Source organism: Gorilla gorilla, chromosome 13, assembly GCF_029281585.2.
Source record: "Gorilla gorilla gorilla isolate KB3781 chromosome 13, NHGRI_mGorGor1-v2.1_pri, whole genome shotgun sequence".
NCBI lineage: Eukaryota > Metazoa > Chordata > Mammalia > Primates > Hominidae > Gorilla > Gorilla gorilla.
This window is the reverse complement of record NC_073237.2, coordinates 104178835-104755550: the sequence shown is the minus strand read 5'-3', so window position 1 is coordinate 104755550 and position 576716 is coordinate 104178835. Positions and strand designations below refer to the sequence as shown.

Below are 576716 nucleotides of genomic sequence, written 5' to 3'. Positions count from 1 at the left end.
TAACATCACCCCCCCTTTTATCCCTCTAGCCCTTGGGACAGTAGTGACTTTTCACTGTTGATAATCTCTGCTTTGACTCTCTATTCTTTATTTTGCTTTTAGGCCCTTTTGAAACCTGTGTGACTCATTTCTTCTATAGCTAGCCCAGGCTTCGTTTTCCTGCCTAGATCCTGACTATTATAGTCCCATGCTTTGTTTGTACCCTAGTTTCTGCACTGTAAAAAATGTGATGATTGAGTTGTGCGATCAGTTTTCTTCTTGGTAAAATTCAGATTAAAGAGAAGATATACTTGGGCATGCCATCCATGTTGGCCTATTTTGAACTTCGAAAAGAGAGAAAGAACTCCTAACACTTCCACCCAGCATCTTCCATCCTTCTTAATGGAGTATCCACTCTGTTCAGCCAGAGAGATCATCCGCAGGATGGAGGCGTGAGTGTCCACCTGGCTGGCATGGTGATTGAAATGCTGCCTCTTGAGTGCCAATGTCAAAGGCACCCTACCTGACTGAATAGTGGCCAGAGGTCAGTGAGAAGCAGCAGGAACTAATGTGGCAATCAGGAGGGAGGGACCTGGGGCCAATGCTCACCCCTATCCACTCTGGCTCCGCCCTGAACACAGCCTGGGACCCTGGCTCAGTGTGAGGCTGGAAAAATGTCCAGAGAGGATAAGCCACTTCTTTTCTGGGACCTGTTAATTCATGGTCACCAGTCGTCAGTAAGATTTTACCTACCCATCTTCTAACACCCAAGTGTAGCACACTTCTCACCTTATCTGGCTCAGTATTGCATAAAACATTGTTTTATGTGTGAAAACAAAGACAAAAATGAATACCAAATAACTTCAGATACTTTCAGTTAAGTAGGGGGGTATAGATACATATATAACTCTCATTCATAAAATAATTCTAACACAGCACAGTTGGTAATACATATTGTGATCGTGCAAATCACATGTTTGGGGAAAACCATGAAGAAGAAAGCACTCTAAGAAGAGGGCATTGGAAATAATTGACGGAGAGGTGATATCTTGAACTAGGCCTTGAAAAATGATGGTTCAACTTAAGCATGAGGCAAAGGACATGGTAGGCAGGGGGGTGACAGTCTGAGCAAAGGCCCATGGGGAGAAAGGGCAGGGATTCATCGTGACTCAATATGCAATGAGGAGTTTAGAATCTATTCTTATGCAACTGAGAGTCTATGAAGGTTTTTGAGCAGGAATGTGTCAAAATTGGGTGTGTGTTGCACAAAAATTGCCTTTGTGTCATGCGGGCATATGAATCAGACAAGGAGGAGGAATGAAAGGAGCCTAAATAGGAACCTATTGCATTAGCCAATTCTACCACCACTTGGACATGTCTCGATGGTCATAGCCTCCTTGGAGGAGTCAAGACAAAGCAGAAGCTAGTCAACCTTGCGTATATTAGGAATTTTAACAGACCTTTTATTAGTCAGGGTTCTCCAGAGGGACAGAATGAGTAGGATATACGTATATGTACAAGGGAGTTTATTAGGGAGAATTGGCTCACATGATTAAAAGGCAAAGTCCCTCTATAGGCCGTCTGCAAGCTGGGGAAAAAGGAAAGCCAGTAGTGGCCCAGTCCAAGTTTGAAAGCCTCAGAACCCGGGAAGCTGACAGTGGAGCCTTTAGTCTGTGGCCTAGGAAGCCTAAGCCTCTGGTGCAAGTCCCAGAGTCCAAAGGCTGAAGAACCTGGAGTCTGATGTCCAAGGGTAGGAGGAGCAGAATCAAGCATCTGGCATGGGAAAAAGAAAAAGAGCCAGAAGACTCAAACGTATCCAAGCAAGCAAGCAAACTTATCACCCTCCTTCTTCCTACTTTTTGTAGCCATGCTGGTAACCAATTGGATGGTACCCACCCACATTGAGGTTGAGTCTTCCTCTTCCAGTCCACTGACTCAAATGTCAATATCCTCTGACAACATCTTCACAGACACACCCAGAAACAATACTTCAGCAGCCATTTAGGCATCCCTCAATCCAATCAAGTCGACACCTAATATGAACCGTTACAGACCTCAGCGTACTTGGACGAATGAGCAATTTTGGGGTTTATATTCGTGGAGGCTCATGGAGTGAGCTCTAGGGGATATCAAGGGGTTAGGGTGCTTGTGGAGTTCAGCTGAAATTATTGACCATGAAGCCCAATACAACAAAGAGGGAATTAATTAGCGGGTCAAATAGAAGAAGTAGCTGTCCCAAAGCAGGAAGCACTCAGCTGCAGTAGGAATAAGGGACAAGGACAGACACCGAAGAGGATTCCATAGGCGCCCAATGGCCCAATAGTCACTTTTGTTTTGTTTTGTTTTTTTTTTTTTTGGCATTTTACATATTTGTTTTCTGTTTTTTTTTGTTTTTAAACTTTAAGTTTTAGGGTACACGTGCACAACATGCAGGTTAGTTACATATGTATACATGTGCCATGTTGGTGTGCTGCACCCATTTACTCGTCATTTAACATTAGGTATATCTCCTAATGCTATCCCTCCCCCTCTCCCGCCACCCCACAACAGTCCCCGGAGTGTGATGTTCCCCTTCCTGTGTCCATGTGTTCTCATTGTTCAATTCCCACCTATGAGTGAGAACATGCGGTGTTTGGTTTTTTGTCCTTGCAATAGTTTCCTGAGAATGATGGTTTCCGGTTTCACCCATGTCCCTACAAAGGACATGAACTCATCATTTTTTGTGGCTGCATAGTATTCCATGGTGCATATGTGCCACATTTTCTTAATCCAGTCTATCGTTTTTGGACGTTTGGGTTAGTTCCAAGTCTTTGCTATTGTGAATAGTGCCACAGTAAATATATGTGTGCATGTGTCTTTATAGCAGCATGATTTATAATCCTTTGGGTATATACCCAGTAATGGGATGGCTGGGTCAAATGGTATTTCTAGTTCTAGATCCCTGAGGAATCGCCACACTGACTTCCACAATGGTTGAGCTAGTTTAAAGTCCCACCAACAGTGTAAAACTGTTCCTATTTCTCCACATCCTCTCCAGCACCTGTTTCCTGACTTTTTAATGATTGCCTTTCTAACTGGTGAGAGATGGTATCTCATTGTAGTTTAGATTTGCATTTCTCTGATGGCCAGTCATGATGAGCATTTTTTCATGTGTCTTTTGGCTGCATAAATGTCTTCTTTTGAGAAGTGTCTGTTCATATCCTTTGCCCACTTTTTGATGGGGTTGTTTTTTTCTTGTAAATTTGTTTGAGTTCATTGTAGATTCTGGATATTAGCCCTTTGTCAGATGAGTAGGTTGCAAAAGTTTTCTCCCAGTTTGTAGGTTGCCTGTTCACTCTGATGGTAGTTTCTTTTGCTGTGCAGAAGCTCTTTAGTTTAATTGGATCCCATTTGTCAATTTTGGCTTTTGTTGCCATTGCTTTTGGTGTTTTAGACATGAAGTCCTTGCCCATGCCTATGTCCTGAATGGTAATGCCTCGGTTTTCTTCTAGGGTTTTTATGGTTTTAGGTCTACCATTTAAGTCTTTAATCCATCTCGAATTAATTTTTGTATAAGGTGTAAGGAAGGGATCCAGTTTCAGCCTTCTACATATGGCTAGCCAGTTTTCCCAGCACCATTTATTAAATAGGGAATCCTTTCCCCATTTCTTGTTTTTCTCAGGTTTGTGAAAGATCAGATGCTTGTAGTTATGTGGCATTATTTCTGAGGGCTCTGTTCTCTTCCATTGATCAATATCTCTGTTTTGGCCCCAGTACCATGCTGTTTTGGTTACTGTAGCCTTGTAGTATAGTTTGAAGTCAGGTAGCGTGATGCCTCCGGCTTTGTTCTTTTGGCTTAGAATTGACTTGGCAATGCGGGCTCTTTTTTGGTTCCATATGAACTTTAAAGTAGTTTTTTCCAATTCTGTGAATAAAGTCATTGGTAGCTTGATGGGGATGGCATTGAATCTATAAATTACCTTGGGCAGTATGGCCATTTTCAAGATATTGATTCTTCCTACCCATGAGCATGGAATGTTCTTCCATTTGTTTGTATCCTCTTTTATTTCCTTGAGCAGTGGTTTGTAGTTCTCCTTGAAGAGGTCCTTCACATCCCTAGTAAGTTGGATTCCTAGGTATTTTATTCTCTTTGAAGCAATTGTGAATGGGAGTTGACTCATGATTTGGCTCTCTTTTTGTCTGTTATTGGTGTATAAGAATGCTTGTGATTTTTGCACATGGATTTTGTATCCTGAGACTTTGCTGAAGTTGCCTATCAGTTTAAGGAAATTTTGGGCTGAGATGATGGGGTTTTCTAGGTATACAATCATGTCATCTGCAAACAGGGAGAATTTGACTTCCTCTTTTCTTAATTGAATACCCTTTATTTCCTTCTCCTGCCTGATTGCCCTGGTCAGAACTTCCAACACTATGTTGAATAGGAGTGGTGAGAGAGGGCATCCCTGTCTTGTGCCAGTTTTCAAAGGGAATGCTTCCAGCTTTTGCCCATTCAGTATGATATTGGCTGTGGGTTTGTCATAGATAGCTCTTATTAGTTTGAAATACATCCCATCAGTACCTAATTTATTGAGAGTTTTTAGCATGAAGAGTTGTTGAATTTTGTCAAAGGCCTTTTCTGCGTCTATTGAGATAATCTTATGGTTTTTGTTGTTGGTTCTGTTTATATGCTGGATTACGTTTATTGATTTGCATATGTTGAACCAGCCTTGCATCCCAGGGATGAAGCCCACTTGATCATGGTGGATAAGCTTTTTGATGTGCTGCTGGATTCGGTTTGCCAGTATTTTATTGAGGATTTTTGCATCAATGTTCATCAGGGATATTGGTCTAAAATTCTCTCTTTTTGTTGTGTCTCTACCAGGCTTTGGTATCAGTATGATGCTGGCCTCATAAAATGAGTTAGAGAGGATTCCCTCTTTTTCTATTGATTGGAATAGTTTCAGAAGGAATGGTACCAGTTCCTCCTTGTACCTTTGGTAGAATTCGGCAGTGAATCCATCTGGTCCTGGACTTTTTTTGGTTGGTAAGCTATTAATTATTGCCTCAATTTCAGAGCCTGTTATTGGTCTATTCAGAGATTCAACTTCTTCCTGGTTTTGTCTTGGGAGGGTGTATGTGTTGAGGAATTTATCCATTTCTTCTAGATTTTCTAGTTTATTTGCGTAGAGGTGTTTGTAGTATTCTCTGATGGTAGTTTGTATTTCTGTGGGATTGGTGGTGATATCCCCTTTATCATTTTTTATTGCGTCTATTTGATTCTTCTCTCTTTTCTTCTTTATTAGTCTTGCTAGTAGTCTATCAATTTTGTTGATCTTTTCAAAAAACCAGCTTCTGGATTCATTGATTTTTGGAAGGGTTTTTTGTGTCTATTTCCTTCAGTTCTGCTCTGATCTTAGTTATTTCTTGCCTTCTGCTAGCTTTTGAATGTGTTTGCTCTTGCTTCTCTAGTTCTTTTAATTGTGATGTTAGGGTGTCAATTTTAGATCTTTCCTGCTTTCTCTTGTTGGCATTTAGTGCTATAAATTTCCCTTTACACACTGCTTTGAATGTGTCCCAGAGATTCTGGTATGTTGTGTGTTTGTTCTCGTTGGATTCAAAGAACATCTTTATTTCTGCCTTCATTTCGTTATGTACCCAGTAGTTATTCAGGAGCAGGTTGTTCAGTTTCCATGTAGTTGAGTGGTTTTGAGTGAGTTTCTTAATCCTGAGTTCTAGTTTGATTGCACTGTGGTCTGAGAGACAGTTTGTTATAATTTCTGTTCTTTTACATTTGCTGAGGAGAGCTTTACTTCCAACTATGTGGTCAAGTTTGGAATAAGTGTGATGTGGTGCTGAGAAGAATGTATTTTCTGTTGATTTGGGATGGAGAGTTCTGTAGATGTCTATTAGGTCCGCTTGGTGCAGAGCTGAGTTCAATTCCTGGATATCCTTTTTAACTTTCTGTCTCGTTGATCTGTCTAATGTTGACAGTGGGGTGTTAAAGTCTCCCATTATTATTGTGTGGGAGTCTAAGTCTCTTTGTAGGTCTCTAAGGACTTGTTTTATGAATCTGGGTGCTCCTGTATTGGGTGCATATATATTTGGAATAGTTAGCTCTTCTTGTTGAATTGGTTGAATTGATCCCTTTACCATTATGCAGTCGCCTTCTTTGTCTCTTTTGATATTTGTTGGTTTAAAGTCTGTTTTATCAGAGACTAGGATTGCAACCCCTGCCTTTTTTTGTTTTCCATTTGCTTGGTAGATCTTCCTCCATCCCTTTATTTTGAGCCTATGTGTGTCTCTGCACATGAGATGGGGTTCCTGAATACAGCACACTGATGGGTCTTGACTCTTTATCCAATTTACCAGTCTGTGTCTTTTAATTGCAGCATTTAGCCCATTTACATTTAAGGTTAGTATTGTTATGTGTGAATTTGATCCTGTCATTATGATGTTAGCTGGTTATTTTGCTCGTTAGTTGATGCAGTTTCTTCCTCGCCTCGATGGTTTTTACAATTTGGCATGTTTTTGCAGTGGCTGGTACTGGTTGTTCCTTTCCATGTTTAGTGCTTCCTTCAGGAGCTCTTTTAGGGCAGGCCTGGTGGTGACAAAATCTCTCAGCATTTGCTTGTCTGTAGAGTATTTTGTTTCTCCTTCACTTGTGAAGTTTAGTTTGGCTGATATGAAATTCTGGGTTGAAAATTCTTTTCTTGAAGAATGTTGAATATTGGCCCCCACTCTCTTCTGGCTTGTAGAGTTTCTGCTGAGAGATCTGCTGTTAGTCTGCTGGGCTTCCCTTTGTGGGTAACCCAACGTTTCTCTCTGGCTGCCCTTAACATTTTTTCCTTCATTTCAACTTTGGTGAATCTGACAGTTATGTGTCTTGGAGTTGGTCTTCTCAAGGAGTATCTTTGTGGTGGTCTCTGTATTTCCTGAATTTGAATGTTGGCCTGCCTTGCTAGATTGGGGAAGTTCTCCTGGATAATATCTTGCAGAGTGTTTTCCAACTTGGTTCCATTCTTCCCGTCACTTTCAGGTACACCAATGAGACGTAGATTTGGTCTTTTCACATAGTCCCATATTTCTTTGAGGCTTTATTCATTTCTTTTTATTCTTTTTTCTCTAAACTTTTCTTCTCACTTCATTTCATTCATTTGATCTTCCATCACTGACACCCTTTCTTCCAGTTGATCAAGTCGGCTTCTGAGGCTTGTGCATTTGTCACATAGTTCTTGTGCCTTGGTTTTCAGCTCCATCAGGTCCTTTAAGGACTTCTCTGCATTGGTTATTGTAGTTAGCCATTTGTGTAATTTTTTTTCAAGGTTTTTAACTTCTTTGCCATGGGTTCGACCTTCCTCCTTTAGCTCAGAGTAGTTTGATTGTCTGAAGCCTTCTTCTCTCAACTCGTCAAAGTCATTCTCCGTCCAACTTTGTTCCATTGCTCTTGAGGAGCTGCATTCCTTTGGAGGAGGAGAGGTGCTCTGATTTTTAGAGTTTTCAGTTTTTCTGCTCTGTTTTTTCCCCATCTTTGTAGTTTTATCTACCTTTGGTCTTTGATGATGGTGATGTACAGATGGGGTTTTGGTGTGGATGTGCTTTCTGTTTGTTAGTTTTCCTTCTAACAGTCAGGACCCTCAGCTGCAGGTCTATTGGTGTTTGCTGGAAGTCCACTCCAGACCCTGTTTGCCTGGGTATCAGCAGCGGAGGGCTGCAGAACAGTGGATATTGGTGAACAGTAAATGTTGCTGCCTGATCGTTCCTCTGGAAGTTTTTTCTCAGAGGAGTACCTGGCCATATGAGGTACCAGTCTGCCCCTCCTGGGGGGTGCCTCCCAGTTAGGCTACTCGGGGGTCAGGGACCCACTTGAGGAGGCAGTCTGTCTGTTCTCAGATCTCCAGCTGCATGCTTGGGAGAACCACTACTCTCGTCAAAGGTGTCTGACAGGGGCATTTAAGTCTGCAGAGGATTCTGCTGCCTTTTGTTGGGTTATGCCCTGCCCCCAGAGTTGGAGTCTACAGATGCAGGCAAGCCTCCTTGAGGTGCAGTGGCCTCCCCCAAGTTCAAGCTTCCTGGCTGCTTTGTTTACCTACTCAAGCCTGAGCAATGGCAGGCGCCCCTCCCCCAGCATTGCTGCCACCTTGCAGTTTGATCTCAGACTGCTGTGCTAGCAGTGAGCGAGGCTTCGTGGGTGTAGGACTCTCCCAGCCATGCGCGGGATATAATCTCCTGGTGTGCCGTTTACTAAGACCATTGGAAAAGTGCAGTATTAGGGTGGGAGTGACCTGATTTTCCAGGTGCCGTCTGTCACCCCTTTCTTTGACTAGGAAAGAGAATTCCCTGACCCGTTGCGCTTCCTGGGTGAGGCGATGCCTCGCCCTGCTTCGGCTGACGCTGAGTGCGCTGCACCCACTGTCCTGCACCCACTTTCCGACACTCCCCGGTGAGGTGAGCCTGGTACCTCAGTTGGAAATGCAGAAATCACCCGTCTTCTGCGTTGCTCACGCTGGAAGCTCTAGACTGGAGCTCTTCTTATTCGGCCATCTTGGCTCCATCCCAAAAGTCACTTCTTATACTCAATGTTATCTTTTGTATCAGTAATGGGAATTGGTCTTTACCATTTTGCTCTTCCAAGCACATGTGGAAGCAGAGGGTAGTAGGGACAGCTTAGGGTCTAGAATAAGGGATCATAGATTGAGTTCCAGATCTGCAATTACTGGTCCTATGACTTCTGAAGTGGCTCTTGCCCACTCTGTGCCTCCCTTTGTCATCCCCAGTAAAGCAGCCTGGGTCAGTGGACCACAGGGTGGGCTCTGGAGTCAGTCAGTGCAACCTTGCATATGGCCATCTCAGTGTCTCTGTTTCTTCCTCTGTAAAACAGACACTAGTGTTGCCAAGGGCTTGGAATTGTGAGGATTAAATCAGATAAAACAAGCTAAGCTTTGAGCACAGTGCCTAGAACACAGTAGCTAATTAATAACACAATGTGATTATTATATTTTTAACACATTATAATTATTAACAACTATAAAATGAGGGTAAAAATCTATAGCTCTGAGAATTGCTATGAAGATCAAAGTGTCTTTAAAATTATAATTTGCTGTACAGATGTTAAGATATTAATTATGATGATAACAGTGACCCACTTGAAGTGAGATGCTCCCTGGGCATGCATACAGAACCAGTGTTGCATGACTGCTGAGGGAGCAGCTCATTCCTTGCTGGTTGGCCTGATCTTCCTGTCTTGGCTTTTCTCTCTGCTTGGAATCAGCTGATCACTGCTCTTTAGTCTGTGCTTTGCTGAGAGCTGTAGTTGGTCTGGGAGCCAGCTGTTCTCAGTGCATCTGGTAACAAAGATGTTGCCTCAGTAAGCATATGAGGGATGAAGCCAACAACCACCCTGAAGGCAGCCTTGGGTGGTCACAGAAGCCATTGCTCTCTGGTTCTTTAATGACGGAGAATGCAAAGCCTGTTGCCATTTTGAGTGTCAGCACTTACAGACCCATTAAGAAACTTGCCCATGGTCACATTTCTTGGCCATGGAGGAGTCAGCATTGGAGACCTGCTGTATCTGATTCTAAATTTTGTGTGTGTGTGTGTGGTTTTTTTTTTTTTTTTTTTTTTTTTGCTGTCCCTTATAGCTTCCTTTAGGGGTGAAGGAAAAGGGTTAACTAGTGTGTTGGAATGGGGGAAGCTGGCAGAAATGTGATGATGATCTTGAAAGTCCCCTTGGGTATTGATATTTAAACCAGTCCATTGAAGGAATGGGTAATAGACCTATTCTGAAAGAAATGGTAAGTATCGTCTGTTTTGAAAAAAAAAAAAAAAGACTGTTCAGAGAGTCATGGCAGGAGCTGGTCAGCCCTGGTAGTATCCCAAGTGAGAATGAGCATCAGGCCAGGGAGACGCAGGGCAAAATGATCTTTTTCTTCCCAGTCTTTTTTTCTCCCAATTTCAACAAATATAAAATTCCTCCCGTTTACTGTTTCAAATACTGGAGTCATCCTCACTCCTCCCTCTCCCTCTTTCTCTGCCTCTAGGCGTTCCCAAACCCTTTGTGCTTTACTCCCCAAAGTCTCTGTTTTGCAGTTCCTCCTAACCCAGCCTTGGTCAGGGCCCCTCATATCATCACAGGGTTGCGGCAGCAGCTCCCTAACTCCCTAACTGCATTTCTTGGTGGCCTCTTCATTCCATGCACAGGCACCAGCACGAGCTTTCAGAAGCAAAGGTGTTTTCACATCACATCCTTCTCAGAGCAGTTGATGATGTGTCCACAGCCCACAGGGTAAAGCTCAAGTTTGAGGCCCTGGTGTTCCAGCCTCTTCAAGATCAGACACGTCTGTCATTGCTCATGCTGGCCAGCAATACCCCTCTCACTTTCTTGTATTCATCCTTCGAGGCTGAGCTTAGAAATCATCTTATTGTCATGAAGCTTTACTTAATTCCCTTAATCAGGAATAGTGAGTCCTTCCTCTGATTGGGGTGTGCTTATTTCATGCTGTTTTACATCTTTTGACTTATGTCAGTGTTCATCTTCCTGCCAAGATAGCAGACTCCATGCAAGCATAGCCTGTGCTGGGTCCACCCACCATCCTAGAGAGCACTCATCCTAGATCCCAGGCACCAGGCCACGGAAGGCGCTCAGTTAACACATAGCCATTTACATCCATTTCAATGCAACTGCCTACCTGTGCCAGATTTAAATAGTCAACTGCCTTTGCTTGATTAACCCATGTCTAGAAATCTCCTGAACTCTCTATACATTCACAGTCAGAGCACTTCTTTTTGCCTCTTGATTAGGAAGCTGACCATATGGGAAATAAGGCTAAGCTGGCAGTTTATTTATTTTTTTTCCTCACCAGCAGCTTTTCCACTAGATTAAAATTTAAAAAGGAAATATTAATCACACAAATCAAGTCAAAGTAGTAAGACAGACTTTGATTGCTCTGTTGGGATTGTGCTTTATTTATTATTACTATTTTTTTGTACCACACATCAGGCCAGCACAGGAACCACGTGGGTCCACCTAGACCCCTTGATTACTTTTTTTGCCAAATAGTACAAGGAAGATAGAAGGCCATTCTCCTGTCTCAGAATTGGACATATATTTTCTGACAGCTGAAATGGAAGCTTAAAAATCATCTAGATCTGTTACATAACTGTTCATAGATTTGATTAATTTCTCTGGGATTGGATAGCCCGTCAGCATCCCCTCAGTGCCTATGATCCATTTAGTCCTATAAATCTTTGATGAAGAAAGAATTTGGTGCCCATTTGTACTTATACAAAACATATTGGAAAACAATGATTTGAAAATGTATATTATAGTTTCTTTTTGTTAATAAAACTATATGACATTTTAATAACTATGGCAATCAAGAATGATGGCCACTCTTCAGTTCACATTCACAGCCATGGTCTGAGCTCCTGCTTGGTACCAGACAGCCTCTCTTATTCATTTCTGTTTCCGTCTTACAGAGCTATTCTGTGTTTATATTTTACTTCATGAGATCGAAGCATTGTGTGCACTCTGTTAGAAACCTTAGTTTTTCCTTATTATTGTATCTGGAGCATATTTTCATATCAATTCATCAAAACACATAGTCACTTATTCAATTGCCTAGAATTTCATTTTATAAACGTACCAAAATTTATTTAACTATTTCCCCAGGGATGGGCGTTTATGTTGTTTATAGTTTTTTGTTACTACAAACAATGCCACAACAAACATGCCTAGACATCCATTGTTGGGCACATGGAAGACTAGAATGTAAGTTTCTAGAATTCAAATTATTGAGACATGGCATTTCCCGTTTGATCTTACCATATTGAGCTGGTTGTTAGGGTTACTGTAAATATAACAGGAAGCTTGAAGTTATCTTAGACAACAGGAGACATTTTTTACATACATTCCTAAAATAAAACCATAAAGAGAACATATAACAACTTATGTTTCAGAAAGTCAGTTTTATCACACTTTATCATACTCCTTTAACTTCTACCCCTTATTCTGCATCCTACTCAGTGGGAGTCCACAGAATAAGTCCAATTGCTTTTTCATATGACAGTACTTCAGAAATGTGAAGATATTGGCTATGAAGTTCTGGAGTCTTGTCTTCTCTAGGTGCACAAATCCTGTATCTTCAGTCCTTCCTCATGGAACTGGCTTGAGTTCCCTATACCTGGACCACCCTTTTCTGGGCGATTTTCATCTCAGTCTCTCTTGAAATGCGAATAAAATGGGATGCTCTAGAGGTGGTTTGTGTAGAATAGCATTATCACCACCATTGTCCAAGATAAGATTCTTCTGGTAATGCAGTCTAAGTTTGCAATAGCTTTTCTTATTAGCTATAATCTATGGGAACAACTGACACAGTCTATGAAAATTCTGTGTCTTTTCTCAGTACTAAATCAAAATTCCCTCTCCTTCTTTATGCTCGTAAGCTGATATTAGGAGGCATGTACATTGATCCTTATTAAATTTCATGTTGTATTGTTAGATTCTGATCATTTTTCCAGCTTGCTGTGGAATTTTTTTTTTCATTCTGGTTGCCATCCAAAATATTTATTTTCCTTTCCAATTTTATGTAATTCAGAACAACGCAGAATAGAGTACAGCCCTTGTCCGGCTCCTAGAGACTTCTTTTAATGCTGATCTTGAGCTGCCTTTGGGAAAGGTGGTCTTGCCATCTGCAAGTCACCTACAGAATATGCTGACACGAATTCACAAGGAGGCTAAAAGCACCACCATTCACGAGTTGCTCTTTATTATTCTGCTTTATTCCTCCATAGCATCTACCCTCTTCAAACATGCCATATAACTTACTCATTTCCTTTGTTTATTATCTGTCTTCTGTGACTAAAATATAAGCTTCATGAAGACAGGGATTGTTGTCTATTTTGTTCACTGATGGATCTCTAGTGCCTCCCTCCAATAGTGCCTGGCACGTGGTAGTTACACAGTAGCCATTTGCCAATGAGTGAATGAATTACTTCTTAGGATCTATATATGCTCTGTCCACCGGATTTCCTCTACCTACCTATGATGACAGAAAGTTCTTTTGATTCCATTTAATCAATTAAAGGTGTTTTCTAACTGTTATCTAGTGCTCCAAATTTAACACTAAACTTAAGATGAAGTAAAACGTCTATGTCACCACAAATCCAAATAGCCCACTTATCCATGGTCCTAAGGAATTTCTCTTTAAAAACATTTTTTTCCATATGAAAAAATGCTCAGCATCACTGATCATCAGAGAGATGCAAATCAAAACCACAAAGAGATACCACCTTATGCCAGTCAGAATGGCGATTATTGAAAAGTCAGGAAACAATAGATGTTGGCGAGGCTGTAGAGAAATAGGAATGCTTTTACACTGTTGATGGGAATGCAAATTAGTTCAACCATTGTGGAAGACAGTATGGCAATTCCTCTAGGATCTAGAATCAGAAATACCATTTGACCCAGCAATCCCATTGCTGGATATATACCTAAAGTAATATAAATCATTCTACTATAAAGATACAGACACGTATGTTTATTGTAGCACTATTTACAGTAGCAAAGACATGGATCCAAGCCAAATGCCCATCAATGATAGGCTGGATAAAGAAAATGTGGTAGATATACACCATGGAATACTATGCAGCTATAAAAAGGAATGAGATCATGTCCTTTGCAGGGACATGGATGAAGCTGGAAACCATCATTCTCAGCAAACTAACACAGGAACAGAAAACCAAGCCCCACATGTTCTCACTCGTCAGTGGGAGTTGAACAGTGAGAACACATGGACACAGGGAGGGGAACAATACACACCAGGGCCTTTTGAGGGGTTGGGGGTAAGGGGTGGGAACTTAGAGGACAGGTCAATAGGTGCAGCCAACTACCATGGCACATGTATACCTATGTAACAAACCTGCACATTCTGCATATACATCCCGTTTTTTTTTTAGAAGAAACAATAAATAAATGTAAACACATAAAAATAAAAGAAAATCCAGACTCTCATTTTCTGAAAACAAAACAAAACATTTTTATTCCCTGAGCAATGATATGTATAAGTTACTTAAAAAAAAAAATCTAATGGCAGGCCGGGGGCGATGGCTTATGCCTGTAATTCCAGCACTTTGGGAGGCTGAGACGGGGGCATCACCTGAGGTCAGGAATTTGAGACCAGCCTGACCAACATGGAGAAACCCCGTCTCTACTAAAAGTGCAAAATTAGCCGGGCGTGGTGGTGCATGCCTGTAATCCCAGCTACCTGGGAGGCTGAGGCAGGAGAATCGCTTGAACCTGGGAGGTGGAGGTTGTGGTGAGCCAAGATCGCACCATTGCATTCTAGCCTGGGCAACAAGAGTGAAACTCCGTCTCAAAACAAAACAAAACTCTAATGGTTAAGACATTATAGGTAGTATCACATATATAATATATATTTTATTATATATATGTGTGTGTATGTATATATAAAATCACCTAGGAATCAACAAGGAAAGCTGCACTAAGTAGAAAATCCAAGGCTCTTTTGAGGTCCTTAATAGAGGCAGATATGGTTTAAATTCTAGCTCCTTCACTTACTGACTGTGTGATTAATTGCTATTTATGTAACCTCTCAGATCCTCAGTTTTCTCATCTTTGAAATGGGGATATTAGTACCACCTCATCATGTGAATGAAAAGATTAAATGACACGATGCAGGCAAAGCACCCAGTACACTAAATGGTCATTTCCTCCTTATTTTTCTAACAAAGAATGCATCTAAAACAAAGTGGAAAGCTTATCTAAATTCTTCAAAATAGTGTTCTGTTTAAAATATAAACAAATTGCTGTTCAGAAGGGAGGTAAACAATTCACCGGATAGAATCAGATGTGATGTCATTATAATAACTTTTGGTAAAACCGATTAAGCCCCCAACTCAAACTCTTTGAATACTCTTATTAAAAGCATTGCAGAAAACTTTCCTACTATAATCAGGTCCACAAAAGTAGATCTTGTGACCATGCTGCACCTAAAAATTACAGGAAAAAGAGGTTCTCAGGCTTAACATCAATGAGCAACATCTCAAAGGTAGAAAAGCAGATTCAGGATACTTCTCCCCTTCGGGGTGCAGCTAATCCTGCTGTCATCACCTTTAGAGGTGGTGGTGGTTTCATTTATTTGCATATGTCATGTGTTCTTTCACTCTTCTTTTCCCTCTTACATTACAAGTATTGTCAAGTTGCCCTAAATGGGGATTAAATTGTGCGTGCCATAGTGTTTTAAAATGGCAGCTTGAGCGTATGCTACGGTTACTCACATGTCACTAACTCCAGGAAACAATAGAGAAGACAAACCCTTAAGATAAATCTGTATCTACCTGATATGGGGCAAGAAGCGACATAGTGAACTGGGAACTATGAGGAATCTTGGAAAGACAGAAAACAGATGGGTTTGGATCAAACAGGAAAGGGTAGCCTGGGATGTGGGAGAGAGAACTGCACCACAGAGGTGAGAACAGCACCAAGAATGTGGTGGGTCTGGGGGCCACAGGAAGCTCAGGAGGAACCAAGAAGGCAGGGAGTAGGGTCACAGAGGGAGCAGCTGGTGTGGGGTATGCCGACCCTACTTTTTGGGTGGGGGAGGGGCATCTGCTCTCAGGCAAAATCAGCATATAGGGTCTTTGGGCTGGAGAGATGGGCCCAAAGTTAAGGTGGTTGGCAAAGGTGGGAGTAACATTTTAGACAAATTGTCTTTAACAGTCAGTAAGAGAGAAAAGCCAGAGCACGTGAGGCAATAGTGTTGGCTGGAGAAAATGTTTGCTAGGTCCTTTGAGCTAGAAATAAAATTGGGTCAGGGGTTACTAATTCAACAGAAAGTTTCAGTCCTTAGTCCTCACCATTTAAAATGATGATCATCTCAGTTTTTCCAGGAATGAGGGTATTCCAGGGTGGAAGGACTTGCAGTGCCAAAACCAGGAAAGCCCCAGGAAAAGAAAGGTGAATTCATCACTCCACAGCATTCTGCCCCCTCTCATCCCATAGACCAAAGCAAGTTCTCATTTGACCCCTTATTTCAAGAGGCTCCTGGCTACTGTGTGGCTCACTTTTTGGCTGATCCTGATGATGGTGGTGTGGGTCTCAGGTCACTTAGGTGATACATTGCGTTGCCTCCTAGAGAGGTCTATGATTTATTGTTGTCAGTAGTAACATTTACACTTACGTTAATTTAACACATGTTGAATGTGTTATATATTCATTATGATGCATGCGAATCTGGAGAAATTATATTATACTTGTCATATTTATTCTTTTTTTCATGGCCGAAACAAGTTTTCCTTTTCATTTGTTATTTTAAGTTCTCCAGGATCTATAACTAATGCTGATGTCCATGGCCTCCTCAATTACATGTATCTTCTAATCAATTCCAGCATTAAATTTTGCATACTTACGTGCAGGTAAGAAGACAAAATTTCTGGGTCTGATTCCCTAACAGTTGGGAATCTCTTGCCCCTACTTGCCTTTGTATGTTCCAAGTTTTAGAAACTGTCTGTGGACTTTTCCTGGGTACTCATCCAACCAGATCTTTCCCTGTCTGAGGATTTCAGAAGCTGTGTCCTGTTACCCCACTTCAAGTCAGTATCTTTAAGCGTGAGCAACTTTCATTTTTTTCATTCATTGATTTGTTTGGTCAGTAATGATTTATTGAAAAAGTACTATGTTCCAGAGAGTTCTAGAATTGAAGATTTAATAGTGACAAATAGATTATATCTCCAATTTCAGGACATATATCCTACTGGAGGTGAGGTGGATGATTAAAGAATGAGCAAATGACAATCACAAAACTAACAGCAACTAGCAAATGCGAAAGTTATCAGACGTGCTGGGTGTTATGCAGAGAATTAAGGCTAAGTGTTTTGATGAAAAGTTTCTATTTGACAACTTCATGGTGGTCAGGAAAGGCCTTTCCAAAGAGGTGACCTTTAAGCTTAAATCAGGATGGAAGAGGAGGTAGCCTTGTAGGGATGGGGGAATGCAGCAAAAAGGGCATGCCTATTAGAGGGAAAGCTAGAAGCAAGCTCTAAGAGGAAAAGAAACTTGAAGTGTCTGAGGAATTGCAGAAAAAAAGAAACCCAAAACAAAACAAAACAACAACAATGAAACTCAGAAAAACTCAGTGTGGGGTGGGGGATGGTAGGTTAGAAGGTTTGAGCCACAGGTAGGGGCTAGATCATGGCTTCTCAGGAGGCTATGGTGAGGGGTTTGGGTTTTATTCTAAGTGAGTGATAAATCATTGGAGGGTTTTAAGTAAGGTAGTGATAAGGTATAATTTTTTGAAAAATCATTCAAGATACTCTAAGGAGAATGGATGGAAAGGTCTGAGTAGGGGCAGAGAATCCAGTTAGGCTGCCACAGGAGTGGTCCAGGGAGAGATGATGGTGGTGCCAGGCTGAATGGTAGCAATGAAGATGGAGAGAAAGGAATGATAATGGAATATATGGTGGAAGTGCAGTTGGCAGGACTTAGGACAGATATTATGTGGGGAGGAGGGTGTAATGGGTTGAATTGTGGCCCCGGAATGATATGTCAACCTAGAACTTCAGGATGTGACCTTATTTGAAAGAAGAGTCTTTACAGATATAATTAAGGTGAGATCATTCTGGATTAGGGTAGGCCCTAAATCCATTGATGAGTGTCCCTGTAAGAGACAGAAAAGAGACAGATACAGAGACCCAGAGAGAAAGGTCGTGTGAAGACAGAGGCAGAGAATGGAATGATACATCTGCAGGTCAAGGAATGCCACAATTGCCCACGGGCGCCCAAAGCTAGAAGGGGCATGGAACTGATTCTCCTTCAGAACCACCAGAAGGAATCAACTCTGGTGGCATCTAATTCAGACTTCTGGCTCCACAATAGAGAATAAATTTCTATTGTTTTAAGCCACTAAATTTGTTGTAAAGTTATGGCATCCATGAGAAACTAATAGAGAGGGGAAGAGGGAAAGAAAGAATAACTATTAAGTTTTTTAATGTTAGCTACTTAATGGATGCTGATAATATTTACCAAGATGGGGAAACTGGGGAAAGAGTAAGATTCTCCACTACTGGTTCTGTCTTCTGGCAGTGGCAAGGTGGAAGGAATTCCGTATGAAGTAAAATTCAGGTCCAGCGAGCAGGCCCAGGACAGAGGGAGGGTTAAGTGAGGTGGATCCAGGTCTGGGGTTAAAGTTATAGGGAGTGAGGGCCAAGGGCATAGCTCAAGGAAACGATTGACAAGGGAACTAGTGATGTCTCACCCTAATTGTCTACCCCTTACTTGATGTGACACACTGAATGTTTATGTCCCCCCACATCCATGTGTTGAAATTTAATCCTCAATGTGATGGCATTTGGAGATGGGGTCTTTGGGAGGTAATTAGGTCATGAGGGTGAAGCCCTCATGAATGGGATTAGTGCCCTTATAAAAGAGACCCCAGAGACCTCTTCACCAATTCTGCCATGTGACAACACAGTGAAAAGACAGCTGTCTGTGAACCAGGAAGCCACCCTTGTCAGAAACTGCACCTGCCAGTGCTTTGATCTTGGACTTCTCAGCCTCCAGAACTGTGAGAAGTAAATTTCCATTGCTTCTAAGTCACTCAGTCCATGGTATTTTTTTACAGCAGCCTGAATGTATTAAGACATTTGATACATGACTTTGGGTCATTTATATAATTTATTTGAGTTCCACTTGCTTTATTTTAAAATAGAGATTTTTTAAAAAGCAGCACTTTATTTCAGTGTCAAGAAGATAGTCTTCATTTTACCGTTTTCTTCAGATGTTTCTCTGAAGACCAGCATTTTCTTCTTTTTATTCCATCTCACAATATTAAGAGAATTAGTTGTAACATGCCAGTGCTGTTAAGGGGATGAGTTCTCCATCAGTAGAAGTAAGCTCTGCTTCCTTGCAATATTTGGAGGCCAAAAGGTACCCAAACTGCTGTGGTTTGAACATGTGACCAGATTCTAAGTGCATTAAAACTCAGTTAATTTTTTTTTCCAGAAATTTCCCAATTTTCCATCCAAGAAATCCCAAAAGCCTGTGGTTCAGAAAGGCTCACTTTATTGTAATATGGTATTTATAAGCATGCTGAGGTATTTTATTGCAAAACAATTTTCAGGTTGTGGAATAAAAGAAAAAGCCTTTCCAAATCATTAAAACATTTACTTCTTTCTCTCCATGTAAGATCATGGGTGCTATGATAAAATCAAAGGAAATACCCAATTCTCCTGTGTCAGCTGCCTGTAAATTTTCAAGGTTCAGTCAGCAATCTCCGAATGTGCTGACAGATTCTTTAGGTTTTGGTTTCTGTGGTTAGAAAACATCTAGGAAGCTGTAAATAATTGCCTCTGCCTTTCCTCAAACTGTTTTCTTTGCTTGAAAATCTTTTCCCACTTCCGTCATTGTCACATCCATCTGAACCTCCCCAGTTTTTCAGGACATTGCTTGAAGGCACCCACTTTCTATAAAATTCTCTCCTTTTATGATATTCATGATGGAGCAGAGATATTTGCAGAGCTCTAGGTGTTCCCCACTCACACTTCTCCCACTCCAGTGTGACCCTACCTTTCTCAGAGCTCCCTTCCGTGGCGCTTTCTGTGCTTCTCTTGGCTCACTGGACACTGTCTGCCTTGAGTGCTTTAGTTTCCCTTGTCTTTTTTCTTTCTTCCTTCTAAACATCTTTACCTATATTTCGTTCACCTCTGCATTCCCCTCAGCACAGCCTCACACAATGATGTACACATTCCAGGCACTGGGAAGGGTTGTGTGCATGGATGGATGGATGTGTGCATGCCTGCGGGCTTGCAGGAGAGGCACTGTGTGCCTCGTTTGGAGGGGCTCTTTCTTTGCCCAGTGCTTGCCTTGGCAGTGTGCTGCAGGTGGCACATAGATGGAACATTCCAGCATATGGGACTTGTTCTTCAATTTAGCTCCTTGAACCACTAGTTTGGTTCCTTCTTCCTTATTCTTCAACTCTCTCTTCATTTATCTTGCTGCTCAGTCTACCATCAAAACACTCATTCAACTCACAGCTGGTTTTTCCTGAATAATTCAGCTTGTCTCTTGACCATGCCTTCACCTCACTGTGGATTCTCTGCCTTGTCAGTAGAGTCTTAGATGATACTTTTGAGCTCAAGCTGTTTTCCAGGACTCTCCTGCCTATATGCTAGTATTGGGCCTGTCTTGTCTTTTCTTTTTTTGTTTCTTTTTTTTTTTTTGAGGTGGAGTCTCACTCTGTTGCCCAGGCTGGAGTTCAGTAGTGCAATCTTGGCTCACTGCAACCTCCTGGGTTCAAGTGATTCTCCTGCCTCAGCCTCCCGAGTAGCTGAGACTACAGGCACACGCCATTACACCTGGCTAATTTTTGTATTTTTAGTAGAGACGGGGTTTTGACACTTTTGCCAGGCTGGTCTTTAACTCCTGACCTCAAGTGATTTACGCACTTTGGCCTCCCAAAGTGCTGGGATTATAGGCCTGAGCCACCACATCTGGCCATGTCTTGTCTTTTTCTTGGGCTGTTTTTCACCTTATTGACAGTAACCCAAGGAAGACTTTTACCATCTCTAGACAGACAAAGATTTAGAAAAAGGTATATGATGGTGACAGCTTATTTATCAATCAAGTGTCATAGAAACCTTGATTTAGAGTACAGAAAAACCACCTGTGCATTGTAGGCTCATTTCCTAAGCAGCTGGAGTTTTGGGACACCCCAACCCATGTTATGACTTAGTCAGTCATAAGAGGCCTTTATATATGACGCCATGACCAAGGAGAAGAGTCATTATAAAGGTATAAGACTGTTTTTCCAAAGTCAAGCAGGAAAATCAGGTTTATTGCTTCCTCAGTCCATTTTATATAGTCATGCCTACCTCACATTGATCATTTTACTGATTATGTAATTTAAAAGACATCACTATAACAATCTAGAATTTCTGAATGTCAGAGTTCGAAGGCTTTTAGAGCCCATCTAGTTGGGCATTCTCCAAAGTGAGGGATTTGCCCCTCATGGTTTCTAGGGTCATGTTGGTGAGGTATCTGTATACAATGCTAAATACCATAGACTCATAGTGAGAACCCATTCCCTTTTTAATTCTCCAGCCTTCAGATTAGCCAAAGAGAAGGTTGCAATTTGAAGCCAACATGCCCTTATCACCTCTCCTCTACCTGATCATCTTTATGTATCCATTTGTTTATAAATAAAGTGAAATCAAGATTCAGGCTCAAAAGCTTGTGAAAGTTATGCTCTCTATAAGAGGAATTTCATAATGCTCTGTTACTCTGTTTATTTTTCACAGTTAATATCTGCATGTGGCAAGGGCTATTAATTTTCTACTAAGGTGATATAAGGTTTCTGTGTGTAAAACATTTATGTATGTAAAAATATGAGGTAATTAAAATAAAAATAATAACATTTATGGAGACCCAGGTTGGGGACTGCTGCTTTAAAATTAGGTTGATTTTGTGGAACTTCACAGTCTTTGTGTCTCACTCACCTTTGTCCCTATAATTTGAAGCTTCCAAGAATTATTTCCACTGAGTATGTGCCTTAACTCTTTCTTGTGGCAGTTAACTTCTCAAGAACATATGGTGCAATGGGAAGCCAGGTGAGGTTGGAATGTGTCCAGGAATTTCAGATCAGGGCCATGCCTGTAGCAACAGGCTACACATGAACCTCCCTCCTTCTTATTACCTGGTATAAACCAGGTAATTTAACTCATGGCTGATCCAGGAAAGAGTTAGTCCACCAAATTTTTCCATGGCTTACAGCAGAAGATAGCTTGGCAGTCATCTTGAAATCTCTCAGAACAGGTAATCCCATTCCCCCAGCAGAAGGTGATTGTTGCTGTAGCTGAGAAGGGATGGGTGATGTAGTCTTCAGGAATAACTTCCCCTCAATTGTCATCTATTTCACTTTGTCAGATCAAATGGGGGAAAAATATTGGGGCCTGGAGAACATCTGGGTAGCACATTGGTCAAAGGGATCTGTTTCTCTTTTCCTCTTATGGCAAGGAAACCATCCTCTGTTCCTGAGAAAATGATTAATGATAGCACACGGAAGCCAAAAACATATGAGCTTTTACTTTCTTTTTTTCTCCTACCTGTGGACACATAGGTTCTTCCTGTGCATTTTGGCTCAGGACACTCAAAATTCCAAGAATCTTCCCAAGCCCTGTTTCTTGAAGGGCCTGTGGATTTTGCTGCTGGCTTTTCTTCTTGTTGTATTTGAGCAACTATCCCAGTGTAGGCAACACAAAAATTCTGAAGCATAAAGACCTGCCTTTGCTGTCCTCTTCGGTTTCTCTCTATCTCTCTTCAGTGAAGGCAAACCACAGCCCAGACAGACAGGAAGGGGCATTCACAGGTATGTGGTGACCTGAAAGGGTTGGCTGACTCATCAGTGAGGTCAGGGTCACCTACTGTGGCCACCTGACTTCAGGCACCACAAAGAGAGCAGAGGCCTGGCTGCGAGCCCCCATCTCATCCCTTCCTGCAGTGGCCTGAGGCCTCACAGCTCCCTCTTCAGTGCACAGGAGCCTTGAAGCATGGTTTGACTCTGTACCTGTGGGTAGGGAGAAGGGGTCTTGGTGCCTTTCTGCAGCTTCAATGCACTATACACTCTCTGCTCCAAGATCCCTCCCCCAACCACCACCATAATCCTCACTCCCACCTGTATTATTTTGCAGATTGATAGTTCTCCAGCGTCGGGGTTTCTCCACAGGTCTCCATTTTTCCCATTTCTGAGTACACAAGGAAGCCCCTCTGTCACGATCTGAACCCATGGGATGGCTTCTCTTCCGTGAATATGCCTCCATATGCCCCCACCTTCATTAACTTCTCACAGTGCTCACAATATGCCTCCATATGCCCCCACCTTCATTAACTCCTCACGGTACTTCTTCTACTCCCTTCCTCCCACACAAGGGCCAAGGAAGGCCTGCTAAACTTGAGCCAAACCTGGGCCACACTTCTCCTACAGGGAAGTCACACCCCTTTCATCCATCTCTCTTCCAGGCTACCTTTATATGGGGATTGGTCTTGTTTATGGTCCATTTGTCCTCATAGGCCTGAAGGTTGAGGTTAAAGGCAGGAGAACTCAGCCTAGTGTCTTCTGAAGCCCATCTATCTCCTGCCTCCTTCCTCATTCCTGGGTTCTGTTTACTGCCTTTTCCAGGAGTATCCTTCCACTCTTTCTAGGCCCAGTTCTTCCAGCTCTGCGCCCACACCTACCATCTATCTGTCTCCTGGCACTATTACTTCTCACCTCAGAGCACAGGGTCTGTGCTCACCACCTTCCTCATTTTCCTGAAGTACCTGTGAGTCCCTTGAAGGCAGAAAACAAGCCTGATTCACCCGATTTCTCCTTCATTGACAGAACAGGGCCCAGTGCGTAGAAATCACTTCATTTACTGACTGAAAATTGAGACAGATGTTAGGGTCACACCCTGATTGCATGATATTAGGGATGCCGTAGAGCCCTGTGTGGTCCTAGCCAGCCCCCAGGGACATCTGTAATGGAAGCAGAAGCCAGGAAGGGGAAGATACAAAGCACAGGTGTTCCTTCCAGAGACTCAGAGACTGTATCCAGGCAATATTGACTGAATATCGGGTGCTGGGCTGAGGAGGAGAGACAGAAAAGCTTCTTTGGAGTTTACTGTCTAGGGGAATGTATACATGTAGGAATGACAAATAATAAAATTTAGAAAAAATGAACAAGAGAGTTAGTTACATTATGTGTATAAAGGAAAATAATTTAGTTTTATTTTTTATTTTAAAAAGCAAATGGTGCTCAATCCCTCCAAGACCTTGTAATTCAGGAGAGATTTGACTGTATCTGCTGCAAAGTGGTCATTACTGTATTTTTGCATGTGTGATGCTTGGTCATTACACTCCACATCTCTAGATTGTTTTAGTTACATGAGCCTGTATTACCTAGCTAATTAAGCAAAGCTTTAATAATAAAAAAGGCAATAATTAGTCAATAGCATAAAATATCTAGAAGATAGCATGGGAAGTAAGCTTATTATTAAGGTTGATATGTTTATGCTCATCCATTAGTCACTTGATAACATTTGGCAGTGTTTGTTGGAGAGCAGAGGGGCATCTGATGATAAGATCCAAGTATATTCTGAATCATTAGTTTCTTCTTATTTCAGACAAAGAAGTAGACTTTAAACTAGAATGAACCTGTATCTCAGAGAGAATAATTGAATAAGTAATGTACATGCCATTTCAATGTCTCTGTGCAATATTTAACATTTGGCCCTTTCTAGTTTATAAAGATGTTATAAAAACAATGTCATAACACATGTTACTGAAGCTACAATTTTTGTGTAAGGTGTATTCTCCACTGTACTTTCAACTATATGTTAAATAGTGTTATTAAAATAGAATTTATGAAAGTATGCAAATTTACCAGACATTAAATATATGTAGTTAAAAATTAGAAATAAACAAGATTCTGCTTTAGGTCTTAAAGTCAACATATCCAAAAGATTATATATTTTCCCATTAGTCAGTTAGTGAGCTATTTCTGCATCTACCAATTATTTGTATAATATCTCGGACTATAAAATGCAAAATAGTATGGAGTTGTAAACAATAAGAACAAAACAGCTTAACAGTGGCCACTTGAGGAAGTCTCTGTCACTGAAACATTCATTTTTTAGGTATCAATTTGTTTTGAAGGAGCTATTTTAGCCTTCGAAATATATTGATGACAAGTCTGAATTTTTCAGAAATGTGTAGTGAATTCCAAACTATTTTAGCTACGATCTATGGAGTAGAACTTTGAACACAGGCCTTCCATTCTTCTGGATATTAAAGCAGATTAAGCCATTTTTTCAAGTAGAATCCTAGCCTAATCTCAGGTGTGTGGCTCTCAGAAAGGTGGGTGGCAGGAGAGATGTGGGGACAAATGACCAAATAGCAACTGGCCTTTGGCCATGACTCCTGGTAGGGAACCCAGAGCCCACTAGAGCAGTGTTTCTTAAACTGCGTCTTGGGACGTATCATAAAGTTAGTTTAGTGCACTATCATCTGGCAGAAATGTAATGTGAGTCACATATGTAATTTAGAATTTTTTGGTAGCCACATTAATAAAAACAGTTGTAGTTAATTTTAATAATATATTTTATTTAATATACACAAAATATTATCACTGCAGCATGTAATTAATATAAAATTGTTAATGAGATATTGCACATTCACTTTGTTGAATTAAATTCGAGAAATCTGGTGTGTATTTTCCACTTTCGGCAAACCTCAATTCAGACTAGCCACATTTCAGTGTTCGCTAGCTGCGGGTCTATAGCAGACAGCACAAGTTCAGTGCTCGTAAGATTACACATTGAAATCGAATAGAATGGAAAATTTCGACAGCATTGCTCATAGTAAATAATTTTTTCTAGGGACTTAAAATGTGCTTTTGAGCAGGGAGTCATGGTAGAAAAAAAAAAAAACTTGAAAGCTGATGTAGTATAGCACATTGATTCCTTCCAGCACACATGTCTATGGCGCTGTACTGAAGACGACTGTAATCTTGGCAACATGAAAGAGCTCCCAGGTACACTTCTGTGGCCATGCATTGACCGTTAGGCTCACTACTTCTTGATATCTATTCAAGGCTTAGCTAGTCATCACATAAGACATTAGAGGATTGCTTGAAGAACATATAGCTCACCAATCTGCACATATGCTAAAACCTCCCTGGACCCAGCCAGATAAACAGAGATAGGGCCCTCAACATTAATCAGCTTATTCTTTCTATATTTTCACTTTGCTATGACACCATCATAATAGGGTTCAAAGTGGTTACAAGAAACAACATTGTCAGCATGTATATGGACATTCTAATGCATTAATGGGAGGAATGTGTGTTGGTACAACACTTCTGGTGGGCAATTCAGTTACGTGTATCAAAAAATTTCAAAACTTCTGTGTCGTTTGGTCCAGCACTTCCAGGAGTTTATTCTTTCATGTCCAGGAATAAATGGAAGTAATACGGATGGTCCCCAACTTAATGATGGTTCTGCTTAAGAGCCTTGGACTTGACTATGGTGCAGAAGCAATATGCATTTGGTAGTAACCATACTTTCAGTACCTACACCATCATTCTGTTTTTCACTTTCAGTATAGTATTCAAAAATTACATAAGCTATTCAACACTTTCTAATAAAATAAGTTTTGTGTTAGATAATTTTGCCCAGCTGTAGGCTAATGTAAGTGTTCTGAGCATGTTTAAAATAGGCCAGGCTAAGTTACGATGTTCAGTAGGTTAGTTGGATTAAATGCATTATCAACTTAGGATATTTTCAACTTATGATGGGTTTATGAGGACATAACCCCATTGCCTAAGTCAATGAATTCTTATATATGTGTGCATAAAAATTCAGCTACACTAAATGCAATGTGATATGTTTATTTGGATCCTGGAACGGAACAGGGACATTGGTAGGAAAGCTAATGAAATCTGAATAAAGTCTGGAGTATAGTTAATGTTAACATACCAATGTTGGTTTTTCAGTTACGACAAATGTACCATGGTAATATAAGATGTTAACATTAGGGGAACTCTATATTATGGGAACTCTATACTGGCTGCAACTTTTCTGCAAACCTAAAATACTTCTAAAATAAAATGTTTATTAAAAATATTCATCTATAAGGATCTGCAGTGCAGTGTGCCGTAAGAGCAAAAAGTTGGAAACAACGTAAATATCCAACCACTGACGCTTGCTTAAATAATTTTAATTTTATTCATAGAACGGAATAGCAGATAGTCATCCAAATGATGTTTTAGAATTCTATTTGTTAACAAAGATGTTCATAATATGTGAAGTGAAAAAGCAATTTTCAAAATATTATTATTTTATTAAAATGTGTACATAAAGAGAATTGACAGAATGTTCTGAGTCATTGGGATTAAAGGAGATTAAATCTGTGTGTGGATGTGTGTACATATGTTTACTAGTTTTTAAATACAGGGCTTATGTTGGTTTTGTAATAAGAATTTTTAAAGTTTGTTTTTTTTTAATTTGCAAAAGTGAAATGGGTGAGTCAGACTATTCTGACACAGGGCTGACAGTGATGAGTGTACTCTCACCACAAACTTGAAAATAAGGGACATCAGATTGCACTCTGGGAATTAGGCTCAGAAATCAACATAGAAAGTATTAGTTTTGAGTGGGGCAAAATCTCTTTAAAGAATCAGAATGACTCACGGGCCAGAATTAGTCCTGGCTACAGCCAAACTTGACATTCAGAAATGTAGTTCAGAATGTGTGTGTCAGAACGGAGTTGGTACGGAACAAAGTCAGCTAAAGGAGGGTCACAGAGGGTGCCAGTGTCATCTCCGCAGCCCTATGATGACACATCTGGTCAGACTGGCCTCAGTTTCTCTCTCTCTCTGATAAGTCTGTCCTGCAATGAGACAGAAGTGTCATCTGTTATCCCGCCTCTGACCACTAAACATTTTGATCATCCAGTTAATTATCTGCCACTAATCAGGGTGAGGCCCACGAAAGAGCCTCTGGTTACTTGACTCTCCCTGCAGGCTGCCCATAGCTGGTCAGGCTGACACGAGCACCCATCCCCTTGACAATGAGTTTCCTCATTGCGAACGAGCAGATTTGGCAGCTAATTTGATGAATGTCTCTGTGCGCATTACTAGTGTGAGTCAGTGCTCTGGGCCCAGTCAAATTTGTAGCTCTGACAGGAGGAATTTATGAGCCTGTGAGGGGAAGGGCCAGAACATGGACCCTGTGAATTGCCCATAATAACGGTTCCCTTTGGGTCTTGTCAGGCACCCCCTTGGCCTCTTCTCAAAGATCCAAGCAGCATTTCCCCTGGGATGTAGTGGCTCACTCATTTCGTTTATAATGCTTCTCCCAGCCCAGCCATCTGGCATTGGGAAAACCTGCCTAGTCCCCTTGGGTTAGGGCAGCAGAGTCCAGTGAGATGAGTGAGTCCTACAGGAACCTGGTAAAAGAACTCAGATAAACATGGGAACCCAACAAACTTCCACCGAGGGTTGAATAGTTTCCAGACATCAAGCTTGGTGGAGATCCTTCACGTTCACTGTTCATGATGGCTCTCTTGTGGCAAGAAAAGCATTAGACATGGAGTCATCAGATTTTGTTTCTATGGCTTTGGCCTAATTATCTGGGTGACTGTGCACCAGTCAATGTTTTGACGTCTTGACCATAAAATCAAGGATAGCAATACCTACCACACAGCATTGTTATAAGTTTAGTTGCTATGATGGATAATACAGCACAATAGAAACTAGAAAGAAATGTACAAATAAAAAGTACAGTCATGTGCCACATAATGATGTTTGGTCAACTGTAGACTGCATATGTGACAGTGGTCTCACAAGATTATGATGGAGCTGAAAAATTCATGTCATCGAGTGACATTATAGCCATCATAATTACTCACATGTTTATGTTGCTTCTGAGGTAAGCAGTGACATGCTGTACAGATTTGTATCCTAGGAATAATAGGCTATGCCATATAGCCTAGGTGTGTAGTAGCTTATACCATCTAGATTTGTGTTAAGTGCACTTTATGATGTTTGCACAACCATGAAATCACTTAACGACAATTTCTCAGAACATATCCCTGCTATGTTAAGCAATGTGTGACTGACTGTATTGTTATTTCTCTTTTCATGAGTCATAATTCAAATGTGTGTGTGTGAGCAATTTTTTGAAATGCAAACAAATTGGAAAGTTTTATGTCCTGGAAAGTGGAGAGCTGATTTAGTTTCTGATCGGGTATGGAAATACATCAATTACTGAAGAGATAGCAAGCAATTCCTTAGCGTGCATAAAACTTCATAATTGAATATTTAACTTATATTAAGTATCCAATAACTGGGTTTTGTTCTGAATGCTAGCATTGCATCCAGATTCGATTCTACATGGTGTTTTTAAGATGCAGTTTCACAAAAGAGATTCTTTTGCTGCCATAATTCCAAAGCCCTGGTTGAGGCCTCTCCAATCTAGGAACCCCTGTAATTCTTATGATTTTGTCTGCACTTAGAGACGTGTTGATTCTCTTGTCAGGCCCATGTCCTACATCTTGTATATTATGTTCACTTATGATTGTTCCACGGCCACACAGGGTTCAGCAGGAGAAAGACCCCGGAACTGTAGTCAAAAGACCCTCAATGTGTGCATATCTCAGATTCCTATCTATAAAATGAGGTAAATGATTTACTTTGCATGATATGGTTTAAATGGAACACTGAATTGTTACTGGATTCTTACTTTGTTCCATAAAACTGTAACACTCATCATTTTATTCTTATTTCAAAGACTGAGACATTGTGTAGGGCAGGTAGACCTCCTAACCTAGACCATGTGATGCTAGGCCACCATCCTGGTGAGGCTTTGGGGCTTGGACTTGTCCATCAACAGAACATTTCCTGCTGGTTGAAGCAACTGCTTCTATTCTGGAAGAGCTCTGGTTCTGATATTCTTTCTATAAATAAGAATGACTAACACTGATGGAGCACTTACTCTGGGCTAGTCATTGTTCTAAGAACTTTATATAAATTAGTTCACTTAATCCCCACAACAGCCCTATAAAACAGGTACTCATTTTCCCCCGCCAACCTTTTTTTAGAGAAAAGGAAATAGAAACAGACAGTTGGTCACTTGCTCACCCAAGAATTAAGTGGAGAATCTGGGATTTGAACACAGGCCTCCACTGTACTATATGGCCCTGTATGAAAAAGAGTATTTGTCCCTATCATTGGACAGATGAGCACAGAAGAATGCTAAACACTGGTCTTTCATTAGTAGACCCTGTATTTAACACACACTAAGTTTTACTCTACTGCACAAGCCCAAATGGCTTCCTTGTGGATCCTGGTTTTTCCAGATACCATATGAAGGGGTTTGATAAAGTAGTTTCTAAAAGACTTTCATAGCAATATTCAATAATTTCATGGCTCAGAAATTTACTCCAAGCTAAAATGCCTGGTCTACCTCCTGTGACAAATATATGGTAATTTATCCATGATTTTATCTTTCCAAAGGTTGTTGAAAGCATTTCTTCTACCGAGAAAATCCTTTTCTAATTTTGCCAATTTTTCCATAGGATGGGGATATTTTAAAGAAAATTGGTTCTGGTGATCTGGTCAAATTTGTTTCAGATCTGGTCTGCTTATTAGCCCATAGGACACTTGTAATTGAATTAGTCTTTTAAAGCCCAGATCTTATCTAGCCCACAGGACACTTGCAATTAAACTGGTCTTTTAAAGCCCAGATCTGACAGTTCCTTCCGGTGATGAAAAATCAGGACTCTCCAGTGTTCACTGAATGAGGTCAAATTTGTTAGCTGGGTATTCAAGGCCTGCAATTGCTATTTCCAGTCCTTTTCTCTATTGTGCGTCTTTATCCACCATTTGGCTTCTTAACTGGTTCACACTTCTCCCTCTACTTGGAATTCCCTTAATCCCTTTCTCCTGTTGAAATCCTATGTGTCTTTTAAGGTCAGCATGGATAATACCTGTTGTCTGAAACCTTCTATTCTTTCTTCAGTTAGATCTCTCAGGCCTACGCTCCTGCAGCATTTAAACCATGCTTCTCTTTCACCACATTTACTTCAATTTAATTGCTATAGTAATTTTCTTCGTATAGGAAAAATTACTTTATCCATGCACAGAGCTTTGTTTTTGATGAATATGAAGCTCAGTAAAAATGTATCTAGATATCTGCTTTAATGATCTTAAATTCATTTTCAGTGAAATAATCATAAGAAAAGGGATAACTGAAAAAAAGTTCATTTCAAGGGGAGACTGCTGTTAAAACTATTTTAGCAAAGATAAAGTAGGGTTCATTTTAGAAACTCTACTTCAAGAATAAAGTTTAGGGCTCTTTTTAAAAAAAAAAAACAAAAAACCAGGTTACTACGTTTCTAGAATCTAGAAGGACAATGAATATGTCAAAGACATGACTTTGTTGAGAGCCGCTTTGTTTTCTATAGGTGGCGTGTGTACGTGTGGACATGCCAGTGTTAATTTTCCCACAGCAGGGTGGTGTGGAAATAGGATAGTTTTAGAGGCTGGAATAGGTAAATTCTGGCTCTGTCTCAGAAACTTTTATCCCTAAGTGTCTTGTTAGTTAAACTGAATGGAAAGAAAATTGCCCTGTTTGTGACTGCTCATAAACTTTTAATATACTCTTCTTACATATCTGAGATATTTTACACTACAAATTCTACTCCATCTTCTCTGGAAAGAGTCTGAGATCTAGTTTGGTAGTGGTTTGGGTGTTGCTCCTGGCCGTGTAGACTCCAGACTGAATTCTCGGCTCTCTTCAGAGTTTCTGTGTACTACTTCAACAGATCTCTTTTCTGCTTAAATTAGATGGAGGGATTCACTTGGTTGCACTTAGGATTTCTGACTAAGAGGGTCATAATTCTATGTGACAGGATATTAAACATGGTTCTCCCACTTTCCTTGGAATTTCAGCAGAAATCCCAGAGGAGGAGAAAAGCACAATTTGTTCACATCCCAAAGCAAGGTACTGGGCCACCTCTGCCAGACCTACTGAGAGACTGCAGGTCTCGTTCTGCCGGCATTAATCAAATACCCGCTTCTAAGCTACGTCAGAGCTGGAGGCTGAACCCCCAGGAGAGTGACATATTCTGTGGAGAAAGCTGTCTTCATTCCCTGGTGCTTTTGTTCTCCTCTCAATCTGAGTGAGAGAGCCTTCAAAAGAAACATCATGTGATGCTTGATGTCTTGTGTCTCCTGTAGACTTAGGGGATAGAGCAGTGAGTACTTAACTCATCCCTTGTCTGGGACTCCGAAGGCCATGATTCATTGAGGCTCTTTCGTTTGCTCCACTGGAGACTACTGCTAGATTAAAACACACATGCATATATTTAATTGACGTAACTAATTTATAATCTCTATTTGTAAATCCTCTGTAATATTGTAGCTAGAATCTAAAATGAATGAACTCCAAATCTTGCTGTAAGGATGTTGCTATCTGGAGCAGGAAGAATAGTTGGCTAACTCTCCCTCCCCCCCCGCTACTATCCCTCTTTCTTGACTCCCTTTTCCCCAACACAGGATTACTTTCGGAATTCTGATCAAATCAGGCAAGTGTCTATCTGAGTGTGCTCTAAGTTCCAAAAGCCCCTAATTCAGTGCCTAGCAGATGGCAGATGCATCTTTCCTAGAAAACACCCATTGTGTTCAATCTCAGTTTTTGTATCAGTAGCTGACAGCATTTTAGCAGTCTAAGATGATGATTAATGCTTGTGACTATCTGGCATTCAGTAATGTTATCCCCCGTTCTCACTGAGGCTGGCGAGGACAGGGATATTGCATTTGTCTTACAAATTTGCTGGGGCAGAGCCAGAGTAAACATCCATTGGAGGTTCCGTTTAAGGCCAACTCATTAGAATTTTAACCAATTTGCAAGAATAATCTCCATTAGCAGAGCTCATTAGACTTTAATTGGACTTTAAGCTCTTCCTTTAACCTGGTAGCCTTGGTGGGGCTCCTGAGGATGCGTTGCTGGGGGTGGATGTCTACATGGATGTATACGTGTGGGCATGCCAAAGAGTTAATTTTCCCACAGCAGGGTGGAGTAATCCAAAGAAAACAAACAAGGAATCAGACGGGCTTGACAAAGGCACTACATGATTGTAAAAGGCAACAGGACCCGGGTTTTGCAAAAAAGCAAACCAAACCAAAACAAAAAAACATGCAGACACGCAGACAGCTTTTTAAAAATTTCTCCCTTATCACAGCCAAAAGATGCTGCTGATGGTTATCTGTGCTCAAGACTGGTCAACACAAATGTCTTTGGAGAACAGCCACCACTCCCTCATTCCAGGCCGGCCTTAGGTAACCTGAGGATGACTCGGTGTTAAGCCAACAATCTGTCCTGGCCCTGGTCCTAGCAAGTACCTATCGTGTGCCTGCAGCAGTGTCTGGGCACCTCTTCTCTCAGTTTGTAAAGTGTCCAACCCGTGTTCTTCCAGTTAACCCTTTCTTGAAGTTGTGCTCCCCTCCCCCTTATCATCCTTGATACTATAAAATCTTTAAGATAAGTTGCTTTTGATTGTGAACTAGGTCACCTCAAGACTCAAGACATCCCCTCTCTTTTCTTGTGTTTGATTCCCAGGAGTTCATAGACTTTGAAGAGGACCTGGGGGTCCCATCCAGCAGAACTCTGCATTTGATATAGCATGGACAGGTGCCCATTCTGTCCACTTCCAGGAACAGGTCCCCATCCTGTCTTCCTGTGTATCCCACTCACCCACCCACATCTCTTGATTTCCTGAGCTGCACTGAATATGCTGAATCCAGCTTCCTCCTGACAGCCTTTCAAAGCTGCCCAGGACTTCCTTGAGATTGCTCTTCTTCAGATGAAGAGCTTCTTCCATGGGTGCTGCCATTTTGAGATCTTCCTCCATCCTGACCTACAACACTTCTCCATTTTCTTATCCTTTACCACTTATGATGAAGGACTTAAAGCAGAGAACATCCTACCTACAGCTCTGCATTGTTAATGCTCACATAGAACAGAATTTCACCTTCCATGCCCTGGCCTTTATACCTTTGTTGATATAGCCAGCTGTGGTACCTTTAACTTTATTTGCCAGGCCTGTGAGACCTTTGCCCTGTGACAAGCATCATGTCAACCGGCCCCTCTCAACCTGGTCTTTTTCAGCTCGGCTGATTCCATCAGGGCTGTGACCCACCTAATGGCAGGGCTTTGTATTGACCGCATCTCACTTTGTCTTGTTGAATGTGGATGGTCTTTATTAGTAACCCACTCAGGAATCCAGAAATAGGAACTGTCCAGAGCTGTTCTCTGGGGCCTGGGGTATTCTCTGTTGCACATAGGGACATGCTGACTCTTATTTAGAAAATTCAATGTGTGATTTATTCCCAAATCTCCAACCTACTGAATTTTGTATCCTGGCCTTTTTTTTTTCTGCTCACATGGCCGTTTCTTGGAAGTAAAGAGAACTTTGAGGAGGGTAAAAAAAAAAAAAATTAAAAGAGATGATGTTCTTCAATTCTTTTTCATTTTTTTCCCAAGAGATTGCATAGTTTTCTCTCATAAATCCAATCAGTCTTTCAAACTTAAATATAGCATTTATTTCTTTGTTACTTAGAATTTATGGAGGCTGGGAATGGGAATGAGGAGAAAAGAGAAGTCAGCAGGTAACAGAGGAAAGGGCATTAGATCCAGAGCCAGGAGGCTGCATGGGTGTGTGACCCTGCAGTTGCACTGAGCCTGTGCTCAGAGGGCTCTGTGTTTGACTGAATGCTGTGTTTTTGCCGTCTTGAAATTCTTGACTTTTTAAGAAAGGGGTCTTGCATCTTAATTTTGCACAGGGCCTCAGCTGATCCATCCTGATTAGGAGCCCAAGCTCTCTCTCCTCCTCTCCCTCTTCCAATCTTGGCACGTTATTCACCTCATATCCACTAAGTAAAATGAAGGTGTTTCCACATCTGGCAATCTGTGAATCTAAAGCAGAAGAGGTAAAAAAAAATGGGACAGTGGGCTGTGTCACGAATAATGAATGGAACTGGGGCTTTACACAAGGTCTTTGACTTTACCTGATTCAATTCTTCTTCTTCTTCTTCTTCTTCTTCTTCTTCTTCTTCTTCTTCTTCTTCTTCTTCTTCTTCTTCTTCCTTCTTCTTCTTCTTCCTCTTCTTCTTCTTCTTCTTCTTCTTCTTCTTCTTCTTCTTCTTCTTCTTCTTCTTCTTCTTCTTCTTCTTCTTCTTCTTCTTCTTCATTTCCTTTTTTTGAGACAGGGTCTTGCTCTGTCACCCAGACTGGGCTGCAATGGTGCAATCACAGCTCACTGCAGTCACCATTTCTGGGTTCAAGCCATCCTCCTGCCTTAGCCTCAGGGGTATCTGGTACTACAGTCATGTGCCATCATATCTGGCTAATTTTTTTTTTTTAATTTTTAGTAAATACAGGGCCACACTATGTTGCCCAGGCTGGTCTTGAACTCCTGGCCTCAAGCAATCCTCCTGCCTTAGCCTGTTGAAGTGCTGGGATTATGGGTGTGAGTTACTGGGCCAGGCCTCAAAACTCAGTTCTCAAAGGGGAAAATGATCTCCTCAAGTCCCATAACACACTGGAGTAGAGTTGTCTGTGAGTGAGTCTTTCCCTCAGGGTTCCATAGGGAAAGTGATGGCCATAGGCAAGGAGTGGCCAATGATGGGCAGGGAGAGTGAGATCAGACTATTTCCTCATTTCTCAGGTGCCTGCCTTTCTCTTACTCTGTGAAACACATACAGATACTCTAACACACTAAAATAGCATTGAACAGTTTTTGCGCAAAGGTTCCAGTGATAATTCCAAACCACTCAGAGTCCAGGGTGGAAAATTGGGCCCTGTGTTGTAGAGGAGCATGGAGACCTGCACCTGGGCCAACTGCATCCTTTGCGGACTCCCTCTGAGTGTGCTGTGTGGGTGCTCTTTCCATCCAATGTGAGCTCATCTGTTCATGTCATGTTGGAGCAGGCTCCTTAAACCTTGTGGGAGATGCTCCGTTGCTTTTCCAGTTTCTGGAATGTGTTCTGTATTCTTCACCACAGAGCTTCTGCCTTAAACAACTCCTACCCCACCTTTTCAATATACTTCCCCAGGGAAGTCTTCTTTGATCACTAGTCTCATATAGGCATGCCTAGTGTTCACCTTCACTATCATACCACTTGTAGCTCATTTATAATCACGTCGGTTTCTTTCGATGTCATTTTGGTTAATGTTTGTGTCCTTCACTAAAATGCAAATGACTAAAATTTACTGAGAGTTTACTATTTTTCAGGAGCTTTATATGTGTTATTTAGTGTTTATAATGACTCTAAAAGGTAGAGATTTATTATTATCCTTCCCATTTTCCAGATGAGGAAACTGAAGCATAGAGAGGTTAATCCATTTATTCAAGGTTATGTGGATTACAGATGGCAAAGTTGATAATCAGGTTAGATGGTGGATTTGGTTCCAGGGTTCACTCTACTCATGCCAATGCTATTTGCCATGATGGTAGGGGCTGTGGATATATTTGCTTACCATGGTATCCTCTATGCCTAACTCCTGGCTCATAATAGGCCCTCAATAAATACATGTTAACTCATGAGAGTGTACCAATTCGTTTGTCTTAATTTTAGAGTTTCTCTGCTCTTGTTGCAGGGAGAAAGGGGACAGATATGTGTACACAATAATGTTGGTGGTTACAACTCAGCCTTCTAAGCATTTGGTACCTTTAGAGAGAGGCCACAGAAACACCAGGAAAATATGGCTGACAATAGGGCTGTGACTCTAGGACCTTGTGTTGCACCCTCACTGCTTGCCTTTTCGTCACTGTGGTACATTCCACCCATGCTTCACCTCGATGCCAATGGAAAACAGCTCTACAACACTTCCTATGAAACCCAGTCCAAGAATCATGGTAAAGGATGGTGGGGGTGAGAGCCAGTGGACATTTTCCATTTCAGATGTGGTTAAGGGCAGAGTTCCCTCTTGGTTTGTCCTAAACTTTGGCCCCATGGTGACTAAGGAGGATGACTCACCAGTGTTCTTCCTATTTTCACTATTAAAATAATTCTAACCCAATCTAGTTTCCATTGCCGTGGAAGGCAAACCACAGCCGTGTTGAGTTTGTTAATACTTAAAGCAGAAATGGAAAGGGAGACGAGGATAAAGTCGTCCCCTGGGGAACATACACTTGCTTTATGGTCTACTGCAGAGGTCAAGGTTAAGGGAACTCTGATATCACCCCATTTTATTTTTTTTCAGCTGTTACAAGAAGTATCCCGGGCCAGACTCTGGGGCATCTGCTGTGGATACAGAGAGGAATAAGGCGAAATTACTTCCTCGAGTGTGTTGTATGGGGCATACATTTATATCTAGTGTGACACCATGTAGACTGTGCTGGGTTGATCTAGTTAACTGTGCTAAAATCCAAGAAGGTCCTGAAAAGAAATGCCATTTGAGTTCTTCTAGGAGGATCTGGAAGTTTGGCAAGAAGAAATGGTGGAAGGGCATTCTAAGTGAGGGAGTGGAATCAACAGAGGTTTGAAAGATCAAGGGGGGTTTGAGGCATAGAAAGCTATTGGTCTGGAATGGACAACACATCAGGTTTTGCAGGTCATGTTACTACATGAAGTGGAGAAAGCGTAATGGGGTCATACAATGGAGGAGTTTTACACTTTAACCAATGGAGGGAAGTCAGTGGGGAAGGAGCTCTTCCATCCTCCTCTCTCCTATCTTCAACGACCTGCAGTTAAATTCATATCTCAGATAAGCAGGCTGAAGGCAGAGAAGATGAGTGCCACAGTTCACAGGGTTCCTTCTTCAACAGGCCTGACAGGCTCTCCTGCTTCCTGAGAATTTAATCCACAAATGTTCATTTCATATCATCCTTTCAACACCATCCCATCTTTCTATCAAATAATCTCTGTATCAACACCAAATTAAACCATAACCAAATTTTGCCGATGCAGGCAGGCAAGTGAGCTCCAATACTGGGGCTTAGCTGCGGAGGGTTCTTGGCTTGCCTAGGAAAGAACCAAAGGGCAAGCCAGTGGTGTTAGACAGCAATCTCTTACTGAATTGGAGTTGCTCTTTGTGGATAATGGCTAACTCAAGGCTATGTGCCCAGAGTTAGCACTCGTGCTATTGGCTAGCTGGATTTATACTAATTTTTAATTACATGCAAATCAAGGAGTCGTTTATGCAGAACTTTCTAGAAGAGGAGTAGTAACTTTGAAGTCATTGTCATGGAAACAGGAGGTAACTTTCGGGTCATTGCCATGGCATTTGTAAACTGTCATGGCACTGGTGGGAATATATTATGCTAATGAGCAATGAGGGCAACTAGCAATCTCTTTCAGCGCCACCTGCTGGTTCTGGCTGTTTTTTCCACTTCATCCTGTCTGGACTAGGAAAAAAAGTCCTGCTGGTCTCCTACCTCACTACTACTTTAAGGCACTCTGTTAGATGTTGAAAAGATGTATTGAACAGAGTAAGACAAGCAGCCTTTGTGTGCCAAGATTACTCTATATATTTGCAGTAGTTCCATGAGTTTGGTATAGATGATAAACTGAGGCTTCAGGAGGTTGAGTAGCTTGACCAAGCTACTCAAGGTCATTCGGGGAGTGAGTGAAGGAGCCTGGAGCCAAACTCCGGAAGTTCCTCCGAGCTCAAGTTCCTAATCTGTTATGTGAGGAGATGATAAATACACCATGGAATAGCTGAAGATTAGAAGAGAATGCATCAATGACGCCCCAGCACAGTGCCTCATAGCTAGTTACTGTTGTTATCCTTATTACTTTCCACAGAGTGAGTGCACGTTCTTACTGCCTTCCCACACTGTCTCCCTGCAAGATAACACAGTATATTTTGGTTTAGCCTCTCAGTATAAAAACTAAAGGCAGAAATAGAGAAGGGAGTGACATTAAAATGATGCTGGGAGAGTGATTACAAAGTAGATGACTATTCTGAAGTACATGCCAATCTGCCATTCTTTGGAACTCACTAAGCTCTCTCCTAGGATGAAGTCCAATTCTGTGAAAACTGACATCCGGGATTGTTGGACTTTGGCCCTGGTGGTGTGCCTGCAGATGACAGTGGCATGACCATGCTCTTTGCTTCTAAAGCAGTGACCACATCCAAAATGGCTTTGGAACTTGGAACACTTGGGTTTATATCCCAATTCCAACACTTGTGTGCCCTCTGATCACAGGCTGCTTACTGAACTTCTTTTAGTTTCAATTTCCTCCACTGTCAAGTGAGAATATGAATACCTAGTCACAGAGGTTGTTGTGAGGTTATATAAAAATAAAAATTATATTCAGGACTTTGCATTGTATCTGACTAACACAAAGCTCTCAATGTGTGGTAGATTTTTCTATAAGGAAGTTTTGCATCTTTTGTAGGAAGGCTGATGATAGTCATGACGGTCCGTGTTGTATATATACTTTTATAAGTGCTTCTTTGGAAGAGAGAGCTGCTTATTCCAGCCTGGCTCTTTCTGTGACATTGCACAGAGAAATATGCTAGGAGCTACAGGGAAGCCCAGGAAGGATTTGCTACCAGCCTGAATTTTATTCTCAACAAACCTGCTACGTGAAGACTGTACTTACACAAAGATAAATCACAAAGCAGTTACTCTTTTCATCAAGGACTTGGAAAAAGTATATTTAATCCATCCTAAATTCATTTAGAAATGTTTAAATATAAAATAAATAATACATTTTATATCAGCATCTTGGGTGATTATTTAAAATTTATTTTCCATTGTATCATTGTTTCCCCTCCCCAAAGAAACAAAAACAATTAAGTAAAAAGTATAAAAGTGATTAAATACTTTAAAATTATCTTTTTTTCAGCTTTCTAGGAGTACATACTTACTTTAGGGGCAATATCTATGTGCTTTATTTCCTTATTGTTTCTTTTTTGCTGTCTGATTTTAATGTCCATTATATTTTCATCTTAACCCCATTATTTCTTGTTCTATTTCTTTCTTTCCTTTTCTATTTTTAGGTTATGTCTTTTTGATGCCAAAACAGTTCGTTCATTTGGTCAGTTAGTCAAATAATTGTTAGTTCAGTTTTAGGGAAAAGAAAATCAAATCCACAAAACAAAATCAAAACCAAACCAAACCAAAAAACCCGATCAACCTCCACCACCAACCCATAACTATTAAACCTACACCCAGACTTTGTCTGAGGTACTGAGTAGGCCAAGTTCAAAAGGCTGGCTGTGCTATTCAGTTTTTGTTGGCAGTGTTGGTGAAGCCACTCTTCCTTTGTTCATATAGTCAGCCAAACAAATCATTTATTTATCGGTGTAATGCTTAAAGCTGAGGGTACTTTCATGGTACTTTTCTATTCCTGGAGTTATTGTCATTTTCAGGCAATGAAGAACTGTGTTTTTAGTCCTAACCTCATTGCTTATGATCAAGTCACATAATTGGTCTATGACTCAGTCTCATCATCCGTAGAATGGGAAACTACTATGAGGATCAAATTAGATAAGAGATGTGGAAGGCCAGTATGGTGGCTTACATCTGTAATCCCAGAACTTTGAGAGGCCAGGGCAGGAGGATCACCTTAGATCGGGAATTCAGGACCAGCCTGGCCAACATGGTGAAACTAAAATGTCTCTACTAAAAATATAAAAATTAGCTGGGCGTGGTGGCAGGTACCTGTAATCCCAGCTACTTGGGAGGCTGAGGCACAAGAATGGCTTGAGCCCAGGAGGCTGAGGTTGCAGTGAGCCGAGATTGCGCCACAGCGCTCCAGCCTGGGCGATAGAGCAAGACTTGGTTTCAAACAAAACAGAACAAAACAAGAGATGTGGAAGCCCTTTTTAGTGGTAATATGATGTACACTTGCAGGTGATTATTTTCCTTTGTTGAAATTCTGTTGCGAAACTATTTTTTTCCCCAAAGGGATGAGAGTTTAACAGCCTAAAAGTATTTGGGAGTTGGGAAAATAAGTACCAACTTCTATTTATTTTGAAATTCCTATTTCTTCTTGAATGATTAAAATATATCTTAAAAACATTAAAGATTCTCAATTAATTGAATTTAAAAGCAAGTGTTCTATTGAATTCTGAAGACATTTGAAGAATTTTTAGCCTCCTAAATCCTTATTGTTAAGTCAATTTGGAGCTGCCTCTGTTCATGTGGGTTATAAAGCTGATCTCCTAGAATTAAAAGGTATGGGACATCACATTGCCATATCTGTTGTTTTTATGAATCTGTGTGAAGAATATAAATTTAGTATAATTTAATTCATCCCATTTCAATAAAGATTGATGAACATTCCAGGTACCAGTGCATGAATTGGAGAATAAAAGCTGAGGATGGGTTGTGGAGAATGATGGGATGACGTGCAGCTGTGCAAGTTAGCTTGCTTGAAACTTTTTCTACTTGCATTTGTAAGAAAACAATAATTTAACATTTGTGCTACGAGACTTGGTGACCTATAAAGTGCCTTACGTAACTAACTTTATCATAATGATAATCATATGAGACAGATATTCACTATTTCTCTGTTATAGGTGAGAATCTTGAGACTTAGCAAGGCTGAAAGTTGTTTAAGGCTGGACCCCCAGCTAGTTTGTGGCAGGGCTGAGGTTCACACACATCTGCATCCAAGTTCTATGTGTTTTTCTTTTTCTTTCTCACACCATACTGCATCCATCTGAGGAAAAAATATTCATCAAATAAATTGTGGTTTTGTTTTTGTGTTTTAATATGGCACACATGACATTTATTTCTCCTTTCCAAGTTTACTACTACCTGTGTGTCTGTTCTCATGACACATTAGAGCTTTGAACTTCTTGGAAGAAAGGAACTGTCTAAATTCATAGTAGTATTATTATTGTCGTTACTATTTGCCAAGACAAATGAAAAGTGGTGCATAGAGCAATGCTTGTCTTACTAGAACTCTTTAATTAAGAAAATTGGTTGTTTTCATTTTCATTCCCTGTAGCTATGTAATGATGAATGCAACACAGCACAGTGCATTCAGAATTTAAGACATATTTCACCGAGAACAAGAAACAAGTCTGCTTCTCTGAAGAGAAATAAATGGCAGCCAGATTAGATCCAATGATGACACATTAGTTCTATAGTAAAACATTATGCTAGATTTTGCAAATTCCAGATAAATTTTTTTTTTTTACAATCTAGGGATCATAGAGTTTCCTAGTAGAACTAATTTTTCATACATTTCCTTTACAGGTGGAACTGAAAAAAAAAGAGAAAACAATTTTGGCTTCCTAGAGCAAAGAGAAAATATCAAAAGGCAGATAATTAATTGCTTTACCATATAACAGCCCTTACAGCTACACCAAGAGGACAATGCCCAGTTGTTAGTATAATAGAAGCAAGGCAGAACTGCTATAAAATCAGTTAAATAACTTACTTTGTCTCGGCTGCAAACTTTATGGCTGCTGGTGGAGGCTCTGGGTGTGTATATCAATTCACAGTTTTCATCCCTTAGAGAGTACTGGGCTGCCCTTAATAGCTGTGTGATGTTAGGCAATTCACCCAGACTCTCAGGGGCTCAGTCTCCTCCTCTGTGAAATGGAGAAAATGATACATGCCTCATGGGTTTCTGTGTATAAAGTGTGTGCTTTGAATAGGGTCTAGCTGGAGTAAGTGAATAATGCATCATAGTAAAGATGTTGGTGCTGACGGTGGTACTTTGGCACCAAGCTTTCACCACCTTTTTGAATAAGCCAAGAAAGTATTGCTCAACCACTGGCCTTTGAATTCCACTGGCAAGGGTTGGGTCTCAGCCACAACTCTGGCTCTCTTCTTGGGAATTTGGCTGTGTCCCATGGTCCCACATCCACTCCTTTTATTCCATCTCAAACATCCAGCATGGCTCACATTTGGTAAGAGGTTTTGAAAATCCTAAATAAGGAGCCCTCTTAAATTATCTGTGTCCCTAGGATATTTGAAGAACAGCCACTAAGTCCTCAGGCTCACAGCGTCTTGAGCCTCTTGTTCTCCTCTGACCCTGGTGCAGTGCTTATAAAATGGTCACCATCTATCTATGGGATTCTGGGGTCATCACCATGGGTGTATGAGGGACCACAACTGATAAGATGGGAGTTAGAATCTTGATCAGTCTCACTTCTGTGCAGCTGAGACCTTTTTCTCTTAATTGAGGTATGACTGATGTACGCAAATCTGTACATATTTAATATATACACCTTGATGAGTTTGAAGATAAGTACATACACACCTGCAAAATCATCACCATAAACATTAACATAACCATCATCTCTAAAGTTTTATCTCTCTGGCCTCTTTTTATTTTTGTGTGTGTGATAAGAACTTAACATAAAACATAATTTTAAGCATATAATACAATATTGTTAACTAGATGCACTCCGCTGCATAGTAGTTCTCTAGGATTTAGTTGTCTTGCATAACTGAAACTATGTATACTTTGACCAGCATCTCTCCAGTTTCCCCTACCTCCAGCCCCTGAAAACCACCATTCTAGTCTTTGCTTCTGAGTTTGACTATTTTAGATTCTTGATATAGGTGGGATCACGTAGTATTTGTTCTTCTGTGTCTAGCTTACTTCAACTAGCATAATGTCTTCCAAATTCATCCATGTTGCAGTAAATGGTAGGATCTTCATTTTCAAGGCTAAATAATATTCTTGTGTGTGTGTGTGTGTATATGTATATATGTGTGTGTATATATATATATAAATAGACATTTTCTTTATCCATTCATCTCTTGGTGGACATTTAGGTTGTTTCCATTTCTTTGTCATTGTATTACTGCTGCAATTAAAGTGGGAGTGCAGACAGCTCTTCAAGGTACTGATTTCAAATTCTTTTGAGTGTAAACCCAAGAAAGGAGATTGTTGGACCATATGGTAGATCTAATTTTAATTATTTGAGGAACATCCATACTGTATCCATAGTGGCTATACCAATTTATATTCCCACCAACAGTGTACAAGAATCCCCTTCTCTCCACATCCTGGCAAACACTTGTTCACTTTGTCTTTTTGGTCATAGCCATCCTAACAAGTGTTAGGTAATGTCTCATTTTGGTTTTGATTTGCATTTCTCTGATGATGAGTGATGATGAGCACCTTATCATGTACCTGTTAACCATTTGTATGTCTTCTTTGGAGAAATGTCTATTCAGATCTTTTGTTCATTTTTAAATCAGATGACTTGTTTCTTTGCTATTGAGTGGTAAGTGTTCTTATGCATTTTGCAGACATACAATTTGCAAATATCTATGCTTCTTCTGTTGTTTACCTTTTCACTTGGCTGATTGTTTCCTTTGCTGTGCAAAAGATTTACAGTTTGATATAATCACATTTGTGTATTTTTGCTTTTGTCACTAGTCATATCCAAGTAATCATTGCCAATGCCAATGTCCATAAGTTTTCCTTTGTTTTCTTCTAAGAATTTTAGAGGTTTGGGTCTTACATTTAAGCCCTTAATCCATTTGGAGTTAATTTTTGGATATGTATAAGAGAAGGGTTCAATTACATTCTTTAGCATACAAATATTATTTTCCCAAAGCCATTTATTGAAGAGACTATCCTTTTTTCATTGTGTATGCTTGCCCCCCTTGACCATGATCAGTTTACTGTCAATGTGTGGGTTTATTTCTGGGCTCTGTATTCTGTTTTTATGCCAATACCATACCGTTTTGACTACTGTAGCTTCATATTTTGAAATCAGCAGTCTGCTGCTTTATTATTCTTGCTCAAGATTGCTTTGGCTATTCAAAGGCTCATAGTTCTACATCAATGTTAGCATTCTTATTTCCATTATTTTAGAAATGTTTTTGGCATTTTTGCAGGGATTGCATCTGTTGATCACCTTGAGTAGTATGGATATTGTGACTATATTAATTATTCCAATCTATGAACATGAGACATCTTTCTATTCATTTTTTCTGTCTTCTCTAATTTCTTTCATCAATATTTTATAGCTTTCAGTGTATAGAGATTTCACCTCCTTGGTTAAATTTATTCCTAAGTATTTATTCTTTTTGATACTATCATAAATGAGATTTTTTGTTTTAATTTTTTGGGTAGTTCATCATTAGCATAAAGAAATGCTACTGATTTTTGTATATTGATTTTGTATCCTGCAGCTTTACTGAATTATTAGTTCTAACTGTTTCTTTAATGAAGACTTTAGGGTCATCGTGCCATCTTCAGAGATAATTTTACTACTTCCTTTCTTATTTGGATGCCTTTTATTTCTTTTTCTTGTCTAAAATGCTCTGGCTAGGGCTTCCAATAATATGTTGAATAGAAGTGGTGACAGTAGGCATACTTTCCTTGTTTCTCATCTTAGAGGAAAAGTTTTCAGTTCTTCATCATTGAATATGATGTTAGCTGTGTGTTTGTCATATTTATGGTATTGAAGTGTATTCCTTCTTTACCTAATTTGTGAAGAGTTTTTATCATGAAAAGATGTTGAATTTTGTCAAATGCTTTTTCTGCATTTATTGAGATAATCATGATTTTTATTCTTCATTCTTTTATTGATTTTCAATAATGTGATATAGCAATTGATTGATTTGCATATTGACCCATCCTTGCATCCTATTAATTGATTATGATGTATTATCCTTTTAATGTGCTATTAAATTCAGTTTGCTAGTATTTTCCTGAGGACTTTTGCATCTATGATTATCAGAGATATTGGATTATAGTTTTCTTTTCATGTGGTTTCTTTGTCTGCCTTTCATATCAGAGTGATGCTGGCCTCTTAACATAAGTTCAGAAGTGTGCTCTCTTTTTCTGTTTTTCAGAGGAGTTGTAAAAGGATTGCTATTAATTCTTCTTTAAATGTTTGATAGAATTCAATGTGAAGCCATTTGGTTCTAGACTTTACTTTGTTGGGTGGTTTTCAATTACTGATTCTATCTTGATTATTTTTGGACTGTTGAAGCTATTAATAATTCTCGATTCAATCTTGGTGGGTTGTATGTTTCTATGAATTTATCCATTTCATTTAGGCCATCTAATTTATTGGCATATAATTGCTCGTAATAATCCCTTATTTCTGTGGAATCAATTGTAATATCTTCTTTTATATTTCTAATTGTATTTGAATCTTCTCTTTTTTAAAAAAATTAGTCTAGCTAAAGGTTGTCATTGTTTTATCTTTAAAGAAAACTACTCTGTTTTGTAGATATTTTCTACTGTTTTTCCATTTTCTACTCATTATTTCTGCTCTAATTTTTATCACTTCTTTCCTTTGGCTAACTTTAGTTTGTTCTCTTACTAGTGCTTTCAGGTGCAAAGTTAGGTAGCTTATTTGAAATCTTCCTTTTTTTTTTTTTTTTTTTTTAAAAAACAGGTGTTTATCACTGTATATGTCCCTCTTAGTACTGCATTTGCTGCATCCCATATGTTTTTCAATGTTGTGTTGTCATTTGTCTCAAAATATTTTCTCATTTCTCTTTTTATTTCTTCTTTGAGTCAATGGTTGTTCATAACTGTGTTAATTTTCACGTACTGGTGAATTTTCCCATTTTCCTTACATTATTAATGTCTAGTTTCATGCTATTTTGGTTTGAAAATATATTTGGGATGATTTTAATCCTTTAAAATTTATTGAGACTTGTTTTGTGACTTAGTATGTGATCTGTCTGGAGAATGTTCCCTGGGTGCTTGAGAAGAAATTATATTCTGCTGTTGCTGGGGAAATGTTCCACATGTGTTTCTTAGGTCCATTTGGTCTATAGTGTTGTCCAAGCCTATTATTTCCTTATGGATTTTTTGTCTGGATGATCTGTTATTGAAATGGGGGTATCAAAGTCTTCTACAATTATTGCATTGCCGTCTATTTCAACTTTAGATCTGTCAGTGTTTCCTTTAAATATTTAGGTACTTTGAAGTTGGGTAAATATATATTTATCATTGTTACATTGACACTTTTATCATAATATAGTAATATTCCTTGTCTCTTTTGAAATATTTTGACTTGAAATCTATTGATCTGATATAATACAGCCAATCTCTACTCTTTTAGGTTACCATTTGCATGGAATATCTTTTTCTATTCCTTCACTTTCTGCCTTGTGTGTCCTTAAATTTGAAGTGAGTATGTTATAGACACCTTATAGTTGGAACTTTTTTTTTTATCCATTCAGACACTCTTGTCTTTTGATTGATGAGTTTAATCCACTTACATTTGAAGTATTATTGATAGCTAAATTCTATTGCCATTTTGTTAACTGTTTTCTATTTTGTAGTTCTCTTATTTCTCTTTTCTTCTCTTGCTATTTTTCTCAGTGGTTTGATTTTTTTGTGGTGATATGCTCTGATTCTTCTCTCTTTATTTTTTTTGTATCTCCTGTAGGTTTTTCCTTTATGGTTACCATGAATTTTGCTTTGAACCTATTATAGTTATTACAGCCTATTTTAAGCTCATAACTTAACTTTGATTGCATACGCAAACTCTACACTTTTATTCTCCTTCCCTCACTTGATGCTACTGATACAGGACTTACCTCTTTTTATATTGTATATTCAATAGAATTTTTGTGGCTATAGTTATTCTTAATGCTTTTGTTTGTTGAATTATATGCTGGGCTTATAAGTGGTTTACATGCCACCATCACAATATTATAATATTCTGTGTATGAGAATGAAATAAATAAAGTACAAAAATTAGCCAGATGTAGTGACAGGTGCCTGTAATCCTACTCAGGAGGCTGAGGCAGGAGAATCGTTTGAACCTGGGAGGCGGAGGTTGCAGTGAGCTGAGATTACGCCATTGCACACCAGCCTGTGAGACAGAGTGAGACTCTGTCTCAGAATAAACAAATACATAAATAAATATTAAAATCTCACTAGTAAAAGTAATTGAGAAGACTAAGTCTCTGAGGTTGAATCCAGAGAATGGTGGTTCATTCCCTGTTATGTTTTGAGGGACAGAATAGTTGCCTCTCAAAACTGTAACAGACAAAGTAGAGACTAGATAATTCTCAATGGACTAGAAAACAGAAACAAAGATTTGATTTTGAGTTGTCTGCTATATTTCCCCTGGGCTTCCTTTTTGTATGGACTGAGGGATGATGTTCTTTCTTTATTATCTTCTTATAAGACAGCTTGTGTTTATTTTCTCAGTAAGTCACAGGAATGACAAAAATGATAGTAATGAAAAAATGTAATAAAGTAATAAAAGTAATAAAGATTATTATTAATCATTACTTATAAAAACGATACGCAAATGTGATTATACAATGATGATCTACATACTGGAAAATTTGGGGTGGGTAATTGTTAACATTTCTTAGTCACATAGTGAAATTCACACCAAGGTCTTTAACCTGGAAGGTTGTGTAGTATTCTTAGACTCAGTGTTAAACACACTTGGAGGCCAAAAGATAGTACAGAACATTCCATTACCTGTATTCTCAGGCTGCTTTCCTATTTGATGGATTTGCTTCAAATGAGCACCTACAGTTCCCTTTAAACTTTACGCTCCTCTGTTCTTCCCTTTCATACCCTCTCCTTCCTCCACCAGGGTCCTGGCTCACTCTTACCACTGTCGTTTGTAGCCAAGAATGTAGAGAACCTGATCTTTTCCCGGTTCTACACTGGGAGCCCAACTGTGAATCCTCAAATTTTTTACTGTAGATCCTTTACTGACAAACAAATCTCCTCGTAATATTGATATCTTCTCAGAGCGAAACTCTGAGGCATTATTATGCCGTAAGAGGTCCTCAACTCCTAGATGTGTTAGAGAGGATATGGCAGAGGATAATAAAGAGTCTAGGAGGGACAGAAACTCCATTACGCCACAGTCTGCAGAAACTCGGCCATAACCTTAGGGCCCTTGGCATTTAAACACCTTACCAGCAGGCAACATGACCTACTGGACAATCCCTGAACAAGGAATGGGAGATACCAGTTTGAGTCCAGATACTGTTGCTCACCTACTGTTTGGCAAATCGTGCTTCTCTCTCTCTCTTAGTGTCAGTATTTTCTCCTGTAAGACGAGTGTTGGACTGATTCAATGATTTCAAACTCAGTTTTTTATACTTATAGAACCACTTCTTTAAATAAGTGTTCTTGGGATTATAAACAAATAAAATATTAAAGCAGAGTTGCTTTGCTTGAAATGTGGGTGGTTGTGGGATTCAAGGCCTTACCCATGTACACTACCTCCCTCCACTGGTGGTTAGTAGTTGAGCCCACTGGAAGAGATGATATTAGAGATCTTTTCCAGCTCTTCAATTCTCTGTTGCAACCTCATGCAAAGGCAATATAACTTAATGAAAGTCAGCATACACACAAAATCCATGTTAAGCTTCCTTTTATACTTTCTTGGAAAAATAAAGACAAAAGCCAATGATTCCTTAATATATTTTAGCCCGAAGTAAGGTTATTCTTTACGTACAGGTGAACAGCTTGCAGTTATGTTAGAAACAGTAGACTTCATAGCAAGTCAGGAGTTGAGTTTGGGAAGGAAAATTAAGTTTCGTTCCTTTTTTTCTATATCTTTTAAAGCATAGATGCTTCTAGGTCAGATTCATAGGCCATCAGTGGTTTTGAAATTCTGGAAAGCCATCAAGCCATATACATATTTCCCAGTGGAGTATTTCCAAGGAGTTCTTTTCACCTCAACAGATTTGTATCAAATCACTGAGTGCTTTGGTGAACAGGGTACTGCATACACAGTAGCCTTGAGGGAGTTACGTTCATTCTTTCAGAACTGTGAGTGGCTCTGGTTTGCCGCCTGTTAAGTTGATTGATATTATGCAGTGCCTGAATCATAGGTAATGCAATGAATCATAGGTAATAACAATTTTCTTTCATTTATTTTTCAAAATTATCATATTTTACCATGAAAGACCACTGATCTCATTCCTAATTAACCACATCTAGAGATTGCCTGTCAGCTCCAAGGAGTCTATCACCAAGCTTCTTCCGTTCATCTAATGGCCACATATAATTGCAAACAAATTAAATAAGAACGAAAAGCTTATTGAGTTCTATGCTTTATAAACTATATGTTATGGCATTCATTTATTTTATAAAATTCGTGATTTATAAAGAGTTTATAAAGGGTTCAGTGGTGTTCCTACTGTGCGTCACTTTTGTTAAAACTGAGCTGCCTGATCACGTTATACCCAGGCTCCCTGTACTTGTTCACATCTCTGCCAAGAGAAGTCATGTGCAAATCTCTGAAATTGCATTTTGTCTGAAAACCAACTTCCCGTCAGGTGCTCTCAGTTATATTCATAAGTAATATACAGAGTAAAGTCTTTTTAAACACAAGGCTGTATGTATTGCAATACAGCAGAAACATTTTAGCCCACTAGACTGAATATTAAGCTAGAAATTTTTAAATCCCCTGAAATCTCAAATCTAAATTCCTTGAAGCAGCATGGTACAAAGAACAGAACTCTGCACCTGATGCCTGGAGACCCAGACTAGTCTAGATCCAGAAAAGCTTGAGTCCACTGCCAACTAGCTGTGTGACCGTGGACAAGTCTCTTGTTTTCTCTAAACCTCATTTCCCTCCCATAAAAATATGAGGAGTTTGAAGGAGATGTTCTAACGTCTATTCCAGCTCTGGAACTGGCTGTGTCACATCAACACAGCAGGTTATAATGAAGTCCTGCTTCACTAAGGGAATTGAGTGATGGTCCACCATGGCTAATTTATTAATGAGCCATGGGAAGGAGAGCTGGGGCTATTTTCCCTTCACTCTTTCCCAGGTTCAGGGCTACTTCGACATTTCCAATGCTCCCTTCCACTGTTGGCATTTCTTAAGCAGGGAATTAACTATGACAAGCTTCTTGAATTCTCTTTTTCTTCATAAATAATAAATAATGTTGTTCAATGTACTCATTGACCTACTATTGTCTGGCTCTCTGCCTCTCCAGGTAGCAGAGCTAAACCTTTTGACTGATGTTCTGTGTCCAGATAATTACAATAGCCCTATCCCTGGTCCATTTTTTTGTTTGTTTGTTCACTTGACAGTACTCAAAACTCAATACTCTTGAACCCTCAGGTCAAGAATATCACAATTAGAAAGAGGTTGAGGCCTGGGGATGGTGGCTCATGCCTGTAATCCCAGTGCTTTGAGAGGAGCTTTGCTTAAGTCCAGGAGTTTGAGACCATCCTGGGCAACATAATGAGACCCTGTCTCTACAAAAAAATAAAAAAAAAAAAAAAATCCAGGCATAGTGGCAAGTGCCTATAGTCCCAGCCACTTGGGAGGCTGAAGCTTGAGCTCAGGAGGTGGAGGTTACAGTGAGCTGTGATTACACCACTGCACTCAGCCTGGGCAATAGAGTGGACCTCAATTTAAAAAAAAAAAAGAAAGAAAAGAAAGAGATTGAAAAAATAAAAAAAGGAGTTATAGTTGGCACAGAGATAAATCTATTTATCTATTATTATTTATATATAAGAAGTAGGTTGAAGATACTTCTCATATATCTTCAACCTACTTCTTATATATAAAAATCAACTAGAAAATATTCTAAAAGATTTGATTCATGATAGCAGTAAAAAAGCATAAACTAGCTAACTTATAAAGAAAATGATAGGACCTATATGAATCCTGGAGAACACTACTGATTGACAAAGACTTGAATAAATGAAGAGGCCACTTATTTTTGGTTAGAAAAATTCAATTTTAGAAAATGATTGTCCCTAAATTAATCTATAATACAAATGAATTACCAGTTAAAAGCACAACAAGATTTTAGAGAATGGAACAAAATTATTTAAAAAAATTAATTTGGATGAATAAGGATACAGTAGCTTAAAAATTAGGAAAAAGGTCTAATGAGGAAAGACATCATACCAGTTACTAAAATTTTGTAGAAAGTAACATAAATTAAAACAATATGGTATTTACTGATGGAGAAATCACTGATAAACTAGCAGATCAATGTAGAAGCCATCTTAAGTATGTTGGAAGTTTTTTATATAATAAAAATTGGGGGAAATGTTTTACCTTAGTTGGGGAAAATATTTAATAAATGGTATTGGGAGATAGGGATGTAATACTATGTCCCCATCTTGCTTCTTGTCCCACAGTAATTTTGAAAAAGATTAAATATTTAAATATTAAAAACAAGACAATACCTGAAAAATTGTAAATATATTTTAAAAATAATTTGACCTTGAATATATCCCAAAAACCAAAATCCAAAATAAAATAAATTGATTTTAAAAATTTGATGACATTAGAAAACAGAAACCTCTGAAGACTATCTTTTAGAAATACCTACTGAAGTATTTGTAGATGTAATAATAGGATGTCTGGGATTTGCTTCAAAAGAACAAAAAGTTGGAAGACAGGAGGTTTGTAACTGAAAACAACATTGTCCCTGAATTAATAACTTTTGAAGGTGGGTGATGGGCACGGGGGGCAGGGGTTTACTTATATTATTCTCTCCTTTTTTAAGGTATGTTTGTTTGAAATTTTCAATAATTAAGGAAAGTCTTTTGTGTAGCTAAAAACAATTTCTTCTTCTTCTTCCTCTTCCTCTTCCTCCTCCTCCTCCTCTTCCTCCTCTTCCTCTTCCTCTTCCTCTTCTTCTTTTTCTTTTTCTTATAGAGGCCAGATCTTGCTCTGCTGCCCAGGCTGGCCTCAAACTCCTGGGCTCACGTGATCCTCATGCCTTGGCCTCCCACTCCCAAAGTGCTAGGAATACAGGTGTGAGCCACCGTACTTGGCCTAAAAACAATCTTAAAAGGTAAACCCTCCACTGGAAAATATTTGTAGCACCTGTGATAGCACAAGGAGTAATATTTCTAATATACAAATAACTATTAACAAATGAGTTTTTAAAAGTTTATACAGATAAAAGAGTAATGGCAAAGGACATAAGTAGCCAATTTACAAATAAAGAAATACTAATAGCCAATGAATATATATGAAGATTTTCAACTCCACTGATAGTCAAAGAGAAGTTAATGAAAACAAAACTCAGTATGTATTTCACCCATCGGATTGGCAAAGATTAAACAGGTTCAGAAACAAAACATAGCAAAGATAATGAGTGTGGGTAAATGAGATAATTTCCTATATGATTACTGAAAGTGACTTGGCAGAAAACAATAATTCAAGATGTAAAATGTAAATATACACTGATAAACATATTCTACTTATGGATATTTGAAAGCAGTATTGGCAGAAATAAGTTTTAAAAAGCAAACATTAGAATATCTGTTGCAGCATTCTTGTTGTTAATATAGAAAAATTAGAATACAATGCCGATCAATAGGGAGCTGACTAAATACATTATGGTATAGACAAATAATGGGGTATTTTACAGCAATTAAATGATGATGTAAATTCATATATTGCCAAGGGAAGAGGTCCATGACATGTACTTAGGGAAAAAGCAGTATTTTAAACATCTGTATTTTCCAGTTGAAAGAAAAGAATATACACGGAATTTATGGGTACATACACAGAGTCATCTGAAAGAAGTTCACCAAGTTATTAAGCATGACAATCTCTGGTTGATTGTATTTCTGGTTATTTTTATATTCTTTGATTTTTGTATACTCTGTAAGTTGCCAATAATGGAGAAGTGGAATTTATCAGAACCAATTTTTTAAACATAATTAATTTTATATGCCTGCCTGTCTCACTAAGCATTGAGGTGCTAAGAGATGGCACATGTGTGATTCATCTATCTTTGTATTTCTCACTCTTACTGGCACCTAGTAGGTGCTCAGTGAATATTACTGCATCAAATTGAGTTTTATCACCATCTTTCCTTGACATCCATTCAGGCAGGTGTTTTGTATGTTGGCATGATACATGGTCTGTACATATTTAACTAGCATTTTTAGAGAAGCACAGAGTGTTTGAGTTTAAAGAGACTTCTTTCTTTTTATATCAAAGCTCTTACTTTGCAGATAAGGAAAACATAGTTCAGAAAGGTAGAATGACAGGGTCGCAGAGCTGTTTTCTGAATGTGAGTTCCATGAGAGCAGGGGTTTTAAATGGTTTTGTTTATTTCTATATCCCCAGTACTTAGAACAGGCACATAGAAAATACTCAGTAAATAGCTCTGTCTCTCTCTCTCTCTTTTTTTTTTTTTTTGTCTTGAGACGGAGTCTTGCTCTGTCGCCCAGGCTGGAGTGCAGTGGCGTGATCTCGGCTCACTGCAAGCTCCGCCTCCCGGGTTCACGCCATTCTCCTGTCTCAGCCTCCCGAGTAGCTGGGACTACCGGCGCCCGCCACCACGCCCGGCTAATTTTTTGTATTTTTAGTAGAGATGGGGTTTCACCATGTTAGCCGGGATGGTCTCGATCTCCTGACCTCATGATCCGCCTGCCTCGGCCTTCCAAACTGCTGGGATTACAGGTGTGAACCATCATGCCCGGCCAATATCTCTTGAATGAATACATGAATGCATCTTACCGCCACCCTGTGTCAGACAGCTTGTTGCACATTTTTTTCTCTCCCATTTTTTTGTGTAAAATACGTTCTCAAAATGTGTGTAATGCCTTCCTTTCCTCATTTAAAGCGAAGACTCATCTTTTGCAGGGCTTATGATTGACTGGCATGCTGATCATCATCATTATTGACAATGAAATGAGGGCAATGAAAATAATTCTAACGAAGCCTTGTTTTCTTTGTCAATGATAATTCACTGTCATCGCTCAGGATGGCTCTTACCTAATGCATCATGAGTCAAGTCTGGCAACACCACATATGCAGAGGGGAAAGGAGCCAGGGCTGGGCAAAGACATACTCTCCAGTGCTGAAGGTAGACCCAGGTGCATGACTGACATTAGAGATGCCAAGAGCAGTCCGTCGAGAGCACCTCTGGGTCCAGTATTCCAGGGCAATTTCTGGAAGCAGTTGGTACTGGAGGGTTATCCCAAGGCCATCCAGCATCTGGGAATCCAAGCAGTGACCACTATTTAGGGATGAGACTGGGAAGCAGCAAAATAGGAGCTCTGCGAAGTTTGGGGAAAATGAACTGGGATATAGTCCCATAAAAATGGCCTGAGCAAAGTCATGTAGGGTCCCAATGTCTCACCAGAAGGAGGGACATCTAGGGTTGGGCAACTCTAATTCAACCATGTCAAGTGATGGATGATGGGAAGTAAAAGCACAATGTTAAGGGCAGGGCTAATGTAGAACAATGGAAACAGGAGTGTTAAACTATGGAGCTAGGCAGGTGCCCTGGAATGAGGGAGTTGGAATTCAGCTATAGTTTCATTAGAGCTCCAAATTTATCATATTTATCCAGATTGGAAGCATATGGCATAATCCCAAGGCCTGGCATACTGTAGTAAAGTGGAAAGGGTGATAGGGAAGATGACTTGCTGTATTGACTTGCTTAGCTGGTACTAGCTTAGGCACTGGGATATGAGTAACTCTTCTGGAAGAGAACATTTTGGGGAGGTACAAGGCAATCAGTGGCACCATCTGACATCATCCATTTTCCATCATGTATAATGAGGTTGGTTCATGCTTCTCATGAGTCTGTTGCTCTGTTTACTTTCAGTGTATCTAGTTCTTGTTTACTTCTAGTCGACTAACCCTCGCATAATTCTTTGGACAAGAAATATATTCATTGGAAGACAGTCAAAGGAAAATATTGTGACACATGTAAAATATATAGGACAGATAATTTTCATGCAATCTAAGCATAGTCTAAAAGTCTTATCCCTTCATCTCAGGCATTTAAATTAAGGCTAACATTTCTTCTAAAGTTTGGGCTCCTGAGTAAAAGTTTAGTCTCTTTATCATGGACAATAAAATGAAGTAATCAAAAAGGTGTGTGTATGGGAAGAGACTGAAAATATTGCTTCATTTTATGACTTTTTAAAATATATTTTTTATTATACTTTAAGTTCTAGGGTACATGTGCACAATGTGCAGGTTTGTTACATATGTATACATGTGCCATGTTCGTGTGCTGCACCCATCAACTCATGACTTACATTAGGCGTATCTCCTAATGCTATCCCTCCCCCCACCCCCACCCCGCAATAGGCCCTGGTGTGTGATGTTTGCCTTCCTGTGTCGAAGTGTTTTCATTGTTCAATTCCCACCTATGAGTGAGAACATGCGGTGTTTGGTTTTTTTGTCCTTGCGATAGTTTGCTGAGAATGGTGGTTTCCAGCTTCATCCATGTCCCTACAAAGGACATGACCTCATCATTTTTTATGGCTGCATAGTATTCCATGGTGTATGTGTGCCACATTTTCTTAATCCAGTCTATCATTCATGGACATTTGGGTTGGTTCCAAGTCTTTGCTATTGTGAATAGTGCCACAGTAAACATACATGTGCATGTGTCTTTATAGCAGCATGATTTATAATCCTTTGGGTATATACCCAGTAATGGGATTGCTGGGTCAAATGGTATTTCTAGTTCTAGATCCTGAGGAATTGCCACACTGTCTTCCACAATGGTTGAACTAGTTTACAGTCCCACCAACAGTGTAAAAGTGTTCCTGTTTCTCCACATCCCAGCACCTGTTGTTTCCTGACTTTTTAATGATCACCATTCTAACTGGTGTGAGATGGTATCTCATTGTAGTTTTGATTTGCACCTCTCTGATGGCCAGTGATGATGAGCATTTTTTCTTGTGTCTTTTGGCTGCATAAATGTCTTCTTTTGAGAAGTGTCTGTTCATATCCTTCACCCACTTGGTGATGGGGTTGTTTGTTTTTTTCTTGTAAATTTGTTTTGAGTTCTTTGTAGATTCTGGATATTAGCCCTTTGTCTGATGAGTAGATTGCAAAAATTCTCTCCCATTCTGTAGGTTGCCTGTTCACTCTGATGGTAGTTTCTTTTGCTGTGCAGAAGCTCTTTAGTTTAATTAGATCCCATTTGTCAATTTTGGCTTTTGTTGCCATTGCTTTTGGTGTTTTAGACATGAAGTCCTTGTCCATGCCTCTGTCCTGAATGGTATTGCCTAGGTTTTCTTCTAGGGTTTTTATGGTTTTAGGTCTAACATTTAAGTCTTTCATCCATCTCGAATTAATTTTTGTATAAGGTGTAAGGAAGGGATCCAGTTTCAGCTTTCTCCATATGGCTAGCCAGTTTTCCCAGCATCATTTATTAAATAGGGAATCATCTCCCCATTTCTTGTTTTTCTCAGGTTTGTCAAAGATCAGATGGTTGTAGATGTGTGGTATTACTTCTGAGGGCTCTGTTCTGTTCCATTGGTCTGTATCTCTGTTTTGGTACCAGTACCATGCTGTTTTGGTTACTGTAGCCTTGTAGTATAGTTTGAAGTCAGGTAGTGTGATGCCTCCAGCTTTGTTCTTTTGGCTTAGGATTGACTTGGCAATGAGGGCTCTTTTTTGTTTCCATATGAACTTATAAGTGTTTTTTTTCCAATTCTGTGAAGAAAGTCATTTGTAGCTTGATGGGGATGAGGAATTCAAATTGTCCCTGTTTGCAGATGACATGATTGTATATCTAGAAAACCCCATCATCTCAGCCCAAAATCTCCTTAAGCTGATAAGCAACTTCAGCAGTCTCAGGATACAAAATCAGTGTGAAAAAATCAGAAGCATTCTTATACACCAATAACAGACAAATAGAGAGCCAAGTCATGAGTGAACTCCCATTCACAATTGCTTCAAAGAGAATAAAATAGCTAGGAATCCAATTTACAAGGGATGTGAAGGACCTCTTCAAGGAGAACTACAAACCACTGCTCAACGAAATAAAAGAGGACACAAACAAATGGAAGAACATTCCATGCTCATGGATAGGAAGAATCAATATCGTGAAAATGGCCATACTACCCAAAGTAATTTATAGATTTAATGCCATCCCCATCAAGCTACCTATGACATTCTTTAAAGCATGTTTTGATTTTTTTTGTTTGTTTGTTTTCAGGACTTTTTCCTTTTCTGTTGTCGGATCAATTGGGTTCTTTTTTACTTTTCTTCTGCTATGCAGTCAGCTGGTTCCTAGACAAGGACCCTGAAATGCAGTTCAGTATGATTTAACAGAACTCTGGGGAATGACTTTAAATGAATACTGCCCACACTGTGGCATTGAAACTGGGGACTGTCAGCAAACAGATAAGTCAATTTTAAAGATTCTCTAGGGGAGCTGCACAGAGTTCCTCTCACTGTTGATGGCCTATCCTGTTCACAGCTTCAGCCTCTGGAAATGCTTTGATTCAGCAGCAAGTTCGGGGTTTCAAACATTGCAATGGGCCTTTGTTGGCAACTGCTCTGCCTGCATGCACAGAGGACTCATTCTTCCATGAAGGGCCAGAGGGCCTGCTGATGGGCCAAACCAGTTTACACTGATGCTGCTTGTGGGAGGGAGAAGAAAGCAGGCAGGATTGGTATGGCCCATAATGGGGCCATTTATTCCTTTCCTTCCCAGTATCCTCTTCCCTCAGTGCATGCCACCTTCAGCGTGCCTCTTGTTCAATGGTCTTTGAGCTGCAATTCTTAAAGACTAAAATATCTCTGACACTCCTTTAAAATAAATTCCTGAATGTACAACAGAGGCTGTTACAAGGTACCGTCTCCAGTGTCCCTGGAGGGAAATGCTTTGCTGAGAAAGTAATGTCATCACATGCCCCTCCATACACCCACCTTTGCCTTTGATCTTACAGTGTTTACCTGTAGCTTATTGGTACCAAGGCAAACTGAGTATCGAGCATTCGACTTTGAACTAGGTCTGGTTCTCCAAGAGGAGTTCTTTGATGTCAATTCCATTATGCATTGTTTATTACCCTTTCAAACATACCCGCATGTATTTCTAAGACCAAGGCTGTTCTTTACCCATTCAAAAGGAGAGCAGGGGTTTGTTGCCATATTGGCTATCCTTTGATATTTTTTAAATGAGAGAAATAATATCTCTGGAGTCCATTTTGTCCACTTACAAATTATTTTAACAATATATGTGAAGGGCAATTTTACATTCTCTCTATCCCATTACTATCTTGCAAAACACAATTATATGTCAGTTGCATGACTCAGAACCTCTTCTGCCCAAGTAATAAATCATAAGTGTAATGGGTAAAAAGAATTTGTCATTGTTCAGTGTGTATACAGAGTTATGTGGCATATAACCTCAGATTTCTTTCAGATCATATATAAATACATAATAAAATAATAACGCTCATTAGTCAACACCAAATATAAGTTCCAGATGTCTGAACATCAAAGTATTTATAGGCCTATAGGAACAGCCTTGAGACAGGAACAGTTCTTCAAAAATGGTACTGGAAGAAAGCAGGCTACAAAAACCTCCCAAATTCCCTGAAACAAAAGCTATTCTTGTTTATACATAAATTATGAATGACTTTTTAAGGGCTGACTCATTGGCCAGTGCATGTGCCTACAAATCCGGTTTCTCAAGAGGATGGGAGCTGACTGGACTAACAGGAATTCTACAGCAAATCATATTTTCCCTGCTTGTCTCTAAAGCAAGTCATTTTGTCCGGAGGTTCAGCCACCTCTCTTGTCAAGGCACAGCAGGGGCTGTTGCTTGCCTGGGAACTCTGCCAAAGCTGTAACAGCACTCAATTCACCTAGCAGGGGCCACCTGCTTCAGGGGCATTGTGGACCAGTCCTCTGGACACTAGTCTTTGGAAGAAGGGACTTGACAGCCCCGGTGAGTGGTGAGATTGAGTGGCAGCAGGTGGGCTGCTTGCCTGAGGCCACTCACCCCAAGCAGCTGCAATTCCCAAGTCTTTTCCCTGGATGTCAGCCTCTATCCACAGCGAGGTAGGTGTGGGAGAACCGCCCTGGAGGCTCCTAATCCCAACTGTGCCATGTATTCACTGCCTGGCTTTAAACAAATTAGCTTACGTTTCTCTTAAATTTTCTCATCCATAAAATGTAGTGCCATACAGAATAACTTTTCAGGTCCTGTCCAGCTTTGATAAGTTTTCCTTTACACAAAAGGACATAAATGTACAAATTACTTAGTTCATCCATGTGCTGTATGAGACCTTGATGACCAATATTGCTAATAAGTGGCTTAATCATGACTCAAAATAAAATTCATGACAAATACAGATCTTCCAAGACTAGAAGCGTTTCTCTTTTGCAAGGAGGAGCGGGGGCAGGACACAACAGTTCTTTCTGAGGGTTTAATATGAAAAGTTAGAGCCCAGACAAGTTGTTTGCAACATGAAAAAAAAAAAATTTCTATTATCCTTCTCTGTCTCATATCTTCCTCCTACAGGCAGGAGGGGAAAAGTGAAAGCACTTTTTAAACATAGTGATTCAAACCTTCCAATGACTGATAGTGTATGAATGTCAAGAATTTTGAACATGAGTTATCCGTCCCAATTTTTCTATCCCAAATGCTTTTTGTTGGTTTTTCTAACCAGGGGAGAATGCTCCTCGGAAGGAAGTATTTCATTTTTGAAGTGTTAAATAGGGAAGTTTGTATTTGAATCTGAGCTCCATTGGAGCTCTTTGGAAAGCTGTTTTAAGTGGAGATAACCACACCTCTTTCCCTCCTTTTTCTCGGAGGGAATTTGCTTTTATTGGCACACTTGTCTACGTGCAGAATCCTGAATTTCTTCTGATAAAAGTTTGATCAATACAAGGTGGTAATAGTGCTCAGTTATCACTTTTCATTAATCAATAAAGACTGCAAACTTCTACAGTCAACATGGAATAAAGTCAACACGAAATGGAGATTACTTAAACCTTGAAGCTCCAACGTTGCACAATTAACAATAAATCCATTATTACTTGATGCATTTGCTCAAACAAAAAACACATGTGACTGGAAATTCAAAAACTGAACAGGCATTGGCAAATGTTTTCCAAATATAATACACTATCCTGACAGCTAATGCATCAACAGTGTTTACTTCAGCAAATGTTTCTAATTTGCAGGGGGAAAAAAACAAGTGTCTTATAATAATCTTTAACATTTGAATACATGTATGTTGCTTTACAGTTTACAAAGCACTTTCAATGTATACATCCCCTCAACTGATCCTTAAAATCACCCTGGGAGGTAGACAGGACATGTATTTTATTATCTTCCAACAATTTTTAGTTCCCCCAACTTGTCATGGTGTTCTTTGTCTCTGTGGTTTCACACGTGCGCTTCTTGAGTCCTGGAATGCCCTGTTTCCCCTCCCCTGCCCCATTTTTCATCTACTTAATTCCCAGTCAACTTTAAAAATCAGCACAACCACTGCCTCCTTTCAAATCCTCTGGAAGTCTCCAGGCTGATGTAGACATCTCCCTTCTGTGTTGCTCCAATACCTTATGTGTGGCTGTGATCACATTTTGCTGTAATCTGTTTGCTTTTCTGTCTCTCTTACTAGACTGTGCACTAACTTGATTGCATGGCGCTTGTTTTATTTACTTGACATCTATAGCACCTACCACTATCCCTGTTGTAAGTAAGGACTCAGTAAATGTCTGGTGAAAGAATAAATGAAGTCTATTTATGAGATGAGACTGAAGTTCACAAATGTAGGTGTCTCGTTCAAGGTCACACACTTAGTGAAGGACAGGGACTGAACTTTAACCTGTACTGCTGGTTTTCCAGTCCAGCAGTCTTTTCCTCGATATCACCCTGTGTTTGCTCTGCTTATTTCTATTGAAACTTATGAAATATTCATGGATATAACGTAATAACATTTTGAGGATATTTCTGCAGCATATATAAGAAGTCATTGGGAAGAAATTTTTACTAACTTCTTGTCTTAGTTCTTTATTCATTTATTATTTTTTACTCAGTTCCTATTTTCTTCTGTCAAGGATTTGAGGCGGCTTAAAATAACGTTAACATAAAACAAGCATAAAAGATGAACAGCCAGAAAAAAGAGAAAGTAAGGTGGGAAGTTTTCGTATCAGAAATTCTAGGCAATGAGGAAGACTACAGTTGAGCTTAAAACTTGTCCTTGAGCATCCTGAGATCCCAGTAGAAAAGAGAAACACAATGTGCTATATTGCTGTTATTACATAAAGAAAGAGAACACTCCAGAAGACTTTTTTCCCTCATAACATTAAGGGAAATTAACTCTATGGATATTTATATGACTTCATGAGAAACACAGTGGAAAATGCCTTCACCTGCAGCTCACACAAGAGGAATTCCTTCAACAAACATTTTTAAAAATCTCCTATAAGTTGGACACTGTATTAAGGATTAGGACAAAGATGAGTAAGATAAGACCCTACTTTCAAGAGACTTCACAATCTGCTAGCAGAGAAAAGCAATACACAACTAACTAAATGGGCAGAAGCCTTCTTAACAGATGTTTGTTGTAGCTACCCTAATAATAACTGGAGGCATAGAGATCCCTTGAAGACATCTCTATGAGGAAGTGAAATGCAGAATATGTATGTAGGTTGCATTTTGAGATTAATACTTCCTGCTCAGTCCTTATTTTTTAAAAATCACGTAGTTCAACAAATATTTATGCATATTATAATGCTTAATAATGAAGGGATTCATGTCCTATTAATTTCTGTTTGAATTTCTCTTAATTCTTTCATTTAAAATCTGTGCACATTGTGTAATTGCTGTTCATAATAAGAATATGTGTGCTTTAAAAGCTTATAAATATTATCCATACGTGGAGACATCTTTTCCAGCTATAGACCATTAGGAAGTAAACCTAATAATAAATTGTCTGGCCTTAGAAAACATGGTTAGAGTGAAAAGTCCACATTTTGTTCCTGTAATTTGTAACGCACTCAGAAAATACCAAAGCTGGCTCAGAACCAGCTGACGAGCCCTCCAGCACTGGATTCATAATGGGGAGCCTATTTTTCTTTTATTACTGGTAACTGGAAAAGCCTAGCAACTATTTTCCATTGACATTCCCTCCAGGATGGAGAGCTTGTTTTTCCTAGATTTTTGTGTATTTTTAGGCAGTCATCTTGGGCAGTCTGGCTTTGTATCAAAAGTGTTATTAATTGAAGAGTTTCTCCTCTGGGCTATTGGGTAGAAAAATAGAGTCTCTGTATCTTCTTGTCTATTTTGGGGGTCATGGCTGGTTCCAGTTCCCCATCTTTTTGCAAAGCGGCTGTTCTTTCATCTTATCCATGTAGTGTGCCTGGAGAAAGGAAGAAACAGAATCCCAGAGCTATGACCACCCTTCTAAAAGTCTTACTTGGAAGTGGCAAAAGTGGCAACTTTGGGCCTCTAAATTCCTTTTCTAGAACTTATGGAAAATAGAAAAAATCGTTGATGGAAAAGCAGAAGGTTGATTAGTAGGCAAAGAAGGATGGTGGTCTCCACCTTCAGGATGACCACTGTATACAGCTTTTGGGAGATTTTAATTATACTTGACTTGATCTCTGCCTGAAGTTCTCCATTGCATAGTTCTCCTCTTCTTACAAGCAAAACATGCTTGCGCTTAGTTTGGGTTCAAAAAAAAATTTTTACAAGTCCTTTGTCCTATGCATGGGTTTTCCTCCTTTTGCTTGGTACTATAAAGCAAAGCATGCTTAGTTATCAAGGAGAGATGGGTTTGATACTTTATCGTTCAAAAACATCATTTAGCAATTTGGAAAGTACTGGGCTAGCACCTAGGCCTCTCACTTATGTCTCACATGAACACCCTGGGAAGTGAACTAACAGGGATTGATAGGCTGTAGGTCACTTGTGTTATGGTAGGCACGTTAATACATTATTTCATTTAGTTCTCTTGACCAAAGTGCAAGAAGAAAATGATTACTTCATTTTCTAGTGACAGATTTTAGAAGTCAACTAACTTGTGAAGGTCACACTGTTGGTAGTAGGGAAGCAAGGGATGGTCTGAAGTTGGTATAACTCCAAAGCCTGGTACTCCATCCTATTTACCAGCACACCATAACCTTCTATGATACATATTTCGGAGAGTGAGGGATAGTGACATAATCCCTTAATAGTTTTTCCTGAAAGGATTCTTTTCACAGCTTAGGCTTATCATCAGTTGAACGGAGTTTCAGGCTATAGCCCGGCATGCATCTTCTGAGGAAAACAGTGATTCACCCAGTTATATTATTCAGTGGAGACTAAGAATATGAGGCATGAGTGGACGTGAAATTCCTTTTCAGTGAAGCCAGAGATGTCAGAGGAAAAAGTTGTTAATGACATTTCATAATACTTTATACACAGTGTACTTATCTGATTTTAAAGTTCTCTTGTCCTAGTTAAGAAGACAGAATAAGGGGTGTGATGCCCACATAGTTTCACTTGAAAAAGAGACACATAATGAAGTCAAACCTTTGAGGAATTCACTGATATGGCTTGTTGGGAGTGGCCGCTTTTCAGTTGAGGACATCATGATTCAAGTGTGGAGTTTAGAGGCCAAGATCTGGGCTTCTGAGAGTTTAACTGTTGCGCTCTGTAGAAAGTTATTTTGCTAAAAAGGCTTATTTCCTTTCATTGATAATAAAAATATTGTTAAACTCTAGTCATAAGTAAAAATTCTAGGGCATCCTGAATTATTAGCATGTATGTATCCTAGGGTTTTGTTCAAAATATTAAATATCTGCTTTGGCGTGGCCACTGACCATTAGCGTGGACTCAGGCTTTGGAGTTGGGGCTGAGTTGGGGAGGACCCTTTCCCTGTACAGCTTTAACCCTTTAGGGGCTTGACTATGGGAAGTTCTGGGGGGTCCCAAGGAAGGGACCAAGGTGTCCAGAATAGCAGAAAGGATCTATGGGACAATTTATCAACTGAAAAAAAGGTTCAACATTTTAACAATGGCTACTGTCTCACTAGCATGTATGAGATGAATATCAGATCTGTGTACATCACAAGCAATCTAATATAGTAATAAATTCCTACATACACCAGCCACTATGGGGCTAAACAAGAGAGACCTTGAAACCAATGTGAAACTCCTTTTATGTAGTATTTTCTAGAAATATTAACATCTAACACTGGAAAGATAATATAATTGAATAATTAGGAATAAAGGCTCTGGGGTTAGGATGCTTGCGTCTGTTAGTTTCCTGTGGCTGCTGTAACAAATTATCACAAACTTAGTGGCTCAAAACAACACAACACACATTTATTCTCTCACAGTTCTGGAGGTGAGAAGTTTCAAATCACGATGTTGTCAGGGCTGCATTCCTTCTATTGGCTTCATGGCAGAATCAATCTGTCTTGCCTTTTCGGCTTCTAGAGACCATCTGCATTCATTCCTTGACTCATGAACCCTTGCTTCTGTCACTCAACTTCTTGCTTCTGACATCACTTCTCATATTACTGACTCTGACTTTCTTGTTTCTCTTATAAGGACCCCTGTGATTACATTGGATCCACTTAAATAATCCAGGATACTCTTCCCATCTCAGGATCCATAATTTAGTCACATCAGCAAAGTTACTCTTGCCATAAAAGATAACATATTCATAGATTCTGGGGACTCAGTCATAGATATCTTTGGGAGCCCATTATTCTGTCTACCAAAATGGATTCCCACCCTGGCTTTGTCACTTTTTAGCTTTGTGATCTAGTGAGTAGCTATAAGGCAAGTTACTCATTCTCTCTGGGCCTCAGTTTTCTCATCTGAAAAATGGGAATAATAGTAGTACTTCATATTCATAGGGCGAAGATGGAGTGAATTAGTACAGGGGAAGGGCTTGGAACCATTCCTAGCCTCTAGCGTGTGTGCAGTGAGAGACATCTGTTGTAACAACGGGACTGTATCCATGCTCTTGGGGTGTGTCTACTACCCCAGCAAACTCTCTTCAGCTCTCTGCAGCTGAGCACACAGCCGATGTCCTTGTCAGGCCAACTTAGGGAGACGGCGCCTTTTGGTGCTTCATGATTCTGTTGCAGTCCAATGATATGCCTGGTTTCCTATCCCTGCAATCATTCCTGGACTATAGTTGGGGAGCTTCTTGAGTTCCCCTTGTAGTTTCAACCTTGTTTCAACCTCTGGGACAAGAAGAGGAAGGATAGACAATGTTTAAGAAATTGTAGGTCTAGATTCCAGAACTCACTGTGAAGCCATGCCCAAGTTCTATCAATTTCTTCTTTCAGTGATCATCGTTGTTAAGAATCTTCCAAAATGGAGTTCCATCCTGTTCTCTGCCATCTTCCTAGCGCAGAGTTCATGATCAGATTGCTGTTTCCTGTCCCCACCCTAATATTGCCATCTTCTAGTCTTTCTGCTTCCAGGGCCCCTGTGGGTTTTCCTTAGTGTTGATCCCCTGCATGAGATTGTTACATCCTCCAAAGCCTGGAGCAGCCCACCCCTAGCCTCTGCCTCCCCTCTGGAAGAGATTTCAAAGCACTGCCTTCATATCAAATGAGGGGAATAAAAACTGTTCCTTTTTATAGAATAAATTGGATTTGGACTTTCAGGCATCTGTTGTCTGAGGGTTGACATGAAAGAAGAAAGTGGCATGTGTATCTGCGGGTGGAACAGATGGCTTCTTCCAACTTGGGAAAAATCTATGAATTCAGTGGAAACACTCTAAGGAAAGTTAGAAGACATTCTCCTGGCATAACTGCCTATAGAGAAACTGTGTTTCTCCAGAGTATTATAACAATTTATTTCATTTCTTTAGTGTTCATGGTTGCCTTTTTTACATCCCTATTTGCAGGAATGTCTGACCTGTAAAACCATAGAAAAATGTATTCTCCAACACTAAAAATCAATCTGTTGAAACCACTGATTGTCCCCACTCCCCATACCACCTTTAAAAAAATTCCAGTTTGTGGCTTCACTTTGGTAACTTATGTTGCTTCTAAACTAGGTTGTACTATTTTGAAAAACAAAAAAGTATTTTACCCAGACCTATTTTCCTTGTCAACTGCTTTGCCACAAAAGACTAAATTTATCTCTGAAATTATAAGTAGACCTTAGTTATAGACAAGTTTTACTGGCTACCTTAAAAGAGGCATGGCTATTTTAATGAGTAGAATAATCTGAAAGTTTTATTTTTTTTTATTTTGTAGCCCTCTTTTCAAATAATTAAAAAATCTTTCATTAAAAGATATGCAAATCATCTATATAATATAAAAACATAACAACTCTCTAACATTAAGTATCTGAAGAGTAAGACACAAACACTCAGTCCAAAGTAGGTGTTTCATCTTATTAAGTGGAAAGAACTCTTGATTAGAAGTTAGAAAACCTGGGTACTCGTTCTTAGTTACTAATTATTAAGACTTAATTTTTTTGTGCTTCAACTTTTAATCTGTGAAATGTAGATCATGATTCCTCTGTCTCATAAACTTGTAAAAGGGCTCAATGGAAATAATCTTTAAGAAATTACATTGAAGAGCTCAAAGAGCCATTTTAAATGTCAATTGCCAGCGTGACATAGCAGACAAGACATGGATTTGCACTCAGCCAGTGGAACGGATGCTGGTTCTGCCATGTAATAAGCTGTGTGACTTGCTCAAGTTAACTAGCACCTCTGAGCTTTGATGTCTTTATCTGTAAATATAAAACCCTTCTGAGTGAGTGTGAGAACAGAAAGAATGCAAAGCAAGTGTTCAATAATAGTAGCTCTTATTACTTTTCTCCACTGAGCAAGCCATTCTTGTCAGTGTATCCAGGCTATAAATATACCATTCCCTGCATCAGCCACTCTTGGAACATTTGACTCAATAGCCTTTCTCCTTTTTTATGAAAAATTGATACTGTGGGTAGCCTTGTGGTTCTCCATGTCATTAAGTTCAGAAATAAATGTGCTCAACCACAAACTTCCCATTTCGTCTTCAAGGCAGATCAGGTTTTCAGTGTGCACGTAAGTTAAGTGTCTTCTTACCTGCAAGGAGCATCTTTATCTCTCCGGGCCCAGGCGGGGCTCAGGCCCCAGCAAATATTGCTTCTAAGGGTATTATGTCTAAAAATGTTTCCTTCTCTCAGAAAGGCCCAGTGTCGCTTGTAGCTCAGTCTGGTATGGCCGTAAGTCAAGGAGTGCAAACTCAGGCAGGGACAGGGAAGTAACCCAATGGGTGTTGTTGGTGGGTGTTGAGGGTGGGAAATTGGGAGATGTACAGCATGGGGACTATAGCCCACAACAGGCCTGTGCCCTGTCTAAAGGATGGCAGCTCTCAGCCCAGCTGACGGTTGCCAGGCAGGAATTTGGCCCAATTTTGTTACATGCTGTTTGTTTTCCCCACCCAAAGCAACAAATTTGAATTTTCATGTGCTGTTTCTCAGTTTTTAAATGTTGTCTGCTAATCTAAATTTCTTTCTAACTCTGTGGAAATTAGAATGGGCTCCTGGCCCATCAGTGTGTATTCTCTGATATGCAGTTCCACCTGTGACCCCCTAGTAATTGTTATGGACTGGGGAGATACTACCTTTATCTGAACAATCTTGGGTCACTTAGAGTCGTAATTACTTTCAAGTGAAAAAGCTACAGACTCTCCATAGAGAGGATTTTGGCTCTGAAATGATCAGATATCTTTTCTGTTCTTGATTATAAATAATTTTTTAAAGCATAAGAAAATATAACCCTTCTTGACCATTATCTCTTGATAAATATTATAGTTTTCAAAGCAGGTTCATGTAGGATCAGGATACTTTAAATTAGGATAGGTAATCTACTTACGCATCCGGACTTTCAAAACAAGTGAAGTTTTGGAATGGGATGGAGAGATCTTGTCCAGGTATGATTTCCATCAGCATCAAGTCCTTATAACTTGAACACCTATCTATGCTCAGAAATTAGTAGGTTGAAAACCCAGCTGGAGTAGAGTCTGTGGGGGCATTTATGGAGATAAACAACTTTTTGTCTTCACTCCCCCCAAATTCCTTAGATTGGGTAGAGAAAGAGGAAGCTCACGCCTCTGGGTAAATGTGGAAATTAGGTAGTGAAGCTGATAGCCAATTCTTTGCTTAGAATATCAGTGTTGGAAGGCAAATTGAACTCTTGGAAATAGTTTAACTCAATGACTTGTACAAGGGATTCTGAGGTTTTCAGAGGAGTTTGGGGATCTCACAAGGGGGCTGGTGTTTTAAATGACACTAATCTTTACTAGAGAGTATTGATATTATATGTAAGAGGTGATTTGAAGAAAAGATTTCATTAATTAAAGAAAGAAAACCCCAGTGGTCTCATTTTGACTTTTAGTTGAAGAAACAGCCCAGTGTCCAAATTGCCCAAGGCTACCCCATTCGTGAAGGTCAAGCCCTGTCTGCAATCTGACTCGGCTGCCTCCATACTCTTTCCTGCATTCAGCCTCCACATTAGCCTCCTGCAGCTAATAATCAGCACCTGATTTATCTCTTCTCAAAGGTGCTGGATACATTTTCCATTGCTTGCTGAAATATGAAGTATCTTGAACTGGTTTTTTTTTCATAAGTTTGGGCAATTCTGACATATTGTCAAGGGCTTACAGTCACTAGTTAGCACAACAACCACATGTCATTTAAACTCAGGTATCTTTTGCTAGTGGGTCCTTGGCCACCACCAGTCCCTCTATCTGGCCTCTATCTATAAGGACTGTGGTCAGCTGGGAGGATCAGATGCTGATATGTCCTGGCGATGTGCTAATAAATGTTTAACAACTGCTTCTCTGGGGGTGGGTAGCTGTGATTCATAGCATTTGCCAATATCCATTATGTAAATAATCTCACCCCAGCTGACCTGAAGCTACCAATGAGACATCACTGAGCAAGAAGTTGGAGAAAGAAAGATACACACAGTTGGCTCTCTCCAGTGGTACTAGCTGGCTCTAGCACACCATTGCACATTCTCTTCTTTTCAGGAATTCATAGGCCCTTAGTTTATCCCCACTTATTACCTCCACAATCAGTATTTTCCATCCTTCCTTACTCCGACATTTCTCTCCCCGTAATGCCAAACCAACCTTGAGATGATCACTTTATCAAGTGACTGATTGAATTAAAAGCATCCTTAAATAATCTAAGCACTTAAAAATACATTTCAGGTAAGAACATAGGCAAATTCTTGCCCATCCCATCATTAAAAAACACAACTTTCATTGATTTATGTTTTTACCCATTTCTTTAATTTTGTCTTTTAAAAACCCAAATATTCTAAGTTATTTCACTAGATGGTGCTATATATAATTAATATAATTGAGAGTTAGGACAAATGTCAGCTAAAAAACCTGGAAATCTTCTGAAGAAAGCACTTCTTCTTATGACCAGAAGTTGTCAAATTGAAACTGGGATACTCCAATTGACTTTATTATTTTCCTTGCCTTTGTTGGTGGGATTTGTAAAAGCTGCTCACCAAGACAGATTGTCATTTGGCACTCACTTTTAAGCATGACTTTCCCCAGTGATGGAAAGTTCTTTAAATTTTCTCTGTCATAAAGATCTTACCATATCTTTTGCACCATTGAACTCTGCCACAGGTCACACTTCATTTGGAAGGTGTCTATCCTGTATCTGTGACCACTCCTTAATCATTGTTCTTTGGATACCAGCATTCTTTGTTCCTATAGTTGAATTTCTGAGCTGTGGAATATATTGTAAATTATTTTCCAAAGAGTTCATACAGATAAGAATTTTGCAAGCCTGATTTAGTGTCTATAATTTGTTAGGAAATGTGTAAGTCCTCTACACATTTTGTTGTTATTCATGAAGTACAGGAATTTGGTCTATTTACTCAACTTTTAAAGTATTCTTTCAACCCTCCATACTCAGGAGACACACAAAGATAAAGAACTGCTGTAAAAGGAGGCTAAAAATCGTATCAGTCTACATCTCACCACCTTTAAAATAGTCATCATTTTCATTGTTAACCAGAATGAGATATAGCTTTTAACTTAAAATTCTGCTTCTAGGCACAGAAATGAAGAAAAGGATATTAATTGTTACTGAAAGTACCTTCCTTACAATACTGTCATATCCAAGTAGGAGCCATGTTTTGCTTACAATCATATCACTTGGCAGGGTACTAGGCAGAAATTGGGAATCAACAAATACCTTCTACATGGATGGCAAGGGTATGCACTTATTCTAACCCAATTATTCTTTACAATACTAGAAGAAAGCAGTATTATTCCCAAAAGTCCCATAAAATGAAGACATACATTATCAGAGACTTGTCTTAGGTCTCACAGGCAATGCAAGCAAAAGAGCTGGAATTTTCTCCCAGGCCTGACTCCAAAAGCCACCATCTTGTTGGTTTCATGAAGATTAAACATTCGGTCAGTCAGCTGGAATTCTTTCAAGTCCTGAAACCTGGGAAAGGATTACAAATGCTTATTTGCTTATTTTTGGGAGAACAAAATAACAAAATGTTATAGCAAATTCAAATAGGGTGGTACTCAATTTTGATAACCATGGGAAACTAGGAATATTATTCACCCTACCTAGAGGGGCAGTGCATTTTATATTGCATCCTGCAAATCTTCACAACTGGCCACAGAATTATAGTTAAAAATAAAAATATTGAGACATATTTGATAATTCTGATAAGCCAATTTGATTAATAATTGCATTTCTTGTTATAGGTTCAGATAATCTATTGATTCTTCAGTTAGTGTTGGTAGTTTGTGTTTGTTGAGAAATGTGTCCATTTCATCTAGATTTTTATTGTTATTGTTGGCCTACAATTGTTTATAGTATTTCTTTTTATCTTTTTATTTTTGTAAAGCCAAGAGTAATGTCCACTCTTTCTTTTCTGATTTAGTAATGTGAGTTATCTTTGTTTTTTCCTGGTTGGCCAATTGAAGTTTGTCAATTTTGTTGATCTTTTCAGGGAACCAACTTTTGTTTCAATAATTTGCTCTATTTTTGTGTTCTCTATTTCATTTATTTCTTCTCTAATCTTTATTAATAATTATCTTCCTCCTGCCTGCTTTGGGTTTTGCTTACTTTTCCTAGTTTCCTAGGATAGAAGGTTAAGTTATTGATTTGGGAATTTTTTTCTTTTTTTAGCACAGGCGATTATAGCTATAATATTTCCTCTAAGCACAGCTTTTATTTCATCACATAAGCATTAATATGTTGTGTTTTGGTTTTCCTTTATCAAAATATTTTCTGATTTATCCTTTGTTTTCTTCTTTAACCCACTGGTTATTTAGAAGTGTGTTGTTTGATTTTACCATATTTGTGAACTTCCTGAATTTCCTTCCCAATATTGATTTTCAGTATCATTCCATTGAGTTCAGAGAACATACTTTATATAATTTTCATCCTTTAAAATCCATTGAGACTTCTTTTATGGCATAAAATATGTTCTGTCTTGGAGAATGTTCTATGTGCCTTTGAGAAGAATGTGTATTCTGTTGCTATTGGGTGGAGTATTTTGTAGATGTCTGTTAAGTGTTAGATATATTTTCATATAGGGTTGTTCCTGTCTTCCATTTTTTTGTTTATCTTCCATCTTGTTCTATCCACTATTAAAAGTGAGATATTGAAGACTTTAACCATTATTATTATTGAATTGTTCATTTCTCCCTTTAGTTCTGTCAGTTTTTGCTCCATGTATTTTGGAACTCTGTCATTATGTGCATATAAGTTTATAATTGTTATATCTTCTTCATGGGCTGGCTGACTCTTCTGTCATCATAATGTGTTTTTATTTATCTCCAGTAACAACATGTGACTTAAAGTCTATTTTATCTGATATTATTAAAGCCACTTCAGATGCTTGTTGGGTACTGTTTGCACTGTATCTATATTTTTTGTCATTCTGGTGTCAAACTATTTGTGTCTTTGAATTATAGTGTTTCTCTTGTAGACAGCATATAACTGGATCATTAAACAAATTAATTCTCCCAGTCTCTGCCTTTTAATTATAATGTTTAATCAATTTACATGTAATATAATCACTGATAGGGTAGGATTTACAGTTGCTATTTACTATTTATTTTCTATATCTAATGGAGTTTTTGTTGTTGTTATTCTTGTATTTCTCCATTATTGTGTTTTTGGGGTTAAATAGATATTTTTCTAGTGTACAATTTTAATTCTCCCTTATTTTTCCATATATATATATATTTATTTTAAAGTTTTTTTTAGTGGTTATTCTAGGATTACAATGAACATAATTCATAACAATTTAGTTTGTATTAATACCAACTTAATTTTAATATTATATGAAAACTTCAATTCTATATAACTCTATTCTCTCTCCCATTTTCTATGTGCTACTATCATTCCACAAATTACATCAACACAAATTTATAATTATTGCTTTATGTAATTGTCTTTTAAATCGGATAGGCAAAAAAAGTGTCATATACAAAAAATAATTTTTGGAGTGTCTTTTATATTTACCTGCGTCGCTACCTTTATTGGTGCTCTTTACTTCTCTAAGTGATTTAAACTGGTTAACATTTTTTCATTTTGGCCTGAGGGACCGCATTTCATGTACAGCATATATGCCAGCAATAACTTATCTTAGTTTTTGTTTATCTGGGGATTTTGAATTTTTCCATCATTTTTGAAGGGTAGTTTTGCTGAATGTAGAATTCTTGGTTGACAGGTTTTTTGTTTGTTTTGTTTTTTTGTTTTTAACACTCTGAATATGCCATCCCACTGCCTTCTGTTCTCTATAGTTTCCAAAGAGAAAGTAGCTATTAATCTTATTGAGGGTCCCTTGTATGCTTTCAAGATTTTCTGCCTGTCCTTGGCTTTCAACAGTTTGATATGATATAACTAGTTCAGAATATACTTGAATTTCGTCTCCTTGCAGTTTGTTGAGCTTCTTGAATATGCAGATTAGTATTTTTCATCAAATTTTGGAAAAGTTTTGGCCATTATTTTTCAGATATGATTTCTGTCCCTTTGTCTTTCTCTTTTCCATCTAATACTGTCCTATGCATATGTTGAGATGCTTGTTGGTATCCCGCAGGTTGATGAGACTTTCACTTTCTTAATTCCTTTTTCTCTCTGTTACTAAGACTAGATAATCTCAATTGACCTAGATCAAGTTCCATGATTCTTTCTTCTTCTTGCTCAAGTCTGTTGAGTCCTTCAAGTCATTTTTCATTTCAGTTACTTTACTTTTATGTTCCAGAATTTTGATTGGATTCATGAAAGAATAATTTATATATCTATATTTTATTTATGTTTTTTGAGATGGGGTCTCACTCTGTCACCTAGACTGGAGTGCCATGGTGCAATTTCAGCTCACTGCAACCTCCACCTCCCAGGCTCAGGTGATCCTCCCACCTCAGCCTCCAGTAGCTTGGGAGTACAGGCATGCACCACCACACCCAGTTAATTTTTGTATTTCTTTTGTAGAGATGGGGCCTCACCATGTTGCCCAGGCTGGTCTTGAACTCCTGGACTCAAGCAATCCACCCATCTCAGCCTCCCAAAGTGCTGGGATTACAGGTGTGAGCCACCACACCTGGCCAATTTCTGTATCTTTAATGTTATTCTGTATTTGGTGAAACATTGTTCTCACATTTTCATTTAGTTATTAACTTATTTGAACTCTTTAAATTTTAACCGACTTAAAGTTTTGGTCTTGTAAGCCTACCGTCTTGGCTTCCTCAGGGACAGTTTCTATTGTTTGCTTTATTTATGTTTATTCTGTTTATGGTCCATACTTTCTTTTTGCTTGTATGTGTGTGGGGGTGGGGGTGGATTTTTTTGGCTCATCTTACATTTATATATTTGTCTCAAACTGGATACTTAATATAATGTGATTACTCTGGAAATAAAATTCTACCTCCTTTCCTGAGGTTTTTGTTGTTGCTGCTTGTCATAGTAGCTGTTTGTTTAATGACTTTTCCAAACTAACTCTGTTGTTTGTTTAATGACTTTTCCAAATTACCAGACACTGTAAAGTCGATATTATTTGCCATCCGTGGCCTCTGAAATCTCTGCTCCATTAGCTTACTGGTCAGCTAATGACTGGACAGAGATTTTCTTAAATGCTTTGACCTAATATCTCTGTTTTTGCTCAGGAGCTCTCTTTACCACACTCAGCAAATCAGTTAATAATTCAGCCTAGATCTTCACTTCCTGATTGTGCAGAGCCAAAAGATACACCAGAGATAGCTTAGGGCCTTCTCAGATTTTTCTTGAATATGCACTAGCCTGGTGCTTAGCCTTCTAGATTTCCAGTAATGTGTCAAGAGTTTTTCAAAGCCCCATGGGAATCTCCTTCCCCAGCTTTTTCTTTTGAGCTTTTTGATTAGTCTATTGTTCGCCCTAATTGTTATCCACCACCTCAGGCAGCTGCAGAATTAAACAATTGCCTGTAATTATTTTTTTTTTCTGACAAATACTCCCAGCTACCACTCTTTTTGCACTCGGCAAGCTCCAAGTTAGGTCAAATGGACATTCTTCCAGGGAACCATAGGACAGTTCAAATAATGGCAATTTTGGGGGGAATGAGGTTCTGAGGCAACTCCAGTCTTATTGTTTCCTTCTAGTGGCTGTCAGTCTATTCTTTCCTTTTCAGGGGCTGTCAGGCTGTTGGTTTTCAAGAAAATCATAGAGCTGGAGAAAGAGGGATGGGACTAGGGTATATGAAGAGTGTCACAAAGCTCATTGTTCTTATTGAGATTCAGATGGTTTTTGAAGTAATGCCTCCCTGAGTGGTGCAAGTTTTAGGTTAAATTCAGAGTTCTGAAAAAGTTGATTCAGAATTTTTTTTTGGCCAGGTTTTTATTGCTTCTATGGAATAGAAAAGTTTTTGAGACCCTTTCTCCACCATTTTTGCTGATTTCACCCAACTCCATACAAACTGATCTGAACTAAAAAGAATACAAGCATAAAAAACAAGGGAAGTCTGAGAAACTATCTCAGATCAGAAGAAACTAAGGATAACCAAATGCAAAATGGTAACCTGGATTGGATCTTGGAACAATAATAACGAAAACATTACTGAAGAAATTGGCAAAGTCTGAGAAATGTTGTAGTTTAGTCAGTATTATTGTACCAATGTTAATTTCTTAGTCTTGAAAAACATACCATGATTATGTAAGATGCTAAGACTAGAGGAAGCTAGGGGGAGCGTATACAGGAAATCTCCTTCTCTGCAACTTTTCTGGAAATCTAAAATGATTTCAAAGTTAAAAAATTATTGAAAAGTAGGGGAATATATGAACAGTCACTTAATCAATGAAGATATACATACAGCAAGTCAATATATAAGAAGATACTCAACAGCATTTTGTCAGCAGGGAATTGCAAATTAAAACAACAATGAGCTACTACTACACACCTATTAGAATGGCCAAAATCCATAACACTGACAACTTCAAATGTTGGTAAGGGTGTGGAGCAACAGAAGCTCTCATTCATGGCTGATGGAAATGCAAAATGGTACAACTGCTTTGAAAGATACTTTGGCAGTTTCTTACAAAACTAAACATAGTCTAACCATATGATCCAACATCACACTCCTAGGTATTTAGCCAAATGAGTTGAAAACTTACACCCACACAAAAATGTGTACATGAATTTTTGTAGCAGCTTTATTCGTTATCGCCAAAACTTGCAAGCAACCAAGTTGTCCTTCCCAGGTGAATGAAAAACAAACTGTGATACATCTAGACAGTTGAATATTTAGTAATAAAAAGAAATAGGCTATCAAGCCAAGAAAATATATGGAGGAAATTTAAATGCAGATTGCCAAGTGAAAGAAGCCAATTTTAAAAGGCAGCACACTGTATGATTCCAACTACATGACATTTTAGAAAAGACAAACCTATGAGATAGTAAAAAGATCAGTGGTGGCCAGGGTTTTGGGAGGAGAGATAGATAAATGGAGCTCAAGAGATTTCCAGGGCAGTGAAACTGTTCTGTATGATACTGTAATGGTGAATACGTGACATTGTGCATTGTTAAACCCATAGAATTTAACAACACAAAGAATAAATCTTTTTTTCCTATAGAGTGTTGTGAATTTATTATTCTTACCTATTTTTTAGTTTAACTTCTAACTTCAGGGTTACATGTGCAGGTTTTTTATGTAGGTAAGTGTGTGTCATGGGAGTTTGTTGTACAGATTATTTCATCATCTAGGTATTAAGTCTAGTAACCATTAGTTATTTATCCTGATTCTCTCCCTCCTCCAAACCTCTACCCTCTGGTAGGCCCCAGTGTGTGTTCTCCTCTGTGTGCCCATGTTTTATCATCATTTAGCTGCCGCTTATACATGAGAACATGTGATATTTGGTATTCTGTTCATGTGTTAGTTTGCTAAGGATAATGGCCTCCAGCTCCACCCATGTCCCTGCAAAGGACATGCTCTCGTTCTTTGTTTATGGCTGCAGAGTATTCCGTGGTGTATACCTATTAGGTTGGTGCAATACCTAATTTTTGCCATTACAAAAACCTCGATTATGTTTGGCACCAACCTAATACCACATTTTCTTTATCCAGTCTACCTTTGATGGGCATTTAGGTTGATTCCCTGTCTTAACTATTGTGAATATTGCTGCAATGAACATATGCTTGCATGTGTCTTTATAATGGAATGATTTATATTCCTTTTGGTGTATATCCAGTAACAAGATTGCTGGGTGGAATGCTGTTTTTGTTTTTAGGCCTTTGAGGAATCGACACACTGTCTTCCACAGTGGTTGAACTAATTTACATTCCCACCAACAGTGTAAAAGCATTCCTTTTTCTCCACAACCTTGCCAGCATCTGTTATTTTTTGACTTTTTAATAATAGCCACTCTGACTGGTGCGAGATCATATTTCATTGTGGTTTTGTTTTGCCTTTCTCTAACGATCAGTGATGTTGAGCTGTTTTTCACATGATTATTGGCTACATGTATGTCTTCTTTTGAAAAGTGTCTGTTCATATTTTTTCCCCACTTTTTAATTGTTTTTTTTTTCTTGTAAATTTAAGTTCCTTAGAAAAAATAACTATTGGGTACTAGGCTTAGTACCTGAGTGATGAAATAATAAACTCATGTGCCCCTGTGACATGAGTTTACTTATATAACAAACCTGCACACAAACCCCCGAACCTAAAATAAAAAGTGAAAAAAAATTTAAAAAATGTAAAGTTATAAAGTTATAAGTTCCTTATAGATGCTAGATATTAGACCTTTGTCAGATGTGTAGTTTGCACAATTTTTCTCTTATTCTGTCAGTTGTCTGTTCACTCTGTTGATAGTTTCCTTTGCTGTGCTGAAGCTCTTTAGTTTAATTAGATCTCATTTGTCAACTTTTGCTTTTATTGTAATTACTTTTGGTGTTTTCATCATGAAACCTTTTCCCGCTCCTACGTCCAGAATGGTATTGCCTAGGTTGTCTTCCATGGTTTCTATAGTTTTGGGTTTTGCATGTAAGTCTCACAAAGAATAAACCTTAATGTAAACTATGTACTTTGGTTAACAATAATATATCAATATTATATCAGTTTTAACAAATGTACCATACAAAAGCAAGTCGTCAATAATAGGAGGAACTGTAGGATAAATGTGGATAATGTGGGAACTGTATACTTTTTGCTCAGTTTTTCTGTAAACCTAAAACTGCTCTAAAAAGCAAAGCCTATTAATTTAAAAAAAAGAATGTAAATTTCTGACTCAGATCCATAAATAGTCACATTTTGAGTTTTTAATGAAAAAAATTTAGGTAATTTTGGAGACTGGAATATTTTAGGAAGAGGCAGAAAGAAAGCTGGATGAACCTATATTTATTGAAGCACATGAGGAAACAAATGTACGAATTGTTCTTTCCAGTTATGATTTGTTCTGGACTCAAGGCTAAACTTAATGATTTTTATTTTTCATCAGTGAACACAAATACATGTTGAGCATCCCTAATTAGAAAATCTGAAATTTGAAATGCTTCAAAATCTGAAATATTTTAAGCACCGATATAGTGTCACAAATGGAAAATTCCACATGTAACCTCAAGTGATGAGCTATAGTCAAAACACAGTCAAAACTTTGTTTTATGCACAAAATTATTAAAGATATGGTATGAAGTTACCTTCAGGCCATGTCTGCAAGGTTTATATAAAAGATTCACATAAGTGAATTTTACATTTAGATTTAGGTCTCATACTCAAGATATCTTATTATGTATATGCAAATATTCAAATATCTGAAAAAATTTGAAATCTGAAACACTTCTGGTCCTAAACATTTTGGATAAAGGATACTCAACCTATACCATGCTTCCAAAGGAATTTTTCCCAGTCATAGTGATAACACTCTTTCTATGAATGCCTAAACAGTTCTGTAATCTCAACCCCTTCTGGGTATCCTTCACTTTGCTGCCAAGAAGAGCAAAGGCAACAAACAAAAAAATAAACAAAAACCTTCCTCTATTCATAGTTATTTAATAGCTTTCCTTTCTCCATAGGATAAAATAAACACCTTAGTCTAGCATAAAAATCCTTTCATGATTTGGTTCTTATCTACCACATGGTCCCATTTGGTGCATAAGAATGAATGGATTAGTGAGCATATTTAATGAGCACCTACTTAAAAAAGATCACTCTGCAACATTCTAGAGACCAAGCATCAGGGACATAGATGTGTTTTCTACTACTATTTTCATAGCTAAGTGTCTAGGAACTGTTATAAACAGAAATCTAGAACTTGAATGCCCTTTAAGCTTTCTAAATCATGTTCTTTCCCACTTTCATGCCTCTGTGATTGCTAGTTCTCTCTCTCTCTCTTTCCCCCCCCCTCCTCTCCTCTCTCTCTCTCCTCTCCTCTTTCTCTCTCCTCTCCGCTCTCTCTCCTCCTCTCTCTCTCTCTCTCCTCTCCTCTCTCTCTCTCCTATGTTTCCCCTTTAAAACCTAGTGCTGCTTAGCCTGGGAACCTGGGATGGGGGTGCACCCTATGTTGGCCTTACAAGTGCCAAGGTATGGACCAAGATTCAGGAAAGGTGCCTGAGAAAATGCCTGTCTCCTTGCCCAGGACAGACGGGCAGTGTGTCTGTTAATGAGGCCAAGGGAATGTGAAACGACTGAGCAAAGACAATTTGGGGTTGTACTTCCTGTTTTTTCCCAGCATGCCATTTACACAGGGAGGCAAAACCACTCATTTTTATAAGGGGGGATTTTTGTACTATCCTAAACGGGCTATATAAAGCCCGTTTAAGATAGTAAAGAAAGGGGGAGAAATGGAACAAAGTGTGCCTAGTGATGGGAAAATAGAGTCACTGCCCCCTTGTTTGATTTAGCGACACTCACCTTTTTCCAAGGATAGTTGTTGGGTATCTCTTCAAAATGGAAATATTTTAAGGCTTATTAAAAATTGCCTGGCAAATGCCCTACAAGATAGCCAGGCAAATGTTAAACAAACAAACAAAACCACCAAATTTTAGGGAGCATTAAAGATTGTGTTTGTATCCAGAGATATAAATAAGTAGAGAGGGATGGTAATTAACAGCATGTTTTAAAACTAAAACAATGCTTACGTAACTGGATGCTTCATCCTGAAGGATCTGGGCCATGCCTTGCATTCCCTTAGGGTGTACAGCACAGGATATGCACCTTAGCACGGTGGAATCTGAATGAGGAGTTTCCCAAAGGTGTCTTCTTGTTTCAGAGCAGGGACAGGTGATGAGATGGCCTCTCTTCCTCTCCCGTGTTTGTTTCCCCAGTGCAATGTCAGGTCCCCCAGCATGGACATTAGGCAGCTTGTAGAGGGAGGTTTGCAATGCCAGGTCCCCCAGCACGGACATTAGGCGGCCTGTAGAGGGAGGTTCGCCAGCAAAGCTCCCACGGCGTTTATGGTGCCAGCTGCTTCCTTGGCATCCAGTGAAGTTTCATCAGCTTTTGTTTGGGATTCTCTTGGAGCTCATGCTAATTTCTTTAAGATCGTAAAAGGATGACGTATTTCCACATTTGCAACCACCAATGCTTGCTCAGTGGAAAATGATGAGAAATTGCTTGGTTGCCTCTTTGGGGAGCCAAAGGAATGGGTCTGTAGCACTTTACAAAGTGTTCTCACACCCAATGTTTCACGAGTCTCTTGGCAAGCCTGGGAAGTAAATACCATTTGTACCAGCAGTTTACGAGGCTGAAGTAACTTGACTAGCTCAGGGCAACTTAACTAGTAAGCATCAGAGCCAGCCAGGAGCTGTGCTTTTTTACAGCAGTTTTAGGTTCACAGCAAAACTTGAGGGAAAAGTACAGAGTTCCCATTTTCCACCTACCCAAACATGCACAGCTACCCCATTATCAGCATCCCCTACCAGAAGGGTACTTTTGTTACAATTGATGAATCTACATTTTACACATCATTATTACCCAAATTCCATAGTTTACATTAAGTTTTGCTCTTTTTATTGTTAAGTTCTATATGTTTGACAAACACCTAATTTCACGTATCCACTGTTACTATAGTATCATACAGAATAGTTTCACTGTCCTAAAAATCCCTTGTAGTCCCTCTTATCTGTGGTTTCACCTTCCCTGGTCTCAGTTACCCTCAGGCAACCACAGTCCAAAAATAGGTGAGTACAGTACAATAAGGATTTTGATAGAGAGAGAACAGAGAGGCTATATTCACATAACTTTTATTACAGTATATTGTTATAATTTTTCTATTGTTGTTGTTAATCTCTTACTGTGCCTAACTTATAAATTAAACTTTATCATAGAAACATAGTATACAATATACAGGGTTTGGTACTATCTTCAGTTTCAGGCATCCACTAGGACTCTTGGAGTGTATCCCCCTGGGGATAAGAAGAAACTACTGTATTTATTACTCCTTCCTTTTTCCCAAACACCTGGCAACCACTGATCTTTTTAATATCTCCATAGTTTTGCCTTTTCTAGAATGTCATGTAGTTAGAAGCATACAGTATGGAACCATTTTGGACTCGCTTCTTTCACTTAGCAGTATGCATTTAAGTTTCCTCAATGTCGTGTCGGGCGCGGTGGCTCACGCCAGTAATCCCAGCACTTTGGGAGGTTGAGGTGGGTGGATCACCTGAGGTCAGGAGTTCAAGACCAGACTGGACAACATGGTGAAACCCCATCTCTACTAAAAATACAAAAATCAGCCTGGCATGGTGGTGGGCACCTGTAATCCCAGCTACTCGGGAGGCTGAGGCAGAAGAATCGCTTGAACCTAGGAGGCAGAGGCTGCAGTGAGCAATAATAATAAATAATAAAGATGGTTTTGTTGATTTTTGTATTGATATTCCGTTTTGATTTTATTGATTTTTGCTCTAACTTTTTATTTTTTGTTTTACTCTTCTTAATTTGGACTTAATTTGCTCTTCTTTTTTTTAGTTTCCTAAGGTGGAAACTTAGATAATTGATTTCAGATATTTCTTCTTTTCTAATAAATGCAATCAGTGCTGCAAATTTCTTTCTAAGCATTGCTTTTGTTAAATCCCACAAATTTTGATAAATTGTATTTTTAATTTTATTTAGTTAAAATATCTTAAAATTTCTGTTGGGATTTCTTTTTTGATTCATGTGTTATTTAGGAGTGTTTTGTGTAACTTTCTACTATTTTGGGATTTTCTAGCTATCTTTCTGTTATTGATTTCTAAGTAGAAATTCAACTAAATTCCATTGTGATCTGAGGGTAGAGATTGTATGATTATTATTTTTACGAGTTTGTTGGCCAGGTGTGGTGACTCATGTCTGTAATCCCAGCATTGTGGGAGGCCAAGGCAGGAGGATCACTTGAGGCCAGGAGTTTAAGATCATCCTGGCCAACATAGTGAGACCTTATTTCTACTAAATTTTTTTTTAGAAAGGAAAAAAAATAATGTTTTTCTTTTGTGTCCCAGAATGTGTCCTATCTTGATGAATACTCCATGTTTGCTTGAGAATAATGTGTAATCTACTACTGTTGGATGAAGTAGTCTATAGTTGTCAATTATATCCAGTTGATTGATGGTGCTGTTTAGTTCAACTGTGTCCCTATTTATTTTCTTCTTACCCGATCTGTCTACCTCTTTGTTTGAAAGAGAAGTTCTAAAGTCTTCAACGATAATAGTGAATTCATCTATATCTCCTTGCAGTTCTTTTAATTTTTTCTCACATATTTTGACACTCTGTTGTTAGGTTCATACACATTAACAATTGCTATATCTTCTTGGGATGTTGACCCCTTTGTTATTATGTAACACCCTCTTTGTTCCTCATAACATTCCTTCTTTTGAAGTACACTCTGTCAGAAACTAACATTGCAACTCCTACTTTCTTTCTGTTTTTAGAGATAGGGTCTGGCTATGTTCCCTAGGCTGGTCTCAAACTCTTAGGCTCAAGCTATCTTCCTGCCTTAGCCTCCCAAAGTCCTGAGTTTACAGGTGTGAGACATTGTGCCCAGACTCCTGATTTCTTTTGATTAGTGTTAGCATAGTATATCTTTCTCTGTCCCTTTATTGTTAATCTGTATGTGTTTTTATATTTAAAGTGGGTTTTTTAAAGACAACATATACTTGAGTCTTGGTTTGGTCAATCTCTGTCTTTTAATAGTTGTATTTAGATCATTGACTTTTAAGATAATTATTTATTTACTTGGATTAATATCTACCATATTTGTTATTCTTTTCTACTTGTTGCTCTTGTTCTTTGTTCCTGTATCTGTCTTCCATACCTTTTCCGCTTTTTTGTGGTTTTATTGAGCATTTTATTTTATTCAATTTTCTTTCCTTTCTTAGCATATAATTATACATTCAAAAAAACTTTTTAAAATGGTTACCCTAGAGTTTGCGATACACATTTGCAACTAATCCAAGTCCACGTTCCAGTAACATGATACCACTTCATAGGTAGTGCAAGTATCTTAAAATAATAAAATATTTATAATTTCTCCCTCCCATTTCTTGTATCATTGCTATCATTCATTTCACTTATATATAAGCACATATATGTAAGCATATATATATACATATGTAATTGAATATATTGATGTTATTATCATTTTGAACAAACTTTTATCTGTTAGGTCCATTAAGAAAAAGAATAATTTTATTTTACCTTCACTCATTTATTCTCCAATGCTGTTTCTTTCTTTATGTAGATCTGAACCTCTAATTTATATTATATTCCTTCTCTCTGAAAAATTTCTTTTAAAATATTTTGCAAGGCAGGCCTGAACACTACATCTCTCAATTTTTATTTGTCTGAAAAAGTCTTTATTTCTACTTCACCTTTGAAGGATAATTTTTCAGGGTACGGAATTCTAGACTGGTGTTTTTTTTTCTTTCTCTGAATACTTAACATTTTTCACTTTACTCTTCTTGCTTGCACAGTTTCTGAGAAATTAGACATAATTTTTATCTTGCTCCTCTACAAGTGTCTTAGTCTGCTTGTGTTGCTATAACAAAATACCATACATTGGGTAATTTACAAAGAACAGACATTTATTTGTCATAGTTCTTGAGGCTGGGAAGTCCAAGATCAAGTTGCTGGCAGGTTTGGTGTCTGGTGAGGGCTACTGTCTGCTTCCAAGATGGCACCTTGATTGTACAACCTCTGGAAGGAAGAAATGCTGTGTCTTGACATGGTAGAAGAAATGGAAGGGCTAGAGGGCTGAATACTATATGAAACCTCTTTTATAAAGGCCTTAGTTCCATTCATGAGGGAGAAGTACTTATGGCCTGATCAACCTCTTAGTGGACACCCACCTCTTACTACTCTCACATTGGCTATTAAGTTTCAACATCTGAATTTTGGAGGGGACACATTCAAACCACAGCAAAGGGTTAAGTGTTTTTTCCTCTGACTTTTTCCACATTATTTTCTTTGGTTTTCTGAAGTTTGAATATGCTATTCTTAGGTGTAGTGCTTTCAGCATTTATGCTGATTGGTGTTCTCTGGCTTTCCTGGATCTGTGGTTTGATGTCTGACATCAATTTTGGGGAAATGCTCAGTCATTGTTGCTTTAAATGTTGCTTCTATTCCTTTATCTCTTTCCTTTTGTTATTCCCATTGTGTGTATGTTATACATCTTGTAGTTGTCCCATAGTTCTTGGATATTCTATTCTGCTTTTTTTTTTCAGTATTTATTTATTTATTTTAGAGATAAAGTCTCACTCTGTTACCAAGGCTAGAGTACAGTGGTATGATCACAGCTCACTGCAGTCTTGACCTCCTGGGCTCAAGCAATCCTCCCATCTCAGCCTCCTGAGTAGCTGGTGCTACAGGTTCATGCCACCACATCCAGCTAATTGTTTTGTTTTTTATTTTTTGTAGAGACAGGGTGTCACTATATAGCCCAGTGGTCTTTAAGTCCTGAGCTCAAGTGATCTTCCTGCCTCAGACCCCTAAAATGCTGAGATTACAAGCATGAGCCACTGTGCCTGGCCCTTTTCTCAGTATTTTTTTGTTTTTCAATTTTTAAAGTTTCTATTGTCCTATCCTGAAGCTTAGCAATTCTTTCATCAGCTATGTGTAGTCGACTAATGAGCCGTCAAAGGCATCCTTCATTTCTGTTAAAATTTTTTTAATCTCTGGTATTTCTTCATAATTTTTTCTTAGGATTTCTATCCCTTTACCTACATTATTTATTTGTTCTTGCATTTTGTCTACTTTTTCCATCAAAGCCCTTAGCATATTAATTATAGTTTAAAAAATTCCTGGTCTGGTAATTCTGTTTTTTTGGAACTACGGGAAATAGGCCTTTAAAAATGTAGTAGTAAGGTGTAAAGGGGGGGGAAAGTGTTCTATAGACTTATGATCAAGTCTCAGGGTTTTGGTGAACGGGTGCCCTGAATGGTGAACTTCACCAGTGCTTTTTAGCACCCCTCACCCCTTAGGTGGCACAGAAAGGCTTCAGGGAGCTGAAGTTGGGTATTTCCCTTCCCGCAGGTAGCTTAGGCTCTGATAAAATATAGTTTCCCCTAAGGTCACGCTTTGCTAAGAAGAACAGAATGTTCTGGCGTATTTCAGAATGATGCCTTTCTCCTTCCCCTGTCAGAAGTGCAAGATTTTCTCCAATTTTTACCATGTGGACCTGGTTGAACTCCTGGAGATAACACTCATAAAAGTGTGGGGGCCACCCCCTCTGACTGAATCTCCCCATAGTTTTTAATGCTCAGAGTTGTCCTCTGAGTTGTCCTGAGCCTCCCGCAAATTGTTAATTACAGTTCAAGTTTCCCTACTCTGGCACTAGTTTCCGAGGAGATTTCTTCTTGTGGATTTCTACTTTGGTAAGTTATGATTCCCTGTATCTACCTACATGTCTTCCAAATTTGGGGAACAGCATTTTGCCGTGTGACCTCACTTCTCTGACGAATAAGAAGAATTTTTGATTATTCTGTTTGTTCAGCTTTTTACTTGTTAGGACAGAGTGGCCACTTCTAAGCTCCTTATATGCTGGGCCACAAAGTGGCAAGACCCATTTACCTAGAGCTGGTGCCCTTTCCTCTGTGCCACAGCTGTTTTTCAAAGGGAAGACTATGAATTTCATAGGGAGGCTAACACCAACTGCCACATCTTGTATTGTCATTCATCACATGTGGGCTAATAGCAACCTTACTTCATAGCTTTGAATTACTACCCAGCAACAATCCTGTCATCTGTCCTCTCATGAACTCTTGCTTAATTTAAGTAAAACTTGGAACCATGCTAAGGTTAACTCGTAACAGGATGATAGGATGATACAGATGCAATTTTATTGACCTTAAACACAAAAAGTATGTGTGTGTGTGTGTAAGCCTGTGTGTGTGTATATATATAGTGCTATATATATAGATAGTGTGCTCTGTATATATATATAGATAATGTGCTATATATATAGTGTACTATATATATAGTGTGATGTAGATATATATACACACACACATATATATATAGTGTGCTTAGGATGGCAAAGGAGCTATGTCTTATTCTTTATCACCTTTCATGGCTCAGTGACTAGCACAAGCTTAGTATAGTTCTTAAGGGTGTGAATATTCTTAATTCTTCTGTCATAAAAGTACATTTTGATTTACCCAATACATTTACATATAGAATTCTTTGTGCATACTCTCACTTTACAAACATATATTGTGTCAAAAGCATATTTGTTTTAGGGAAGCCCAGGGAGAATCATAACTAAAAAGAAAATGTGGGTACCATGGGAATATTTATTAGGATGCAGACTCCAAATTGACAAGCAAATGTTAGCACCTGCAAGGGGAGGAAAGCATGATCATTACCAAGAACAGGCATTTATTTTTTATGTATTTATACATTTTGGAAAAGATAATGATGGTGGATCGACCAAGTGGTATTTATTTTTTAATCAAACACCTAAATGAAATTGTCTGGGATAATGCAAAATAATTGGGTATAAAATAAAAGATATTCAGAGGCCCAGGAGACATAATTCTGCAGGCTCACCCCCAAATCTGTTTTTAGTAATTTAAGAAGGATATGATAATGCAGGCCATACTTCCTGAGTATACACTAAGGGTGTGACATCACGAGAAACACTGGGAGGAGTATCAAAGGGCTAAACAGGGTGACAAACTCTCAGCTTCCACCGAATTCTGAGAGAAGACATTGACAGAGGTATGTACGGTACAAGGGATTGAGAATGGAGTCATCCGAGACCCCAGCTGAAAATATCAATGCTTTCTCTTTTGTTTTGGTCACAAGTTATTTTATCCTGGTGATGAAGAAGGAGAAGGAAGGCAGCTCCTAGGAGGCCAGGAAAGGAAGGGGCTCAGGTTCCTAGAGGGTTTTAGAGACTGCTCCTCCAGTTCAGTGTGTCCCTCAAAATGATAGTGTAACCACTAGTGAATGCTGCTGGCCTCCTTGACAGGTGGGTTTGTTAGCATGTAATTCTTCGCACAGACAAAATTCTGAGCTCTCCTCAAACTCCAGGTTTGCTTTAAGCTCAAGCTTATTTCTTTTTCCAGTTGGGCTTTCAGGCCTTTCAGGCCAGGTAGATTCCCTTAAACTTGCTCAACTGCACCCCCACCTGTTCCATATATTTAAAAACATGCTCCAACTCACACAATTGAATAGCTTATTTTCTTTGGGAAGAAAATATTTTTGTTGTAGTTTCAGTTTGTGGCCTGTGACGTTTATTGGCAAGACAATGTTTGATACAATTAACAGTTTTAAAACTACCATTTTAAAATGAATTTCATTTTAAGCTCTTCCCTTTCCAGTTTTTTTTTTTGAAGTTCAAGAGTATTTCTGAAGAAATTAAGATGGATACTAACTTTACAACATCTGGGCTAATTCAATATTCTTTATTTGCCTTTTAAATTTGAATTTAGATGCATATGAACAAAAAGGGGCATTATTTCCAGCCATGCCTTCATGTGCTGATTTTACTATACATTGTCACAGACTGTGGAACACAGGAGGTAATAAGAGGGTTAGGTGCAGAGTGTATTCATTCTATACGTAAATTGCCCCACACCAGAAACCCAAACTTGCATCCCAGAATGCACTTGGGTACACAGAAGCTTCAAAGAGAAATATTTCCCTGGAGGGAATTGGTAAAATTGGAGTTGGGTGAACCTCAAAGCATCTTGATTCACAAACGTTGCTTATGTTTGGATTTGGAATTGAATTTGGCTCCAGCAGTTGGCATCTCTACACTGTGCTGTGAACTACCCAGTCACAGAGAAGGGGGGAGGAAGAGGAGGAGAGGAAGACTGAATTGAGGAGTAGAATTTCTAAAAACACACAGTAGCGCAGTGTTGATGCAATTAAGAAAATTAGAAAATGGGGTTTAAATTGAAAAAGTCCGTCTTTATCTTTTGCTTCCTTTGTGATATCCTTTCAGTTCCATATCCTCTGTCTTCTTTGATCTCATGTGCCCTCCTCCATTTTTCCTTCCTTTGCTTTTTCTTATGAGATTTCTATTGAAGCCCGTTCCTCCCTTTTTTCAAGAGTTTGCCTCAAGGGCTTGAGTTATGAATTTCAGGGCTTAAAAAGGCCTGGCAGGTTACAAAACTGTATGTTCCATATGAGTTAAATGTTGGGAAGGGAAACTATGCATTTATTTATGTGTATGTATGTGTGTGCATAGATAAGAGATTAGAAGGGTACTTACACAACTTTAACAGTGTTTTTTCCTGGATCATAAATGCTTTCACATTCTTCTTTTTCTTATATTCTTTGTAATGTAATATATTGCTTCACTTCTGTGGAAAGAACACTTACACTATAATAAGTGCAATATATAAAAAAGCTGGTAATTTGGCATGGTTTTCTTACCAATTTTTAGAACCTTATATTATTTCCTGTCTTCTTTTATTTATTTTTTATTACCAGTTTTTAGTTTTACTAAAATTCTGATTGTGCGCCTATTGCGCTTCAATTATGAAAAGATGTTTTGCTGCTTCATTAAAAAATTGTTTTATTTTTAAATTAAAATTGTTTGAATATGTGCGATTAAGCAGGTATAACCACACTTTACAGAGTGGATGAATTTCTGATATGCTGTGTGTAGGTAAGGTTTAACAAATATATAGGGCTTTAGGGAAATATGCTCTTCTTGCAAAACAATGAAAAATACTTCCTTTGGAAATAAAATAATTTTTTCACATAAAACTTTCCTTCTTTAAAGTTTTGGATATTAATTTTTCATTATTAAGCAGGTAATGATATGGCTCAATAAAATAAAATGATTAGAAAGAACTTAAGTATGTATAGATCACATATAATTTAGCAGAAAAAGTGAATTATTAGGTATCTGTGCACACATGTGTGCGTATATATATATATATATATATATATAAACAGAAAGGGATTAAAAATGGCTCTTAAATAAATACTTCAAAAAAGACTAAAAATAATACGTGTTAAAGATATTGCTAAATAAGAAGCATTGAAAAGAATGGGCATTATTTCAAAGCTAAATGTGTAAACTAGTAAAGATCCTGGCTGCTGTTAGCTACATACTCTACTAAGAATAGAGTGAATAATCTATAGGGGGATATAGAAACATAATTCTCCTCTAAATCATGGTAATACTCACAGTTTAGATTTTCAGTGAATCACTGCCCTTGGGGTTTTAGCTGGGAGTCTTCCTTTGAGAAGAAAGTACTTCCTTATCTGGGAATACTTTTGTAATTTCAAAGATTTTACCCTCCTTGCTAAAGAGTTCTCTTTCCAGAACTCTCAACTATATATATAGTTGCGTGTTCTGGAAAAATCATTTGTTAATTCATTCTCAGCCATTGAAGACTTATTAAGCTATTACTGTGAGCCAGGCATTGTGCTAGAGGCCAGGGATGAACGGAAAACAATTTGGCTAGTTCATTTAATTTTCAGAATAATGGAGTTCCAAAAGGATGTCTGCCAAGGAGGGCTGCTTTCCTCAAAATGAGCTAAATGGCACATGAGAACTGCATGTTTGGCCACTTCAGTTGGTGTCTGGGTTCTCGGCAAATGTCTTAGAACTAGAGCAGAGCCAGGGGGGATCAAGGGAATGTCACCGCTCTAGTCTGATTTTGCTGGGAGGGAGAGCCTTATCAGGGTGACTGAGGTCAAAAAGAAATACTGACTCAGACATTTCTTGTTTTCTTAAATGCATAATCTTCAGTGAAACTCCCTTTTCATGGGCCATGACATACAGCAAAGCTAGTTTAATTCCCATTGAAAGGAAGGACAGTCTTGATTAGTAAAAATCTGCATTATAGAATATGTCTAAAAAGATGGAAATTTGATTATCTGTAGGCTCATCTACTGTAACTAGCCACAGAGTTTTTAAGGAGAGCTACCATAAATTCTGCATTATAGAGGCTTAATTTATCATACATCCTAGTATGGTGGTTGAAAATCATGGCTCTCTGGCCAGACAGACTGGATTCAATCACAACCTAACCTCTTACTTGGCCTGAGACTTTGAGATACTTACTTATCTTCTCTGTGTCTAAGTTTACTCATTTGTAAAACAAGGGAAATAATAGTACTTACTTCATAGAATTGTTACGAGAATTAGTTCTAATAACATACATACTCCTAGAACAGGGCCCAGCCGTAGGTATTTAATAAAGATTAGCTATTATTATTTTAGTAAGGCAGCTTAATACATAAAGGCAGATATTGGAATGGTGGCATTGTGTCATGGTGAAGACCCTAGATTTCTGAGCCAGACTGCCTGGGTGTAAATTCTGATTTGTCTCTTATTTGCTGAGCAACCTTGGCCAAGTTACTCAACCATTCCGTTCTTCAGTTTCCTCACATGTAGAAGTGTGCTAACAGTAGTGCATACCTCACTGGATTATTACAAAGACTTAAAGGTTATTGTAAAGAAATAACACATATAGGACACTTAGAGCCATATGTGGCACATAAGAAGCATTTGGTAAGTATTGATATTATGGCTAGATATTGAATCCAGTTGCAGCAATCACTCTTCTAAGCCTTTTAACTCTCAGGCAGGTCAAGCATCCTTCTAAATTCCTTTATATCTCAGAAGACTAAAGACTATCTCTCATCTCCAAACCCACCCTTCTACATTCCACTTCGTGGAGCTGGGCCTGGGAGCCTGCAAACCTCATTTCTGCTTTGCCAGCAGGCTCCATAAGAGATCCTATCCATAGGGGGCGCTTGTGGGGAGGGATGTGCTCCTTCCTGTCTGCTTCCTACTCCTGCCAGTCACCCCAGCCTTGGTGCTTCATCTGGGCAGCAGCAGCTCTTCCTGTAGCAGTAGCTGAATGCGAGTCAGAATTTTCCAACACTGGCAGACCCAGCTGCATGGTGTCCACCTCAGACATATCAGCACTAGTCAGCTGATGACCCCTCCTCAGAGTCTGGGTCTGGCCCCTCCCAGTTCATCTGCAGAGATCAGAGACACCAGCACTGACCACAGGGAATCCTGTGCAGAAATATGAGTTTCATTCGAAAGGAATCCCCCTCTAAACTCCTAAATTTTGCTATTTCCAGACATATTCTTTTGTTCTCTCAGCCTGAAGAGTGACAGTTGCTTCTTGCAGTTGCTTCCCCTTTGACACCTTAGCATCCCTTCTTATACTTTCAGTATCCTGGTTAACAGTATTAGCCTTTCTTAACAATTCTTTGTATAATCTCTGTTCAAACAATTTGTGTGGCTTCTGTCTCCTGGATGGATCCTGATTGATAATTTAGGAAGTCACAGACTTGTTTAGGAAGCAGAGCACCTGGAGATTAAAATATTTGGATCAAAGTCTTATGAAAGACTGATATATTTCATCTATACTGAGAGAAGACACCATTTTTTCTTTATCAGCTGCGATTGTCTTAGCTTACCACCAACAATTAATAATAAGTCAAAGATCTAATTTAAATCCATGGAGGAAAAAGACTAAAAATTGAGAAACTTCCTTCTACTAATTTTATTTTCTTGACAACATTTTGCTAGAATTTTATTTTTGCAGTTAATCACTTTGATTAAGCTCAAAAGAAATCAATGTACGTTGGTAGCAAAGTTAAAATACTTTACTTCTCTATATGCTTCAGCTTTAAGGAATCATATTTTTTCCCCTATGTGATGGGAAGGTAAACTGTAACACAAGTGCACTTGATATAAACTCTGCCTTCCATTTGTAAGGTTTAAATTTAAAGGAGACTGCTATGTTCAAAACTTCTTTAAAAACAAGAAGTCTGCTTGGAGAGAGACAACAGTGTTCTGAGACCAATGTGGAACTGAATTCAAACCTTGTTGTCCAGCTCAGTCTTTTTAATTGTGGCAAGTTGTGACTTCCTGTTTTTTTCCGAGGCAGAGTCAAGGCTAATGAAAAGGCCCCCATAAGGAGACTTGGACATCAAATGACTCTTACAAAAGAGCATTTTTATGATTTAAGTATAAATAAATTAAAAACATACTACAGTATTTGACGTCTTTTAAAATCCCAGTGAGGTTAAAAATGGAGAGCCAGCAAAGAATTAGAGAAAATGAGAAACTTAGAGGCATGAAATATCTTAAGTAGTTTTGGGCCATTTGATGGGTACCAAAATGTGGGCTGATTTGCATATTAACTGCTGATGAAAGTGTCTCAAGTTAATTTTGATCATCAAATAATGGAAAAATAATATAAGCAACAATTACGCTTGGAATCTGCTTCATTAAGTGGAGATGCGTGTCCTCTTATACGCTACTAAGGTATGGCATAGATTCAAGAAACCAGTTTATCTTCCTTTAACTCTTAAAAGATTCTAAAAACCAAAGGTGATTTATGAATTATTTTTTTGGTACTGGACGCGAAATTAATGAAAATATCCAGATATATATGTGGGCTCTGTGCTAATTAATAAATTTTAACTTACAGGTATTTTTGTACAATTCCCAAAAGAAATTGTGTCTTATGGGGAAAGCAAAAGCTTTTTTATTTTTGGTAACACATGGAGGAAAGGATAAAAGAAAAAGACCTGGTCATACTTGTGATCACTTTGTAAGTTAAAATAAATTATGAAAAACGTTTCCTGTTGCATTTGTTAGTTTTGACGTCACTACTTCTCATCTTATTAACACTTCTTCAGTGATTTCATAGAGATCAATAAAAGCGTGTCTCATTCTTTTCTTCTAAAAAATTCTGTCAATAGAACTTTTGGCACTAGAAGGTGGAAAATTAAAGAAGCACTGTATTTTCACAATTCCTGAAATATGTTTACAACCTTGAGCCAGTACTTCTCTTTTCTGGAGCTTCGTGTCCTTATCTGTAAAATGACAGCCTTGGGGTCAGGTATCTTTAAGACTCTCCCCTCCTCTACCTTGAATCCCTGGGAGTCAAACATTTTACATGAAGCATTTAACATCCTTTACTTCCTCACTAATTTCCCTTTCTCTTCATAAGTAAACTTTATTATTATAATCATAGCCTTGGTTACCAGATTAAAGGTATTAACAGTTTTGCCTCGCGTTTGTTATCTTTTAATACATTTTTTTTTTACAGTCACTTTGTTTTGGTGCCATATTTACTGCTCTTAGCTTAGTTCTATGTTTACTTTTCAGCAGTTAGCAGTGTTTTTATATAACTTGATTTATTCATTCTTGAGTTCTTACCTTTCTCTTGGCTGGTGTATATCTTCAAAAAAATCTTAAAAAAGATTTTTTCCTGAGAATTTTCAAATCTGAGAATAACTTTCTCTTGTATTCACAAATGAATGACATTTTGACTTGGTGTAAAAATTCTTGGTCTCTATTGCGCTCTTGGTACTCTGTAGATATTACTGTTTTCTATAATGATGTGTCGAAGTCTGAGATAAGCTTTTTTATCTACTTATCTATCTAATTATTTTTGTTGTTAACCTACTAATTTTACCTTGAATGTTTGATTGATTATTTTCTTGATACTTAAAATTTAAAAATAGCTGCCAGGGTGTGTCTAGAAATAATTGCCTTAATTTTACTTTTGCCTGATATGAATGATGCAACTGGGTTGACTTCTACTCTGAATAGTATGTGTGTGAGTATGTGAGAGTGTGAGAGCGAGTGTGTATGTTTTAATTGTTTTTCTCTACCTTGTTTGGTGTCCTCTTTGAGAAAACCTAAAATGCTTAGGTCGGATCATTTCTTCTTCATATTTATTGCCTAATCTCTTACCATTCTCTTTTTTTCTTTTCCATTTGATTTGATTTTTTAAATTTAAACTTAAAATAAAAATCGCTGATATTTAAAGTGTACACTGTGATGTTTCAATAGACATATACATAGTAAAACGATTACTACAATCAAGCTATCTTATCATGTAAGTTACTTGTTTTGTGGTGAGAACATTTAAGATCCACTCAGCACATTTCAATACAGTATTATTAACTGTAGTCACCGTGTTGTACATTAGATCTCTAAAACTTATTAATTCCACATAACTGAAACTTTGAACCCTTTGACCAACATTTCTCTGTCCAACTCTTACCTTCACTGCCTGTTCCTGGTACCCACCAGTTTATTCACTTCTTCTGTGAGTTCAACTTTTTTAGATTCCACATAGAAGTGAGATAATGCAGTATTTTTTCTTTGTAATTTTACTTTTCTAAAGTTTTTCTCCACAAGACTGATTCTGTCTGTGTGTTTGTGTGTAGCTAAGTCCTCTTTTCCTTGTGTATTTTTTGAAAATTCTGTCATTTCATTTTTTCAGCTCATTCTTTTCTTTCATTTCATTCTCTCTCTTTTCATCTCATCCTGTTCTTTCCTTGTGGTCTTACCCTCCTGTCCCTTAATCCCCACCCCATTTCGGAGCAACCATGTCTTGCTTCTTCATCCTACAGAAGATACCAAATAGCTTTCTAGAATAGTTTTCTGATTCCTATCATAAATCATTTTAAGGAAGTAACCTATTCTCTGAGCTGCTAAGATAATATTTGGCAGGGTTGTTCTGTAAAATTTTTCAGCAGCTCTTGGCTGACTTTCCCTTTTAATTTTCCTCATTAAGAAAGCTCCACAAGGATTTGTCCTTTAGCTGGCATGATTCTGTGGGATTGAAGTAGAATGTTCTCCATTACCACCTGGTCATTTGACATTTGGAACTCATGGGAGCCATGACATTTTAGAACCCAGCATGCATTGCTCTCTGGCTCCTCTTCTTCCTGATCCTGTTACAGCACCCACTGTGTTCAGGTGTGTGCTTCACCTCCCAGCATTCACCATGCCTCTACCCTACCCGCATGTCCCTACATGAGCTTGCTTGGACTTTCAGTCTTCAAATAGACATAAACCAGCATTTTAGTTACTTCTCATACTGCAGAGTGGGGTTTTCAAGTTTTCTGGTTGTCCCTGTCAAGCTTAATTTTCAGTAAGCTTGGAAGTTTTCCTCTTTTTCTCTGACTTCACATGCATTTTAATGGTAGCAGCTCCAGTTGGGGCTGGTAGCCAGATGCCATAGTAAAGCATAAATAAAATGATTGTGCCAAAGAATCTGCACACTTAAAACTCTTGACATATATTGCTAAATAGCATTCCAAAAACTTGGTACTGATCTGCACTTCTGTCAGCCAGAAGTTGTTTTTCCCAGGGTTGCTTCTGAATCTATATTACTGATATCTCTCAAGAATGACTCAGCTAAACATTTTTATCATCTGCCTGTGCCAATTGTCAATCACCTTTGATATCTGTATCATTAAATCATCTGACTGACAAATTTGTATTTTGTTTTGTCTTTCTTAAGTAGATTATCAATGTGGTTTATGTAGCAAAAGTCCAGAGTTTATTATCAGGAGTTCAAGCCTTGCTTTCCTCATTTACCTGCTACGTGATCAGGACAAAGTGTTCAAGATCTCTGGGCCTTGTCTACAAAGTGCACAACTACAGGCCTAGTTGTGAGGGGAACATGAATTGAAGACTGGACAGGTGCTTTGTCAATGTAAATTCCTTAGGAATGGTGACAGAGTGGTTGAGTGAGTGGACTCTCTAGTCAGAAAGGTATCACCTTAGCCACTTATTTGCTGCAGGGCTGAAAGGCTTTGGGTAAGATTTCCAACCTCCCTGAGACTTGGTCTTCTCATTTATAAAATGGTGATAAAAACAAACACATATCCTTCAGAGATGCTGTGAGCAACAAATGAGGAGATGTATATAAAGATCCCAGCAGGTAAATGGCACAAAATAAGTGCTCAGTAAATGTTAGTCATTGTTGTTATAACCATTAACTTCTGTGGCAAGACATAATACATATCACCCACATATACATGTACCTGTGGGCAAAAATCTAAGTAAAACGATATTTAGCAATTTCATGTATCCTTTTTTTTCTCTCTTAGACTATGGCTTCAAGACTTTTCTAGAATAGTGCTTTAGTTCTTGTTGTCATTAAAACAATTTTTTTGGCGCTGTTGTTTTGTTTGTTTAAGGAAAAGCCAGCTGACAGTTTGCAATGTTTATTTGCAAAGGAATTTTCTTTGTTTTCCTCATCTTATGTTCACAAAGGGAAAACCAAAAAAACTCACAAAGAAAACTCAAAACCTCCCACCCCCTTTCTACTGCCCCAAGATTCCAAATAATTCTTTAAAAAATTATCCCACACACATATTTTTGTTGAGTGCTCTTTTTTAATCCGTTTGTTATATGGCGTTCACAGTATTATTCTTACTTACTCACTGATCTTACCTGAATTTACTTCTCATGTCCTTGACACTATGGCTTGTTAAGTGGACATCATGTACAGGATTTGGGGAAGATTAAATGAGGTTATAATATGCAGAGGAACATGCCTTAGCAGAGTCCCTGGCACATATAAGGAACTCAGCTTGCTGTGCTGCATTGTTGATAGGGATGAAGAGAGTGAGCACAGGTCACCTTCAACCTTGGGGCTTCCAACAGTGACTGGTTTGTTGCTTGAACAATGTTGCTTGTTCATAGCGACAGCTGGAACCAGCTGAGCCTTTGTTGTGAGGTACTTACCGCTTCTTCCTCTGCCCAGTCCTGCTTCCTTCACTTCCCTAAAGTCACAGAGCCTTCTGGAACTCCCCAGTAATCTTCCTACATGCAGATCTCTGTCTCTGAGCAGGCTTCCCAGGGAACCCAACCTGTAACGCAGCATCTTTCTATTTAAATGCCTAGACAGACTTTTTGTTGACGCCAGGATGAGGTTCAAATTCATTAGCAAGTCTTCCAAGGCCCATCTCAGTCTAACACCAAACTGCTTCTCTAGCATTCTTCTTGAGAATTTCTTGCCTGTGTACTTCAGCCAAGAGTCACTTTTCCCTAGGCCCATGATAAATGATGTGCTTTTTCTATTTCATTGCTTTATTCTGTATGTTTCTTCTTCTGCTGATGCCTGTTCATCTTTTATCTACCTGATAAATTCTTAATGGAAATACCACTTTTGAAGTTCAGTTTCTTCCATGGTTCTCCTAGAATATCTTGTGCTTGCTTTGACCACCCTACTTGATGTCAGCTGATGCACTCTTGACCTTGACCCACCCATTCTGCTATACAAGCCCAATATGCTGTCCATGGTGTTAACAGATAAACCAAACTCTGTAAAATATTTTAAAGAGGTTTATTCTGACCCAGTGAATGACCATGGCCCCAGAGAACACAACCTCGAGGGGTCCTGAGAAAGTATGCCTGAGGCAGTTGGATTACAGTTTGGATTTATACATTTTAGGGAGGCAGGAGTTACAGGCAAAGTCATAAATCAATACAAGGAAGGTATACATTGATTTCGCCAGGAAAGGTGGGATATCTTGAAGTAGGGACTTACAGGTTACGGGTGGAGTCAGAGATCCTTTGATTTACAATTGGTTAAAGGAGGAAAAGTTTGTCTAAAAATTTGGAGTCAGCAGAAACGCATATTTTAAGTTAAGATAAGGAAGTCTGTTAACCAATTCATTGGGTCAGAGTGACCTGTAGGTGTGTATGACTTAACAGGGGTTTGGCATGGCCATAGGTCCTATTTATAATTTGACATCTTATTTTCACAAAGAGTCTACTTTTGTTAGTCTTATTATCTCTATTTTAATATTAATGCTGGTCAGTTGTGCCTACTCCAAAAGGAAGGAGGTATAATAAGGCGTGTCCTACTTCCCTTCTTGTCATGGCCAATAACTCAGTTTTTTAGGTTTCTCTCAGGTCTCCTTGGCCAAAAGCAGGCTGGGGAGGCTTAGGATTTTATTTTTAGTTTACGATGGAATTTATTATTAGCCTATACATCCTCATTTCCTTGCCCTAGTCCTAGCCAGTCCTGCCAGCTCTGATCATGAACTTGTCCCAGGCTTTTAGTTGTATTTCTTATTTTTTTTTGAGATGGAGTCTTGCTCTCTCACCCAGGCTGGAGTGCAGTGGTGTGATCTGGGCTCACTGCAACCACCACCTCCCAGTTCAAGCAGTTCTTCTGCCTCAGCCTCCCGGTAGCTGGGACTACAGGTGCCTGCCACCACGCCTGGCTAATTTTTGTATTTTTAGTAGAGATGGAGTTTCACCATGTTGGCCAGGCTAGTCTCGAACTCCTGACCTCAAGTGATCTGCCTGCCTTGGCCTCCCAAAGTGTTGGGATTACAGGCATGAGCCACCGTGCCTGGCCTTGGTTGTATTTCTTATCTCTGCTTGGTCTTGAAGCTCCCTTTGTCTCAGATTTGAGACTTGATCTTCATTCATTCACAGCAACTGCTTGACTCCCTTCAAAAGTTGTTGGTTTCATCTTGTCATCTTAGTATCCTATGACTGTTCTTTCCCATTTTCAGCTTTCCCATTCTGTCTCTGCATTGACAGTTGGAATAAACTCCATTACCTTTCTGCTTTTCAAGTTGGGAGCAGGGAACATTTTGAATATTTTGATTTCTATGTAACTGTGAACTCCTTGAGTGGAAGCACTCTGATGTGTCTTTCTATTTCCATTTCCTAGTCCAGGGTCTGCACTGAGTAGGTGGCAGCATGATGTGTTTATGGGGTGAATGATTGTCAGATTACAGAGACTTTTCATCAGCTGTGCTAAAGTGAGAACCTAACACAAAGACATTTATGGTGCTCACATAATTGAATTCCTGGGAATATGATATTCTTTTTAAGAGGTGGGCTAGTGCAGAGAAACTTCACCGCTAGGATTCAAAGGATGTTTAGGGCAACTGGCAGTAACTGCTTCTGTGAGGAGAACCTCCTGCATTTCAGACATGGGGCTGAGTGCCATGGCAATTTAAACATAAAACCTGTAGGGATGATGTACCTAATATGCTTACAATCTTGCGGGGCTGACAAGAAATACATATAAAATAGAATAAAAAGCAATATGTTTTAAGAGAAAGCTGCCAATTTTAGAAACTGGAGGTCCAGAGGAAAAAAAGAGGACAGGGATCCAGGAGGAAGTAGGAATCAGAATGGAATTTTAGTTCATTACCAGTCTCACCATATTGCTTTTCTCCCAGGCAACAAACATGCCTTATTTATATCTGCAGCCCCTCCCACCTAATTCCCTAATAGAAAGCCTGGTACATGGGAGGATTATCATAAATATTAGATGCAGGAAGGTAATGTAGGTTTGGGGAAGATGAGATGGGGTCAGGTCAGGGTTTGACTAAATTTTATTAAACTATTTTTATTAGGTTTGTCTCAGTTGGGCTTTTTGGTTACATAAAGAGGCTGTCTTTGGCTACTTCAATGGGGTGAGAAGTTACTGAAAGACTGGACAATCTCCTACATAATAGAGTAGCATACAGAATCATTGAAAGGCCAGAGAGTCAAGCTCAGAGGATGGACAGGAGCCCTGGAGGATTAGCAATGGGGAACAGCTATAGGAACAGTGTCCTTAGGCCTCTGCTACTGGCACCACTGAACTGACACCTTCAGTCTGTGTCTCTGGATTATCAATACTCTTACTACGTTTGTGAATAATTTCCCATGCTTACATGCTTCGGGGGGGTCACGCTTTCATCTCTCCCCTGAAAGTCAATGTTCCATAGAGGTGCATCCTCTGATTGAATAGTCCAGGCCTACACCACATGCAGATGTCCTGGCATACAGGGATGGCAGATGGGAAGAGCTGCTAATTCTACAGTAGCAGAAGCAAGTTTCCGACGTTTCCTGGGGACTCACCCAGTGGTGATTCTCTCCTGACTTCCCACCTCTATATATGAAGGGCATCTAGGTGCTAGTTAGCCAACGATGACAACTGTGCATCAAGGGACAACGAGTTGGGAGCTTAGGCATATGGACAACTTGTGTAAATTTTCTAATTCTGCCAGTTGGCAATGGGCTGTACTCACAGCGAAGACTTAGAAGTGGATACTTGTCTTTCACATTTTCACTAACGCTCTGACAGTTGGCAATTTTTAACTAGTCTTAAAAGAATGATCTATGAAATTTGTCTGGACCTTTTTCAGGTGTGAAAACTAAATCCAGCTTCCTCCCTTTTGCCTATACATCTTTGATGTGCACTGTACAATTACAGAGATACGTTTGTAGTAAGGGCAGTTTTCCCTAAAGGAGAAGCACATACATGGGAGACAAGTGAAACAGCCAACACTGAGTAGGCAAGACAGTTGAAATTGGCTTCGTAACCATCCTACACTCCCAGAATCATTGAAGAAGTTAGCTTCTAGTGGCAACAGATACAGTTGGTTATATCAGCCATATAATGTACCTTTTGTATGGGATTAAACAATTTTTCATGTTGATGTTTACACTATGTTTTCTTTGGGGGAAAAATCCACCACTCAGCCTGGTGGATTTTTGGGTCTCAAATGAAATATTTCAAAGATCAGGAAATGGGTTATGTTTCTGAGAGCTGATTAGTTCAGGCAGTAATTCATTAACTCGTATGTCACCAATTTCAAATTTTGTTAATTTTTTATGAATCCTCAAAAGCACGGACTGCATTTTTATTAATTTCTCACAACGGTTCATATAGTGAGGAAGACTCCTTCTGTGGTTTACATTCATGTAGAATCCTACTACTTAGATCTTACAGTGATCTATTTGTTCCTCATCATGAAGCTCTGAGGAAGACGAAGTGCTGTCCTATTGTATGGGGAAAAAACTAAGACTCGTAGAAGTCTAATTTGTTAAGGTCACATAGTTGGTAAGGGACAGGTTGAGGTCTAAGTCCTACATCTCTTAGCTTAAAGTCCATGGCTTTTATAATTGACATCACAAGGAAGACTAGTGAAAGAACTGGTCAAGAAGTCATGTCTGAGTTGAGACCTCTGTATTATTTACAAGGACTTCCTGAGATCTTTTAAACAAAGGATATTTCTATTTAGTGCTCTTGGTGGTTACAAAACCAGCAGACTGATGTATTTTGAAAGAAATGTTACTGGATAACTTTACTCCTCCCTTTTGATGAATAACAGAATTGGTCAAGTCAAATAATTTTCCTCCTCAATCACTGCGATGTAGTAATAAAGCACGTGGATTTATGTTGATTTGCTTTGGAGGAAGCTGAGGCACATTGGCAATTCTAGCACCAAGAATGTGAAGCATGCCTAGGAGGCTCCTATGCCATAAGCTCTACCTAGATTAATTTATACAGTTTCACAGTTATTAATGAAATATTAAAGACATTTTGTTCATATAGTCACTTGAGATACAATCAGTAATCTTACTAAATTATTCTTCTGCGAAAGTAACGAATACTAACCCATGGCTGAATATATTTTAGGAACTGTAAATGGATTCCAACACATTGGTGCCTTTGACCAACTCTAGATTACACAGAATTATAATAAACACATTTATGAACTGTATTATGACCAAAATAGATGGCATATATTTAACTCTAAATTAGTTCTTAAAAATTAAGTTAATATAAAATATTCAATGCTTATAGTCATCACTACCTGCCTGTCACCTGTTACTGTCAGCATTTATAGATTAGCTAAAATAGTTTTCCCTTGATTACTATGTGCTTGTGTCTTCATTGACTTATGTAATTCTGTGAAAGTCACATTCAGCTGAACCTTAGCTAACAGCGGGAAGGTTATAAAAAACTGAACTTAAGGCCAGGTGTGGTGGCTCACACTTGTAATCCCAGCACTTTGGAAGGCTGAGGCGGGTGGATCACCTGAGGTCAGGAGTTCAAGACCAGCCTGGGCAACATGGTGAAACCCTGTCTCTGCTAAAAATATAAAAATTAGCTGGGTACAGTGGCCCATGCCTCTAATCCCAGCTACTCAGGAGGCTGAGGCAGGAGAATCGCTTGTGCCCGGGAGGCGGAGGTTGCAGTGAGCCAGGATTGTGCCATTGCACTCCAGCCTGGGTGACAGAGCGAGACTCTGTCTCAAAGAAATAAAACAAAAAACAAAAAATTGAACTTAACAGAAAAACTCCTAGCTAATTTATGTATAAAAAGTCCCTACTTTAAGCACAAAATCATTCAAATCATAGAATGAGAAGGTCTGCTTTCTCTCTTTAATTCCTCTTTTCCTTAGTAACTTTTAAGTATGTAGATAGATTTCATAGATAGATAGATGATATATTAATCCTAATGCATTGTGCATTGTTGGTAGACTACCATTGGTTCATGAGGTTTTTTTTTTTTTTTTTTGATCTACTCAAGGCCTTGTCTTGTTGTGAAACTTCACAACTGTCCTTCAAAAAGACAAACAAAGCCGGGCGCAGTGGCTCACGCCTGGAATCCCAGCACTTTGGAAGGCCGAGGCGGGTGGATTACCTGAGGTCGGGAGTTCGAGACCAGTCTGACCACCATGGAGAAATCCTGTCTGTACTAAAAGTACAAAAAATTAGCCGGGCACGGTGGTGCAGGCCTGTAATCCCAGCTACTCAGGAGGCTGAGGTAGGAGAACCGCTTGAACCCAGGAGGTGGAGGTTGCAGTGAGCCAAGATCGCACCATTGCACTCCAGCCTGGGCAGCAAGAGCAAAACTCTGTCTCAAAAAAAAAAAAAAAAAGACACACAAAACAATTCATGGGTTAGCCTGGTGAAAGTACCCACAGATAATTTAGTTTTGAGTTGTGTTGCTCAAGCTTTTTCCTGACTGGTCTCTCTTAGTGTCCAGTAACATTGATTCAGGAGGTTGCACGTATGTTATTTTCCAGCTGTCTGTCTTAGATGATTAGATGACTGATCATTAATTATAAAGTGTCTATTGAGTACTTACTATATTCACTGTGTTTGCGGTGCTGGTTCAAATTTCAATTACCAAGAAATATTAATTGTTAATAATTGTGTAAAGTACAGACATTGCTGCTAGTTCTTCAGTACACAAATAACTTTGCAAATAACAGGTGTGCATTATGATCGGTTACCAGTGATGTCACTTCCTTCAGTGTCTTTCAGTGATTTGTCACCATGAATTTGTCACTTAGTTTTCAGACAGCAAAGCATGTAGTCGTGTTGGCTCCTTGTCACCCAGTGATAAAACCACACACATATTACCATAAAAAAACTCATGAAAATATAAGAAAACACACACATACCCAATGCCACTGGAAGTTAAGGGTATGAAATTTCAATACAGATGGATGGCTTTAAGAATGATCTGGGGTAGAATCATATCTATAAATAGAATGACCTCACCAGCTAGAAAGGAACTCTAGAAGAAAATTTCCATCCATTTCAGTTTTACACCTCAGACAGGGAGGCAGTCTTAGGTTAGAAAATCTCACAGTCACTACCAGGGACTGTGAGGGAGTTCACTTTTGGGGCAGCCACTACTTCATCCCATTTCTACCCTGCTGGACACTGAGGGGAACATTGTAGTTGGACAACTCTCCCTAATCTATGCTATGACCACAATCTGAGAGATAAATTTTATTAATCCTCTTAAATTGAGAGAGTTTAGAACCAAATTTAGTAAACTATGGTGTACTTTTACCTTTTCATTTCTTTGTTCATTTAAAAATGTTTAAACCTCTAAAAGAAAACTCATAAGAACGTATTATGAAGGTAAAGTGTTATTGTTTTATTTTCCCTCAATGTTGAATTACAGCATAATAAACACATATCTACTCTTTATCTAGATTCAACAATTGTAAATATGCTGTTATATTTACTATCTCTCTCGGTGTCTCTCTTTCTTGCTTTATAAAACATTCCATACCATTCGAAAATACATTGTATATATCATGACACTTCATTTCCTAAAACTTTAGCAGACATCTCCTAAAGATAAGGGCAATCTCCCACATAATTATAATACTATTATGAGTCATAAGAATATTAACAATAATTTCATAATATCATCTAACATCTAGGTTAGATTTAAATGTTCGCAGATGTTTCAAAAATATTTTTTGGTGCTTTTAAAACATTTTTGAAAATAGGATCCAGTCTAGGATCACTTAGTGCCTTTTGTTGTTATTTCTCATAGGCCCTTTATATGTGGAGTAATCATACCCCATACCTCTTCTCCTCCCTTCCCTCCGTTTTCTTCCTTTTCCCCCTGATATTTTCCAAGTTCAGATCAGTCATCTTATAGAATGTCCCACATTCTGAACTTCTCTAATTATTTCTACTTTGTGTCACTTAAGTCATTCATCTATCCCTTTTATTTCCTGTACATTGGAAACTATAAAGACTTAATGACATTCAGGTCAGACTTTTTTGGCAAGAATCCATCATAGGTGATGTTATATGTTTCAGATTACCACACACCAAGGGGCACAAAGTATCAGCTTGTCCTACTATTACTGGTGCTAGTTTTGATTAGTTAGATTGGTCACTGTCAGATCAGATCAACACTGAAGTTGAAAATATAATGTAAAGAATTCCCACGTAAATTTCACTTGGATTCCCTAAGTGTTGGTATTTAAAAATGTTTGCATCATTGTTTCCTTCCCTCTGTCTGTTTTTTCCTATATGCTTCGGTGTGTATTTCCTAAATGCAGGGATTTTTTTTCTATAATGCCACAATCAGAAAATTAGCACTGATGCAGTGTTATTATCTAATCTACTAGCCATACAATTTCACCAATTGTCCTATTAATATTCATTAGAGCAAAAGAACATATTTTTCTAGTCTAGGATCCAATCTTGATTACACACTGAATTTAGCTGTCATGTCTCTTTAGTCTCCTTTAATCTGAAACGGTTCTACAGTACGTCATTTTTTAGCACGGCCTTGACATTTTTGAAGGAATACTAGTCAGTTGTTTTATAAAATGCCCCCTAGTTTGGGTTTCCTTAATGTTCCTTCATGATTAGATACAGGTCATGCGTTTTTAACAAGAATACCACAGAAGATACTTTTATCTCTTCCCAGTGCCTTATTATATTAGCAGGCATATAATATCTACTACTCCCCATTACTGGAGATGTTATATTTGATTTCTTGGTCGAGGGGACTCTTCTAGCTTACTCCAGCATAAAATTATTTAACTTATTTTTAATTAATAAGTATCTTGTGTGAAAATACTTTGAGACTATATAAATATCCTGTTTCTCCTCAAACCTTCACACATTTGTTTTAGCACTCATTGATGATTTTTGCATGAGACAGTTTTTATTATGGTGGCTGCTAAGTGAAAAATAACAAACAAATTATAAAACTAATTTGTTTTTCCTTTTAAAGTTTTATTTTTATTCACTTTATGTAAAATATTTTATATGTTTGTTGTAATGTGCAAATACCCATGATATTTTTAAATAAGTTAACTGTTGGAGTAATATCAAAATGTGTGATTTGTTGAATTATTTTAATATATTCTCCATATACTGTAAGCTCTTTGAAGGAAGGAATTTTTGTCTTATTTACTGATGGATTACAAAGGAGTAAGAACATACAGTAGGTACTCAACAAATATTTAAAAATGTATTTTATAGTTTAGGAAATGGAGGCTTAAGGAGATAAAATAGCTCTAGGAAATGGTGGAGCTGGGATTCAAACCAACTGACATTCTTTCATTACACCTCATCACTGCAACAAATAGGTGATGTTTATTTTTTGAAAGTTCCTTAAGTTTGAAGAATGCATGTATTATGTTTTGTTTTAAATGATATTCTGATACTTAAGGAATATACCAGGAATAAAAATTAATGAGACAGAATGAAAGTTAGAACTACATGATGAACTCTATCCAATCATGTCAATAAAAAAAAATGAAAACAAGATTGTCATACATAACCCGATCGTGGATTATTCCATTGTATTTCATGATGCTAGCAAGAACTACTGAGACAGGAGACTTCTACACAGTAGGGTGCTTTTGTACCTAATATGTACATTTCAGAGCAGGTGACATACTTCCTAAGCTCTAGACGTGACTTAATGTAGAAACAGCCCATAAGCACAACACATTTCTAATTTCTCAGTGTAGTTGATGACTTGCTGTAATCTGAGACAAAGAAATAAGACCTGAAAAAATCGGGGAAATCTATAGAGAATATGCATAGTATTTCCTACTAGTGTGCTCTGAATTGAAATAGTTTCAACTTCAGCGATGTGACCTCAGAGGGAATTCCCTGCTTGCATTCACTTACAACCATGCTGGGAAGGACACCAGCTCCCACCTTCCCTTCTGCCATGATTATAAGTTTCCTGAGGCCTCACCAGAAGCTGAGCAGATGCCAACATCATGCTTCCTGTACAAATTGCAGAACCATAAGCCAATTAAACTTCTCTTCTTATTAAATTACCCAGTCTCAGGTTATTTCTTTATAGCAATGTGAGAGTGAACTAATACAGTAGCCTAGGACTTAGTCAATCAATGCATTACATTACTCTGGCCACAGCAGTTGCTACAAGGATGGAAAAGTGACCAAATATCAGCCAATGCAAACCAGATCCAGAAGCCTACCAATCTGTCTTCTCTGTGTGACCGAGTTCTGAGGCAGAAGACTCAGTGACTAATGATAGATCTCAAATAGATGTGACAATCTATCTGTTCCTTTGGACACTCTTAGTTCTTTGCCCCCCATTGGTCTTGACAGGATTGAAAATTAGATTTGGGACAGAAAAATCTTTAAATCCAGAATCTTTAGGTGATAATAAAATACTTTGGGAGTATAGTAATCAAAATTAGTTAAAGTTATACATTTTTTATGCCTTCAGCCACATAACAATGATGGGTCAAATTCAATCTACCTTTACTGCTATTTAAAAAATATGAAAAATCAATTCATGGAAAAATTTATTGTGAATAAGTTAATTTCCTAGATTACTAAAACTTACCCATTTAAATGACACAACATTTCTGATTTTAAATATTTCCAATGGAAAGTATTTTCTAGACTATATTACAAAATTCAGGGGATACGCCAAATAATTTAGGCCAGCAATATTGGGACAAACATACTTTATCAGTCTTTTTTTAAAAAAATAGTTGAATCCAACTTTTGCTCTTTCAAACTGTTAAGATATATGCTCTGGAAATACATGGGCTTCCAAGTCCAAGTGTATTTAGCTTCCTTAACAAGCAATTTCTTGTTGTGCAAGGCTTTTGAGATAGAACTTGGTGCTGTGTGAGACAGACACATCAAGTGTAGGATTTGTGTCAGTGAAAACTATTTAGTTGCAAATGAGAGAAGAATCTCATTAAACTAGCTCAAGCAAAGGGTATCTATTTACTCACACAGTTAAAGCTATGAGGAAGAAGAACTCAAATTGCTGGAGTACTATGGTGGGGTTAAGGAGTGATCTTTCCCCAAAAAGTGCGGCTTTCATCCTGAGTCAGAACCTGACTCAGGGAATATTGGGGAAATAGAGGAAAGAGGTGGGACTCCCCTTGCTATGCTATGATGATTGAATCTTAGGGCACCAGGTGTCTACTTGGTAAATATACAAGTCCGACTGCTCACCCACAAGCTCACCTTATCTTAAAATTGAAATATGCGCCACTTCTATGGATGCAGTTTATTAGTGCAACCGGTCACACTAACTGGAAGCCAGCCACTTTCCCGCTGACCTCTGTGCCTTTATTCTTTAACACTTTTCTGATTAAGAAAATCCTTCAGAATTAGGGATTCAGAACAAAGAAGGAAGAAACTGACACCTAAGGAATACATCTATGTGCCAGATGGCTACGCCAGCTGCTTTAATGTTCAAACTGTTTTTTTCTTCCTTCCTTTCTTCCCTCTCTTCCTTCTTTCCTTCCTTTCTTCACTTTCTTTCCCTCTTGTCCCATAAGCAACCATTCAAATCGGCTTTATGTATTTTTTATTTGTGTATTTTTGTTAAATGTTCATTTTATTTTTGTACTAATGCATTTTATATTTACATAAATACCATTGTGTTATATGCATCATCCTTTTTAAATTGGCTCAGCAACATGTATTTTAAGATGCATTTAGGTTGCTGTGTCTACACTGGCTAGGCAATTGGTTGATTACTTCCAACTGCTTAATTTGTTTCTTTACCCACATTATACTCCTTGAAGGCTAGATCTGTCTTATTTAAGTTTGAATCTCCAAAGGCATGTTTAGAGGCTGGCACTTATAAAGTACTTAAATATTTTGTGTTGAGGATTGAAATATGATACGAATATTCTTCAATTAAAGTTTTGTTGAATCAAAAGGAATGAAATGTTACTAAAGGAAGCAGCTGCTTATTATAGGATTGAGGATTCACTTAGGAAAAATTTCTGTTTTCAGAATCTTTGACGATCTTTAGTTAGCTTTTCCAGCTTCAACTTAATACGAATGAATCATAGTCAAAACTGTGATTACCCTAGGACTTCTGAGCATAGTTGAAAAGATTTTAACATAGTCCTACTTAAAGTACAGCTTTAGGGAAACAAAAGTGATAGACCCAGCACGTAAATTCTGACTTAACTCGCAACCCAAGTAGGCTTAACCTTTAAATGGACATCAGTCAATAGCGTTGCTCAAATCCTATCAGTTTTTATGAAATTCAAATCCCTGTTGTGAATCAAATTAAATGAAGAAAATTTCACCTTGATTTCCCTCAAGCAGAGTATGTAAATATTTTGCAAGAAGAAGACAATGACCCTGGCAGTAAGAACATAACAGCCATGGAACTAGTTAAAAAAATTTTTTTTGGAAATCTTCGGTGAAAAGTACCAAGAATATTAGTGGATTCACATTTTGTTCTTTGGTTTTCAAATGCTGTTTATTAGAAGGCCCCAAACATACATGTGGCTGGGGACCCTTGCAGAGAAAGCCGTCACTCCACATCAGCACAGCATAGGAGGAGGACTGGGGTAGAAAAAACCACGATGCGACAGAGTGGGGACTTCTCAGGCTGGACAGGGCCCTGGAAGCCAGTCGCTCTCCTGCAGATCTCTGCCTGTGCCTTAGGAAATGAGGACAAGCTCAAAGGACACTTTGTTTGTGCCCTGGGATTCCAGGACCTGGCTGGGGTCTGCCCTGGGATTCCAGAGCCTGGCTGGGGTCTGCTCTGGTGTGTCCAGAATTGGTGGGTTATTGGTCTCACTGACTTCAAAAATGAAGCCGCAGACCCTCGCGGTGAGTGCTACAGCTCTTAAGGCGGCGCGTCTGGTGTTTGTTCCTTCTGATGTTCGGATGTGTTCGGAGTGTTTTCCTCCCGGTGGGCTCGTGGTCTCGCTGGCTTCAGGAGTGAAGCTGCAGGTCTTCGAGGTGAGTGTTACAGCTCACAAAAGCAGTGTGGACCCAAAGAGTGAGCAGTAGCAAGATTTATTGCAAAGAGTGAAAGAACAAAGCTTCCACAGTGCGGAAGGGGACCCCAGCGGATTGCCATTGCTGGCTGGGGCAGCCTGCTTTTATTCTCTTATCTGGCCCCACCCACATCCTGCTGATTGGTAGAGCTGAGTGGCCTGTTTTGTCAGGGTGCTGATTGGTGCGTTTACAATCCCTGAGCTAGATACAAAGGTTCTCCACGTCCCCATCAGATTAGTTAGATACAGAGTTTGGACACACAGGTTCTCCAAGGCCCCACCAGAGCAGCTAGATACGGAGTGTCGATTGGTGCACTCATAAACCTTGAGCTAAACACAGGGGGCTGATTGGTGTGTTTACAAACTTTGAGCTAGATACAGAGTGCCGATTGGTGTATTTACAATCCCTGAGCTAGACATAAAGGTTCTCCAAGGCCCCACCAGAGCAGCTAGATACAGAGTGTGGATTGGTGCACTCACAAACCTTGAGCTAAACACAGGGTGCTGATTGGTGTATTTACAATCCCTGAGCTAGACATAAAGGTTCTCCAAGGCCTCACCAGAGCAGCTAGATACAGAGTGTCGATTGGTGCACTCACAAACCTTGAGCTAAACACAGGGTGCTGATTGGTGTATTTACAATCCCTGAGCTAGACATAAAGACTCTCCACGTCTTCACCAGACTCAGGAGCCCAGCTGGCTTCACCTAGTGGATCCTGCACCGGGGCTGCAGGTGGAGCTGCCTGCCAGTCCCCTGCCGTGCGTCCTCACTCCTCAGCCCTTGGGTGGTCGATGGGACTGGGCGCCCTGGAGCAGGGGGTGGCGCTCGTCGGGGAGGCTCGGGCTGCACAGGAACCCACGGAGTGGGTGGGAGGCTCAGGCATGGCGGGCTGCAGGTCCCAAGCCATGCCCAACGGGAAGGCAGCTAAGGCTCGGTGAGAAATCGAGCGCAGCGCCGGTGGGCTGGCACTGCTGGGGGACCCAGTACACCCTCCGCAGCTGCTGGCCCGGGTGCTAAGTCCCTCATTGCCCGGGGCCAGCAGGGCTGGCTGGCTGGCTGGCTGCTCCGAGTGTGGGGCCCGCCAAGCCCACGCCCACCCGGAACTCCAGCTGGCCCACAAGCGCCGCACACAGCCCTGGTTCCCGCTGGCGCCTCTCCCTCCACACCTTCCTGCAAGCTGAGGGAGTGGGCTCCAGCCTTGGCCAGCCTAGAAAGGTGCTCCCACAGTGCAGTGGTGGGCTGAAGGGCTCCTCAAGTGCCGCCAAAGTGGGAGCCCAGGCAGAGGAGGTGCCAAGAGCAAGCGAGGGCTCTGAGGACTGCCAGAACGCTGTCACCTCTCACTGGGATTCAGGGGCCTGGCCCCATAGAGCAGTCGGTATGGAGGGACACCTGAGCAAGTTCACCTCTGTGTTCCTGGACTTTCAGGAAGAATATTTCTCATAAGAATAATATTATATGTTCCTTCTTAATCTTACAATGTTGTGGAGTCATTGAGATCTTGGGCTTTGGAGCGCAACCACATTGGTTTGCAGACCAGTTCTGTCACTTGCCAGCTGAAGAACTTTGGCCAAATGACAGAACCACTCTGAGCCTCTGTTTCATCATCTTTTGAGTGATCCCAACAACAAGGCTAAACAGATTTCTTTTCGGTAGGACTTGCCAGAGTCTTTAATATGGCTAAAGTCCACTGAATCTCTAAGAGATGGTTACATGAATATAGGAGTTCTCAAACATATTTCATCATGGAATACAGTACTTTACTTCTCAGAGCACCTTATGGGACTAACTTTCTGAGCCACACACTTGGGATATGCTACCCTAGAAGGGTATTCTAGATACTTATTTAACTCATGACTGAACAATAGTTCTTGACTGATAGGTTGACTGATAATTTACTGGATCCCAGGCACTATTCTGAGTGTATTAGATTTATTTATTACATGTATTATGCTTATCTCTACACCTCAATCCTATAACATGGGTATTATTATTATTCCTACTTTGCAAATAAGCACACTGTGGCACAGAGAGGTTAATTAACTTGCCTAAGATCATATAGCTCTCCTCAGCTGTCCAGTCTGCTATTTAACCCAGACCTTAAGGTTTTTACTTTCAGTGACTACATTTTCCATTTCTACAAGTCGTATTTGGATCTTTACAGACAGTAAATAGTGTCTTTACAGACACTACAAAATAAATTTTGCTTTAAAATTTCTGGCTCTTGGAGTGCATTTCCTGTATCTACTAATTATTTATCCTAGTGGCTCATTTTGTGTGTGTGTGTGTAATTTACAAATTTGGGGGCATGATCTTATCTCCAGGATACATTGTTGCTGCTCTTTGCTGTTGTTTATCTCTGGCACTTGAGGATTGCCAGATTTAGCAAATAAAGTACAGGGGTACTGAGTTACATTAGAATTCCGAAAAGAAAACACATGATTTTTTAGAATAAGTGTGTCCCCAAATTGCAACTTAAAAATTGTTGCTTAACTGAAATTCAAATTTAACTGAACAAACTGTATTTATCTGGCAAGTGTATCTTGTATCCTGCTTTTAGGAAGTCTCTCTGTAAAGTCTGGTTGAGTCCTGTTGAGTCCTCAGGGATTCCCAAGGGTCACACCAGTTTTTATATACTCTCTTGGCTTGGGATTTCTATAAAATATATAATTCAAAATTGTGTAGATTTGGATGCTACATGATATGACCAGTTTTTTAGGTTTTCCTGGGACAGAGGGGTTGCCTGGGATGCTGGGTTTTCAGTGCTAAAACTGGGAAAGTTTCAGCACAATGGGATGAGGTGAGTTGGTCACCCAAATGCCACACCCATGTGTAGTATGGAAGTATGGACTTGAAGTCTAAATTTGTTACAAGTTCTATTCCCCTCCCTCCCCTGCTACTCCTTATTAACTACTGGGCACACAGCAAATTCCCTCGATATATCAAGGGTTATTGCTTAGGATTATTTTAATTATTTCTCATGAAAAGGGCAGCTCTTTGAAGGCGCAAAGTTAGTGCAGCTGTCTCTCCACCTGACCATGTCCCATGTCCTCACAAGGATGTTAAATTCCCATCTCTTGGACCTCTGGCCTATTTCTGCGTTTAGCGCTCATGGAATGCCAAGGTGTCTACTGAACCGTTCTGCTCAGGCTTTGGGTTTCTCTTTCGTTTCTCACTCTTAGATTTTCCTTTTTTTCTTCCTTTCAAGCTTCGCTATGTATATTTTTCTAGTTGTTAGATTAAGTAGAGCATTTTTTTTCTGCCTTTCTAGTGAGATAGGTCTTCATTAGCAGACCACTATCTTGCCAGAGTCTTAAACATCTCTATAGTAATCACATTTTCTACAGCAAGCATGTAAATTAAAAATAATATTGTGAAGGTTGTAATGAAATTGATGCTGATGGTAGAAGTATAATTAAGTGCTAACTTTCAAGCGGGTAATTTTGAAATGAATTATCAAGAGCCTTAAAAATATTTACATACTTCAATTGAGGAATCTATCCTAAGAAAATATTCCAAAATGTAGAAAAAGTTTCAAACACAAATATTTGAAAAATAATTTTATATATGATAAACAACAATTAGAAAAAAACTAGAAAACAGAGAATGGTATAGTACTTTCAGATCCTAGAATCTTGTATAAAGTTTTGTTTGCAAAAACTTTTTACTGAAATGGAAAATCATGTTCCATATTTCTGCTGAGGATTATATATGCCAAAGATTATGCTGAATACTTTATATTAATTTAATCTTCATAATTTATGAACTAGATGTTACTGATTTTACAAATGACAGAAGTGAGATTCAGTTTTCAGAGAGAATCCCAGTTGGCCTAATTCGAAAGCTTATTTTCCAAGTCACTAATCTCAGATTTCAAGATATATTTAAATGTTTAGAGCAAGAATCAAAAGTAAGTAAAATAAAATATTAATTGTGGTTCCCTCTGGATGGTGAAATTGTGGAAGTTCCACTTTCTGCTTTATTCTTTTCTATAGTTTCTACATTTTCTTCAGTAAGATATTATTTTTAGAACCAGAAAATAAGTTTAAGTTTTACCTTTTTTTTTTTTTTTTCCTTTGAGACGGAGTCTCACTCTGTCACCAGGCTGGAGTGCAGTGGTGTGATCTTGGCTCATTGCAACCTCCACCTCCTGGGTTCAAGCGATTCTCCTGCCTCAGCCTCCCGAGTAGCTGGGACTACAAGCATGTGCCACCATGTCCAGCTAATTTTTGTATTTTTAGCAGAGACGGGGTTTTCACCATGTTGGTCAGGATGGTCTCGATCGCTTGACCTCGTGATCCACCCGCCTTAGCCTCCCAAAGTGCTGGGATTACAGGCGTGAGCCACCATTCCCGGCCTGTAAGTTTTACAGTTTTTAAAAAAAGTATGTTGAGGTAGGCACGCTGGCACATGCTTGTAATACCAGCTACTTGGGAGACTGAGGCACAATGATTGCTTGAGCCCAGAAGTCTGAGATCAGCTGGGTAACATAGTGAGACCCTGTCTCAGTTTAAAATAAATTTTTTAGAAACAAGTGTGTTGATACCATTCTTTTTCTATCTAACAAAATTCCAACTAGTTACACAGGTTTTTATTTTACATTTGTTTGGCATAAGTTGAAAATAAAGACAAACACTCTTTAAAATGATAATCCCCACCAGAACACCTTTTTAACATGAAGGGATTTTTTTTAAAGTTTCTGTTTATTGAGATATAATTCCATATAATAAAATTTACTTTTTTGACCATATAGTTCTAGGACTTCTGAAAAGTGTATACAGTTGTGTAACCAGCACTCTAATCAAGATTTGGTAAAGTTCCATTACCCCCCAAAATTCTCTTGTGTCCTTTTGCAGTCAGCTTCTCCTCTGACTTCCAGTTCCTGGTTACCACTGATTTGTTTTGTGTCCCTATAATTTTCCCTTTTCCAGAGTGTCATATAAATGTAATAATAGAGTATATTGCCTTTTGAGTCTGGTTTTCTTTTTCCACTTCCACTTAGCATAATGCATTGAAATTCCTCCATGCTGTTGCACATATTAGATTATTATTATTTTTTTCTGAGAAGTACTCCATTGTATGGATGCACCACGATTTATTTATCCAGTCATTGATTTAAGGACACTTGGGCTGTTTATAGTTTTTGAATGATTATAAATAAATCTGCTATAAACATTCATTTCAAGTTTTTGTGTGAACATAGATTTTCCTTGATAGATGTGAAGGATTGGGATTACTGAGTTGTTTGGCAATTGTATATTTAATCTTACAAGAAACTGTCAAATTGTGGTTCAGAGTGGTAGCTGTACTAAATTTGCATTCCCAACAGTAGTGTATGGGGGTTCGAAATGTTTTAAATTTGTACAGCACTTCCAGCACTTGGTATTGCCTAGGTGTTTTGAGTTTCTTTTCTGCTTATGGAGGATGGGGATGTGTGTAATCATTGTCTGATTGTGATGATAACTTTCATTTTCCTAATGAGCAATGATGTTGAATATCTTTTCATGTTTTTGCCATTTGCCTTTCTTTTTTGGTGATGGGTCTTTACATTCTTGCCATTTAAAAAAATGGGCTGCTTGTTTCTTATTGCATGTCAGAGAATCTTCATGTATTATGGATACAAGTTATTTATCAGATATGTATTTTGCAAATATTTTCTGTAAGTGTATGGCTTGTCTTTTCATTTTCTTAATGGTGTTTTGAGGAACAGAAGTTTTAAATTTTGATGGAGTTCAGTTTTTTCTTTTGTGGATTTTTTTTTATTATATGTAAGATATCTTTCCGTAACCAAAGGTGGCAAGATTTGTCCTGTTTTCTTTCTAGAAGTATTGTAGTTTTAGGTCTCACTTTTAGTTCTATGATTCATCTTGAGTTAATTTGTCTATGTTGTGCATAGTATAAATTCTGGTTGACTTTTTGCTTATGGGCATCCAAATTTTCAATACTATTTGCTGAAACTACTGTTTGTTGAGGTTTCTTTCACCTTTGCTGAAAATCAAGTGTGTGGATCTGTTTCTGGACCCCAGCTGATTCCACTGATCTATGTGTCTGTTCTTTTGCCATCACTGTGCTGATTATTGTCCCTTTTTAATAATTATTCAAATCAAATAATGTGAACTCTCCAACATTGTTCATCTTTTTCAAAATTGTTTGACTATTCTAGTTCCTTTGCTTTTCCACAGAAATTTTATCAGCTTATGAATTCTAAAATTCAAAAATCTTGTGAAGATTTTGCTTGTGATTGCATTGAATCAATAGATCATTGTGAGTAGAACTATAATCTTAATTACACAGTCTTCCAATAGGTGAATATGTTAACTCTATTCACTTAGTCCTTCTTTGATTATTTTAATCTGTATTTGGTTGTTTTTAATATACAGATTTTATATATATCTCGTTAGATTTATACTTAAGTTTTTCATGCTTTCTGATGCTACTTTCAATCTTGTTATTTTTCAATTTCAATTTCCAATTCAATTTCTAACTAGTGCATTGCTAGTATATAGAAGGACAATTTATTTTTGTGTTATTAACCTTATATCCTACAACCTTGGTTATCTCACTTATTAGTCCTAGTAGTTTTTTAAAAGATGTCTACATTTTACATAGACAATCATGTTGTCTGTGAAGAGAAATAGTTTTATTTTTTTTAAATCCATATGCCTTTTATTTCTTTTTCTTTCCTTTCTGTGCTGGCTAGGACCTCCAATATGAGACTGTATAGGAGTGTAGAGAGTTGACTATGAGTTAGGTTTATATGTAGTTAGAGTAGTATAAAGCAATTGAAATTAGAGGAAAATTTATATGTGTGTGTTAGTGACCACATCATCCTGGTTTTCTCGAGACTTTCCTAGTTTATCAATGAAAGTCATGTGTCCTAAGAACCCTCTCTGTCTCAGGCAAACCTAGACAATTGGTCATCTTAATGTGTGCACTGTGTGTGTTTGTGGCAGTGTGTGTGTGTTGGGGGGTGTGGGTGCTGAAGGTGGACAATAGGGGATAAAATGGCTTAATTTTCTACCTAGATCCACCTTTAAATTACACAGTCACTTGTTACTTTACTTACTAACACTTTCCTTTATTATGAGAAATACATGCAAGAAGGAGAGACTTTAACTATCATGAATTTAGTTTGGACAGTAACAAGTATAATTCAATAGAAATCAATATTATTCATGAGTTTGTCTTTAAAAGGAGCAACATTTAATTGAGAAGTGCAGAAGATTTAGAAAAAAAAATTCTCTCTGGATGTACCTTTTACTTCATAAATAAGCAAGTTCTGATTTTCCAATGTGGTAAAAATGCTTTTTATCTTTCTGTTTCCTGAGAAAGTAGTCAGAAGAGGAAAATTCATGGAGCTATGTATGACTCATGCCAAAAAGAAGGCAAAAAAAAACTAATTCTTTAAACATTTCCAATTTAGAGGTTTGTACAAATCTGTCATTGTGTCCCAGTGAATAAAATTCATAATTATTTGTCCTAATATATGCTCTAGTATGTAGTCACATGCCAAAAAAAATAGTTTTGGCATAATCTTCCATAGTAATCCCGAAGATGCTCATGGAAACCATATTTAAAGTATTGTCTGAGTCATTAAGGCTTTGAATATGATTTGTGGAGTGGGGTTAAAATAAATTTGAAATGAACAAGCCCTAAGTTTTATTGACTACAAATATTATCATAGTAATTCCTCTTTTTGTTTTTCTTGTCTTTGCATGAATCATGGGCAGTCATGCAAGTATCCAAGGTGAGCAGACAGACACTATTGGGGCTGAGCAAGGGTAGTTTAATCCACCCAGTTTTATTGAGTCTGAAAAGCAAACTCCCATCTCTTTTCCAGTTTCCCTAACAGGTCACCAACTGTCTTCTTTCCACCAGTTAGCCAGTTATTTCCCACCTCTCCCTCTTCATGCCTGGGACCCACTTTCCGCTATCATTTTCACAGCAGTCTTCTGACTCTCATTTTACTGTAATGCCTCCACTAAATATGGCAGTGATGTTATGAGTGTTATTTTTCCAACAGCACAGATATATCTCATGTGTAAACCATAATTGTGGTTGGTATGGAGAAATAAAATTAGGAGATGTCCAGAATCTTCTTGGAAAATATCCAGCTTTATACTTTGGCTTCTGGACTATGATCCAGTGAGTACTTACTATGAACCAGATGTTGTTCTTCAAATTCTACCACATCATATCAAAATTTGTAGGACTTTGGGGGACTTTCACATCCTTCCTTCTTTTCCTTTCCCCCTTCCTTCCTTCTGTTTAATCTAATGTACTCGGAGAAAACCATATAGCCTTACCTATCTACCTTCTACTGCAAAGTTTAAAGAACAATAAACTATATTAATTTTATTTTCAATGTGTGACCTCTTTCTTCCACATCATTGCTTCCTCTTATGCTCTCAGACTGTTAATGACTCAGACAGAAACTACAGAACCATCTTTGATTTTCTTTCCCCATCTCCTCCTCAATCAACCAATGACCAATCTCTGTGTATCTGCCGTTATTCATTCCCTTCGTCTGGCCTCTCCTCTCAGTCCTCTCACTTCCACCCTAATTCAGAATTTTTATTCTCTCCTTGACCAGAGCAATAACCACTTAATTAGTTTCCATGTGTATTTGTTTTTTAGGGCTGCCACAGCAAATCACAATCTTGGCGACTTAAAACACTGAGAATTCTTTTCTCTGACAATTCAGGAACCCAGAAGTCTAAAAGCTTTTGAAAACATCTTAGGAAATTCAAGGGTCAATAAATAAATTTGACAAAGATTTAATAAGTATCTGTTAAACATACATCATATGTTTGTCATTGTTCTAAGGCCCAGAGACTAAAAAAGTGAATAATAACAGCACTTATGATCCTTATCACCCAGAACCTTCTAGTCTAGTAGACAAGGATACACTTGTTCAAAATAGGTTTAAAATACCTTTTATTTTATAAATAGTGAGGCCCTGGTGAGGATTGAGCTGTAATAAACTATTTGAAAGGACTGAAATACATTTAAAAGCATCTATTCCTAAGTTGTTTTATTGTATTAGCTACAGATACAAAATCTGTTTGTCTTTTCCTCCAATAATTATGGAAAGCATGACTAATTAGGAAATGGTCAAAGAGAAAGAAAGGTAGGAGCCACAGCAAGACAACGTGTCAGCAAGATTAAAGTGCACCCCTTTCCTCTTGCTGCTCTTCCAGGCATCTGGTCACCCAGTGCGGGAGTCTGGGAGTTACTCTTCTCTTTGCTCTACTTTCGCATCTAATTAGTCACCAAGTTTCACCTATTCTGCTACTATTGCCTCTCAGATCCACTCTTTCTTCATCTTCGTTGCTATATTCAGTCCCACATCATCTGACCCCTCTTTATCACAGATGTCTTAACTGTTCTTCCTCCTGTATCCCTCACTCCTTCCCATAACCCTTGCTGTATGTATCACTTCTCATCTCCTGGCTGGTGGTGGGGTCGGAAGAGTCATTATAAAATAGAAATTTGGTTCAGATAGTAAGTTATTCCCAAGGCAAAACCTGCCTTCATCAACATAGCCTTCAGTATAAAGTACAAACTCCTTGTTTGAATATGTTTGACAAGGTCAAGAGCCTAGGATGAATTAAATTGGATTGCTGTCTATTTCTAAGCCTCATCTCTTACCACTTAAAGTGGTAAGAGACCCCTTTGCTCCAGCTATACTGCACATCTTGCAGTTCCAGGGAATGTCACAATATCTCTCATTTGGCACACACTGCTGCCTTAGCCCTCCTTCCTTAACTTGCCTTCCTCTGCTGTCTCCTTTACTCTTCAAGGAAAACGTATGGGTCAGGTGACTTCCAGCCAAACTCTGGCTCCCTGTGGATGGGGTCCTTCCTCTGGGCTAAAGCAGATCTTGAGTTCCCTCAATAACAATGTAGGACAGTGATTTGTTCGTGTCTCTTCTCGAGTGATTCTCAAGTTTGGCTCTACTTTGGGCTTCACCCCAGTGATGATGATTTAATCAATTAGCAGGGGGGCCCAGCAGTACTTTTTCAAAGTCGTAGGTAAATTTATTGTGCATCTGGCTTGAGAAACACCGCCCCAAACTGTAAGTTCCTCTGATCTTGGGCCTTTTCTTAACTAACTTTATATTCTTAGTGTTTCTTCTCCAGGCCAGGTTCAGAGTGGGTTCTCCAGGCCCGAATTCAATATTTGTTGAGTAAATGAGTATAGATCATAAAAGAGGAAGTTTGTTGGGACATATTTAGAGGCTTAGGAAGGGGAGGGGTTATTCCAGTCTCTGGCTGAGACCAAGCATCTTTCCTTGAATACTTATCCCTGAAGAGTTTGGCCAAGTTTAAGATGCTGGAAAAGTGCCAATCTCCTACCCCGGAGATGTTTAATCTTGGGATGTTTCATCTCCATTTGCAAATTTCATCCTTATTGGTGCATCAATCACAAATGCTCCATGCATGAGTGAGTCTGTGGAAAGAGTGGGAGTTTCTTAGTTCTGCAGCTTATGCTGTAATACAATAGTTAATAGAATAGACAGAGTTTATTTAAGCAGGAGGGCAGGGAATCACAGCTCTTACAATTCTTTTTTATGTCTCTAATCTTTCAGAGTTGCATTCAGTAGACGACATTCCTTTTATTCAAAGAAAAGCTATTAAGGTAGCTTATGTACACCACAAATAAAAAAAATAAGCCTATAATATTAGTTGTACTCACAGAAAAGGCTTTAGTTCTGAACTCATATTTGTCTCCATTATGTCTTTAAAATATGGACCCTATCCACTCATTTTTGGCACTTTGTCCATAGCAAATATTGCAACTCTTTCTGTATTTAGGGGAAAGATTGGCATATATTTTCAACAGATAATGGACTCTAGTCTTTTATTTTTCTTTTCTTCCTGCTGGAATGATAGGCATATTCTATTTTGCCATTTAGAATTGTGTTATTTTTAATATTTTAATGACTAGAGTAAAAGCTTAAGCTAAGACTGTGATAAAATACTTGAAATCCAATGCAGACCATCCAATGAAGACATTCTCTTCCCTAGTTTCTTTCTGTTGATTTTGTAGCCTTCAGCATATCCTGGGTCCTAAGGCAGAGATTAATGGTTCCATAAACCCAGGAAGTTTTCCAGGACTCAAGTTGTCATTTCAGAAAAAGGCAGAGGGGGAATGGATATTTACAGTCTTTTTGACACCAAGTGGATCTTTACTTGCAAATACTACACAAATAGAAATGGGGCCGTGACATGATGGGTGCATTCCTGAGCCCTTCTGATTCTGGGGTGAGGCCCTGTTTTACCCTCGTCACCAGCAGCTGAGAACGGGCTCTTGGGCCTCCTTCCTGCATATTATGTGGCATTGGTCTGCTTACTTGTCTCAGTCCCTCAACTTAACTCTCCACACTATTTCCAGAGTAGTCCTCAAAATACGTGAGGTTTTCCTGTATTCCTAAGTTTGAAAACCTTTACGTTTCACTGGCTGCCAACAGGATAACTTCTCAACCTCTTCCTCTGGTATTCTGGAAAGTAAGCCCATTAGCCTGATATTATAATTGAGGAACATGAGGCCTGAGAAGTGAAGTGACTCCTTCAGGGTCCCGTTGATAGCTGCAGAGTTGAGGTTTGGCCATCTGACTCCTGTTCAAGTACTCTTTCCGCCACTCCATATAATCTTTGCGTTTAATCTCTGCTACTTCATCTGCAAAATGGGCTTCGTGATAATGACTTAGGTCTCTGATGTCAGGGAGTGTGCTGGCAAGCCTCCACCATGTCTCCTATTAGCTGCAGCTGCTGTTATTCAAGCCCTGTTTAGTCCCCTCCTACACTGAATAGGGCTGACCTGTGTAAACCAATAGGATATTCTGGACATGATGGTGTGTAAGTTTCAAGGCTAGAAACACCTGCTCTGGATGTCAGCCTGCATGTGTTGAGTACACGTGGCAAGGAACTGAGGCATCCAGCCAATAGACGTGTGAGTGAGCCATCTGCTAGGTGGACCCTGCAGCTCCAGTCAAGCTTCCTAGGACTGCAGCATGGATGACGTCCTGACTGCAACTTTCTGAGCCAGAAACACCTAGCTAAGCTACTCCTGAATACCTGATCCACAGAAACTGTGAAGTATAATAATAAATATTTATTGTTTTAACTCATTAAGTTTTGGAGTAAATGATTATGCATCAATAGATAACTAATATAGAGATTACAAAGAAATAGCCTTTTGAAGTTTTTTCAACCCTTGAGTCTGAGATTTTATGAGAAAATGATGATCTGCCCTTCTCAGACAGATAGGGATCTATCTTACAGCTGGATAAAAGGGCTGTTCAGTAGCTAATCTGATGGACTTTTATTCCAGTGATTATAATTAATTTATCAAATTATCCCCATTTAGATAGAGAAGTATTTAAAGACATAAAAAGAGTCTTCCTAGATTTCTTCTTGTTACTCATACTCCGCCCTGTGGATACTGAAACCTGTGGATTCTATCTCTAGAGTTCTCCTCCCTGTCTGTCCCCTCCCCTGTCCCACAGCCAGAGCCACCATTCAGGCTGTTGTCATGTCATCACCTGCTAAATGGACTATACCAATGACTTTCAATGTCTTCCCTTCTATTTACCTTCCCAAATCCAGACCTGGCAGTATCAGCCTTGTTTAAAAAGAGCCTCTCTCCATTATCCTTAAGCTCCTCAGCTAGTGGCACAAAGTCCACTGCACCCTGGCTCCTGCTGGCTTTTCCAGCTCTCCCTTGGCTGGTTGTAGGTTCTGACCTCACCATATTACCTAGATCACTCTGGCTTCCACACACCTCCCCACCCTAGCTCATACTGTTCCCTCTCCCTGGACTGTTCCTCCCCTCCAATGCCTAAAATGCTCTTCTCTCTTACCTACTTGGTGGGCCCCTTTTCATCTTCAAGGCCCAGCCCCTGGAGAAATCCCCTTTGGCACCCCATGAAGTCATTTACTTCTTCTCTTGGGCCTCCGGGTACTTGATGTGCCTTCCTATTAAAGCACCTAACACACTAGGTTGGAATGCTTTATTCGCTATTCTGCCTCCTTACTCCAGGCTGGAAATTCCTAAAGGACAGCCATTACTTAGTTTGGGGCCTGGTATGGAGTAGATCCTCAGTACATTTCTTTGGAATGGAAGGATGAATGAGAAGATTAAAAATGCTTTCATTTTCCCTAGGAAGCGATTGTACTCTAAATTATTTAGGGTGCACGTGCACAGTTCAGTCGTCTTTTTAATAGTTTGTTTACCTCTTTTATTTCCTGAAGCCTTTTGAACATTTTGCATGTTAGCTTTCATCTGTGAAAGCCATAAAAACTCCAAGTCCTGAGGAGTTGCTTAGGACAAGGCTGGGCAGGTGTGGGTAACTGCTCGAGGCCCAGTCTGATGGTGATGGGTCTGGACTGTGCCCTAGACTGGCCGAGTGGGTGAGGCAGGAGCTGGGGATGGTTCTCAAGCATGCTCACGCTGGCCAACAGAGTGATATATGGAAGGGGTAAGGCAACAATGGGAAGAGGGCATGGGAACAGCTAGTGCCTAGAGACACGGAAGTCCACATTGGTGGATGGGAATCTGGAAGCAGGTGATGTCTGGAAATAGAGCTGGACAAGGAAGATCTCTCTGAAGGCAGTAAATTTGGCCAAATCATCTAACTTCTGAATACTTCATTTTCTCTATCTGTAAAGAGAGGAAAGCAATAGTAGTTACCTGACATAATTGTTGAGAGGATTAAATGTGTAGATGCATGTGAAATTCTTGGAACAGGGCCCACTATAGAGTAAGCCCTCAGTGTTTTTTAGTTTTTCATGTTAGTATTACCATGGTTTTAGTATTAATGCAAGGTGCAGGGACTCTAAACCCTGGGGGCTGAGTCAAGAGGTCTGATGGGCTGGAGGAAGGTAGAAACCTATCTCAGGACACAACTCTAGGACATAAAGCAAGACAGAGGCCTGATACAGGATTTAGGGCATGAAGTCAAGATTGGGTCTGGGGAATATGGCAGAAAGGCAGTCCAAAGCAAAAAGCAAAGCAAAACAAAACAAAACAAAAAAACAGAAGGCAAAAGATGTTTCACTGCAGGCTGCTTATGTCTCAGGCTCTACAAATTCTCCTTAAAAATATTAGGAAAAACATAAAATTGTTTGTGTAAGTCAAAAGTGGTGGGATATTGGCAATTTCTTAGAGTTTAACCTCAAATATCACACAGTATAGCCCAATATTTTACAGTCTGATCTCTGGGGACCCCATAGACTAGCAGGGTGACTTTGCACAAATTACTTGCATTTATACCTCAGTTTCCTCATTTGTAAAAATGGGGAAAATATTACTTCATTAGATAATTGTGATGATTAAATAATTCACATGAGCAATTGTGAAAATTTAACCTGTTAGAAATGTGAACTGTTTAGAAACAACTTGTTTAGAATGTGCCTGTCACATAGTAAACACTTCATAATGCTAACTATTGTTATTATTATTCTAGACCCCATAAAACTAGGCCCAGTACATGGTAGGCATTCAATGAATATGCACCAAATGAATGGATGAATCAGTGTAAAGAGCTGTGTACAGAACTTGGCTCATTTTATACCCTGAATAAGTGTTAGCTACTACTCTAATTATGCTTTCTCTTTAACTCTTCCAATAGTCTTTTGGAATAACTATTGTTGTCCTTGTTTTATTAGGTGAGACAAACAAGTTATAAAATGGTGAAGGAACTTTCCACAGGATAAACAGTTAGAAATAGGCAGAGCAAGCATTTGCAACCATGTTTCATTAACTCCAACATCACAACAGATTCAAAAGTCTCTTAGTCTGTTCAGGCAGGGATAACAGAGTAGACTGGGTGGCTTGTAAACAACAGGAATTTGTGTCTCACGGTTCTGGAGCCTGGGAAGTCTAAGATCAGGGCACTGACAGTTCTGTGTCTGGTGAGGGCCCACTTTTGGGTTCATAGATGGTGTTTTCTCACTGTGGTCTCACGTGGTGGAAGGGGCTAATGAGCTCCCTTGGACCTATTTTATAAGGGCACTAATCCTATTCAGAAGGTATTAGTTGCCTCCCAAAAAGCTCCACCTCTTAATACCATACCCTTGGATGTTAGGATTTCAACATATGAATTTTGTACAGACACAAACATTCAGATCGTAGCAAAATCAGAGCTTGGAAAGGACAAAGGATATTTGATGTTTCCTGTTTTTGAGCAGGACCTGCTTAAATCCTCCTTGCCTCAAATCTGGATGGGTCTCCAATTATTTTGTGAAGCTAAGCCTATGGTTGCATGGCCCAAGTTGTGTGCATAAGTGGTTAGACTAAGGCTAGAGTCCTAAAGCCTTAGATTACAGTTAACTGTGCCATTTACTTTTTAGATTTAACTCTGAAGAAGTATTTTGCTGAAAAGATTATTGTAATGAAAATAAAGAGGGGGTCATGATTAGACAGTTGCTTCTGGAAGTCCTGAGCTGTGGCTGAGAGAGGTTGAGTGGCAAGCATATGCTTGACACTGGCCAGCTCCTGGGTGTAGGGCCTGGTCTGGAGGGACAAACATGAGGCTCAAGCCAGCCTCTGCCCAGCTCTACCTTCCTGGAGACTGAGATTATAAGCTGATGTCTCAGGCATTATGGCTGCAGCCCCATTTCACCTAATAGGTTCTGAGGGTGCTCCTAAGAAGGATATTCTTTATGTTCGGCTTAATAGAACTTCCTGGATATCCCTTCTTCCCTAGAGCCAAGCAGCTTCCTTTGCAGTTTGAGTCCTCCTGTGCTGAATCTGCAGAGCCTACACAGAGCACCAAGTTTACAGTCCATCCCTGTTCCTGATCATAAACCTTAAACCCACGAACAGTTACTTTTTGTTCGCTTATAAGTAATGCTCATCTTAATCTGAGCACTGAACCTGGAGCAATTTCTATAGTAGCTTCTACTCATTGCATATGTACTGTGTTCCAGGTGGAAAGCATTTAGGGACAAGAAAACTGAGGCTCAGACCGGATTTTCCCAAACTTTGCTATGCATATGAATCACCTTGGGATCTTGTTAAGAGGAAGACTCTGGTTGAGTAGGTCTAGGACAGAGATTCTCCCACACGATGCTGATGCTGCTGATCCATGGGTCACGCTTTGAGTAGTAAGGGCTTTGCAGAATCTGCATTATAACAAGATCCTCCAAATAAGTCATATGCACATGTAAGTTTGAGAAGAACTGCTCTACATTACTGAGCCAATTTTTTTGGAATGATTATGGAATTTGTTTTTTATCAAAGTTGTAATGGAAAACTACTTTCAACAAATACCAGCCTGGGGAAAATTGCCTAGGATTGCAAGGAATTTAGAAAATGGAATAACATGTTGAGAGATTCTTTCCCTTAGGACCAAATATGTGGCATGTTTTTCAACACTACTCTACCTGAAGTTAGTGTCAGATCCTGCAAATCAAAGCGCTTGGTCCCACAAGACTGCTCCCCTTTCAGATGCCAGATGGAAATGGGGTTTCCAGGACACTCCCACTTCTGCCTAGTGGACTGCATATTTTGGTGTTTGTAAGATCCCCCTCAGTTCAATAATTCACTTTTACAAGTAATAGAACACGGGAAAGCACTTTATTTGCTGTTAGTGTTTATTGTAAAGGATAAAACTTAGGAACAGCCAAACAGCTGTAAAACAAAAATAAAATTCTAAGACTCCCCAACCATCTAAATGAACCCTTCCTATCGGCCAGGGCCCTCCAAAGTTAACCTGAAAAACTGGTTCAGGCCATGATGGAAAGAGGTGGTCAGGCATGTTTCATTATCCCATCCTCCTTTTTGGAGTTCAGGAAAAGTCAACCAGCATTTGACATCAACACAGACCTTATGTCTGATAAGAAACATTTACAACCTATTCTCTCTGAAGCCTGATACCTGGAGGCTTCATCTGCATGATAAGACTTTGGTCTCCACAACCACTTACAGTAACTCAGACATTCCTTTCTGTTGAAAATAACTGTTTTAACCAATTGCCAAACAGAAAAATTTTCAGTCTACTTATAACCTGGAAGGCCCCCTGCCTTTAAGTTGTCCCACCTTTCTAGACTGAACCAATGTGTATTACATGTATTGATTGATGTCATGATGTCTCATATCTCCCTAAAATGTATAAAGCTATGACTATGCCCTGACCGCTTTGGGCATCATGTTCTCAGACTCTCCTGAGAGCTATGTCACAGGCCATTGGTCACTCATATTTGGCTCAGAATAAATCTCTTGAAATGTTTTATAGAGTTTGACTCTTTTCATCAACACAACTCAGGAAGTCGGAGCCTCCATGACCTCTCTGGGTGTTCCACCCTCCCAGCACTGGAATCTCCCTCAACCCTGTTACTTAGAGTTTTTTTTAATGTAGGCATGATTGATTAAATCATTGGCAGCTGGTGATTGCACTCATTCTCCAGTCCTCTCTCCCCTTCCAGGAGGCCAGTGAGTGGGGCTGCAGTTCCAGCCCCTGGTCATGGCATGGTCTTCCCAGTGCCCAGTCCCCATCCTGATGCTATCTAGGGGCCCACCAAGAGTCACCTCATTAGCATAAACTTCAGTATGGTCTAATGGGCTTTTTTATGAATAAAAAAAAAGAAATGCCTATTAATCTTATAACTCAGGAAATTTCTAGGGTTTTAGGAGCTCTGTGTTGTGAACCTGGGACAAAGGCTAAATATATATTTTTCAAGATACCACATACATACAGGCAAATTCAAAGGCACATCATAGTAATTCCATTTTCTGCATGTACCATTGCTATTTAGAAAGAACTTTCCCATATTTCTCTTTTTTGCTCTCCACCAAGCCCTGTTCAATATGGGTGGAGTAGCATTAGCCCAGTGGGTACATCAGTCACACCCATAGTTTAGATAACTTGTTAGGTAGCCATGGTTATGAATTTTTAAAAGCATACCCCAAGCAACTGAGGCTCATATACACCCCACTCATAACAAGAAGTGGCATTTCTTTTGAAAGGAAGAAGGGCAGAGATAAAGTAATGAAGTGTGAAGTTGACTGGGATTTGCTGGTCAGCATTCTTCATTTGCCTGGGCTGGGCCTGCGAGTGGATAGGGAGCAGGAGAGCCAGCAGGACTTTAGGAGCCCAAAGAAGTCATGCCTCAGATTGAGGAGAGGAGAACTGGCAAAGCTTACAGTAAGGGCTGATCCAGAGCTGCCAATAAATGGTTTGGGTCAAAGGCCACAAAATGTTCTTACCTTTATGTAACAAATCTTGGTTCTGGGCATTTATTTTAAGAAAATAAATATGTTTACATGATATCTACAGCAGCTTTTTTGAAATAACACAAAATTGAAAACAAACAAGTATTTAAATTACTAGAGGACTGACTATGTTACAGTATTTGATGAACTCTGCAGCCAGAAAAATTGTCGATTTGTACCAAAAATGCAATAAAAATAAAAATTATATATCAACTTGGAAAATGTTTACAACTGAGAATTAAGTGAAACAGCAGATTATAAAAATTTATGTGTTCTATGATTGCAATTATATAAACTAAGATAGGATGAGGGATATAGTAAAAATAAATTGTTTTGATGTCGTGTTGGGATTAGAGATACTTTTTCTCCTTTAAAATTTCCTTATTGTTACTGCTTTTACAATAAAAATGTAAATAGTGTTATGAATACAAGTTCTGTGTATCTCTAAGCACAATTGCTATGTCCTAACAGTTCATGATGAGGAGGATAAAAGGTATAAACAAATTTTATTAACCTAAAAATATATCTACGAATAAAATTAATTTTCTGCCTCTTTTTTCTTTACAGGTGTCTCATGAAAATGACTATAAAACTTCTTGTCAAATTGGAGTACTTTGGAATATTTAGGAAAAATTGGCAGAGAGGAGACAGGACTAAAGTGCAGCTCCCACTTGGATGAACTGAACAGTGTGTGGAGACTCACATTGTGAATTTTTGCTCCAAGAACTACCTCAGGAACATACAAGAAAAACCAAAAGAATTCACAGACCCTTTGAAAAAAGTGGCTTGCCAGTGCAAACTCCATGAGACAGCTGAAAAACTGTGAGTTCTCAAAGTGTGAGACGGGGGGAAAGGTCTGCCTCTGAACACTCATTACCACTGGGGTACCTGCAAATCCAGGTCATGGGAGAAGGATTTAACCATACCTAGAGGTGAAAAGGATTTAAGGAGCTGGGTGAAATATAAACGTAGAAGAAGCAGTGGGAAGAGCCCTATAGGCACTCCCGATCTCCAGCTTGAGTCCAGAAAAGCCATTCCTGGCTTTATCTCACCAGAGGTCCTTGGGGAAAGGCAACTAGTAGAATTCAGGAGGGGACATGGGGTGAAGAAAGCTTCCAGTGGAATTTTTGTAATAATTTTGACTGAGCACAAATTTTTCTGAGCAGAATCAAGCAGTGGGGAGAGGGGAAATGGGGGCACAAATAGGAAGTGCAGATATGAGTGCAGAAGCTGCAGCCAAGGTTGTGGGTGGAGGGGTGGGGGTGAGGGGTGAGGTCTTAGAGTCATGCTTGCTTTCTCAATAGGAAGACTTGTAGCCTGGGGCAAGATCTCAGCCCTGCTCCCCAGCTGCCTGGATGTAAACTTGGTGCTGTTAGTGAGGCATGGAGGGAGTGAGACTGGCCTTGCTGCATGAGAGCTGGGTGAGGCCTATCACTGCCAGCTTTCCCCTAGTTCCCTGGTGACCTGTATGATGCAGCAGAGGCAGCCAAAATCACCCTGAGAACATAACTGCATTGTCCTGAGAACCACCCCTATACCCCACAGTAGCCACAGCAAGCCTTGCCCAAGGATAGTGTGAGCTCAGACCCATCTAATTCTGCCCCCACCTGATGGTTTTTCTCTGCCTGCCCTGGTAGCCAAACACAAAAGACATAAGCTCTTGAGAGCTCTATGGCCCCACCCATCACCTGAGAAACCCAAGTACGTATCCTGGCCAATGTAGGGCAAGTGTATATGCCCCTTCTACTACTGCAGCTGGTGCTGTCTTGAAAGTGCCACCTCCTGGCTGGAGGCCAACCAACTTAAGCCATTACAGCAACTCATACCAGACCAACCCTGCTGTAAAGAAGAGAAAATCACAGCTAATTCCACCACCTGCACCACCCTGGCTAACCAGAGGTCCTGAGTCTGTCCTTGTGACAGCGTCACTGCTAGCATAACCAGCATTCGAGAAAAACAGCACGCTACACAAAACTACAACCAAGGACTCCCACAGAGTCCACTTTATGCCCCTGCCACCTCCACTGGAGCAGGTGCTGGTATCCATGGCTGGAAGACCTGAAGACAAACCACATCACAGGACTCTTTGCAGACACTCCCCAGTACCAGCCCAGAGCCTGCTAGCCTAAATGAGTGGCTACACCCAGAAGAGCAGTAACAGTCACTGCAGTCTGGCTCTCAGGAAGCCCCATCCCTACGGGAAGCAGAAGGGCACCACATCAAGGGATCACCCCGTGGGACAAAAGAATCTGAACAGCAGCCCTTGAGTTCTAGATCTTTCTACTGAAACAGTCTACCCAAATGAGAAGGGACCAAAAAAGTAATTCTGGCAATATGACTAAACAAGTTTCTATAACGCCCCTAAAAGATAACACTAGCTCTCCAGGAATGGATCCAAACCAAGAAGAAATCTCTGAATTGCCAGTTAAAGAATTCAGAAGGTTGATTATTAAGCTACTTAGGGAGGTACCAGAGAAAGATGAAAACCAACTTAAATTAAAAAAAAAAAATACAGGATATGCATTAAAACTTCTCCAGAGAAAGAGATATTATAATGAAAAGACAATTACAACTTCTGGAAATGAAAAACACACTTAAAGAAATGCAAAATATGCAAGAAAATTTCAACAATAGACTTCAGTAGAAGAAAGAACTTCAGAGCTTAAAGACAAGGCTTTCAAATTAACCCAATCCAACAAAGGCAAAGAAAAAAGAATTTAAAAAAAATAAAGCCTCCAAGAAGTTTGGGATTATGCTAAACCACCAAACATAAGAATAATTGGTGTTCCTGAGGAAGAAGAGAAATCTAAAAGTTTGGAAAAATTCTTTGAGGGAATAATAGAGAAAAGCTTCCCTGGCTTTGCTAGAGATCTAGACATCCAAATACAAGAAGCCCAAAGAATACCTGGGAATTCATCACAAAAAGATCATCATCACCTAGGCACATGGTAATTAGGTTATCTAAATCAAGACAAAGTAAAGAATCTTAAGAGCTATGAAGCAAAAGCATCAAGTAACCTATAAAGGAAAACCTATCAGATTAACAGTAGATTTCTCAGCAGAAACCCTACAAGCCAGAAGGGATTGGGGTCCTATCTTTGATGTCCTTAAACAAAATAATTATTAGCTAAGAATTTTGTATCCAGCGAAGCTAAGCTTCATAAGTGAAGGAGTGATAAAGTCTTTTTCAGACAAACAAATGCTGAGAGAACTCACCATTACCAAGCCAGCACTACAAGAACTGCTAAAAGGAGTCTAAATCTTGAAATGGTTCCTCAAAATATACACCAAAATAGAACCTCCTTAAAGCATAAATCTCACAGGGCCTATAAACAATAACATAATGAAAAAAAAAAGCAAAACCCACAAGGTCTTCAGGCAACAACTAAATGAATAGAACAGTAGCTCATATCTCAATACTAATGTATCATGTAAATGGCCTAAATGCTCCACTTAGAATATACTGAATGGCAGAATGGATAAAAATCCACCAACCAAGTATCTGCTTTCTTCAGGAGACTCACCTAACACATAACTACTCACATAAACTTAAGGTAAAGCGATGGAAAAAGATATTCCATGCAAATGGAAACCAAAAGCAAGCAGAAATAGCTATTTTTTTTATCAGACAAAACAGACTTTAAAGCAACAACAGTTAAAAAAGACAAAGAGGGACATTATCTAATGATAAAAGAATTAGTCCAACAGCAAAATAGCACAATCCTAAATATATATGCACCTAACATTGGAGCTCCCAAATTTTTAAAACAATTACTACTAGACCTAAGAAATGAGACAGGAGACAACACAGTAGTAGTGGAGAACTTTAATACTCCACTGATAGCACTAGACAGGTCATCCAGACAGAAAGTCAACAAAGAAACAATGGACTTAATCTATACCCTAGAACAAATGGACTTAACAGATATTTACAGAACATTCTACACAACAACTACAGAATATACATTCTTTTCGTGGGCACATGGCACATTCTTCAAGATAGACCATATGATAGGCCACAAAACAAGCCTCAGTAAATTTTTAAAATCAAAATCATATCAAGTACTCTCTCAGGCCACAGTAGAATAAAATTGAAAATTAACTGCAAAAGGAACCCTCAAAACTACACAAATACATGGAAATTAAATAATCTACTTCTGAATGATCTTTAGATCAACAATAAAATCAAGATGAATATTAGAACATTTTTTGAACTGAATGATTATAGTGACAAAATGTATCAAAACCTCTGGGATACAGCAAAAGTGGAACTAAGAGGAGAGTTCATAGCATGAAATGCCTACATCAAAAAGCCTGAAAGAGCACCTATAGACAAGCTAAGCTCACACCTCAAGGAAGTAGAGAAACAATAACAAACCAAACCCAAACCCAGCAGAAGAAAAGAAATAACAAAGACCAAAGCAGAACTAAATGAAATCGAAACAAACAAACAAAAAATACAAAAGATAAAACAAAAAGCTGATTCTTTGAAAAGATAAGCAAAATCGATAGATCATTAGCAAGATTAACCAAGAAGAGAGAAGATCTGAATAAGTTCAATTAGAAATGAAATGACAGATACTACAACCGACACTACAGAAACACAAAAGATCATTCAAGGCTACTATGAACACCTTTATGAGCACAAACTAGAAAACCTAAAGGAGATGGATAAATTCCTGGAAATATACAACACTCCTAGATTAAACCAAAAGGAAATAGAAACTCTGAGCAGACTAATAACACGCAGCAAGACTGAAACACTAATAAAAAAATGCCAACAAAACTAAGTTTAGGACCAGATGGATTCACAGCTGAATTCTATCAGACATTCAAGGAAGAATTGGTATCCTACTGAAACTATTCCAAAAGATAAAGAGGGGATCCTCCCTAAATCATTTTATGAAGCCAGTATCATCCTAATACCAAAACCACGAAAGGACATAACAAAAAAAGAAAACTGCAAACCAGTATCCCTGATGAACATAGATGCAAAAATTCTCAACAAAATACTAGCTTACTGAATCCAACAGTGTATCGAAAAGATAATCCACCATGACCAAATGGGTTTCATATCAGGGATGCAGGAATGGCTTAACATACGCAAGTCAACAAATGTGATACACCACATAAACATAATTAAAACCAAAAATCACATGATCATCTCAGTAGATACAGGAAAAAGCATTTGACAAAATCCAGCATCCCTTTATGATTAAAAAATTGGCATAGAAGGGACATACGTTAAGGTAATAAAAGCCATCTATGACAAACCCACAGCCAACATTATACTGAATGGGGGAAAGTTGAAAGCATTCCTCCTGAGAACTGGAACAAGAAAAAGATTCCCACTTTTACCACTTCTATTCAGCATAGTACTGGAAGTCCTAGCCATAACAATCAGACAAGAGAAAAAAATAAAGGGCATCCAAATCAGTAAAGAGGAAGTAAAACTGTCAGTGTTCACTGACGATATGATTGTATACCTAGAAAAACCTAAAAGACTCATCTAAAAAGCTCTTAGATCTGATAAATGAATTCAGTAAAGTTTCAGGACACAAAATCAATGTACAGAAATCAGTAGCATTGATGTACACCAACAGTGACCAAGTTGAGAATCAAATCAAGAACTCAACCCCTTTTATAGCAGATATGGAAATAAATAAATACAACACAACACAACACAACACAATACAACACAATACTTAGAAATATACCTAACCAAGGAGGTGAAAGATCTCTACAAAGAAGACTGCAAAACATTGCTGGAGAAAAATCATAGACAACACAAACAAATGGAAACACATCCTATGCTCATGAATGGGTAGAATCAATATTGTAAAAAATGACTATACTGCCAAAAGCAATCTATAAAATTCAGTGCAATTCTTATCAAAATACTGTTATCATTCTTCAGAGAACTAGAAAAAGACTATGCTAAAATTCATATGGAACCAAAAAGCCACATAGTCAAAGCCAGACTAAGCAAAAAGAACAAATCTGGAGGCATCACATTACCCGACTTCAAACTATACTATAACACTATAGTCAGCAAAGCAGCATGGTACTGGCGTATATACAGGCGTGTGGACCAATGGAACAGAAGAGTGAACCCAGAAGTAAAGCCAAATACTTAGAGCCAACTGATCATCAGCAAAGCAAACAAAAACATATAGTGGGGAAAGGACGCCCTCTTTAACAAATGGTACTGGGAGAATTTGCAAGCCAGATGTAGAAAGATGCGACTGGATCCTCATCTTTCACCTTATACAAAAATCAACTTATGATGGATCAAGGACTTAAATCTAAGACCTAGCACCATAAAAATTTTACGAGATAACATCGGAAAAACTCTTCTAGACATTGACTTAGGCAAAGACTTCAGGACCAAGAATCCAAAAGCAAATGCAAAAAAAACAATGAAAATAGATGGGACTTGATTAAACAAAAATGCTTTTGCACTGCAAAAGAAATAGCAGAGTAAACAGACAACCTACAGAGTGGGAGAAAATCTTTGCAAACTGTGCATCTGACGAAGGACTAATATCCAGAATCTACAAGAAATGCAAATGAATCAGCAAGGAAAAAACAAATAATCCCATCAAAAAGTGGGCTAAGGAATTGAATATACAATTCTCAAAATAAGATATACAAATGGCTAACAAACATATGAAAAAATGCTAAACATCACTAATTATGAGGGAAATGCAAATCAAACCCACAGTGCAATACTACCTTACTCCTACAAGAATGGCCATAATTTAAAAATGAAAAAAAAAAAAAAAGATGTTGTTGGTGTGGATGTGGTGAAAAGGGAACACTTTTACACTGCTGGTGGGAATGTAAACTAGTAAAATTACTATGAAAAACAGTGTGGAGACTCCTTAAAGAACTAAAAGTAGAACTACCATTTGATCCAGCAATCCTACTACTCAATACCTACCCAGAGGAAAATAAATCATTATATGAAAAAGACACTTGCACACACGTTTCTAGCAGCACAATTTGCAATTGCAAAAAATATAAAACCAGGCTAAATGCCCATCATCCGATGAGTGGATAAAGAAAATGTGGTGTATATATACTATGGAATGCTCGGAATACTCCTTCGGTCATAAAAAGAAATGAAATAATGGCATTCACCACAACCTGAACTGAGTTGGAGACAATTATTCTAAGTGAAATAACTCAGGAATGGAAAACCAAACATTGTATGTTCTCACTTGTAAGTGGGAGCTAAGCTGTGAGCGTGCAAAGGTGTAAGACTGATACAATGGACTAAGGATGGGAGGGGGTGAGAGATAAAAGACTACACGTTGGGTACAGGGTACACTGCTTTGGTGATGGGTGCAGCAAAATCTCAGAAATCACTACTAAATAACTTATCCATGTAAGTAAACACTACCGGTTCCCCAAAAACTATTGAAATTAAAAAAAAAACAACAAAAACAAACAAAAAAACAAAAAACAGAGAAACAGCTAGAAGAAATCTGTGTGAGAATGGTTTCAACAGAGAGTGAAGGAATGAAATTGGAGTTAAAGAGGACAGGAAGGCGTCAAGACATCTGTGTGAGAATGGTTTCAGTAGAGAGTGAAGGAGTGAAATTGGAGTTAAAGAGGACAAGAAAGCATCAAGACCTCTGGTGCTGGCAGAAGCAATCTACCATGTCCCTGAGTCTCCCTACATATTTTTACTGGGCATGTCAACAATGCAAGGGCCTGACCACTCTTTACCTGGGCCATTTCTTAGAGTCGTGTGTGCAGTCATAAATCTTGAGAATGGATGTCCCCTCAAACCTCATGTTGAAATTTGATCCCCAATACTTTAGGTGGAGCCTATTAGGAGGTATTTGGGTTGTGGGGCAGATCTCTCCTAAATGGCTTGGTGCCATCCTCATAGCAAAGAGGGAGTTCTTGCTCTAGTTCCCATAAAACTTCCCCCAAGAACTGGTTGTTAAAAAGAGTGTGGCACCCTTGAAACTTGCTTCCTTTCTAGCCATGTGATCTCTGCACATCCCCTTCATGTTCCACCATGAATGGAAGCTTCCTGAGGCCCTTACCAGAAGCAGATACTAGTGCCATGCTTTTTGTACAACCTGCAGAACTATGAGCCAGATAAACCTTTAAAAAAAAATAAATTACGTCGCCTCAGGTATTCCTTTATAGCAACACAAATGAACTAGCACAGCATTTTATCCCAGACAAGGCACAGGCTTGCTTCCACTGACTATAAAAGAAGTGAATCCTTTAATTTCAGTGTTGCCTTCCTATAATGCAACCCATAGCATGCTCAGGCATGCCCAAGGCCTCTCTCTGTCACTCTCACGAGACTTGGAGGAGTGGGCATGGCGAACCAACAGATACAGGCCAACATGAAATTGTGGCTACTCCTTTTGCCATGAGAAATAAAGTTGTCTCTGAAAAAAATATTGTTGTCAAATTCAAAACTGTATCTGCGTGGGTCTGACTCAAAATATAGGCCATGCAACATCCCTGGCCTTGTCCTTGAAAGGTCCTAGTGCTGTAGCTCATAAGCAAGGCAGAGTCCAGAGCTTCTAAGCTCAGAGCTGAGCCTATGTGAGAAACACTTTGAGAATTATGCATTAACATGATGTGGTCAGAAAAGACAAATCATTTCAAAAGTGAGCCCAAGTCAATAGACACTTGACAGATGCTTGAAACTATGTGCATTGATCTTGATGAAACTTTTTGTAGGGACAACTTGAGGTAGAAAAGTGACAGGAAATTGTGCAAGGATGTATGTATTAAAGAATAGAAAAAGAGTTGTCTCAGCAATATTCGGGAATTTGGCTGGTTACCTAATAATTTAAAATATCTTACACAACAAATTTCTGTATCACAATTAAAAAGAAGGAAAATGTTTCCATGCTTGTATTAGTTGGTACTTGCATTGCTATAAGGAACCTGAGACTGGGTGATTTATAAAGAAAATAGGTTTAATTGACTCACAGTTCCACAGGCTGTACAGGGAGCATGGCTGGGGAGGTCTCAGGAAACTTATAATCATGGAAGAAGGTGAAGGGGAAGCAGATACATATTCACGTGGCTGAGCAGGAGAGAAAGAGCGAAGGGGGATGTGCTAGATACTTTTAAACAACCAAGTCTCATGAGAACTCACTCACTGTCATAACAGCAAGAGAGAAGTCCGCCCTCATGATCCAATCACCTACCACCAGGCCCTTCCTCCAACACTGATGATTACAATTTGATATGAGATTTGGGTGGAGACACAGAGCCAAACCATATCAATGCTTATTAGCACTGTACATGCTGTAACCTTGTTGGTGCTAATATATAGGCAATTAAGGAAAAATAAAATGCTTTGCTACTCAGGTTATTACTTTTACTTACTCAATGGATGCTGTGGGAGAATAGATCAAGTCAGAACTTATCAAATTGCCCCATCTTACCTACCTTCCCGGGCGTATCAAGTGACACTTTTACTAAAGACACTGACACAGGCTTAGGGGAATGTGCCAGCTACTCAAAGGCTCCCGTCACATTCAGGAGCCGGGTCAATACCATAGCGATTGAGCAGGGATTCAACGCTTGAATTCTGTCTGCCAGTGGCCTTCAGGTATATCTCAATAAGTTCCTCCTCAGCAATGCTCTCCCATTGGTCCATGCCCACCATTTATTTGACTCCATTCCCAGAAGCTTCACTTTATAGTCCCTCTCTCATGACCATTGCCGATTAGGTACTGAGCAATGTGTTGGTCCTATAAGACCTACTAACCAAATTTCAGAAAATGAGATTATTTGGCCAAACCAACCAAGGCATTTGCATTGCTTCTCTTTTCCTCAGCAGTGAGTAATAGTGATTCCACAAATATAGAAAATCAATATTATTAAGATGTAGATCTCTGGAGATAGATTATGGATAGAAGAAAGTCTTTTAAAAGAAGACCTTAATTTATTAGAAAGCTTACAACACTAAAACAACTCTTCCCTTTCAGTTGCTGCACAAGTAAAGTCATCTTGAAACTATTTTTAAAGGATAATTTAACCTCAGCATCAAAATTTAGTACTCACAACCTCTAAACAAATAGTAGAGATGAAGTTACAGCAGTATGTTTACCAGAGAAGGATTTGGGGTCAACTTTTGAAATAGAAGTGGGTGTCATCATGATAGGCAGGCATGGCATTCTTCCAGCACTGTTCAGAGGTGTGACCAGACGGACGGTACACCGCATCTTAGCACATGCTTCTCCTTCATCCTTGCTGCCCTCTCTCCTCCTCTTCCTTGATACCTGGCTAACACACCCATTTGACTTGGAAGACTTAGCTTCACTCTGGATCTAGTGGTAGAAAAAATTTGAATAACTTTTTAAGCTTACACAGCTAGAAAGTGGCTGGGTCAAGACGAACCTAGTTTTGACTCCAAAACCCATAATTTTATGCTCTGTGCTTTACTGCCTCTTATTTCAACTATAAACTACCTCCCCGTGGATTTCTGTGTAACTGTCATCCTTTCTGTTCTCTAGGAAAGGGGGAACATATTCCAAGCTCCTGCTGGAAGGGGTGTCTGGGTCCACTTGAGCCAGCATAATTCATTTCTTTCTCTCTGTGATATGGTTTGGCTGTCTCCCCACTCAAATCTCATCTTGAATTGCAGCTCCCATAATTCCCATGAGTTGTGGGAGAGACCCCGTGGGAGATAATTGAATCATAGGGGTGGTTTCCCCCATACTGTTCTCACGGTATGGAATAAGTCTCATAAGATCTAATGGTTTTATAAGGGATTTCCCCTTTGGCTTGGCTTTCATTTTCTGTCTTGCCTGCTGCCATGTAGGATGTGCCTTTCACCTTCCACCATGACTGTGAGGCCTCCCCAGCCATGTGGAACTGTGAGTCTATTAAACTTCTTTTTCTTTATAAATTACCCAGTCTCAGGTATGTCTTTATCAGCAGTGTGAAAATGAACCAATACACTCTCCTACTCCTAGTAAAAGTAAAAATAGAAATGAAAAACAGTTGGATATTGTGTCACTAAATGTGGTGTCAAGGCTCAACTAATGGCTCCCAAAGAGTTTCTTAGAATTGTCAACTTGAAGTTCACTCCTTGGAAGGCACATTCAGGGAAGGGGTTTTGACAGAGTTGAAAATTTGTGTCAAACTTTTGACACAGCACAGTCTTTTGACACTTCTTCGTGGCCTCTTTCAGAAAGGCAGACCCAATGCCTGCCCAGACTCCTTGGTAATAAGCAGAACTTTTAGAATCACTTGATGGAGAAAGTTCGGCATGGTGCTTGAAACTGATGTCTTTCATATCCTCTAGACTTGACTTTGAATCTGTTCTCCCTGGGTAGGTTACATTGAGTCAGTTTTGTAACCTCTCTGAGACTCAGTTTCTTCATCTGTGAAGTGAGGGCAGTATCCCTTGGAGGATTGGCTTGAGACTAAATGAAATAATAAACCACAGGAGATACAGAGGGGTTATGGAACTCAACTAAACTGACTTAGGCCTCAAAGCCTGTAGGTGGCAGTTACAGGATTTGATCCCAGGCAGCCTGACTCTAGGTCCCTCCCCACCTCCCCTCTGCCTTATAACCACCTTGCTATGCAATGTGATAAAGGTTATAATGGGTCATTGCCTGGCCCAGAGGGAGAAAACAGGAAGGACCTCTAACCTAGACCAAGGAGAAAAAGGTCAAGAATAACTTCAGGAGTCATAACATCCAAGCAAGAAACCGCGAGTTAGCCAAAGAAAGGGAGGAATTTTGGTGGTGGAAAAGGGGGATATTGAGTGATGAGGGTAGGATGGCAGAGAATGTTCTAGGCAGAAGGAATAGTATGTACAAAGCAGTCAAGAGAGAGCATGGCACATTTGGGTTGCAATTCATAGCTGGCTAATCAATGTGTTGGAAATTGCTGTGCAGGTGCCTTCTGTGTCAGGGTTATTACACTAAACAACTTTTGCTTTGTGCATAGAGCCTCCTGAGCACTATAGTGCATGACTTGTGGCTTCCTATAGTGGCCTTGTGTGCTCCTGTGATTCCAACTCAATTACAAACTCCCTGAGGGCAGGATCCAGACTTTGGGCTTAGTTCCATCTCCAGAACAGAGCACGTGTAAAGAACTCCAAACATACTGGGCAATACCTACTGGTATAAATTTATCTATGAATGATTTATAATAGTAAAGCTACCCTTTCATCAGCAGAAAATGTCAATTAACATGTTCTGCAAACACCCACAGATATGAAGTGGTGACCAGAATTTGTTTTTATCCATGGGGAACACAACTGCCACATGATTTGTGTGCAAATTGCCCTCTGTGTACAATCTGTATTGGCATAGACTCATGAAACAGACAGCTGACAGGCAGTGCCCAGAATCAAATGGCAAATTCAGAGAAGAGGATTTGCTTTCCCTGGGATGAGCAGGCATTGCTATTCTGGGCCCAAGTAAATAAGACTGTGTAAATAAAACTGTCATGAACCTGATTGTTCAAGCCATCAGGGAAATGGTTATTGTCTTTCCTCATTAGAATGAGGTCCCTCAGACTGGCCTGATGTGACCATGTTCCTGTTCATTTTCAAGAATGTAACCTACAATTTTTATAGTTTTTTTTTAAGAGAACATATGTGAGTTAATTATTTGGCTCAATTAAAGAGGTATCAGTTTTCTCATTGCAACTTTTAAGATAATAGCAAGTTATTATATTTATTTTCTTCATTATGAAAGATCATAACAAAATTGATGAATGGCAGCAGGCACATAGGGCATTGAGCCAGCCCAAAATCAAGGCACAAACACCAAGCTGGAAGGCCTTCTGGGGTGACCCTACTCATTGCTTGTACTTACTGAAAGTTTGGTTTTGTGGTAAATATGCATAAAGGATGCCATGACTTTAAAAAACTATATTTTTGGAGATGTTCTTTAAATGCCCTTCTTTGCTCTTGAATAGAGAGGGTGGTTGTAATTTTGTGGTGCTGTTGGTAATCATTTGCATGGCTTGTTTTTCTAAAAAACGTTTTATTTGGAATAATGTCAGACTTACAGAGAAAAGTTACAAAAATAGAGCAAAGAACACCCTTCTACTCTATATCCAGTTTCATCTAGTGTTAACATGTTGCTCTATTTAATTGTTTTCTTTCTATTTTTTCTGACAAAATTAAGAGTATGTTGCATGCCATATTTATTTACCGCTAAATATTTCAGTGTCAATTTCCTAGGTACAGTTATCAACCTCAATAAATGTAATAGTGACAACAGTACTTTTATCCAATGTATGGTCTATATTCCAATTATTGGTTGACCCAATAATGTCATTATAACACTTCCTCCTCTAGCACCATCTCACCTAGTTATGTATTTAGTTGTAATGCTGGTTAAGTTTCTTATAGCTCATTCAGGCCGCTCTACCAGAATACCATAGCCTGGGAGGCTTATAAATTACAGAAACTTATTTTCCACAGTTCTGAAGGCTATAAAGTCTATGATCAAGGTGCCAGCAGATTTGGTGTTTGGAGAGGGTTTGTCTCCTGGTTTGTAGCTGATGCCTTCTTCTTGAGTCCTCACGTGTTGGAACGGGCAAGGGGACTCCCTGGGATTTTTTTTTTTTTTAACTTTTAAGTATAGGGGTAAAAGTGCAGGTTTGTTACATAGGTAAACTTGCATCATGGGGGTTTGTTGTACAGATTATCTCATCACTGATACAGTTTGGCTATATTCGCACACAAATCTCATCTTGAATTTTAGCTCCCATAATTCCCACATGTCTTGGGAGGGACAGGGTGGGATGTAACTGAATCATGGAGGTGGGTCTTTCCTGTGCTGTTTTTGTGATAGTAAATAAGTCTTATGAGATCTGATGGTTTTATAAAGGGGAGTTCCCCTGCACATGCTGTCTTGCCTGCTGCCATGTAAGACATGGCTTTGCTCCTCCTTTGCCTTCCACCATGATTGTGAGGCCTCCCCAGTCATGTGAAACTGTGAGCCAATTAAACCTCCTTCCTTTATAAATTACCCTGTCTCCGGTACGTCTTTATTGGAAGCATGAGGACAGACTAATACAATCACCCAGGTATTAATCCTAGTACCCATTAGTTATTTTTTTTGACCCTCTCTTTCCTCCCAACCTCCACCCTCTAATAGGTCCCAGTGTATGTTGTTCCCCTCTATGTGTCCATGTATTCTCATCATTTAGCTCCCACTTATAGGTGAGAATATGCAGTTTTTGGTTTTCCGTTCCTGTGTTAGATTGCTAAGGATAATGGCCTCCAGCTCCATCCATGTCCCTGCAAAGGATATGATCTCATTCTTTTTGTGGCTGCATAGTATTCCGTGGTGTATATGTATCACACTTTCTTTATCCAATCTACCGTTGATGGACATTTAGGCTAATTCCATGTCTTTGCTATTGTGAATAGTGCTTCAGTGAACATAGAGGTGCATGTGTCTTTATAATAGAATGATTTATATTCCTTTGGGTCTACACCTAGTAAGGGAATTACTAGGTTGAATTGTCTTTAGGTCTTTGAGGAATCACTACACTGTCTTCCACAATGGCTGAACCAATTTATACTCCCACCAAGACTGTGTAAGCATTCCTTTTTCTCCACAACCTCACCAGTATCTGCATGTTTTTCTGACTTTTTAATAGTAGCCGTTCTGACTGGTGTTAAATGGTATCTCATCGTGGTTTTGATTTGCATTTCTCTAATAACCAGTGATGTTGAGCTGTTTTTCATATGATTATTGGCCACTTGTATGTCTTATTTTGAAAAGTGTCTGTTCATGTCCTTTACTCACTTTTTTATGTTTTGTTTTTCTTGTAAATTTCTTTAAGTTCCTTATAGATGCTGGATATTAGACCTTTGTCAGATGCATAGTTTGTGAAAATTTTCTCCCATTCTGTAGGTTGTCTGTTTACTCTGTTGGCAGTTTCTCCTCTCTCACCCGAGGTCTTTTTTAATAAGGACACTAATCTCATTCATAGGGCTCTGCCCTTGTGACCTAATCACCTTCCAAAGGCCTCACATTCTGATAACATCACACTGCAGTTGGAATTTCAACCTATGAATTTGGTGAGGATATAAACATTCAGTCAATAGCAGTCTCCTTTTGTCAGGAATAATTATCAGCTCTTCTTTGTCTTTTATGACACTGATGTTTTTGAAGAAACAATCTATTTCTCCTTTTAAAATTAAAATGGTTCTCATTCTGGATATACATGATGTTTCCCCCAGTTAGATTCAGTTTATTCATTCCCCACCACTGGATGCATGACTTTTAAGTGAGACTTGGTTATGTATGTATCACAGATTCTTTGGAACAAAAGTAATCTAAAGAATCTCCCTGTTCAAGATAGAATACCTGCATGAGCTGTGTGCCACCAGCCTGGAGCTTGAGTTATGAGCTCAGCCTTGCCATGAACTCCTTGGGCCATTCCTGGCTAGTCATCCTTCTGGGCTTCAGTTTCCTCGTTTATAAAAGGAAGGGATTGAGTTAGATGATCTTTAATAGTCTTCTGGGTTAAAGTATTCATGATTTTTAATGAATCCATCACAAATACTTGTGTTTAAAGGCAATTAATGTCCTTATTAAGAGTGAGAATAGTAACAACAATTCTCTTAGTCGCCTAGATCTTTGGAGAGCTTTGTCTGAATTTGCAGGAAAAGCTGAAACTTTAAACCAGCAAAATATATTGTATTTTGATTAGTGAGTGGGGAGATTGTGCCTTGGCCTGGCACAAAATGCTGTTTATCTCATGAAGATAAACTGACACATTAACACTGAGATTCCAAGATGCTCACATATTTCCAAACAAATACTGAGAATCTAAAGCTTGCTTTCTGGCTGTTAACATGATTCCTGTAATAACATGCATTTAGGGTATTTTCCAAATACCCAAAGGCACGCATGACTTTAGAGAGCACATGTGTATTTCATTTCAGTAACCCATTTTTCTGCTTAATTAAATTCATTTGGCAGAAGTGGCAATATGAATTTGATACACTGTTATCACATAGCATTACCGGTAAGCCTCTCAGGCTTCTACCTCGGACAGCCCTGGTACAAAGCACTCTGGCAGAAAGAAGGTTTGTGGAGCTCCCAAAAGGCAGGCTAAGAATTCCCCAGGGCAGCCTCCAAGACCTAGAAAGAGGAAAGTGAGAGCTCATGGATGTGCAGGCTTTTGGTGCTTCAAAAGGCTGCTCGAGTACCCCTTGCCTGAATGGCTCTTCTTTCAGTAATTACAAGTGGTGAGAGGCCCTTTTTGACTGTACTTGGGCACTCACCTGGGCTCTCAGACATTTGTCTTGTGTGTAGTGTTAAGGTAAGTGTGTATAGTTGCCAGACAGTTTACAAAACATTTATGTTTATGGTGCATATGAGGCAGTTTGGAGGAACTTGTGTTCAAAATCTGACTTTAACCCTTACTAATAATATGACCTTAGTCAATTTACACAGCCTCTTTGAGCTTCTTACATCTGGAAAATAGATTTATAGGTCCATGCTACCTATATGTTACAAGGTTACCTATGTTACAAGATTGTTGCGAGGATTAAGATATACAGACATTTAAGCTCTCTGACACATAGTTGATACTTAATATATAATTGTTTTTTTTCCTGTCTTCTGAAGTAGGTAGACAGGATGAGTATTGCTAACCCTGTTTTATCTGGGAGAAAATGGTGGCTTATAAAGTTTTAAGGTCACTCAAATGGTAAGGTCCCATGATGGATTTGAACTTGTGACTTTTCACTAGCCCATTTATCTCATGTGGAAATTGGTTTTTTGTAAGTTGATTATATCACTGAGCAGATTTCAACAAGAATTAGGGGAATTTGTTTTTTAATAAATTAAAAAGTATACAGAATAGTCTTAGGTTTACTGAAAAGTGACAAAGATGGTGCATAGAGAAGGAAATCTGTGTACCATCTTTGTAACTTTTCTGTAGTTATAAAGATTGTAAAAGTTACAACGGTTGGTGCAAAAGTAATTAGTTTTTGCCATTACTTTCAATGACGAAAACTGTAATTACTTTTGCACCAACCTAATATATACTTCTTATTCTGTTTCCTCAATTGTTAACATTATACATCATGATAGCATACTTATCACAGTTAAGAAACCAACACTGGTATATTCCTCTTAACCATTAGTACATTACTAGTAATTAAATCCTACTCTTTATTTGTATTTCACTAGCTTTTCCCTAATGACTTTGTTCTGTCCTGAATCCCATCCAGGACTCTGCACTGCACTTCATTGCCATGCCTCCTTAGTCTCCTCTGGTCTGTGACAATTTCTCAGATTTTCCTTGGTTTCGATTACTTTGACAGTTTTGAGAAGTACTGGTCAGGTAGAATGTCTCTCATTTGGGTTTAATCTGATGTTTTTCTCATCGTTAGATTGGCTTATGGGTTTTAGGGAAGAAGAGAATAGAAGTGAAATGCCATTCCCATTAGATCATATCAAGGGTACCTGCAATCAACGTGCTATCACTTATGATGTTAACCTTGATCACCCAAACAAGGTAGTATTTGTCAGGTTCCTCTACTGTAAATTACTTCCCCACTCTTTATAATCTCTGCTCTTTAAAAGCAAACCATTTAGCACAACCCATGCTCAAGCAGTGGAGACACGTTAAGTTCTACCTCCTGGAGAATGTTTTCAACTGGGTTATTTTACCATACAATAAAACAATGTTTTCATCATTTGTTCTCATTTTCTAACGCATCTGAATGACATTTTCTGGTGCCTCAAATTAGATACTAGCCAACTTTGCTAATTCACTCAAGTCGGCCTTCAGAGAACCAGACTATTTTACAAAGAAGGATTGAGTTGCTGAAAATCTTTACAATTCCTCCCTCTATATATGTATTTTACCTGTACAATACATGTAATTATCTATCTCATAAGTTTCACTCCATATAATTTGTGTGAATATGTGTAATATGTGAGTATTTGTAATTTATGAAGACAAATGCATTGTTCTTGGGTGGCTTTAAGAATGTTTTAGCATTAATAATAATCTTTTCCAATTTAAAAACTATTATTGCTTCCAGTATTGCTTCCATTACCTTAAGTAATTGGAGCAGGCGAGTATTTTGTTATTAATTATGCATTTTTCATCTTCTGTAGGACCTACCCTTCAGGTACCAGTCAGTCAGCAGCAGTAGTTTTCTATATGCATTGCCAAAAAATGTAGGAGCAATCCAGAGACAATAAGTCATCAAATTATTAATCTTTGGACCCTGATGTGACATTTGTGGATCAATAGCAGAGCCATGTCTTGAAAATTGTACCTTTCAATTGCAAGAGCTAGGTGCTGAACTGAGAAAAGAAATGTCACATTATTGTTTGTTTTCTTCCCAAGTTGACTTAAAATATGATGAGCTAAATCCTGGAGGATTCAAAACATTAAATTTATATTAAATATATACAAAATGCGAAGAGTGAGACTTTTATGTCCAAAAAGAAACAAATATTTGACCAGGAGATAGAAAAAGAATTAGAGAAGGAAAAACTACCTTGGTTGCTGGTGGAATCATGAGAAGTGATCCAGTGTCTTATTTTTTTGCCTGAATTATTTTTGGGAAGGCAGTGAGGATGGTTCATTGAATACCTGATTTTCATAATTCCCAGATAATTTGTTGGGAATCCCAGAGCAGAAAGACACTAGTTTGCTTCCCAGGATTAAATCTGGAAACTACAGAACTCATGATATCTGGCGTTCAAGCCAACAAATGAGAAGTGGAGTAACAATGCCTAGGTGGCAGGAACTGAGGGGGCTTTGTAGTGTATCACACATTCCAGGGTGATGGAGAAAGTAGCTGGGTATTCTTGAGTCCAGCAGCAAGGTGAGGGCTTGGCTCCAGCTCTGAGCTCACCAGCAATTTTGAAGGTATTTTGTGGTATAGAGGAGGAAGATACAAAGCAATGTTGAATAGAAGCATGACAGGGAAGAGATATCTTTGCCTTGCTCCTGATCTTAGGGGAAAAGTATTCACTTTCACCACAAAGTATGATGTTACCTGTGCCCTTTATCAGGTTGAAGAAGATCTTTCTGTTCTAGTTAGTTGAGAGTTTTGCAGAAATGGATTTTGGAATATTTTCAAATATTTTTCCCCTCACGTCTATTGAGATGATTGTGTAGGTTCTTTTTCAGTCTGTTAATATGGCATACTAGGTTGAATAGCCAAAGTCGTGTCTTGCTTAAGAAATCATTTCCTATTCCAAAGTCTAAATTATATTCATTTATATTTGCTACAAAGTATTTGAAAATTTCATTTTTGACATAAAAATTCTTAACATGACTAAAGTTGATATTTATATATGGTGTTAGGCAGACATCCAATTTGATCTTTTGCCATATTGTACTGGGTTGAATAGTGTCCCCTCAAAATTCATGTCTACTGGAAACCTCATTTGGAAATAAGATCTTTGCAGATGTAATTAGTTAAGATAAGCTGAGGTCATACAAGACTATGGTGGGTCCTAATTGAATTACTGGTGTCCTTATAAGAAGAGAAAAACAGAGAAAGAGACATAGCGGGGACAATACCATGTAAAAACAGAGGCAGAAAGTAAAGGTTATGCTGCCACAAACCAAGGAACTTCAAGGATTGCTGGTAACCACCAGAAGCCAGGAGAGACACAGGGAACAGATTCTCCCTCCAAGCCTGCAGAAGAAATCAACCTTCCAAACACTTTGATTTTGGATATCTAGCTTCCAGAATTGTAAAAGAATAAATTTCTGTTTTAAGTTACTTAATTTATGGTACCTTGTTATGACAAACCTAGGAAACCAATATATGTGAATTTTTGGTTGAATTCACATTGGTTGAATTTTAAAATATTAAATCAGCCCTGTATCCTTATAATTATTCCTCTGTATATAACATGTAATTTTGATCTAGCTGCTTATAAGGTTTTGTCTTTATCATTTGTTTTAAGTAGTTTGATTTTATGGTGTACCTCATTGTTTTCTTCATTTTTTGTGTGCTTAAGTTTCAAAAACATTTTTGGAAATGTGTGGGTTTATAGTTTTCATCATATATGACGAAATTTTGGCCATTATATCTTTAGATATTGTTTCTACACCTCCTTCTATACTAAAGACTGAAATAATCTTATGTTAGGCCACTTGTAATTGTCCTACAACCTACTGATGTTTATTCAATTAATTCTGGTCTTTTATCTCTTTTTCTCATTTTGGAATTCTGTTGCTATAGCTCCAAGTTTTATATATATATAATTTATTTAGTTTTGAGATGGAGTCTTGCTCTATTGCCCAGGCTGGAGTACAGTGGTGTGATCTCAGCTCACTGCAACCTCTGCCTTGGGTTCAAGTGATTCTCCTGCCTCAGCCTCCTGAGTATCTGAGATTACAGGCATGCACTACCACACCCAGCTAATTTTTTTGTATTTTTAGTAGAGACAGGGTTTCACCATGTTGGCCAGGCTGGCCTTGAAGTCCTGACCTCAGGTGATCTGCCCACCTCAGCCTTGCAAATTGCTGTGGATTACAGGCATGAGCCATCGCGCCTGGCCCAAGTTCATAATATTTTCTTTTGCATTGTCCAATCCACTATTGGTTCCATGCTGCATATGTTTTAATCTCAGGTATTGTAGACTTCATTTTTATAAGTTCAATTTGGGAGATACATATATTTTTCCATGTCTCCACATAAAATGTTCAACTTTTCCTCTATCTTCTTGAACAGATGAAATACAATAACAATAACCCTTGAACAATATCCCTGTCTACTTATCCTATCATTTGTGTTATTTCTGGGCCAATTTTGATGAACCCACTTTTCTCCTTGTCATTGCATGTTTTTCTTCTTTGCCTTCTGCTACTTTTTTTTTAACTGGATGCCAGACTGTGAATTTTACTTTGCTGAGTGCTGGATATTTTTGTATTCCTTCATTTTTGAACTTTTTTTCTGAGATGTGGTTAAATTGCTTGAAAGTAGTTTAATCCTTTTGGGTCTTGCTTCTAAGTTTTGTTAGGTGGGACAGAGCAGCTTTTAGCTCATGAATACTTTTTCTCCACTACCAAGGCGAAGCACTTTTTAATTATCAAAGTGTGTTTCCAGGTGAGACTGGGCAGGGCAGGGCTATGTTCTATTAACTTTTGGATGCCTGAATCTTAATCCAGTTTCTGGGTCCTAAGTGGAGTTCCATAAATTCTTACTCATTAAAATAAAGTTTTTTTTTTCTGTCCTGAAAACATTTTCATTGTTCATCTCTAGCACCTTCAAGTGGAATCACTTTTGTGATTTTTATTTTACCAAGCACGGCACCCAATTCCTAGGTGAAATCTTTTGACCAAGCCCAAGGTGCCCAAAAGATTCCTTCTAGTGCTATTTAGTTACATCCGTGGATTGACGTCCCATTTACTTTTCCATGCGTTTATTCACCAGATAGCTCTGGGTAGAGTATTTTGTGAAAGTCACCTTATTGGAATGCCAAAAAGTGATTAAAATAAAATTTATGAATTATTTACAAGGTTTAAAACTAAGTGCCATGTATTAGTTCACTCTGACACTGCTATAAAGAACTACCTGAGACTGGGCAATTTGTAAAGAAAAGAGGTTTAATTGACTCACAGTTTCAGATGGCTGGGAAGACCTCAGGAAACTTACAGTCATGGCAGAAGGAGAAGGGGAAGCTAGCGCATGTTATCGTGGTGAAGCAGAAGAAAGAGAGAGTGTGAAGTGGGAAGCACCACCCTTTTAAACCATCAAATTTGATGGTTTTGAGAAATTTGATTAAACCATCAAATCTTGTGAGAACTCACTCACTATCATGAGAACAACAAGGGGGATATCGGCCCCCATGATCCAAGCACAGCATCTCCCACCAGGCCCCTCCCCTGACATGATATTTGGGTGGAGACACGAATCCAAACCATATTATACCTATTTTTTCTGTACTTCAGCAAAGTACATTCAGACATTCTTTTCTGTGTAGCCTTCCTTGATCCTCCTGTTTATTTTTTTTCTGTATCCATTTAGACCTTTTGGGAAACATATTTATTTTAGTGTCTGTAAGATGCATTCCTGGTTTAAAGACTATATGCATAGGAGAATTACCTGGGTAGGGTTTAAAGACTATATGCACAGGAGAATTACCTAGGAGTTGCCCATTTGGTGTGACTCCAGTATCCCAATGTACCATGACCCCATCTCAGATGTTATGTCAAATTTTGATCAGTGTGTATAGTTAGTTTTGCTTCAACTGTGAATATTTACTCTGAGAAATCTGTTAAAGAGAAAAATCAAGCAGCATTGAAAGACGTTTTTGAATTGATTGGAATACACCGAGTGATTTGCCTCATGAGTGTATAAGAGAGGGTACACTCATGTGTACCCTCATAGTGATTTGCCTCATGAATGTAGAATCAGAATACTGAAAATTCTCAAGGGGTGCTAAAGGTTGACAAAGTCAAAAATGCAATAACCATGAATGTAGTTTAGTTCCAGCAGGGTGCCATAAACATTTGCCACCAAAATGTATTTGTGCAAAAAGTCTACATATTAGTGTGGGTAACAGCTGTCCTAATGAGGAACACGCTCCCTAAGGAAAAAGGCTTTGAATAATCTGTCTTTGCATTCCTCATGGAATTTAGCCCAGTGTCTTTAACAAAATGGATGTTCCTTTTTTTTTTTTTTTTTTTTTTTTTATTTTTTTTTTTTTATTATACTTTAAGTTTTAGGGTACATGTGCACATTGTGCAGGTTAGTTACATATGTATACATGTGCCATCCTGGTGGTATATCTCCCAATGCTATCCCTCCCCCCTCCCCCCACCCCACAACAGTCCCCAGAGTGTGATATTCCCCTTCCTGTGTCCATGTGATCTCATTGTTCAATTCCCACCTATGAGTGAGAATATGCGGTGTTTGGTTTTTTGTTCTTGCGATAGTTTACTGAGAATGATGGTTTCCAATTTCATCCATGTCCCTACAAAGGACATGAACTCATCATTTTTTATGGCTGCATAGTATTCCATGGTGTATATGTGCCACATTTTCTTAATCCAGTCTATCATTGTTGGACATTTGGGTTGGTTCCAAGTCTTTGCTGTTGTGAATAATGCCGCAATAAACATACGTGTGCATGTGTCTTTATAGCAGCATGATTTATAGTCCTTTGGGTATATACCCAGTAATGGGATGGCTGGGTCAAATGGTATTTCTAGTTCTAGATCCCTGAGGAATCGCCACACTGACTTCCACAATGGTTGAACTAGTTTACAGTCCCACCAACAGTGTAAAAGTGTTCCTATTTCTCCACATCCTCTCCAGCACCTGTTGTTTCCTGACTTTTTAATGATTGCCATTCTAACTGGTGTGAGATGATATCTCATAGTGGTTTTGATTTGCATTTCTCTGATGGCCAGTGATGATGAGCATTTTTTCATGTGTTTTTTGGCTGCATAAATGTCTTCTTTTGAGAAGTGTCTGTTCATGTCATTCGCCCACTTTTTGATGGGGTTGTTTGTTTTTTTCTTGTAAATTTGTTTGAGTTCATTGTAGATTCTGGATATTAGCCCTTTGTCAGATGAGTAGGTTGCGAAAATTTTCTCCCATGTTGTAGGTTGCCTGTTCACTCTGATGGTAGTTTCTTTTGCTGTGCAGAAGCTCTTTAGTTTAATTAGATCCCATTTGTCAATTTTGGCTTTTGTTGCCATTGCTTTTGGTGTTTTGGACATGAAGTCCCTGCCCACGCCTATGTCCTGAATGGTAATGCCTAGGTTTTCTTCTAGGGTTTTTATGGTTTTAGGTCTAAGGTTTAAATCTTTAATCCATCTTGAATTGATTTTTGTATAAGGTGTAAGGAAGGGATCCAGTTTCAGCTTTCTACATATGGCTAGCCAGTTTTCCCAGCACCATTTATTAAATAGGGAATCCTTTCCCCATTGCTTGTTTTTCTCAGGTTTGTCAAAGATCAGATAGTTGTAGGTATGCGGTGTTATTTCTGAGGGCTCTGTTCTGTTCCATTGATCTATATCTCTGTTTTGGTACCAGTACCATGCTGTTTTTGTTACTGTAGCCTTGTAGTATAGTTTGAAGTCAGGTAGTGTGATGCCTCCAGCTTTGTTCTTTTGGCTTAGGATTGACTTGGCAATGCGGGCTCTTTTTTGGTTCCATATGAACTTTAAAGTAGTTTTTTCCAATTCTGTGAAGAAAGTCATTGGTAGCTTGATGGGGATGGCATTGAATCTGTGAATTACCTTGGGCAGTATGGCCATTTTCACGATATTGATTCTTCCTACCCATGAGCATGGAATGTTCTTCCATTTGTTTGTATCCTCTTTTATTTCCTTGAGCAGTGGTTTGTAGTTCTCCTTGAAGAGGTCCTTCACATCCCTTGTAAGTTGGATTCCTAGGTATTTTATTCTCTTTGAAGCAATTGTGAATGGGAGTTCACTCATGATTTGGCTCTCTGTTTGTCTGTTGTTGGTGTATAAGAATGCTTGTGATTTTTGTACATTGATTTTGTATCCTGAGACTTTGCTGAAGTTGCTTATCAGCTTAAGGAGATTTTGGGCTGAGACAATGGGGTTTTCTAGATAAACAATCATGTCGTCTGCAAACAGGGACAATTTGACTTCCTCTTTTCCTAATTGAATACCCTTTATTTCCTTCTCCTGCCTGATTGCCCTGGCCAGAACTTCCAACACTATGTTGAATAGGAGCGGTGAGAGAGGGCATCCCTGTCTTGTGCCAGTTTTCAAAGGGAATGCTTCCAGTTTTTGCCCATTCAGTATGATATTGGCTGTGGGTTTGTCATAGATAGCTCTTATTATTTTGAAATACGTCCCATCAATACCTAATTTATTGAGAGTTTTTAGCATGAAGGGTTGTTGAATTTTGTCAAAGGCTTTTTCTGCATCTATTGAGATAATCATGTGGTTTTTGTCTTTGGCTCTGTTTATATGCTGGATTACATTTATTGATTTGCGTATATTGAACCAGCCTTGCATCCCAGGGATGAAGCCCACTTGATCATGGTGGATAAGCTTTTTGATGTGCTGCTGGATTCGGTTTGCCAGTATTTTATTGAGGATTTTTGCATCAATGTTCATCAAGGATATTGGTCTAAAATTCTCTTTTTTGGTTGTGTCTCTGCCCGGCTTTGGTATCAGAATGATGCTGGCCTCATAAAATGAGTTAGGGAGGATTCCCTCTTTTTCTATTGATTGGAATAGTTTCAGAAGGAATGGGTACCAGTTCCTCCTTGTACCTCTGGTAGAATTCGGCTGTGAATCCATCTGGTCCTGGACTCTTTTTGGTTGGTAAACTATTGATTATTGCCACAATTTCAGCTCCTGTTATTGGTCTATTCAGAGATTCAACTTCTTCCTGGTTTAGTCTTGGGAGAGTGTATGTGTCAAGGAATGTATCCATTTCTTCTAGATTTTCTAGTTTATTTGCGTAGAGGTGTTTGTAGTATTCTCTGATGGTAGTTTGTATTTCTGTGGGATCGGTGGTGATATCCCCATTATCATTTTTTATTGTGTCTATTTGATTCTTCTCTCTTTTTTTCTTTATTAGTCTTGCTAGCGGTCTATCAATTTTGTTGATCCTTTCAAAAAACCAGCTCCTGGATTCATTGATTTTTTGAAGGGTTTTTTGTGTCTCTATTTCCTTCAGTTCTGCTCTGATTTTAGTTATTTCTTGCCTTCTGCTAGCTTTTGAATGTGTTTGCTCTTGCTTTTCTAGTTCTTTTAATTGTGATGTTAGGGTGTCAATTTTGGATCTTTCCTGCTTTCTCTTGTGGGCATTTAGTGCTATAAATTTCCCTCTACACACTGCTTTGAATGCATCCCAGAGATTCTGGTATGTTGTGTCTTTGTTCTCGTTGGTTTCAAAGAACATCTTTATTTCTGCCTTCATTTCGTTATGTACCCAGTAGTCATTCAGGAGCAGGTTGTTCAGTTTCCATGTAGTTGAGCGGCTTTGAGTGAGATTTTTAATCCTGAGTTCTAGTTTGATTGCACTGTGGTCTGAGAGATAGTTTGTTATAATTTCTGTTCTTTTACATTTGCTGAGGAGAGCTTTACTTCCAACTATGTGGTCAATTTTGGAATAGGTGTGGTGTGGTGCTGAAAAAAATGTATATTCTGTTGATTTGGGGTGGAGAGTTCTGTAGATGTCTATTAGGTCCACTTGGTGCAGAGCTGAGTTCAATTCCTGGGTATCCTTGTTGACTTTCTGTCTCATTGATCTGTCTAATGTTGACAGTGGGGTGTTAAAGTCTCCCATTATTAATGTGTGGGAGTCTAAGTCTCTTTGTAGGTCACTCAGGACTTGCTTTATGAATCTGGGTGCTCCTGTATTGGGTGCATATATATTTAGGATAGTTAGCTCCTCTTGTTGAATTGATCCCTTTACCATTATGTAATGGCCTTCTTTGTCTCTTTTGATCTTTGTTGGTTTAAAGTCTGTTTTGTCAGAGACTAGGATTGCAACCCCTGCCTTTTTTTGTTTTCCATTTGCTTGGTAGATCTTCCTCCATCCTTTTATTTTGAGCCTATGTGTGTCTCTGCACGTGAGATGGGTTTCCTGAATACAGCATACTGATGGGTCTTGACTCTTTATCCAACTTGCCAGTCTGTGTCTTTTAATTGGAGAATTTAGTCCATTTACATTTAAAGTTAATATCGTTATGTGTGAATTTGATCCTGTCATTATGATGTTAGCTGGTGATTTTGCTCATTAGTTGATGCAGTTTCTTCCTAGTCTCAATGGTCTTTACATTTTGGCATGATTTTGCAGCGGCTGGTACCGGTTGTTCCTTTCCATGTTTAGCGCTTCCTTCAGGAGCTCTTTTAGGGCAGGCCTGGTGGTGACAAAATCTCTCAGCATTTGCTTGTCTGTAAAGTATTTTATTCCTCCTTCACTTATGAAGCTTAGTTTGGCTGGATATGAAATTCTGGGTTGAAAATTCTTTTCTTTAAGAATGTTGAATATTGGCCCCCACTCTCTTCTGGCTTGTAGGGTTTCTGCCGAGAAATCCGCTGTTAGTCTGATGGGCTTCCCTTTGAGGGTAACCCGACTTTTCTCTCTGGCTGCCCTTAACATTTTTTCCTTCATTTCAACTTTGGTGAATCTGACAATTATGTGTCTTGGAGTTGCTCTTCTCGAGGAGTATCTTTGTGGCGTTCTCTGTATTTCCTGAATCTGAATGTTGGCCTGCCTTGCTAGATTGGGGAAGTTCTCCTGGATAATATCCTGCAGAGTGTTTTCCAACTTGGTTCCATTCTCCGCATCACTTTCAGGTACACCAATCAGACGTAGATTTGGTCTTTTCACATAGTCCCATATTTCTTGGAGGCTTTGCTCATTTCTTTTTATTCTTTTTTCTCTAGACTTCCCTTCTCGCTTCATTTCATTCATTTCATCTTCCATTGCTGATACCCTTTCTTCCAGTTGATCGCATCGGCTCCTGAGGCTTCTGCATTCTTCACGTAGTTCTCGAGCCTTGGTTTTCAGCTCCATCAGCTCCTTTAAGCACTTCTCTGTATTGGTTATTCTAGTTATACATTCTTCTAAATTTTTTTCAAAGTTTTCAACTTCTTTGCCTTTGGTTTGAATGTCCTCCCGTAGCTCAGAGTAATTTGATCGTCTGAAGCCTTCTTCTCTCAGCTCGTCAAACTCATTCTCCATCCAGCTTTGTTCCGTTGCTGGTGAGGGACTGCGTTCCTTTGGAGGAGGAGAGGTGCTCTGCGTTTTAGAGTTTCCAGTTTTTCTGTTCTGTTTTTTCCCCATCTTTGTGGTTTTATCTACTTTTGGTCTTTGATGATGGTGATGTACAGATGGGTTTTCAGTGTGGATGTCCTTTCTGTTTGTTAGTTTTCCTTCTAACAGACAGGACCCTCAGCTGCAGGTCTGTTGGAATACCCTGCCATGTGAGGTGTCAGTGTGCCCCTGCTGGGGGGTGCCTCCCAGTTAGGCTGCTCGGGGGTCAGGGGTCAGGGACCCACTTGAGGAGGCAGTCTGCCCGTTCTCAGATCTCCAGCTGCGTGCTGGGAGAACCACTGCTCTCTTCAAAGCTGTCAGACAGGGACATTTAAGTCTGCAGAGGTTACTGCTGTCTTTTTGTTTGTCTGTGCCCTGCCCCCAGAGGTGGAGCCTACAGAGGCAGGCAAGCCTCCTTGAGCTGTGGTGGGCTCCACCCAGTTCGAGCTTCCCGGCTGCTTTGTTTACCTAATCAAGCCTGGGCAATGGCGGGCGCCCCTCCCGCAGCCTCGCTGCCGCCTTGCAGTTTGATCTCAGACTGCTGTGCTAGCAATCAGCGAGATTCCGTGGGCGTAGGACCCTCCGAGTCAGGTGTGGGATATAGTCTCGTGGTGCGCCGTTTTTTAAGCCGGTCTGAAAAGCGCAATATTCGGGTGGGAGTGACCCGATTTTCCGGTTGCGTCCGTCACCCCTTTCTTTGACTCAGAAAGGGAACTCCCTGACCCCTTGCGCTTCCCAGGTGAGGCAATGCCTCGCCCTGCTTCGGCTCGCGCACGGTGCGCGCACCCACTGGGCTGCGCCCACTGTCTGGCACTCCCTAGTGAGATGAACCCAGTACCTCAGATGGAAATGCAGAAATCACCCGTCTTCTGCGTCGCTCACGCTGGGAGCTGTAGACCGGAGCTGTTCCTATTCGGCCATCTTGGCTCTCCCTCGGATGTTCCTTTGATGATCATGTTTTGTTATTCCTAGAGTGAAAGTGAGTGTAAGACATAATTTTGAACACTTTGAACAGCTCACAATCTGGTGAGGTAGAGAGAAGATAAGAAGTCAGATGGCTAGGTTTTAGTGCAATCAGTGTTACTTTTTTTTTTTTGAGATAGGGTCTTGCTCTGTTGCCCAGGCTGAAGTGCAGTGGTACAATCATGGCTCACTGCAGCCTTGACTTCCCAGGCTCACGTGATCATCCCCCTTTAGCCTCCCTCTTAGCTGGGACTACTGGCATGAGCCACCACACCCAGCTAATTTTTGTATTTTTTGTAGAGACAGAGTTTCTCCATGTTGCCCAGGCTGGTCTCAAACTCCTGGACTCAAGCAATCTCCCCTCCTTGGCCTCCCAACATGCTAGGATTACAGGTGTGAGCTGCCGTGTCAAGATAGCAATCAGTGCTCTAATGAAAGAAAAACATTACTAGCTTTATCTGGAAAGGTTTCAATGGCTTCCCAGGGCATGGGTTCCGTATACTGGGTTGTGAAGTGTGCTTAAGAGATCATGAGTTAGAAAAAAGGCAGGAGAGTAATCCTTGCAAAGTAATAGCCTGCCTTATTGAGAAGTGAGTTGTCAAGTAATGTTGGAGGAGAGGACATGTGGTTTAATGTGAGAGACATCAGGTTGGTAGGTTGGGACCAGATTTTCCAGCCCCTATCTCTCTGCCACATTGGTGAGTTGGTACTTTATTCTCTAGGTTTAAAGTAGAATCAAGGGTTTTCAGCAGAGGAGCAACATGAAGAGATTTATATTCAGGAAAGATCATTCTGAGATGATGCTTTGGAGGTGAGAGAGAGGCAGAAAACTGGTCAGGGAACAGTCCCACCGAGAGATGATGTGAGTGTGAATTCACCACTAACCAGTCAGTTGCATTTACTTACTGTCTTGTTTGCTTGGTAAAACACCTACTTCATGTTATGTGTGATAAATATAATCAAATTATACAGTTCTAAGAGGTAAATAATCTCACTTTGCTAGATCAATACAGAAGGAGATAGGTGAGGGCAATAGGGAAGTGGTTACCTGAGGTGCAAGGTAGGGGCATGCCCAGGAAATGAGGTAGACTGTGTGATGCCATCCTCGGGAATCCGGATGGCAGTCCTTCAGAGCAGCAAGAACCAGCGCCCATCAGAAGTACAAGTTCATATTTGCATGTCCCTTTCCTTCTTCCTGATCTCCACTCTTGTTGATTCTGCCATCTGCAACATGCACAGACTCAAAAGGCAAACCTGCGGAATTATCTAATAAGGTAGTCATGCTTTTAGCAATCCACATTAACCTTATTTGACAATCCGTCAGAGCACAGGGACAAAGAGAGATCTTTATGTTACAGGTTTAAATGTTAAATCCTGTCATAAACTGTTCAGCTACACTTCGTAGAAAGAAAAATATATTTGGTGAACAATGGAGTCAAGTTAAAACATGAAACAGAGAACCTTGTGTTGTTTGGTAGATGCTGCTCTGCCAAGTCTAGAAGATCTGCAGTTTTCAAGGCTGTAGACAAGGCCAGTGTCTTAAAAGGCTAAGTGCTGTATGCAAGGCCACCGTGGGCAGACAAACAAAATTCACGGAGCTGATGGGGTCAGAAGGTGGTGTCGTGGGTAATTGTGAAACATCATTAAAGAACACTTAGCATTAGCTCTCTTTTGGGTTGAGCTGGTAATTTGATGGTGTGGCTGGTGGTTTTCATTCCTCTCTACATGTGATAGTGACAGAACAGCAAGAGGCATCAAAACAGAGCTTATGGTTAGAGGGTTAGGGTTAGAAGGTGAGGATTTAGGGATTAGCAGGTCCCCAACTGAGGTGAGAGAGCTGAGTCTAGGTCCACCCTCCAACCGTAACTCCTGTGAGGCCTTGAAAAAGTCACTCTGGCTACCTGGGGGTTATTTTCTCCATCAGTAACACGAGTGTTGGGTTAGATCATCTCTGAGCTCCTTTTCACTGTGACAGATCTTTTCCTCAGTGATACCTAATTGTGAAGAGTTAATAACAGCCCATATGTAATAGTAGGGTTCAGTTTCTTTCTCTGTAAAACAAGGGTAACAAAGATGGCTTGAAAATTACAGTTAAAGCAAGATCACATGCGAAAGGAATTAACACAGAACCTGTCAAATTGTAAATTATCAGTAAATCCAAGTGTCCTTTATTTAGGTCTCCCATCTGTTAAAAATGTTTATTGAGCACCTACATGAGCCAGGTAGTGTTCTAGGAGGTAGGTACAGAAAAGCGAATAAGTTAGATACATTTGCTGCCTTTATGGAGCTTGCAATAAACGAATGAATGCCCACAAACACTATATTTTCTTCCCTCCTTTCTCTCTGCCTCCCTCTTTCCCCCCCCCTCTCTTTAACCCACCTGTTCTCAGGAACCGTTGGAGGCCCTGGTTGCATAGAATCTAACTCCAGGAGTGAGAGATTGAAAGCTGGTAGGATTGGTATCTGAGACCCTGAATGTTTTTGCTCAGTGGCCACCCTTGACCTTTATTTTAAACCATAGGGCTTGGAAAAGGGTTTTACAAATGAGAACGAATTGTGAAAAGAGTAGGAACAGAGTTTATGAAAGTAAGCAGATACCAGAGCTGTATCGCACGGTTCCCTGCATCTAAGAATGTTGACAATACTGTACTGATCATTTCCCTGGAGGAAACACCTGAAACGGCATACACATTTAGCAGGGTATGAAGAAACTTTAAAAAATATATGACTCTACAGTGAACCTGTCTCTACTTAACACCATCTTGGGCAGGTTGGGCAAGGCACTGGCTTCACAGAGGTGAATAATACATAATTTCCACCCTCAAGGAGCTCACATTTTCTGGAGAGAGGCAGACATGAATCTCAATATACTGTGCCAGGTGCTTTTATAAAAGTATAAATCCAGGAAGCTGCAAAATGTAAAGCAAGATTTTTTGACCCCATCACTGATGTCGCTATTTTAATCCTACTTAGATAAAATTAAAAGTTCTTGGGAAATTAAGCAATCTCTATAAGTAGTCGTTTTATTTTAGGTGATGAAATCACAACTAAATATTGTGGGTAGAGACAACCAACATAAAGTAACATTGAAAATAGCAAATATACATATATTTAATCTTATTATTGATTAAACATTGGCAAAAGATTGAACTACCTTAAGTGTTTTTTATCTGCAAAATTTTACTCAGATTAAAAAAATGGAGTTGGTATAAATAAAAATAACAAAATCACAATGGCAGAAGATATAATATGTAAAATTTAATACAAGAAAAAACCTGCTAAATTAAAAAATGTCCTTATTATGATATACATGGAAAATAGCCTGTGGATATTAAGTATAGTAAATATTAAAATATAAAAGTGCATTTAGTCTTATTCTGCTATGAAGAATACTGATCAAGGAATTCAAATGGTTTAGTGGCCTGCTTATAGAAAACGCCTTTTGGAGAACAGTCCATCAATATTGAAGTCTATTAAAGGTGAGCTTTGTGGGTCACAGAGCAGAGTGGGAAACATGGATGACAGATCTGGAGAGCAACAGAAAATATCCAGCACATGCATTGCCTCTCTAAATAAAACTCTTGGCACACAATTTTATCCAATTCATTTTTGTGGACCCCAGCGCTATGAATAGAACAATGCATACTATGGCTATTTGGTAAAAGTTTGCTGAGTGAGTAGTTGAATAAAAACATGAAAGCAAAAAGGACAGACATCACCTATTCTCAAAGAACCATGAGTCCATCTGTAGACAGTAATACCCCTTGTCACTTTGTGCTGTGACAATCTGTTTGTATGGTTATTCTCATCAGAGAGTGATTTTCTTAAAAGTGGAGACTAAGGCCGGGCGCGGTGGCTCACGTCTGTAATCCCAGCACTTTGGGAGGCTGAGGCGGGTGGATCACCAGGTCAGGAGATCGAGACCATCCTGGCTAACACGGTGAAACCCCGTCTCTACTAAAAATACAAAAAAAAAAAAAAATTAGCCAGGTGTGATGGCGGGCACCTGTAGTCCCAGCTACTCAAGAGGCTGAGGCAGGAGAATGGCGTGAACCTGGGAGGCAGAGCTTGCAGTGAGCCAAGATCGTGCCACTGCACTCTACCCTGGGTGACAGCGAGACTAAGTCCTACTCATCCATCAAGTCCTCGGTAAGCATCATATACTCAGTGAAGGCCTCGTGAGCCCCAGAGGGAGTTTCCTGCTCTTCCCTTCTATGAGCCTTCCGTATACCTTGTACTCATTTCTAAGAATTAAGATACAATATTATTATCCAAATGTATTGAAACTATTTGTATATGTCTACCTATTTAACTCTAGGGTTCCTTAAGCAGGAGATTGTGTCTTATTAATCTTTTCATCCCAGCACCTACATAAATGCTGGCATTCAGCAGACCCTGAAAAGTCTTTGTAGCAAACAAAGAAATAAAACACTCACAACAGTGGGAAATTCGGTTACACATGCCTTATATAAGTAGGAAAAGAACCTCATAATAAAATGCATATTTGCATTTTGTCTCCAGGTTAAAAGCAATACTAAATAGAAATAAATGTCAGCATGTAATGAGATTTCTGTTTATAGTCACGCTGTGGAAAGAGAACATTGCCACTGCTTGTAGAATTTCTTGACATCCAAGATTACTTACTGCTTTTGGAATGCACACCATGAAATAGAACAGGAATAGCTAAGGAAATGGGTGAAAATATGACTAGGTTGGTAGAAAATATTTAATCTCTAAAATTGTATTTGAATATCTTTTATTTAATTTTCATAGATAACACAACTATGCACATTCACCTAGATGTTACATGACTCTCAAGTAAACAACATAGAGGTTACCCATCATCATCCTCACCACCAAAAACCAAAAAACACTATAGGAAAAAAAGTTTATATATTGTGTATATATATGTCCCTTTGGGGAAACATGAAATGGTGCTCAGTCATTTTCTCGTTATCTCAACTAAAACATACAATTCCGTGATGTAGGTCTCCCTGTCACTACTGTATAGGTATGATAACTGAAGTAGTTTAACAATGTTTTCAAGGTCTTGCGGATAGTATATATGAATACCAAACTCACATCCCTTACCTGAAAGTGTAGTTCTTGTCACTGAGCTATAACTGAATAGGAGCTCAAAGATACCCTTCACCTTTCTTATTTTTTAAAATTTTTTATGGAAATGGAGGCCTATGAACATGAGTGACTTGCCTAAAGACACACATTTCCTGAGTAGGAGAGCTGCACCCAGGTCTAGGTCCTTTCGTGTGAAAGTTTAGATATTGTAGCCTCAATACATTTTAAAAGTTTAATTAATCACAAAGATTAGCTCAAAATCCCTCTCAAATTCAGTTCTAACATGGTTTCATGCAATTTCCAAAAGAAAGAATAAAAAACATAATGTCTGCCTGTTTTCAGCAGACAGAATGCTCTGAGCATCAGTTAGCACACACCTAAAGGCACAGGAATTGCCCTCCTGGCACTTTATAAGTGCTAGGGGGAGATTATGTCTCCCTGACTAAGGTTGTATTTGCTTTTGGCTGTTAGCGCAGTATATCTGTATCAGGTGCTTCAGTTTAAAGTTCCAATCTGAGGTTTTTACCCTAATCTCTTTCATTCATTCAGAAGTGCTTTCACACTCTGTTTTCCTATAGAATGGGAAAGTATATTTGTATATGGTTTTGAGGGTCACAGGAAAAGAACATAGTATTGCTGATGCCTGAATAAACATAATGGTGTGGGAACAAAAGATATACCACCTGAAAATATCTGGCATTTCAAACTGTAAGACTAGGCTGTGCAAAGTCATCCTAAAAAACTAGTATTTTAGGAGCTGTCGATTTTGGACTTAAGTTTGCTAACAGCATCCATAGCTTTTTCTCTGAAGAGAGTAAAAGCATGAAAATACTCCATAGATCTGAATTACTTAAGAAAGTCTATAATTTTGAGATCCAGTGTTAGTGAACAAGATTGGTGTTTTGCAAAAAAAATTTTTTATCATCTTGGAGAGTTATTTTTTCTTTTCCAATTGTCTGCAAGCGAGTATAAGCATCTGAGAGCTGAGGACAAAATACCAATGACCTTTATGTAATTTTTTTCATTAGTTATGATGTTATTCATTTAATGAGACTACTTAACCACATATTAATTAAAGGCAAATTGAAGCAAATATGTGGATGATACCTTGGGAACATAGTAAAGTAGCCTAAATTTTGAGATAATGTTTAAGATGATAAATAATCTTAAATAGGGAGTCACAGATCAGAGCAGGAAGAAACCTAGCATATGAGCTAGTCAAGATAAGGAAACCAAGGTCCCAGATGGAGGAAAGATGAGTTCAGGTTAGAACTGGAATTCACGTTTACACCTCCTGATGGTCTAGCTGATGCCTCTTTACTGTATTAGCATGGTATTATAAAAAGAGTGGATTTTGTAACTTAACTGATTAAATCTTGATTCTACTACTTATTACTGCTGTGAGCACCTGAGACTTTTCGAGCCTTGTCTGTCAATTAAATGGAGGCAATGCATACTTGCACGCCTCCTCAAAAAAACACATTTACAAATTTTTTCAACTTTTAGATACAAGGGGTACAAGTATGGGTTTGTTACATGGGAATATTCCATGATGCTGAGGTTTAGGGTACAGATCCCACCCCTCAGGTAGTAAGCATGGTACCTGATTGGTAGTTTTTCAGCCTAGGCCCTCTCCCTCTCTCCTCCCCAGTAGTCCACAGTATCTGTTGTTCCCATGTTTATGTCCATGTTTGCTCAGTGCTTAGCTCCCACTTATAAGTGAGAATATGCAGTATTTTGTTTTCTGTTCCTACATTAATTTGCTTAGGATTGTGGTCTTCAACTGCAGCTATGTTACTAAAAATGATATGATTTCATTCTTTTTTATGGCTGTATAGTATTCCATGGTGTATATATTCCATATTTTCTTTAATCCACCATTGATGGGCACCTGGGTTGTTTCCATGTCTTTGCTATTGTGAATAACACAGTGATGAACATATGCATGCATGTGTCTTTTCGGTAGAATGATTTATTTTCCTTTGAGTGTATACTCACTAATGGGATTGCTGGGTCAAATGGTAGCTCTGTTTTAAATTCTTTGAGAAATCTCCAGACTGTTTTCCATAGTGGCTGGACTAATTTACATTCCCACCAACAGTATATAAACATTTCCTTTTCTCTGCAGGCTCACCAGCATCCATGCTTTTTGATTTTTTGATAATAGTCATTTTGACTGGTGTGAGATGGCATTTCACTGTGGTATTGACTTGCATTTCTCTGATGATCAGTGATGCTGAGAAAATTTTTAATATGTTTGCTGGCCACTTGCATGTCTTCTTTTGAGAAGTGTCTGTTTATGTCCTTTGCCCATTTTTTTAATAGGTTATTTGTTTTTTGCTTGTTGATTTGTTTAAACTCTGTATAGATTCTGGATATTAGGCCTTTGTCATATGCATTGTTTGTGAATATCTTGTCCCATTCTGTAGGCTGTCTCTTTACTCTGTTGATAGTTTCTTTTGCTGTGCAGAAGCTCTTTAGTTTAATTAGGTCCCACTTGTCTATTTTTGGTTTTGTCTATTTTTGCAGTTGCTTTTGGGGACTAGCCAAGGCTGATGTCAAGAAAATATTTCCTAGATTGTCTTCTAGACTTTTTATAGATTGAGGTCTTAAATTTAAATCTTTGATCCATTTTGAGTTAATTTTTGTATATGGTGAAAGGTAGGGGTCGAGCTTCCACCTTCTGCATATGGCTGGCATCATTCTGCATATTTTTATTTGATTTTATTGAAAGCTCTTTCTGCATCAATTGAGATGATTTTATAGTTTTTGCTTTCAATTCTGTCTGTGTGGTGAATCACATTTATTGATTTGCATATGTTGAACCAGGCTTGTATCCTTGGAATAAAGTATAGTTGATCGTGTTGTACTAATTTTTTGATATGCTGCTGGACTTGGTTTGCTAATATTTTGATGAGGATTTTTATGTCTAAGTTCATCGGGGATATTGGCCTAAAGTTTTCTTTTTTTCCTTGTGTCTCTGACAGATTTTGGTATCAGTCTGATGCTGGCTTCATGATAGGTTAAGGAGGCGCTCCTTCTAGACTTTTTGGAATAGTTTCATAAATATTTTCTAAGTCTCAAATTAGACAATGCTCTAAAAGTATTTTTGAAAATGTAAACTGCTTTTTGTCATTAAATTTATTTTGATGTAAAAATATGAAATTAACACACAGATTCAATCCAATTCCAATTAAAATCCTAAAGGAATTATTCTTGGAATTCGATGAACTATATTCAAGTTCATCTAGAAAAATATCAGGATAGGGTTAGTCAAGAATACGTTGAGAAAGAGGAATAATGAAGTTGTACGTACCCCAAGAGGTATGAAAGTGCATTGGGTAGTTAGAGTCACTTAAATAGTGTTGGCACAGGAGGAATAGCACCAGACAGACAGTACACCAGATTTCAGTAAATAATAAAAATGAGATTCAAATTAGGGATGAGGGCAGAGGATATTCACTGATTGGGTTGGCACAATTGGTTAGTCATTTGGAAAAATGATAGCTTGTGCTCTGTGTTAAGTATGGCTCTGTGTACTTTGTACCAATTAACATTTTTTTCCCCACAGAAATTCTACAAGTAGATACTATTATCACCATTTTATAGATAAGAAGGTTGAAACACAGACAAGCTAAGTAATTTGTCCAAGATCACACAGCTGGTCAGGAGTAGAGCTGGAATTTGAACCCAGGCAGTATACAGTCTGGGTTTATCCTGTTAACCTCTTGCTGTACAGTCTTCTAGCTCCATGCCTTGCACCAAAATACAGTTCAGATGGACTAAAGTTTTAAAGGTAAATTTAAAACTAGACGAAAATATAGGTATTTCTATAATTTTGAGATATGTAAGGCATTTTTAAGAACTTTCCTTTCTTTCTTTTGAGGTGGGGTCTTACCATCTTGTCCAAGCTGGTCTTAAACTCCTAGGGTCTTACCATCTTGTCCAAGCTGGCCTGAAACTCCTGGGGACTTACCATCTTGTCCAAGCTGGTCTCAAACTCCTGGGGTCTCACCATCTTGTTCAAGCTGGTCTCAAACTCCTAGGCTCAAGCAATCCTCCCACCTCAGCCTCCCAAAGTGCTGGGATTGTAGGCATGAGCCCTTGGGCCTGGCTTTGTAAGGCATTTTTAAACATGACATCAAAATCAGAAACTTATAAAAGAAAAAGGTGATAGATTTGACTATATAAAAATTGAAACTTTCTAATCAAAGCCAAACCAAACCACCACTACCATCACCACCACGATCACCGCCACCACCAACAAAAACCAGGAAATTAATCAAACCAACCAACCACCCACCACAACCACAAAACAAATGTAGAAAGCTAACGCAATCAAATGACAAATTGGAACATGAACAAGCCATAAATCTGATCAAGTGTTAATAGGTCGATGAATAAAGACAGTTCAGTAGAGGATTGGTGAAATAACCCCTGGAACATCAGTACTATGGAAAATTACCATTTAAAAAATAACAATGTAGACTCTTATTTATGGGCATGTACATGTGCCTGTGATAGATTAATTAATTAATAGAAAATTACAGTATGCGCCTATGCTGTGTGGGAGCAAAAGCATGTGGATGCTTGTATGAGTGTTTGTGTGTGTGTGTGTGTGTGTGTGTGTGTAAAATAAATGAAGTGATAAAATAATCTCTGGGTAATGTGGTTGTGGATGATTTTTACCATTTTTCTTTAGATTTTATTGATTGAATTTCTTATAATAAGTATGTATTTCTTTAATGATAAAATGGTCTAAGCCTTGAATCATCTTTTTAAAATAAAGTTAGTAGAACAGGAATATTTCAAGAACATAATAGATTTGCATATTTCTAGTTTATGGTAATTTCTATGATGTTTTGGTGGAAAGCTATGGTTTTAGGGAAATGGCTTATAGTAAAAGGCCAATGACTTTGAGTAAGTTACCAATTTTGACATTTAAAATTGTAGAACATGATCTACACAATTCCTATTTTGGGAATTACTACTTTGGGAATATATTTTGGCTTTATTTTTGCAGCCAAATATATGATTTATATTGGTAAATGTTTCATAGAATCTTGGAAAGAAGGTATATTCTCTCCTTCATCCCTTGAAATCACTGTGTATATAAATTATTAACTTCATTATTCAAATCTTCTATATCTTTGGGTTGGTTTTTATCTACTTAAATGGCCAAGGTAGAGGAGGTATGTTGAAGTCTCTCTTACTGTGTGTCTGTACGTTTTGCCTAGGGTTTCTAGCATATGGCATTTTTATTACAGACTTTGCTTTTTATTAATATTCAATGATACTCCCCACCCCATGTCATCCTACTTGCTGCATATTCTCTTTTGTCTGATATTAATATTGTGGCCCCTACTTCCTTTTTGTTTGGGCTTGCTGAAACAAAAGTGTGTCTCTCCCTCTCTTTGTGTTCTTAATATTTTAAAATAAATTCAATATTTTAGTTTTGGAAGTATCTTCTATAGTTAAGTTTTAATTTCTGATTATTTGTATTTGTTGTCACAATTGGTACACTTGGTCTCATTTCTGCAGTCTTCTTTCCATGATGCTTCCATACTGGTTTATTTGCTATAGCTTTGTTCTCCAAAGTGGAATGCATAGAACATTAATTGGAGTCCCAGAAGGAAATACTAGTTTTTACATTTCAAAATTAAGAATGATATTAAACTTGACTCATTTAATATAAATTGGCACTGGTTCTTCACGCAGGTCCACAAGTAAGACAGATGCTCTCTGTTTATTGATAGTAAGCAAGGTGGAAGGGAGTGATTTCCAGAGGGTGGGGGTGAATGACAATGACACTTTTACATTCTGCAAACTTTTGACTCACTGAAGTTTGTGTGCCCAGTTAGGTGGATTTAAGAGTTATTTAATTTGCTTTTATGTAAGCTGTCAAAATTTACAAGAATCTTAAGATAATTCCAAAAAAAAGAAGCAGGTTAAAAGTAATGCCCATGATACAGACAAGAACAATAATGACAACCCGTCTGTCTCCCCAACCCCTCCCTCCCACCCCCACCCCAAAAGGCCCAGCTAATGCTTTCCATTTTCCTGGCAGGAGTGCTCCATCAGCCACATTATGAGGTAATAGAGAGCATTTTCAAAACGGATGTTTGGAAATGTTTCTCAGTGTTTCCATTGCTATGTGATACATTGCTGAAAACGATAGAAATGTTACACCTATAAAAAATAATCTGTGGTATCAACACATTTAAAGGATTTAAAATAGAATTTTTATAATCTTTGAAAGTTTTTAGAGAATTTTAAACCCTTTGTTGAGGCATGAAACTATGACATGTACTGATTCCTTTTCAAGAACAATTGATCATGGAAGATGGAAACTTACTACCAAATTTCAACAAGAACAATTACATAATTGATGGGTGGAATCGATTATAAATGTCATGATTATTAAGTACAGCCAATGACACACTTCTTTCCCTTGAGTTTCTCTCTCTGTGAAGGATCTTATTCAGTTACTACAGCCATGAAAACCAAGTTTGAAATAAAAATTGACCCAGAATCATACCTTTGGGTTGCTATATTGCAAGATATGTAACCAACAGTTTCAAAAACATTGAAAAATTTAAACATTCTGTTCTCACTGAATGTTACTATTATTTCAGTGAAAGAAAGAAAAATGTTGTTTGTGTTATTAATAAATACAATAAATTTATTTTAAACTAGTGTTATTTCAAGTTCATCTTTTTAATGATTTTATTATATAATATATGCACATATCCATGTATATACAGTAGTACATATATTTATATACAGTTTATTAAGAAATCACTAAAGTGAGTATACATTGCTTAAAAAGTCTTAGTAATAAAAATAAAAGTTGCAATCTTTTTATTTAGTCTTTTTTCCTTTAATTTCTTTAAAATTTTGAATATATTTTCTTTAATTGGTGATGCTGAAAATTAAACTATACTTATTTCCATTGGGTAAGTAATGTAATATACTTGTCTATAGCTTTCCCACATGTTCTAATTTTTATTGATAGTAATTTGTGACTCTGGCCCAAACGATTATCATTTTCATCACACAGCTTCTCTTTTAAGAATCGTTAAAAACGTCTGTATTAATTTATGAAACTGTATTTATAGTTATTTAAACAACTCTTTATTTAGTTTCATTTGTACCACTGAGGCTTTTGGCCACAACCTCCAATTTAAATTTTAAAATTTTGGTTTATGTCTTGGTTAAATCTTCAAGTAATTTTATCCATATATGCTTCCCGGAAGCATATATAGATGATATAATTAACATGTCTTATATCCTTGGGTACAATTTTTGTCAGCCACATTACACAGAGTAATTGTTTAGTTATGTAATCTATTGTCACATCTTTTCCCCTAAAAATATTCCAGAGATTACCGCTTTTTTTTTTTTTCTGGAAGTTTGCAACACAGGGGCATCTATGACTAGCTGAAGTCTTATCTCTATTGTATTTTTAAATGCTATTTTCCCCTGAGGTTTACAGTTCTGTAGTTCTTCTCCTGGTTTCTCCTAGGCTCACTCTGATGGCTGCAGTCATCAGTGGCTTACAGGGCTAGGGGTCTAAAGTGGCCTTACACACAGTCTGGGGCTGGTACTGGCTGTCACAGGGTCTTTCTCTATCCATTCTTTTAGCTTCCCTAGTCTCCTTACTTGGTGAAGGGAAGGTTTTCAAGAGGTGAGGTCAGGAGCTCAAGGCCTGAGCTCCACACACAATGTCACTCCTGCCACATTCCACTGGTGTAAACAAGTCTTGAGGCCAGGCAGTTTTCTTCCACTTCTGGACAGAAGGTGCAGCAAAGTCATATTGCAAAGGTGCAGGTAGCCTGGGAGGGGAGGAATTTGCAGCCATTAAGCAATCTACCACACCAACAATCCCCCAACATTCAACTTAACAAACAGAAGTTTTTCTCCTTTCATGTGATGATTCAGGGTCTCAGTTTCCTTCCATCCCTGAGGACCCCTGAGGCCTCCCTCTCCAGCCAGCCAAAATGGAAATATGTGGTGGGGAAGGCACACTTTCTTCTTCAAAACCCCGGTTCAGAAGAGATCTTCACTTCTGCTCATGTGTCTTTGGCAAGAACTGTTCATATAGCTGTACCCTGAAGGAAGGGGCAGGTGGCACCCAGAGTAATCATGGAAGGGGAACCATGAACTTTTGGTGGACAATTACGGTTGGTTTTTTTTTCCTTTTTTTCTTCCACTGATGACTCTATTATCAGTGACTGGTTCAGAAAAACGCTGGAATCTTTCTGAGATGCAAATTAGCATATTTGTGTGCTTATTTCTTAGAGTAATTATTTCAAAAGAAGCATTTCTGTCTCTTCAAGACGATCTTCTTATTTGGACCTGCAATATCTTTTCTTTACCTAGGATCCCCAAGGTGGCCCTGTTTGGGTGGCCTTCCAATCTTATAGTGGTCTCTTGCTTCTCTTGTGAGCAATTTCTTCTGGAAGCTTTCCTGGCTTAAGAAAAAAGCCTAGCCTCAGAATGGCATTTTGATCATTGGATTTTCCTTTTCTAATATCTCTTTTACCCTTTTCAAATTAATTGGTCTGACATAAATTGTCTAGGTCCCTTCACTCCCTTGCCACTTTCTTTGTCACAGGGACAATCATAAATAGAGTCTGAATGGTATCTTAGGTTCATTACCATCAGCCTACATGAAATATACACTCCCTGGTGTGGCAGGCATATGTATGGCACCCTTCCTACTTTCCAACACTGATGCTGGTTTTTCCCTAATTTTATATCCACTGGTCATCTCATGTGTCTGAGGGTGGAAGGCGGAGTGTTCAATGCCTGCACTTACATCATCATCAGATGCAGGGAAATTACAGTCTTACATTTAAATGCTATGGAAATTATATGGTCTGTGATATCAGTTTCTTTAAAACACCTTATAAACTTTCACTGTGCAGAACTATCATAAATCTGTTTAATTCAACAGTTTACACGAGGTACTCCAGTATTCCAGTTGGAAGTAAACTGTTTTTCTGCTTGATTGAAACTTTGCACTGTTGGAAGTTGTTAAGAATACCACGTATTGCAGTCAAATATCTCCATATCTGATAATCAAAAATAGTAATAGCTCACATGTGTGTCCACTTAGCGAGGAGTTCCTGAGGCTGCAATGTTCTAGAAGTGACACTCAGCACTGGGGTGCAGGCCTCAGGTATAGAGATTCTGCCTTCAAGTTGCCCACACTCGTTGGACAGCAGGCAGATAATTCAATGATAATGATGTGATGACGTTTTGGAATATCACCATTGTGCTTTCCTTTCTCTACCCTATTGCACTTGGCCTTTCCACCGGGGGAAGCAGGACTAAAAGGGTGAAAAATACCAGCGAGCTTTTCTTTTTCTTTTTGTTTTTTGACCTTCAAAATGGGCTTTTGATACCCAAAAGGAAGGTTTGAGGGAAGCATGGTGCAAACTTTATGCCACACAGTTAATTTGAAATAGTTCTCTGTCTCACTTCTGGAGAAGAGTTCCTGGGCTGGAGCACGGTCTGGAGGGAAGGAGGAGAAGTTACCTTGTGGAGTTTGGTGGTGCCAGACAGGAGAGGGTCATATTTGGGTGCCCACAGAAAGGAGGGCAGGCTCAACAGAATGACTCTCTCCAACTTCATCCAAGACCTTGCTGAGCTGTGAAAGTGCCCTCTGTGGATGGTCCCTCTTTTCCAAGGTTTGGGGTAATTATATATCTCCGACAAAAAAATAAAAACACTAACGGTTATGACATCATGAGAAGCTGTTAATGATAGTAAAGAAGACTGCACAAAGGTAACCACTTCCTTTTCCCAGAAAGTCACAATTCAGGAATCTAAAATCAATTTTTCTGTGGATGGCTATTGAACAATGAGAAAAGGATCAGTGCTGAGAGGTGGGGTGTCACCAAAGGGAGTTTCTATAGCCTAAACTTATGTATTGCTGGATAAGACCAGCAAGAGGGTGTCTCTGATAACACAGGTGGTATGATTATAGTTGTAGGATTTTAGTAACAAGGTTTTTGAACTCAGTATGAAAACATCCAGCAAAAGACTCCCAAATGTATTTATATGAGAAACTTTACAAAGCCATGTGAATCAAATCATGTACAACCATATGTTGAATAAAATCCACCTTAATTCAAGAAATAATTACATAAAATCAGTATCTTCCTGGAACACCCTAATTACCACCCAATGCACAAAGTAGAGAAAAGATTATGAGCATTCTAAAATTGAGCATGTACGTATGACATGTGTAACATGTCATGTTTTTACTTTTATTTGTAAAAACAAACAAAAACATGGTTGATGGGATTGTGGGAGGGCTTCTTATTTTTCCAGTTTCAAATAATGAGCATGTATTTTATAATTAGAAGAATGTGATTATAATTTTTTTAACATAGAAAATTGAGGATATATTATAATGAATAAAGAATTCTTAAAATTTTCTCTCTCAATTTTCTTGATATACCTATCAGAATAATAATTTATATATACACTTGAAATTTAATGTATTAATTGTTATTCTGATAGGTATATCAAGAAAATTGAGAGAGAAAATTTTAATAATTATTATTATGGTTTTTTAGAGGGAGATTATTTTTGTTTTTGTCCAACACCTGTTGGAGCTGTAACTCTACCTGAAGAATTTGACATTTTCATCATGACTAATAAAAGACTGCTGCTTTGAAAAGAAGAAAAAAAAGTAATTCTTTGTTCTTGAAATCAAAGACAAAGAATCATGTAGCTCTGTTTCCTCTAACTTACTTCATTCGGTTTGACTTATTTTAACATCTATTCCATGTCCTGTTTCAATACCCTGCTTGACATTGATCTCAACATTTCATTAGGAATTCTTGGTGGAAAGAAATTATTCTGAACATTTGCTCCTTGTTCTTACAGTAAATGAAGTGTCATTTACATTTCACATCTTTTCCTGCTAACCTGTAATCTCTTGAAGACTTTGGTAGTTTTCCATTATTAGCTCACAGACATTTATTATCATTTTCCCTCTTGATTTATGCTAAAACCTCAGTGATTGAATCATGATTCCCAGAATCATTATATAAAATTGTGTAAGTGCTCCATGAGCAAAAATATTTCTTTAAACTTCTTGACAACAAACTAAAGGAATTGGTTTCCTAGCTTTTCTCTTTATAAAAGGGCTCTGTTGTTATAATGGCACAATTTTAGCTTCTGTAGTTTGATCCTGTCTGTGTGAAGAGGTACAAATGTAGATTCTCGAAATGGCATTTTAGGGTGGAAAGAGCACCAGCATTAGAAGTGACAGACCTGAGTTTTCATCTTCAACACTCGGATAATTACTTGCTGTGTGTTCTTCAGACAAGACTCTTCTGAGTGTCTGTTTTCTTGTTTTAGAGTCATATTGAAAAAGAAACAGCTCCTTCTCAGAGTTGTTTTGAGGATGACAAATATAATATAGTAAGTACCCTGTATGCAGCAAATGCTCAATAAATGATAGTAATAGTTTATTCATATTTTTGCTTTTTGCTGTATCTATTCCTACTTTGGCAGAATGGCTGGCACATGGTGAATGATGAAAACTGTGGCTCTCAGTTTTGGAATTTAGGAAAGCATAGTCTAGGATACAGGAGCTCTTATCTGTATAGTAGCCTTTAAAGTTCAACTGCTTTTTTTAGTGTGCAAAGAACAGAGTGCTCAGTCACATGCTTGTGGTAACTAAGTAAGACAGCTACCATTATTGACATTTTAACTATGAACTTTGAAATACAACCAGAAAATCAGGAGGTTACCTCATCTTGTTAACTGTGAACTCATTTACTTTTAAAATCAATAAATATTCGTTGAGCACCTACCAAGTCCCTGGATACAGTGTGAAAAGGACAGGCAAGGCCTTTGGTTGCCTGGAAATGGCTTTTGAGTAGGGAGAGAGATAAATGAATACACAAAATAATTAGAGCTTGTCTGACATGTTGAGTAGCTCAGCTGAGAGCAACAGTGAACTTAGGACAGAGTGATTCCGGTCCTGGAAAACCTAGGTATAGGGTAACATTTAAGCTGCAATGAGAAGCTGCAATTCTGCAGCGAGTGGGGTAAGATTGGTTCAGGAAGCCAGGAAAACACGTGCAAAGCCCCAAATCCAGGAATATGGGAAATTTGATAAATATCCAGGTTGTTTTCAGGGGCATGATAATCTTTTCTTTGATCATTCCACTTACTGAATAAGAACTGATGAAGTGGAGCGTGACTCTTGCTAGCCATATATTAATATATTCTGGTACAAAATAGTCCAGAAGATTATATATAGGCAGGCAGAATTTTCTCTAAAACAGGTTTAATGGTCACTAAATAAAAACTACTCAGCCCTCTTGTTTGTTATTATAATTAGTAATAATGACACTAATACTGTAGTTATATAGTACACTTGTAATTCACAGAATGTCAAGGAAATATTAGACTATTAAGTGGAATTGGGGTTGAGATCTATTTCCTCAGGCTCTCATGGGCACTGTTGATGTTCTCATCATCCAAGTTCACAAAATATCTTAGTTCGGGGAGATCTGAAGCTTCCATAGCAAGCTTGATTCCAAAATCTTTGCTTTGCCTAGGAGCTCCAGTGACAGGACATTCACAGGGCCTCTCAGATCTCGTCACCTCTTGTGCTATAGAAATCCTCTCTCCTCTATACTTTTTTTTTTTTTTGAGATGGAGTCTCGCTCTGTCGCCCAGGCTGGAGTGCAGTGGTGCAATCTCGGCTCACTGCAAGCTCCGCCTCCCGGGTTCACGCCATGCCTCAGCCTCCCGAGTTGCAGTGACTACAGGCAGCCGCCACCACACCTGGCTAATTTTTGGTATTTTTAGTAGAGACGGGGTTTCACCGTGTTAGCCAGGATGGTCTCGATCTCCTGACCTCGTGATCCGCCCGCCTTGGCCTCCCAAAGTGATGGGACTACAGGCGTGAGCCACCGTGCCCGGCCTCCTCTATACTCTTGTGAGCCTCTGTTCTCCACTCAAAGGCACTCACTGCTCCAATCTCCTCAGCAAAGCTTTCTCAAGGTCTCACTTTTGGAAGCCAAGAGCCTGGGAGAAGATTGACTGTAGGCAAGAGAATGACCCTGGCTACCCTTTTGAAATGGGGTGGGGAAAATAGAGTAAGAGCCAGACCCTAACATTTTCCATATCTGGAAGCCCAGAATGTAATAGAAATTTAGGTTCTGTTTTATCAAAGCTACACAAGTACGTATTTCTATGAAAAGCCTCTGCTCCTATGTTCCTGCACACAGAGGCCACCACTTGCAACCCTTCTAATAGAATCTTTTAGCATGTATCTTTATGTATTTAAATCAAGCTTATGTTGCTACATCTTGATTTGTAAAAATCATTTTAAGTATGACTATTGATTCCCCATTATTGTATATGAGGATTTACCTTTATTCATATTTCTCATTCCCGCATTCTCTCAATATAATTTTATGGCCATATAAAAATGATTTATATCTGAGCATGAAGTGTTGTGTGATTACTTTTCGTGCACAATATTTTGTTGTCTTTGGAATTAATCTTGTTTTTATCTTTTGCTTAGGTTTCTATGTAATCATCATTAATTCATCCCCAATCTTATCCCCTGTTGTGTAAATTTAAAACATGTTAGGCATTCTACTAATTTCATATCTTGGAAGAATGTTCTTCTCTACTCTTTTCACCAGCTCCAATGTAGACCAGTGTGGTGGACATGGTAGATGCATTGTCTAGAAGCCGCTTCTAGGAGGGACTTGTTATTCCAGTTGCTGAGAATGAGTCAACAGACAGCTGTTACCTTCTTCATCTTCTTCCTTGGCTGCAGACAGCTCTCTTGCCCTAGAGCATGCCCTTCCCATATCCAATGACTGGTAATGAGAAGGCTATAAAAGTCACTTCAGCCCACCGTGGGACAACTTTACTTGGCTGTAATGCTCCAGAGCTCCCTGAGGGGTTGGCCGAAGCTTTGTTGTGTCTGCATCGTAATTCACCTTCTCCCTCTGCTCAATCTTGATTCTGCCCTCTCCTTTCTTTCCAATCCCTTAGACGCAATGGTCTCTAATAAATAGCCTGCATGCCAATTCCTTCTCCGCATCTGTTTCTGGAGAACCCCACTTAAAACAAATAGTTATTCTCCAGGGCTTCTTTAAGGAGTCAGCTGGTAATTTGCCTTCACTATTAATTTGAGATTCTCTTGGTTTTGCTGAGGTTGTTATTGTTGTGGCAAGAACACTTAATGTGAGATTTACCCGCTTAATAAAATTTTAAGTTGCAATACAGTATTACCAACAGATACTGATATGATTAGGCTTTGTGCCCCCACTCAAATCTCATCTCGAATTGTAATTCCCAGTGTTTAGAGAACTGGTGGGAAGTGATTGGATCACGGGGGTGGTTCCCCCATGCTGTTCTCATAGTGAATGAGTTCTCATGAGATCTGATGGTTTTATAAGGCAGTTTCCCTGGCTCTTGCTAGCTCTCTCCTTCCTGTAGTCATGTGAAGAAGGTCTTTGCTTCCCCCTTGCCTTCTGCCATAATTGTAAGTTTCCTGAGGCTTCCCCAGTCAAGCAGAACTGAGTCCATTAAACTTATTTTCTTTATAAATTACCCAGTCTCGGACCATTCTTTATAGCAGTGTGAAAATGGACTAATACAGATACCGTGTTGTACATCAGATCTCCAATACTTTTTATCTTGCCTAACTGAAATTTTACACCCATTGAACAGCAACGCTCCATTTCCCCCTTCTCCAGCCCCTGTCAACTGTCATTCTATTCTCTGCTTCTATGAGTTTGACTATTTTAGATGCCTCATAGGCATGGAATCATGTGGTATTCAACATTCTGTGTGCATTGTAATGTTGGTGGCACTATTTCCCAGGTCACGTGCCTCATCTTTGCTTTATTCTCTTATTTTGATGGAGCACATTCTGTAGTAGTGTCATGAGGAATAAAATATGGTGATAATTTTTAAAGAAGTTTTGAATGTCTAGAAATGGCTTTGTTCTGTCAACACATTTAATTGATAGCTTAGTTTGGTATAATCATCTGGAAAGGACACATTTTCCCTTAAAATTTAAAGGCATTGCACAATTTTCCTTTGGTTCTAAGATTTCTGTTTACAATTAGGATGCCAATATAATTATTGACCTTTCATATGAAAACTATGTTTCTTTTTTGCAACTTGGGGGATCTTTTCTTTGTTCCTGTTGTTTTGAAATTACATCTTCTTCCAGCTTAGGATTCTGCTAAGTCTATCACTAACTCATTCAGTTACTTTCCATTTTTCAAAATGCTGTTACTCTTAGCTCCTCTTTCTTTTCCTTGTCCTTGAATCTTTATACCTTAAAACAAATAGGTAGACAGACAGACAAACAATAACAAAAACATTGTAGTGTCTAATGGCATTTAAGTAGATTTTGGGAAAGAGAGAGCTGAGATTAAGTGAGTGTGTTCAACCTGATATCTTAAACAGGGCTTTAATTAGACTTTTCTTTAAAGGAAAAATGTTTCCTTTTATATCTTTTTAAATTTTTTTAAAAAAATTTGTGAGTACATAGTAGGTGTATATATTTATGGGGTACATGAGATGTTTCGATATAGGCATGCAATGTGAAATAAGCATATTATGGAGAGTGAGGTATCCATCCCCTTGAGCATTTATCGTTTGAGTTACAAACAATTCAATTACATTCTTTATTTTTAAATGTACAATTATTATTGACTATAGTCACCTATTGTGCTGTCACAAAGTAGGTCTTATTTATTATTTCTATTTTGTGTATGCATTAACCATCCCCACCTCTCCCCCACCAACTCCCCATTACTCTTCCCAGCCTCTGGTAACCATCCTACTCTCCATGTCCGTGAGTTCAATTGATTTGATTTTTAGATTCCACAAGTAAGTGAGAAGATGTGATGTTTGTCTTTCTGTGCCTGGCTTATTTCACTTAATATATTGATCTCCAGTTTGATCCATGTTCCATTTATTCTTTTTTATGGCTGAATAGTACTCAATTATGTATGTGTACCATATTTTTTTATCCATTCGTCTGTTTATGGACACCTGAGATGCTTTCAAATCTTATCTATGGTCAACAGTGCTGCAACAAACATAGGAGTGAAGCTATCTCTTCAATATACTGATTTCCTTTCTTTGGGTATATTTCCAGTAGTGGGATTGTGGGATCATGTGGTAGCTCAATTTTTAAGTTTTTTGAGGAACCTCCAAACTGTTCTCCATAGTTGTTGTGCTAATTTGCATTCTCACCAACAGAAAGAGTTATCTTTTCTCCACATTCTCGTTAGCATTTGTTTTTGTCTGTCTTTTGGATGTAAGCCATTATAACTGGGATGAGATGATACGTCATTTGGGTTTTGATTTGCATTTCTCTGATGATAAATGATGTTGAGCACCCTTCATCACCTGTTTGCCATTTGTATATTTTTTTTTTAGAAATGTTTCTTCAAATCTTTTGCCTATTTTTTTCATTAGAAAGATCCTTCACTTCTTTGGTCAAGTTAATTCCTGGGTATTTAGTTTTATGTGTGACTATTGTAAATGAGATTACTTTTTGATTTCCTTTTCATGGTTTTCATTGTTGGTATATAGAAATGCTATTGATTTTTGTATGTTGATTTTGTATCCTGCAACTTTACTGAATTTGTTTATCAGTTCCAATCGGTTCTTGTGAAGTCTTTAGGTTTTTCTAAATATAAGATCATATTATCTGCAAACAAGGATAAATTGACTTATTTCTTTCCAATTTGGATGCCTTTTATATCTTTCTCTTGTCTAATTTCTCTAAGCAGGACTTCCAGTACTGTGTTAAATAACAGTGTTGACAGTGAACATCCTTGCTGTGTTCCAGATCTTAGAGGGAAAGCTTTCAGTTTTTCCCTATACGGTGTGATACTAGCTGTGGGTCAGTCATATATAGCTTTATTATGTTGAGGTATGTTCCGTCTTTCCGTAGTTTTTTGAGGGTGTTCTTCATGAAGGGATGTTGAATTTTATCAAATACTTTTTCAGCATCAATTGAAATGATCATATTGTTTTTATCCTTCATTCTGTTGATGTGATGTATCACATCGATTGATTTGCATATGTCAAACCATCCTTGCATCCCAGGGATAAATTCCATTTGGTCATGATAAATGATCTTTGATATGTATTGTTGAATTTGACTTGCTAGCACTTTGTTGAGAATTTTTGCATCAGTGAGAATGATCCATGTGCTGAGGAAAAGAATGTGTATTCTGCAGCTCTTGGATGCAATGCTCTGTAAATATCTATTGGATCCATTCGATTGATACTGCAGATTAAGTCTGATGTTTCTGTGTTGATTTTCTGTCTGGAAGATCTATCCAATGCTGAAAATGGGGTGTTGAAGTGGATACCCTATTCTATTATTGTGTCATGATCTACCTCTCTTTTTAGCTCTAATAATATTGCCTTTATATATCTGGTTGTTCAGTGTATGTATATTTAAATTTGTGATATCCCCTTGCTGAATTGACTCCTTTATCATTATACAGTGACTTTCTTTGTCTCTTCCTATAGTTTTGGTCTTGAAACCTATTTTGTCTGATATAAGTATAGCAACTCCTGCTCTTTTTTGGTTTCCATTGGCATGGAATATCTTTTTCCATTCCTTTCTTTTCAGTCTACATGTGTTTTTATATGTTAAGTGTGTTTCTTGTAGGCAACAAAGCAATGGGTCTTGTTTTTTCATCCTTTCAGTCAGTCCCTGCCTTTTAATTGGAGACTTTACTCCATTTACAGTCAATGTTATCACTGAGAAGTAAAGACTTATTCCTGCCATTTTTATTTGTTTTCTGGTTGTTTTATGATCTTGTCTTCCTTCTCTCTTTCCTTCCTGTCCTCCTCTAGTAAATTTGATTTTCTCTGGTGATATAATTTAGTTTTTTGCTTTTTATTTATTGTGTTCCCATTGTATGTTTTTTGGTTTGAAATTACCATGAGGCTTGCAAATATTATCTTATAACCCACTATTTTAACCAGAAAACAACCTAACACTACATGCATAAACAAAGAAGGAAACGAGCAAAAAGAAAACAAATAAAAACTATATGTCTTAACTTCATCGCCCAACTTTAAACTTTTTCTAGTGTCTAATTATCTCTTATTGTATTGACTATGTCTTGGAAAGTTGTTGTAGTTACCATTTTTGATCAGTTCATTGTTTAGTTTTTTTTTTTTAGCATAAGAGTAGTTTACACACCACAGTTAGTGTTAAAATATTCTGTTTTTCTGTGTACTTAACTATTACTAGTGAGTTTTGTACCTTCAGGTGATTATTTGCTCATCAATGTCATTTTCTTTCTGATTGAAGTGCTCCCATTAGCATTTCTTGTAGGACAGGTCTGGTATTGATGAAATCCCTCAGCTTTTGTTTGTCTGGGAAAGTCTATTTCTCCTTCAGGTTTGAAGGATATTTTCATCAGATATATTATTCTAAGGTAAAAAAGTTTTTTTCCTCCAGCACTTTAAATATGTCATGCCACTCTCTCCTGGCCTATAAGGTTTTCACTGAAAAGTCTACTGACAGACATATTGGAGCTTCGTTGTATGCTATTTATTTATTTTCTCTTGCCACTTTTAGAACCCTTTATTTATTCTTGACCTTTGGAAGTTTAGTTATCAAATACCTTTAAGGTAGTCTTCTTTTGGTTAAATCTGCTTGGTGTTCTGTAACCTTCTTATACTTGGATATGGATTCTTTCTCTAGATTTGGGAAGTTCTCTCTTATTATCCCCTTGAATAAACTTTCTACCCCTATTTCTTTCTCTATCTTCTCTTTAAGGTCAATAACTTTTAGACTTGTCCTTTTGAGGCTATTTTCTAGATCCTGTAGATGTGTTTTATTGTTTTTTATTCTTTTTCCTTTTGTCTCCTTTGACTGTGTATTTTCAAATAGTCTACCTTCAAGCTCACTAATTCTCTCTTCTCTCTCTTCTGCTTGATCAACTCTGCTATTAAAGGACTCTGATGCATTCTTCAGTATGCCAATTACATTTTTCAGCTCCAGAATTTCTGCTTGATTCTTTTTAATTATTTCAATGTCTTTGTTAAATTTATCTGATACAATTCTGAATTCCTTTTCTGTGTTATATTGAATTTCTTTGAGTTTCCTCAACAAAGCTATTTTGAATTATCTGTCTGAAAGGTCACACACCTCTGTTCTCCAGGATTGGTCCTTGGTGTCTTATTTAGTTCAATTGGTGAGGCCATGTTTTCCTGGATGGTATTGATGCTAGTAGATATTCTTTAATTTTCGGGCATTGAAGGGTTGGATATTTATTGTAGTCTTCACTGTCTGGGCTTATTTATAGCCATCCTTCTTCGGAAGGCTTTTCAGACATTTGAAAGGACTTCAGTGTTGTCATCTAAGCTATTTCTGCTTCAGGGGACACCCCAAGCCCAGTAACACTGTGGTTCTTGCAGACTTGTAGAGGTACCACTTGATAGTCTTAGACAAGATCCAGGAGAACTCTCTGGATTACCAGGCAGAGACTCTTGTTCCCTTCCTTTACTTTCTCCCAATCGTACAGAATCTCTCTCTCTCTCTGTTCTGAGCCACCTAAAGCTGAGGGTACAGGGACACAAGCATCCCTGTGGCCACCACAACTATGACTGCACTAGGTCAGACCTGAAATCAGCACAGTTCTGGGACTCACCCAAGGCCTGCTGTAACCACTCCCTAGCTACTGCCTATGCCCACTCAAGGCCCTGGAGCTCTGCAATCAGCAGATGGCAAAGCCAGCCAGCCAGGCCTGTGTCTTTCCCTTCAGGGTGTTAAGGTCCTCTAAACCCCAGATGGTTCCAGAAGTGCCATCTGGGAATCAGGGACTAGAGTCAAAAACCTTAGAAGTCTACCTGGTGTTGGCACTCAAAGCACACAACAGTCCTTCCCACTCTTCCTTCCCCTTTCCAAAAGCAGAAGAGCCTCACCCATAGCCACTCCCACCTGAGGCCATGAGGAGTACTGCCAGACTACTGCCAATGTTCCCTTAAGGCCCAAGGTCTCTAAAGTCAGCTTGTCATGAATGCTGTCTGGCCTTGGACTCACCCTTCAGGGCAGTGGGCTTAATTCTGGCCCAGAGTTGATCAAGAAATGCTGTCCAAGAGTCAAGTTCTGGAATCAAGGGCCCCAAGAGCCCGCTTGGTGTTCTACTCCCCTGTGGCCATGCTGGTACTTGAGGTGCAAGACAAAGTCCCCTTTACTTTTCCCTCTACTTCTTTCAAGCAGGAGTTTTGCCCCATACCTACCATTGCTGGTTATGTGCTGAGTTTCATCTGAAGACACCAAGTCTCAGACGTTCACCCAAGGCCCTTGACATAGTATCTGGGTATTACTGCTGGCTATTCAGGGCCCAAAGGCTCTTCAGCTAGCAGGTGATAATTGCTTCCAGGATTGGGTCCTTTTCTTCAAGGCAGCAGATTCCCTTCTGGCCCAGGGTGTATCTAGAAATGTCACTCGGGAGCTAGGGCCTGAAACCAGGGCCTCATGACTGATTGGTGCCCTATCCTTCTATAGCTGGGCTGATATCCTAGATGCAAGTCCTACCCAGTCTTAATTATTCTCTTTTTAAGCAGTAGGAAGGGATCTTTTTCGGAGCCACAAGCCGTGCAGCTTGGGGTTTGGTGAGGGATAATGTCAACACTCCATCGGCTGCCCCAGCTGGTGTCTCTTTATGTCCAGTGGCCCCAAGTCCACGGTCTCTGGGACTAGTTCAGTACTAGGACTCACCAAAGAGTTGCAGTCCTTATGGCCTATATAGCCTTTCAAGTGTACTTGGAGACACAGAGCATAGCCCTTGGTGGTGAGGTTTGCAAAAACCCAAGTTCAGATACCTGGGATCAGTAATTGCCCTCTGTCTAGGGCTAGGGCTGGTTTAAGTGCTCCCTCCATGGACAGGTGTCACTGAGTTTGGTCCAGTTTTCCTTTCTGCTCTAACAGGACACTACTGAGTTCAGTGCCTCACAATTGCTGTGTTTTCCATCCCTCAGTGCCCAGAGATGCTCTCTGCACCATGCCAAAACTGCCGGGGGTGGGAGAGGGTTTTTTTTTTTAAAATCTCTTCAGTGCCTCTCAGTGATATGAAGCTACAACCACGTACTGTTAGTGCTCACCTGATTTTTGGTTCTCATGAAGGTGTTTTTTCTGTGTAGGTCATTGTTTACTTGGTGTCCTTGTAGGAAGGGTGATTGGTAGAACTTTCTATTCTGTCATCTTGCTCTGCCCTCTGTAGCTGCTGTATCTTTGAAGTTAAACTATTGTATCTTTCTTCTCTTCCTCCATCCCCCTTTTGCCTCTTTTTCCATAATCATTAATTGAATAATTATACTATCCCAGACCTTAGGTTTATAAAGTTGTGCCTTGGTGTCTTTGACTCTAGATAGCCTCAGCAAGGGTAAGAAATATCTCTGTTCTTCCCAAGTCCAATCTTTTGCACACTGTGCTAAGAGTTAACCAAACTGCTGCCACCAGGTACTCAGAGTCATATTTCTGCATTAGAGGGAAGCTGGTCACCTGTGAATTTCCTTAAGACTCAGACCTAGGATGCCCATCTTCAATGAGTGTGAAGAGCTCATGTTCTTTAGAGGAAATATAAATAGTAAAATAGACCCTTAAGCACACCAGTGAAAATTCCTACCCACAATCCTTTTTTTTTGATAGGAATGACTACATGGTGAAAACAGAATCTCCTCAGCTGAAATTAATGAATAATGACTCCTGAGATGAGTAATAAATGAATCCTAATGAATCACCTGCTTACCTCTTTACATCCTTTGGAATTAGACATGATCTATACATGTCTAAAAACAACTGTTTAGCATTATGTGCTAAATTTTGTGAACTCGTAGGCCGTAATTCTTACATACACTAATTAGTTGGGAAAATTAGAAATAACTTTGAAAGCTCCTAACTTCTTGTTCTGTGTGTTGTAGGGACAAAATCACCTGCAGAAGAACCAGAAACTCCTGTTTGTTTTTCTTTTTGTTTTGCCATTATCCTTAATAGCCTTGTCACTTTGGGTAAGTTAGTTATCTCTGTAATATTTATGTTCCTTATTTATAACCTGGAGAAGATATGAATTTCTCCATAGGGTTGCATTAAATGAGTCAATGTATATAAAGCTGTGAGCCCACACCATGTCCATATATGATAGGTCTTCAGTCAATGGTAGTTTTCTTCTCTTGTGTTATGTATATTTGACCAAGCACATTATAAATTTATGTGTAATAAAATTCTGGGGCCATACTTTCTTTGAAGAATCTATAAAAGAATCCAGTTTCCTCTGCATTAACTGAGTTGTGCATTCAGATGGATTTTAATCTCCTCCTCACACACTCGATCCTCACATTAAGGCCAATCAATTTAAGGTGGCGCGAGAGCCTCAGAATCAAGGAAGATTTCATAACTAGATTTAACTGCAGCAAAGAAAATGTGGGTCTGTAAATAGGAACTGACAGCAAAAGCAAAGATTAATCTTAATGGTGCACATTAACAATATGCAATTTGAGATTGGCAGTGAAAAATTGTCCCTGAGAACTGGCATTAGGCAGTATGGGTCTCGACATGGGAATTCTCATGGGAAAACTTTCATTCAATACACCCTTTCCATCCCAAAGACATTAGCATACCCAGAGACACACATGATCAGGGAAAGTGGCCTATTTAGATCAAATCATCCTGGGTACAGACTGTTTCCATTTAATATAATAGTCATTCAGCAGTAATGACTCTCTTAGAATAACTTAGAAGTGACAGGGAAATTGGATGGAGCTTCAAGTAGTTAACTCTAGAAAAACAATGAAACAGTGATTAGAAGTCTTAAATTAAACCCTAAAGTCTACAAGGACTTGGAGGGTTTGTGACCATCTAGAAAGTGACAACAGAATAGAATCTGGTTTGGTTATTGGAGACTTTTAACAGGCTTGTTTTACAGGACTGTTGTCTTGGGTCAGATTCCAGAGTGAGAATGATACCGCTATGATCGCCAGCTCCTCTTCATGACTATGGGTGGCAAGGAGCCAAAGAGCTGAGAAATTATGAGATGCCTACATGTTGCCTGCTTCAGGGCTGTTTACACTAATGTTGACTTTCTTGACTAGGGAGCAAAACATAGGTTTTTGTGACTCAATTGAGTAGATCCAATAACTACTATATTTGTCCTGTCTGACAAGAATAATATAAAAACTAAAGAAGTTATAGGAATGTCTTAGAAAAAGGAATAAACAAAAACGTTATAGTTTTTGCATTCCAAAGGATAAAATTGTTATAATTTGGTTAAAAGCTTATTTTATTAACTATACTTTATTAACAGCTGAAAGGATAGAAGAACAACTTTAATAACTGGGAAAATGCATTTTCTTTTCTAAGAAAGTATGTGTGTATTGTCTGAGAAATGCATTTTCTCAGTTATTGAAGTTGCTCTTTTATTCTTTTATTAAATGAGTAGTAGATTTTTATTGTAGAAAAAATTATATTTTCTAATACCACATATTCTGTATTCGTATGTCTTTACAGAAAATACAAATATGTACCAGTAGTTATTGAGTAATCAGGTATTTCCCAGAAGGGCATCATCCTGGGAATCGGTGTGAGGTGGGATGGTTGTTGGTGGGGAGGGAACCACCCTGTGAAGTTGTGACAAGGATTTGAGAAATCTACACATGTCCCAAGAACTACCTATAAATTGAATCAATATTACATATTGTACATATGCAGTAGATATTAGGAATAGCACATGAAAATTTCTTTCACTTTATAAAGCTTTCATCACATTTCAGAAGTTTAGTGGCTACCTCTCTATTCTAAATTTTCAAATATGATCTATCTACTGCCTCATCTGGTGTAGACTGCTATGTACCAGAAAGAGGTGCTAATGTATGTACATGGAACTTCTCCCTGGGCCAAACACTAAACTCAGGCTCAGGGGTTGTGTAGTACGCTCAAGGCCATGCAGCTAGTTAGAGATAGGGCCAGGTTTAAAACCCAGATTGGTCTAATTTTAAAGCCAAAATATTTTTACTCTACCATGGTACCTACCAACTGAGCAGATTGGCTGTTTTTGCATCATACTTTCAAAGATTCTGTTCCTATGTGGAAGTGGCAAGAATATGTGTGCATGGAGATGTGGAACTATGATTTTTGCATGTTGCTTTGAGCCACAGTATTCAGCCATTTAATGTAATGAAAGAGAAAATTCAGTAGTGCCCAGTGCATAGTAGGAAAAGGAAATGACCCTAAGCCCCTAGAAGAGTGGACAGAACCATGCCTGGGGAGTGAAGAGGCCTAGCTTCTCATTGCAGCCCGGCTGCTGATCTGTATGACCTTGGGGAGGTCCTACGAGGGTAGGACCTACTGTGACCTCTGTTCTCCCATTTATAAGATGAAAATGTAAAATCAAGCCCCAGGAACACACCAGATATATTTCTGGCTTTCTAATCCAACCATGTGAAGTGGTCAAGCTATGGAACAAAATTAGACTTGATTCAAGCCTTCCTTGTTATCATTGGCTGTATTTCTGGAGCAAATAATTTAATTTAATCTAATTTTTTAACCAATTTATTCTCTCCCAAAATCGTATTGATGAAGAAATCACAACAAACATTGTTCTCTCATTTACTTTGCCAAGAGGCGTGTAATGCTATAAACCCTGCTTCTGCAACTTTAGCATGTTGACTTCATTGTCAGAAAACAACAATGGGAAAATTACAAAAACTTTCTTCATGAGTGGAAAGTATTGCCAAACAGCCACAGGAGAAACCATGTTATAGTCAAATGGGTCCCAAGGACAGATTGTAGGTTTATACATATCATTTACCATAGAAATGTGCTCAACGAAACTTTCAAAGTTAATAAATGAAAAGACTATACTTTATTAGCAAACTACCTTAGAAGTAGCTATTAAATTAAGATACAACAATAACACAAGAGATTCTGGAACCCATTGGTACCTGAGGGTAGTGCCTGGAAGGGGCTCTTAGCTTGTGGCCCTCAAAGAAGGGATAAATGTTGAGGGACCTACCCTGGAGCATCCCCTAACTCCCATCCTACCTGAAGGGTCAGAAAAAATCCCAGGGCTCTTCTAGCAGTGGACTGTCTAGGACCCAATATAGCTATCTTCATTTTGAATTGTAGAGAAAAAAGGGATTGTTGACATTACTTTTTTGGAATTATCTGAGAGCTAAAAGGTTGCTTAGCACTAACAGAGAGGAACATATTCTTTTGAATCAGAGCACTTTACGGCTGGAAAATAACCCTGATGTTATGAAGTCTTGCAAATCATAGGAAAGGGATAAAGGCTTTAAGGGAGAGACTTTCTGACTTGCACGATGAGGAAAAAAAAGTCAGGGACAGTATGGCCGGTGGGTCAAAGCAGGGCCAAAAAGATGATGCATTTCATGTCACTATAAGTTCTTTGAGAAGAAAAAGAAAAACTAAAGTTTCCATTAGGAACTGAGAGCAAAGTTTCCATCAGGCACTGAGAGATCAAGAGGGAGCCAGAGATCATCACCACCAGAGAACCAATCAATAAGATGCAGCATAACAATGAAAACAACAATATGACTCCTTTGCTCTTTTTAGGAACCCAACATTGCCTTGAGATAGACAAAAAACAGTCAGGAAGGTGGTCTTGATTTGAATCTTCCCATTGTGCATGCATACAAAGAAGACCTTCCATCTTATCAATAAAATCCAAATTGGATGGTTCCTCAGTGTTATGAAACAACTGCCCTATGGCACTTTGAAAGGAGAGGGCAATATGGCTTAAAATGACAACATATGAATGTGCAGCAGTGAGAATGAGGGCCACTCTGTCCAACCCCACAGCACACTGACAGAGAAAGCTGCCTGGATGTGTCAGACAGTCTCCCTTCTAGTTCTGGAAAAGTCACCATCTGTCAGAACCCTCATTTGTCAGATGAGTGGTCATTGGTATTATCTATTCCATCCATCTTCAAGGGTTGCTAGGGTGATAAGGGGAGACTAATGGTGCCAGGCAACCCTAGGAATTTTCGCTTTCAATGCTTGAGCCAAAGAATCAGTTTTGTCCAAGCATGGTAGGGGCTGAGAATTGCTGTATTTGTGCAATAGTTTTCAAGGAAACAGAAAAAAGAAGAGGAGTTACATCTAATCTGAGAAAACTGGGCCCAATGAGGCTGACCTGTAAGGAGGACAAATAGCCCTCCTACTAGGATCCCTCACACCTTTCCCTGCACTACTTCAGTCCTTCTTGGAAGCCTAGCCCTTTAAACAGATTAAATAGTGATTCTTTGGCTACATCTCTGAGCTTCTTTAAGTCAGCCTGGCAGCTCTATATCCCACATACAATCCAGGAAAATGGCTTTGACTGGTGTATTAGTCCGTCCTCACACTGCTAATAAGGACATAGCTGAGACTGGGTAATTTATAAAGGAAAGAGGTTTAATTGACTCACAATTCCACAGGGCTGGGGAGGCCTCAGGAAACTTACAATCATGGTGGAAGGAGAAGCAAACACATCCTTCCTCACATGGTGGCAGCAAGGAGAAGTGCAGAGCAAAGAGGGGGAAAGCCCCTTATAAAACTATCAGATCTTGTGAGAACTCACTCACTTTCATGAGAATAGGATGGAGGTAACTGCCCCTATGATCCAATTACCTCCCACTTGTCCCTCCCACAACACGTGGGGATTATGGGAACTACAGTTCAAGGTGAGATTTGGGTGGGGACACAGCCAAATCATATCAACTGGTTTCTGGAGAACCAGGTTCTTGTTCAAGTGGCTTTGGTTCTGCCCAACATCCACATTGTTGTTTATTTTTATCAACCATTCTTACCTGGTGACAGGCCTTGGTGAGTCTGCAAGTGACCAAAAAATAAAATCACATTCCTTTTTGAGAATGTGGGCTTGAGACAAAGACCAAGGTCTTTGGTAAACTCCTTCTGATGGACCCTACAGAAGCAAAGGTGAGGGAGGTCTCCTTTCTCAGGTCATTAGTAGGCTTCATGTCCTTATCCATGCACACAAAGTAGTCCATCCCAGGGAGGAAGGCTGCTGGAGAAATGACCTGCCAGTGGGAATTGTTTGGAGCCCCAATACCAGCAACTGTCTCATCTGTCTCAGATAGCGATGTGGGAAACACCATTTGAGTAGTTGGTGAAGATGGCCCTGGTCCCCCTATGACATGCTTCTCTGGATTTCAAGGCAAAGATTCACGAAGACCACATGTCTTTTATGCAAGCCTTGTTCATCCAATTGTGGTGTTCTAGGGTCTAAACTCCACTTGCATATCAATGTTGAAAATGGGGGAGAGCAAAAGTGTTTCAGGGGCTTTAGGACCCTTTGCTGGGGTTGTGCCATCCCTGGTAATTGTACATTTTACTGGGAGTGCATCTTTCCTCCAGCTACCATTGGCTTATCTATCATAACATCTAGCTTTTGTCAGGTTCAGGGCACCATGATTATAAAAGCCCATGGAGTGGACAAATGTGTGGGAAAAATCCCACATAGTAAGGACATATCATTTTGGTTTTCCAACCATCACTGGGAAGAGCTTTGCCATAGCTCTCAGTCCATCAGACAGATACAGGGCACCTGGCCCTGGGCCACCACACATGAGCCCATCTTACCCTAGAGTGATGCATGCACGCACACTGCTGACCCCACGCACACTGCTGATCCCCAGTGGTCAACCCTGGCGGGAAGTAGAGCAGTGATAACCCTTTCCCCATTTAGCCTTTCTGAACCACAGTCCTCTCAAGTATAAGCTGAGTGGAATAATAGCTTCTGGTGAAGCAGGTCCTTGCTGGGGTGTTGTGAGAATCAAAAGAGATAACTGATTTCATTTCTCAGCACAGTGTCTAACTAATTCCATTCTTTTTCTGCTTCTATTTTCCATTTCTGAATTAGAACCAATCCAGATTTACTCTGGAGTCAATCTCCAAAGCCAAAATCCTCTAATCCAGCGGTCCCCAACTATCTTGGCATCAAGAACTGGTTTCGTGGAAGACAGTTTTTCCACGGATGAGGTGGTGGGGTGGGAGGATGGTTTCCAGATGATTCAAGCATATTACATTTATTGTGCACTTTATTTCTATTATTATGACATTGTAATATATAATGAAATAATTATACAATTCACTATAATGTAGAATCAGTGGGAGCCCTGAGCTTGTTTTTCTGCAACTAGACGGTCCCATCTGGGGGTAATGGGAGACAGTGACAGATCATCAGGCATTAGATTCTCATAAGAAATGTGCAACCTGGATCCCTTGCATGTGCAGTTCACAGTAGGGTTTGCACTCCTATGAGAATCTAATGCCCTCGCTGATCTGACGGTAGACAGAGCTCAGGTCGTAATGTGAGTGACGGGGAGTGGCTGTAAAGTACAGATGAAAAGTAAAGCTCACCCACTACTCACCTCCTGCTGTGTGGCCTGGTTCCTAACAGGCCACAGACCAGTACTGATTCCTGGCCCAGGGTTTGGAGATCCCTGCTCTAATCCTCTTCTCTCTTGGGGAGAACAAATAAATTCTACACTTTTTTTTTCCCCTTAGAACTGGAGCTCTTTATGAAATGGTTGGCTGACCACTCAAACCTTATCTCCCACCTCTCTGTCTTCACAGGACCCTCACTCCTGCCCCTACCCTTTGGCTCTAGCTATACCAGAGCCTCAAATCAGTTGCATTCCCTGGGCCACCTCTGACTGTTGCTCTCAGCACTGTGAGTCACACTGTAATGCAATGTGCCGTGTCTAGTTCCTCTTCTAGACTCTGTGCTCCTTGAGGGAAAGGATCAGATCATGTCTTGCTCATATTTGATATAGTGCCCAGTGTGTAACTAACACACTTTTGATTAATAAAACATCAAAGCAGACACAGGGGTTGGGGGGGAGTTGTATGGGTGGCCTGAATATTGTAGAGAGATCCTCTTAGTTTCTTTGAAGATTTCCCACCAAATAAATACGTATGATTTCATTTTAGAGGAGAGGATAATTGATTTTTCTCTATGAACAAGGAAGACACTTCCTTCTTCTTCTCCTTTTTTTTCTTTTAACAGATGTGTGATGAAGGACATAAATTACACAGGAAACAGGATGAGAAGACATAAACCTGTTTAATCCAATTATACATTTCCATCAACAGGCGGGGTCCCAAGAGAAGGGAGGGTGATTCAGGAGACAGGGGCCATTAGGAAACTTTCTTCTTCACTCTTTGTTGGAAAGAAAGAGAGCAAAGGAGAGGAGAAGAAGATAGAACAGCTCTCATAGGAAGTGAGAAGCAATGCGTTTGTTACACAACACAAAACTATCTTGAGAAAATGTCCTGTCTTTGGAATGTTAAACAGTGGATACATAAACCATTTTTTGAAGACAAATGGAAAGCAAAAAACACCCAAACAAAACAAAACAAAGAAACTAGAGTGAAAAACAAAACAAAACAAAACAAGAACCAACCTTTTAAAAGAAAAGGCAATCTAATTGAGCTAGGAAAAGTCATGCTTGAAGCCAGATGCAGACAACACAGAATTCATAATTCCAAGGACCAGGTGCTAAGGAAGAGCACTGGGGTGGGGGCGACAGAGGACAGCTGTCGCACTTTCATTTCATAGACTCCACCTGATTTAAGTCTTAATATAACAATTCCATAAAGCAAAAGTTCGTTACTTACATTTTGCAGATAAAATGAAATTCAGAATTGAACTATTTCAAGGTTAAGATTTTTCTTCAGCTGGTTAATGGGACAAGGAAGATTTGATCCCGTGTCTACACGACATCTTCCCCATTTCCTTCACTGTACCATGCTCCCTCCTATAATGGAAGGTAGCCCATTGGAGCCTATTCCCCTGTCTGCTGGCTCTGGGCTATTTGCTCAGCTGATCTTGAACCCCAGGGCAGGACCTCACAGTAATCCCTTATTGTAATGCTCAGAATTCAGTGTTCATTACTACCCCAGTGGACCTCTCCCTTTTTCTTTCATATAGCCTCATTCCTCCTTCCAGTTTCATTCTAATCCAGTGGTCCCCTACCACAGAGGCTGACTCTGGAGTGCTTACCTATAAGTCAGGCTGATGCAGTGAGCACCACCTGGACTCTTGCCCATCAGCATGGCAGGGGGCAGAAAGTGTGCCGGAGGGTCTTAAACTAGCAATTACACACTCCAGCCCAGAAGTGAAACTGCTCACCATTCATTTGCCAGAGCCAGGCACATGGAAACCCAAGTCCTGGAAATATTTGGTAAACAGCATCATTAACTACTGCAGCACCTGTTACCTTATATTTAATTAACATACCATGCATTTTACATGTTTATTATGTTTATTGTCTATCTCTCCATCCAGGTGCTCTCTGTACACAGAGGGTTTTGTCTGTTTGGTCACCGATGCATCTTCAGTGCCCAGAACAGTGCATGGCAATGGCAGACTCTCAACTGATGGTTTAAAGAGTGAGTAAATATTGTCAGTTCTGCTCCTTACTTGCTGAGTGGTCTTGGGCAAGTTGTTTGTACTTCTTGAGCCTCCAAGTGTCTTTTTAGAAAATGAGGATAAAGGGATGATTTCTCACAGAATTGTGGTTGGAATTAAAGAGATAAGCAGCAGAGTGTCTAACACAAATCCTGGCCCTTAATAAGCTCTGAATAAATATTTGTTTCTTTCAACCTCCTGTGGCCAAATTAGCCTCTGACTTTTAATCAAATTCTCAAGCAAATTTATGTTTAAAAAAATAGAGCAACAATGTAGTTTGAATACATTCAGTAACATCTCTCTTTCCTGCCCAGTGTGCAGAACAACACTGATGCTCCTTCCAGAAATTTTTTTTCCTAGAATTGCTGGAAAACTCTGTAAATGGAGCAAGCTTTACAACTCAGGGTGGGGACAGGGCTGGGTACAGCCACCAGTCAAGTCTTTCAAACAGTGTAACAAATGATGTGTGGATGCAACTAGGGAAAACATATTCATTCACAAGTCTGGCTGAATCACATTTAGCCCCCAGGTGCACTTGACCTGTTAACAACATTTAGACAGATTTATCAGCTGTAAACTTTGCACCAGCAAAAAAATATAGGCATTATGGACAACAGTATGAAGTTTCCTCAGAAGACTAAAAAGGGAATTACCACACAATCCACTAATCTCACTTCTGGCTGTATATCCAAAGGAATTAAAATCAGTATGCTGAAGAGATACCTGCACTCACATGTTAATTGCAGCATTATTCATAATAGCTAAACTATAGAAACAACCCAGATGTCCATCATCAGATGAACTGATAAATAAAATAGGGTATATATTCACAATGGAATAGTACTCAGCCTTAAAAAGGTGAGAAATCCTGTCATTTTTGACAACATGGATGAAGCTGGAGGGCATTATGCAAACTGAAATATGCCAGGCAGAGAAAGACAAATACCACATGATCTCACATATATGTGGGATCTAAAACTGTTGAATTCATAAAAGTGGAGAGTAGAATGATGGTTACCAGAGGCTAGGAAGGGGGGTGGATGGGGAAAGGGAGATGTTGATGAAAAGGTACAACATTTCAGTTAGGCAGTAGGAATAGACTTTAGTCTGTTGCACAGAATGGTGACTCTAATAATAATCCTTGTGTATTTCCAAATCGCAAAAATATTTTAAATGTTTTCACCCCCCCAAAAGGATAAGTATGTGAGGTGATACATTTAATTAGCCTGATGTAGTCATTCCACATTGGAAATACATATCAAAACATCACATTGTAACTTGTACCTAGATACAATTATTATTTATTCATTTAAAATGAAACTAAATAAATGTTACTAACCCACTTATTTTTCTTCTTCCCAACATAAACAAGAAGGATTTGTTGGCAACAAGGGACATTCAGACAAATTAAGTAAAGGATTTGATCCTCTCTGCCACTTCCTCAGTGGCCTACCTGGTGTGGCAAACTGCACATTCACTTCAGGTGTCAAGTTCACAGCAGCCTGAGGAGTTTCTAGGGACAAATGTGCGCGTGGGGTTTGTGCTTCAGCTAGGGCTGGTGAGCATAGTTACAAGAGCCTGGACTGAGTAAGGAAAGAAAGAGCACGTCCTTCATTAACACCGAAACAAAAAGAGAAAAAAGAAAGCAAGCATACAAGTCATATAAAACTTTGCAATTTTGGGGATTCTCTTCCTTTTGTATTTTTATGAGATCATTTGCTTGGAAATGTATTGTTTGAAAAATTAAATGGAGTTCTTTTAACATGCCCCAGATCGAACTGATTGCAATGAATCAGAGTACCATAAGCCTTGTGTTTATGAAACATCTTTCAGGATACAGTGGAAAGAGAATGAAATTTGGACTCAAGAAGTGAGTCCACGCTCCACAGTTTACTGGCTGCATCAGTTTGTGTAAATTGTTAACTCTCTAAACCTCACTTTCTTCATCCTTAATATGGGGACTATAAAACCTAATTTATGGGGCTCTGGTGAGAATTCCATGAGCTAATGTTTGTAAAATGCTGTTAGCAATTTTAAAGTGCAACGATGGTATTTATAATTATTCTGGAGAATTATTAAACAATTCAAAAAAAATTTCTATTTATCCTGGGAGAAGAGATAAAGACTTACCACTGTCTTCTCTTATAGTCACTCTCCACTTTTTTACAGAACCAATTAGTGTGTGTGCCTTAATATACTACTATATATATTATATACACTATTATATATTTGTATATATACTAATAATCCATTATATTACGCAGATGGAGAGAGAGAGAAAACATCCCTTGGTTAATATTTCCATTGTCATTTATAATTTCTTTCCTAGATTGTTGTAATAGCTCCTGAACCAGATTGGCTGTCTTTGTGCTGTGTTTCTAATCCAAAGTAATCTGAATTAACTGCATATCTGACCATGTCACTTCACCTTAAGAGCCTCTAAACCAGCCTAAAGCTCAAAGTCCTTAGTTTAGTCCAATGATTCTCAACAGAGGGAGGGGAAGGTGTGAATTTGCCCCTACCTCTGCTGGTCATTTTATAATATCTGGAGACATTTTGGGGTGTCATGACAGGGTTGTGTTAGAGGGGCTTGCTACTGGCATTCAGTGAATAGAGGCCAGGGCTAAACATTCTGCAATGCACAGTACAGACTCTCATAGCAATCACCCTGTCCAGCATGTCAGTAGCGCCAAGGTTGAGAAATCTGCATTCAGCTCATGAGTTCTCCCTAACAGGCCTCTACCTACCAAGGCCCAAATTCATCACTGCCTTCACACTCTGGCCTCTAGCTTCAGTGAATTACTCTCACATCCCCAGGTCATTCCAATTGTTCCCAGATGGCATGGCATCTTTGGGCCTTTGTCCTGGCTGTTTCCCGTGTTGAACTTGCTTACCCTGCCTTCTCCAGCTGCCAAATTCTGCCTCCCATTATTTGGAAGACCCCCTTTCCCTTCTTGTCCTTTACAAAGCCTTTCACATACCTCAGGCCTCTTCTCTGTGTGTCCACAGTCCCCTTGGTCTCCCTCTCTCACTTGACTTATCACACTATAATAAAATAGAGCTAATTCGGTGATGATGTCTTTTTGGATTGAACTCTCTCAGCCATCTGTGAGTTCAGAAGGGGCTGGGACCATTTCTTCTTCATCTTTGCAGCCTCAGAGCCTCAGAGCCCAGCACTGGCTGGACACATCATCTCAGTAAATATGTGTTGACTGAAATGTAGGACAAAGCCAAATCAGTGACTATCTTCGAGTTGAAGCTGCAAAGTTGTTTTGGAATATCGTAAGGGGAAGCACTGAAACAAAGATTCCGTCCTTAAGGACAAAGTTTACCGTGCATCCTAGACTGTCAAGGATAGTCCCATTTCACTAATGATGGTTAACATTTATTACTTTGATTGTGTGACAAGAACTTGCAAGGGTTTTATGTTGAATCTTCACTTTACTGAATGAGTACTCTTCTATGTCTTTTCATTATTTCCATTTTATAGGTGTAGAGACTGAGACTTGGAGTTTAAGAAAAGATGACACACAACAAGTAGTGATGCCAGGATTCATTCCAGGCATCCAGACTCTCCAAACCACCCTCTCAACTGCTGTGCTAGATCAATCAGCTGTTAGATTCATTGTCCTGATACATGGTCCCCTGGGAATACAGTTTCAGTGGGTCTACATTTCAGAGATGAAAAAAATAGAGCTTGCAGGAGACAGTCATTAATAACAGGTCCATGTCACAGCCAGACATTAGTCTGAAGTCTTTCTATTCAACGATATCACAATGATTCAGTGGTACTCTCAACTAAGCCTATTCTTTGTCAAAATTTGCCCGTCAGCTGGGGCAAAGAAGCCTGCACTTGCAGGTCTTGCATGAGAACAGACATTGCATCTTAGCACCCACCTTGGGGACCCGCTGCAAATAGATCTCTGACAATTACTTAAGCCCTCAGAAATCTTTACCAGATCTGGGACAACTTTCATTCCTGTCTGGTACAAATCCTGCATCCTGGGAGGTCTCTGTGCTGAATCCCATTTGCTACAGATCTCTAAAAGCTTGCAGGCTGCTTAACTCTTCCCAAACTTTTTGGTTTAAAAATACATTCCTAGTCAGTGGGTCTGAGTGCATTCTTTGTGCCTAGAGAATGCTGTTCCCCTCAGCTTTGGAGCAGGCCAGCACACAGCTCAGACCAAGAAATGTGACACTCCATTTTCAGACTGTGTGGCCTCAGAGCATAATGTGGGCAGACGGGGGTTCCCATGCAATTCTGAGAAGGCAGTGCTTTTCCAGGGTGGTCTAGTGGTCTTGGATTGCAGTCGGCTCCATGTGCTCAGATCTTTTGGAAAATCTCACGGAAAGTTTATTACAGAAATTCTTACTCTTGTCTTCTTTCCTCTAGGGTTGTCTTTTCCGAGGCCCATCACCTGCTTCACAGGTATGTGGTTGTCGTTCATCAAGTGTGTTTCCTGACTTGCTTTAGTTCTTTTCATGTATAAGCACTCCCTGAGTACCCTTCTGTGCCAGGCACTCTGGTAGGTGCTGGAGCACAGGAATCTAAATGCAAGTCCACTCTCAGAGTGTTTACAGTCTAGTGGGAAAGACACAATGAAACCGACTAAAGGTGATTAGTCTTAAAATAGAAGTTTAGCAAGCCAGGAGTACACCCAAGAAGGGCCCCAAATAAGTCCTGGAAGTCGAAGGTAACTTCTCGGATGATGGCCAAACTGATTTACAAAAGACAGAGATGAGCCGGGAAGAGGGTATTGAAGGAGATGGGAGGCAAGGATCCCAGGCAAGAGAAATAGGATGTACAAAGTCCCTGGGGCAAGTAAGAGTGGAGCGTGTTTGGGAAGGGCAGGTAATTCAATCTGGCTGGAAGGTAGAGGATGTCTGTGGTGCTGGTCATGGCAGGTGGAGGGGAAGGTAGTGAGAGAGGAAGTTAGAGAGAATGCCATGTGTTGTGTCATGTGGGACATGGCAGGCCATGCTAAAGATTTTGAACTTTATCTTGAGGAAATATGAGACAGATTTTAATCAAGAACGTGACATGATCAGGTTTGTCTTTTATTAAGCCCAGTTATACAGAGATTCAGCAGAAATGCCTGGAACCTTTGTGACTGAGTTTTTATCAGATCAGAAACTTGTTTCCACCCTTGTCATCAGAACCCGTGCAGGGAATGTTAGGGCAGACCCTCTGGGCAGGTTGATGATGGAGAGCTGTGACAGAGTCTAGGAAGACTTCAGAGATCCAGAAGCAAGGGGTAGACAGCATTAATCCTGGGAGTAGGTGGAATGCCAGGACCTAGGGAGACAGGATAAGCAGGAAGGAACAGAAAGAGGACTGGCTTCCAACAGGCTCCACTCCTTGGGGGCAGCTGCAGTTTCAGACAAGTAAGTGTCAGCAGAGCTAAAATTTAGGGATTCAAATCAAGGTTGAAGCCTAAGGTTCCTGATGGGTTACCCACAAGAGGAGAGGGTCAAACATTTACCTAGTACTAGACACGGAGGAAGGTACTTTGTAAACATCCATCTTCCATCTGTGCTGTCAAGTAGGCATCATTATTTGCGTCTGCCAACTGAGAAGAGAGAAGCTTAGAGAGGTGCAGTAACTTGCCCAAAATTGCACAGCTAGTAAGTACAGAGCCAGGTTTTACATCAGCGTTCTCTATTTCAAACCTGTTTTCACCAAATGTTAGAGTTGGCACTCAACCCCAAATCAATCCTAATAATCCATTACGCTCTGATGTCCCTTTTAATTTTCTTCTTTAAATGAGGAGTGGGTCTTCATGAATGATTTCCCCACGTGACATCTGCATCCTACAATACTTTGCATCAAGAATTGTGTGGATCCAGATCCCCTACCAGAAACATCATCTCACATGGGGGGCTGCTGCCTGCATGGCCATGCGGAAGTTTCTCCCCCTTCTTCCCATCAGCACTCATTGTCGCAGATGCCCAAATGCAGTTCCTTGTTCCTTCACAGACTGACATACCTCTTTCTTTTGGAACTCAATGTCCATCCATCAGGTAAGAGAGGCATTGGCCCCCACATGATTTTTGGGGTGCAGACCACATTGTCCTAGACCTGAAGTTCTATGGACTCTATCTCAATCTTCTCCAAAGGACCACTCCTAGCCAGCACCCCTGAATAACTTTAGTCACTACAAATAAAAGTAGTCCCATTTATCTGAAATATGGAGCCAACATGGTGGCATGGAAAGAGCTGGGGCTTTGAGTCTATCAGACCTAGACCCCCAGCTCTGCCACTTGCTACCTGTGTGAACTTTGGTGAGTCCCTTAAATTTGCTGAGGCCCAGTGTCCTCATTTGTATATGGAGATCATAATGCCTACCTCCCAGGACTGTTTTGAGAATTACTTGAGTAGATCTTGGTGCAATGCCTGGCCAGTAATGCAGAAGAAAAAATAATCAGTACAACCATTATTACCATAGACAACCCTCCTCCATATCTAGGCAATGAACCATTCAAAGCATCTTTATAATTTGTGTGCATAGGGAGTGGGTTTTTTTTTTTCTTATTCCCCCAAGGTGTGTGGATGAATTCCAGAGCCAAGTGAGACACTGCAGCTCAGGAACAAAACATAATTTTGTGACTTTTCCACAACAAGAACTTGTATGCATTCCTACTTCACAAGGTGGTGGTAAGGATCAATATCAAGCAAACAATCAAGCCCCTTTGTAAACTATAAAATAGTGCATTTGTCCCTCTTTATTTTATTTTATTTTTAGTTTTTTGAGAGGGAGTCTCACTCTATTGTCTAGGCTGGAGTGCAATGGCATGATCTCGGCTCACTGCAACCTCCGCTTCCCAGGTTCGAGTGATTCTCTTGCCTCAGCCTCCCAAGTAGCTGGGATTATAGGTGCCCACCACCATGCCTGGCTAATTATTTGTATTTTTAATAGAGATGAGGTTTCACCGTGTTAGCCAGGATGGTCTCGATCTCCTGACCTTGTGATCCACCCACCTCTGCCTCCCAAAGTGCTGGGATTACAGGCATGAGCCACCACACCTGGCCCCTCTTTATTTTTATGATCTTTATGTTTTGAACCAATTTTTTTCCAATGTAATTGATATACAATACAATGCTTACATTTTAAGTGTACACCTTGATGAGTTTTGACAAATGTATACACAAGTGTGACCACCACTTCAGTCATGACACATAAGATTTTCATTGCTCCAAAAACTTCCTGGATGGTCCTTTGTAGTTGATCCCCCACATATTCCTTGCCTCAGGGAAACACTTTTCTGATTTCCATTATTATAAATTAGTTTTACATGATCAAGGACTTTATGTAAATTAAATCATACTGGGTGTGCTCTTTCGTTTCTTCTTTCACTCAGCATAGTGTTTAAGATTTTTCCATATTGTACCTATCAGTGGTCTGTTCCTTTTTATTACTGATTAGTATTCCATTGTTTGAATATACCATCGTTCAGTTATCTACTCACCAGTAGATAACATTTGGGCTATTTCCCATGATGAACATTTGGGTTATTTCCAGTTTGGGGTGGTTGTGAATAAAGTTGCTTTAAATGTTCGTGTAAATGAATTTTTTTCATGTAAATGAATATGATTTTATTTCTCTTCAATACCTAGTATTGAAACTGCTGAATGAAGTGTATGATTAACTTTAAAAGAAACTACCAATCTTTTTTCTAAAATGGTTGCACCATTTTGCAACCCAAGCATCAATGTATGAATTGCCCCATGTCTTTGTCAACACTTCTTATTATCACTCTTTAAATTTTAGTAATTTAAGTGATGTGTAATGGGATTTAATTGTGGTTTTAATTTGTATTTCCCTGATGATTACAGATGTTTGCTCTCTTTTTATGCTCTGTGGCCATTAATATATCTTCTTTTATCAAGTGCCTATTCAAATCTTTAGTCCATTTATTTATTTGTTTAAATTTTTCTCTTATTATTATTGAGTTGGAAGACTTATTTTTATAATCTAAATTCTAGTCCTTTGTCACGTATCCATATTGTGAATATCTTCTCCCTGTCTGTGGCTAAGCTTTTCATTTTCTTAATAATATTTTTAAGAGCAGAAGGTTTTAATTTTTATGAAGATAAATTTATTATTGTTTGCCTTCATGATCCATGCTTATTGTGTTTTGTTTAGGAAATCTTTGCCTATCCAAGGTTTATGAATATTTTATCCTTTGTTTTCTTCTAGAACTTGTGTTATTTTATCTTTTATGTTTTAGTCTGTGGTTTATTTTGAATTAAATTTTGCATATGACAACAGGTAGGAGTTAAGATTCTTTCTTTCTTTCTGTTTTTGCACATGGATATTCAGCTGTTTTAGAAGTCTATATGGAAAATACTTTTATTGAGTTATGCTGATGTATTTGTCAAAAATCAATTGACCATATATATGTGTGGGTTCATATCTGGACTACTTAGTTAAACTGTGTCTATATCTTTGGCCAATAGAATTATGTATTGCCTCTTGAAGTTTATGATAAATCTTTATATTAGGTAGGGTGAGTGACCCAATATTTGTACTTTTTCAGTACTGCTTTTGCTATTCTTGGTTTTTTGCATTCCCATATAAATTTTTGAATCATCTTGCCTGCTAGAAATTTGGTTGCATTACATCAATGGATCAATTTGTAAATAAATTAAATTTTCTAATTCATAAACATAGTATCCCTAAACATTTATTTAGACTTTCAAATATTGACAATATTGAGTTTTATAACACTGAGCTTTCTGATGCATAAACATAGTACTTTTATACATTTATTTAGATGTTTAAAATTTTTTCTAGCTAGGTGCAGTGGCTTATGCCTGTAATCCAAATGCTTTTGGAGGTCAAGATAGAAGGATCACCTGAGCCCAAACTTTTTCTCAGGAAATTTTTCTCAGGAAAGTTTATAGTTTTTAATGTAGAGTGTTCGTGTATCTTTCATTAATTTATTTCTAATAATAATATATTTCTATGCTATTGCAAATAGTACTTTAAATTTAATTTTCTAATTGTTTGCTGCTACTTTTAAGCATTATGATAGGAGAGCTTGTGTGGTACCAGATATTGTATAATAGCCAGAGGCAAGATTTTCTTTTCAGTAATAACTATGGAAAAATTGAAGCATCTCCTCCTAAATTGTTATTTTTCTTCTTTTAAAAATGTTTCCAAGATTCCACATGAAATAGACTATTTTTGGTCTCTGTTACATTCCAAAGCATTAAGTAGATGAGCAGGTTGTGTGTGTGTGTCGAGGGGGCGGGGGTGGGTTTGTGTTTGTGGCTGCTGCTTGGATCATAAGTTCTCTTCTGAAGAAATTTATCACTGACGACTTTCTACCTGCCCCCGTCCACACTTTTTTTCTTTTTGGCACCAGTAAAATAAGAACAATCTGTAAGATAGCAGGTATAATACTCTGTACATTTGGTTCATTTACAAGCTTGGAAGCCTCTCAGCCTTCCTTATGACCAGTTTAGAGACATGGATGAAATATTAGCTGAATTACTAAGCTTAAATTAGAAAGCACATAGAAGGGCAAATATTGATTTCTTCCACAAAGTTGTTGTATTTGCATTCAAGGCACTCTTGGAAACTTGAAAAAGACAGATTATGAGCAAAATGAAACATACTAAACTCAGACTAAAAATAGCTATGTAAATTCTCATACAGGAGGGTTACAAAGTATTAATGGCATATTTTTGTATTCTACCTTCTGCTTTCGTTTGTTTGTTTGTTTTTGAGATGGAGTCTCGCTCTGTTGCCCCGGCTGGCGTGCAAATGCACAATCTCAGCTCTCAGCTCACTGCAACCTCCGCCTCCTGGGCTCAAGCGATTCTCCTGCCTCAGCCTCCTGAGTAGCTGGGATTACAGGCACCTGCCACCATGCCCAGCTAATTTTTGTGTTCTTAGTAGAGATGGGGTTTCACCTGTTGCCCAGACTGGTGTTGAACTCCTCACCTCAGGTGATCCACCTGCCTTGGCCTCCCAAAGTGCCGGGATTACAGGCGTGAGCCACCATGCCTGGCCTACCTTCTGCTTTTTAAAGCATTTTCAGATTCCACGTTGAACATATGCTCTTGTGCATGTATGTTTATTCTGTTTGCTTTGCCTAGAACAACCCTCCCCTCTTTCTCTGAACTTTTAGTCCTTTTTCAAAATAAGTTTGATCTGTTTCCAACCTCCCCACCTTCAGCTGCACAACTCCCCTCCAGATGACTTGGCTCACATCTCCCTGATGTTCCCATTAGAATGCTTTGTACATCTAATTTAATGTAACAAGTGTTACTTGTGTCCGAGTTATGCTCAAAATAGGGGGTCAGTGAAACTTCTTAGGCATTCTCGAATGCCTTAAGTAGCATTTGTAGATTGTTTTTTTTTTCTTTCTTTCTCTAAGTGTAAGCCTGTCCATACTTAGGGTTTATTTGTAACTGTTTTTTTTTTTTTTTTACTACACTCAATGAAGGAGAATCAACCTTAAATACATGTAGAAAAAGACAGCAAGATCTACCTGTGCTCACACAATGATTTCTGAAACAAAATTAACTCAAAGGCAGCAGTGGAGTAAGATTGGAAGGAATTCTGGGTCAGAGGCCCCGGGGCCTGGTCTGACTGTCAACAACAAAGCTCAGAGCTTGCCACATGAAAGGTACTAGGATGAGTGAATGAACTTGAAGAAGTCTCTTAACCTTTGTTGGCCTCTGTTTCTATATGCTAGAATAAAGGAGTTGGAGTTGATGATCTCTAATTGTTTCAAGTCAATACATTATGAATTTTTTTTATCCTTCAGGACTTAAATCAATTACTGTAGTAAAAACTCATTATTTAGATTAATTGGCAAAGGAGAATGGAATTGACACTTATAGAGTGCCTATTGTGTGTTAGATATTTTTAGTATATTGGGAGATGTTGAAGGAGAATAAATCATACTGGCCCTGTCCTCTTGTTCCCGTGGGATCTGTTGGATTGTCATTCATCCTTCTGATTTCTTTAAATCAACTTTCAAAGTGAGCAGAGTCTTAGAACCACTCTTCTAGGGTGAGAAAGGGAGAGAAGGCACTGCTCTATGGAGAGAGAGAATTGCTTCGAAGTTGATACAGCCATTATTTACATTCAAGTGTATGTTTCTAACATATTTGAAGCTGATCGAAGTGAATATGACAGTTTCTTTGAAGTTGATTGATTGATTTTCTTTATAACTTCATTTATACCCTGTATAAAGACAAACTTTAGTACAACTTCTATCACAAAATCCAAATATGTAGGAAGTTTGAATTAATGAGATCTTACTACCTATGCCAGGATTGTAAAAAATAGATTAAGGAGATTTGATATGACAGATATTTTCTTGGGTGAGAGAATCTCTGGATATGCGTTGCTTCCTGAAATGTGACCCTGCTTTATGGCTGCCAAAAAGAAATCTGCGTTGCTATGAGGCCACCATTCTTCCCTTCCATTACTTGAGAGATTGATTACCTTGGCTTGTGCTTCTTTCATAGGGAAACTGGTCAGATGTGGTCATAGGAAGCAACAAAAGACATGAAGCTTATCCCCACCCTTTGGTGCTGGGTTCTAGAATCAAGGTTTGGCTCCGTGCTACTTTTTGAATTGCCTTCGGTGTTAGTTTCCTAGGGCTGCCATGACAAAATATCATAGAATGGGTAGCTTAAACAACATTTGTTTTCAGTTATGGAGTCTGGAAGTCCATACCTAGATGTTGGCAGGCTTGGTGTCTCCTGAGTCCTCTCTCATTTGATTGCAGATGGCCATTTTCTTGTTATGTCCCCATGTGGCCTTCTCTTTGTGCATGTACATTCTTGGTTTCTTTCCCTCTTCTTACAAGGAGGCCAGACATATTGGATTAGGGCCCATCCATATGACCTTACTTAACCTTAATTACCTTTGTAAATACCTTATATGTAAATACAGTCACATTCTGAGATACTGGGGGTTAGGACTACAACATGTGAATTTGGTGGCAGGGAGGTGAGGGGCATAAATAAACCCATAATACCCCTAAGAGGACCTGAGCATCTGAGTCTGTCCAATAATGCTTCCATTCTGTCCTGCCTCCTTCAGCAGAAGGGAGTGACCATCAGATTACGTGTGATTTATGTTAGAGCCAGAGCTCTCTGGTCCTTGAGACAAAGAAAGATTCAAGTCTCCTGTGAGAAGAAGCACAGGAAAGAGCCACTCATCTCTCTTTAGACCCTAACATGCCACAGAGGTAACATACAAAGACCCTCCTGAGTCTTTTGGGAAAGAAAATAGCGTGGTTACTGTGTTCAGTGACAGATCTAGAATTTTAGGGGATGCACAACCTGCAAGAAAGAACTTCTATTAGAGAAGGCCATGTAGGCCTATAGCAGGGTGCATCTGATAATTCACACCCATACTGCTACATTTATGAGCAAGGGGCTCACTTTGGCACAAGCCACAGAAGGTACAGTGTGTTGCTCTGTGGCATGTGTGTGCTTCAATGTTTGCATCGGGGAAATGATCAGGGCCATCCTAGGTCTGCCACTATTAGATAGACATGGCATTAGTAGGGAAATCCACTGGGGCCTGGCGGGCCATATATAGAAAGCTGCAGTTGTAAAACCAGAGGAGTGAGTGTCTGACAAAGCTAATAAGGTTCTGTCTTCCCCAAAGCCAAAGCTTCTGTGACTTTGCTCCGCTCTGACATCTACCTGTCATCAGAGGCAAGAAATTTGATGGATCTGGGAGACTCCCTGCCCTGGCTCAGATAATAAGCTCTGGGTTCATGCAGGGTGGTGCCAAAGGCTGCCACAATCCTGGAGGGCTAAAGGCCATGTGATGATAATACTGGTTAGCAAATCACGCTGGGTTCTGCAACCAACTCACTGTGCCTCTTTGGACAATTCACTTAGCCCCCCTGCTGTCTTAGTTTACTGCTCTGTAAAATGGATGAAAAGATCTCAAACATACTCTCCAGCTCTAAAACACACACTGCTTAAGCAGCAGTTATCATAAAGCACCTGCAAACTTTGGAACAAGTGGATTCACCTAGGAATTATTTGGGACTCCAGAATCACATAAGCAATCTCAAATTACTAGATGGGAGCTCATGTTTATAAAGTCCACTGATTTTTATAATCTCTTAAGAAAAGTAAAACTTCAGTCTTTTATGTCTTTCAGATCATGCTTCAGTGGCATTACAGGTCAATAAATCATTCCTTTTACAAATGCTAACTTTTTAATAGGGCAAATTATTAGCACTTAGTTTCTAATTAGAGTGCTTAGTCATATAATGACATTTGGGAGTTATTTCCAAAGTGGATATATTTGGGATTCTAGAAAGATAGATTAAAAATTTAGAAGATTATAATATACATGTGTACACAGATATTATTTCTGCACCTTTAATTCTGGTCTGGAATACAAAAGAAGGACAAAAACTGATTTATCTTAGAAATAAGATCAGGCCAAGCTTCCTTCCTTCTTTTTATCCCCACGGTGAGCTGATGATTTCATCCTAGTATTTAAAATATAGCTCATGAAAACATTTCTTTATTCTACCTGGAATACTAATAAAAACAAGTTAATGCAATTGTGTCATGAAAATGCTGCAGTCTTATAAATTTATCACTAATAAAATAACAATATTAATAATTACAATGTATTAATTTAATTGAGGTGTTGCTTCATGCCATAAAGCTTCTAAATTTTGCCTTCAATCAAATCAAACAAACTTGATTTGTCATTGGGGTGAGAATGTCTTTTAAAATAGCCTCCCTCAGGATTATTCCTACTGTGAGTTTTAAACTCACATTTTCAAATGAGTACTTTTCCTTCCATCTCAGCCCAGACCAAACTCATCTCATGATTTCCTCCTGGTCACAGGGACAGCCACTCTAACTCAACACCTCCCATGCACTTGTAACACTTCCCTTTTCTCTTGCCAAGTCACACTGACTCTGCTTAAATCCACCCTTCCTTGCTGTTTACATGACTTTTGCCTTGTGTTAGGCTCTTAACGTTATGCAGTTTAATCTGCCATTTCCGGATTGAATTTCCAAAAGAACAAATCTGGTCATCTCACTGTGCTCAAAACTTTCAATAACTCTCCAGGCATGTGGAATCAAACCCATATTACTCTATCTGATAACTGAAGAGCCTCTGTGGTCTCATTCTCCCTAGACTGCCAGTCAGATTCTCTAATATATTTCCTGGTGACCCTCAAGACATAGCGGCCCTGCACTAGTTGCTTTTCTCCACTCTGGACTGTGGTCATTGCTTTGCTTAGAATCTCTGCCAAGAATGTTCTTCCTTGCATTGCCAATGGAGAATCTTCTGGTTTTACAAACTTCTGAGGGTCGGGTCTGGAAGACAGAGCCTGTGCCTGGTAGTTAAATCCAGGACATTTACTCTAGGGAACGAATCAAAAAGCTGTTGGGAAAGATGAAAAGTCCAACAGGAGATGGTCAGGCACGTGAGGGGCTAGCATCAACAGGAAGCTGCTACCATCACTGGGGCTGGAGGGATAACAAAAGGGAAGTGCTCAGGGACTCCCTAGGTCTGGCAGTGTTAGATAGACACGGCATTAGCAGGGAGATTCCTAACAAACGGAGGTGGTGTTACTGAAGGAGATGGGGCTCTCCAGTGGGCATGGAGGCATGATGGAGATTCAGCCATAGCCACAGAAGCCACCTGAAGCATTAAGAAAGATAGAAATTTGTTTTCTTCCTGCTTACCTCTAATCTCCTGCATGAGTCTCCCAGTGGCAAAACCTAGCCTAGAGCCAGGTATCAAGGAGCCTGGGAAATACAGTTTTCAGGAGGCAACCTTCCTGTGATATAGGGCAGAGCAAGGGAAGGATGAGGAATGTATCATAAAGAGGCAGATAACTAGCATGTACCTCTTTCATGAAATCACCCATTTTCTGTTGGAATTATACTCAGACCCAATGTCTTTTTCATGCTGTTTGAATCTCTATGATAATTTCTAATGTCGTTCCAACATAAGATCTACTTCTTTTGACTTTGCTTATTGGCACCACTAGATTGGAAGTTAATTGAAGGCAAAGACTCTGTTTTATTCATCTTTGTAACCCCAGGACCCAGTACAGTGTTTGGAATATTGTAGCAGCTCAGAAATAGTCCATGCTACTCCTGAATTAGAGAGGAAAAAGGATTTACAGTAAGAGATATCATGGATGGTTGGTTAAGGGTTTCTCCATGCTATAAGGAGACACAGATGAGAAAAAAGAGTCAAAAGATTCATAAGAGCAGAAGAGAAATGAGCTGCAAAAAAATGGTAAGCACTTAAGTCTCATGGCTTTATAAGCTGTCAACAATATCAGGGTCTGCATTTCAGTTTTTCTCAGCCTGGAATCCTTTGATATTCACATTGGGAGATTCTGTGAGAAGTTCCAAAATGCCATGTGCTGTTATGCTCTCTAATGCTTTTCATGATTTGTCTACGGAAGAAAGCACTTACTAACTCTCCTAATACGAAAGGGTAGTCCATTGAAGGGAAATTACAAGTGGAGAGGGAAGTATGTGTCATTTCTCTGAGCATTCATAGTTTTGATTCAGTCTTGTGCTTTTTATACCTTTGATAATTTAAGAATAAGCTTCCAGATTCTGAACTGAGGAGAAATTTCATCCCTTCCCTGAGCGAGCAACTCCTCTGGTTTACATAAACATTTCCTGTTTTATAAAATGAAAGGATTGGTGAAAAATAGGCTTTTGTTTAAAGAATATCTTTTTTTCTAATTACAGAATCAACACATTTAGTGCATCCTCGTTGAAGAATACAGAAAAGTACTTAGAACATAGAAAATCCCAACACTGATGATAATTTCTCTAAATAATGAATATATACTTTTAATCTTATTTTTTTCTATCTCTCATGACAGGGTCCTACTCTATACACTGTCTTATAAACTGCTTTTCACTTAAAAATATACATATTCTCCTACTTCAATAAACTTGAATCAACACTTTTTAAAAGGCTGCATTATATTCCCTTATAACTTGTAATTCCCAGTGGTTGGGCATTTTAGCTGTCACTCAGTGTTTTTGATACAGTGTACTACACTGTTGTATTAGTTATGTATTGCTGCTCTAACAAATTACCACAAACTCAGTGGCTTAAAACAATGCAAATTTATTCCCTTACAGTTCCAGAGGTCAGAAGCCCAAAATCAGTGTCACTGGCTAAAGTCAAGGTGTCACTGAGCTGGTTCCCTCTGGAGGCTTTGGAGGAGTTTGTTTCCTTGCCTTTTCCAGCTTCTACATGTGACCTGCATTCCTTGGCTTGTGGCTCCTTTCTCCGTCTTCAAAGCCCATCATCCAGTTACCACTTCCATTTTCACATGGCCCTCTCTCTGACTCTGGTTTCTTCTGCTTCCTCATATGAGGACTCTTGTGATTGCACCATGCCCACTCAAATAATCCAGAATAATCTCTCCTGCTCCAAATCCTTAATCATATGTGCAAAGACCCTTTCTCATACAGAGTAATGTTCACCAGTTCTGAGACTCAGGCATCTTTGAGAGCCATAATTCAGCCTGCCAGACAGCAATGGAAGAAACTTTTCTATCCCAGCTCTACAATTTTATGATGAGGTTTTTGGAAGGATGACTGTAATTGTTTTAGCTTCAGAAACATTTATGAGGGCAGGTGAAATAGTAGACAGAAAACTGAGATTCGGGATACTGGGATAGGCCTGGATCTGCCACTGACTTGCTGTGGCATTTTTTCCTGCTTCAGCGTTCTCATCTGTAAGGCCATGGAGCTGAAGACTCCCTTTAAACAGATATTCCATAATTATTTGAACTGAAGCATTGTAAGTGGCATAATATAAAAACAACAAAGGTATGTTCAAAACATTAATGGAGATGATGTATGTACGGTATCCTAGAGCCAGACACACTGTGAGCGTGTTTGAATAATAAAATCTTGGAGGAAAGCATCACCTCGAACTTCATGATAAATACTACTTATGAAGCACCCACTGTGTACAGGATGTTTTATATATATCGTCTCACAAAAATCTCATAAATTACAGAATACTCTGTGTTATTCAAGCAGTTTAAGTAATTTGTTCGAGGCTTCACAGTTATAAGTAACAGAACTGTTGACTTATGCCATATCCATCTGGATCCAAGTTTAGGTTCTTTCACTTAGATCCTGCTGCCTGTGCACACACCATATAGAATTAAAGGCAGCAGTGGAGTTAGAACATTTACCAGACATTTTTAGAATAACTGGTAATATCATCTCCGTGGGAGGTGGGCATTTTTGATGCAGTTAAATGAGCAGTTCTTTGTGAACCTGCCCACTGTGGTTTGAATGTGTCTCTCAGATTTTATGTGCTTAAAACCTAATCCCCAAATTCATATGTTGATGGTATTTGGAGGTATAGCCTTTGGTAAGTAACTAGGATTATATAAAAACATTATGGTGGAGCTTCCATGATGGGGCTGGTGGCTTTATAAAAAGAAGAAGAGAGACGTGAGTGGGTACACTCTTGCCCTCTCGCCATATGATGCCCTCCACCATGTTATGACACAGCAAGAAGACAATTATCAGATGCCAGAGCCATGCTCTTGGACTTCCCAGTTTCTTCCAGAACAGTGAGCTAAATAAACTTCTTTTCTTTATGAATTACCCAGTCTGTGGTTTTCTGTTATAGCAACAGAAAATGGACCAAGACATTGCCCAATAGGGTTGCAGAGCACTCCGTTTCTCTTTAAAGCAACTCTTTCTTCCCTATACTATACAGAGGAACAGAGAGAAATTTGTCTATTCCCTTTGGCTCCTTTTACTGGTGCTCGTGGTCAGGATGTGCACGTGCTGAAGTTACGTGGCCAGCCATTTGCCAAGTTCTCTTGCCTTATGGAAACCAGATGGAAGCTGGAGTCAAAGTTCTCAGCCACAGAAGTGAGGCTGAGCTGCCTCTCCGGATTGATTGTCTGAATTTCAGGAGGCACGATCCCCTCTTCTCCTCCTCCCCCTGCCCCACTTTTTTTTCTAAAAACCAAGAGTCAATTTCAGAGATACAGTCTTTCCTTGTGCCTTGCCCAGACACTCTTTTTCAAAACTTTATTTTGTAGTTGTAACTTTGTTTGTAGCAAAAGCTCTGTTTGGTTGTCATAAATTGGAACCAAGAGGAATAATATCCACAAAACAGTCAGTGCTAGCATATGCTTTGAATAGCCTAGATTGATAATGTGAGGTCTTGTATAACCTTACTAATCTCTACTAGCATTTTGGGAGAATTACACACAGTAAAACAATCACTCAAACAAACAAAAGCAAAAAACAAACAAAGCTGGGAGAGTGGGAAGGGAAATTTCAAATGTGTTGGTGACCAGTGAAAGTCAACAGATTGATTTGAAGCCTCATTCTGAAGTTTTCAGGGAATCAGCATTTCAAGTGAAGGAGAGATCTTAAAGTTCATCCAATAATTAATTTCATCTAGCTCGTCCCTATTTGCAAGAGCCCAAAAGAACCCATTCAATTGTGAAGTATGGTTGCCACAAAAGTCCTACTCACTACTGATGAATTTGTATACTAGTATGAAAGAGTAATGATAATTATAAAAGTAGAACAACCGGTGGAATGTGAGATCTGAAGGTTTCAAATTTTCATGGCTAAATAGTTACACTCTAGTTACAGGCTCTGGGGGAATTTCAGTGCTGTGGTAGGAGCATAGGATATGAGTCAGAAACACGCTAGACTCTCCTACTTATTGGCTGTGTGGCCTTGAGGGCATATTTAACCTCTCTGAGTTTCTGTTTTGGCATCAGAAGCAAAGTTAGAATGAGTTTAAAATGTGCTGAGATTATGGTGTATGCTTACCAAATGGTAAGCATCCATGTTTTTTGTACCCATTCCACAAATTCTTGGCCTGTGTGTCTAACCCAACCCTTAAGGCAAGTATGCCACAGAGAAATATAGAGGGGAATTTATCTTTGGACCCACTCCCTATTTTTCACTTGCAGTCCTTACCCTTTTCCAGAAAGTCATGGTCTCCTTTGGAGGAGTCATGGGATAGTGGAAATAGGAGCCATGTATCTTGAGCTCAATCTTTGAGCTGTATATCCTTGAGACACTTCACTTAAAAGAGGACCAGGCCCATTAGAGAGGCTAAATAAATATTTGTTGAATAAATGAAAAAGGAATGGGTTGCACTTTCTTACGCCTTTCTACCTGGAAATTTTTTAATGCATTCTTCAAGCCCCCACTTGCATTACTTCTGTTGGCAATTTCCTTCAAAACATTGTACAGACCTGTTTTTATAACGTGAGTCTCAGCCTATGCACCCCAGAGATGGGTTATGAGCTTCTCAATGGCAGCACTGTGACTTTGCATTCCCCAAGTGTAGCACAGTTTTTGGATATTGATTGCTAAAGAAACAAATTTACACTTTGGGAGGCTGAAGCGGGCAGATCGCTTGAGCCCAGGAGTCTGAGACCAACTTGGGCAACGTGATGAAACCCTGTCTCTACAAAAATACAAAAATTAGCCAGGCATGGTGGCATATACCTGTATTCCAGATACTCAGAGGCCAAGGTGGGAGGATTGCTTGATCCCAGGAGGTCAAGGCTGCGGTGAGCCTAGATCACGCCACTGCACTCCAGCCTAGGCAACAGAGCAAGCCCCTGTCTCAAAAAAATAAAAAATACATAAATTCAAAGGTCAATGAAAAAAAATTGTAAAGATGGCATCCCAACTTGTTCCCCTCCCCACAGTTTACGGTATTTTGTGGTTCCCACACTCATATCCTTTACAGAGAATTGGTCACATCTTGCTTATTCCTGCCCACTGTACAGTCACAGTAATTTACTGCCAGTTCTTTGCTTATCTTGTCAGGAAGGTGACCCAGAATATTTTCTGAGTAGAAGCAGAAAGTCATTGCCAAGGTGTGTGTCAGAGTTCTGGAGTATCTAAGACAGATTGATCTATTAAGTAAACATAATTTTGGCTGATCGCTTTCAAGACATCAACCCCCTGAGAAATTTCATGTTGCTCAGTGAATTCAGAGCACGATACTCTCCAAACCGAACCCATCTTTCCTGTCCCAAAGATTATTTTCTCCTAATTTTTTTATTTCTTTTCATGGAAATGTTCTCTCAGTCAGCTAAAAAGCCTCTATCTTCTCTTTGTTTCTCAACACATTCAATCACTTCTCAGACCCTATTATTTGTATTCGTTAGTAGATCTGGATTTGCGGTCTTATTCCAGTACTTATTAGCTATTAGATTTCTGGTAAGTCACTTGCATTCTCTGAGCCCCAGGTTTCTTCGTAAATAAAGTGGAACAGTAACCTGCTCTGTCTTTCTCATATGATTGTTGCCAGGATGAGATCTGATAATGAAAGAGAAAGAGCTTTGGAGTCTGTAAAACGCTGCCATCATTAGTTGCTGCTTACTTCGATGACTTGACCTTCTAGGGTGATCAGCCATCTTAGTTTGCCCCAGACTGTCCTGGTTTTAGCACCAAAAGTTTCATATCCTGGGTTTCACACCCCAAAGTTCTGTGCAAGCCAGGACAGTTGGTCACCTTTCCCTTTATTTCTTTTTTTGCCTCCTTCCTGGTTCAGTTCTTCCCCATTGTGCACACAAGCTTTTCCAAAGCCTCTCCTGTCTGTCCTTGTTCAATCCCACCCGTCCGTCACTGTCGGCATGATTTCTCTAAGGCATAGTGTAGGTGTAGAATTGCTTCTGCACACTGAAACAGAGTGGCATCTCATGCGAAGAGAGAGGGAAGGAGACAATGTGGACGCCATCAAAGCTGCCATTTGGGCAGGGAGAGTGGTGGATGTTCTCCCTGGCAGCTGGTGTGGGGGCCCAGCGTTGCTGGAGCTGAGCTGCCAGATTCCTGTCTAGACGTTTGATGTGAGGCTGGCTGAAGCACTCTGACCTCAAACTCATACCCTGCCCTGCATGATCCCCATCTTTGTGGGACATTGAAGGAAACAGAGGCTTTGAGGTCATTCTGATCTGGATTCCTAGTAGGGATGGTCACATAATTTGCAGAGCCCATGGAAAGTGAAAAACGCAAGGCCCCAGCAAGGGAAGTCAATCTCCCTTTCCCACAGGATTGCTGTCCCAAGTGTGAATGGGTATCCTCTAAAGACCTGCAACCTCTATACAGTGACGTTCTCCCTACCCCCATAGGAGCGGGTGACAGTTCTCCACCGAGTCACCTGCCAGAGGTGTTGAAACGCTACTAGTTCATGGCAAGGACAGTCACTGCCTTGACCCATTCAGAGAGGCTGCAGGGCACATGCCAGGTACCTCCCCTCTCCACGCCTGCAGGCCCTTGCTGGGCTGGAAGGCAAAGACAGAAGGTCTGCCTTCCAGCCCAGCAAGGCCAACAAGACCTACTTGCTGCCCTGGATGAAGTGCCCAGTGGTTGTGGGATATAGAGAGGAGCCTTGAGCCAGAGTCTCAGGAGGAGTCTCAGAGTCTCAGAGAAGCAGGAGGCCAAGATGCATTCAGGCAGGTGGGGGCATGGTGGGAAGTGAGAGTGCACAAGAGCTGGACACTCCCAGCTCCAGGAACATGCTCTATTGTCCTATCAGACTTCACTTATGAAACTCAAATTCAAAGATAAAATTATTAAAAAGTTCAAGATGGTGACAACTGGGGCCTTTCTGAGCACAGACTGCATTCCCATGAAGCCATTCCTAGCTCCAAGCGATGCTCACATATGTATTGCTTCTTTAGTACTCGGTACCTATTTAGTATACTCTGCTGTGCCCTTTTGCTACCTAGTTTCTTGCCTGTCCCTCCTTCTGGGCTTAATGTATGTTTAGTGACTGTGCTTTGCCCATCCTTGGCTTCTCCACAGAGCCTCACAGGCAGGAAGGGCTCAGTAGGAGCCACATGTTGGTTGAATGCATGCTTTAAAATGAATGAAGGTGGGCTCCACCCAACATGACTGTTAAGTTTGCAGCCAATATCGTCTCTACTTTTTATTGCAGCCACCTCTTGGGAAGACTTGGATTTTCTGCTAGCAGTTCTGGCTGTGAATACCAGCTTCTCAAAGTGAAAGCAGCCTCATATTTTGAAACGTGTTTTTTAAATATAATATCAAGAAAAGAGATATTAAATTGGAGGCTAGGTGCCCCAAAATGGAGGCTTTTCTCTTCTGTTTTGACCCAAATATGCTCCAAAATTCCGAGTAACAAGAGCTTGTAATCCTTTGGTTTTGGTTCCTGAGGCATTGTGACAGATCTTATTTATGTGTTGCTGAACCAGGACGGAAGAATTTTTTGTTTGTTTTTTTAACAATAATTTAGGTGTTCAGGTTGATGGTCTGACAAAGCAGTGCTCCTGAAAAGCCCTTTAGTTGATAGTTTTTAGGAGGTGTTTGTGGGGCAGAACAAGGGCTTGTTTGATACTAGAAATTAGAATTCTTTTTATAGGCTTCTCTCACTTGTTGCTCAGGCATCCTCACCCAATGGGTCACAATCCTGACGTCCTTGGCCTAAAAACTGAAGATGCTGCAAAAGTTGTTTTTCACCAAATATATACTTGAAATTGTAGGGCATTTTCTTTTCTAGGATATAAGAATTTCTTTTTCTCTCTCCCCTTCCCTGTCCTGAGAATGTAGCTGTGTCTATGGTCTGGGGACCTGGTTGCTTCCAAAATGAGACTTTGAACTTAATGCAATATATTTATCCATCCAGCAAGTTCTCCCTCTCTGTGAAGTTGCTTCAAGGTTGGTTTCTGCCACTTGCAAACCAGACAGCCTTGTGTGCATGTCTATCACCACCCTTGTTACTTTGCTCTAAATTTGTGTTTTAGTCCACGGGTCACTTTCCCCATTAAATTGAGTTTCTCATAGTCAGAGACCTGTTTTCTATCATATCCCCTGCATTTAGCTTATATCTGGCGCAATGATTACACGAATGGATAAGTGAATAGAAGACAGTAGCTTATCAGCTTAATCTATTCATTTAAGAGACCTTCTTGTTAGAACAGTATACAGTTACCACTCATTTTGAAATGTACGAGTGTACAGTAGTCTCCCATTTATTTGTGAGATATGTTCCAAGAGACTCAGTGGATGTCTGAACCTGTGGATAGTACTGAACCCTATACCGTGTTGTTTTTTCTATATCTGGATACCTATGATAAAGTTTAATTTATAAATTAGGCACAGTAAGAGATTAATAACAATAACTAATAAGAAAATAAAATAATCATAACAATGTGCTGTAATAAAAGTTATATAAATATGGTTTCTCTGTCTCTCAAAATATCTTACTGTACTGTACTCACCTATTTTTGGTGGGCTGTGGGTAACTGAAACCATTCAAAGCAAAACCGCAGATGAGAGGGGACTACTGTATTTTGGTTTATTTTAGATATATCTGAAGTCAATAATTATATATTATATATATGTGTGTGTGTGTGTGTGTGTTTATATTATGCACACACATATATTTAGGATGCTCAAAACCATCATGGCAATAAAAAGGGGAAATCAATTTTTTGGTGCATAGTGGACGTTAGACAGATAAATTTAGTAAGCTGGGTTGCATGTCTAGAAGGACTGGTTCTAGAAAGGTTATGAGAACTGAGAAACTGGTCTGGGGCCAGATCAAAGACGAATGACTTTAGGCCTACCTTGAGAAAACTGTATTTCCCAGAACTGGCTCCAGAAGGACTCCTGAATCCTCCACTTTTTGTGTGTCATATCGGTAAGTCCTCCAACTCCCAAGGGGGCTCTATGCATAGAGAACTTTTCTGTGCACGTGGTTTCCTTGGGAGAGATGGAGAGTAACTGAGAGCTGATTACCATGCCCGGGCACACTCATAGGAACCTGCCAAACTCGATAACTAAAGAGGCCTTGACATGTTTCCATTTCTGATTCTGCCCTTATAAAATGTGTTGCTAATTAAAATAACTGCCAGCTCAGACTCCTGCAGGGAAACCCATCCATGTGCTCAGAGACTGTTGTTTTCCATGTTTCTAGTTCTGGCTAAATAAATAAAGCCTATAAAACCAGCGGCAGAACCCAACTATCTGGGGCAGCTTGAGAAGGGCCCTTCACCATGTGTAAGTAATCAAGCAGTGTATTAACTCAAACTTCCCTGCACTAGAGAAGAAAAGGGTTAAAGAGCAGATTATGCTTCTTCCACACAGTGCTATAGGCATGTTTGATTTGGCAAGTGGATAAAGAAGCATAAAAACACGTCCTGACAAAGTCAAGTATTAAATCAAATTCAGTATACTTACCAAATTGAATTTGGAGTGTGTGTCTTTCTTTTTATCTGAACCATTGTTTGTGCAATTGCTAAAAAAATTGTATCTGGTCATGTTATTCCTTGCCATTCCTCCTTCATTGGTTTCCCATTGCCCTTCACATGAAGTTGAAGCGCCTTCACATGGCTAGAAGATGTTTTGTGATCCAGACCTCATTTAGCCCTCTAGCTTCTGGTTCCCTTGTTAGTTCTTGGGCCACACCAAACTACTTGCAATGCCCTGAAAATGCCATATTCTCTCTTCCTCTCATGCCTTTGCACATGCTGTTCCATCTGCCTCGAAAGCCCCTCATACGTATACTTACTTCCATGGCCGACTCAGAAACAACTCTACAACTCATGTCAGGAATCCTCTCATTTAGGGAGTCCTCTCTGACATCCTTTCTTCCCCACCTCCACCCCCTCAATCTGGAGAGATACATCTTTTGAGCTTCCCTGGCTCTTATACTTGCACTTACCAATTACAATTGACATGAATGAAGAAATAATCTGCTCCATACCAATGTTTAGAACCCATCTGAGGGCATCCAACACCCTGATATCGAACACACCTGATTGACAAAAGAGGGCTTGCAAAGCTGAAACTGTATGGAAGACCGAAGGTCACAAGTACTAGCCAGTCTTAGAAATGATGTATTAATTAGATATACGAAATGATAAATTCACTCATTCATTCATTTATACTTTTAATAAATTTTTATTAAGCACGTACTTTGTTCTAGGCCTATAAAGAGTGCTAGGGATTACAGACGTGACTATGACCTAGGTGGACCCTTACAGCTTGGAACTTGCAGTTTAGTTAGAGAGACATACATATATACAAGCAATTATTTTTAGTCACAAACTTGACTAGACCTACGAAGTAAAAGCAAGACAGTGAATGAGGGTCTTCACTAGGGAGTTCTAACCCAATCTTAGAGTCAGGGAAAGTACCCCTAAAGAACTACTGTAATCCCAGCACTTTGGGAAGCCGAGGCAGGCAGATCACGAGGTCAGGAGTTCGAGACCAGCCTGGCCAACATGGTGAAACCCCCTTTCTACTAAAGATACAAAAAATTAGCCGGGTGGGGTGGTGCATGCCTGTAATCCCAGCTACTCAGGAGGCTGAGGCAGGAGAATTGCTTGAACCCGGGAGGCACAGGTTACAGTGAGTTGAGATCGCACGATTGCACTCCAGCCTAGGTGACAGGGCAAGACTCCATCTCAAAAAACAAAGCAGAACAAAACAAAACAAAACAAAAACTGCTATTGGAGGTGAAATAGTATGGATATCTGTGCTACAAAGCAGAGCGTGAACAAAAACATACCAGGAAAGGGAACAGCATATGCAAAGCCTAAGAAGCAGGAAAAAGAGGGACATGTTCAAGGAATCAGAGAAAACCATAGGACTTGGAGCAAAATAACAAAAAGATATAGAGGAAAAGATGAGCCTGGAGAAGTAGATGGAAGGGGGATTATGCAGAGCCTCATAAGACAAGGTAAAGCTCTTGCATTTTTTCCTAAGTGTGATTAGAAACCACTGAAAGGATTTAGGCCTAATTTTAAATCCAATTTGCAGTGTTAAAAATTATTTGGCAGTAGTGTGGAGAATGGATTGGAAAGGGGCCCAAGTGGACAGATTAGGATGCTGTCGCAGTATTTTTTGGGGAGAGACAGCGTGGTTTGTTCTAAAGCAGTGAGAGAAACAGTGCAGAATATGGAGTCAAGAGATGTTGAGAAACTAGGATCAATGGCCCTTAGGATTGATTGGCTGCTGGATTGAGGTAGAATATGGTATCAATACTTAACACAAATAGCTTCATTCATTTGACAAATAGCTATCAACTGCCTATTATGTGACAGGTGAGTGAGGATGATGCCTTATGCAAGCCCCTTGAACACTGTAGTCCAAATCTGTAAGAAAGCATTGAAAAGTTTACTTTATTTCTGACACTTAAATGACTGTAATACAGGCTTTTTAAAAGTTTTCCACTAAACTTTTCTTGGGTCAAATATTGAGCTGTCACAATCCCACAGCTTCATTTCTCTTATTGAAGGCAATACTTTGTCCATGATTGTGCCTTGCAGTTTTGCTTGCATGCTTCATCATTTAGTTCTACTTTGTCCATCTAGGAGAGTTTGACAATATGTCCATCAGCCCTCACTCCCTGACTTGCATGGGTATGTAACACTTGAATTCTGCTTCAGTGTCTTACTAACCGTATGACTTTAGGTATGCAACTAACCTCCCTAACTTCAGGGTTCTCCTCTCTAAATGGACCCACTTTGATAGATGTTAATATCACTAATATCCTTTATGGGCAATCAGATGTATGAAGAAAAAAGACTCACCTTACCTATGATATATGCTTGCCAAAAACTTTTAAGTAGCATATAACCTAACCTTTAGATCCAACTTCCAGCTTGCTGGAAGCAAAAGGAATAGGCCTCGTAAGGAAACGACACCACGAGGGAACAGAATCTGAAAATGGACATTTTGCATGACAACTGGCTTGACCTCTTCAATTGTCCTAGGAAGTTAGGGCTGCTGTAGATTAAAAAAGAGTTAAGAGACAAGAGACATAACAGGTACATGCCATACGTGGTCCTTGATCGGTCTAAGTTTGAAGATAAAACTGGGAAAATTAGGCATGCAAATGTGAAGATGTGGATATGAAAATTATAGTAGATGATGTTAGGAAGTTACTGTTGATTTTGTTGTTAATTTTATTAGATATTGTTATTTGAAGGAAACAAATCTTACCATTCAGAAATCTATAACAAGGTATTTAAGGGACAAATATCCTGATACCTCTGTTTTACTTTAAAAGTTGTGTGTGTGTGTGTGTGTGTGCATGTGTGCATGTATGCTTGTGATTATACCTATGAACTAAAATATTATGAAGGGTTATCAACTGTTATTTCAAGCCAGGTGATATACATATGGGGGTTCATTACACTAGTCCTTCTACTTTTTTGCATTTAGTAATAAAAAGTGAAAGAGATAAAATTATATCCATATTACAATGTTGTGTGAGTAAGGGACATGTACAAAAAGACCTAATTTGTATGAAATGTCATTAAATAAATGAGTATTCTCTTTCATAACAATTTTCTTTTAATGTGTGCATCAAAACCTCACTCAAGTCCAGAATCTCATTGCATTCTATCAGCAAAAGTTGGCCAGAAATCTCTGGAGCCCCTTGGAAGGTAACATGGATATGAGTTGGCCTACTGGTGAGAAATAAAAGTAAAATTCTAAGCCCTCCAATCAACTGAATGGACCCTCTCTTGGCCAAGGGGACCCAAAGGTAACCTTGAAACTGAGTTCTTGGCCATGATGAGATAAGAGGTTGGAAACACCTCCTTAGACCTTCTGTCACCATTAGCCTTTCTTCTCTAAGGGCTAAACAGAAACCAGAAACCAGGATTTTTTTTTTTTTTTGACTGAGTCTCGCTGGGGTGCAGTGCAGTGGCATGATCTCTGCTCACTGCAAACTCCGCCCCCTGGGTTCAAGCAATTCTCCTGCCTCAGCCTCCTGAGTAGCTGGGACTACAGGTGGATGCCACCATGCCTGGCTAAATTTTGTATTTTTAGTAGAGACGGGGTTTCACTATGTTGGTCAGGCTGGAACTCCTGACCTTGTGATCCGCCCACCTTGGCCTCCCAAAGTGCTGGGAAGATTTTACCACTGTCAGTAACCAACTATCTGAGAGTGCCTTGCCTTTTGGCCTGATAAGAGACCACTGACCATGGAGTTGTGCTACAGATAATGCACAGTAAGGGTTTTCATATCCTCTGCCTCACCTTTTGACATCAGAAGGCAGAAAACTCCACCCTCGAATAATGCTAATGCTGCTGTATTTTATACATGGGACCTATGAATGGGGCATAAATCTCAATTGCACATGCGTGTGTTTCTCCTTTCATAAATATTCATGACTCCTCTTATAGGTTATTAAATAGGCATATTCAGCCACTCTGCTCAGCATAAATTCCTGTTCCCTTTGCCCTTATCTCCAAGTGTCTATTCTCGGCTTCTGATCAGAGGCTATGCTTCCCAGCCTACCAGAAGGGCTACCCTGCAGGCTGCTGCTCTTTATGAGAAATTGAACTCTTCTTTATGAATTGATGAACCATGTCATTCTTCAGTTGACACTGGCATCATGCTTGCTGGAATAAACGTTTAAAATGTCTGGTTCATTCACTACTGTGGACAAAAAGTCTGCAATCGTTTTAGCATTTATGAATCAAAACTCATCATATACACATGTTCAGAAGCGTGGAAGTGTTCAAAAGCAGAAAGATCTTTGCTGAGTTGGTCACATGGTCCTTACAAGGAGTGATACTGGCCCAAACATGGTTTCAAGCCTCACATTTATAAAGGGATCTTACTGGGTTCCTAATCACAAGCTATTTTCCTGACATTCTTTGTTTCCCTGAGGTCTTCCCCTTATACTAAAGAAAAGTAAAATACCTCCAACTCCTAGGGAAAGTGGAAGAAGTGCTACATTGAGGACAATGTCAGGAGACAATAGCTTACTGTGTACTGCAGATGTATTATATACATACACATTCCTGTTTGATCTTGCTGCCTTAGCAATTATGGGTAATACCTTCTTTCACCCTCAAATGTGTCCAAGTTCAATGATAAACTACTTGGTCCTCCTAAATATACAGTATGTTTCTCTCCTGGGTTCTGTGAACTGGCCCTTTTTTTCATCCTTAGGCAATCTCTGTCCTGCCGCCCACTTCTCCAAGCCACCTTGCACTGATGCAGCCATATCAATCTACTTGCAGGTGCATCTGCATGCTATGCTTGCTCTCTCCTCTATGGTTGTACATTTGCTGACACCTCTACCTTTCCCACCTTTCTTTCTTTGCCTGGCTAACTCTTGCCCTTTCTCAAAGGCTTGGGTTCCAAGTCATCTCCTCTGGGAAAATTTTTGGATTCCACAAAGGAGAGCTGAGTCTTTCTCTGTTATGTTTCTACCAGGGCCAGGACAAAGGTGAGATAAGTGAGGCATCTTGGGCACAAAATTTAAGGAAACCCTCATTCTCAGGGTGGTACAAGTGCCAACTCTGCAAGTCCCATGACACTGAGAGTACAGGTCTTCTTAAATTTTGCATCCTAGTCACCTAACTTACTTTACCCTATCCTGGCACTGGTTTCAACAACATCTCATATCCCTCTATCGTGATTACACTGTAGAATTTATTTGTTGATCTGTCCCCCTTATGGAAATGTAAACTTTTGTAGCTGAGGAACCGCAGGTTATTCATTCCTACAACCTTAGTACCTAGCACTATGCCTGGCACATAGAAAGTGTTTATAAATGATGGTAAAATAGAAGAATAATGGGAAAAGTCAAATGGTATTGGAAACACATATGGTATTAGAAACTTATTAAACTATCACGGACAAAATGGCATCTGCTGGAGAGCTAGGAGAGGATCTAGAAACAGAAAAAAGTGGATAAAATATAAAGTTCATCATCTGAAATATTTCTAGTAAAAAACTACCTGCCCACTAGGGAAGCCTGAAAAAGGTGGCCTGAGTACAAGATCTAAAACATCTGCAAAGATTTGGGTAGGGTGAAACCAGATTGTCCGCCAAACCATTAAATCCATGTTTCCTCCAAATAGGGAATCTTCCCTGGGCCCTTTCCATCCTTCTGTATATCCATTTACATAATATGTTCATGCTGACAGTTCAGAAGGAATGGCATGGGCTGGACACTGGTAAACCTCTTTAATATGCCCATCATGATGCTAGGCTGCTCACAAAGATTATAATATTTAATCAGCACAACAGTGCAATGAAGCAAAAGCTCGTGTCCCAGTTCTATGGATGGGAAAAGCCAGAGATGCTGTGTCACTTGTCTGAAGCTACATAAGCTGGGAGATGGATGAAGAAAAACATCCCCAGTGTTTTTAAACAAACAGGACAATTAAAACAAATGTAATTATCATCCCACAAAAATTCTTACAGACTAGAAATAAAAATATATTCATGAAGCACTTATATTTATTCATGCAAAAATCAGATCACCTACTCTGTGTTCTCCTGTTAGTGGAAAGCCCTAAAAGTTTGTGCAGGAAAACTTTGTTAGGATGGAGCTGGGGGAGTGAGAGGATAGATACTGAATAATTCATAGATAGCTTTAGAAGAGCAAACATATTCTCTTATAAAATGTTCTTCTGGGGCGAATGCATGAAAATTGCAGTTACCACGTTTGCCTTAGTGCCAAAAGCCACAAGACCAAAGAACCTCAACAACAACAATGGCATCTCCTGAAATGTTCCCAGAGAGAAGCACCTCCTGCATGTTGTGCCTGTAAATAACATAAGGTAGGTCTTTGTATGTGGATTAAGGCAGATAATAAGACTATTGTACAGACACTTAACAGGATAGGTAGCTGGCAATTGTTTGGTGCACTTTTTGGGGGGTGGAGGAGACAAACTTTTTAGGATAAGAAGCTAAAATCTCAACTTTGTTTTTGCATTAGTAAACAGAGTCTTGGCCTTCACCTAACAGATTTACTGAGGTATGACTTCAGGCCTCATGGTTGGCCCTTTGATTTATGTGTTTCATGGACAAACTGCTATTGTGTAGGAGCCCTCTGAAAGCTTCAGAAAGGTAATTAAGGGTGAAACATTTCTCAGTTCATTTACAAAGTACTCACTCATCATTCCCAAAAGCCAGCATCAGGAGGGCTCAAGTGATTTCAGTCAAACTTCTCCCAACCAAAGCCCCACTTTCTATGACAGAGTTACAGATGCTTTTAGCTCCATTTTGCCTACATTCTAGAGGACTTCTTGGCAGGGTCCATAAAGCGTGTTTTCATATTCTTTGGATTTCGTCTTTGTAGCACAGCCTTATGGAAAAACATCACATTCCAAGTGTGACTGGGAAATTTCATTCACCATAGTGGTTGCCAATAACATGTGGGGAGTTTATGGGCCCTCCAGCAAGCTGATCAGCTCCAAACAAAATGTGTTCACTGCAATTTCAGCTGATTCATTTCCATAAAATGCAAGACGATGCTATTTACTAGATATCTTAAGACCAATTTAAGTCTCTAAACTATGGTGGAATTAAATATACACTAGTTTTTAGCTCAATACTATATCATTAGAGTCTTAGCAGGGAACAAAATGGTACACTCAAAAGGGGTTAGCTGAATGTAATTTCATAAAGACAGGATCTACAGACACATAAGCAATGTTAAAAGAATCAACAAGGGATGGTTAGACATCCAGGAATCGTCAATAGCAGGAAGGTCTTATTGTCCCAGGCAGAAAAGCCAGAGATAGAACTTGAATGGTGGAACCTTGGAACAAGCATGGCGTAATAGACCTAGAGTGGTAGAATTGCAGCCACAGCTCAGTGCAAGGCTGGGAGTACATGGAAGAATAAATACCTCAATCTCTTTCTCTGCTTTTACCTTCTGATCACTTGCTGGCACTTCTCATTGGCGAAGCCCAACCAAAAACCAGAGGGCAGGGAGATTTGTGATACTCACTATACAGGTCAGTCTCCTGGGCATCCATGGCAGATAGAAGAGAAGGTAAGAGACTTGTCTTGGGGGAAAGGGAGTGGTCTGACAAATGGAAAATAATCAGATGGCCTAAACCGACTGATTTCAGATTGACTCCAAGACACAGAATGGCAGAATGAACATAGGTTTTGACGTCAGAAAGATCTAGATTCAAATTCCACCTCCTAGTGGTGTGAGAAGCTTGTATCTTTTTGGAGAAAACCTGTTGAACAGCTTCAGGAGAAATCCAACTTACCTCTCTGAGTTTCAGTTTCCTCACCCAGTTAACTAGAAATAATAACGACCTGCCTAATTGAGTTATTGGGAATATTAGATAAGTTAACCAAGGAAAAGAGCCTGACAAAATATTTGACGCATAAAATGTGCGTGATAGTTCTTTATTTCCTTCCCCGTTAGCTCTTTCCATCTGGTACTCCCATAGGGTAAGCTGCCTGCCATGTTGAGGTGAAAGAACCAGTCTGACCTTTTTTTTTTTTTTTATTATGGGGTTTCTGTGGGGAATCCCCTGTTGACTCACACCTACAGTGATGGGTGGCACTGTCTCATTCATGAAACCTTGTTTACTGTGGCCCCCCTGTCAGGAGAGAACCAACCATTTTGCTGGTGTAACTCCATGGAAGAAAGCCTATTGGGACATTTTCAGGAGAACAATTTTCTCTCTCTGTGGGGACACTGGTTCTGAAGTAGCTGTTCTCTTCATTGTTGTACAAGTCTTCACCATTTCTTTAGCAAGTTTCATTCCCCCTTCATAAGCCAGTGCTCAGAAAACTTGCCCTTCCTTCTTGGGTGTATTAGCTGTTGACAAGGTATGTCAGCATATTCCATGTCTGCTTTTGCAAAAACTTGACCAATTCAGTTCCTGATAGGCTGTGTCCTTTCTACCTGAAGCCACCACGGAGGTTTTTATTTGTCGTCGTTGTTTGCTAGTTTTGGAACAGGTATGACTTTTGACTGGACCCTTGGAAATGGTACCGGTGATTGAAAAAATAAAAAGCCACATTAGTCATTCATTTAACTACTCTGATTCAAACTAGCACTTATATGCTAGGCGTATTCCTAATTCTCACCACCATCCTGTAAGATAGTGTCTTATTTTAAGTTGAGGAAATTGAGCCTCAGATAGATGGGACAACATGTCTAGGTACTAAGAGGCAGAACTGGGCTAAAGACCATAGGTCTACATGAATCAAAACACAGGATTTTCTTTATTTTTAAGATGGTTAATGAGTAATGAGAGTCAACTGAAAAACTTTCATCCAGCCATGATCACTTAAAAATAAAAATCACAAGCCTGTGAGTTTTCCTCAATGACAAGGGATAAGTCTTATTCATCTCTCTCTTCCCACTGCTGACCACTGCTCCTGTCATAACATAGGTGACTGATTAATGTTTGTTGAATAAAAAAAGATTGACCAAATGAATCATCGATACAAGATATATTTGTCTCCACACAGCATTTTTCTAATGCATATTTATATTTTATTTGACAGTGTTTGCAAGTTGCATAATATTCCCCTTCAGCACAACTTGTAGAGTGGAAATGCTTCCATATGCTAGATGTTTCCCTTCATTTGACTGAAGGGGAAACAAAGACTAAGAAAAACATCACATAGTGGCTAAGTACCCATATAAACACAAGTTATAGCATGTACTGTTCACAGATGGTATATTTTGAAAGGGAGGTTTTGCAGAAGTTGTTAAAGTAGACATTAAATTTGGATTAATATGGGTTGGAAAATGTTCTTTCTCAGCTAAATATAGTTTTATATGAATACACTATGTTGTAGGAGGTAGAACAGTGAGGAAGAAGAGCATGGGCTCTGGAGCAGCTTCCTATATTCACATCTAGGCACTTTTACTTCCTAGCTATGTGACTTGGGTGACTTACTCAATCCTATCCAGATATTAGTTTAACTCCTACGTAAAATGGAGCTAAGAACACTATTTCCTGCATGAGATGGTTGAGAGAACTAAATAAGTTAACAAAGGTATAATAATTAAAATAGTGCCTGGTAAATGGCAAAGCTCGATAAATAGTATCCATAAGCCCAATAGAGTCTAGTTCAGAAAAGCCAGATCTGTTCTATATTCTCCATCCCCATTAAACCTTACCTTTTTTCAGGAGCTCATCAAGTCTTGCCTGACTTATTTTACCCTCCAGCTCACCCTTCATATGGTTACTGGAGTGAATTCTTGAAGACTCACATTAAACTAGACCCTCTGTTTTCTTGAAACTCTGCTATTGTTCTCTGTCAGCTTGATTTCATAGCATGATGCTCAAGGTTCTTTATGAACCCATTCCCCATTCCTCCTGTGGTCTTATCTCTCATCATGTCCACATACATGCTATACTACAAGTACCAAGAGATGCCCAAAATAGAAAAGTCATATGGGCTTGTTGAATAAGAAATACTTGAATGACAGGAGTGAGTAACTAATTTTGCTATTGAGCTCATGAAGGCTACAGAGAAGAAGGAATATTTAAGTTGTGCCTTAAACAATGAGTTGATATTTGTGAAGCAAGGTCAAGTAGAAGGTGACCAAGTGTATCACCTGTATTGAGGGAAAGATTTATACCCTGACACAGAAAACAAGGTGTACTCATGGAATGAGAACCTGTGTAATGCTGACAGGGATGACTTAGAGGGAATGCTTAAATGCTGGAATGAGGAAGAGGCAATAGGATCTTTAAATCTAGCATGAATGTCTGGTTGGATAGTTTTGCTAATGGAGATTAAGGATATACAGGAGAAAGGATCGTGTGTGTTTGTGTGTTTGTGTGTGTGTGTGTGTGTGTGTGTGTGTGAAACAATCGGTGTCTGTTTTGTACACATGCATACAAAAACCACCTGGGAATATTTAGTACTAAGCTTCCAATCTTTTCCCCAATCCCACCCCCAGACCTGCTTCTGTCACACTTCCCCTTCTCAGCAAATGGTTGAAGTGTCCACCATGATCCTCTCCCTTGCACCCCACATCTGATCCTTCAGAAAATTATGCTGCCATTTTCTTCAAAATAGATTCAGTATCTGATCATTTCTCACTGCTTGAACGGCTACCACACTCATGAGAGCCACCATCATCCTTTGCAGGATTATTGAAATAGCCCCCTAAGCTGCCCCTCTGGTTTCCACCTTGCCCTCCTTCAGCCTGTTCTTAACACAGTGGCCAGGATGGTCCTTTTAAAGAGTAGTCAGATCCTGACTCCTCTGTCCAAAGCCTTCCAAGGCCAGCCCATCTCACTCAGAGTAAAATCCCCAAGTATTCACAGCGCTGGTCTGCATGACCCACCCCTCCCAACCCTGCAGCCTTGCCCCATTGCCTCTGGGGCTTCCTATTCTCCTGCTCCAGCCTTCTCTGAACCACTCTGCCATCTTGGATTCCTTAGCATTCCTCATGCTCTGCATAGGAGCCTTCCAGCAACTGTCCCCCAGCCCGGAATGGCTTTTCCTCAGGTGCCCACCTCAGCAGCTCCTTCTCCTCCTTCAGGTCTTCGCTGTGACATCACCTCCCCAGTGAGGTCTCCTATGGCCACCTTCCCTAACAGGTAGGTTCCCTTCTCCCTCTGATCTCCCGATCCCTCCTTTCTGTTTTTTCCCCTTTAGTACATATCACCATCAATCATACTCTATATTTTACCTTTAAATTTTATCGACTGTTTGTATTTCTCCCACTGTCTTGCATCTATAATATATGTTCCACAAAGTCACTGATTTCTGCATTGTTTTCCACTGTAGTCCTTGTGCCTAACAGTGCCTGACCACAAGTTATAATACTTAATAGATATTTGCTGAATGAAAGAATAAATCCAGGTGGGGGTTACAGCAATGTATTGCTACAAGAATCTGGTATTTGCAGGGCAGACCTGAGTTAAAGATAGATTTGGGATTCTTTAGCAATGAAATGACAGCTGCATGAGAATAGCTGACATACCAAGAAAAGGATATTTTAGTGAAATTCAAAAAAAACCAACATAAAACCTGAAAAAAAATAATAAAGACTCCGCAGATGAAGCAGCAGAGTTGAGAGCCACAGCCTCAGGGTTATTGACTTGTGTTAAAAATCTTTGCCTCCCCATTTACTAGCTGTATGACCCTGAGAAAGTGACTGGATCATTCTTGGCTTCCCTGTTCTTAAGGGTAATTAGAAAATAAGATTTCTACTTCACAGGGCTGTTAAGAGGATTAACCAATAAACTGCATATAAACCAGTTAGCAGATGGTAAGAAAGAACATACGTTCCTGTTGTTGATACTAATACCATCACATTCTCAAAATCCAGGAAAGAATCCTGAAAAAAAAAATGTAATGGAAGCTGAATGAGGAGAGGCTTTCAATAGAGAGAGGCAGTAAACGGTGGCTGTTGGTCTGTGGCCGAGGCACAGTATGCTAGGAGATTCATAAGGCCCCAGGATAGAGCTATTTGTGAGAACAGTTTCACTTGAACCGTAAAAGTCATAAACCCCATATTTTAAAATAAGCTAATGTTTTGTGGAAAATAACAGTAATTGTCCTAGAAAAAAAATCAAATGAAAACAAAACAAAACAACACTAGGCCCTCAATTGTGTCCAGCTGACACAATGTAGGAACATGGTGACCCAAAAACTTGCTTCTCTCTGGTGTTTAGGAGATTTACTTGCTCACTAGTCAGAACTAGTTTGCTAGTTTATGAGGTTAAGCTATTGTGCAATATTGTTCAGCTGGCTCTGTGGGTGTTTATTTACAGATGGCTGCCATCTTGATTTATTGTCTGTCAAATTATAATTATTAAGGATGGAGTTAATTGTCATTTCAACCACCTGGTAATTACCCACTGTGCTTTCATGTGGTGACAAATCTGTCCTTTATATCAAAACTGGAAGGTTCATAAGATATTTCACTTCCATGTTCATCTCCATTCATGTCTTGTTCAAAATAAAAGATTAGTAGACATTATTGATACTTTTAAGTGTAATTTGTGAGCCTTCAGGTAGAAGAATTGCTGATTGTTGTAAATACTTTTTAGTAGTAGGACTGGTATAACAAGAATCCAGTGACGTGAGTTACAATAATTGAAATTAAAATTACGAGTCATGTTCTTTCAAAGAGTGGTCTAATAAAAAATTTAACAATGCCCCTAGTATATTCTATCATGCATCACATAGAATGATGGTTTATTAGCCTCATTATTTGTTTGCACTATTGTTTACCATAGCCAATTTGTCCTCATGCCCTCTGAACTTTTAGGACAGAATTCAGCGGAGACAGTACGGTTACCCTAGTCTTATACGGCGTTCATCACTTCCACCTAAGGCTATGAATGGGATTCTCTGCTTGCTTAATTAGGGAGAATCTGATAGTACCAATGGGAATAAAGAGAGGGGGAAGTTTACGTGCCATAGAAGCTGGCTTCCTCCTCCCATTTTTGGTGTCTAGTCCCTTCTTCATGTACTTTTCCTTTTTCAGCTTTTCTGAATGTGTACGTTTTCAGGAGGGGATACATAATTTGTTAAATTAGGCAGCAGAGGGTCAGGTGGTAGCTTCCCTACCAAAGCACTACCCTGGGATGCTCCCATCATCCGATCATCTTTTCTTGTCTCAGGAAACCCATCAAGCAAGCATCATGTGTCCAGGCTTATCTGGCTTTTAGAGGAGGGGCATAAAAGGAAAAAGCTCATGTCTCTGGCTCCTCAATATTTCCATGCAGAATCACCTTGTATTTGACAAGAGCCAAATCAGAGTCTTTGGTGGCCATGAAGTCTCACCTTGGCATCTGCTCTGCAGTGAGACAGCCTGCACTGATTTCTGCTAACATCCCATCCCAGCCAAAGAGGCAACTATCCAACAGGCCTAGAGAAAATCTGGGAGCAATTTCTGCTTCCCTTCATTTAATGAGATTGTAAATCAGTTCATTGAGGAAGAAAAGCTCAGGGTTAGAAGTGGGTAGCTAGGACCCCTCCCTCCCTCCCTCCCTCCCTCCATTCCTTCCTTCCTTCCTTCCTGGCAATCTTAGGCAATAACAGAGGGCTGTTAGCTTCTATAAAGATAACGTGAAAAATCTGATAACATATCAATACAATTCTTCTAATGGCAGATTAGGCCATCTCATCATCAATGCATCTCATCATCAATGCCAGATTATAACTGAGATAGATATTTCTGCAAAACTCTTCTCTTAATGCCAATGTGAGGATTATTGGCTTCCTTGGCCCAACATGGAGACTAGGTCCACGAAGGGGAATTTTCTTTCTTGGTTGAAAGTGTACAAGAACTATACTTTATGAAATAAAGCTCTGTATGAAACTTTATTCTACTTCTAGCCTGTTCTATTCAGATATCATCAGGAACTTTTCAAGGCAAAGTTGATAGCTAAGGTCTAGAGTGGTTTGAAAATTGTACTCAGAGTGGGTGACTCTGGGAGCCCATTCCATTCTCTAGGAACCATTAATTACTGTCATGATGATTTATATGAATGCATTCATTATCTTCATATCAGAAAAGTACTGCTCAGTATTTGCTTCAAAGTCTTGTGAGAGAAGTTGCTGTCTTTGTACCTCCTACAGAAAACAGTTGGAAGAGTTTAAATGACAGGTGTGGGGACAATGCTGTGCTGGTCGTATTCAGATTCTCCCTTGGTCTTTTGATACTGTATCCTAAAGACGAGCACAAACCCTCTTCTTTATCCTGCTTCTTGTTATGTCAACATGGAAACTCAAAGGGGAAAGGAGTGAACAAAATAGCATATTTAAATTTATCGGTAGAAAATAAAGTATATCTATCACATTTTCTTTCCTTAAAATGATGGGTCCTAAAAGCTAGAGGAAGCAGCATTACTAAGCCCGGTAGGAATATCCTAATTACCATCCTGGCCAAAGGGTGTTGGGAAGAATGATGACCTGAGAGTCAGCGGACCTGGGGTCCAGTCTTTGTCTGGTATTGACTGGCCAGAGCACCTTGGACAACTCAATTCTTTTCTCTAGTCTCAATTTCCCTCCTTGATATGATGAGATTATCGATAGAATTTCTCCCAAATCTGAATTCTCCCGGAAGTTGAATGCTGCTGGAGAATGGGTGAATCACTTGGCAAACCTCTAAGTCCCGACTGAGTGTCTGTCAAGAAGCTTCCTCTTATCACCACTATCAAAACTTATTCTTAGGGCCATGCAATTGTTGGTATCCATCAAATTAGTAATTTCATTCCTGGGAGTTTACTGTAAAGAAGTATACTCCTTGGGAAGGAGGAAAGAACTACATTTTTAAAAAGTTGCTCATTGTGTAATTCAAAATTTGATGTAAGCTCAATGGCCAACAGTTGGAGAATGGACCAGAACAGTTGATGGGCTGTTTCAGTCATGGGAACTACAAGGAGAAATGTTTTTGATAATACAAGAAAGCAGAAAGCGTTTGCTCTGTGGATTGCAAATATGTATGAACAAGATAAATGTAAGAGGAGCAGACATCTTTGGTATACCTTCTATGGGTTGGGCACTGTGGTAGGCATTTGATGACATTAATAATCTCACTTACTTTTCAGAACAGCCATGCAGATAGGTGCTATCATTACCAATTTACAGATTAGGAACCCATGGCTGAGTTAAAGTCACTTGCCAGATCACTACCACTGTTAATGGGCTAGTGCTCAACATTCACATGCATGTACAGTTGATCTTTGTTGTTCTAGTAGTTCTTTGTTGTTATAGTAGTTATGATCTGTAAAGTCTCAGTCTCTTTGAACACTGAATTAGTAAATACTGAACAATTGCCCTTAGGGAAAATACAGGTTTGTGTTCCTGTAAGTCTCTGTTCACAACATTTTCATCAACCAGTCAATATATTAATATAATCTTGTTTTCTGTGTGCTTCTGTTTAAGGACACCTTGTTTAGTGTATATTGTCGATTCATTAACGTTGAACTCATGGCCAATAGCACTATAAGCTCAAACCTGAATGAAATTTATCTAACACAAGTATTTTCTCCGTAAGGCACATCACAACCTTCTTGCACTTAGGAACGCTAGATAGCACTTCAGTACTATGCTTGGCGGTCATTTTAAACAGTGACATCACCAACAAAAAATGGGAAAAGCATGGCACCAAACAGACTGTGAAGAGGACACATGTTTACATCGTGAAAGCTGAAACCAGAAGACAGTGTCTTCTTATTCAACCTCAGCTGAGAACAGGTGTTTTGGGCAACTCAGATTTTTCACTGCTCTGCACATGTTTATGAATAACTTCGAAACTGCCATATTGATTTTAGGGTTACAAATAAATTTAGCAAGTAAACAAATTCACAAACACAGAAACCAAGAATAATGAGAACCGACTGTATATTCAATCATTGGGCAAATATTAATTGTGTGCCTACTGTGTGCCGGACACTGTTCTAGTCACTGGGGATTCAGCAGTGAACAAAACAAAGCCTCTGTGCTCCTGGACCTAACATTCTGGGGAAAGGGTAAATGCAGGTAGTAAAGTACATCATGGTCAAGATGGTGATAATCTATGGAGACAGATCGCACTGGGAGTGGAGTAGGGAGGGATTAGTGGAGTGTTCTGTGAACACTCAAATCAGTTCATATGGACATGTGTGGAAGGAGCAATTTGGGAAGTAGGGACACGCAGTGTAGATGCTGAGCAAGAAGCCAGGATGGCTGGAGTTGGGGGTGGCAGAGAGGAGATGAGATAAAGACTAGGTTGGCAAATGATGTAGGATTCTCTGACTTCAGAACCTGGGCTCTTGAAAGGAACATGGGATGAAGATGCAGTATGAGCACTGGGGTGCATTCTAAGTTGTCATAAGGTTGGCAAACGAAAAAGACTGTGAGCTTTTGCTCTTGAGAAAGGTTCCAGTAAGATCCAAAGAAAGAATCTTTGCAAAGGGGTGGAGGCTTCGCCAAGGCCCCCAGACCCCTACTTCATCTGAAGCTTCAGGGTGGGTCACCTGAGGGTGCCTCTTTTAGGGAAGTGACTTCAAATCAGCTTGGGATTGGAGGAGACTCTCTGGGAGATAATCTGGCCCAGAGCTGCAATACTGAGGACGATTTCATCAGCATTGACAGTGCATCTGAGGAGAGGCTGGTCACAACAAACAAACCATCACCCAGGACAACAGGAGTGAAGGCAGAGAGCAAGTCTGCACAGTAAGATTAGCTTGTACAAAAACACTGCTCAACCAACTCAGCTCTGCTCACTGCACTCATCAGAATACGAATGCCACAGCCCATGTTGGAGTCAGTTGCAAAACTCATCTGCAGTTAGACATCCTAAGACTCAACCCATACCACTGACTGATATGGAAACTGAGGCCCAGCGAGGGAAACTAATGAACATCCCATCAAACACCAAGGGAGGGGCTGAACCAAGATGGAAACTTAGCTCTGGCAAAACCATCATTCTAGACAGTTATTCCTAGAGTTAAAAAAAAAGAAGAAATTTGACAGAATTCCCAAGTTTGCAGAAAAGCCACTGATTGAGCTGCTGTGTTTGTGTCCATGCAAGCAACTGCAGCCACCTCTACAATTCAGTTTAGTGACTTTATTTATTTATTTATTTAGGCAACCTGGCCATTCAACATCTGCCTCTTGGAGGGCCCTGTGGAAAACTGTGTGGCCATAATGTGAGCCACTCCCAAGAGAAAGGTTCTCAGTCAGCAAAGGTGGTCACACTAGTTGGAAGAGTCAAAAGGAATTAAACTCCTGTCCCATGATCTTTAGAACTAACAGAGGCAGTGGTTCCTTCTTTCAAAGCTTTTTGTAGGAAGGCCTGTCATTTGTGAGGCTCTCTGGCTTCAGGCTTCTGCCTATCTTCTGTGAGGCACTGAATCCCAAAAGAAGTGGAAAGTGGTTGGTCAGGGACAGTGGTGTGCTGGTAAACCCACTCTCTGGGGGATGGTAAAGGAAAGCCTTGGTTTCCTGCATTTGCCCGATATCTGTGGTGTAAATACTTTCCCCATGGTGGCTTTCAAGCTACCAAGGATTCACAACCGGCTTACAGAATTCCTGAAAATTTAACAATACACTCTCATGCACCTGCTTCAGCCATTTCCAGCCCACCTCTGTAGCTCTCTAAAGAGCAGGGCCTCGTGGATGAGACTAGAGAGGGGAGATGTAGCTGGCTCTGTTTAATTCTGTGAGGTCAAACCACACCTGGGAGGGTGTGTCTGGTTTCAAAGCCTACATTGTAAGAGGAACATAGGCACACTGAAAATTGTTTGATTTGGGCAAGAAGCAATTTCGTCTGAAAAACCCACCGGGAGACCTATTGCTGGAATGAGAATCCAGGGGAAGAAAAACACAGGGTATCCTGGCCATTGTTTCCAAATCTCTGTGGGGCTGTAAGGTACTTTTCCTGAGGCGTGGAATCTGAACAGATGGGTTGGGGAGGCGTCTAGAACCGGGCTGCTGATTTCAGCTCAAACTAGGACTTTTCCGATAAAGCCACCCAGAGAAAGGCAGAGCTGCCTGGCACCATGAGGGATGCCATCACTAAAAGAATAGCATAAAGAACATAGGGCACCCACTAGGTGGGGCTGTGACCGTGGGGACTCCAGGGGCCCCTTCTAGTTCCTGGGGTCTGATCCTGCAATGGACTCTTCTTCCTTTTCCTACGTAGCCAGTTTTATCTTCTCTTTCCACTCCCCTTTTCTCTTTCTCCTCTCTCCTGGGCTCTTTTTCTTAGCTGCCTTTAGCCTCTTTACTGGGTTGACCTTCCTTCTGGGACATTGACCTCTAGAGCTTTCTGCACAGAGCGGACTCAGCCCCTTCTCTTTCTCAGGACCCACTTACACCCCCGGGGGAGAAAGCAGGGGCCCTCCTTGTCTTATTTTTCCTTGCTTTCTCTTCTCTCTTCCAACATTCTCAGCTCCACATTTGTGATTGAAGAAGGGCAAATAAACAAATTGAAACTGAAACTGAGCATTGGCCATAAAGTGAGGACATCTGGGAGGCTTGTAAGGAAATTTACATGCTTGCCTGGTTTCAGGTTGCATATTTTGTGTTGCCTGGTAACAAGCCCAGGGTTCCCTTTCATGCTTTATTCTCCCCCTATCCCCTGTTTATAGTGTAATTACCACTGTGACATCATAATCCCTCATTGAACAGCTGTCAGGGGGGCCCAACTGCTGAGTAAACAGGGCTTTATAATCTCTCCTCCCATGGGCTGGTTTACTAAATAGATCAATATTTGGTTTGTAGGCACGGAGATTAGGAGGTGGAAATGTCTTTTGAAAAAGCCCAATCTCTTCCCAGGGCCCTGAGTGCACCTGAGAATGCTGAAAAGAAAAGCCAAGTTCACGGACAAAAAAAGAATCACCCAAGCTGCTTTCACCTGCCTGCGATTTCCCAAGAAGCCAGTTTGTCTTTAAGAAGTGAGACCCATTTGAGAATGAGTGATGTCTTTGGCTCTTTAGTCCAATGCTTAGAGAATTCCACTTTCGTCTTTCGCTCGGCCTCCCCCTGAGCTCCCCTTTCTCTGTCCCCAACTCCATTTTATTTAATCTTTCTAAATGGATATTGTAGCCTCAGGGACTAAAAGAATGACACAGGATAAACAGGAACTAAGCTCCTAAGCTTTTCCCCTACCTGCCATCTTCCTCACCACGCATGAGGATTAGAAGCGTCACAAAGAAAGCAGTCTCGGAAGTTTGTCAAATAGAGATTTCTGGGTGATGGTTTGGGAAAGGATGATTTAGATCGTGCCTCTCCTGGGTCGGGAAAGTGACTGAAACACATAACAGCAGAGAACTTGAAGTGCTGGTTTGAGCTTCAGGAGATGTGAGTTCTAGCCCCAGTGCTGCCTGTGATTTTCTCTGTGACCTGGGACAAGTCCCTTGTGGATACGACAGGATATGCGGGCTACAAGGATCTCTGAGGCTTCTCCCAGGTAGGCAAAGTGAAGTGTCAGACTAAGCTGGGCTCAAAAGTTTGTCCTGACACTAGTTAACAGCAAAGTCTTCAAATCACAGGCAACTCTTAAGAGTTGCACTTGCTTCGCTGTAAAAAACGGGAGAATTAATGAATCACTGTGAAGACTAAATGAGATAATGGATGGGGCACACCTCACTGGGTGTGTGATACTTGGTAGGTGTCTTTTTAAAGCATAATTCCTATAAAAACCTAAACTATGGTTTAAAAAAAGGCTTGGAGGTAAAAATTAGAAGGAAAGGAAAGTAAAAGAATAATAACAGTCAACACCAGTGTAAGCCATTCACAAGACACAAAGTCCCTTTCACGTATATGATCTTAGGTAATCTGGGCAACAACCTTGAAGAAGAGAAAAGCACCACATTTATTGATCTCTTTGAGTGGGCCATTCACTCTCCTAGTTTTTCACAATCATCTTGGTGGGTTATTTTCCTATTTTGAAGGCCAGGGTCCAAGATTATCCAACTGGTGAGCGTTGGAGCCAGCTCGGGTGATTTTGGTTTGAAACCTCTAAATCCCATGACACAGAAGTGGCAGGATCAATGTGGAAAGCAAGGCAGCAAAATGATGAGGTGCTAAAAACTAATGACCTAGATGAAGGAAAGAAATATTTACACAACATCATATGCTTCTTTCACAGTTGTCATGCAACATCACAGTACTTTGCTGATTCAGTCATTTCACAGAGTAATTAGCATCTGTCTCTGAAAAATAAAATACTGCAATTGGCTGCCGTCTCTAGGACTTTGTGACTTCCTTTGGACAGGTGGTTGCAAAAAGCCTACACCTTTAAAAGTGCCCCCTGAAAGTTAATGAATCACTGTGAAGACTAAATGAGATAATGGATGTGACACAACTCTGTGGGTACCCAGAATGGAGGAGATAGTAGGCCATGGCTGATGGTAGGGGAGAAGCTGGCTTCAGACAATCTACAGAAACCCAGTTTCCTGATTTTTCTGTGCAAGGAATAGCACAGGCATCTGATAATTCCACTATTCTCTCTGGCTGGTGGCCTTCTCTTTGAAAGACTGTATGGTTTCAGTTCAGTTTCATATAGATCTGTGTGTAGATCTGTACAGTGATAACATTCCTTTGTGCTAAGTCAGTCCAAGATAACTAACCTGTTTCCAAGATCTAATTTTGTATGTGGGAATCTTGCCTTGCCCTGATTTCCAGACCCATAGGCAGGCTTGCAGGCTGTAGCTGGGGAAGACCCCATGCTTATTCTGGTGCCCTGAGCAAGGCCTCCTGCTCCAATATTAGGCAGAAGCACCTGTTCTGCCACAGGAGGCGCTGTCTTTTGCTGGCAGAGCTCAGTTTCCCTTAAGGGGAAGTTCCTTAGGATTTAAGGCCTCATGACTATCTCAAAACCCATGTTTGTTTTCCAATAAAGAAAATAAATAAAGTGTACCAAGGGCTCCTTGCTATATCAGCCTCTGAATTACATGCTATTTTTCTTTAAAGCTACAGCCCTCTGGGGACTACCCGTAAATTAGTAGTTCTCAAACTGTAGTGTGCATCAGAACCACCTGGAGGGTGTGTGTTAGAACACAGGTTTCTCTGCATCCTGAGAGTTTCCTAAGTTCCAGAACTTAGTAGTTCTGGAGTGGAGCCTGAGAATGTACATTTCTGACCAGTTCCCAGGTAATGCTAATGTGGCTGATCAGGTGACCACACTTAGAGAAACACTTGCCTAAACCATCCACCGCAACTTGAGTTTGCAGAGCTGCTGGTGGCTGATTTCTTTTGGAACTTTCCACATTTTTTTTGTATGTGGTTGGCCATTAGTTTGTTCCCTTTTTCCACCACAGAGTTTTAGGTTCTTTTTCACCACAGAGTTGCTTCTCCTCACAAGCAAGAATGCAAATGAAGTTGCTTTATCTGGTATTATTTTCCACAACTTCTTGTAGCCTATATAATTTCAGTCTGTAGTTTGGAAAAATCCCTAATCTGTTTTCCCCCTCACACCTCTGTATCTTTGGACTTGCTGTTTGCTCTCTGGGCTGGAAGGCCTCCCTGGCTTTGCCTGGTGAATTCTGAATTGGATGTCAGAATGGAACTCATGCCGTGGCCCCAGTAGAGTCATCCCTGAACAGCCTACCCAAGCAGAGATCATTTTCTTCTCTTTCTCTAACCTTGTAGCTGCTAGTCCGATCTTTCATTCTAGCCCTTAGCACATTGTAATGCCAGGATCCATTTGCAGGCTTCCCCTGCCCACTAGACAAGGAGATACTGAAAGGCAGAGACCAGGAACGACTCAACTTGAGGCTCCCTAAGTATCAAGCATAGTGGATCTTAACCCAGGCTACACCTTAGAATCACCTGTGGAACTTGCCAAAAAGTTCCAACACTTAGGTCTTTCTCCACATCAATTAAATCAGAGTCTCCGGGGAACAGAGCTGCAATTAGGGCCTCCATTCTCCAGGTTTCCTAAGTAGAATGGAGAATGATTTTAACATTCTGCAGCTCCATTCCGACTGTGTGCCTGTTCTGTGTGTTCTCTGTGATACAGAATAGACTTTATGGGTCCCATTTTGTAAGTGAAGAAAATGCTCTGAGAGCAGATCATTGATTGAGTCAGCAAATCATTGGTTCATTGGTTTGTTAATTCACTCCCTATTCATTCATTCATTTGACAGGTATTTTTGTAGTATCCACTGTGTGTCTGGACACATAGTAAACAATAACAGACATTGCCCCTGCTCTCATAGAGGTTTCAGCCTAGTGAGTGAGGTAGACTGTGATCAATCACCCAAATAAATGTCAAGTCACACTCCAAATAAATGCCATGAAGGAGGAAGTTTTACTCAGGGGAGAGAACCACAACAGCTTTTGGAGTTTTTAACAGGGGAGGGTTTGACCAAGTCCTGAAGGCCAAGGATGTTTTCCCTGGTCAAGGTCTGTTGACTAGAGCATGGCAGGACGAGACATTCACTGGGCCAAGAGGGAAAGGCAGAGTGTCTCAGACAGAGGGAGCTGTGGAAACCAGCAGAGTCCAGGGTCCTTCAGCCAGGTGTACCCCATGGTTCCCATCCTCAGCCTTTCTCTTCACCGTTGTCTTGGGGCAGCAAGCAGGGTTTTAGAGAAGTGTAATCATTGTGCAGGATAGTGTGAGTGTACACACACACAGGTGTGCATGCATGTACATATACACAAGCACACACATCCATAAACACATATAACATACATACATATACCCACACGCCCACACCACTCCTTTGCTCAGATCAGAGCTAGGCTGTCTGCCTGGGGCTATGCCGAAATGATGATGCCCAAGGACTCCTTTCTCCAGGAATTAGAACAAGTTTTAAACCACATTATCTCACTGACTATGCAGAGTCCTCTGACAAATGGTGTCTTTTCATCCCAGCAGCCTGGGGGAGGTATAGACAGCCAGCAGACAGGATCTGAGGGTCATGCTGCCCAGAAACATGGGGTACACCCTCACCCAATCTTGATTAAGCTCTTCCTTTTTGCTGTTGGAATAGACCAGAGGAAGGAAGGATTGGGATGCCCTGTCACTCGGCTCCAGGCCTTTTAGTTGTTCATGTCATATCAATTTTTCTTTTTTCAAAACGCTTATTTTTAAATGCTAGGAGAAACCCTTTTGTCCTAGATAATAGAACTTGGCTTTTAAGATTGCTGCCAATAAGAGCCTATGGATATCCAAAAGGAAAACTTCATGCTAGTCAAGCTAAAAGACAATCTCCTAGGCTTTCTATGTGTGATACTGTATTAGTCCATTTTCACACTGCTAATAAAGACATACCCAAGACTGGGAAGAAAAAGAGGTTTAATTGAACTTACAGTTCCATATGGCCATGGAGGTCTCAGAATCCTGGCGGGAGGTGAAAGGCACTTCTTACATGGTAGTGGCAAGAGAAAATGAGGAAGATGCAAAAGCAGAAACCTCTGATAAAACCATCAGATCTCATGAGGCTGATTCTCTACCACAAGAACAGTATAGGGGAAACAGCCACCACAGTTCAAATTATCTCCCACCAGGTCCCTCCCACAGCACATGGGAATTCTGGGAGTACAAGATGAGATTTGGGTGGGGACACAGCCAAACCATATCATTCTACCCATGACCCTTCCAAATCTCATATCCTCACATTTCAAAACCAATCATGCCTTCCCAGCAGTCCCCCAAAGTCTTAATTCAGCATTAACTCAAAAGTCCACAGTCCAGAGTCTCATGTGAGACAACGCAAGTCCCTTCCACCTATGATCCTGCAAAATCAAAAGCGAGCTAGTTTCTTCCTAGATTCAATGGGGTACAGGTATTATGTAGATACAGCCATTCCAAATGGGAGAAATTGGCCAAAACAAAGGGGTTACAGGGGCTTCTTCTTCCTCGAGTGAACTGGAGGCGGTTGGAGCACTCAGCAATTTCATTAACATTTTAAATACACAAATGGCAGGTATACTCACTCAGTTGTCTTCTGATGTAAACTGGTGTGAGAGCAAGTCCCTGGGAAAGCTGGTTACAGTTGGGAATGTTCTTGACCCCTGGGGATGGCCAAATGGATAGGTGGAGGCCATTAGGGAAAGCACAGAGTAGTCACCCAGGAGAGAGGAATAAACTATTTCCTGAAGAAGAAAGAAGAGCTCAGAATTGCAGTGGGTCACGAGCTGTGTATGAGACATAGTGGGGTGGTTTCTCCATTGCTGGAAAATCTAATTTTCATAGAGTTGATTTTGGTCATAGGAGTTATTTATTGGGATTCTTTGACTCAGGAAATATGAAATTTAGACAGGACCTAGGGATGGGCTGATAAAAATAGTTTAATGGTCCTAAAAGGGATAATGTAAGGAAGAGACATGGGAACTGAATAGAGTTTAAATTAGAATTGGCACAGAAGGAGGCCATATACTTAGTGATATTGTAAAAGGAGAATGTATGAGAGGCCAGGGGTTTTCTCAAGCAGGACAAAATGAGCAGAACAACCAGGACAACATCCCTTGCTTCCCCTCCTTTCTCTGCCAGCCATAACTTAGAAACTTCTTCCCACTTAAAAGTATTGCTCTGCTTCCTAGCTTTTGCCTCTGATGGATGAGATAATGAAAGCCTTCTTTGGTGGATGTTTCTCTTTTGGATGGGATAAACAATACTTCTCATGAGTAGTCTTTCCCCTTGGATTCTATACACTCAGCAAGGCCAGTTATGGTGCTCCAGGTAGCTGGGAGGTGGCAGGCTCAACTCACATCAGGTGTGGGTCCCAAGATCTAGAATTTAGGAAAAAGGGGTAGAAGCTCATGTAGGTCTCCCATCTCACTTTTCCTAATGCCATTTTCCCATTGATAATACTGTTATTCAGTCTCCTGTTTGATGCCAGTGGCCCCTTCCTAATGGATTCAGAACTCAAATGGGAGAGGGTGTGATTAATTGATCCCCTAAGTAATCTCAACCAACCTGTACAGGCAGAACTGTAGTTTAGTTTTGAAGAAATATTTTATGATTGTGAGATACAGATGGAAATGGATCATGCAGAAGATGAAATCTTTTGAGAAGAACAAAATGAAATAACGAAAACAGGAATGAATGTTGAAATAATATTTTAAATGTTGGACTGAGGGTAGGCTCTCCCAAGTTCCCTTAAGTTTCTGTTGTCTGACAGATAATTAAACCCAAAGAAAGATCCAGTGGAGAAATCTGTGTATGTGTCTTGCTCCCAGGAAGGCTATGGATGGGGGCTTTACTCACGTGATCATGGAGACTTGAATGGCCATGCAGGACTAGGTTGGAAAAACCCTCAAAGATAAAGCATTATGGAGAAATATGGCCAACTATGACATAGGAACTAAAAATTCTTTTTAAATAAAGCAATATGGAGGAACTTTCACAGGCTGTGAAGGTACAGGGCTCTGAAACCCGATTATTCTGCCTGGTGGTGAAGGAAAAGCAAGAAGCCTGTGGCTGGGCAGAACAAGGGAGGGAAGACCACTAGTAGATGGAATCAGTGAGCTACCTCAAGTAAGAACTTGTAGGCTGTGGGAAGACTTGGGAAGCAACAAAATCAATTCACTTAATTACCGTTTCTTACATAAGCCTATTACTAGCTACAAGATTGTTCAACAGACATTTACAATGCAATTACTTTTGCAGATCTAATATAAAATACATTTTAAGCATGATTCATTGGGCTGGGTTACCCCATTCTCAATTTAATCAAAACAGATATTCCAAATCTCTGGCTGCTATAGGCTTTACAGCCACTTATAGGGAGGGTGTCTGTCGTCTGAAGCATAGGAAAGTTGCCTTTTTTTTTTTTTTTTGAGATTGAGTCTTGCTCTGTCGCTCAGGCTGGAGTGCAGTGGTACGATCTTGGCTCCCTGCAACTTTCAGTTCCCAGGTTAAAGAGATCCTCCTGCTTCGGTCTCCTGAGTAGCTGGGACTACAGGCGTGCACCACCACACCAGGGTAATTTTTGTATTCTTAGTGGAGATGGGGTTTCACCATGTTGGCCAGGCTGGTCTCAAACTCCTGAGCTCAGGTGATCCACCCACTTCGGCTTCCCAGGGTGCTGGGATTACAGGTGTGAGCCACTGTGCCCAGCCAGGAAAGTTATCTTTTAAGAGGAAATTTGAAGTTGGGAAAATAGGCAACCTGAAATTTCAGGTGAAATTTGGAAAACCACTTTGACACAGGCCAAAACCAGAAGTTGTCTTCATCTGGTCAAGTTAGTGTGGTTCCTTTTCCAGGACCACTCAGAAAAACTGATAGTATTTTTATGAATATTTCTGCCTTGAGGCTGGTTGCAACACCCCAAACCTGAAGGAAAGACCAGAAACGGAAGACTGTAGCTCTAGCGGAGCCCACTTCCTCTTGTTCTGGAGCATTCACTGCTAGGCTTTCCTGGTGTGAACATAGGAGACATGCCTAGCTCCCCATGGAGGGGGCTCTGAGGCCACCTGCAGAGATGGAGAAACATGACCTGCAGCGAAGGGTGTGGGCATCTAAGCCTGCCATCCACCATAGGGGAACTATGTATTATTCCTCAGCCCTGCCTCTGCTCCTTGGCTATCCTGGAGCCCTGGACACCAAAAGAGCCTTCCCTCCCTGCTGTTACTAAGGAGACAGAACCAAGAGGGAGGAACAGCAGAGGCTGAGCCAGTCCTATGGGATCTGTTTAAGCAAGGCCTTAGCAGAATAGGAATGAATGGAAGGGGACCCCGGAAGGGAAATCCCTGTTAACTTCCCACTGTCCTCACTCACCCTAGAAACTCTGATGCAGTGCTTATTTCCCAAATCTCAAGGAATGGCAAAGCGAGTTAGGCAACAACCACCAAACTCCCACCCAGTCTCAATGTCTGTCTCTTTCTGATTTTGGAAAATGGTGAGTTGGGGATCTAGAAGTTTTCTGCAATTGGGCTTTTCTCTGTTATTGGGGCTCTGGAGGTTGGGGCTCAGTAAATGAGAGTAGGTAGGTCTCTTGGGCCAAAGAGTGAGTTCAGCCCTTCGGTGGACGGATCTAGCATTAGCACTTTCTCTTCTGTGGTACCTGTCCAGAAGGCAGCTGGAGCTATTCTCTACAGCTGCAGCAAATGTCTTCCCCACTCACTATGAACACATCCAGGTATCTAAGTCTTCAGCATGTCAATCCTTTCCTCCTGGTGGGGGACATCCCTCTTCTCACCCTGGATCATGAATCCTACTGGCCTCAGGATACCTACTTTCATCTCCATGGTCTACTTTAATTTTCCTGGTGCGGGAAGTTGCCCCCATATTTTATTAGCATTCAGATTAAGCCCTGCTGGTTTCTCATAACATCACCTACCCTACCAATACAGTTGAGGAAATTGAGGCCAGGAACAGGAAGTGGCTCGTTTTAAGTCGCCACCTTCCTTTTATTTTATGAAGGGGCTGTTTTTCAAAAGAATGTTCAAAATTTGCCTACAGTCATTTTCCAGTAAATACTTTGGGGTACTTGTGATGCAATGGCTTCCTCTAATTTGCTCATGGCTAAAACATTGAAACCAAATGATATCCCTTACCCGAAAGTGACCCTCCTCAAGGGGCCACCATGCTCCTTCCCATTCCCTTACTAGGAAAAGAAACACTTGAGCAACCACCGTGGAGAGGCAAGTTTGGAATTCTAAAAGCAGTTTTTTGAAAATGCATCAATGCAAAGGTAGCTTTTGGAAATTGATCTTGCCAGGTTATCTTAAGTCTGAATTTTCATTAAACTTTTAAAGTATAATTCTGGTCATATAATCTTGGTGAGAATTTTAAATGGCTTCTGACAAATTTTCTTATAATTAGACAAATACGACACGCACATGAACACACACCCCCCCCCATAGCATGCGCACAGGCGCACACATGCACGCACACACACACACACCCCCCACGCACACATCTCTTACTCAGTCCACATGCTACATTCCATTTTATTTTTTAGTGCATGATCTTGTAATTAAGAAGCAAATTTTCTTTGAAGAGACAATTATAGATGGTTAGCGGGAAGCTCAAAGAATGTTCCCTAGTATTAGTCAAAGACTATTTGCATTACCACTTAGAAATCTTGCTGAAGTTTCAAAATAATAAAGTGAGAATGCTTATAAAAATGTCAAGAACACTTCTCTGCTTAAAGCTGTAATTATTTAAAGAATTGGTATGTCACTGCAAGAGTTCAGGATAGATATCTCCTCTCTGCATTCTCCTCCACATGCAATTTGTAGAATCTTGGAGCACCTGAGCTGCAACTCAGAAAGTGTACAAAATCATTTTATCTAACTCCCTTACAATACAAATAGGGCAACCAGGTACCCAAGAAGCAAAGTGACTTGAACAAGGTCACACGAGAGCTGGGTATAGAGTTGGACCAGGGTGCCCTGGACTCCTGAATCTCAGTTCTGATGGTCCGGTGTCTCGAGCTGTTCTTATCCAACCTGAAATGAAAGGCAGTTTTTCAAAAACATACTTTCTTCATCTAATTAATCTCTAAGTAGGGAAAGACCAGGCAATTGGATGAGCAGAAACAGAAAAAGCCAAGTATATGTAAAAGTAAGTCTACTTTAGCACCGTTGAAGGGATAGGTGATATTCATAGGAGTAGAAGCAGAACCCATGGCTTTATTTATTTTGGTAAATATGGTATTCAAATTAGTTCCTAAAGAAACTAACATATTAAATGTTTGTGTGGGAGCCCCCATTATGCAACTGACTCTGTAGGCATCACAGTGTTTCTGTAATATAAGTTATGGTATTTCCCGGAACCCTCAATCACTTTGCATTGCTCTATTTTTTTCTATTTTTTTTCGTCTATCACTGTCTAGCTGAACTATCTAATTTACTCATAGTACTTATTATTTTTACTTATTTCCCCTGCTCCCCGGACCTCCACCCAACAGAATTTAAGCTCCACCAAGAAAGGAATTGTTGTGTTTGTTTGTTTACTAAAGTAACCAAGTACCTAGGATTTTTACTTGGCCCATAGTAGGTATTCACTCAATGTTTGTTGAATTAATGGATAGAGGAGTGCTCCTGTACTTTCTTTATGGTTGGGAACATCTGCAGAAGGTACCTACTATATCTTGTTCCTGACCACTTACTCCTCAGATGCTTGGCTGATACCATCCTGCATTGACATCTTATCAAAATGTCTAAGGAATGGAAACACATTGCAAGTACCCTGAAATATGGTAGTGGCAGCAGAAATTCCAAAAAAGGAATAAAATAGAGAAATTTGAGATTCAATTTGAGGAACTTGAACTATTTCACATAAGGATAGGGTAGTGTTCTGCGGTATAACTGCTGTACAGGGCCTCAGAAGACTTTCTAAGTCCTGCAAACCCTTTTCCACATCTGCACATGTCATTTATTTATGTTTTTATTTATTCATCATCTGTCCATCCATCCATCCATCCATCCATCTATCCATCCACTCATCTAGTCATCCATCTAATGTATATTTCTTAAAAAGTTTCTGTGCCTCCAGCATTATTTTAGGAGTTGGAAACATAACAGTGAACATGACAGCAAGGGTCCAGCTTTACTGGCGGTTATAATCTTTTTTTTTTTTGGAGAGGGTCTTGCTGTATCTCCCAGGCTGGAGTGCAGTGCTTGAGGTTATAATCTAACACGTGAGCCAGAAAGGGGCCTGAAAACATTAAAATTAATCATTTGAATTCGTGATATGTACTCTGAAGAAAATAAAGCAAGGAAAAGAAAAAGAGATTGTTAAATTGCATAATTTCAAAGTCCCCTTCTCAGCTCTTATATTTGTAGACTCCGTGATATCAGCTCCTCATTTTAAAAAAACACCCCATGGTTTAGCCACCCAAATAAAACCAAGTGAAGTTCAGGAAATACTATATCTAAGAGCCCTCCATGTACGTGTTATAAAGGACCATCCCTTAACTAGGATTTGATAATTATGCTTTGACATTTTAAAAATCTTAGTTTCATTTAAGTGGTAAATATCACGTAATTGTTCACACAGTAAATATCAGGTAATTATTCACATGTAAAATAAAATGCTTCTTGTTGTATTGATTCAATAAATATTATTGAGCACCTACTATATGGCAGGTACTATTTTAGGTGCTGAAGTTACCAGGAGGAATAATCTCTTTCCTCTTGAGAGACTTACCATCTCCTATAACTTGTGAACAAATAGTGACAGGGCACCAAGCCAGTGGTAAGATCTTTTAAGGTGATGTTGGCATGCAGTGCTGAGGAAGCACAGGGGAGAAAGTGACTGACACTGGGGTGGTAGGGGAAGGTCAGGGAAACTCTCAAAGAGAAGTTGACTTTTAAGCTGGGTCTTAGGGAATGAGAAGCCCTTGCATGTACTTACCATTCGTCTATATTTGAACTAAGTCAAGATGAGGCAATGAGATCATTTGTCACTCCAAAAAGGCCCTTGATATGGGAATAGTTTGTCCTGATTTGAAAAGAACAGCACGGTCATTTTGGCATGAACAAGCCACAACATGAGAGTGAAACTTTAGCAGTTCCAATGATACACAAGGAATGTGTGCAACTGTAGCTTTTTTAATAGAGAGGAAAAAAGGATAATAAGATAAAATTGAATCTCATAACAACTTCTGGAAAAAACTTGCGAAGACCATAAACATTTACCAAATGCCTTGTAATGCCCTCACTTTATTGCCATTGAGAAAATTAAAGCCTCTGCCAGAAGTGGCCTGCTGAGGTCTTAGCTCCATATGCCCTGGTGACAACCTCAGTGTCATTCTAGTGAATGAGTCAGAGTCCACCATGCAGTGGGTCCCGCCCAGTGTGTCTGTGATGGCTAGAGGAGGGGAGCTGGCCAAGAGGCCTTGGGCAGACACAAAGTATTCCTTCTACTCTAAAATCCTAGCTCAGGTTCAGTCATAAAATTATGACCCTTGTGTGTACTGGTATGCACATTAGGTCATTTAGTTCTCACAATGGGCTGTGAAATAGGATCATCTTTTCTTCCCTTTATGGACAAGGTGGCTGAGGGAAGGACAGGTGAAATAACTTCTCTCATTTGTAGAGCTGGACAGTTGTAGAGGTAAAACCTTATGGTTTTATGAATATCAAAAAAAAAGATTAGTTGGGAATTTCAGAAATGATGCAAATGAGGAATTATTGACATCTGTTTGCAACAACATGGCAGAGCATTTATGCAGAGAAACATTCCCAGTGCAGGAAACACAAAGACAGATCAAGTAGCTGTGTCAAAGCATGACTGAGCGCATGGTAAAGTATGAAAAACACTGGGAGAAGGAAAAAAAAAACACAAGAAAGTGTGATTCCAGAAGTATAAACAAGTTCAGATTGCCTGATGAAATCTGAAGATCTTAGATTCTTAGTTTTAATGGGCCAGGAAGGCAGAGCATAGGAGACAAAGTCCAGGGCTTAAGCACAGTGAGATGTGACAATAGGAATTATTGCAAAGAAAAAAAAAAAGAATTTCCCAAGATGCCCAAAATGTGTGACCTAAAATAAAAGTTGCTCCACAGAGGGACCGTTTTAGCTTGATTCTTGGTGGAGTGGCCAGGCAGGTGTGAAAGGGATGGTAATATGTCTCCTTTGAGAATTTCCAACCACAAACCTACCTATGTCCATACTGGTGCTGGAATTCACTCTACCACTTTGGGCCAAAAGCCCCAAAGTAAAAAATTTAGTTTAATATGCCCCTGGTCAGTATTTTCCAATGGATTGTTTAGTTGGGGTTCTACAGTGAGAAAATAGAAGGAAAGCAAAATTTGAAGAGATAATAGGTGAGAACTTTGCAAAATTGGCGAAAAACACAAGTCTCAGTAGATTCAATAAATATCAAGGAAGATTAATAAAAAAAATCCACTTCTGAAATTTCAGAATAACCAAGATGAAGAAAATATCTTAAAAACAAATAGAAAAAAAAAATCATCCAAGAACTGACAACTTGGCAGCTGACTTCTTAACAATCTCTTTCTGCTGAAGGCCAATGTGAATTACTCCTACAAGTGTGGTGACTTTCTTCATCTACTGTTCTCTTGGTATGGGAACCAGAAGTGGCCAGTTACAGCCAGAGCTTAAAAGTTCAATGAAACAGACTCTCATTGTGTTCTCCAGTGGGAGTATTTACTGTCTGTGAAGGAGCAGGATTTTCTACATCTGCAGAGCCTAGGACTTCAGGGATGAGAAGCATAAATCCCCAACTGGGTCACTGGGGATCATGATAATTGTATCTACTCTGCTTCCACCCCTTGGCTCCTAGACCCATGTATTCTACCTGTGGAGGAGTTATTACTGCATAAAGATTATTGACTTAGAGTATAGACCACCTCCTGGAGGTTGGTGCCCCATCCTAGCAAGGTCCCCTCTCCGAGATGGCACTATGGTTCATCTTCAAGAGGCCATTCTGCTATTCATTCTGTCAGACTGGTGGGGTTAGGGTGAGATGGATTGTGAAAGAAACAGTGGATTCCCTTGATGCCCACTGCTGTACTCCCTTTGCTGGAAAATGGGGCCTTTGATCTGAAACAATGTTGTACAGGATCCTATGTTGGAGACATTCACTTCACGAATTTCATTATAAAAAAATTGACCTATTATCTATTAATTTCAGTTATGCTTCCCAGATTTCCACAGTTAACTTTCTCTTGATAAGGAATAAACATTTTCTTTTCCTCATGGCTCTGTTTGGAATTTAGAATGAATTCTCATACCAGTCAGATTTTTGTTAATGCAGGACTGAAACAAATTTGTAGCAGGAATGTTTAATGCCAAGCAAGCCACGGAATCCATGTGACATTTATTTGTAACATTTGTTAGTAGTATATTTAGCACCTCGATTTTGCAAATAGGAAAGTTATTTTATATGCAATGAGGTGGGAGTAATTGTGATGTTTATGAGACCTGTGGATTTTTTTTTTTTTGACACTGGAGTGGACAACAGCAGAAAAGGATTTACTCCAAAGTTGCCAAAGCTGAAGCTTCAGAGCAGCTCACTTGCTCAAGCCCCTTTCATGTGGTCATGTGATTTTGTAATATCTTTGAAGAAAGAGATTTGTGATTTGTTGTGATTTTCTTTCTCATTCCAAATCCTCACTTTTATAATTTACATTGTAGTCATAATTTAGTGTTCTTTTTCTTAAAGAATATACCCGCCCCCCAATTCATTGTCTAAAAACTGGGTCTGCCCTTTAACCAAAATGAGCAGGAAGTTGCTCCCTGCTTAAACGTAAATATTTGCACTCCACTAAGAGACAGACAAGTTAGTGCTTATTAGCCTGAGACTGCCTAGGCTGAGTTTTTGAACGTTAACATGTTTCCAGGCCCTGGCTGACTCTGCTTATATAATGGCTTGTCTTCTGAATTAGAAGTGTGCCACTAATGACTTACATATGAACAGTATAAATACCTACATCATTACAGTTTGAGTCTCTGAATAACTTACAAGTTAGTTATCATAGATGAGGAAATGAGAATTAGATAATTTAAATAACACACTCGATGTCTCAGGGTCGGAGGTGGCAGCTGTAACTCACAATTAGCCTCTGATGTCTCACCCACGGGCCTTGCTGCTCTGTCATAGTGTCCTCTCAGTGGAATATTTATCCAGATCTCTATGACAATTTTTTTTCCTATTAAAATGGCACCATTATGGGCATGGCTATGTTCCAACTATTATTTATGAATATTGAAATTTGAATTTTATATAACTTTCAAATGCCGTAACATATTATTCTTCGGTTGTTTTTTGCAACCATTTTAAAAAGTAAACACCATTATGAGTTCATGGGCTGTACAAAGGAAACAATGAAACAAAGCTCTAGTTTGCTGACCCCTGAAATAGAGGAATGGTCACCAGAAAGAGACAAACTGTCTTTTTAGGCTAGCAAGACAGTGATATAACTGAAGATATCACCACCTCTAAAATATGAACATGCCAGTCTGATGGGGATCTGGTCAACCAAAGCAACCACAGAAGAAAAGACAAAGGAGAGTCCCAAGGCTATCATGAGCAGTGCCAGTTCCTCCATGACTTAGGGAAGGTCATCTTAGCCAGTGGAGGTCACATATTGAGACTATTTTTAAGAGTTCATTTTGTAATGGGAAAGGATATCTCAAGTGACACTAGTTGAATATTTCTTTCTTTTTTGTTTGTTTGGTTGGTTGTTTTTGGAGACAGAATCTAACTCTGTCGCCCAGGCTGGAGTGCAGTGGCACAATCTCAGCTCACTGCAACCTCCACCTCCTGGGTTCAAGCGATTCTCATGGCTCAGCCTCCCAAGTAGCTGGGATTTCAGGCACATTAACCACGTCTGGCTAATTTTTATATTTTTAGTAGAGACGGGGTTTCACCATACACATTTTTTAATTTAAAAAGAAATCTTCGGCCCAGCATGGTGGCTCACACCTGTAATCCCAGCACTTTGGGAGACCGAGGCGGATGGATAACTTGAGGTCAGGAGTTCGAGACCAGCCTGGCCAACATGGCGAAACCCTGTCTCTACTAAAAATACTAAAATTAGCCAGGTGTGGTAGTGGGCACCTGTAGTCCCAGCTACTTGGGTGACTGAGGCACAAGAATTGTTTGAACTCGGGAGGCAGGGGTTGCAGTGAGCAGAGATCGTACCACTGTACTCCAGCCTCAGTGACAGAGTGGGACTCTGTCTCCAAAAAAAAAACTTCAAAAAGTGCATATATACATATATATGTGTGTGTGTATATATATATATATATATATATATATATATAAAATATACTTAGCAAAGTAAACATGTATTTATAAATATATATTATAAATAAAATTATCTGGTTGACTCTTATCTTAACCACTTGCTACTCTATGAACTTGTTAAATTTTTTTACTCTTCTGTGTTTCTCATACCTATCATAATGAGTTATTTTGAGAAATAAATGAGAAAATGGATATGAAATATCTAGCGCATAGGAAATACGTAGTATATAGAAAGTACTACATAATAACTCTCACTATATTTGCTGTTTACATTACATAAAAACATATGCATGTATACATACACATATATGATATGTTATGTATCATATTGTATATCTATAAACACACACCAAGGAAATATATCGTAATAGAGATCCTTCTATATCTGCTGTTTTGAAATTTGCTTTTTTCCCTTCATATATTATGGATAGCCAGGGGACAATACAGAACTGGGGTTAAAAGCATGGCTTCTGCTGTCTGACTACTTGGGGTTGAGTTGTGGCTTCATCATCATAAGAACTTGGGTAAGTGACTTCAATTCTCTAGGTTGTAGATCTTTTCCTGGAATATGATGATAAAAGCATTACCTACTACACAGAGTTGCTGTGGGGATTAAACGAGAAAATATATGTAATAGCACACTGCAAATTCAAGTAAATAAATACAAGTCATTAGCATAAAGCCCAGCTTATAGTAAATGATCAAATATTATTCTAAAAATGAAAATGTATTATTTAAGTAAAATTATAATGACCTAGAGTATTTATTCAGCTTTCTCATAAAATTCTTAGCATGGCAGCAAGAGAGAACACATGGGAAAAATATGTTTGAGGAGGAAAAAAGAACGATTAATTTGCCTCCTGTAGAAAGGACAACAGAACATCTACAAAGTAAGACTGTGACTTAACAGTTAGGATAATGCTTTGCATTTGTGCGGCATCATTAATAAAGCAGTTTTCCGAAACCTTTTGGAAGACACTTCTAAGCACGAATCTGGATCTTCTCCAGATTGCTGTGATAATTAGGCTGTGGATATGCTTTCAAAATGTGACTCAAGACCTATTTTAACCGTAAATTATTCACTTTTTAAAAGATCTCTCTGATATATGGAATTTCCTTCAAGACAAGACCATAACTTTCTATGTTATTTATGGAGTCACCTTTGAAATATAGGATGGATTGATTTTTTGCAGTTTTATTTATGTTGTATATAAGGCAATTTGAGTTAATTTCAGAAAATGTAAGTGTCTGGAGACACGTGAAAAAGGAAGGTGTCAATGCCATCAAAAGAGCTTGTCAAAAGGTAAAAATTTAAATTATTGATTGGTTTTTACGTTTGTGTCTGTGACATCAGGGAGTTTCTGCAACCAGATTTCCAGTGAGATAAATTAATCAGCTAATGCTGCAGAGACACTAAATGAGATGACAGGCAGCTCCCACAAAGCAGATGCTCAATTAATGTGAGTCACAATCAATTATACTATTTATTGAGGGTTTTCCTGTGCCAGCAGCTTCTAGTTGCTGTCTTATTTAATTTAAATCCAGAAAACCCTATCAGGAAGGTGATGTGATCACAGAGTTACAAGTGAGAAAATCCAAACTCAAAATAGTTCCATTCAGAGACTACACAGACTGAAAAGGATTGGATGAGTTCTGCTCTTTTTTTTTCATGAGTCATATTTCTTCATTCTTATTTAAAAAGAGGATTTCTTAGGCTGGGAGTGGTGGCTCATGCCTGTAATCCCAGTGTTTTGGGAGACTGAGGCAGGAAGATTGCTTAAGACTAGGAGTTGGAGGCTGCAGTGAGCCATGATTGCACCGCACTGCAGTCTGAGTGATAAAGTGAGATCCCAACTCTTAAACACACACACACACACACACACACACATATATACACCCCATACACAAAAAGTTTTCCCTCCTTTCCTTTCTTCTTTCTTTCCTTTAGCAAGTGGACCACCCTATGGATAAAATACAAAACCTTGCTCTCTTAATGTATGAGTATGTGCCTGTGTGTGTGCTTTTGTACAGAGGTACTTGTTCTTTTTCAATGGAAAGACCAACCCCATAATAAGTCTGATGAATAAATTGATCTCTATTAAAAGTATTTGGAAATACACATTTTCTTCAAAGAGAGATGATGGGAGGGAATTACATATAAACTTCACTGCATGCCATATTTATTACGTCAAAGATGTTTTTTAAATTATACTGCTTACGGGAGAAAATTACATGTAAACTTCACAGAATGTAATCTTTATTATGTCAAATATGTTTTCCAAATTGTAATGCTTATTAGAGTCTGCTATATATTATAGTTACTTAGTCATTCATCTGCCTACTTGAAGGAGGAGTGAGCTCCTTAATGTCAAAAATGATGCCTAAATCTCCTTTTACCAATTCCAGTATTAAGTTGAAATGAAAAAGATTTTGAAAAGATAATGACGTTATTGATAATTCACTGGATTACAACTCCAACTGATACATTATTCTGAGTTCTTCTGTGGGTGTACAGCCTCAATAATGCCCTGCTAAGATTGTAGAGAACATAGATATGGTGAGGAAAATGCTTCTTTCAAGAGAAGGAAATATGAACATTCACATGTAGATTGTTGAGGTGGAAAAAGCTCATCCACGTGGAATAGGGCAAAATTTGGCACACACTGAGGCAGTAGAAAGCACTGTTCTGAAGCTAGGAGTACTAGGTTTTGGTATCAACTTTAGTACTAACTAGTCATGAAACTTTAGACTATTTAGCTTTGCGGGGTTTTGATATTATTTGTGAAACAAACAAGCAAGCAAACAAACAAAGTGCTGAGTTCACAGAGCAGGGCTGACTGAATCTGCCTACTCAATCATTAAGATACAGAATAAGTAGTCCATTTTCTACCTTTCTAATCACCAGGGAAAAAATTACAAGTGAAAACATAATTCATATAAAGACAGATTTTTAATGAAGCAAATAAACATTTAAATCACAAACTCTTGAAAAATTATCAAGTGAGAACTAATGTATTTTACAAGCACAAACATAAAAGAGCCAAGATTCTCTCTTTAAGAAACAAAGACTTTCAGATTAGACTCCACCCCCCAATTGAAGTATATCTTATCTAAAAGAGATACGTCTAAACCATATAATGCAGAATGATAAAAATAAAAGGATGGGCAGGATATAACAGGAAAGGGCAATTAAAAGAAAAGCAAGAATTGTGATAGCAACATAAAATAGAGTAAAAGTAGAGAGAAGAAGAATTGGAAAAAACAAACTCAAGGAGAAGTGGAAAAATAGATCAATAGCCAGGAAAAAAAGTGATCAAATTAGTAAACATCAGAATACTATTCATCTAAACATTTTTACAAATTTTAAACTTAAATAATTTTTTTACTTACATATTTTTGCTTGCGATTTGTTTCTTAATAGGCTTTTTAAAAAACCGATTTTAGGTTCACCTCAAAACTGAACAGAAGGCACAGAGATTTCTCATAGATCCCCTGCTCCTACAGATGCATAGCTTCCTCTATTATCAATATCCCTTACCAGAGTGGTACATTTGATGAACCTATATTGATATATCCTCATTACTCCAAATTCATAGTTTACATTAGGGGTCACTTTTGGTGTTGTATGTTGTCTGGGTTTGTACAAATTTATAATGACATGTATCCACATTATAGTATCATACAAAGTAGTTTTATTTCCTTAAATATTCACTGTGCTCTAATTGTTCATTTCTTTCTCCCTCCCAACACCTAGCAATAACTGATCTTTTTACTATGCCTTTTCCAGAATGTCATGTCCTTGAAATTATACAGTATATAGACTTTTCAGACTGACTTCATTCACCTAGAAATATGCATTTAAGTTTCCTCCATGTCTTTTCATGAATTGATAGTTCATTTCTTTTTAGTGCTGAGTAATACTTCATTGTCTGGATGTACTACAGTTTATGTATCCATTTACCTACTGAAGAACATCTTGGCTGCTTCCAAGTTTTGACAATTATGAATAAAGTTGCCATAAAACTTCCGTGTGCAGGTTTTTATATAGACATACATTTTTAACTCCTTTGAGTAAATAGATGGAGAGATATTCAATGTTCATGGATAAGAAGACTTAATATTGTCAAGATGTCAATTTTTTCCAACTTAATCTATAGATTCAATGCAATCCAAGTTAAAATCTCAGCAAGTTATCTTATGGATGTTGACAAACTGATTCTAAAGTTTATATGAAGATTTTAAAAAACACCTAGAATAGCCAACACAGTATTGAAGGAGAAGAACAAAGTTGTAGGACTGACCCTACTTGACTTCAAAACTTACCATAAAGCTACGGTAATCAGGAATGTGTGATATTGTTGAAAGAACAAACAAACAGATCAGTGGAACAGAATAGAGACCAGAGACCAGAAATAAATCCACACAAATACAGTTCATTGGATTTTGACAAAAAGCAAAAGCAATAAATACAATGGAGAAAAGATAGTCTTTTTAACAAGTGGGTGCTAGGACAACTAGATATTCACATTTAAAAAAATCTAGACACAGAATTTGCACCCTTCAGAAAAATTAACTCAAAATAGATCACAGACTTAAATGTAAAATGTAGAACTATGAAACCTCTAGAAGGCAAAATGGGAAAAAACTGAGATGACCTTGAATATGGGGATGACTTTTTAGGTATGACAGCAAAGGCACAATGAATGAAAGAAACAGTTAATAAACTGGATTTATTAAAATCTAAAAATTTCTTCTCTGTGAAAGACATTGTCAAGAAAATAAGCAACAGACTGGGAGAAAATGTTTGCAAAAAACATATCTGATAAAGGACTATTATTTAAAATATAAACAGAATTCTCAAAACTCAGCAATAGAAAACAACCAGATTAAAAAATGGGCCAAAGACCTAAACAAATATCTCACCAAAAAAAAGATATACAAATGGGAAGTTAGCATATTAAAAGATGATCTATCTCATGTCATCAAGGAAATGCAACTTAAAACAACAGTGAAATACCACTTCACACCTATTAGGATGGCCCAAATCCAGAACACGGACAATGCCAAATGCTAGAAGGTGAAGATACCAGAACTCTTATTCATTGCAGATGAGAATGCAAAATGGCACAGCCACTTTTGAAGACAGTTTGGTGGTTTCTTATAAAACTAAGCATATTCTTATATATGACCTAGCAATTGTGCTCCTTTGTATTTACCCAAAGGACTTTAAACTTTTAAAAAACAAATACCAGAAAACATGCTTCAAAACCTAAGAGATATAAAACTCAACTTTATAAAATAGCATAATTATAATATTGAAACCTAGACAAAAATAACAGACACCAAAGAATTCAGACCTATCTCACGTATAAATGAAATTTTAAAAATTTTCCATACACAAAACACTAGGAAAATAAATCCAGCAGAATATTAAAGGAACCATACATAATGTCCAATGTGAGTTTTTGAAAGGAATATAAGAATAATTTTATATTAGAAAAACGGTTGGGAGGTAGGCAGGAAAGAATGTGGTACTTGGGTGGCTAGGGAGAGTTCACATGTAAGGCGCAGGTGGAAAAGCCCGTGGAGTAACTGATAGATGGAGCCGGTGAGAATTTACTTGGATAACGTCACTGAGTCATTGAAACTAACTTGACTAAACATCTCTTGGACATCATGGCATTGGCCTAACAACATGTCAATCATTGAACCAAAGAGGAGAAAATGATATATGGGCATTTCTGTGATTTCCCCTAAGTCAGAGAAAGATAACATTCATCTTTAATTTCTGATGTTAAAAAGCCTTTATTAACTGAAAATAGAATATGCCAATTTAATTAGAGATAGATGGATAATCAATGGCTACAACTTGATAGTGGGAAGATGGAAAGCCAACTCATGCTATTCAGAGAATTTAAATTGAATCCAACCCATTACCACTGCTCCATATTGGGTGGCGAAAAAAGGCACAGTAAACCTTTTCATTGTGAAAGTCTAAATGTTGAGTAAGTGAAGATACAGCAGGCCAGTTGAACTTGATTTGTTCTCTGCCCAACATTAATCATTTGCCCTGAATCTCTACTGAGTCCACCATACATCACAGTTTTTAATCCTAGGAACCTGAAGTGATCACAGAGTTACTAGGAAAACTTCCTTTGCTACTTAATGTTTCTTTATGCATCTTATTATACACTTCATTTTGAAGTCATCTATGCATGGTTCATCCTTGAAACCTTAAAACATCTATTATTTTTTACATTTGGCAATAATCTTAAGTATGGCCTATATTATGGACTGAATTGTGTCCTCAAAAAACTGAAACAAAACAAAACAACAATAAAAAACTCTTCAAAACCTAATGCCCCCAGTACCTATGAATATGACCTTGTTTAGAAACAGGATCTTTGCAGATATAATCCAGTTAAAATGAGTTCATATGAGATTAGGGTGGGCCCTAACCCAAGGACTGGTATTCTTATAAAATTAGGAAAATTTGAGCATGCAGACATGCTGAGGAAAGACAGCCATGTGAAGGCAGGCATAGATAGCCTCTGTCACAAGTCTGGGAATGACTGGGGCTACTAGAAGCTGGAAGATACTAGGCAGAATTCTTCCTACAGGCTTTGGAGCAAGCATGCCCTCTTTAATTGTCTGACTCTTTAACAGTTAAAGAGTCGTCTTATAGGCATGTGTTATATAATTTATTATATTTTAATATTTTCTGTATCACTTAGAGGCTAGGTTTTCTAGGCTTTTCTTCTGAGCATTCAGCAGACAATTAACTATCACTTTCCATCTTCCCACTATCAAATTGTAGCCATTGCTTATCTATCTCTAGTTAAATTGGCATACATATCCTACCCCAGTGTGCCCTGCAGTGTTATGGCACCCCTGGGAAACGAATAATGGGTGTGGGTATGTTCACACTTGTAAGTGTTGCTTTTCTTACCATGACTTGTAATTCTCAAAACCACATTAATAAAATTATCCAAAGAAATGTTTTAATAGAAACCCAATTTCTATTATTTTAAATTAAAAATCATGCCATTAGTCATTTTCCAGATCAGGAAGAGATACTGCTGCAAAATCAAGTAACAAGAGGATGTGGTGTGTTAGAGAAGGTTGGGAATCATTATTAATTGCTTTAAAAATTCTAAAAACTGACTGTCAGTTCTAGTTATCAATCCATAATATAATAATATATGTCTAATAACAATATATTTTAAAATTCTGTCCTGTTATTCATATATCTATAATTTATAGAGCTTTTATTAGGTTCTTAGCAGCTCATGAATGAAGCAAAAATCCTTCTTTAAAGGAACTTAGAGTCTTTCAGGGAAGCAAAGACATTTAGCTAAAAAGTATCTTACCTGATAACAAAAAAGGGAGGGGAGAGTAGAGTAAATTACTCAGAAATTCAAAGGGGAGAGAGAGATCACTTTCAGTAGGAATGAGGGATTGCTTTCACTAGGCACAGAAGACATGAAGAAAAGGTGAGTCAGTCCTTGAAGTTGAACACAAGAGCAAGACTATTGCAGGGGAAGGGGCAGTTAAGCCAAAAGACAGAGTTGGCAATCATACAAGTCAACTATGACTTGAAGAACAGCAAGTAGAGCTACTCCTAACAGGTCTACAGCTATGCTGTTCCATTAAAACATCCATTAAGATCAAGTAAAATCAGTGAGTTATCTAGATAATATCATCATCAGGATCAAGGACTCCAGAGATATAAAAGCGGGTGGAGTGAATTTAAGTAGAAAATTTGCTTTCATGACTCATAAGATAATATTTGGGAGAAGAGTAGCGTTGTAATTGTGTGTATACAGTGGCTTGGGATGGTGTGTGTGCAGTGGGTTGGAATGACAAGTGTGAAGTGGGTTAGAATGGAGTGTGTGAAGTGGGTTGGGATGGTGTGTGTGTAGTGTGTTGGGATGGTGTGTGTGCAGTGGGTTGGGATGGTATATGTGTAGTGTGTTGGGATGGTGTGTGTGCAGTGGGTTGGGATGGTGTTATGTAGTGTGTTGGGATGGTGTGTGTGCAGTGTGTTGGGATGGTGTGTGTGCTGTGTGTTGGGATGGTGTGTGTGCAGTGGGTTGGGATGGTGTTATGTAGTGTGTTGGGATGGTATGTGTGCAGTGGGTTGGGATGGTGTGTGTGCTGTGTGTTGGGATGGTGTATGTGCAGTGTGTTGGGATGGTGTTATGTAGTGTGTTGGGATGGTGTGTGTGCTGTGTGTTGGGATGGTGTGTGTGCAGTGGGTTGGGATGGTGTTATGTAGTGTGTTGGGATGGTGTCTGTGCAGTGTGTTGGGATGGTGTGTGTGCAGTGGGTTGGGATGGTGTGTGTGCAGTGGGTTGGGATGGTGTTATGTAGTGTGTTGGGATGGTGTGTGTGCAGTGTGTTGGGATGGTGTTATGTAGTGTGTTGGGATGGTGTTACGTAGTGTTGGGATGGTGTGTGTGTAGTGTGTTGGGATGGTGTTATGTAGTGTGTTGGGGTGTTGTGTGTGTAGTGTGTTGGGATGGTGTGTATGTAGTGTGTTGGGATGGTGTATGTGCAGTGGGTTGGGATGGTGTGTGTGCAGTGTGTTGGGATGGTGTTATGTAGTGTGTTGGGGTGGTGTGTGTGTAGTGTGTTGGGATGGTATGTGTGCAGTGTGTTGTGATGGTGTGTGTGCAGTGGGTTGGGGTGGTGTATATGCAGTGTGTTGGGATGGTGTTATGTAGTATGTTGGGATGGTGTGTATGTAGTGTGTTGGGGTGGTGTGTGTGCAGCATGTTGGGATGGTGTGTGTGCAGTGTGTTGGAGTGGTGTGTGCAGTGGGTTGGGATAGTGTGTGTGCAGTGGGTTGGGATGATGTGTGGGCAGTGGGTTGGGACGGTGTGTGTGCTGTAAACAGTTTGGGAAACCTGGGCCGGGGAGGACCAGAGAATGATGCTTCTGGGTCTTCACCGGCAGCAAATGATATATGTTTACACTGGGCCTTCTGCGGAAGCGCTGTGTGACCCTGTGGCTCTGGAATATGTTGCTAAAAAAGGTTGTCCACCTTCTCCTGAATGCTTATGTAGCTGGAATAAATTATTCTCTGTCTGAAATGGCTTAACAATAAAATGTTCACCTTTCTTTTCGAGAGTATACAAGATAGTCTAGCAAAATCAGCCATCTTGTGGAGCTCTGGTATTAGAGTTAGAAGGCCCGGACAATGATCCTTTATGTTTCTTGTGTATTTGTACTCTGACCATTGTCAAAACGGACTTGAAGCACCTTATAATAGAAATCTCAGATAGAGCAAAATAAAAATCTTTTCAACTTAGATACTGTTAGCAAATTGAACACTGCTGTTGGTTAAGATTAGGGTGCATTTTTTTGTTTGTTCTCTCTTTACCCAATTTATTGAAAAGGGCAGAAAATCCAGCAATAACCTAAATAAAACGAAAGAATAAAAGATGAGTTGAGGGTTTTTTTTTTTTTTCACATCTTGGACAACAAATAAGCAAAATTTTGAAAGCCAATGATGAAGAAGCATAGATATCTACTTTAAATTCCAATTCTGATTAGTATTTTTCTTCATTAGTGAACTTCTCTCATATTCTACATCTTAAGACAATGGATATATTTTCTCAAACTAGTCAGACAGTTAAAGAGTCATGTTACAGGTATGTGTTATATAATTCATCGTATTTTGATATTTTCTGTGTCACTTAGAGGCTAGGTTTTGTGGGGTTTTCTTCTGAGCATTTGCAGGCAGTTTTCTTAACTATCACTGGGCAAAAGGTGCCTGTAAAAAGGTTGACCAGAGGTGGGAGGATCACATGAGCCTGAGAAGTCGAGGCTGCAGTGAGCTGTGACTGTGCCACTGTACTCCAGCCTGGGTGACAGAGAGACCCTGTCTCAAAAAATAAATAAATAAAAGTAAAAAAGGGCAACCAAGTTCTATAGAGAGGCTTATTGTTACTATGCATAACAGAGAAGGCTAGAAAGCACAGGTTTTAGCCAATAGTATTTTTTAATGAAAAAGCATAAATCACTAAGCATCTACCATTGTTTTCAAACTTAATACACATACAATCTGGAGCAGAATTTATAACATGCAAATAGGTAGGTTCAAATCAAACATCTTTTTCACTACGTTCAACTGCTATTAGGCAGCATTTGACTTTAGGCTTTTTTTCTCCTCTAGGGAAATTCCCAACTCTCGGTGCTTTTAAGTGTGGGAAAACCAAAGGACCTCAGGACCAATATTCTTCTTTGTAAACTGTTTGTGGTTTGGCATTCAGAATTCTCACAATTGTGCCATGTTTCTTTAGAGTCTTCCATGGGCTGGCCTCCTCATGCTAGGAGTCATCTCTGGTGAATTAGCTAGTCCCACTTCTGTCTAAGTGACTGTGCAAACACAAATGGTTGAGTGTGTATTGGATGAGGCCAGGGGATGATTTAAAAAGTTGTCTTCCTATATATCATATTATTTGGTTAATAGAAGGATCAGACTGATTTTTTTCATTTATGTTTACTTCTGGCCTGTACACAGTCCTAGAGAATACTAGTTTTCAATAAAAGTTATCTCTAACAATTCAATGTCTCAATAAATATATTTTGTAGGCTAGAGAAAGAAATGGCATCTTTCCTAACTCTTATGGCTGAATAAACGACTCTGGCAGACCAAACCATATCTTGAAGTCATAATCTTTCTTTTTTCCTTTTAAATCTAGATTATAAAGTATATACATGGCAAGAGAACCAGGACAATGACTGACTATGTGACTATGACTATGTGACTATGACCGTAAGACACTATGAATAGCTCTTTCTTCCCTAAGACTGCATCTGGCTTCAGACCCTTCTCAGCAAGAAGCTCCAGAAAGCTACTAATGATTGATCAAGATTAAATGCAACTTGAAAACGATTTTCCATCCTTGCTTTAGATTTCATCACCATTTGAAGTTAGTTGTCTAATTTCCTAAAAGTGCTTATTCTAGTGATTTTCCCCCTTCTGGTCATGATAAATGAGGCTCTTTGTGAGCTGGTATCCAAGGGTTTTGTTTGTTTGTTTTCCTCTGCTTTGCTCACACTTCTCAGTTTGAAGTTTTCCTTACAAGACTTTTAGAATTGTTTAAATGACACCAGATTTGGTAATACTTACAGAAAAACCAGTATAGATGGGTTTAAACTCCATAGTGCTAAATTTTGCTAATTTAACAAATGATTATTGAGCGTGTATTACATGGCAACTTATTCTGTATATAGAAAGGAAAAGAGAGAGCTCTTGGGTTCAAAACCTTATGTTAAAATAAAAGAAAATATATTGTGGGAACTATTTATGCTGTCTTCAGGAGAATTGCTTGGGGTGTCTGAACTCTTCCATAAATGTTTTTGGATAAGCAACAGTCTCAGATACAAATTCTGTGTGCAGCATTCTTCTGAAACAATCCAGCCATTTGGCTGCATCTGTGATCAACACCAACTGGTCCTAAGCTTTGGAGAAAGGCATGAGCATGTGTATGCTGTGTGTGATACAGGAATGCCACTGAAATCCAACTTAATCCATTAACTCATAAAACAGATTCAGTGTTTGTTTAGTGCTTGGTAATGCATTTTCTCTAATTTCAAAACTCATTGGAAATCCCACTTGCATTTGACCCCACTTTTGTTTTCTCCTAAAATTCTTCAAAGTAACCCTTACAAAATAGGAACACCAAACAGATCATGTAATAAGGGTTGAAATTCTTATCCACACTTGACAACTTAGCACAGTGGAAACAGCATGATCTTTGATGTCAGAAAGGTCCTCTAGTCTCTTTTATGTGAGCCTTGGCAAGTCAAATGACATAATGAACCTCATTTTTTCATCTCTTATTGGGAATAATGCTATTTACCTGCCAGGATCATTGTAAGGACAAAAAATGTAATGCATATTTAAATCTTGGTGCATAGTAGGCACTTCATAAAAATTAGCTTTTATTATTATTATTCTTGTTATCGGTAGTAATACTGTCACAGGACCTGAGTTAAGGTTGCATGTATCATTCATTCATTTATTCATTCAATGAGTGTTTACTGTACAGTGTCTGCTGTACAGGGCCCTGTGCTGGGCATTATAGTGTGTGTGTGGGACTGATACAAACACATGGATTTTTCCTTTAATGGTCTTATTTTCTGGTTGGGAAACAAATAGGCATATAGATAACCAGAGTAGAAAGTGCCAAAGGGACTAAATAGTATAGGGCTTAGAAGGAAGGAAGAGTCTAATTTTACTAGGAGTGGAGGTAGAGGAGGAAGTAGGGAAAGGCTTGCTGGAGCAAATACAACTGTGTCCCCATTCCCCACTGGGCAAGTTGGTTCTTCAGGTCAGTTAGTTCAAATCAAAACTACCTGCTCCTCTGCTCTGGCATTCTTTGCCTGCCACATTTCCAATGGCTGCTGGCTCCCTCTACTTCTAGTAGACTCTCATATTGGCTTAAAAGGAGTGAAAGAGACATGAAAGACCAACTCTTTCATCCCTCTGAAGGATCCTATCAGTTTTAAAAGCAACCATACACCTAGCTCTTACCTGCCTATGGCATTTTTATTTTGGTTTCACATTATAAACCCGTTGGATGATGAGATTTGAGGTTTTCCACATAAATACTTGATGTCTGGTCAGTTTCGTGGCAGTCATTTTGCCCTCCTTAACAGTTTATATGTCATCATTTACTTTTGAAAATACTCTAACGTTTTCATAATATGGCTAAACTTGAGATTACAGGAGATGTGTCTTGACAGAATGAAAGAGAGATTTGTCTTTTCTTTTCCTGTTACCAGCAATGAATGCAATATAACCAAAGTTATTCTCCCATTTTTGCTTGGAAACTCCCTGTCAAATGCAAAGCCTAGCTGTAGGAATTACTTCCTGCAAGTAGCATGATTGATGTTAAAATGGCACATAATAACTTTTATCAATCTTTCCCTATTGAAAGTCTAAAAGGAACAGAATTAAGTCTAGAACTTAAAATAAAAGTTTATTTAAAAGATGCTATTTCCTCAATATGATAAACATATATATGCATACACATTCATACACATACCATAAAAACACAGATTTATATGCAATGTTATTTCCATTAAAAGGAGACACAAGTCAAGTATGTCTGTTATTGCCACTATTATTTCATATTATTTTGGAAAAGTGATACAAATAGCTAAGAAGATAAAATAAGACATATACATGTTTAAAATGTCAAATTTCCAATTTCATAAAAACCCAAGAAATCAACTAAAAATTCTTAAATATTAAAGGAGAAATCAATAAGATAGCTGATTAAACAATGAATATACAAAATTAGAAAAGCTCTTTTCTAACAAGAAGGATCAGGTAAGAAATACAATGGAGAACATTCTAATACAAAAGACAGCTTAATGCATTAAATATTTAGAAAAAATATTAAAAAATAAAGGTTCAGGATTTACATGGAGAAAACTATAAAACTGCATCAAAGATCATAAGAAAGAATAAATAAAAGTCCCACATTGTTCTTGTGTGAATATTTATTCTGGTGATGCTGTTATTATCTGAGTAAATCTGTATGTTAGACACAATCTCAATTAACATTTTTTAAATAAATTATTTAAAGTTCAACTAAATATAAATATCGACATAGCAAAAAAATTCGGAAAGTAGCAACAATTGGAAAGAACACTGAGCTGCCAGATATTTAAATGCAATAAATAAAAGATGGCCAAAAAGTATTTGAATAGATGCTGTACTATACTAATAATCAAAGAAACACACATTGAAATAAGAATGCGAGTTCCTTTTTTTGCTATACAAAATATAAAGTTATCTAGTATTGATTACTATGGGGATCAAACATTCATATACTGCTAAGGTTAAATGGGTATAATTTTCTTGAGCTAAATTTGGCAATGTATTTCAAAATTTTAAATGTGCATGCTCTTAGGGTTATGCTCCCAAGTGTGTAGGTACAAATGATGCATGGTGCATCAGTTATTTTGTCTTGAAATTTTTCCTATGCAAATAGTTAGATCAGTGACTCAAGATGTATGAACAAGAATATTCATTGATGCTTTATTTATAAGTAAAAAGAATACAGAGAAGAGAGAAGAAAAAGAGCAATTGAGTTTCCAGTCATGAAGGATTCACTATTCAATCATTTTATGCAGGAGTAAAAGTCATTAATAGTAAAAATATAGATCTACACTTACAGACTAGACAGAGGAAAAGAGAGGTGAGGAGGAGAGGGAACATGAGGATAAGGAGGGGAGAGGAGGGGAAGAGAGGGAAGGAGAGGAATGTGTTTTGGCAGGCTACATACAAAAATGTTAATAACTTTAATCACCACATGAAATTAGTAATATTTATATTATTTTTATTTCCTTGCTTTACTGCCTGAATATTTTAAAATAAGCACTTCTTAATTTTAGGTATTTCTGGCTCTTGCTCTCCCAGTTGTTACCCAATCTCCTTTTCTGTGAGCCCTGAGCAGACATCTCTGCTACTTTATGAAAACAGCCATTTTCTTTCTGGTTCTTATTAGTAGATGTCCCCTACCTTGGGCCTTTCTTGTTGACAATGAAGCCACAGCAAGGGGTTGCTTTCCCACCACACGAACTGGAATCCTCTTTCAGAATGCTGATATTTAAATTATCTGATGTTCTCAAAGCTGCTAATGCCAGTGGGATAAATTCCCTGAAGTCTGTTAGCTAGTTACTAACCTGTTTTTTCTTTTTCTTTCTTTCTTTTTTTTTTTCCTCTCATGAGCACCTAGCAAGACTACATTTCCCAGGCTCCCTCACAGTTAGATTTGGTCATGTGACTGATTTCCAACCAGCAGATGTGAGTGGGAGTGAGGGGCATCATTTCCAGGCCTGGTGCATTGGAACTTTTATGTGTGATTCTCTGCATTCTTCCCATCTTCTGACATCAGTGCCTGAGGTGACTTTGAAAACCATGTGTTGAAGGTGACAGAGCCTAGATCTTGGAATGAGCCTAGATCTTGTGAACACAGCCCCCTGCCAAACTAGAATTGTCTATTATTTCTGAGCACCTGCACCTATGTGCACACAAACCAAAAACATACAATCAAAAGCAAACAAGCAACAACAAGAAGCACTTCTATTCTTGACCCATTAGACTTTTTTGGGTCTATTTGTGTTTGGAGATAACTGATCCTAACTGACACCAAAGCCATATGATTTTCTGTGCAGAGCTGGGACAGTGCCCTTTCTCCCACTCTGGTTTACATTTATGCCCTGGTCAGCACAGCTTACACCCCGCGTATCATAGTCGTTCATGAAAAGAGCTCCTTCAGCTGGGGCTTCAGCCCTCCTCTGCAAGACTCACATATGAGTTCGTGGGTCCCAGCAGGGAACATTCTCAGATACCTTCACTGTAGTATTCTCCCTTTCTCTTTCACCTTCTCATTGGTACACCTATTCTAAACTTTCTATCTTTCCTGCCAAAACCATCAAGGCCTTTGACCCATAGAGAAGACTCATGCACCTTCTTAGTTGGTTAGTTATGCTAGGAAGCTTGAGACGGAGTTGGGATTCCTGTTATGCCTGCAGAAAGTTGTCTTATTTTATAGGATGTTTATAAACTGTCAAGTCTGAATCAAATGAATAAGGAGGACCATCAATGAGGAAGTACAATTCAGTGGAGAATGCCCCAGAAGGACCTGGGTTCAAGTCCCACATCCTGCTCCTGGGCTGTGCTGATCTCTGATTTAATTTCCCCAGTACCAAAATAGAAAAAAAAAGTAATTCCTACATGACAAGCACATTCTGAAATTTAAATGAGATCATCTTTGCAAATTGCTTGGCATTTAATGGTCACAATAGCTGACAGATAAATTTGATAAACTGGAGGATAGTAACAGTAATAGAAAAAATGATCAAAAAATCTATTGGGTTGAAATTTTATGGGAGAGGAGAGAGATTGAAGAAAAAGAGGTGCTTGGACCTTTAGAGGATAAACACTGACCTTGACCAGATTAAATTGCAATTGGTGATGTTTTAGTATTACATGTGATCCACGGTTATAAAATACTATTACATGTGATCTGCAGCTTCAAACCTGGCATGGCCTTAGTATCAGCTTAGTCTCATGTCTGTGGTGCTCATTTCTTCCCCTTCCCCAAATTTCCATTATCCCCCTTTGCTATAGTTTAGTGAATGCAGATATCTTCAGCTGGTTATTATGCCCCATTGAGTTATTAGCACCTCCTAGAGTACTTCATGATTTCATCCCCTTAGTATGTATTCCCATGGAAACAGAATATAGTATAACACAACTGAGAAGGGGCCCCTTTTGCCTTTCCTGTGTATATCGTCAAGAATGACATTACTAGGGGAATAAGGCTGGGGGTATGGGGTTTATTGTGGATTTTCACAGTGATTCTCTTTGCATCTCTCAGAGTTCTGCTTTTAATAAACTTAACTAGAAATGTAACATTACCAAAAAGTATAATCAAGTTTATTGTACATGTATGAATCACAGTAAATGGGGGCTAGATAATGTTTTTGCTTACATAAATAAGCTGTTTCACAGTTGATATTTATTTTTTTAGTGGAAAAATTTGTTTGGGTGAAGTCAGGGAGTCTGGGAGAAAGGCTTTAGAATGGAGTTGACTGATAGTCAAGTAAAATTTACAAATATACGTGCAGTGACCACAATGTTTCCTCTAACAACTTATGGTTAACTTTACCCTGTGCATGAGCTGAGTTGGTGAGCCCTGTAGGCTCTAAGGATGGCAATCATCTAATCCTAATGAAGGGCTCTCTTCATGATAAATTTAAAGTTGGGGCCTCAAACACCTAACTTCACTGAGTTTTGGGTTTCTCGTTTGGAAAACACTGCTTCTGAAAGTGGTGTGCCTAGCATGCTTGACACATGGAGGCATATCATTTTTAACACCTGTCTCCTCTAAGTGACAAAACGATCCTCCACAATAATCACGAAATGAACGAATAATAGCAGTGGCAAGAAAAGAAATGCAGACAGTAAGACTTTTCTGTGAACATATATATAATCATGTCAGTAAATAAGAAAAAAAAAGTGACATTGCCAAAAAGGGAAACAGTTAAAGGATTCATACTTTCTAATTACATTAATGTATTTGTTAAGAAGGGAAGAAGCTTACACTTACATGTACAAAACAACATTACAGGTTCTGTTTTTGTGCCTTCTCCAAATTTTCAATGGCTGTCAAAACTGTTCTTCTTTGCCTATTTATGTTCAACGAACAGCATAGCCAGACTTGTCCACCTATCGTCCCTGATAGTTGATCAAAATTTGAGTTTTTATTAATTTTAATTTCAAAATATTTTTTGGAAGAATCAACAGATACACAAATAGTTAGGATAACTATCAAACATAAGGATAGATATGGTAGATTGATAAAATTCCAGAAATGGTTATACTGGCCACATCTTCGTTTCTTTGGGATCAATTCTGTCAGCTTTCAAGTGTCTCTAAAATTAAAATAAAATAAAATACCTTCACCAGCAAATTAATCAAAAATAGCTGTTACATTTTGTAAAATTGTCTGTAAAGATCAGGGAGAATTACTGTGTGATAACTAATGTTAACGTTTGATCAATTGCTTTAGAACAAGTGTCCATTTCCTTGTGAAACTCATTGAGGCAGTTGAACATCCTTTTGTCTTTTTGATTTCTTCTAGCAATGTAAGACCAGCAGATTGTGTTGTTTCTCCTGGCATTTTTCTTACAAATTTGAATCTCTTTCTCATGTCAAAAGTCTATTTCTTTACATTTTGTTGTATAGTCAGTGGCCTTCTCTATGATATCTATGTGGTAAACTTCAAGCATTCATTTTAAAGCGGGTGTTTTACTGTACATTTAATCAGGCTGATTCTGGCTGTTGGTAAATAGTGGTTTTGGTGCCTAATAATGTCATATAAAGCTTCCCATCAGAAAATATTCAAATTTGGAAAAATATTTTATTTCTGAGCTGAAATTTGTACTTACCAGACAACATAACACTCTTGTTCCTTTACTGTGCTTTATTGTTTTAATTTTTAAATGTGAATTATCTCTAAATAGTCACATTGAGTGTCAGAAATGAAATAACTCCAGTTTTGCCTCTTCATCTTTTTCAATCACTGTGCTGTCAATGTTCATTCAGAGTCACCTATTTAACTATAGAGATAGGTGGTATCACAAGTGCTAAGGATGTGGACTACATATGAAGTGAGCTGAAATTATTTTAAATTGTCACCAATGTAGTCTCAACATGAATGCCCATGGCGGGGTCTCTGCTTGTTGGGGGCCAACTATATAACTGGGAGTTCTCTGAATTAACTTCTGTGTAGAATATAATGTTTGTTCAAGGATAGCTAACAACAGAAAGTGTTAATTTAAAGCTTACTTATATGTTATTAAAACTTAGTAATAACTACAACAATTGTTTAGAATTTAGACTAACAAAACATTTTTCTTGGGTTGAAACATTTTATCACAGACATTGTTTAAAATTTCTAGCTCATGGTGATAATAAAGAGCAGAGCAACTTTTCAGTCCATTTTTCAGTATTGTTTTTAAATTCTTTACAGTCAATGCAACCCTTCGTGCCTGCACCCAGGGTAGACCGCTCACACCATCCTGCCCTTGGTACTACATTGGTTTGGGAAATCCAACAGGACAAGGGCTGTCTTACATAACGTTATCAACAAATGCTAGTTTCCCTTCTTTAAACGTTTTAGAGTGTACTCATATTCACCCCAAAATTTACTCTGCAATTTGTATGTCTATGTAAGTATATGTGTGTATGCTTCACATGTTTACTAGACATCCACAACGTGCTAGATCCTGATCTAAGACTTAGGAATACAAGCCGAAGGACCCAAATGTCCTTGCTCTTGAAGAATATACTGACTCAATAACAAGTAAATTATTTTTCAAAGTTTTAGCCATCATTGAAAGTTTTCTTAGTATATCCTTGAAATAAGGGCAGTGCAAGTAACATAAATCTCCGCATGAATGGCTTAAACTCTAAGGTCATTTGCTTTTGGATTGGGCTATCTAGGGATGTGAGGATTCAGGTTTGGTTTCCAGCTAGACAGTGCCATCAAAGATTGTGATTCCTTTGGTCCTTTGGCTCTACCATCCTCAGTTTGTATGCAGTGTCTCTCCTCATAGTCACAAAATGGCTGCTGCAGCTCCAAGCATCATTTTCTAATGGAATAACCTCAAAAGTAGGAAGTGAGGGTGCAGGTTAGGAAGTAAAATGAGTTTCTTCCCCTGTATCTCTGTGTTAATGGAGGTGGGGATGGGGGCAGAGATTCCTTTTACAGAACTCCACAGTAACTTCTCCATATGTCTCAATGGTCAGAACTGGATCACCTGTTCAACTCTGAGTAAATAACTGATGAAAGGACATGGGGTTGTCATGACTGGTTCACACCAACCACAGTTGATTATCTGGGCCTGTACACGTGGCCACATGAATGAAATCAGAGTTTTGTTAGCCAGGAAGAAGTGCGGTATGACAGTTGGGCTAGGCAGTCAACAGTGTCTGAATGCCTGACTCAGTAGAACTGTATGAAAACCCTGTGACAGCACAATCTCTCAGACAACTGAGTTACTTATTTGTAAATGAGATTGCACCTGACCCTACTTAGCTCATAAAAATGCTTGAGCCAGAGATTCAAACTTTGGGTCAGATAAGTTTAAAATTCTTTTTATTTACAGCTTTATTGATGTATAATTTATAAAAATAATATATATTTCAGTATACATGTGAGGTTTTGGTAGATGTATGCATTGTGAAATGATTACCACAATCAAGCTAATTAATATATCCATCCCTTATATAGTTATCTTTCTTTTCCCCTGTGGTGAGAATACTTGATATCTACTCTCTTAGCAAACTTCAAGTATATACTACATTGTTACTGACTTTAATCACCATGCTGTACATTAGGGCTCCAGTAGCTGTTCATCTTATAAGTGAAAGTTTGTGCCCTTTGACCACCATCTCCCTGTTTCCCCCTCCCTCGACTCCTGAATAACCACCTTTCTACTCTGTTTCTATAAGTTTGATGTTTTTAGGTTCTACATATACATGAGATTATGCAGTAATTGCCTTTCTGTGTTTGACTTATTTCACTTAGAATAATGTCTTTCACGTTCATCCAAGTTGTTGCATATAACAGGATTTCCTTCTTTTTTAGGGTGAATATTACATTATGTTTATGTATATGTGTGTATGCATATATATGTGTGTATGTGTGTGTATATATATGTGTGTGCATGCCACATTTTCTTTATAAGTTCATTTATTGACAGGCATTTAGGTTTTTCCTATATCTTGACTGTTGTGAATAATGCTGCAATGAATGTGGGAATGCAGGTATCTTTTCAATATATTGATTTTGTTTCCTTTGGATAAATACCAGAAAATAGAATTGCTGAATCATATGGTAGTTCTATTTTTAATTTTTTAAGGAATCTCCATGCTGTTTTCCATAATGGCTTACCAATTTACATGTCTACAAATGGTACACAAGGGTTTCATTTTCTCCATACCCTGACAACACTCGTTATCTTTTGTTGTCTTGACAACACCCATCCCAACAAGTGTGAGGCATTATCTCATTGTGGTCTTGCTTCGCATTTCCCTGATGATTAGCGGCCATTTGTGTGTCTTTGGAAAAAAGTCTATTGAGGTCTTTCGCCTGTTTTTTAATTGGGTTATTTGGTTTTTTGCTATTGAGTTGTAGGAGTTCCTTATATATTTTGGATATTAACCCCTTATCAGATATATGGTTTGCAAATATGTTCTCCCATTCCATAGGTTGACTTTTCATTTTGTTGATTGTTTCCTGTGTTATGCAGAAATTTTTGGTTTGATGTAGCCTCACTTGTTTATTTTTGCTTTGGTTGCCTGTGCTTTTGGTGTCATATCCAGAAAACTCATCGTCAAGACCATTGTCACGTAGCTTTTTCCCTGTATTTTCTTCTAGGATTTTTATGGTTTCAAGTCTTACATTGAAGTCTTTCCATTTTTAAATGAGGAGTTCCAGATTAGATGAACTTTTAGGTTTCTTCTTGCCCAGACACTGCATGAAATAACTCACTGGTGCCCAGCATTTATCAATTATGGCAGCCTCTGCTTTCCTGTGCCCTTATCACCCATCAAACAAGATTCTCTTGTAGCCCCAGTACGTGCCTTTATCCAAGCCATTTGCTCCAGCTATTTAATGACTCGCTAAGAACCTCCCTGCTCCATGGTAGGTCGGTCAGTGAAGCAAAAATATGGCTTGCCTCTGAATTATTTCAGTCCAGCTACTGTCAAAATAGCATAAACATATGACAAATTTTTCCAGCTATGTGAAGAATCAGAGTACCGGATGCAATTCAGACAGCATAAGTTACTGCAGCAATTCAAATATTTAACACTCCCTGAGGCACTCCGGCCATTATAATATGCAATCCAGCCACACAAAACTCCTTGAAGAATGGACAAGAAAATATTCCTATAGAGCTATGCCTATTTTTCTCTTAAGGGAGAAAGTCTGTTGCAAATCATTATCTTAGATGTTTGAAGGGCACAATAAGGTACATCTTCTTGCATGTCTGAGGACACTTCAAGGTACTTAAGAGATGAATTTCCTCCAAGAGACATGAGTGATTCTTTTTTATTTATTTATTTTTAATGTATTTTTTAATTTTTTATTTTTCCATAAGTTATTGGGGTACAGGTGGTATTTGGTTACATGAGTAATTTCTTCAGTGGTGATTTATAAGATTTTGGTGCACCCGTCACCCCAGCAGTATACACTGCACCCTATTTGTAGTCTTTTATCCCTCGCCCCCTTCTCACCTTTCCTCCCAAGTCCCCAGAGTCCATTGTATCATTCTTATGCCTTTGCGTCCTCGTAGTTTAGCTCCCACATATCAGTGGGAACATACAATGTTTGGTTTTCCATTCCTGAGTTACTTCACTTAGAATAATAGTCTCCAGTCTCATCCAGGTCACTGCAAAGTCCGTTAATTCATTCCTTTTTATGGCTGATTAGTATTCCATCATATACCACAGTTTCTTTATCCACTTGTTGATTGATGGGCATTTGGATTGGTTCCATAATTTTGCAATTGCGAATTGTGCCACTATAAACATGCTTGTGCCCATAATCTTTTTCATATAATGACTTCTTTTCCTCTGGGTAGATACCCAGTAGCAGGATTGCTGGATCAAATGGTGGTTCTAGATCAAAAGTCAGTTCTAGAACTAAATTTTAGTTCTTTAAGGAATCTCCACACTGTTTTCCATAGTGGCTGTAATAGTTTACATTCCCACCAGCAGTGTAGAAGTGTTCCCTGATCACCACATCCATGCCAACAGCTACTGTTTTTTGACTTTTCAATTATGGCCATTCTTGCAGGAGTAAGGTGGTAATGCATTGTGGTTTTGATTTGCATTTCCCTGATCATTAGTGATGTTGAGCATTTTTTCATATGTTTTTCGGCCATTTGTATGCTTCTTTTGAGAATTGTCTATTCGTGTCCTTAGTCTAGTTTTTGGTGGGATTGTTTGTTTTTTTTCTTACTGATTTGTTTGAGTTCATTGTAGATTCTGGATATTAGTCCTTTGTCAGATGTATAGATTGTGAAGATTTTCTTCCACTCTGTGTGTTGTTTACTCTGCTGACAGTTCCTTTTGCTGTGCAAAAGCTCTTTAGTTTAACCAAGTACCAACTATTTATCTTTTTTTAATTGCATTTGTTTTTGGGTTCTTATTCATGAAATTATTGCCTAAGCCAATGTCTAGAAGGGTTTTTCCAATGTTATCTTCTAGAATCTTTATAGTTTTAGGCCTTAGATTTAAGTCCTTAATCCATCTTGAGTCAATTTTTGTATAAGGTGAGAGATGAGGATCCAGTTTCATTCTCTTACATGTGGCTAGCCAGTTATCCCAGCACCATTTGTTGAAGAAGGTGTCTTTTCCTCTCTTCATGTTTTTGTTTGCTTTGTCGAAGACCAGTTGGCTGTAAGTATTTGGCTTTATTTCTGGGTTCTCTATTCTGTTCCAATGGTCTATGTGCCTATTTTTATACCAGAACCATGCTGTTTTGTTGCCTATGGCCTTATGGTACAGTTTGAAATCAGGTAGTGTGATGCCTCCAGATTTGTTCTTTTTGCTGAGTCTTGCTTTGGCTATGCGGGCTCCTTTTTGGTTCCATATGAATTTTAGAATTGTTTTTTCTAACTGTGAAGAATGATGGTAGTATTTTGATGGGGAGTGCATTGAATTTGTAGATTGCTTTTGGCAGTATGGTCATTTTCACAATATTGATTCTACTCATCCATGAGCATGGGATGTGTTTCCATTTGTTTGTGTCATTTATGATTTCTTTCAGCAGTGTTTTGTAGTTTTCCTCGTAGAGGTCTTTCATCTCCTTAGTTAGGTGTATTCCTAAGTATTTTATTTTTTTGCAGCTATTGTAAAGGGGGTTGAGTTTTGATTTGATTCTCTGCTTGCTCACTGTTGGTGTACGGAAGAGCTACTGATCTGTGTACATTAATCTTGTATCTGGGAAATTTGCTGAATTATTTATCAGTTTTAGGAGCTTTCTGGAAAAGTCTTTAGGGTTTTCAAGGTAAACAATCATATCATCAGCAAACAGTGACAGTTTGACTTCCTCTTTACTGATTTACTGATTTGGATGCCCTTTATTTCTTTCTTTTGTCTGATTGCTCTAGCTAGGACTTCCAGTACTATGTTGAAGAGGAGTGATGTGAGTGGGCATCCTTGTCTTGTCCCAGTTCTCAAAAGAAATGCTTTCAACTTTTCCCCATTCAGTATTATGTTGGCTGTGGGTCTGTCGTAGATGGCTTTTATTACACTTAGGTATGTCCCTTGTATGCCAATTTTGCTGAGAGTTTTAATCATAAAGCAATGCTGGATTTTGTCGAATGTTTTTTCTGCATCTATTGAAATGATCATGTGATTTTTGTTTTTAATTCTGTTTATGTGGTGTATCACATTTATTGACTTACCTGTGTTAAACCTTCCCTGAATCCCTGGTATGAAACCCACTTGATCATGGTGGATTATCTATTTTTTTTTTTTTTTTTTTTTTGAGACAGAGTGTCGCTGTGTCACCCAGGCTGGAGTGTAGTGATGCAATCTCGGCTCACTGCAAGCTCCACCTCCCAGGTTTATGCCATCCTCCTACCTCAGCCTCCTGAGTAGCTGGGACTACAGGCGCACGCCTCCACGCTGCCTAATTTTTTGTATTTTTAGTAGAGATGGGGTTTCACTGTGTTAGCCAAGATGGTCTCGATCTCCCGACCTTGTGATCCACCCACCTTGGCCTCCCAAAGTGCTGGGATTACAGGCATGAGCCACCAAGCCTGGCCGGATTATCTTTTTGATATGTCGTTGGATTTGGTTAGCTAGTATTTTGTTAAGAATTTTAGCATCTATGTTCATCAAGGTTATTGATATGGTCTATAGTTTTCTTTTTGGTTACATTCTTTTCTGATTTTGGTGTTAGTGTGATACTGGCTTCATAGAATGAATTAGGGAGGGTTCCTTCTTTCTCTATCTTGTGGAATGTGTCAAAAATATTGGTACCAATTCTTCTTTGAGTGTCTGGTAGAATTCTGCTATGAACCTGTCTGGTCCTGGACATTTTTTGTTGGCAATTTTTGAATTACCATTTCAGTCTCACTGCTTGTAATCGGTCTGTTCAGGGTATCTAATTCTTCCTGATTTAAGGTAGGAGGGTTGTATTTTTCCAGGAATTTATCCTTCCCTTCTAGGTTTTCTAGTTTTTGTGCATAAAGGTGTTCATAGTAGCCTTGAATGATCTTTTATAATTTAGTGGTGTCAGTTGTAATATCTCCTGTTTCATTTCTCAATGAGGCTATTTGGATTTTCTCTCTTTTTTTTCTTGGTTAATCTTGCTAATGGTCTATCAATTGTATTTATCTTTTCAAAGAACCAGCTTTTTGTTTTATTTATCTTTTGTAATTTTTTTTTGTTTCAATATCATTTAGTCCTGTTCTGAGTTTGGTTATTTCATTTTTTTTTCTGCTACGTGCTAGGTTTAGGTTTGGTTTGTTCTTGTTTCTTCTTTTTTTTTTTTTTTTTTTTTTAGATGGAGTCTCGCTCTGTCACCACACTGGAGTGCATGCAGTGGCATGATCTCAGCTCGCTGCAACCACTGCCTCCCGGGTTCAAGCAATTCTCCTGCCTCAGCCTCCCGAGTAGCTGGGATTACAGGCACATGCCACCATGCCCAGCTAATTTTTGTATTTTTAGTAGAGACGGGGTTTCACCATGTTGGCCAGGATGGTGTTGATCTCTTGACCTCGTGATCCACCTGCCTTGGCCTCCCAAAGTGCTGGGATTACAGGCGTGGGCCACCGTGCCTGGCCTGTTCTTGTTTCTTTAGTTCCTTGAGGTCCTTAGACATTCTAGTTCCTTAGAATGTCAGTTTGTGCTCTTTCAGACTTTTTGATGTAGGCATTTAGGGCTATGAACTTTCCTCTTAGCACCATCTTTGCTTTATCCCAGAGGTTTTGATAGGTTGTTTCATTATTGTCATTCAGTTCAAAGAATTTTTTGATTTCCATCTTGATATCATTTTTCACCCAGTGCTCTCTCAGGAGCAGTTTATTTAATTTCCATGTATTTGCATGGTTTTGAAAGTTCCTTTTGGAGTTGATTTCCAGTTGTATTCTACTGTGGTCTGAGAGAGTGCTTGATATAATTTCAATTTTCTTACATTTATTGAGGTGCATTTTATGGCCTATCATATGGTCTGTCTTGGAGAAAGTTCCATGCATAGTTGAATAGAATGTATATTCTGTGGTTGTTAGATGAAATGTTCTGTATATATCTGTTAAGTCCATTTGTTCCAAAGTATAGTTTAAATTCATTGTTTCTTGTTGACTTTCTGTCTTGATGACCTGTCTAGTGCTGTCAGTGGAGTATTGAAGTCCCCCACTATTATTGTGTTGCTGTCTATCTCATTTGTTTGGTCTGTTAGTAATCGTTTTATAAATTTGGTACCTCCAGTGTTAGATACATATATGTTTAGGATTATGATATTTTCCTGTTGGACAAGGCCTTTTACCATTATATAATATACCTCATTGTCTCTTTTAACTGCTGTTGCTTTAAAGTTTGTTTTGTCTGATTCAAGAATAGCTACCCCTGCTCGCTTTTGGTGTCCATTTTCATGAAATGCCTTTTTTCATCCCTTTACTTTACGTGTGTCCTTATGTGTTAGGTGAGTCTCCTGAAGGCAGCAGATAGTTGGTTGGTGAGTACTTACCCATTTTGCAGTTCTGTATCTTTTAAGTGGAGCATTTAGGCCATTTACATTCAATGTTAGTATTGAGATGTGAGGTACCATTGCATTCATTGTGCTATTTGTTGCCCGTGTACCTTGTTTTTTTTGTTTTTAGTTTTTGCTTTTTAACTTGTATTTTTTGTTTTATAGGTCCTGTGTGATTTGTGCTTTAAAGAGGTTCTGTTTTGATGTGTTTCCAGGATTTATTTCAAGATTTTGTGCTCCTTTTAGCAGTTCTTGTAGTGGTGGCTTGGTAGTGGCAAATTCTCTTAGCATTTGTTTGTCTGGAAAAGACTGTATCTTCCCTTCATATATGATGCTTACTTTTGCTGGATACAAAATTCTTGGCTGATAATTGCTTTGTTTGAGGAGGCTGAAGACAGGGCCCCAATTCCTTCTAGCTTGTAGGGTTTCAGCTAAGAAATCTGCTGTTAATCTGATAGACTTTCCTTTATAGGTTACCTGGTGCTTTTGTCTCACAGCTCTTAAGATTCTTTCCTTCATCTGAACTTTAGATAACCTGAAGACAATGTGCCTAGGTTATGATCTTTTTGCAATCAATTCCTAGGTATTCTTTGTGCTTCTTGTATTTGCGCATCTAGGTCTCTTGCAAGGCCAGGAAAGTTTTCCTTGATTATTCCCCCAAATATATTTTCCAAACTTGTAGATTTCTCTTCTTCCTTAGGAAAACCAATTATTCTTAGGTTTGGTTGTTTAATATAATCTCAGACTTCTTGGAGGCTTTGTTCATATTTTCTTATTATTTTTTCTTTGTCTTTGTTGGATTGGGTTACTTCGAAAACCTTGACTTCAAGCTCTGAATTTCTTTATTTTACTTGTTCAATTATATGGCTGAGTCTTTCCAGAGCATTTTGCATTTTTATAAGTGCATTCAATGCTTCCTGAAGTTTTATCTTTTCTTTATGCTATCTATTTCCTTGAATATTTTTCCTTCACTTCTTGTATCATTGTTTGGCTTTCCTTGCATTGGGCTTTACCTTTCTCTGGTCCCTCGTGATTAGCTTAATAAGTAACCTCTTGAATTCTTTCTCAGGTAAATCAGGGATTTCTTCTTGGTTTGGATTCATTGCTGGTGAACTAGTATGCTTTTTACAGGGTGCTAAACAGCCTTGTTTTGTCATTTTACCAGAGTTGGTTTTCTGGTTACTTCTCGTTTGGGTAGCCTCTGTCAGAGGCAAGGTCTAGGGCTGAAGGCTGTTGTTCAGATTCTTTTGTCCCAAGCGGTGTTCCTTTGATATAGTACTCTTCCCCCTTTTCCTATGGATGTGGCTTCCTATGAGCTGAGCTGCAGTGATTGTTGCCTGTCTTCTGTGTCTACCCAGCAAGTCTACCCAGCTCCAGGCTGGTATTGGGGGTTGTCTGCGTAGAGTCCTGTGATGTGAACTGTCTATGGGTCTTTCAGCTGTGGATACCAGCACAGTATTTGTGGTGTCTCCTGGATCCCGCAGGAGCAGTCCGCTTCCTTCAGAGGATCTGGGGGTCCTCTTGGGATTGGTGGTTTGTTCTTGCAGTCAGTTTGGAGCTAGAATTCATGACAGGAGCCTCTGCAAGCTGCTGTGTCCATCCGTGTCAGAGCTGCAATCTAGTTCTGCCTCCCATTCGCCATGATCTCAACATGAGTGATTCTTAGCATTGATCTGTTTTCCTAGGTTTTCCCAATATAGTATACAAGGAAAAAAAAATGGTAGAATAAAAGATCTCAGGTTTAAATGCTTCCTTCCATCATTTATTATCTGTATGATCATACGCAAGGAACAAAACTCTTCCCAAGTTTCTAACCTATCATCTTTGAGAAAGGAATGTTCAAGACAGTAGACTGGATCTCCCAAAATGAAGGCTCAGTATCAGGGGACAAGGAGATGTGGAAGGGAGGAATAAGCCTGCTCAAAACTGTGTGGTCTTAGTGAAGTCCCTTCCCTTACTGGAAGCTAAGGTCCCATATGTGTGCAGTGAGGGCTTGTACCCAGCTCAGGTAACCTGTAACTCAATGTAGTGGTTTTTATATAAATGATCCCAAGAGAAGGCCATATGTTAAAGAATAAAAGAACCAGAGAGGGCCTAGGGGCTGTGCCACAGGAAATTATGTTTAGGGACTTTTTGAGTGGGGGGAGGTGCGTGGGGAAATAACAAAATCAATAGCAATTTTAGGAAAACTGCTGCACAGCTTTAGGGCTGTCTGGAGCATAGATAATCACATCCTGACCTTTGGCTTTTGAAGAGTTTCCTTAATTACTACAAAATAGATCCTGAAGTCAGCCAGTGGTCTCAGTATAGAGTGACTACATGGCAGCAACTTTGGTAGTCACTTTGTTTATCTTCACCATCATATTTGCCACATTTTCCATGGTGAAAGTAGGATGACCAGGGAATTTAGAATGATAGGGGCTGGTTTCTAGTTACTGCTCCACAGTACTGAGGCTGAATTCTTCTTAGCTCCCTTCATTCTATTCAACAAGCGGCCAGCATAGTAAAGAAAGGAGCTTTCCAGGCCTCTCTTCTCCATGCACCCATGCCTCCATCCTGCCTTCTTTCTCTACCACCTGCTCAGCTGTCCAGTCTGATTCCCCAGAGTGTACCAAGCAGTCTTGCATTAAGTGTCATGCATACCCACAGGGACAAAATTTGGGGCCCTCAGCAACTTTGGGCATTCCAAAATCATTTTTCATATGACATATCTGGAAAAACATTTATCTCCCTCTTGATCTTGTGAATTCTATTCTCCCTACATCAGGCCTTGTTAAGCCTTCTATTCTCTCTTTCTTACTTTCATAGGCATCTCTTATTACACTCTATTCTAATTACCTGTTTACTGGTCTTCACTTGCACAAACTTCTCGAGTTCTTCGATGGCAAGACCTGACTCTGGCCATCCTTGCAGCAAAGTGCCTGGTATAAGACATGGAAAAAGGAGAAGGTGCTGGGCTTGGTGACTGGGGAGTGAAGGCATAGGCTGTGATTCTGACCCCACTGACTGATGGTGAGCCCAGTCTCCTTGACAGCTAAGGAATTCTGCACCCTCCACAGGCTCTAGTTTGGAGCTCGATTCCAGTTTGTGAGGAGGGACTTTCCCCTTTGGATACAAATCCCCATCTGGACCATATTCCACTGCTTCAAGTGTAGATAAATCCAGGAGTTGATAAGCTGACTTTTTGGACATGGGCTCAAACTGAGGAATCTAAAGGCAAATGGAAGTTGAGATACTGACTATTTTAAGCTGCCATGTCAAACACACACACACACACACACTCACACACACACACACACACACACCCATCCCCATATCCATCCAAATCCAAAGCACACTGAAGCAATTCACAGCACTGCTGAATAAATCTCTCGTAATGGAACAGGAGGCTGGCTCGCTTAGGCAAAGACCAAGGAAGTTTCATGGAATAAAAGAAAGGGACATCCCCTTCACATCCTTTTGATTTGAGAAAATTCAAGTAATTTAGCCTTGAAGGTAGCACAAAAGGCTGTGCTTGGGATCAAATTAATATGTTAACTAAGTCCTTAACTAATACTCACTAAACACCGCTTCTGCCTTAGTCTCTGAGAATTTAGAAGTGGAAAGGATCTCATAGGATTGGGAGAGACAGCCAGTTACAATGCCGTGTGCTAAGTGCTGTAATAGAGAGAACATGGCATGATGTAGAGGACCTTTCCCCATAGCCTGGGGAAGGAAGAAGTAGGAGCTGAGCTGAGTTTTGTGGAATGAACAAACAATCCTCAGATAGAGAGGGTAGAGTGAGGGGGAGAAGTGTTCCATGCAGGAGGAAGGCCTGGACAAAGGCATGGGGACAGAAAATCTAGCAAATTGGGGAAATGGTCTTTTAAAATTACTGTGTAAAGTCTATTGGTAATTTTCAGCATGATTGCAAAATGTTGAAGAGAGTATACATATTGAATGTAAGCTAGACTTCCTATAGGAGGTAAATGGTTGCAGAGCATTTGTTTGTGTTTCTTAATGCAAATATTTGTTAAAGAGTTACTTTTACCATTAAAATGCAACCTGAATGCACACAAATTTAGGGCATTGGGATAAAATCACTGGTGAATTATAGAGGAAAATTTCATTTCAAAGATAGTTTTACAGAAACATATCAAAATGATTCTTACAAACTGGTGAACAGAAAGATTGGAGCATTGTTTTTTTCTTTTGAAGCAAATCCTGAAGGGCAGCATTTTCTCGTTTCTCGTTTGAAAGAAAGAATAGCTCTCATTTCTGTGACTTCATCTAACATCTCAAAAGGACACACTAAAGGAAAATGCTTAGAAGTTGGCAAGCAGGCTTAGTGTCTTAGGGAGGAAATCTATTACATTTGAGGACTTCCATGCAGCTGCTGTCCAAACCACAGTAAGCCTGATAAACCATAAGTTAAGCTGACCTCCTGCTGATATGCTTGGGACACCATCAGAATCTATTTCCAAATATTTCAGAAGGGACTGTATGGAATCCTCTGACTTCTGGAGCATGAGATTGAATGGGGAACCTGTTTTTTATTATGGTTGGGAATAAAAAAAAAAGTTTAACTATTCCATGACTTTAATGGAACACAGATTTGGTTTGCCTTAGAAGTAACTGTTCAGCATTATAATTACAATTTGCTTGCAGCGTCAGTGAAGGCACACAGTGGTCCAAACCACAGAAGCAAAGAAGAAAGGGGACACGCACTGAGATACATGTGTGTGTACATGTATTGACATACACACACATACATCACCCATTGGTTCATTTGCAATTCATGACACTCTGGAGCTGGGAGGATTTTTTTTCCAAAAGGCCACATCCGTTCCCTGACAAACTCATAAATCATTTTATTTCTCTACTATTAAGCAAAACCCATTTTTAGAACCAGCACGATCACTGAGTCTCTGTTCATTTGGCAAATGCATCTCATGCTGAAATAAACCTGCTGTCAAGTTTGACAAGAAGTCCACATTCTCTGAATGTATGCGCTTTGCAGTGTTCATCTAGAGGCATACCATTTTGGATAATGCCCTCAGGGAGCTGCTTTTGCAGGGGTGCTGGACTCAGCATTTAGTTCATCCCTGAGGTTCCTACCAATGTAGCCCTTTCACTAGGTTTAAGGGCTTTCAAGTTTCACCCAAGGCTTAAATGCGATAGTAGAGTCTGGAAAGAAGCCAAATGGGGCAGGGGAAATGAAGCAGATCCCAGCTAATGAGGTTCTGCCAAGCACCACATGTTCATTCTGGGGCTTTTACTGCTCTCTCTTAGAAACTATAATCCTAGGCTGACTGAATATTGCAGCAGGGATGGGGCTTTTGGCTGTATGGTAGTCAGTACCCCAAGTTTCATCAGCTGGGCCTTTGTACTCACCATTTTCTCTCCATGAAAAGTGCATCCTCCAAGTCTTGGCATGGCTCACTCCTTCTCATTCTTTAGGTCTCAGCTCATTTAATTTTGATAATTATTCATTGAGTTCAGTGTCATTATTATCACCTTTTAAAAGATCAAGAGACTGGGCTTAAAGAGTCCAGATAGTTTGATAACTGGCTAGTAACTAGTAGAGACTGGATTCTAACCCCCTGGGTTTGAACTCTGAACCCATATTCTTAAAGGTTACAATGTTGCTTAGTTATCTGCTCTAAAACAGACCTCAGGAGAGTGTGGAAGGAAACATATTGAAAATTTCCACTCCCTCAAAAGCAATTTTAACTTTTCAGAATGCTTTTTATGCTCTCCATTGTTGGACCCACTGCAGTGGGGTGCATTGAAGGATTCCTGAAGGAAGCAAAGCTTGAGTTGGTATAGGAAAGATATTCTATACAAAGAAATGGAACACTAGGAAAAGGAGCACATGTCTGTGGAATAGCAAGAATTGTTGAGAAAGCTACTCAAAGAAATTCAGTATTATTTGAGAATTATAATGAGGAGAGTGATAGAAGCTAAGGCTGGAGAATCTGACACGAACACACGTAATATGTAAGATGCCAAGTCATGTTGCCTCCAACCCAGGAGACAATGCAGTGATTGTAGGTAGCAGGGTGACATGGTCAGGCTTGCCTTTTAGGACTATCACTATGGCTGCCATGTGGCGAATGGGTTGGTGCAGGCAAGGCAAGAGGAAGGAAGATCTTTTAGGAACATTCTGCAATATGGCAGGTAAAAGATGTTGTGAGTGTGAAGCTGGGCAGTGACAGTAGACAGGGTGGGGATGGGTTTGACTCATGAAAATGCAGAAGGCAAGGTCGGTATGACTTGCATTAGGGAGAAGGGAAGCATAAAAAGTTTCCCAAGTTTCTGGCTCATGTTCCCTGAGTGGATGATGGTGCCACTCTCGAGGAGATAGAATCAGGTTTAGTGAAGACAAAGATAAGTGACAGTGGTTTAGTACATGATGGGACACAATGGGACAAGTGTCCATTGTGCCCTTGCACGTGAGGTGCTGAGGAGTTGAGCACATTGGGAAGGTGATTTGGAATTCGTAAGCATATATGAGTTTATTCAAGCCATCACTTCAGACAAGTGTGTAGCGAGAGAAGAATTGAGTTCTTAGACCCTTGGGTGCAACAGCATTTATAGGGTTGTCAGAACAGGTGAACTCACAGTAGAGACTTGAACTCTGAATAAAGCAGGGCGCCTAACAGCATGAGGTCCCCTTGGTAGCCTGCAGCTTCTCCTCCTTCTTTGAAATACAAATCAACTTCTTTTGGGGGATGAAGAACTAGAATTATTGTAAACCTATTAGTTTTCCAAGTGTCAATTTTTTCCAATTGTTGGGACTTCTATTAGGTCTAACAATGGAGGACATAAAATATTTACTGAAAAGTTAAAACTGCTTTTGAGGGAGTGGAAATTTTCAGTATGTTTTTAGCAAAACCCACAGGATTGAAGTTCAGTTCAAATAACACAAACATTTTGAATGCAATAGCTGTTTATTTTATTTTTTATCAATTTGGCTCCATATTTCTATGGTAGTAACTTTCACAAAGTTCCAGCCCTTAATTGTGACAGTACATCCAATGTTAAATAGAAAATGGAGTAGAGAGACGTCCTAGTCTGTGTTGCTATGAAGGAGTATCTGAGGCTGGGTAATGTATAAATAAATGAGGTTTATTTGGCGCATGGTTCTGTAGGATCTGCAAGAAGCATGGCCCCAACATCTGCTTCTGGTGAGGGCTTCAGGCTTCTTCCTCTTATGGTGGAAGGGAAAGGGGAGCCAGCATGTGCACAGGTCGCATGGCAGGAGAGGAAGCAAGAGAGAGAGGAAGAGGTACCAAGAACTTTTCAACAATCAGTTCTTTCAGGAACTAAGAGTGATAACTCACTCCAGTGAGAACAGCACCAAGCCATTCAAGAGGGACCAATCCCATGACCCAAACACCTTCAACCATATCCCACCTCCAACATTAGGGATCGAATTTCTACATGAGACACGGTGGGGCCAAACCAAATCCAAACCATGCAGGGGAAAAGGAGATTTCTATTTCTTTTTACATTAACCACTCAAATGTTTGGTTTATGCAATGCTGCTTTCTAGCTAGACTTCATTTGCCATTAGCAAATTTAACAAAGGCTGAATACATAACCTGCTATCTCCCTGGAGCTATGCTAGGTGCTGTGATGGGCAGTGTTTCCTTTAAGATTCACAAATGGGCCAGAGAGAGTTTAGAATGCTTTTGTCTATTTGATAAAGAAATTGAGGTTGTAGGAGATGAAGTGATTTGCTCAGGTTTACTCAGCGAGTTAGAGGAAGGCAAGGATTAGAACACGTGTGCACACACATACACATACATTTTAAATTCTAAGTCTTGTGAGTTTTTTTTCTTTTAATACAACTGCTGTGTTTCCAGTTCTAAAATATGGTTCACATCTTGCTGGGTTTTTAAAAACTGAGTAAGTCTTTTCTCTGTTTATAACTCCTTAGCACCCCAATTCCATTAAACAAATGCACAAAAAAGAGAAATCAGTGAAATGATGACCTTCATAAAATAATCTTTCCTAAATCATCTGTGCAAATTGTTCTCGTCTACACAATTATGTCTTATGAGAGACCATTTTGATTACCAGTCAAAGGGAAATAAATGAGTGGTATGTAAAATTTAGTATCCGTGATTTTTCTCATCAGTGTCCTTTAAATACATCCACATTATATCTGAGGTTTAAAAACAAGGCAAATGGGCACAGCATGCTTCGGTAGGACCGTCCTTTGTGTCTGTAGAAATGAGCCTTAGCTAACTTAGGCCTGAGTGGTTCCAGTACCTAAGTAGATCCCTATACATAACTCAGCAAAGCATACATAGTTGTTATTCAATTGTTATTCACTTTTTTTGTCTCCTTTTATTTCATTTCCTAGGAAACTGAGTGGACGTTGAGTCTGTGAATGGGAAGGGAATTCTTGTATTTTCTAACCAGATTTGCCAGGACCTAAGAGCAGATAATGGGGCGGGGGGAGAAAGGAAAATTGCCCCCCATGTATCTCCAATACGCCAATAAATTCCATACACCAAAACTTTGAATGAACAAAGTAATTTTTAGAAAATCAAATAGGGATTGTCTAGGGAGAATAAAAAGACATAGTGTTAGTCCAGTGTATTTATTGGCATGGCACATGTTGATTGATTACCTACTGTAAGCTAGGCCCTCTGCTAGACCTTGGAGGCATGAAAATAAACAAGACAGGTGTGATTACTCTTGCTAGTTGAGAAGATCACCATGAGTGCCTACTAAGTGCCACATGTTTTCTATCAAGTTTTCTGTTCATAGTAGTCATAGCTATTAGCAGCAGCTCAGATGTTTGATGTTTGATCCCTCAGAAGCATCTTTGAGTAGGCAATCAAGCATTTCATTTGAATGGAGGCCTTCTCTTTTTAATTTTTTTTTGTAGAGCATAGCTACTGATAGAGAAACTATGCGATAAGATCTGATACATAGCCAGACGCCATGGCTCACGCCTGTAATCCCAGCACTTTGAGAGGCCGAGGTGGGAGGATTACTTGAGGTTAGGAGTTTGAGACCAACTGTCCTACTAAAAATACAAAAAAAAAAAAAAAAAAAAAAATTACCTGGGCATGGTGGTGCATGCCTGTAGTCCCAGCTACTCATGAGGCTGAGGCAGGAAAATCACTTGAACTTGGGAGGTGGAGATTGCAGTGAGCCGAGATTGAGCCACTGCACTCCAGCGTGGGTGACAGAACAAGACTCTGTCTCAAAAGAAAAAGAAGAAAAAAGATCTGATATATAGGTAAGGGAAAAGAGATCGAGATGGGGAACCAAAGTATAAATACTTGGACTTAGCTGATGCGTTTAAGAAGTAAAGAGGAGCTGCAAAATATGATGAGGGTTACAGGCCTCAATCCAGAAATTCTTCTTTACTCACCTGCAGCAGGTCCCTGAAATGCCATCCTTATTAGTAAAACTAATACTATCTAGAAAATTATTGCAATAATGGCTAGAATCTATTGAGTATCTTTTATATGTAGGTCCTGTCCGAAGTGCTGTACAAACATGATGTCATATTATTAACCTTCAGAGCATCCCAGTGAGGTGGGCATGATTATCACTCTACCAGTGAGAATAAAATCAGTGATGTAGAATGCCTGGACCATGGTCATGTAGCTACTGTGCCTTCCAAATTTTTGCTTCCCAGGATACTGTCTTTCAAAACTCACCATTGTATATAGACGACATTATTAAGACATTCTCCTGTGGCAACCTTTTCCTGTTTTCTCATCTTTCCTATTTCAACCAGCAGGCCAGCCAAAGGCATTATCTCTTCTTATGAAATGAGATATATCGCCTCATTTAAGCTGGTCTGTATCACTGTGCTGTGGGCATCATTCCTATTTTATTAATGTAGGTAAGAGGTTTCAGAGTTCTAGTAATTCGCCCAAGGTCATATGGCTTGTAAAGAATTAATTTAGGGCAAGAAAATGAGATTGTGCTTTGAAGATGGAAAGTTGGCTAGAAACCTCATCTCTGTGTCTTACCACCTGTATTAGTTATCTATTGCTGTGTAACAAATTATTCAATAACTTAGCAGCTTAAAAGAACATACATGTATTATCTCACAGTTTCTGTGGGTCAGAAATATGGAAAGAGTTTAGCTGGGTCCTCTGGCCTCTCACAACGCTGGAACCCAGGTATCATGGCCATCTCAAGGCTCAATGGAGGTGAGATCTGCTTCCAAGAGCACTCAGTAATTGTTGGTAGGATTTAGTTCCTTATGGGCTGTTGGCCAGAGGCCACCCTCGGTTCCTTGCTACATGGGTCTCTTGATAAGACAGCTCATAACCTGGCAGCTGGCTCCAACAGAGTGAGCAAGCGAGAGAGGAAGAGAGAGAACAAGCGAGATGGAAGTCATAGTCTTTTGTAACCTAATCTTGGAAATTACATCCCATCGCTTTTGCTGTATTCTATTTACTAGCTAAAAGTCACTAGGACCAGTCCACACAAAAGGGCAGCAAATTACATAAAGGTATGAATACCAAGAAGCAGAAGTCATTGAGGGTCATTTCAGAAGCTGCCTACCATCCTGTCTGAGCTGGTTGAATTTACTTAGCCTCATTTTTAAATTTAAATTTAAACTTTTTAATTTAACTGTTAAGTTTAGGGGTACATGTGCAGGTTTGTAATATAGGTAAACTTGTGTCATAGGTGTTTCTTGTACAGATTATTTCATCACCCAGATACTAAGCCTAGTACCCAATAGTTATTTTTTCTGATCATCTCCTTCCTCCCACCAATAGGCCCCAGTGTCTGTTTTTCCCCTCTATGTGTCCATGTGTTCTCACCATTTAGCTCCCACTTATAAATAAGAATATACTGTATTTGGTTTTCTGTTCCTGCATTAGTTTGCTAAGGATAATGGCCTCCAGCTCCACCCATGTTCCTGCAAAGGACATGATCTCATTCTTTTTTTACGACTGCATAGTATTCTGTCATATATAGGCACCATATTTTCTTTATCCAGTTTATTATTTATGGGCATTTAGGCTGATTCCATGTCTTTGCTATGTAGTAGTACTGCAATGAACATACACGTGTATGTGTCTTTATAACAGAATGATTTATATTCCTTTGAGTACATACCTAGTAATGAGATTGCTGGGTCAAATGGTATTTTTGTTTTTAGGTCTTTGAAGAATCCTCACACTGATTGAACACATAGTTCCACAATGACTGAACTAATTTACACTCCCACCAACAGGGTAAAAGCATCCCTTTTACTCCACAACCTCGCCAGCATCTGTTATTTTTTCGACTTTTTAATAATAGTCATTCTGACTGGTGTGAGATGGTACCTTGTTGTGGTTTTGATTTGCATTTCTCTAATGATCAGTGATGTTGAACTGTTTTTCATATGATTGTAGGCTGCATGTATGTTTTCTTTTGAAAGTGTCTGTTCATGTCCTTTGCCCACTTTTTAATGAATTGTTTGTTTTTTTTTTTTCCTTGTAAATTTGTTTAAGTTCCTTATAGATGTTGGATATTAGACCTTTGTCAGATGCCTACTTTGCAAAAATTTTCTCCCATTCTGTAGGTTGTCTGTCCACTCTCTTGATAGTTTCCTTTTGCTGTGTAGAAGCTCTTTACTCTAATTAGATCCCATTTGTCAATTTTTGCTTTTGTTGCAATTGTACTTAACCTCTTTTAACCTTGGTTTCCCCATACTTAAAGTCAGAATAATATACCCATTGCACTGTTATTGTGGAAATTAAACAACTTGGACTATAGAAAGCCCCTGGTCCCTAATTTTTGCTTGTTACATTATTACTACAATTGCCATCATTTTGTTGATATCCTAAGTAGGAGAGCCAGAATCGGAACCCAGATAATGTGTGTGATTTTAATCCGTGCTGTCTCCTCCTACACGGTGTTGCCTTTGGCCTGAAATAATATATTCTGAGATGGGCTTTCATTTTTTAAGATAATTTGCTTAAAATAGTCTAAGAAGAGTCATCTATCCTTGTGTCATGTGCAAAGGGAGAGGCAAGGCGATTTTTTTTTTGCTTTAACAACTATAAATTTGAAGAAGCCGTCGTATGAAAGGTTTTCTTTGTGCAAGTGTTTAGCTCATCTTATAAGACATTTTAATGTTAATAGGGCTCCCACAGGGACAATATAATTGATACAATACTCTTCCAAAGCTGTTCTAAACGTTGCAGTCACCGGAGTACGGTAATATATCTTCCCAATGTCAGACAGCGCAGAGTGGTTACTGAACTCCAACTTGGTTGACTCTCAGATGGCTTCTTTGAAGATGAATCTTAATGGGGAGGCTGACGTTGGAGCCATGGGAGCAAATCTGATGAATGTGCTGGAAGTGCCGCAGTGGCCTTTAAAATGCCTGAATGTCACTGGGGGAAATAAAAATGCTAAGGAGAATTAATGTGATAAGCAAGTGCTGTCGGTGAGCCATCTCAGAATCATGGGCTTGGGGTTTTAGCAAAACCACATAGTGTGGTGAAAAGACCATGGGCTTCAGAGTCAGCCAGAAAAAGCTGAATTTGAGTCCAAGTTCTGCCTCTTTCTAACTGGGTGGGACCTTGAGATAATAATTTAACTTCTCTAAAACTTTCAGCTACTTGCTCTATAATGCCAGGTAATGATAGCTATATCACAAGGTTTCATGAGTGTCAAGGATCACACCAAAGGCGCTTTATACATTTTAGTTCTCATCTTCCTCTTAGAGCCTGCTTTTTAATTCAGTAGTGGCAAATATTTAACAACTGCCTCTCCAAAGGGTAAGAGGGGGACCCCCGATCTATAGCCTTTGCCTATTTCCGTGGTGTAAAAATTTCACCATGCTGATTTTGAGCTACCAACTGGAAGCCAGGGAATACTGTTAAAGTCTCTGTTCAACTTTCTCTCTCTCTTTCCTGCAGATTTATGTCTTTTTATTTATTTATATATTTATTTAGAGATGGGATCTTGCTATGTTGTCTAGGCTGGTCTCAAACTCGTGGTCTCAAGCAATCCTCTTGCTTCAGCTTGCCAAAGTGTTGGGATTACAGGCATGAGCCACCATGCCCAGCCCTGATTTACGGCTTTTGTCGGAGCCATTACCCATTTTTGTGAAATAAAATAATGTGTGTTCCCTGCCTCCCGCCCTCCAGCCACTGAGTGGACCACACCACCTTAAGGGTAAGTCTTGGTAGCAGGTGGCACCTTTGTCCAGAGAAAAAGGCAACTCTTTTTCCCTTCCTCTGAAAGCATGTGGCCCTAAGTTAGAGCATATGGCTTGGCAAGAGGAACATGGGCTGGTTTTCAGTGCCCTCTCACTGTCTTGGCTGAATACCCTTGTGTAGGACACAACCTTTCAACTCTATCTGGTGGCCTTGCCTTTTGTGGTTAACCTTTCCAATGTACAATGCCCTCTCTGCCTTTGACAAAGTAACTGCTCATTAACAGGCTACACCTCCCAAGATAAGCAAATAAGCTCTCTTTCCCCATTTTCATTGCTTCCCTGAACAAGGGAGAAGGTAAATCTGTCATCTCTCAGTATTTGGTTTAAGGCAGAAATATATATTCAGACGTGGAAGTGTTGTAGGAGTTGTAAGGTTGGAGGGAAGAAATCAGAAGATGTGTGAAATTTTCCTGATTAAAAGAGTTATTTGGGGGTTGGCTGTTGGCCTAATCATTGAGATTCCTTCTAGTTCATGGACAATGCTTATATCTGAACCATATGGGACAGATTACAAACCACTTTCAGAAATGTTATCTCATTTGGAACACACCTTGTGAGGTCAGTAGCGGTAATTATCAGATTTAATAGATGAGGAAATTGAGGCTCAGATAAGTTAATGTCATAGAATATTAAAACTGGGCCTCAAACCAGGGTGCCCTAGATATAGGTTCCTGGCTTTTTTGATGCATTATTTTTGTTCTGTTATTAACTCATCCCCCTAGGCTCTTTCTCCTGACTGGGCTTTCTCATTAGAACCACAAAATAAAGAAAATAATTTGAGGCCAGGCACGGTGGCTTGTAATCTGAGCACATTGGGAGGTCGAGGCGGCCTGAATACTTGAGGCCAGGAGTTCGAGACCAGCCTGGGCAACGTGGCAAAAACCCATCTCTACAAAAAATACAAAAATTAGCTGGGCGTGGTGGTGCTTGCCTGTAATCCCAGCTACTCTGGAGGCTGCGGTGGGAGGATCACTTGAGCCTGGGAAGTCAAGAATGCAGTGAGCTGAGATCATGCCACTGCACTCAGCCTGGGCAATAGAGTGAGACCCTGCCTACAAAAAAAAAAAAAAAAAAAAAAAAAAAAAGAGAGAGAGAACATAATCTGAATGGCTATTATCTCCATTCTCCCAAGGTTGCGTCTAGGGCATTCTAGATACACTGGTGAGAAGTTCGTTCACTACTAACAATGGATGCCTTAGGGCAATTGGGCTTAATTCTCTTGCCAAACCCTGGTTGAGAAAAACTGTTTAATCCATGACTACATGCTTCACTACCTCTTACCACCAACAAAACCTAGGGTGACCTATTCAGGCCTGTGCTCAAAGACATTTTTCTTCTACTCCTTCACTGCTTCTTCTCAACTCTTACTGGCCAACACCCAATTCTCTTTCAGGACAAATGAGATAAAGTTATGCTCCTGGAAGATGTCCTGGGTTATATGTGCAAGAATGATGATCTGGGTTTCTGTGTGATCTTGAGCAAGATTCTCCATCTCTGGGTCTCAAGTTCTTCATCTGACTACTTCTGTCCAAAGCCACATTCAGAAGTCACGGTGAACATTCAGGAACAGCCACACAGGGCAAGGCGTGCTGCGTTCATCTACTGTGCAACAGTGGGGGATTCAGGGACAGAGCACAGCCACAGCCTGGTAAAGAAACTGGCGTGGAAACAACTTATGATAACTGCAGTAAAAGAGGGAACCCAGGGCACAAGCTTATGGAAGAAGGCATGTGTGGGAATTTGGGGAGCCTCAATAAGGAGAGAGATTTTTGAGCTACGTGGTAAAGGAAAGGCAGGGGTTTACCAGAAAGGGTGGGGAGTTGGGGGCAGGGGATCAATAGGCTCGATGAGGAGGTGGTTGCCTGTAACCCAGGGTGAATGCCATGACGTAGAAGGAAAGAGAGTGGGGTGCTGTCCAAGAAACAAAGAAGCACAAACATGATGGAGAGCAAAAAGGGATGCCTTAATTACTGATACAGCAACCTGTGCCAACCCCAAACGCATCTTATTAAATGGAGGACAGTAGACAAAAAATGCTACATGCTCTATGAGTCCACGTAAATTAAATCTGGAAAAGGCTAATCGGTAGCAAGTAAAAGCACAACAGCAGCTTCCAGGAGCCAGAGTAGGGGAATGAGTTGGCTGTACAGGAGAAGCAGAGAATTTGGGGGGTAATTGAGGTGTACTATATCTTGATTTTGTTAGTGGCCACATGACTGTGTGCATTTGTCAAAACCCATTGACTTGTATATTTCTTTTTTTTCTTTTTTTTTTTTTTTCTGAGACGGAGTCTCACTCTGTCGCCCAGGCTGGAGTGCAGCGGCATGATCTCGGCTCACTGCAAGCTCCTCCTCCTGGGTTCATGCCATTCTCCTGCCTCAGCCTCCCGAGTAGCTGGGACTACAGGCGCCTGCCACCACGCCTGGCTAATTTTTTGTATTTTTTTTAGTAGAGATGGCGTTTCACCGTGTTTGCCAGGATAATCTCGATTTCCTGAACTCGTGGTCCGCCCGCCTCGGCCTTCCAAAGTGCTGGGATTACAGGTGTGAGGCACCGCATCTGGCCGACTTGTATATTTCAAAACAGTAAATTTTACTGTGTATAAATTACCCCCTTAATAAAGCTAAAAAAAAAAAATCTATATGGAGAGAGAGGACTGGGACTTGGATGTAGGGATAAAAAGAAACAAGTGAAATGAGAGAGAGATTAAATAAATAAAATAAAATAAAAGCTGAGAGAGGTGTATCTTTGTCTTGCTTTTTACATTTTTTATTTTTTCGAGACAGGGTCTCAAAACCGGCAGGGGTCTCAAAGTCGCCCAGGCTGAGTGCAGTGGCATGATCTCGGCTTACTACAGCCTTGAACTCCTGTGCTCAAACAATCTTTCCACTTCAGCTTCCCAAGTAGGTGGGACTATAGGTGTGCACCACCACCCTCGGTAATTTTTTTCATTTTTTGTAAAGAAGGGGTCTCACCATGTTCCCCAGGCTTTGTTTTTGCCTTAACAGAAGTGTGTATGTTTTTTCCACATTGAGTATGCTGATGACTTCATTTCTTTCATTATAACTTTATGTATTTATTCCCTTTTGTTTGATCCAGTGTTTTATTCAGAAACACCAATGAAGTGTCACTGTTCTTTGTCCTATAGATGTACCATTTTTTCTTTCGTCATTCTTCTCTCACTTCCCCCTTTTTATTTCTTCTGCATTTTTCAAGAGATGTTTTTCCTCTTTCTTCTACATTACAGCCCAGAATTCACACAATTTCGATTTTGTCCTTTACTGCTTCTAAAGCAAATTTTAAGGCTACGATTGCATTTTACTTTTTTTCTAGAATTTTCTTATTTTATCCAGCTCCCATTTATTGATGCCTGACTCTGAACCCACATCTGAGAAAGCAATTAAGTGGGGGAGATTCCTGTAGGTGACATATTTTTCCAAATTTAGAACAGGTATTTGACTGTTTTATTATTTTCTTATCTTGTATCTTTTACTTTATAGCCCAGGTTCTCTAGAATTTTATTGAGAGTACAAAGTAGATGCAGTTCCTTTTTTATATATAAAACATGTTTTTCTCAAGTATATGTACTTTCTTTGCCTCTGTAGTATTAAATTATTTATTGTTATCCCTACAATTTGTATTTCACTGGGAACATTCCCAATATTGATTTATTCAACCGTGTATATGGGTGAATGGAGGACCTTTGCTTCCCATTCATCCTTGAACAAAGGTGAATGAGTGGCCCAGGTTCCCCTTACTCTTCACCTGGTTCCTCACATCACAGGCTGCAGGGTGAGTGGACATGTTTCTTTCCAGTAGTCAGAGGGGACAGGAAAAGAGCTGGAGCCCTAAGCCATCTCATCGTCACTTGTTCTTTGTGTTTGTTTAAAGCATTGATCCAAAGGTCACCTTTTTTTGCTTCTGTTAATTTGATCTTGTTTCTTGTCCAGGTACAAGGTATGGCAGTAGCCAGGTACCACAGCTTTATAAATAGAGGAAAAGTCATCTCCTTTCCTAATTTCTGGTAAAACTGCTGCCTCAGAACTCTGATAATTACCATAAAAGCTCCGAATACAAAGCTTCCTGTGTATCCTGTGTCCCCTTCTTGCCTTTCTCCATTTGGAAATGTGGGGGCCTGCATCAGTCTCCTTCATTTATTTGCTTTCTCCAACATGGGACTGACCAGTTACTTCTCACCAATTTCCTTCCAGTTTTTAATCCCATCTAGCAGAAGTCTAATTGTAAGCATCCTTTTATACCTATGGAACCATGCCTACAATAAAGAGGTTTTAGGGAGAGTTTGTGGAGCCACAAAATTGCATGTACCCATATTCCTTAGGATGAAAGAGTGTTTAGATGGAATATTTTCTACAGAAATGACTGTAAGTCTTCCATTGTGTTTTGAGAAATACTAACTCTGTTCCTGGACACAGCTGATTGGAAAAATCACTGGGCTGGAGGGAGGCCAACTACTTCCGGGATGTCTTCTTGGGAACTTTGACCAACGGGGACATTTTATACTGAGTGGCAGCACATTGGGCCAATGGAAACCTCTTTGTGGGAAAAGAGCTGTAACAGCCCCGTTAATTAGGGAAAAGGCAGTCACTTCAGCTCAGGCTGCTGCCCCAAGAAAATTGAGCAAAGCTTGCAGTTTCTGTAAACCCTTTTGTCCACCCCAGGTTTGGAAATACTGAGACCTCACAGTTCCCAGTATGTATCTTTTCCTTTCACCATCCTCAATTAGACATAACTATCAAGTAGTAAGTCAAATATTTCAGTAGTTCAAGACAGAGAGCTTCACTTGCCTTTCAAATAGGGTGTTGGTCTTGAAAAGAGGAGTCCAGTGCAAATCCTTTATTCTTTCTGGAAAGGAAGCTCAATAAGGGTCCCCACTCCACCCATACCATCCTCCAGAGAACTCTAAGCTCTCTTGTCATAGCAGAATTGCAGATTAGGATCTAGCAGTATAAAACCCAGGCAAATGCTCCCTTTGATTTGTTTTATGGGGTTACCCCTCATAGTATCTTGAGAGCTGTGCCTCATTCAGATGAAAACGGTTTAGAAAGTTGGATGGGGTTTCTGTTGACAGTATTAACTTGGCTCTAGGTGCCTTATTACACATCCAAGCATTGGAAGATCATTTTATGACTAACATTTGGGTTAAATCTGTAAGTATTGTTTATCTTTGACATTATTTCCCTGAAATAAAAAGGCAATACGAGCAACAATTTTCCCCCTGTCATTTTGGCCAGCACCAAGGGGAAGGAGGTTGGGGAACAGGGAGAGGAAGGCAATGATGACAGGATGTTGCAGTGCTATCTTTCTTTGTATCTTCCAATTTTGCTGGTGGAGGGAAAAAATGTTGACATGACACGGGGTCATGCCTCAGGGAGTCCAACAAGTGAAAACTGATGGATGTTCACCACCACATCCCTTTCTTTAAGGGATGCTATCATGTCACATTTCTGAAAATACAGAATGCACACTGGTTAATATTTTCACATATGCTGATAAATGCAGCTGCCAAAAAAAGCATGCTTTAAAAAATGTCCAAGAGAAGCCGAGAGTTGTGGCTCTCTTGAACAGAATTTATATTTTCATGGTCTTTCTTGGTTCTCTCAGTGATGTTATAAGGTTTACCTAGTTCCCTCACTGCTTGCTTTCATTTTAACCTTGTCCAGAAAGAAATGACTAGAAATAAAGTTTTATTCTTAATCTTCTAATGATATATGATAATAGAGATAAACTTGCCCTATTTTCGGTGAGAAAAGTGCATGTGCACACACACACACACACACCCCAAACCAGACCAAACCAAACTGAAAGACACATTTTTAAAATAAGAAGCAAAATCATCTGTAATCCATCTATAATAAAACATATTTATTTTTATTTTCTAGTCTTTAGTTTATATATTTTACATCCATACAATCATTTTCAATTTTACCTTCCAAATTTTATGAAAGAAACTGAGCCAACTGGCACTCATGATTATAATTTTTATGTCTCTATAATAATTAATAGAAAGACTCTTCCGGGCCGGGTGTGGTGACCCACACCTGTAATCACAGCACTTTGGGAGGCTGAGGCGGGCGGATCACCTGAGGTCAGGAGTTCGAGACCAGCCCGACCAACATGGAGAAACCCTGTCTCTACTAAAAATACAAAATTAGCCGGGAGTGGTGGCACATGCCTGTAATCCCAGCTACTCGGGAGGCTGAGGCAGGAGAATTGCTTGAACCCGGGAGGTAGAGGTTGCAGTGAGCTGAGGTCGCACAACTGCACTCCAGCCTGGGCAACAAGAACAAAACTCTGGTGTTTTTTTTTGTTTTGTTTTGTTTTTTAAAAGTAAAACTCTTCTGTAGTTTACTTCATTATTTTCCCATTTTTGCATAATTAGGTTGTTTTCACTTTAACCGGTCATAAATAAAACTGCAATGACCATCTTTATCCTTTGGCCTTTTTGTTTTGTTTTTGATTGAATCACTTTCTTAGAAAATATGATTTTAAAATCTTGAAAATTGCTAACACTTCTACCACATTTACCAAATTATATTCTGAAAGAGTTTTGCCAAGTGTTACTATGGGTACCATTACTTACATCCTTAATTTCAAGTAGCAGGACCTCCTTACATTGGCACTAGAGCTTTTGTAAAATGTTCCCAGACACAATGAGCAGGCATGGAATTTCAGGTGGCCAGGGGATAGAAGATGGAAATAGGCATCTATGATCATGGTGATGCAGGACCCGTGGATGACACTTTGAAAAACACTCAGTAATTGATTGTCTTTCTCTTCGCATTGTTTCCTATGAGTGCAAATTTAGCCCATCTTTATCAGTATATAGAATTATATCTTAGTTCTCATGAGTTACTCTTATGTTTGGCTTCATTTAATTTTTCTCTCTTTATTTTTCCTTAACCCCAATTTCTTCTGTTACCTATTTTTAAATCGATCTTTCTCTAATTATTGACATAAGACTATCTTTTTAACCAGATCAGAATAATTTTTTAAAAGAATCCTGCTAGCAAAAGTTCTGATGTAGTATATGCTCACTGAATAATTGTTGAATAAATCCATGAGTGAATACACTGTTTAGAGGACTCTTGAATGTTTGTTTCTATTCATACTCATTTGTCAGATAAAGCTGGGCAATATAAATCCTGCCCTGGTAAGTCAGTACTAACTTGAGTTTTTATTGTCATGCCACTACAATTTAAAAAGTGATTTCATGTCCATTGTCTTATCTGATCTTTATAACAATTTTATGAGTTCAAAAAGACTGACACTACTTTCTCCATTTCACCAAAAGGGGAACAAAGGCCAAGAAAGGAAAGAAAGGCTTTGAGGCCCTACTACAGACTGGGCCCTGTGCCAAGGGCTTTACCTGTTAATTTTTAGCAGGTATCGTTAGGCCTATTTTATCAAAAGGAAACAGATTTTCATAGGGACTAAGTAGCTTGCCGAGGAGCAAGGAGGCCACCCAGGCCATTTGGATCCCAAGATCATGCTACACTTTTTACGTCGCTTACCCCACAGTCCCTCCAGCCACCGTTTGGCAGAGCTATGACTGCTCCCCTTTTACAGAAGAGGGAACTGGGGCTCAGAAAGCCTTGGAACTTGCCTATGCTTATGCAGTTCATAAATGGAGCAACCAGAATGGAGGCCACAGTCTTTGTCAAAGAAATCTGTGCTCTGCTCATTACGTCTGTGGAAATACAGAACACGGGCATCTGAAGTTATCTTTGAGGTTATCTGGTGTAACAACAGTAACAAATGAAATAGCTGACATATTGCATACGTATGTGTCAAGCATCATGCTAAGCAGTACAGGTATATATGTGTACACACACATACACATGCACACACACACCACACAGTTCTCGAAACAGCCCTGTAAGGAAGTACTATTATTAACTCCCTTTCTCATTTTATAGATGATAAAACTGAAGCCCAGAGACATTAATTGCCCATGGCCACAAAGTAAGGACAGAGCAAATCTTGCTTTAAAATTGACAAACAGGGCCAGGCACGGTGGCTCATGCCTGTAATCCCAGCACTTTGGGAGGTCAAGGTGGGCAGATCACTTGAGGCCAGGAGTTTGAGACCAGCCTGGGTAACATGGTGAAACCCCAACTCTATTAAAAAAAATACAAAATTTGGCCAGGCGTGGTGGTGCACGCCTATAATCCTAGCTACTGAGGCACGAGAATCACTTGAACCAGAAAGGCAGAGGTTGCAGTGAGCCGAGATCGTGCCACCGTACTCCAGCCTGGGTGACAGAGTGACACTCCATTTCAAAAAACAAAAATGAAAGCAAAAAACAATAAAATAGACAAAGAGCATGTTGTTCTAGGAGGTATGGAAAAGTGATAAAACAGTAAAGATGAAATTATGACCCTGAGAGCCAGAGGGCTGCTGCTTTTAGAGACAGCCATCGTGATTCAGAAGGGTAACTTCTGAGATGCTGGTGATGGCCTCTTGATCTGGGTAGTGGTTATTCCTTCAACAACACTAAATACTGTATAAGTTTAAATCGCTTTATCTATGTACATATATCATCTCACAATAAATAAATCTTTAAAAGAACACAAAGGATAACAGTTAGGAGAAAAAAAATAAAGCACCATGTGCCTACTGCTCAACTCTACTGTTGAAAACACCTCAGTGTATTCCCTTGCAGTCAAGAAAACACACTTCTCGCCCCTCTTCTGTTTCACTCATGGCTTCTGTAAAAGTTCAATGGACTGAATGAGGGAGAGGAGAGGGAGGATCGCTTTTGTTTGGTTGCCTTTCAGTATTTTTCTCCCTGCATTTGAATGAACCACATTGAATAAACAATGAGTTGATGGAACGATATGTGTCTAATTAAGCTCTTGCTTCTCTGATTCATTTCAGGTTCCTAACATTTACCAAGTTAAAGCAAAGGAAATGTTAGATTGGCCATGTACTGTTCTCCTCTGGTGAGATCGCCTTTTGTGAGATGGTAAACAAACTGCCAGCTTGTGGATTTTATTAGAAGCAGTAAGGAGTGGCAGGAATTCTAAGTAGTGCCAAAGTGATTCCTACTCATGCCTTTCAGCCTTGCTCTCCTCTGTGAGGAAGGCGAGGACCTTGTTTCCACTGTGTTACATAAGCCGAGAAACAGAATTGTGGTGCATGGATGGGCTGCACACGGCTCTTAGCTGTCTTCTTGCCAAGTCTTCCAAGACATCTTGCTGCTCCCGCAAACAATCCCCCAGATGGGCATTTGGTATGCACTCTATATGCTCCTTTGCTGACCCTACATACATCACAAAACATTTTTGTTTTATTTGGATTGCAACATTGCCTAAATATTTGTCCTATTTTTCTAAGATGATGGAAACTGGATCAGGCTGAATATGAAGCAAACCAGGCCTGTCTAATTCATCCAGGCTACTCATTAACATCCTCCCATTCCACTCACTCTGGTCTGGGGCTCATTTGGGGTCCTTCCTATGATGACTAAGACTGAGGCTCAAAACATTAATAGCTGCTAGGACTTACATCTCTTCGAGGTTCTTATACTGAGACTCAGGACCTTCCCACACTTTGAGGTGATGAACAAGCCGGCACAATATGTCTGTCCCCAAGACTACCTGATTTGCTCTTTCGAATTAGGCAATGACTTCAATAGAGCAAGCACATTTGTCCCTAATTAAATTTATTCAGGACCACAGTTAACTGAGGACCCACTGTGTGACAAACCCTGGAATAAGCTCTGAAGCTTAGAGGAAAATTAATTTTCACAATTGACATGGAAGCAAATACATGTCAATCAAGTGAGTGAAATGTGATGTCTGGGGTGTTTATGGGGCATTGAGGAAGAAATTCCTAGTGATACATAATATTGAGGTCATTAATACTGAGATGGGCAAAAGCAGGGAAAGTTTCACAGAGACTGATGTTTCTATGAAGGAAGGAAAATTCATTACAGCACTGACAAAGCAATTTGGAAAATGCAAAACTAAACCAACTTTGGACAAAGTAAGGGGCCTACCTGAAATTGTGAAAAGTGATAAAGGACACTCTTAGTTAAAAAAATAAAGAGCAGTAGGTAATTAAGAGCTTAATTCCATTAGTCCATCAAGGCAATTAAAAACAAAAAACAACAAAGAAACAACAACAAAAACCCTCTAAGTTTCTTTAAGACGGAAATACAGCATAGTAAATATTCAGCTAGGACTTCTTTTTTGTATTCTGAGCATCCAGTATATTTCACTAAATATATATATATACACACACATACATATACACACACATATACACATACATTTTGAGACAGAGTCTTGCTCTTGCTCTGTTGCCCAGGCTGGAGTGCAGCCATGTAATGATAGCTCATGGCAGCCTTGAATTCCTGGGCTCAAGTGGTCCTTTCCCCTCAGCCTCCCAAGTAACTAGGACTATAGGTGTGCACCACCATGCCCGGGTTTTTTTTTTTTTTTTTAATATTTTTTGTAAATACAAGGTCTCTCCATGTTCCCCAGTCTGATTGCGAACTCCTGGGCTCGAGTGATCCTCCCACCTCAGCCTCTCCAGGCACTGGGATTTACAGATATGAGCCACTGCACTTGGCTACTAAATACATATTGATGAACTAAATGAATGAATGATTTATTATATGACCTGCAAATACATGTATATGCATATGTAAAAAGTATGTGGGGGCAGAGGTCATGTGTATAATATGTGGAAATGAACATAGTTGCAGAGTGGGCCTGCTCTACTTGGCCCAGCAGTTGGAAGCATGATACTAATAATGGCTTAGTTTCAGCACTGATTTCTGTGTAACCTGAAGAGTAAACTCAATCCACCCCAGGCACCTGTGGTAGACTTTCTTTGATTATTGCTTGAAAAGGAGATTGGATGAGAAAAAAGAGACACATTGATAGGTGTGATGGTTAATACTGAGTGTCAATTTGATTAGACTGAAGGTTGTCAAATATTGATTCTGGGTGTGTCTGTGAGAGTGTTGCCAAAGGAGATTAACATTTGAGTCAGTGGGCTGGGAAAGGCAGACCCACCCTTAATCTGGGTGGGCACAATCTAATCAGCTGCCAGTGAAGCCTGAATAAAAAGTAGGCAGAACATGAAAAGTTTAGACTGGCTTAGCCTCCCAGCCTACATCTTTCTCCCATGCTGGATGCTCCTGGTCTCGAACATTGGACTCCAAGTTCTTCAGTTTTGGGATTTGGACTGGCTTCCTTGCTCCTCAGCTTGTAGATGGCCTATTGTGGGACCTTTATGTATACATCTATCCTATTAGTTCTGTCCCTCTAGAGAACCCTGACTAATACAATAGGTTTCTGTTCACTTTCTTCCACGTGGTTTGCTGCATTAAGAATAGGTCAAGGCCCATGAAAGAGAAACCCTCAAGATAACAAATTAAAGTCAGGAGCTCTATTTCTGAGCCATCCTTCAATTGCTCATTCCTCTGTCTTCCTTTGGCCACTCAACCAGACCTTCACTGTGTTTCTCCAGAGTTCTGCCTAAATATGTTCTAAATGTTTCTTTGGTGACCACATTGAAGGTAACTCCAGAAGTTTCGCCCATCCTGCTATATTTGTGTAGGCTGTGTCCTCTCTTTCCTTGCAGTGGCATTTAATCATGGATCTTTTTCAAATCCATCCCCTCAAGCATTTATCCTTTGAGTTAAAAGCAATCCAATTACATTCTTTAAGTTATTTTAACATGTACAATTAAATTATTATTTACTATAGTCACCCTCTTGTGCTACCAGATAGTGGGTCTTATTCATTTTTTCTATTTGTCATACCCATTAACCATCCCTACCTCCCTCCCAGCCTCCTACTACCCTTCACAACCTCTGGCAACCATCAATCTACTCTCTATGACAATGAGTTAAATTGATTTGATTTTTAGATCCCACAAATAAATAAGAACATGCAGTGTTAGTCTTTCTGGTGCCTGACTTATTTCACTTGATATCATGACCTCCAGTTCCATCTATATTTTTGCAAATGACTAGATCTCATTCTTTTTTATGGTTGAATAGTACTTCATTATGTATATGTACCACATTTTCCTTATCCATTCATCTGTTGATGGACAGTTAGGTTGCTTCCAAATCTTAGCTATTGTAAACAATGCTGCAATAAACATAGGAATGCAGGTATGTCTTCAAAATACTGATTCACTTTCTTTTGGGTATATACCCAGCAATGGGATTTCTGGATCATATAGTAGCTCAATTTTTGGTTTTTTGAGGAACCTTCAAACTGTTATCCATAGTGGTTGTACTAATTTACATTCTCACCAACAGTATACAAGGGTTTCTTTTTCTCCATAACCTCACCAGCATTTGTTATTGTCTGTCTTTTGTATATAAGCCATTTTAACTGGGGTGAGATGATACCTCAGTGTAGTTTTGATTTTCATTTCTCTGATTATCAATGTTGAGCACATTTTTATATTTCTGTTTGCCATTTGTATGTCTTCTTTTGAGAAAGGTCTATTCAAATCTTCTGCCCATTTTTTTTTATCAGATTATTAGATTTTTTTCCCTGTAGAGTTGTTTAGGCTCCTTATATATTCTGGTTATTAACCCCTTGTCAGATGGGTAGTTTGCAAATATTCCCTCCCATTCTTTGGATTGTCTCTTTAATTTGCTGATTTTATCCTTTGCTATGCAGAAGCTTTTTAACTTGATGTTATTTCATTTGTGCATTTTTGCTTTGGTTGCCTGGGGTATTTCTCAAGAAATTTTTGCCCACATCAATGTCCTAGAGATTTTCTATGTGGTTTTGTTGTAGAGACTTCATAGTTGGGTCTTAGATTTAAGCCTTTAACCCATTTTTATTTGTTTTTTTATATGGTGAGAGATAAGGGTCTAGTTTCACTCTTCTTCATATGGATATTCAGTTTTCCCAGCACTATTTATTGAGGAGACTGTCTTTTCCTCAGTGTATGTTCTTGGCACCTTTGTCAAAAATGAGTTCACTGTAGGTGATAGATTTGCTTCTGGGTTCTGTATTCTGTTCCATCAGTCTATGTGTCTGTTTTTATGCATATTCCATGCTGTTTTGATTACTATAGCTCTGTAGTATAATTTGAGGCCAGGTAATGTGATTCATCCACTTTTGTTCTTTTTGCTTAGGATAGCTTTGGCTATTTTAGGTCTTTTGTGATTTCATATAAATTTTAGGATTTTTTTTCTATTTATATGAAGAATGTCATTGGCATTTTGATAGAGACCGCATTAAATCTGTAGCTTGCTTTGGGTAGTACAGACATTTAAACAATATTGATTCTTCCAATCTATGAAACACGGAATATTTTTCCATTTTATGGTGTCCTCTTCAATTACTTTAGTCAGTGACTTATAGTTTTCATTTTAGAGATCTTTCACTTTTTGAAGTTAATGCCTAGGTATTTAATTTGATGTGTGGTTATTGTAAATGGGATTACTTTTTATTTCTTTTTTACATTGCTCACTGTTGTCATATAGAAATGCTATTGATTTTCACATGTTGATTTTGTATCCTGCAACTTTACTAAATTTGTCAGTTCTAATAGTTTCCTTGTGGACTGTTTGGATTTTTCCAAATATGATATCATATCAACAGCAAACAAAGATACTTTGACATATTTCTTTCCAATTTGGATGTTCTTTATATCTTTTTCTTGCCTAATTGCTCTAGCTAGGACTTGCAGTACTATATTGAATAACAGTGATGACAATGGGCATCCTTGACATGTTCCAGATCTTAGAGGAAAGGCTTTCAGTTTTTCTCATTCAATATGATACTGGCTGTGTGTCTGTCATATATGGCTCTTATTATGTTGAGTTATGTTCCTTCTATCCACAGTTTTTTGAGGGTTTTTATCATAAAGCAATGTTGAATTTTATCAAATACTTTTTCAGTGTCAGTTGAAATGATTATAAGGTTTTTATCCTTCATTCTGTTTATATGAGTACCACATTGATTGATTTGTGTATGTTGAACCATCCTTGCATCTCAGGGATGGATCCCACTTGGTCATGATGAATGATCTTTCTAATATGTTGTTGAATTTGGTTTGCTCGTATTTTGTTGAGGATTTTTGCATCAATATTTTCAGGAATATTGTCCTATATTTTTTATGCACATTTGTCTGCTTTTGGTATTGGGGTAATATTAGCCTCATAGAATGAGTTTGGAAGTATTCCCTTCTCTTCTATTTTTCAGAATAATTTGAATAGGATTTGTATTAGTTCTTCTTCAAATGTCTGGTAGAATTCAGCAGTGAAGTGAACAGGTCCTGGGCTTTTCTTTATTGGGACACTTTTTATTACAGCCTCAATGTTATTTGTCTGTTCAGGTTTTGGATTTCTTCCTGGTTCAATCTTGATAGATTGTATGTGTCTAGGAATTTGACCATTTCTTCTAGATTTTCCAATTTATTGGCATATAGTTGCTCATAGTTGCCACTAATGGTCTTTTGAATTTCTGCAGTATCAGTTGTAATGTCCCCTTTTTCATTTCTGATTTTATTTATTTGGATAATTTCTTTTTTTCTTAGTCTTGCTAAAGGTTTATCAATTTTGTTTAACTTTAAAAAAATAACTTTTTGGTTTTTTATTTCAATTTCATTTATTTCTGCTCTGAGTTTTATATTTCTTTTCTTCTACTAGTTTTGGGTTTGGTTTGCTGTTGCTTTTCTAGTTCCTTAAGATGCATCATTAGATTGTTTATTTGAAGTTTTTCCTCTTTTCTGATATAGGTACTTATAGCTATACACTTCCCTCTTAGTACTGGTTTTGCTGTATCCCATTGGTTTTGATATGTTGTGTTTCTATTATCATTTTTTTCAAGCAAAGTTTCAACTTTCTTCTTAATTTATTGACCCACTGGTCATTCAGGAGCATATTGTTTAATTTCCATGTATTTGTATAGTTTCAAAAGTTCCTCTTGTTATTAATTTGCAGTTTTATTCCATTGTGGTTAGAGGAGACACTTGACCTTATTTCAATTTTTTGAATGTTTTAAGGCTTGTTTTATGACCTAACATATGTTCTGTCCTTGAGAATGATCCATGTGCTGAGAAAAAGATTGTGCATTCTGCAGCCGTTGGATGAAATGTTCTGTAAATATCTATTGGATCCATTTGGTCTTTAAAGCAGATTAAGTCTGATGTTTCTTTGTTGATTTTTTGTCTGGAAGATCTCTCCAATGTTGAAAATGGGGTGTTGAAGTCTCCAGCTATTATTGTATTGGAGCCTAGCTCCCTCTTTAGCTCTAATAATATTTCCTTTGTATGTCTGGGTGCTCCAGTGTTGAGTGCATATATATTCAAAATTGTTATATCCTCTTGCTGAATTGACTCCTTTATCATTATATAGTGACTGTCTTTGTCTGTTCTCATAGGTGTTGTCTTGAAATCTATTTTATCTGAAACAAATGTAGCTACTCCTGCTCTTTTCTGGTTTCCATTGGCATGGAATATCTTTTCCCATTCCTTTATTTTCAGTCTATGTGTGTCTTTATAGGGAAAGTGTGTTTCTTGTAGGCAACAAATTAATAGGTCTTGTTTTTTCATCCATTCAGTCTGTCTTTTGATGGGCGAGTTTAGTTCATTTACATTCAATATATTATTGATAAGTAAGGACTTACTCCTACCATTTTGTTATTTGTTTTCTAATTATTTAGTAATCTTCTCTTCCTTCCTTCTTTCCTTCCTGTCTTCCTCTAGTGAAGGTGATTTTCTCTGGTGGTATGATTTAGTTTTTTTGCTTTATATGTTTTGTGTATCCATTCTGTTTACTGCTTTGAGGTTACCATGAGGCTTGCAAATACTATCCTATAACCTATTCTTTTAACCTGATAATGACACTATTTGCATAAACAAACAAGCAAAAATAAAACTGATAAAAACTCTATACCTTAACTTTGTCCCCCTGCTTTTTAACTTTTTGTTGTGTATAATTATATCTTATTATATTATGTCTTAGATAATTGCTGTAGTTATTATTTTTGATTGGTTCATTGTTTAGTCTACTTAGAATAAGAGTAGTTTACACACCATGGTTACAGTGTTATAATATTCTGTGTTTTTCTGTGTACCTACCATTACCAGTGAGTTTTGTACCTCCAGGTGATTATTTATTGCTCATTAATGTCCTTTTATTTCTGACCTGCCCTACAAGAAATAACTTTAACATTTGTAGGACAAGTCTAGTATTAATGAAATCCCTCAGCTTTTGTTTATCTGGGAAAGTATTTCGCCTTCATGTTTGCAGGGTATTTTTACTGGACATACTATTCTAGGATGAATTTTTTTTCCTTCAGCTCTTTAAATATGTCATGTCACTCTCTCCTGGCCTGTAAGGTTTCCCCTGAAAAGCCTGCTGCCAGACGTATTGGACCTCCATTGTATGTTATTTGTTTCTTTTCTCTTGCTGTTTTTAGAATCTTTTCTTTATCCTTGACCTTTGAGAATTTGATTATTAAATTCCTTAAGGTAGTCTTTTTTGGGGTTAAATCTGCTTGGTGTTCTATAACCTTCTTGTACTTTGATATTTATATCTTTCTGTAGGTTTGGGAAGTTCTCTGTTATTATCCCTTTGAATAAACTTTCTACCCTTATCTGTTTCTCTACCTCCTCTTTAAGGCCAATAGCTCTTAGATTGGCCATTTTCAAGATCATGTAGGTGTGCTTCATTGTTTTTTATTCTTTTTTCCTTTTGTCTCCTCTGACTGTGTATTTTCAATTAGCCTGTCTTTAGGCTCACTAATTCTTTATTCTGCTTGATTAATTCTGCTGTTAAAGGACTCTGGTGCATTCTTCAGTATGCCAATTTTATTTTTCAGCTCCAGAATTTCTGCTTGATTCATTTTAATTATTTCAATGTCTTTGTTACATTTACCTGATAGAATTCTGAATTTCTTCTCGGTGTTATCTTGAATTTCTCTGAGTTTCCTCAACACAGCTATTTTGAATTCTCTGTCTGAAAGGTCACATATCTCTGTTTCTCTCAGATTGGTCCTTAGTGTCTTATTTAGTTCATTTGGTGATGCCATGTTTTCCTGTATGTTGCTGATGCTAGTAGATGTTCTTCAGTATCTGGGCATTGAAGGCTTAGGTATTTATTGGTGTCTTCACTGCCTGGACTTATTTGTAGTAGTCCTTATTGGGAAGGCTTTCCAGATATTTGAAAGGACTTGGGTGTTGTGATCTAAGCTCTATCTGCTTTAGAGAGCACCCCAAGTCCAGTAACACTGTGATTCTTGCAGATTTGTAGAGGTACCACCTTGATGGTCTTGGACAAGATCTGGGAGATTTCTCTGGATTACCAGGCACAGATTGTTGTTCTCTTCCCTTACTCTCTCTCGAACAAACAGTCGTCTCTCTGTTCTAAGCCACTTAAAGCTGGGGGTAGAATGACACAAGCACCCTTGTGGCCACCACCACTATGATTGTGCTGGGTCAGAACTGAAGCCAGCACAATGCTGGGTCTTGCACAGGGCCTGCTGTAACCACTCCCTTCATACTACGTATGTTTGCTTAAGGCCCTGGGGCTCTACAATCAGTAGGTGGCAAAGCCAGCTAGGACTGTGTCTTTTCCTTCAGGGTGGCAAGGACCCCCAGGACCTAGGTGTTGTCCAGGAGCCAGGGACTAGAGTCAAAAATCTTAGAAGTCTACCTGGTGTTCTATTGTACTATGGCTGAGCTAGCACACAAAAAAACATAAGATGCAGTCCTTCCCACTCTTCCCTCCCCTTTCCTAAGGCAGAAGAGCCTCTCCCTCTAGCCACTGCCACCCGAGGCTGTGAGGAGTACTTCTAGACTACCAGCCAAGCTGTCTTAAGGCCCAAGGGTTCTAAGTCAGCTTGTTGTGAATGCTGCCTGGGACTCAGCATTCAGGGCAGTGGGCTCCACTCTGGCACAACGAAAGTCCAGAAATGCCATCTGAAAGTCAAGCCCTGGAATTGGGAACCCCAAGAGCCCAGTTAGTATTCTACCTCTCCTGTGGCTATGATGGTACCTAAGCTACAAGACAAAGTCTCCTTTACTTTTCCTGTTTTTCTCAAACAAAGGGAATTTTGCCGTGTAGCCACCACAGCTAATTATGTGCTGAGTCTCAGCTGAAGCCAGCACATCTCAGAGGCTCAGCTAAAGTCGTTGATGTAGTACCTGGGTATCACTGCTGCTGGTTATTCAGGGTCCAAGGGCTCTTCAGTTAGCAGGTGATGAATGCTGGCAGGACTGGGTTCTTTTCTTCAAGGCAGCCGGGTTCCCTTCTGGCCCAGGGTGTGTTTAGAAATGTCCCCTGGGAGCTAGGGCCTCACAACTGTACTTGGTGCCCTATCCTGCTGTGGCAGCTCAAATACCTCCCTATTCTTTCCTCTCCTCTCCTTAAGCAAAAGGAAGGGGTCTCTTTTGGAGCTGTGAACTGTGAGGCCTGGGGTTAGGGGAGGGGTTATGCCAGCACTCCCTTGGCTGCTCAAGCTGGTGTCTCAGTATGTTATGTGTCCACCCCAGTCCACTGTCTCTGGGCCTAGTTCAGCACTAGGACTCACCTAAGAGTTGCAGTTCTTATGGCCTAGACTGCCTTTCAAGTTTACTTGGAGACACAGAGCACTGTAGCCCTCAGTGGCGAGGTGTGTGGGCACTCAAGTTTGGACCACTAGGATCAGCAATTCCTATCTGGCTAGGGCTGATTTAAATGTTCCCTGTATGGGTGGATGTCAGCTGAGTTGGGTGCTGTTTTCCTTTCTGCTTTAACAGTATAGCACTGAGTTCAGTTCCGCATAATTGCTGTGTTCTCCCTCCCTCAATGCCCAGAGACAAGCTGTCAGCACCATACTGTTGCTGCTGGTGGGTGGCATTGGTGATTCAGAACTGTTTTTTCTGTTTTTTTTTTTTTTTTTGCCTCTTTCAGCTGCATGAAATTAAAACCAGGTATTATGAGTCCTCACCTGATTTTTGGTTCTTAAGAAGATGTTGTTTCTTCGTAGATAGGTGTTAACTTGGTGTCCTTGCCAGAGTTAGAGGAGGGGGATGATCAGTGGAGCCTTCTATTCCACCATCTTGCTACACCTCCCTGCATGATCATGGATCTTTGAGACTTGCCTTTCTTGACGGCACACCACCTGTCACGTGCTCCCCTGATTAGGATCAGCCCAGTCTCTCCCACCAGGATGGGTCTCTCACAGATACATTCATTCATCCTACCAGACACCCCAAATCTCTCTATATCCATCCTCAGGGACACTGGTTGAACTTGTTATCATCATGCATGTGGAACCCTGAGCCTCCAATATTCACATCAGAGCAGTGTGGGACAGAATGAGTCACTGCTAAGCATACATCTTTTGATAGCAGGAGACGAAGATGCACTAGGATTTTCCTAGATGTCCCCTGTAGAACATCATTGTTGCTATCAGGTGGTTGTGTTGGATCTGGGAGGGGTGGGCACCTGGACATGGAGAAGCTGTTCAGAAGAAAGCAGCAACTAGGCTGAAAAGAATCAGTTAGAAGCGTGGTCATGCAATGTGTCAGGTGAGGCTGGAAGATACAGGGGAAAAAAGGGAAACACCTGCCTCCTCATTGGTTTGGGGAAAAGGATGATTGACATCATCTGTTTCTTTTTATCGACACTCATGCTTTCCTCTCCAGCTGCACAATAGATTCTGGCACTGTTGTAAATGGAAAAGGCTTTAGCTGGCTATGAGACATTTTCTTATACTGACTAATGGTGTGATAATGGGCAAGTTACACCCCATCTCCAGACCTTGATCGCCATCTATAAAATGGCTGGGATTTGATATATGAGTCCTTCCAGTTATCACAATCTGTTAAATTTCAATGTGTTCTTATAAATTTAGTTTGGAAGAAAAAATTTAAAAAGAAGTTGAAAGAAAAGAGAGTTCAGAAGTAAACCAAACCCTCAGTACTTTCACTTAGGGGAAAAAAATACAGATACAAATTCCAACAATGTCTTTATTATCCAGTGACTTCCTGTAATACATTTTTTCAATAAAATGCAAATGACTTAGCAACAAATGCTCTGCATGAAGGGCTTGCCCTGTTCAGTGTTCCAGCTTTTTCATAGTATATCCTTTCAAAGATTTTATATTTTTAAGTTATTACTTCCTTATCCATCTCTCAAAAGAAACTAAAATGTGGAAACACAAATGTCACAGTTCATGTAAATGAAAAAAGGGACACTTCATCCTTTTTTGATGTTTAGGAGGGGCCTTTTTATGACTAATCCCAGTTACCTTAAGGCGCAATGCATCGACTCTTGTATCCTCCACTCATTCCTCTATGCAGACAGCTGCCAATTCTTATCACTCTGGCTCTTACCTGTTTCCAGAACTACATTGCCACCTGGCTATTGAACATTGCCTCTTAGATATCACACAAACTCAGCACAGGGAACATTCAACTCCTAAACCCTGCCCCACTCCCTACTCTTCGGTCTTCATTGTCAGTTAATAATTACACTTTATATCTTAAAACAATTTTACATTTTAGAAAAAATGTTCACATGTGTTTTTCATTTGATTTTCATTTTAAATTATCCTCACTTTTCAAATGAAGCAATTGAGGCTCAGAGCAATTAAATGTCACATAACTAAGAAGCTAAGTACAGATTGCCTCCCACTCATCACATCTGCTTTACCTGCTCTCATTTGTCTGTTAAAAATCCTTTGTTGACTGGGTGTGGTGGCTCACACCTGTAATCCCAGCACTTTGGGAGGCTCATGTGGGAGGACAGCTTGAGCCCAGGAGTTTGAGACTAGCTTGGGCAACACAGGAAAACCTCATCTCTACAAAAAAAAAATTTTAAGAAAGTAAATGGGAGTGGTGACGAACACCCATAGTCCCAGCTACTCAGGAGGCTGAGGCAGGAGGATGACATGAGCCCAAAAGGTTAAGGCTGCAGTGAGCCGTGCGTGATCATGCCACTGCACTCCAGCCGGGGCAACAGAGCAAGACCCTGCCTCAAAAAGAAAAAGAAAATCAATTCGCTAGTTTCCCATCACCTACAGAATAAAGTTTAGCCTCCTTAGCCTGATGTTCAAGACCCCATCAGACTCAAAACATCTTTCCAGCATGAATTTCCTATAAATTTAAAGATTCTGCCTTCTGATGACTTCAGACAAATTACTACTCCTTGTTACACTGGCTGCTTTGCCCTTGCACATTCTGTTCCTGTACAGTTCTGCCTATTGGGATCCTATTCATCCTCTAAGACAGTTCAAATCCTGGGCCATCATTCTTTATGTGAAACCCTTGGGGCCAGACATGTTTTGGAGTCCAGAATCTTTTTGGATTTAAGAAAGTTAACAGAATTCATATGCGGTATATTACAAAATAGATTTAATGTACTCCAGGGCAACCTTGCAATAATGGGTACTAATGTTTTGCAGCAAAACGTATGAGTACTCACACTAAGTGGAATAAGTAAAGACACAGTAGGCCAAGTGAGGCTTTACCACCTAATGGGAGAAGAAAGACTTTTGGTTTTTAGAGCTGTTGAATTTGGAATCACTTATAAATGACTAGAGACCTGCTCTGCTTGTTTCTGGAAGCCTCCCCGAGTTGGCCTCTTCTCTTCTCAGTGCTTTCTCCTTCTTTGCTCTTGAGAATTTTATTTTACCCATTCATTGATTCAAATACTTAATCTGTAAATATTTATTGTATATTATGTTAGACATGGATGATACTGTGATAAATCAGATAAATCAAATTGCCTCCTGTAGTTTCCGGTCTGGTAGTTAAAACTGAGCCACAAAAAGGCAAAAAAAAAAAAAAAAAAAAAAAAAAAGAGGTAGGTTGAGTCCTGGAATGGGGATGGAGGTGAGTACTAGGAGTTTTAAAGAAAAGAGGAGGAGAAGTGAGGAAACAGCAAAGAGTTTCTAGAAGTGAAATCATCTGGGCTCAGCCTCGAACAAGGAACAGGGGTTATCCAGGTTAAGACATGGAGGATGGAATTGAAAGTAGAGAGAACAGCATGTTTACAACAAAAGGAAGACCAACAGAGGATGATTGTCATCTGCTAGTGCTGGGTTTTCAGAAGACTGAGGGACATGTTTAAAGAGGGGGTGAGAAATGAAAACTATGGAGCTCAGTTGAAACCAGAACTTAAGATACCTTATATAGGTGCTAATGAGTTTATATTTTATCCTTAAGGGCCATGAGCATAGTATGGAGTACCCAGTGTATTGCAGAGAATGAACTGGAGGAGGCAGGACTGGAGGCAGGGAGGCTGTCAGAGGACCTCATAACAATCAAGGGAGGAGAAGGAACACTGAGGAGATGAAGGTTCCAAGGTTCTTTCACCCCCATTCCAGCACTAGTCCCAGATTGCCTTCTTTTCAATTTAATTTTAAAAGTGAGTGATCTTTCAGGCAGGGATTATGTCTTAAATTATTCATTCAAGAAACTTTATTGAACATCTGTGATAGACCAGGGACCTTTCTAAGCTGTGGAGGTACTGCTGTGAACAAGCCAAGCCAGATCCTTCTTCTTATGGAAATATTTATTTAAAGGGGTGGAGGGAGGGAGTCAAACAATAAAAAGTTAACAAAGAAGTGAGCTAACTGCAAACAGTGAAAAGTGGTTGTTCTGAAGGAAATGAAATGGGGTTATGTGATGAAGACAGTGAGTGGAGGAAAGGAAACTCTCAGAGGCCTGAATGATGGGGAGGCAGCCATGCAAAGATCTGTGGAAGGAGTATTCTAGAGAGGAGGAATAGTGATTGCAGAATTGTTGGAGTAAGAACCAGCTTGGAGGATAAAGGCAGAAAGAAATGCCCAGTACAATTGGCGAACAGAGAGCTTCAGGGGTTAGTGGGGTGTCGAAGTTACCTTATAAAACAAATTATATCTCGGGAAGTCACTGGGAGGTATTAAGCAAGTGAGTGTCATAATATGGTTTAATTTTTACAAAGTTGACTTGGCTGTTATATAGAAAATGGATTGAAAGATGACAAAAATTGAATTAGGAAATGTTGAAATCTTCGAAGATCTATCTAAGTGGTAATTGATCAGAACTGGAGCAGTAAAATGGAGAGAAGGAAGAGATCATTGCTCTGTTTTGGATTTGCTTATGGAGTGTGTGTGTGTGTGTGTGTGTGTGTTTGTGTGTGTGTTTGTGTGTGTGTGTAAAATAAAGACTAATGCCAGAAATCAAAGGAATTGTGGTCACCTCAAGGTTTGGCATGTAAGTAGCTCTAAATAAGTGTTTGATGCATTGAAAGCATGTGTTTCTTTTTATTTAAAAATGATCATCCTTTGAATAATGACTTAATAACTACACAGCTTATGCATCATACAAGTTTAATGAAAGTGTTCTGAAAGGTTTTTCAACAAAATTGCATTTAGAAGTAAATATTTACTTGAGTACAACTCATTCGTGAAATTAAGTCATCTTTATGAGACATACTTGATTATTTTTATAACAAGTGAGCAGCATAATATCTATGGAATTATACCATGTGAAGCCTTTCTAATTATCTCACTTAGAAAACATAAACACAGGCTTTTAAAAAATGCAGTTAGAGGCAAAACAAATTTCTTAGCACCTCCACAATATCTAGCAAGTGTAAGTGCGGTGCATAACTGGTATAATCAGAAATCTTTGAAAAGCAGGAAGACATGACTTTTGCGTGTCCCTTCCCAGTTACAAAGCAAATTCTTCCGTTCTGTAATAAAGTTCATTTGTGTATCTAGTCTGTGATGTCTGTGCGTAGCACATTCCAGACCTACTAGAGACATAAAAAGAGATAAGAAAGGGTCTGCTAGCCTTAAGGATCTCCTAGGCCATTAGAGGAAGAGAGACATATTAATAGACCCTGATAATTGAGTGTGATAAGTGCTAAAGATAGATGCAAACTCAGGGTGCTGCTATGGGAGCCTCACGGGGGCAGCCAGTTCCTGGAGGGGTGGGTGAGGTGTACCAGCTAGGGTCCCAGGGAAGGCTTCCTTGAAGATGGGAGGCGTGACTGAAAAATGAGCTGGAGTTACACATGTGAAGAGAGGGGAAAAAAAGAGAGAGAAACCTGGACATGGGCTGGGGGTGAGAAAGAGCCTAGTGAAGAAATGGTGAGTCCCTCTGTGTGGTGGGAGCATAAGGTGTGATGGAGGTGAGAATCATAGCAACAAGTGACGTGTGAGCCCAAAAGGTAGCTAGAAGCAGGGTCACAGAAGGTCTTAGCAGCCAAGCTAAGAACTTCATGCTGAGGACCACGGAGTGCCTCTGAAGGGAATAAGCAGACAAGAGGTATGGGCAGATTTGTGTTTTACAAAGATTCATCTGTGCTCCATGTGGAGGAGGATGCACTGAAAGGCAGAGTCTGGGGAAAGGAAGAAAGGAGAGGAGGCTGCTAGGCTCCAAAACAGGCAAACTGAGGCTCTGAGGGTGGGGAGAGAATCAGGAAGTAGAATGGATCACTGCAATGTAAGAGGCAGATGAAGAAGGAGGGGATGAACTCACTTTCATTTAGGCTGAACCCAGAAGACTTTACTAACCAACAAGTAAGCAAGTGAGCCACCAAAATAAATGCTCTCAACCTTAAATAACTACAAAGAACAATAAATAAATAAATAAATAAATAAAAAATAATCATGTTTCCAGACTAAGACTGTTTTAGCCATATTTGTGTGGCCTCCTTAACATTTTGCCTTATCAAGGCATTGAATAAGACTCATAAGACCCGAGTCTGCAGTCTGGGGGCAGAGTGGTGTGGTGAAGGGGCTGGGTACTAAAAGCACCTGGGGAAAAGGCTCCTCCTAGCTTCCAGTGATTTAAACCAGCCGCTTTCCCCTTGTATAACTTTCTTTCACTCATCTATAAAATGGGGAGGTAAAAAAATTATCTCAAGACCCTTTGCTTTATGCCATGGTATTTAGTAATTCTAGATGTGTCTTTTTTTATTTTTATTTTTTTTGAGATGGAATCTCACTCTGTCACCCAGGCTGGAGTACAGTGGCACGATCTCAGCTCACTGCAATCTCCGCCTCCTGGGTTCAAGTAATTCTCCTGCCTTAGCCTCCTGAGTAGCTGAGATTACAGGTGTGTGCCACCACACCCGGCTAATTTTTGTATTTTGAGTAGCGACAGGGTTTCACCATGTTGGCCAGGCTGGTCTTGAACTCCTGACCTCAAGTGATCTGCCCACCTCAGCCTCCCAAAGTGCTAGGATTACAGGCATGAGCCACTGTGCCTTGCCCAATATGCTTATGTTAACTCATTTTAGATTTTTAACTTATTTTAATCCTCACAACATCCTTATGAGATATATAGGTATTATTACCCCCATTTTATAAAGGAGAAAATTAAAGCACAGAGAGATCCAGTAACTTGCTCCTGGGCACACAGCAAGTAAGAAGAAGATGTGAGATTCAAATCAGGTAATATGGCTCCAGAGTCTTTGCCTTTGCCACTGCACTCTCTAGCTGCCTCTCTTGCCCTGGCTTAATTTTCCATTCTACTCTAGATGGGTGTTTAAGTTGGTTACAAGCACTGCTTTGATAAACATACTTACTTCCACATAGGCCTTTGTGCTCATGGGCAAGGGTTTCCCACAGACTATGAATGGCCATGCTGAGTCACAGGGTACCTATTCACTCTCCTACTCACTGCACGCTGGATTTTGGCCCCTCACTTCCCCGAAACTGCTACTTTAAAAGTCATTGAAACTCTCCTTGCTGCAACATCCAGTGGAATGTGTCGGATGGAGCCTGCCATCCAGCTTGCCATCCCAGCAGCCTTAGACACCTCCTTCCTGAAACACTCCTGTCCTTTGCTTCTGGTTGTACCATATTCCCACAGATATGTCCCCTCTCCCTCTTCTTAGTTCCACCAGTCAGCATCCCTAGGTCTTCCTACACCTGAAACACTGGAGATCCTAGGGATGCAGTTCCAAGATCTCTTCTTATTCTTCTTACAGTCACCAGTAATCTCAGTCACGTATGTGAATCTTTAAAGATTATTTACCTACTGACAGCTCTGAAGCTCACATCTCCAGCCCAGACCTCTTTGGAGCTCTAGGATTGGACATCAAACTGCCCCTTTGACAGCTCCACTTGAATGTCTCACGGGCATCTTAAACTTAGATTCAAAACAATGCCAGACATGCTCCTTCTCCAATTCTCTCCACCTCAATAAATGGTACTGCCATCCATCCAGATGATTATCTCAGAAATACCATCATTTTGAAAATCATGTCTCCAGGATTCTCACACAAACCCATCACCCATCCAATCTACCTCCCAAATACATCATGGCTCTTTTCATTTTTCTTCACCTCCATCTGCTGAAGCCCCAGTCCTACCCTCCACATCTCTCACCTGGGTTATTGCAAGCTTGCTCACTTGCCTGCCCACTTTTGATCTTTACACAGCATCCTAAGTGACACTTAAAGATGCAAATCAGGTATCACTCCACCTCTTGCTTTAAAATGCTCAATACACTCCCATTAGAATAAATTGACAACTTTTTCTGTTCTGAAAGGTTTAGCCCAGTAGGTCTTAACTGTGGTTATACATTGGAATCATCTAGAGGTGACCAGGCATGGTGGCGCATGCCTGTAATCCCAGCATTTTGGGAGGCCGAAGCAGGTGGATCGCTTGAGGTCAGGAGTTCGAGACCAACCTGGGCAACATGGCGAAACCCCATCTCTATTAAAAATAGAAAAATAAGCTGGGCATGGTGGCAGGTGCCTGTAGTCCCAGCTACTTGAGAGGCTGAGGCACGAGAATCGCTTGAACCTGGGAGATGGAGGTTGCAGTGAGCTGAGATCGCACAACTGCACTCCAGCCTGGGCAACAAAGCAAGACTGTCTCAAAAAAAAAAAAAAATCATCTAGAAGGGACAGAATTTTTTTTAATTCTTTTGTCCAGAACCCACTTTAGACCAACTACTCTGATCTCTACCTGTGGGTCCTGGACACTGATACTTTTTCAAACCCCGCCCCCTCCCCGCTGCCAGGTGATTTTTAGGTGAAGCTGGTGTTGAGGGCCACCAAGCTGCTTTCTGTGTGATACTCCACCTAATCTCACAATACTCTCCCCCTTGAAAAAATACATCCTGGCCACACTAGAGCCCTTGCAGTTTTGTATCTTAGGGCTTTCAGCTATGCTTTTTCCTCTGCCCACTCCAGAGTCATATGAAATTCAAATAGGATGCTATAGTACCATAAGACATTATTATATACATATAGTAAAATGTCCAACACTTTCTGCTAATTATCAGTTCAACCCATCTGTAAGCAGGGTCTGTTCTTTTTATATATCAGGAAAATGATTCAGGAAGTTCAAATGATTTGCTTTAATTCCCAAAGGTGAACTTGCAAGCAGAGAGTAACCAGATCCTGCAACAGCCTGTCTCTTTCTCCTCTTTCCTCCCATTTTCCCCCTTCCTCCTACCCCCTTTTCCTATCTTGGCTCCCCACTGTCTAGGCCTCCACCTCTGTGGCTCCACATAATTACTTTTTAACACCCATAATACTGGCTTGACCTCATCCTCAAAACTATCATGCACTAAGGGACCATCTCATACAAGCTCCTGCTATAGGAAATTATTTAATAGTTGCCCAGTGTGCTTCCGAGAGCCAGAGCAACTCTCCCAAATGACAATGGAAACCCGAAGCCAGGGGAATCTGGCCCCTTCACAGCTTCAAATCATTCAATTATCCTCTTCTCCATTTGGAATGGCAAGGGAATGATAAAGCAGCAGAGGACTGGATTCACAAATGGGATTTGTTTTAGGATCCTGATGTGTTTTTGATGAGGAGAGACAGAAAATACAAAAACAACATTCATTCAGTAGACACTGAGCATTTACTGCAATAAGTGCCAGCATTTATAGAAGCACTTTATAAAGTCGTATCCTCATTTTCTTGTCTGATTTGAACAATAGCCCAGTGAATCCCATTTTATAAAGGAAAAAATTGAACTCAGAAATGCTCTGTAAATGTGTCCAGGTCACATAGCTGGGACATGGGCTAATGTGACTTGAAATTCTGAAGCCAAATCTCAGGCATTTTTTGCTTTATCCCAAGCTACCAGACACGAAGAAGGCTAGGGTGGGCATAAAAACATGTAGGATGTCCCCCTGCTACCACTACCCTATCCTCCTGGTGACCACCACTACTTGGAGAAGCTCCACTTCTACAGGAGGTTTCCGCCCAGGCAGAGTCCCTCTCTACCTACTCTGTGCTGCCCTCACTGGGCCCCTGTAGCTGCTTTGTCAGTCACTCCTACACCCCTTCTCCTCTCCCTTCCTGGAATGGTTCTTGTGTGAATATGGCCCTTTTGACTGGCTGGAGTCTGCAGATTCCTGTTGTACATAACAGGAGTCTCTCTCTTGTCTTCCTCTTGCATTGGCTTTATAGACCATTTCTGTGAATTTCACCTAATCAGCCATAAGTCAGCCAAAGAGTGGATGCTACTCCCCCACAATCCAGGCCTGCTTAGCTTAACCCCCTTCCTAGAGCCCTGAATGCCTGAGATCCAGCCCAACCAGAATTGTCAAATGAAGAAAATAGTCATATATACAATAAATATTTTGTTGGTATAAGTATGTCCCAAATATTTTTGGGGATATATATATACGTATATGAGACATTACAAGTATATTTGGGACACACTTGTAAATGGTGATAGTTACTGCTTATAATATTAGCTTATGTGTGTGTATATATATATGATATACATGTATATATGTGTGTATACATATATATACACACAGAGACATACATAAGTACAAAAAAAATCCTTTATTTGTTGTTTACTTGAAATCCAAACTGAGCTTGGCATCTGTTTTGGTTTTTGCTGAATCTAACAACCCTAATCCCAACTCTTTCCTTCCTTGGGGGCCCAGGTAGCAGGAAGGGCCACTGGGGAGGGTAGCGTGGCCCTGGCAGCAGGAGGCTGGGCTCTGGTCCTAGCTCTTCTACATATTCACTGTGAGGCCTTTGACTCAGTTTCCCCATCTGCAGAGTGAGGGGTTGAATCAGGTAGTCTCCAAGGACTTTATTGGCATAGGAGAGAGATTGTTTTTTTCTTTTTGCTCCTCCCATCTTGCTTAGCGTATAGGAGGTTGCAGTTATTTAATTATGGAGCATGTTCCTACTGGATTGAAGCTTCTGAGAGCCAGGATTGCTTTTCATTCACAGGAAGTATGGTATCATGGGGGAAGAAACAACAACAGTAAGACTTTGATATCCTGAGTTGAAGACTTGGCAGCACCATTTACAAGTCACTTAACCTATGTTAAGCATCACTTTCTGCATCTTATTACAACTGGAAGGTTAATGTAAGCCCCTTGTCTAGCACAGAATAAGCCCTTAATAAGCAATAGCTGTTATCATTGAGTTTGGATTTCTAGAGCCTGGCTACGTTTCTGACCCAGGACTGACACTCTTAAATTAAAGGTGGAAAAGTACAATTGAAGAGGGTGATTGGAGAGCCAAACTTCAAAGATTAACTAGCCATCGGTACTGAGGGTGGCCTGGAACCTTCCTCCTTGTACAGAGGATTCCAATAGGCCCTTATCTACTTGGCTTCAAGAGAAGACTGTAGCTTTAGAGTACTAACTTTATAGTCAGCTCACAGGAATGGGTATGGCCTGGTGCCCTCATCCAGGCTTGGCCAATCAGCTCAGAGTAATGGATATTCCAGCAAGGGACTTCTTGCAGCTGTCAAAGCCTGGCTCCAGTGCACACACTCCAAGCTCAGGATACTTGGCCACCTCCCAGGCTGCTGGAAGCATCCAGTGCATTCTTGGCCACAGCACATCTTATGTAGATGAGGAAGTGGGAAGCATAATTTATTATTTGGGCAAACTGGGGGCTGGTGAATGGGTGTGTTGACCCAATTTCTGATTAGAATGCCAACTGCAGAAGATAGATTGTGTCCTGACTCTGGGGGAGCTGAGAGTGAGAGCATATCCAGGGAGAAGGTGGAGGAAATAGAGAAGAATGAGTAGGACTGGTACCCAGGAGGGCAAGGCCCAGGCATGCGGGAATATCTGTGCTGCCTGAAGAGACAGTAGAGATGCAGCTGGAGGCAGGGGAGCTCTCATCTTTCAGTGAAATGAATCCACTCAGAGCAGAGTTCAGGCCCCTGGGAGGCACCAGCTCACTATTAATAACCATGTTAATAGCTAGCATTTCTTAAGCATTTACTGTATGCCAGGCATTGAGCTTAGTATTCTTGACATGGATTGTGGCATCTAATCATGATAATTGCTCTCTGAGGCATTTACTAATAGCAGTGTTCATATTTAGGTGGTATGCCTGGGTGTTAAAATATTGAAATAGTTGAAACCTGGTTAGTAAATGCTGCTAATGTGAGCTCCCTAAGTGGTCTCTGCCCATCTCATGAGGCAGGAAAGCAGAGGACCATGCTGAGGGATCTGTGTCATGCTATATTGGTTGATACATATTTTTAATGTTGTTGTTATAGACCTAATAATGGTCCTCAAAGACAGCCAGGTTCTAATTCCTGGAATCTGTAAATGTCACCTTAGGTGGCAAAAGAGACTTCACAGGTGTGATTAAGTGAAGGATTTGGAGATGGAGAGATTATCCTGGTGAGCGGTAAGTGAAATCACAGGTGTTCTTAGAAGAGGGAGGCAGAAGCCGGGCATGGTGGCACACAGCTGTAATCCCAGCACTTTGGGAGGCCGAGGCAGGTGGATCACCTGAGGTCAGGAGTTTGAGACCAGCCTGACCAACATGGTAAAACCCCATCTCTACTAAATACAAAAAATTAGCTGGGTGTGGTGGTGCATGCCTGTAATCCCAGCTACTTGGGAGGCTGAGGCAGGAGAATTGCTTGAACCTGGGAGGTTCAAGGGAGGTTGCAATGAGCTGAGATTGCACCATTGCACTCCAGCTGGGCAACAAGAGTGAAACTCCATCTCAAAAAAAAAAAAAAGAGGGAGGCAGAGGGAGATTTGACACCGAATGCTGAAGATGCTGTGATGATGGAAGCAGAGAGAGATCTGAACATGCTATGCTACACTCCTGGCTTTGAAGGTGGATGGAATGGCCATAATTCGAGGAATGCAGCTCTAGAAGCTGAAAAAGACCAGTAAATGGACTCTCCCTAGAGCCTCTGGAGAGAGCACAGCCCTGCCAATGCCTTTGTTTTAGCCTAGTAAAGCTGACTTCGAGCTTCTGGCCTCCATAACTGTAAGCAAATAAGTTTGCGTATTTTAAGCCACCAAACTTATGACAATTTGTTAGCATGGCGTAGGAAACAAGTACAGTTTTCCAGCTGAGGCGACTAAAGCTGGATGAATTAAGTGATTTGCTCCAAGTTTGTGGCCTGAGTTTGAATTTAGGCTGCTTGATTCTAGAACACTTGTCCTTTACCACCAAGCTGCCTTCTAGTAATGCTGCAAGGAAATTGCCAATGAACCCATTTTCAACATGAGATCAATCACAGTGGGTTAGAGAGGCATATGACCTGTTTGAGGCCACAGCCTTCCCTAAAGGACAGAACTGGGATCTGGAACACCGGTGTATTCATTCTGATGCATTCTATATGATAAAGTCCTCCTGCCCTGTGGCCTGGGCTAAAATAATGGCTGCAACTTGGAGGCTTTGCGGGTATCCAAAATTCACTCCCAGCCACCAGGTGCTGATCTCCCAAGGAGCAGCAAGACTCCCACAAACACTGTCCAACACTGGAGGCCAGGCTGCAGGTATGCATCTTGGCCAAGCAGCGTGGCTTAGGAATGTAGGTGGAGAAGCAGTCCAGGTCTGCCAACTAGGCTGCTGCAGGGAGCCATAAATACAAGAGTGGGGAAAGGAAGTGGGCCTGACTCAGCCAAGCCACATGCCTCTCTTGAACAGCCTGCTTTCTGGATTCAGCTCTATCCGGAGAAATCAGTCGGGGGACACTCCTCAGCTGGCAGCAGGCTGAAGCACACACCACAGAGGGACCTGGGGACGCCCATTGGTCAGGGCTTTCCTGGCCAGCTGTGGTGAGTTTGTGCCAGTGCTTTCATTCAATCATTCAATCCTGAATTCTTCCAGAGGCTTCCTGGGGCCAGATCCCTCCACAGTTTCAGGTCAGTCCAAAGAATGATTACAGAAACCGTAATCTGTGAGAGACTATGCAAAGCACAAAAGAGTATCTATGGGTGCAAAGTAACATTTTCTTCTCCTTGCACACATGATTTCTCTGTCATGTCTTTCAAATTACCACATGAGGGAACACGGTACAAATATCAAAAGATGGAGACCAATTCCTGGGACAGCAGAGGAAGGAAAGGTCCTACCTGGTTGCATCCTCCGGGAGCATTTCCCACTGTTAGGAGTCTGAGCCTTGAAAAGTGAATGAGAGCTGTTAGGAGTTGAATTCTATCTTCTGAAAGGATATGCAGAAGTCCCAACTCTTGGTACACATGAATATGACCCTACAGGGGTTCCCTTTTATCTGAGATTTCCCTTTCCATGATTTTGATTTCTGTGGTTTCCTTTACTTTCAGGCAACAATGATCTAAAAATATGAAATGGAAAATCCAGAAATAAAGAATTCCTAAGTTTTAAATTGTTTATCATTCTGAGTAGCTTGATGAAATTTTGCACCATCCTGCTCTGTCCCACCTGGGACATGAATTGTCTTTTTATTCAGCATATCCACACTGCCTAAGCTACCTGCCCATGAGTCACTTATTAGCCATCTTGGAGATCAGATTGACTGTCATGGTATTGCAGTGCTTGTGTTCAAGTAACCCTTACTTTACTTAATAATGTCCCCAGTGGGGAAGAGTAATGAGGCTGGCAATTTGGATATGCCAAAGAGAAGCCAAAAAATGAAAGTTCTTGACTTATTGAAGAAAGAAAAAAACTGCATACTGAGATCACTAAGACCTATGGTAAGAACCAATCCGTTACTGAAATCATGAGGAAGGAAAAAGAACTTCACACTGGTTTTACTGTCATACCTTAAACTGCAGAAATTATGGCCACAGTATGTGATAAGTGTTTAGTTAAGATGACAAAGGCATTGCATTTGTGGGTGGAAGACATAAACAGAAAGATGTTCCAATTGACCGCAATCAGATTTGGTACAATCCGTGGTTTCAGCATCCACTGGGGGTCTTGGAATATATCCGCCATGTATAAGAGAAGACTATTGTATTTGGAAATAGGATCTTTGCAGATGTAATCAAGTTGTGATGAGGTCATTAGGGTGGGTCCTTAATCCAATGTGACTGGTGTCTTTATAACAAAAGGAGAATGCCACATGAAGACAGAGACACACAGACCTACAAAGGAAGAGCACCACGACATGACGGAAGCAGAGATGGGAGCGATGCTGCTGTACAAGGAACACCAAGGATTACCGGCCACCACCAGAGGCTCGAAAGGGGCAAGGAAGGATTCTACTTCTCAGAGGGAGCATGTTCAGCAGACACCTCGATTTTAGACTTCTGTCCTCCAGAATATGTGAAAGTACATTTCTGTTGTTGTAAGCCATCCAGTTTGTGGCACTTTGTCCTGGCAGTCCCAGGAAACTAGGATCAGAGAGCTTGTGTCTTGAGATAGCCCATTCTTCATGTCTCCTGCAGACCAGGGTCAAGCCCTGCTGCACTGAGTCTCATACTGAGACTGAGCGTGGAGATGTAGGAAGCCCCGTGTGAGCCAAGGCCTGGTGGCTGGAAGGATGGGATCACGTTTAGGGAAAAAATGAGTCTGGTTTCAGAGCAGCCGGCCATGGTGAATGAGGCTAGATAGGTAGTCCAGGGCCAGATCGTGACTCATTCCCAAACAAAATAGAAGAGCCTCAGCTTTGGACTTCCTCTTTCTCAGAGGGACAAAGCATGCAAAAGTCACATAAATTACCATGAAGATGAAATGTCAGAGCCAACCTCCCTTCCCTCCACACCTTACATGGACACACAGTTTTTGTCTTGAAAATCTCTGCTTCCGTGTTTTTTTTTTTTTTGGTCTTTTTTTTTTTTTTTTTTTCTGAAAAGTGGATACCCTCCCTGATTTCCACCTATGGTTGGAACAAATTGAAAGGTAGACAAAGGAGTAAGTAAGATGGATATCAAAATACAGCTTTCAATATCATAAAACCTTGTTGAAATGCATGGTGTTTAGAGTCAAATGCATCTGACCTCAGAGCAGTTAAATGGTGAGAAAGTTCAAGTTTGCAGAGCAGACCCACTAAGCTATCATCACTGCCTCATCCTGTGTGGGGTTGGAGGTGAGAAGTCAAGCAAACCCCCAGGGTCAGGGTTTCTGATGAAGATAGCCAGAGGGAACTATCGAATGACAGCTGTTCCTCTAGCCAGAGGGCTTACTATACCTCCGAAGGGAGGACTCAGGGAAGGGCAGGCCGCCAAAATGCTCAAGGAAATTCAGAGTGTGGAGAATAAGCTTTCCACCCCTTGAAACCTTAACGCTATGCCTGCCTGTGTGTGTACGTGACATCATTCTGGGGGAGGGAGGGCCTGAGTGCAACATGGGGAAAGAAGAGAAAAATAGCCTTCAAAAGCCACAATGGGGTGGTGGAGGCCTTTGGTGGAACATGCATGAGGAATTAGGAGGAAAGTGAGCATCAAGTTTAGAGTGGAAAGACATGGGATATTTTCAGCTTTGCCATAAGCTTGTTGAGCTTCTTGGAAGCTCCTTCTTCTTTTGGTCATCAGTTTGTCAGTTGAGCCAAAAAAAAAAAAGGAAAATGTGTGTGTGTGTATATGTCATATATATCATATATCATATGGTATATATCATGTATATGTCATATATATCATATATCATATGGTATATATCATATATATGTGCATACAATATATAGCTCATATGTGTATATGTATATATGTCTCATATATATGATTCTTCTAAGCCCAGAGCTAAGGTGATGGTCTTGGGAAGAAAAGCCAGCTGAAATGTTCCTGAAAAATCATGTGTAGACTGTTCCTTAGCTGGACATTGATAGAGCAAAGCCCACTGATAATACTTTGCTGATAATATTTAATATAATATAAAAAGAGAGAAAGTTGATCTGGCATTGTGGGCTACTAAGCAAGTCCACTTTTCATTCTGGCATTTGGCATCACTTGGATGTGAGCTGGCAGCAATGCTCAGGTGGTTATATAGAAAAGGGTAAGATCCTGTGGATCCCTCAGAATGGGACAATTATTAGGTGGGAATGGTGGGTTCCCTAGAGCAGAAAGGCAGATGGGAGCTCCCTACAACTCCCCACATCTCCCAGAGTGGAGGCAGAGAGGGGGTTCCCCTCAGCTGCCAGCCCTGCTCGGTCTTGGTGGGAGAGGAAGTAGGACACAGGGTTCTGAAACAGCTTTCCCTAGAGCCCTGGGTTCCTCAGGCTTCTGTCTGCCCCTAGTTGAGCTCTGGAAAGTTCCCAGAACCCTATCATCAGTCCACAGCTCTTCTCTTTGCATATCCTTTCTCCTGCCTCTTTAATCGCCTCCTCTGACACGCTGAGAACTTAAGAGTTGTGTCTCCAAGATGCTCCAGTGTTGGTTATTCTATTGCCTGGAGGACATCTCCAGCCGAACATCCTTAAGGAGCCTCAAATTCAACATGTTGAAATACAAATTCTTCTTTCCCCATCCCTAAACATGGTTTTCTTTCTTATTTTAATAAATGATACAACATGTACCCGGTCATGCAAGTGAGAAACAGAGAGTCCTCCTGAACACCCTTCCCCTATCTCCCACCAAGCCCTAAGTCTTGATGATTCTACCTCTTAGCATCTCTCCTGTCTCCCCCTCCTCTCCATTCTCTGTATACTGGCTACTGGCAAGCTGTAACTGATCTAGTCTCTGAATTCTTCTCCCTTTTCCTGTAGACCAGCAGTCAACAAAGTGTTTCTCTAAAGGGCCAGGTGGTGAATATTATCAGCTTTGCCTGCTGATGGACTCCATCACAACTAGTTAACTCTGCTGTTGTGGTGCAAAAGCAGCCACAGACAATACACAAACGTATGAGTGTGACTCTGTTCCAACAAGACTTTTATTCACAAAACCTGGTAGAGGGCCAGACTTGTCCCACAGACCAAGGTTCATGTCTCCTGATCTACACCAGCGCCAAAGTGATCTTTAAAGGCAAGTCAAGTCACAACTCCTTTCTTGCTCAAAGGCCTTCAGTGCCTCCCCATCATCTCCAAGCTCTTCTCAAAGCCCTGTGGGATCTGGCTCCTTGCCACCTCTCACACTGAAGATTGCACTATGTCCCCAGCAGCATTTGCAGCTCTGTCCTGTTTGCAGTTCCCAGCACACATGGTTCTACTTGTCAATCCCATCTGTAGGCACACCTGTCTACTGGGCTTAGAAGGCTGTTTATCTTCCCACCACGAAGTTTCTGGGGCTACTGTTCATCTTTGTAGCCTCCACTCTTGTGCCCTTCTTTTCCAACTTTATTCATTCATTCCTTTGTTTGTGGATTTGTTCAGTATTTATGGATAAGCCACTTTGGTAAGCACTTACTATGTGTCAGAAAGAGTTTATACAGAGAATGGTGAGCTGGGGATGGGACATGGGGATTCCTTAGCTGGGCTTTACATGGATAGGTAGACCCCATTTTCAGTACCAAAATCTGTATTAGTGAGGGTTCTCCAGAGGGACGGAACCAAATAGGATATATGTTTATATAAATGTTTATATCATTGGCTCACACAATTACAAAGGTCCCTTGATAGGGCGTGTGCAAGGTGAAGAATGAGAAAAATGGGTATTATGGCTCAATCCAAGTCCCAAAGCCTCAAAACCAGGGAAGCCAGCAGTGCAGCATCCAGTCTGAGGCTGAAGGCCTGAGAGCCCCCAGGAGGCTGCTGGTGCAAGTCCCAGAGTCCAAAGGCCGAGGAACCTGGAGTCTAATGTCCAAGGGTAGAAGGGCAGAAGACAAAGCATCTCACATGGGAAGAGAGAAACAGAGAGAGAGAGAGAGGAAATTAAGACAAATCATTTATTTTACAATTTTAAATTTGTGTCTCGTTACTGGAACATACCGTCCAAGGTGCACTGTAATTCAAATTTTTTTAAATATTGGAATTATCCTGTGACTAAAAAGATAACATTGTGTTCTGTTTCAAGATGTTAATTTGTTATGTGCAAATATTTAAAACAGCATGATTTTTGTAATCTCTTCCTGGCATTGCTTCATCCTAAAATTACATTAGAAGTTTAAAATAAGTGAAAATGGGCCTCTCTGAACTTCTAAGGGGCTACGGGACAGAGGTGTCTCAAGGGGTGGCTAGGAGTGTTTTGAGCTGCTTTTCCCTAATTTCTGACACTCTTCCTACCAATGAGATGCCAAATAAACTTGCAAGTGTCAAAACAAGCAACACAGCACTTGCTATTAAAATGGAGCTTCAGTCCTACTCTCACTCCGCTCAGGTTGCTATCTCTAAACAGCTCCTGGGCAGGAATTCTGGAAGTGTCACTGTCCAGCGCTAACCTCAGTTCTGATGGGGGACATAATAGTGACTGGGAGAAACAAGGTGTCCTAACTCCTGGGGCTGCCATCACAGTGTAAGTAGTAACAAATAAACAAGATGGCTGGTTTGAGCTTTAGCAGTGAACGACGTTATATAAGGTGATGTGACATTCAAGGACAGATAGGTATGGGAGAAAAAGGGCTGGGCTGCCAGACACTTCCACATTTGTTCGAGTAGCTACAGGGGGGTTTCCTGAGTTGTTCAGTCTCTGGCCGTAATCTCACAGCACTCTGCTAGCTCTAAAATTAAGGCAGTCCTGTTTCATTTATTTATTTATTCCTCTGTCTCCCCTGGTCAACTGGGAGCTCTTCCTCAGAAGAAACCCTCCCTCAGTGCTCCGCGCATCCCTAGAGCCTGGGACAGCATGGCTCCTTCGCTGGAATTTGCTGAATGAGTACATCTAGTTGCACCCTCCAAGTGCTGTCTGCATTTCTACCACCAACCACCCGCATTAAGTGAATTAGGGAGACCAAGGAAGCATCACGGGAAACCTTGAAGTTGAGCTCAGTGGCAAGCCCACTTCAAAGGGAGAGGACTGGAGAGAGATGGTTAATACATGTGCATTAAATTTACCTTAGGAATGAAGGGCAAACATCTTCCAGACAAGCGCCTTTGGGATTTCTCCAATCATCTAAACTTCTGAAAAATAGTCCATAACACATCAAACGTACACAAAATGTGGCTAGGTTTAGCTGGTTGTGGTGATGCCGATGGATAAAAATAGCTACTCTATGGTCTGATCCCACAGGGAAGACAAAGCCCTCTCAGTTCTGATGGAGGGGAAAAAAAAATCACTTTTTCAATCCCACTTTAAAAAAAAAAAAAAAAAACTCTTTTCTACATGTTCTTTATTTTCCAGTCATGAAATGAATACTCACTTACTAGAGAACATTTGGAAAGTACAGAAAATTGCAAAGAGCCTCATCGAATGTTTTGGCATATTTCCTTCTAGTCTCTCAATCCAACTCATGCTGACAGCAGAGTTAGGAAGAAGTAGAAGAGCGGGGAAATACAGTCATTTTGCTGTTATTTTTTATACAGAGAATTATCAAAGTAGCCCTCCAGACTCCGAGAAGAGAGCTTTGCCTTTTTGCATACATTTTTACTTTTATCTGATTATGAAAACAAAATATTCTAATTTTGGAAACAATAGGAAAGAAATGCCTATCACCCATAATCCAACCCCCAAAAGATAGTCTGTTAATGTTCTGATGCACGTTTCTTGGGCCTGTTTTCTAGGCAAACAAACATCAGTGAGATCTCACTGGATAGGCAGTGTTGAATTCTAAAAAATTATTTTCCCTTAATTTCTACATCAAAAACATTTCCCCCATATTTTAAAAACCTTATGTTAGTGAATGTTACTAGTGATACAGTCATATTTTCTGGATGGAGAATAACTTATTTAATAATTTTTAAATTGTTTGGCATTTCAAAATTTTCACATCTATAAATATAAATGTTGTGACCAACATCTTAGATACAAATTTTGTTGAGTTTCAAGTTCTCATTTTAGGAAAAGGAGGAGAATCCACATCTGTATTTATAGCTACATATCTATATATCTATATCTATCTCTCTATGTGTATATATAGCTGTATGTTCAAGTATATAATCTTTAAAGTCTCAACAGGGAGTTTAAATTCATACAACTTCTTTGGAAAACTGTTTGGCAGTGTCTACTAAATTAAACACAAGCTTACCGTGTGCCTCAGCAAGCTACTCCAAGATCTAAACCCGAGAGAATATAGTTCATATGTCTACAAAAAGACATGCACAAGAGTGTTCATGGTTTTATTCGTAGTAGTCTCAAAGTGGAAACAACCCAAATGCCAACAATAGAAGAATGAGTAATTAAATTATGGTATATTCATAGAATAGTACATGCTATGGTGTGAATATTTGTGTCTCCCTAAAATTTATATGTTAAGATCTAATTACCAATATAATGGTGTTAGGATGTAGGACCTTTGGGAGGAGATTAGGTCATGAGGGCAGAGCCCCCGTGAATGGGATTAGTGTCCTTATAAAAGATGCCCCAGAAGGCCCCTTCACACCTTCTGCCATATGAGAACACAGCAAAAAGGCACCATCCATGAACAAGAAAGCAGGTCCTCACCCAACTTTAAATATTTGACACTTTGATTTTGTACTCCCCAGCCTCCAGAACTGTGAGAAATAAATTTCTGTTGTTTATAAGCCATCCAGTTTACATTATAAGCTACCCAGTTTACAAATTGCTGTAACATTTTATTATAGCAACCTGAGTGGACTAAGACACTCCATACTTAAAAAGAATAAACTGTTGCTACATACAATAAAATGAATAGATCACTCAGAAATTATATTAAGCAAAAAAATCAAGACTCAAAAGGATGAAGACTGTATGACTCCACTTTTATGAAATAATGTATAAAACTGATTATGGTAGTAATCAGGATAGTGGTTCCTTACGGATAGATGTAGGATGATTTCTGCCTAGGAAAATGCGTGAGGGAATCTCTGAGGGTGCTAGAAATATTGTGTGTTTATCTGTACCATGGTTATATCAATGTATTTAAATGTGAAAATCTGTGAAGATACGTGCTTAAGAAAAGTATTTAAATAATAATCTAAATTATTTATTTAAATACATGCCTAAGATTATTTAAATCTTAAGCATATAGCTTCAGGATATGCCTCAAAAAAGAAAAAAAAATTCCTACTGGTGCAAGGACATCATCTCACCAAAGTAGAGATTTGGTCACTCGTGCATATGGCGAGTGCTCTCTGGGAAAATTTTGTGGCAGGGTTTTGTGAACTAGAAAGCAACATGGTGCAAAGATTATTTTGTTTCCTGTAGTGTCTTACCCCTGAGAGAGACTGAGCCTTGGCAAAAAGAATGAAGTGGTCAAAGTCTGCCTTCTGGTCTATGTCTTAGAAATACTGACCTTCTGAGGTCAGGCAGAGTCATCAGAGATGACCTGATATATTCCTTCACCTGATGAATGAGGATGCTGAGATTGGGAATAGGGAAAGTGACTTGCCCACAGTCAGAGTCAGGCCATAGCTCGTTGTCTTTTTCATTCATTTAATGATCCTGTGCTGAGCATATAACTGGTGCCAGGCCCTGGGCTAGTTCCAGCTTTCAAGGCATTTATCATTGACAGAACGAAAACATAAGGGTCTTACAGCCATTAGGATGTCTACTATCAAAAATCCAGAAAATAACAAGTGTTGGTAAGGATGTAGAGAACTATTAGAATGCTTGTGCACTGTGGGTGGAAATATAAAATGGTGCAACCAATTCAAAGAACAGTGTGGTGCTTCCTCAAAAATTAAAAATAGAATTAGCATATGGTGCAGCAATACCATTTCTGGGTATATACCCCAAAGAATTGAAAGCAGGGACATGAAGAGATATTTGCATACCCATATTCATTGCCCCATTATTCATGATAGCCAAGAAGTGAGAGCAACCTAAATGTCCCTCAATGGATGAATGGGTAAAAGAAATGTGGTCTATACATACAGTGGAATATTATCAAACTTAAAAAGGAAGGGAATTCTGGGCCAGGCGCAGTGGCTCACTCCTGTAATCCCAGCACTTTGGGAGGCCGAGGCGGGCGGATCATGAGGTCAGGAGATCGAGACCATCCTGGCTGACACTGTGAAACCCCATCTCTACTAAAAAAACAAAACAAAACAAAACAATACAAAAAATTAGCTGGATGTGGTGACAGGCGCCTGTAGTCCCAGCTACTCGGGAGGCTGAGGTGGGAGAATGGCGTGAACCCGGGAAGCGGAGCTTGCAGTGAGCCGAGATTGCGCCACTGAACCACTGAACTTCAGCCTGGGCGACAGAGTGAGACTCCGTCTCAAAAAAAAAAAAAAAAAAAAAAAGGAAGGGAATTCTGACATATGGAAAACCTTGAAAACATTATGCTAAGGGAAATGAGCCAGTCACAAAAGTACAAATACTGTATGATTACATATATATGAAGTTCCTAGGGTAGTCAAATTTATAGAGACAGTAGAATGGTAGTTAACAGGGGGTCAGGGTAGAGGGGAATGAGGAGTTGTTGTTTAATAGGTACAGTTGTTCTTTGGTAACCATGGGGGATTGCTTCCAACACCCTCAATGGCTACCATAATTTAAGAATAAGCAAGTCCTTTACATAAAATGATACAATATTTGCATGTAGCTCATCTTCCTGTATAATTTAAATAATCTCTAGATTACTTAGAATACCTAATAGAATGTGGATGCTTTGTAGGAAGTTGTTATATGCTATTGGGTTTTTGTTGGTATTATTTTTATTGTTGTATTTAAAAAAATATTTTCTAGTGTCTTTGATTTATGGTTGGTTGATTCTGGGGACGTGGAGCCCATGGATATAAAGAGCTCACTCTACAGAGTTTTAGTTTTGCAAGATGAGAAAAGTTCTGGAGATTGGACAACAATTAGAACTTACTACTGAACTGTGCACTAAAAATGGTCAAGATGATAAATTTAATGTTGTGTATATTTGACCACAATCATAGGGGCAGATAGGAGGGAGGGCAAGAGACCTCTAATTCAGCCTTGGGGGTCAGAGAGAAGGGGGCCCTGCTGAGAATGAATCCTCCCGCCTTTGATGCACACACTCTCCCCTAATGACCTCCTATTCCACATATACCTGAAGGGAGAACTCCATGACTATAGACTAGAGTGAACATGAGTCTTATATACCCAGCCTGAGTGAGACTCCATGATGTTAGATAAGAAATACACTGATAAGAAATATGCAGAAAGAAGATCCATGTCAACTTTCAAGTATCCGAGGCAGATAAGGGTCTTCTAACAATGCTGGGTTAAGTAGAGCATCTTGGTATATGTGAGTGATTTGGTCACTGAGATCAAAATAAATGTGGCAATTTCCAACCAAAACTTAGGTTAAAATCACATAAAACTTTACACATCCCCAGTAGATCACAACTACTGATGATCACTGATGAGATGCCTCTGGGAGCTTCTGAGGAGTGTTATGAAATAAGTCTCAGGTCTTCCTGGGGAATGAAAGAGGAAGGCATTGATCCATCAGCCCCATTGTCCAGGGGTTAAAGGCAGACCTGCACATATTACTGCTTCTCCACTTCCAAGATGTTCATATGTGAAGGCCAAGTGGGTGCCTATGGTATCACGTGTTATGGCACCATGGGAGTTCCAGGGAAGGAAGTGAGGGAACTGAAAAGCCCTGGGTATATTGCAGACTGGTTGCAGCTGAACTAAGCTAGTAGACACCTGCTCAGAGCTGATCACAGTTGCAGCTGAAGGAAGTGGTAGGCCCAAACAGGCTTGAAATGGTGCACGGGAAGTTTCTGACACAGTGAATTTCTGGTACCACCCAGATCTCTTCTTATCTCAATGGAAGATTAGAAAATAAGTGCAGTTTTCATATTCCACAGACTCAATAAATAGCTGGCTCTTGCTACTGCTCCATCTATTTTCTCTATTGTCTTCAAAACAGTTGAATGAAAACATTCCAGAGCTTGGTGCTTTCTTTGAAAACATGGCTCTTCTGTCCATTTTACTGATGAGAAAACCGAGGCTTCCCTATGCCTAAGGGAGCACATTGGAGTTAAGAGCATAAGGAAGTGCGAGAGACACTAGCTTATTTTCTTCAAATGAATCACTCTGCCTCTTGGTGGATGGTGTTTTTCCCCAAACCTATATTCACCTTTTCCTTACCACAAATTTCTACCTTCACCTTTGATATGATAAATATCAGATTGAATAATAAATCCACTACCTGGAAGTCCTAGCCAGAACAATCGGACAAAAGAAAGAGATAAACGGCAGCCAAACTGGTAAAGAGTAGTCAAACTGAGATTATGTGATCATATACCTAGAAAACCCTAAAGACTCCTCCAAAAAGCTCCTGGAACTGATAAATGGATTTGGCAAAGTTTCAGGATACAAAATCAATGTACACAAATCAGTACCACTGCTATACACCAATAGTGACCAAGCTGAGAATGAAATCCAAGAGCTCAACCCCTTTTATAATAGCTGCAAAAAAAAAAAAAAAAAAAAAAATACACTTAGGAATATACCTAACCAAGGAGGCAAAAGACCTCTACAAGGAAAACTACAAAACACTGCTGAAAGAAATCATAGATGACACAAATATATGGAAACACACCCCATGCTCCTGGATGGGTAGAATCAATACTGTGAAAATGACCATACTGCTAAAAGTAATTTACAATTTCAATGCAATTCCCATCAAAATACCACCATCATTCTTCACAGAACTAGAAAAAAACATTATAAAATTCATGTGGAACCAAAAAAGAATCTGCATAGCCAAAGCAAGACTAAGCAAAAAGAACAAATCTGGAGGCATCACATTACCCTACTTCAAACTGTGCTATAACACTATAGTCACACAAACAGCATGGTACTGGTATAAAAATAGACACATAGACCAATGGAACAGAACAGAGAACCCAGAAATAAAGCCAAATAATTATAGCCGACTGATCTTTGACAAAGAAAACAAAAACATAAAGTGGGGAAATGACATCCTATTCAACAAATGGTGCTGGGACAATTGGCAAGTCACATGTAGAAGAATGAAACTGGATTCTCATCTCTCACCTTATACAAAAATCAACTCAGGATGGATCAAAGACTTAAATCTAAGACCTGAAACCATAATAATTCTAGAAGATAAATTTGGAAAAACCCTTCTAGACATTGGCTCAGGCAAAGACTTCATGACCAAGAATTCAAAAGCAAATGCAATAAAAACAAAGATAAATAGATGGGACTTAATTAAACTAAAAAAACTGCACAGCAAAAGAAATAATCAGCAGAGTAAACAATCCACAGAGTGGGAGAAAATTTTCTCAAACTATGCATCCAACAAAGGACTAATATCCAGAATCTACAAGGAACACTAACAAATCAGCAAGACAAAAACAAATAATCCTATCAAAAAGTGGGCTAAGGATATGAATAGACAATTCTCAAAAGAAAATATACAAAAGGCCAGCAAATGTAGAAAAAAAAGCTCCACATTAATAATAATCAGGAAAATGCAAATCAAAACCACAATGCGATACCACCTTACTCCTGCAAGAACAGCCACAATTTTAAAAAATCAAAAAATAATAGACGTTGGCATAGATGTGGCGAAAGGGGAACACTTTTACACTGCTGGTGGGAAAGTAAACTAGTGCAACCACTATGGAAAACAGTATGGAGTTTCCTTAAAGAACTAAAAGTATATCTACCATTTGATCCAGCAATCCCACTGTTGGGCATCTACCCAGAGGAAAAGAAGTCATTACACAAAAGACATTTGCACACACATGTTTATAGCAGCACAATTCACAATTGCAAAAATATGAAACCAACCCATCAATCAATGAGTGGATAAAGAAAATGTGAGATATATACCATGAAATACTACTCAGCCATAAAAAGGAATGAAATAATGGCATTTGCAGCAACCGGGATGGAGTTGAATAATATTATTCTAAATAAAGTAACTCAGGGAGGGAAAAACAAACTTTCGTATGTTCTCACTTATAAACGGGAACTCAGCTATGAGGATGCAAACGCATGAGAATGATACAATGGACTTTGGGGACTTGGGGCAAAGGATGGGAGGGGGTGAGGGATAAAAGACTACACATTGGGTACAGTTTACACTGCTTGGGTGATGGGTGTACTAAAATCTCAGAAATCACCACTAAAGAACTTATCCATATAATCGAACACCACCCGTTCTCTCAAAACCTATAGAAATAAAAAATAAATAAAAGATAAACTCACTACCTGTAAGGACTAAATTCTGGCTTTAAATTTAATAATACAATTTTACATATGTATAAAATGCATTCTCTTAGCTAGCCATTTTGCAGACACCTTCTCATTGTATCCTCACAACAACGTATAAGGTAGTCTTGTACTCTTTCTCTCTCTCTCCTTCCCTTCCTTCCCCTTCACTGTGGAAAAAATAAAAATAAAAATAAAAAAACAAAAGATGTAGCACATCTTATGTGGATGGCAGCAGGCAAAGTGGGAGCTTGTGCGGGGAACTCCCCTTTTGAAAACCATCAGATCTCGTGAGATTCATTCACTATCACAAGAACAGTGCAGGAAAGACCCGCCCCATAATTCAATCACCTCCCACTGGGTTCCTCCCATGAAAGGTGGGAATTGTGGGAGTTACAATTCAAGATGAGATTTGGGTGGGGACACATCCAAAGCATATCAGTCGGTAACATTTTACAGACAGTACCATCCATAAATTACATATTGAGGGGCACTAACCTAAAGGAGCAGGCACATGTTGAATTTTGAAGAACAAACAAGAGTCAGCATTGTTAATTTAGAATGCCTGGGCCTGTGTTGTTTCCATGTCTTTTCTTGAGGAACCAGAACCTAGATCACATGAGAAATTCCATGGGCATTAAAATGTGGCTGACAATAATTGATGTGGTGGTAGAATTAGAATAGGTTATGAAGCTAGGCAGGATCTAGAACTAAATTCCAAAAGCTGTGTGTCCTAGGTGGATGACCTTGAGCAATTCAGTTCCTGTCTCCAAACTCTATTATAATATCATCTTCCTAAAAAAATGAGGCTAGAAGGTCCTATTTTGCAGGGATATTGTTAAGATTGAATGTCACCATATATGTAGATCACTTAGCAGAGTGCCCAGTTTATCGTAGCCACTCAACCAATAAATAGGAGTTCCTTCTCTTTATCTTTGGCAGAGCTTTGACAGCCTTCAAAAGTTGCCAGAAGAATACCAGACCACAGCAGTCTAAAAATGCATCCCTTCTTAATTACCATTTGGTTTGGAACAAGACTGACTCATCTGTAGCCCTGGCAGCAGCAGGTCCTGGTTGGGATGGAGGTGATGCTGGGTCACTGGACAGGCCTGGAACTCTGCCTCTTCCTGCCTCACTCTGGATTGCTGCTTCATTGGGTCATTTGGACTCAACAAAGCAAAAATGCTGTGAACGTGCCATTTTACTTAAGAAGCTTGACTTTGAGAGAGTCAAAGAAGGGATACCTACAAAGAAATATTCAGTGTTTCCCATTACCTTGGCTTTACTTCAGAAGAATCACACATTCTACTCAAGGCTAGCACTATCTGTGAAATCCTGATATCCCTGATATTAAACCATGAGAAATAAGCCATATTTCCTATCCTTCAGACACTCCTTTTGGCAGGACATTTTTGGACATGGTGCATGGTAGATGTTTGGTTTTGGGATCTGGATTTAACTTCTAAATCCATAACACCAGCTGTGTGACCTTGAAGGAATCATGTAAAATGGGTTAATGCTCTAATTCCAGTTTTTAAAAGAAATAAATAGGACTATGAATGTGAGACGGTTATACAGTCATCCCTCTCTCTCCATTTTATTTTTTCAAGTGCTAAAGAGCAAATGGGTTTGAGGCACAACCAAATGTTTTGGAGTCCATTGCTGAATGAACAGAGTGTCAGGGCCATTCTGCTTCCCATTCAGAATACCAGGATTACCTCTGGGCAGGTGGATTATAAACTTTTACTGTTTAGAGGGCATACATCAAAGCCTAGTTTGACTGCTTGCACACTTCATAGTTTTTAATCCTGAAATGTGAGCACAACTCATGAGTTTTGTGCGGCTGAACAAGGAAATAATTTGTTCATCATTCTTTAAAGGGGCTCTGAACTTGCACCGATAACAAGGAGCTTGTGTTTATCCGGAATCTTTCTCTAAAAAATTTATAGTTTAGCACAGGCCTGGACAGTGAGTGATGGGGACCACATGGCCCTAGGAATGCAGCTGACTGCATGCACACTACGTGGAGGGTGTGTTGCTCCTGTTTCTTCTTAGAGAGTCAGACTGACCTTTAAGGATGTCTTCAGGAGAAGCCATTTGTCAGCCAGGCTCCTAGAGGGTGGGCACTCAAGCAGAGTGCACGCAGTATTTCTAGCTTTTGGCCAGTGCTCCTTAGAGCTCAATAATGTGTCTTTACCCTGGTGCCACCCCTCACTAGCAATTCATGCCTTGCACATGGCAGTGATATCACTACCTGCTCTGCTATTGTGTCCTGTTATTGATGCTCAAATACTTTTGGTTCCTTGGTGAAAACCTTGACAATCTGGTCAAGCTGCCTTAGGTTGCCTTGTGCAACATTCCTTCCGCTTTAACCTTGGCCTTAGAAAGCTTTCCACTCCAGAGCTGTTCTCACAAGCAGCTCTCCAACTTGATTTACCCATGCCTGGTGTCACTTGTTCAGGTGGAATAGGTATTGAGCTGTTGGGATTGAACCTACAGCACCTCTCTTGAAATTAAATTAATTATAGGATAAAGCATAACCATGTTTTGGGTTCTCCTCTATTTATATTGTTGATTGATTTTTAACTGTTTAAGGAGACAGTTCTCTGAAAACATGCTGTCTTAAATAGATGGGAGAGAGCTAACTTCTCATTTTCTGTGATAAGAGAAGAACAGAGGCATAGGTAACCTAGAAAAGCATACAACCCTTTAATCCTTGATATTTATATCTTGACCTCTATCATGACAATGGTACAACCAGTAGAATGCGTACCACTGGAAAGATGCAAAGTAGATCATGTGAGATGCAGGGCTTTTTAACCGTTGTTAAGGATCTGTAGGCAAATTTCCCCCAATAATTTATGCAATATTTAATCCCCTAGGAACCCAGGGCAACTGAACAAACAACTGAAACTAAAATCCTTCTGTAGAAAAGTCGGCTTTGTGCTTGGAGAGCTGCATGGTTCAGGGGAAAGAGAATGGACTTTGGACTTTAACCTTTTTCCATGTAGTAGAACAAAAGAAAAGCAAAGTCCATTTTTAAGGAACTGTAGCTATTTATATACTTAAGCTGAGTTTGCCTTGGAAAAAATATTGCTGTTTTGTTGTGAAAACATTTTGATTAGGCTATTGGTTATTCAAATAAGACCTTGGACCTAGAATGAAGAGGAGGTGTTAAGACAAAGGGAAGATACGTTGCTCTGCATAAAAAGTTAAAAGGATCCTTTTCAAAAAGAGAGATTGTTTGGTTGTTAACTGTGTTTTACATCCTCTGGAAGTAGAGAATCCAGAAACTTGGAATTTGGGGCTTTAAGAGCTAGAGTGAGAAGAAGAGTGAGGAGGAGGAACTCAGATGCGACAGGAGTGGCCCTGGCATCATGACGGCAGCGGGGTGGCAGGGGAGGCAGGGAAGGCGCAGAGGCAGGGCTGTGGCTCAGATACGGCCCCACACCACTGCTGCAATCCCCGCTACATTTCTCCATCATCACCCCAGCTTACATAATGCTGGGAGAGGAAGGAAAAAAAAGGAGGAAAACATCTTGAGCTAGCTGAGCTTCTATCTTGAGTTGGTCAAGTTTACATAAAGAAGCAGCTAAATTTGCTATGAATTTGATTAAATTTTATGAAATTAAAGTTGCAGCTTCACTCCTGGTTGACTCAAGTGACTTTAACATTCATACCTGTACTCATGGCATCTGCTGAGTTTTCATCTAACTTTTGTTATTTCTCTGGTCCTTTTGTTTCCCGAGTTTCCACACTAGGATGGCTATCTGCATGCATGGCTCCTTGTGTTCCCCCTGTTCCAGGGCAAACTTAGCCCCTTCCACATCGGTTTACCTTTCTCTTCTTGTGCTCCATGAGGGCAGAAACTCTGGAGAGCACTTCCACAGTTGTATCCCTAGCCCTTAGCAGAGTACTCACTATAGAGTAGGTGCGAAATAACTCTTGTTGAATGAATGCCTGATAGAAAAAGAAGAAAGTGACCAGGAGAGGAGGAGAAGTCAGAATGAGAGCAAAGAAAGGGATGGTCAACAGGTCATTGGGATGAAAGAGGCTACTGGTTGGGTCAACACACAATTGAGGGCAGAGGAGCTGGTAGCAGGGCTGCAGGGTGTGAGGACAAGAAAGTTCGAGGTGGGCCAGAGAGGGCAAAAAGGAGTTGTTCCAATTCCACATCAAGCCCCCAGTGAGCTGAGGAATGGTTGATTCCCTGGGATTGACTACCAGCCTGGTAAAAGGTTGTCAGGTGGGGAAGGGGGATGGAGCAGATGGTATTGGGACAAGGTGTTCAGAGTTTTGCAAACTCTCACTGGAGAACAGATGTGATCCCAATTTTAGGATCGGTGCTATTCACCTGAGCATCTGTGATCATTTTCTTATCATTTCAAGCTCTCCTTTAGAATGCTCTGCCAGCATGAGAAGCCAGAGCTCAGGGAAGACCAAAAGCCTCCGCCACAAGTTCTAAAACACCACCTGGATGATATTATTCTCTCTTTCACACCTTCCATGGCTTCCTCTTGCCTTCCAGATTTATGTTAAGGAAATAGGACTTGTTTAAGGCTTACCACACAGTAGCTATGAGGAGTGTTTGATGCCTTTCCCATAGAATAAATCTTCTTGGATGCATCAGCTTCTCCCTTCCTTGGAGATTCTGTTAGGAAAGAGGAATGAGAATAGAAGCACTAGGAATGAAATCCCAGTGGATGGAAGACTATGGGAGACTATTGCTGGGCAGAGACGTCAGTAGACTGTGTGATTACAAAAGGGAGGAAAGAGAGTTGGCCTTTCTCTTGGCAGCAGGCTTTCCTCTTCTCTGTGTTCTCCTTCATGAATCTCTCCATGTCTGGAGCCTTCACATTGCTGTCTATCTTATTATTGGTTAATAAATATGGAAATAATCCTCAGTAATACTGAATAAATGATTGCCACTCTTTGCACATATTCTATTACATTCTTTTTTTTTTTTTTTTTTTTTTAACCTAGGCTGGAGTGCAGTGGCAGGATCTCACCTCACTGCAACCTCCGCCTCCCGGGTTCAAGCGATTCTCCTGCCTCAGCCTCCCGAGTAGCTGGGACTACAGGCGCCCACCACCACGCCCAGCTAATTTTTTGTATTTTTAGTAGAGGCAGGGTTTCACCGTGTTAACCAGGATGGTCTCGATCTCCTGACCTTGTGATCCGCCCGCCTCAGCCTCCCGAAGTGCTGGGATTACAGGCGTGAGCCACGGCACCCAGCCCTCTATTACATTCTTTCTGTTTCTTACTACTTATATCCTTTTACCTGTATTCAAGGTTTCGGTCAATGTGCAGCATGTTCAAGGTGTGTGTGTGAGAGGTGATATCCAGAAGGTTTGGTGAGGAGATTCATTCATGTGAGAGTCTGGAGGGGAGTGGCTGTAGAGTGCCTGGTGGGAGAATCACGTTAAAACGGATCCCTTCTGCTGCAGGGCTTGGGTGAGAGAGGTGTCAGCGGTGTCTATTAAGCAGTTGCTGACCAAAATGCCTGGCAGCATTTGGACTAGGCTTTGAAGTGGGGGTAGAGTTATCTACCAATCAGAGAAAGAGATGTCAAAGATGATGGTTTTTCAGATGGAGAACTAGAGGCAGCAGAGAGAAACAATTCTGTGATGGTAATATAAAAATGTGAACCAAATGGGGAGGAAAAAAAAGAACAAAAGTGTGAGTAAAAGCATGAGAGAACTTTGCCTTCATATTTCCAAATAAGCTTTACTCATGCCATGGGGCTTAGAGAAATCCCCATCAAAGTCAGATGTGTGCCATGACACCAGGTGGGTGGTCTCCTTGCACAGAGACATCACGCCCACACACCAGCACAGGGGAAGGGCTGATCATGGCTCCCAGAGATGCCAATAGATTGTGCTGAGTCACCCATATTTGCTCTGAAGCTGCTTTCCTAAAAGTAATGTTGGGCAGGATGGCTCCCTGCACCACTGCCTACAGGATAAGCCCAGGCTGTTTAGCTTAGCCGGGTGTCCTGCTGATTTCACCGCTTGCGTTCCTGAAAACCTCACCCGCCCCCATGCATGCTGCAATCTTTTACCATAGGAATGTTGGTGGGCACCCAAACACACTATCCTCTTGTCCACCTTCATTACTGTGTACGTAGCATTTCCTTTACCCAGGTTTCTTTTCCCCTTTTATAAGCTTGCCAAACTCCTATTCATGCTTCAAAACTCAGCTCAAATGGGTTTTTTCTTTCAGTAGCTTTCTGTGAAAGATCACAGTCCCTTTCCACCAACCAAAAGCAGAATTAAGTATTTTATCCTCTGTTTGCTTTGTTACTTTGATAATAATCCTATGATAGCAGTAAAATAACATGTACTTATTTATGTTCTCTTTCAAATGTGGCTTTCAAGAGCATTTTCTTATTCAATAAATATTTATTATCTACTATACGTCTGGCATTACTCAGGACAAGGACTATATATATTTATCACCAATATTGCTCATTCCAAACTCACTATTTCCAGAAGCTAGAACAAATCAGTTCTCTGGGAGTATAGGATGAATGAATGAATGAATTAAATCATTTCCCCTAGACCCTTAAAACTTCTACGCCAAACGCCAAACCTGGTTTGATATAACATAAAAATTTGGATGAGCCCCCGGGGAAGATGCTGACAGTGTTTTCTGGGATGCTCTGGCTGCCTATAATTTGGTGTAAGTCAGAGAGTGTATACAGTTGTCCGGAGAAGAACTCTTTCTGATGGTCGGTGGGTCTTTTCTATTCTGAAACCGTGTATTCCTGTGGTTCCAGAAGCTGAAATGAAGCAGTTGTATCATGAGTCACCACTCCCTCAGCAGGCCATGCATGAGCTGCTTGGCACAAGCTCCACCAGTGGGAAGCCTGACCACTGACACTGGCCTTGCTGCCCATCTGTGTCCTGTTGGAAACCTTGGACCAAGGCTGCAGCAATTTGGGAATTTTTAAAAAGTACTCTGCACCGATTTCAAAGACAACTTTCAAAATGGGGTTTGAGGAATAAATAGGCAGCCATTTAATCACACTCTCTTCTTCTTTGGGAGAGACGTAATAAGCTCTTATTTTGATTTAACGATGGGTAGCTTGGTCCATGTGTTTCCCAGGCCCTTGGCTATAATTAGGATGTTTCTGTAAGGGGTGACTATGAGTCAATATAACTGATTTCTTCTAGCCAGCACACCTGAATGTAGGTATCAAAATGATGGGCGGCTCCCTTGAGATGGTCTTTTTCTGGACAGCTGTGTAATAAGAAGAGCACTTCACTGGGAGTCAGGATACTGGGCAACAGTTTTCACTTCCACCATTTACTACATGATGACGTTGGGTAAATCACCCATCTCATTTGTGAAAAAGGAGATAATGTTTACTTCGTAGGAATGTTTTAAGGCTCAAATAAGGCAATAGGTAGAAAGTTTTTGACACACAGGAGAAAGTTAATAAATGTTAATTTCTTCTGTTTCTTAGGAAAACTTTTGTTCCTTCTAGTAATGCCGTCTTTGGAGTTCCTCCTTGAAATTGACTACCAGTGAAGTGAGGATATCATAGCTCTCATTTATTGATGATCTGGGGCACTTCTATCTATCCCTGGGCTTTGCTGGGAACTGCTAGTGATTTATTCTGTACTTTGCTGTCATGGTTGGTCTTGGGGCTTACATCTTCAAGGACAGGAAGGCATTTGTCTGGCCAGGGGCTGCATTCCAACTGTTGAAGCCCTTGCCTGCCTCTAACTAAATACCGATTCAATCCAATTCAGCCAAGTCTGACACCACTGTCAAGGTTTTCAAGGTGCCTAACGAATGGTATGCCCTCCCCTGTCTCCATTTTGAAGAATTCAAAAAAACAGACAAATGTGTCAGTGGCTGGAGAACCAAAATGCCACTTTTGGTACAGATAAAGCTATTTTGAGGTGGTAGTTTCATGTAAGTGCCAAAATGGAATGTAACTCCCTAGCTCTGAGTCTGAACTTTGCCCCCCTGAGGGCAGCTTTGTGTTTGCACAGCAGATATGCTTGCCCAAGTTATTGTCTCCTTCCCACGAGTCCTGGTGGCCTTGAAGAGAGAAAGAGATCTATTCTGACACTAAAGATATTTGAGAAAATTAACTCCATTTAACTGAGATCAATGGCTGTAGTCCACCAAAAAGGTAACATGCCCCAGCACCATTAGGTGGAGTGAGGGGTGGGGCAAGGACCAAGAATGCTCCTGGGGACCTCACCCAAGAGGAGCTGGATGTGTCAGCCTTGTGCTTGTCCCCTATGACTGTCAGAATCCTGATGTAGCAGCTTTCACTCCCAACCTGCACCCTTTACAGACAGGCAATGCAAATTCTGAAGCTCTTTCTGTCTTGGTATTGCCAGCTTAGCCCTTTATTATACCTGGTTTCCTCTTCCTCGTCCAGATCATATTGGTGTTTCAGTCTGGTTCTTAGTGGGGCTTTCAAACATTTCTTGGCTTTACACTTTTGCAGATGTACTGTTCCCAGTCCATCCCTTCTTACAGCCAAGGACTCCAGCGCCGATGCTGGTCCAGAAGAGTTCAGTGTCTCAGCTGGCTGATTTCCCACCAAGACTGAGGAGCTGAGACAACAATAGAGACTTTGAGAGTCACCTGGTCCCACACAGTGCCTGCTGAGAGCCCTGGGTCAGAAAGAGAGGGAAACCTTTCCCAGACTGCACAGTCCAGCCTGTAATGCTATGCTGTGCTTCCTCCTGGGGAGCTTCTGTGAAGGCTGCCCTTGGGCAGATGATTTTGTCCCTGTTTGAAACAGAAAATAAAAAAGGTCACAAGTCCCCGGGGTGACTAAATGCTGAGCCAACTAATTTCTTCAGTTATTCAAAATTGTTATTTTCCAGGAAGGGGAGTCAGCGACTAGGAAGACAAAACTGATACTTTATATAATGATGTCAAAACAAAACCATGCATTTTACATTATTGAAGTGTCAGCATGCGATTTTGCTCTTTATGTTGTTTTCCCTGAACTCCAATTCAGGCAGGTAGCAGGTTGTAATTAATTTCACTTTTCTTGAAGTTTTTCAATATGGCAAATAGAAGCCTCTAGAAGACCACAAGGGTTTTTTTGTTTGTTTTTTGTATATATATTTTTTTCTTTTTTTGTTTTTGCGTTTTGCTAAATCCTTAACTGAAAGCATTATACTAAATGTCCTCAATGGGAGGAAGAGTTGGAAAACGTGAGCAGGGAGTGGAGAGGGTATCTCAGAGATGGAGAAGGGCTATAAGTCCAATGATTAGCCCAGGCTTATGCCCTGCTCTGTTTTGCTTTCTAGGAAAATGACCAAACCTCGGAGGGATTGGCTGCTTTGTGTGTATAGAAGGTAGGATTCCGGGCATGCATGGCAGGGAAGCAGCTGAGCTTTAGGGACATGCTTTAGGCTTAGACAGTGAAGATGTTCATGATGACCCTGGTGGACTAAAAAGAGTCCTCCTCTTTGGGGGATTTTGATGTGGCTTTGTGGGGAAAGGGGACAACCCCTTGTGACTGAGATTGGGCATTTTGCCATCCTGGTAGAATGACAGCTTGGGGTCACATTAAATTTTATTTCAAGAGAAGGCAAAAAATATGATATTTCTTGGATACCTGGAGATGCAAATTGAGATTCACACTTTCACATATAAAATAAGTTGAGTCTTTAAAGATGGCTGCTTGTAGATGAATCTTCAATGGGACTATTAAATACAGTTTTAACCTTAAAAAGTAAGTTTGGTATTTAGCTCTTTCTTCAGAACAATTCTTACATAACACATCAGTATACAGTACAGGTGAAAATGGGGGTGTCTTGAATGGATTTGCTGGAACCCAGGATCCTTCTATTTGGCCTTTCCCTCATAGTGACTGACCCCTAAGTGCCATCTATGAAGTCCTAGGGCTCTGAGAACCAGTTTGGAGCCACCCCTCCCCCCCGCCCACCCCACCACCACCCCAGGTCACAGACTTGCTTTGATAAGTGGGTGGCTGAGATATCAAGTAGCTATTAGCTTTCGGGTCATGCCAAAATTCCTTAGCACTTTACTTAAGGTCCTTCTTAATGTGACCCCTTCTTCCCTCCCAGCCCCATCCTTTGCCACTTGCATTCATTCTTGCATTCTGAGGGATTACTCTGGTGTCCACCTCTCAGCCTGGTGCAGAGAAGGTTCTAAGTAAATGTCAAATAAGCAATGTAATGCATACTGTATGAGGAAAGCCATCTTGCAGCCCAAATGATGCAGAGAAATAGAATAAAATTTGTGGCATTACAGAGAAAATAGAATACATTAACCTTTACTTTTATTTTTTTCTCTTTTAGTTTGAAGCAACTTCTATACAGTTCTACCTACAGTAGGGTTAATGTATGGAAGCTACTTGCATCTTTCACTACACCTCTTGTAACCTCATTGGGGATGCGTATACACACATTGTGTTTGAAACCAGTTGGGAAATAGAGAAGTCAGAGAGATGGAGATCAAAATCATTTTCTCTTACTAGTAATGTTGGGTGAGAGAATGTAGCTTGAACAGGCTTTCTTCTACTTTTCCCTACATCTAGACTTTGGAATGAGCTGCGCTAGTACAGTAAACAGGGTTAGTTAACAAGACAGCTTAGCCTCAAGGAAGCATGGCCCCTCACACCTGAAAGGCCTCTGAATAAGAACAGAGAGATGTTGGTCTCCGGAACTGACTCAGGGCTCTGATCCAGGTGTGCTTCCACTGGGAGGCAGATGCAAAGCAATAAACACACACATACACACCCCCCCCCCCCCACAAAAAGAGACAGAAAAGCCGAAACTGCTCAGAGAAATCTTTTCTACTTTCTGAGGATGGGTTGGGTGTTGGAGATACAGAATCAAGGGTAGAGGGACTACTTCCTAATGTTTGTGAATGGATGGTAGTTCCCAGTTTATAAAATGGGGTAGAAAATTAAGGAAGAGGAAGTCTCTAAGAGTCATTTTCACTACATTAAACCCAGTTGCATTCCTAAAAGGCCCTTACATGGATCTTCATGTCAATCATTTTGAATTGTGTTTTTTGTGTTTGTTGACTGGGACAAAGCCTCAGCTCATTTCTGGCAGAGTGACTACACTGGGTGGGTACTGCACAATGGCTGAATTCTGAAAAAATGAAAGGAAACCAACCCAAAAGTTATGAGGACTGTGTTTACAAATGTATGATAAATGTGTGCATTCGATGCCCTAAAAGAATTTGGCATTAGCCCTAGTGTACACAATTTAGCCCTAGTGTACACCAAACATGTTATATATAAGTATAAATTAAGAACTGTGAACAGATGGGCAGAGACAAAACACAGCAATATAAGTGAAGAGATACAGGGCCAAACAGCCTGTTAGGTCTACGAGAAGCATGAACAGAGGTAAACATCAACATATAAAATTAATCATCCATTTCAACTCCTCTTTAAGTGAGGTCCTTAATTCTGGCAGTTTTCAAGAAGAGAGACCAATAAAGACTGAAGTCTGAGACCTGGATGGAGAGTGTATATATACACACACACACACACACACACATATGTGTATATATAATTATATATATATATATACACACACACACATATATATAATTATATATATATAAGGAATCTGGATTAGGCAGGATCCCACAGGGAATAAGACACGGGGTGTTAGAGATGGTTCACAGGGAGAAAAATCGTGTGCTGGCCAGACCTCTTGGTTGCAAGCAAGAGTATCTAACTCACTTGGGGAGGAAAAAAGATAATTTTTATAATTGGTAGAAACTTGGAGAGGTAGTTTTGGAGCATAGACAAGATTCAAAGAGCATCTGGAAGCCAGGCAGCAATAGGTCCTTAGACCAGTACCACACGTCTTCCTTATCAAAAGTAAGTAAGCACTGCTGCTGGACACACTGCAGCTGGTGACACTTGGTTTCCACTGCTGTTACACATTGCTTTGGACTGTCCATCATTGCAGCCACTATGGGGCACTGACATTGGACACCAGGGCTGCTGCATGCTACCACAGTCAGTTCCAACTTTGCTTCTTTTTTGGCACCTCTTGCTTCTGATTCTAATCTCCTAGGTGGAATGTGTCCTTGGCTCAATCTAGATTATCTGCATGCACCCTTGCTACCAAGGAAGGGAGAAGAGAGTACCTTTCATTTACTACCAAGAAAATGCACGATGGGAAATTCTTCCCTTGGCCCCTGCCCACAGACCCCAGTTGTCAGAAGAGCTGAATGATGGACAGCTGAAATATATTCACTGTAAAACTAGTAGATACATCAATCATTTGTCTTGAAAAGATTTAGCATTCAAATGCCAAAATTAAATAACACCTGAAAGTATTAAGTGCCACAATACCAACAAAAATATTTCTTCAAGTCTCAAATAAACAGGTATTTATTTAGTTTTATGATGATATTTTTGAAAATAGAAATTGTTGTGTGTCTTCTTATATTGATAAATTATAAACTACCTAGCCCATGCTTCCTCTCTTGGTATTTCTTCTCCCCCTTCTCTATCTATTCACCCTTGCAATTTCAAACATATGTACATTATATAAATAGGTGCTGTTCAATGAAAATTACTTGGAAAAAATCAGAATGGAGCAATGGAGCAATGATACAGTTGACCTTTTATTGATCATTAGAGTTGGTTTACATATTAAGAGGTAGATTGCCCTAGTTATGTTTGCTAAATGAAATACTTGAGATAATAACAATTGATACTGTTTACTGAGTGTCTACTATCTGTCAGATGTTTGCATGTGTTATCTTGGTCAATCATCATGGTAACTTGGTTGAAATGGGGTTTATTATCACTCTTTGATGAAAGAGGAAACCAAGGGTCAGAGAACATAAGTGACATTGGTCAAGGTTGTGAAACCAAGCAATGAGATAAACTGCAATCTTAACCCCCTTTCCTTCACAACCCTGACTATGTAACCCAGAAAGTTCTTCCCCTATGCCACGCCTTCTCTAGTGTTACCATATTTAATAGACCTGAGTCACTGTTAGTCTGATGGGTGTTGGCTTCCCGCACAGGCACGTTCCTTCAAAGATAAAAGCCTTGCTCTCGTGAGTTTCTTAGCAGAGAGAATGGGAATCTCATCTCCAAAGTGAAACTGAGGATTGGTTTCAGGAAGTGGGAGTTGGCAGAAAAGGGAAAAGAGGGTCTTGAATTGCACTGGCTAAATAAGACTCTCTGGAAAAGCAATGCCCTGTGCTGATATCTTGGTCAGTGAAATTGCTTTTGGCAAAGATGCCTTCTTCACAGCAGATAGAAACTAATGGTCACCCCAGGATAATACAACACACTTTGCCTTGTTTTGATGATTCCTTCTGCCTGTGTGATGTTTCCCAGGCTTCTTTTTATACAAGTATTGACTTTAGAAGTGAAAAATGAAAACGGTTGTTATACATTTTGTAAATTATGGCCAGTTTGCCTTGGCTTGGGATTTTAAAAAAATACTCAAACTGCATTGCAGTTAAACTGGAAGTACAAATAAATTCATGAATTCAATATGCTCTCTCTTCCAAAAACACCAAATATATTTTAAAAACCCTATAGGTCTATAATACTTCATGTACAGTACTAAAATATATTTCCCCAACAGAGAATACACAGTATAGTACAAGTTATTAAGAGGGTAGAAAAAAAAGAACCAAATGAATTTAAGACCCTTCTCTGATCTTTTCTACCTATAAAGATTTATTTCTTGAATATTCAATAGCATAACCATGCCAGAAATAAATAAATAAGATGGAAGAATTACAAATTATTTTGCCATTCTCATAAATCGAGCATGTTAACTGTGTGTTCCTTTTTCATACAGAGACATGGTATTTCTGCTTTTCCCCCTTAACTCTGTGTCATAGACCTTTTCCCAGGAATGTGTAATATTTTAAATTATAATTGTATTTGCGGTCTCAAATTCTGTTGAGGGGATATAGCACAACTTATTTAACTGGTTTATCTGAGGACTTTAAAGTTGTTTCTAGTTTTTCACCAGTATGGAAGGTGACAAATTTAGTTTTGTATTTTGTTTCCTCTACCTCACACTTACACTTTTAGGGAACTTGATCTTTAAAATAAATTTCCTGGAGTTGAGTCACTTGGTCTGATGAAATGAAGTATTTTGCTGTTTTTGGTAGGTATTATAAAACTCCTTTCCAAAAAATTTTTTATCAATTTACACTGCCACCAGCAGTGCTTTCCTAAGCCCTTTTTTTTTCTTTTTTTACTACAAACTTAGCAGCATAGGGTGTTATATTTCTTTTAAATTGAAGTTCTTAAGGAAAATTTTTAAAAATTAAGTGAAAGTGTGGCTAAAAACTCGCCACTCAGCTGTTATGTGAACTCTTACAGACTGACTGTGAAATCCCAGTGATAAAAATTAGAGATGTCAGGGGCCTTTTCAGTTTGATCTGCCCCTCTGCGGCAGGTGTTGGATTATTACCCGCATGCCAGTGCTTTGGGGATACAAACGAAGGGAATATGTTTGTCAAACATGCCAGTCAGAGTTCCCAGAAGACTTGGCCACAGAATGCAGACGAAGTTAGAATACAAAGGCCTGGCTCCTTGCTTGCGAACCCCTGCAAGTCTTGGGAGCCCATGAAAGCAGGGGCATCTCCTGGGTATGCTCCAGAGCCTTTCTGGGCTCCAGCACTTTGCTTGGACACCTGGAATTCAAATTCCCACCACTGCTGAGCTGGAATAAACAAATGCATGCCAGGGCTGCCTTCTACGATTTCATTCTCTGAATGTGTCATTTGTAATGCTGAAATGTATTCTGCTAGAATGACATTGGACATATAAGTTGCCAGGGCATTAGACACCATCTAGTGCAACATCCTTAGTTAAAGAGGAGGAAATTAACCCAGAAAGTGGGAGGTACTAATACCAAATTTTCCTCACTCCCAGCATAGTGTTTGTACACCTTGCCTTCACACATTATCTGAGCAATAAAATGTCTTTTGTGAAAGCTGATTCAGGACTATCTTGCTAAATTAGTATACTGGTGGGATCTTCTTTGTTCCTGATGATTATTACTGGCATGTCTGGCAATAATTACAACATGTGTACTGAGAAATTGTGGGCATTAATTTCAGAATTTTTGGGGTAGTTTAGGTATAATGATAAATGACATTTATTTAGTGCTCACCCTGTGCCAGATTCTGTTCCAGATGTTTTGCATGAGTTAATTGATTTTCTCCCAACAGTTTTCTAAAATATATATTTACATTATTCCTATATTAAAGAAAGGAAATCTGAGAGTGGTTTCTTAAATAGTATATTAAACAGTATAAGCTAAGTTAGGCTATAGTAACAAACAGCCCCAGATCTCACTGACATACAACAGTAAAGCTTTATTTCCCTCTCATGTTATTTGTGCATCATAGGTTAACATCACTTCTTTTCTCTTTCACATTCAAAGAGTTGCCCTTATATGTAACCTAGCTGTCTTTTGGCAGGTGGAATAGTTTGCAGCTAAAACATGCAGTGGCTCCTAAAGCTACACATTGAGAAATGACACATTGACACTTATTTCATCTCAATTTCACTGCCCAATGCAAATAACATGGCCAAGTCTGACATTAATGAGGCAAGTAGTAAGATTCTTTGGTAGGGAAAGTCCAGTGAACATACTGAACAAATATAACCTACCAATGTCAATAACTTCTTCAAGGTTCCATATAAAGTAAATTCTAGAGGCAAGATTTCAACTCAGTATGACTTCAGCGCCAACAAAATAAACTTATCTGCTTCACTCTCTTAATGATCAAATGCTGGGAAATATTAGAACCCATGTTGAACCTTAGAATCTATTCATTCGTCCCTGTGAAAAATGCCATTGTGAGGGAAAGCATGCATCTATATATTTTAGGCCAACTATTTCACAGTGTTCACGAATGCCCCCTCTATCAAAGCGTTAGCACGTTCTTGTTTGTATTTCATTTCTGTCAGGGTGAATGAGATCTCTCCAGTCACTTCATATTCTCATGCACAATGATTTCTTCAAAGCCCTCCCACTCTCACACAATTCAGGGCCTCAGAGGACAGCTAGGCCAGCCCCTGCCAATGCTAGTGTGCTCATTCTGGAATCCTACCAGGAGGCCATGGGGTCTATCACGTGCATCTCTAACCCTTCCTGCCCCAGGAAGGCTGTTCCCTTTATGCACAATTGTAACTGTTGGAAGGACTTAGCTTGAATTGAACACCCCCTACAGTTTTCATTTCTGGGGCTACATTTAAAGCTAAATGTAATCTGTCACATATATCTGTATATATGTATAAAAATGTATAATAGATACTATATAAATATATAATATACAATATATAAATATACTTTATATACAACATATGCTTATTTTATATATTTAATATATAGTTGTATAACATGTACTTTGTATACTAGATATAATATATACTTATATATAGTATATTGTATACTAGATATAATATATACTTATATATAGTATATTGTATACTTAGTATATTATATGCATCCATTATATATGTATATATATTTATATGTTTAATAAATATTTACCAATATTTATCTTTATTATGATATTATATATTATACATGATATATAATAAATATAAAAACATAATTATATATAAATATATATAATTATGCCCCACAGGTATTTTTTTCTCTAGCTGCAAAAGACAACTTCTGTCTACTATGTTATAATTTTGTGTCTTAAAGCATCCCAGTTGTGATTTTTGAAGATTTTCTGTACCATCTCTAACAAAAATGGACTTTGTATAACGCTCTTCACTCCTCCCCTTTTATTTATCCTAGTGGAGTTATAACTTCCATAATAGTAACACATTTCATACCTAACAAGACGCCATGGTTTTTCTGTGATGAATTAAATTTATTTAGGAATTTCCATCAATACAAACACGGTTTGATATGAATGCTGAAAGGTGAGGTAAGAATATCTCCAATTCTTTAATACATGCCGCAGCGGTTATTACAGGATAAAAAATACCTTACTCTTGATAAGTAAGATTTTTTGCTTTTGTGCTCATTATGTACTTTAAACAACTGGTTGTTTATATATAGTTTATTTCTCTTTGGTAAGTGTTTGACAAATTCTGTTTATGAGTTAGCTTTTAATTTTGGGAAACTTTTTGAGAAGTAGATAAAATCAAACCACTTTCAGAGATTGTTCGAGATATTTTATAGATTTTAAAGTAATATTTTTTATGCTTTATGGGAGCTCTGTGAGGGAAGGACTATATTTTTGTTATTCATCCCTGACCTGCCTGGTTGGTACAACATGTGTTACCCAATAGGTATCCACTGAATATTTGCGGAATTAAAAAAAAAAAGCAATGGAGACCATAGGATGGTGACCATATATGATGCTTTGTTTTTGCCCATAGTAGTTGGTCATGTTCAATAAATAAACTAATAGCACAAATTAGTGTAATTAATCTAAAGGCAATGACAACAAGACGGAATAAACGAGATCTATTTAAGAGGTAAAGACTAATAACATTTCGTAAATTTACTGAAGGTGTGAAGATTAGGGGAAAAGAGGAATCTAAAATGACTTAGGAGTTCGTGGGTTTAGTGACTGTAAGTGGGTGGTTCACAGCCCACAGGGCAAATCCAGTCTACTCTTTGTTTTCGTAAATTAAGTTTTATTGGGACACGACCATGCACATTCATTTACATGTTGTCTATTGCTGCTTTCACAGTATGATGACAGAGACAGGTAGTTGTGACAAAGGCCATATAGTCCACAAAGACAAAAAAATTGGCTATCTCTCTCTTTACAGAAAAATGTTGGCTGAATCTTACTCTGCTAAATACAGTTTCTGACTTACTATGGTTCCACTTATGATTTTTTTTGACTTCAGGATAGTGCAAAAGTGATATACATTCAGTACACTCTTCAACTTATGGTGGGGTTACATCACGATAAACCCATCCTCATAACCCCATTGTAAGTTAAGGAGTGCACGAAGGTTTTTGGTGGGAAGATGGAGATATCGGGGGAAAATAGTTTCTATTTATTAATATGCTGAGTTTGTGGTGCCTGAAGAACATGCCAGTGAAGATGTTCAGCCAAAAGTTCAAGATATAAGCCTGGGACTCAGTGTGGAATTATGGCTGAACATATAGATTTAGTAGGCTGTGGTCAAGTTGTGGCTTTGTCTGCCATGATGAAACAACATGGTGGCTAAGCCTCTGAAAATGAAGATACCACTGGTGATGTACACTTCTCACTGAAGTCCAGCTTAGGAGGTGAGTCAGAGGTGTTTAATTACATGTTGTGAAGGCACATGAGGAAAAGGATGGAGGTGTGTAGTGGTACATTCACTCCTTCTTCCAGAACATGGGGCAGAGTGCCAACCAAGCATGAGGCCCAGGCAGAATCCTCCTGCTATCACCACATGTTTGCCTCGGCGTGACTGGCACTGCTGCAGATCCTCTCAGTAGGCCCCAAGGCAGCCGTTGCCAAAGTAAAATCAGAAGCGTCCCTTCCAGCTTTGCTCTGCCGTTTTGCCAGCCCAACCGCAGAACATCTCATCTAGGTTGATTAAGGGGAGGAAAAACTACTAAACGTTGGTTACAGTTCTAAAATAATGCCAGTCCTGGAGATGCAAAGCTTTTCTCTAACCATCAGGGTTAAGCCTAACGAGGCAGTTCATGTACTTTCCCAGCTGGTAAGTGAATATTTCTGCACTGCACGTGGTACAGAGGGCTCAGCCCAGTGCAAGGACAGTTTGTCCCAACATTCCTGTGCATCCTCTTACTTCCGGAGTGACTCATTTCCATTTCCTCTTTTGCCAAGTAGAGGAAATAGCAATCCCTTTTTCTCATTATTGGTGAATGTTGTAGGGACAAATATTTATAATGATGTGGAGATGTGTGTAACCACGTGGATAGTGAGCCCCTGGAGAGAGAACCCTGCAGCTTTTATAATGCTGACCGATGGGAGTGGACACTCGGGGCATTGAGTGGGTCCTCGAAGAATAATTTACTTTGTAGGTTGTTGTGAGACTTTCTAAGGTAATAACCCATACAATAGACCTTGACTGTACTAAGGAAGCAAAATCATTGGCAATTCTGCTAAGATTTTCTCCCCGACTCCACTTTTTTTTCATAAGCCACTGGAGAGAACGAACAGAGTTAATCTGATTTTTGGCGGGGATGAGAAAAATGACAATATTTACCTATTAGAATTCTATCAATAGATATGGGAAACCCTATTTATATCTATGAACCTATGCCAATACATATTCTTGTATATATTTCTGGAAATATAGTTTCAGAGAATACTTGTTTGACTTTCTCCAGTTCGAGGAGAACTCATTATGCTAAATACTGCAAAGTACAGTGAGAATGAGTAGAGCCAAACGGGACAAACGCTTAAAACTAGGATCAGATATTTCTTCAGATCACATGAAAATTTTTTTTACCCCATTAAGAAATTCTTGGATGATATTTTTAATGTTGAATGTTCATACCACCTTTTTGAACATCATGCATATGCCAGTGTGTGCCAGTGTATATGTGAATGTCAGAATGGGCATCAGAATGTGTATGCATGTCTGTGCATCCGTGCATGGCTGAAATGAACTTGTGGGTCTGTGTGTATGTGTTTGGATGTGTGTGCGTTTATTTTTCTTGTGGATGTTCTAGTCTAATGAAAGGAGCTCTTAGATCCCACAAAAGCCACATGCCTAATAGGTTGGATCTTCGTTAAGCTTTCCAGCATGTGCATTTGCAGAATTAAAGGGTGCAGGCACTAGGATAACCACAGAACCCTACACGAACTATTCTGGGACTCCCCAAGGACCTTTAATTTACTATTGTATTTAAAGACAATACATGCCTTGCATAGTTACAGCTGCAAGTTCTTGTCTGCTCAGTAGCCTTGGAAGACAGATCATCACCTAGTTGGGACCAACTCAAAGGTTAAACTGGCATCCACCAAACCTTAGTTGAATAACACATTTTGCTAGAGAGTTTTTGTTTGTGTGTTTGTATTCCTCCTGGCTCACTCTTGGCCCAGACTCAAGATAAACTTTGCTGCTTTTCTGCCTGCTGTGCTTAATTTTCTGTGGTACCTAAAATGCTGGATTTGTAGCCTTTTTCGTTTGGCTGCGGTTTGGCTTCGCCTGTCCAATTCAAGTTTCCTCTGTGTGCAGGACTCAGAAATGTTTCACTTGAGAGTTTAAGTTTCATGATTTTAATTATTCACATCATCTAAACTTGGCTTTGAAATCAACCATATCAGGCATGACAATTCACCCAAGAGTCTGAAATGAAATAAAGAAAGCAGAGACGAGGAGACATCTGGTGCCAAGCCACCCCAGTGAGGTGCCCTATGTTTATGAAGGGGGCTGGGGAGGAGGAGAAGACTTGGGAAGAGAAGAAAAGTAACTTTTTAAAACACCTACAATAAGATAAACACTGGATTTTAGATGCATTCTGCACTTTGCCTTCCCAATAATCCTTTTGGAGGTAGGGATTTTTTCCAAATTATTTTTGTGTTCCTGCTTGCATTTTCACACATTTGTGCTCTAGTGTGGATGCTACAGCTGCAGAGAGTTAATAAAAATAGTTTCTTTAACACTCTGGATTACTTAGAAGATTTGCTCTATTATGCAGAAGTTCTCATCTCTCTGGGTGCTTTCTGTGTCCCTCTGGCAAATGCCACCCTGGTTTTATGAACTGAAGTTAAAGACTGCCAGCTCGTTTAGGGGGCCACCAGTGGTTTATTGTTCAACTGTTTCCTGCCCACGATGTGTGGGTTCTTTCCATAATGAATCATCAGTCTAATACTAAAGCGTCTATAACATCAGTAACAGAAAGCTTCTTTAAACACTTTTATCCAAAACTGTGATATTTAAAAGTGAAGAAATTCCTCCAGTCCCTTAATGACTGAGACTTTTTCATTTTTATCTGTCTCAAGCATTCTTTGGAATGCTCATTTAATAAACCCATATACCATGTAGGTACCAAGAATAGAGTCTTTTGTAATGGAGGGTGTAGATGCATGTAAAAATTATCTGTCTTATTATAAAGATAATATGTATGAAAATATTGGAAAGAAAACACAATAGAAAATGAAACCCACACATCATCTACCAACCCAAAATATCTCTACTTATATTTTGCTGTATTTCATTTTCTTTTCTTTTCTTTTTCTTTTCTCCTTTTCTTTCTCTCATTTAAAAAAATGTAATATAACTCGTTTCTTGGATTGGACGAGAGCAACTCTTGGGATACAATCACAAAGCAAATTTATTTCATCTCTTCCACTGTCTCTTTAAAATTAATTAGAAGAGACAGTTCTTCCCCTGTCCTTAAAACACTGGGCATCCCATTACTTTTCTGATCATTCCTAGGAGTTCAGAGATCCCATGGTCCTTTTTACCTCATATGCAACTGAAATTCAGAAATTACAGTTCCAAGCCGCTTATGATCATTGAAACTTTGATTTTGATTTAAAATGGTCTTCTCTACTTCCTCAGCTAGGCTGACAGCCACAGGAAAAGCTGAAGGCCAATGGAGTGTGGTTAGCTTCCACTCTCAGTTTTTGCCCTTCTCTCCCAATTTTTGTCAATTTCTCACCCCTCTAGGATTGGAGTCAGGGGAGGAGCTAGAAGTCTCTTATGTGACCAGCCCTGTCAGAGGTGGGCTTCCTACTCTCTGGATCAGGCGGGTGTCTAAAGCCCATGCTCTCACTGGCCCTTTATGTGTTCTTCAGGACACTCTTGCCCCATACCATGCCTCCTCAGGAGCTTTGATCTGCAGATGTCTTGATGCCGATCATGTTCTCTCTCTTTTTCCAGTCCTTATTTTTTTCTTTACTCAGCCCGCCGTAAACCAACTCTACCTTCAGCTTCTCTCTAGTGGGGCCTCTCGTGTGCACCATGTGGGAATATCTCTCCAGGAGTACTGCTGGACAGGACTGAAGCCCCAGACTGGTTCTCCCTCACTCTTGATCTTTGGTCCATGGGAAACACACATTTTTGATTCCTGCAGGAGTATTGCCATCCGACACACCCATCTCTTCTTGACTCCCACCCCTAGAACAGCTGGCCAAGGTGGCCCTCTCCATTGAGATTTTCCACTCTGTGACTCCCAAATGCAAGGAACATATATCCGATTTTCAGGGTGGCCCTGTTGAAACTCTTCTCAATGGGTTTGAGATCAGTTTCAAGCATCATCCTCTTAAATACAGAGAGACACACACACACTCTTAAATGGCCATGTGAAAGGCACTCACACCACAGCAACAGGTCTCTCCAAAGGAATTTCCTCCCAATTTCTCTTTCTTATTTCCAAAACTGGATCTTTTTATACTCTAGAGGTGGGCAAGGAATTAAAGAGTCATGTAATTTTTCGGTAACCATTTCCTTTAGAAATTTGCATTTTGATCCTTTACCTCACTTTGGAATATTTTATCTGTTGAATCTTGGTGATGGTTGAAACATGATTTAACATCTACATCAGCTAGCATAATCCTTGTATTCCAATAGCATTTCTCTTGATAATGATCCCACATCATTGTTTATTTTTAAAACTATGATTTTTAGTGATGCTTCAGTAGCCCATTGCATTGGTTTCCTATTGCCACAGTTACAAATTACCACAAATGTTGTAGCTTAAAACAACACAAATGTATTATCTTACAGTTCTGAGGGACAGAGTCCTTGGTCAGCTTCAGTGAGCTAAAATCAAGGTGTTGATAGGGCTGTGCTGCTTCTGAAAAATTTGGGGGCGTGTCCATTTCTTTACCTTTTCCAGCTTCCCACACTCCTTGGCTTGTGGCCCCACATCGCTCCAACCTCTGTTTTTGTCATCACCTCCTCTCCCTCTGCTCTGACTCTGTCCTCTTGTCTCCTCTTATAAAGACCTTTGTGGCTGGGTGCAGTGGCTCATGCCTGTAATCCCAGCACTTTGGGATCCCAAGGTGGGTGGATCACTTGAGGTCAGGAGTTTAATACCAGCCTGGCCAACATGGTGAAACCCTGTCTCTACTAAAATTATAAAACTTAGCCAGGCGTGGTGGCATGTGCCTGTAGTCCCAGCTACTTAGGAGGTTGAGGCAGGAGAATTGCTTGAACCTGGGAGGTGGAGGTTGCAGTGAGCCGAGATCATGCCACTACACACCAGCCTGGGAGACAGAGTGAGCCTCTGTCTCCAAAAAAAAAAAAGACCTTTGTGATGACAGTGGTCCCACCGAGGTAACAAAGGATAATCTCCTCTTCTCTAACTTAATTGTATCTGCAAAGACCCCTTTACTATGGAAAGTAACATATTTCTGGGTTCTGAGGATTCAGATCTGGATGCCTTTGGGGGATGAGGGGGATTATTCAGCCCACCACACCCATATTCTGGATACGTTACATTTTCACTAATTTTACTTTCAATTCTTTAAGTAAATTTATAAATAGGCCTTCAGTGAATTTCCTTGTGAATACATTTGAATGAGTTTCTCTGATGGTTTCCTCAGTGTACATTCCTAGAAGCAGAGTTATTCGGTAAGAACATTTTTAAGGACTTTTGATGTATATTGCCAAATTCTTTTCCAGAAACGTGTATACATTTTTGACTCTGCAGCTATGTGGAATTCACCTTTACTAGGATTTTTTAAAAATAGTTTCAACTTTTATTTTAGATTCAAAGGGTACACATGCAGGTTTGCTACATGAGTACATTGCATCATGCTAAGTTTGGGCTATGATTGATCCTACCAGCCATATAGTGAGCACAGTACCCAATAGGTAGATTTTCAAATTCTGCCCCCTTGCCTCTCTCTCCCTCTACTAGTCCCCAGTGTCTATTGTTACTATCTTTATGTCCATGAGGACCCAATGTTTAGCTCCCACATATACATGAGAACACACAGTATTTGGTTTCTTGTTCCTGTGTTAATTCACTTAGAATAATGGCCTCCAGCTGCACCTGTGTTGCTGCTAAGGGCATGATTTCATTCTTTTTTTGTGGCTGCATAATATTCCATCATGTATATGTACCACATTTTCTGTGTCCAGTACCCTGTTGATGGGCACCTAAGTTGATTCCACGTCTTTGCTAATGCTTCACCAACATTGATTGGTCTTGTTGTTATTTCTCATTTTGGGGGTTAATTTGATAGTTAAAAATGGTGTCTCTTAATGTTGAATACTGGCGGACTAAACACTAATCAAATGTTTGTTAACCAAATACTTTTCTTCTTCTTTGACATAGGTACTCATCACTTTTGGCCACTTTTATATAGGGACATGTTTAGAAGTAAGACCTTTATAGACAGATGTATCTGGTTTTGATTTTTTCTTTCTTTTTTGGCCCAGTGGTGTGACCTTCTGCAAATAACCATTGCCTGTCTTAGCATTCTCATTTTGTGTGCATAAATAACCCAATGCCATAGTGTGAAACTTAAATGAAATGATAAATACAGAACATCCAGGTGAATGTTTCCGCTTGGTGAGAACAGGCTAAGGCATAGCTACTAGTATGATTATGCTAATGGGTATTGGAAATTGTTTAAAAATGATTTCTGAGATGTATTTATATATATACAGACACACACATACATCTATGCATATATATAAAAGTATTACACTCTTGTTTTTATTCATTGAAAATGCTTTTCTAATTTCACATTTTTCTTCTTTTGTATTTTTTTTGCAGTGTCTTTTTTGTGACTTGTGTTATTTCTGATTTTTTGCATTTATTTTATATTTAGAAGTTATTTCTGTATACAGCAAACCCCTGTGACACAGGTTTACCTGTGTAACAAACCTGCACATACACCCCTGAACCTAAAATAAAAGTTTGAAGAAGTTATTTCCTGCTTTCAAGATAATTTAAATATTTACTGTAATTTTCATATTTTAATAATTGTTTTCTTTGTTTTCATATAAATCTGTAAGGCATACGGAATTTGAATTGGTAGATATGTGATATTAGGATTAAGTAAATGTTTGTTTCTTTCCATATTTTTAGCCACTTTTGCTAGTATTATATGGTGAATATTATACCTTTGAATATTGCATTGAATTTTGCTACTTCCATTATTATCATATATTAAGTTCCAGATCATTTTATGATCATTCTAGAACTTTCTGTCTTGTTCCACTGGTAGATGATAGATCTCACAAGATAGATATCACAAGACTGGATACAGTCTTGTGATAGTATAATCCTGTTTTAATGATTGCAATATTATATATCTTTCAATGGACAAACTCTCTCTTATTTCTTTCTCTTGTTTTATATGTGTTCTTAGCTATTTTACTCATCTATTCAGTCTTTTCTGAATAACTCTACAACAATGTTTTTAATGTAAAAACCTTATTACTATCATGGTAAATTTATGTATTAATTTGGGAAGATCTGGCATCCTTGTTCATGCATCTCATCTGGAAACTTAAAACCTTTCTTGGTTTTGTAAAATTTTCTTTTGAGTCTCTGTAAAACTCTGTGGTTTCATTTAAATAGATCACACAATTTTGTTAAAGTACTTAGGTGTATATATTAATACAAGTATAATCAATCTTTTTCCATTGTGTCTTTTAAATGGAGATTGCTGTTATGTAGAAAAGTCATCGATTTGATTTTAAATTTTATTTCGTTAATTTACTGAGCTCTCTTAGTAGTTCTATGAGTTTTTACAGCTATTTTTCTTAGTTTTACACTATATAATCAATTATCAAATAAAGCAGGATTCTTGCTTTAGTTTTCTAAGTTTTGCTCTATTTTATTGGCTAAAGTGTAAAAAAAAAAAAATGTTAATGCCACTGGTGGGCATTCTTGTCCTTTTTCCTACAGTGCTTCTGGTATTTCAACATGAAGTAGAACAAAATAGGTTTTATCCTGATGGAAGTACTCAAAGATCACTCTGATTACCTCCATTGAATATCTTTATTAGAGTTATTAGAGAAAAAATGGATATCAATAGCCCAGAGATACGAGACACTTATGTGTAAGTGACACTTATGTGTCTCTTAAATGACACTTGAGTGGCATTTTAGCACAATGAAAAGAACACAGGTTTTGGGGTCAGGGACACTAGGGATCTAATGCTTGTTCCAATACTTGCCGGTATTGGAACATACACACCTACAATTTTTATTTCTTTCTGTTTAATATATAGGTAATAATATTTCTTTCTAAGGCTGTACTGGAGATTCAATAAGCTATGGGAAAAATACCTAAGACATTACCTGATAGATAATAGGTACCGATTATGAAAGACATCCTACATGCATTAACTTTCTTTTGCAAAATGTGGATTGGAAACAGGCAAAATGAATTTTAGTAAGAAAGGATAGACCTTGATGATGACCTCTATAAGCTTCAATTTCTGTCTCTATTTACATGCAAACTGGAGGATTAAAGTCCCCCCAATAGGGAAAATTCTGTAAATTCTATGACTCTAATTACAGCCACAAAAGCACCCATTTCTCAGATTCTGTTGCAAAGTGAGTTTCAGAGCAGCCCTGGCCCCAGAGAGAGGAAAAGGAAAAGCCACAGGAAACCTGGGCAACAGTTGCAGTTTCCTCCTTGGCCCCTTCTCTGAGAGCAGTGCTGCGTGTTGTTGCAGTTGTACTGTACTGTTCTACCGCGTGGATTCATAGTTAACATTTTTCTTCCAGGCACATTTAAAACGTTTGGCTCACATCCTCCTTGAGCTGTTTTATAAGGGCAATAACCAAGGCCAGGGTGTGCTCTTGTCAGCAGGCAAAGCACGCAGTGGAGGCTGCCAAAGAGTTTCCTGCTCGGGGGCCACCCATCCTTGGCCACAGGATGCATGGCTGGAGTTCATGGCAACTTGCACAGAGCGAGTGCTGGGACTTTCTGTTCTCAGGGTTCATGCTTTGGATTCCATCCTTCAGCCCTGCTGCATTGATCAGTGGAGGCTGTTGTGTTTGTGCTTGTTTGGGACTAGCTCAGAACACATGTCACAGCGGCAGTCCAAGGCCTAGCTCTAAGGCTTGGGGCTGGGAAAATGCTCTTGAAAGACTAGCAAGCTGCCCTTCCCTCCTGTTAATGCAGGCTCGGAGTTCCCATGAATCAGCTGCAGGGAGGCAGGCATTCCCTCATGCTATTCTCTGTGAATTAACTTCTGGAATGAGCAGACAGCACAGACGCCAAGTGGTGGGTTTGAGCACTGTTACCCCACCCGCTTTGAAGTCCACCTTCGCATGAGCGGATCTCTTTTCATGTATTATTTATTGCCAAGGACTTTGATAGGAAGAATCCCCAGAAGATTGCTGAAGGTTTTTTTTTTTCTTCACAATTCCCTTTGATTAGAAGCTGTTGGCTGTGTCTTCGGCAGCTGGCTCTGTCACAAAGCAGGGGCTCAGTGCATCCTCCCAGTGATAGCTGCCATGCCAGCACCAGTGAGGTTCTGGCTGTGACATGCCTTGGACACCCTAAAGAACTACACAAGTAGAAAGGGTATCATACTCCTTCACTCACCAGAAGGGAGGCAATGAGGTCTTATGAGAGGAAAGAACAGGGGCTCAAGCCAGAGAGATGCAAGTTGAAATGTCATCTCTTCTACTGACCCACAGTATGATGTTGACCTCAGTGTTCTTATCCACTAAATGGCAATAAAAATCTTGGATTCACCACCAAACTGTTGCAGAGAATCAATAAGCCATCCAGAGGTTTTCATTTCTTTCCTCTAAATTCCAAAGCTAGTCTGGAAACTTTAAAGCAGGCTGAATGACAACTATACACTCTCTTAATCTTCTTTATTTATTTTCTAAATTTTTATTTGTTTATCTTTTTAGAGACAGGGCCTTGCTGTGTTACCCAAGCTGGAGTGCAGTGGCTATTAATAGGCTCCATCGGAGCTCATTGTAGCCTCCTGCTCCTGACTACAAGCTATCCTCTTGTCTCAGCCTTCTGAGTAGCTGGAAGTATAGATGAGTGCCACCATACCTGGCTTTTCTTCATTTTTCAATCAGTCATTCAGTCAGTCAGCATTCAAGAAATAATACTAAATTAAGTAAATAAATGATTAATTAAATAAAAACATTTCAGTGGCTTTAACATTTTATGTAGTGTATTAGATGCTAAGAATAAAGAAATATGTGTTCAAGACACGGTCCCTTCCCTTGTCTATCTCAAAGATCAAAAGGTTAAATGACAATAAAATGTGAAGGATGTTATGGTGCGGAAGGTTCAAGAAGAAAGAAATGCACCCAGACAAGATATTTGTACCAGTTTATGGAATGACAGAAGGCCTTCTAGAAAAAAGGAACATGTAAGCAAGTAGATTATGTCAGTCTATAGAGGATAGCATAAAATATTACAAGAATTTAGAAATAGAGACCCTTTGAGAGTGACTGGAAGTGGCCTGCCCTTACAGGTGGATAGTCCATGCTCTGCCATATAAATGAATGGAAATGTCACGTCTTGCCAAAGTATTCAGGTTCAGGTTGTGATAGTCTGTCATTAAATTCAGCCAGGTCCCACTCAACAGGACTGCCTTTATCACTTTGAAGCAAAGATAGGCTCAACCAATCATGGGCTGCCTGAAAGCCAGGAAAAGAGATAGTTGATGTAAACCCAACCAGGAAAGAGATCTGACGGACTGTGAGGCAGAATGTAGCTCATCAACCTCATTTCTTGTTCTTGGACACATAAAGGAAGCTCATTTAATAGCCTCCTCAGAGCCATGCGCCTGGGTGCTGGCCAATTGAATGTCGACAGAGTGTTGTATGACATTTCTAGCCTTGACCATGAAAGGTTTAATATAATCTTCCATGCACCATGTCCCCCACCTGCGTGGCAGATTCACACACCTGGATACCTGACTTATTGCCTGGAGGAGAGCTACCCAGTTGCATTGCCCAGCCTACACTGAACCATTATGTGAGCAAGAAATAATGACCATTATGTGAGCAAGACCTGTGAGCAGGTCTATCGTGCTAACCTGCTGAGATTATAGAGGTGGTTTACATAGCAGCTAGCCTTACTTAACTTGGCTAATGTGTGTATCTAAACCATCTAGAACTATGACCGGCTCATAGTTGACATCTAAGGTCATTAAATTGAATACATGGTAAGAGGTCATCAGTATTTGTTGTACTCTACCAAAGGCCTTGTTTGGGTGAGTGAAGGGCACAGTACCTGGTGAGCTTGAGGATTCTGGTAATCAGTTCACCGCTCTCCTAACTGGAAAGAGGTATCTGGAATAGCAAAACCAATTATTTTTGCTCTTAGAAGGGTCTCTATCCCATTATAAATTTTATATTGGTAACCAATCTGCATATTCTTGTTTTATGAGTTTGGCTATTGCAGTTGATCCATGAAAGTTTGCTCACTTCGAGGTATGCTGGTGAGATTGACTTCCTGGAATTTTAAAGTTGAGGAACTGATCCTGTTAACTTCATCAAAAGAATATGCAACTGGCTAGCCTGGATTGAGTGATAAGCTGGTCTCACTTTTAGAAAATCCTTTGCTAATTACATATGAAATGATGACGATGATGATGATGATGATGATGATGATGATGATTGCTATCATTCATTCAGTGCTTATCAATTTCAGCTACTTTCTGTTAATCACTTTACATCATCTCATTTGATTTTTCACAATAACTCTTAGAAGTACGGTCATGTGTCCCATTATGACATTTCAGTCAATGATGGTTTGCATATGTAATGGTGGTCTTATTAACTTATAATATATTGCATTTTACTGTATCTTTTCTATGCTTACATACACAAATACTTCCCATTGTGTTACAATTGCCTACTGAATTCAGTATAGTCACATGCTGTACAGGTTTGAAGCCTAGGAGCAATAGGCTATGCCATATAGCCTAGGGGTGTAGTAGGCTATACCATCTAGGTTTGTGTAAGCACAGTCTATGATGTTTTCCCAATGACAAAATCACTTAAAAACATTTCTCAGGACATATCCCTGTCATTGAGTGATACATGACTGTAGTTGTCATTGCCCCTATTTTCAGATGAGGGAACTGAGGATCCGAAAAATGTGGTGACTTGCTTTAGAATACATTTCCTATAAATGTCAGAGCTAAAATTAAAACTCAACTCTCCTGGACTGCAAAGTCCAAGTTCCCTTAATCCGATCAATCATTTTCAAACTGCTCTCTGCTGAGCTGTAAGTGGCCTAAGAAGCCAATCCAGGATTGGGAGTGGAGCATGAAAGAATAGATTTATGCCTCCTTACCCTACTTTTTACCAGAACAGAGCCTCTTCTCCTTGACTTTTTTGTTACTGATTCCACCTAACTTTTGTTTGAGCAAGGGGTTCTAGGCTAAATAAAGACTTTGAAAATCACTGCAGCATACCATAATACTTAGGAGGAAATTTTGTAGAAAATGAGTTTTATTTCTGAACACAAGGAGTGCGTTGTGATTTATGGATTCTCCTCTTCTTTGGTATCTTCTTCCACATTATCTGAAGATACTTATTCTCCCAGGAGTCTAAGCTTCTTGAGAGCAGGGACTCTGGCTAGTCATAATTTCCCCCCGCCCACCGCCAATACTAAGTAGAATACTAGGCAGACAATTGCTACCCTAGTTCACTCTCAACACTACCTCCTGAACGATTATTTTAAAGCATGACTCTGATTATGCTACTTACCCAATGTTACTTAATATTTTTCAGGGACCATTGTTACTCCCAGAATAGACCAAAATTTCTCACCAAGGTGTCCAAGTCCATTCTGATAGCATCCCAGCATCCCAGACACTTGGTTGGCTTCATTTCTTCTATACATCACATTCCAGTAATATCAAATTTCTTGCTGCACTCTGGACCTGGCAAACCTTTTTGTACCCGTCTCTTTTGTGCAAATGGTTGCTCTCTGCCTCAAATTCCTCCACCCGTCCCCATGGAAATCTCTTTCTATTCATGTCACATCCCAGTAACCTCTTATCTCCTCCTCCAGGCCAGTTCAAACACTCCCCTCCACATGATTGATTCCTTCTCATTGCACTTACCTACAACTTAGCAGTTCTTAGCAGACAGAGTGGATTTGAAGGACAAGGTGGTCCCCATCCAAGAGAGAGGAAAGCAGAAGGATGGTAACAATAATGTATGCTACATGGCATTGAATGAACTACCTATTGGATTTGTTAATGTGTATAATAATTTTTTGAGATGCCTATAAATACTGAGTGTTGGGAGTGGAGGTGTTTCTCATTGTGTGTGGCAACATATAGTACCTAATAGGAATAAGAACCATTGAAATACCAGCTGAGAATGAATGATTATTTGGTGCATTAAATTAAATTCCTCAGTTGGTTTAGCTCAGTGGGATGAAAAGTTGGATATTTACTCGGCCCCTTCCTCTGTCTGCCTGTAGTCCTGGGTCATCAGCATGTGAAGTTAATGACTGGCAAGATCTTCTAACCCTCTTCTACCTCTCCTAGAGAGATCAAAATAAACAACAACAACAAAAAGCCAACACTAGTTGGCTCCCAAACAACGTGGGAACCTACAAAACAAGATTGGGCATTGAACATATTTTGCATGCCCTCTTTCTTTGTAGGGATTCAAGCCAGTGTGGGACTCAGTGATCTTTCATGACAATAAATTGGGCATTTTCAGTGCAGGGTATCTGTTCAGCAATCTTCCTGCAATGCATAGCTGGGTATATTGTCTCATGCTGGGTAGTCCAGAGATATGTTTACGTAAGAGGTCACTCTAGAGTTTAAATTCAATACAGGTCTAGAGAATGCAGCTCCAGTGAAATTTATTTTCAGGCAGTGGAGAGCTACTTAAGTGGCAAAAGACTGAGTTTCCTCTTGTGATTGTTTTAATGTAAAATGAGATGCTGATTACCAATGCTAACAACTGCACACTGAGAGTGAGACTAGAGCGGAGCACTGTGTTTGATGTTTGTTTGATTTGCATATGTGGCATACCAGGCCCTGCACGTAACGGTCCTAATCTGCCTGAACAGGGTCTTCTTTCCTCACTCCTTCTGATTTAGTCTATGCTCTAGCACTTGGCATTGTTCAATGCAGTATGCCTTCCCTTTTACACATATGGGCTTGTGTATCTTGCTCCATTTGTCTGGAATATTCAATCCCTTTTCTTCATGGCAAACTCCTACTCATCCTTCAAAATGCGGGTCACCTCATAAGCCATTGTCTGGGTACAACAGTCACTCTGCTTTTTCTGTGATCTCCCATAACACTTTGAGGTCTGAAATCTTAGGCAATAACTGTGTATTTTCTCAGCCAGTACCAGAGTGCCCAGCTCATAGTAAATGCACTATAAGTATTGATTGAATTGACTTGCATTTTATCTATACAAGGGAGATGCCAAGCTATCTGTAACTCATGTGTAAATATCAGGATAAGAAATGTTGAAAAATGGTAATCATGCCAAACTCACTGAATAGATGATATCTAAGGCAGTAGACTCCTAGAATATCTTTCAGTTCAGCAAACACAAGCACCCACCCTTCTGTCTGGTGATAAGGACATAACCGTAGGTAAGTCACTCTTTCTCATCTCAAGGAGTTTCTAATCTAGAAAATAAAATAGTTACATAAACAGAAAATTACGGTAAAGTGTGCACACAATTTTATGGGGCAGAGATTTCCTAGGTGGTCTCCAAGCCAGTTTCTTCTTGGATACACAGGACTACATTTCTCAACCTCCTTTGCTGCAGTGTTGTGAATATGTATTTATAAGCTCTGGCTAAAGGAACATTGGGAAAAGTGATGTATACCATTTCCAGGCTTGGTGCCCAAATTCTCCCATGATATTCTTGACTTGCTATTTCTTCTCTAGCTGGTTATCAGACTTAAAAAATCCAGTGGAAGACTCTAAAGCCCTAAGAAATGACAGAGCCACAAGTAGAAGGAAACTTGATCCCTGTATCACTACGTGGAATGCTATCTACCAAAAACCGTACTGGGCTCTGACATGAGCAATACAAAAAATCACTGTCATTTTAGTTCTTTTTTTAAGTACCTAATATATCATTTATTTATTCAAAAAATATGTACTGAAAACTTATGAAGGGTGAGGCATTGGTGGTGGGAGTGAGGAAGGAATATCAAACACAGTCTGTGATGAATAAGGAATACCTCCTTTCCTTACGATACCATTTGAAGTTTAATCACAAAGGAGTTTATCACAGGGACAAGGTGTGGAAGGAGTGTGCCAGGAAGAGGAGCAGAGATGAATGATGGCCAAAAGATCTAAGTAGGTAATAGATAATAGATAATAGACTTGGGGTCTGTTGGTTCTCCTGTCTTACTCCCAGGCCTTATGGATTTCCATAGTAGGTCTCCTGAAAAATATTCTGAGGGGATAAAGATGTTTTAATATTAATCTTTCTTTGCAGTAAATGATCCCTTTGAGGGACCCTGCTAGAACCAGGACAATACCAGACTCTCCACTTCAATAACATCCTTTATTAGGGAAGGCTCTCACGAATCCAGAAGGGCTCAGAATGACCAAACTAGATGAACAGGTGAAATTGTCAAAGCCACATTTTACAGATGGTGACACAAACTCAAAGAGAGAAAATGAGGTAACCAAATTCTCACAGAGGTTAGTTTCTTGAACTAGAGCCCAGATTCTCAGACTCCTAGCCCAGTGGTCTTTGCACTAAGCTTATTTGTGAAAAGGGATCTTTTGTCTACTTCAAGGTTGAGAAGAGCATTAAGGCTAATTTAACTTTAATTAGAGAAGGAAAGTAATGTTTGTTAAATTCCTGCTATACACCAGGCATGGGACTAAACACTCCATGCATTCTCATTGATCTTCATAGTAGTGGAGTAGGTACCATTTATTCAGTTACAAATGAGGTGCTGGAGACTCTGGGATACTATGTGAAGCTTTGTACCTTCAAGGTCTCTTAGGATCATCTCTTCATCCTTATGTTGGGCAAAACAATGTTCTGTAATCAGCTTTTGCTTGGAGTCAGTGTCTCATAGTTTTCCCCTAGTGATATATCAGAGGATGATAGAAACCTCACCATTTCACTGCCACTCTACTTTGTGGCATCCCATGACACAAGCCCTGGCTCTCCATGTGTTTATAAATTGTGCCTGGTGTCAGGCATAGTAATAGCCTGACATTTAATAGCCTTTAATCCTCGGAAAATTGTGTCCTGAAATTTTACTGGAGAAAATACAATTAAATCTCTTACTGTGTAGATATTCATTCTGACATACAGTTTCTCTAAATTTAAATTGCAAATAGAGTATTCATATATATTAATGATTTGAAATGGAATCAAATAACTTGTTCAAAAAGACTATTGCCGCTGTCATTTATGAATAGATGCGATTTTTACCAATTTTATTGTTTTACTGGTCAACATAATAATAAAAGTACCTGCAAATATTTATTGTGTGTGTGTGTGTGTGTGTGAGAGTGTGTGTGAGTTGTCTGATCAGTATTATTCATCAAATTAAACTTAGTCTTGGAAGCCATTGTGTAAACACAGGAAGTAATTTTGAAATTAATTTTTTTGCGTTATCATTATTTGCTAGTAGTGAATTTGAATTGTTCACACGACTGCCATATCTTACAAATAAGAAAGCTAATCATAGCTGGATGAATATTGAGGAAATGTGATAGCCTGATTATTGCCAGTATCTGTGGGTATGAGGTGCTAGAGAGTAAGAGAGTAAATATGTACAAGACCAGGTTTACGAACAAAAGTTGCAAGTCAAATAAAATGAAAAAGTTCTTCTGTGCTGGGTGGCCAAGGTGAGGTCAATATCAATATTGGCATTGGCACTGCCAAGTCCATGTTTTGCATAATGATAATTTAATCAGGACTTGTTAGTGACAAAAGGCTTATCAAACATAGAATGTTTTAATACACAGGTTGGTTTGTTTGACAAAAGCGACACCCACCTTCTTTCACAAAGCTACTGCAAAATTCATATCCGGCCTTGCAAAATTTTTTGTTGACAGCAAAGACTGTGAGGTGCAAATTCATTGGACATTTGACATGCTTATTACTCATCATTAAAATAATGATGTTTCTTAGGAAACAAGGATGCTTGTCTTTACCCCACAGAAGCAAAATATATATCAAAAATTATAACTGTAACCTGGAAGTTCAAACACAAACGTTTTGAATCTATTTTGAATCTATTGAAAATATTTTTACACACTAAGAAAAGTACATATATTGTCCTATTTCCCTAATTGGAAAACTAATATATAATAAGTTTAAAATACATACCAACTTTTTCTATTTCTTTAGGTAATTGTAATAGGCAACAGTCAGGTAAAGCCATTCAATATTAAACTTGGATTCCTGAGAGACTAGGTCAGTAGTATGTTTTATGTATGAATGTATTTATGTTATGCATTATTTATTATTCATTTTATGTATTCATTATTGATTTTATTTATGCATTCAACTTTTGCCAAATTTCCAAAGGGAGTTTTGCTCTCTCAAATTCTTTGGAGAGAAGGGAAAAAGTAGTTTTAACACAATTCTATTCGGAGTAAATTTTTACAGGAGATGACGATATTGAGTTGAGTCTTTTGTTAACCAAGACAAAAAAGAAAATGGGATGTAACCTTACCATCATCATTTGAATAAAAGAAAGTGTACCTTTTTATAGCATAGGTAGAGACATTTTCCAAAGCCATAAACTAAAGGAGAAATTCATCTACTGCTTTATGTGTACATGCATATACACACACTCTTCGCTTATATAACAAAGATGGTTGTCAACGAAACCATCAGATCACCTGTGACACAGACGAGAGAAGCAATGGGTCACCTTCATAATTATTCACAGGGCTTTCAAGGATGGTGACTGGCTACAGGAAATTGGAAGTCATTTGTAGTTTATTTCCAGGCCTAATAGCTGGTGAAATCTCTTGATTAAAAGATATCATACTTCCTAAATGAATTTCTCATCCATGAAGATTGACTCTTTGTGGGAGAAGTTTCCAAATATATTAAAGTGTCACTAATAAAATGTGAAGTGGGATTCCAACCATATTCAATGCTCATTTTGTGTACACCAGGACTCTTAGTCATGTAAAAGTTCTGTTTTAGCAGAACCATAACTGCTTCCTTGGAGCCTCCACCAATTTGCTGAAGTTTTTAATCTGGACTATATCTGTTAGTTCCATTTCTTCCTCTAAACTGCAGCCCTTCACCTGTTTAGAGATGTTTGCCCTAAGTGGCAACTCCAGAATTCCAGTGCAGAGAGAGTTGAGGGGTGGTCTTCTGATTGCTGAAGGGGCTGGAGAGCTTGCTGTAAATCTACCTCTATGCAGCAAGTGTGCTGTTCTGTTGTCTGCTGTGTATTGATTTATGCTGACTTGGAGGAAAAGGTGTTATATAGACTATGAGATTGATCTTTAGCCATTCCCCTCCCTAGCCAATTCCTGGTACCATCACTGTCTATCAAAAAGACTTGGAAGTTTACAGGAAGTGCCCCTTGATCTATGGCAAACAAGTTAGGATAATTCTACTCCCAACTCTCCATCACTTAGTTACTTGCAGGGAAGAGCTAGAGCAGCACTTCTGTGTGAAGCCATCTGTGAGGGCAATGTGCCCGCAAACCCATGTTGTATCCTACAGAGACAAGTGGATCAAGGAATCAAGGCCCCCAGGTTAAAACCAGCTATTAAACACTTATTAGGTAAAAGGGGTGGGTGGGCTGACAAATAAGGTTCTCATGACTGATGTGTCCTTCTCAGTGACCTCTCACCTGGTGCCAGCTCGATAACAACATTGAAGTTTGAGTCTAGTAGTGTAACCTCTTAGAATTATCAGGGATGCTGGCCGTGGAGCATCAACATTTTCCTGAGCCTGCTATTTATTTAAAAATTCATCAAATAAGCTGTTTTAGCCTCTGAGATGAATGGCATAACTCCAGTTAGATTCTTTCTGAACTTCAAATATATTTCCTGATAAGTGCCCAAATCCATAGTCATAATATTGACAATCACAATAACAATAATTTTTTTTGTTTGTCATGTTTGGCTGCATATCAGGAATCTTGACATTTGTTCTTCAAGCATCCCTGAATGGGTGGTGTTAACACTCTGTTTTATAGCAAACAAAAACATGGTTGCAATAGGTGGCGTGGCTTGTTTTCCAATGTGCAGCTGGTAAATTTCTGTAGCCCTGGGAAAGCTGAAATGCCCCCACTTAAAGGGCGTCCTTGAAGGCAGGTAAAGTTCAAAGGTAGTATTTGGGTTACAGTGCTTGAGAGTAAAACTTTATGAAGGAGCAAAGAAGTTCAACTCTGAAGCCATAAGCGGGTGAAGAGGCAAGAAGAGTCTGAGAGAGGCTGCTGCTCCTGGGAAGTGGTCCAGCCATCTGCTTGGGTCACTCTTGACTTTCTCATTCTCTGTTTTACTGCTCACTCCTCTCCAATCAGGTTTCACAAAATTAGACAAGGTCAGAATCTCTTGTTGTTGTGCCCTATGAAGGTCTGGGCCAAAAGACCTAGGTCAGCTCTGCTCCAGGTTTTTGGAAAAGCTCTTTGGCACTTGTATGGAGCAGCTTGCTCTTCCTGGACTGGATTTTCCTCTGCATGTGAGTGGTTTGACTCGGGGAGCTAAAGTACTGTGGTATAAGTAAAGACTCCCACCATGGCCCATTTCGAACTACCAACTTGACACCCACTGGCTAGCAAAATTCCTAAAAATTCAGCTATTGGCTCTTACAAGCCAGTACAAGTTTCTCCAGCACAGCACTGGTTAGAAAATGTCCAGAGGAGAAAGCACTCAGCTTTGTCTCTTGCCAGGCATTTTTCACACTACTCAGTCTAGCTCACCAGCGACTGACTATGTAGATATTTAGGGTCAAAGCGCACAGTTACAAGGAGAGCACATGGTTTTGGCTTTATCCTTGGTACATTTATTTCCCTTAGAAATTACAAGGACACCAATGGGTGACACATCAAAATAGAATGTCCAGAATATTCTGGTATTCTGATAATTCTCCCTCTCCCAACAAACAAATGTGTGCGTATATGCACATATACTCACAAACATAAACATCCCCACTGTATGAAGACGATTTATAAGCTCTCACCTAAGCAGTGCAAATGTTTAAGAGGTTGGGCTTTGTAATGAAATAGACATAAATTTGATTCCCAGGCTCTTTCCTGCAGACAAGTTGCTTAAACTCTAAGTGTCTTATCTGTAAATTTGGGGTATTAATAAATACCTGATAAGGTTGTTCTAAAGATTAAATTAGATAATACTGGTTTAAGGCTTACTAACATCCAATTTTTATGCAGTTTCTATTTTCTCTATACCTGACTCAGTAAATTCTCAGCTGGCGTCAACATCTTGCCTCCCTGTTCTTTGTGGACACTTGGCGGATAAGCTGCCAAGTAAGTACGTGAAGGCAGGGTGACATTTATTTGGTTCCTGTTTAAACTGATTGATATGGGTGTTGATAATCTTGTGCATTTTTATTCAAATAATTTTCCCACATGTTCAAATAATATACTTGTCACCTCTTACAGTCCTGGGAACAGATCTTATCTTCTTTGTCACAAAATGGCACCTGCCTGAGTAAACACAAACGGGAATGGAGAGGCTGAGCCCTTGCTCACCATTTGAAACCTGATTCAGAAAGGCAAACAGACAATATGGCTGCTGGGCTTAGCCTTCCAGAGCAATTTTAATCACAAAAGCCATGATATAGAAATCTCTAAAATGCAAATATAACATTGTTAAATTGACAGAAGGGCTATTTTAAATCCTTAAAGAAAGAGCAAGAGGGCTGGTGAATATGAATATTTAGAAAGTAAAATAGTCTCTAAGAACCAAGGGTAGATAGATAGAGGTCAACATCTTACTTTCTCTACAACTTGATAAATTCCTTTTTTACAAATTTAAATTTTATTTTTATCGATGTGATTTACACCATAGCTTAAAGAATCAAATTATTCGATGAGACAAGTGCATTCAGTTCTTTCAGCTCGTGCTTTCCATATCTGCCTCCATATCCTCTAAATAATATGCTTATAATATTCCTTCTTAATTTTTATTTTAGTTTAGGGATTATAAATTAACTTCCCAGCATGGGAAATGAGGATTTGGCTCTCTTTCACCCTCTGCTCCACTTAACCCAGGCACGCTTTTGTTCGCCGGGCCCCATGAGATAGCTGTGTTTTCACTGTGGCTCAGTTTTCAATATTTATATTACAATGATTATATAAGTGTTATTTGCAGTTGATTGTGTAGTATATTTCCTTCCCTGCACAGTCCACTCATTTTCCAAAAGAGTTTTCTTTTGCTTAGTTTTTCTAGTACATATCGCTAATTTATCCCCAAATTCTTCCCAAGTTGTGAAAAACCTCCTTTTAATACATTCAAATACATTAGGTAATTACTGATTTCCTCTTGAAGAAATACCCACAGAGCCTCCTGAACTGGTCTTAGGCAGAGAGATTGTTCTCTAGACCTCTTGGATGACTGACACTTTGGAATCTTCCTTTGTCATTATCCTGGGGACTCATTTGTGCATATTCTGCGTTGGATCCACCGTTCCCTGGATTCCACTTTTGTCTTGGTTTTCCCCCTCTCAGTATGTGATTTCTCAAATCGCTTCCTAAATGAGGTTATCTGATAAGTAATTTTTTGAGAACTTTTAAGTTGAAAAGATTTTTATGTTACTATCCCACTTAATGAATGGCTTGGCCAGATATAACATTCTCAGCTTGAAGAATCCATTTTGAATAATACATTGTTCAATTTTCTCCTAGCTTTTAGGGGAGGCTTTGAAAAGTCTATTACCTTTCTGCTTTTTGATTCTTTGTATGGAAACATCCTTTTTTCCCCTTTTTGTGAAAGACTTTAGAGATTTCTTTGTGCCCAGTGATCTATAGTTTTATAATGATGTGTTTTGATGTGGGTCTATTTTCATTCATTGTGCTGAATCCACTTAACCTGAAAACTCCATCCTTCAATTCTGAACATTTTTTTCCATTTCTTTAATAATGTCTTACCCCCTGTTTTATAGATTCTCTTTTTCCTGAACCTTATATTTTCAGATGTTATACCTTCTGATATGGTTCATTTATTTTCTTCTATTTTTCATCTTTTTTTTTTGTATTTTTTTGGATTATTTCCTCAGATTTATCTGGAAATCCTCCCACTTACTGTTTTCACTTCAGCTCTCATTTTTAACCTTTCATCCAGTGTTCCTTTCCTGCATAATACTATTCTTCTTTCACCAACACAAATTTTTCTCTCATCTCTTGGAGCATATTTATAATAGTTTTTAGAAATTTTCATCTTCCTGCTTAGGCTGTGTTTCTTGTTTGTCTGTTCTTTTTGGTCTCTGGATTTCAAAATACTTTCTTCGAATATCTCATATTTAAGTGTAGGACACCAGAAAGCTCTGTGTACAGAGGACTGTCCATGGGCTTCGGTATAGGATTATCTCGCTGAGCCATTTCACACCGCAGTGTCAGAATTTTTTCCTCGTGGAATGATCAGATTCCCCAGAAAAAGTCTCCTCCAGCCTCTGCCTTGAGGGTATAAGCCTGGATGCCTGTATCCTGGAGGTTGTGTGAGGAGAAAGTCTGTTTATTTAGTACGTGGTATGTACACATTTGATCACCCCCTTTTTAATTCAATACCCCTTTTTCACGGGGCATGGACCCACTTTTCAGCTCTGCTCAGTATTCTGCGATCTCAAGATCTGCTGTTTTACTCTCTTCAGAGAAAGAAACCTCCAATATGCCAGGATAGTCACTTTGCTGCTGGTAAAAGGTAAGGGGTCTCATAGATTTCTAAATACACTTTCAACCAATTCTCCTACTTGGACCTCTCTTTTCAGAGATACCTAATGCTACCCAGCCTGGGGATTCTGCGGTGGCTTCTGAGTAAATATAGAAGTCTATATTTACTTTTTTTGTTGTTGTTGCTTATATTTGGCTCATATTTCTCTTGCTTATATTTGAATTATAAGATTTTGAATTATAATTATGCTTTACTAGTTCTGCTAATTCATTTCCCATCTGCTTTCCATCTTCCAAAAAGCTCTGTTTTCTCCTGATTTCTTTATTCTTCTGGGTTTCTGTCTTTATTTTTTAGTCCTTAAACTATTGTTCAAATGGAGTTTTGAGACAGAACTAGAGAAAAATGCATGTGTACAATTCATAACCTTTAACTGAAAGTCTATATATTTATTTTTCAACATGATTTATCCTCAGTTGCACTCAATGTGTTTTTCACCTCTTTTTTTTTTTTTTTGAGACTGAGTCTCGCACTGTCGCCCAGGCTGGAGTGCAGTGGCGCGATCTTGGCTCGCTGCAAGCTCCACCTCCCAGGTTCACGCCATTCTCCTGCCTCAGTCTCCCCAGTAGCTGGGACTACAGGTGACCACCACCACTCCTGGCTAATTTTTTGTATTTTTAGTAGAGACGGAGTTTCACCGTGTTAGCCAGGATGGTCTCGATCTCCTGACCTCGTGATCTGCCCGCCACGGCCTCCCAAAGTGCTGGGATTACAGGCGTGAGCCACCGCGCCCGGTCCTCACCTTTTTATTACTCTTTGTCCACTTTTTCTATTCTTTATCTTTTTTTTTTTTTTGAGACAGAGTCTCACTCTCTTTGTTGCCCAGGCTGGCATGTAGTGGCATGATCTCGGCTCACTGTAGCCTCAACCTCTTGGGTTCAAGTGATTCCTCTGTCTCAGCTTCCCAAGTAGCTGGGACCACAGGCGCATTCCACCACACTCCACCAATTTTTGTATTTTTAGCAGAAATGGGATTTCACCATGTATGCCAGGCTGGTCTCGAAGTCCTGGCCTCAAGTGATCCACCTGCCTCGGCCTCCCAAAATGCTGGATTACAAATGCAAACCACTACACCTAGCCTTTTTTTTTTTTATTATTCTTTGTCTTTAATGTCTAATTAAACCTCATATACAAAATAGCTATTACTAGTCAGATACTGTTCCTAGTGTTGTGGATACAGCAATATAAGAATAAAACTCTCGTAAGAAATTTTTGTGGTGATAAGAAGAAAGTCATAAGATACTTGGAAGCAGTCATTCTACTGAATTTGAATCTATTCGTGTTTTTCTCTACTTTCCCATCACCCTTTTGGTTAATCTAAAATTGCCAAAATGTTTGTAGAAAGCTGTATATGTAACCAGTAAGTTGAAGATATTATAGCATATGCAGTAATAAATGCAATTAGAAATGAATTATTCCTTCTTCAGATCAAGGAAAACCGCCTGGAGATGGTGGCAGCTGGGCTATTTTGAAGAGTAATTAGAAGTTGGCCAGGTTCTTCCCATTATAATCTCACACAATCAAGTTGTCAGTTAGCTTCCTTATTACGCTATAAGCATATTAATGCAGAGAAAGTGTTTATGTCACTTCCTGAATACATAATGCATAGCATGGCACCTGGCACAGAGTAGAAGCCCAGTGGATAGTGAATGAGTTAAACATATAGAAGAAACAGAAATTTGAATTAAATCTATATTGCTCTCAGAACTTTCCCTGAATTAAATAGATAAGAAAATACAACCAATGGTATAACCTGATTTTCGTATGACAATTTTGATTAATTAGGTCTAGTTATTTACTGTTTTATTCTTTTCTAATGAAATAATATTTTAAAATCATATTTACTTTTCAGAACTACCTGGCACGGGTCTACTAGCTTGACTGGAATAGACTGCACTTGATAAAACCTTGTAAGAAACTCAATTATTTCTCTCCATCCAAAATGATCCAATTATTGTAGTTTTCAGTCAATTATTAGGTTGGTGCAAAAAAGTAATTGTGGTTTTGGCCATTTCTTTCAATGGCGCTTTTATATTTGTAGTCCTTTGTTGCAAACAAAGATAAAAAGAGAAAGCCCTTGCTTGACAGAAGTGCTTGTGTTACTAGGAAAGTGAATACGTAACTAACAATTTTAAGATAGTATAGCATAACCACTAATAAATGCAATTAGAGCATATTACTATAAAAGTAATTGTCATTACTTTTTTTTTTTTTTTTTTTTTGAGTCGGAGCCTTGCTCTGTTGCCCAGGCTGGAGTGCAGTGGCGTGATCTCGGCTCACTGCAACATCCGCTTCTCCGGTTCAAGCGATTCTCCTGCCTCAGCCTACCAAGTAGCTGGGGTAACAGATGCGCGCCACCACACCCGGCTAATTTTTGTATTTTTAGTAGAGACCGGGTTTCTCCATGTTGGCCAGGCTGGTCTGGAACTCCTGACCTCAGGTGATCTGCCTGCCTTGGCCTCCCAAAGTGCTGGGATTATAGGCATGAGCCACCGCGCCCAGCCTGCCATTACTTTTAATAGCAAAAAACACAATTACTTTTTTGCACCAACCTAATAAAAATTTAGTGGTTTAATCCAAGATTCAGAACTGACCTCAGTGCAAAGTTTGAGAAAGAAACTAGAAGTCGAGACTGTGGTATTCTAGGTAACTCAACAAGAGCCTGAGTTGGAAACCTTGGTTTCCTGGCTAATGAGACACACATACAAGCCGAAAACACCTGCTGAGGTTGCTCATTTATAAAAAGAATTGTTGATCTGGAATGAAGCTTCCTGTACTCATTTATACTCATATTCGTATCCCAGATTTTTTGAAGACATCAGAAGCATCAGTTGAAGATTCCTGCATCCACATATGGGGCTCAGAATTGATGCATGCTGCTATACTGTTAATTTAAATATAAATATCTACAACAAGTAGTCAACAGTCAATGGGGCTCTGATGCCAACTTCCAATTCCTCCTCCTAGAAACTTTGAAGTGCTCCAAAATGCAAAAGTGCATTTAAGAAGAATAGTTCTGTTTAGGTTTAGTCAGGATGTCTCTCTTTCACACTATTAGGTCTTGATGATCCTCTTTTAAAGAGGTCCAAAAAAAAGTGTGCGTACAGGCTCACAGGTGCCCCCTATGGGTGAGACAGGCAGTCTCACTCTCACTACAGACTCCATTGGTCCCCGTTCACTACTTGGACTCCAAAGGCATTTAACTTTTTCATCTCTTATTATTGGACTATTTGCCCCCGATACCCAGGACATTCATTAATCATTCAATTTTTTAAAATAATTTTGTTTAATGCCAAATTGTGTCACTGGTCAGCAGCATAAGCACAGCACACACTGCAAAGCACAGCAGCCTGGGCTGTGGGTTTGAATCCCAGTGACACAGCTAAGAGACCTTAGGAGGTAGGTTACTTAGCCTGTGACTTCAATTTTGCCTCAGAACTTGATATCATGTCTAATTTTTGTAAATCAGAAATAACACATGTAAATCAGAAAAAAAAATTGTAATTTTCAGTCTAATTTTTGTAAATCAGAAATAGCATATCCAACTTGTCAGTTCTAAAGACTGAATGAGATTATTCATGGATGGACCTATAGCATAGGCAGTAAATATTGGTTCCTTTCCCCCTTTTTCCTCCTTCTACTGTTGTTGTCATCATTATTATTGTCATTATTATATTATTTTGTAGTTGTCTTGTCCTAGGTATAGGAGATCTAAAAAAATTGAACAAGACAAGATGTTTGAACTTGAAGAACTTACACTTCAATAGTAAAGAGATACAAACAGTGTAACAAGTGGAATAAGAGACGCATTTCAGGACTTATAGGAGCAAACTCATAGGAGAGGAAGGGAAAGTAGGAAGAGTCAGAGGAGCCACTGCTCAGATAATGTCTCAGAATTGGAATCTTGTTTTGGGACAATGAATAGGGTGTACGTGCTGGACTCAATATCAGGCTTTTAAAATATGCTCAGTCTTGTCTATCTATGTGGTCATAGTTGAATGTCTTAAAAAAACTGTTTTTATCTCAACATGTTAAAAGTAATATGTGTTATTTATAATGTTTAGGAAAATATGTAGAAGTAAAAGGAGCAGAAAAACCAAGTTATGTTTTCCACTCTTATTCTTTAGTATATTTCTTTTCAGTCTTTTTTTTTTTCTTTCATGCATGGTGTTTTTTGTTTGGTTTGGGCCATAATTTATGGAAGAGCTGCTTTAAATCCACTACCTCAGTCCACAGTTGGTGATCATAGAGTGACTTGTCCCCTAATGCTCTGTCTCAGTTACCAGTGACAAAAAGGAGGTGCTTTGGTGAAATAGTAACACTGTCCCATTCCCATTTCCTGGCTGGGATACACAGGAAATGCATATAGTGCGCCACTGGGCTATTACTAGAGATGAATGGGATCTGAGTGCTGTGAACTGCCTTTGCATAGTAGCAAGAGTTTGTTTCCAGATACAGGGCCCCAGGTGCTTTCCTTCTACCCGGCTTTCCTTCTGTGGTCCTGGAGCCCACGTCTAGAGTTATTTAAGAAGAGAGAGAGAGAGAATATTTTTGCAATAATATAGTTTGTCCAAAAATGTAGACTAATTCCTCCCTCTGTCGTTTCCAAACAGACAGCTTTGAAAATAATTTGTTTTTTACCTAAGTATTATATAAGCTCAAGGAAGGAACGACAAAAGGAAGAGATTAACCGAGCATTTACCACAGACTCTTCCTGTGCTGGCACATTCACACTTTATCTCCTAGAATCCTCACCATAGTCCTGGAAGACAGACCCTGGATTACAGACGGGTAAACTGAGGCTCCAGAAATTTAAAGTTTTTTTAGAAGCTCATGTGATTAGAAAGTGGCAGAACTGCGATTCTGACCCCCCAGGATAAGATCAGGTTTCCCTAATAAACATTCTTGGAGCTGTGTATGCTTCCACTTAGCCTATTTGCAAGATTAAATGCAATTGTATTATTATTATTTGAAATTGATTAATCCCTTCCTTCCCTCCTTGAGGCCCTGAATTCTAATCTTAGCTCATTTACTGTTGTAAATCCAGCAGAAAGTATGGAGTATGAAAAAAGAAAAAGCTAAAGTTCAGTAAATAGCTTTTCAATATATGAATGAATAAGTGAATAAAATCCAGGTGTCTTTAATTTCCAAATTAGAGATTTCCAAGTTCTTAGAGACTACACTTCTTCAGTTACCTGGAAACTGCATTTAAGCTGAGTAGAGCCAGAACGTCCTTCTACTACAAAGGAATAATCAAGGTCTACCTGTTTACATTTATCCTCATTTAAGCTAGGAAACTGGAACTTTCCCCCAACTCTAATGAAATTATAGAAAATAGAATTTGTGACAAAAATCAAGGGTGTTAAAATAATAAAATCTGGGTAGGACCAAAGGCAGCCCTTCAGTGCTCTTTTCGCTAAATGTTAAAACGTGAGTATGACAGGAATGTCTTCATTTAACATCTAAATTTTCAGCAGACTACTTCCTGGGATAGGGCAGAAGGAGAGAAATCAGAGATGGACACTGGATGAAAAACATCAAGCCCCAGTCTAGGAGACCTGAAGATTTGTAGCACAAAGTATTTAGAAACATCTTACTTTGACCAAAGCAGTGCCCTGTGAAGTGTTCACTTTTAAATGAATCTCGTATTTCAACAGAAGCCAAATGATCCTTCACTCTGTTTTTGAAACTTCCAGCAGTCAGTCAATTACACTCTGAAGTGAGGCCCAGTTGCAGATGCAAAGGCATCATTTCCACCCAGTATGGGGTAAAACGCATCTGATAGCAATAACCTAAGCAAACACTTAGAATGACCCTGTATGGCAGACGCATGTGAATGTGTGTTCTGAGCTAGGGAATCTGGAAGTGGCCAACCCAAAGATGTATTCCTTGTCTATGAGAAACATCTGAGCTGCACCCCATCCTGTGGAACATGGGGCTGTAAGGGGATTGAGGCACTGAGTTTCGGATTAAGTAAAGGTTGCTAGATGGAGGTCATTATGGGGAGGGTGTTAAGTGAAAACGCTCTATAAACTGGATGATGTTGGCAGGTGATTGCAGTTTTTCTGCCCAGCCCACTGCCACTGGGCTATGCGGTTATCTTGTCCAACTCACACCACTGTGTTACAGGTAGAGGGTCTTGACTTAAGTTGTCCAGGTTCTTTGCATTTTGAGCAAAGAATTGGACAAAACGTGCAGCAAAGCAAGGAAAGAATGAGTCAATGAAAGACAGCAAGCAGGGATTTATTGAAAATGAAAGTACACTCCATAGTGTATGAGCGGGCCAAGCAGCAGCAGCTCAAGGGCCCGGATGCAGAATCTTCTCAGGTCCAAATACTCCCTAGAGATTTCCCATTGGCCACCTCATGCTCACCTCATGTAAATGAAGTGGTGGCCCGCAATCAGTCTGATTGGTTGCAGAAAGCAACCAGCCAGAGGGTGAAGTGGAATTACAAAGGTCACACTCCTGTGCAAACATCTGATTGGTTGATTTTTGCAATCAGAGGCTAAGGTGAAGTTACAAAGTTGTACTTCTATGCAAAGGAGGACTCAGTCCACAATAAGTCAGCTTGGTTGTGCAAGCCAATTTCCCATCTGCCACACAGGAAAGGTGGGGGATTTGCAAAGGGAGTAGCCTCTGGTCTTTTAGTTACTTGGGAGTGAAAAGTTAGAGTTTTCTTTTCAATTTAGTTCTAGGAAGTTGGCGTGAAATGGCCTTAGGTTCCCTGCCTCCAGACCCTATTCCTCTGCCTCAACTGGACTCTCTCCCCTGTATGTAAACCCATAATGAAACCCCATGTCTTGTTTGCTGGCTCTGGGTTTCTTCTTGGTCCTCTTGAACCTGGTGTCTTCCCTGCTGAGGTTATTAGAAGTTTGGAGACAACACCCAGTTGCAGTTTTACATCCCTAACTCTCATCACAGAGCACCCTAAAGGGTCTCAGAAAGGAGCCCAACACAGGGCTCTGGAGGTGAGTCATGGGAGGTCTTAGAACTTTCCATTCCAAAGGTTTCCTCTCCCAGTTTTCTTTCTCTCGGCACTAAAATTACGTTTCGATGTAAGACTGTCTAGTGTACATTGCCCTTGGTTCCATCTTTGTGTTTTTTGGTGGTTTTGTTTGTTGTGAATTTATCTTTTAATTTTTATTGAACATATACTTTGGCCAAATTCCATGTCAAATACTTTATATGAATTATTATTAATCATTAGAATTCATTTCATCCAATGAAATAGTTCCATTGTATTATTATCCCCAGCTTACAGAAGAGGAAACTGAGGTTTAGAGAAGTGATTTTACTTGTCCAAATTAAATCATAAGGATTGGAAACTGAAGTTGTCCCCAGATAGCGTGACACAGGAGCCCACGTTTTAAAGCCATGCACTGTATTCTGTCTCAGGGACTATTTCTCACCTACACAATTACAAATTTCTCCTGGCTGGTCTTCTTGACTCTAGTCCAGTCTCCAACACTCCATCCTTCATAGCAACCTCCAGTGTAACTTTTAAAAAACTTGACTTAGCGCTATTTAAATGTATGCTGACATAAAAGTAGCTATACACTCCTTACACTTGTAGCTCTCTTAAAACTATTAAGCTCAAACATAAAAATGACACAATTCAAATGGACAAAATAGATTTATTCAGTTAGATATGCTGAAAATGAATTATTCATTTGAGGTTTCTCAACAAATTTCAGATAGGTATATTTCACTTGATGATGACTTTAACTTCAGGATCCAAAGTGCTTCTTCTTTTTTTTTTTCCAGACAGGGTCTCACTCTTGCCCAGGCTGAAGTGCGGTGCCACAATCTTTGCTCACTGCACCCTCAACCTCCTGAGCTCAAGCAATCTTCCCACCTCAGCCTCCCAAGTACCTGGGACCACAGATGTGCAACACGACACCTGGCTAATTTTTGTATTTTTCGTAGAGATGAGGTTTCGCCATGTTGCCCAGGCTGGTCTCGAACTCCTGGGCTCAAGCAATCCTCCCACCTTGGCCTCACAAGGTGCTAGGATTACAGACTTGGGCCACCATACCCAGCCCCAGAGTGATTGTTTCTAATTCAGATCTGACCACCATCTCCCTGACTATCAAGATCTGGACTCTGACTCCTGTTCGGTCCCATGTGTCAGCCCCTATGCACTTCTTTGCACTTGACATTCTCATCACAACACAAGATGGAGAGTTCCCACAGCAGGCTTTTGGGTGCACGCTGCTGCTTCCGTTCTGAGTGTCCACTATCTTCACCTATGGGACGAGCTGCTTAAAAACCTTGCCAAAGTGCCACTTGCTCTGAGAAGCCCTTCCAGGTTCTCCCTTGGACAAACTGTCAGCCCTTGAACAAACTGGGTACCTTGTATGCATCTCTAGTATACTCATCCTGTACTATAATTGGCTTGGGATGCATATCTTCCTAAGTGAATGTCTCATAATCAGGGACAATGTGACAACCATGATCATTTTTATCCCTCTATTACAGATTCAGAGAGAAAAAGCAATTTGTGCAAAGTCACACATAGCTGCGTCTCTAGGTGCCTTAGTGTGGTGAGGGGTTCCAACAGCAGGATTGCTATTCAAAGATCTTACCTGACTGTTTCCCTCCATGAACTGTGGTTCTGAATGATGTTGGGTTTCTTTCGTTGTTTCTTTGGTGACTGAGCACTTGAAGAGGGAGTCAAAAGTCTTGGGTTCTTGCCTTGTCGTTGGTAGCTTTATGTGGGACCTTGAATTAGTCTTGCCCTCTCTCTGGGCCTCAGTTTTCTCATCTGTCAAGTGAGGGTGTTGGGCCAGATGGCACTGAGCCTCCTTTGATTTAGTGCCCTGCATACGTGTAGCTCACATGTCCCGGGTGACCTTGTCACGTCAGCAGCCCGGGCTTTGCCAAAAGAGCTGACTGAGCCAGGCTCTGTAAAGGGGCAGAGAAAAGAATGGCTCCTTCACACAGGCCCTTTACACGGGGCGAGTGTTATCGCCAGAGGAAATTGACTCAAGGAGATAGCACCTTAGTATCAGAGCAAGCCAGGCTATCAGTGGGCAGCCCCCACAATCCCAACCCTCCTTGCCAAGGGTGCCTCAGGCTGGGTGGCCTTCCTGACACACAGCAAATACGGTGCCAGGCCTAAGACAGAACACTGTGGGAAAGTGCAGTATAGAGTCAGGCCCTGGGGCCTGGGGGGACTCGGGCAGGCCTGGGCAGCTCTCTGTGGCCCTCATGGCATCCAGGCAGCCAGATCTCAGGCTCTGTCATTTCTACATTTACTGTGATGGAGAGAGACAGTATTTCCCTCGAGAAAGACTCTGCTGTTCTCATGGTGCTCCATCCCATGTAGGTCTTACCTAGACCCCTGTCCTTCTACCCTGTGCTCTCCATAGCTGAACCAGGGAATACCCAACACTGGTTCCATTCTGCCTGCCATTTTCCAGACTTAGGGAGCATTGGGCAGAAAGCATTTAAGCAGCTTCAGCCCATTTCTCAGGAGCTGTGTCAAGTTTCTCCAGCTTTTCTTGCCATCTTTGCTGGGCCAACTTCACCTTAAGCTTCAAACCTTAGCCATGGGTCACCTGCCCCAGGAGGCCTTCGTTGACTGCCCATGGTCTAGGTTGGGCACTGAGCCTGGGGTTGTCTTCTACTTTGGCATTGTCACTATTTCCTGGGTTCTAAGCAATTAGAGAAAAAAGGAAATCACTTTTTCCCCTCACTCATCCATGCATTAGTTAAGCAAATATTCTCGAGTGTTCACTCCCTGGGAGACACAAAATACATTGATTTAAAAAAACAAATAAACAGCCAAAAGTGTTCCTCGATGTCACGGTACATGCAGTCTAGTAAGGGAGTTAATAAAATCATAATCTAATACATGAAAAAAATGGAAACTTACAGGTGTTAAGAACAGCAACTACACAGCACACTGACTAGCAGGAGAATTTAATATAGTCAAGGAGGTGGGCAGAGAAGTGCTGATGGAGGCGAGGAATAGTAGAAGTGATAGACAAAAGGAGTCAGGAAGATCATTCATGTCTCATTGATCTGTGTCCCCAGCCTATCACAAGGACTAGGATGAGGTAATTACTCAATAAATGCCAATAAATATGGAAGCCACATTTTCTGCAAAGTTGGCTCTAAGGCCAGGGTCCAGTACCTGCCTTGGTCCATTTGCCCTGTCTCTGTCTCAGGGAATGTTTTCATTCCACTGTCATTCTAAGAAATGTCCCTGTCTCGCCCATACAACTCCTTCTCAGATCCAGTCTTTTAAGTAGCCTTGACCTGCAGCCTGTAGCCATACCATCTGCTGCAAACCTTCATATGTCCTCTCTCAGTGAGGGTCTCCAAAAATCATGCACCTCTGCTTCCTTTCCCCGAATAACCCATGTGGATTTCTACCTGTTCTGGTCTTTTATGCCCATGGACACAGTTTGCCTAAACTACCTGACCTTCTCTATTGCCGTAACTCCAGCTATTGCAAGTTTCAGCTTGCTGATTTGGCTCTTTTGAGCATGTTCTCTGCTTCTCCAAGTGCCTCCCTGTCTCCCAGGAACAGGATTAGTTCTGGGATCCAGACATCCTTGATTAATGCAGCAGAGCAGCCATGCCCAGCACCCTCCTGAGACACTACCCAAATTTTCTTAATGTTGGATTCATCACAGCCAAGAACACATTTGGTTAATCAACTCTCTTTTTCCCAACTGGAGCCACTGTGATAAAGATTGAAAATGTGCCCCCATTGTAAGTGGCTACTGTTTCCAATTACATATGCTTCTCCCAGCCACCATGCAATCTGTTCACTTCATGCTGGTTTGCAAGAGCTGTTCACACCAAACCATTGACAGCCACTATCTAAACTGAAACCATCTGCTTAGCCATTTGCCATGCATGGCTGGGTCTTGCAGGCTTACCCAGTTGAGGCCCCGTGGAGCAGTCCATTAAACAAGCATGAATTAACGCAGCCTGTTTTTATTAAATGTCTTGCAACTGATGGGAAGATGGACAAGCCTGTCTGGCAAGGATAATGGCCAATCCTCACAGCATCTGAAGTCTTGGATAAATTCCAGCAGCACCCCACACCTCAAGACCATTCATTGAGTGTTTCAGGAGTGTGGTCGTGCTTAGAAACAATTTATCTGTAAAAGGCTTTTTAAAAGATTTTATGGTTTCTCCTCTTTCTTGTGAAAAAAAAACCAGCCATAACTTATACTCCTTCTGTTTGTTTGATATTATTACTTAGATGGAAACTCAGGGAGAAGCAAATAAGAGTGACTAAGAACTTTAGTAGAGTGCCAATATTTACTGTTGCAGTTATCAAATCCAGAAGATGGGGTGGTAGACATTTTTCTTACTGATATGGGTGGCCTGCACAAGCATCAGGTCTGGCATATTCAGTAAACTTGAATAGGTTTTCATGCACTTTGTCTAAATACCTTGGCCAATGTAGTGAGGCCCTAGGAGACAGGATATTTTGACCCACTCACACTAGAGTCTGTATGGCTGGAACTTTTTCTGAGCATTGGAGAACACGTCAGTGATCAAACCCAACAGCACCCCCAATAATTAAGAAAATTCAGCACACTCTGCCAACTCGGATTCTAGAGTCATCAAGCAACTTTCTTACACTTTGACTTCCTAGATAGAAGAACTACCTGTGAGAAGAGACAGGGCTCTTGAGCATATACAAGCATCCATTTCACTTGATATTCTATTTCACGCTGTAAAGTAATACAGTGGCATAATATAGTGGCATTCAAGGTTTCTATTATTTTTTTTTTTGAGATGGAGTTTCAAGCCCAGGCTGGAGTGCAATGGCATGATCTCAGCTCATCACAACCTCTGCCTCCCGGGTTCAAGCAATTCTCCTGCCTCAGCCTCCCGAGTAGCTGGGATCACAGGCATACGCCACCATGCCCGGCTAATTTATATTTTTAGTAGAGACGGGGTTTCTCTATGTTGGTCAGGCTGGTCTCGAACTCCTGACCTCAGGTGATCCACCCGCCTCGGCCTCCCAAAGTACTGGGATTATAGGTGTGAGCCACCATGCCCGGTCATCAAGGTTTCTATTATTTTTTAAATAGTTTAAAATGAAAGAGGTGAATTCATGAGAAAGAGTTCAAGCAAAGAATGGTACACCCTCCTCCTCTGCTGAGGATATTCAGAATAGTCAACATCCATCAAGCAATTACAGTGGACTCTGACTACAAACAAATGGGTCAGCCATGCTGGCATGGTCAGGTTGAATATTTGTGCTGTCTCTCCTATGGTCTACTTTTATTCACTCAAAATTAGATGAATGAAAACCTTTTAACTTCGGTCACATTCCTTACCTTCATTGATCTGCTCTTTAAGAGCACATACTGAGATGTTTGCAAACATTGTTATCAGTATCAGTTGTAGGAAATTCGCTTTGGTATTTGCTGTTAAGACTACAATTAGTCTGTGATACACTGATTCATTCATCCAGCAATCAATTGTTGAGCTTCTAACTAGTCATATCCCTGTGCTCTAGGAATCTAAAAATGAAGAATATTGTGGTCCCTCCCCAGAAAGCTCACACTCCAAAGGAGAGGGACTTGGTCCTTTCTGTTTTTCAATGTTTATGTCAAGTCCTAAATCAGGTGTTACTTTAAAAATACAGCCCCAGGGAAAAAGGAAAAGAAAAACCCAACAAAGTAGAAGTACAATCATCCCCCCAAACACTTTTATCTTCTTTAATCAACTTTTAGAGCTTTTGCTGCTCTGAGAATAAGAACTATAGAATTTTATACTCCTACTTTTGCCACTGCTGGAAAACTCAGAGCCCAGTATGGTCCTCCACCATGTCAAGGAGAATTATATTATCCTATGAAGCTCCCAATCTTTCCCTTTTTCTCATTTTTTGGTTCTGCTTTACTGTTTATTTTTTAGTGAATTTCCATATGCCTGGCCCTTACTGTAAACAGACTCAAATCCTTTTTGGATAGAGCCTAAACTTTTATATGTATATATCACTTTATATATATATATATTTATGTATTTATAATATATATAACTTAATATATAATTTATATATTATATATAATATATATAATATATATTATATATAACATATATAATTTATATATTACATATATATTATATATAATTTATATATTACATATAATATATATAATTTATATATTATATATAAATTATATATAATAGTTATGTATATTACATATAACTATATATAAATTTATATATAATTATATTTATATTTATATAAATATATTTATAAAAATATATAATATACATAACTATTATATATAAACATATATATGTTTTAATAGAACATGATTCGGTTTATGGCTATGTCTTCCGTTTGGACCAGGAAAAAGGAATTCCAGTGTTCATATTATGGAGAAGTTGTAGCCCTCTTTGCTCATCCATGCCTTCTTCTCCAACCTCCTCCCTTTCTCTTTTCATACTGTTTGATGAGCTCTTGAGGTTGTTGATTGGAGGATACCAATATACTGAAGGGGTCATCTGGCCCATTTCTAGGAATAAAAATTATGGTTATGGTTTATTGGACCTAATCATACACAGAGACAGTGATGCTCATTCTAATAAATAAATCAGAACTGGAGGTGCCTTAAGAACAAACAATTTTTCTGACTTTTGTTTCTTATTCGTTTCTATCTGCCGGATCCAGCATAGAGCATAGTACAGAAAAATGCTCAGAAAAGTGATGCTGAGTAAATGAGTGGATGAATGAATGAATTAATTAATTAATCAGATAATTAGTCCCCACTCTGACAGTCATATTTGGTCTTAATTCTTGCTTTTTCTGAATATTTTACAGTGATTACCCACTGCCAAAGCACACAGTTGAAAATTGAAGAAAGATCAACCATAATAGGCGTTTTCATATTCTGGATGCATGTCTACAGATAGACAAATATATATGTACATTTGCGTATATATCATACAATTGCTTGCTCTTTTCTGAGTTTAGCCAGGATATTTCTATGTGGGTATCACCAGAGAACACACAAAATCACCTCCATAGACCCTTGCATTTTCATTATTCCGGTTGACCTTTGAACTATGCTGACTCCCATGGAGTGGAAAATCAGAGTATACCTTTTGACTCCCCAGAAACTCACCTACTAATAACCAATTGTTGACTGGAAGCCTTACCAATAAACAGTTGATTAACACATATTTTGTATGTTATATGTATTATGTACTGTATTTTTACAGTAAAGTATGCTAGAGAAAAGAAAATGTTATTAAGACAATCACAAGGAAGAGAAAATACATCCTCTCCATTCTCATCATCTTCACCTTGAGTAGGCTGAGGAGAAGGAAAAGATCGGTCTTGCTGTCTCAGAGGTAGCAGAGGCAGAAGAAAATTCACATATAAGTGGACCTACATAATTCAAACCTGCATTGTTCAAGGGTCATATATGCTAATCTCTTATGTGCCGTATTCTTGTTGCACCCTTCTTCCAGGCATGTCTAATGCAGAAGTACTCAGTGTGGAAGCAATAGCACAGCTAGTGATAGATAGGAGGTTTGAGTGAGTCCTGGATTTGCCTGCACTCACCATGACCTCAGTAAGTTACATGGTCTCAATTGCAAAAGGTGAACCACGCAGGACTGACATGTCAATACTACAGGAAGTACAAGTGAAAATGGTTCACGAGCTAGGCGAATATTATCCAACTGGTCCAACTCTGCCACCGCGTTTGCCTGGATGCTCAGGGCTCTAGGTGTCTTTGCTGTCACTCGTGCCTACTTTCTGCTTCCCCATCATGTGCACCAGCTCCATAGGTTTTTCATTTTTCCTTTTTCTTGCACAAGTTGTTGAAGATCAAGAAGGGTGGGCTTCCTTTTGAGAGTCTGCTGGGTGCCAGGCTCTCTGTAAACATATTGTACTATTTGATCCTCATGCAAACTCTAGAGAGTATTATCCTGTTTTGCAGCTAGGAAAAGGAGCTCAATTAGATTAAATAAAGTTCTTAGTAAGAGAAGGGGAATTTTTTTTAACTCTTCAAAGCCAGTGTCTCTGCTAATGTATCATGAGTCAGGCCATGGACAGGCCCACTGCCAGTAATAGGCCTGAAGACAGAGGAAAAACATAAATCAGAGGAGAAAATGGGGTAGTAACAGGGACAAGGCAAGAACTTCCTCTTTTAGTAATAGGATGGACCCTTGAGTTCTTATTCTTTCAAAAATGCCAGAGAAAACAGAGAAGCTTTGAACTGGGCTCTAGTGAGTTGGCCTGTTTCTCACTCTGCACAGACTGGGGAGACTGATAACTTGAAGATACCTTTATGGAGAATAAAGGGAAGCTCTAAGCAGCAGGTTCACTCATAGGTGTAATTACTGGCACATTCCTTGCTACTTGGTTCTATAATAAACTGAAGCCTAAGTAAACCCGACCAATTCCGAGTCCTCATTTTTGCAAACCTCCAAACCAGGAATTTATCTTACTTAGTCTGGCTTGGTTCACATCGTATTGTCCATGGGCTCTAGAAAGTGACAAATGTGAAAGGTCAGAGGTGTCTGATTTAACTAAGTGCTAACTATGGGCCGGGCACTGGGTTAAGTGTCTTTCATATCAATTATTTCTTCTAACAATCCTATATGTTAGGAACTATTGTTATCTTGATTTGAGGTCATTTAAGTTTGCTGCTTTTTGGTGTTTCGTTTTGTTTTTGCTGTTATAAGTAAGGCTGAAATGACAATCTTTGCCCACATCACAGATCGTTTTCTTAGGATGACTTCCAGGAAGTGAGACCAGTTACTCAGTCAATTCTTTTGAACAGCTTTAAGACCCTTGATGCAGATGACCAAACTGCTTTCTGGTGTGTCTGTATCACAGTGGACCCTGAGGTCCGCAGGGTATGTGCTTGTGTCCCCAAAATCTTGCTGCTACAGTGATGTACAGCAAAGAGATTGTCAGAAGTTTCATTTTAATGAAACTGGCAATAGTCTGGAAAGATTCTGGCCTGAGATTAGAGACCTGGTCCTATTCAGGTATGGTGGCTTATACCTATAATCCAGTACTTTGGAAGGCCAAGGTAGGGGGATCGCTTGAGCCCAAGAGTTCAAGGCCAGCCTTAGCAGCATAGTGAGACCCCATCTCTATAAAAACCAAACCAAAACAAAAAATCAAAAAAAAAAAAAAAAAGCCAAGCATGGTGGTGCATGCCTGTGGTCCTAGTTACTTGAGAGGCTGAGGCGGGAGGGTCCCTTGAGCCCAGGAGGTTGAAGCTGCAGTGAGCTGTGATTGCATCACTGCATCCAGCTTGGATGACAGAATGAGACACTGTCTTAAAAAAAAAAAAAAAGAAAGAAACCTGGTCCCTGCTGTGCCATTGGAGCTCTGTGACATTGGGTTAGTGCTTGTCTGTCTCTGGGCTTCATTTTTCCCAAGTTTGACACATAGGAGGCAGGAAAGATTATCTTGTAGGCATTTTCAACTCTAATTTTTCTTGATTTTTTGGGGGAATATAAAACCTCTTCGGCAACAGGTGTCTCCAAATATAAACAAGTTTTCATGTGTTGTCTCCAGTTGTATGAAAAAAGGAGCCGGGAAATTGTGTTTTAGAGTTAGGCTTGGGTTTTAATCCTGTCTTTACCATTTACCATATGGGAGACCTTGCAAAATCATTTCTCCTTTCTGAGCTCCTGTTTTGTCATCTGCAAACTGTAAATAGCAATGCCATAGAGTTTTTTAAAGAAGATCAAAGGATATAATGTATATCATTTGATCCAAGGATATATAATATATATTACATGTATCATTTGATCAAATGATATAACGTGGCATGGTAGAATCTCAATCAACAATAGTACCTTTTATAGAAGAAAATTTAATACTTCCCCTCCTCTTACTCTTGTATAAAGAATAACAAGGTTCCTAAAAGCATTTATAAGTAACTATTAAAAAATTCTGAGCATCCAGAGGCTTTGGGATTCTGCTTTCTCATCCTAGGCATCTGAAGTTTCAAGCGTCTTTCAGCTTAAACTCTCAGCCTGGAGCATCATCCACCCAAGTCCAAGTGTTTTCAGATGTAAAGTGAATTTGAAAGTTCCATGTTGACCCTCCATGTTGACTAGAGGCACCGTTGCATGGATACAAATCTGTGCCTGACATCATGGGCTGTCCTCAGTGTCTTTGATGTTGCAAAAGTTTACTAATGGCTCTGTCAGTTCAGGGAGCTCTTTGAACTCAACACTGATTGATTAAATAATAAATTTATTCTGCAGGTTTGCATCTGTTCACCACGCATTTATTGATGTGTACTTCCTTGGGTGATAGTCTTACAGGGATGAATAAGAGTTAATCCCTGTTCTTTGGAGTTCCCAGGCTAGTGGGTGAGAGGCCCAGGTAAACAAATAACTGCAATACAATGTGACAGATGCTATAACAGAAGCAGATTCAGTGATCTTTGAGAGTATAAGGGAAGCAGTGATTCATTCTATGGAGAAAAAGAAGTTGAGACAGGCTTCCCAGAAGATGAACATTTAGTCTCCATCTTGAAATCTTGAAATCTAGAGCACCTGACACAAAGGCATAGAGGTTTAAAAAAAAGAGTTTATCTTATTTGTGGAAAAACCAGATAGGAAATAAAACAAATAATGTAAATAGGGACTAGATTATAAAGAGCTTTCAGTGCCAGGGTAAAAAAAAAAATGATATGTTGAGAAAAACAATGGTAAATGTTTACATTAACCCAGATTTCCTTGATTTTAGATTGTAAAAGTCTAGGAAAGAGTCACAGAAGAATCTAGGAAAGAAAATATCCATTTATTTTATGTATTTTGTCTTGCATTCATATATTCATTCTTTCCTTCATGCATTCATTCCATTGTTGCACAAATATTTCCTGAGTCCTCACTGATGGTCAAGGGCTTGGACACCATCCTGTAGATTTACAATATCTAATAGGGTAGTCATTAGACATGTGTGACTTTTAAAATATAAAGTAATTGAAAGTAATCTCAATTAAAGTTTCAGTTTCTCAGTTGCATGAACTATATTTCAAAGCTCAGTATACACTTGTGGCTAGTGGCTGCCATATTGGAGTACATGAAGAGCATTTCCATCATTGTAGAAATTTCTGTGGACAGTGCTTCTGCATATGATGTAAAGAGAGTGATGGATTTTAAAAGGAAGATGATGGATAATTTTTTTTTTTTATAATGTGGAGAATGGGTTTGGGGTGGATAAAAGCAGGAGCAGGAAAAACACTGAGGAGGTTAATGTCACACTCAAGGCAAGAGATGATGAAGACCAGCATTACAGCATGGACTGTCACTATGCCGGAAGAAATCAAGACCATCTTGTAGCTCGTGAGACAGCAAGAGACCAAACACCATAGTCATCAATGCAGTTTTCCAATTGGAATGTGACAGGAGTCCAGGAAGACATTAATCTCATCTTTTGTCATCAGTACCCTTTGGCTTGAAGCCCCAATCCCCAAGCTTCTTGGTTGGTTCTAGGCATGTGGACAAACTCCCAAGCACCTAGAGCTCCCTGCAGTCTCCCTGCCCCTGCTTGCCTCGCTTTGTCATGCCATTGGGTCTTAACCAGATGAGTATCTCACTTGGCCCATTTTCCACCCAGGATGAATGGAGTTTGGGAGAGGAAGATTATATGGCCAGCCCAGGTGTCTGTTTTGCTCTGAGTGTCTGGGTTCCGTGGTTATAACATGGCAGTGGATACCTCTGAAAGGCAGGGGCAGACTGGATGATAAGATGCAGTTCCTTGTCTCCTCCCTTCCTGCTAAATGTAAACAAATCACTTCTATTAAGAGTTGACAGGAGGAAGGGCTACACCCTGCAGGAGAAGTTGCTGAGGACACTGTAATAAAGAATGTGGATTGTTTCTCCTAGAAATAAAAAGATGCTCTCAGAGACAGTCATAGTGCTGTTGGCAGTTTATTCATACCCCAGAATATAGGGCCTCCATATGTACTTGAGCCATGTCACTCTGGCTTAACTTGTATGCCATAAACAGTTCTTATTGCCATGGCCTCTCTTAACCCCTTCCTTGTCGAACCCCTAGAGAAAGAAAGAAGGAAATCCTCTGGTGGTGAAGCACTAATTTTCTGAAATCCACTCATCCTTCAGGGCCTAATTCAAGCACTACCTGCCCTGTGAGATCTTCAGATCCTCAGTCCTGCTCAGATGGATATTTCACACAAACCTCTGTTTGCCACACACCAACTGTAGTTGGATGATTATGTTCCTGCCTGTCTCTCTACATAATAAGCATTTTGGAGCAGGGTTTGGCCTAAGTTAGTTTTGCATCAAAAGGACTTGCACAGAATTCCATTCTGTAAAGGTTCACTAAATTGTATAAATGATGATGCATAGTATCCATTACATCTAAGGAGAGGCAAATCAGAAAAAGTCTAAGGAAAGAGTCACAGAAGAATCTAGGAAAAAAATATCCATTTATTTTATGTGTTTTGTCTTGCATTCATATACTCATTTTTTCCTTCATGCATTCGTTCCATTTTTGCACAAATATTTACTGAGTCCCCACTGATGGTCAAGAAATTAGCAAACCTGGTAGAGGAGGCAAAGCTTAAGGAAACAATGAAAGTCCATTGTGAGACCGACTCTGCTAGAGGAATGTACCAAGTGCAGAATCAGGGAGAACTCATTCTGTTAAATGAAGAGAGTAGACTCTAGACTTCAAATCCTGGCTCCATAATTAGCAGCTGCCTTGGGCAGTTCATCTCTCAGAGCCTCAACAGCATCATCTATAAAATGGACATAGTCGTTGTGGGGGAAAGCATGATGATGTTTACAGTAGTCTTGGTACAATATTTGGAATACAGTAAGTGCTATTTTTCAGGCCATTATATTTGTCAGCCTAAATGATCAGGCCCATTTTTAACTTGTCTTTGTGTGGGAAGACAGACCAATGTGAAGAACTTCCAGCTAAAGCCAAAACTCAGATGTCTCTGACAATGTATTTTAGATGACTCAGCATTTGATCAGATATCTTTCAAATACACATTCTCCTAAATTTGGCTTCCAGAAGAGCAAACAAGATAAATCTGACTATGCATTTTCCTACAAGACAGAAAAAATGTGAGTAATCAGACAGAAATGTAACTATTTGGGGCTGGAATTGGTGAACTCTTTTTCATAAGCATCACTGTAAACACATTCATTGAGACACAAAATTCTAAAGGGGCCATAGAAATCTACTGAAGATAGCAAGTTGATACATTCCATGGAAAGCACATGTATACCTAAATCATGATTATGATTACTATTGTCATCAGGCAATGAGGAGTTAGTATTATCATGACTGCAGAAGATGGTTATGATGTTTACAGTGTTTGTCAAGAAAGAGATGCTACTGCCAAAACTAATTTAAATCCTAAGAGAGACAGACAATGAAACTCAGAGATACAAACCAGTTAAGCAATGCTATTATCATTCTGGCTGTAGAGTAACAAAAGGACTGTCTGGTTTATATGCCCACACACTCCTCCCTTCACTCAGAATAAGAAACAAAGATAAGCTGTGTGAAGTTTTAATGATCGTCTCAAAGAGGCAGAACAGGGCCATTAGTGGAAGGAGAGAAGAAAGATTCCTCACTGGCCTTTCTCTCCTCAGGTCTTCTTGCTCCTTGTTAATTGAGAGCAAACATCCTAGACAATCAATAATCTCTATGTATTTTTAAAAGCCTAATTTCTAATCCACTGATTGAGACCAATCAACTTGCTCAAACATACCTGGGAATTGCCAGGCCTCTAAGTACTTAGTTAAAGAGAAGAGAAAAGGAGATAATATTGAATGAACCTTCTCTTCAAGACAATGGGTTTTCTTTATATTTCATTCAAGAAATCAAAAGCCTTTTTAAAAAAGATATGTTGAGAAAAACAATGGTAAATGTTTACATTAACCCAGATTTCCTTAATTTTAGATTGTAAAAGTCTAACTTGAAAGAGTTCAAATAGAATATCTTGGCTTATAAAAACCATGAGAAACTGATAGCTTTAGGAATAATTTGAAGGTAGGTAATGTATTTTATTTCTCTCTGTATTCCTAGTGCCTTCTTCAGCGCATCATTCTGGACTAGCCTATCAAGGCAGGATATTCTTTTGTTAATTTAATTTAAGTTCCGGGCACATGTGCAGGATGTGCAGGTTTGTTGCATAGGATAACGTTTGCCATAGTGGTTTGCTGTACCTATCAACAGGATATTCTTAAGACTGTGACTGAATCTACATTCTGAACATTTCCTTTTCCGTTTGCTTCTGGGATGTTTCTAATCAATGGCCCTGGACAACTAGTCTACTGTCTTTCTTTTTTTTTTTGAGATGGAGTCTCGCTCTGTTGCCCAGGCTGGAGTGCAGTCGTGTGATCTCGGCTCACTGCAAGCTCCGCCTCCCGGGTTCATGCCATTCTCCTGCCTCAGCCTCCTGAGTAGCTGGGACTACGGGTGCCTGCCGCCATGCCTGACTAATTTTTTTTTTTTTTTGTATATTTTTAGTAGAGACGGGGTTTCACAGTGTTACCCAGGATGGTCTCAATCTCCTGACCTCGTGATCCACCCGCCTCGGCCTCCCAAAGTTCTGGAACTAGTCCATTTTCTACAAATCGATGGTTAAGTCTCTAAATCTCTTCTGTCAAAATTGCCCCCTCTGCCTAAGCATTTCCTTTTGTCAAAAAACTCACTCCCTTCCAGGGTGTTTAATTAATTTCCTGAAATATGTTAGAACCCCTTTATTCCTTTAGCTCACATAGTTCTTTTTCTTAAATATATATATTTTTCTATGGTACTATCGTGCATCTGATCATTCAGACTAGAGATTTCAATGCTGTTTATTCTCACGTCTTCAGTCTGATTTGATTCAACCAAAATTTGCTGAACATTTCTTGGGTATATGGAACTCTGATTCAGGGGACACAGAAGGGAGTACAGTATAGTCACTGCTGTCAAGATTTTGTGCTATAAATTGTGGCAAAAGCATAATTGTAAAATCATATGTACTTTGGAGTAAAACAGAAATGTATGTGAATGGAGGAAGTGGACAGGTGTTCTCCTAGGTACTGGGAATACAGGAATAAATAAAATATTTTCAGTATTCTCCAGGAGCTCCAAGATTAGCAGGAATCACAAAATTATTCATCATAATAAACATTAATATAACAATTATATATATTGTTAATATATTAATGTATCAATACATTAATGTGTTAATATGTTAAATTAATACACTAATAATGTACTGATATTATTATATTGTATATCAAAATACACTGTCATGAAATTATTTGTGATTGAGACTATATATATTTTTATATTAGTAAATGTATTATATTTATAATCTTGTAAATATAATACTTGTATTTACATATAATCTCATAAATATAATACTTGTATTCGTATATATTTATATGAAACTCTATATATAATGTGAGAGGCAGTGGTCAGTTTTAGCCTGGTGATTTGGGAAAGGGCTCCAAAGTCAGCCAAGTTTGTCACTTCTCCTTTCAGACATTCTGTCACCCTTATCCTTGACACCACCTCAAATCTCCTCCACCCCTCATAGCTTGCTTCCTATAGCTGACTCCTGCTGTTTACTTAGTTCAAAGAAAAGAAAAAGAAAAAAACTCTAGGACAGGCTGATGGCAGGCCTTATGACAGCATCTGAGTGCCAATGCAAATGTCCACATTTTCTCTGAGTTGTTACCCTGAGAGTAAAATACATGCAGAGGGACAGCTTCTCTCCTGGCCAGAAGGAGCACAGTTCGGCCCTAAGACCTTTCTGATGGGAGCAGGGAACGCTGAGGCTGCCCCTACAGGAACCAAAGGGGTGGGTCTCCTGTGTCTGGATCATTTGGCCTGAATTTTACATTCCCCAGGAGTTTAGTATGTCAGGGCTGGGCAGGGTTGAGAGAGGCCATCAGGACAACATTCTCTTGTTCTCTTTTAATTTCCCCAGAGGAGAAGGGTCTACGATTTTGTTCAAAACATTTTCTATTCTCTCAATATCATTTAGAGCAGGCAATTATTCTTTAATGGTGCAGGTGGAATAACTTTTTTGTTGTGCTGGACTCTGCCTTGGGTTGCAGGGTTTTTATCATTCTTGATCCCTGCTACTAAATGCAAGTAGTACCTCCACCTGCAACTAAGTCAGCCAGAAATGCTCTACACATTCCCAAACACGCACCTCCAGAGGAACAATTCCATCCAAAATTGAGAACCACTGAATGATGTCATCAAATTTGCTTTTAGTTGAGTCTGAATTATTGATTCATTAATTTAAACCATGCAAAAAGCACAGCACCTAAACCTCTTTGTTTTTTATTGTCTTGTACTGTGAAGGCTACAGAGAGGAGTAAGACATCTCCTGGAACCTTACTCCAAGTAAAAAGAAAAGAGGAACACAAATGCTAATATTTGTTGATTTATTCAAAATCATTCATTTGAATATATATACCGAATATCTGTTAAATCTGTATCAGGGCCTGTGATTCAGACACTCTCCCCCATATATAAGACACAAGGGGGTACAAATACCATATGGGTTCAGAAGAACAGGGGAGCCTTCTGGTAGGAGATCTGGAGGGTTTCTGGAAGTAATATTTCAGGCAGTACTTGGAAGGATTTGGATAGCTAGATGGGTGGGGTCTGGGAGAAAACAATCCAGGTGAGGAAAGCCATATGAGGAAGTGAGATGCCAGGTGACCTACTTTGACTGGAGTGACAAGTGAGAACATGTGCTTGTGAGAAAGGCATCTAGAAAGCTGGGAATAAAAGACTTGAACTCTTGGGGGAGTTTAGTTTCCATTCTAGTAGCCATTGAAGGGATTTCAAAGGGCATATTCATCCCAGATCCAGAGGTTGTCACATACTTGAAAACATTTCTCAGGCTCTATCTACACCCTGTACTCTACACCCAAGCGCACGTACATGCATACACACTCACACCTCTCCTTCCCCCTTTCCAGGTAAAATATACTTTGCCCATTCATCCTCACAAACACCACTTTCCAGTTCAAGGGGAGAAGCTAGAGATGTGCAGATAGGTTTTATTCAATAGCCTTTATTGGTATAGGTTTTATGCCAATCTGCTGTGACTGGTATAAATGGGATTGACTGTGTTTAATCCACTCCAGCTCCCCATTGGTTCAACACTTCCTAATGCCTACCATTCTCTCATTCTTTGGCTCTCTCCAGGTTGCAAGTCCTTTGCTGACCTTCAAGGCCTCTCATTACCTGGCCTGCACCTACTTCCCCAGCCTCTTCTTCTGTACCGGCCCTCACCATGTACCTCACCCCAGCCATCCTGAGTGGCACCGTTTTATTTCACTCTCCTCTGACCAATTTTCATGACTAGTTCCCAGCCTTGCGGTTCTCAATTCACACCCCACCTCTCCCCAGGGCCCTTTCTAAAACCTCGAGCCTCAGTTAAATGCCACCCACCTCCCACTCCACACCCCCTTATGGATTCTTTCAAGCCAGATTCCAGCCCACTTGATACTCTTTGAAACTATTCCAGCTCTTTTTCTCTTTTAACATTTATTGTCTGAATTATTTATCTGCCTGCATAGCACCCACGGTTGTTAATAATAAGTTACTTTTTTATATATTAACATATACTCCCATGGCTCTCCAACCACACGACTGTTTTCCAGTTCCATTCTGCCCCAGGCCCTTTGTGCCTTTTTCCCTGTGCCCCAAATGCAGTCCCCACCTTCACTTCCTGCTACCCAACCCTTGCCCTAACCATCCCTCACTAAACAACTATTCCCCACTCTTCTTCTGGGTGTCAGCCCAATAATTATTTTTTTCAGAAAGCCAGGTTTCTCTGATCAATATATGTCAGTTTCACAAGTTATCTATTTCACTGCACCAATATCTGCTCTTTTATATTTATTTGGGTAATTTACTGATGAGGTATAGCTGCTCTAAAAAAGTTGTAAGCTTAAGAAGGCAAGATACTATATTTGTTTTTGCTCACCATTGTTACTGCTTTAACATCCAGTAAAGCACCTGGCACGTAGCTGTTCCAGGGGCCCAGTAGCTATTTGTTGCTAAATATATACGTGAATGAATAGGTTGGTGTCATGTGGTATGGGACCTCATATACCGTGCCATGGGATTTCCATGACCTCTAGCTACAGTGATGGATGAATAACAAAAAAAATGCAGCTAAAATAGCATTTTAATTTCAGCTTCTCCTTAGCCTGGAAGCTTTTAGTCCAGAAAATGTGACCATTTTCTTAAGACTAGATATTGAAAGCTGTGGTTTTAACAGAGTTTTGTTTATCTTCAACATTGAGATTTTTTTTGTGCATGAGACCTTACACTAAGACTTGGCTCCCAAAGGATGCTGTCACTGACTCATTGACAAGAGATTTTAAAATGTGGTTTCTAATCAAATCATCTGTAGAGCTATCAGGTGCTTCCTATGAATTCTATGGTAATTAAGATACTGCCATGATATATCAGTCATTAGGAGCTTTTCTCATAATCGCATCAGTTGTCCTGAAAATAAAGTCTCTTAAGCCATTACTCAGGCACACTGGTTTATGAAATCTAACGACCTGGGGCCACAATTAGGATTTCATAGTGATGGAATGCTTTCTGGTAACTCCTTTGCTCTGGAGACCAGAGAATGAATTTACAGTTCTTAAGATCAGGACATGGTTGTGCATATTTCTGAACTTGGAAACAAAACAGAGTATTAGTCAATTGAACTCCATATCCAGAGTCCCCCTCCATACCAGTCTCTTAAAGTCCCTGGGCCACAAGAACAAGTAAAAAATTGAGAAAGTCAGCATTCAGTTCTCCATTCAAGCTGCTAAGCAAGCTCTTACCCCCTTGCCATCTTATCCAGCACAGGGCAGAAGAGGCTAGATTTCAACTGTGGCCTTCAACCAAGAACAGAGGATTCCAGTCAGAAGGAGAGGTGTATCTGCCAGTGACTACCTTCCTCTCTGCAAAGCAGCAGGAACAGGGCTCAGAAAAATGCCAAAATCAGAACAAGCAAACAGACCAACCAAGCACAGTTCCTCCTTCTCGTAGCACAAAGTCCAGGATAAGATCTTCTGATCTCTCTGGATTCCTTCTCTCCTGTCTCTCTGCTCTGCCTATGGTGTATATATATAATTTTGCTTCTCAGCAATATCCTCATAAGCATCTTTTCTTCCGGAGTGAAGCCCACAGACTTCATTCTCCTGTATTTATCAGGATTAAACATCCTGTGCATTCTTGTCTACACCCTTCTGAGTCCCCTACTCCCCAACATACACACACCATGCAAATAATTCTCCTTGTTGTATCTGACTTCTTGGAGACACTCCTCAGCCAAAAAATAATGAATGGCTGTTAATGGGATGATAGACATCCACCGTGCTGTGACAGATGGAAGGATTGGCTCTTCCAGGCTGATGCTATTGCATACTCCCTCCAAGCCAACCTCAGGGTAGTCAGAGTGATATTTTTTGAAATAAAGATTCTATCTTTTCACCACCCCCTCCCCATTTAACAATTTTGGATGTCTCCACAAAGCCTAAATAACAAAACCAACTCCTTACGAGCATTCGTTGACCTTCATGCCCTCTGCCTAGTGTTACCTTCCATCATTCTCCCTGGGGCTCCCATTCTATACTTCCACACATCAACTCTCCTCATGTGGCTGTCACAGCAACCTTCTCCATGTCTCTCTGCCTTGCCAAGGCTGTTTTGTCTAGCTTACGTAAGTTTACACTTGGACACCTCCACCTGCAAAACAATGCCTTCCAGAAACATATTTTAGACCCCTTCCCTTCCCTTCTTCCCAACCCTCTTCACTCCCAGATGTAGGAATTGCTTTCCCTATGCTCTCTTAGCTTCTAATTACACTTATCTTTCATTTCTAAACTTCCAGATTAGGAGACCCTGGGGTATCAGATATAAACGAAGGGTCTGAGAGCCAAAATCAAATTATCATGGGGGGAAAGGGAGATGAACCAGCATTTATGGTCACACTACCATCAAGTGTGGATGAAATGGGTGTGTGAGGAACAGTACCTAGAGTCAAAGTCATATTTAAGAGTAAGGACAGAAGTTCAATCCAAGGGGCCATAGACAGTCAGAAACCAGACATGCTAGAGTTAGATAAGAAGGGGGAACTGTACAAAATCATATCAGAATGTAGAGAAGGGAAGAAAACAATTGTGTTTGGAGGAGTTGGTTAAGTCAGCTTTCACCAAACCAAAGATGACATTTCAACTGAATTTTGATAAATTTGTATTTGTCAGTCTCAAAAGGAAGAAAGGATATTTCAAGCCCCTGTCATCGATGTTCCCAGCAGCCAGGGAGATAAATGGATGATCACACCAGACAGTGAGGAAGTAGCAGCTCTATTTATTTTCTGTAAAAATGTTATCACTGCAGTTTGCAATTTTGAAAACCATTTGTAATTTGTCAGCAGATTATATGGAAATAATGATAAAAATTATCTAGGGTTTTCCTTCAAGCTGATTCAAGCTTATGCATACTTAAGCTCATGGAGTCAGGAAAATTTATAAATTCTGATTCCAAAATCATGAGGAACCTATTGGGTCATTATGTTATAATGATAAATCTACTATTTATACAGAGATTTGCAGTTTGTTTTAAGAATAACAGCTGGCACTTTCTGTGTGTCTGTAAGTGTTCTCCAATGCGTTATCCTATTTAATTCTTACAGCAATTTTGTAGCTGAGTCCTGATGTTATCCACATTTTACAGATAATGAAACTGAGGCATAGAGAAGATAACTCAGCCAAGACCATAACACAAGTATTTGAAACTAGGCAAGTTGACACCAAAAACTCAAGCTGTTGTTTGTCTATTGAATGCCCTCCAGCACTTCTTTACTAAATGAGGAAAGGGCAGATTTTGTGAAGGGAGTTCTTTGGAGGGAACTATTCCATTGAGTTCTTTTCAACTCCAGACGAGTGAGGGGGACTTCAGTAGGACCACTGCGGAGCTTCGAGTTTTGTTCCCTGCAGTGGGTTGATGTAGAAATTGGCGTCCCACATTTTCCCACATGCCTGGGAATTCTAGGGAGTGAGAGATTAAGAGCTTGGGGCAGAGCCAGGAGAGAATGTTTGCTGTTATCAGTCTGCTTTCTCCGGTTGTTGGATCAAGGGATTTGTGGGTACTTTTTGTGGCCCAGTAGTGGGCCATGTGCAGGAGAAAAGCCTGTGTGTGTGTTTGTGTGTGTGTGGGTATGGGTTATGGGGGAGTGGGGAGGTGTATCTTTCCACATCTTCAGTAGTGTCATCTTGAGGTAGGGAAGGAAGTGGTGGTGGTAGTTGGGGAGATGGATATCTCTGCAATCCTAAGACTGAGGAAAGAATTGAAAGAGACCAGCTAGAATAGTGGTACATCCACTCCTGTCCAGGAACTGAAGGATAGAAGGGCCTAGGAGGGACCCTTCAAAGAACCCACAAAAATGCCCAGTAAAAAAAGAGTGAGCTTGTAGGCATCTGGATCTTGCCTGATCCAGAGAGCTCAGAATCAGCTTAGAATAAAATTCATTCCAAAAATACTTACCTGAATTTATCCCTCCTCTGTCTTCCTCCACAACCTGAGAACTTGAGGGAAATCAAAACAGAAACCAGTAAGGGGATTGAAGGCCAGAGTGCCCCAGGTGGAGGACAGATGGAGAAATGAAGAATCCAGCCATGCCCTTCATGCCATTGCTGGCTTCAAAGCCAAACAGCTCAAAATAAGAGTTGGGGAAGGCTTGACACTAACCCAAATTTGGCATTGTGATTCATTTCTGGGAGTGGACACATTCAAGTATCAGCATTGAGATTATGATTTCAGAGGGCCTGTTGCACTCTGACCTACGAGGAAGTGAACAATGAGAGCTGACTGGGGCAGAAGATTATCCCATTGAATAGTTTTTTTTGTTTGTTTGTTTTGTTTTTTTGTTTTTTTTTTGATGGAATCTTGCTCTGTCACCCAGGCTGGAGTGCAGTGGTGTGATCTTGGCTCACTGCAAGTTCCACCTCCCAGGTTCATGTCATTCTCCTGCCTCAGCCTCCCGAGTAGCTGGGACTACAGGTGCCTGCCACAACACCTGGCTAATGTTTTGTATTTTTAGTAGAGACGTGGTTTCACCATGTTAGCCAGGATGGTCTCGATCTCCTGACCTCGTGATCTGGCCACCTTGGCCTCCCGAAGTGCTGAGACTACAGGCATGAGCCACCGCACCCGGCCCCATTGAATAGTTTTTCAAGGTAGAGTAGGAATCACAAATAAAAGTGCATCCCTATGAAGCAAACTTAGAAGTTTTACTACCCAAAACTCCACTTTGAAAACACTCCTGGTAGAAATGAAATGAGCAGAATAAAAACAAAAATAAATACAGGAGGGAACTTGAAGAGGTATAGAAAGGAGTGATCAGGTTACTTAATAAAGTTGTTGTCTTTTTTTTTTTTAAAGACAAGCACTAAAGAAAACATAAGAAAAACAGAATTATAATTTTAGACAAGTCACAGCAGAGGTGGGGCTGAGGGTAGGATTAAAGATAAAAGTAACATGAGAACATGCTGCACAACCTGTATTTTTATGAAAGACATAAATAGTAATACATTTAAAATACTATTAGCATACTTAAACATTGATATTAACAACGTAAACTGGAAAAGGGAAAGAGACAAAAGAAACAACAGATGTTTTGCATTGAATAAATCAAACTTTGTATTTAAGAGTTTAATTGTATTTTACTGTCAAAAGCTTTTATAATAGAAAGCACACAGGAATGTAATATTACAGTAATTAAAACAGATGTAAATGGTTAAGCTCACCAATTAAAAGACAGAGTCTCCATTGAGATTTTTAAAAACACAAATTGTGTGGTCGACAGACACACAAATCAAAAGGATGCAAGAAAATTTCAAAATCTAAGGATGAGAAAAGAAATATCACGCCAATATGAAGCAAGTGAAATCTGGAATAACAGTCTTGAAAACTGTAGGGAAGCAATATCTTAAAAATATTCTAAACCAACAGAGCAAGATGAACGGTCCATCATGAGCACATATGCCTCTAAAATGTAGCCTCCAAATACATATATATAATTTATAAAACTGTGAGAAGCAACACATATAGCAGCAATTATAATTAGAGATTTTTAAACACCTCTCTTTAAAAACACAACAGATGAAATACCCAAAAATCAACAGGTGATTACCTGATCTGAATAATACCAGTTCACTAGCCAATTAAGAATATATCTTATACTTAAGTAAGGTTTTTGGGGGGAATGAATGTATGTTTTAACATCAGATAATCTATAAAAATAATTTATCTATCAATATATAAAAGAAAACTGCATATGATTACCTGATACGTGAAGAAAATCATGTGATATGTTCAGTGTCTACTTCTGATCACAAGAGAAAACAAAAACAAACATGAATTTCAGCAACCAAGGATAAAGGTTTCATATCAAAAATCTATTGCAAACATCATACTCATTGGAGAAACTTTAGATACATTCTCTTGAAGATCACATAGAGATGAAGGATGTCTCCCATCACTGCTACTTTTAAGACAGAGTAGAGTTTCAGAATTGAGGCAGGGCCTTTCAAAAGATGATCAGCTGATGTTCAGGAGGGAAAAGGTTCATTTGTTGAAGAGTCAATGAGATGCAAGAAAGGGATCCTTGAGCATCAGTTTACTGATGGTCAAGAGTCCTCATGTCCTTTATTGGTTCTGCATTAACTGATAACAGAAAGTGCCTCATGAAGGAGCCAAGTCAAAAGGGAATGAGGGTGAAGGTGTGTGGACACTCACTCTTGGCCGGGGGCTTCACCTTCATTACCTCATGCAGTCCTCTCAGTAACTCTGCCAGGGAATGGCTATGATTTAATCCATTCCACAGACAAAAAAAAATGAGATCCAGGAAGATTAAGTAATTTATCTCCGGTCTGCACAGGTCTCAGAGGCACCTGCCCTGCCTGAGGAGAGGGAGGTCATCGCGTGAAGCTGCAACAGCCACTGTTCCTTCTATGAGGTCTAAGGGCTGGGCTGCAGCCATGTCCTACTGCTGACAGGAACAGAAGGATCGAATCATATTTGTGACCAAAGAAGACTACAAAACTCCAAGCAATGCAGAGCTGGTGGCTGATGACCCCAACGATCCCTCCCTAGGAGGAGCATGGATTGATGCTGCCAAATGGGAGACTTTGGCACTGCCTCTTCCTTGGGGGAATGGCCAACGGCTCCTACAGGGAACAGTTCAAGGCAGCCTTTTCCTGCTTCCACCATAACATGAGCAGGTCAAGGGGTCAGACTGTGTAGACCAGTTCCGAGCCATGCAGGAAGGCAGGCAGGAATATCCAGATCTCTATCCCCAAGAAGGGGAGGAAGAGGTAGAGGAGAAGCCAGCAGAACATGTAGAAGAAACAGCTCCCAATGAGGCTACTGCAACCAAAGAAAAGGAAGGGTCAAGTTAATGAAGGCCACACGGCCCTGGGCTCCAGTCCTTGCACTTCAAAGTAATACAGATCTTTTGCAAAAGACCTTTTAGTCACTCTCCAAGACAGCCTCTTTCCCTCTGTTGTCCTGTGCACTGTAATACACAAAATTGCTTATTTTGATGATCAGAGGTTTTGGCCTCTTGACGTATACACTAAAAAAAAAAATGGGAGTTTTAAGTGTGCGTGTCCTACCTAAACCTGCCAGCAAATGTAGCCACCACTTTTGAATTCTTCCTCAGATTGCCTTGAATTTTTGCCACTTTTAAATAATGCGCTGATTTTCAGCAACTAAAAATCATTATCCAGGAATGTTTCTTGTGTGTGAGCAGATTTATTCTCCTTCATTATATCCCATTTAGTAGATTGTATACCCCTTTGAGAAGTAATGCAAGTAATAGAAACAAAAATATCTTCCTTTAAAAATGCTAGGCTGGGGCCCTATCTACTAGAAGAGGCCAGATGGTCAAACATATCTTTCTCCAAACCCATCCTGACCTTGTGTATATGAGGGGGTACTATACTTCATTCCTGATACATTCTGGTTTCCATGTTGGCATTGAGTTTCTAGTTTTCTGTGTTTGGATGGTGAAAATTTGGACCCTCCCAATCATAGCCCCTTTCTAAGTGAAGGGAGAGGCTGGTTTTTGCTGTTCCTTATTATTCTGAAAGCCTTGGTTTGGGGCCCATGTTCACACTGGCTCTCAGTCTGGTCAGATGCAGTGTTCTTGATAGGTGGGGACATAATTATTACCAGAGTAGCAACCAAGAGAAAAAAAAGTTGTGAATTAAGTATTCAGTTAAAAGGAAACATGATTTCTACCTGGAAAAAAAAAAGTAATTTATCTAAGATCAAGGGACAAGACTAGTGAGGGTTTGAGATTAGGACTCAAATTGGCCTGACCCTTGCTTGGTCCATAACAATAAACTGCCCTGTGGAAATAAAGCATTGTCACAGTGAGAAAGGCAATGAGGAATGGAAAATGGTTAAGTAGAAACAAAAAGAGAAAAAAGACAAATACAGATGGTGGGCTACCTCCCTGCTCCCCTAACATACCTGACAGAAATCAAAGGTTGCAACCACTGGAGCACACATTCAGGGTCACTATCTTTTCATTATTACTATTATTATTATTTCAGGATCCCTTTTGTGAAGGAAGTCTGCTCCACAGCAGATAGGCTATTACACAGTTATAGGTATGTTCCTTACAAATCTAGGAACCCACGAAGTCCAATCCCAGATCAATTTCACTTCCAAGGAAATGCCTCTCCAACAATTCAAAGCAACTATGGCCAGGGGCCATAATCCCAGGCTCACACCCGTAATCCCAGAACTTTGGGAGGCTGAGGTGGCACATCACTTGAGATCTGGAGCTCGAGACCAACCTGCTCAATACGATGAAACCCCATCTCTACTAAAAATAAAAAATTAGCAGTGTGTGTTGGTCTTCACCTGTAGTCTCAGCTACTTGGGAGGCTGAGGCAGGAGAATCACTTGAACCTGGGAGGGGGAGGTTGCAGTGAGCTGAGACTGAGCCACTGCACTCCAGCCTGGGTGATAGAATGAGGCTCTATCTCAGAAAAGAAAGAAAGAAAGAAAGAAAAGAATAAAAGAAAAGCAACTACAATGTTACTCAAAACCTCTATTTGCATTTCTTAGAGAACATCAGTGGGACACCATTCCTGATCTTCTATAGCTCTGAATGACTTTCCCTTATTCCTCACAGATTCCTTATATCCCAGAGCAGCTTCCCATCCTGTTTTCTTTTCTGTCATTTTTCCACACAACTCAGCCTGTGTGTTTCTTTCTCTTTGTCCCCAAGGAATGTTTTCTCATTCCTTGATTATATAGATTGTATAGATGGACTTTGTCTCTCTGGTAGAAAAACAGGAGTCCTGAGAAGATGGACGTGGGGAAGCAGGGGGCAATTCCAGAATTCCCTTGAGTGGCAAGGGCAGGTAGGAAAGCTGTGAGAGCAGTTATATGACCTTCCTTTCTGCTTCATCAAGGAGACAACATCCTAGAGTAAAAGGAGATTTGCACAGTTCTGACCTGGCCATGAGTCCCAAGTGTGTGACCATGGATAGGTGATTCCACCATTTTAATCTTGCCTTTAAGGACAGTATTAACCACCATCACATCACAGACCTATGAGGATCAAATGAAGCATGGAGTGTTTTCAAAGTGAAGTTTTGTGTGGTAAAACTACTGAGGTTTTGAATGCCTGAAAATACCTTTACTGTCCCATCACATTTAAGTGAAAATTTTGGAGGTTATAAAATTCTAGCATTAAAGTTATAGTCATTTAATACTTTAAAAATATTGTTCCATCATCATCTTATACCAGTGGTTAATCTCTGAGTCTTGTCCTTTTGCAAAGTGATAAGTTCTTTTCCTCTGGAAGCTCGTAGAATTTTCTCTATGATGTTTTCAAATTCTATTAAATCACATTTATTTGGGGTTTCAAATCCTATTTGACACTTTGATTCCAAAGTCTCTCTTCCATATTTCCTTTGTTTCTTCTTTTAGAAAATCTATCTTTAATATTTTTTCCAAGTATTTTCCTCCCTTCGTTGTTGCCTCTACTTCTCTATTTCTTGAACTTCTGTTATTCAAATATTGGCAGTTCCATTTCTATCTTCCATATCCCTTAATGTTTCTCCACTCTCCTTCATGATGACTTTTAGAAGGAATCTGATCCCCACGCCCAATGAGTCAGTCTTCTGATGTGTTTATTCTGATGTTTTTCTTTAATAGATGTGTCCAGTATCTTATTTTAACTATTGCACTTTTAATTTCTAAAATGATTACTTGGAATATTAATCCTTGGTGTGTGGTATACAGAGACTCAGGAATGCCTTTTCAACCTACAGGCCAATTCCTTATGGGTAGATGGTTAGAAAGTTAATTAGTAGCTTAGAAATCATTACTCTGTGGTTACTGTTGTTAGACTTTGCCCAAGTCATTCACCTCTCTGAGTCACAGTCTCCTCATCTGTTGGATGGGGATAAGAAAAGCCCCTCCCATTCCACCCCAGGTGGCTCTGTGGATAAAGGCTGTGGTGAGGCTGAGTGAGAGGTAATTTGGAAAGTGACCAGAACTACGCAAATAGTACTGTCAGTAACTTGGCCCAGCCATGCTCCCAGAGCTTCATGCCTTTGTTCCTTTGGTTCTTCTCTTGGCAAGTTGAATGGTGGCCCTTCTCCAGAGGCAGCATCAAAGCTGTCATGACCTGTGAATGTAGCAGGTCAAAATCCCTGGAATAAGTGTCATACTCCATAGGTCTGTACCCTGTCCTTCTGTGCTCTTAGAGTTCCAGGAGGCCAGGAGGGTGCAGGCTCTGTCTGGATTCTTTACTGGCCAGAAGCCTACAGTGCTTACACATACAGCCCTTATTCACCACCTCCAGTCTCAGCTGGGCCTCAACAGAAAGCATTTGCTTTTATTACTGGAAATCTGCAGGCTGAAAGATCTTATCTATTCACCTTCTCCTCCCTGGGTATATGTACAAAGGATGAGGAAGCTCAGGCAAATGCACCAGCTATGGCCTGTGGGGCTATAAAAAACAAATAACCCCCTAAGGCAATATCAGCATTTCAGGGCTCTATGCACATACCTGGATGAGCTCTGAGAGATCCTGGGCCGTTTAATAATTGATAACCACAGAAAAGAGAACCCCAAGGAAACTGCTGTCAGCTTATGTAGAAATTCCTGGAAAGGGCAATATTGATGACGCTCCCTCCTCTTCTCTTTTTATTTTTTATAAAATGAGTTTGACTTAGCACTAATACAGCATGAGATAATTAAAAGAGAAGAGACTTTGGAGTCATGAGTCCTAGGGTGAATCTTCACTTCATCACTGGATAGCTGTGTGTCCTTAGACAAATCACATAACCTTCCTAACGCTCATTGTCCTTACTTGGAAAGTGTGACCATAATAACTGATACATTTTTGAGTTGCTGAACTAAATGAAATATATGATGGCATAAAATTAAAACTAATGATCAATGTAAACAAAATATTGGAAACTATGAGAAGCTCTGTAGTTTTGGCTGTCATTAGTATTGCTGGCTAAGTCCTCGGCAGGATGTGAAATTTAATAACTAGATTTGTTTGATAGTAATTGTGCCGGGATGACTACTATACTCTAAATTTTTAAGTGTGTTCTTCAGGTTCTAAAACTCATGTATCTTCCCATGAGTCCCTAAAACAGAATTTTTTTTTTGAGAGATAGCTATGTTCTAGGCACATAAAAACCCTCATTACAACTCCATATGGGAGATGTTGTGCTTAAACTCCAAGATGGCCCCAGTGATCTCACCTACTGGTATTCACTTCCTTGTGTGGTTCCCCCTTCTACCCTGTGTTAGGATTGGTCTCTGCAACCAACAGAATATGGAAGAAGTGCTGGTATGACACTTCCAAGATTAGGTTATGAAAGACCCAGTGGCTTCTGTCTTGGGGGCTACCTCTCTCTCCCTCTTAGACGTTTTTCTCTGGGGAAAGCTAGCTGCCATACTCTGAGAGGCTGTCATGGAGAGGAGCTGAGAGTCTTGCCAACAAGTATATGAGTGAGCTTGGATGTGAATCTTCAGCCCCTGTCAAGCCTTCGGATGATGACAGTCCTAGTCGACAACTTGACTGCAACCTTATGAGATACCTTGAGCTAAAACAACCCAGCTAAGCTACTCCTGGATTACTGACCCTCAGAAACTATGTGAGATAGTAAATGTTTGTCGTCTTTAACTACTAAGTTTTGAGGTAATTTGTTATGCAACAGTAAATAACTAGTATGGGAGGTACAATATTCCTCTTTTATAGATGAGAAAACTACAAATCAGAGAGGCTAAGTATTTTTTCCAAGGTCATACAGTTGAAAATACAAGATTTGAACCAAGTCCTTCAGACTTCAAAACCAGCATGACCTTACCACTAAATATGCTGCCTTCCTGAAATGGAAATACACTATTTTCCGGAAGAGAAAAAAAATAAGAGAAAAATTCAACTTTTTGAAGATGACATGCTGTTTTTATATATAGTTTTTATAATTATTCTCAGTAATGACTCAAAGAAAAGTTATTGTGAGTAATGAATATAAACTAAATATAAAACAGATTTGAGGGGGAAGAATAGATTGTTTTCAACACAAATATTTTGCTATCTACTGAATGTCAAGGTGTGGGAATAAAATTAAATATAATAAACATGGTTCCTATTCCCATGGAGCCTGCAGTCTCCTGTAGAAAATAATTGAAGGGAAGGTTTCAGCTGATAAGACAGTACAGGACTTTGGAATCTGGCAGAATTTGGTTAAAATCTATCACTTAGTATCTGTGTGATCCTGGGCAAATGAACAGTTGCTTACTCTGCCAAAGGCTGTGCTAAACTCTTCAAGTTTGTCTTCTCTTCCAGTCTTACCAAGTTCTGAGCACTTTTTATGCATTATTCCACTTAATCTTCACAACAATGCTTTGAGTAAATATTATTACCATAATTTTTATGAATTAGCACTTATCTCATTGGGTTGTTAAGAGACTTAAATTATATAATGTATATAAAGAGCTTAACACAGTGTCCGGCTCATTGGTAAGTGTTGACTAAGTGGTTGTGACCCAGTGTGGTTAACTCTCAAATCGGACCCTGAGAACGGGTATGTGTACTAGTAGTTTATTTGGGAAAAGATGCAAGAAGCTGTGAGGGAGTGGAGATGGGACACAGAGGGAAAAAAGACCACTAATGAAGGATATGTTTATGGACAGGTAACTCCTCTGGGTAACTGGGGCTTAATCCCATTGAAATTCTGAGACATATCATAGAGCATACCTCAGAAGGGGCCCACTAAAATGAAGAAGATGGGCTATTTATTCACCAACTCTTAACCCTCATTGATGGAGGTTAACTTTGCAGTGCTTCTAGCCTGCCCTAAGTGCGAGTCAAGCATGCTCTGTGATCAAAGAGCATCTTTGAGGGCAGGTGCAGAGGCTCTTGAGTAGGGGAAATGTCTTCAGATGACACAGGGGTAGTCCCAGAGAGCATGTTATGAGTAGTTATTAATATTACTGTTACTGTAATATCATAGGGATGGATAATATTGTGACAAGGATATGATATACATTGTCATGGAGCACAGAAGAGGTTCGCTTCCCAGACTTGGACAAGGAAAGTCTGGACAGGCTTCTCAGAGATGTGGGGTCAAAGGGAGAAGAATAACTGGGGGAGAAAAGAGAACAGAGGAGTGTTCTGGGCAGACAGTAGTTTGTGCAAAAAGTCTTGTCAAGGAACGAGAAAAAAAAAGGAAGGCTTATTCTAGAAAATGAAAGACATTTGAAGGCCTGAATTTTGAATTGAATGAGTCATGAGAACTACTTTGGAAAGGTCGGCAGCAGTCAGATCACGCAGCCCTCATAGGCCACATTGGGAAGTTTAGGATTTCTCCTAGGAGCACTGGAAAATCTTCAGAGGATTTTCAGCAGATTCGTACATTGACATTTCACTCAGGTCCACATAGGGAAAGTGAATTTCAGAAAAGGAAGAAATTTGAAAGCAAAGAAACCGATTAGAGAAGCGGCTGCAGTGGTTTAGTCAAGAGTTAATGTGACTGGGCAGAAATGGAGATGATGAAGACTTGCTAATGGACACTCGCATTTCACACAATTTGAGGGTCAGGAATTTAGCTGATCTGAAGTTTCTGACTTAAGGTTTCTTCTGAAGTGGTATCAGAAAGTCAATGAAAGTTGCATCTGAAGATGTGACGTGCTGGAAGATCTGCTTCCAACATGGCTCCCTCACATAGCGGTTGGCAAGAGGTCCCTGTTTGTGGCTGTGTGGGCCTCTCCACAGTGCTGCTGGATGCCCTCATGACATAGTCTCTTGCTTCCCCCATTGTGAGTGATAACAGAGGCAGAGAACAAGACAGAAGTCACTGTGTCTTTTATGCCCTGCCCTCAAAATCACACTCCATCATTTCTGAAATATCCTACTGGCTACTCAGGCCAGCCCCATCCAATGGAGGCAGAATCTGTAAAAGGAAGTGAATACTAGAAGGCTAGGAAATGAGGGCTATCTTGAAGGCTGGCTGTGACAGTGTGACTCCAGCTCCCAATGGTTCCCATGCCTCCCACATCCAAAACACATTCGCCCCTCCCCAAGGCTCCCCAAAATCTCATTCTATCCAATCAGCTTGAAGTCTGGAATCTCATCATCTAAATCAGGTTTAGGTGTCAATACATCTTCTTGGGTATACTTCTTTACGTACAGCTCCTTGAGTACAGATTCTCCCAATTTGAACTCCTGGGAATGAAAGAGACAAATTATCTGCCCCTGACACAGTGGTGGGACAGACATAGGGTAATGACTATAGACACTCAAGAAAGTTGTCACCAGAGCCATTCTGAAGTCTAGCTGGGAAAATGTTGGAATTTTCTTGATTAGTGGTCAGTCTTGCTCACAGAGCAGAATGACTCTCCATGGTTCTCAGATTTGTCCTACTGCCACCTTGCATTGGGTATGTAGCCTAAACAAATAACAAATATGTGTCACTGAGATCTTAAGGGTTGTTTGTTAGTGCAGTTCAACCCATCTTGACTAGTAGAATTATTGCAGGGGGGAAAGGCATTTAAAGGGAAGAAAGAAAAAGAGAAGTCTGTAGAGGCAGAGGAAGTGAAGTTGGATATGTGGCCGAGGAGAGAGGAGAAAACCCCACAAACTCCAGGATGAAGGAAGGGAGACTTTAAAGAAGTGGGGAGTGTCAAATTCTTTTGAAAGGTCAAATTAAAAATGCCTTGGGAATGATTAGACTTTTAGATTTAGGAAAAAGATGGTTTGCGGAAACAATGGCAAGGAATAATTTCAGTAAAATGGAAAGACCAAAAATCAGATTACAATGAATTCAAGAGTAAGTAGGAGGTTAAGAATTAGTGGCAGAAAGTATTGGCTGTGAAGGGTGATAGCTGGGGTGAAACATGGGTATTGGGAAGTTTTGTTAAAATGGGAGGGAGTGAGCATTTTTAAGTTTATATAAAGGAACAAGGAAGCAAAAAAATAAAGAAAGCAGAGGAAAGATGAAGTCCCTGAGAAAGCAACAGGGCATGCATGGGGTCTAGAGATAGATAGAAGGAGGGGCACTTCAGCTGTAATAACAGGAGAGGAGGAAAGGGTGGTCATTTTCCCCGGAAGTGTCTGGTGTAGATGAGGAAGGCTGAGGACAACCTGGCGTGTTCAGATTATAGCAAGAGGTTCTTCACAGATGGAGGGCTGGCCGCCCTGGAGGCCAGTGAGGGGAAGCCCATGGAGGGAGAATGAGAGAGTAGGAGAGGAAGCTAGGTAGGGAGGAGCTAACACCTGAGGTGCTAGAATGATAAGCTTAGACCTCATACATAATGCAGATTCACTTAGAAATTTCAAGCAGCATATGGGACTAACCTTGAAGACAGGATTGGTGATCGATTACACAGGGAGGACAAGGGAGGAGCAGACACTAATATTTGTAGTAGCTTGGAAGGCTTTGGGATGTTGACCTAACAAACAGGGACTACAAAGAGAGAATCAGGATTCGACATTTATTTTGGCAACCCTGGAATGTATTTAGAATTGCCGCAGAGCTGGAAGAACCAGGCTCCACGTCATTAATGTAAAGGAGGCCCAGCGGCTCTAGGTTACATAGTCAGGGTCTGTCAGAGCCTCCAAGGCCACACTGAACACAGAGCAAGATGCTGATGCTGAAAATGGCCTTTCACATCACCAACAGAATTGGAGATCCCCTTGCGAGTGAACCTTTCCTACATCTAGCTGGTGCCCACAAGAACTAAGGGACACATGTAATCCAGGCAAAGTTGTCAGTTTATAAAGATGGGATCTCTGAATGTCAGAATTGGAAGTCATTTTATAGCTGATCTAGCCCTGCTGACAGTGGAAAAGTGGGGTGATGGCCCGGTATATTACCTTGGGGACTTCACTGACTACCTGAGCCTCAGATTCCTTTAGAGAATGCCTATCTAAAAAGGTTACTGTAAAGACTAGTGACACTTCTGGGTTCATTATTTATATAGTATTTACAATGGGCACTTTTTAAGGCATTTTACAAATGTTAACTAATTCAACCCTCACAACCATTGTATGGAGTAAAACTGTTATCATCCCTATTTTAAAAATGGAAAAACTGAGTCCCCAGGAGGAGAAGGGACTTTGCCAAAGCCACCTAAGTATTTAGAGGCAGAACAAGGACCAGCACACAGGACTCCTGACCTCAGGACCGGTGCCTTTCATGCTTTCAATGGAATAAACACAAACGTTGCCAACTGCATCTTCATGTACCTGTACACGGCTTGTTTCCAGGATGTGGCTTCTGCCCGAGGAAGTGCTGGGAACACTGTGATGTTACACAGAAGCTTCTATTAGTGTTTCACAAACATCCTCTTTCCAGGCCCTTGGCCAGGTGTGTGCTAATGTTGTTCACTCCAGTCTGTGCAGGGAAATGGATACCCTAGAGGCTGCTGGCATCACAGCAGTTTCTAAGATTATGGAACCTCATGTCCTGAGAGAACCACCACCTGGGGTCTACCCTTCCTGACCTTGGTAATCTTGAAAGAACTGTTTCTGCATTGAATGTTTCTCATTTCTTTCCTTAATTAATTTGTTCATTCATTCATTCATTTTAAGAAAGCCACCGGCTAGAATTATGGAATTATCACAGTAATTTCAAGCAATCAAATCTTCCTGCTTATATGGTAAATATGAAAATTTGAATTCTTCATTTGTTTCCTGCAGAAATAGAAAGTCGGTAACTTTAGCTTTTAGGTACAAACCAAAAAAAAAAAAAAAAAAATAGAATCTCTGGGTTAGAAAAACCCAGTATCTCAGAGTCACTAGAATCAACTAACACAGGTTGCCAGGGTTGTTAAGAATCTTAAACTCTATCTGGTCCAACTGCCCATTTGATGCTCAGCTCTTCTCCACCCCTCTGCTGAATGCGCATAAACCAGCAATTTGCTCATTGCTTCCAGGGATAAACACTTCACTGTCTTATGAGTTGGCCAAATCTCCATCTGGAAATCTCTGAATGCTGGAATCTCTTCATTATTCTGAGGCCAAAGATTTCTTTCTGCAATGTCTACCTACTGGGACTAGTCTCAATTTACTAAATGAGTGACTCTGTAAAGTCTCTTACCAATATTGTGGACAACAGAATCTGAGTTACTACTGTCTCCCAGAAATCTCTCCTGCTGTTTCTTTGTTTAAAATGGAAATAGCTGTCTTTCTCTTTACCATCAAAGTCGTTTCTTCCCCAAACTTCAAATAAAGTACTGTCATGATTTCAAAGCTTTTCATATTCTAAATGACCTAATTGTTTTATCAAAAGAGAAAAGAATGGAGCTACCCAAACCCTTCCACGTGCAGCTATTTGGGGAACACCTGGTACCTGGGAAGTATTAAGCCAGGTCCTGGTCACAGGAGGAAATGATTTGGATAATCATGTCTGGTGCTGGACACCATCATTCTGCTATTCTGCATGGACCCAGGAACCAGCCCGTGTCTCAGATCAAAGGAACAGTCTTGGCCGCAGGGGAGCTAGTAGGGAATCACTTGAAGGGAGGCAGCCAGACAGCGACAGTGAGACAGTGAATGGGCAGGAAAGCAGGTTTCCTGAGAAGGACTGGCTACACGATTTGTGGGTCCCAGTGCAAAATAAAAATGCAGGGCCTTATTAAAATTATAAAGAGTTTTAAAGTGGAGACAGCAGAGTATTAAGCCAAGCAGTGAGCCCTGGACAGCCCTGCAAGAGCAACAGCAAACCTCTGGGCTATGTGGTTGGTTCCATTTGTTCTGCTCAGGGAACCTCAAGGTATGTAGGGCATGGGAGGCAAAAGAAGGACCCTCCTCATCCTCTCCCTGAGGTCCTATGGAAAGATAACAGGACCAGGTCTCCTGACCTCCTATTTAGTGCATTTCTTACCCATTCATATTATTTTCTCATACAATGGCAAGAAGGCACTTACACAGATTAGAATAAATGCACATAACTGCTTTCCAAATTTTTCCAAAAGGAGGTGGTATAAAAAATGGAGGGGAGAACAGCTTTTACCGTCCAATTCCAAAGTCCATTACCCTCTAGCCACCCACCAGGATGTCACCTAAAGTCTTCAAGCCACACTTGCCTCATCTCTGTGGTGGGAGTGATAGGAGATTGTCTTTACGTCACAAGCAGCATTAGATAAAAATAATACGTATTAGCTTAAAAATAGTGCAAATATTTCATTAGTATTTTGTTGAGATAAGAAGATGGAAGAGAAAATAGGAGAAGCGAGATGAAGAAAGGAAAGAGGAAAGATAGAACCAGGCATCGCCTTTCATGTCATGTTTTTGCCTGCAATGGCCTGTTTCCTTTCTCCCTGTGAAAACTTATCCTGCACATGGATGAAGCAGCTCTGTTTGTTCTCAAACTACTTGTTCCCTTCCCTTGGGCTTCTCTAGCCATGGGCCTCCATTTGGGAGCTGTGATCATCTGCTTTCTTTTCTGCCTCTAGATCCGGTGCTCCTGGTAGACCTGCTCTCTGACTTACTCGCCTCTTGTGTCCCCAGGCTCTAGCCAGTGCTTGACCAGAGAAGGTGCTCTGTTCCTACTTACTGAAGAAAGGAAGAAAGAAAGGAGAAAAAAAGCAATGATGATGTTACTGGAAAGGGGTCCCAATCCAGACCCCAAGAAAGGGTTCTTGGCTCTCCCGCAAGGAAGAATTTGGAGTCCATAAAGTGAAAGCAAGTTTATTAGGAAAGTAAAGAAATCAAAGAGTGGCTATCATAGACAGAGCAGCCCCCAGCGCTGCTGGTTGGCTATTTTTATGGTTATTTCTTGATAATATGTTAACAAGAGGTATGATTATTCATGAGTTTTCCAGGAAAGGAGTGGGCAATTCCTGCAACTGAGGATTCCTCCCCTTTTTAGACCATATAGGGTAGCTTCCTGATGTTGCTATGGCATTTGTAAACTGTCATGGTGCTGGTTGGAGTGTCTTTTAGCATGCTAATGCATTATAATTAGTGCATAATGAGCAGTGAGACGACCAGAGGTCACTTTCGTCGCCATCTTGGTTTGGTGGGCTTTGGCTGGCTTCTTTACTGCATCCTTTTATCAGCAAGGTCTTTGTGACCTATATCTTGTGCCGACCTCCTATCTTATCCTGTGACTTAGAATGCCTAACCTCCTGGGAATGCAACCCAGTAGGTCTCAGCTTTATATTTCCCAGCCCCTATTCAAGATGGAGTTGTTCTGGTTCAAATGCCTCTGACAATTACAAATAAGAAAGACCTGCTAGATGCCAATTCTATTGGGCAATTGTTTTATTGTGGAGTTGCTCCTTATAATGGGGCCAGTTTTTCAATGCCTTTGAATCACTCAGGACTATCAAGCATCCTCCTTCTCTCTCCGTAAGACCCAACTTGTAGCCCATCTGACCATAATGTCTTTTTCTGGAAAGACGCAAAAGAAGAAATGTGACAGGAAGGGGGGCAAAGTTGGGGAAGGAGATGCTACCATCTTCTGCCCACCTCCTGCCTTACCACCCACCAAATCTCAACCATGGGCCAAGGCAGGGTAAGAGAATCAGAGAATCCCTGTTCTGAGCAAGTCCAGGCAAGGCACTAGGCAGAAGAGGAGGAAGAGGAGGGAGAGGAAGTGCTGGAGGGGCAGGTGTGGAGGGTCTGAAGGTGTTTGGGAAATTGCTAACCTGTGGTCGAGGGGGCAGAGTGGAGGCTGAGATCTGAGGTCAGGATTCCAGAGCTTCACAGCAAGTTCCCCTTGACACTTAGGCAGGGTGGTCAAGGCTGGAACTGCAGGTTTAGAACACCCACTCCAGTCCTTGCAGTGGATGGTCCCACAGGACTTTTATTATAGGAATATATAAGCTAAGATTCTCCTTAGGCACCTAAAATCACATAGCCCACCCAGCATGGAGTGGGTTTCCTAGATTCATGACCAGGTGGCTCCTAAATCAACCTTCATCTCAACTGTACCCTTTCCACCGACTCCCCCAGATTTGCACCCCCTCCTGAAGTCCTCATCTCAGTTCATGGACCATATCTAAGTCATCCCAGAGAGAAATGCAGACTTTTCCTCCATTCCTACCTCACTCCTCTCCCTGCAACCTCCGATGGATAATTATATGAGTTCTACTCATCCATTCCCCTGGCACTGCTCCAATCAGGCCACCATCATCTTGAACTTGAAGTGTTGCAACAGTTTCTGTTCCTTCTGCCTTCCCTTGGCCTCCTCTTCAGTCTTCTAGGCTACAGCCAGTGACTGATCTACAATACACTCCCGATCATGTTCCTTCCCAATCAAGCACCATCATATCACCTTTGGCATTTACAGAATCAACTCCTTGGCCGGACTTTTAAGGCACTGTGTGATCTGTCCCCATGGTGTCTGCCCTCATCCCTTCCCACTCTGTCCATATACCCCAGGCATCAACCTCATGCCAAATATCTGCTTTTTTACACCTTTATGCCTTTACTCAGGCCGTTTCCTCTGCCAGGAACGTAGTCCTGCTCCATGTCTGCCTGATAAATTCCCACTGGTCTCTTTTGACAAGCTTGGCTAAATTGTCCCATCTTCACTAAACTCCAAGCCTCCAGTGGAATTCCAAGTCCTCAGCCCACAGGACTGGTTTAGAGCACTGAACACCTTGCATGCTAATTAGTCATCTGTGTCTGTCAAGCCCCCTCCCCGGAGGCTGAAAGCTCCTCAAAAGCAGAGTCTACCTCATTCACCTTAGAATAGAAATCAGTGGATGGTTGTTGATCTGAACTGCTTTGCAGCAGGCCTGGCACCTGGTACTCACCATGACTGGAGACCAATCGCCTAATTAAAACACACCAGGGACACTCTCTTTTGTTGCATCAAATCCGCCCTGGCAGATCCTCTGAGGAAAGAGAAACTATTAGCATGAGCAAGTACATTACCGTAAGTGGCACATCAGATTCTTAATTAGGAGATAAACATCTGTAAAGCATGCATTTCCTCGGTTACAGTGTATACTGAGAGCCCGCAGACAAGTCTCAGAGAATGGGTTTCAGGTCACACTGCCAGAGACAGGTGGCTGTTTGTCAATGCAGTTATATAATGCCTGCATGCTTGTCTGAGGGAGTGTGGAGAAATGGGCAGGGGCTCAGGGGTCACCTCTTGCTGAAGCCTCAGAGTTGCAAGTTCCAGAAAGGCAGAACAACCTGGTCAAGAAGAGATCAAGATGGCCAATTTAGTAAAAGGCTGTGGGGCATGCTGATATGTATGGGCATTTGAGGAAAATATTTTCAGCTGCTACTTAGAAGATGCCAGCAAAGCCCTACTTTGTCAGTCTCTTTTCTCACTGGGTTCCCATTTATCCACTCTCCAGTCGTAAAACCCACTCAGCCTTAGGTAAAATTTTACAAAGTTCTCTCTTCTGCATGGTCTCATTATAGGTGATGTGGGGAGTGAGCTGAGGATCAAAGGAAGTAATGTGGCCAGGGTTATCTAGCAAGTGAGCGGCAAGTAGCAAAGCAAAATCCACAGTTAATTATATTAATCCAGTATCTTTTTCTCCTGTGGAATCTGCCTATAGTTAATTGAATAGTGAACCCCACCTCCCTAAAATTCATGTCCACTGGAAACTCAGGATGTGAGCTTATAAGGATATTTACAGATAGGATTAAGGTAATCTCAAAATAGGATCATCCTGGATTTGAGTGGGCCTTAAATCCAATGACAACTGTCCTTATGAGTCTACAAGCCATGGATTGTCAAGGACTTCCATCAGGGACCAGCAACTAGGGGAGAGTCTTGAAATGAATTCCTCCTCAGAGCCTCCGGAAGGAACCAAACCTTGACAACACCTTGACTTTGGACTTCTGGCCTCTAGAACTGGGAGCAAATACATTTCTGTTGCTTTAAGATACCAGGCTGGTGGTCATTCATTACAGCAGCCACTGGACACTAATGCATCATCTGAGTTACCCTTTGCTGCCAATTGCAAAAGGAGGTTTGAAAACCCCTAACACCAGCAAGCCATTAAAAATTACTTTTCATTTCATTTCATCCTTGCGTGGAAATAAAATCACATCAATGCCTTCTTCAGATAATTGTCAAGGAAGACAGAGTTTGACAGAGAAGATGGGGAAGGAAACAAAAGTATGGTGGCCCACTATGTGTCATCAATAAGAGCTATATTATCTTACTTAATCGCTAATCAAATTAGTACTGTCAGTAGTGTTTTGACCCTATTTTATAAATGAAGTAAACAAGACTTTAGAGAGACCAATCTAAGATTGAAACCCATGTTGACTGATGATGGCCAACTCTATGTCCTGCAGAAATGAGTTGATGCTATTTGCTTCCTCTTCAAGGTTCTCCAGATCAAGGGTCCACAATCATACCCTACACACAGGAGCCTGGAGCCTGAATTCTCAGATAGCCTCAGCCCAGCTCACCCTGTGCCTCACTCTTCTCCCTCATTCTCCTACAGCATCTGGTTGGGTATTGTGTAAATCTCTTCTCCCCAGCATGAATGCAACAGAGACCCCAGACTCTGCCCAAGGGACTAAGGCCAGGAGCCTTGAATCCTTCAGTCCGGAGACACGGTCTGACATAGGACTTCATACATACTTAGCACTAATCCCATACAAACGGCTATGCTGGGCTCCCTATGAAGAGAGGGATTTGCCTTACTGAATCCCTCTGAGCCTCAGATTCCTCTTATGTAAAATATAGATAAAGTAGTATGCTTTAATTTGGGCTGAGTTCAAATCCTCATTCTGCCACTTACCACTAAAGTCACTTTCCGTCCCCCTAAGTCTTCCATGTTCCGGGGTTTGAGCAGCCATGAGAGGTTACACACTAAAAATTCACATGCACAAGCTATGCAGAGGTTAGTGGTTATTCTTCAACAAAGCTAATCATACTTGATTAAGCAGCAAATGGCAAAGAGCTATGCAGAGTTTAGCAGTTGTTGTTCAACAAATCTAACAATATGTGATTTGGACTACTTCTTCAGCTGCCAAAATATTTTTGATAGCCCAGCATAGCACCTAAGAATGTGGCTCTGGAGGCAGACAGCCTGGATTGAATCCCAGCTCTGCTATTTTTTAGCAGTGTGACCTCTGACAAGTAACCTAATCTCTCTATTCCTTAATTTCCTCATCTGGAAAGCTGGAAAAAACTAGTACCTTCCTCATGGGGCTATTGTGAAGATTAAATGAACTAGTACATATAAGGTGCTTAAACAGGACTTGGTACTAGGGAACAGTGAATGAATATTGTCTTCTTAACATTTACAATTTTCAAACATACCTTTTTGTATCTAATGATTTTGTAGTCATAGGAAATGACCCAGACTAGGCTTTGCTGTTCTTCTGCTGGTGTCACCTAACATTTGGTCAGGAACTAAGAACGTACTTCTGTAAAATATAGGTTGGATACAATAACCCAAAAAGATTTTCTTCATTAGAACTGAAAATGGAGGGATGGCTTCTTATAGTGAAGTCTCTACCTTGAGCTGAAACTCTACCACATAGGGTTGTGTGCTTTGGGGCCATCGCTTCTCTTTTGCGAGCTTCAACTGATTAGTCTGTAAAATGCGCACATAGGTGCATGTGTTTGTGGATGGTGGGAAGGGTGGGGAGATATAGTGATTGGATCAAGCGATGATCTTACTTTTATCACTGTGAGGTCATATCTGGCATGCGGCGGACGCTGTAGATTCCCAAAGTCCTCAGGGCATCTCCATCAAGTAACCTTGAATGTGTGGCCGGGATAATGACAGAAACTGTCCAGTTCAAGCCAACATCAAGACAAGGACCAGGCATCAGACTTTGGAGGCAGGCCAGGCAGGAAGAGGACAGATCTGCTCAGGTCTTTGGGGCCAGATGAGCTGCCAGATGATACACAGGCAGGGCATCTCAAGGTCCAGTGTGGAGGCCAGAACAAAAACCAGCAAGTGGGACACTACCCAAGCCATGCTCTGGTTGGGAACAGAGAAGCATGCTGGGCCAAACCCGGGAAGGTCACTGGTGTGAGGAACTCAGGATAGCCTATGGGTGCTGCTTGTCCTGCTAACATGGCCATGCAAAACCCAAGGTGCTTTTCTGTAAGACTAACCTCTCTCAAACTTCTAAACAACCACATTTTAAAGACTCAAACCCCAGGAATGCTAATCTACCCAAACAACATCGTTTTTGTTCACTGGTCCTCTGAGAATGGAATGTAGAAATGTCACAACCACATGGCCAACTTGCAAGGCTGGGGTTGAGGTATAAGTCACCACCCATCACACTTGCTGTGCAACCTTGTATGCAATATTCCATCTCTTGGCTTCTGTTTCCTTGTCTGTCAAATGAAAAGGGTATTAAAGAACAGATGATCTCGAAATATTTTCCTGCTCTGGAATTCCGCGATTTCAGTTTCTTAGGTAAAATCTCAGTTTTTGTGCCAAGAGTCCCAGCCCACATAAAATAGAACATTCCCTATACTTTTCTTAATAATCTTAAAGGGAAAGTGAGCTTTTAATAGGTGTCCCTAGCTATATAAAATGTATATTCACCCGGCTGCTTTCTTCATAGAGAAACTTTGGAAAATGCTTACTAATTTACCTAAAGAACACAAGTTTTGGAATTAAAGGATTTGAGCTTGGAAAGTTTCCTACTGTGCTCCAGATTATGTCAGTCTGTTCTTAGCCTTTTAACACTCCGGTGCACTCTACCCAGGAAGCACTCAAAATTTAGCCAGCATGAACATCAGTTTCTTAAGTATTTCCCAGCATTATGTTCCAGTACTCTCTTGATTTGGTTCTTCCCAAGATTTTCAATTTCTGACATCTCAAGCCCTTCTTGTTTCAAGGACCCATTTATACAGACATCCTGGGGTGGTGGCCTTAACTTTTGACATTTGACTCAAACCCCATAGGCTGCCCAGATTCCAGCAACTCCAGCTACTCTGCAGGAGAGGTGCCCATCCCAAGGAACCCTCCTGCCTCTCTCCTTTCCTTCCCCCAACTCTCTTCTTCAAGAAAGGACTTTATTAATAACCTCATCTCTCAACTGGGCATGATACTATAATACATTACCTAGCAAATGTAGAAAAGGGGGCATTATTAATAGAAAACACCTACCTGGACTTTGCTGATTTGAATACCGGTTCAGAACACTGGAGAAGGCAGCCAACGGGGCTGGGTTCTACTCTTGGTTCATTTTGTGCCTGGAAGAAAGCCGTCCCTCCATAAATGCAGTTCTCACCTTTGGAGAAGGCAAATTTCAGAATCTGCCAGCTCTTTGCCTCAGAGGGGTCATGATGCAGTTCCTCATAATACGATGAGGAATTCAAAACATACAGTGTGGCATAAAATGTCAATTCAGCCCAGGCCCTGAGTGCTTCGCATGCTGGAGAGGGAAGAGGGAAGTTGTGGGAGGGGTGTAATTTGTGTGGAGGAATGGCAGATGTGGTTGATCCACTTTGGATTTATCTGCCCATCTGGACTTTCAAAAGAAAAGAAAGTGGTGTGGTAACAATTTCATAGCAAAGGCCACAGGCTGGTTAATCTTCTGGGATTTTTTTGAGTTAACTTCTGAAAACGTTGATTTGGCCTATTGGTTTCATATTAATTGGCTCTGACTAGCTGGAGCACTGCCAGAGAAATCCGGCACGTTGCATGTTGCAGTTGTCAGTCGATCTTCTTTGGCGCTCTCTGGGGTGCAGCACGGCTGTGTGGCTTCTGCCGCGGCACGTGGGCCCTTTCCTAGGAAGCCCTTTTGGCCAGCCTCAGGCATTCTAGAATAGGAAGGAAGTTGATGACGAGGGAAAAAATTAACTCTCAATGTGCAATGTTAGCTATTCTGGAAACTGAGCCCATTTCATTTGGGACTTGGGCCAAGCTTCTGAGCTTCAAAGAGAAATTCAGAAAGAGAGGGGGTGTGGGGGAATGGAGAGAGAGAAGAAGAGAGGCTCAGAGAAACAGAGTCAGAGAAAGAACAGAGAGGGCGACAAAAAGAAACAGAAAGATGGAGAAATGAGAAACCGAGAGATGCAGAGACAGAGTGAGAGATACAAACTTACAGAGACTGAAAGAGACAAGCACAGAGACACATAAAGAGAGTCAGACACAAACAGAAGCAGAGAAAGACAGTGGGAAAACAAAGACGCAGAGACAAAAAAAGACAAACGAAACAAAGACAGAGACACAGAGATGAGAGGCTCACAGAGACAGAGAGAGACAAAGAGACAGAGATGCATATAAAGAGAGACCAAGACAGAGGTGGATGGGTAAGAGAGAGACCCTTCTACCAAGAGAGGAAACAGAAATGTCAGGAGCCCACATGAGTGCAGAGATGAAGAGAGAGAGAATGAGAGCAAGGGCCCAGGCCCAGAGAAACCCAGGGGGGCCCTAAGAACAGCCTCATACAGGGGCTGCCCACCCCGTGTGGCTCACCCTGGCCAGGTCTTTAGGGAATCACTTGGGGCCTTTGCCTGAAACCCCCTGACCCCAGGAACCAGGGCGGCAGTGGCCCCAGTGCAGCTGAGATCCCAGGGCCTGCAGAACCGGTTAGTGCGTTTTGTGATGGAACAATGACTGAATCATGAACGACTGAAAACAAGAGAACAAAGTGGGGAGGAAAAAACCCACAGGAATAGTTTGGAATCCCGATTTCCTACGTGCAGTTGCTAAGCAGTTCCCTGCGGTGTGCGTCTCTCTCTGGGTCTGGAGAAGCACAAGGACTACCAGAAAAGCAGGTGCCAGGGATGTCTGCTGTGTGGTCTCCAACTTTTCTGGCGTGAAGGGGCTGTTCTTCTTGGGAGGCCAGGAAAAATACAACTATCCTGAGAGACAAAATAAAAAGGGACTGACTTCTGAGTTGTAGTTGCCCAATTCCCTCAAGGCCACTTATTAAACCACGGGGGCGGGAGGGGGGTGGGAAAGGTAGCCCTTTAATATCTCAGGAACATACCATCCCCCAGATCAGGAAACTGGGTCACTTGGGCTTCTCCCTTCTTGTTGCTCTGTCGGTCATTGAAGCCCCTCCTGCCTCCACACCATGCCTGTAGCCCTGGTTATCCCAGGCCAGGACAATGTCACCCAACAGTCTTTGTGCCTCTAGCCTGGCCTCTTCCTCAGACTCAAATCGTATCACCTGAGGGCAGAGGCTGCATTCCACCCATCTCTTTGAGCCAGTACCTAGCAGAGCACAGAGTGAAGGCTCAGTTTCGGTTTTATCACACTGAAAACAGCAGTGTCGCAAAATCACAGATTTCCAGCATCTAGTCATCAGGCCTACCTCCCATATCATAGATGAGTGAACTCAGAAACAAACTGGGAGAGACACTCGAGCAAGCTCCCGCTTTGTGCCCGTTCATTATTGGTAAAGGTTTTGGTCATTTATAACCCAGAGTTTTAAACTATTTTAGGTTCACTCTCTACTTTCCACCCCAACCTCTTTGGTTATTGTTGCTCAATGGGGATGTGCCATTGCCCAGCTCAGACGCATCAGACATGCCAATGGGCTGTGACTAGAGCCTCCAGCCTGTGTGTGAGGTTTTCATTTATTTGGGACTCTGTGAATTAGGGTTGTTTTGATTGTAAGCAACAGATGAACTGGATAACTTGAGAAAAATAAACCAAAAAAGAACATTTGGCCAGGCACGGTGGCTCACGCCTGTAATCACAGCACTTTGGGAGGTTGAGGTGGGTGGATCACCTGAGGTCAGGAGTTTGAGATCCAGCCTGGCCAATGTGATGAAACCCCGTCTCTACTAAAAGTACAGAAATTAGCCAGGCATGGTGCTGGGCACCTGTAATCCCAGCTACTCAGGAGGCTGAGGCAGGAGAATGGCTTAAGCCCGGGAGGTGGACGTTGCAGTGAGCTGAAATCATGCCATTGCACATCAGCCTGGATGACCAGAGCAAAACTTTGTCTCAAAAGAAAAGAAAAGAAAATGTATTGGAAGATAAGTTAGTTCACAGAAAAGACAATTGAGAGATAAAAGAGGATGCAGGGCAGCCCTGAAGATTTAAGTCGCAGAAATCAGGGAACAAGCTTCTCCCATCTCAGCCCTGGGATGCGCTAGCCCTCGTTGCCTTCCACCTTGCGGCACTGTGCTCAGAACTTCTGCGAAAGAGTCTGAGGGGTTGAGACTGAGTCAAATGTCTCCCATTGGCCGAAAGAGGAGAGAACCTCTTGATTAAAAATCCCACCAAGACTGACTCACAGTCCCACAATGATAGTGTGAAATGGAGGTGTAGAATCTCCCTAAAGAGTAATTTTTGTGACGTTATGACAAGAGGAGGGAAGGGGTGCCAGGGGAGGCAACAACACCCACTCTGGGAATTCCATGAATCTGACCAGGTCCCCCAGGAGGGCAATAGGAAGCCTTGTTCTGTGGGTCCTGCAGCAATTAGGATGAATGTAGGCCTTTTCAAGTTGTCTGGGGGACATGCCGAGGAGGTGGGGCAGCAGAGGGCCCTAGTTTTTGGGGACAGAAAAAGAGGAGATGGCCCCGGGGCTTGGTTTGTGGGAAAATATTTAGGGAGGAACAAAGGAATGGGTGTTGGTGATCACCTGAGCCTGGGCAGCAATTAGGGAGGGTGGGGACGGATCTGTCTGCAGAGTATCTCTGCAAGAGCCCAGAATCAATGCTGTCTCCCTAGCTCCAAGGCAGAAGAACAAAGAAGAATGCATGCTAGGGGCCTGTTTTTTTTCTTTGCTTTGATTGTCTGAAAACTCCAATTCTGTATAGGCCAACATGCTTCCCTGCAACAAACTCATATGAGACTATATGAATGTATTTTTAAAAGATAACAGTCCCAGCCATTCAAAATGATCTTACCCTTTGGCAACAGTTATAAGATTCATGTACCATAAGATTCATGTACCTGAAGTGGATCAAGGCCACAGGATTGGAACCTTTAATATGTCAGTGAACACCCACTGCCCACCAGGACCTTGTCCCCAACTCTCTCCTAATGGAATATACCATGAACTCCATGACCATTCCATTGTGTTTCCCATTTACAATATTCCAAAGGCTTTAGTTTAAGAAAAGCAAACACTTTCTGCATAGAAACAGATACCACTCCCAATTATAAGCATCAAATTTGAAACTTGGCAGATCTTCACGCTGAACACCTGGGCCACTCTGGCTGCTGCCAGTGGCTCAAGGAATGTGCATCTATTTCAGTTCAGCCCACACAATAATTAAAAGGACAATTTGCTTCTACATAAAGAATCACAGAATGTAGCCTCAAACCACATAAAAGCCGTTTGTGCACTCGCTGCAGTTTGGTTTTTCCCGGCCGGCCACAGTCTGGTCTGGGAATGGTGGGTGCTTTGTCTAGTGGTGCTTCATTGACTTTTAGGGGCAGCAAGGTGGTGGGGAGGATCCCCTGGCCCTCCTCCTTGCCTGGGCCCATCATTCCCATGCAGACACTTTGAATTGCAGTTTTCCCATCTGCAAATTGTAAATAAGTGTACTAACTCTGTCTTTCTCAGGGTTGTGGTGCAGATCAAAAATAAAAAAAATACACGTGACATCACTTCAAACAATATAAGGGTTCTGTACAAATAAACGGTCTATTTATTCATACTGCTTTGACCTCTGTGAATGTAACCTTAGCATTTCTCTAGAAGTACACACCAAGAGCAAATAGAAGGGTAGAATTCAAAAGCACCTTGGGAAGAGGGGAAAAGAGAATATAATCGAGAAAGCATGAGCAAAATTTGGGGTTCTACACTTTAATGCAACTTTAAGCCAATGGTTTGTTGGTAAATATTTAACAACCAGGTCTCTGGAGGAAAAGAAAAAAAAAAGATCTTAGTTGTAGTATTTACCAATTTTCCTTGTGTAAATACTGCCAACCATAACCAATTTTGAGATATCACATTGGTAGCCAATGTGACATCAATTGGCTACCAAAACTAAACATTTAACAATTCTCTCTCTTTCTCTCCTGCTCACTCCAATAGGAGCTGCCTCTGGCATGCCCCTATCCTAAGTTGTAACCAAAGTTGTCCTGCAACACAGAAGCCTTTGGATTTCAGAGCCCACTGACTGAGGAAAGCAGAAATGGAAACCCCTAAAGAGTACCCCCCTCCTTCATGCTGCATGCAGAAGGAAACTTGCAGGGGTGAGACCCTTTTCCACTGTGATGTTGACTCAGGGCCTTGTCCAGTGAAGAAATGTTTGATCTCCCCTGACCAGTCTGATGAGAAAAGCCCTCCCAGGCTGGACCAGGAAAGGGGAGAGTCCTTCCTGTTTGCACATTTCATATGCACATTTCTTCTGCCCATCTTTATCTCTCACTGCCTGCCCTGTACTGCACCATGGTTTCAAGGATCCGTTCATTACATTGTTTTCTCGCAAGTAGGGAAATGAAAGTAATGCAATAACAGTGCTCTGGTGGAGTGAAACACAGAAGATTCCAGAATGGTTTCACCCAGGCTGGGGAGCTCAGAGGAGACACCCAAGTTTTTGCATTAAAAAAGCAGGCCTTCTGCTCATAAATGGCATCTGTAGAGTGCTGTGATGTTTGCAGATGTATTCGCACCTCTCTGCCTGTGTAATCCACACAGCAACCCCGGAAGCAGATTCGGCGAGGACTCTCATGCTCCCTTCCTGCCATCCTCTTTTGCATGGACAAAGAAGAAAGGAAACAACTAGAACCCAAGAAGAGATAACAAGAAGGAGTTGCATTGTGGATGCTTTACCAATCGATACCAAAATTTTGAGATTTTGATCCCCAAGGAGGTGTTGTATTGGTTATTGCTTCTTTTTAAAGTGAAGAAAAAAAAAATTGTTCCTGGTCAATTTCTCATTGTCATTTGTCAGTTCAGGAGTCCCTGGGGATGTCCTTAACTGTGGAGTAGAAGCACAATAGCCAAGAATTGCCTCACAATTCCTAGAGGCAATAAAAGATTTTGAATCTGGCTGGGGTGGTGGCTCACTCCTGTAATCCCAGAACTTTGGGAGGCTGAAGCAGGCAGATCACCTGAGGTCAGAAGTTCGAGACCAGCCTGGCCAAATGGTGAAACCTCGTCTCTACTAAAAAAACACAAAAATTAGCCAGGTGTGGTGGTGCATGCCTGTAGTCCCAGCTGATCAGGAGGCTGAGGCAGGAGAATTGCTTGAATCGAGGAGGTGGAAGTTGCAGTGAGCCAAGATCACACCACGGCACTCCAGCCTGGATGAGTGGCTTTTGGAGCTAAAAATAGGTTGCAAGATGTGTGATTTTGTGTATGTGTGTGCGTGTGTTTAATCTCCCTCAGTATTTGTGAAATGGGAATACCACAGCCTCCTTCAGAGAGCATCATGACGTTAATGACGTGAACAGGTGGATGGCTGATGGTGCCCGTGTAGTTAGTGGCGGTCCTCGCGCCCCACAATCAGCCCTCGTTTTGTACCCAGTTCTTGTGCACCAGATGGGGTCATTGGTGACAAATGAGTCACATGATCAGTCATCGGTCTTCTTTATCAGTAACAACCTGGCAAAGATCTCCTTGAGGAATCATCTCAGGGGCAGCTGGGGTGTTGTCAATTTTCATACCCCTTGGACTTGGCTTTCTAAGTGGGCTGTGACATCAGGACACAGGAAAGTTGAAAGGCTCTCAGATCTAAGTCATGCCTCTGAAGGATCTGTTGATTGTCAGCAGACGGTTAATAAGGCAGGAGCTCAGAGATCTCCAAAAGAATGAATTTCTCAGCTGGGTGCGGTGGCTCATGCCTGTAATCCCAGCACTTTGGGAGGCCGAGGCGGGCGGATCACGAGGTTAGGAGATCTCGGCCATACTGGCTAACACAGCGAAACCCCGTCTCTACTAAAAATACAAAATATTAGCCGGGCATGGTGGTGGGCACCTGTAGTCCCAGCTACTCGGGAGGCTGAGGCAGGAGAATGGCATGAACCCTGGAGGCGGAGCTTGCAGTGAGCCAAGATCGAGCCACTGCACTCCAGCCTGGGCAACAGAGCGAGACTCTGTCTCAAAAAAAAAAAAAAAATGAATTTCTCTCTCTCTCTTTCAACTTATGCAGTACCAGAGATCCAGCCCAAATCCTCTGATAGTTAAAGTTGGGAAAGTGAAGTACTTTCCAGGGCCCCAGGAATCCCTACTCACTTGTCTTACTGAAAAAGAGTCTGTGGTTTCAAGCCTGAAGAGCTGTGGCTTAGGTAAGGAGCATTGGTTCATTTCACTCCAAATGGAGCTACAGCCTAGGAGAGCCACAGGGCTCTTGTAAATGGGGGAATGATTTAATCCCCAAAACCTAGCCAGGGGAGAAATTACTGTAGAGGAGAAATTCTTTCTGATATCCAAATAAAAAGATACAGTGCCCATTCATTTCCTGGAAATTTTTGTTGACAAATACCCTATCTAGAACAGCTTGCACAATGGCCATGCTTTGGGGAGCACAGGAGTAGACAGTCCTGCTTCCTTTACCTTTTCAGCTACATCAATCCAGGTTGTGGCATTTTTTGTTATTAAGAGTAATAATGAGACATGTCTACTGAGCTAGTTTCTGTTTCAACTGAATCGTTTAGGAGTTACAGCCTATTGACATAACTGTGTATAAACAAAACCCAGGATTCATTCCAAAAACATGTAAAGTACATTTATGTGATTTTGTGCTTAGTTTGGTGAGAAGGAACCTAGTTTTGAAGTCTGACTCTGAACTTCAGTTTTCGTTGGTGAAATGAAGATCTAATGATAATCTCTTCCCTGTTATCTCAATAGCATTCTTGGAGAAGATCACAGAAAGTTAAGACTATGAAAGCATCTCTAAACTGTAAGGTGTTGTATACACAATGGGAAAATTAGCCTGGGAGTTTCCCAGTACCATGAGGCATTCCTGAATAGTGGGAGGGAAAATGCTTTTGTTTTTCTTTCTCCAATGGGATGTGAGTACTATCCTGAAGACAGCGATGCCATGAAGGACAAACTCCTAAATGCAACTCAAGAAGTTTTTACATATAGCTCAAGTGGAAGAAAATCTGTGGCTTGATGTCCATAGGAGAGTGGGGTAGTGACAACAACTGAACAATTGTTCTTCAGAACTCGTGCTAGTAGCAGAGGAATTAAAATAAAGATCCCTGGGAATCTCTTGGAAAGATGGTATCAGCTTAGAATTTCTGGCAAACTCCAGCTAGCATTGCTTGGTAAAGACTGGAACTCACAGGCAGAAGCATCAGCAGGCTGCCTGAATGCAAAGTGGCCTGTGCCAGGGCAGAGCTGAACATGCTGCAGAGTTATACTGTAGAATGGGGGTCCGCAACTCCCAGGCCACCGACTGGCACTGGTCGGTGTCCTATTAGGAACTGGGCCACATAGCAGGTGAGCGGCGGGCAAGCAAGTGAAGCTTCATCTGTATTAATAGCCACTCCCCATCACTCACATTACCACCTGAGCTCCATCTCCTGTGAGATCAGAAGTGCATTAGATTCTCATAGGAGCGCAAATCCTATCATGAACTGTTCCTTTGAGGGATCTAGGTTGCATGCTCCTTATGAGAATCTGAGAATCTAATGCCTGATGATCTGTCACTGCCTCCCATCAACTCCACATGGGACCATCTAGTTGCAGGAAAACAAGCTCAGGGTTCCCACTGATTCTGCATTATGGTGAATTGTATAACTATTTTATTATATATTACAATGTCATAATAATAGGAATAAAGTACATAATAAATGTAATGTGCTTGAATCATCCCAAAACCATCCTTCTCCCTGGTCCATAGAAAAATTGTCTTCCACTAAACCAGTCCCTGGTGCCAAAAAGGTTGGGGACCATTGCTCTGGAAGAGGGCCACCCCATTGCTCCCCCCTTGGTACAGGGCAAGAGGGATTGGAATTTTGTAAGCCTGGGGACAAGGAGTCCAGGCTGGGGCATAAGCTGCCCAGAAGAGGTGCTGGCCAGTGCTGGGAACAGCATTTGGAGACCTGGAGATAAGCAGACTATGTTTGCAGGTCTACCAGCTGGAGGGAGGCACTGAGGTTATCAGAGGATACCCCTACTTGTTTCCCTATAGAAGTTCTCCCTGGATTTATGGAGGAAGCATGTGAGAAAAAAAGACAGAAATTCCAACTTACTGAATGCTTACTAGGTGTCAGGCTGCATCAGTTGCTTCCCATATTTGATGTCCTTTAATTTTTCCAAAAGCCCTATGAGAAAAGTGCTAAATCACAGTTGAAAGAGGAAGGTCTGAAGCTCAGATTGAATGACTTCTTCAATTTCTTGGAGGAGAGAGAGGAATCCAACCTGTGCTTCTCACTCCAAAGCCATGGCTTTTCTTCTCCATGATGGTGAAAGAGCTCTCACAAGCTTAGAGAGGTGGTTCCCAATTACAGAAGAACTCTGGAATCACCTGGGGAGTGGAGAATTTTAAAAATTCTCAGAAAAAAAATCACAGTGGAGTGGTTATTTTAAAAATAACCATACATAAGCCCCACTCCTAACGATTCTGTTTTCATAGCTCTAGGATGGATCTTGGGCACTGGTGTATCTTAGAATCTCCAGACTGTTCTAAGATGAAACCTTAGAATACTTTTTATTATATTTTGTTTTGTTTCAAGTAGTGTTCAGAGGAGCTCCTAGTTCAACAGGAGGTAGCATAAAATCTAGTTCTAAGGAGAATTCATTCATTCATTTATTCATTCTTTCAATAAGGGAGACCTGTAAGAAAACAAGACTGATGATTCCATATGAACTTTAAAGTAGTTTTTTCCAATTCTGTGAAGAAAGTCATTGGTAGCTTGATGGGGATGGCATTGAATCTATAAATTACCTTGGGCAGTATGGCCATTTTCACGATACTGATTCTTCCTACCCATGAGCATGGAATGTTCTTCCATTTGTTTGTGTCGTCTTTTATTTCACTGAGCAGTGGTTTGTAGTTCTCCTTGAAGAGGTCCTTCACGTCCTTTGTAAGTTGGATTCCTAGGTATTTTATTCTCTTTGAAGCAATTGTGAATGGGAGTTCACTCATGATTTGGCTCTCTGTTTGTCTGTTATTGGTGTATAAGAATGCTTGTGATTTTTGCACATTGATTTTGCATCCTGAGACTTTGCTGAAGTTGCTCACCAGCTTAAGGAGATTTTGGGCTGAGATGATGGGGTTTTCTAGATATACAATCATGTCATCTGCAAACAGGGACAATTTGACTTTCTCTTTTCCTAATTGAATGTGCTTTATTTCCTTCTCCTGCCTGATTGCCCTGGCCAGAACTTCCAACACTATGTTGAATAGGAGTGGTGAGAGAGGGCATCCCTGTCTTGTGCCAGTTTTCAAAGGGAATGCTTCCAGGTTTTGTCCATTCAGTATGATATTGGCTGTGGGTTTGTCATAGATAGCTCTTATTATTTTGAGATAAGAGCTCACATTGCCAAGTCAATCCTAAGCCAAAAGAACAAAGCTGGAGGTATCACGCTACCTGACTTCAAACTATACTACAAGGCTACAGTAACCAAAACAGCATGGTACTGGTACCAAAACAGAGATATAGACCAATGGAACAGAACAGAGCCCTCAGAAATAATGCCACATATCTACAACTATCTTATCTTTGACAAACCTGAGAAAAACAAGCAATGGGGAAAGGATTCCCTATTTAATAAATGGTGCTGGGAAAACTGGCTAGCCATATGTAGAAAGCTGAAACTGGATCCCTTCCTTACACCTTATACAAAAATTAATTCAAGACGGATTAAAGACTTACATGTTAGACCTAAAACCATAAAAACCCTAGAAGAAAACCTAGGCAATACCATTCAGGACATAGGCATGGGCAAGGACTTCATGTCCAAAACACCAAAAGCAATGGCAACAAAAGCCACAATTGACAAGTGGGATCTAATTAAACTAAAGAGCTTCTGCACAGCAAAAGAAACTACCATCAGAGTGAACAGGCAACCTACAGAATGGGAGAAAATTTTTGCAACCTACTCATCTGACAAAGGGCTAATATCCAGCATCTACAATGAACTCAAATAAATTTACAATAAAAAAACAAACAACCCCATCAACAAGTGGGCGAAGGATATGAACAGACACTTCTCAAAAGAAGACATATATGCAGCCAAAAGACATATGAAAAAATGCTCATCATCACTGGCCATCAGAGAAATGCAAATCAAAACCACAATGAGATACCATCTCACACCAGTTAGAATGGCGATCATTAAAATGTCAGGAAACAACAGGTGCTGGAGAGGATGTGGAGAAATAGGAACACTTTTACACTGTTGGTGGGACTGTAAACTAGTTCAACCATTGTGGAAGTCGGTGTGGCGATTCCTCAGGGATCTAGAACTAGGAATACCATTTGACCCAGCCATCCCATTACTGGGTATATACCCAAAGGATTATAAATCATGCTGCTATAAAGACACATGCACACTTATGTTTATTGCGGCACTATTCACAATAGCAAAGACTTGGAACCCACCCAAATGTCCAACAATGATAGACTGGATTAAGAAAATGTGGCACATATAGACCATGGAATACTATGCAGCCATAAAAAAGGATGAATTCATGTCCTTTGTAGGGACATGGATGAAGCTGGAAACCATCATTCTCAGCAAACTATCGCAAGGACAAAAAACCAAACACCGCATATTCTCACTCATAGGTGGGAATTGAACAATGAGAACACATGGACACAGGAAGGGGAACATCACACACTGGGGTCTGTTGTGGGGTGGGGGGAGGGGGGAGGGATAGCATTAGGAGATATACCTAATGCTAAATGACGAGTTAATGGGTGCAGCACAGCAACATGGCACATGTATACATAACAAACCTGCACATTGTGCACATGTACCCTAAAACTTAAAGTATAATGATAATAAAATTAAAAGAAAAAAGAAAGAAAACAAGACTGATGAGTGAATAGAGGAATTCTGAGCTGTGGGAACCAGAATGCCCCTGTGGTATGGCAGGAATAGCCAGTGGGATCCCCTGCAACTGATCCTGCTTCTTTTAAAGTGACGTGACAATGTGGCAGCTTGTATCTGAAAACATTTTGGTCTTTAAGAATCACACACACACACACACACACACACACTTCAACTGACTGCCAGTGTCACACGCATGCACACACACACACACTTCAACTGACCGCTAGTGACATAGAGTGTGGACCAAGGAAGTGATTCTGCTGCTTTCTTGTTCTAAGGGAGGAAGAACAAAGGTGTTGAGAGTTGTGAAATAATAATACATTTCACCGGAAAGGTCTGCAGCAGATTTATCCATCCTCGAGAAATATCTCTTTGGCTTTCTCTGTTTCATTTTCCTCAACTTTCTTTTTATCCCTCTTAGCCTTTTCTAGTTGCCTATCTATCTGCTCACACACGCTGCTCTCCCTCCATGATAAACAAGACCAGCACAGAAAGGGAGCCAGTAATACAGGAATGATGTTTTATTTCCCTGAAATTCATTCACCATGCTGATCTCCCTAAACCTCAGTTCTGATTGTCATTCTCCTGTATAAACTCCCTCAAGGCCTCCACACTGCCCTTTGCAGGGGTGAGATTAGAGAGGAGACAGAGCCAGACTGCAGGAATGAAATCCTAGCATGGCTGCACTGTACATGTTAAGCTTGAGCAACTTACTTAGCCTTCTCTGTGACTTGGTTTCCCCATCTGTAAGTGGAGATAATAACAGTCACTACTGGCCAGGCACGGTGGCTCATGCCTGTAATCCCAGCACTTTGGAAGTCCAGGGCAGCTGGATCACTTGAGGTCAAGAGTTTGAGACCAGTCTGGCCAATGTGGTAAAACCCCGTCTCTACTAAAAATACAAAATTAGCTGGGCGTGGTGGCACACGCCTGTAGTCCCAGCTACTCGGGAGGCTGAGGCAGGAGAATCACTTGAACCTGGGAGGCAGAGGTTGCAGTGAGCTGAGATTGCACCACTGCACTCCAGCCTGAGCAACAAAGTGAGACTCTGTCAAAAAAAAAAAAAAAAGAAAAAAAAAGTCACTACCTTATAGGATGGCTTTGAGTTTTAGAGTTAACACATGTAAAATGCTTAGATGTGTATCTGACACACACTAATCGCCCACTGAATGTTGTTGCTGCCATTGTTATAACTGCTATTATTAAGGATCTCATACTCTCCAGCCCATCTCGTTTTTTTCACCCACATACAATTTACATTCCGGCAGCATGGAATTCCTTGCAGTTATTGGAAGCCACCATTCTCTCTTATGGTATTTGCTCATGCTTCCCTTTTCAAAACATTCCCCCATTTTGTTAGTTTTCTACTGTTGTTGTAACAAATGACCACAAACTTTGTGGCTTACACCAAGGCAAATTTATCATAAGGCAAATTTGTTATCTCACAGTTCTGGAGATCAGAAATCCCACACGGGTCTCACTGGCTAAGGTCAAGGTATCAGAAGGGCAGCATTTCTTTCTGGAGTCTCCAAGGGGTGAATCTGTTTCCTTGTCTTTTCCAGCTCCTAGAGGCTGCCCACATTTCTTGGCTCATGGCCCCTCCCTCTATCTTCAAAGGCAGCAACATCAGTGGGTTGAGTCCCCAGATCACATCCCTCTGACCATTCTTCAGTAGTCACATCTCCCTTTGACCACAGCCAGGAAAGAAAGGTGTCTCTGTTTCTAAGGACTCATGATTAGATTGGACTCAACTGGAAAATCCAGGTCAGTCTCCTTACCTGAGGTCCTTAACCTGAATCACATCTGTAAAGTCTCTTCTTTCTACATAAAGTAACAGGATTCATGGCTTCCAGCGATTAAAACATGGACATCTTCTGGGGTAGGGGACATTATTCTGCCTACTATACCTGTTGATTTCTTGGAACCTTTCAAGACTAATCTTAATATTTATATCTGTTTGCCTTCATCTTCATTATACTGCTATGGCAATGGCAAACAAGTCCCCATTTAGCAATTGAAAAAAATTGAAACTCAGAAAGCTCAAGGGCCTTGTCCAAAGTTGTTCATACAGCTATTTATTGGCAAAGGGGAAAATTTAGGCCTGCTGTGTCATGAAATTTTGGAAGCGAAGTCTTAACTAATGAGACACAGATATACAAGGTGTTAAATATGTAGGATGGACAATGTTGATGTCAAGGAGTTAATATGCCCCTTTCCACTACAGTCAGACAAAGCTACGCCATGTGACCGCATTTGGGTCGTATCTGTAATTGTTACCAATGTGTTTTATATTTTATCAATTATCTTTGTAATAAAAAGCATGCAGTTATGCAGTGACTTCTGTGTCTCTAAATCAGAATGAGGTTGGACTCTAGGGGTTCCTTTTCTGTTTTGTTTTTTTTTTTTTTTGAAATTCATAATCATTCTCCTGAAGAATGTGGCACTTTCTAAACTTTCTAAATATGTGGCTTCCTCAACTTTCCCATAAAAATCTATTGAAGTCTTTTAATCGCACTGGCACTTTCAGGGACACACATTCAGTGGCACTGAGTAGCTAATGAAAATATGCTTGCTGACGTGGAGTGCAGTGGGTGGCATGGAGAAAGCAGCAGAGGTAGTGCAAGTTTACTTCTTGACTCAATTCAAGTGTCAGCTCCTCTACAACTATCTCCTCACAATCTCCACCTCCTAGAATAGCTTAGGGGCCTCATGGACTGACTCCTTCAGTATTTGGGGCTTGTTTTTCTCATGAGCCTGGGGTCCTTGGGCTCTGAATCCCCAGTGCCAAGCACAGAGCCTGACCCATCTAAGGCTCTGAATTACTAAAAGAGTGAATGACCAATATTGGGCACTAGTAATGTGTAAATCCTCCTGTATCAGTTAAGGTGCTTTAGTGAGAAGCTATAGAAACCAACTTTGGCCAACCTAGATTGGAATGAAATGTGAGAGTGTGGCTATCTATATTCTATAACTGGTCAGACCTGCAAGAGGACAGGCCAAGGTAGCCAGACAAATAGCCTCTTCAAGACACTATCTATCTTTTGGGTGGGGAAAAAAACCTGTAACCATTTTATTGTGTGGCTCTGCTAAAGATTCAAATTCCAGGGAGAACGAGGGATTGGCTTCATGGATTTTAGGAGAGGTGGAGGCATCCTGATGGATTTGCCAAAACTGCATGCAATTGGGGAAAAGTACTTCCCAAATAAAAAGCGGGGAGTGGGAGGGGCTGGGCAGGAAAGAAGAAGAAAACAATACCAGGAGATACCAGGATTCCACACCTGTTCACTTTCATGCGAAGGTATATCCCACTGTTCTACTTACGTAGACTTTGCACACAGAGAGTCACCTGCAAGGTCATGCTTTGGTTTTTCATACAGGGCTCCTACCCAAGGCAGGACTTCCCGAGTAACAGATTGCCTTCCTTTCCCAGTTGGTCTAGGCTTTTTATTTTTCCTCCAAAGTCCTCTGAAATGTTGAAATAAAATTATGGGTATTTATTTTATTGAGCTGAAGTCTGCCTGATATGGTTTGGCTCTGTGTCCCCACCCAAATCTCATCTTGAATTGTAATCCCCATGCATCAAGGGAGAGACCTGGTGGGAGATGATTGAATCATGGGGCAGTTTCCCCCAGGTTGTTCTGATAATAGTGAGTGAGTTCTCAAGAGATCTGATGGTTTAAAAGTGTTTGCCTGTTCTTCCTTCACTCTCTCTCTCTCTCCTGCTGTCATGTGAAGAAGGTCCTTGCTTCCCTTTTGCCTTCCAACATGATTGTAAGTTTCCTGAGGCCTCCCCAGCCATGAGAAACTGTGAGTCAATTAAACCTTTTTTATTCATAAATTATCCAGTCTCAGCTAGTTCTTTATAGCAGTGTGAAGGCAGACTAATACATTGCCTCCCAGGAGCTTCTGCCCATTTCTGCCCTTCTCTCCCCCATGCCCCATAGGGTGCCCAGAACAAATTAAATCCTTCTCCCATAGGGCAATTCTGTGAACATTGACTCTATGTTTTTAAAACTAGTTAACTTCATACCTTCACACCACATAGCCATTATAGGTACAATGCCTCTCTCTGAGCAGGGTTCACATTATTGCTCATCTGCACCCCTCTGCTTTTGGCCTTTTGGTGTTTTCTTTTTTCTTTTTCTTTTTTTGAGATGGAGTCTCGCTCTGTCACCCAGGCTGGGATGTGATGGTGGGATCTCCTCTCACTGCAACCTCCACCTCCCGGGTTCAAGCGATTCTCCTGCCTCAGTCTCCTGAGTAGCGGGGATTACAGGCATGCGCCACCACACCCAGCTAATTTTGTATTTTTAGTAGAGATGGGCTTTCACCATGTTGGTCAGGCTGGTCTCGAACTCCTGAACTCAGGTGATCTGCCCACTTTGGCCTCCCAGAGTGTTGGGATTACAGGCGTGAGCCACAGCGCCCGGCTCTTTTGGTGTTTTCTAAGGTTTGTACTTGCATTTCTCACTGGCTCTTCCCACCTTTGACTGCTTCACGTCCTCTAGACTACCCAGCCCCAGCTTCCAGGACATACCTCTCACTGAACACTCTCACCCTCTTTTGCAGTGAAGGATATGGCCTCTGCCAAAAGTCAGCCTTTGTTCTTATCTGGCTCCACAGCTTACCCTTCATATGTCCAGACAGTGGTTATCTAAACTCTCTACAACTAGGTTGCTTGATCTCTAATATGACAAAATACATACTTTACCAGGTTGTTCAAGGGTTCTATGAGGTGACGCATTTGAACATCACGATGTTTTGAACCTAGGTGCTTAACAGATGGTAGTTGTTCCAGTTATCCTTTTAAATATTAATTTTATCATTTACAAAATCAGACAGGTTATATTCATGTCTCATTTTTAAAAAATCAAGCTACAAATCAATAAAAATGAATGACTAAATAAAAAGTGAACTTTTTATTCTCCCCTAATCTCTTAACTTTCCTCAAAATTAACCACTGGTGTTCACTCTTCCAAAAAGTTTATAATTCATATCTATCTTCATGTCTGTGCGTATCTTGTTTTTTCAGTATATAATATGACTGGGACAAATTTTCATGTCAATATTTATATCTCTAGTGTATCTTTTTAAATGGCTACATAGTATTCCATAGTATGCATATGCATAAATGGTTAGCCATTTCTCCCTTGATGAACATCTGTTTCTACTGTTTTGTATATATGTGCACGTTTGAAAAAGATCTACTCCTAGAATGGAATTGCTAAGCCAAAGAGTTTACATATTTTACTTTTCAGCCAATCTTAATAAATTACTTTTGTAAATAAACCTTATGAATTATATTCATACCCACAGTATATGAGAGTTACTGCTTTTTCACACCATTATGTAATATTTTTATGTAAGCTTTTTTCATGTGTTGCAACCTGTATGGGCTAAAAGACGAATGTGGTAGATGGCTTCCTATTTTGCTGAATTATTAATGAGGCTTGCTATCTTTTCCTGTGTTCGTTGGCCATTTGTATGTCTATGAACCTTTGAGCCTTCTTATCTCATTTATCCATTATTCTGATTGGGCCATTTTTTAAATGTATTGAACTGTTTAAGCTCTTTACATATTATTCATACCAATCCTTTGCAGTCTATGTAACAAATATTTGCCCCCAGTACATCTCTTACCTTTAAGCTTTACTTAGGTTAACTTTGTCCAATCAGAATTTTTAAAATTTAAATTGTTATAGCTATGTTTTTTCCTTTTAACTTTTTTCTATGTGTATAATTTCAGGCGTACCTCCCCCATGAATATATATTTTTATAATATCACTATAATGAGCTTTTTTTCATATTTGGGGTTTTAATTCATCTGAATTTATTTTTAAATAATATAAAGTTCTGTAGATAGTTAATGAATAGACAATTGCTGATTTGAATGCCCCTTTTACTATATACTAAATTCATACTAAATTATACAACTGAACCCATGCCTAGGTTCCCTCTTCTTTATCATTGAGTTATATAGATATTCTTACATCAATACCAAAACCTTTTAATTATGTAATTTAATTTCATAGATAAGTGAATGTATTTTATATATGTTTACTAATATATATTTAATTTTATATAACTTAATTATATAATTTTAATTTAATAGAATATATGATACGTTATATAATATTCTATGTGTATCACATACTATGTTTTATATATAAGTTACATACACGCACATGCATTCAAATTTGGAGGCACAGAGAAAGGGCTATGGAATTTCAGAGACAAAAACATCTATTTATAATTTGGGAAATCAGAAAACAATTTAATGTGGAGGTGGCATTTGAGCTGTAGCTTGAGAGAGGATTTGGCCATGAATGAACCAATGAAAAGGCATTCCAAGAAAAAGGAATTGCTTTAGCAACATGACAGAGACAGGAAAACACAGGTTAGGACCCTGTCCACCACCAACCCATAAAAGCAAGTGTTACAGCTTGGTTGGATTATAAGAAATGTTAAGAAAGGAGAGATGTTAGAAATTAAATTTGAGTCAGACTGCGTCAGGATCATAGGTGCTCTGAGTGCCAGGCTAGGAAGAATAAACAATCTTGATTCTGAGGCAATAGGAGTCCTACAGAGTTTAGAAGTGGCGTGACTTTACCTGTATTTTGGGAAGATGATGGCGGCAAGTAGATTTAAGGGAAGCAAGGATGGCAACAGGAGAATAATCAAGTCGCTGCTGCAGGGTTTTAGGCAGAAGATGAAGAAGCCTAAAGAAGTGGCAAAGAAAAGTTTCCCCATGATTTTTGTCAGCATTTTCTATTTCTTCCTAATACACTGCACTAAAAAAAAAAGGATTGAAGGTTGCAAAGCGAAAAGCCTTGTATTTAGGCAACAAACCTAACAGAAAAGCTGACTTTCCCACCCCCACCACCCCGCCCCCCGAGAGCCTCCAAGGCACTTAAAGTATTAAAGTTTGTGTATTCTGGCTATATCTGAGTAGCCCTGTAACAGATGGATCTTTTAGGAGAGCAACTCTGGCCAGGGACTTCCGTCTTATGCAGAGCTTCTCAACCTCAGGATGACTGACCTTTGGGGCCAGATAGTTCTTTGTTGTGGGGACTTTTCTATGCATTGATGTTTAGTAGCATTCCTGGCCTCTATCCACTAGACGTCAGTAGCATACCCCAGTCAGGTGACAAACGAAAATGTCTCTAGATGTTGCCAAGTTTCCCCTGATAACCTCTTGTTCAGTGGGCCCTAGAGCCAAAGCCTCTCTCCTACTGGATTAGTAGTAGGGCTATACAATTAGAGGAGCTGAAGTGATGGAATGTGCTTGGATTTTGGTGTTGGGGACCAATCCATTCCCACTACTTAATAGGTATAGATCCTTGGACAAGTCACGTATAAGTTAACAAGCTTTAGTCTCATCACCAAGAAGATGAAGACAATAATAACTATTTCACAGGATTGTTTAGAAGAGTAGATGAGATGACGTGTGTATGAAGAGATAAATGCAGTGATTTGCACACTGTAGCTGCTCAATATATATGTGTTAATTCAGATGCGTTTTCCTTAGCTCTATCTTCCTTAGCTATATCTGAGTAGCCCTGTAACAGATGGATCTTTTAGGAGAGCAACTCTGGCCAGAGTAAATCCCAGGCTTCAGAATCTTGTTCATGGGAGGCACATGCAGAACGTTGAGCTGATTATCAATAATCCACAGTACGAGGTCCATCTCCAGTCAACAGGGGACAGCTGGTCCTAGGTTTGGTTGCATTCAGCCTCTGAAATGGTTGTTCTGGGTATTGCCATAGCCACCTAGAATAAACGCTCCCCATGGGGCTGCAGTGGCAGTTCCCATTTACATCAGAGTCTCTGAAGCTTTAAGAATGAGAACTTGAAGAGCTGAAAACAGTAGGTCTTCATCCTGCTCATGAAGATTCCAGATGGTAATGTCTTCTGAACTTTTAAATAACTGACTCTTCTTCCTTTTCTCTCCCTTCTGATTCTTTTTTTGTTTGTTTGTTTGAGGCAGAGTCTCACTCTGTCAGCCAGGTTGGAGTGTAGTGGACGATGTTGGCTCACTGAAACCCCCACCTCCCAGGTTCAAGTGATTCTCATGTGTCAGCCTCCTAAGTAGCTGGGACTACAGGCATGAGCCACCACGCCCAGCTAACTTTTTGTATTTTTAGTAGAGATCGGGTTTCACCATGTTGACCAGGCTGGTCTTGAACTCCTGACCTCAGGCGATCCACCTGCCTCGGCCTCCCAGAGTGCTGGGATTATAGGTGTGAGCTACTGCGCCCAGCCTGACTCTTCTCTTTTTACCGAGAGTTGATTTTTGATTTTTTTCTCCTTAAACTTTACCTCTTCCCCAATACTCTAATTTGTATTTTTATTTTTTATAGATTCCAATCCTGCTCTCTTTGCCCCCATGCCTTAGCTCTTCTCCTTATCATTATCTGCTGTACTTCTCAATGTCTTTCTCTTAACTTCTCCTTATATATCTAGTATTTATTTACTTAAAAATTACGCTCCCTAACTCATAATTTTCAAAGCAGAAGACTTAAACATTAATTTTTAAATTTTAATCACCTTTTAATGATATTTAAATTTTTTTAATTTTCTGGATCCAAGACCTAAGTAGATAAATTTCTGGCATTCTGCCACATTTTCCCAACTTCAATTCTTTCCCTTACCACTCTCTAAAGGAAATCTATTGGAATTGTTTTAAGTTTTTCTTAGCAGCTGATTTAGACAGAGCTGGGAGATTAACGTGAAAGTATGTGAAAAATACTGTGTATTTAGATAGCACAGTTGTTTCAAGAATCTCTGGAGAGCTTGGTTACTCTTAACAAGAATAGAAATGGAATCATTAACCCTCACCTCAGCTAAATTCCTGCTAAAAGAGAAACAGTTAACACACCCCAAAACAAATACCTCTTCTTTCCACTTCCTCATTCTCTTTGCTCCCTCTGAAGCAAACATTTCGGGACCCTTTGTCCCTTTGACAATTGTCCTGCTGCTGCTGGTGGGGTGGTGTTGGAAACAGAGGATCGATCATTATTTTGGACAGAAAACCACCTTTTGCCCACAGTAGGCACTCATTATGGCATTGACTGGATGCCACAATGCAGTTGCCCCATAGCTGGGGGTGGAATTTGTAACAACACCCTGTGATTTCATCCTTAGTACCTTGTATAACACGTATACACACACCAAATAAACACAACACAGAAGGACTTCAAAGACGCACCGGCTTTGCTGTTTTCATACCTTGATCAAACAAGGATAAAAAATCATCCAGGGCAGTGGTTTAGTAAAGTTTGCTCTGGAAAGTGCCCACCAGTTTCTTAGGAAATTTTACTGGTCTGGGCGAAGTCCAGGACTTGGGAATTTTCATGGAGACACCCCCAAACCTTATAGGAGAAGAAACCCAATACACAGTCAACCGAACAGGCGCATGTAGATAAACGCCTACTCAGTTTCTGCAACTCAGGCTAGATCCCTTCATTTGTGAGGACTTCCTTATTGCCCAGAGGAGATCGGCTTACTTCCTTCTCTTTGATCTCACAGCACTTGGTGTGCATCTTATTTATTGCTTTTCATATGCTACATTGCAATGATGCCTTCTCTAATCTCTCCCAGTTACTTGAGGGCAGAGACAAAACACTTCCTTCTTTTCTGTATCTATACACGGTTTAGCATAGAGCCAGGCCCAGGCAAAGACTGATATACGAATACCCCTGGGAGAGCCAAATTCCATCCACTGTCTGTTTTTGTCAATAAAGTTTTGTAGGAACACAGCCATACTCACTGGTTGATATACTGTCTATAGCCGCTTTCAGGCTACAATGGCAAAGTTGGGTAGTTGCTACAGAGCCTGTATTGCCTCAAACCGAAATGATTCACTCTCTGGCACTTTACAGAAAAGGCCGGCCAATCCCTGCACAAGCACACACAGCCAGTTTGAAAGAGTCAACCAAAATGTTGCCTCAGGAATGTTAACAAGAACTAGGGAGGCCAGAGTATCACTGAAACAAGAGTCTATTCTGTCTTCTCTCGTAAAGACTTTATCTTTTGCTTTAAAGCCTGCAACTCACCTCACTATTTTTTTTTTTTTGCATTTGGTTTTTGTCATTGTTTTTCTCCCATTTGGGGGTGTTTCTTTAATATATATTTTTTATTTTCAGTAATGGAATGTGAATCATCCATTAAATATTATCTTTTTGAAGCATGTTATATATCATAGTAAATAATACTAATAACATCAAGTGCAAATTCACATACAGTCTAATCCCAGCCAAAGTTTTTAAAAGGCAGTGTTCAGGGAGAAGGAAGAAACATACAACAATAACATGAATAATTGCTTCTAGCTATCTAGGCTTGGGCGAGTTTTATTCATTTTTTATACTTTCTTATATTTACAATAATAATGAATCTATCTTATCTGCCAAGCATCTCTGATAAAAGCAGTTCTGATTTCAGTGCTCCTGTTATTACACAGACACTGTCTCTACTAGGGCATCCCACATTGCTAAATGTTAGACTCACTCATAAATCCTACCTATGATTCATCTCTATCACATCTGTGAAACTGCTTTGGATAAAAGTCATTGTGTAAATGGAAAACATTATCTTTTATTTTGCAATCTTGTAACAAAATTTAAAAATCAGGTTACCCTCTAAGTCTAATTTGCGATTTTAATTCTACTTATTAGGTTGATTCATAAAGATGGATTTCACTGTTTCAGCTGCTTTCTTTAATTAGCTCCTTTCTAATGCAGACATCTCAATTCTGCCAGAGGGTAAAAGAGAAAGTAGCATATACGGTTTCGGTGTGGTGGAAAGACATAGTGGCACAATGCCTTCGAAGGTGGGCTCCACCTTTGCTGCCTCCTAGATGTGACCTTGGGTCAGTCATTTCAGCTTTCAGAGGCTCAGTTTCCTCATCTGCAAAATGGGATTACTAATAATCTACTGGGTTACTGGAAGAATTAAAGAAAGCAGTTTTACATAAGTGCTGGATTAAGAGTTTTTTTAATCAAAAAAGAATGCCTTTAAAACTAGTGAAAGTGTTTGCTATAGAAGGAAATGCAATGTGCTTCCAGTGGAAGAACCCCAGAAGGAAATGATACTTCCTGTCTCTCTGAGTCAGTCAGAAGCAGGAAGAATCTTCCTTCACATGATCTTCTATTATATACTGTAATTTATTTGAAAGAACACGGAAAGATGAGTCAGGGAACCCAGGTCCAGCTTTACCTCTAATTTGCTGTGCAATCTTAAATAAATCATATTCCCTCTCTGGGCCTGTTTGCTCATTTGTAACACGAGGCCTTTAAATAAGAATCTCTCTAATATTTGTAATTTCTAATATGAAAATTCCATGGATTCAAAAGATTGCAGAAGTGTGTCATATTGACTAAATAAACCAATGAAGTTTTTTTTTTTTAAAGTCACGTTGAAAAGGAAAACATTCAACACAGGTATAGTGTTTTACAGCTTACCACATACTTTCATGATCCTCAGAATAGCCCTGGGAGCTCAGAAAGACAAGTATTATGATCTCATGTAACAGAGAAGGAAAACAGGGCCATGATCAGATAGCTAGCAAGTGATTGAACCTGCATATGTACCCAGGGCTGCCTGAAACCAAACTTTGCAAACTTTCTAGTCTACCAGGAAAAATACATTTCAATGTTCCGGTTGTTTACCTTGAACACCTTAAGTTTCCAGTGAATCTCTAATTAAATTACCCATATATTTTCTGTTTGATTGTAGGTCTTCCTTGCTCTGCTGTAAGATTTACCAGCATGGGAAATTCATTTGCACAGGGTCATCTTTACACTGTTCACGGTCTAGATTTTCACTGAAGGAGAGTCCCCAGTTGGGAAACACTCCTACAGAGGGCAGCCAGTAACATCAGGAGAAGGCAAGGTCGGAGTTTTCTAAGAAGCTCCGTTGTGGCCAAGGCTTTTCATTTCATGACCTCAGCTGAAAGCTGGAGGAAAACAACCCCAAACACAGTTCAAACTGGGTCTGCACACAGGAAGGCAATTGCTCTAGTAGGAGGTAAAACTGGACTGGTACTTTAGGTGCAGGGTAACTGGGACAAATCACATACATCCTTGGAGTGTACGTGTCTTTGTGGGCAAATGTGTAGGGTAAAATGCCTAACAAATTTACTGTTTTCAACTTAATAGGCTCAGGTGTCCTCTCCTCTAGGAAATCTTCCCTGGTTCCCCCAAACAGGATCACAAATCATCCCCTTTGCTCCCAAGTCAAAGCGTTTGTCTTTTGTAGTATCTACTTATGACATGTAAGATTATTATTCTATGTTTACTTATCTATCTTTCCCAGTTGACTGTGAGCTTCCTGAAGATAACAATGACATGATTTTTTCTGTATATATGTAAATATTTCTTATTTTTCTGTCTAAGCTATTCAAGTCTCCTAGAGTATTGAGACGTAGTGTTCGCAATATTTTACTCTGGCAATATCTTCACAATGGCTCTAAGACTTTTCAGGCCCTCCCTTCAACCCCGTGTTTCTCTGAGCCTCCATCCTCTTGCCTCAGTACTCATTTCACCTTAGCCACGCTGGATTTCTTGTTGCTCTTTTGATGCACAGCACATTCCTGACTTGCCCCTTTGAGGCATACTGTCCCTCACTCTTCCTGGATGCCCCCTAGAAACCTCTAGGCTGACCTCATCACCTCCTCCATGCCTTGCTTGGATCTCCCAATCTTGATGAAGCCCAACATCTCCACCCATTTCGTTGTGTTTCCTGCCTCCCCAGGTAGCCCTTGGCACTCGTAACACTCCTTCCCATGCTTAGCTTTCTTCTTTTCCATAGCACAGTCCACGTTAACCTATGATGTATCATTGTGGCTTTTATTTTGTGTCTGTATCTCCTTCTAGAATGTGACCTTCATGAGAAAGGGAATCTTTGTCTTGCCTGCTGGAACAAAATACATCCCTAGAAAAGTGTCAGGCACATAGTAAATGCTCACATAGAGTTTTGCACTGATTTAAATCTACTGATTTTTTTTTTCTACTTGAGCTATTTAAGTCCCCCATGAGAATCAGGCTGAGCTCTTCCAATATTTTGGACCTAAACATTCCAGCTGATCACTCTCCTGGTCTTTGTGCAGACATGACCTTAATGATGTCGAGCCCCATGGCAAAGCTTTGCCCACAGGAAGCAATGAGTCCCTTAATAAAGCAGATTTCCTTTTGCTATTCAACAGCAAGGGCTTTGGGCTGTTTAAAAAAAAATTGTGTTTCTCCTTATCAAATAGTTCCAAAACTGAATTTTCGAAATGGGTGAAGACCTCCTAGACACCCTGAAGATGGGATGAACTCCCCTTATTTATCAGAGAGTGCTGGGCTGGAGCAGGGACCCCTTTCTGTGTGCTCATCTTCCTCATTTCCATTGTCTTTCCACCTCTACGAGTCGTTAACTGTATTAATCACAACTAAAACAAAGCTAATAATTGCTTCTTGGAACGTTGTGTAACACCATGGAACGTTGCCACGGGCCTCTGAGAATCAGCCTCTAACTGTTCAGAGTAATTTCTCAGGGATTTTAACTCAGCCCGTCTTTAAGCCGAATGTTTATCATTTTCCTTTTTATTGTTTCTGGCTCCTCCCCTGCCTTTGAAGTTTCTGAAATCTTTAAGCATTTGGCTAGTCTCTATACACCGCAGGTCTTCTCCCTCAAAGAGGGCACCTGGCCAGGAGAAAGGAACTGGAGCTCCTCTCTTGGCTGGGCCTATAAAACAATCAGATTGCTCTGCAGCCTGCCATCTGAAACGTGAGCTGTGCTGAAAGTACAGATAATGCAGCGTGTTCCAAGGAGATTAGAATATCCCAGTGGGATTTCGGATGAATGGAGAGGGAGAGTAGCTCAAGTCCTCCACACACCATTTAACCCTCTCTTCTCCAGGCTGCGTTGTCTAGGAGGGTAGGTCAAGGGCACAGATCTGCTCCCCTCTTTTCCATAACCACCCTGACTTGTGAAAATAAGGGGTTTACAGCTAAGAGGTTTCCATGAAACTGTTGATTATTCTCCTCTGCTCCATTTGGTAACTTCTGTCGATAGTTAGCTTTGAGCATCCCAGATCCCATGGCTTCCCTCAGAGGAGGAATATCCTTGTCGTTCTACTCCAAAGTAGGCACAGATTGATTTTCTGCCTCTTGCTCCTTCCAGAATTTTCAGCTCTTTTGACAATTTCCAAGAAAAGGGATGAGTTCCAGCCACCATGTCATGAGGAGACCCTGGATACCCCAGCTCAGAGCCTAGAGTGAGTATTTGCATTGAAGAGGAAACGTCGTATATTTGAAATTTAAGTTTCATGAATAAGATCTGGGCCCAAATTGGCTTTAGTCATTCAAAGACCCAGTCAAACTCAGGAAGTTAAAAAAGTTGAGGTGGCTGGTTTCACCTGGCTCCAGTGTCCATTCTTCTCACTTTCTCCACATGTGTTTGTTACCCTTTCTTCATCATTGATGGAGCTCAAACTCAGTCTCACATGGGAGCAGCAGCACCAAGATAAAATTTGTGTATCCTACAGGAATAACACAGCAGGCAAGCCTGCAGGATAGAGCCAGGTGAGGCAAGTGGTGGTGGAGCTCGGAGTGTCACGTAATTAAGTGTTGTTGCAAGGACTGGAGGGGAAGATGGGGTAATAGATGTCTGCCTGGAGTGAAGACATGGCAGGGCCAAGCCTGCCTGCGATGTGTCCCAAACCTCCAATGATCCCCAACCCTGTGCAATAAAAGCCGGGTAGACCAGGCAACTGACGAAACCCCAGCTCCTGATGAAAGAGGGAATTGTTTTCTTCTGCCTGCCTGCTGAGTTGTAGAATTCAGAACCTTTGTCTTATCCAGCTTAAATCCCTGTCACTCCTTAGCAGGGACTCAGGAGGAGTAGTTATGAGGAATGTGGTAAATGATGATGCATATTCCCTTGTGGGGAAAAGCAGCAAATGCCACAGTGTCCCTGCCATGCTCATGCTCTCCTTAGTTATGGAATTGCTGATTCCTGGGAGTTGAAAGGATCAACTAGGTTATTCCCTCTCACTCAGTTGATGTTGGAATCCCAGCTACAAGGTGCCTCACAAGAGCCCCTCCCATCCCATCCCTCTTTGGATGTTTCCACTGATGGCGAGTCTCCAATCCCTGGAGGCACCCCAGCCTAATAAGCCTGCATCATATTTTTTGGGTTATTAGAAATGTGTGGTAATGTGGTCTAAATGAATATTGAATTGAGAGCCATCTCTTGAAAAATAGCAGAATGTCATGTCCCCATTATTTCCTAGGAATTCTCAGGGAAAATGTGTGTATTCTCCACATTCATGAAGGTGGCCACTTGTAATAACCACCTCCAGCTGCCAAGGCTTGAAACAGTAGCTGCTATAGAGGTCGCAGGACACTTTGCATTCCCCAACCCTAAGCAACAGCAGGCTGCTGGCTCCCACACTCTCTCCCTCTCCCTTGATTCATGATGAGTTAAAAAAGCACCATCTTCTTCATAGCACCTAGCAGGGCTGTGGATGTTCTTAACATTGACAGGCTGCAACCCATCCTAGGGATCCCTGCTTTGCTCCCCTCATGGGGATGGAAAGAATAAACTTTATCCCTTCAGAGGGAACTAAGGTCTCCTTATCCAACAAGCCCCCTTCATTGCCATGGAAGGAGGCTCAGAATAATTAAGTTGCACACATGCGCGCACACACACACACACCCCATTTCAATATGAAGCATTTGGATTAATGCACTGCCTTTGGTCAGTTTCCTGAGAAGCCCTCGAGATGATAATTCAAGTGCAATTGATTTATTAGGGGAGAGTTCCCAGGACAGCCTAGCAGAGGAGCTCAGGAAGCAGGAAAGGAAAGGGGAAGACATCAAGCAAGGTACAATCTCCGTCTGTGTGCAGCCTCAGTCTGATCCCACAAGGAGTCTATAGAGGAAATTACACCTTAGAGTTCATTCAGACTCGAGGCAAGGAGGCTGAGGGTTCATATTCTTTATTACAGTCCATCACTGGCATGGGCCACTCCAGCAGGTTGCAAACTCGGGTACTTCCAGCTCTCTGAGCTCCTGGGCAAAGTGGCTCTAGTAGTCCAAGGGCACTGCCTGTTAGATACAAAGGCACCCAGAAGCCAGGGAAGGGATACACAGAAATGTAAAAGGGATCTGAGAGGATCTGGCCAGAGCATCAACATGTCCACTCATTCACTTGTGTCATCCCCAAACAATGGGTTTTATTGGCCCAGACGTGATGTACTTCTAACATAACTTGGTATCTGTATAGTAAGAAACAGTCAACAATCTTTTAATAAACTCTGGGGTAGGGTGGGACTGGGAAGGTTCTGCCTCATGCCACACCCCAATGCATAATCCAGTCTAAGTCCACACTGGCTGTTTGTTTGGTATACATTCACATTTCGATGGACACCTTCAAGTAAATTCTTGAAGCCACTTTATAGTGGCTGCTGCAAAGTCTTGTTTGCTGAGCCTCTGTTGGCATATGAGCTTGGTCACATCCCCTCCACTAGAATTTTTCTATCCAGCTGCCCATCAAGACTAGTCAAATCACCTCCCAAAAGATGATAAAAATTTTTATAAGCAAGTCTGGAGCACGTCTCTCCGTTCTGCAGATGATGGCATCTCTTGGAAGGTAGATATTATATGCAAAAATCACCCACATAAAACTCCTCTGCAAACACAAATCCAAACCCAAATAAAGCTGCTCTTACTTCCCTTTACAGTAAACAATCCAAAATCTATAGGACTATCAAATCAGGTCTTTATCTTTGTGGGTGTGCTTGCATTTAATTTTCTAATAATAACTACAAGACCCCTGGTGCTCCATCATTTTATGCCCAGGAACCTATAACATGGCAAGGAAATCTCAAGACATTGCCATTTCAATTTTATCCGAGTTTTAATGGCCCAGCATTAGGTTCTGTTTATTTTCTCTCTCGCGCTTTTTTTCCTCCCTGGAGTAAACAAAAGCATATGTTCCTTTCTCCTTCTCCCTGTAACACCTAAAATGGCAGGCAAGAGAAAAACCCCAGGGAACATCACTCTTAAGTCAAACCAGCCCACACAAGTGGGACTCTCACGTCTGTTTAAAAGAGTTTATCCTGTTTCCTCTGACACCCCTTCTAATCTCTGGCACACAGTGGTAGGCATTCAGTAAGACTGGGCTCCTGGGTCCTTCCTCTTTCCCCTTCAGTAACTCAGGCTCTACCAAATTTCCTCTTCCACATTCTCTATCAGCCCTCATCTCTTGCCTTCAGAACTTGTTTCTCTGTTTATCTGGTTGTCCACTGCTCCCATGGAGACAAACAAATGAATGAGACTATATTTTCAAGCACTTACTATGTATATTTTCAAGCACTTACTATGTACTGGGAACCTTCCACCTATCATCTTATTTTAATCCTCACACATTCTCCTGTAAAGTATGATTATTTTCCCATGAAAGCTAAGGTACAGAGAAGGTCAGTGACTTTTCCTAGATCAAGTAGCCAGGAGAGAAGTAGGATGTGACATGGAAACCAAGTTTGGCTGAATCTAAGTGTAATAATTTCTGACCCCTGCAGTTTCCATTTTCTAGACTACGCTTTGGGTCTTCAACTTCCACGCCAACACCAGAGGATAAGTATTTGAGACCCCCACATTGGTCATCCAACTATGAAAAAATTCTCATTTTAAGCATATACAGCTTAAAAAAAGAATCAACTTCATGTATTTGGAAAACCGTAAGTGCCATCTTCCATCATTCAAAAATGTCTGTAACAGACCAGCATTATTGACAGTTCTGAGCTAGACCGAAGGAACTCTTTTCTATGACTTCAACAGAAATATTTTGTTATTACAATGTTTGCAAACATTTTTAAGGTATTGTTCAGTCAAATGATAGTCCCTATAGCTTGCAACTCAAAATATCATGGTGGTGAAATACTCATTAGTCACCTGCTTTAACTTCAATGGAATGTGCTAGGACACGGAGTTTGTAAAAGCAGATATTGTCTTGTTAAGCTGTCAGGTCCCATAATGTACAGCCTCACGCAAGGACACTGTCATCAGGAAAAAGGCTTAGATTATGTGCCCCAAGTACACCGAGAAACTGGTTTCTGGAAACCCAACTTTTCAATGAAAGCTTGTTAAAGCAGAGTTAATGTGTTTCCTACTGTTATAACAATGACGTGAGTCACATATGTGGTTTCGAGATTCCTAAACTGGATCTGCCTGGCTACTGATGTAATCAGAAATAACCTCTGGCTGTTTGAGACTAGAATATTCAGGAGGAAAACTGCCCAGCTGATGCAACTGCTGATTTTTGTTAATGCTATCACCAACATTCCCAGCATTCAAAATTCTTTAAGATATTATTATTCATTAATACTTTGTTTTCAAATACTTTGTTTTCATTTGGAAAATTTATTTACTATCAAAGCAAAATATTTTTGGGATTCAGCCTGTAAATTTATCTTAATTCTCACTGTCCTCACTGTCTGAAGGTCCTTTGTTATTGGGGAAAAGAATGTGGGGTTAGGTGTCAGGCAGATTTGCATTTGAATTTCAGCTCTGTCACTTACCTGTGTGATTTCAGAGAGGTTACTGAACCTCTCTGAGCCTTGAGTTTCTAATTTGGAAAAACAGGAAATTATTCCTATCTCACAATGTTCTGAAAATAATGTTAGACATAGAGCAGCATTTGGAAAAACAAGAGAGTACAACATAGACAACCAGGTATTTGGACCTAGGCTTGCCTCTAGGGAGCCTGGCTTGATGAATCTGCTGGGTTTTGAGCCCTGTGTGCCCAAGACAGAAACCTGCTCTAGTTGTGGGCCCTCCAGCCGGGCTGTCCTCCCCAAGCCCTAAACAAGGGATTCATTCTCATAGAAAGCAAGAGAAAAATGATGAGAGGAGGTTGTTGAGCCAGTTTCTTGCAAGAGCAGTCTTTCCTATGGGATGCCATCAGTCAGTTGTTAAGTTTACAAAGCAGCAGGAATATGCAACTGAGAATTTTGACTTTCAAAATTTCTATGAGCAGTCTCTTGGTATCAGAACAAGAAGATGGCAGTTGTGAAAGGAAGAAGATCATGAAAATGCTGCAATTTCAGAGGGGCAGAGATCAGGGCAGAAAAAGAAATCATAAGCTTCCTGACACCTGAGGCTGATTCATTAAGCAGGAAAGAGGAGGATGCTTACAAGGTGTTTCAACTACCAGGGACCCAAAAGGTGGGAGTGTAAATTAGTTCAACCATTGTGGAAGACAGTGTGGTGATTCCTCAAGGATCTAGAACTAGAAATACCATTTGACCCAGCAATCCCATTACTGGGTATATACCATACCCAAAGGAGTATAAATCATCCTACTATAAAGACACATGCACACGTATGTTTATTGCAGCACTATTCACAATAGCAAAGACTTGGAACCAACCCAAATGCCCATCAATGATAGACTGGATCAAGAAAATGTGGCACATATACACCATGGAATACTATGCAGCCATAAAAAATAATGAGTTCATGTCCTTTGCAGGGACATGGATGAAGCTGGAAACCATCATTCTCACTAAACTAACACAAGAACAGAAAACCAAACACTGCATATTCTCACTCATAAGTGGGAGTTAAACAATGAGAACACATGGACACAGGGAGTGGAACATCACACACTGGGGCCTGTCAGGGGGTGGGGGGCTAGGGGAGGGATAGCATTAGGAGAAATACCTAATGTAGATGACAGGTTGATGGTTACAGCAAACCACCGTGACACATGCATACCTATGTAACAAAAACTGGACGTTCTGCACATGTACCCCAGAACTTAAAGTATAATAAAAAAGAAAGAAGCACAAAGGATTTGCTCTGAGGACCACACCACAGTACCTGTGTCCTTAGTCACCTTCCAGGTGGAAAGCATTCCCATATATACCATGCATTTTCACATTTTCAGCCTCGCCCCACACTATGAGTCAGGAATCCCATTTTGAGAGATGAAAAACTACAGGCACAGAAACCCTGGATGACCTAAAAATTCTCTGTGAAATCACGCTAGATAAATAGCCACATGTTGCTGCAGTGCGGTAAGTGTCCTTTGGTTTAGACTTCTTTCTTAATTGCATCATGAAATTGAATTATATCCCGAAGACCTGGGAAAGAGCAGAAGATGTTATGCAGTTTATAAAGTCTTTTCATGTTTTTGGTGGTTCCATTCCAAAGGAAGCAAAAGGAAAATAATCCAAAAATTGAAATGCTGACTTTAAAATTGTATAGTGAAACTCCATGTTGTGGATTCGCTATGTTCTTAAGTTTATTTTTTAAAAGAAGAAGAAAAATCTTTAAGGAATAGTAAGCATCTTTATCTTAACAAAATCTGATATCCAAATGAGAAATTGCTTCCTCTTTCTAAAAATAATAATCACTTACTATATTCTGGACAGTATAAACACTTTGCAATCATTATCCCCTCAACTCAATGGAGTGGATATTATTACTATCCTTTTATTAGAGATGTAGAATAGGAGACTGAGAATTTAAGTGACTAGCCTAAGAACAGTCAGCTTCTATGTGGTAGACCCAGGATCTGAACACATTCTGATGCCAAAGCATGTTTCTCTTATTCCTAATTAATTGCAACCCTACAGAAACTGTACTGGCAGAGCATACACATTTTTTTCACAGAATTATGAAAAAAAAAAAAGCCTCATGAGGTAAGAAATACCACTTTAAATTTTCAGATAAGAAAACTGACTACATGATTTCTCTATGTCATGCAAGTAGACAGGTGAAGATTCAGAATAGCTCTAAGGCTGAAACTGGAACCCAGAACCCTTGAGTCTAGAACAACCTAAATCTGTTCCTTCTTTGTATCTGGCATTATGATTCCTCATGAGAAAAAAATTGGGGGTTAGTGCAAAATTTATTTCTCCATAAGCAAGCAACTGTTAGGTTGTACAGAGATTTACATACAGCAACTGGGACCATCCCACTTACTGCCCAAATACTCATTCGCTCAATTGCCAACTAACATTTATTGAGTACCAAGTATATACAAGGCATTGTCAAGTCTTGGAGTACAGAATAAGCAAAGAGTAAAAGATGTCTGTAACCTCATGGTACTTATTGGGTCCCCCAATGCCTTCTTCACCAGGCACACTTTCCCAATATTGATGGAAAAAGAAATCTATTGTTAAATCACAGTGATTTTTCTTTGAACTTTTTCCCTGAAATCCCCATTGCCTTTGGCATAATCTGGCTACTTCCTGGGTTCTACCAAGCTTTGGCCCAGTGAGGGTGACTTTGGTGACTCTTTAACAAATACCTTAGACACCCCCTCATTTACTAGCCTGGATTAACAAACAGCTTGTCCTGAGCAACTCTGGATGTAGCCAATACCATGCGGTGACTTCAGAGCACAAACATCTGCCCTGATGTTATCCTGAGGGCAGACATCTGCTCAGGGAGTTTTTCTGGACTTTTCTTGAGATGGCTTGATCTCTACTGGGAGATCACCTTCTGGGTTCTATGGATGGACTACATATTCCAGTATGTCTGCTGTCTGGAAGCTGTCAAAGATAGATTCCTTGGAGTGGTGATGAAAGTGCCTCATTTGTTTGGCTTCCCTGAATGCAGAAGACTGGAAAGAAGCAATCTTATAGGATGACTGGCCATTAGCGGTTTCCAGTTGACTTTGCCAGACCCAGAAGAACTATGTATGACCTAACCTCTGCTTCAAGGAGACTACACACAAATATAAATAATCAGTTTCCAAGGCTAGTGTCCACCTCGTGGTGTCCTGGTCCCCTCTGCGTTGTAATGTATACCTCAGTATCTTAGTAATTGCTGAAGAGAGACGCTTGGTTGAGACGACCAGTATAGATTGCAGTCTCAGTAGAAGGCAGGGTCCATGTGTGCACATCTTTTTACAGTTAACAAGATCCTGCTATTTCTAATACTTCACTCAGTACTCATGATAATATCAAAAGGCAAATTTTGTTATTCTCAGGTCACAGATGAAGAAACTAATGTACAAAGCTAGTGGCAGAACTGGGACTAAACACTGGGTCTAACAACTACCAAATAATTCTCCATCTTCTACTTTATCATAAGATGAAATGATTAATAGGAAGAACTTCCTTGAAATTTTATATACATACATATATATATAGCATCTAGCCCTGTGCATTACATAAAGTAGTCCCTTAGTAAGGAAGAGCTTTTTTTTTTTTTTTTTTTAATGTAAGGCAGCACAGTATAACTGTTCAGCCATGAGAAAGGAGGTTAACTTGAGATAACATCCAGTTACTCAGACCAGTTACTTAGTCTCTTCGGATATTCATTTTCTTATCTAAAAATGGGATAATGATTAAAAACTTTCTAAGGTTAGCATGAGAATTGTACAGCTAGAAGACAGGAATTTGCTCCCTAACACTGAGGTGCAACTTTTGTAAGATAGAGTGGGAGGGAACACTCACCTCCTTTCTAGGCTGCATACAAAGACCCAGGATACTTCCATGGCACCTGAAAAATGGAAGAATATACTCTATTTTTAAATCCACAGCTATTCACTGAGATGTAAAATGAAAATGTTTCCATTCACAAACACAGAACTCTGCCATCACGCTAAGGCTTTTTTTGCAAATATCCTAAGGCTTTGCCTCTCAGTGATCAATTTCATGGCACCATGGACCACCCCATCAAAGACCCTGGCACTCCTCAGGTGCTGTGTGAGTTCCTGGCACTGGTGGGACCTGCCATGGCATGCTCCCCCACCCTAGGCTCTAGGATGATAACCTTCACTTACCTTGCAATCTCAGTAGAAGGCAGGGTTCGTGTGTGCACATGTAGGGCCAGTTCTGCCTCCTTCTCCACTTCATATGCCAGCTTCCCTCAATATCTCAATACATTCTTCAAACAAAGGCCTGAGAGTGGGAGTAGATAAGGGCATTTTTGTTAGATGTCTTCTCTTTTCAGGGCTGCAACACAAAAGCCTCTAATAATGCCCTCAGGGAAAAAGAACATATATTCCATACACATTTTTTCCAACCTTCTATCATATAGAAAACACTAATTAATATTCCAATAAGTTGTCCTGCCAAAGAGGAGGAGGAGGAGAACTAATACATGTAAAGTGTCAAGCACAGTATCATATGGCATACCATAAACACTTAACTACTGTATTATTGGTTGTATAACTACTGTATTATTGTAGTTTTCTTGGTTGTATAACTACTGTATACAATTGCAGAACTACTGTATTATTGTATAACTGCTGTATTATTGTATAACTACCGTATAACTACTGTATTATTGTAGTTTGTATAACTACTGTATTATTGTAGTTTTATTTTACTGAGACTGCCCTCAGTAAACTGAAGTTGTATAACTACTGTATTATTGTGTAACTACTGTATAACTACTGTATTATTGTAGTTTTATTTTACTGAGACTGCCCTGTGATGCTTCAGTACTTCCTTTCAATGCTTTGCCAAAACAGGGCAGGACCTTAAAATGAGAAACTGTGATATAAGCACTTTGTCACATGAACAATTATCAGGTTCTCTAAAATAAGTAAAAATTAGATCCTGAAGCCTCATCTAGGCCTTTCCTTGCTTACCTACTTTTTAAATGTAGTTTGGCTTGGTCCAAGAAAGGGAATTTGTCATATATTGATGTGGGGCAATATCATTTGTGCAAGTATCATAAATGTAATGGTAGCAGTTCCAAACCAGAAGTATCTTAAAAGAATAATGCACTATGACTAAGCAGGATTCATTCCAGAAATGCAAGGATGGTTCAATACTGAAAATGTTGATAACTGCATTACATCATTTCATTAAGTGATTAACAGAGCAAAAAACAGATAACAATAAATTTACTATACTGTCTGGATTCAACTAGAAATAGAGAAGGAATAGAGCAATAGTTTTGACATGGTAAAGAATATCTGAAGTCAATTTCGAACAAACACCAGGTTCATTACCACTAAATTTGAGAACAAGATACAGATGTCCACTATCACCTATTATTATTTAACATTATTTAGGATGTTTAACATTATTTAGGATGTTTAAGTCAGCAAAATAAAGTAAAAAGCAATATAACTATTCAAAAAGGGAGATTTAAAAAATTAATCATTATTTTGTTTCTTAACCCTGAAAAAACAAACAAACTAAAATATTCCTTGAGTTTAGAATGGCTAATGGTTACAAATAAATACATACAAATCAATGTATTCTCTATAAAACTGCAGTATGTAATGGAAATGTTAATAGAAAATAGAGTAAATTTATTGTATTAATCAAATGATGTAACATCTAAAAATAAATACATAAAAAATAACTTAAAATTTGTACAGACCTATATGTAAAAACTATAACTATATAACTCTTAGAAGAGAAGATAGGAGTAAATTTTTTATGACCTTTGGTTAAGCAAATCTTTCTTATCTGGGACAGCAAAAAAAACCAATGTTTTGTTTTTTGAAACACTGAAAAAAAATTGGATAAATTGAATTCCAGACCACAGAACTGGATAAAATGTGGTGGCAAGAGATAACCCTTCTAAATGTGAGGGCAAAGTTGGGACATTAGTAGATCCAGAATTCGAGAAGATCACTCTGGCTTCCATGTTGGAAGTTGTATTGGAGCTGGGAGCTTTTAACAGGGTGAAAAGCTGGGAGTATGGGATTAGTTTATGGCTGATGACAGGTAGAGCCAAACAAGAACAGAGATGGGGTTGGTCGAGCCTCATGCTTTAGAGAAATAAAGGAGAATGCACCTGTCAATAGAGCCATGGTTTGGGCAACTAGGCCATTATGGGAACATGTCAAAAACATAGAGTGGTAGATGATAGACTACAATGGAAATTTGATTAGAGTGTTCCAAACACCCTCTTTAAGTAAAAGAATCACCCTGAAGTCCTTCTTCTCTGATCTTTGCTGAAACAATTAGACAAGATTTACATTAAAAGTTTCTTTATAAACCAGAAGGGCTATTGGACAGTGTGACTCCATAGAACAATGCCCTTTGGACATACAAGGCCAAGCTCTGACACTCACAAATATCATGGGTGTGTGCGAGTTAGTTACTTAACAAACCTGAGCATTAGTTTCCATTTCACTAAAACAGAAATAGTAATCTTTCCCATGTAGGACTACAGTGTACATGGGAAGGGCCTGGCTCAGACCATGAAGCCAATAAATGCAGATTCTCCTCTCTTTCTCTCTTCAGTGATGCATCCCAGCCTTCAACCCAATAATGGTTCTCCCTGTGGGCTTCTACATGTGCTCTCTACAGTTGAAATTTGCTGCTTTGTTATTTTTCTTAGGGAATATATAAAGAAACCATCATGGCCTTTTCCCAATCTATTGTTTTATAACTCATAACCTTCATCTGTGCCTGTTCTCTGATATTTCATCTTATTTAATTATATATTTAGCAAACCTAATCCTGCTTCCCAATGATACTCGCATGAGCTCAGAGGCATTGCTAAAATAAGACCCCCTGCTACCAGCAGTGCCAGTCAGTAGGTGACACTACTGACTACTTTCCTCTCCTCTCGAAGTGGCTTCAATGATGGATGACATGCTCAGTGCTCAAGACTCAGCTCCACTTTAAGTCTGCCTGTCCATCACTGTCTGTCCCCCGAGGATGAGCAGCAGATGACCAAGGGTGGCTTCCTACCTGATGCCAGCTAGTGTTGTGAATGGACCTCTTAGTTTGAGAAGGAACCAGGTTGGGCACAGAATGATTTTTGGCAGACAACAAGGAGGATGAGTCAAGGCAGAAAGCAGAACTGAGCCATGGTGAACTTTAGTCACCAGAATGGCATTTGCCGTTCAATAAACATTTATCAAGCTGTGCTGTGGACTGCTAATTTCTCACACGTCATCTCACCAACTCCTCAGTTACCCCATGAACAGGCATTAGCCCCTTGTTTTACAGATGAGGAAGCAGACACAGACATGTTAGGTAACCTTCTGTTAGGCCTCAGCTCCTAATTGCTAAATTATCCTTCAGATAAGGAGTTGTTTCTTCCAAGTCCCAGATACTCTGCATCAACATGAAATGTGTTTGCCCTGGAAGTGTGTTCATGAATCCTGTCTACGATTACCTGAGAAGGTCTCAGGTTGAAGAGGATAAGATTTCAAATCCTAGAGTTATACTTTTCTTAGGACAATGTGTCCACCTTCCCCCACCCTAAAACACACATTCCCCAGCTCTACATGTTTATTCCTAAATTCTGCAGTGATTTACTGAACACCTCCCATGTGCCTGGCATCATGCTTAGTTCCACTAATACAGAGAAGACCAAAGACTGGGACAGGGTCTTTGCCAACACAATAGCTTCGAGTCAAGCAGAGAATATATCTAACCTGTGTCTGTACAAAAAGTGAGACTGCAGCTGTCAGCTCCTACTTTCCCCAGGCCAAATCTCCAGCAACCCACAAGGCCTTCAGCTTACAAGTCCAGCCCTACCCTGCCTTACCTGAATCAATGCAGCAGTATGGTACATAATTTAGAAGCATAGTCCAATACCGTCTCCTCTCTGAGAGCAGTCATATGCTGGTCACTGCTACTGTGTCTGTTGTCTGGTGAGTCAGCTCTCTGCCCCTGGGCTGCTACAGAACACCTCCATCTAGGACAAGATGTACTCATTGATACCCCAGCCTCCCCCTCACTCCTGACACAAGTCTCATTTCCTGCTTTGACAAGTGCCTGGTCTGACACCTTAGGTTTCTTGGCTGGGGTCTTGAGGACCTATCTCTTTCAAATTGCCTTCTTCCAGAGGGCCCATTCTCAGCCCTATGCCCTTCTGTTAATAAATGAAGCTGTTTTCTAAACCCAACAAGACCAGAATCAACCATGCAGACTGAAGGAATGAAGACATGTGGCCCATGGCTCTTTTTTTTTTTTTTTGGCAATTTTGTAACTTTGATATATTTGACAATCAGTGGTTAGTTCTCATCCACGTTGACGTCTGTAGATTCTTGAGAGCGGTAGCAGGTACATAGGCAACCAAAGTAAACAACTTACTTAATGAGGATCTTCATCCTCATTACGTTTTCTGGACAACTGCACATAGATACTGTATGGGACATTCTTTATTCCTTTGGCCCAGAAAGGTCTGTTGAACCTAGTATCAATGCACACATCTGGAGTTCCCATCTCCTTCATGGCAAATTTCCAGATCTCTTTGAATGCCCAAGGGGGATGTTTCTTGAAGTCCACTCCATGGATGTGCTTGTGAATGATGTTGGTGTATTCTCCGGTCACTGCTTCATTGATGGCAGAATGGCCCTTTTTCTTCTCACCACCCTTCTTTGTGGGAGCCACTCTGCCAGGCCCAAGTTGGAAAATGAGATCTTTGTAAATATTTAATGTAATATTGTGTACTTCTATAGGGCAGATTCTCAAGCCAGGGCACATACTTGGTTGATGCTCATTACTCTATGTCTAGATACTAGCTAGAGAGCAAACATTGCTCCAACCAGTTGTCACTAGGAAGACCGTGGGAAGATCACTCTACTGCTCTGTGGACCAGTTTCACCCTGAATGAAAGAGGAGAAAATTGGGGCTGAAAGGCAGGAATAACTGAAAAATGGCATTAGATACTCTAAAGATTGTACACAGGCAATGCTTGAGTCTATATACAATTTTTGTTTTTCTGTAAAGGAACAGAGTAATCCAGGAACTCCTCAGGAAAGCATTAACTGGAGGAACTTTGGGAGCCACAGCCATACATTGTCTAATCTGCGTAATTCTTATGCAATCACTCTAGGAGGTGGTCCCTATTATGGCTCCATTTAGAGCTGAGAAAACTGAGACTCAGAAAATTTGAGTGAAGTTAAGAAGATAAGATCAATTTGAGCTTTTTGGAATTTCCAGGTGACTCACTGCATGGAATACACACTGCCCCATGGCTTGAATCTGCCACTATTGATACTAAATATGAACTGCATGCTTTGTCTATGCCAAGCTCCATTCAGAAACTACAACATGGTTCCTTCCATAAAGATACATGAGGTTACTTTGCAAGGTTCTCCTCGGCCCTGCTACCCGAAGAGCAGCACCTACAGCAGCCAATACAGGTTGTGTGAGCACACATGCTAACTCTTCAAGGTCCATCTTATAAACCCATGGGAATAATGCTCTGTATCTGTCTGGAACCTCATAGTTATACATCTTGCATCTGTACCACACTAACTCTGCAAGTTCATTAAGGGCAGGTATCACTACCCTCATTCATTGATTCACTGATTTATGTATACATCGATTGTGGCATTAATTCAACAAATATTTACTGAGTACTTACCTGTGCCAAGCTCTGTGCTAATTCATAGAGGAAAATGATGTAAATAAGGCTTATCTGACTCTCAAGCAGCACAGTCTTAGGGTGGGTACAGTTTCCCAAATAGACAATAACTTTGAGGGTTTAAGTGCTTTAACTGTAGACCTATAACTGAGAGGACAAGAAACTCTGCCCAGTGCTTTCAGAATGGTTTCAAAGAGAAGGCAGAATTAGAGAGGCTGGAGTGGAATACCTTGATGCCAGGTTAAGGGTCTGAACTTTATCCTGACGGCCATGAGATGTACGCTCAGAGCAATTAGAGACGTTGTCTGGGCTGCAAGAAGTGTATTTACCATTCTTGTTTTTCTATAAAGGCACAGAGTAATCCAGGAACTCCTCAGGAAAGTACTGGCTGGAGGAACTTTGGGAGCAACAGCATGGTTTGATAGAAAGAGATCAGAGGAGAAAGAGAGGAAAATAGCACCAAATGGAGCTGCTATGTGTTAGAAGCTTATATATGTTATCTTGGGGGCACCAAGGACATGATTTCAACCCCACATTAGAAACAGAGAAAGATCCAGGAAGCCTGGTTTCAGATCCAGGTCTCACCTCTTCTTCCTGGTCATGAGACCTTGGGAAGATCACACTACTGCTCTGTGGACCAGTTTCACCCTGGATGGAAGAGGAGAAAACTGGAGCCGAAGGGAGGCAATAACTGGAAAATGGAATTGCATACTTTAAAGGCTGTACACAGACAATGCTTTGTGTTTGCTTGCTTGTTTGAATACGGAATAACCAAAACCTCATGGTATCCCTAGGCCCATTCTAAGATAAGAAAGCAGGCAGGGAATAGAAAGGAGCTACAGGAGACATGGAAGGGAAGGGAAGAGAAATAAGAATCAGGGCTGGGTTACAATCAGCATTCACATCCCAGCTCACAGCATAAACACAGGTACATCACTTCATTGTGCCCAGCATTTCTTTCCACACAAAGAGAGGGTCTTTTTTGTTTGTTTGTTTGTTTTGTTTTATTATACTTTAAGTTTTAGGGTACATGTGCACATTGTGCAGGTTAGTTACATATGTATACATGTGCCATGCTGGTGTGCTGCACCCACTAACTCGTGATCTAGCATTAGGTATATCTCCCGATGCTATCCCTCCCCACTTCCCCCACCCCACAACAGTCACCAGAGTGTAATATTCCCCTTCCTGTGTCCATGTGATCTCATTGTTCAGTTCCCACCTATGAGTGAGAATATGCGGTGTTTGGTTTTTCGTTCTTGCGATAGTTTACTGAGAATGATGATTTCCAATTTCATCCATGTCCCTACAAAGGAGATGAACTCATCATTTTTTATGGCTGCATAGTATTCCATGGTGTATATGTGCCACATTTTCTTAATCCAGTCTATCATTGTTGGACATTTGGGTTGGTTCCAAGTCTTTGCTATTGTGAATAATGCCGCAATAAACATACGTGTGCATGTGTCTTTACAGCAGCATGATTTATAGTCCTTTGGATATATACCCAGTAATGGGATGGCTGGGTCAAATGGTATTTCCAGTTCTAGATCCCTGAGGAATCGCCACACTGACTTCCACAATGGTTGAACTAGTTTACAGTCCCACCAACAGTGTAAAAGTGTTCCTGTTTCTCCACATCCTCTCCAGCACCTGTTGTTTCCTGACTTTTTAATGATTGCCATTCTAACTGGTGTGAGATGGTATCTCATTGTGGTTTTGATTTGCATTTCTCTGATGGCCAGTGATGATGAGCATTTTTTCATGTGTTTTTTGGCTGCATAAATGTCTTCTTTTGAGAAGTGTCTTTTCATGTCCTTCACCCACTTTTTGATGGGGTTGTTTGTTTTTTTCTTGTAAATTTGTTTGAGTTCATTGTAGATTCTGGATATTAGCCCTTTGTCAGATGAGTAGGTTGGGAAAATTTTCTCCCATTTTGTAGGTTGCCTGTTCACTGTGATGGTAGTTTCTTTTGCTGTGCAGAAGCTCTTTAGTTTAATTAGATCCCATTTGTCAATTGTGGCTTTTGTTGCCATTGCTTTTGGTGTTTTAGACATGAAGTCCTTGCCCATGCCTATGTCCTGAATGGTAATGCCTAGGTTTTCTTCTAGGGTTTTTATGGTTTTAGGTCTAACGTTTAAGTCTTTAATCCATCTTGAATTGATTTTTGTATAAGGTGTAAGGAAGGGATCCAGTTTCAGCTTTCTACATATGGCTAGCCAGTTTTCCCAGCACCATTTATTAAATAGGGAATCCTTTCCCCATTGCTTGTTTTTGTCAGGTTTGTCAAAGATCAGATAGTTGTAGATATGCGGTGTTATTTCTGAGGGCTCTGTTCTGTTCCATTGATCTATATCTCTGTTTTGGTACCAGTACCATGCTGTTTTGGCTACTGCAGCCTTGTAGTATAGTTTGAAGTCAGGTAGTGTGATGCCTCCAGCTTTGTTCTTTTGGCTTAGGATTGACTTGGCGATGCGGGCTCTTTTTTGGTTCCATATGAACTTTAAAGTAGTTTTTTCCAATTCTGTGAAGAAAGTCATTGGTAGCTTGATGGGGATGGCATTGAATCTATAAATTACCTTGGGCAGTATGGCCATTTTCAAGATATTGATTCTTCCTACCCATGAGCATGGAATGTTCTTCCATTTGTTTGTATCCTCTTTTATTTCATTGAGCAGTGGTTTGTAGTTCTCCTTGAAGAGGTCCTTCACATCCCTTGTAAGTTGGATTCCTAGGTATTTTATTCTCTTTGAAGCAATTGTGAATGGGAGTTCACTCATGATTTGGCTCTCTGTTTGTCTGTTATTGGTATATAAGAATGCTTGTGATTTTTGTACATTGATTTTGTATCCTGGGACTTTGCTGAAGTTGCTTATCAGCATAAGGAGATTTTGGGCTGAGACAATGGGGTTTTCTAGATATACAATCATGTCATCTGCAAACAGGGACAATTTGACTTCCTCTTTTCCTAATTGAACACCCTTTATTTCCTTCTCCTGCCTAATTGCCCTGGCCAGAACTTCCAACACTATGTTGAATAGGAGTGGTGAGAGAGGGCATCCCTGTCTCGTGCCAGTTTTCAAAGGCAATGCTTCCAGTTTTTGCCCATTCAGTATGATATTGGCTGTGGGTTTGTCATAGATAGCTCTTATTATTTTGAAATACGTCCCATCAGTACCTAATTTATTGAGAGTTTTTAGCATGAAGGGTTGTTGAATTTTGTCAAAGGCTTTTTCTGCATCTATTGAGATAATCATGTGGTTTTTGTCTTTGGCTCTGTTTATATGCTGGATTATATTTATTGATTTGCGTATATTGAATCAGCCTTGCATCCCAGGGATGAAGCCCACTTGATCATGGTGGATAAGCTTTTTGATGTGCTGCTGGATTCGTTTTGCCAGTATTTTATTGAGGATTTTTGCATTAATGTTCATCAAGGATATTGGTCTAAAATTCTCTTTTTTTGTTGTGTCTCTGCCTGGCTTTGGTATCAGAATGATGCTGGCCTCATAAAATGAGTTAGGGAGGATTCCCTCTTTTTCTATTGATTGGAATAGTTTCAGAAGGAATGGTACCAGTTCCTCCTTGTACCTCTGGTAGAATTCGGCTGTGAATCCATCTGGTCCTGGACTCTTTTTGGTTGGTAAGCTATTGATTATTGCCACAATTTCAGCTCCTGTTATTGGTCTATTCAGAGATTCAAGTTCTTCCTGGTTTAGTCTTGGGAGAGTGTATGTGTCCAGGAATTTATCCATTTCTTCTAGATTTTCTAGTTTATTTGTGTAGAGGTGTTTGTAGTACTCTCTGATGGTAGTTTGTATTTCTGTGGGATCGGTGGTGATATCTCCTTTATCATTTTTTACTGCGTCTATTTGATTCTTCTCTTTTTTCTTTATTAGTCTTGCTAGCGGTCTATCAATTTTGTTGATCGTTTCAAAAAACCAGCTCCTGGATTCATTAATTTTTTGAAGAGTTTTTTGTGTCTCTATTTCCTTCAGTTCTGCTCTGATCTTAGTTATTTCTTGCCTTCTGCTAGCTTTTGAATGTGTTTGCTCTTGCTTTTCTAGTTCTTTTAATTGTGATGTTAGGGTGTCAATTTTGGATCTTTCCTGCTTTCTCTTGTGGGCATTTAGTGCTATAAATTTCCCTCTACACACTGCTTTGAATGTGTCCCAGAGATTCTGGTATGTTGTGTCTTTGTTCTCGTTGGTTTCAAAGAACATCTTTATTTCTGCCTTCATTTCATTATGTACCCAGTAGTCATTCAGGAGCAGGTTGTTCAGTTTCCATGTAGTTGAGTGGTTTTGAGTGAGATTCTTAATCCTGAGTTGTAGTTTGATTGCACTGTGGTCTGAGAGGTAGTTTGTTATAATTTCTGTTCTTTTACATTTGCTGAGGAGAGCTTTACTTCCCAGTATGTCGTCAATTTTGGAATAGGTGTGGTGCGGTGCTGAAAAAAATGTATATTCTGTTGATTTGGGGTGGAGAGTTCTGTAGATGTCTATTAGGTCCACTTGGTGCAGAGCTGAGTCCAATTCCTGGGTATCCTTGTTGACTTTCTGTCTTGTTGTTCTGTCTAATGTTGACAGGGGTGTTAAAGTCTCCCATTATTAATGTGTGGGAGTCTAGGTCTCTTTGTAGGTCACTCAGGACTTGCTTTATGAATCTTGGTGCTCCTGTATTGGGTGCATATATATTTAGGATAGTTAATTCTTCTTGTTGAATTGATCCCTTGACCATTATGTAATGGCCTTCTTTGTCTCTTTTGATCTTTGTTGGTTTAAAGTCTGTTTTATCAGAGACTAGGATTGCAACCCCTGCCTTTTTTTGTTTTCCATTGGCTTGGTAGATCTTCCTCCATCCTTTTATTTTGAGCCTATGTGTGTCTCTGCACGTGAGATGGGTTTCCTGAATACAGCACACTGATGGGTCTTGACTTTTTATCCAGTTTGCCAGTCTGTGTCTTTTAATTGGAGCATTTAGTCCATTTACATTTAAAGTTAATCTTGTTATGTGTGAATTTGATCCTGTCATTATGATGTTAGCTGGTTATTTTGCTCGTTAGTTGATGCAGTTTCTTCCTAGTCTCGATGGTCTTTACATTTTGGCATGATTTTGCAGCGGCTGGTACTGGTTGTTCCTTTCCATGTTTAGTGCTTCCTTCAGGAGCTCTTGTAAGGCAGGCCTGGTGGTGACAAAATCTCTCAGCATTTGCTTGTCTGTAAAGGATTTTATTTCTCCTTCACTTATGAAGCTTAGTTTGGCTGGATATGAAATTCTGGGTTGAAAATTCTTTTCTTTAAGAATGTTGAATATTGGCCCCCACTCTCTTCTGGCTTGTAGGGTTTCTGCCGAGAGACCCGCTGTTAGTCTGATGGGCTTCCCTTTGAGGGTAACCCGACCTTTCTCTCTGGCTGCCCTTAACATTTTTTCCTTCATTTTAACTTTGGTGAATCTGACAATTATGTGTCTTGGAGTTGCTCTTCTCGAGGAGTATCTTTGTGGCGTTCTCTGTATTTCCTGAATCTGAACGTTGGCCTGCCTTGCTAGATTGGGGAAGTTCTGGATAATATCCTGCAGAGTGTTTTCCAACTTGGTTCCATTCTCCCCATCACTTTCAGGTACACCAATCAGACATAGATTTGGTCTTTTCACATAGTCCCATATTTCTTGGAGGCTTTGCTCATTTCTTTTTATTCTTTTTTCTCTAAACTTCCCTTCTCACTTCATTTCATTCATTTCATCTTCCATTGCTGACACCCTTTCTTCCAGTTGATGGCATCGGCTCCTGAGGCTTCTGCATTCTTCACGTAGTTCTGGAGCCTTGGTTTTCAGCTCCATCAGCTCCTTTAAGCACTTCTCTGTATTGGTTATTCTAGTTATACATTCTTCTAAATTTTTTTCAAAGTTTTCAACTTCTTTGCCTTTGGTTTGAATGTCCTCCCGTAGCTCAGAGTAATTTGATCATCTGAAGCCTTCTTCTCTCAGCTCGTCAAAGTCATTCTCCATCCAGCTTTGTTTTGTTGCTGGTGAGGAACTGCGTTCCTTTGGAGGAGGAGAGGCGCTCTGCTTTTTAGAGTTTCCAGTTTTTCTGTTCTGTTTTTTCCCCATCTTTGTGGTTTTATCTGCTTTTGGTCTTTGATGATGGTGATGTACAGATGGGTTTTTGGTGTGGATGTCCTTTCTGTTTGTTAGTTTTCCTTCTAATAGAGAGGACCCTCAGCTGCAGGTCTGTTGGAATACCCTGCAGTGTGAGGTGTCAGTGTGCCCCTGCTGGGGGGTGCCTCCCAGTTAGGCTGCCCAGGGGTCAGGGGTCAGGGACCCACTTGAGGAGGCAGTCTGCCCTTTCTCAGATCTCCAGCTGCGTGCTGGGAGAACCACTGCTCTCTTCAAAGCTGTCAGACAGAGACATTTAAGTCTGCAGAGGTTACTGCTGTCTTTTTGTTTGTCTGTGCCCTGCCCCCAGAGGTGGAGCCTACAGAGGCAGGCAGGCCTCCTTGAGCTGTGGTGGGCTCCACCCAGTTCGAGCTTCCCGGCTGCTTTGTTTACCTAATCAAGCCTGGGCAATGGCGGGCGCCCCTCCCCCAGCCTCCCTGCCGCCTTGCAGTTTGATCTCAGACTGCTGTGCTAGCAATCAGCGAGACTCCGTGGGCGTAGGACCCTCCGAGCCAGGTGCAGGATATAATCTCATGGTGCGCCGTTTTTAAAGCCGGTCCGAAAAGCACAGTGTTCGGGTGAGAGTGACCTGATTTTCCAGGTGCCATCCGTCACCCCTTTCTTTGACTCAGAAAGGGAACTCACTGACCCCTTGTGCTTCCCAAGTGAGGCAATGCCTCGCCCTGGTTCGGCTTGCGCACGGTACACGCACCCACTGACCTGCGCCCACTGTCTGGCACTCCCTAGTGAGATGAACCCAGTACCTCAGATGGAAATGCAGAAATCACCCGTCTTCTGCGTCGCTCACGCTGGGAGCTGTAGACCGGAGCTGTTCCTATTCGGCCATCTTGGCTCCTCCCGACCGAAAGAGAGGGTCTTTCCAGTATCAGGACTCTATGAGTACAAGTCAGTAGAGAAGAAGGTAGTTGCTCTGTAGATACAAGAGCAATGGAGGCAAAAAAAAAAAAAAAGGCAAGTCCTAAGCATACACTACCCACCCTGTCCCAACCCCACTTGCATGATTCTGGAATTTCTTTCTGTTTCATGCAGACAGGAAGTCACTTAGTAGAGGCTTACAGGAAAGCTGAGGGCTCATTTTCTCTCCACCTGGAAAAGGAAAAAAAAAAAATCTGTTCCATTAAAATAAATGGATAAATAAATCTCCTCCAACTTCTGAGTCTCTTGTTTGGGTAAGCAGCACCGCATTTTGTCTAGTGCCCCAGCTGAACACCTAACAACCACTCCAGTCACTCTCTCTCATCTCCCACATCCAAGTGATCCCCAAGCCCCACGGATTCTAGCTCCCTAACCATTCTCCACTTCCTTCTCACTCCAAGTTATTTGCTTCCCTCCCTCACAACTTGTTCCCTGGTCTGTGGCACCAACTGTTGCCTAAATGGACTTCCTGTCCCTATTCACTTCTCCCCAGTCTCAAACTGTCATGAGATCTTGCATTCACACCTGTGCCCTGCCTCACATCTTTTCAATCCACCTTCTACCCTAGCCATTGCCAGTGGGGTCTAGGCAATGACCCCAGCTGCACCTCCACCTTGCTGACTTACTGCCCCGGGGCTTCTGGAACATCAAGAAGTTGGGCAACCATGATACCCTGCTCAACATCTACGCTCAGGAAAACTTGAAAATGCAAGGGAGTTAACAACCTATGGGGCAATCCTTAACCAATGGGGGCAGAAAGCGGGTAGATTTTGTGACCCCATTTCTCACCATCAGGCAGACAACTTTGAAGGACTTTCTATATGGTCCTCAGAAGGTCCCTGCAGAATCCAGCCTCCATTGTCCATGGTGATGATTAGCTGGACATGGCACCACTGGTATTGGCTTTCTTCCTTTCCTCATGTCCCACCCCCTTGTTACTGTTCCCTGAGGTTGTATCCAAAAAGCAACTACCTGCCCACAAATGCTTATCTCAGGCTCTGCTTTCTGGGGAAACCCCCAGCTATGGTAGTTCCATAGGTAACTTTCAAACAGCAGTTCCACCTCTATTTGTTCTTTATAATGGGCTTCTGTTTAACATTGCTTTCAAATGAAAAGTTCAATTGCTAAAAGGAAATGGAGAGAGAGGAAGACAGGGAGGGAGAAAGGAAAAGAAAAGAAGAAAGGAAGGAAAGAAGAGAAGAGAGTATTTAAAATCATTGGTCTACAAGACAAAACCTATACATTGACATCCAAGATTCTTGAAGTCCTTGAAGTGACTCTTCATCTTTCCAAGCACCTGCAGATGCTCGAGAAGGGGCTCAGCCTTCATATTAACCCACATCAAAGCTGCTATTGTTTTCCCAGAATGTAGTACCATCCTCCCTGCCAGCTCTCTTTCTGCATTGATCCCTCTGCATACTTGACTCTTATTCATCTTTTATGTTTCAAACCAAATGTCACCTTTTCCATCCTCACCATACATCCACTGACCCCCACTTTAGTGGCTCAGGACAATACTTATCACCACTATCATCCTACTAAGCAGCATTTACTGGGCTCTTAAAATGGGCTAGGAGCTCTGCTAATTGCTTTACTACTAACTACTAACTGCTTTACTACAGGACTGTTGCACAAAAGCCTTGCAAGATAGCATATAATTATGATACCAATTGTATAGGTCCAGATGGGGAAACTGAGGCTTTGAGAGGCTCAGAAGCTTGGGATGTTGCAGAGTGTTCCTGCAGGCTTTGCACAATTGTGTGATTATACATGTATCCTCTTTCTCATCGACCTATGGGCACTGCAGGGGCAGAAACTGAGTCCTATACATCTCTGTGATCTCCTCAAAGCATAGCCTAGCATAGATTCCAGCACGTAGTGGTAGAAAAAAGTACTGGTTTATATGATAAGGATACACATCAGCCTAGAGGAAGAAGGGCCCAGTCTCAATTAGATCACCCTCCTGCCCCTGCCAAAACTTCCCTCCCTTTCACACCACACTGTCCCACTCCCAAAACTGAGCTTAGAGCCTTCTTGCTGCTTCAAAAGCTCCTGTTCTTCCCTTTTTATTAGAGTAATTGTTAGCTATTCTTGAAGACTTGCTACAACTCATTTAATCCTCAAATAAGCCCACAAGCTTTTGCTGTCACAGCTCAATCATATTGCATTCTATCATAGTCTCTTGCTTTTTCAGAGCACCCTGGAGGGTCTCCAAGACTGGGTCCTAGAAGGCTGTGCCTCTGCCTCTCCCACCTCCTGCCCAGGGCTGGGCACCGAGGAGAAGCACTGTAACAGTGCCACAACAGGCAGTTGGCCTGGCCATTAGGTGTGGTGGCCTGGTGTTTTCCCCAGCTGGGCCTCGGCCCTGTGGTCAGCCTCAAGGCTGATCTTCACATCTCAGACCTACTTTTGAATCTGGCTTCTCCCAGGAGCCCAGGTTTATAAACAAAAAACAAACAGAACAAATAAAAACATTATCTCATTGGTGCTTGAGTCAGCTGCTCCAGATGTCTTGGGAAGTGAAGAGGGGAAGGGTGTTTGCTGCAGAGTCAGACAGAACTCAGCCCAGCCTGCAATGGGGCTGCTGCTGGGTGCAGGGGGAGTGAGGGCAACTCCTTGGATTTAGTGTCTGCAGCCAATGGGGCCACTTTCATTGGCATCTCTACCCCAACTTGCCCCTACCAGCCAGCCATGATAGATGTTCACAGCCTCCTGGGCACCAGGCTGGCAGCTCTGTAGCTTCAAAGCTGGCACAGGATAGCTGCTCTCATAAATAGAGCTGTTAAATTAGCTACTTTCTATCCATTATCTCATTTAATTTCCACAAATGACCTAAGAGTTCAGGTTTACAAGGCCCGTTTCACAGATGAGAAAGTGAAGCCCGGAAAGCTAAAGGATGTGTCCACAGTCACAAGCAAACAAGTTAAAGAACCTGACTTAATGCAAGGTCATCTGCCCCCACTTCTGAGCTTGTCACAGTCTACCCCTACTGAGATGTGACAGCCCCAGAGCCGAGAGCCAGATTCTCAGTCCTCCATCCTCTCTGCTGGGGGCATTTTGAAGGGTGGAATGGGACACTATTAAGGAAAAAATGTCAGCGTCTGTTTCCCAAACCTTATTCCCTCTATTGTTGAGCTACAGCAGAAATTGCTCTGGCCTGGGAGTCAGGGAGCCTGGATTCGAGACCTAGACTTTCTTGCTCCAAAAGCTCTCCGTGCACTCAGCAAAGTCACCTCCCTTCTCTGGGATGCAGCTCCTCTGATTATGAGTGAGTGTGTTTGAGATGAGCCCTGACCCCAAGCAGCCCACACAGCTGTGACTTCCTGTCCCATATTAGGTGTTACACATTTTAGAGCAATCTTCAACGCTTTTACCTCTTCTGAACATTCCACAGACATGAAACTTTCTTCAACACGACAGGTTCACGCAGCACCTCCCACACAGCAGAACTCAGAGCAAGGAGATGTTTGGCAAGGCAGCCTCCTGGCTCTCCCCAGCCATGTGAATTTTCCTCCTCCTGAGGACGTTACAAAGACGCAAGAAACTCCAAGGAGAACTGTACTCCCTTCTCCTATTTTTCTCATGTGTTTCAGGATTTGGCTTTCCCCAGCTTTTCATTCTCCAGACGTGATTCAGAGAAGGAGTTTCATTATGTCTTGACATTTTCCACCCAGTCTGAAAGTCCTGCATGTGGGCCTATCCTGAGGCTCTCTTGCTGTTTATTTAGTCACTAATTAGTGCTGATAGAAATGCAAGTGTAGCCTCAAGGTTGCTGCCAAGACCAGCAGCAACCAATTATCTCCTGGAGGTAGGAGTGGTTGGGCGGGGATGAAACAGACTCCAAACTCTGGCGAAGCCCAACAGAGTAAGACTGTATTGTGGGTGGGGAAGAGGAGGGATGGGGGCAGAGGGTAGAAGGTGGAGGAATGTGTGGTGGTGGTCAGGGCACCTTTCATGGGAAAAGTCTAGCTGGACTTAGAAGTTAGACTTAACGTCATGAAAATGATAACTTCTCCCCTCCCTTCTGTTGGCTGACATCATATGTCCTGACTTTAACCCCAGATTAAAACACATTTGAGAAATGTGGGGGCTGTCATTGTGGGCCAGGCCAGGTGAATTCAAAAACTCAATTCAATCATTTTCAAAGGTGCCAAATGAGCACCTTTTCTAGCCAAGACAGTATTGAGGATATATAAATAAATGACAGATGGCTCCTGGTCTTAAAGAACTGACCTGGTGTAGGAGGATGGTGAAACAGGTAGAGGAAACTTTGTAAAAAGAGGGGTGACACTGAAGGAAGGGCATCTTAGTTCTGTCTGAAGGTGCTAGGGGAAGGCTTCCTGATGGAGGAGGCATTTGAGCTGGTACTTGAAAGGTGAGCAGGGACTAATGGAGAAGGGAAAGCATTGAAAAGCTTTCTAGACTTTATAGTGCACCACCCTGAGAGGGAGCACATCATTACATTGTATGCCTCAGGTGCCACTTTTGTCTTGTCCTAGTCCCACGGCTGCACAAAAGCATGGAAAGACAAAGTATCTCAGCTGGATCAAGAAACTGAAAGCAGATGCAGGTGAACACAGCATGATTAGAAAACTCTAGACTGGATGAGAAGTAATGCCCAGGCTAGGAAAGGTCTTATTGTCAGGCTAAGGACCTGGGACTCCAGACCTGCACTGGTCAATATGGTAGCTACCACCCACATGAGGCTATTTAAATTAATTAGAATTAAATAAAATTAAAAATTCATTGAAGGTTTGCAACCCTGAAAAGTAACCTGGCTGCAGGGCAAAGAGGTTACAGACTAGCAGTGATTTGCAAGCCTGTTCTGGTACTCCAGGTGAGCCTTCAAGACCATGGAGAAGAGAAGAGGCTGCAGTATGAGTGCCGTCCTTCTCATACTTCAGATGACTTTAATGAGGATGGAGAAAGTGGTGGGAGATTAGTGCAGCCTTTCTGATGCTCCAGGTGAGTTTTGATGAGGATGGAGAAGGGGATGGGGAATGAGTATTATCCTTCTATTACTCTAGTTGAGCTTTGATGAGGATGAAGAAGAGGAGGAGATGGGGGATGAGTGCTGCCCTTCTGGCACTCCAGGAGACTTTGATAAGGATGGAGAAGAGAAGGGAATAGATTAGTGCTATCTTTCTGATACTCCAGGTGAGTTTTGATGAGGATGGAGAAGGGGATGTGTGGCAAGTGCTGCCCTTCTGGTACTCCAGGTGACTTGATGAAATTCGAGAAGAGAAGGAGTTGTGGATAAGTTACTTTTTCACACCCAGGGCCAAGTTTTCTCCAAGGCTGTTTCCCTCTGTAGCTGATGGGCTTGAGTGCTTCTCCTGCAGTTCTTAGGGCCCAGTGTTTTCCGCTTGTCTACTGGGAATCCCGAGCCCCACTCAGGTCAGAAGGGACTTGGGCCCAGTCTGCCTGGGTTTAAATCCCATGGTAGAGAGTGGAGCCAAGATGGCCGAATAGGAACAGCTCCAGTCTACAGCTCCCAGTGTGAGCAACGCAGAAGACGGGTGATTTCTGCATTTCCAACTGAGGTACTGGGTTCATCTCACTGGGGAGTGCCGGACAGTGGGTGCAGGACAGTGGGTGCAGCGAACCGTGCGTGAGCTGAAGAAGGGCGAGGCATCGCCTCACCTGGGAAGCACAAGGGGTCAGGGAATTACCTTTCCTAGTCAAAGAAAGGGGTGACAGAGGGCACCTGGAAAATCGGGTCACTCCCACCCTAATACTGCACTTTTCCAACGGGCTTATCAAACGGCACACCAGGAGATTATATCCCGCACATGGCTCGGAGGGTCCTACACCCATGGAGCCTCGCTCATTGCTAGCACAGCAGTCTGAAATCAAACTGCAAGGCGGCAGCGAGGCTGGGGGAGGGGCACCTGCCATTGCTCAGGCTTGAGTAGGTAAATAAAGTGGCCAGCAAGCTCGAACTGGGTGGAGCTCACCACAGCTCAAGGAAGCCTGCCTGCTTCTGTAGGCTCCACCTCTGGGGGCAGGGCACAGACAAACAAAAGACAGCAATAACCCCTGCAGACTTAAATGTCCCTGTCTGACAGCTTTGAAGAGAGTAGTGGTTCTCCCAGCACGCAGCTTGAGATCTGAGAACGGGCAGACTGCCTCCTCAAATGGGTCCCTGACCCCCGAGTAGCCTAACTGGGAGGCACCCCCAGTAGGGGCAGACTGACACGTCACACGGCCGGTTACTCCTCTGAGACAAAAATTCCAGAAGAACGATCAGGCAGCAGCATTTGCAGTTCACCAATATCCACTGTTCTGCAGCCACCGCTGCTGATACCCAGGCAAACAGGGTCTGGAGTGGACCTCCAGTAAGCTCCAACAGACCTGCAGCTGAGGGTCCTGACTGTTAGAAGGAAAACTAACAAACAGAAAGGACATCCACACCAAAAACCCATCTGTACGTCACCATCATCGAAGACCAAAGGTAGATAAAACCACAAAGATGGGGAAAAAACAGAGCAGAAAAACTGGAAACTCTAAAAATCAGAGCACCTCTCCTCCTCCAAAGGAAAGCAACTCCTCACCAGCAACGGAACAAAGCTGGACGGAGAATGACTTTGATGAGTTGAGAGAGGAAGGCTTCAGAAGATCAAAGTACTCCAAGCTAAAGAAGGAAGTTCGAACCAATGGCAAAGAAGTTAAAAACTTTGGGAAAAAAATTAGATTAATGGATAACTAGAATAACCAATGCAAAGAAGTCCTTAAAGGACCTGATGGAGCTGACAACCATGGCATAAGAACTATGTGACGAATGCACATGCCTCAGTAACCGATGCAATCAACTGGAAGAAAGGGTATCAGCGATGGAAGATGAAATGAATGAAATGAAGTGTGAGGAGAAGTTTAGAGAAAAAAGACTAAAAAGAAATGAACAAAGCCTTCAAGAAATATGGCACTATGTGAAAAGACCAAATCTATGTCTGATTGGTGTACCTGAAAGTGACGGGGCGAATGGAACCAAGTTGGAAAACACTCTGCAGGATATTATCCAGGAGAACTTCCCCAATCTAGCAAGGCAGGCCAACATTCAAATTCAGGAAATACAGAGACCACCACAAAGATGCTCCCTGAGAAGACCAACTCCAAGACACATAATTGTCAGATTCGCCAAAGTTGAAATGAAGGAAAAATGTTAAGGGCAGCCAGAGAGGAAGGTCGGGTTACCCACAAAAGGAAGCCCATCAGACTAACTGCTGATCTCTTGGCAGAAACTCTACAAGCCAGAAGAGAGTGGGGGCCAATATTCAACATTCTTAAAGAAAAGAATTTTCAACCCAGAATTTCATATCCAGCCAAACTAAGCTTCATAAGTGAAGGAGAAATAAAATACTTCACAGACAAGCAAATGCTGAGAGATTTTGTCACCACCAGGCCTGCCCTAAAAGAGCTCCTGAAGGAAGCACTAAACATGGAAAGGAACAACCAGTACCAGCCACTGCAAAAACATGCCAAATTGTAAAGACTATCGATGCTATGAAGAAACTGCATCAATTAACAGGCAAAATAACCAGCAAACATCATAATGACAGGATCAAATTCACACACAACAATATTAACCTTAAATGTAAATGGGCTAAATGCTCCAATTAAAAGACTCAGACTGGCAAATTGGATAAAGAGTCAAGATCCATCAGCGTGCTGTATTCAGGAAACCCATCTCATGTGCAGAGACACACATAGGCTCAAAATAAAGGGATGGAGGAAGATCTACCAAGCAAATGGAAAACAAAAAAAGGCAGGGGTTGCAATCCTAGTCTTGGATAAAACAGACTTTAAACCAACAAAGATCAAAAGAGACAAAGAAGGCCATTACATAATGGTCAAGGGATCAATTCAACAAGAATTAACTATCCTAAATATATATGCACCCAATACAGGAGCACCAAGGTTCATAAAGCAAGTCCTTAGTGACCTACGAAGTGACTTAGACTCCCACACAATAATAATGGGAGACTTTAACACCCCACTGTCAACATTAGACAGATCAACGAGACAGAAAGTTAACAAGGATACCCAGGAATTGAACTCAGCTCTGCACCAAGCAGACCTAATAGACGTCTACAGAACTCCACCCCAAATCAACAGAATATACATTCTTCTCAGCACCACACCACACCTATTCCAAAATTGACCACATACTTGGAAGTAAAGCTCTCCTCAGCAAATGTAAAAGAACAGAAAGTAAAACAGTCTCTCAGACCACAGTGCAATCAAACTAGAACTCAGGATTAAGAAACTCACTCAAAACCACTCAACTACATGGAAACTGAACAACCTGCTCCTGAGTGACTATTGGGTATATAACGAAATGAAGGCAGAAATAAAGATGTTCTTTGAAACCAATGAGAACAAAGACACAACATACCAGAATCTCTGGAACACATTCAAAGCAGTGTGTAGAGGGAAATTTATAGCACTAAATGCCCACAAGAGAAAGCAGGAAAGATCTAAAATTGACACCCTAACATCACAATTAAAAGAACTAGAGAAGCAAGAGCAAACACATTCAAAACGTAGCAGAAGGCAAGAAATAACTAAGATCAGAGCAGAACTGAAGGAAATAGAGACACAAAAAACCCTTCAAAAAATCAATGAATCCAGGAGCTGGTTTTTTGAAAAGATCAACAAAATTGATAGAACGCTAGCAAGACTAATAAAGAAGAAAAGAGAGAAGAATCAAATAGACACAATAAAAAATGATAAAGGGGATATCACCACTGATCCCACAGAAATACAAACTACCGTCAGAGAATACTATAAACACCTCTACACAAATAAACTAGAAAATCTAGAAGAAATGGATAAATTCCTCGACACATACACTCTCCCAAGACTAAACCAGGAAGAACTTGAATCTCTGAATAGACCAATAACAGGCTCTGAAATTGAGGCAATAATTAACCAAACAAAAAACCAACAGGTGCTGGAGAGGATGTGGAGAAATAGGAACACTTTTACACTGTTGGTGGGACTGTAAACTAGTTCAACCATTGTGGAAGTCGGTGTGGCGATTCCTCAGGGATCTAGAACTAGGAATACCATTTGACCCAGCCATCCCATTACTGGGTATATACCCAAAGGATTATAAATCATGCTGCTATAAAGACACATGCACACTTATGTTTATTGCGGCACTATTCACAATAGCAAAGACTTGGAACCCACCCAAATGTCCAACAATGATAGACTGGATTAAGAAAATGTGGCACATATAGACCATGGAATACTATGCAGCCATAAAAAAGGATGAATTCATGTCCTTTGTAGGGACATGGATGAAGCTGGAAACCATCATTCTCAGCAAACTATCGCAAGGACAAAAAACCAAACACCGCATATTCTCACTCATAGGTGGGAGTTGAACAATGAGAACACATGGACACAGGAAGGGGAACATCACACACCGGGGACTGTTGTGGGGTGGGGGGGAGCGGGGAGGGATAGCATTAGGAGATATACCTAATGCTAAATGACGAGTTAATGGGTGCAGCACAGCAACATGGCACATGTATACCTATGTAACAAACCTGCACGTTGTGCACATGTACCCTAAAACTTAAAGTATAATAATAATAAAAATAAATAAATAAATAAATCCCATGGTAGTACTTGCTAAATGGATACATTTATGAAAGTTTAAATCTTTTCTATTCTCGTATATCTTCATGTGTAACATCGGGCCAATAATAGCACTATATTTTGTGGTTACTAGGAGTCAAATGTGATAACATTTTTAATGCCTTTAAAACAGGACCTAGCACATCATAAGCCTCAGTAAGTAAAAGCTTGTGTCATGACCAAGAAGCAGCACTGTCTTGGGTTTAGAACATAGATTCTGCATCATTCTTCAACTTAAAACTCATTTCAGTCACTTCTTAGCTAGTGGCCTTGAAAAATTTATTTCAATTTCACTGTGCCTCCATTCCCTCATCTCTGAAATGGGGGTAACTTGCCTATGTAATAGTACTTGCCTCATGAACTTATTATGAGGGTTCAATGAAATCATGTACATAATAGACTTAGGAAACCACCTGGCATGTATGAAGAGCCCATAATGGTAAATTCTTGTAGTTGCTGTTATTGTTATAATCATTGCTATTGTTACTATACTTAAGGAAGCAGGGCAATATTCTGATTCCCTTATACCTACTGGAAAAGTCCACTACCCCACCCCCTAAATATTGCCTCCCTCAAAGAGTGGGGGTAGTAAAGACACTGATGTAGAGATTTTGGTTCTATTAGGTTGGTGCAAAAGTAATTGCGGTTTTGCCAACTATTTCTTCTCCATAAACTTTCCAATGGAAGCATTTCCTCTTCCTCTGAATGCTTCTAGGAGGCTCCCTGTATTAGTCCATTTTGCATTGCTATAAAGGAATACCTGAGGCTGGGCAATTTATAAAGAAAAGAGGTTTATATAACTTGTAATTCTGCAGGCTGTACAAGGAGCATGGCAGCAGTGTTTACTCATGGCAGAAGTTGTAAGCGGAGCAGGCATGTCACATGGCAAGAGTGGGAGCAAGAGAGGTGCCAAGCTCTTTTAAACAATTAGCTCTCACATGAACTAGAAGAATGAGAACTCACTTATTACCATGGGGAGGGCACCAACCAATTCATAAGGTATCCACCTTCATAACCCAAACACCTCCTACCAGGCCCCACCTCCAACATTAGGGATTACATTTCAACATGAGATTTGGGAGAAATAAACACACAAACTTGATCACTCCCCAAACTCATATTCCAAGTTGCTCAGAGCAACACATTAGAAGTATCTCCTGATAAGTAAGGGGGTTTGGGGGATTTCAAAATCTCTTCTCAGCAACATCTACCTTCTAAGACTCTTGACTCACTATACCCAAGGGGAAAATATTAAAAGCTGGACAGTGATGCTATTCCTCCTATGAACTATTGCTCAAAATTTTAAAAGTTATTTCCCAGGTAAATAGAGGCCTTGGCTAACTGGGAAAAAAAGGTTCTGTGCAAGAAAATGTGAAAGAAGAATGTGATCTAATACATTTCAGAAGCATACTGGCTTCGTGAACTATGTGGAGTTTATACTGCAAGGTGCAGGGTCACAGTATGGAGCTAGGATGAGTGAACATGGGACTTTTCCTCTGTTCCTCATAGGTTTGCAATGAATGTCCCTTTACATAGGACTTCTCAATGATCCCCTGAATTTTCCCCAGACCTTTCCAAAAAGGACTCAGATAGACATCGAGTACATACTGAAACCCCTTGGCAGATGGCCCATATGTCTGAGAAACTGCTGAGTGATGGAAGTGACACCCATGTTTTTTAAAGCCACTTAATTCTTGTCACTAATCCCCCTACATTCTTCCCCACACGGTCATGCATATAAATCTAATATGATTATGCCATTCACCACTCTGCTTCTCTGCCTTGTGTTGACAACTGACTTTACCATGCTTACTTGTTGCTTTGCAACAAGAAAGTCTGGGGAAAGCCTGGGATTAATTTGAGTCATTATTAATTTGAGTATTAATTGAAATACTGGATATTAGAGTGTCTGTGATAGGAATCTGGGTTGGCAGTTGGCTTCTGCCTGCCAAGCATGAGGTCAGACCTTTGGCACTTTGTGTCGATGGACTGCCTTGTTTACTCCTGCCCATAGCTCAGTGAGATGGGCATCAATGTCCTTGATGGATAGAGAAGAACACCAAAGTTTGCAGATCTCATGGTTTCACAGCTTATCAGAGATGGAACATTAATTTGAGTTTGTATCTCCATTCCCTAAAGGCTCTTTGTTCAATTTCTCCTGGCACATTCTGGATGTGGTCATTTTAGCAAGCTGAGAGACACTGAGGTGTACTAGGGCAATTTACATCTCTGACCTCATTCAGAATCCATATCCATTCCAAAAACTTAGGCTGAATATATATATATACGTATATATATATACGTATATATACATACATATATACACATATATACATATATACACATATATACATATATACACATACATACATATATACACATATATACACATATACATATATATACACATATATATACATATATATATACACACACACACATATATATATATATATATATTTTTTTTTTGAGACAGAGTCTCATTCTGTCACCCAGGCTGGAGTGCAGTGGTGCAATCTTTGCTCATGGCAACCTCTGCCTCCAGGGTTCAAGTTATTCTCCTGCCTCAGCCTCCCAAGTAGCTGGGACTACAGGTGTGTGCCACCATGCCCAGGTAATTTTGTATTTTTAGGAGAGACAGGGTTTCCCCATTGTGTCCAGTCTGGTCTCAAACTCCTGACCTCAGGTGATCCGCTTGCCTCGGCCTCCCAAAGTGCTGGGATTTCAGGCATGAGCCACCGTTCCTAGCCAAGGCTGAATATATCATTTATCATCTACACTGGAGATTTCTGACAGGAAAAGTGAGAACTGTTCATAATTATGCCCAGACAACAAATGAAAATTAGCCTAGAAGTTGAAAGATCTGACTGCCCCTGATAGTTTATAGCTTGAAGCTCCCTGCATAGGTCAAGGGTTGGGAATCAGACATAGAAGTAATTTGTTGGGGGTAGAGGTGGGAATCAAAGAATGGATGAAGTGGACATCTGGCAAGAGTAAGTTGTTTTCCTAATAAATAGTTTCTGATGATAAAAATTTTCTCATTAGAGAAGATGTGGACAAGGCAAAGAATAAAGGAAGAAAGCAAAGGAAAGCTGATAATCCTGGCATAGTTCCTGTCAGTCTTCTTTTTGATACACCTATATATTTTTTAAATATTATAATTAGAATTATACAACTTTGTTTCTTGAAATTTTCACTAAAATTTGAAATGAACTTTAAAAATATGTTATTGTCTGCCTAGTCTTTTATTATAAAGCTGTAGCAACATATACTTAAGCAGTCCCTTTCATTGGGCATATAAGGTGTGATATGGTTTGGCTGTGTCCCCACCCAAATCTCATCTTGAATTGTAGCTCCCATAATTCCCTCACGTTGTGGGAGGGATCAGGTGGAAGATAATTGAATCATGGGGGCAGGTCTTTCCCATGCTGTTCTTGTGAAAGTGAATAAGTCTCATGAGAAGTGATGGTTTTATAAATGGGAGTTCCCCTGAACAAGTTCTCCTTCCTGCTGCCATGTTAAGATGTGCTTTGCTTCTCCTTTGCCTTCTGCCATGATTGTGAGGCCTCCCCAGCCATGTGGAATGGTGAGTCCATTAAGCTTCTTTTTCTTTATATATTACCCAGTCTCAGGTATGTCTTCATTAGCAGCAGGAGAACAGACTAATACAAGGTGTTTCCAATTCTTTGGTTTCATAAATGATGCTGTGATGGATCATATCATAGATCAATCTCTCTCCACATTTCTTTTGGCTTCCAGGGAAATTGTAGTTTCTGAAAAAGGGAACATACATGATCTTTATGTCCCTCTTCCTTATGGTTTCCTTGGCAAAACCTCCTCCACTGCCACTCCTTTTTATTCTTGTCTTGAAAAAAAAAAAAAAAGATAACTGGAGCTGTGACAGCTATCTTTTGACCATGAGGTACCAAGCATGAATTAAAGGACAAAGGAATGACATGATCCCCGGTCCTGAAACCATGAAGCATTGAACAAATTTCAGAAGCCAGAGTTAATACATGTGAGAAAATTTCCCTCTGAGTATTGAAGTCACTGTGTCTCAATGTCTCTGCTCCTTGCAGCTGAATACTTTCCTGCTTGTCATAAGTAAGAAAGGGGAAGAAACTGAACAGGCTAAGACAGAATTTCCTTTAATGGACTGAGGAAAAGGGAAAGGCAGCAGTATTGTGAATGCTTATAATTAATTACTTTTTCTTGTGATCCCTGACACACATTTTAATCCCCTGCTATATATGAAGTGCTAGCAAACACCTTGAGTCCTGCCCTAACCACCTACATGCCTACCTCCCTTAACCATTTGCATGGCCAGTTTCTTTCTTATACTATGTATCATAGATAAATTTTGAACATTGAAGCCAAGATTCCCATGACAGCTTAAATCTTATACATAAGCAATCCTGTGTATATGATTATCTTTCCATTAGCCAAAGGAAGCACAAATATTAGGGCCCCGTGTGTGGGATAAAAGGGAAAGACAGGAAAATATTTATTTAGACCTATTTTGTGCATGGCAGTACACTAGGCATTTTATTCTCTAGTTTTTCTTGAATGGCTCTTGTTTTAATGACTTTTATTCCAAAGTGATAATGTGTTTCACCAATTTTCTCACTAAAAAAAGATTAAGAAAATGTTGAACTTAATAAATTGTTCTATATGCTCAGATAAAAAATCAAATGATATAAAGATGTGTAAAGAAAAAAAACAGTATTTTTCTTCTCCCATGTATAACTCTCTCCTTGCCATGTGCTGCACCCTTCCTTGAGGAATCAGTGCCACTTGTTTTTCTGTAGAATTGGTCTACATTTTTCTCTATATTAGAACATATACAGACATCATCACCATCAGTTACATTTACTAAGGAACTACCACATCTGGTAAAAGCACCAAATCCTTTCATGTGATAACATATAGGGACACACACACACACACAATGTAAATATATATATACATGTGCATGTATGTGTATGTACACAAACACATGTTTGGGGAGAATTAAAAAAATACAAGAAAAACCTAAGCCCAATGCAACATGGCAGATAGCAAACCCACAATATACATTGGCTATTATCACTTTCGTTATGCTTGTCATTGTTGTTATCATCGTATTTCTACAATCACTCTATGAGGTGGGTATTATTGGATAATATTATACATGTGTAAAGATGCAGAAAATTCCATTGAGCTTACCAAGATCACACCTCTACAAGAGTCCAAGCCTGAACACTGAGCAGTTCACACTGGATAAAATCTGCTCGGAATGAGCAGTAAGACTCCTGGTGAAAAAGACTGAAATTTATACTATTGCTGACAGAGAAACCAAGGCCTCTCTTCACAAAACGTATCATCTCTGGTACAAATGACCAGTCTAATTCACACTTCCGGTGACTGTATAACCTGATTGTACAAAAGTGATGGAAAGAGCCAGGTGAGGCCCTGGGGAATGGTCAAGGAGCTCCTGTCCCGAGATTACCTTCTGCCCTAGGAGGGAGTGAAGAGATGCCCCTGGGCTCACCACACTGGAATCTGTTTACTACTGAGCACCTGCTTCTTGCCAGGCCCTATCCTGCTCCCAAAGACAAAGAGAGAAGCTCTGCATCCAGTTGGGGAGATGGTAAGGTAAAACTGCAAGTAGGGTATAGGTCATAGGTTTCCTGGGACTAAATGAGGTTGCATGTAACATACTTGGGGTAGAGCCCAGTAAACGTCATCTGTTAGCAGAGTTTCCATTCAGTTCACTGTAGTGGGCATTCTGACTTCATCATTCGTTTGGCTGAAGGTACTGCTTAAGACATTCTACTTAGTCAGTTATATAAAGTGGGTTTAATTTTTTTTTTTTTTTTTTTTTTGAGATGGAATCTCACTATGTCGCCCAGGCTGGAGTGCAGCCATTGAGATGGAATCTCACTGTGTCGCCCAGGCTGGAGTGCAGCCGTGCGATCTCAGTTCACTGCAAGCTCCGCCTCCCAGATTCATGCCATTCTCCTGGCTCAGCCTCCCAAGTAGCTGGGACTGCAGGTGCCCGCCACCATGCCTGGCTAATTTTTTTGTATTTTTAGTAGAGATGGGGTTTCACCGTGTTATCCAGGATGGTCTCAATCTCCTGACCTCATGATCCACCCACCTCAGCCTCCCAAAGTGGTGGGATTACAGGCGTGAGCCACCGCACCCAGTCAAAGTGGGTTTAATTATTTTCAAGGAATGTTTATTGTTATCCTTAAAAGGTCCTGAGTGATAATCCAACCCCAGGGCTTGGTAAAAAGAGGAAATCAATCAATATTTTGCTCCTGCTTAGGGAAGACTAGAGGGTTGCAGTCACTGCAGTAATTAAGAATATAGGACCTGGAGTTGAAGGCTTGCTCCATCACTAACGAGTGGCATGATCTTGGATAAATTGCTTAACCTCTCTGAGCCTCAGTTTCTTCTATCATAAAATGAAAATATTATGCATGCCCATGTCACAGGGCTGTTGTCAGGATGAATGAAATGATCTGTGTGAAAACATGTCATGCAGTACCCAGGACATGGTAAGTTAGCTTTCCTTGCCAGTGTTTTTCCTGTCCAGCAGTGTTCTACAAGACACTTATTCCTTTCCCTCCTCCCTCTTCCTTCCACTACCCTCATCCCGAACTCCTGGGCTCTGGAGGAAAGACTGACATAGGGAAAGCGAACTGAGTCTGTTGTCGTGTCTGCAACTAGAAACAATGTATTAGGAGAAGCTCTGTAGTTTGTTTATAGACAAAAGGGAGTCTTGGAAAAGGGAGCATGAATGGCCTTCATTCTCTGACTGATGGAATTAGTTTGTCATCTGGAAACCACCTTCATTTTCCTCATATTCAGAATGTTCCCTTTAGTGAGCATGGAGCACTTTTCAAATATAGCCCTCCTTGGCTCAGTGCCTCACTATATACTCCCTGGAGGGCAAGTAAAATGCCTCTTCCCTCAGACCCCTTTGTTGAATTCTCCCTTTCCTTTGGCTTCTCACTTTGAAGTCAGATGCTTGCTTAGAATTTAGACTTTAAAACAGTTTTTTTTTGCTACTCAAACAAGTACATGGACATGCATAGCAGCATGATTCATAACAGCCCAAAGCTGAAAACAACCCAAACATCCATTAACTGATGAATGGACAAACCAAATGTGGTAAATAAGTCTACAATGGATTATTAGTCAGCCATGAAAAGGAAATAAGTGCCAATAAATGCTATGACACAATAAATGTTAAGTGAAAATAAGTGAATGAAGCCAGACACAAGAGGTTGGATTGTATTGCATAGCCCCACTTAAATATTAATAAAATATCCAGACTGAGTAAATCAACAGAGACAGAACACAGATTGACAGGTACCAGGTACAAGAGGATTGAGGAACCACTTCTTAGTGGGTATGGGATTTCATTTCTGGCGGATGAAAATATTTTGCGTAGATAGAAGTAGTGGTTGCACATTATAAATGTACTAAATACCACCAAATTGTTCACTTTAAAATAGTTACTTTTATGTTACATTAATTTCATCTCAATAAGAAAATGATTAGCATTTCTTGTGTTTTCTCTATCTATGTCTACGGTCTTATAATCTTTGTCTCCAAGACATGACTCTTTCCATCAAGTCCCTCAAAACATTATCACAGTTTCCTTGTCTCCCCACTGTAGGAAGATCTATTAGCAAAAGAAGTTTCTGATCTCTGGTCTCATGATAGAGTTAGTTACCATTTGTCTTCCACCACCATTACTTCCAGAGATTCCTTCTGCTTAACTGGTATTTACATTTACACTTGAAAGGAAATGTGCTTGAAACCTGTTGTGATGTCCCAGAATGGAAAGTCTCCAAAAGGTAGACCTGTGATAGCTTCACCCTCTTTCTTCAATTGTTATTCATTCATTCATTTATTCATTTAATCAATCAGCAATAGTCTAAGGTCTGCACTATGTATAGCTCCCTGCAGGGCACTGCTTGATTAACGGAAATGAATCAGAACAGCTCCTGGCCTTGGGGCGCTCACAGAATAAGGAAACAGATGACCCCCGTGAGAACAGCTATGCAGGGAAAGCTACACATGGTAAGAAACATACAGAAGTGGGTGAGCACAAAGGAAAAGAATGTGCCTGAAGGGAAAGCTTCAAAGAGATACAAAGTTCAGACCCTCCACCATTCCACTCCTCATTTTAAAGTGCACCCATCCCTTTAGCTAACCCTATCTATATGTTAGTCTTCTCTTCCTCTGCCACTTCCCCAGTGTATCTGGTGTCTTTCATCATCTCTGAAGCAACAAAAGACTCTCCCTTAAAAATCCACCCCAAAGTTCCCCATTGATCCCTTTTTATTTTTTAGTTTATAGAATTAAAATATCTTGTACATCTCTTGCTACTTCTTTTTTGGTTGTTAACTGATGTGGTTTGGATGTGTGTCCCCTCCAAATCTCATGTTGAAATGTGATCCCCAATGTTGGGGGTGGGGCCTGTTGGAGGATGTTGGATTATGGGGGTGAATCTCTCATGAATGGCGGGGTGCCCTCTTTGCTCAAAAGAGTCATAATAAATTTGCATGAGATCCAGTTGTTTAAAAGAGTATGGCAGTTCCCCATCTCTCTTGCTCCTCTTTTACCATGTGATATACGGCCTCCCTCTTTGCTTTATACCATGATTACAAGCTTCCAGAGGGCCCCACCAGAAGCACATGCTGGCTCCATGCTTCTTGTACAGCCTGCAGAACTGTGAGCTAAATAAGCTTCTTTTCTTTATAAATTACCCAACCTCAGGTATTCCTTTATAGCAATGCAAATGGACTAACACATTAAAATTAGCATTAGAATTAGAATTAGCATATCTGAACTTAGAATGGAGCATGGAATATGTAGGATCAATAGATTTGTGTTTTAAGTAGAAATAGGAGACAGGGATGGTCACCATCAAAGTGGGAAGTCAAAAGATCACAGCTGAAATCTTAAATTCACCTACAATTCCATAGTCTTGGGCAGGAGATTTAACTTCTCTGAGCTTTAATTTATTCCTTTGTAAAATGTTAACAATCATGTCATTAAACTTGCTGGAGATAGCACAGAAGAGACATTTCTACACAAATGTTTGCCACCACTGAAGTTGTTACACAAATACCTAAAACGAATCTACTCTGAGCGTTTTTAGATGCCACTAACTTACTGCAGTAGTCCTTGATGTTGTGATCTCATTGAATCCTACAAAAGAAAATATGTCCAGCCCATGTCACCTGACTTCTGTCCTTGGTTATGCAGACCAGTGGGATTGTAGTCTCTTCTTATGTGGTCCTCACCCAAGCTCTTGATATGACCTCAATGGAAGCAGGATGTCTTCCCTGTAGGACAGGAAGATAGCAGACATGAGATCCTTGACTCTCTCCCTTTTTCTTTGGTTTCAGTCTATTTATGTACTTACTATGTTTGGGTGCCTTCATCATCAGCCCTTGTTAGCCTAGAGGTTAAAGATTTACTCATGAGGGACAGATGAAGCTCATAAGGAATTAGCTACATGTCCCCACTTGGCCGGTCAGCTGGAGTCAAGATGATATGAAGACAATGACTCACCAGTAATAGGAAGCCCATTTTTCAGACTAAGCTTTTAACAATGGAGCCTGCCAAGTATGAACAATGATCAGCCATGAGATGCTTCTTCTTGGAAGCCACTTGTCTTAAATAGAAAGAGCCTTGAGCTAAATCAAAGACCTGGTTTCTAGTTCCTGCTCTACCAATATCTCCCTGGGTAGCCTTCAGTAAGTTACTACCATTCTGAGCCTTCAAGTCCTTTAAACTGTGGTGTTGTAGGATGTTACATTAACTTTTTCCTATAGCCCTTGATAATGATCCTAAAGCACTTTGTGCCCCTCCACAGCTCTCTGCTATGAATGGGTTAGATTGTCAAAGCTAGAGTATGAGGTCCCCAGGTGTGCCAGGCAGAGCTGACATGATGTGTGGCTCTTATTCATAGTGTTAGGGGCACAAAGATAAACTAAGGAAGTTTGAATACATATGGACTTTAGTTTACTATTTATGTTGGTATACAGAATAGATCTGTATATTAAAGTTTTCCAAAGACAGTGCAGATGGTAAATTATTACCCCTCCCAACCCGCTTTTCTATTTCACTCTCAGCAGAGCAAGACCCAGGACATTTGAAAATTTATGTTAAGAATTTAGTTGATTAGTATTCTAAGGAAGCATATAAAAAGAGCATGGTGAGAAGGTCAGAGTTTGGAGTCAGATCTAACAATTTGTCTCCATTCTCTACTTTTTGGCTGTGGGACCTTGGGAAGATAGCTTAACCTCTCTGACTCTTAGTTTTCCATTGAGAGAGTTGTGACAATCAATGTGGATGTTATTTAAGGCACTGCTTATTAAATCAAAGCATAACTGTAGCTTAAAAATGAATTACAGCTTCTCATAGAGACTCCCTTCCAGAGTACAGTATAGAACGGAAAAAAAAAAAAGAGTAACTATACAGTGGAGAAACCTGACAAGCACTGCCTTGGCCAAATGACCAACGTTACTATCAACAGCGATAAATATTATTGATGGTGAGTACCCTGGATATGATGTGATGAGAATGGCACTTTACATCTGTGAGATCTTCCTTTAAAAAAAAACATAATCCCTGTCTAATCATGAGGAAAACATTGAATTCCAATGGAGGGACATTCTACAAAATACCTGACCAGTATTCTGCAAAACTATCAGCCAACTATCTCAGCCAACGGTAGCCTAAAGAGAGACATGAAGAGGGAATACGGACAAAACACAAGACATCCCAAATGATGGTAGAGTTAGAAATCGACCATTGGCATGAAAGAGGCAAACGTGAAATTAGCGATGAATTCCAACAGTGTGTATGTGGGGAGGGTGAAGGTGTTACTTGGATTAGGTGACTGTATTAGTTTTCTAGATCTACTGCAAAAAATCACCACAAACTTGGTGGCTTAAAAATAACAGAAATATAGTCTTATAGCTCCAGAGGTCAGAAGTCCAAAATCAAATCAGCAGGGCTGCTCTGATAGCTCTAGGGGAGAATCCTCCTTGCCTCTTCCAGCCTCTGCTGGCTGTCAGCATCCCTTGACGTGGGCTGCCCACTCCATCTTTGCCACCATTTCCACATTACCTTCTTCTCCCTAAATGTTTCTGAGTTCTCTCTTCTTCTTATAAGGACACCTGTCATAGAATTCAGGACCCAACTAAATCCAGAACGATCTCAGCTGGAGACCCTGAACTTAATTACACCTGCAGAGACACATTTTCCAAACAAAGTCACCTTTATAGGTTCCAGGGGTTAGAATTTGGACATGTCTTGTTGGAGAGGTCACTATTTAACCAACTACAGTAGCCACAAAAAGACTTTCTGAGATGGGAACATTCATGTGGAAGACTCTGCCTTGCAGAGAACAGGGAGGAATGTTCCACAAAAAGAGAACAACGTGGCCAAAGACTTTAAGAAAGAGCTCTGTGTGGCTGAGGAACTGAAAGGGCACAGCGAAGCCGGAGAAAGTGGAGGGGAAGAGAAGACCTTGGTAGGCCTGGTGGGAAGGTTCTGATCACAGATGGCCCAGCTGGGCTAGTAGGGCTTCAGAGTGACTCACCTTTGCCTGAAATCTCATTCTCAGCCCAGAGTTCTCCTTTTCACCTACTCACTGCTCTGGAAGCTTTATGCTCAGTGCATCACAATAGCTCCTGGGCCTTGGTAAGGGGACATTACACACTGCAGGAAAAAGCCTTTTGTTCTCGTCCATTTCAGTGTCATCCAGCTGACGTGGCGGCAGCTTTGTAGTGCCACAGTGAGCCTGGATCTCAATGCCAACTTCTAGTTTCGATGCAACATGTCCCATCAGGCCCCATTGTGAGCTGCTAGCTTATGTCCTTGAAGAAGCCCTGCCCGGTTTTCTTTCAAGTCACTGAGGCAGCCGTAATGTTGAGGCTTGAACTCTGGCCTGAAGTCCAGGAAGCTGAGGTTGAATCCCATCTTGGATTCTTACTAGTCACGCAGACTTGGGAAAGTCAGCCTCTCACAGCTTCTGTTTTCTCACCTATAAAATGAAGATGAAAAAAGTCAATCTCATAGCAAGGTTGTGAGACTCAAATAAGATGGTGCATTTGAAAATGTTTTGCGAATTATAAAGTGTTTTCTATGCAGAAAGAGAGATGTTACCAATAGTACTGACACCCTGAGGGTCTCTAATCCTCTTTCCAGAGAAAGGGAATTCTCAGGATTCACTTTATCTCATCATAAACTCATAGACTCTGCACTGAAGGCTATGTGCTATTGTCTGTCACTCCCCGAGGGGCTAATAAGCATCATCGCCCATGGAGGTACCACCATGCAGCAAGCTCCAAAAATGGAAATAAACAAAACTCAAATCTGCCTCTCTATAAAAAAGCAACCTACCTTTGAAACTTGACCCTCTTGAAAACCTACTAAAATGAACATGGAAGGGAAAAGGAAGAACAAAATACCTAAGTAATTAATCAGCATTTTGTCCAACCCCATTTTGTTTTAAAGGACATCCATCAAGATCAACGTACCTGCCAAGGCAAACCCTGTGAGCCCTGTGACTGGCCATGTGGACTCGACATCCTCCTTGTCCGCCGTCCACTCACTTACAAACTGGTGTCAATGAAGGTAACATTTTGTGGTAATGGGAACCATATGGGCTGGTGACTGCTGTCAGTAAAAATAGCCCACATGGCCTGTGTGGCCAGACACAACGTCAAGCTAAGAGAAGGAGACAGAAAGCTGTGTGAAGGAAAGAAAAAAAAATGGTTTTAAAAGACAGGAGACGGAAGCCTGCCTGACTGTGAAGGAGGTTTCAGGGAGCTGAAACATGCAGCCAAGCTGGGCTCATCAACAGCAGAGACATTTGCATGAAACACCAGCCCTCCCCAGCCTGGCCTTCCACACTCTCATGCCCCAGATGAGAGGGGATAGAAACAGGATTCTATCTGGGAACAGAGCCGTAGCTCAGCACATGTACACATCTCTGGGATGTGTACAGAATCTTCTCCTACCTAACCAACCCAGTAGAGAGCAAGGACTTAGGGCCAGAAATTTTAAACAACAACAACAACAAAAAAACCTAAGCATACATTTTCAGTTCCTTTAAAAATGCATTATGTTTTGTAGCATAATAGAAACAACGTGAATTTGCAAATTGCCAGACCTGATTTGACTCTCACAATATGCTATTGAATAAACACAAGCAAATTACTTAATCCCTAAAAGCTTCAGTTTATTCGTTTGTAAAATGGAGATAATGTAACCAATAGTTATTATGAGGAGTACATGAGCTGGTGTTCCTTACACTTAATAGAATGTCCTACTCATTTATTCACTCATTCAACAAATATTTAATAAATGCCTATAGGGCCAAGCACAGTTACAGAGGAATAAGTCAGTGCATAAAACAAAATGGCAGTTTTCATGGGGTTTATATTCTAGTTGTAAGCGGAACACGTAGAATGTCAGAAGATGAAAAGTGCTGTGGATAAAAATAAAGCAAGGAAGGGGGATGGGGAGGGCGTGAATTGGGGGTGCAATTTTAAGTGGGGTGGTCCGGGAAATTGACATTTAGGCAAAGATTGAAGGAGGTGAGAGAGCAGGACATGGAGGTAGGTGGGAGCAGAGGAAGCCACCAGAAGGAAAGTCCTGATAAGAACAGGGCAGAGTACTCAGGGGCACCAAAGGGACCAGTGAGGCTGGAGAGGAGGAAGCTAGAGGTCAGAGAGGCCACACAGGCCTGGGGGGCTAGGGTAAGAACTTGAACTTGACTCAGTTCAAGTCAAAAGTCTTAGGAAGGTTTTGAACAGAGGAGTGACAGGATCAAACTAATTTTTTAAAAAATAGAATGGCACTGGCCACCATGTTCAGAAGTTTCTACATGAGCAAGTGCAAAAGAGAAACTAACTGGGCGTGGTGTCTCATGTCTGTAATCCCAGCACTTTGGGAGACCGACGTGGGCAGATCACCTGAGGTCGAGAGTTCAAGACCAGCCTGACCAACATGGAGAAACCCCGTCTCTACTAAAAATACAAAATTAGCCAGGCATGGTGGCACATGCCTGTAGTCCCAGCTACTCGGGAGGCTGAGGCAGGAGAATCGCTTGAACCCGGGAGGCGGAGGTTGCAGTGGGCCGAGATCGTGCCATTGCACTCTAGCCTGGGCAACAAGAGCAAAACTCTGTCTCAAAAAAAAAAAAAAAAAAAAAGCAGAGACTAGTCAGGAAGCTGCTGTAAGAATCCAGGTGAGAATAAATGGTGTCTTGGATTGGGGTGGTGATATCTGGAGATGGTAGGTAGTGGTGGGATTCTGGAACATGTTATGATCATAGGGAAGGCCTCCAGAATTTGCTGATAGCTTGAATGGGGGTTAGAAAGGGCAGGGGGTCAAGAAAGGCTCCAAGGTTTTTGAGCTTAAGCAACTGAAGAAAGTTGCTATTCACAGAAAGGAGGATAATTTTAAGTGAAGCAGGTTGGAAAGAGGAGATTGGAAACACATGTTGCACATGATAAGTTTGAGATGCTCATTGGACATTCAAATGGAGACACAGAGTTTCCAGAGAGATGAGAATCATTCATGATTCATGATGTTCACATACAAATAGTATCTGAGATCATGAAACACCATGGGATCACCATGGGAGCGAGTGAAGATAGAGAAGAAAAGTAGAGATGTTTTTCCATGGGGCATCAATAAAGATTTATAGAATTTCAGTAGCCTTTTACACGACATTTTCCAAATTCATCAGCTACATCAAGAATAAATATACTGAATATATAAGCAGTCCATATAATGTGGACATGAAATTCTATAAAATAGATGGTGCTGTTATTACTTTACATACAAGGAAATTAAGAACCAGACAAGTGAACTAATTTGCTCACCGTCAAATAGCTAATGAAAAACAAAACAGGAATTTCAACCCAGGCATCCTCACCCCAGTTCTGATGTTCTTTCCGCTACAGCCATCTGCCCACTGCTGCACTTCCTTATTATCTAAGGTAGAAATGCATCTTTTGACCTCAAACTATTTGTGATGTGTCTCCAAGTTTGAAATAAAAACCAGGTCATTTTAGCAGTTAAGTACTCTTGTTTTCTAAGCTGAAAATGTTGCCAGCGTTAGAAAATAAAAAATATATATTTTTAAAATTGTCTTTGGCAAAGTTTAATTGAGAGAGAGAGAGAGAGAGAGAGGGAAAGAAAGAGATAATGAAAAAAATTGTGCCTTCAATTTTCCCATAGGTACCCCCTGTCTCCTGGACTCTAAATCATCTTCTCTGTTTTTGGAAGAGGTAGATATAAGGCAGATACAATCTTCCTTGTCTTCGAAATCCAGCACAAGGGATAGAAAAAATAAAATGATCTATGTGGGGTCACCAAGTGATTTGTGTATGTGACTTGGAAAAGGTCCTAGCTGTCTTGCATCACTCTCTTTCCCTATGGCCTATGTAAGACTGCTTATACAATGTATATAGAAACTGGTAAAAACAAAATAATATCTGATAATTTGCAAAGCACTTTTTATCCAGCACTGATGCAAATACACTTTTTGAAATAGCTACTATGCATGCTAGCATCCATTTTAAAGATGAGTAAACCACGGCTTGGAGAGATTAAATAATTTGGCAAAGGTTAACATAAGACAAAAAGCTGCAATTTTATAAAAGGCTATTATAATCACTAAAAAATAAATAGATATTCACTTGGTACCTACAGGACCTACAAAATCAAACCCAGTTCTGTTTTGGCACTACCATTTTCTGCAGTATGGTTTAAAGTCTTACCTGTATCTGTCTTCTCTCTTTCCTGTTTGGGTAACATTGCTCCTTCTCGAGAAACACCAAATATGGTCCCTGTCAAAGGAATGGTCTGAATCTTGTCCATCCTAGTAACTCCAATGCCTTTCCAGTTTCTTGGTGCAGTGCAGGGCATGATAAATGTTGGCTGGGCTGTGCTCAGCTAGAGTTGGTGAGCTGAAGAGGAGGAGGAGTTAAGTTTGTAACAGCAGGTTGGGTGAAGACCACGAAGAACTCTGGATGCTGAGCTAAGCTATTTATATTTCCATCTATAGTTAATAGGTTTCCAGGGTTACTGCCTTGTCTGGTCCCCAGGTTCTGCATCTGCATGTGGGTTGTCCTACAGAAAGAAAAAGCTTGCTTAGCAAATAAAATGAGGACAAACATGTCTTCATTGCAGGCCTTAGAAAAACCCATGCCAAGACTTATTATTTTTCAGATTTGAAAACTTGATTTTATTTTTTTCTTCCCACCCACACCTCAAGTCTTGTTATGACTTCGGCCAAAGAAAACCAACTTTGACAGGGCCATTTCAGGCTTGTCCTGAGCCCAAAGTAGGGAGACAGGAAGTAGGAGGTGACATTTGATTTTTTTTTTTTGAGGTTTCCTGCTCAAATTTAAGACCAAGAAATTTTGTGTGGGTTGTTTCAGTCAGATGAACTAGAGAGAAGTGTTCCATTTCATATTTATTAGCTATGCTAGAACCAAAAGGAAGAGAGAAAATCATTAGTTCCTATTCTTATGCAGCTGTTTGTCTAATGGGAAGAGAAGAAAGAAATTCACAGACAAGTACAAAATAAGGCAGAATGTGATGCTAAGGGATGGCAATGTGCTATGTGGACTTACAGATCATACTCAGTTGGGAAGAGAGAGCAGAGAAGGCTTCTTTTGACAGTGACATTTGAAATTGATCTTTAAGGCCATGTAAGATTTTTACAGGCATACATGAGTTGGGAGGAGAACATTCTAGTTGGAAGGAACAGAGCGGGTTAAGTGAAGGAGGCAGGAGTACTCAGATTAAGGAAGCAGATTTAGGGAGTAGTGGTTATTTATATTTGGCATGAGCTATTTAGGGAGTCTAGTGACATTTTATGAGCCCTATATTGAGGGAAATGAAACCTGGTTAATTCTGAATACACGGGGTGTGGTGGTCAGGGCCAACACCTGTATCTGAAAACACGTCAAGAGAAAGAGATAGGAATCAGTACAGATGTGATCTCCAATAAATTTATAGAATGGAGTAGATAATACAAGGATAGCATGAGGATTAATTTGCATATCACCCCTGTACAATAGATACAAGGGCTATCAGAAATGACTGATGCAGGGCTGTGGAACCTTGGATAATAGAGAGATGATTATGCCATAGAAAACTCAAAGAAAACTTGGAAGAGGTGATAGCTGGATGGGTAGAATTTGCATTTATAAGAAGAGGGCTCTGAGACTATTCCAGATTGGGGAAAAAAAACCATAATAAACTTGGGCAAGAAAACATCAGGAATATTTAGAAAAACTAGCGTAAGTTTGACTAGCAGGGGTTCTTAAACTGGGGTGCAGGGATCCCTGAAAAGGTCAGTGGATAGAATTCAGAGATGGCAAATTAAAAAGAAAACAAAATCCTCACTGAATTCACACTGAAATCTAGCATTTTCTTCAAGTATGCATGCAGACAACAAACCACAGTAGTATTAATAGCACCTTGACCTTGTATCAGTAGAAATCACAGATATTTTTATAACACATCACTTTTGTTGAAGATATCTTAGAATAGCACTTACACTTATTATAACTTCAAAATTCCAATGGCATCAGACCTGATGCTAGAGCTTGTTTTTTGATGTGTTACTAAAGAAGCATGTTAATAACCGTATCACACTTTCAGTTATTTTGATAACCGTATCTTAACATCATTGTTTTCCTTTGCAATACTATGTATTTCTTTAATGATTTCAAGTCCTTACTTTCAGAAGAGATCCATACTTTTTCCAGGCTGCCAGGGATGTCCTGGGCACAGAGTTTAAGGACCCAAGGGATTCTGAAAAAGACAACAAATAAGGTTCTAATGGCAGGTGGAAATAAGATCACAAAGAGACCTGAATGCCAAGCTAAGCTGTTTGATATAAATCTATAATTACCAGACAGCCAGCACCAATGGCTTGTCTAGACATCAAATTATTTTAGCCCTGGTCTCATCCTCCAAGTGTGATGCCAGGGATTGTCCTTTTATATACCCCCTAGTCTACTTAAGCCTGTTACTAGACACAGAGTTCAATTCAACATAGGTATCTGAAGAACTAAGACTGCCCTCCCAAGCTACATTGGTGAATCTGCCTCTTTACATTAGGGATATAATTAATAAATTCTTCTTAAATTTTTCCTCAAGTTTTTTTTTTTTTTGGTATTTCATGGGCCAGGGAAGTTTTTTTAAAAGAGGAAAGCAATCCTGAGTAACTTTTTATTACTTTATTCCAAGTAGTATAATTTTAAAAATAATAAAATCTGGTTCCATCAATTGTCATCATCACTTCATAAAAGAATGAGAATTTTAACAGCCTACCCCTCAAAAACAAAAGGCATAACCTCAGGAAGAAAAAAAAATATCTTGGCAATCTAACACTCTTTTTAAAAGATAGGCTTTTTACATTTTAAAATTAAAAATAGAATGTAAAATGTTATCTTATGAATTATGCTGTAGATAATATTTTTCTTGACAGAGGTTGTCAGCTAGGAGAGTACCTATGCAATATGGTAAAATAGAGTGAACTTGAGTCTCCAAATAGTTTGGTCACTTCATTTTTAATACTGTCATCAAAAATCAAATTTCAAAGACATTTATAGATAAAAATGAAAAGCATACACTGTCACTACTTCCTTGAATTCATAATATTCTGGGCACTTCAGAGAAGTGGATGAGTAACTCCACCATATCTCTAGCAGTGTTCGTCCCCTTCTTGGCCCAAAGCTGAAAAGAAAGTTCACTAAGGTAGCCCAGGAGTCTGGCTGGAGAGGGTGGCAGGAAAGGACATGCCAGTGTTTTTTTCTATGTGGCTATTCACAGCAAGGAGCAATTTTTCTCCCTAGTATCCCAACATAGAACAGTCAGGAAGTTATCTGAACGGGATGTCATGGATTTGACTCCAACATAGGCCAGCACCTCTCCAAGACTGTATATTTGAGAACCACTAATCTGGTCCAGCCCTCTCATTTTGCAAATGAAGAAACTCAGAGGCCCAGAAACCAACCTATCCTGAAGGAAAGTGGATTAAGGGAACCCCAGCCAGAACTGTGGAAATCAGTCTCATCTTTTTTGCTGCTAAGATAGCTTTGACTTTTTGCCCTAATTCAGGTACTGTGGGCAACTTCCTGGTACCCGAGAATTTATGCCCACTATTGGGTGTCATTCTGGTTAAGTGGATGACTGTCTCTCGAATCTGATTAATGCCCCAAGTATACTGAAGCTGTGTCTTTTCTTGAGCTTGAAATTTTTCACACACACAAACACACACACACACACATTCATAGAGAGAAAAATCAGCCTTTCCTGAACCCACCTGAAGACTGAAGGCCTGACCCTAAATCCAAGTCCACAGGTCCTGCGACCCTGCTGCCTATTTATAGATGTCTCCGGATTTGTCTGGATATTAACAGTAAGCACCCTTTTTAAATACAAGCTTCAGCCCAAGCTCTGTGTTCATCATTTTACATTCATGATCTCATTCATTATTACTCACAAAGTCCTATAAGATGGAAATTATAGCATCCATTTTATAAATAAGGAAAATGATGCCTAGCAAGCCTCCGTGACTTTCCCAGAGGCACACAAGAGTTTATGCATAAGTCCTTCTGCAAGGTCCTGGGGCTTCCTAGGCTGATATTCCATGTTGTCCAAGACCTGGCACAGGCCTGGCATGTGGTAGGTGCACTGAGAGAACTGCCTGGATAAAGAGATTTATAAGCATCTTCCTCTGTCATCTGAAGATGCTGTCCCTCCAGCACCACTCCATCTCCAACATGACTCACAAAATGTCCCATTAAACCATCTCAAAGGTAATTCATAAAATGTCCCATTAAATGTCTGCAATGACTATGAATATAATTGCCACACAGACTCAGGGTATGCCAGTTTGTGACACTTTTTTTTTTTTTTTTTGAGACAGTCTCACTCTGTCACCCAGGCTGGAGGGCAGTGGCACGATCTCGGCTCACTGCAACCTCTGCCGCCGGGTTCAAGCCATTCTCTGCCTCGGCCTCCAGAGTAGCTGTGATTGCAGGTGCCTGCCAATGCGCCTGGCTAATTTTTGTAGTTTTAGTAGAGACAGGGTTTTCACCATCTTGGCCAGGCTCGGTGGCTCACGCCTGTAATCCCAGCACTTTGGGAGGTCAAGGTGAGTGGATCATGAGGTCAGGAGTTCAAGACACTTTTAATTTAAATACTTGGTGCAAGTTTGGCTTGAGGCCTAGTGAAGTCTCTAATCTCTCTTATGGCCAGACGCCAAGCCAGGCTCCCCCTATTCTCAAGCAATTGATTATTTGGAAGAAAGTGCTGGTCCAATGTGAACCCTTGCTGCACTTCATCTTGCAGTGTTTGGTTCATGGTTCCAGACAACTGAGATCATTTAAAAGTTTGATTGTGACATCAATCATATTTTCTATCCCTCCCAGCTATGTGTCAACCACAGATGTGATAAGCAGACTTTATATGTCTTTGTCTAAATAATTGGTACCAAATATTAAACAGGGCTAAGGACATTTTTTGGGGACATACCTCTGCCGTGATTCCAGGGCATTTGCTTAGGCCTTCATTTCAGCATTTGTCCCTTGACATTATCAACTTTTTAAATTTTATCTTGAATCCAAGCTCTTCAAGAGCTGACCATTGATATTATGCTTCTTTTAGTCCTCATTGGGCACCATGCTGGGTATTGGAGAAAAACTCAGTCAATGTTGGCTGAATGATGTGACAGACAGAGCCATTGATCTGGTGTCAGAAGATACAGGTTCAGGTCACAGATAACCCCCTTCCTGCACACAAGTTGTTTATCCTCCCAGGGCCTCAGTTTCTCTGTTCAAAAAATGGGGATAAGGATGTTTGCAGACAACTTCATTAGGGTGTTGCAGAGCACAAATAAAGTAACGGATACAAATGTGCTTGTTCACTCACCCCTATTCATTCTTTCATGTACACATTTCTTCAATCTGAAATACCTATTCTCTTCTCTTTCCCATGAATACCGCCCTCACCATGTTCTCCTTCCTCTGCCTCTCTGAGAATCCTTCCCTGACCCCCTGAGTAAGCCACCACCATCTCCTCTGAGCTTCCATAGCACTTTGCAGATCTTGAATTGTCCCATATGTTTTCAATTGTCTGATTACTTGTTCATTTTCCCCTCCATGAGAGGGTCCTGGAAATCCAGAGCCATATCTTAGGTATCTCTATCTCTGGCACCAGCACAGGGAGACAGAAGACACTCAATAACAGGTTTATGGAACTAATATGAGTGATTGCCAGCTGCAAAGCTGGTTCTGCTCTTGCCTTAATGATGGCTGCATGGAGTGGTGTAGCTACAAAGGTCTTTGCTCAGGACACTGCCAAGTGTCACCATGAGCAGAGCCCTATTGGGCCTGGATAGTTTTTGCTTGTCCTAGGGGACAAACAAAGGTAGTTATGATGGACAAAGCTGGCCCAAAAGCTCTATGATAACAGGTATCATACCTCTTATTACCATCATGTCAGGCTGGGTTCCTCAGCAATCAGGCTCTGGCATGGAAATTTGCACACAAGAAGTTTACTGGGGAGGGTCTTTGGGATCAACTCCAATGGGAAGGTGGGAGGAACAGGATTGGGCAGATAGAGAATTCCAGCTGCAACGCACTGTCCACAAATAACTCAGCTGGTCCTGTGGAGAGGTCTAGAGCTGGGGAAGGCCCTTCAGAGTTGCTCCAAATTAAGACAAGAGAGTCAAGCTTCTACCAACACCTTCCCAACAACCTGTCTTTGAGGAAGGCTGCCCATGTAGAGAGGTAAAACCTTGAGCTAGGTGTTCTCTTCCACTGAGGACATTTCCAGAGAGGAACCCAGCTGAGAACCACCAACATTTGCAGCTGCTGGAGATATGAGCACTGAAGTACTGAAATGGGGAGTGCCTATTCCATTGCTTGTGCCTAACGGTACCTGGCTCATTGCAGTCCTTCAACTAGTACTTCTTGTGTGAATGAAGGACTCTGGGGTCAACCTGAGATAGAATCCTGTAGGTTTCCTATGGGACTTCTAACATTGATTCAGTCTAGGAAACTTTCAAGTGTGCAACCTCCCTGCCAGGGCTCAGGGAAAAGGAAAACAAGTCCCCTTCCCTTGAGAAGAGAGGCAGCCACACAAAGAGGCAATCTTACCCAAGGTGAGGATTTTACATGGGCATGCTCAGAGCATGGAAAAGACAGACAGGTTCTTGAAGATGTCTTTGAAGCTGAGGCCTGAAAGACAAGAAATAGGTAGATCCTAGGAAAATATGCACTGTAAGCCAGCAAGACTGGCATGAGAGACCATCACATGGACACTAAGGTGATACAGGTCAGGTCAGATTCTCGGGGCCTTAAGTGCCAGAAGACAGAGCCTAGACCAGATCCTGATATTGGCAAGGAGACCATGATAAGGTTTTCAGCAGAAAAGTGACAGGCCAGGCTTTCCTTCTAGGAAGAACACAGGGTTTATTTCCTTATTGTGTCCCTTTTCCATTTGGGGTTCTGTGGGGAAGGACCAGCCACCCAAGCACATGCCATACCCATGGCCTCCACCCAGAGCACAGCATGAACTCTCCCCACTGCCAGGTCCTCTGAGAAGCTGAAGGAACTGCTGTCTCTCAGGAGGAAGGGTACACTCTTTCCTTGACACCCAGGGCAGTGAGTTCCTGACGGTGTGACCCCAATGAAAGGGAACCCAGAGAACAATGCTGTAAACACAGAGAAATCAAGGCAACTCTTTACATATTACATAGTGGGAAGAGCACTGCCCGAGGAGTCCACTTGGGCTGGCTTGCAGTCCACTCTCAGCCACCTGCTGAATTTGTGGTATGGGCAAATCACTAACCCACATCTATAAAATGAGTATGATAATTACACCACTCCAGTGATAAGGACACACAAATTAACCCAATAATGAGACACAGTTTTATGCTGATCAGATTGACAAATATTTTTGTGAAAAATAATGTTCAGTACTGATGAAGATGGGTAATACAGGTTGGCTCATTCACTGTGAGTAGGCATGGTCATTTGGAATAAATAATTTCCAGAAACATCAAGTTTTAAAATGTGCATATCTTTTGACCTGGAAATTTTGCTTCTAGGAATTTATTCTAAGGAAGTAATTGGAAACACATGGGGGAAACACATGTTAAAGTATAGTCAGGAAGGCATTATTTATGAGTGCAAAAACTGGAAATAACTTAATGTCCATCAATATCTATCAGTAGATAATAGTATTACTAAAGTATAGCACAACTTTACATAGGAATATTATGCAGCAATGAAAATTGGGCTTGCAAATTGGATTTATTAACACAGAAAATGCTTATAATCTAATGCTAAAACAGAAACAGGAATATAAAGCACTTGTATTTCAATCCCAATTTTGTAACTATAGAAAATGCTAAAACATATAACCTGTTATTATGTAATTGGATTTGAAATATAATTTTGCATTTTTTCACTTGCTAGCTGCTATAAGCAACTGGTTTATCAACATATTAACAGTAATTATCAATCAGGGTATTAGGGCAATTCTAATTTTCTACTCCTTTTTTAAAAGTATTTCAAGCATTCTACAATGATTGTTTCTATAATATCTATAATCAGTAAAACAAAAGCACAGTTTTGAATAATGATAATATGTGCCTCTCAGGACTGTTGTAACAACCAACAAGATCACGCACATGAAGGAGCCCTGTAAAGAGTAAACCCCTATATGTATATGAGGATCCATTTCTTCCTGAAACTCTGCATCTCTCTTTACTAAAGCATCTCAAAGTAAGGGGAGTAATTCATCCCGAAGCCCTGGTACCCTGGAAAGGTCTCTGGCAGGCAATTGGTGACTTCCTTGCAGGGTAACATCACAGCAATCACCCAAGGATGCCTCTTAGGTCTCTGCCTCATCCTTCCTGTTTCTTCAGCCCTGCTGTCCTGTCCTGGTCAGGCACTGATCACTTCTCGCCTGAATGACCATATCAGCTTTATTCCTGGTCTTTCTGTCTCCTGGATCCCAGTCTCTTTCATCCATCATGCTGCAGCCAAGGACACTGTTCTGCTGTGTACCTCTGACTACATCACTCCAATGTGGTTGCCACAGGAGACAGTTTGAGCTTGGTGTAGAGTACAAAGCCATGCATCATCTAAACTCCATCTAATTCTCCAAGGACATCTCCTGCTTCTCCTTCACATCTGGAAATACAACCTTGGCCCCAGCCAAATTATGTCACGTTCATTCCCTAAACACTCCATTCTTTTTTTTAGGCCTCCATCTTCCTGTGTTCACCCAGCAAACTCCTTGTCAGCCTTTCTAGGCATTCTCTATGGAGCTGACTTCTCTCCAGCTCCCATCTCATACCCCATGATGTATTATTTTGTGACACAGACAATATTTCTAATGCAGGATCATTATTTTTAAAAAATTAATTAAGTTCTATGTTTTATTTGGAATTTATGAGTTTTTCATCAATGTTCTCTTTTGGTTCCAAGATCCAATCTAGGTTCCACATAGCATTTAGGAGCACTTTACTTTTATCAACTTATTTCATCCTCACAGTAACCTATGAGGCAGACACCATCATTTTCTCCTTTTCACAGACGAGGAGACTGAGACACAGAGAAGCTAAGCAATTGGTTAAAGTCACACAGTAAGTGGGAAAACTAGAATCTGAACCCAGTAGCCTGGCTCCAGAGCCTTTGTTCTTAATCCTTAGGCTGTACTGCTTTTCACACACACAAAAGTACCTGACTTTCTAATACACCACTCTAATTTTAACTTTTATTTTTATTTCTTTTTATCTTATTCCAATAAAAATTCAATGACATTTCTACAAGGACTTCTCCCCAAACCTTAAGGAGTGCATAGTACATACAAGTGTTAAAATGAGAAGTTGGACCAATTGCCTGAGAACAGTTTGAAAACATATCACATCTTATGTTATTATTATATTTGGTTTTTACTAAATTGAGTTCATTATTTGTCTTTACTCTCTTATTATAATATCTAAGAATTACAATTATGGGGCTTTAAAAAATTAATACATCATAGGTATACATATTTTGGGGATACATGTGATATATCAACACATGTATCCAATGTTTAACAGTCAAATCAAGGTAACTGGGATATCCGTCACCTTAAACATCTATCTTTTCTTCGTGTTGGGACCATTACAATTCTTCTCTCTTAGTTATTTTGAAATATACAATAAATTATTGTTAACTTTAATTTTCCTATTGTACTATCAAATACTAGAACTTATTCCTTCTATCTAATGTATTTTGTACCCTTAACCAACTTTAAGTACGGTCTTCACACCTCTGTATTCTCCATCGAACAAGCTCCTTGAGAAGATGTCTTACTCACCTTTGAAACCTTGCCACTTCTTATGTGCCCAACAGTCCAGGGATTTCTTAACATTTTCTTCAATGAATTGTGCCAGAATTCCCCCCCATGGCATATAGCAAATCATACCTACATTTGCTCTGGCTGCTGTATAATGTTGACTTCACAAAGTCCCCAAGCATCCAAGCAATCTCTCACAGTTGTCATCTGGAGGACCAGGGAGCTTTTGGGGGAAAAGCAGAGCCCCTCAATTACCAATTCTGACAACTTTCATTTGAGCCTGGGGCTCCCTATGCAAACAGACAGTCAGCATGTGATCGGAGAAGAAATAAAAGTATGTTTCTATTAAAACCATGTTCCTTAAGTTGTCACTCTGAATTTATATTCCTCTGGCCCTTGCCAAGTTGGCTCTAGGCTCCACTCTGTCCTGAAATTAGAGCATTCTGCTCATAGTCCCCGGGAGATGCCTACAATGCTTGAAGATTGAAAACAGAGCCTGAAATGCGGATTTGGGAATTTGTGGAGTCCAAAGAATCGCTGATCTATATAACCTGCCCCAGATAACCAAGCTTCCCTTTCCACCTCTGATTAGAGCTTCGTTAGAATGGAAAAGTTCGCTGCTTAAATGATAGTCCCACTACGCAAGAGGATAGGTAGAAAATCTACCCACTACCTATCCTGCGGGGAATCAGACAGCTTGGGGTAAAACAAAGTGCTACCCACAGCCAGTGGGTTTGGTCTTTGGGCAGAACCAACTACAGGGTATGTGTGCATTTACATGTTGAATTTAGTAAAAATGAGCAATTATTGGGCACCTACTATTTGCAAGCCCTCTTGATGGGTCTGGTGAAGGATGAAGGGTTGAGCAAGAAGGTCATCGCCTTTAAACAGCTCATTTCCACTGGAGAAAAAGGATTTGGATCTAAATGGCCCTGCCTGATAGTAGAATGGGATAAGTATTTGGAGCCTTAGAAAGTGCTATGTGTGTGTCTATGGACAGCGTGGGGTGGTAGAAGGAGCACAGGTTTGGCAGCTAAACAGATTCAGGTTCAAATGCAAGTTTAGCCAGTTACCTTAGACGACGTACTGCACGTTTTAGAGCCTCAGTTTCCTCAAATGTGGGAAAGGGGTTCCAACAGCCCACTTCACATAGGAGTTAGATGGAGATGAGATGAGATCCAGCGTGTGCACTCCTGGCCTGCAGTAGCTCTAGCTCCTCTCCCTTTCACTGTCGATCAGCTGACACCCAATGACATCGCCAATAACCCTGGGCAAACACTCACAGAGCCCAAGAGGAAGTGTCAAGAAGGGAGGCCAGAGTCTGCCGAGGGGAAAGCCTTTGCCTCGTTCTTTCAGCTTTTAGAGGCTTCTCTTCCTGTCCAGTGACCTCGAGACTGTGTGTTCTTGGACTTAGCAAATTCTCTGTCAGTTCATTTCGATTAAAATTTCTGTTAGCCTGAGAAGTTGAACTGGGTTCACTCAGAGTGGGAACTGAGAATGATTGCTGTTGTGAGGGCTTTGCTATTGAGGCCCCCCTGCTCCTTGCCAGACCACAGAGTGTTCAAGAAGAAGAAAATGAACAAGCAGGTTAAAAGGTGGCTTTTTTCGCAGAAGGGCTGCTGCCCTGGCCTGTGGTCTTGAGCAATGCAGTCAAGCTTAGGGAATCTCGGCTCAGACTTCAGAGAGAAGCACACGCAGCAGCTGGTCCATGTCTCTGCGTCTTCTTTCATTTCATATGTAAAGGAAAGCAAATTTCCAAATCTCTCTGTAAAGAGGGAAAATGGGCCTCTTTTCCTTTTACGGCACTTCTTACCCCAGATTTGACTAAGCATAAATAGTGTACTATTATCTTCTTACAGTCAGGCATGAGGAGTTTAAACAGCCTAACAGACTGACTCTCAGAAGACTAGAAAGTCAATGTTGGCTTAATATCTAAGGGCTGGGAGGCTTTGAAATAGCTCTTTAAATGTTTCATGACTCAGTGTCTTCATCTTTCAACTGGGCACAATAATATCTACCCCCAACCCAGGGTTAGTTGTAGACTATATAAGTTAGGGTTTACAAGGAAACTGTCACATAGCAGACCCTCAATAAATGTTAGCTCCTCTCACAACTCGTACCCCATGAGACATTGAGCAAATCATTTAATGAGTGTTAGAATTTCTCTGTTGCAAAATTAAGCCCATTTGCCTTGCTCTTTCTACCTCTCAAGGCTGATTTGAGAGGTTAAAGTGATAGTGGAATGGAATGAATGTACTTTGTAAATGGAAAGCACTAAGGCAAAATCAAATTTATTGGGAGAGCTCTTTTAACCATGTGGGAATGACTCAGGAGAGGAGAGGAGAGAGTGCGTCCTTATTAAAGACTCACCCCTTCAATCACCCCTTAGATCTGAGGCACTTTAGAAAGTCCCACCTTTGCTTGGACTTCTAGACTAATCAATTATTATCAAAGAGCTGGAGAAAAGATTCAGTTGCTGTTGAAGTCAAAACCATGTTCGCTACAGGGCCAGTCTCCAACCCTTTAAATGCCATAAAGCCTCAAAGAAATAAAAGCTGGCAAAGCCTGACGCCAGCTACATGATTAACTGGACAAAGCCTATGCACTCTAAGCCATGAGATCAAAGAGAATATTCTTTCCAACACATAAACCCTCTTAGAGAACTGGAACATGATTCATCCTAACAAGCCACTTAGGGGTCAGGTAAGCAGACCATCCCCTGCCTGATGAAGTTCTAGACAGGAAAGTGATGGAGTCACACTTAAGGACCTTCATATTTGGAGGCAAGATGTTCATGACCTGAGATGAGAGTCCAAACAGCTAACTTGCTGAGAAAATCCTCCATGTATTTACAAAGTCGTGAGATCCTTGAGGGTAAGGGTGCCTCTGACTCAGCGGACACCCCAGTTTCTAGTTCAAAGCCTCACATTGACTGGGTCCTTAGGAACCTAGTTTTTTATGCTTGTGTCACAAAAGTCTTCACTATGAACTCATAGCTTAGCCCTAACTCACCTACTGAGGCTCCTCTTCCCCTTTATCTTTCTTATGGAAGAAAAACGAATGTAGACAGATGTGCTTGCAAGCCACCTCCTGAAATAATCAAAGAGGCTCAAAGCCATTGGAATAGGAAGATGACTAGGATACGTGTCATCATTATTTCTCTCTTATTAATACGGAGGTGTTATGAATCAAATGTTTGTGTTCTCTCAAAATTCATTTGTGGAAGCTCTAATCCCCAATTGATGCTATTTGGAGACACAGCCTTTGAAGGTGATTAGGATGAGAGGAGGTCATGACGGTGGGGTCCTGGTCCAATGGAATTAAAGCTCTTTTAATAAGAGACACCAGAGAGTTTCCTCACTCTCTCCCAGGTGTAAGCGCCAAGGAAAGGCTATATGAGCACACAGGGAGCAGGTGGCTGTCTGCAAGCCAGGAGAGCCCTCACCCAGAAACCAATAATGTTGACACCTTGATGGACTTTCAAGCTCCAGAACTGTGAGAAAATAAATTTTGACAGTATTTTTTACAGCAGCCCAAACTGACTAAGACAGGAGGTAAAGAGAATTCTTCCCTAGCATTTGACACCAACCTCTTCCTAGTTGTTCGAGCCAGAAACCTAGGAGTCATCTTCGATTCCTCTGAAGTCTTCTGTCTTCCTCACCTAAGCAATTGCAATGTCTTTAAAAAAATCTCTCTCCAACCTGATTTACTCTGTATCCGGATTTCTCCAGATCCTCGCCATCCCCAGAACATTTGCACTAGATCAGAAGAGTTTCAAAAGTTCCCATCTCTGAGCTGTGTGGAGTACTTAGCACACATAACTGATGCAGACATGTGGAAAGGAAGAAGGAAATAATAAATACATTAAATCCTATCTTGTGCCAGGACTGCATGAGGTGTATAATCTCAATGAGTGTTGTAAATCTTCTCTGCTTGTTTCAGGTAAGGAGATGGAGATGCAGAGAAGGAAAATGACTTGCCTAGGATTGCATGCTGGTAAGAAGAGGAACTTATCGGAAGATCTGGGTGTTGGTTGCAAATTCCATACTTGCTGCATTACAATGTGCACAGTAATGACCATCTTGGGGCCGGGCCCAGGACAATAGCATGTAGTTGGTGCTCAACAAAGAGTTATTATAGGAAGGACTCAAAACACCACCTGCTGACCAGGCACAGTGGCTCACCTGTAATTCAGATACTTTGGGAGGCTGAGGTGGGAGGATTACTTGAGCTCAGGAGTTCAATACCAGCCTGGGCAATGTAGTGAGACCTCATCTCTACTAAAAATCAAAACAATTAGCTGGGTGTGGTGGTGCGCAGCACCTTCGATCTACTGAAAGATCGAAGCTGCAGTAAGCTTGCTCATACCACTACATTCCAGCCTGAGTGAGACAGCAAGACCCTGTCAAAAAAAAAAAACAGAGAAAGAGAGAGAGAAAAGAAAAAAAGCCAAACAAACACTTACTGTGCCCCACCATGTGCTGGGTGATGCACCATGCGTCTCACCTCAACTGAGTACAATAGTATTACCTGATTGTACAGAGAGTTAGAGGTTAAATTATTCTTCTTTTTGAAGACGTTTCATCATCTGGAAAAAGAAAATGAAAAAGCTAATTTTTCCTAAAGATTAGTAGAAGGTCAGACAGCTAGTACAGCTCAACTCCAAGGCTGATGCTTTGGACTTGGGACTTTGTCAAGCATCCATCCTCCTGGAGGGCACTGTACCCAAGCTAACTAAACATTTCTCTTTTTCCGTGTGGCTCCATCTCTGCTGGAACTGAGATTGGTAGTTAAGGAGGGGACTTAAAGAGTATCAGTTTGAAACTGCTTATCTTCTGGCTGCTGCTGAGCTTCATGTGCTGCATTCCCCCTCAGCTACCTGGAATCCTGGAATTCCGTGTCCCGAGGGCACTTAGGAGAGAAGAGGTGCATGGCTGGATGTAATGCAACACCGTGGGCAGGCTGCTCTTCCAATTATCATGTAGCTCCAGATTAGGAGTTCAACAAGGCACCCTTGGCTCAATGCAATTTCCAAAGCCAGGCAAGACCCAGAGGGAGAAATTCTCTCTAGACAGCAACTGAACTGAGTACATTTGGAAGCAGTGGGTGAGACGGTTGCTATTGAGCTCAGACCATAGAATTTTAGGGATCAGGAACTTGCCTTTAGGGTAGTCAGCTAAGAGGAGCAGTATCCTCAGTATTTACCTTCTGACTGCTGGTGTTCACAATGACAGCCAGGGCTCCAGTGAGGCTGCAAGCACCAGAGGGATTTTCCCTAGGAAGCTAGAATAACCAAGGCTTGCAAAGTTAAAACTAAAATAGCTCAGATGTGGAAGGTACAACTCAACCCGTTAAGTGAATGAATGATTCACAGCATGGAGGTGGGGTTGGCTCTGCCCTTTCATTTTCAACTATCTTCAAGTCCCTAATGATACCTCTTTTCTGAATTAAAATCAGGAGAAAAATATCTAAATTATCTTATTCTCAGTTGTCCCGTAGTGCTTTTTCCAACCCTCACCAAAAGACAGACATCTTTTTATAAATGGCGACTTCCTTTGCTAACAGAAGGTGCTGCTTTCATTTCTAATAATGGCACTCGTGTTCACTGGGCAACAAGAATGTATTGAACACAGCACCAACTTTGGAATTACATGGTCTGAATTAAATTCCATCTCCATGCACCATGCTGTGCAATATTGGGCAAGTTCCTTTATCTCCCCAAGTCTCAGGCTCTTCACTGTAGAATGGAGACAATAACAACAGAAGCTAAAATGTATTAAGCACTTCGATGTTGCAAATCACTTTGAACATTAGAGGGGAGGTCTAGCCATGCAGCCTCACTACCAAACTATTCACCAGGCAGTAACAATGTGTCATAACAGATAGTTCTCAATGGCTTACATGGCATTTTTATAATAGAGACTTCCTTTGATTTTTTTCAATTGTTCAATGAGATAGACCCAGTAGGGCTGATGATACCCGTTTTGTAATGAAGAAATGATGCTTAGAGAGTTTAAGTGGCTTTTCTGAGGTAATCTAACTTGCAAATAAAGGAGATGGATTTGAACACAGGTCATAACCACAATGCTATGTGCTATGTATGTGCTTTATAAGTTTCTCATTTACTATTTAGAGTAGCAGTTCTCAACCAGGGGCAATTTTGCCTCCCAGGAAACATTTAGCAACGTGTCTAAAAACAGTTTAAATTCTCACAACTGGGGGATGCAGGACTACTGCTTCTAGTGTGTAGAGGCTGAGATGCCATACATTCTACAATGCACAGGTCAGTCCCTGTGCAGCAAGGAATTATCTGTCCCCAAATGTCAATGGTGCCAGAGTTGAAATACTATGATACAGAGTAAAGGACAAATGCGAGTTGTTTCCATTTTATAGATGATAAGACTGAGACCTAGAGATTAAGTTACTTTCCCAGGGTCATTTAAGATATGGTGAAGTGGGTATTTAAAGCCAGACTATTTGAACCTACACTCCACTTCCTAACTAATAAGCTATATTCTCTCTCCAAGGAAATCTATATTGAATCCATTCAAGAGTCTTGGAAGGTAATAAAAAAATACATCCTTCAAGTGAAGAAAGTACATGAGGGGGCTTTGCCCACTCCTCCAGAGAAAATATAACCTTAATCTAAACCTGAGACTTCAGAGTAGGGCCTGTCTCCCCCCAAATAGCTCAGCCCTTGATTTTTGTTTTACCAAATAGTATAGTTGTTTTACTCCAAAGGAAAGTCTAGTTCCTTCTCTAAAATGCCAACATTGTTAGTCCTAAATTCTAAAGAATTTAAATTGGAGAATTCATTCTAAATTCTAAAGAAATAGAGATGAAGGACCAAAAATGATGATTGATGAGAACATGACACAGGACAAAAGGGCGAGGAGCCTGGGTCCCCAGAAGAATGTGCTGTCAGGCTGCACTGGTTCTCGTGGGGGGTGGGGGGTGGGGGGCTCCAACTACCATTGGAGGTCATGGGATCTGACTTATTCGCATTGGAAGAAGGTGGGGGTTTACATAGATACACCTAAATTCTCTATTTGACCAGAAGTAAGCCCCCCCTTTTGACTCTGGATCACATCCCAAATGAGAGATCCTTTGTAGAATAAGCAGTTTCAAATTGATACTCTTAAGTCAACTCCCTCACCACCAATCTTCAAGTTCTGGCCTCCATATCAATAGTTTGAAAACATATCTCCTACTACTTCACGTATATAAATGGCAGGTATGCTTATGTATGGCACACTTATTTAGGTATGTCCCAACTTCATGAAACTGTAATCCATTGTGCAGGTAAAGACATACATAATCAAAGGCACTACAACAATCCTTACCACCGTAACTTGTAATGACCCATCTGCCATGTGCAAACACATGGGGCTGTGCGTTATGTTCATTCCCCAGCCTTGGATGTGTGAGATGACTGTCCCATGGGTAAGGATACATGGAGCTAGCTGCTGGAGGAGTTGCCTTTCTAGATGCCCAAGGAGCTGGGGAATAGCCTCAGGTGTGGTTGATCAGGCAGAGAAGAACTGAGGAGGCCCAACTGTGGATCGTGTTGGATGGAGCTCCAACTAGCAGCCCCAAGTTCTCCTTTCACATATACTGGATATCTCTTTTCACTTGTGGCTGATGAGATTTTTACTGGTTTACTAGCTGGCTAAACAGTGTCTTCTCTAAGAATGTATATTATACAAATTAGAGCATCATCATTATTCTGAAACCTTTACATTAAAAAGTTCAGTTGGATTTGAAATCCATTCTTATTTTTACAAACAATCCAATATTTACTGATAAAAAGGAAGTGCTCTCAGATTTTTTAAATATAATTTCAACTGTAGAAAATTTTGAATTGTTATAAAAATGTTTAAAAATTGTAATCATCTGTGTGTGAAAGGTTTCTGGAATAGGATTAAGAATTTGAAGATACCATCATTAAAATATCCTGGTCAGAGATTGCAGTCATTTCAAGCAGAAAGAATAATATTTTAAAAATTTATATTAATAAAAGCAAGCTTAATTTGTCATGGAAAAATCTAAAACCATTTATTTGGAAGTTTTATATAAATTTAACATTTAATAAAAATTTTAAGACACTCTGTTTTATTGTAATCACATAAGATAAAAAAAATCGTGATAAAAAAAATCAAGCCCATATAGACAGACACCTCCCAGGTCCCCTCCCACCTGCTCTATTATACTGGACAAATGCTCTTATTTTCTTCGTGTACTATGGCATAAGGGTTTTGGAAGCAATAGTCTGGGATACAGACTGGATATGCCTTGGTTTGCTAGCTGTGTTTCTGTGCTGCCACAGCTAAACTCTAAGCTCACTGGGCTGGGAAGTTGCTATTTATGCATCTTTGGGTATCCTATGATGTAATGTAAATGAACGGAGTCCTTTAAATGCTTGTTTCAGACATTTCTTCTCATACATAGGCTCATGATTCAAACTTGTAATAACCACAATAGTAGCTATCACTTATAGAATACCTACTATATTCAGACCATAGCAAGTACCGCATAAACATTATTCTCTTCTTTTAAAGAAAATATTTGATATTCACTAAAGCATATATGTTACGTATCTGCCAGTTTCAAAGCTAATAATGTAATGAGCCATTAAAAAATTACTTATAATTCTCACCACAACCCCATCAAAACATGCATATTCATTGCCCCTTGTTTACAATGATAAAAGTCAAGTATGGAGAGGATAAGTCACCACCCAAAGGCACACCACAAATGATGCCAATCATGCCATTAATACTTGACCAAATGGCTTAGATCAGCATGTCTCTGAAATCTGTAAATATCAGGCCAATGTAGGAATCAAAGACCTGAGAACTCCCCCCAGTTACCAAGAAGAGAGAGAGAGAGAAAGAGAGAAAAGAAAAAAAAGGAAAATGTTCATATAGATTTGATAGATGTCAGGAAATACTACATTTAAAGTCTGTGAAATGGTCCCTGATCCCACCATAGCTGCTTCAAAAGCAGAAAAGCATGAGGAGGGAGGAAAAGGAGAAAGAAAAAGTGAGATTATAGCAGCCTGAGATGAACTCAATAATATAAACTGGAATTCTGATCATATTCTCAAGCCATGATTTAACAAAATGAAATGAAAATAATAAAGCAATAGCAAAGAAATCCAATCACATGGGAATTTTAAAAATCCTTACTTAATTATGTGTCAGTGAAGCTATCCAAGAATATCAACAAGATTTTCTATGACCAAAAACACAGACCACAATGGCCTCACTTCCTTTTGTTTGACAGCACTCTGACCTACTTTGTGGTCATTACAGGCACACAACTGGCCATCGTATGGGGTGAGGCTTTCACCATAAGGGAAGAAGATAAAACTTCTCCCTCAAATCCCATCAGTTACCTTTCCACAGGCACTACAGAATAGTAAGACGAGACTGGGTTCACCCTTTGCTGGGGAGGGCCCTCAGATTGAGATGATCAAGAAAGGTAAAACAGAAAAGGAATACAGGAAGGAAGTCTGGAGTGAAATTTAGTCTTAGGAGAGAACCAAAGAGATATCAGGAAATTTCCCCATTTTCACACTATCAGTTCAGTACAGTGGAAAGGAAGAAGGATTCTAGGTATCAGACAAAGCTGGGTTCACTCAGTTTCAGTACAACTGGTGTCCTGGGTTTCTACTGAAACTTCTAGGGAAATTTAAACATGGTGCTGGGGTGTGATGTGCCCAATGGCAAGCCAGTAGGTCTAGATACATGACCAACAAGCATGGCATCCATGAAAATCCACAGGGTGGTAAGAAGTAACATCAGTAATGTCACTAACAACTTAACGCAGAGTGCAACACATGTGTGTCTGCAAAAAGCTACCCACCCCTCCATGGAAGATAGCCAAGACAACAATGGGAAGAAAAATTATTACTTGAAATAAATTTAATAACCATAGAAAAAAAGAAAAATATGGTCCCAATATATTTATTAGTAATTTAGAAAAGAAGCAATAAGCTCGATAGCATCTGAATAAAAAAGGAGACAAAATAAATAAGAAGACATCGGAATCAATAAACTAAATGAAAAACTAGTGTATTAGATTCTCCAGAGAAACAGAGCCAAGGATATGTACATATATATGTGTGTGTGTGTGTACATATATGTGTGTGTGTGTGTGTGTGTGTGTGTATAGAGAGAGAGAGAGAGAGAGAGAGAGAGAGAGAGAGAGAGAGAGGAGAGAGATTTACTTTAAGGAATTGGGTTGATAAATTCAAAATTTGCAGGGTAGGCTGGCAGCCTGGAGACCCAGAGAAGATTTCCAGTTCAAGTCTGAAGGAATTCTGCTGGCAGAATTCCTTCTTGCTCAGTGGAGTCAGTCTTTGTTCTATGAAGACCTTCAACTGATTGGATGAGACCACCTACATCATGGTGGGCAATCTGCTTTATTCCAAGTCTGTCTATTTAAATGTTCATCTTATTTTAAAAACACCTTCACAAAAACATCCAGAATAATGTTTGACCAAATATCTGGGCACTATGGCCTAGCCAAGTTGATACATAAAATTAATCATGACAACTAGTTTCTAGAACTAATGTTTATTTTATGCTTTATAGTTTAGTACACATTTACACCTATTATTTCCTTTAATCTACTCAACTTTTTTTTAATGGATTAGCAAACTGAGGCTGAAATGCTGAATAACTCTCCAAGCACACACAAGTAGGCATTGTCTTGAACAGGTTTACCTGAATCCCCTCTGCCACCCTCATGGCAACAGCAACACGAACGAACTCAAAGCCAGCATCTCACTTCACAGCTGTGCACTTCTGTGGTGTCAGGCACTTCTTTGAAAATAATAATACAGAAAAAAGAGAGATCAATATGAACCTCTCAGCAGAAATAATGTAATTCCCTCACTGGGGGTGGCAGGGAGGTAGGTATAGGACTGAGGAATGCCTTTCATAGTTTTCTTTTTTAAAAAGTTACCTATTAGCAAATGGTTTCGCTGATGGCTTTGCTTTTCTTATTAGAGAACATCTGTTTCTGGCCCTGAAAGTCTTTTCTTTTAAATAGATGTTCTTTCAAAAATCAGCTACATAAATGGAGCCTTTACACATTCATTTTGCTGCATATGTGTTCAGTGACCATCATATGTCAAAGAAGAAGGTGAATTCCAAGCAGAAAAACTTGAAAAACCAGACACAAAACTGTATATGCTGTATGATTCCATTTACATGAAGCTCAAAAGCAAGTAAAACCAAACTGAGAATAACAATTACCTTTGATAGAAGGTGCTGCTGGGCTGGAGGCATGCAGGAAGCTTGGTGCTAGAATGTTCCATGTCTTAATTAGAGCGATTCTCGCACAAGTGTATGTGTGTGTGTATGCAAAAATCACTAAGCCATTCACCTGAAACTTGTGTACTTTATTGCATATATATTATATCTCAATCAGGAAAAGAAATAAGTTATTAGAAATAAAAATAAAAGGAAGAAAAAGCATTGGGAACTGCTTGTTTCCACTGTGGGACTTGTAAGTGAATGTGAGCAAAATAAGAAGGGACGTAGTGGACTTTTGTGGCAGAGGAGAGAATAGTCAAGACCCACTGGAGGCAAGGCCATAGAAGGAGGACCTACTGTTCAGTAGAAGTTTGCAGAGCCAAGCCCAACTCCAGGATGAGATTGTGGATGAAAGGGAAGTTAGGAAATTTTGCTCACCATAAGCAAACCACAAATACAGTATTTCATGAACATCCTTCAGAAGCAGGGACTGCAAAGCCCCTGTATTTTCTTAGAAGATTTTTAAGTAAAAAAATAAAGTGAAACGTGGCCTACAGTACTAGCAAGTCTTGAAAAACTAAAATGCATTTTATCCAAAACCACCATGTTCAAAAATCTGGAGCTATTATGTGTGAATGAACCGATGGTGTCTCCTGTGACTTCCTTAAGGAAATGGTATTTGGTATAGTGAGGGATTCAAAGCAGTTACCTATCTTGCTGGTAGAACGTTCTGATAAGATAAAACCTCCTTTGTGAACTCATATGTCCTTGACCTCAAAGCCCCTTCCAGGGTAGGAGCAGATTTCTGTTTTGTCTAGTAACAAAAGAATTAAAGAAAGACAGTGTTCCCTCCAGAGCCGGTTCTGAGACAAAGGAAAACTTTGCTGCAGGCATGGATTTCTGGATGGTTTCTAAGAATTTCTTGGGTTTTGGTGAGAAGAATTCTCCCAAATAAGATTGTCTGAGATTTTCCAATTACACACTCTAATTGCAGCAGAGATCCCAGGCTCTAAGTCATTCTGCCGGCTGCAGGTTGTGCTTGACTCACTGGACACAGCGGGAGCTGGCCAAGCCTGCCACGGCCCACAGCCCAGCAACTGCCTTTGATTGGGCTCTGCTGCCAGACCAAGGGTGGAGGGGCCTGTCCAGGGCCCCCAAAGTCTCTGAGAGGCAACAATTCTGACTAAGGACACGTGGTTTCTGGAGAAGCATGCTCTGGGTCACTGGGGCCACTGGCTAATGGAGCCAGCAGGGACCTCACCAGGTTTCTTCTGAGCAGTTCTTATGGGGCTGGGTCCATCTTGGTCACAGATTCCTGGATGCCAGGGCTTCCTGGTGAGGTGAAGAGTGTGGAATTTATCTACTCCCTTCTATCCCCCAACTACCACCACCCATCTAGGGACAATGACCCTGTCTCCAACATCCAGCATCCTCTAGGGATCCTAGATGAGTGTAGGAGGAGTCTGTGCAAGTTTTACCTAGTTCTACCTCTGTCAGAATGTCCCCTGACCCTGTCTTATCCCATTTAGTCACCCTGCCTCTAATCTCTGATTCCTGTTCTCTCTCTTTTTCTCTCTATCCCCTTTCTGTGTTTAATCATAAGCTCATTTCCCTTCTCCTCAAAGTAGCTAATTCTTGACATTTTAGCTGAATTTCTTCTTTTAAATATGGAACTTTATTTCAAGGAAATCCTTGAAACAACCATGAGAGCAGGGGAAATGACCATCCAAGCTGTCATATGACATGCCACGCAACACAACATGGTTTTAGTTCAACAATATTTACTGCCTCTCTGCCAGGCATCAGGTAGGAGGCTTCAGAAGACTGAGGTGGAGAGAGGGAATAAAAAATGATTGAAGCACTGATAACAGACATTTACTGAGCACTCTCTGTCAAGCTCTGTGCTGAGCTCTTCATATCTATTAGCTCCTTCCATCCTCTCAAAACCTTATGAGAAGGAACCTGTTGGTTCTCCTATATTACAGAAGAGAAAACTGAAGCTTAGAAGGTTAAATAACTTGACCAGGCTGAGCAGCTAGTTAGTGGGGAGGCTGTGTGATCCCACGGCACTAACCTGCGTGGCCAAGCCCTTCATTCATGGTATCTTACTCTATCATCACAACTAACTTGCAAAGTAGGTTGTATTATCCATGTATCATAGATGATGAAATCAATTCAGAAAGGTTGAGTAACTTATATAATGTCACACACTTAACCAATGACAGAAAAATTTAAACCCAAACATCTGTCTCCAGAGCATTGTTTTTTCCACCAAACAAAATTACTATGGTCTCCAAAATCAAGGAGTTCTTAATTTACTAAGAGTACTAGGCCACATAAACAGCTATGATAATGTTATTTAGAAAAAAACGAGATGTGAAGGAGGAAAGGCCACCTCTGTTGAGGGGCAAAGAAATGTCTCCTCGGAAAGGAGGCATTGAGATGGGTTGAAATGGATCCAAAAACATGGCCTGTCAAAAGTTCCACATCTCAGGACTAAGGATTTGCCTTATTCTACTTTAGGCTGAGTTGATGTATAGGGATGCTAGTTTTAATTTTCCTTGGTTGAGTCCTTTCTCCTGGTAGAAATTTTTAAGGACATCCAAATAGAAAAAGGAAATGGAAAAAATATGGAGTGAAAATGACTTTCCAAGAATATTAAGCGATAATTTTCATACCATAAAAAAGCAAAAGAAAAAAATTGATAGTAATAATGATAAAACAATTATAACCACTGTGAGCTGTGATGGCATCTTTCACCAGACGCCTACTGCTAGTCAGCCTCGTTATCAATAATGAGCCTCCCTCCTCTATCCTGATTACTATCTTAAGATGGGGAAATGGCCTTTCAGGCAGCCAGGATGGGTTTCTGCAAATGGGTCACTAAGTATTGTAGAGAAAGACTGGGAAAGCCTCATGGGATCCTCTTCTCACTGAGCTTGTTTTATCATCTCCCTGAAACAGCAGATCTGTGTTGAGTGCTTGCTTTGAACCAGGAATTCTACTGGGGCTGGGAGATATGACGGTTTTGGTGGAAATGAAGCAGAGGTGCTGTCACACCAGAAATAGCCTCCAAAACTCTGCTCACAGTGAGGTCCTCCTGCCCATTGCACCACGCAAACAAAGCTTACATAACTCTCATTTGAGCAATCAAGAATCTTGCTTCAAATTGCAGGTTTCACAACTGCATAGTTGATTTCTAGCCGCCTGCATTGCATTTGGTCTGACTGTCAGAGGCTGGAGAAGAAACCAGGTCAACTCCAAGAATTTGAGAAAACAATAATCATTTCTTGAGAACTCATTAAATGGGCCACGTCCTGAGATTTGAAGCCAAGTCTGTTGATGGAATAGAGGGAGGGTAAAAATTAGGAATGTCTTCACAGAGGAACTTTGAGATGAGGTTTTAAAGGATGAATAGGGAAGTGCAGGAAAGCAGGGGGAGGAATAATTCCTCTAAGCAGAGGGAAAACACGTTCAAAGGTGGAGCGGCATGAAACTGTAGGATGAATTCATGAAACTATGGTAGTTTGGCCTGACTAAGCCCTGGTGAGTTCTATTACATTATTGCAGCACAGGGGAATTCCTGCAACCCCCTTGAAAAAGTCTGGAACATCTGAGATGCTCTTCGAGAGTCTATTTGCAAAAACATGCTATGGCCTCCTGGGAGAAATGTTGAAGCCAACCCCCAACCCTCCAGAGTGACTCAGGACTCCAAGACTATTAGAATTAAAATGCTGGTTTGTGGAGATTATGAAGTTTCCCCAGGTTTTGTGATGCTTCCTCAAGTGAGCCTGGAACCCATCTTGGGCTCTACGACCCAAAAGTAATTGGCCTTACATGGGGATTCTGGATGATTGCTGGTGAGTTTTCCTGAGAATGGCGATCAGTTCTGCTGTTGATATGCTCTCCTCAATCTCTGAAACAGAGAGAGATCCAGTCAACTGAGAAAGAGACCAAGTGTGGGATCTACCATGGATCAGAAGCCCTGCTGATGTTGCTCATGGGAACTTAAGAAAGCCCATCTCCAGGCCTTCTCTCTGTGCCATAGTCTCTGCTGCCATTATTCAAAAGAAAGTCAGAATCCTTGGATCTGCTCCTGATTAGGTGGGGGACTTATTTATAAATCTTTTCCGTGATCAGTGCTATTCTGGAGCCTGTGAAATGTTAATGTTGATGCTGCAATCCCTCAGTCCAGAACACCAGCCCCAGAGACACCACACAGGGAGTGGTGTCATGGCTGGTGACTACTCAATAATAATGAAAATAATCAATAATAACTAACATGTGGATATCATTTTACCCTTTAACAAATGCTTTTAATGCGTAATATTTCCTTTATTACCTGTAACATCAATTTCAGGTAGGTATCTCTAACAATATCTCCAGTTTACAAATCTAGCCTCAAAGAGATTAAGCAAATTACACACTGACATATAGTTAGTGAGGGACAAGGCAAAGATGCCGGGCTAGCTCTCTATGATTCCAAAGTCCGTTGGCTTTTTCAATGTGTTTGCTATTAAAGACTTCTGATGTTTTGTAAAATAATACCCTTCAGTCCTAGGCCTGGTGCTGCTAAATTTCCCGTAGTTAGACTATCGTTTGCTCAAGTTCAACTGCTCATCTTAAGGTGGAAGAGATGCACACTGATATTTTTTTCTCAGCAACCATGTGCCATGCTACATGTGTGCTCAATATCGCTGAATACGCACAGCAACAACCCTGAAATGCCTCTGTCTCTGAGGGGAGCAATTGTGTTTTTCTTATCCATCATTGTATCTCCAGCAAAGTGTCTGACAATTGGAAAAAATCAGTATGTATTAACTGAATTGAGGTGAGCATCTTTATCTTCATTTCTTATTAAAGGAACCTGAGACTCAGAAGAACTAGGTAGCATACCTGAGATTACCAGGCTTGAGAGAGGTGGATATGAGCTCAGATGCAGGTTCCCTGTGGTCATGGCTCCCATTCTCCACTCTTCCTTTTTCCAGGAGCCAAGGCTGCCCAGCAATCTTTCCAGCTATAAACTTTTTCTCTGAACTGAAGAGAGCTGATGTGTTACCCAGCTTGCAGGTCAAAGGTGTGCGTGTGCACACATGTGCATGTGCTCATGTATGCATGTATGTACTTGTCTGTTTGGGATGGGGTGGGGTGGGCGGATTTATACATGATAAAGCAGTCTCTTCTAAATTTTGTTTGTTTATTGTCAGGAGGTATCACATTCCTGAGAATCCATTGCTAGGAACACTTCTAGAAGCCTGGTCATTTCCAGGTAACTCAATAAATCCTTTCATGCTCACTTGGATATTTATCTTCGAGTTAACTAAGACTATCTCCTTTATAATTCCAAGACATGCCCTTTCCCCACAAACTTGATAGCCCTTGAATGCCAAGCAAAGTTAATATCTTAGTGTATGTAAGCCCCAACTCTCAGAAATTGTCATGTAAAAAACACGGATTTTACCACGTTGCCGGGTCTTTCATCCTTGGGGGTAGAGTGGGGGTGCCTGCTCCATCTCAGAGGCAGCAGACGTCTATGATTAACTATACAAAAATGCCAGTTTGATGATAAAAGCTGTACTTAGCATTGACTCCTCTGCTACAGCAGGAGTCTGGGGGATGCAGCTTATGAGAATTTTTTTTTAATGGAAGCTTTTGTTAACATCAGATATCTAATTAACTTAGGTTTTAAAGCTACAGAGGTGCTGCGTCCTCAAGAAAGATGGCTATCAAAATAGTTTCATCTAACGTAATTACCCTAAATCTACTATGGAAGAAAGAATTAAAATGTTTCTTTTTTAAGAAAAGCCAATGTATTGGATAACATGGAGGCATTTTGTTGTGGGATCCCTGTCTATGCAGTTGAGGCCAGATCAACTTACTAACCAGCATAATTATCATATCCAGAGTTTGTCTCAGGAAATGCCTTCCAGAATGAGGGAAAACACAGCATCTGTGCCCACAAGGATGGTTTGGGCCCCCCGACGATGAAAGGCTCCAGCTGCTCTGCAGTTATAATCAAACTGGCTCTCCCCCAGCCTCCTCCGCCTCATCCTCCACACAGTAATAACAGAGTTGCTGGCTGCTCATCCCCAAAATGGTGTTTAGGACATCAAATGCTTCAACTACCACCTATGTGCATAATGACTCCCAAGTGTCTCCAAACCAGGTCTTCCGCCCCCACCCCGAGACTCCAAATCATGCTCTTCAGCTGCTTATCAGACATCTGGACTTCCTAGCAGACCCTCCAAGGCAATATCTCTAAAACCAAACTCGCCATCTTCCTCACTTTGTCACCCACCACAATGGCCTCTTTTGCTTAGATTCCCTACCTTATCAGCCCCACCAACCTGCCAGTCACCCACGACCCTTATTTTTTAGTAGATTTTATATTTTAGAACAGTTTTTAATTTATAGAAAACAACTGAGAGGCTCTTACAGAGAGTTCCCATATACTCCATAATCAGTTTTCCAGTTAGTATCTTATATTACTATGGGACATGTGTTACAATGAATAAACCAGTATTAATACATTATTATAAACTAAAGTCCATACTTTATTCAGATTTCCTTATATTTCACCTAATAGCCTTTTCTGTTCCAGATCCCATCTGGGATACCACATTACATTTAATCATTGTATCTCCTTGGCTGTGACAATTTCTTGGGCTTTTCTTATTTTTTGATGACCTTGACAGTTCAGAGGCATACTGGTCAGGTGTATTCTAGAATACTCTTCCATTTGAATGTGCTGATATTTTCTCATGATTAAACAGGGGAGATAGGTTATTAGGAGGAAGACTGTAGAAGTTAGGTTTAGAGATTATTTTTAAGACATTGTTTGGTCATTGGGCAGGATTGGTCACAGCCTTCATTTGACAGAGGAAGGGCTAATTACTAATTCTGATATCACCTTAGCATATCTAGCACTGGGCATGAAATTGAGTCAGGGCTTGATGAATATTTGAAGCCTTGGTGTGTCTCCTTATCTGCAGAGTGGGGTAATAAAATTTACAGGAGTTTCAAGATGATTTAAATCAAAATATTAAAATCCTTGGTACAGGGCCTTGCACATAGTATAGTAAGCACTCAAATATTTCAGCTACTACCATTTTTGTCACCATGATTAGGATCTACATGTTATACAAGATATACTGGAAGGCCGGGGGCGGTGGCTCACGCCTGTAATCCCAGCACTTTGGGAGGCTGAGGCGGGTGGATCACCAGGTCAGGAGATCGAGACCACACTGAAACCCCGTCTCTACTAAAAATACAAAAAATTAGCTGGGCGCAGTGGCGGGCACCTGTAGTCCCAGCTACTCGGGAGGCTGAGGCAGGAGAATGGCGTGAACCCGGAAGGCGGAGCTTGCAGTGAGCCGAGATTGCGCCACTGCACTCCAGTCTGGGTGACACAGCGAGACTCTGTCTCAAAAAAAAACAAAAAAAAAAAAGATATACTGGAAACCCAAAAATTTGACTTTGACCACTCCATATGTGAAGAAGTAAATTTAGTGATTAGATGGAAACAAGAGAGGCCAAGCTCAGCTTTACACTTTAAAGAACAGTCTCCTGTAAAATTAATGTTGCATTTAGTTCACTTTGATAAGACTTCAAGGGCCATCAATTTTGTTCTTAACAATGATGCAGATCCAAAAGAAACATAAGACATGGCTCCTAGTCTCAAGATGTGATAAATTTACTGTCAGATAATAATACAGGACAGCATTTGATGAGGAGACAAGCAGAGGAGATGTGGGTGTGGGAAGTTCAGAACAGTGACTGTGTCCATGTGGGCTATATTGTTGCTAAGGTCTCGAGAGGTGGGCACTGAATGATGGATGGTCAGAGAGAAAGGTTAGAAAGTCATAAACAAGGATCTGGAAAGAATCAGTATACAGAAATCCACTGATCCAGTGCCTGAGAGAGTCCAACCTCCCTGGCATTAGGCTTTACGCAGACAACAGTAGGAGGTGGCATTGAACAAAACATCAAAATAGTGGGGTGGTTGTGGTCTGAAAGCTCCCCTCAAGAGTAATGGGGAGCCAGTTATATTTTTGAGCCAGGGAGTAAGAGGATGAAGATGGAATTTTCAGGAGGTAGGTATGCTTGCAGTGGGCATGACTAGCTAGAGAGGGAAAAACTGGTGGCAGAAAGATCAACACGCTAGTTCATTCATTCACGTATACATTTATTGGTCATGTATACACAGGAAATATTATGGAGCTCCTATCAGACTCTGGGGCATATGGAGGCATATAATTATTGGTACCTGCCCTAAAGAAGCTCACAGACTAGAGGGAGAGAAATTAGGTTTCTGTTATCATCCAGAATAGATCACAGTGAAACCAGAAAGAAAAGGATGGAATAATATGTGAGAGAGAGAGAGAGAGAGAGATACATAGATAGATGATAGATAGATAATAGACATAATATATATATCACAAAAAACAAATGTGTCCATATATATACACATAGGCTATGTATGTTATATATTATAATAATTAGGTTAGTATCTATTGTATACATACTATATATATACATATTACATATATAATACATATACATATTACATATATAATATATATACATATTACATATATAATATATATACATATTACATATACACATTTGTTTCTATAATAGAAATTTGAAGAACTAATTGTTAGAATCAACATAGGGAAGAAAGCAAACTGCTAGGAAAAGATAATCCCAAATTGTGAACCTGAATGAGCTGCATAAAGGTTGCCACTGACAAAAAGGGACTCCTGCAGGTTGGAGCTGATGAGGCAAGAAGATGAATGTGTTTGGAAGCAGTTGAATGTTATAAGAGATATTCATACAGTCTAATTATTATCATCTGGAAACACAGTGGGAGGGAGGGCTGGGCTCAAGGGACAGGCTTGGAAAGTATCATCATGCTACAGTACGGGCGGAAGAGCACCCAGGGGAAAAGAGTGGGCAGAGAAAACCAGAGCTAATCCACGAGTCCTCAGAAATCTCCACCCCATCATGGGTTCAGAGAAGAGAAAAAGCCAAGAGGTGGTATCGAGGAGAAAACAGAGAAGTTGGGGTCCAATAAGTAGGAGAACTTCATAGGAGGGAGGTCTAAGAAGGGATGTCAGTGATGTTGAATGCAACTGGCACAAGATAGCAAACCTACCCAGGAACTATGATACCCAACAGTAACAACAAGAACAATAAATGATTTAAATAATAGTAATAATAATCACATTTTTTAAACAGTTACTATGAGTCAGATCCTGGCGCTGTCCTAAGGCACTTAAGACATGTTTTCTCATTTTTCTTTGTGCCCAACCTAGCATAAGCCACATAGTAGTTCTCAATAAATGACTAATGTTCTAAGCCAAACTTGAGAGCCCTTAGGAATCTGGATGTTTTGATACTTTAGCTGGTGCTGGAATGGGTTGACAGAATAGTAATTTCTTTCCTCGGGTCATACTGTCTAGGTTAAATCATTGGTTTATTCCTGGCCAGTAAAATCCTGTCTGATAAGATTCCTTCCCTCCTATTCTGTATGAGAGTGCACTGTTTACCCATGTGGGGTTGGGTGGAGCCCAGAATATTCTTCAAGTCAACCTCTCTAGTAAACGGAACATCTGAGCAATAGCTTTGACCTTTGGGGGAGAAGCCATTCTTTTTCTAATGACTTATGAAGGAAAGGGTGTTCTGAACATGGGCTAGATTCAGACATAGGAGTATGGGGGGGCGGGTGGGAGTTGCCTGTACACACAAGGAAAGTTGGCCAACAAACTCGTTCTTGCTTCTTTCCACGGCATCCTTGAAATTGCTTTACATTCATCTGAAGGCCAACCTCAAATTAGAAAAATGGGAGGAGATTGCTGCTGGGTGGCTTTCAGTTTAAGGAACTAAATCTTGATTCAAATGCAAGAGGAACATTGCACTAGGAGGAGATTGTCAGCATTTGAGAACCTTCAATTCAGACTAGGACTCACTGTCTCATTTGTTCAGTAAACCTCATGGAATGGCTTTCCACATATATGAGTTTCCTACACAATAAATGCTCTTAGAGCCTTCAGACATACAATTGGTATATTGAAAGTTAAATAATACAAATAAGAAAAACAAATGAAGGTGTTTTTATTTAAAATTCAATTTTTTAAAGGAGGAGCAGAAATTCTGATGCTAAAATAAACCTTAACAATTTCTTTAAGCCAGGAACCCTACATCCTACTCATAGGGCCTGCTCCAACATAAAACAGGCTTCCAAGTCTCTCTAAGTCACAGTTCTCCTTGCTCTGATGTTCATCTGCACCTGTAAGGCAGAGAGCACCACATAGGTATTTTTCAGAGTGGAAGATTTCATCAAAGGTCACTCATGCAGAGGAGGGACGAGTCAGGATTCAAGCCTGGTTTTGCATTTTCCCAAGTTCTTCTTATCCACCTGGTGGACTTCCGTAAGCTGACATTGGTCCCATGATCAATCAAAGGACACGGGCAAAATCAGATTCCTTCAGAAACCATGAACCATTTTGGAAGTGAGATGTGGGGCAGTGGCTGGGGGAATAGAAGGGTTAAGCAATGAGGGTCAACACTAATGGGTACTTTGGTTAGGATGAGGGAAGTGACTAGTCCCTTAGAGCTGTTTTCCTTCTCACTTTCAAGGCCTGCTGTTTACCCTGAGTTTCCTATATGAACATCCTCTTGTACATGATATGTTGAAATCACATGTCTACCAAGTGTATGATTTGTTTCCAATTTTACTTTCTAAAAATGTGTCAGGACATGAGTGATATAAGAAAGGTGGTCAGGGGCCATGCCTGCAGAGGTTACAAGAGCAAGCTTGATGGGTGTGTTCTGCTCCAGCCCTTGGAAAATTTGACTCTCACAAACAGAAGAATATTTTAATACCGGCCGGAAGGAGGTGTGGAAGAAAATGCATGGATGAGGCTGGGAGCAATGGCTCATGCCTTCAGCACTTAACCCTGTCTCTACTAAAAGTACGAAAAATTAGCTGGGCATGGTGGCAGGCGCCTGTAATCCCAGCTACTTGGGAGGCTGAGGCAGGAGAATTGCTTGAACCCGGGAGACCGAGATTGCACTGAGCCGAGATCGCACCACTGTACTCCAGCCTGGGTGACAGAGAAAGACTCCATCTCAAAAAAAAAAAAAAAAAAAAGAAAAGAAAAAGAAAAAAGGAAAAGAAAAGAAAAGAAAAGAAAATGCACAGACGAGCTGCTGCAGATGAGAAAGCATAGCAAGGAGAATAAAAACCTATGTGGACAAAGTAGCTGAACAGCCCTCAGGAAGCTGCCTCCAGGGCCAGGGCTGTGAGGAGACTCTTGGAGTTTTGGCTACCTGGGCCTGGGGAGACTGTCTCAGCAGTAAGATATGTGCCTGGTTCAGCATGGGCCTAGCTTAATTTTAGTTATATATCTTCAGGCAAATCCTGAGTGAATGGTAGAATTGGAAGGGGGTCCCATCAGCAGCAGGTTCTCACAAATGGGAGTCCCAAGCCCTTTTTGCTTACTTGATAGTACTTTTGGATTTCCATAAACTTCTAGTATCACACATACACACACCCGCACACGGGCAAATGCACACACACACAAATTTTCCTGAACCTCACCCCTCTCTAACATCAATACAAAACTTGAGAATGTCCCTCAAATGCATTGTCCTTAAAATAAAAGCAGAGTCATCAAAAATTTAACGAAATGGATGGGAGGAAAAATTGGGCCACAACATAGTAATTCCATTTGGAAAAACTCAAAGATTTTTCAATTTAACTCAGATGTTTATGGAGCAACCAAGTAGGTCTTGGTATAGTAAAGCAGACAAGGTTTCTACCCTCAAGGAATCACAGCCAAATTGACAACCCCCAAGCCAATGTTTCTTTCAATGTAGCAGTTAGATCATCAGCGTGAGATTCATCTTGGAAGTTTACTAAAATACAGATTTCTTCGTTGCATCCTGACTTCCTGAATTAGAATTTCTGGGTTAGCAGGGCCCAGAGATCTGTGTTTTAAAAAGCCACCCCAGTGATTCTTATGCACCAGAAACTTTGAGGTCCTTTGCCTTAGACTCATGACTAGCCGTATTTTTATTTCCAGATCTCAACACAAAGAATGTTCTAGTAGCCCACCTGCTGATGATGACGGACAGATTAAGGGGCAAGTTTTGTCATCACTACACATTTCCTGGGCCTCTAACATGCAGGAAATTACAGCTGACTTCACCTGAAATTGCAGAGCAAAAATACATTCAATCAAAAGCTCCTCTCAGCTCCCATACCACAGAAGCAACCTATAGAGGAAAAGACAGCAGTGTGACTTGAGGAGAGGACCAGAAATGGTCCCAGATTCACATGAAGACGTCTCTGTTGCAGACTGAACCCATCTCTTCTACCTCCCACAGCACTTCGTTTTGAAACAAGTATTTGGACTATGTGTGTTGAACTGAATGAGGATGCTTGCTCAGCAATGTTGAGTGACCTGCTCATGCTACAAGAATTTTAATCTAAGATACCTTAACTCCAAGTCCAAGGTTGTTAGAAGTTTCCAATTTTAGAAGAACTTTTTCATGAGGCCCATATGCAAGGACGTAATATCTCAACTGGAGCAGAAGGATTTCAAGCCCTGTCACTGGGAAGAGCTGTGATGTGTTACAGGCCATCACCCAAGCCTTGGGTCACAGGCCTGACCCTGCTGGTTACTAACTAGGTGGCCTCAAGCATGTTACCATTGTCCACACAACTCCCCAAGCTAGACATCCAGGCATTGTCCTTGATACCTTTTTCTCTGTCACCCTCTACATGTAAGCCATTCTTGTATCTGAATATCTTCAAATTGGTAGATCTCTCTCTGCCTCCACTATCATCCTAGTCCTGAACTACTGAAAGAACTTTTAACTGATCACTGCCCTTCCATTTTTGCCATTCATCCCAATGCATTCTCCCCACAACAGCCTAAGTCATAGCATGTCACTCCTTTACTTAAAACCTTCAACAGTTTGCCACTTGTCTTAGGACAAAACAAAATCTCCTACTGCTGTCTACAATATCATACCTGGCTTAGGTCCAGTTTACCTATCCAGACTCATCCTCAGCCACTCTACACCTTGATTTCCAGGCTCCAGGCACATTGGTGTTTCTGTCTTTGTAAAACTCCATGCTCAGAAGCCTTCATATAGTTTGGTCCTTCCCAGGAGAGCACTTTTCACATACTAATTCACTCACTTAACTCCACTCATTCTTCAGATCTCAGTTCATTATCATTGCCCTTGGGAACCTTCCTCATCACTCGTGCCTCTTCCTCCCCACCACTAAATCAGTTCCTCCTGCTACACACTCTCATAACTCCCCACACTTACTGCAGTTTGCAATTATATATTGCATGGTGATTTCCTGTCTTATCCACTAGAGTGTGAACTACATTAGGGTGGAAACCACGTCATTTTTATCTACCACCATCTTACCTGCAGCATCTGAGCACAGATTCTGGGACAGAGTAAAAACAATAACAACAATGGTGCTATTGCTGCTGCTAGTGGCTCTATTGAGTGCCCAGAATGTGTCAGTCAACAAGAGCCAAGTGACATCCCTGAGAGTTACAACATTCCATTGTAGACTTAAGGTCCATCTTAAAATTTCTTTTGAAGTATGTATTCTAGCTCATATGATGGACTGTTTTGTTTCACCTTGAAAATACATTATTTACTGTTTTTCCATGATGTTAAGTGGTGTAGATAGTCGTAGATTCTCCATACCTGACCAGCGATTTTGCCTACTCTCTCACCCAGGGGTACCCATGCCCTGTTTGAGATATAGAAGTAGAAAAAGTGACACAGAATTGGGTGTTTGAGAAATAAAATGGGAATTCTTATCCTGCCACTTACTAGCTGTGTGACCTTGAACAAGTATCTCGAGCTCTCTGATCCTTGGTTTCCTAACAGTAAGACGGGACTCCTACATCTGATTTCCATTGTGAAGATCGAATGAGATAAAATATATAAAGTACATAACAGATTCTTAACAGATAGTAGCTTACTTTATCTGGAGTGAGGGAAGAAAGAAAAAGAGACGTATAGAGGAAGAGAAGGGGTGGCTGATGTATCAGGAACAACCTTGGCAGTTCAGTATTTTGAAGCTTGAGGAAGGTGGCATTCCAAGAATAAAATAACTTTGAACGTCATCAACTGGTTCAAAGAGTGTGGGGACAAAGGCATCTGAGAAACATCTGGAATGGCATTTCAGTTGTTTAGCTGTGACCTGGAAGAGCAGTGGGAGGAGCCTGATGATGATGGAGTCCAACTAACCCGCAGGTGGAGAGTGAATTGGAGGTGGGGGAAAACCTAGAACATTGGTAAGGAAGAAAAATGCCATGGTATGGCAAACAGCAAGGCTGGAGAAAGTCATGAGAATGAACTTACAACTGACTACGCAAAATTCAGAAAGATCTCGAAGAGCTAACGGCAATAGAACCTGAATGAAAAATCCATTCATTCACAGGTCATTTTATTGGTTATAGTCATGTGCCTTGCAGTTTTTTTTTTTTTAGTCAAACCTTAGAGAATCATTATTGCAGATTTCTTACATTGTTGCACACACATACACACATGCACACTATGATTCTGTGGTCAATAAAAGTGTAACAAATGCTGTGTTTAAGTAGAATTGGACAGAACATGGTTTCTTTATTGTATTGTAAATCTCCAAAACAAAAATATATGCCATATTCTAGAATTAGTATACAATGGAAATTTTTTGCCTCAAAATATTTGCTATAACTTGTGTTTGGAATACACTTTTAAACACTTCCAACTTAAGCAACTAGCTGCAATCATTTTAAGACATCTAGTGTACTGCAACAATTCTTCAGCATACTGAAATCCTCCAGCATCATAGCTCACATATTCACAAACATGGTAAGGTCCATGGAATCCTTAAGCTGGTAAAAGATCTCTTATGTCTAAAAACATCTGCAGCTCTCTACAAATGTGTTATTTTGGATAAAATTACAGTATACAACCAAGTTGATGACAGCGAAGTTTTGTTGTAATAACTATACTGATAGCAATTATATTTTTAATCATTGGGATCAAGAGTTGAAATAAGGTTAATATCAGGTCTTCCAGGTAGGTGCTTAGCGGAAAAAAAAACATAATTTTTTAAAACCCAGCAGGGAACATTGAGAACATATCACTTCCAGCTACTCATCTTATAAACGCCTAAATTTTGTCCTGAAAGACTTTGCCATGGAGAGCAATTTGGGATGCCAGTAAGCACCTGTGAAAATGTTCAGATGAGGAGAGGTAAGAGAAGTTGAAGGAAGGACAATTTCCATTTGCTACCGGGACAACTGAAGACATTTTGACCACAGCTGGCTCCCATTGGGTCTTCATTATAGAAGACAACTCTTTTGTAGAGTTGGAGTGGAATTCTTTTTATTTAGGATTTCTTTCTTATGCAAAATGTATTGTGATCGATTTATTTAAAATCAATGAATCTATTTAAAATTCAAAAGCCAAAACCTTCTTTCTACTGATTTTGAGTACTATGGGAAAAACTTAGGGGTCTTGTTCTTTCTGAAGGCAAGGACTTGCTACTGATCTTTTCTTTGATTATTCCCATTTATCAATTCTAGAGCATGGAAATTCCCATGCTCTCTTGTTTAAGTACTGTAGAGCTCATCTCCTCTAGACAATCACAAGAGTGATAAAATGATAATAATCCACCAAACAAGTTAACACATTCTCTGTGACCTCAGCATGTTTTTAAAGCCTGTTTTGAAAGAACTCTGAGACAGGCAGGGCAGAAAGGCATTGACATCACTTCTGCGCTTGGCTGAGGCACAGCCCTTAACAAGAGGACAGCAGCCTTTTCCTGTCAAAGCCTGAAGCCACAGCAGTGGTGAGGAGGCTATGTCAGAGTCCTGCCAACAGCTGGCTGGAGTCAAAGGGTGGGGCAGCTATACAGAGGCCAGGGCAACTGTGCTGACTTCCTTGGTGGCTGGGGAAGTGGCCTGTACCCGCCTTCAGCAAACACCCTGAGTTTACCCCAGGTGACTGCCCTCTCTCTCCTTCCACACACAGCATTAGACCACCAGGGGCACCTCTCTTACCCCTAGGAGACAGGGGCCACGAGGCCCCACGAGTCCTCAGCATCTCCTGCCTGGACCACTGCAAGAACTTTTTAAACAGTCTCCCTTTGACTTCTCTCTCCTTCTCCCATCCACCTTTTATGTGACCTCTCTAAAGCAAACTTAGAATGTGTCATTCATTAGCTTAAATATCTCCAGTTGCTCCCCATTGCCAAGGGTGTAAAACTCATTCTTAATCTGCAATAGAAGAAACTTCTCATCATGGCCCCTGCATTTCTCTATAGTTTTACCTTGCATCTCTTCTTTACTACTCATGATGTGCCAGCCCCACCAAATCCCACAAGGTTTCCAAGACAATGATGCCCTTTTGCAACTCAGTGGCTCTGCTCAGCTGTTCTCTCTACCTTGGGTACCCCTACAACATATCCCTATGGGGAACACCATCTCAACCTGCAAGTACAAAGCTCAAAGATCATTTCCATAGTAAATTCTTCACTGAATTTCCCTCGTCACCAAGGACAGAGAGAATTATTCCTTCTTGTGTCCCCAAATCAATTCCTGCACGCCTGTAGGAGAAAGGCAGCAGAGCATCATGCTGAGGGAACATGCTCCCCAATACCCTATCAGGATGCAAAGCCCAGATCTGCACATGCTCTCTTTGACCTTGTGCAAATTACCTAAACTATGACTCAGTTTCCTCAACTGCAGAATGAGGGGAAGAGTAGTATATACAACATAGAAATAAATGTGCCAAGTACTTTAAGTCCTCAGAAGAGTGCCCCATTGCTAAGTGCTCAGTAAGCACTGGCTATTATTATGACCACTAATACTGTCACCATATGCTTAGATGTCTCTATCCCTGTCTACAGAAGAGTGTGAGATTTTATCTTGTTCATGTTTATATTCCTGGCGCCTAACTTCCACGTAATAGGCCCTCAATAAATGTTTATTGAATAAGTAGATTATTTTCTAGGCAGTAAAATAGTCCCATAACTCTACAGGTTATATCTGTAGCAACTTTATTTCGTTTCTTTGCTCAGTGGGAAGGAAGTCATTACATAGATCCATAAAACGCTGTGTCCTGAACAGAGACTCTAGAAGTCAATTCATGAGTCCTTCATTGACGTGGGAGTTTGGCAGCCTGGTTCTGCCAGGGCTAAGTGTCTTTAAAAGAGTCACTTTCAATTCATGTGTTCAGTAAATACCCACTGAATGTTAATCATGTGCTGGGAATTGTTCTGGGAGCTGGGGAAAAGCACTGCACAAGACAGGAAAGATTCCTGTTCTCATGGACTTTGATGGGAGGAAAATAGTGCATTAAATGATAAGAAATGAAAGAAAAAATAAGTGTTAGATAATAGGTATTTGAATTAAAAGGAGGAAATATGCTACAAAGTGCCTGGGAAGGCAACATTTTGAAAAGGAAGTCAAGGAAAGTTTTTTTGAAGGCCAGCAGTAATATTTAGACTTGAGTTTGAGACCTAAGAGAGAAACATTCCAGGCAGAGGCAGCTTCTCTTACAAGAGCCTGATGTAAAACCAAGCTTGGGATGTTCCAGGAATCAGAAGAAAGCCTGTGTGCCTGGAGCTCGGGGAGTGAATGTAGGAGTCATTCCACGTGAGGTCAGTGAGGAAGGCAGGGGCTCCACAGGCCTGTGGAAGAATGGTGGTTTTATTATATATGCAACAGGTGGCTGAAAGGTTTTGAGCAGGAGAATACTATTATTTGATTTACATATTTAAAAGCATAGGGAGAATGGATTATGAGGGAAGTGGAGACCAGAATACAAGCAATGAGACCTATTAAGAGGCTATTCATTGATGTAGGTGAAAAACAGATGGCACAATTTCAGATAGTGTCTGTAGACCAGGACTTGATGTATGTTTATGAACTGGAGTCCTGGTGCTGATGGGTTAAATGTAGGGGTGAGAGAAAGAAATTCTAACTTTTCGCCCATGCTTCAGGGGCAGTCCTGTTGGCAACATATTCAACACATAGGACTATTACTCCAGTTCATATGCCAGGTGACAGGGAAGGTTGTCAGTTACTGGGCAGGGACAGCTGGACAAGGTATAGATGGGGTTGGGGGAGGAGGGATACCAAGATTTCCACCTTCAAAATGTCTAGTTTGAGACACTCAAGTGGAGAAGACATAAAGTTCATATACGAGTTTTGAGTCCAGTAAGAGGAGATCAGAAGTGTGGTTATCCAAGTAGGAATCATTTGTATGAGGACAGAATTTAAAGCTATGAGAGTAGATGTGATTCCTAGGGAGAGCATATAGTTGAAGAAGAGAGAAAGTCTCAGTGCAGAGCCCTGGAAAGGCCAGCATTTGGAGTTGGAGTATTGGGGGCCAGGAAAAAGACTAAGAGGAATCAGACAGTACTGGAAGACAAACTCTAGGAGAGTACATTGTCATGGAAGCCAAGAGAAGAAAACAACTCAAGATGGAGGGAGTGATAAACTGGGATCAAATGCTGCCAAGAGGTCGAGTAGAAAAAGGGTTGACTTTGGCAACATGGAAGTCTTTGTTAAAGGGATTAGTTTCACTTTTCATCTCCTGGACCCAATTTGCCTTTAAAAAAAAAAAAAAAGGGTGATGGCGGGGGGGGGGAGGAATTCTTTTTAAATACTTTTATTAGGTAGACGTACTCTTTCCTTAAAATAAATCATTCAAAGAATCCCAAGATATAAAAGAGAACTTAATCAGAGTTTCCGTATGGAAACAGAAATCCCAAGAACTTACTTAGCCCCATTTTCTTGCCCCTAAGGTTGATTCTAAGGCAGCTTGGGGTAATTCTAGGACTGCCTTGAAGAGAAGACAAAAAACACTGGACTGGAAGCTCTGTAAAGGGCTCTCTGGCCAAGAGAATCTAAGTGGAAAGATGTGAGTAGTTCTTAGCCTGCTGAACAATAGGCCATCTTCTGGTTAGCAGCCTCCTTACATGTGGCTAGATTTTCTGTTGTGAAGAATACAGCATCTCTGCCTTATAGGTAGGAAAGCTTAGGAACTTCTGTAATCATGGTTCCTTCTGGTTTCAGAACTCAATTCCTTCCAGAGTAGGCCACTGGTTGCTTAGGGGTGCACCCATTCAACTGGTTTGCCCAGATCCTGTCACTCAGACACACCTCCAAGAAGTATCCAAAGCCCTTCCTTTGTTGCAAAATGATTCAGTGTCATTTCCATAAAATGTGGGGACCTGAGCAGGTGTTCACACACGCAACCTGTGTATATTAAGAGATGTAAAAGGAGACATTCTTTAAGGATCGAGCTTGCCATAATAAATTTCTGATTGACTTAAAGGAGTTACCAAGCATATGACAGTTTGCATGGTCCATGTTCATTCAAAGGTGAGCTATATTGCTGCTCTGTCATAAATAATCACAAAAGGGATATTTGAGAGTGGTTAGTGGGAGAAGAGGAATAAAAGACAATGTGAGAGATCATTAGGAAGTACCCAATGAACTGATACAATACAATAAGATTCTTAATTCATGGGGTGCCTACTTTGTGTGAGGCACTCTACTGGGCCTGGGAAAAGGTAGGTTAGATCCAAAAAGATAAACTCTCAGGGACATCCTTTTTGCTTATCTGAACGGAGTCGTTTTCCTTTAATCAGTTCTAAAACAGCTTAAAATCAAGCTATCCATTAGATTTTCAAGGTTTTCCCAAGAAGTACATTAAGTAAATTTTTTCAGGTCCCCAAATATGAGACCAAGAGTGCCTACCTCACAATGGCCATCTGCACCTATGACATCTATGTGCACAGGCACTTTACAGTTTACAAAACTCTCATACACATTAAAAGGTGGAATGTTCCTTTAACTTTGGGTTTGTGGAGACTGTGTTTTCCTATCATTTTCTCATTTGCTGCTATTGTGACTCTTAGCTTTTTTAGGGCTATTTTATTGTTGTTTTTTGTCTCTCAGCTGCACATGGCCTGACAGGGAAATTAACTTATATGAGCAAGGTTACAGATCTCTTAACCTGAGTGTGCTTGTTTCCAAATCCTATGGTCCTAGCTACCATATCCCCAGGTCATACACGAAGCAAGAGCAGGGCTGAAATTAGAACCCAGGTCTCCCTTACTAACCTCACAGCTGCTTAAAGCAGTCCCCTGACATCCTTTTGCTCTGTGTTTAGATCTTGAGTTCAAGCCTAAAGTTTTGATGTTTGCATGCCCTCCCCCAGCCTTTTCTTTCATCTTTTACAAATTTTGTTGTCAAGATATTAGTCTTGGAAAGTATCTTGTTTGGCAAGTTTCCATGGTCACTGAGGATTCAACTTGAAGGGAAACACTTGGAAAACATTTTGGACGACTCCGGAATCGAGGGAAAGTCCATTCTAGCTAGATTTCACCCAGAAAAGCTTCCTTAAGCCTCAAGTTTTGTGGGAGGCAGAGCAGGGGGCACGGAAGTAGTGCATAGAGCCCACGGGTAAAATGTGTATATTTGAGGTTACCTATGGTCGTTTGTAGCCTGAGATTAATGGGCCATGGATCCTAATGCGACAATGATAGAGATCACACCCAGATTTTCATCTTAATCCATGGAGCTGAGCAAACATCAAAAAGCTCAGCAGGTTGGTTTAGATCATTATGATAATAATTAATAACAGGCTTGTTGACAGAACTTCTATCTGCATGGCTTGCTGTTGTTTTTATGGAGAACACGGTTGCATGAAGGTAAAAACAACAACAATACTGGAACTGAATGAGTTTCCCCAAAGTAATCAATCTGTCCATGTTTGTACACCAACTCCAGTCCTGAGAACCCGTACGGCTTAATGTCCTTTTACTCCATGGATTCAAAAGCCAGTTTATCCATGTGCATGAATACATGGAGAATATTTCATAGAATAATGGATGGTATAGACTTCTAACACAGCATACACATTGTGTTAACACCATCAGTATCTGCTTTTCCCTCTAGTCTCTGAAAACTCAGAAGATACCACTAGTTGTGATTCACCTTTTCATGTGCAGCATTTAGTTCAACGTCTTAAACACAGTAGATGCTCAATAAATGTTTGCTGTATTGCTAAACTTCTGATAACATAACTATGAGGAAACTTCTGGCATAAGCCCTTCATTTTACAGAGAAGAAAACTGGAGTCCAGAGAGTGGATATGAATTATCCAAGGTCACTTAGCTAGTCACTAAGTCTAGAAGCATTGTTACTTGACTAACCTCTCACTGCTCTTTCCACACTATCAAAGCCTGGAAATGACAGGCCAATCAAAGATACCAGCCTCCCAGGAAATCTGCTATCAGAAAGGTCTGAATAATATGACCTAGTGTAACCTTGTTGCCAAATCTCCAAGCCTCTCCCAGAGCCTCCCAAGGAAAAGTTCAACAGCACTGAGTTACTCCTGAGATGGAATTGTATTAGTCAGGCTTTAAACTGTTGAGCCAGGAGCAGCAAGAACATATTCTCCTTGTATTCTAACCCACTAAGAATTGAAATGGAGAGAAATAAAAATGAAATCTCATAGTTTCTTTTGAAACATTGCATACAAATAGAAGTATTTCCAAATAAGGATAGAGATTAGCATTGTTTATCACATTAGGAAGTAATGAGCAAAGTGCCAGTAATTATTGGTGCTACTCATTCAGTAACAAAAGGAAAGTCTCAGGTGGAAAATAAAAAAAAGAATGTCTGGGCAATTACTTATTCATTCAAAGAGCTTAAGGAAAAACTCTTACCCTTCTAACACAATCAAAGTAAAAAGAGCTTCAGTTGTTTCTAACCCCAAAGGGGCCGAGGAATACCAAGTTTTACCTTGGAAATCTGCAGCCTTGAGGACTGGCCAGATGGTCTGTCTCTCAGTCTCAGACCATTAGGCCTGTGCTGGGTTCTGATTGCTGGTCATTGACCCCAAACTTGGAATGCTTACTCTTGTAGACGGATGCATTTGTGTACAACAGTACACCTTCTCTCTAGCCTCTCTGTTGCAAGCTGTCAAGGGAAGAATACGGTGAAGCTAAATGGATTAGGAGAAGATCAGGCTCATGAACTTGGCCTTATTAGCCCCAGAGCGTATTCAGCAGATGATGCACAACCGGTCTCATTTCTGAAGGTTGCCATTTATCAGCACTGTGGATCCAGCCAGCTGGCATGACATGTATTCTTCGGGTTCTTGTGGAAGGAAAGCAATAACACATACACCTACTATTCTTCCATTGCTGTGGTCTGCATCTCAACCAGGTCCATGATTGATTTATTTGATGAAAATAAAAGTTGATTAATTTTATAAAATATGTAAAAATTATTTGATAAAAAATATTGTAATTGTCCTCCTCCATTTTTATTATTATCAGAAGAAAAAGCAGCCTTTTATTGCATGATTCAGTCCTTGATCTACACTCTGGGTGACCTTGATTAGTTGTTTAACCTCCCTGAGCCTCCAGGTCTTCACCTTTAAAATGAAAATAGTAATTTAGCCACCACAAGTGTTGCTCAGAAAATTAGCTTTAAAATAATATTAAGCACACAGAACACCAAGAGGATGTAATAAATGTTTCTTTTCTTCTCCTCCTGAAATCTTTGGTTTCCTGTTCTTAAAAACAAAAGAATCAAAAGTCCTGAAATAAATGGATTCAAGTGCGTGCCTTTCTTTTTAACATCTTAGCCAAAGCGAAGGATGATTCAATTATTAATGAAAGCCTGTGATTGTAAGCATGGCATATTCATCAGTGAGGCAATCCATCAGCTAGCAATGATTGATCACCCCACTCATATTAGGGGAAAACTTCCTTTGCTGCTAATGAGCCCCAGATCGAACTTGTGTTGTAAGATGCGGGTGTGTTCCTAAGGGCACCTGGGTCATTTTCTCTGTGTGTAAAAGGGTACGTATCCATTTGGTTGCTACCACACCCAGCAGGAGCACCTGTGTGCATGTGGGGAGAGGAGGTTGTGACCACGTGTGTGGTGTGTGTCAGGGTCTGAGTGTGTGAAGTCTGTGTGATTGCCTCCATGTTTTCATGTAGATTCCCCAAAACACAGTACTTGGATTCTGACCCTCTTTCTGGGAGAAGGGTTTGGGGATAGTCCTAATATGACCAACAAGGCTTATCTTATTACTGGCCCGTTTCCCTGAGCTTCTTCACAACCTCTGTCCACCTGTTTGTGTATATGTACATGTATAGGTATACATCATTTTAAAATCACAGTGAAGTATTCGTAACTTCCCGATGATATGTATGATCCTGATGATATGTAAGATATGATGATACGTAGAGTTCTTTCACTCTGTCACACCTTTGTACATGCTGGTCCCTCTGCTCAGAACACCGCACAGCCTTTCACACCTACTCATCTTTCTAGAATCAGTCAGGTGGTACCTCCCCTCGGAACCTTATCTGACTTCTCCGAGGTAAGTTGGGACACTCCTTTGTCGGCTCCTCCTGAACATTTTTTTATTACAGTACTTTCACATTGTAGGTTAATCACCTGCTTGTGAGCCCAACCTCCCAAACCAACGGTGAGTTTCCTGAAGACGTAGAATATGTTATATTTATTTATCTCAGCCTCTACCATTCTCAGCACAGCACCTGGCACACTAAAAATCTCAATATATATTGAATGAATATATGAATGAGTAAATAAATGGGTTCAGGGCCAGGGCCAGACCTCAGTGCTGGGTTACAGCCAAAAAGGACTGAGAGTTTTATAAGGCAGGGTGGGATTTCACTTAGTAACCCCTACAGCATTAAAACTGCAGAAAGAAAACAGCTTCCTATGGCAGGTGCACTGACTTACATAACACTGTGATCACGGAATGGCTAATAAATCAGGTAATTTGTCCACTTTCCTGGAGTGAAGTTTTCAGCTTGGGCTCGTCTCAACTCGGAAAGCTGAGTGCGTGATGCTGCATGCCTCCTTCAATGGAGTTCAATTAAGCTTAATATCTTATGACTCAAGAGTTTGCACAGCAAGGCTTGGCACTTAATATTGTAATTACCCCCTTTTGATTAGAACTGCCTTTCATAAGCAAATCGACGCAGTGGTTTGACAAGTTTGGGGAATTGTTTTTGGAGCTCACCCTACAAGTTCCACAGGGAATTATAATCATGGTAATTACTATTGAAGTGAGATTCCAGTTCTCGATGTACTGGGAGGTAAGTGAATAAGAGTCACACGCTGCACCCTGTCCCATCTGAAAACAAGGAATGGAGGTGGAAGTAAACACGATATGATCACCAGGTGGCCCACAGGCTGCGATGTTTCTCCTTTGCTAGGGCTTGGCCTCTGGGGGCTCAGTTCATTGAAAAGAATTCTTTTACTGCCAAGTGCTCTCCCCCTCCCTCCAACTGGACACACAGTTGGTGGTACCTACTCTTCTGGTCTCTGCTAACTGTTGGCAATACATCGATAAGGCAGATGGGAATCCACAGGATGTCCTTTGAAGAACTCAGAAACTAATATTAGGGTAAATGTGGGAACCTAATCCTGTGAGAAGCAGGGTCTGTAATGACCCAGGACTGGGCTTGGCTCAGAAGCTTTGGAGTCCCAATTTATAGATAAAACCGCTCCCTGAAGAATGAGTTCAGAGTGCCACTGGAGATGCTCAGAGTGTTCTGGGCTGGTTTGTAAAGGACAAATACCTCACCAGGGACAAGCACCTAATTCCAAACCACAAAGGAGACTTGTAGCCACAAAGATATTTCACTTACAAATGAGCAAAGCTGCCCTTCTGTTTCACGGCCGCATGGCTTCCCAGGGAGGCTGGAACAAGTTGCAAATGCCAAAGAGGACCCTTTCCCCATGGGACTCAAGAGGGGGCTCCAGGAAATGATTGTTTCTTTTTTCTTAGAGAAATTGTTTATGTTGGGGGGCCCTGCTCTCAGGAAACGTGATCTCTTGTGCCTAAACTCTGTAATTGTGGCTCCCTTCTATCCACGCTTTAGAGTCCCTCCCCTACCCTTTGCTTTTTCCTCCATCATCCACAGCCTGAAAATTCATTTAAAATTAACAGCACAAGGAGAAAAATGCCACAAGACCCAGATTGCTAGCAGATGCTCTGGAGATGCTGGCCAGAGGAAAAGGCAAGTGGAATAGGCATTGTGCGGCCAGGGTTCCCATTGCTGCTTTTTTGAAAGGCTTCACAGAAACAGGTGAGGGTCTTTAGAACACATCTTCAGCCACCTACTTCCTCACTCATTCTTTCAACAAACACCCTGTGAGTAATAGAATGTGCCAGGTCTGCCACTGGGTTCTGCAGCCGCAACAATAATAATAATAAACATTTATTGAGTGCTTGCTACATGCAAGACACTATTCTAAAATTTCCTATTTAATAACATGTTAACCCAGTTTTCATAACAGCCCTAAATTAATCCTCAGATGAGGAAACAGTGACACAGAGAGCTATTTTGCCCAACGTCACGAAGGTAGGAGGAAAGAGAGTTTGGCATTTGATCCTAGGTAGCCTGATTCTACAGCCTAAGCTAGGAGTTGATGAACTTTTTCTGTTGAAAGCCAGATGATAAATATTTTGAGTTTCATGGCCCTGATTTTCTCTGTCACAATGACTCAAGTCTGGTGCTATAGCTCAAAAGCAGAGCCATTGATAATACATAAATGAATGGCACAGCTGGCTTCCAATAAAATGATATTTATGCACACTGCAATTTAATTGCATGACATTTTTGTTTCTTAAAATATTATTTTTCTGTTGATTTTTTTCCCAACCATTTAAAAATATAAAACCACTCCTACCTCACAGACCATGCAAAAGTAGTCATCAGGCTGGATCTGTTCCATAGACCATGGTTTGTCCATCCCTGGCCTAAGCTATGCTATCTCTCCATAAACGGACAAGGAAGCATTGTTATTCTGAAGACTCTCACAGCCTAGTGGAGGACACAGTGCAGTGGCAGAGACATGTGAACACGAACCCTTCTGAGAATCCTTTCATCCACATACGTTGCCTGCTTTGCCTGAAATACTCCATCGCTCATTCTTACCCTCCTCCTGGCTAATTCCTAAGTGCCTTTCTAACTCCAGCTTAGCCTCAGCCTCTTTCAGGAAGCTTTCCTTGACATCCACCCTCTGCCCAGCCCTCCTCTGTCCTCCCAGTAGCCTATTCTCTCCTCCATCATCACATCCTTGCAGGTCTCTAATTACGTGTCTGCTCCAGGAAGGCAGCCATGTCCTCCTACTTCCCTGGGTCCCGACCTGGTCCCTGACACTGGTGGGCACACAACACATATTTATGACATTCACTTATAGATGTTAAAGGTGAAGGTGAAGGGTGAAGGGAGAAGGAAACTCTCAGACTTTAGGTTGACTAAGAGAATACTCCAAGCCAATAAGATGGGAAAGAACAGTGTTCTGGCGATAAAATGAACTGGACATGACATGGCAAGAGGCAGGGACAGAGGAAACAGAATGAGCAAAGAACTCCTAGGGATTGGCATAAATGCCCATGTCAAGAAAAGAAGCAGGGCCATGAATGGTGGCTCACGCCTGTAATCCCAGTGCTTTGAGAAGCCAAGACGGGAGGACTGCTTGAGCCCAGGAGTTTGAGACCAGCCTGGGCAACAAAATGAAACCTCATCTTTACAAAAAATAAATGCCATTTGCTGGGCATGGTGGCACACATCTGTAGTCCCAGCTACTCGGGAGGCTGAGGTGGAAGAATGGCTGGAACCTAGGAGTTGGAGGGTGCAGTGAGCTATGATCATGTCACTGCACTCCAGCCTGGGCAACAGAGCAAGACTCTGTCAATAAATAAATAAATAAGACATCAGGTAGACAAGGTTCATATTGACAAGGGTCTGATGCCTGCAGAAAGTAGCATTAAGCGTGAGTGCAACAGGCTCAGATTTGTGCTTTAGGATAGAAGTCAGCAAATGAGACCCCATGGGTCAAATCCAGTCCAAGATCATACAGTTACAAAGGGATGGAGCTGGGGGTGGAACCCAAGGATGTGCACCCCATTCTGTACTCCTTCGGTGTACTAAGCTGCTTCCCTAGCGTAGGGATCTGGCCCTGGATTGGGACTGGCTGGATGTATTTACGGGCCCTTCCGTCCTAGGCCCAGTTCCAGCTCACACACCAATGAAGCTGACCTCGGAAGGAGTAAGGGACAGGTTGTGTGAGTCTCTCCAGCCTCGCTCCTAAAGGCAGGGATGATGTGTAACTTGAGGCTCATGGCCACCTTGCCACTGTTCTCTGGCCATGTCCCTGCTTCTCCTGGGTCTGTGTCTTCACCTCTGCAATTAAGAACTCGATTAGATGCTCTTTAAGGGCCCCCATTAAGCTAGGATTCTAAACATTATAAGGATTCCATGGGCTATGTTAAAATACCATGGCTAGTATTTGAAAGTCCTGGAAGTGGAAGACAAGAAAGCTAATCTGGTGTGGATCTTCCTCTTCCATCCTAAATCCCTGGAGAGTTGCTCAAGATACAGAGGTGAGCAACTCACAGGGGATTTAGGATGGAAGAGGAAGATCCACACCAGATTAGCTCCAAGGGGAGGGAGTTTGTTAAGGGGATTTAAAGTCTACTATTTTAATAACCCTTTGTAGCTCTTTGGAGCCTCTGTTTTCTTGAAGCTCAAAGTATTTTGCAAACATTAGCTCTTTAATCCTGCAAGCAGCCTTGTGAAGTGGGTAGGTGTGAATATCTTATCCCCACTTGAGAACCATGGATTTGAGGAGAAAGGAGTTCCAAATGGTGATGACTGCAGGGTGGGAGACAGGTTCCAGGGGATGGACTAAGTTAACTTGTCATTTTTTTTCTCATCATTCTACCAGAGGAGCAGTGGATGGTGAGAAAAGCATGAGCTCTGGAGCCAGTCAAATCTGGAGACAAGGTCTAGCTTGGCTTTTCTATAGCTATGAGACTTTGAGTAAGCCCTTCAACTTCCGTGAAATTCAGCTTTCCCTTGGGAAAGGGGGTTAATGATACCTACCGTATCACCAACTTACAGGATGAGAATATAAATGTAATATGCATGTTAAAGACATTTGAATATTGAAATTCTTAATAAACATATTTAAACATCTTTAAAATTAAAACTCACCAGACATTTGGCACAATAGTCTGTGGGATTTTGTGTTCTGGGAGTGAAGCTCAAGACCCTTACCTTAGATCAGGAGTTGGAAGGAGGGCACAGTTGGGGATGGCTTTCCAGGTTCAGGAACTAAGTCCTGGAGACTACACTGGACTGAGCTTGCTAGAGAAACCAGCCAATTACCATGAGCAGAGTTGTCTTGAGATAAAGATTTTAAAAAGCAGCTCAAATCCCACTCTTTGGGGAAGGTATTAGGACTATATTCTACCTGGGGATCTTGGAAGGCTTGAGCAGGAAACCAACATCGTCATATCGGCAGTGTGAAGATAGTTCTGGTTCAGCATAGAGAACCAATGAGAGCAATGGTCTTGCAACCCATGGACAAGATAATCTATTGTGGTATGGAAAGAAAAATCTCAAAACATCTACTTACATTTTCTCAATACCATTCTTTTAAAAATTATTTTCGTGTATATATCCTAAAGGCAAATAATATATTTTTGTAGTATATTTATCTACCTAATAAGTGAAATATATTACATATGTATGTAAATATTGGGAGTGTGTATTCAAATTTGTATTGGTTGGGACACATAATTCAAAGTTCAGAGACCACTCACCGGATTAGAAGGGAAGAAATCAAATACAGAATCCCATTCAAAAGTTCTTGCTCCTCCCATCATCTTTCCCCACTGCCACAATGGTGCACATGAATGTCCTGGCTGAGCTCTCAAGATCACCAACAATGCTGAAAAGAGAGGCAAATGCCAGGTTCTTACTAAGCGGTGTTCCAAATTGGGAAATTTGAAATCACTGATGATCACAGAGCTGGGTGAATTGTGAACCTCTCAGGGAGGTAATACAAGTGTGGAGTGATCAGCCCCAGATTTGATGTGCAACTCACAGATCTAGAAAAATGCCAGAATAATCTGCTCCCATCCCACCTGTTTGGTTTCATAGTACTAACAATCTCAGCTGGGATCATGGACCATGAAGAAGCAAGACAAAAACACACAGGAGGGAAAATCCTGGGATTCTTTTTCCAGGGATGTAATATATATTTACAAATAAAATGCCTTAATGGAAAAAAAAAAAAAAAGTTCTCCAAGGCATCTGAGAGAGCTAATGCAGGCCTTGATAGAACAGTGGTTTGTGTGGCAATAAGGAAGGAACAATATAAAGAACCTGAGAAAAGGAGAAGAAAGGGCTGGAATTGGTCATTTTTGGACATGAAGAGCAAGTGACTACAGAAGAAAGAAGTACAAACCTGACCGTGAAGTTTCAATCCTTTGCCAAGAGAAGACTGTGAAATTCAGCTTTCAAGTTTCCCTGACACCAAGGAAAATGAGGAAGGTCAGAGAGGGTACTGGTTCAAGGAAAAGATTATGAAATCCCCCTTGGCCAAGTAGGATTTTGGGTAAAGACAAGAGAGACTAAGGAGTTGGAGATATAAGGCTGGGGCTTGGAAGAGATGTCTGGCTAAAGGTGCTAGATGCCTCCTACGGAGAGGAATCCCGGATAGAAAGAGGGGGCACAGCAGGAACCAGCTAAATGGGAAGAGGTGTTCTTATCCCTAACCAATATTCAATCTTAAGAGATCCCCCTGTCAGAGTGGTTCCTGAGGTCAGCTGCCATTTTGTGCGGTCTTTGGCGTCTGGCTAATAGTTTATTTCTACAAGTTAATGAACTCAGAGAATATCAGAATTTGAATGGCTCTTTAGAGACTATCTAGTTTATGGTTGACTTGGTTTAAGTGACTTTTTAACATCACAGTCTTCATATATCCATATGTGTCAGTTAGGGTTCTTAGCTGCAAACACAATTCATTCTTTCTAGTTTATGGGTGGCTTGGTTTAAGTGACTTTTTAACATCACAGTCTTCATATATCCGTATGTGTCAGTTAGCGTTCTTAGCTGCAAACACAATTCATTCTGGCTAATCTAAGCAGAAAATGGGGTTACCAAAAGATAAGTAAAAGGATATCAGAGAATCCTTAAGAAGGCTAGAAAACAGATTCAAGGCTGTGCCCACAAAACAAAAATTTTCTTTCTGTTGTTACTCAGCAATAGAAAAAAATGAAGTATGATCCATGCTACAACATTGGTGAACCTTGAAAATATCATCCTAAATGAAAGAAGCCAGTCATGAAGGACCGCATACTGTATGATCTTATTTATATGAGATGTCCAAAATAGGCAAATAGGCAGAAAGATGATTCACAGTTACCTAGAGCTGGAGAGAAGAGTGGATAGAAAGCTGGGAGTTGGCAGCTACAGTATGAGATTTCTCTGGGAAGTAATAAAAATATTCTAAAATCCATTGTAATGATGAATATGCAACTCTGTCAATAGACTACAAAAAAATAGATTGTATCCTTGAAATGGATTTATTGTATGGAATGCAAATGCATCTCAATAAAGTTCTTTTTTTAAAAAAAAGAAAAACACACAATGAAAGGCTGTTGAGAAGGTGGTCATGACTGTCACTGCTACCAATATCAAACAGAAAATGCTAAGAATTTAGCTTTAATGCAACCTCCACGATCACATCCCTGATGCCGGCTCTGCCTCAGACACTCAGCTGGGCAACCACCGGTACCCAAGAAAACCTCACATCTCTGCCGCCACTTATGTAAGCACATGGGGTGTCTGAGACTATCTGATTTTCTCAAAATTCTCACTTTCAGTTTTTGTCCTGTGTGGACACATCCCACTGATGAAACCTAGAACGCACTGTGTGAATTAACCATAAAAGACTCTGAAAATTTTATTTCGTATCACTGCACTTGGAATCAGGAGGATGTCTCAGGAGAAAGGCAACCATAGATATACAAACATCTAGTAGTAGAATATATTAGAGAACTTCAAAATAAAACTTAGTAGAACTTGATAGTTTTAACAGCCCCTCTAAGATGATTTTTTTTTTTTAACCCTAGAATTAAAAATGCAGCCAAGTAGAGCATGAGGAGAAGAGGCTTCAGAGCCCACCAAACCTGGCTTTGAATTCCAGGGCTCCCAGCTATTTGATCTACATAGGTCACTTAATGTCACTGAGTCTCACCTGGAAAATGACAGCACCAAAGTCTACTTCGGATGATTATTTCCAGCACTGAGATAATGAATGTTAAACAAATCTTGGTTTCTGCCAAGAAAAAAAAAAAGAAAAACAAATCTTATTGTATTTTTTCTGTTGATTTTTATCAGACTCAACTGCTTTCCTGATTTTCATGTTTTCATAATTTTTAAAAGATATGTTATTGATTTATTTTATTCCTGCATTGAGCTTTTTCTTTATAGGTGCCCTCTTGTTTCTTGTAAGAGTTCTATAAGCTCAATTGTATAAAAATCACACAGAAAAAATGCAGGAAGTAAAACACTCCGAAATGTCACTATGATTGTCTCTGGTGTGTGAAAGTATGAACAACTCTTTTTTATTTCTTTCTGCTTTTATTACTTTCCATTTTCTTTTGTTCTTTCGCAATAGTGAGCATGTACTACTTCTAAAATTAGCTACAAATAAATAATCAAACAAAGAATAAAGCGAAGTTGAAAGCTCCAAGAGATTAGCATATAAAAGAAAAACTAACAGCAACTTCTCCATTAAGTAGCCACTGATGTGCAGAAGTGAGCTTTAATTAGTAGCCTGTAACATCATGTGATGGACTAGCTCCAGTCTGATGCTAGACATCTTCTGATCGACTCATGCTGTCATGGCATTCCAGATACTACTCTGTTCAGAAACTAGGGGAACTCTTCACACATTTTCCAGGAGCTTTTAGGATTTAGCAAACTTTCAAGACTTTGTCTCTTAACACCTGGGGTCCAAGTCCCATGTTACTCATGGGTTATTTAGAGCAGGATGATAACTCTAATCCCCTGTATCCTTAGCACTCTCCTTCTCCCTTGTCAAATCTGACCCTCAGGGAACTCCTTTACCATAGACTGTAAATAACCAATCAATGTCTCCCATGCTAGATCCTTCAGGGACCCCCATGAATAGTGATACAACTCTCCTGATTCCAAGTACTGTGCCTTTTTTTTCCTTTTTTCTTTTTTTGAGATGGAGATCTTGCCCTCTCACCCAGGCTGGAGTGCAATGGCGTGATCTCGGCTCACTGCAACCTCTGCCTCTCAGGTTCAAGTGATTTTCCTACCTCAGCCTCCTGAGTAGCTGGAATTACAGGTGCCCACCACCACAACCAGCTAATTTTTTGTATCTTTAGTAGAGACGGGGTTTCACCATGTTGGTCAGGCTGGTCTCAAACTCCTGACCTCATGATTTGCCCACCTCAGCCTCCCAAAGCGCTGGGATTACAGGTGTGAGCTACTGCGCCTGGTCGTTTTGTGCCTTTTTGATGCACAGTCCTTTCTTAGTTTCTGATGGCCTCATTAGCAGATCTTCTTATGAATAATCATAAGAATATTTAAGAATATTTAAGTAAGAATATGTAATAATCATGATGACCTTGATATTTGGGTAGTATTTGATGGTGCAAGGACCAGGATATGGAAGACTAAAGTTTTAGGAGCCAAAGTTATCTAAGTAGCCAAAAAGGTCAAAACACTATACCACAATGTCATGGGGTAACTTCCCATGTTTCTATCTGACTTACACACAACTTCTCAGAAATACGTCTTGCTGTATTTGACCATGTCCTTGACCTTCTTGCTGTCTTCTCTTGACTCTATTTCCTTTAAGATTCACACTCCTTAGTATGTCAATGAAGTCCTTTCATGTCTGCTTCTCTTGCTCTATTTCCTGCTTCCTCTCAGTCTCATTTGTCTTCTCCTTCAACCACATCAAAATTTTGGCCTTTGTCAGGTACACATACTCTTATCTCTCTACCTATGGCCACAGCTCCCTCTGTGTAAAATGCTTTTCCTTCTTCTTCACACTCTGACTCACTCAATTCCAACTCTTCTGGAAGACTTCCTGACTCCTCCAGAGAAAGGCAGAGGCTCTCTCCTGTTTGTTTCAAAAGCACACAGGCTTCATTCAATAGTCAATCCACAGACATCTGTCTAGGGCCCTAGTGTAAATTCTGCACTGTGCTTCCATGATCCCTTGCATATTTGTCTATTACAACAAGTGACACACTGGGTATTGTGTGTTTACCTGTCTTCAAGATACAGCCTGGTGACAGGCAGCCATGTGGAATGTTTGGTTAAGACAATGACACTGTTTCCTCTCTTCTCCAGATGCACCCAGCTAGAGTTACCCATGCCCTCTGTCTCTAAGTACAGCCCAGGACATGGAGAGCATGCTACCTCAGATCCAGCCTCACAGAGCCCTGGGGAAGGCCACACGCCCCCATACCCATCACCCATCACCCATCAGTCTTTCCCACATCCCTTGTGTGTTAGTGCAAACTATATGATTGGGTTTCTATCTCAGTTTCTCTATCAAGCACACTGCTTCCCTACTGCCACTGGACTCTAACTTGCCAGGTAGATCTTTCCAATTCACTTGCTCATGCCAGACTCTCACTACAGCAAGAGAGCAGAAGTGAGCTCTTGTCTTGTTCCAGGTAGACCAAGGGGTGGCTGGGGTTCCGCTTGCCACATGTTGGGGATTAGGGGCCTCCCAAGTAATGTTGTAATTGCCTGCTCCAAGGGCTCTTTTGACTGTGCACTCAATGAAGCATCACACTGGAGCATGCTCATCTATCCTTCTCCACCCTGAACTGGGTGTTTCTCCAAAAGTAGCATGCCTCTTTGGACCACAAACTCTTAGGTATTTCTCCTGCCTAGGAAGGTTTACTGTCCCCTGGCTTCTATCCTGCCCAAGAAGCTGCCTTGCCCACAGCAACTTCACTAAACAAGTACAAATAAAAAGATTAAAGCTGAAGATTTTTTTTTTTTTTGAGACAGGGTCTCACTGTGTTGCTCTGGCCAGAGTGAAGTAGCTTCATAGACGCAATTGTAGCTCATTACAGCCTCAAACTCCTGGACTCAAGTGATTCTCCCACCTCAGCCTCCTGAGTAGCTGGGACTACAGGCACATGGCACCATGCCCAGCTCAAATTGAATATCTGTCATGTTCCAGGGAGAAGCCAAGATGACAGGAAAAGAGGGTGATTAAAATAGTCCCAGAGAAAGACTTCTATGGAGTTTATCTGAAGGAAAGGGGAGCATAAGAGGGAAGGAAGATGTAATTGGTATGAAAAGTTTAAGAGAGCAAAAATGTCAAGGTCTTTTCATGTTTAAATCTGAAAAAGGATTGTCCACACTAGTAAAGCATTTTATGAAAGATAATTATAGTATCTAATATTTGTTGAGCACTTAGGATGTGCCAGGAATTCTGTTTAAGATAATTTTCCTATTTAATCCTTACAGCAGTGTTATGAAACAGGTTCTGCTTGTAACCCATCTTTTTAGAAGAAGAAATGGCTTAGAAAAATGAAGATGTGACCAGGCATGGTGGCTCACACCTGTAATCCTAGTACTCTGGGAGGCCGAGGCTAGTGGATCACTTGAGCCCAGGAGTTAGAGACCAGCCTGGGCAACATGACAAAACTCTGTCTCTACCAAAAAATACAAAAACTGAGGTGAGAGGGTCACCTGAGCCTGGGGTAATCGCACCACTGCAGTCCAGCCTGGGTGACAGAGTGACATCCCGTCTCAAAAATAAAAAATAAAAATTAGAAAATATCTTAAGGTTAAAAAAAGAAAAAAAGAAAAATTAAGATGTTGCCTTGCAATTAGTCGTCAAAAAGAATAAATTCCAACTATCCATACTGACTTAAGAAAGAATTTTCTAAGGTAATGTTGAGTGAGAAAAGCCAGATTCAGATAAGTGCATAAAATATGATCCCACATTAGTTTATGGACTTAATAAACCTCTTATCTGTATGTATATGTATATATTTAAGTACATAGTATACAGAGTAACATGCATACTAGGATTGTATTCAGAAAAGATTGAACCTTATGTATGTTCCTTTTATTTGATTATGCATGAATGAGACAGGAGAAAGTGATGGAAGGATCCACACTAATCTGTTGACTTCACTAGCTGGGAGACCAGAGACAGAATAGGGTAGGAAAAGAGAGCTTTGGGGTTATATACATTTGCATTCATTGGTCTTCTTACGACAAGCATATATTGGTTTCTAAATTTGAAACCACCCAATGAAATGGATGATTTATAATAAATACATATTTTTCCCAAAGTTACACGTTTTTCAGTCTGAACAGTAAAGAATGGTCTATGCTCTAGTGAGTCCCCTTCACCCAGAACTGCCCAAGATGATTTGGAAATTCATAAAGCACCTTCAGAGTCCATTCACATCTGACATATTCTCAGCTTCACTGGCACATAAGGCCATTTATATTTTAATTTTAACTTTTTAGAGTTTATGTCTAAGGCCACACAACAGACACTAAGAGAGAAGACTAAATTGTGGCCCAGAGCTTTGGACTACAAATCTAGTGGTCTTGTGTTAACAGTGTAAAATTGTGTAATATAGACACACCTTTTAAAATATCAATTTTTGGCCAGGTGCAGTGGCTCACACCCGTAATCCCAGCACTTTGGGAGGCAGAGGTGGGAGGATCACGAGGTCAGGAGATCGAGACCATCCTGGCCAACATGGTGAAACCTCGTCTCTACTGAAATACAAAAAAAATTAGCCAGGCGTGGTGGTGCACGCCTGTAGTCCCAGCTACTCAGGAGGCTGAGGCAGGGGAATCCCTTGAACCCGGGAGGCGGAGGGTGCAGTGAGCCGAGATTGTGCCACTGCACTCCAGCCTGGCAACAGAGCAGAAGTCCATCTCAAAAAATAAATAAACAAACAAACAAACAAACAAACAAACCAGTTTTTAAAATGGTAGCTGCACATGGTGGCTCACGCTTGTAATCCCAGCATTTTGGGAGGCCAAGGCGGGTGGATCACCTGAGGTCAGGAATTCAAGACCAGCCTGGCCAACATGGTGAAACCCTGTCTCTACTAAAAATACAAAAATTAGCTGGGTGTGGTGGTGAGTGCCTGTAATCCCAGCTACTCAGGAGGCTGAGTCAGGTGAATCACTTGAACCCAGGAGCAGAGGTTGCAGTGAGCCGAGATCACACCACTGCACTCCAACCTAGGCGACAGAGAGATTCCATCTCAATCAATCAATAAATAAAAATAAAAAATAAAATGGTGCATGAATCAATCTAGTTAGCCCACTGAAAAGTTTTAGTTATATAAAATCTTAAGACATATCATTAGTAAAATTAACCCTTAATTTCCTCTTTGGCTATCACTAAGGCAAGATGTCATTAGTTACCTGGGTAGTGGATCCTTAATCACAGCCTCACACATACTCATTCAACAAACACTTGTTGAGCATCTAACATATGCCCAGCACTCAGTTAGGTGCTGGGTCAGCCTTATAAACTAAACAAACAAACTTCCCTCAGGCATTTGGCCAAGAGCTGTTAATACATGCCTCCAACATTTGTCCTTTTAAAATTAAAAAGGCTATTTAATTAAACATGAATGTTTAGTAACCATAAAAGACTTTTAAATTTCAGAATCATGAATCAGAAAATGCTGAAAAGAAACATGAGTTACAGAAACACAGACTATAAATGAGGGATGGTGACTAGAACTAGCATTTTGGAGTCCTCCTATGTGTGAGATACTTTATAGGTATTATTGTAATAAATGCTACTGATAACCCTACATGGAAGAGATTATTAGGATTCAGCTTACGCTGGGGGGACTGTACCTTAGGGGGATGCAAAAGAGTTTTCCCAAGATCATAGAGGAACATTTGGAGCCAAGAGTTGATTGAGCATAGACTCATCAAACTATGGAAATCACGGATTGATTTTACTACTTGTCTCTGTTTGCAAAGAAGACTATTTATCTAAATGGCACATCAAGTGTACATGGCCAAGGTGAAATGATGGTTGAGCATGTCTATCATCTGGGCCATGCATACCAAGTGAAGAAAAAGCAAGGGGGCCCCTTAGCCAGTGATCTACGGCACTTGTTGTAGATCATTTCCAACTTACTGGCTAAGTGACCTCCTTGCTTCTTCTTTACTTGTCTTCCTACAGCCTCCTGCAATGCAACAACTACAGGAGCTTCTTCACGTTTAAGTCCTATCAGTTTCCTCCTCTGCTCAAAATGCTCGAGTGGCTTTCAATTTTATTGAGAATGTACACGACTTTATAGCGTCCTACGGGTTCTACATATGCTGCCCCCACCTCCTTGACCGCAGGTCCTACTGCTGTTCCTCTTACTCCTGACTGTGACCCTTTCATTGCATGAACTTGGGTGTCCTAATTGGCACATTTTTAAATTTTTAATTAAATTTTGTAATATATAATTATACATTCATATGCAGTTATAAACCTCCCTGCAGTTCCACAAACACACCAGGCCTGCTCCAGCCCTGAGGCTTTGTGCTGGCTAGTCCCTCTGGCTAGAAGCTGTCCCCCAGGTATCCAAGTGGCTCACCTCCTTACCAACTTCAAGTCTTTGCTCCAATGTCATCTTCTCAGCAAGGTCCCCCCTGACTACTAAATTTAACCCCACTTACCCCCACCACTTAGCACTGGGTATCCCCGACTGCCATAATTTTCTCCAGTATCATGTGTCACCTCTGAATCTATTCACTGACATATTTCCATCACTGACAGAAGTGTCTGGCCCATAGCACACAGTCAATAAACACTTGCTAAATTGATGAATAAACCCTCTCCTCAACCCCATAAGAATGACCATTATTATTCCCATTTTAAAGCTTCAGAAGATCCAACTTCTATGTGCAAAGCCAACAACCAGAGAGTGACAGAGCTAGCACTCAAAACCACGGTGTTCCCTCACGGAGGAAGAGAGGAAAGAGGAGGAAGGAGGGGATATCTCTCTCATATTGGACTCTTTGTTCCACTGTCCCCACTAGCAACTCCAACCAGTGGGGCATTTGTCTTCTGCAGTGACATCAGGTAGGTGGGTGGAGACATCCTCTGTCATTGCTTTTGGTCTCCAGGAGCCCAAGCTGGGAAACACACTGTAATCTGTTTTTATGAAAAGAAATAAAAAAGAAGTGCTAATGATACATGAGAATAATATAGGGGTGAGCCCAGAAATCGGAGTGTTTTGAGTCTTTCACATGAAATGTTCCTTATATGTACTTAATGCCAATACAAAAATTAACACGTGTCATGAGAGAGGATCAGCTCTACCGGAAAAGTTCCTGATTGCCCAACACAAAGTGGCTATGGTTGGGACAGTCAAACTTCCCTGTCACCCTCTGACATCAAACACTTGCCTGGACAGTGAGTACTGAGCACTGACCACTCTAAGCTAAAAATCAGCACAGACTCCAGAGGTCATGCATGTGCTTGTCTGTTTACTGATTTATTTTTAAGCATGATTGTGTGTCTTCTCTTTTCTAGGCCCTGTACTAGGTCCTAAGAATACGGTATCGAAGCAGATTACTGCTTTTAGGAAATTGATGTTATAAAGGGAGACAGACACATAGATAATCGCAATGAAGACCAGATGAGCTTGGCTTGAGAAAGAGAGGGGAGTAAACAGCTGATGCATCCCAGCTCTAGAAGGTTTCTGAAGATGATATTTAATTTAGCAAGGTTCCCTTAGGAGGACATGGGTTGGAAGGTCTTAAGAACTGCTACATTAATCTCTGAGGCTGAAACCTTTAAAAAGGATATAAGGAGGCTCCTGCACTGCAGATACCTTAAATGGATCTTTGAGAAGCAAGTGGTCTACAGGTACCTGTTGTGAACCAGGGGTTAATGATTAACTAGAGCCAAAGTGTCCACTCTGCCCTATCCTAAACTCAAAGAATCCCTAACAACATTCATATTTATTGGACTATGGACTAAGCCCTATGCTAGTTACTTTTCATTTATCACCTAATTTAATTGTTACAACCACTATTTCACAAATGAAGGAACCGGGGCTCATAGAAATGAAAGGCTTTATGCAAAAGCCTCAAAGCTAAAGATGAGATAAGAGTCCAGGATTTAGATCTCAAATCTAGTGCTCTTTGCTCAATACAAAGTCCTTCCTCCTCCCACTTAATGCTGACATTGCTCATAGACCTGCTCTTATTCTTAGCTCTGAAATAAATGTACTGGAGAACCTGGAGCAACACTTGCTGCTATGGGCTAAAAAGAAGACAGAATTTTGTGATTGGAGTGACTCAGGTTCAAATTCCAGCTCTCTTTAACTCCCACTTGCAACCTCAGAGAAGTTTTACTTCCCTAAAACCTGAGATTTTCCTTCTGGAAAACTGACATCTCTGTATTGTGAGGCTCCAGTGGAATAAAGTCTCTGTTATTTCTACGCTTAGTGGGCAGTCAACGTAAGTGAGCAGTGCCTTTCTCCTGGAGAACTTTATGCTAACTTGCTTCTCCAGAGGGTTCCTTTTGGGAGACAAATGAAGATAGACAATGACCATATCCCAAACAGTTGTCATCACATTATTCTTTAGTTGGCTTTTGTTGTTGTTTTGGTAATAAATAGGGAAATCAAGCACTATTTTGAAGCTATTATCCTTGAAAACAAACTACAAACTTATTGTTAGAACATTCCTCACAATTTTCCCAGATATCTTGCTAATGGTCATGATAAACCCAAAAGGGATTGTAGACTGCTGCCCAATCCTGCCTGCAAATTAAGCTGATTTCTTTATTTCTTAACAGTTTGTCAGCCATCAATTGCAAGCCATCCACTGCCATAGGTGCTTGCTTCTGAGTAATTACTAAGGGAATGTGATGATTTCCGGCATGAGAAGTATAGTGTGAGTCCCACTGTAATTACTATGGAATCCATGGGGTATAATTACCCAACTGGCTGCACAAGTGGCATCTGCTGGCACTGCCAGATCATTCTGTCTACTTGCTATGAAGCAGCCGTAGTCAAGCCTTTTTACTGCATGAACTTGAGTAGCCTGTGTTTTTTTTAATTCAACTTTTTTTGAGATAATTGTAGATTCACATGTAATTGTGAGAAATAATACAGGTACATTCAATGTACCTTTTCAGGAGTTCCTCCCAATGGTAACATCTTGCAAAACTATAGTACAGTATCAAACTAGAATATTGACATTGATACAGTCAAGATACAGAACATTTCCAACATGACAAGGATCCTTCGTGATGCCCTTTTGTAGCCATACCCATTTCCTTCTTGCCCCCAACGCCCTATGCTCTGCCAACTACTAATCTGCTCTCCCTTTCCACAATTTTGTCATTTCAAGAATGTTAAATAAATAGAATAAACAGCATGTAACCTTTAGGGGTTGTCTTTTCCACTCAGCGTGATTCTCTGGAGATTCACCTACATTGCTGGATGTATTTGTATTTCCTTCATTTTTGTTGTTATAATCCTACAGTTCTCTGGGTTTTGGGTGATTTATTTTATTTATTTATTTATTTATTATTATTTTTTTGATGAAGTCTTGCTCTGTTGCCCAGGCTGGAGTGCAGTGGCACGATATCGGCTCACTGCAACTTCTGCCTCCCAGGTTCAAGCCACTCTCCTGCCTCAGCATTCTGAGTAGTTGGGACTACAGGCATGCACCACCACGCCCAGCTAATTTTTGTATTTTTAGTAGAGATGGGGTTTCGCCATGTTGACCAGGCTGGTCTTGAACTCCTGACCTCAGGTGATCCACCCACCTCAGCCTCCCAAAATGTTGGAATTACACGCGTGAGCCCCCACACCCGGCCAGTGATTTTTTTTTTCAGGCTCCTTTCTCTTTGTTGTTTAGGACAAAGATAATTTTACTTCTTCTTTTACACTTTGGATGTCCTTTCTTTCTTTTCTTTTTCTTGCCTAATTGCTCTGGCTAGGACTTTTAATATGAGCTGTTGAGAAATGATAGAATATTCTTATAAGGGATTGAATAAAGGTGGAAACTCCTGGAGGCTGATGGAGCCCTGGGGCTGGCTCCCACATCCGTAGCATTTGCCAAGCCTGATGAATATGACCTCATCTTGCTGCCTTGTGGTGTGTGAGTGACAGAAGCCTACAGTTCTGAGGAGTCTAATAGGAATCCATAAAGCTGGGCCCTCTGAGTCTATACCCTCATTGTAAAGATAAGCTGGAAGTCAACTTTACCTCCCTTGCCTCAGAAAGAACTGCATGGAAAACTGCATCTCTCACACACTGGTACAGAGTGAAGTGGGGGCAATCTGCCATAAGAATTTACAATCTTAACAAATTTGGGAAGTTAGCGGGGAAGAAAGGAATCAACAATCACAAACCACCCATTCATGGCTGTTTGGCCTAAATTCATACTTACTTGGTGGTCTCAATAACCACAAGTAAAAGTTTATTTTTAAGCACCTATTTTAAAATTTATTTTAAAGCCAGTAGTGCCATCAGACACCTGACAAAAGCAAATACAAATCCTTTCTTCAAGAACTCATGTTTGTTCCAAACCTTAAAAAATTTACACAGATAAAGTTCCAAAGTAAATGAGCAAATCACAGTAAAAACTCACTAAATTTAAGCAATCCAGGCACCATGAATCAGAGTCTTCAGTAACAGCAGACAGCAGAATCAGACTTCAAGTACTAGAAGACAGAATATATAAAATAAATGTTATTTAATTATTTCAATTAAAAACAGGCTTGAAAATGTGTACATGTGATATTAAGACAATTTTTTAAAGAACAAAGCAGAACTTCTAGAAGTAAAAACTATAATAACAAATGACTGTAATATAGATTACACATATTATGTATTGAATTACATGTAACATATAATTTAATTTTGTACTGTATATTTTTTCAGAAAAAAAGAGACTATTAAAAGTATAATAAAATGATAAGAGACTACTAATTTGGCTAAATAGTTATAAAAGAACCAAATAGAACTTCTAGAAATAAAAAATACAGTCATTAAAATTAGATACTCAATGTATGCATTAAACATTAGATTTAACAGAGCAGAAGAGAGAATTAGTGAACTGGAAAATGGACCTAGGAAATTACTCACAATGCATTCCACAAAGACAAAAAGTAAAAAATTATGAAAGAGGGGTTAGGGGATACAGATTATAGAGTGAGGGAGTTGTAAAGATTAGAGATAATGGATATAAAGTATCTAGCCTTTAATTGGCACCTGAAGATGGTCAAGAAATTGTAGCTATGATTATTATTCAAGTTTTGGAATGGTTTCAGAGAGTCATACCTCTTATGACATAGAGATTCACATATGTCCAAAAATGTAAAAAAAAAAAAAAAAAAAAAAAAAAAAAAAAAGATGAGAAAGATAGTTGTGAATGATTTTCTGAAAATAAAAAAAGAAACAAACAAAAAAAAGGGCCCACTCAGACTTCAGTAGTTCATAAAGGAAAATGCCATTTTAGTATTGAGACTTGTCTTCTGAGACTCTCTTTATTCATTCCCCATGCCTAGCAAATCTGTTTGGTGGTTCAATAATTTATTTAATGGGCATTAGTAAGTCTGTCAGTCTGGTCTCAAAATGCACACACACACACACAAAACTAGATAGTCAATTCTTAACTCTCTTGTAACCAGAAAATTACATATGAACTTACATGGACCAATTTCTACATGGAGTTGTATTCAGTAACAGCTTTGACCTCTAAAATCCTTAAGAATTTATATGGACCTGTATTCTCAGTTTGTTTGTATGTTTTTACAAAGGAACCAATTCAAGGATTTGGAAGAATCAAACAAATAAAAACAAAATTCTCTTGACATCATTCACTACTCTCCATCTTTCTTATTCTTTCTTCTATTTTCCCCTGTTTCTCTCAGTGCTGTGCTGTATTCATTTCTCCATCTTTATCTTTGCCCTTGGGCCACCCCATCCTGCCCCTTGACCAGCTGTGACCACCAGAATTTCTTTCACCACACACAGCCCATTTTGAACTGATCCATGATGACTAGAGATTCCCAAAGCTCCATGTTCCTGATCCTCTGTCATTACCTTTAAAGGGCAGACACAGGGCCCCCAGTAAAGTGAAATTCTTCGTATGATTCACCAGTTCTCATGTTGAACACAATCTTTACTTTGTTCTACCACAAAATCTAATCTACCATGTTAATTAAATAACCCACATACACCAGCAGCCATACAGACAGAACCACAGTTTCCAACATTCAGCACCATTCAAGTGCATCCCTGTGTAGCCTGTTAAGGGAAACTAAGGCTTACAATCCTCAAAGAAGGGGGAAGTTACCAGAGTTCTTGTGTAGGAGAAAGATGCACATATCATTGTAAGACCAAAAAAGACCATTATGTGTACCATAAAAGTATACCATGAAATATAAACGTCCAAAAGGTATTCCAACCATTGCTACTTTGTGTGAATTCAAGAATGCTAGGAAATATTATGTCTAGGAATACCTGCAATTATAAAGGACAGTAATTATCCCTGCAACAGTCACCAGATGTTTCATCCTCAGAATTGCCAAAGTTCTTATTGCCACACTCAATTAGCTATGCAGTGACATGGATGCACTCCCTCATGTGTTTCCTTTCTCTGGGGTCACGCATATGCTAAGGTGACCTAATACAAAGTGTAACTTTGGCACAAAAACATCACACAGAACATGACCTAAATATCATATTCAAATGCAGTCACATATATTGAGAGTCTACTCACATTCAATCCTTACAACAGCCATGTGAGTTGCCTGCAGTTTTTTTTTTTATATATAAGTAAACCAAGGCTCTGACAGTCTAAGTAACTTGTCCCAACCCAGACATACAGTAAGTGTCCCTGAAACCTTAGACCTTGTCTCTCTGGCTTTAAATACTGTTCTGTTTTGACTGACCAACCTGGAAATTAAAGCGGGAGAATTAGACTATCTACAAATAGGAAAATTGTGTAGTGTCAAGAGAACCATGCCACTGTGGTCAAGGTCACAGACCTGGGCTGGGTCAATTAGCTTTTCTCTTTCCCAGTGGTTTACACTTTAAATCCTGCCAGAGTTTAAGCAGATTAGTCACAATAGCAACTGAGTAGGAATTTGTGGATGGCTGACAAAATTAATCATTTCTCACGTGTATGTGCCATTTATACATTTTAAATTTTCCTTTCATATTTACTATCTACATTAAACCTCCAAAATAGGATAAAATAGGTTTTACCATCCTTAATGTACAGATAAGGCTCAGAAGAAGAGTGTACTGTGACCACCCTGGGCCACATAAGTGGTAAGTGAAGGGGACTGGAACTAAAATCCAGGGTCTCTGACTGCAAGCTCAGTGCTCTTCCCACTGGGCCAGAATTGCCATGGATAAGCCCAGACTCTGCCTAGTGCTCAAAACATTGTTTCAAAGCCCAAAGCTTCGAAAGGCAATCTAGGAGAAGAAGACCATGCATTTATATCTTCCCAGTTGATTCCGTGTTGCTCTCCGTGGCCCTGGGGCTCATCTGACTTCCCATGCATTCCCTCCCACCAAAGAAATGCCAAATAAATGATGTCATTTAAATGCCTGATTTCTCAAGTAAGAAGTAAAGGCTGGAGCCCCATTCACGCAGCACGTGTGGACATTTGGTAGTTGTCCTCATCATCCCATGCTCCTTCCCCTCTTCCTAACTCTACATTGACTTCCATAGTAAGGTATTTTGAGTAGAATTAATGCTGAATGCAGACTCCATGAAAATGCCATCAAAATAGCCAGTTGATAAGACAAAGCTGAGTATATTCTTATCAAAATAAGGGGAAACACTACCATAATAAAGTCTTAGTAGCATCACAGGACAAAGTTCAGATATTTATAACATTTTGGAGTCTGACCTAAGATGAACTTTCAATGGGAGAGGCCTAATTAGGATTGGATAAGTATCACAATATAATACTTTAGGATTGGTAGACAATCAAAGGCTTCAAGCTATGATTCAAAAAGTCTTAGAGAGTAAACAGTCATTTGATGCTGTTTATTAAAAATTTCAAGTGTGGTGTTTATATAAATTATTTTTGTTTATTTGTTTTGTTTCTTCGGTGGAGACTGGGGAGAAAATTCCTGAAATGAACAATAAAGTAATCTGCAACTTTTATCTTCCTGGGGAAGAGTTCCCGGGAGGAGTAATGCTACATTGATGAAGACAGTGGAATAGCAAAGATATGTTAGTGAAGACAGTCAAATAGTAAAGTCAGGTTAATGTGGATAATAAGCTGTGTGAGTGTAGATGGATTCAGTCCTGAATCCCATTGCAATTCCCTGCAGTGTGCCCTGATTGACTTAAATGAATCAACATAGTCCATCCCCCTGGTCCCAGTGATTGACCCAGCAATTGGTGCAAGAAGCAATTGAGGCCAATGGAGCCTCATCATTCAGCTGTATGCAAGGCAGAGTTTCTAATATCTACTCAGTTTGAACCTGAGTCTGCAGCCCCACTAGTTGTTGGCAGCAACCTTGCAACCGTAATTTTAAGTCTTTGAAGAGGGCCAGTGTTAACGAAGAGAGGCTGAGAAGGAAGTGAGAGAAGCTTTGTTTCAGTCTAATCACTTGAGCCACCAAATCAAACCTTAAGCCAGCCCTACTGGGACCATATATATATTTCCTTCATAAACTAAGCCATTTAAAGATGAATCTTCTTTTATTTACAATGCATGGCATTCTAATAGATACAGAGCACACATGAGAATTTTTCACATTTCCTACATGTATGACTTTGGAAAAGTTATTTCTTTGCTACCAATCTTGTTTTCTACATCCATGAGTAACAGGATTCACCAATGAATTGGATTGTGAGAACCAAGATAATGTATGCCAAGTGCCCAATGCCTAGGACATAGCTGTTACTCAATAAATGGTAACCCTAGCCATGGCAGCTCTGGCTATGACTCTGCAACTAACCAGCTAAGTGACCCAGGAAAGTCACTAATCCTATCTGGGAGGCTGATCATTTCTCTATAATGCTTCAGGATCTTTAGCTGGGTTTTGAATCCCCAACTAACTCTCACATTTCATTATTTTGTGCATTGTCTTTCTACACACTAGAATAAATTAAACTGGAAATCCCCCTCCAGGCCCTGCCACATGATTCAATAAGCAGTCCTTGAGACATGATATATTGGCATTTGATACCAGCCTGGGTTCTTGGCTGTGAGAACAAACAGGGCACTGAGATAACTAACGCTTGATCACCACTGAGCAGATTCCAAGTAGCAGGTTGGATTTGGGAAGGTGGCTGAATAAATATTAGCCTTTATCACAGCTCAAACAACCCCAAATGCCAAACCAAAGAGTTCTTGGGAAGGAACTGTGTTCCCTCTTCCGCTTTGGAGAACCAGAAATCACAATGTAATTTTGTCACACTGCCCAGCAGATAATTCTTTTCTAGCTAGTAAATAAAGGCAGGCACTGCCCTATGTGTTTAAAGGCATTGTATGCCTACATTTACTCTCTCTTTCAGATAAGGAGGAGTAGGGCTGGCTTAACAAGAGATACTTCCAAGAAACTGGAGGTGGGTTTTGCCTTTGACCAGTTGAGAACTTTGGTCATAGGAAGAATCCATCCAGTCTGAAGAATCTGAAGAATTATTCAAAGATACTGCAAAAAGCCACGTCCAAGAAAAAGAAGTTTCCAATTTCATGTTCATGGAGGAACTCCTTTTCAAATTCCAAAAACTGTGTCAACACAACCAATGGGAGTTGGAAAGCCTAAGCAATCATCTGGGTGATTCAAGTTAAAAATATTTGTCCCTAAATCATTTAGTTGAGGCAAGAATAATCTTCTCTATGAATTAAATAAGCAGTCACCTTAACTGTAATTAAAATATTATATTTGGACAGTGCTTTATACTTTTCAAAGTACTTTCACTTATTTCACAATTATCTCATTTTCTAGGAAGGTGAAGAGCAGAGAGGTGAAGAGACCTGTCCAAAGACACAACCATGAGATTGTAGCTGGGATCCAAGGGGTGGATGATGTGGCAGGAATGAGAGAGTGTTTAAAGTTATTTCTAAGAGTCAGAGCCAGCATTAGAGCCTAAGTGCCTGACATCTTGTCTCTCTAGTGCCATGCTGCATCTCACCTCTCTCCTCTAGAGGTGCCATATAGTCACATTACGGACATCAAGGTTTATCAGCGGCACCCAGAAACTGACATCAGAGAGAAGATAATGAAGCAACTTAGTCACAGAAAGGAACTACTGTTTACTGAGCACTTTTTATATGCTGGGCCTCTTGCTAAGCCCTTTAAATATATTAGTGTATTTCATACTGTCAATAGGTTGATGAGGTAGAAATTATCTTAATTTCAGCCTTTGCAGGCTCAGGAGAATTTGGTGACACTGCATCTTCAGTACAATGCTGAGGGTATCATTGCTCTCCAACTTCCAGTTAAAGGTCTCACACTTCCCAGCAGGAGCTTGACTAATTAGTAAGGCCAGTTTCTCGCTGGGTCCCTCTCATATGCACCTTTTGGTTGTTGGAATCAGCTGCATCCTGAGCAGTAAGGATGCTGAGGCCACTAAGGAAAGGAGTATCTTTGCCTGCCCAAGTATCTAAGTGGAAGGTCTTGCCCTCGGGGGTACAAGTGGAAGCAGCACAGCTTAAACTCTCTAACGTGATCAACCGAACGTTTGGTGTCAAAATCCAATTTATGGACACCACCTCCAACTTCAAAGGCAAAAGAGCTTATGGTTGGTTCATGGTTATTTCTTTAAATATTTAGATGTGTATTGCAAATCTCCTAAACCTCTTTTTGCCACTAAATCTCCTGTTATCCCTTTCTCCATCCCTCTGCCATACTTCTTGCTAATGTTATCTTCATTTTCTTACTTCCCACTCACTGTTTAGCCCATGTTAATCTAGTTTCAGACATAATTCTACCAGCCCGGTGCTCTCCAAGTTCACTGGTAAACTTCCTAATTGGCTAATTCAGTTGGCCCTTTCCATTGGTATCTTCTGGGCCTTTCTGCAGCATAGACGCTGCTAATCAACCTTCCTGAGTTTCTTACTGTCATTAGCTTCCATCCCGCGAGCTCTCTCTGGAATTCTTATTCCTTCTTCACTTATTTTTAATCTCTTTTTTCTGTGATGACCCCTTAAATGCAGAGTTTCTTAGGTTGTGTGCCTTGTCCTGCTCACTCTTGTTTCTACCCAGTCTCATAGAGCTACCATGCCTTCTAGAAGTTTCGCTTACCACCCGTCTGCGGCGGCCCTGTAAATGTTTCTTAGTTTCGTTTGGTTTGGGTTTTTTTTCTTTTTTTTTTTTTTCCTGAGACAGATTCTCACTCTGTCACCCAGGCTAGAGTGCAGTGGTGCGATCTCAGCTCACAGCAACATCTGCTTCCAGGCTCAAGCGATTCTCCTGCCTCAGCCTCCCGAGTAGCTGGGAATACAGGTGCGTGCCACCACGCCTGGCTAATTTTTGTATTTTTAATACGGGGGGCTTCACCATATTGGCCAGGCTGGTCTTGAACTCCTGACCTGAAGTGATCCACCCGTCTCAGCCTCCCAAAGTGCTGGGATTACAAGCCCAGCCTATAGACACTTATGTCCTTCACAAACTTTGTCATGTGCTCCAGGTGCCCCTCAAAATGCCTCAACTTCCATATGTTTCATATTAAACTCCTCATGATTGCCCAAGATCTGTTCTTCCTCCTGTGATCTCACTCTCCATGAGCACAATCCACCCACCCACTTTCCCAAGCCAGACCCTTGGGAGTCGTTCTTAATATCCTTTTTCCCCTCAGTGCCTGGTCTGCTGCCACATACAATCAATTATCAAGTTTTCCATATTTTTTCCTCTTAAATGTGTCTATAATTGGTCCTCTTTTCCACATTATATCTGTCCCCATCATGACTTGAAACCTCATCATTTTTGCCCAAATCAATATGACAACCTTCTAAATGAAACTGGAGCCTCTATCCTCTGTTCACCTCAACTCCATCATTCACACAACATCTAGAGTGATTCAAGCATCTAGATATATTTTGAACACACATTATGTGATAGGCATTTTTTCAGTACCAGAAAAACAATAGTGGAAAAAATATATATACACACATACATACATATATACATACATGTTATCTTTCTGTATATTTCTAAATATTTTCTCTCTATATATCAAATATTTTCCATATATATTTCTCTCTAAACATGTATTTTGTATATATAGTTATGTTTTTCTCTAAATTTTTTCTATATATATATATAAAACTGTTTTCTATATATATTTCCTCTCTCTATATATATGTGTGTGTGTGTGTATATGTATATATTCTCAAGAGAGAAAAATATATATTTTTTTGAGAGAGGGAGAATGTCCCGGTTTCATTGATCTATGTTCTATGGATCTATCTGGAGTGAAAATTTAACCATGCAACACCCTTCTAAGATGTTAGTCAAGGTCTTCCATCCTCTCTTCTCTTCCATGTCCCCCATCTCCCCCATCAATGCTACCTGCTTGACACTTAACTCCAGTTTCCTGAACAAACTATGGTATTTTATAATACCATGTCTTTTCTCATATTACCTCGCCTTCCTCATCACCTCTTCCCAATGACCCTTTAAGTTTCAGTCCAGTTATCATCTCATTTGAGGAGCTGTTACAGTAACCATGCTATGTGATTATCAAACCTATTGTATTTTCCTTTCTAGGCACATAAGAAGACTACATTTCCCAGCATCCCTTGCAATTGAGCTCACGTGATTAGCTCTGGCCAAGAGGTGGCAAGCAGAAGATACTTGAGTCTCTTCCTGGTGAAATAGAATGAAAGCACTGAACACAGATGTGAAGTCTCTGTGCTTTTACTTCCGTCACTGTGGTGAACTGGCATCCATATGTTGAAATGACATCACAAGACAGAAACAATTAGGGTCACTGAGTCACTGCAAGAAAGAGAGCTGCCCCGGAGAGTCATCTAGAATCACAGCAATCTTCTGTATATTCAAGAAACAAAGCTTTGTTTGTACTGAGATTGGAGGTTGTTATTGCAGCAGAGTACAGCCTATCCTAACCAATACAGAAAATATAGTAGGCAAAATAAGGGCACCCAAAAAAATGCTCATTTCCTAATCTCCAGGACCTGTAAACAAGTTATATCATATGGCAAAGACAAATCAAAGTTGCAGATGGAATTAAGGTTGCTAATCAGCTAATCTGGAGATGGAGAGATTGTTCTAGATTATCTGAGTAAACCCTATGTAATTACAAAGGATCTTAAAAGCAGAAGAGAGAATCAAAAGAATCAGGAAGATGGCAGTATGAGTGGGACTTGGCCCAATGTTGCTGGCTTTGAAGATGAAGGAATGAGGCCATGAGTCATCAAGTATGGTAGCCTCTATAAGCAGGAAAAGGCAAGGAAATGGTTCTACCCTAGAATGTTCAGAAAGGAATGCACCCTACCAACACCAGTCTTTGCCTGGGTAAGGTATATGTTCCACTCCTAAGCTACAGAACTATAAATAATAAATCTGTGTTGTTTTAAGCCACTAAGTTTGGGATAATTTGTTGCAGCACTAATAGAAGACTAATACAGAGGCATTTGTAGACCTCAGGCTCATTCAAGAATTCTCATCTGTTTCCCCATAATGCTCTAAATATATTTTATTAATGTACTTCCCATATCATATCTTGATTATCTCTGTGTGTATGTGCCATTTTCCTCCCTAGAGTGAAAGTTTTCTTGAGGGCAAGAATTAAGTCTTCTTCACTTTTATATCCTTAGCAATAATCTCAGAGACAATCTCCTTGAACAAATGCATGTGCAATACCATATAAAAAGTGTTGCGGTTGCAATATATGCACAGCGGTATAAGAGCAGAAGGAGAGAATATTCTACCTGGTAGGGAGTAAAGAGGCTTCTTAAAAGAGTTAACACAATGGGGCTTGTTGTGAAGCCCACAGAGAACAGAAATCACTGTGAAAAGCCTTCAAGCAGGCGAGGTGGAGACTGAAATGCACTAAAGTGTCATGCTCTGTTCTAAAATGGACAATTGCTACTAAGCCCCTATAGATAATTACTTTGCACAAAGGCACAGTTGACTAATCTACTGCTTTTTCAAGACAGGCTGAGAATCTGGACTCTTATGTGAAATGTAAGAAACAAGGTAAAACACTGTGAAAACACACATGCACACACACACACATACACACACACAAACCTCGTAAGTTTTTGGGCAAGATTTAGCACAATTCCTAAAATAGATCTCTAGGTGAAGAAAACTGAGAGTGCTATTCTAGGGAGAGGGATCAGAATACACAAAAGGACAATGCTGTAAACGACAAAAGAAGGCATGCTCAGGGAAGAGTTGAGGAACCTCAACTCCTAGTCTCAACTGGCCTAGGCTGCCTGGGGAGAAGCAGAAAGAGCTGAGCCTGGTGAGGTTGGCAGGAGTCCTGAACCACGTGCTGCAGATCTCGAATTTCATCATGTGAGCAGTAGATTTTGGGGTCATGAAAAGGTGTTAAGGAGAGAAACAGTAAGATTTGTGTCCTGGAATAATCATTCTGGCAATAGGTGGAGGAGAGAACGAGGTAAGGGACCACATGGAAGTGGAGAATGAGAACAGAATTGTAACATGCATTTTTTTTAATATGCAGCACCAAGTAATACCTTTCTATGGGAACAGCCCAGAATGCTTGTTCAAAACACCAAAAAACACTGTAATAGTCTTTCCAAGTGAGATGAATTCCAATGCCACACTGGCATCATGGGCCACAGCAAGTCTGCAGCCTAATGCAGGAGCTCATTACTAGGTTTGAAAGAGGGAGAGAAAGAGCAAGAGAGAGGGTGAGGGACAGAGAGAAAATGCGCATATGTGGATGTGTTTGTGTGTCCCACAAACTCACTTTTCAGGCCCAGAGTGTCTCATAATCCTTTTGGATGGGAGTCAGTTTTGGACCATAAATCACAAGGGTCATCATTTCTGTAGGGAGATGTTTGCAATGGGTCTTGGGTTAGAAGGAATGTAAATTTTCTGGAAAAAGATGAATAAGCATTTCTCTTCTGGTTATTCATGTAGAGTGCATGGTCCCTCTCCCTCCTGAAATAAAACAGGACTGTCAACTTCACATGCTTCACTCTACGTTTCTGGAAAGTGTAACGTATCAGGGCCCAGGGAGATATGCCCCCCAACTGCCTCTCCCTATATGATCCTTGACAATTGGCTATTCTGAGGCACAGATTGTTGGGCATAGGAGAGCAAATCTGAACCATGTAGAGCTCAGTGTGATAGGAGAAAGGACCACTTTAGCCACGTGCCTCTCCAGCCAGGACATCCTGAGGCAGAGGGGATGAATGGGTGGAAAGTGAGAGGTTTCAGACATGAGAAGGCGTAAATGTTCTTAAAGCAGACGTTGGCCTAGGGGCTCCAGACCCAGCTCTGCTATTGCTAGCTGTGAGCCTCCAGGCAAGTTACTTGTCTCTGTGTTCAGAAGTCTTCATACATAAGACAATGAACTGAACTAGTTCAGCTTAGAGATTCATTCCATTGGGAAATCTCTATAATCAATGAACCAACCAACCAGCCAGTCAATCAAACCAATGCACAGTCAGTGAGCACTTCCTGAGAGCTGGGCTCTGGCTGAGTGCTAGAATTGTGCTTGGACATTAAATCCAGGGCCTTACCTCAAAGAGCTTTCACTCCAGTGCCTAAAACAGACCAAGCAATGCCTTACAGTTGTCAAAAGTGGCAACAGACACATGGAAAAGGGAAGGGATTGGAAAAAAGAAGTTATTAACATTGTCTGAAGAGTAGAGAAGGGAAAGCCTAGGAAGACTTTCTCAGGGAGGAAAGATATGAACTGGACTTCGAAGGACTAAGCAGAATGACCAGCATAAACAAAACCTGCAGAGAGAAGAGTGCTGAATGTGTAAAATAAGGGAAGATGCCGGCTGTAGCTCGAGCATTCGAGGGGATGCTCCCCTCCAGGGCTGCCCCTTCCAGCCCCACGTGTCCTCACAGTGTCCACTCAGCTGGGGGAGAGTGCATGGAAGAGGAGGCCATAGGAGCTTTCTATGCTGGATTTGGGGACAGCATGTGAGGCAAAAAGAAGGAGTGAGCATAGAGAGCAAAGTCTCTTCTGGTGTCACTACTGAGGGGAATTTTTTTTTTTTTTAGTTCTCTTTTTTTTTTTTTCTCAGACAGGGTCTGTCTCTGCCACTTGGGCTAGAGTGCAGTGGCACGATCTCGGCTCACTGCAACCTTCGCCTTCTGGGCCCAAGCCTCCTCCCACCTCAGACTCCCAAGTAGCTGGAACTATAGGCCCCTGCCACCACACCTGGCTAATTTTTGTATTTTTTGTAGAGATGAGGTTTCACCGTGTTGCCCAGGCTGGTCTCAAACTCCTGAGCTCAAGTGATCCACCTGCCTCTGCTTCCCAAAGTGCTGGTATTACAGGTGTGAGCCACCATGCCTGACCGGTCCTCTCCTTTTTAAAAAATTTATTTAATTTCATCCCATTCATGTCCATGCATATACATACATTTATTTGACTTCATAGGTGCAATTTTTTCTTTTTTGGTTTGGCTCCCCAGTCTCCCCTCTTCTCCCCTCTACCACTGTCTCTCATCTCCACAGTCCCTCCCCGAGAGATAACACATTAACAACCCTATCAGACAGGGTCATTGCAGGAAACAGATGGTGTGGTGCACTCAGACAGCGCTCAAGGAGATTTTAATAAAGAGACAATTTTCAAAGTGAGCGCAAGTTAAGAAAAACTAGCAAAAGATGCTGAAGCCACAGCGAATCGCCCTTTAGACCTGAAGGGCCAAAGATAAAGATTATACAACAGGAAGAGAGTGGTCATATGGAGGCCCCCCCGATCTGGAGCTGTGGACTTCAGTAAAGGAGAGGCAGCTACCTGGTGCCACCGTCACTGGCAGGAAGGAGTAAGAGGAAAACACCCTTTTCCCATGCCCTTCCCTCCTTCTCATCTCCTACTGGTAATTCCATTCATGAAACCAACCAGAAACCAAAGGGTATATTGGGCTGTGAATGCAGCGCATAAAGGTCAGGTTCCAGGCACACCACCGGCTGGGGCAGGGCAGGGAGTGAATTTGGGAGGCAAAAAGAAAATATCCAACACAACCTATGTGCATTATTCTTTGGATTTCTTTAGATACCTGTATATTCATATATATATATATATATGTGTGTGTGTATATATATATATATTCATATATGTCATACATCGTATTTTTATTGTTGTTTTACAAAAAAAAAGCAGCATATTACACATTTGCTTATCTTACTTTTCTCATTCACCAATAGCTCACAGACAACTCCTCCAAGTTATCTTATAAAGCTTCATTCACTCTTTTCTTTTAAATCACTGCAAAATATCCCCTAAGATGAATGTATGATACGTTATTTGGAAATTACCTTATTTGCCAGTTTTTGTGACACTACAAACAGTGGTTTAAGAGTATATTTAAGAGTACATGTATGTGTATTTTTAGTAAAAAATGTCAGAATGCAAGAATACCATAACTATTTCTCAAGTGCTCAAGAAGAACAGACAAGAAGAGGAACCAAGAGCCTAGCACCTGCACTCATGGTCACCTGCTCTAGGAGGCCACCTCATCCCCCATACTGTCATTGCTCATTATCTAGCACCCCTCATTCACACCCCCACCCCATCCCAAAGACCATGAACTTTCAGAGGTTACAGATTGTGTCTGACCCATGTATGGGCCTCTGCCATCTAGCATAGATCCTGACATATATTAGGCTTTTGATGTTTATTAAATAAAAGAATAAATAAAGCCAAAGAAGTTGCCCAGAACTTTCTGGTTTTCTACTCTGCCTTCCCAGAGTGGGGAAAGCAGCAGGGACTCAGGACTGAGTCTCTGTGTCAGAGCAAACAGCTTGCTTTTGGGTGGGACCTTCTCCATGCTCCACTTCTCAGGTCCTGAACTGGACAGACAAGGTATCAATGGTGAAGAGCCACTCAGACATGGAGGAAGGACATGAACTCACCATACAGCATAGACTAGATGCTTCTCAGATACACAGTGGCTGCCTCATTTACTCTCAGGAGGGGAAAAGAGAAGCAAGACTCTGGCTCTGAAAAACCTTTGGAAAGAAGTCTTAGAACAGAACATATTTCCCAGTAACAAAAAAAAGGCTTTCTCTCAGGGCCATGGACTCAAATCCTTCCGTTTGGGTCCATGGCTCCCTCCCTCCCTCCAGATCACCCCATGTAGAGTAGGCCTGTCGTGTCTGTCCCCTAGGTGGGGTGGTTTTTGGCAAAAGTCATTCTTCTCAGAGTTAATGCTTTCAGAAGAAACAAAAAGAAATGACAAAAGTAACAATGATGTCTCTGCTCTTCCAGAAACACAAACAAAAAAAAGTTGTTTTCAGTGTTCCTATTAGTATGTGTTTCATTTTTTTTTTTTATTTTTTTTTTTTAGCATTCTGATATTTGTCTTTCTGGTGTCTCCAGAAAACCTGCCTCCATTGTGTTCTTCCAGAAAATGTATTTGTCCTTATCCAAAACTGTCAGCAGATTTCTCAGTAGGGCTGAGTTGTTGCCACTGTGATGCGTGGGACTAAGTGAAAACAGACCTTCGCTAAGGGACTGACCTTTGATGGACTAACTCACAGACTGGGGTGTGGCCTCCACCACTCTGTGCCCCTGAGATCCCAAGAAAGACAGAAAAAGAGGAGTGACTGCGTGGAACAGGCAATATTGGCAAACACTGGTCAGAGATGATGCCCTTGTGGAGCCAGGCTGTCTAGTGGGGGTTGGCTTAGTCCCTTTGGGCTGCTGTGACAAAAATACCATAAACTGAGTGGCTTATAAATGACAGAAATTCTCACAGTTCTGCAGGTTGGGAAGTCAAGATCAAGGTGCCAGCAGATTTGGGGTCTGGTGAAGGCCTGCTTCCTTGTTTATAGATGGTGCCTTCTCACGAGTGGAAGGGGTGAAAGGGGCAAGAGTGGAAGAGATAACGGAGCTCTCTGGGACCTCTTATAAGATACTAATCTTAGTCATTAAGCCTTTACCTCATGACCTAATCACCTCCAGAAAGCCTCACCTCCTCATACCATCACGCTGGGGTTTAGGTGTCAACATATGAATTTTAGGGAACACATTCAGTCTATAGCAGGGGTGGTGCATGTGTTTGAAGGTGTGAGGGTAGGGTGTGCTAAATAGCATGGATGGTTCATCCAAGTGGCTTCAAGCAGAAAAGTCAGAGGAAACATCTGGAATCTGATCAATCAGGGAGACCAGGGGAATAACCAGGGAAGACCAACTTCTAGCCCAGAGTTTCTCAACATCGGCACTTCCATGTTTTGGACTGTAACCTAATCTCAGAATCCCATCACTTTTCCCATATTTTTTTGTTAGAAGCAAATCACTATGTCCAGTCCGTTCTCAAGGAGAGGAATTTACACAAAGCTTGAATACCAGGAAGCGGGGATCACTGGGAGCCATTTCAGAAGCTGCCAACCCCAAGGAATTATCAGAGTACCCTGATCTTCAGAACCATTGCCACCAGGAAAAATATACTCTTTTGTGTTAACGTGTGGACTATGCAGGGAACTACGCAGACTGGCTGCACAAAGAAGAGTTACAGAGTCTTGTTTCTCCAATGTTATCTGTTTATTCGATAACTGTATTTCGAGGTTTATTCGTATGCCTTCACCCTCCCTGGCTTACCTCCATCATGTAATGATCTGTTTACTCACCTGGCTCTCCTGTTTGGCAGTGTCTCATTCACCTCCGTATGCCCAGTGGCCAGCTCAGGCCTTAAAATAGAGTTGGTGCTCAGGGTCTGCTGTAAATGAAACTCAATGTACATTTGCCATCTATTGTTCCAGTAAGGAGATGGAACTACCACTTTTCCCATTGGACACAACTTTTTTTAGTAAGAAAATTTCCTACTAGAAATAGTGGTATTGGACATCAGCTGGGTGGAGTTCAAACAGAGGAAGGAACTGAACCCTAAGTTGGACACACTTGGCTCAGCCCTTTCTGAACAAAGAGAATATAAATCCCTGAAGATGAATGCCTCCATTACTGGGATAACCTCTACTCCTAATGGTGTAAAAAGAATATTAAGTGGTCTTGTTTTGTTTTACTTTGCTTTTTTGGAGGAAGTTCTTCTACCCTTGGAGTTTTAAGTAATGCTAGAAAAGAATCTCTGTGAAGAATGAGTTTTCCCCATTGCAGTAGATACTTGCACTGACCACCTCAGCCTTCATTTTCACCATTCTTATAAATGAAGAGGTTGGAGACCCAATTTGATGCATTCATTTGTTGAAAAAAAGAAGTAAGGCAGAGGCCATCGCCTTGACTTCTGGTTGTCACTACTGCTTGGAAAAGTTGTGTTTTTCTTGCAGCACACTGCACTGTTCATTTTCCAGGGTCCTGTGTACAGACAAACAGTGGTGGTAGTGCCGGCTTCTTGATCTGACTTCCTGATCCATGAGTTACAGCTTGGAGTATCCATCCTCCTGCTCCCTGCTGTCCAGGGGTTGCAATAGTGGTGCCTTCCATTCAAAATCTACCCAGTGCTAGTGGCACACTCAGAAGTAGTAGCTCCCTTGGTAGGTCAGTTCTGTATTTCTTGGAAAGCACCCAAGAAGCCTGTCCTAGAACCTGTTCCTTCAGCCTTTACAACTATTTTATAAGCATGCAGTTATCAATATTAAACTCTATCCTGCTTAAAATTCCCAGAGTGTTTTCTCTTTCCTTCATTAAAACTTATTGCTACGTATTTACTCATCTGAAGTCCAGCATTTTAAAG

At 40.2% G+C, this 576716-nt stretch overlaps 6 long non-coding RNA genes and 1 pseudogene across 6 annotated transcripts; 4 read left to right on the top strand and 3 right to left on the bottom strand.

Moving 5' to 3' along the window:
* The first annotated feature begins 58895 nt into the window (after positions 1-58895).
* Positions 58896-196096, top strand: LOC129524555 (uncharacterized). Its single transcript, XR_008668355.2, has 4 exons — positions 58896-59199; positions 127881-128135; positions 191439-191542; positions 195955-196096. It is a non-coding gene; the product is annotated as an uncharacterized lncRNA (long non-coding RNA).
* LOC129524554 (uncharacterized) lies at positions 122449-142229 on the bottom strand. Its single transcript, XR_008668354.2, has 3 exons — positions 142091-142229; positions 137413-137632; positions 122449-122759 (listed from the first exon to the last, which is right to left on the bottom strand). It is a non-coding gene; the product is annotated as an uncharacterized lncRNA (long non-coding RNA).
* Positions 196097-233427: 37331 nt separating the features above from the next.
* Positions 233428-234708, top strand: LOC115935763 (uncharacterized). Its single transcript, XR_004071373.2, has 2 exons — positions 233428-233663; positions 234572-234708. It is a non-coding gene; the product is annotated as an uncharacterized lncRNA (long non-coding RNA).
* Positions 234709-235049: 341 nt separating this feature from the next.
* LOC134756900 (uncharacterized) lies at positions 235050-457901 on the top strand. Its single transcript, XR_010130318.1, has 3 exons — positions 235050-235205; positions 451404-451497; positions 454807-457901. It is a non-coding gene; the product is annotated as an uncharacterized lncRNA (long non-coding RNA).
* Positions 235587-237681, bottom strand: LOC129524553 (uncharacterized). The gene is made up of 2 exons (XR_008668353.2): positions 237569-237681; positions 235587-235836 (listed from the first exon to the last, which is right to left on the bottom strand). It is a non-coding gene; the product is annotated as an uncharacterized lncRNA (long non-coding RNA).
* Positions 406903-407431, top strand: LOC101133086 (mitochondrial intermembrane space import and assembly protein 40-like; annotated as a pseudogene).
* On the bottom strand, positions 443851-472588 carry LOC134756899 (uncharacterized). Its single transcript, XR_010130317.1, has 5 exons — positions 472459-472588; positions 463712-463861; positions 460026-460143; positions 459697-459742; positions 443851-443959 (listed from the first exon to the last, which is right to left on the bottom strand). It is a non-coding gene; the product is annotated as an uncharacterized lncRNA (long non-coding RNA).
* Positions 472589-576716: the final 104128 nt, after the last annotated feature.